This window comes from Aedes aegypti, chromosome 1, assembly GCF_002204515.2.
Source record: "Aedes aegypti strain LVP_AGWG chromosome 1, AaegL5.0 Primary Assembly, whole genome shotgun sequence".
In the NCBI taxonomy this organism is placed as follows: domain Eukaryota; kingdom Metazoa; phylum Arthropoda; class Insecta; order Diptera; family Culicidae; genus Aedes; species Aedes aegypti.
This window is the reverse complement of record NC_035107.1, coordinates 299265270-299841985: the sequence shown is the minus strand read 5'-3', so window position 1 is coordinate 299841985 and position 576716 is coordinate 299265270. Positions and strand designations below refer to the sequence as shown.

Sequence of the window (576716 nt, the reverse complement as noted above, 5' to 3'; positions counted from 1 at the left end):
CGCTCCGTCCATCGATGATCGGCAGTTACCGTTTTCAATCAACAACAACAGGTTTCTGTATCTTCGGGAAGGTTTTGATCTGTAGAAAACAGAGAGCGACCGTAAACAAGCAACTATGTACATGTAAACCTCTTCTAATGTAACCTCATTTTACGTAATTCTTTTTATGTAGTACTATGTGACCCGGCAAACCTAGTTTTGTCCTGAAGTAGGCTGTTTGATAATGTGAAACAATATGGTACTTAAAAAGTGTCAGTTTCCAGCCCCTGTTTCCTTAATTTTCCCGTGATTTTTTTTTCCTTTTTTACACACTAAAGCCTTGATTACACTACGCGCGCAATGCATGAACGTTCCTTCAAAAAAGTTCAATCATTGAATGTTTTATCGATTCCTTCCGAAACCCATTCCAGATTCCTACAGGAAGAGCTTTTGTTCGGTGCCAGATTTTCTAGACCGATTCCTCCAGAAATACCTCCAGCAACTCTAAGGATCCCAGGAATTTTTGCAGCGATATTTCTACAGAGACTCCTATAGCGATTTTGCCAGTAGTTTCTGCCGAAATGCCTCCAGCGATTCCATCATAGATTCATCCAATAAAATCTTCGTCAAACCCTCAGGAAACGTTTCCAGGATTTATTACTACTTCAGAGATTCTTCCAAAGATTTTTCAAGCGATTTATATAATAATTATTATTAATATTACTTATATAAGCGATCCTTATATTCCTCTAAAAATTTTTCCAGAAACACCTTAGAATTCGTCTAGGAAAATCTCTAAAGGGATTTATGCAGAGATGTTCTCGAAGCTTTCTCCAGGTTACTCTACGACAACTTCTTGAAGGATTACTTCAAATATTTTACCAGAAAGTCCTCATGTAGTGCCTTCGACATTTGTCTTGGAATTATTTTTTGAGATTTTGTTCAGAGTTTCATTTATTTAGTTAACATCTACACAGATAACACTAAATCAATAATTTCACGCCACAATACTCGGTTCGTGGCCGCATCTCTCCATCCTCGGTTCTGCCCCACGCTCGCCAAATCGATACGCACTTGATCCGCCCACCTAGCTCGCTGCGCTCCACGCCTTCTTGTACCAACCGGATCCGAAGCGAATACCATCTTTGCAGGGTTGCTGTCCGGCATTCTTGCAACATGCCCTGCCCATTGTATTCTTCCAGCTTTGGTCGCCTTCTGGATACTGGGTTCGCCGAAGAGTTGGGCGAGCTCGTGGTTCATCCTTCGCCGCCACACACCGTTCTGCAGCCGGTGTGCAGCCGAAGATCGTGCAGCGGTGTGCAGCCGAAGATCGTCCTAAGCACCCGACGTTCGAAGACTCCAAGTGCTTGCAGGTCCTCCTCGAGCATCGTCCACGTTTCATGCCCGTAGAGGACTACCGGCCTTATGAGCGTTTTGTACATGGTACATTTGGTGGGGGGGCCCAGATAGCCGTAGCGGTTAACGCGCAGCTATTCAGCAAGACCAAGCTGAGGGTCGTGGGTTCGAATCCCACCGGTCGAGGATCTTTTCGGGTTGGAAATTTTCTCGACTTCCCAGGGCATAAAGTATCATCGTACCTGCCACACGATATACGCATGCAAAAATGGTCATTGGCATAGTAAGCTCTCAGTTAATAACTGTGGAAGTGCTCATAAGAACACTAAGCTGAGAAGCAGGCTCTGTCCCAGTGGGGACGTAACGCCAGAAAGAAGAAGAAGAACATTTGGTGCGGGCGTGAATCTTTTTTGACCGCAGCTTCTTCTGGAGGCCATAGTAGGCCCGACTTCCACTGATGATGCGCCTCCGTATTTCACGGCTAACGTTATTGTCAGCCGTCAGCAAGGATCCAAGGTAGACGAAGTCGTCGGCCACCTCGAACGTATCCCCGTCTATTGTAACACTGCTACCTAGGCGAGCCCTGTCGCGCTCGGCCACACCAGCTAGCATGTACTTTGTCTTGGCCGCATTCACCACCAGTCCAACTTTTGCTGCCTCGCGTTTCAGGCGGGTGTACAGGTCTGCCAACTTTTCAAAAGTTCGGCTGACGATGTCCATATCATCCGCGAAGCAAACAAATTGACTGGATCTCGTAAAAATCGTACCCCGGCTGTTAAGCCCGGCTCTCCGCATAACACCTTCTAGCGCAATATAGAACAACAGGCACGAAAGTCCATCACCTTCTCGTAGTCCCCGGTGAGATCCAAACGAACTGGAGTGTTCGCCTGAAACCTTCACACAATTTTGCACACCTTCCATCGTCGCTCTTATCAGTCTCGTGAGCTTCCCGGGAAAGCTGTTCTCGTCCATGATTTTCCATAGCTCTACGCGGTCGATACTGTCGTATGCCGCCTTGAAATCGATGAAAAGGTGATTCGTTGGGACCTAGTATTCACGACATTTTTGGAGGATTTGCCGTACAGTAAAGATCTGGTCCGTTGTCGATCGGCCGTCAACGAAGCCGGCTTGATAACTTCCCACGAACTCGTTTACTACGGGTGACAGACGACGGAAGATGATCTGGGATAATACTTTGTAGGCCGCATTTAGAATGGTGATCGCTCGAAAGTTCTCACAATCAAACTTGTCACCTTTCTTGAAGATGGGGCAGATTACCCCTTCCTTCCACTCCTCTGGTAGCTGTTCTGTTTCCCAGATTGTGTCTATCAGCCGGTGCAGACAAATGGCCAGCCTTTCCGGACCCATCTTTATGAGTTCAGCTCCGATACCATCCTTACCAGCAGCTTTATTGTTCTTGAGCTGGTGAATGGCATCCTTAACCTCCCACAAAGTGGGGGCTGGTTGGTTTCCATTTTCCGCAGTACTGACGAAGGCATTTCCTCCGTTGTCCCGTCCTTCATTGCCTGTGCTCTCAGCACCATTCAGGTGCTCGTCGAAGTGCTGCTTCCACCTTTCGGTCACCTCACGCTCGTCCGTCAGAATGCTCCCATCACGGTGCCCCGACAGACCGTTATTATGCAAAAAAATTGTCCATCAAATCTGAGCACAGGGCTTGATTCCTAAGGTCATTCTGCATCTCTGGGCAAATTTTTAAAAAAATCCCTAGGAGGAATCTCGAGAAATGTCGCTTTGAAGTTTTTGACTAAAAATTTCAATATAATCCACATTAAAGTTTTGCAATAGCATTGAAAAAAACTACAAAAACGCTAAAAAAGTTGGCCAAACTGTTCTCAACTAGTATAACATTGTTACCGTTATTATAATTAGAAATATTTACAGCTTTTCCGGCATTCGAACTAAATGACCAGCTCACTGAAGTTTGCCTATTTTATTCGCTCAATAGTTTTCGCTCCTGTTCTCAAAAAAATGAGCTTAGAGAGCCAATAATAAGCGTTTTATACAGGCCAAATTGACAATGATGTTTCATTTAGGCAAGCTTGCATTAATCGTTGCTCTCATTGCATTATTATTAAAAAACTGCTTTAGTTTTCGAAACACTTTTCAATGTTCACGATAAAGGATCGCGAGGTGTATTGGCGAAGTTTTCAACGAAATAATAGATCTTTGAAGTCAGATAAGCCTTTATCAAGCAACAGTGTAGAAATGTCGTCTCCATTTGCAAGTTGCGGGTCCCTAAGCTTAAGGTTACGTAATCCATAAAAGAAGATATTCGCAGCTAGAACACGTGTTTTTACTGCACGGGAAACATTATTATCATACGTCACAAATGTTATATGGCTCTTCAACAACTTTAATTACATTTCCATCAAGAACTGCCTCAGCACCAGCACATCTGAACCTGTTTTTTCTCTATATGCGACCATATACGTTTGGGTACCCGAGGAGGGACAAATAACTCCCGAATAACTTATTAATACCATTGTTCAGTTGTCAATACCTCAATTTAGTATTATAATGGAATTGAAAAAATCTTTAAAACAATTAAAAATACCTCATTAGACAGCTATTGAGGTCTGCTGAAGGTATTGAACTACTATTGAAAAATTACACTTTTATATGAAAATCCATCAAGTATTATTTAGGTAAAACAATACCTAATCTAATTATCAGTTTGGTATTCGTAGAATATGCTTGAGATATTATTTGAGGTATTTTACCTCTTATGCAGGGCTCATTCATACCTCGTTCAGGTTGTAAGTATTGGAAATTATCTGGTATGGAATACCTTAGTTTGGTATTCAGAAGTTTTTTTTTCTGCTCGGGTAGAGTAAATTGTATTACAAGCTTATCTTAGTTGTCCATCTTTAAAATAGTGAAACCCTACTTTACTAAACGGCGATCGATTCCAATAAAGTCATTGTCGTCAAAATCAAGGAACATAAGCAAGACAGACAAACATCAGATTCGTCACGACTAACTTGAACCCATAATCGTCAACGAGCAAATGTTTCTTCATTCCGCTTGCTACCCTTACATACATGAAGAAAGTGTTTACAGTATATTCGGTTGCTACGCACCAAACAACGAATGGTATCACATAATTGCGATTCTACAATAGTGCTGTTGGTAAGCGCGTGGAGTTGACGATTGAGAGATCGTTTGTTCGATTCCAGACGCGTTTTGTTGTTTTGTTTTTGGTTTATTTTTGCAAAAAATACTCATAATCTGTCGAAGACACGATTCATATTTTTAATCGGTTTGGTGCTCCTGAACGAAGAAATCGCATTTGTTCGTCATGGCGCCGAGCCTATGTGACTGGATCTCTGCGGCAAAACGTCATCCAATGCTGGTTGAGTGACGATGACAACGCTTCTTTTAGTTTCATCGCCGACTTTTTCTATTTGACGGCGACGATTGTCTACGCTGAGTATAAGCGACAAAACGTTATATTAAACAGTAAATTCGGAAACTCATCTCTTTTCATTCCATGTAATTTACAAATAAAGGCTCCTCGTCTACAATTCTTACACTTGATTGTATTTGCAACAGCTAGATTTTTGTTACTGAGCCGAACGCGACCTAGAAATCAATAAACAGATTGACGATGAATTTCGAAAAAAAATAAAACGAAGTAAATCTTTGCAGGTATATAGAGTGCAAGTCCTAGTGAAGTTGATACTTAAGTAGTACTTAATGTAAGAACGATAATTGTTATGACTTGTCTAGATTTGTAAGAATGATAAGTGTTATGTCTTGTCTCCGTCGCGTCTCGTGAATGCCGTTTAGTTCTTACGTTAGTGCAAACTATAAAAATGAGTAGTACTTAATGGGAATTTGTTTGAAGTTGTTAAAGACTTTGTTAATCTTCGAACACTTGTGACATATGACAATCATGTTTCCCGTATAGTTAGAATCCTGTTGAGGCTGAGAATGTTAAACAGGATATTTTTACGTCAAGTGCTGAGGGCAATACTCGGTGGAAAACTAGACGTATACATCAAGAGTAGTACCAGATGAACAAAGAAGAAAATTTTATTAATCAACATAAATACGGCAGACTTTGGTGGGCTGGTCATTTAGTGTGAAAGTCGAAAAATAAGCTGTTAATTATTTATATTCAGCATTGAATGTTTCACGTTTATCGAACGTAACATTAATGGTATAATGAAATTTATTTATTGATTTTATTTTATTAACTAAGCTTACTGGTTTACGGCATACTTAAGCCACTCTGGTAAGTTAAGTCAGTTGTAAATAATTGTAATTATAACAACGGTAACAATGTTATACTAGTTAAGAACAGTTTGGCCAACTTTTTTAGCGTTTTTGTAGTTTTTTTCAGTGCTATTGCAAAATTTTAATATGGGGTACATTGAAATTTTTAGTCAAAAGTTTCAAATCGACATTTCTCGAGATTCCGCCTAGGGATTTTTTTAAAAATTGGCCCAGAGGTGCAGAATAACCTCAGGAATCGAGCCCTGTGCTCAGATTTGATGGACAATTTTTTTGCATAATAACGGTCTGTCGGGGCACCGTGCCCATCCTTATCCCTGCACATCTCGGCTCGCGGCATCCGTTTCCGCTTCGAGTAGTCAACCTTGTTGGACGTATATCCGAAACAGTGGTGATCTATTTCAATAGAAGAGAGTTTGTTACCTACAGTGCGACATTGAGTGCCTTTGTGCCTCTGTGCGGTTTTTGGCCAATAGAAATTGTGAACAAAAGAAACGGACAATGGCGACCAACGGCTATCGTGAAAATACCATGCGTATGTACTTCGGACGGGAGCTCACCAATCCGAAAGATAAAGAAGTTTTTAATTTCTTCAAAAAGAATGGCATTAAAAGTGATATGCTTTTGTCAATGTACCGGGAGGGCAAGGAATACTCCGTCTTTGCCAAGTTCCGCGATGAAAGAGTTTTGAAGGAAACGTTGACAAGATTACCAGCTACAGTTGCTTTTGAATACGACAATGGCGACAAGGTGTCCATCGCAATTTCGATTGCTGGAAAACAGTTTCGATACGTTCGTATCTTCGGTCTTCCACCTGAGGTTGAAGATAGGGAAATAGCAAAAGAGCTTCAAAAGTTCGGTATCATTCATCACATGGTGCGTGAAAAGTATGGCGCCGATACTGGCTACCCCATCTGGTCAGGCGTCCGCGGTGTGCATATGGAAATACTTCGTGATATTCCAGCTAGTATGCACATTGGACACATGCAAGCTAGAATTTACTATGATGGACTACAAGTGAAATGTTTTATTTGCGGATCTACGGATCATGTGAAGGCAAACTGCCCAAAAAGGTCTTCAACGGTGAATGATCGCCTAAGGAAAGTTGTTGGTGATGATAGTCGTGCTGGTGCTGTTGCTGCTGGGGTGAGGGATGATGGTGTGGTTGCTGCTGTTGCTGAGGGTCATGATGGTGTTGCTGGTGGTGCTGCTGGTGATGCAGGTCCTGGTGAGACTGTGACGGCCACAAGCTACAAAGATACTCTCTTGGGAGTTAAACCAAAGGACATTGGGTTGATTGGATTGAAACCAGGTGCTGGTTCAAGTGGAATGGTAGTTTTAACAAAGAATTCAGATCAGGCTAACTCAACTGACATTCAACATGAGACGGTGAGAAGCAAACAAGTGTCGGAGTCCAACGAAATGGAATCCGAATTCGTAGTTGTCAATCGCAAACGGGGACGCACTCCAAAACGAGCGGGACAAAAGGAAACAGATTCCGATCTTTCGAGCACGGAAGCTGATCATAATTGCAGCGAAAAGGCAACCACGGTTCCTATGACGCCAGTCATAAGTGAGCTGCAAGGTGCCAGAACAAGATCTAAAAGTAAGCAACTGAAAACAGATGAAGGTGAGACATCAATTTGTAAAGAAGTTCCGAAATAACAGGTCTACATAATGAATTATATTTTATCTGTTGGAACTGTCAATTTAAATAGTTCAAACTCAGATTTAAATCAGAACTTGTTAAAGGATTTTATAAGGGATTATAACTTAGATGTTATCTTTCTTCAAGAGGTAGTATTTGAAAATTTCCGTTTCATAAATTCTCATAAAGCAATAGTGAACAGACAACCAAGATCATTAGGTACAGCAATGTTAATCAGAAATGGGTTGGATTACAAAGATGTTCTCTACCACCCTAATGGGAGAATATTGTCAGCTACAGTTGCAGACATAAATTTTGTGAATGTCTACGCATTTTCGGGGACAAATAGAAAAAAAGAACGTGATGAAATGTTCCAAACAGATCTTGCTGTGCATCTCAGTAAGTATCCAAGCACATCAATGATATTGAGAGGAGATTTTAATTGCATTTTAGAAACAGGTGATTCCAGAAATTCAACTAAAAATTATTCAACAGCTTTGAGGAGTTTGACTGATTCTCTCAAACTGAGCGATGTTTTATTAAAAAAGAAATCCAATGAATATACATTCCTTAGAGGTGATTTAGCTTTACGAATTGATCGTTTCTACGCGCATTCGTCTATGATTGAGAATATCATTCAAGCTCAAACTGTGACCGTAGCTTTTTCGGATCATCGAGCTGTTTTCTTCAAATTAAAAGTTCAAAAGCAAAACTTGGCTCTGCATGGCAGGGGTTATTGGAAAATTAACGCACAGATGGTTGATAATGATGAAATTAGTTCGAGGTTTTCCACGGAGTTTGAAAACTTAAAAAATAGGCATATTTACTCAACGGATCGCAGTTCTTGGTGGAATTTTGCTTTCAAGAGGAAATGTCGAAGTTTCTTCAAAAATGAAAGTTGGATTGCTTATAAATCCCTTCTTCAGAGTAAACAAAGTTTACATCACCAAATGAATAATTTAACTGATCGTTTGATTCTCGGAGAGGACGTTTATGATGAGTTACAAGTAACCAAATCAAAAATCATGGAAATAGAAATTGAGCGTATGGCAGGAAGTGTTTACAAGCTTGGTCCTAAGTCTCTATCATGTGATGAAAAAATTAGTGTTTATCAAATTGCTGCACAGTTGAAAAGATCTTCTTCGTATATTCGTTTGAAAGATAATGGAGTTTTGATTTCCGATCCTTCATTACTTGGTAATAGTATTTTCGAACATTTTTCAAAGTTGTTTGATGAAGACCATTCAGATGAGGTCAATAATGAAGATGTATTAAGCGATGTAGATGTTTCGATTGATGAAATACAGACGACACTGAAAATGTGTTCATCAAAAAAGTCCCCGGGTCCAGATGGCCTAACGTATGAATTTTATTTAAAAAATTTTGACACTCTCAAGGAAGAACTCTGCTATATTTACAATTCATATCTACTTGATTCAATCACTCCTCCGAAGGAGTTTACCTCTGGTATTATAACACTAATACCAAAAAAAGGGGATGCGTATGATTTAAATAATCTTAGACCTATAAGTCTGCTTAATGCGGATTATAAATTATTCAGCAAAATTCTAGCGAACCGAATCAAGACAGTTTTGAAGAAAATTGTAGGTCCTGGTCAGGTTGCATGTGTGGATAATAGGTCTTGTGTTGATAGCATCAAAAACATTCGCCGATTAATTACAAGATCTCTTGAGAATAAAAGGGTCAAAGGTTTCTTGGTTAGCCTTGATCTCCAAAAAGCATTTGACAGTGTAAGTCATGCTTTTCTTTGGAAAATACTACGGAAATATGGTTTTCCCGATAAGCTTGTCACCTGTTTACAGCAATTATATGCATCTGCTACATCATGTGTACAATTTAATGGATTTCTTACGAAAGAGTTCCCAGTTAAAGCATCCGTTAGACAAGGGTGTCCTTTGAGTATGGTACTTTTCGTAATTTACATTGAGCCTCTCATACGCAAATTACAAAATAGTATCAACGGCGTTCTTGTTTATGATAGGTTTTTGGTCGTTACAGCTTATGCTGATGATCTTACACTCTTCGTGAAAAACGAAGAAGAGTTTGATTTGATGCTTGATATTATTAATTCCTACGGTATTCATTCTAAGATTAAATTAAATCTAGAAAAATGTTCATTTGTTAGAATTAACAATTGTAAAGGAGGACCATTTTCTATTAAAGAGGTTCACCACCAAAAAATACTAGGAGTACATGTGTCATGCAAATGGACTGAGATGTCAAAAATCACATATGATAATATAGTTAAAAATATTCAACTTCAATTGAAGAATAGTAAAATTAGGAATATGAATACCCACGCAAAAGCAATATTTTTGAACACATTTGTTCTTTCAAAGCTCTGGTACATAGCGCAGGTAATTCCTCCCAGTAACCTCCATCTAGGTAAAATCAAATCCATGGTAGGGCAGTTTCTGTGGGGTAGCAGTGTATTTAAAGTAGATCGCAACCAACTATATTTAAGAGGCGAAGACGGAGGAATTGGCCTTGTCGATGTGGAAAGTAAATGTAAAGCTTTGTTCATTAAGAACATTCTTTACGATCGTGATGGGGCTACAAATCCTGAAGAAAACTATTTATTGACACTAAATTGTTTAAGCAGGCTCACTAGAAACGCAAAAGAGTGGATAATGGAAGCCAAACATTTAAAAGAAAGCTTTGATTTGACTTCTGTAAACTTGCTTTATTGGTATTTTATTGATAAGAGGAGAGGATAAATCCAGGCTTTACTATTTTGTTAACGAATTAATTCCCAATAAGGAAAAATTATTCAATTACGGTATTGGTCGTCTTCAAAATCCGAACTGCGAAACGTGTTTAAGAGTCGATAATAACACACATCGCATCATGGAATGCTCTACTGGTGCACAGCAAGTCTGGGAATGGACAAAAGAAGTTCTAAGAAACCATCTCAAAATCAAATTCAAAAACGCGGAAAATATTTTATCGTGAAAGATAAATCCCAAAAATAGTAGACAAAAAATGGCCTTGTTTATTGTGTGTAGGGCAATTAGTTTTAATCTGCATAAGGAAGGGGGTTTGTACAGTTTTAAAAAGCAACTACGAGAGATGCGTTGGAACCATAGAGTTGCTTGTAAGCAACATTTCGGAAAGTTTTGTAATGTGTGCTAGTTTAAATAAATGTGTAAACATAATTATGTATAAGTTGCACTATGTTATGGATAAAAATCTCTGTATATTCTTAAGTTTAGTACTAAAAAAAAAAAAAAAAAAAAAACCGGTACCATACGTTGTTAACGACGGAGAGTTTTGGGCGCAGTTTGACCATCACCAGAGTCAGAGTCGATGTTAGCGCCACGATAGGTCCTGACGTCGATAATGTCGGAGAAGTGCCGACCATCAATCGGAACGTGGTCGATTTGCGATTCTGTCTGCTGTGGTGATCTCCAGGTGTATCGGTACAGAAGGCTGTGCTGGAAGTAGGTGCTACGAATGGCCATATTCTTGGAGGCGGCAAAATCAATTAGTCGTAGGCCGTTTTCGTTCGTCAGCCGGTGGGCGCTGAACTTTCCAATCGTCGGTCTGAATTCCTCCTCCTGGCCAACCTGAGCGTTTAGATCTCCTATGATGATTTTGACGTCGTGGCTTGGGCAACTGTCGTACTCGAGTTCAAGCTGCGCGTAAAAAGCGTCTTTATCATCATTAGTGCTTCCGGAGTGAGGGCTGTGCACGTTTATTATGCTGAAGTTGAAGAACCGGCCTTTGATCCTCAACTTGCACATTCTCTCATTGATCGGCCACCACCCGATCACGCGCCTCTGCATATCACCCATCACTATAAAAGCTGTTCCCAGCTCATGTGTATTGCCGCAGCTCTGGTAGATGGTATGGTTACCTCTAAACGTTCGCACCATTGATCCCTTCCAACACACTTCCTGCAACGCTACGATGCCGAATCCACGGTCCTTCAGCACGTCGGCGAGTATGCGTGTGCTTCCGATGAAGTTGAGAGATTTACAGTTCCACGTACCGAGCTTCCAATCGCTAGTCCCTTTACGTCGCTGTGGTCTTCGCCGATTGTCCCGGTTCGTATTCTCTCGTTGATTATTCGTTGCTTGATTTTTTTACGGCTGGCTTGCAGGGCCTGACACCAACCCCCTAGATTTCCGGAGGACCATTCCCCCTAAATGTTCGGAGGACCATAGTGCTCAGTTTAGCTTAGAGTCCTTCTCTGGCACTCGGACGATGATCAGCCGCCCCTGACATGGGGAACAGACGCTGTTGTGAGCCGCTCCTAACATGGAGTACAGACGCTCAAGGTTTGCAGAAGCAAAAGCAAAAGCAAACCCCCCCTTCCCTGTCAACATACGACCAAAGTTCCCCCCGGGAGTTGGTTACCCGATCTTCCCTAAGGTTACTCGTACCCCGGCCAGTACCGCGAGGAGGTAGGGATAGGAGTTGCTGGGCAAGAGGCTAAGGACCGCACAAAGGGGTCTATTTTATTCCTTCAGGTACGCGAGGTACCAATGGTACGCCATGCCCAGCCATTTACCAACCATTTTGTCCAGAGATCCCTTCTGAAATTCTTCCGGATATTTCACCGAAAATAAATCTTAGAATTCTACAAGATATAACTTTATTAATTCCTCATGAATATCCTCAAGAGTTTCCTTCAGGAATTCTCCCAGGAAATTCACTACATGAATTACTATGATTTTTCCAGATAATCCTGAAGGGATTCCTTTTGAAATTTCTCCAGAAATTTGTTCTGGGCCTCCAAAAAATCCTCCGGGGTTTCCTCTCAGAATTCCTCTTAAAATTTCTACAGGGATGTCATCAAATAGAATGAGAAGTCCTTCAGGTTTTAACTCGTTTTTTTAAGAGATTATTCCTGAGTCGTTCCCGACGAGTTTCGACGTAGGGTTCTGCTAGGGTTCTGCAACAGTTCCATTGAGGCCATCCAGGAATGGTCCGGATGAAGGCAATTGCATGAAGCTTTGTATACTAGCTCGAAGATGTCGTCAAGCGCTGCAATACGTGTTTCTACCAAGACTACATTGGAATCCTGGCCCTATCCTTCAAAACCATGGTCGAGGATCCATATCGACTATGCAGGTCCAGTATATGGGGTCTACTTCCTGGTAATAGCGGATCCTTATTCCTAGTGGAATGAAGTTCACGCAACCAAATTGACCACAACGAAAACCACGATCAAGCTGCTGAATTAGACCTTTGAAACATTCAGCGTTCCAGAGATTATCGTTTCGGATAACGAGAGACGCTAGATGAAGCCTTAGTCACATTCCTGCAAGTTTACCGGTCCTTTCCGACCAACGCCCTTGATGGCTGAGATGATGTTTGGCAGACCATTACGAACCGTTTCATCATTGCTCAGGCCAAGCAGAAGCGAAGGAGAAAGCACATCCAGATACAGAACGATGCAAAACGACGCTTTCACCTGGAAGCACGGTGCAGTCAAGAGAAGTTTCCAGCTCGAAGATTCCGTGAACGCCAAGGTTTATCGAGTAAACTCCTGGCAGTGGGAACCAGCAACCGTCATCGAGAAGATCAGATCCGTGAGCTACAGTGTGTTCCTTGGAGATAGACATCGCTTGATACGGTCGCTTGCTAACCAGTTCAAGACACGTGCTCCGGAAAGCAGTTCAGCAAGTCAGCCTACTCCGATCGATCGATATTCTTCGATGGTTTCGGACTCCCAACCGGCATTAAGGACGAACATGCAGCGCAACAGCAGTTCTTAAAACCACTGACGACCAGTCCGATTATAACCTACCTGACGGAAGATTTATCGAAAGATGAAGCCGGAAGAAACGATGGGTCCATAGACGAATCTTCCGAGGACGAAGCTCCAAATACAGAGGACGAACCAGAAACGGAGGCAGCAGCCCAACCGGCAACACAAAACCTGGAGAGAGGACGGCGTATGATTCAACTTCCAGCCCGGTTTAAGCCATACTGAATGATGAAAGAGAGGGGAAATATTGGGTCCCAGTTGTTACCACAACACCATGGAAACAAGCATTTTAGAATCACAAAAGCCCTTGTAAGGACACAGCAAACCTTATCAGGGACACCTAAGTCTTCATGAGTAATTTGACTACCAATGAGTTAACATCTAGTTTGACAGTAACAGTCAAGATCTTTTTATTCCGGTTGTAATCCGGACAACACAGTAGTCTATTAAATATTTATTTAAAAAATCTCCTACAGAATGAATTTTGCGGGTTTGAATTCCATTTACGTAAAGTTCGTTTTACGTACCCCCGACCCATTCCATAATAAGAGATTTGGGTGTAGTTGGTAGCGGTCCAAGTGAGCGTCGACTTTAATCGCAAACCGTCACTCACGGTCATGGCCATCTGCCATCATGGGTTTTCGAATTCGAAAAGCTCAGCCGTTGTACTCAATTTGTGCTTATCAGTCTCGCAATAATTGGTAATCGATAACGGTAATGAGGAAGACGACTGGTCACAGTTTCACGAATTAACTTGAGTTGGTCAGTTCGAAATTAACGGCAAACCGATGGATTTCTACTACTTACCGGGATCGGCTCCGTGTCGCGCCGTACAAATGACAGCGGCCACCGTTGGCGTTGAGTTGAATCCGAAGCTCGTTAATCTGATGAACGGCGATCAGCTGAAACCTGAATTTCTCAAGGTAATTGAATGGAAATTAGATCAGTCGTTCCGATGTCAATGGTGTGAATACTTTCAGCTAAATCCTCAACACTGTCTACCGACATTGGTGGACGGAGATTTCGTCTTGTGGGAGTCACGTGCCATCGCGATCTATCTGGTGGAACAGTACGGAGACAGTGATCAACTGTATCCAAAGCAGCCCCGTCAACGAGCCGTGGTGAATCAACGGCTGTTTTACGACGCTACGGTGCTGTATCCACGCTTTGCGGAAGCGTTTTACCCGGAGATGAAACTTCCGGGCGAGTCAGGACGGGAGAAATTGGACCAAGCGGTGGAGATGTTGGACAAGTTTTTGGAGGGGAAGCAGTTCGTAGCAGGCGGGGATGGATTGACGGTTGCCGACATCAGCATTTTGGCTACTATGACGACGTTCGACGTGGCAGGTTATGATCTGAGAGAGACTCGCGAAGAGGAAAAATATCAACGTCATATGCAGCCCAGATTCCCCTCTCACGAAACGTCAAATGCAGCCCACCGTTTTTATGGCTGAAAAAGTGAAAAGTATTGTGTTCAAAGTAAACTGTTATTAAAAACCTCAGCCGGCGGAGCAGTTTTTTCCAAAGTTGCTGATAAATCTAAGCAGAAGATTAATTATTTCTAATGTCTGCTACGTTTGCTGGCATGAAATTTCACTCAAACGGCTATTTATGATTCGATGTGATGCAAACTCAATCATTTTTTTTCTGAGAGGTTCTTGTGAGGATTTGAACAGCATGCGCATATTTGGTATAAACACAAAGTGGAATAAGAAAAAAACTCAGCAATCACAGAAAAAGAAGACCGTCTTCGCGAGTCTCGTCTCAGGTTATGATCTGGGGAAGTATCGGAATGTTGGCGAATGGTACAAGCGGGTCAGCGCTGTGACTCCCGGATGGAAGGAGAACAGAAGAGGCGCTCTGCAAGCTATTTTGTATAGGGATTTCTTCGAGGTGTATTACCCGAAGTATTTTTCTGGAGAGATGCTCGGATGTAATGAAATGGATTCTGCGGAACTACTCAAGTTCTTAGACCAGTTTCTAGACGGTATGATGTTTTTGACAGGTGAAACAATGTCCTACATGGATCAACAAGTCATTAGTATGGTTAATAAGATTGAGGAGACGGGAGTTAATATGGGCTTATATCCTAACGTTCTAAGTTGGACGACAAGAATCAAAAGCTACGCTTTGAAATAGAAGTTTGTTATTACTATGTGACTATCTAACTAGGAAGGAAGAAATCCAGTTAAAATCACTGAACGCCGAGCATAAAAAACTGGATTAACGCTAAACCTGTTCCATGTTCAACCTAAACCCACCTCGTGGAAGCTGCGAAAGGAAGCAAACCCACCGCCTTTGAAGGAATTTTATGGCTTTTGCCTCCCTCCGTCACCAAACACCGAGCATAGCTTCAGCTCTCGTCATTTCCCGCAATGGCCAACTTTATTATTCCATTATTGCGCAACATTCTGTGCCACTAGCTCGCGGTTCAGTTTCTTTTGCATCATTATTCATGAAGGAGAACGGTCGATCAAAGTAAGCCATATTCATCGCGTTGTTTGCCACACGTGCAAAGGGATTTCTTTCAAAGTAAATGACTCGCAATAAAAAAAAATCAAGGTCTGCTTCGTTTCAGAAGATTCTTAACCGACGATTTGTGTTTAATGTAAACATTCGACATTGTGCGTTACCTTAATGTGATAAAAGCTCAGCAAAGGCTGGGAATGAGTGCACCGGACTATGTCTTACATTCCGGACAGGAACTTTGCCTTGAACTCGTCGGCGCCGGCCTGGTTCAGGTCGTAGCCAGGGGCGTTCTTCTTGCACCGTTCGAGCCAAGCTTGCACATTGGGGTACTTTGAGAAATCGAATCCAGCGACCTCGTAGGTGGCAGCGGAGGCGGCCAAGCTCAAATCGGCAATGGTCAGCTCATCGCCAGCAGCGTACTGGTGGCCCTCCAGGAAGGTGTTCAGGAAACCGGCGGCCTCTTCCATCTTCTTGAAGTTTTCGGGGTTGGCGGGCTGCTTGGCAAAGATCTGCGGGTACCAGTAGTCTCCGAAACGCTGGTAGAACACTCCCATGTCAAAGTACAGGCGCTGGTTGACCAGGGCACGCTTCTGGGGATCCTTCGGGTACAGTTTGTCGTCCTTGCCGTACTTTTCGACCAGGTAGCCCATAATGGCGCGGGACTCCCACAGGGAGAAGCCATTGTCGACCAAGGTTGGGATGGTGTGCTGCGGGTTCAGCTGTAAGAGATAAACTTGGGGACGTTAATTGACTGCCCGCATGGGTAATTGTTGACAGACATGAAATCTTGAGCGGTTGATTGTCGTGACTCAGCTGTACGAGAAGGGAAGATAAAACACTATTGAAGTATGCAAATAACGATGACGTTAGATTTATTATCTGTTTGAATTAGCAACTTTGAAACAAAGTAGGCGTCAACGCGTGAATCAAAGCCTACTGCGCAGGGGCTTTAACCTTTTCGAAAAATTGTCGAGCAGCTTCTGCCCACTCTCGATTGATGTCGGCACCCAGAGCCACCTTCTGAATCCTTCCATACCACTCGTGAACACTTTTGTACCCCGAAAAGTCATATCCGGCCACTTCAAACGTTGTAAGTGTTGCCAGTACACTCAAATCCGCTAGCGTTAGGCAGTTCCCTCCAGCCACGAACTGTTGATCGTGCAAAAATACTTCCAAAAACTCCAACGCTTCTCCGATCTTCCGGTAGTTTTCCGAATTTGCAGCAGCTCCTTCGAATATCTGCGGATAGTAGTAATCGCCGAACCGTTGATACAGTGTTCCCATATCGAAGTACAACCGCTGATTGACCACGGCTCGCTTCTGCGGATCTTTCGGGTACAGTTTCTCCCCCTTTGCATACCGATCCACCAGGTAGATCATGATCGCTCGAGACTCCCACAACGAAAAGTCGCCGTCGACCAGCGTCGGAACGCAGTGCTGCGGGTTCAGCTTGAGAAACAAACACAAAACCTCAGTTCAAATCATCACCTTCCTTCGGTCGCAAACAAATCAAAAAACCATGCGCTTTTAGAAGTCTCTCACAAACTCAGCAGATTTATTTTCAAACTTAACATACACAAAATCAACATCCCAAACAACCGCCCAATCACTTCTCGAAGTACTTGGCGAACTCCTTGCAGCCGGCTTCGTTGATGTCCGCGCCCGGGGCTTCCTTGCGCAGCCGCTCGTACCAGCTGGCCACATTCGGGTACTTGCTCAGGTCCACCTTGGCCACATCGAAGGTGGAAACCGTCGCCAGGATGCTCAGATCGGCAATGGTCAGCTCATCGCCGGCCACGTACTTCGAGTCCTTGAGGAATGTGTTCAGGAAGTCCAGCGCATCGAGCATCTTCTTCTCGTTGTCCGGAACGGGGGCCTGCTTGGCGAAGACCTGCGGGTAGAAGTAGTCGGCGAAGCGCTGGTACAGAGTGCCCTGGTCGAAATACAGCCGCTGGTTCACGACGGCACGCTTCTGGGGATCCTTCGGGTACAGTTTGTCGTCCTTGCCGTACTTTTCGACCAGATAGGCGATGATGGCGCGGGACTCCCACAGCGAGAAGCCATTGTCCACCAGGGTGGGGATGCAGTGCTGGGGGTTCAGCTGGTTATCGGTGGGTTGCGGGGGTCGTTCCGTGGAAAGAGAGGGGAGGGGTTAGTTTGGTTTGATCGAACGGGCGATGGACACATAGAACATGGACGTGGTCGAGTACAGATGAGTGGGAAGGTAGATGTGGTGGACAGTTGATAATGTGGAACTGAAGTAGAGCCATATGATAGTTTTGTGAACTACTTAAGCTATTGGAGAAAGCGTGTAAAGTGATTCAGCTGTATGCGAGTGGAAACAATTTTCACTCCTAAGCTTTCTACGGCTTACCATAATCCACTAAGTCTTCCTGTGCTTTTGCGCTTCTCTACTGATCATAAATTTTTCTGTACTTCTCTCTTTGTCTGCTTCCTTACTTCACCCGTTCCTTCTTTTTAAAACGGGCTCAATAATGTTCCATTACATCTACTAAAAGCCTTAATAAGTTTTCAATAGAAACCTTTTGAAATCTTCCGAAATTTAATATATCCGTAAATACGCCAGAGCTCAAAGTTCTTTGGGAATCCTTAGCTCGTAATTTGAGTGAATTTAGTCCGTTAAACGTGGGTTTGTCCTTTGCAATGTTCCCGGGGGGTTTCAGAAGTATCAGTATCAACCCTGGGTAACCAGGTGATCCCTAAGCTTCACAATAATTTTTTGAAGGGCAATCTGGAGATGGGTATAGACATTCTCGAAAAGATTTTCGAAAGATTAACAGTGATAACCTAGAGTTTACAGAGAAGCCCAAAGCGTTTCCAAGGGTTCCGAAAACATCGAAATCTTCCATATTCCGAATACCTTGAAAACCTCCAACAATCATTTGGAATATAATAGGAACATAAAGACTCCAAAAGCCGTAGCAGTAATCGCACAGCTAGTCATGGTAAAGATGTCGGGTTCGAGCCCCGCTTCATGACGATCTTTGCAGGTTAGAAATATTCTTGGCAAGGAGTTGTGTCGGGAAGCTGACACAAATAACTGGGGCAACGCCTATCAGGTAGGAATGGCGAAGATCAAGGACCTTGTAATACCAGCTGAAATTTGCTCCTACAAACTGAAGTTGGTAGTGGAGGTCACACCGTATGCTGACGTAGATGAAGAAAATGCCGATATTGAAGTTTCTAACGCCGAGCTGATAACGATTGCGAAAAGATTGAAGCTGAACAAAGCTCCCGGCCCAGATGGTATCTCTAACGTAACGCTAACGGCAGCAATCTTGAAGTTCCCAGATATATTAAGGACAGCATTGCAGAAGTGTGTAGCGGAAGGCTACTTCCTAGACAGATGAAAGGTACAGGAGCTGGTGTTGCTGCCAAAACCGGGAAAACCGCCAGGAGATCCTGCTTCATATAGAACAATATGTTTGCTGGATAATCTTGGTAAACTTCTGAAGAAGGTTATCCTCGGCAGGCTGACGATCTACATGGAAGGCGAAAACGGATTGTCGAAAAGGTAGCTCGGATTCCGTAAAAAGACTTCGACGGTTGATGCTATTTGGACGGTCATCGCGTACTCGGAGAAAGCGTCTAAGCAAAAGAGGCGAGGCAATCGATACTAGGCAGTGGTATCGATAGATGTTAAGAACGCGTTCAACAGTGCCAGTTGGAAGGGTATCGCCGCAGCCCTACACTGAAGGCGGGTCCCCGAATATCTGTGTAATGTTCTGCAAAGCTACTTTCCGAACCGGGTACTGGTTTACGACACAAATCTCCGTCCCTGGTCAAGCAAAGTAACGGCGGGAGCTAAGATTGACACTGCCGAATGGAGTCGAGATAGTCGGGTTCGCAAATGACGTCGTTCTTACGATAACTGGCAATACTGCGGAGAAGGTGGAGGTGCTGACGGTGGAATCGCTAGACATCACTGAATCGTGGATGACTGGAGTCAAGCTGCTGTTGGCTCATCTCAAAACGGAGATGGTGTTGGTCAGTAACTGCAAGGAAGTTCAACAGTTCGAGATCAACCTCGCAGGTGACGTAATCTCATCGAAGCGCTCTTTGAGGCACCTTGGAGTAAGGGTCGACGACAGTCTAAACTTCAACAGCCACGTAGACTATACCCGCGAAAAGGCAACGAAAGCAGATAACACTGTAGCTAGGATCATGCCCAACACTGCTGGATGACCAAGAAGCAGTACGAGGCGTCTTCTGGCGATCGTATCATCGTCCATATTGAGATACGGGTTCCCGGTTTGGGCTGCAGCGTTGGGAACCAAAGGCTATCGAGATAAGCTGGCAGGTATGTTGCGGCTCATGGCTTTACGGGTGGCCAGTGCCTACCGTCGGAATGATCCCCACCTGCATCACTCTGGCTGAGGACATATCATGCTACCAGCAAAGTGACACAAGGAATGTGAGGAATACCATCAGATTGGATACAACGGTCAAGTGACAGCAGAAGTGGAATAACTCGGAGAAAGGAAGTTGGACCCACAAGTTCATTCCTAACGTGTCGGTGCGGACGACCAGAAAACATGGAGAGGTTAACTTCTTTCTTACCCAGTTTTTGTCAGGCCATGGATGCTTTCGGAAATATCTACACAGATTCGGACACTCAGTGTCTCCACTTTGTCCGGCCTGTCCAAATATCGAGGAGACACCGAAGCGTGTTATAATTCGACAACCTTCGATTTAGGGATATACGAAGCTAGATGATGTCTGAAACCGCAAGCGTCTTAAGTCCGGACAGCATCGTGCAGAACACGTGCCAGCATGGAGATGGCGTGAAAACTAGAGGGCTGTGATGGGAGTAGGCTAGATCCTCAGTCGGGGACTAGATCGAGTAGAGCGGGCGTAGCGTAGTATCTGTAATAAGTCGTCAGGGCGCCTGCAAACCAGAAGTCATCTTCCAACCGGAATTGCAGAACCGACCCCGGCACTTGGCCGACCAACTTCGAGTCGGAGTAGGCTGAGTCCACCATCGGAGTCTAGCTGTGTAATTCGCGAAGCAAGAGGGAAAGTTGTTAAGTTTTTAAACACGCCTAACGTGAGTCCCACACCATGCCAACACACAACAGGCCAATCTCTTGAAGCTTTGAAATGTGCTCAGATACTATCCTTAAGGGTTCCCGGGCATTTTCAAAACCTTCTTCTTCTTCCTGGCATTACGTTCCTACTGGGACAGAGCCTGCTTCTCAGCTTAGTGTTCTTATGAGCACTTCCACAGTTATTAACTGAGAACTTACTGTGCCAATGACCATTTTTGCATGCGTATATCGTGTGGCAGGAACGAAGATACTCTATGCTCTGGGAAGTCGAGAAAATTTCCAACCGGTGGGATTCGAACCCACGACCCTCAGCTTGGTCTTGCTGAATGGCTGCGCGTTTACCGCTACGGCTATCTGGGCCCCTATCTAGAGGTTTTCAAAGGTTCAATAAATCAAGTTTTATAAGTTTTAAAATTATATCAAATGGTAAGGTGAATTCCAATGGTTTTCGTAGGGCTGTAAAAGGAGCTCAGGAATTTCTTAGTAGTTGTCGAGAAATCACCAAGGGACTCTAGGTTATCTAAAAGGGACAAACGTCTGATTCTAATTCCAAACGCTCTGGAGACTCTCAAAGATTTTCAGAGTTTCCAAAGGAGAGATTGGAATTAATTCAGTGTACCGTTTTGACTCATATTTCGAACACTTAAGACCAACAGTGACTTAAAATGCACCTGCTGGGCATAAATTAGCTGACATTTGTGAAAATTTTAATTTCTCCATGAAATCCAACTCCAAAAGAGATTCAACCAGGATTGTGACCCGAAGCTTGGAATCCCAAGGAATCCAAATAAGTTTGCGAAGACCTAATGTTGGTTTCTTTCTAAAGGGCTTTTCCGGATTTTCATAGTTTTTCCAAGAGTTCACATACAAACGATTCTCAGGAGTTTCCCATTACCCAAATAACCACATAGGACTTAAACTCGCTCAGCGTGCTAATATAGTGCTGTTATACAGCTGACATGCCATATATTAGCCGTTTAACAGCCCTAAAAGCGGGCAAGTGATTAATTGGGCATTTTCATGAGGTTCATAGGGGTGTTCTGGGCTTTCAAAAATTCAAGGAGGTTTCCAAGGAAAGCTTCCAATTCCCAAATCATATGGTTGGAAAAAATTTCGGATTTCTCTGAAAATTTATAGGGATCTAGAGGCAACTGAAAGACTTTAATAATCCCTGAAAGCCTGAGATTTTGTTGGAAAACTTTTTGAATTCCTCGGAAACTCACAAAAGCCCGTTGGAAACCAGTAAAAACTCTTCTGAAACCACTAAGAGCCTCCTGGAACTCCTTCGGCGATGCCTGAAAATCCCTTAGAAATGCTTGGATCCCATTAAAAATTCTTCACATCCGCTATGAACGAAGGAAGTTATGACATTCAGTGTAAAAAAATCGTATTTATGAAGTAGATCAACTTTTCAGTATAGCTCAAAATGGCTGATTAGTGCTTATCAATTACAACATGCAAAGTACACACTTGGACTCGTCAAATATGGGACAGAACTTTTAAAAAAAGTAAAAACAGTTGAATTTCACCTAAAAAATCAGATATTGCTTTTACTGATATTTGAGAGCCGTTAATCATCGGTTCACAATCATAAAATACATATTGGAATTAAGACCTTCAAGTTTTGTATACCTGTGTCCAAAGTTGTAAGTCAACATGTTCTGTGATCTGTTAAACCGAGCTACTAAATGTAGTTCAAGGAATGGTAGCTATACAGTGGGATACCGTTTTTGGCATAATCCATTCCCCCGATTTTGGCAACAAAATGGTTCCGTTTTTCGCAAAATTTTGGGACACCGTTAAAATTAGTATTTATTGGTAAGTATTATCGGAGAAGTATCATCGTGTCTTTTGTTTCAGTCATTTGAACAGTAGGTCAGCTTCATTCCGATTGCATTCTAGAGCTCCATTTTCATCAATATAATCCTACCGATTAGTAAGGCTACCATACGCGCTTAATTTTTTGTTCGCAACGTTTCATAACGTTATTATTCTCTACATGCATCTCATCTTGAGTTTCAACATCTTTCCTCTGGCATCGATACTGTTGGACCAGCCCATTTGGCTGTTGTTGTTTACAAGATCATTGTATGAGGGAATGATGAGGGAAGAGCCCTCTAACTGAATCCTGAAGTATCCTTATAGGATTCTATTTTTCTAAGCATTTTCAGTAAAATGGGGGGATTTCTAGCGGATTTAAGAAGTTTTTTTTCGGGATTCTCAGAATATTTGATTAGTTATTGGGAATGCTGCCCGAAAGCTGGCGATTTCCAGTAAATTCTCAAGAATGATTGGGCATCCTGTGAATTCTTAGAGATCCTGTGGATTTCTAGTGGTATTTTGAGCAATTTTTGCAAAATGAAGAGGATTTTGAATAGATTCCCAGCAGAATTTGAAGAGTGCTAGGAGTAGCCTCGGAAGTCCTAAGAAATTTTAAAGAATTTCCTTCGGAAACTTGAGTAATTTCAGCAATATTGAAACGGAATCTTAAGATTCTGAGCGATACCTTCCGAATTTCTAGCGAGCTCTTGGGTACATGTCATTTCCTATTGGAAACTTAAGCGAGATCCTTATAATTCCTTGCAAGATGCTTCAGAGCTCTAGGTCACTGCAGATTTTTCATGAGTAGGGTACCGGTACCGATGGTTGTAATGTACCAGTAGATTAGACTATGGAATATAACGTACAGTTTTGTCGATTTTCCAAATTTCAGCTTTTTATTTTATCAAAATGTCATATAAATAATTAATTTTACGCAAAAAAATGTGCTCCCTTGCATTAGTAGTAGCCGTCGTGTTCCAATAGTGGATCAACGGATGGAAGCAGTTTTAAAAAAGGGATGTATAAAAATGGAGAAAATTCCCAGAGATGATCTTTATGCTTCATTCAAAAGATATTAGTTGCTGTTCCGAGGGAAAAATGTTAAACCTATGTAAAAGTTTACCATTTTGTTTAAAATTTCCGCTATCATTCCCGAACGTGTGCTACTGGAGCACTAGCGCAACTACTGGAATACGTGTACCAATAGTGGCTCAAGCGATTTTATGTTAAAAAAAATAGTTTTATCACTCTTTTTATATTTTTCCCATATAATAGAGGTTGAAATCTTTCTGCTGACGCCAAAAGATCTCGGTTAAGGCTTTTCGTTATTTTGTTATGATTTTTTATAGCTTAGGTAGGCACCGGCAACCAATCTGAACATTCCTATCAACCTTTCAGGATTTCATTGCGAGATCCTGCGAACTTCCATCAATTTCAGATAATTGGTTTGTAACATGATAACAAGCTCAACTTCTTCAATACAGTTTAAACCCTCTTCACATTAAAATAATAGGACGCTTATTTGTGTATTGTACCAACTAACGAGCCACATTTATAAGTCATAAGGATCCTATGCGGCCTGCAATCTGCTGGTTGAACACCACTGTTTCATACCATTCTCAATTTCTCTAAGAGTTTTACATCCATGTTTCTATGGAAATCCCAATAAAAGCTAAGTCAATATTCGGTTTCGACAAACATCGTAACTAGTGTGTACAGCATTTCTGGACAAACGTTTGAAAAGGGCACATCGACATTGGTGAACAAAGGCCTGCTGAGCCCAATTCAACTCAATTACGCTCACTAATACCTCTATCAAGAAAAGATAACTTTTATCTTTCTGATAGTGACGTTTATTTGCGTGGGTGGGCTTAAAAGGGCTCAGCAGCAGCGTTTCTGAAAAAAAGCTCAAGACCCTTCTCTAATGTTTGTCCATAATTGATTTCAGCTGTTGATGTTTGCACTTAAGAATCCAATCAATCATTCGAAACGAGACGTCTTAGCAAGAAACATAATTTTGAAGAGGCATTTCCATCTAACATAATTTTGTCAAATTTGACGGCTTTAGGACTTAGGCTTTAGGATAAACCGAGTGTATCTGTGCTAATTAGATTAAATCATCATCAATCAATAGAGTCCTAAAGCCCCGTGCCTCATTTAGCACCTAACGCTTAGGTTTAGGCCAGAAAACATGTTTCCTCCATTTCTAAATGCTTTTCGTTAGTTTACGGCCGATAACTTTTTTTCTGTTTTTTTTTTGTGATTTTGTCATACCCCTTGGTTTAAACTCAAATATTGGGTGTATTTTGTTTCCGTGTCCCTCATAGAGGTAAGATAGTAACAACTCTAGTATAAAAAAGTTGAGCCCCTGTGGCTTTTTTCTCGACTAAGCAAATGTCAAACATGATCAGAAGTGTCAAGGTTCATTTTTGGATCCATTTTATGAATAAAAATTCAAATTTGAAATAGTCGTTAAATGAGCGACAAAAATTAAAAAATTAGTAGCAAGAACACGCTCTATCGTATTTAAAAAAAAAACAAGATTTTAAAATTTTAGGACCCAATTTGAAAAATAAAAATCGTAACCCTGTCGGACACGGGTTAAAGATACTGAAAGTCTTCTTCAAATCGAACAGTCTCATCCCGAGCAACACACATGCTATAATTGTGTATTATCAACTAATATATAACTAATTTTCGTCATATATCAGTTGATAATACACAATTATAACATGTGTGTTGCTGGGGATATTTATTCATTGTAAAAATTTTAAATTTTCCAAAGAAATGTGTGATTTTGCTTTGCAAATAGTAAGAATAGTAAAACACTTCTTGTATTTAAATGCGATGTCGAATGTCGATAAATCCGTACTTTTTTGAATCTAAATCTGAACAGCTATGTTCAAACATAGAATCAGCAAATTGAACTGTGCTAAACAGCACTAATTACTTTTTTTTTTGCATAAAATGATGCACCACATTGTTCTAATCTCTTTTTTTTCACATTTTCCAATGAAGGTTAAAGTTTTCTTTCTCATCTTAATATTCACGTCAATCTGCCATGAAACGGCCTACTTCCTGCACTGAATTATGTAGTGCGGTCATAGTAGTTTACGGAACAAGTTGCAGAATGATGATTCTTACAGCACGAGTCGTAAATTTACCATACAACATTTTTTGCAACTTCGTAGAAGATCACATGAGGGTATCAGAAATTATATCGGAATGCATTCACCATTATTTTCAATTTCTGAAAAATGATTGTGTTATGATTCATTACGCAACTCAAAACAGTTGCGTAATGATAAAGCGTTGCGTAATGAATCATTACAGCACTGGTATCAGTTGCGTAATGACTATTCCCGCACAGCATACTTCAGTGCAGGAAAGTAGGCCGTTTCATGACAGATTGGCGTGATGAAAAACAGCCTATTACGATGAGAAATTGCAAAATCGTCATTACCGTAACTGAAGAAATGTGTATAAATGTGTATCCTAGCTACCAAATCAGAGTTTGTATCCTATGACAGATACACGTATTTTTATCTCAAATGTAAATAGAGATAGAAAACTATAGAGGACGAATGTCGCTGCTGTTCCCTTTGTTCTTGCTCAGAAACATGTCGGGTACATAAGTGTCAAATTGCATACTTTTTCGCGTTGACATTTATAGCCCCGCCTATCTCCGCCAGCAAAAGATGTTCCTGCAGCGACGCCAGCGACATTCTTCCTCTATAGTTTATTACCTCTATTCAAATGTAGGACCATCTTCAGTGTCGTGTTCTAGGCTCGACAGACTGATATTGACCGTTTTTTTTCGTGCAAGTCATTACCACAAAATTAAGGAAGCTTGAAGCTCATTGACTAGATCTTTTTTGTGGTTTAATCCTTGGTCAAAATTGATATTACTTTTCGGACAGATTTAACATAAAGTAGAACAAACTACTAAACTTAACCTCTTTCTGCCCACGACTTTTTTACAATGTTTTGAATGACGAGAAATGCTTTCAATGTAAAGTACTGAAACAAAACTTGTCAACAATTACCCTAATGTAACAAAATTTTATAATTTTGAACAGAATTAGATTGAAGATTTATGCTGGATTTGTCGGAAAGTGATGGTGCTCTGTTGACGCCATAAGTTTTTAAGCGTTAAGAGGAAAATAACCATCATCGTTTTACAAAATTTGAATACCATTTTTTTTTCGATCGATGCAATGTTCAAGACAATTGATCATTGTAGTATGCTTTGTATCCGGAATACTGTTAAATGATTTTCATTTGAATTTCTTAAAATTTTAACGAATACTCTGGCTTCTCATTCTTGAGTTGCTGATGATTGAATGATTATTGAGCCTTAGCAGCTTGTGATACAACAATTGACAATTAATTCATGGACAGCTGTGAATTGCAACAAAGTCCCAAATTCCATAAGGTTAGAACATTTCAAAACCTTAATGAAACTTTTACAATTTGTTTTTTCACTCCGAAACCTTTTTGAGGAAAATACAAAGACGATCACTAGGTATATAATTTTTCTATTACACAGAAATCCGTAGCGGGACTGATATGCGATTACTTTTCATTCGATTTGTTTTTTTTTACAAACAAATTATATGTTAATTTTCTTAAAAGAAGCTGAAGATTCCTGGAATTTCTTCAACGATTTTGCAAGTATTTTTAGTGATTTTTTTTTCAGAATTTCACCATATTATGCTCCAAATTTCTCTATGAATCAAATCACAGAATATCAGTGGAAATGCAATCCAATCAATTTCTAGGAATTAATCAAAACTTCCAGAAATTCCAACGCCATTTCAGCCAAAAACTACAGAGTGTACTTTGGGAGTTCTATAATAATTGCTTTAAAACCATCAAAAGGTTCTTCCAGAAATGCTTTGAGGGATCAAGAGCATCCTCGAGCAGCCCCACTCTTGTGCTAATTATAACATGCGAGCATTACTAAAGATGCTTGTGGGCTTCGTGGCCGTGCGGTTAGCGGCGTCAGTCGTTCAGGCGTATTGTGCCACGAGGTGTGGGTTCGATTCCCGCTCCAGTCAAACGGAAAATTCATCACTGGGCTACTGGGTGTTCCGTATAGTCCGTTCCTAATGTTAGTGATCGTTCAGTCTGTGCAGCCTATGGCTGAAGACGGTGTAAATTGTCTTTATACTCAGTATACTATGCGACCAATTTTGTCCATTAATTTTTCTAGCGATTCTTCAGGAATTGTTATGCATATAAGCAAATTTACAATAATGACAGTGAACATTCTGTAGAAAAGATGTAACATCTTGTCAAATTAAAGGTAGAACAACGCATTGACTTTCCTACTTTCCTACTTTCCTAGAAATTCCTCTATGCGTAGGACATGTTATACGACCTGTCCTTCTCACTTCTCGTGCCACTGTTGTTCTTGAAGTGGTATTTGTTTTGAGCTCGACCACTTTGTTCTGAGTTAGTCTTTGATAAAATGCTCTAGATGTATAGTATATTGAATTATGAATCATTCAGTGGTGGATTCAAAAGGAAATACAGTCAACTCTCCAACATTTAGTGGATTTAAAAGGAAATACAGCCAACTCTCCATAACACGATATTAAAGAAACCATCGAGTTAGGGAGGTATCGAGTTACAGAACAAAAAATCAGTGCAACTGCGATTCAAGGGACCATCGAGGTAGCCATGAAGGCCAATTTTTAGTATGGTTCTCTAACTCGATATCGAGATACGAAATATCGAGTAAGGGAGAGATGACTGTAATATAGTTTCGACCAAAAGTCGCACCGAACAGCCTACTCACTTCATTGTGTATCAAACAATTTATGTTGTCAACCGCCCATTTCCTGACCAGCTAATATTTCTCTGCAGTTCCCTTTTTACGTACATATTTGCATCGGTTTCATTTCCCGTATGCACTGCAGCAGCAGTAGGCACAAATGCTGAATGCATTTGCCCCCACGACGACCCACACCAATCCACATTTTTACATGAGAGATCACCAACCATCGCGCGCACACTCCCACGGCTTTTGACTGCTGTCCCCCGCTTTGTCGTGATTTCACTCCATCCCGATTGGAATGCCCAAGCCCCCTCTTGCATTGCACTCTTAAAACGGCTGAACTTGTGCTCCAACTTTTCAAATTGGTTTGAAACAGATCATAAACCGACCCAGAAGCAGCCAACCGGTGACGCGACTCGGACACTTTCACATTTCCAAGGGTGGGACGCGCGCAGTGAGCCGGATCAACCTCCGCACCATGATTGTGAGGTTTCGTTTTAGTAGCCCCCTCATTATTCTTCCACCATGGAACATGACTTGCAACAATTGCCTGGAGGAGATAAATGATTCGTCGTCGGCTCTCAATAGAAATAAGAGACAATGGGAAACTGTTCATTCGAAATTGGAGAAGATGGCGTTTGCCAGCGTGGCCTACTGAGGCCAAATTTCGGTTGGCATGCAATGAGGTTTTTTTTCTTGATTTTGGCACAGCACACTGAGTCACGACAAGCACAGAACATTTTCAATTTCACATGCACATTTCGGGGAGTGGGACGTACCTTGAGGAACTCGGGCTTCATGTGTTCACCGGCCATCAGGTTGGTGAGCTTAAGGTTCAGCTCCACGCCAACGGCGGCTGCAGTCATCTGGACGGCACGGCACGGGGCAGATCCTGGCAGGTAGTAGAAATCCATGGTTTCTCTAGTGAAGTACAAAAAAAACGATTCGCGTGAACACCTTCGTTAGAATTTCGCCTCAAATTGCACCATCACTCTTTTGCCAACACTTGACCGGGTACACTAACCGTTCAAATACTAACCGGTTTGTTACAACAGAAAAAAAAATCCTCAGTGAGATTGCAAAGAATTCAAACAAATTACGGGCACTACAACCAACTGAACGCTTTGATCTTCTACCAGCGAAGGGTACGAATCAACTGACGCCAAACGACCGGCGTTTTTTCGAGATATACGGCTGGGGCCGGGGCAGCAAAAAAATCCACGCGCCACACCGGGTTAGTTGGAACGAGACAAAATGTGCCGTCAGATCAATAGCCCCCCCTCATACAGTGCCCTCCCCCTAACCACTTGAACCGTGCTGGACCAATTTGACCGTCATTCGTCGTCGCATGACTCTCAATACCTCTCTACATGGTATAGGTACTACGATAAGCATGCAAGTAGGCGAGCAAGCGATGCAACCGGCAACTCCAAATTTGTTTGACCGGCTTGTGCTGCTACGACAACGACGACTATTACAATGGCAGCAGTGACTAACACATTGGGAGACGCGCGAACTCGTACATCAAGTAGGCTGTGCGGTGGTTAGTGGTGTTATTCGAGCAGTTTCTATGCAACACGCAAACGTAGGTCAGGGCTGAAGTCTACTAACTCTATGATGATGAAGAACATTGTGTGGAGTCATTATGAGTCAGATTGCGGCGGATGTTCTGAATGGAAAATTTGGGATATCACTCTTCGGACATTATGGATTGTTTACGTTTGCATTAGAAAAGCATGTCGCAATCTTGTGAAATATGATTATCTGAACTTTTAAACAATGACAACAGAATTTCCGGTTATTTCGATTTTAAATCCCACTCATACTTTTCTCAACAGTAACAATTTTGCTACAAATTAAGAATTTAAGTGGTCATTATGCCACTTGCCATATAACTTCCTCCAAAAAATGCATGTTGTTTATAGACACACCTTGGCTTCATAGGAGGCTAAATAGTGCGTCATGATGACTTTGCAGTTCGTAATTTCAAAGTAATAAAATTCAGTTCTCATTGTTGGGTTTCCGCCCAGTAAAGACCAAGACCTGGGAGGGAGGCACCGTTACTACACACGAAATATAAGACAACGTTATTTTGAACTGCAAGATAACTCCAGCTTGCCAACAACAATCAAGGCAGGCTTCGAGAAAATCGGTAGTTTCCTTTTGTTGTGCACCCTCGATCTTTCCTGACAAACATGAAAAAAGGTCCACAGTTTTCTATGAACTAAATATTCATTTTCATTGGAAAAAGTAGAACGATGCGTTTTTTAATGCTTTATGTTCAATTAGATTAAATGGTGATCACGTGACATTACTTGCGTTATGTGCATGAATTGATTTTCATTCGATTTTTATCACTTTTGAAGAAATACGAAAATGTGTTTTAATCAGTTACGCGCTTTTCTCATGTTAGTCCAATGTTTGAGCTCTGGGCTCACAGTGACAATTCGTGACAGCGGAATCTCGGCTCACTATGACGTACAGAAATTTTGTATTGGTTTCTCCCTCCCAGACCAAGACCAAAGATGTTCCGATAGGTTTATTTAGTTCTCACATAAAATCCGCCGTCAAATTCAAGATTTGATGCGGCTTCGTGCTTACCGTGCCTAGAAATGAATAGTTCGGAGGGTCTAAGCCAGGGGGCCGGGTTTCCAGGCACCTTCCACAGAATCCTGCAGCTGCCCACTGGAATTTGTCTTGATATTAAACATGGAATTCGAAAAATATCATGTATAAATTTGATTAGCTTATTCATGCAGAGCAATTTGATGTGTTGAATGAAGAACATCCTTTAAGATCTCGCTATAGTATTTTGTACAGTACATGTTGGAAAACCTTGCCGTTTCATGCACAGCGTAGCGCGGTGATTTTGGTTAATCTTCTTCTCCCAGCTGTTGCATAATTGGTCATCTCCATAACTACCACGTTGATGCTGTTAACGATAAGCGAAGTTAGTCCATAATTTTTTAACCACAAGTCCAACAAAAATTTTCGAGTTCCAACAAAACTTATTCCAATATAAATTTCTCTTTGAATTCCTTGCTAAGCCGAGTGGTTAGAGTCCGCGGCTACAAAGCAAAGCAATGCTGAAGGTGTCTGGGTTCGATTCCCGGTCGGTCCAGGTTCTTTTCGTAAAGGAAATTTCCTTGACTTCCCTGGGCATAGAGTATCATCGTACCTGCCACACGATATACGAATGCAAAAATGGCAACTTTGGCAAAAAAAGCTCTCGATTAACACCTGTACTCCCAACCCTCATAGAGTCGGAAGTGAAACTTTGATCATTATCGAAGCGATTTTCAAAGTTTTTCTAGCAATGGAACTGGACACTTTTCAAAATTGATGTTCGTTTATTACGTTTTTGAAATAGATGCGTGTACCCAAAGTTATTAAGCAAAAAGCACTTTTTTTTTTTTTTTAAGGCACACCGTACTCGTGGCCACTACTGTGCCGGAATCAGTTTATCTGTATCTTCCTTACTGATACAGTTCTATTTTTAGCTAATCTATATTTACATCTGCTTTCACTCTCTTCTGCTCTTTTGCTCTCACACCGAGCAGGTAGGAGAGTGCTCTGCTGTTGGTCCAATCGATTTCCATAAGCCATAGTCCATTGCTCTTGTGGTGGTTCATTTTGCCGTGTTCCTGAGTCGTTTGAGGCTAGCTGCCTGCGAAGTGGGTCAGTTTGTCTCAGTCACCATCTGATACTGACGGAGGATGGATGTGCTCCCCTAAGCACGGTCCTCCGTGCGGTGTCTTCTGGTGGCTGGACGGGTTATTTTTTTGGAGGGGCTGGGAATTGAATCCATGGCCTTCCGCTTATGAAGCGAAAGCGTAACCTCAAGGCTACGGACCCCCCTAATCTGCACAGATGTTACGTATATAACTTAAACATTAGTGTTCTATCGAGAACGTTGATCGCTGTGCTGAGGTTTCGCGATGAAGGCTTTTGACGATGACGTTGCGTTCCACGTGAACGTTTCTTAACGGTGGTATGCTTCATTTAGGATGGGATGGATGGTTGAATGGAGGTGACGTCCTTCTTGTAAAATGGAGTGGTTGAGCGAGGAAAGGTCCGTTGCTTTCTCCACGATTGGGTTGAAATAGGCTGACATCGGCATGGGGTGGTGACTAAACTCTTCGACACTGTGGTGGCGGACATTTCTTTGACTATTTTAATCAAATTTTTAAACAAAAACGACTTAACTGGTTGGATGACCTCCGCAGGCGCACCCTGCACTGATATAGAAAACGGAGGTTATGTATTTTTCTGGCTATTTGCCGGAGAAGAAGTATCGTTGTCCAGAATTGGTAGGCCACAAATCTTTGAGACAGCTCTTGTATACAATCCTTCCTTGGTTTGCACCTCAACCTCCCTGACCTTCCCATCTTTTCCAGGATGTGTTGCAACAATTCGTCCGAGAGGCCATCGGAGGGGCGGCTGATTTTCGTCCTTGAGTAGAACCATCATGTTTGTTGCCAATTTTTTTCTCTCAATCACCCATTTAGTGCGATTTTGAAGATCAGAAAGGTATGATGTGGCGCGGTAAATGGCTGGGCATGACGTACCATTGGTACCTCGCGTACCTGCAGGAATAAAATAGACCCCTTTGTGCGGTCCCTAGCCTCTTGCCCAGCAACTCCTATCCCTACCTCCACGTGGTTCTGGCCGGGGTACGAGTAACCTTGGGGAAGATCGGGTAACCAATCCTCGGTGGGAACTTAGGTCTGACAGGGAAGGGAGGGTTTGCTTTTGCAAACCTGGAGCGTCTGTACTCCATATTAGGAGCGGCTCACAACAGCGTCTGTTCCCCATGTCAGGGGCGGCTGAACATCGTCCGAGTGCCAGAGAAGCACTCTAAGCTAAACTGCGCACTATGGCCCTCCGAACATTTAGGGGGAATGGTCCTCCGGCAATCTTGGGGGCTGGTGTCAGGCCCTGCAAGCCAACCGTAAAAACACATCAGCACAGGAACGTCAACGAGAGAATACGGACCGGAACAATCGGCAAAGACCACAGCGACGAAAAAGAACTAGCGATTGGAAACTCGGTACGTGGAACTGCAAATCTCTCAACTTCATTGGAAGTACTCGCATACTCTCCGATGTACTGAAGACCCGCGGTTTCGACATCGTAGTGCTGCAGGAGGTGTGCTGGACAGGAGCATTGGTGCGAACGTTTAGAGGTAATCATACCATCTACCAGAGCTGCGGCAACACACACGAGCTGGGAACAGCTTTCATAGTGATGGGTGATATGCAAAGGCGCGTGATCGGGTGGTGGCCGATCAATGAACGAATGTGCAAGTTAAGAATCAAAGGCCGATTCTTTAACTTCAGCATAATCAACGTGCATAGCCCACACTCCGGAATCACTAATAATGACAAGGACGCAGCTCGAACGCGAGTACGACCGCTGCCCAAGCCATGATCATCATAGGAGATTTGAACGCTCAGGTTGGCCAGGAGGAGGAGTTCAGACCGCGCCCACCGGCTGACGAACGAGAACGGCCTACGACTGATAGATTTTGCCGCCTCCAAGAACATGGCCATTCGTAGCACCTATTTCCAGCACAGCCTCCCGTATCGGTACACCTGGAGATCACCTCAGCAGACAGAATCGCAAATCGACCACGTTTTGCGTTCCCTTTGCACTTCTCCGACATAACCGACGTCAGAACCTATCGTGGCGCTAACATTGACTCTGACCACTACCTGGTGATGGTGAAACTGCGCCCAAAACTATCCGTCATCAATGATGTACGGTACCGACGCCCGCCCCGGTACAATCTCGAGCGGCTGAAACAACCGGATGTCGCTAATGTGTACGCGCAGCATCTTGAGGCAGCGTTGCCGGATGAGGGCTGCCATCGCACGATATGTATTGGAGTTCAATTTCAATTGTCCCTAATTACAGGTTCCCTCTGGAACATCCGGTGGTCCCGGAAGTAGTCACTGTAGCCAACTATCCGTTTTGAGTCTACAGTTGCCCTATTTACGACAAGACATGAAGAATGAGCCGTCGCATAATATGCTTTGGTGTCAAAATCGAAATGTCCCCTATGCAAGGTTCCCTCGGGGCACTTGGCGGCGCCATCTGTACAAGACTCTTTTTTAATTTATAATAGGATATTTTATGATAAGCTAGGGAGAAAACAATATTGCGCGACATATTTTGAGTGAATAAATTGTTTGATCCCAATTCGGATCCACTACCGGCACCGATTCCGGGGAAATGGCCATATCTTGGTTGTTTCTGGATCGATCTTAATACTTGGCGCACCAATCGCTTCATTTGATCTTCTATCTCCATGTGTAGTAAAATTTTGAATTTTTAGCCGAGACCTTTGCTAAAAACACGTCATAATTTTACTGCATAAGACATGCTTCCGGAAATCCGGATTATCACCGGTATCCGGTGGTCATAGTTCATCTCCGTGGATTCACCTCAAAACTAGATTAGTTGACCCGTCCATTACTTCTTAAAGAATTGAAATCGGTCAATTTTTGTCAAAGTTACAGCATTCCAAAGTTGGCCCAATTTTTGCCTGTCCCAGTTATTTTGATAATCCCCTGTATATCAAATATTCCATCATTTGCGATACTTTAAAAATGGGGAGGGTGCAAAAAAAGGGGGAGGGCTTCCTGCAAACCTTATTACAACTCTTCATATTGGACTTAACGTTTTAAACATTATATGGCACATGAATTCCGCTCTCCTGAATATAAAACACTGTGTCGGATTATTGATCAGATTAGATTTTTAAATAAAAAATGCAAAAAGTTCAAGTTTATTTTAAAAATGACCTGGGGCAGACACGAACATTCTGAAAACGCCATTATTTTTGTTTAGTTTTATACTGTCAAGCCCGGGTTGTCCGGTCTCTGTGCATTCAGATCGACTTTTTTTGTCGAACAGTGTAATTGTCCTATTGTATTCTTTAGCAGTAAGTTTCACACATTTCTGATTTCAAATATTTGTAAAACCAAGACAAAAGTGTTGAAAGGTCTTTGAGAGAGCCTTTTTTCGAGATTTTTGACGGAAGATAAATGTCCATAGAATTCACAGGATTTGAACTGATTCATTTTATATTTCCAGCCTAACTTGAAGCCAAGGAACTGTAGATTACTTCAAACAATAATATTAGTGCGCATCGTACCTTCGTGCTGTGCGTACACGAATTCTCTCTGCTCTTGGAAGTTTTCTTAAAAACTACCTAAAGCAATAAATCAGTACTTTTCAGTGCTACATAAACAGTACTTTTCAGTGCTAAAATTAAAAACGGTACTTTTCAGTGCTACTTAAACAGTACTTTTCAGTACTATTTTTCTACTATTGATCCCTTTACGATCCTTGTTTGGACCCGTGCCTTCGATTTTTCGTTGGACCCGTTGGCGAAAGCTAGCGGTGGTAATCCTTCTTGGACACCGTCTCGGGAAAAAACCTCTCGAAGGTCACGTCTTCTTTCGTTTATTAATTAAACATGGTATCAACAACAAACAAAAGGAAGGGTGAATCTCTGAATTCACTACTTCCTTCCAAAAAAGTGGGTTTTAAAACTGTCACTACACGTGGCAAGAATGGAAGAAAGGACGTTTCCCCGGAATGCGAAGTTTCTTCCAAGGGTGAAATGAATAATTGTATCGAAATGAGCAATCAGTTCGATGCTCTAGACAAATTTTCCGAACACCAAATCGAAGCAGCCTCTAGCCCAGGCTCTTTGATTCAAGTGAGGAAGCAAAGAGTGCCGCCTATCGTGGTCAGTTGTTCCGAATTTGCGGGATTTAGGCAGGAGATCTTGAACTCCATTAGGGGAATCAAGGTTTCCTTCCAAATCGCAAAGAAAGGAGACTGTCGCGTTTTGCCAGAAACTCTTAAAGATCGTGAACTTCTTCTCAGACATCTTGAAGAAAAGAAGCACAAATTTTTTACTTATGACGACAAAACTGAACGTTTGTTCAAAGTTGTCTTGAAAGGTCTCTCAAGTGACTATAAGTCACCTGAAGAGATCAAAAACGAAATAAATGATTTACTTGGTTTTTCCCCAGTCCAAGTAATCATTATGAAAAAGAGAACCCAATCTGGCATTGTTCGGAAAGGGCTTTCTCAAGAATATTATTTAGTTCACTTTAACAAAAAAGAACTAAATAATATTAAAGCTTTAGAAAAAGCAAAACTTTTGTTTGATGTCCGTGTGACATGGGAACATTTCCAGAAACCTGGAGGAAATTACCAGAACCCCACTCAGTGCCGTCGGTGCCAAAAGTGGGGTCATGGTACAAAAAATTGTCGCATGGATGCTAAATGCATGATTTGCGGAGGTTCTTCTCACGCTAAGGACGTCTGTCCAGTGAAGGAAGATACCACCAAATTCATATGCTGTAATTGCGGGGCTAACCATAAGTCCAATTTTTGGAATTGTCCTTCACGCAAAAGGGTCATTGAGGCTCGTGCCAGGCAGATGAAAGATAATATCCGTTACGATAACGGTCGTTTCCGGAATTTGCCTGGTAGAGTATCGAACAATGCTCATTTTTCAGTTAACGATCGCTTGATCATGAATCATACCCATCAGGAAGATCATAATCATGCTCATTCACAAACTAATTTTAATCCGTCGGGTAGCCGTTCGAATCTTTCAATTTCGAATGTATCTACCCACGGTAAATCCTTTGCCGATATCGTAGCAGGAAATTTGAACTCCTTCCCTGTTCGATCCATGGGTACCCATTCTACTTGTTTCAAATCAAATGGAAAAAACCCTACCGCCACAGGTAATTCCGCTTCTTCGTCTACTGGAAATTCCAATGGGAAATCAAATGACATGTCTGCCTCTGATTTTAATTTTCTAACTGAACAATTGAATCTAATGATTGATGCAATGTTCAAAGCCACCACTATGACTGAAGCAGTCCAAGTAGGTGTAAAATTTACAAATCAAATTGTTATTGGATTACGTTTTTCTAATGGATCCAAATAATAATTTAAATATTTTAAATTGGAATGCTCGTTCTCTGAATGGTAAAGAGGACGAGCTGTTTAATTTTCTTACGGTTAATAACGTGCATATAGCAGTTATTACCGAAACGTATTTAAAACCTGGATCTAAACTCAAAAAAGATCCTAACTTTTTTGTTTATCGTAATGATCGACTTGATGGGGCATGTGGGGGAGTTGCAATAATCATTCATAGGCGTATAAAACATCAACTGTTTTCATCATTTGAAACTAAAGTTTTTGAAACTTTAGGTGTTTCTGTTGAAACACAGTTTGGTAAATATACTTTCATAGCTGCCTATTTGCCTTTTCAATGCTCTGGACACCAAGTTAATTTGCTCCAAACTGACTTGCGAAAATTGACTCGCAATAAGTCAAAATTTTTTGTCATTGGTGACTTTAATGCCAAACATCGTTCATGGAATAATTCTCAAAGCAATTCCAACGGCAGAATTTTATTTGATGAGTGCTCTTCAGGATATTTCTCAATTCAATACCCTGATAGCCCTACATGTTTTTCCTCTTCTAGAAATCCATCTACGATTGATTTGGTCTTAACCGACTCTAGTCATCTTTGTAGCCAATTAGTTACTCATGCTGATTTTGATTCTGATCATGTCCCTGTTACATTTCAAATATCCCAAGAAGCGATTCTAAATCCTATCAGCTCCACTTTCAATTATTTACGAGCCGACTGGAATATATATAAAACGTATGTTGACTCTAATCTTGATGTTAACATTTCTTTAGAAACTAAACTTGATATTGACAATGCTCTTGAAACTTTAACAAATTCCATTGTTGAAGCCAGAAGCATTGCAATTCCAAAATGTGAAGTAAAATTTGAATCCGTGATTATAGACGATGATCTTAAACTCTTGATCCGTCTTAAAAACGTGAGGAGAAGGCAATTTCAACGCACTCGCGATCCTGCTATGAAAATTATATGGCAGAATTTGCAGAAAGAAATCAAAAAGCGTTTTGCTCAATTAAGAAACAAAAATTTTGAAAATAAAATTTCACAATTGGACCCTGGCTCTAAGCCCTTTTGGAAATTATCTAAAATCTTGAAAAAACCTCAGAAGCCTATACCGGCATTGAAAGAGGAAAACAAATTATTACTAACTAATTGCGAAAAAGCTCAAAAACTTGCTATGCAGTTTGAAAGTGCGCACAATTTTAATTTAGGACTTACTAGTCCAATTGAAAATGAAGTTACTCAGGAGTTTGAAAATATTCTCAATCAAGAGAACGTTTTCGAAAATGCCTGGGAGACTGATTTGGATGAAGTGAGAACTATTATTAAAAAATTCAAAAATATGAAAGCTCCTGGCGATGATGGAATTTTCTACATCCTCATCAAGAAACTTCCAGAAAGTAGCTTATCATTTTTAGTTGATATATTCAACAAATGTTTTCAATTAGCATATTTTCCTGACAAATGGAAAAATGCTAAGGTTGTTCCAATTTTAAAACCAGACAAAAATCCTGCAGAAGCTTCTAGCTATCGTCCAATCAGTTTGCTTTCCTCCATCAGTAAACTTTTTGAAAAGGTTATTTTGAACAGATTGATGGCCCACATCAACGAAAATTCAATTTTTGCCAATGAACAGTTCGGATTCCGCCATGGACATTCGACCACTCATCAACTTTTACGTGTAACAAATTTGATCCGTTCCAACAAATCTGAAGGCTACTCTACTGGTCTTGCTCTTCTAGACATAGAAAAAGCATTCGACAGTGTTTGGCATGAAGGTTTGATTGTAAAATTGAAAAACTTTAATTTTCCAACATACATTGTTAGAATAATTCAAAGTTATCTGTCAAATCGTACACTTCAGGTTAATTATCAGAACTCCAGATCTGAAAGACTTCCTGTAAGAGCTGGTGTTCCTCAAGGCAGCATTTTGGGACCAATATTATACAATATTTTCACATCTGACTTACCTGAGTTACCTCAGGGATGTCAAAAATCTTTGTTTGCGGATGACACAGGCCTCTCCGCCAAAGGTCGAAGCCTGCGTGTCATCTGTAGTCGATTGCAAAAAAGTTTGGATATTTTTTCTTCATTCTTGCAAAAATGGAAGATTTCTCCTAATGCTTCCAAAACTCAACTAATAATATTCCCACATAAACCAAAAGCTCTTTATTTGAAACCTTCAAGTAGACATGTTGTCACGATGAGAGGGATTCCAATAAATTGGTCAGATGAAGTTAAGTATCTAGGGCTCATGCTTGATAAGAATTTAACTTTCAAAAATCACATTGAGGGCATTCAAGCCAAATGTAATAAATATGTAAAATGTCTTTATCCCCTTATTAATAGAAAATCAAAACTTTGTCTTAAGAACAAGCTTTTGATATTCAAACAAATTTTCAGGCCAGCCATGTTGTATGCTGTACCAATATGGACTAGCTGTTGTAATACCAGGAAGAAAGCTCTGCAGAGAATTCAAAATAAAATTTTGAAAATGATTCTGAGGCTTCCTCCCTGGTATAGTACCAATGAGTTACATAGAATATCCAATGTTGAAACATTGGAACATATGTCAAATAAAATAATAAATAATTTCAGGTAAAAATCGTTACAATCTTCTATTGCCACGATTAATGCGTTATATGTTTAGGTTAAGTTAGGTTAAGTATATTTAAAGCGTTTTTTTTTCTCTTATGAGCAGGTGAAATCAACTCACCTGTAAAAAATCTGAACTGCTACGGCAAATGAAATGTTATATGTTGTTAACAAAATGTTAATAAAATCTTAAATTTGTTTTACCAAATTAGGATGATAGTGTTGTCTAATAACACAGAACACCTAGATATAAGAAATGAATGTAATGTTTGGAATGATACATTTATATATAAAAAAAAAAAAAAAAAAAAAAAACAATAATAGAAAATTTGGAAAAAAATATTTCAGATTTTAGGGAGAAAACATCTTTAAAATGACTAGCGGCTCTCAGGAATAACGTCTCCGAAGAATTAAAATAAGCCAATCTCAGAAAAAAGCAATTATTTCTAAATTTTTTGAAGTTCTATTTTGTGTCATCACATGGATGTATTAAAAAAGGTAGACGGTCATTGATTTTTTATCGTTTTAAAAGTGAGATCATCTTTCCCATATTTTGTTGTTCGGATAATTTACGAACACCCTGTAGTGTCTGTTGGTACAGCTGTTCTTGCAATAACGGAGAAGCAACTGCTTGCGGTTAATCAAGCGGTCATCAATGCTCATGCTCACTTTTACACATGTAGCAGAAGAAGCCCCGACAAACTGCTTCTCCTACACGCTTACGCAGAATAACACAAAATTGAGTAATATTCGCGTAAAATCGATCTCTTCTGGACGGGTTGTGTAATCTAAGTAGCTAAACAATCAAGATATCCCTGGCTACGCCCCCGACCCTAGTAACTAAGAGTTTGTTATTTTTCATAACTGTTCACTTGCTAATAAACCTCCGTTGAACCTCCGTCAGACGCTTTCCAAGCTTATTCCATTCCTTTGAAACGGTACCCCATTCTAAGAGGTTATGGGCTCGTCCGGCAAGGATTCGGTGTACGGTATCCCTCAATACCAACGTGGTCCTGGATTCCATAACTGGAGTTTTCGTGTACGTGCGTACCTGGACGCTATGGGAGTGGAACATACCCTAACGAAGGATGCCCCGGAAGAAGCTGCTGAAAAAGCGAAGTTCGACGAGGCGGACAAGAAGGCAAAGTCGTGGTTGATCGGGTTCCTGGGAGATGAGTGCCTGGAGACGGTACGCGAAGCAAAAACAGCTAAGCATATGTGGCAAGCATTGCAAAAGAGCCATTCCACGAAATCGTTAGCGACGCAGAATCTGGTCCGGAAGCAACTCATGCGCTTGAAGCTACAGGAAGGCGAAACCATGCGGAACCATTTGGTGCGGTACGACGATCTGATCCGGCAACTACGAGTATCAGGCGCGGAACTGAAGGAACCGGATATGGTGTTAACGCTGTTCGGTACGCTCCCGGAAAGGTATGACCCTTTAATAACTGCTCTGGAGAACCTCGGTGACGATAACCTGACGTTGGACGTAGTGAAGCAACGGCTTCTGGGTGAAGAAGTCAAGCAGCTCGAACGGCAACAGGACAGCACGATCGAGAAATCTACGGCGTTTGCAGGTGAGAAGAATAAGGATCGACCGAAGAAATTCATCGGTAAGTGCCATAAGTGCGGCAAGAAAGGGCACATGAAGAAGGACTGCCGGCAGAAGAACCCCAGTGAAGCGAACTCGGCTACTGGATCTGGAAGCAAGGCAGTAAGTTTAATGGCTGGTCGCACAGGTGAAGCCCGAACTAGTGAGGCACGATTAAGCTTCAAGCTAGACAGCGGATCAAGCGATCATCTAGCGAACGATGCTGCCGTGTTCTCGTCGTTGAGCAAGCTATCAAGTCCCATCATCATTAACGTCGCGAAGGACGGTGAAACTTTGGAAGCTCGAAAGAAAGGAACCATCGAAGGTGTGAGCAACAAGGGTGTTCAGATGACGATCAACGAAGACCTGTTTGTGCCGGAGCTAAGAGACAACTTGATGTCTGTCAAGAAATTGGCCAAGGCTGGAATCTCGGTGCTGTTTTGCGGTAAGCAAGCTACCTTGCAGAAAAACAACACAGTTATTGCTACAGCGTACTTGAAAGGAAGTTTGTACGAGTTGGATGTCAAGCTTGAAGCGTCTTCTGCGAATGTATGTCAAGCTGAGGTGAGTGAGTTGTGGCATCGTCGGCTGGGTCACTTGAACCAACAAGTATTCTTGAAGCTGGTGCAACACAATATGGTTGAAGGTATCAGAATGAAGCCACAGAAGATCGGATTTTGCGAACCATGTGTGCAGGGCAAGCAGTGCCGTGAGCCATTCGACGGAACTCGTCAACGTGCAACTCGGGTTCTGGAGAGAATCCACTCGGACGTATGTGGAACTATCGACCCCCCTGGCGTGGGATGGCTCACGCTATTTCGTATCTTTCATCGATGACTACAGCCATTTTTCGGTGATTTATCTGATGAAGAAAAAGAGTCAAGTTTTCGAGCGGTTCCAAGAATACGAAGCAATGGTGACTGCGGCTTTTGACAAGAAAATTTCGAAGCTGACGGTGGATCAAGGCACGGAAAATGGATCCAATGAGCAGAAGAAATGGTACAAGAGCAATGGAATTCAAATCTATACGAAGGATGCCCTGGAAGAAGCTGCTGAAAAAGCGAAGTTCGGCTAGGCGGACAAGAAGGCAAAGTCGTGGTTGATCGGGAGATGAGTGCCTGGAGACGGTACGCGAAGCCAAAACAGATTCACCGTTGGTAGTCCAATGTTCCTACGAAAAAGAGGGGGATGATGAAGCCGAAGCCGAACCCGTTACGCAAGAACCAGAAGTGGCAAGAGAGTTTGAAGAACAAGACCAGCAAGATCTGCTAGACCAGCTTGATGATTCCGATGATGAGATGGACGAGGCAACAGCATCGGCGCTCCCATCGCAACGAGAACACCACGAGTCCGAAGGACAAGCGATGGTGAGGCGCAACGATCGGGAGCGCACACTTCCGGGTAAGTTGCTCGACTATGGTTATGGAGCAATTTCTGCTGTCCCATTGTCCACAGATGTACCCAAAACGTTTGGTGAAATCGCCCGCCGAGATGACAAAGACGATTGGATGCGTGCTGTGGCAAACGAGTTGGAGTCGTTGAAGAAGAACAATGTCTGGCAACTTGTGACCTGCCCCATGGACGTGAAACCGCTCAAATCCAAGTGGGTGTTTCGACTGAAGGAGGACGAAAACGGTAGACCGGTTCGCTACAAAGCCCGACTGGGGGCGAAGGGGTATCTCTAGCAGCAAGGTCACGACTACGAAGAGACGTATGCTCCGGTGGCTCGCCTGGCAACCATCTGCACCGTATTGGCAGTTGGCGTACATCGGCGATACTACTTCCACCAAATGGATGTTCGTACCGCGTTTCTCCACGGTCGCTTGAAGGAAACCATCTTCATGGAAGTCCCGGATGGCGTAGCTGCGAAACAAGGTCAAGTCTGTCGGTTGGTGAAATCCTTGTACGGTTTGAAGCAATCTCCCAGATGTTGGAATGAGCGATTCAACGAGGCGATAGTCACAATGGGCTTCAAGCGTTCACAACACGATTGTTGCCTGTATACCAAGCTGGATGAAAACGACGAGCTAATACTGGTCCTGTACGTTGATGATCTCCTGGTGGCTGGACGCAATCAGAAATCAATTTTAAAGCTTAAGAAGGACCTAGCATCGAAGTTTGAAATGTCCGACTGGGGGGAGCTCCGACACTTCTTAGGCATGATGGTAGAGTACACTCGCGACGATGGGCAGCTGAAGCTTTCTCAAGATGCCAGCATCGAAAAGCTGGTGACCCGTTTTGGAATGGCTGAGTGCAATCCTGCTCGTACACCGATGGAAAAAGGCCTGGTGCTCGATCGAAATGGACCGGACGCAAACCAACCATATCTTGAGTTGCTGGGATCACTGATGTACGTGATGCTCAGCGTTCGACCGAACATTTGTTATCCTGTTGGCTACCTGGGGCGTTTCCAGCAACAGCCGACCGTCGAGCATTGGCAAGCCCTGAAACGAATTGCCCGTTACTTGCAAGGAACAAAAAAGCTGATGTTGCAGTTCAAGCGTAACCCAACTAGTAGTCCATTGGTTGGATACGTTGACGCCGACTGGGCGTCAGATACTGAAGACCGGAAATCGGTAAGCGGTAATCTGTTTCATGTACAGGTATGTTCCGTTTTTATCAACACGATCGGCAATTTTCAGTTGACAAAAACGGAATAATTTTCTTAGACAAAATATTTTACAAACTTTAAAACAAAATTGCAGTTTTGCCAGGATAATACACAATTTCATCATATAAATGCACATTATTGATGTTTCGGAGCTGTGATTGGAAGTAAGATTGTTCAATCGTATAATATCGTAAAAAAGGTTGATTGCAGACTCCAATCAATCAATATGATTATTTAATGCGTTAAATCTTTAACAGTTCAAGTTTTGTTGGTTAGATATTCATTGTATTTAATATGTAATATTAAACCGATAATCACATAAATGTGCTTTACATAATGAGATGCGTCATATTGTAAAAATAACTACAAGGAAGTGGGTCAAGCTGATAATTGTCTTTTTTTTTCAATAAAGATCTGACACGAAACAATTTCTTTTTCTTCTGTCCATGCTCATCTTGCACTGTTCTTATAAACATTTCCGTAGTTATCAACTGAGTTTTTTTTTTTGCTAAGGTACAATTTACACACATTTGACATCCGATTGGTGATTAAATGTGGGGATATGTTAAGATAGTTTTGCAAGCTTAAATGAATATTTACGGTTTTCTCTGCTATTAATTGTCAAAATCTATTCTGTAGAATGATTGGGTGATTTTTCTTCACTATCACTACCAACTTCGAATGGGATGCACTAATCGCCATCCTAGAACAGCGCCACCTTTACCGTTTAGCTCTACGTTGAATCATGAATTGACTAGCACTAACCTAAATTAAATCCTACTATTTTTTTTGGTAAAACGATGCTGAATAGGTTTATCAAGAACACAAAAGTGTACAAACTCCAGAATAAGCATAACCAAAATAGAACTTTTTGGTTAGAATCTTTTTTGCTAAGGTTTAGATGTTTGATCCTTCGACCTTGATGCTTGCTCCTACGGGGGCCGGCGATGAGGGCAGGATCAAACATGTCGCGCGATCGGTCGGGTAAAGTGAAAAAGTGGCGCGTTCGATTAGTTCTTTTTGATCTTTCGAAGTTGACACTTACTCCTGGGCAGTGCAGCAAGAAAGCCCGAGCAGTCGTCAGTTGTTTTCCCTCTCGGGTCGTGCGCCTATTTTCTCTGAGTGCTTTTATATAGCCGATCAAATGAGTGAAGCTGAAAGTGTATTGTTGCTGCTCAAGGATGACGGATCAATTGGTGAGCTCGTTTCATGCTACTATTTCTAATCTATAAAATATGTATGACTGCACCTTTAATCGTTACAACGGTGAGACGTAAATATGATTTTTCAACAAACTATGAAAGGTTCGTCACTGTGAGTGTCGACATAAACTCTGATTCATAAATTATTAATGTCTAATTTTTTTTTTTTCAAAACACCTTTTTCCTTTTACCTTTATTTTTGTAATTAAAAAAAAAACTTTGAATGGTTCGACACTACGAGTGTAGACTTGCGAAAGGTTCACTTTATTCAACAAACTTTGAAAGGTTCGTCACGTCAAGTGTCGGCATAATTTTTCTCTACATAGATATTGTTCATATCAAATGAAAAAATAATATTTACATATAAGCATGTTTATATCTCACCAATAATTATTTATCATGGTCTAATCGCTTATCAAAGTGAATCCTGTGACCCAACGATCCTCCCCATTAACAAACATCCCTCCCAGTAACCTTTGTGGAGATGCAGAGGCAAACACGGTCTCCAAATAGCAAAGGTTACACACTAACATTCCTTCCCCCAATCCCACCTGACTGCAAGGACGTGGCCGGCGCCGTTATTGACCATGTATAATAAATAGAGGCACTGAATTATGCACACTGAAGAAGATTATGGTAAATCCCAGCCGATCTTCTAGTTGATTCTTTGTGCATTTTCACTGACTCCGGTCAATCACGGAATAGCAACCATTGATATGTGTAGTCAGTCTAAGCTAAGCTAAGCTAAGCTAAGAATCTTTTTTGCTAAGGTTTATGAATAAGCGTAAGCATTGGTATAAGCTTTTTATTAAACTTTTGGTCTCCACGAAGAGGTGCGTGTCCGCTCAAAAATCAAGAACCCAACAAATTTAGGATAGGAACGTGCCTGGAGACGATTCAGTATCACAGTTTCTCAAACTGTTAGCCATCAGCTCTTTTCTATCTTCCCTGATGCAAACTTATTGTATAAAGATTCCAAATATTTCAATAGATTGTTAAGTTTTGCTGGACCTCTTCCTCTATCCTTGAAACAGGACCTAATCAATGGCTAAGGCTATAATCTGTGTAATGGCGATTTTTTTTTTATTTCCGTACGGGTTTGGGCTGAAAGGTCTCAGATTTTCATGAAACTTTTTCCACAGGCAGGGCTCATCAATATATGAATAAAAAAAAATGAGAAATATTCAGGGTCGCCTATTTTTCCGGAAAACTCAGTTGGAAATTTTTTGTTTTCCTCTGACACTACTTACTTTGGAAAACTCAACTCAAGAACGAAGCTGGAAAAGTTTTCCACAAAATTTTCCACCGTTGAGAAAATTCATAAAGAAAAGCCGGAAAAACTATGCTTCAATTCGTGGAAAATTTTCAAAAAAATATTTTTGGGAAGGTTATTTCATAAGCTTTAATCGCTGAACTTTTGAAATGGTATTTTTTTTTCGTTTTTGAGTTATGGCCAATTTTGTAAAAAATGTGCAAATGTGCCATTTTGAGCCTTTTCTTTAAAAAATCATAGCTCAAGAAAGAAACATCGTAGAAACAAAGTTTTTTTAATGAAAATGAAAGCAAATTTTTTAAGGAAAAGAAAAAAATGTTAACTGGAGAAAGTTTTCCACAAAATTTTCCACCGTTGAGAAAATTTGTAAAGAAAAGCCGGGAAAACTATGTTTCAACTCGTGTAAGATTTTCAAAAAAATATTTTATAAATTACAATCACTGAAATTTTTAAGATGTACTACTTTTTAATTCCTGCGTTTGGTCATAGTTTTGTGAAAAATGCCCAGATTTCTCGTAAAAGTCTTTTCGTTCGAAAATCATAACTGAAGATAAAAGCGTCACAGAAACATTTTTTTGTCAAATCGGAATCAAATTGTCTCAACGGTGGAAAATTTTGTGGAAAACTTTTTCCACACTTTTAATATATTTTTTTATTCCTGAGAAAATTTGCTTTCTTTTTCATAAAAAAAAGTTTGTTTCTACGATGCTTCGTTCTTGAGTTATGATTTTTCAAAGTAAGTAGTGTCAGAGGAAAACAAAAAATTCCAACTAAGTTTTCTGGGAAAATAAGCGACCCTGAATTTTTCTCAATTTTTTTTTATTCATATATTGATGAGCCCTGCCTGTAGAAAAAGTTTCATGAAAATCTGAGACCCTTCGGCCCACTTTGTACGGAAATAAAAAAAATCCCCTAATGTTATCGAGTTTGGGAGATGGAAGGTAATGTTCAATATATGACCGGATCGACAGTATTATCAAAAATAAAATGAACTCGATAATGTTCCTTGCCATTGCTTAAATATTGTTGAGTTCATTCTCTGGTACATTATTTATAACAAAGAACTGATCATTCTCATTGGTATATGCCTATCACATTCACATAGAAAATTATATGAGCCATGTTATATAAGAATAAGGAGAGGTCTCTGCAACACGAATTCCAGACGATTCTAGCAGGCTTGATTATACTCCTGTACATCATCAGAGTTCAGTAACACACTCTAGAGCAGAGTGCTGTCGTTACCTCTTTGCGTGAGACTGATAAAATACTAAGCAGAGAGGCATCGAAAAATCAGCGAGGAAGATGCAGTACAGAGCAAAATTCAATAACAAAAGTGCCATAACAACTCCGCGAGTGCTGTTTTGTTCGGGCGGGACACTCAAGAGTTCTTTCAAAGTGTGGGTAAATGTGACCTTAGCAACAAGAGAGAAAGAGTATAACAAAAAAACCTCTTACTTTTTTGCACTCTCATTCGAATCGTTTGAGAATCTGTGTTGAAAATTTTGATTGCAATTTTTACTCCTCAATAAAACATCAAAATCGCCTCATTTTTGCATCGCAGAGGAGTTCTGTCAAGCCTGGTTGCTAGAACGTGGCCAGAGCAATTCTCGAATGTTGAAAGATGCATAAATCTTGTCCATCAGCCCATACTAAATTTCAAAACTATTATTGATTAGCGGATGGGAAGAAATCAAACCTTATTGAATCGTATATGACTTGACACCTACCATGTATCGTAGATGATCATCACCAACATAATGTTGAAAATTTTACCCTGAGGCTGTTGCAAAACATTTAAATAGCTTCAAATAAGTTTTGAGTTTATATTCAAAGCATTTTAAAAAATTAAAAAAAAAACATTTTTTGGGTTGATAAAAACGGAATAATTTGTTGACGAAATCGGAACGTGACAAAATCGGAACGTGATAAAAACGGAGCATACCTGTATTTGGATCCACGGTGACCTGGTGCAGTAAGACGCAAACCACGGTTGCAACTTCGTCTAGCGAGGCGGAGTACATCGCGCTTAGTGCAGCGGTTGCAGAATCCTTGTGGCTGCAAGGAATACTTGAAGACCTTCAAGAATCCACCAAACCTGTACGAGGACAACCGTAGTTGCATTTGTATGGCGAAGAACCTGGAGACAAAACGCACCAAACATATAGATGTGCGTGATCATGTAGCTTCCGAGATGCTTAAGATTGAACCCATCAAGACGCAGAATCAATTGGCGTCAAATCAGCTGTCAAAGTTCTACCGCAGGCTTCGAAATCATTCTACCAAAGACAAATTAAAGACCTTCATCTCCCTTGCAAATGCATAAAATTTTATGGCTCATAAGGTAATCTAGAATGCCGTGAAAAGTGTACTGCGATGTGTCAAACTTGGGTACCTTTTGCACTACCGAGGGACCGAATGCAGTACTAGAAGTGGTACCCAATCTGAGCCCGAGTGCGACGGACCTGATTCTACCATTGAAGCAAACAATTCAATCATAGTATGCTTGAAAGAGAAAACGCTATGAAAAATAGCAACAAACAGCAATCATCAAGACGGTATCCAAGGTATCATTGAAGCCTACTGATGATTTACCAGTGCAAATCAGTGATGTGACAGCTGCGGTAGCTTTTCATTGAACCGTAAAACGGAAAGTTTTCCCTAAAATTGCAATACAAAGGCCCAATACAAAGGCCCTGGAATTCAGCCGGTTCAAAACCCTGAGGATGAAGATTGGATTATCTGATTGAGAGGGGGTGTAATCTAAGTAGCTAAACAATCAAGATATCCCTGGCTACGCCCCCGACCCTAGTACCTAAGAGTTTGTTACTTTTCATAACTGTTCACTTGCTAATAAACCTCCGTTGAAGTCAGACGCTTTCCAAGCTAATTCCATTCCTTTGAAACGGTACCCCATTCTAAGAGGTTGGCAAATTCTCTCGACTTTCCGGGGCATAGAGTATCTTCGTTCTTACCATACACGAAATAAACAGTAAATTCTTAATGAAAATTATTAGTTAACAAATGCGCAAGTGCTCATGAAAACTCTAAGCTAAGAGGCAGACACAGTCTCAGTTGAGGCGTAATGCTAGAAACAAGAAGAAGCCCCTTTGAATAAACATACATCAGAACGATCGCATTGAAATAATTAAATTACGTGTAGCAACACAATGGAATTGTCGTGATCGATTCTGATAGATTTATGATATATTTATCTTTGAAGCATCTTCTAATAAAGTATTATCCATTCGACAATATGTTTAAAATATTGCCTCTGAACATCTGATCGGACAGATCATATTCTCTCTGTGCATCGTGACTGGTGTACCTAATTAGCGGCAAAGCGAACTGTTATTTAGGATTCCATTATATGTACATATCAAACGCTTTCAAGCAAATACGTTTCAAATCATATAAGACTGCGCAGTTGCTGGTTCTGAGAGAACTTCCATGAAATTCTTCTCTTTAGTGTCTCACCGCTCCCAACTTTTCTGGCGTGGTATTCGTAGAATTAATTACCGGATAAAACTTTTATCTATTCAGCAAAAAATCTTAACTTAGCGATTAAAAATAGTTAACAATGCTTTGCTACGTTCCTTCTGTCGTGATATGAACAGAGGTACATTTGATTTCACAGCGCATCAAATCTCACAACGATTTCGGCATGTAAAGCCCAACGTTTTGTGAATTCGGATAATTTCTCAAATTACTTTTTGACGATCCTATCCTATATTGACTTTGTAATGCGATCTTCTACTTGTTATATAATACTTCGCTTCCACCATAATCGTTGTGAACTAATATATCCACATAATCATGAATAATTCCATGATAAGAATAATAAGCAACTGAATCCATTATCTGGCTTTCAGATACCCATTGCACTCTTATGGAGATGCTTATTGCCAAGTGCATTTGAAATGCAAATAGTAACTGAGGGAGTGCCGAACGCGGTTTGCCACAAGCCAAGACAGCTTATTTCTGCAAGATTGGGCGCGATGTATATTGTTGATAATACAAGATCATACTAGATTTACACTTGGCGTGGACAACGGACATAGAAGACGCACAAAGTATTGGCTTTGCAAGAAGAATAAATGATCGTTTATTGGCATTAACTGTTGATAAAAACCGATAGCAAACAGATAATTCATTCGAGCGTTGACCCACCACCGTTCAGAAAAAATGCGCAGATTCTGACACACATACTTCAATGGTATTCGTTGGCCAACTAGCGCCGTTGCTAAACGATGACGCACTGATGCATAAACGATATTTCTAAACAGAAAACCAGAAGAGCTGTTAATGATCAACGTATACCATGGGTCGTGATGTCATGATGAATTTCCGAGAATCCATTCCCATAAAACAAGTTGGGGAATCCTGAAATGAACTTCTGATTTATGATACTTAATGTGTTTTGGATTTACCAAAATATGTTGAACCAGTCTTTATTGAAACTCACAGCTCACAATTTCCAAGCTATTAAACTCAGTGATCATATTAACTGGTACAAACAATATGTTGATGTTTTTAGGCTCAATTAGCTACAATCATCAATGACCCGAACATATTTCAATGACGGCCTTTTCCGCCTTAAGGGGGCAGGATCCGTCATTGATTTCGGAATTTTCAAAAGCAGTTTTTTCGTTCAAAATCAAGAAAGTTTACACGAAAATGTGTTCACTGTATTCTGATCCCCTCCCGAAACACCGTGAACACATTTTCATCGAAAAATTTTTAGTTTTGAACAGGAAAACTGCTTTTCAAGTTTCGATGATGACGATGATTACGATGACGGAGCGTTGATCGTTAAGCAGTGTCTTTTTGAAATGATTATCTACAGAGCTGACGATAAAAATTATCTTCGAGCCTTTTATGGAACAATCAGCAAACGTTAGCTATGACATCATCACGGTGCTCCAATTACCGTTATTATCAAATAAAATATACCGTTCAAACGGCAGTCAGCAGTTGATTCCTGACGTTGTTCTGCACCTTTGGGCCGATTTTTGAAAAAATCCTTAGTCAGAATTTTGAGTTACGCCCTTTTGAAGTTTATATAATAGAAATCACACGAAATATGTCACTTTAACTTGTTTTAACAAAGAGATTATAATAAAATTTTGTAGTTTTAATTTTTTATCTGGTTTTAGATATTAAAAAATACATTTTTCTAAAACTTTTCTCGACCGACGTTTGAAAAGGTCCAATGCTATATTTAGTTATTACTAATAAGCCATTACACGAAAAATGATATCTACCGAATTGACGCCTGTTAGTGATTTTAGGAAATTGTCCAAAGGATTCAAATTTGTATGAAAAATTCTTGGACAGGATATGCGGATACGCCCTTTTGAAATGTATGGAAAGAATCCTCCATCTGTAATCAACGGTTAGCTAGGTGCATACATAATCATTACACTTTTGCGGTTGTTCTTATTTCATTCAATTTAGCAAGTTGCATAGAAGGAATGATTCAAATTGTATTCAAATGTAACGCAGAATTTTCCAATTTGAGACCTCCCCACGTTACAGCTTTTGTATGGAAAATGTATGAACCGTAACACTACCGAACCTCCTCGTTACGTAATATTTGAACGATTCCAAATTTACACGTACACATGTTGTCTATACTGATATTGAAAAAGGACCAAAGTATAATTGAAATATACACATTTCAATATAGCTGAATAATGACTGTATCAAAGTTGACCGAAACACTCGAACATCACTTATCTTTATCTATATTATATATTCATACATACATAATTCTATTCTAATCTGCTCTATTCTATTCAATTATACCGTTTTGATTCATATTACGGACACTTAAGGCCTTAGTGAAGTATAACTCAGAATAGAGCATACAAAATAAATCATTCTCTATGATTTCTCAACGTTATCAAACGTCGGGAACCCTTAACTTTCAAATGGTGGGTAAAGAAAACGCTTCCACAACTTGAATAATTTTAAATAAATCGAAAGGTGTGTCCTTTTCATGATTCTTATTCCGGACGCTTCCTCACTTTTGCCTCATATTCAGAACACCTTGATTCGAATTCCGGGCAGCTCATGAAGATCATTAGTTGAAAAGTCAGATAATCATTTGAAGTCGTCAAGCCACTAAAGAGACGTCTAAGGCAGTTGGACATTAAAAGTTTGCATAGATTTTTATGGAAAAAGCTTATCAAAACGAGCCTCGAAAGTGAGAACTTTTGAACAGCAAAAATTGAAATATTTCGTGTGAAATGTTTCCCATACAAAGTAGAGTGTCCGGAATTTGAAGCTGTCCGTAATATGATTCAAAACGGTACTCTACTTAAATTCATTCTACTCTGATCAACCCTACTTGTTCTTATACATATTTTTACAAATGGACACTGTATTAATTAACAACTGCGCGCAAAAGATTTGAACGGTACACTTTCGATATTTGTACGGCTTTTTAGCGCTCCCAGTTCTGTAAAAAATTGCTATGCACAGATTCTGACTCCTAATGCGTGCTTCTCATATGATCCATAAAAATGAAGATTTGAATTATTATTTCACAGTAAGTCCAAATAAGGGTTTCAACTTATATATGATAGTTTTTATGTATTTTAAGGAACTTAAGCATTTTGTATTAAATGCTTTTCATTTGAGCTGGATCCTTGTTTTAAAGGTAATTTGAGCAAGTTTGTCGAGAGCTGACAAGAGCAGAGTCTGACAAAATCTTCGAAATATCATATCACCATGTTTAATGTAAAAGACTTCTGTAATGCAACTGGTCGAGGACTAGGCTGACATAATGAGCTGGCGTCGGAGTCTGTGCATACCGCTGTTTCACAGACCTGTCAGCGCTATAAAGTCGAACAAACAGCGAAAGTTTATCGTTCAATTCTTTTGCGCGCAGTTGTTGATTACAACATTGGCATTTGTAAAAATATGTATAAGAACAAGTAGGGTGGATCAGAATAGAATAAATTTAAGTAGAGTAGAATTGAATAGAATAGAACAGATTAGAATAGAAAAGAATAATATAGAATTGAATAGAATATAGAAAATAGAATTATGTAGATACAGATATGTTATGTTCGAATATTGCGATCAACTTTGATGTTCAGCTATATTGATGTGTATATATTTCAATTATACTTTGGCCCTTTTATAATGTCAATCTAGACAATATGTGTACGTGTTAATTTTGTGCGACTTGCTAAATTGAATGATATAAGAACAACCGCAGAGGTGTAATGATTATGTATGCACCTAACTGTTGATTATAGATGAAACGGAATTCACCATGCAATATTCTTTCCATACACTTCAAAAGGGCGTATCTGCATATCCTGTCCAAGAATTATTCGTTCATATTTGAATGCTTTGGACAATTTCCTAAAATCACTATCAGGCGTTAGATTGTTAGATACAATTGTTCGTGTATTGGTTGATTAGTAATAACTAAATATAGCATTGGCCCTTTTTAAATGTCGGTCTAGAATATTTTATGAAAATATTTTTCAATATCTAAAACCAGATAAAAAATCAAAACTACATTTTTTTGTATAATATCTTTGTTTAAACAAGTAAAAATGGCATATTTTAAGTGATTTCTATCATATAAACTTCAAAAGGGCGTAACTCAAAATTCTGACTAAGGATTTTTTTCAAAATCGGCCCAGAGGTGCAGAACAACGTTAGGAATCAACTGCTGACTGCCGTTTGAATGGTATATTTTATTTGATAATAACGGTAATTGGAGCACCGTGATCATCCTAATCAGAATGACTTTCATTTTTATCGCAAGAATGCGATGCCAGCTGCCGCTAAATCAAAGCAAGCCGTGCACGTTTCTCGTCACGAACTTCTGTGACAACAGCACGCGATCTACCTAGGTGGTGGAATGGATGGAATGCATTCGAACGGCTTGCTGTGATCGGTTTTACAGAGATATCCGTTCGTTAGTTGGCGGGAAGTCGATTTCACGAACTACTAATCACCAGACAGTCGGCCAGCTTGTAACACTCATTATAGAGGCAAGTGTTGTACAGGCAGGCAGGCATTCATTACAACTGCTCAGTTCAGCCTCTCTTGGCCTGTCGGCTGGAGGAACGCAGACCTTGACATGTCCCCGCGCGGCAGCAGCGCAGCCCGATTGGTTGGGAGATTTACCACCCTCTGCTCCGGTGTCCGAGTTTTAACAGCCCACTGCACAGCCAGAAGCGATCACAACCGGCGCACAAGTTGAGTTATCAATTCTAGCGCGCGCTTCGCTTCTCGAGGTTTCTCTTGAGCCGCAAGTGATGCGAGGATGACTTTGACGATTTCGGTATTTTCAGTTTTGCCGGCATATCTGCACCGCGGAGGAAAAAAAAGACGCCAACGAATCAACAAACGAACGGATGTTTGAGCATACAGATACAGTTTAGTCAGTAGATAGGTGTGCCAACTGATGGGAGGTCGGTGCTGGGAGGCAAGATGATTTCGCTGCTACCGCGACGACGATGACTTTAAGTTAATATTATTTCTTGGTTTCTTTTGCTTTTCGCGGTTGGTTTGGTGTTTTTCCGCGCAATGTTTGTAAGTGCTGCACAAGTGTGGATGTGAACGAGAGAGATAGAAAATAAGAAACAAGTTGGCTTCCTCAGTGAAACTGCTCGAATCAGGGTTCAATTCTTGAGCGCAATTGCTTTTTCTTCTGCACTTGATTTTACTCATTACTTTTTTTATTTCGTTTATTTCTCTTGCAGTTTTGCTTGTTGTTCCTTCGAATTCTCAACTCTTGACTCTAAACTATAAACTCTAAATTCTAACCTCTTAACTATCAACTTTACTCACAACTCTTAACACTCAACTCTCAAATCTCAATTCTCTTAACTCTCTCAACTTTCTCAATTTTCTCAACTCTTTTGAGAGAGAGTTGACTCAATTCTCTTAACTCTCTCAACTCTCTTAAATCTCTCAACTCTCTCAATTCTCAGCTCTCTCAACTCTTTCAACTTTCTCAACTCCTTCAATTCTCTCAACTTTCTCAACTCCCTCCACTTTCTCAACTCTCTCAACTCTTTAAATTTTCTTAACTTTCTTAATTTTCTCAACTCTCTCAATTCTCTCAACTCTCTCAACTATCTCAATTCTCTCACTCTCTCAACTCTCTCATCTCTCTCAATTCTTTCAACTCTCTCAACTCTTTTAACTCTCTAAATTCTCTCAACTCTCGCAGTTCACTCAACTTTCTCAGCTCTCAACGCAGTGTGAGTGATGTTGTGGGTCCCGCATAACCAAAAAATTCCCCGTTTACGGTATATGCTTTTACCGCCATCCACCCAAGTAACTACATGCAATGTTGATAGACTCTAAAAATCAATGTTGATAGATTCTCCAGAGTCTCAATCATTGAGTTCTTTTGCGAAAGCAAACTCATTTGAATTTTGTTTAGAAAATCTCACGCATGTTATTTTGATGCAAAGTCTCTTACTCACGATTATGCCACCAGAAATGATTCAATTACAAAACCCATTGAAAATATGTCAAAACCCAATGTTTTTGTTTACAATAGGAAGGTTTGTTATATTTCTAGCAGAAAAAATGTGTGCTTTGCGTGGAAAACTGTAATAATACAAGCCAATAAGTCAAACGGATGAGTAAACTCATGCATAATAGCTTGATTGCTCTTCAAACTCAAAAAGGCGACTAAGCGGACTAGTGGATACTTAGGCAGTTCTATTGGGAGTGCGCAATAAAAACATCCAGTTCGGATGACGGTTGGAATAATAGAGGAGGTCTATTTCGTGAAACTAAAACTAATCGTGACTATAGTCAAATTTAGATAATAACAGCTTAGGGAAGGTACACAAATTATGTCACGTAAAATATCAACTCTTTTGACCTCCCCCCGCTTTGTCACACTTTTTGTCCTGAAATTTTGTAGGGCTTGTCACGCTTCGAGCGTGACATAATTTGTGCATGACCCCTAACTGATCATCAACATTCCTTCTTAAGCTGGTATGGTCAAACGAGCAAACCCATCGCTTTTCGATTACGCTCTAGCTTGACTCGTTGTAGTGGATTCGTCACTCTATCAGCAACTTGCTCTTCTGTCTTGACGTAGTTGATTTTGATTATTTTCTGGTCCAACGCATTACGGATGTAATGGTGCCGCATATCGATATGTTTTGTTTGGGCTGTGTATCCGCCGTTCCGCGCAATACAAATCGTGCTTTGATTGTCGCAGCAGTAGAAGCATTAGCCGTAGAACGCTAATGTCGCGACTGTTCGTGTGACCAACATCTAGTCGCTCTGGCAGCTTGAGTACCGGGTCTATAAGTGTCAAATCATTTTTTTCGATCAAAATTAAACATTCTCTACAACATGGCACTAAACAAGCAATCAAAAACTTCAACAGTAAGTAACAATAAAATAATTCTATTTTTTGATAACAGCGCCACTAGCGTTCTACTACTTACTTTCTACTTTCTATGGTCGCAGCGCAGTTCGACAGGATTCTCTTCACCGAGCAGTGAAATGAGACCCCGCCACCACGTAGCCTCTTATACGGCAGCAGACAAGGCAATGTACTCCGCCTTACACGAGGAGAGTGATACATTAGTCTGACGCTGGCATCTCCGGGAAACTGCTCCTCCTTGCAGCAGGAATACGTACCCACTCGTTGACCGTCTATCGTCGAGATCGGACGCGTAGTCTGCATCGGAATAACCAACGAGCAGTCGTTCTTCAGCGCTTCGTCGTTGCAGAAAATTACGTCGTCGACATAGGCGATCGAACAGGATCTTCCTTCCTCTGATTCAGTAGTACAGACATGGATTGAACTCCGATTGGATGAATCTCACAGCTTTTTCAGGACGGCGTCCAGTTTGGCGTTCAAGACCCGACTTGCTTGCTTGAGACCGTGGAGCGCATTTTCCAGTCGACATACCAGCCGTCGTGCTTTAGGTTTCACGAAGCATGGCGGTTGCTCCATGTAAATCTCCTTCTCTAGCTTGCCCTGAAGGTACGCGGTGATAGCATTAATCTGGTCTACTTACACGGATAAAAATCTGATCCCCACACCATGATTTACAAATCATGAAATTCATAAATTGGTTAGGTCATAATATCAGGATCACAAATCATGGTTCCTGGAGTCATAATCATGATTCCTCATAAGCGTAACATCCAGGGTGAAAACACTAAGCGGCGCACTTTGCTTCATCTCATCTCAAGATGACAAAGTGGTTGAGTGGTAGGGTACGTGGCTCACAATCGGAAGGTTCTTGGCTCGAATCTCAATGTATGCTATTTTTAACTTTTTTTTATTTTGTCGATCATAAACGGATGCGCGACTCAGCATTTTTGGCATTTGAATCATGATTCCTAGCAATCAGCTACAAAAACCTAACGCGTGTGTTGCGTTACGGCAATATGACTCATGATATCATGTGTCCAAATCATGGTGTATTTTCATAAGACGAAAACACGCTGGAATCGTGATATCATGAGTCATAATCTTGTTTTTGGATTCTGATTTCTACCCGTGTAGAGATTGTACTTGGCCGCCAAGGCAAACAGGTTCCGCAGTGAACTGTGACGAACAACTGGGAAATAAGTTTCATCGTAGTCCACCCCCTTTCGCTGCGAGTACCCCTTGATAGCAGTTGTCATGCATTGTAGCAGTTCTCCATCTTGTAGACCCACTTGCACTTGATGGCGGATCGTCCATTCGGTAGCTCCGTCAACGTCCACGTGTTGTTGCTTATCTGCGCGTCATACTCTTGCTTCATCGCCGTCTTCCAGCGTTCGGAGTCGTCTATAGATTATGCATCATAGTGCGTCAACGGATCATCGTCGCTCCTCCTAGCTACGGTTTGTGCTTGTAATGATGGAATCCGAACTCGCTGAATTTGCTGTGGTTGGCAGTGCTCGTGGACGGCCCGTCGCCATCTGGGTTGGTAGGGTGATGTGCTAGTATCCATCGTATTAAGCATTGATCAGTGAGAAATGCAATTTTCCCAGTATTGCAGTGAACTATGCTGATACAAACCGATGCCGATCAATTCTTTCTCAAAACGGCTTTAGCATTGTACAATAACATTTTGATAAATCTTGATCTCTTTTTGGAAATAATGCAAAGAACCATGCATCTTACCGTATTCTCAATCCGTCGTATCGTTTTCAACTCCGTCGCAATCATTTTCCAGATTCGTCTCACAACTTACGGCTCACTGTGTATAGTGAGTGGTCAAAACACTACATATCAAAGCTATAATTAAATGTTTTACTAGAATATATAGATCTACGGGCATCTCCCTCCATTCCATCAGCATGATGGAATATACTAATTTCCTTTAACATTAATTATTCGTCATCAAAATTCAGCCAAAACCTATGAACACAATTACTTTTGACCGTACAATTATGGCATTTGCTCACAGTACAGCGAAAACAACACAATCAAAGGAACCGTATTTTTACGTCGAGCGTCGTGCACACATTGATGCGCAAAAGCTTTTTTTTCTCAGTACGACGGATTAAACTTTGTTTACATTCTCAATTATACGCGGCGGTTGAGGAAATTTCGTAAAATTTGGTGATTTATTGAAGTTTTACGGCGTGTGATTGGAATGAAATCCTTCAGTGAAGAAGTACGAAGGTTTTCCATAGTGAAAATAAGTGCCCGGCGAAGTATGTCACCCACGGGGCGGGAAGAAGTTGGTGTTGGAAAGTGATGTGGCTCAGTCGATCGCTAAGCATTTCTCTCAAATCGTGTTCGTCCATGCGATTTCGGTGAAAAAGTGCAAAGTGGATAATTGAACTGAAGTTATTTACCGAAGTACAGTAGTTTTATTGTATTTTTGGTGTACAATTGTACGAAGCATAACAGGTTTCACAAAACTACACTTGGATAATGAATCTATGTTACAGGTAAGTTTGAATATCCGCCGTAGTGGAACATTTAAAGTTTGTTACGACGAATAATAGCGCTTACGACGAAGTAGAACAAACCCCTATCATGGGTGGTTGTCTGTCGGGGATTTATATGCGGCTCAACGCCTGTGACAGAGGTGGATTTGAAGATTGTCGTGGTGGGAGCACGGAAGTCACAGCAATCACTGAATCTTTGGATGCTTCGCTCTCACTGCTGATATCTTCATTCACATCGGTTGTCTCACAGTCGGTGAAAAACTCATCATCACCTTCGATGTCTTCCATTGGATCATTGGGATGCAGTTGCAGCGGGACTTCTTCTAGGGATAGCGAAACCACTTCTTCGATGTCTAGCTGTACCAGCGTGTGACGGCGTGGTTCTTTTTGATTCGCTTCATTTTGGTTAGCTTCGTTGACGAACTTCACTTCTCAAATCATGATGTTATAAGGTTTCAACGTTTTGAAGTTTACATGTATACGACGAAACACGTGTCAAATGTACAAATTGAAATTGAAACTGTGAAAAGAAACCATGTGCTCCGGTGGGGATCGAACCCACGACTCACTATTCGCTAGATGGGCGCTACAAGCTGCGGAGCCCCTTGAGAAACCCCGATCGCGATATTACTCGATAAAAGCATTGAACGCCGAACAAGTGTTCGACGCCCACCCTACAGGAGCAATCGACAAGATCAAAGGATCAAACAGAACACTAGTATACGAAGTTAGGGAAATTGAAACAAACTCACTTTTATACACGTTGATGAAGTACTTGCTGCAACAACAATTGCTTTGCTTTTTCAAAGTTTTGATAACAACATCAATGAAATATTTTTTTTTACTTCAATGACGTAAAATAAAATGTTTCAGAGAATATAATTTCAAAAGATAATCAAACTTTCAAGCACCGTTCATGAAGCATCTATTTATCCTTGTTTTCATAGACAGCAAATCTAAATGTCCTCCTTTTGAAATAGTCGTCTCGTAAGCTAACATTCAATGTGAGATAAGATCAGATAATACCAGTAGCTGATGCAACTTGGAACTTCCTAATGATGTCCTACTGGGCGTTAAGATACACCTGATTGACGAATTTTCAATGGATCATTAAAATAACCAAAACGGCCGCTATGGAAAGCGTAGATAGCGCCACCGTAGCCTTGTGTGTTTGACAGAACAGCAATGCTGTCACAATGATAAATCCCATATACAGTGGCGCCTTTGTTTTGATGCGGTGAGCACTTGCAAAAACTACTCCATTGATGTGCTTCAAGGTGTTATGATGCACTTGATTACATATGATAAGGCGGAAGTACTCCAAGGCGATGATTCTAGTAGAAAATTTCTATGGATCCATTTATTACGTAACGCTATTTGACAATTTTAGACCCCCTCCCTCCCGTTCGTAACACATTTTGTATGAAAAATTTCACATTTTTGTATGAGTCGTAATGCTTGAGCCTGCTCCCACCTCTCCCTAGAGCGTTACGTAATTTAAGGACGGCGCCTACAGAAAGTGGAGATAAATATATCCAATCTTATTAATGATTTCGCCAAAAGGTACTATTACGTAAACTCGGTTATTTCCCAACATCTGACCAAGTTCGTTCGTTGTTTGGTTTACCAAGGCTTTAGCTGCTAAGGCGGTCATTTGCCTCTCAACATCTGGCCAAGTCCATAAATGGAGGAGGTGTAGTAAATTATAAAAATCACTTTCAGAAGCTTCTTGGAAGCATTTTCAGAAGCTTCTTAGAAGCTCGTTCAGAAGCTTCTTAGAAACGTCTTAATAAGCTTCTGGGAAGCATTTTAAGAAGCTTCTGGGAAGCTCTTTCAGAAGCTTCTGGGAAGCTCTTTCAGAGGCTTTTGGGAAGCTCTGTAACAAGCTTGTGGGAAGATCTTTCAAAAGAATCGGGGAAGCTCGTTCAGAAGCTTCTGGAATGCTTTTTCAGAAGCTTTTGAAAAGCGCTTTCAAGGTTGGAAGCTCTTTCAGAAGCATCTGAGAAACTCATTCGAAAGCTCTTCCAGAAGCCTCTGGGAAGCTATCTCAGAATCTTTTGAGATGCTATTTCAAAAGCTTCTAGGAAGCTCTTTCAGAAAATTCTGGGAAGCTTTCGCAGCATCTTCTGGGAAGATCTCGCATAAGCTTTTGGGATGCTCTTTCAGAAGCTTCTAAGAAGCGACTTAATAATCTTCTGGGAAGCGTTTTAAGAAGCTTCTGGGATGCTCTTTCAGAAGCTTGTGGGAAGCTCTTTCAAAAGATTCGGGGAAGCTCGTTCAGAAGCTTCTTGAATGCTTTTTAAGAAGCTTATGGAAAGCAGCGTTTTAAGAAGCTTCTTGGAAGCTCTTTCAGAAGCATCTGAGAAACTCATTCAAAAGCTCTTCCAGAAGCCTCTGGGAAGCTCTCTCAGAATGTTTTGAGATGCTATTTTAAAAGCTTCTAGGAAGCACTTTCAGAAACTTCTGGGAAGCTTTCACAGCAGCTTCTGGGAAGATATCGCATAAGCTTTTGGAAAGCTCTTTCATAAGCTTATAGTAGGCCCTCTCAGATGCTTCTGGGTAGCTCTTTCAGAAGCTTCTAGGAAGCTCTTACAGGAGCTTAAAGGAGGCACCTTCAGAAGCTTCTGGGAAGCTCTTCCAGAAGCTGTTGGGAAGCTCTATCAGATGCTTCTGAGAAGCTTTCAGAGAAGCTTCTGGAAAGATTCGCTGAAGCTTCTTTTTTAGAAGTTTCTTGGAAGCTCTTTCAGAAGCTTCTTCGGAGCTTTTTCAGAAGCTTCTTGGAAGCTTTTTCAGAAGCTTCTTGGAATCTCATTCTGAAGCTTCTAAGAAGCGACTTAATAATCTTCTGGGAAGCGTTTTAAGAAGCTTCTGGGAAGCTCTTTCAGAAGCTTGTGGGAAGCTCTTTCAAAAGATTCGGGAAAGCTCGTTCAGAAGCTTCTTGAATGCTTTTTAAGAAGCTTATGGAAAGCACTTTCAAGGGCTTCTTGGAAGCTCTTTCAGAAGCATCTGAGAAACTCATTCAAAAGCTCTTCCAGAAGCCTCTGGGAAGCTCTCTCAAAATGTTTTGAGATGCTATTTCAAAAGCTTCTAGGAAGCACTTTCAGAAACTTCTGGGAAGCTTTCACAGCAGCTTCTGGGAAGATATCGCATAAGCTTTTGGAAAGCTCTTTCATAAGCTTATAGTAGGCCCTCTCAGATGCTTCTGGGTAGCTCTTTCAGAAGCTTCTAGGAAGCTCTTACAGGAGCTTAAAGGAGGCACCTTCAGAAGCTTCTGGGAAGCTCTTTCAGAAGCTTGTGGGAAGCTCTTTCAAAAGATTCGGGAAAGCTCGTTCAGAAGCTTCTTGAATGCTTTTTAAGAAGCTTATGGAAAGCACTTTCAAGGGCTTCTTGGAAGCTCTTTCAGAAGCATCTGAGAAACTCATTCGAAAGCTCTTCCAGAAGCCTCTGGGAAGCTATCTCAGAATCTTTTGAGATGCTATTTCAAAAGCTTCTAGGAAGCTCTTTCAGAAAATTCTGGGAAGCTTTCGCAGCATCTTCTGGGAAGATCTCGCATAAGCTTTTGGGATGCTCTTTCAGAAGCTTCTAAGAAGCGACTTAATAATCTTCTGGGAAGCGTTTTAAGAAGCTTCTGGGATGCTCTTTCAGAAGCTTGTGGGAAGCTCTTTCAAAAGATTCGGGGAAGCTCGTTCAGAAGCTTCTTGAATGCTTTTTAAGAAGCTTATGGAAAGCAGCGTTTTAAGAAGCTTCTTGGAAGCTCTTTCAGAAGCATCTGAGAAACTCATTCAAAAGCTCTTCCAGAAGCCTCTGGGAAGCTCTCTCAGAATGTTTTGAGATGCTATTTTAAAAGCTTCTAGGAAGCACTTTCAGAAACTTCTGGGAAGCTTTCACAGCAGCTTCTGGGAAGATATCGCATAAGCTTTTGGAAAGCTCTTTCATAAGCTTATAGTAGGCCCTCTCAGATGCTTCTGGGTAGCTCTTTCAGAAGCTTCTAGGAAGCTCTTACAGGAGCTTAAAGGAGGCACCTTCAGAAGCTTCTGGGAAGCTCTTCCAGAAGCTGTTGGGAAGCTCTATCAGATGCTTCTGAGAAGCTTTCAGAGAAGCTTCTGGAAAGATTCGCTGAAGCTTCTTTTTTAGAAGTTTCTTGGAAGCTCTTTCAGAAGCTTCTTCGGAGCTTTTTCAGAAGCTTCTTGGAAGCTTTTTCAGAAGCTTCTTGGAATCTCATTCTGAAGCTTCTAAGAAGCGACTTAATAATCTTCTGGGAAGCGTTTTAAGAAGCTTCTGGGAAGCTCTTTCAGAAGCTTGTGGGAAGCTCTTTCAAAAGATTCGGGAAAGCTCGTTCAGAAGCTTCTTGAATGCTTTTTAAGAAGCTTATGGAAAGCACTTTCAAGGGCTTCTTGGAAGCTCTTTCAGAAGCATCTGAGAAACTCATTCAAAAGCTCTTCCAGAAGCCTCTGGGAAGCTCTCTCAAAATGTTTTGAGATGCTATTTTAAAAGCTTCTAGGAAGCACTTTTAGAAACTTCTGGGAAGCTTTCACAGCAGCTTCTGGGAAGATATCGCATAAGCTTTTGGAAAGCTCTTTCATAAGCTTATAGTAGGCCCTCTCAGATGCTTCTGGGTAGCTCTTTCAGAAGCTTCTAGGAAGCTCTTACAGGAGCTTAAAGGAGGCACCTTCAGAAGCTTCTGGGAAGCTCTTTCAGAAGCTTGTGGGAAGCTCTTTCAAAAGATTCGGGAAAGCTCGTTCAGAAGCTTCTTGAATGCTTTTTAAGAAGCTTATGGAAAGCACTTTCAAGGGCTTCTTGGAAGCTCTTTCAGAAGCATCTGAGAAACTCATTCAAAAGCTCTTCCAGAAGCCTCTGGGAAGCTCTCTCAAAATGTTTTGAGATGCTATTTTAAAAGCTTCTAGGAAGCACTTTTAGAAACTTCTGGGAAGCTTTCACAGCAGCTTCTGGGAAGATATCGCATAAGCTTTTGGAAAGCTCTTTCATAAGCTTATAGTAGGCCCTCTCAGATGCTTCTGGGTAGCTCTTTCAGAAGCTTCTAGGAAGCTCTTACAGGAGCTTAAAGGAGGCACCTTCAGAAGCTTCTGGGAAGCTCTTTCAGAAGCTTGTGGGAAGCTCTTTCAAAAGATTCGGGAAAGCTCGTTCAGAAGCTTCTTGAATGCTTTTTAAGAAGCTTATGGAAAGCACTTTCAAGGGCTTCTTGGAAGCTCTTTCAGAAGCATCTGAGAAACTCATTCAAAAGCTCTTCCAGAAGCCTCTGGGAAGCTCTCTCAAAATGTTTTGAGATGCTATTTTAAAAGCTTCTAGGAAGCACTTTTAGAAACTTCTGGGAAGCTTTCACAGCAGCTTCTGGGAAGATATCGCATAAGCTTTTGGAAAGCTCTTTCATAAGCTTATAGTAGGCCCTCTCAGATGCTTCTGGGTAGCTCTTTCAGAAGCTTCTAGGAAGCTCTTACAGGAGCTTAAAGGAGGCACCTTCAGAAGCTTCTGGGAAGCTCTTTCAGAAGCTTGTGGGAAGCTCTTTCAAAAGATTCGGGAAAGCTCGTTCAGAAGCTTCTTGAATGCTTTTTAAGAAGCTTATGGAAAGCACTTTCAAGGGCTTCTTGGAAGCTCTTTCAGAAGCATCTGAGAAACTCATTCAAAAGCTCTTCCAGAAGCCTCTGGGAAGCTCTCTCAAAATGTTTTGAGATGCTATTTTAAAAGCTTCTAGGAAGCACTTTTAGAAACTTCTGGGAAGCTTTCACAGCAGCTTCTGGGAAGATATCGCATAAGCTTTTGGAAAGCTCTTTCATAAGCTTATAGTAGGCCCTCTCAGATGCTTCTGGGTAGCTCTTTCAGAAGCTTCTAGGAAGCTCTTACAGGAGCTTAAAGGAGGCACCTTCAGAAGCTTCTGGGAAGCTCTTCCAGAAGCTGTTGGGAAGCTCTTTCAGATGCTTCTGGGAAGCAGTGTGATCTGTTGTATAGTATGGTAAAAAATCTATATAAATTAAAATGGAATGGTATTTGTATGTCACGAAATGCCTCAAGAACGATTCAACGGATTTATCATTCTCTCATTGTTGGATTCAGCCAAAGATGCGACGTGTTTGTGCACAAAAAAAAAAGAAAAAACTGGGCTACACTGATCGGCAGGCCACAATACGCTATACACCATTGATCCTGATTGTTCTAAAGCTCTTCCAGAGCTCACCCGAGGCAGTTTGTAGAGCATGATATTTGTAATTGATGATGATAAATCGATTCAAATGGGTTTTATACAGAGTTAGATTAGATGCACCTGGTCCACGTGAAACAAAGCAAAGTTACTCAAGGGCGTTGATACAGATTGAAAATTTTTGATTGAAGTCGTCCAGACCGTTAAGACGCATCTGATCTACACAGGATAAGGTCTAATTACTCTAGGGCGTTAACACAATCTAAAATATTCAGTTGATGTCATACAGATGCTCCTGAACTCGTAATAGTCTATGTGAATTAATGTCAATTTACTCGTTCGTTTATGAAACTTGGAAATTTCAATTGATGTCACTTTTGATCTACATATGATTAGGTGATATTACTCCAGGACGTTGATGAAGCTTGAATTTTAAATTGATGTTCTACAGGTCGTTGAGATGCACCTGATCTACATAGTATTAGGTCAAAGTTCTTCACGGCGTTGATAAAGCTAGGAATTTACAATTACTGTCCTACGGGGTGTAAATTGTATATAATCTACATGAGACAAGGTCTATTTACCCCAGAGCGTTAATACAGCTTGAATTAATCAATTGATATAGGGTGTTAAGATGCACTTGATCTACATTTTCTAGGGTCAAATATCTTTAGGACGTTGATAACGTTTATTTGATTATTCGGTTATATTCGATTGATTTTTATAGGGCGTTTATATGCTCTTGATTTACGTTGAAAAAGATCAAATTACTTCATGGCGTTTATATAGCCTGGAATTCACAATTGATGTCCTACAGGGTGTTGACATGCACCTGATCTACAAATGATAAGATCAAATTACTCCAGGGCGTTGATGAGGCTTGGAGCTTCCAATTGTTACAGGGCATTAAGAATCATCTGATCTACATAAGATAATGTCCATTCACTCCAGGGCGTTGATACAGCTCGGAAACTGCGGTTGATATTCTAGAGGGTGTTAAGATGCTCCTGATTTCGAAAAGATCTATGCAAAATTGAGGCACTCCAGGGCGTTCTTGCAGCTTGACAATTCCGATTAATGTCATACAGGGCGTTGATATGAAACTGATTCATATAACATAAGGACGTATAGCTTCAGAGCATTGATACAGCTTGGAATTTTCAATTAACATCCTACATGGCATTGAGGTGCAGCTGATTTACATGAGACAAGGTCAAATTTTCAATTGATGTCCATGTGCAACTGAGTTGAATAGTACAAGGTCAAATAACTCCAGGGCGCTAATAAAGCTAGACGATTTCTTTTGATGTCATAAAATACTTAATGACGCACCTGATATACATAGAATAACGTAAAATTACTCCAGGGCGTTGATACAGTTCAGGAACTTCGATTAATTTTCTACAAGTTAACATCAGGGCGTTTCTGATCTCGCAAAGGTTTATGCGGATTAAAGTCACATACACCAGGGCGTTGATGCAGCTTGACAATTTTGATTAATGTCAAACAGGGCGTCAAGGAGCACTTGGAAACTGCTTGATTCTTCGTGTGAAAAATTCTTGACTCGTGAATTTCTGGAATATTCCTAACAGACCGTTCGAACGATGCAGTGTTGTGAAAAACTCAATTTCTCACAACTCACGCTTGAGATTTTTCATGCGTGAGCTGTCAATCACGCAACTCAGCAGTAAAAAAATCATGGATGAGTTGACTCACCTTTTTGACTCATTGTCTTGTATTTCCACAGTTTACTCACACACGGCAATAATTTCTTGTTAGTCTAGTAAAATTATAGTTATCCTTTTTAACGTAAACAACAACATTCGGGTTTCAAGATTTTATTCCGGGTTTTGCGACTGAATCATTTTTTTTACGGTTTGAGTTGATTGAGTTGATTTTGCATCAAAAACTCAAGCGTGAGATTTGCGAAACAGATCTTTTATGAGTTTGTTCTTCTGGCCCATAAACTGCAGTCGACTCTCCACATCGACACATCGACACATCGACTCCACATCCATCTGTTCTACATCTCGATATCTCTCCTTATGTCGATGACTTCCTCGGTCCCTTCATTCTGCATATGAATTTTCTCTCCATATGTCGATGTTCTCCTTATCTCGATATCTCCATATCTCGATGTGGTTGTGTTGATTTTTCGTTCTTGATTTTCTCTACGTATGTCGATAATCACTTTATCAAAGGATACTAGACCAGATTTTCGTGATTAAACAAAATTGAGGAGCATGAAATGACGTCTACTTGTTTATTATTATTATTATTATTATTATTATTTTCCTAACAAAGGTTTTCAATCTAGTATTCATTGAAAGTATGTTTTATGTCTCGATCTCTCCCTATCTCGATGGTCCCTTCGATATCGAGATGTGGAGAGGCGACTGTCTTGGAAATGCGCAATAAGAACGTATGATTCGGGTCGGAATAAAAGAGGTTGTTTAATTCGTACAACTAAAACTAGCCTACTATAATCGAGACTATAGTTAAGTTCAAATAAGCACAGCTTACTGATCTCCAATAAGTTAGAAGGCAAACACAAAACGAAATCTACTCAACAAAGCCCTTTCAATAGCAATTGGATGCTGATGCTTTCGGCAAATGATAAGCGAGCCTACGGAAAATCCAAAATCCTTTGTTCAGCTATAACATCGAATAATTTATTAATTTTACAGCGAGGTTTCAAACACATGATAATCTACAAGAAAATATCCAAAATTGTATTATCAATAAATCAGCTCGTTTCCTTTGTGAATGTAGTTGATATGATATGGTGCTTTCCCTAGGTCCATTATTGTTGCTCGGTCTTCGTTTGTCTATGCGTGTTCAATTCCATCGGTCCGGATATCAATCAATTATGATGCCCATCACCAACACCTCCGTTTGACACCTTCGTTGCTCGTCCATGGTAGCTGTTGGTCCGGTTGTTGCTCTTGGCCCCCATCATCATCGTTGTGAAACTGACGGCCGGAGTACTATTGCTTGAGTTTGGCCCGGAACAGACCAGCCAAAGCTTCCGCTCCGGTTTGATTGATATCCTGCAAAATTGAGTGCGATGAGTTCGATTGATTGGATGTGCATTTGCAAATTAAGGTCAAACTGGGTGGATCATCGTTCGAAATATTTGCACAATTTATCTATGCAACTGGGTTGTTAGGCGATAAATTACCGCCAGATAACATAACGCCAATTCGATAACGATAAGAATTTCGTTTTAATCTCTCGTTGATCATGATCACAATAAAAACCGTTATAGTCATCAACGAGCTTTTGTTAATCTGATTACTTACAACATAAACAACAATTCGAAAAATGTGTATAATATGTTAACGTATCGATGACATTATCCACAGACAAACAGACGTTACACCGACGAAATTTCCATCGACCACACATTTAACTGCCATTTCAAACCTCCCAACCAAAGGTGCATCCCAACCAGAGGTCCATCATTTTGAGTCACGGAGAGTTGACTGTACCTACCATATACCCGTGCGGTTCCAGTTCCTCCTTGCACTTGGCCAGCCACGCGCGCACCTTCGGATACGGATGCAGGTCGAACTCGAAGGCCTCTATCTGCGAGACGGTCACGCACAGGGTCACATCCGCTATCGTGAAGTGGTTCGCCGCCGCCCATTGGTACTGTTTGAGCATGGCGTCGAACCACCCGAGCGCCTCCGCCAGTTTGGCCTTCTTGGTCTGGTCCAGGTGGGCGCCTACCATGATGGTGGGGAACTGAAACGAAATGGGCAGTAGTAGGCGTTGCGTTGTTCAGTTCACAAGAAGGGAAGGTGCGACTCACGTAGTAGTCCACGACGCGTTGGTAGAGGGTGCCGAGGTCAAAGTGCAGTCGCTGGTCCACCATGGCACGCGAGCGGAAATCTTTCGGGTAGAGGCTTTCGTCCTTGCCGTATGCCGAGACCAGGTAGGAGAGGATGACGCGGCTGTGGGGAGGAGAGAGAGAACAAAACAAAGTAGGCGAAGGGAATTGCGTGCGACGAAACAGTGCCGGTTTTTGTGTTCGTTATGACAACGAGCTCGTTGGTCACGTGAGTTGTCGCTTTGCTGTCGTCGGGAATTGTTTCAGACATGGGCCTGTGGAATAATGTAGGAATTGGAGAATCGGGGAAGATGGAAAGGAAGGCAGAAGGATGGGGTGATAACAAGCAGGAATGGTTGTAACCCCGTGTGGATGGCAATAATCAGGGTGCTCCGGGTTGTGAATTTTAGTGTTTCGTTTTGGAGTAGGTATACTGCTTTGGTCCTATGCTTATTACTTTGTTGCGGTTCGAAAGCGTGCAGCCGGTAGGAAACGAAAATAAACAAGAGATAATACGGCTTCTCGATTAACATAAACGAATTAACTGTTATCTGCTCAAGTGTTTTGGTTACGTAACAGGATTCAAACGCACTTGTTTGGCTATTTGAGCATAAACAAAAAAGACGCAATCTGTCGTGACCTTAGAACTTTTTTTGTTACACGATTTATCGCTTGTCACAGCTATTCCCTTGAAATTTTCACAGAAGACTCAAGCAAAATTTTTGCTATTCTTAGTTTGAAAGAATTCTTTTAAGATAAAAAATCATCTCTCCGAAAATTGGAACAAATTCGTCTGAGAAAAATTTGTATATAAATATTGTATATAAATTATATGAGAAACGTTTTGAGATGGATTTTATAGTTCTTCATCATGATATTCTGTTCCCTAAGAAACTTTCTCCAGCTGAAACGTTTTTATTGCCTGTAAAGGTAATTGCTGTAAATCATCTGATTTTATTAACATGCAATTTGTTACAGTAATTTCTAAACCGGTTTTTTGAACTGTTTCGAAAATTGGATGCTGCTATGTGTCCTGAACAAGTCCAAGAGAGAATACTCATAATATATCATATAAAGTATTGCCTGAAGCAACCATTGCATGAACGAATTCTCAATGAAATTCTCGATAAAGTTCGATAACATCATTGAAAATAATAAAAAAAAGAAAACTGAATGTTTGGATTGATTTAGTAATTCTGTATCCTTTGAAAGAAAATTATAACCAAAAGTCTAAGATGATTTTTTGTTGAGTTTTCAAAAAAATTTCATAAAAATTCTCGGAGGGATTCAAGATTTTCTGGTGGCATTATAAAAAAAAACAAAAACCTAAGATTACCTGTAAATACCTAGAACAATCGCAGTGCCCATCCCAAGTAACAATTTCAGCTTTATAACAGTTTATTCAGCTAGAGTATACTCTTTTCAGCTGACTAAGCTGCTACTCAGTCACTAATGTTACTTGGGATGTAACTGTAATAAGTTGTAATAAGTTTCAGAAAGTCTGGCAACACTTGTATTAAGGCTTTTCGTGTTGTTTCTAGAATGTTCTGTTGTATTTGCATAGTCAGTTCTAATCTAGCCATCAGGTTGGTCGGGTCGATTAAAATTGTTCTCGTTAAATCACGTTGTTTTCCTAATAAGTCCGATACTTATTACATGGTGTCAGAAGTGAAAGCATATTCGTGAAAACGGACTGAAAACCAGTTCGAGTGTCGTGAAAATTCTACATGAGTAGCGAAAATTGAACCATTTAGTTGTCGCCATTGGCGTCTGAAAGAAGCCGCAAGGAGAACCGGATCCTGATGCGGGAGCAGCACAAGTACGCACACTTGCGCAGGTGATCAATGCGTTTGATGCGTACTGTCTTCCCCGCAAAAATCTGGCAGTTGAGGCGTTCAAGTTTAATTTGATCATGCAGAAAGAAAAGCAACCGTTTGCTGAATTCGAAACAGCTCTTCGCACCCAGCTGGCATATTGTGAGTTTGAATGTGAAGCTTGCCATACTTCGTATGCAGACCGGATGTTGCGTGACCGGATTATCATCGGAATTCAGGACAAGAAGCTACAACTCAAACTGTTGGATGGAAAGAATGAGCCGCTCGCAAACATTCTTGAAATGTGCAAAGTTTACGAAGCCGCTGCCGAAAATAAACAACTGTTGGAACGCAAGGAGGTGCATAACGTAATCGATAAATCTGCAAAGGCGAATGGTGAGATAGCAGCTTTGAAGACATTGACGTGCTACAATTGTGGTCAGCCGTTTAATGGACGTCATCGGCGTTATTGTCCAGCTATCGATGTAGTTTGTGACGGATGCGGACGGCGTGGCCACTTCAAAAAGTACTGCAGAACAACCAAACACGACAACAAGAGCGGTAGCCAGTACAGCAGTAACGGAGGAGCGCGTTCGTCAGCGGGATCTAAGCACGACGTGAAGCAGGCAGCAGTCAACACTAATGTACATATCTGGACAAACATTTCAAAAGGGCACATCGACATTGGTAAACAATGGCTTTGCAAGACGCTGTGGGGCTCAATTCAACTCGATCACACTCACCAATACCACTATCAGGAAGAGCTAACACTAATCCGATGTGGGGTATTAAGAGGTGCGGGCGAACATCAAATCAGTATTTGTGATAACATCAGTTTTGAAGTGGTAGTTGTGCAATGCCAACTTCGGCGAGCCGAAAGTTCACGAAGCAGCCGAAGATGACGTCACGTTGAGGAAACTGCGAAAAAAAAATTTCGCAGCCTTGTCGTCACCATCAGCTGATCGTTTGTTTACATCTTTTTCGTGACTAATACAAGCAAACACATACTAAGAGCCGGACCTGTTATATATGACATTGACACTAATCTTCTTGATAGTGGTGTTAGTTTACGTGGGCGGGCTAAAATGGGCTCAACAGCAACGTTTCCGAAAAAAGGCTCAAGACCTCTTGAGCCCTTTTCAAATGTTTGTCCAGATATGGTAAACTGGGCTGATGCAGGTAATTTTTTTGTAGCGGATTCGAATAACAATCATAGTAAATGTAGGTTTCCTGGTAGATCCATCTCTAACTATAGAATAGATTCGAATGCAACGTCAAATGGGGAGGCAGGTGGAAAATGGACCAAGCGATATCTAATCCAGGACTGGCCGGTTAATTTCAAGCTCGATACCGGCGCTGACGTTAATTGCATACCACTGAGTGTTATTACCCGTATGAACATCCCTGTTTTAAATAAACGATCTTTCAATGTTGTTGACTACAGTTCTAATGAAATTAAAATACATGGTTTGGTTACGCTAAAGTGTGTAGATGAAGGTAAGGGTTTAACTCATACGGCCGATTTCCTCGTTGTCGATGATTCGTTTGAGCCTTTAATTGGACGTGAATCGTGTGTTGCCTTTGGTCTTATTGAGCGTTTGGACAGTTTAGAATGCTTGGTTTCCTTCCCATCCGAAAGAGAAAAGTTCATTGAGTCAAATGTAGATGTATTTGAGGGCTTGGGTAAGCTGCCAAGTTATTGTACTATTGTTCTTAAAGACAACGCTGTTCGCGTGTGAACGATTGTGAACGATTCCATTATTTCCTCTATGGTCGAGAGTTCGTAGTACAATCCGATCATAAGCCCTTGGAGTCATTGGTAAAACGTGATATCGATGACGTTACGCCTCGTCTTCAAAGGATGTTTTTACATTTGTTGAAATACCCGGGAATGAACATAAAATACACACCTGGCAAGGATATGTTGATTGCTGATTGCCTGTCTCGTGCAGCACTTCCAGGTAGCAAGGATTTGTCTGAGGAACTTTCCGGTATGATTCATGCCATAACTCGTAGTGTATGCTTATCCCCTGATAATTACAAACTCTATGTAGAAACCTTGAACAACGATGAACGTTATCGTCGCATTATTGGCTACGTGGATCATGGCTGGCCATCTTATCATCAGCTGGATGATCTTGGTCAGCTTTTCTTTAAACATCGGCATTTACTGCATTTCGAAAACGGATTGCTGTTTAAAGAACATCGTCTGGTTATTTCAACATCACTGCAGTCGACAATATCTACGTGGCTACATGCGCCACATTTGGGTGTGGAAAAGACTCTTGCACGCGCAAGAGCTCAGTTCTTTTGGCCTGGAATGTCTAACGATATCACTGAACTAGTCAAAGAATGTAATGTTTGTGAAAAGTTTACTCGTAATATTCAAAAGGAACCTCTCCACCAGGACTCTCCTCCCTGCTACCCTTTTCAACGTGTTGGTATTGATCTGTATGAGTATGCCGGCAGGGATTGAATCCTGAGAAAATTGAGAGAATCGCTCACGTATCGCTCTCTGTAACTATCATAACATGCTGCACATTATGAGAGACTGTTTATCGTATACTGCTACAACTTTGATCAGATTGGGGGGATAGTAGTGTATGATAAAACCCCTCTAAACATGCTCCAAGCCTGGGGGACACTATTGCTATTGGAACTTCGTGGATTGTTTATCGTGCCAGTAAAGAAAAATACCTATCCCCAACGGTAAACAAGCGAGTAAAATGGGTTTTATCATCGCTCTCTCTTTGGGGCTCTCGCTCGCTGCTTCCATTTATCAGACTTGTTACACCTTGCGATACAATGACGATCGTGGACCGCAACAGATGGGATGTTTTTCTTTGCTTGCTTTGATCGTGCTTCATACTCAAATGAGAGCGAATTCTGCAAAGCCTGTATGCCGGGCATGATCATGTGGTAATCCTAGATGCTTATTCGGGATATGTTATATCCAGACAGTTGAATGAGAAGTCCGCCCGCCATATGATTGACGTTCTTGATCGAGTGTTTTGTGACTATGGCTATCCTACACAGATTAGGTATGATAACGTACCTTTTAACTCGTCTGCATTTGATTCATATGCTAATGAATGCAACATAGAATTTGTGTTTTCTAGTCCTCGATACCCACAGAGCAATGGTTTGGCAGAAAAGGGTGTGGCTATTGCTAAGAACATTCTTAAAAGGTGTTATGAAGCTGGCAACGTGAAATCTTTTCGTTATCGATTGTTTGAGTACAATACTACTCCTGTAGCGAGTATGGGCCTCACTCCAGCTCAACTATTCTTTGGGCGCCAACTCAAGACGCGGCTACCAACTTGCTTTTGCGAGATAATTTGAGAGAAAACCATGTTGCGGAAAAGATAAAACGTAAACGCCGGTATCAGAAGCAGTACTATGATCGTTCTTCTAAACCGTTGCCAGTCCTGAATGTTGGTGATAAAGTTATTTTTAAAAAGAACGGTAAAGAGTGGCACTAAGGTCAAATCGTGCGTATTGTTAACAGTCGATCATACATCGTTAGGGACGGTTCTGGGAATCATTTCCGACGAAATAGGCGGTTTATTGCAACAACACAAAATCAAAGTCCAAATGACAATGAGCTGTTTTTTGAAGAACACATTGATCGACACAATCGTCCTGATCGATCAGTTGTTAGGCCACCACATTTTGACCGTTCCAATTCAGATCAGCAGCTTCCTGTTAGACTTGAACTACAGGATGGTGGTAGATCAGAACTACAGACACCTGATACATCGCTGGAAGTTGATCCCGATAGCTTCTATACAGCAAGTGATTCAGAGTCCCCCATTGACGTTGACTTAACGAATAGTATGTCTCAATCTGATTCGGATGATTCTTCTATAAATGTACCTTATAAGACGCGTAGTGGACGTGTTGTGCGCCCTCCGATCAGATTTGATATTTAGAGATAGTTTAGGATAAATTTTTTTTTTATCATCAAAAGAAAAAAGAGAAAGCGTGTAATAAGTTGTAATAAGTTTCAGAAAATCTGGCAACACTTGTATTAAGGCTTTTCGTGTTGTTTCTAGAATGTTCTGTTGTATTTGCATAGTCAGTTCTAATCTAGCCATCAGGTTGATCGGGTCGATTAAAATTGTTCTCGTTAAATCACGTTGTTTTCCTAATAAGTCCGATACTTATTACAGTAACCAGTAAGCTCGACAATGCGGCACGGTTACAGTATTATATGCGCATTTAGGGTAATCATTTGATCACAGAACAGACAGGCATCTTAGAACAATAACTAATTTTCGCCTAAATTGACTTAGCGCCCGACATAGTACATTGTAAAGCGCATCAGATCTGCTAACTAGCCAGAGTACAATGGCTGACGTTTGATTCAGCCAAGGAGGAGAAACGATTACCGAATTCCGGTGTTCAACCAGATTATTGTTTGTATTTGAAAAAAAAAAATCTTCGCCTAAAGTAATTAAAATTAACATGGATGAACAAAGACCTAGCATGCTGCAACAGGCCGATAAAACTTCAAAATGTGTCCGAAGCAAAATGACTTTCGAATCTAGAGACAGCATGAGGAATGGTTTAGGATATAACAACTACAAATAGAATTCAGGTTAACTTCTGCGTTCATGAGTCCTCTCATGGCGTAGGGGTAACGTACCCTAACTAGAGAAGACATGTAACTTTTTCGCAAACTTCACATCAATTTGTCCATTTAATCCAATTGCAAAGTATATGCATTGTTTAGCTTTTCGGTAGTTGTTAAACTTCCACTCGGCTGGCTAGCCTTAAACCACGATTCATAATTAAAAACAAGTATTTAGGATATAGTTTTCGGTTAATTTAGGTGCACTTGCTGTCCCAACATCCCAACTTGGGATTCCCAAGTAACCAAATACATACCACTTTTATTCGTTCTGCATGGTAATATAATGCTTGTGGGCCTTCCTTAGCCGATTGGTTAGCGTTCGCGGCTACAAAGCACAGCCATGCTGAAGGTAGATTTTTTTTTTTTTTTTTTTTTTTTTTTTTTTTTTTTTTTTTTTTTTTTTTTTTTTCTTTATTAGAGTGTATTTTAACGCACGAGGGCTAGTTCTACACTAGCTGAAGGTAGAGACGTTCCGATATATTGAATCATTTTGACCAACCGATTCCTTTTTGCTATTCATGAACGTTTACTTTGATGTTTTTGCGTCATGCAACATTTTCTACTAATAGTTCAATGTATAAGGATTATCATAGTGATAAGAAAATGTTGGAAAACATTATTTTATTTTTGGTTTTTCGTATGACTTTCTTCCAATATTTTTTGTTTCGATATATCGAAAGGATTCCAAAACACAAAGTTCTATATTGTTGCGTAGGTGTTAATGATTTTTAACGTTTATGATGATCATTATTCATAACTTTATTGGATTGAAATATTATTGCCAAACATATCGATTTGAGAAGTCACGAGCAGGAAAAAGTAACTATGTGATGAAAATGATTCGATATATCGGAACGTCCCTAGCTGAAGGTGTCTGGGTTCGATTCCCGGTCGGTCCAGGATCTTTTCTTAATGGAAATTCCCTTGACTTCCCTAGGCATAGAGTATCATCGCACCTGCTACATGATGTACAAATGCGAAATGGCAATTTAGGCAAAGAAAGCTCTCATTTAATAACTTTGGAAAGGCTCTTAGAACACTACGCTGAGTAGCCGGCTCTGTCCCAGTGGGGACGTTAATGCCAAGAAGAAGAAGGTAATATAGTGCAATGAAAATCTACCATGCCTTATATCAGCCATATGATAGCTGCGATAACTGAAAAATGTTTGTAAAATTGTGAATTTTTCGCTAATTTAAATTCAAGTTATGTCTGATTTGCGATTAAAATTTTAAGATAATCGGAGCACTAGAAGCCGATAGCCAGACCTCCAAACATGGCCATTTAAGAAAAAAATTCATTCAAATGAACTATTGTAGGATCTGATTTCTAAAACAGGGCGAAAAAGCAATACAATTTTTCGTTAACCTTAAATTCAATTCATTTATTTAGTTAACATCTAAACAGATAACACTGAATCAACAATTTTACGCCACAATACTCGGATCGTGGCCGCATCTCTCCATCCTCGGTTCTGCCCCACGATCGCCAAATCGATACGCACTTGATCCACCCACCTAGCTCGCTGCGCTCCACGCCTTCTTGTACCAACCGGATCCGAAGCGAACACCATCTTTGCAGGGTTGCTGTCCGGCATACTTGCAACAGCCGTACCCCGGCTGTTAAGCCCGGCTCTCCGCATAACACCTTCTAGCGCAATATTGAACAACAGGCACGAAAGTCCATCACCTTGTCGCAGTCCCCGGTGGGATCCAAACGAACTGGAGTGTTCGCCTGAAACCTTCACACAATTTTGCACACCTTCCATCGTCGCTCTTATCAGTCTCGTGAGCTTCCCGGGAAAGCTGTTCTCGTCCATGATTTTCCATAGCTCTGCGCGGTCGATACTGTCGTATGCCGGCTTGAAATCGATGAAAAGGTGATGCGTTGGGACCTGGTATTCACGACATTTTTGGAAGATTTACCGTACAGTAAAGATCTGGTCCCTTGTCGATCGGCCGTCAACGAAGCCAGCTTGATAACTTCCCACGAACTCGTTTACTACAGGTGACAGACGACGGAAGATGATCTGGGATAATACTTTGTAGGCCGCATTTAGAATGGTGATCGTTCGAAAGTTCTCACAATCTAACTTGTCGCCTTTCTTGTAGATGGGGCAGATTACCCCTTCCTTCCACTCCTCCGGTAGCTGTTCTGTTTCCCAGATTGTGCCTATCAGCCGGTGCAGACAAATGGCCAGCCTTTCCGGACCCATCTTTATGAGTTCAGCTCCGATACCATCCTTACCAGCAGCTTTATTGTTCTTGAGCTGGTGAATGGCATCCTTAACCTCCCTCAAAGTGGGGGCTGGTTGGTTTCCATCTTCCGCAGTATAGACGAAGGCATTTCCTCCGTTGTCTTTAATTGCCTGAGCTCTCAGCGCCATTCAGGTGCTCGTCGAAGTGCTGCTTCCACCTTTCGATCACCTCACGCTCGTCCGTCAAAATGCTCCCATATTTATCCCTGTACATCGTGGCTTGCGGCACAAAGCCGTTGCGGGATGCGTTGAGCTTCTGATAGAACTTGCGTGTTTCTTGAGACCGGCACAGCTGTTCCATCTCCTCGCACTCCGTCTCCTCCAGGCGGTGGTTTAAGCTCTCGAAAGAGGCGGGTCTGCTGTTGCAGTTTCCGTCTATACCATTCCAGGTTCCGCCGGGTCCCTTGCTGCAGCATGCACGCTCGCGCTGTATTATTTTCCTCTAGAATCTACCTACATTCCTTGTGGAAACAATCGTTCCATCAACTCCGTCCCACGTGCCCGACGTTGCTCTCAGCTGCATTGTTAATGGCTGCTTTCACTGTTCTCTAGCAGTACTCAAGAGGTTCTTCATCCAGCTCACCCTCTTCCGGTAATGCAGCCTCGAGGTGCTGCGCGTTTGCAGTTGTGACATCCGGTTGCTTACGCCGCTCAAGGTCGTATCGAGGTGGGCGTCGGTACCATACGTTGTTAACGACGGAGAGTCTTGGGCGCAACCACCACCAGATAGTGGTCAGAAACGATATTAGCGCCACGATAGGTCTTGACGTCGATAATGTCGGAGAAGTGCCGTCCAGCAATCAGTGGTCGGTTTGTGATGCTGTCTGCTGAGGTGATCTCCAGGTGTACCGATTCGAGAGGCTGTGCTGGAAACAGGTGCTACGAATAGCCATATTCTTGGTGGCGGCAATATCTATAAGTTCTCGTACGTCAGCCGGTGGGCGCTGAAATTTCCAATCGTCGGTCTGAACTCCTCCTCCTGGCCAACCTGAGCGTTTAGATATCCTATGACGGTTTTGAAGTCGTGGCTTGGGCAGCTGTCGTACACGCGTTCGAGCTGCGCGTAAAATGCGCCTTTATCATCACCAGTGCTTCCGGAGTGAGGGCTGTGCACGTTTATTATGCTGAAGTTGAAGAACCGGCTTTTGAGTCTTAACTTGCACATTCTCTAATTGATCGGCCACCACTCGATCACGCGCCTCTGCATATCACCCACCACTATAAAAGCTGTTCCCAGCTCGTGTGTGTTGCCACAGCTCTGGTCCCTTCCAACACACTTCCTGCAACGCTACGATGCCGAATCCGCGGGCCTTCAGCACGTCGGCGAGTGCGTGTGCTCCCGTTGTAGTTGAGAGATTTACAGTTCCAGGTACTGAGCTTCCAATCGCTAGTCCCTTTACGTCGCTGTGGTCTTCGCCGATTGTCCCGGTTCTCGTATTCTTTCGTTGATTATTCGTTGCTTGATTTTTTTTTACGGCTGGCTTGCAGGGCCTGACAACAACCCCCTAGATTTCTGGAGGACACATTTTAAACAGACTTTGTTATTAGAACTGATTTTGTTTTAATAATGTTATTATTTCCTCCATCAACTCAATGTGCTTCTTACAAAAATGAAACAAAATGTGTTATTTATAACAAATCTTGATATAATTGTGCTACAATTTTGAGGTAATCCACTGATCGGGATTCCACACCCTTTTTATAGCTTAAAATTCTAAGATAAACAGGTTATGTATATACTCTTTGTATGCATGGGCCATGAAAAAATAATAATCGCATAAGTGAGCTTTATGCAAGAATTGAACATTTCCTCAAACATGTGTTTGAATACAGAAATACAATACATTCTATTGAATAATTAGTTACAAAAAAAAAAACAATTCAAAAAGCTGTGTTAAATACTTTTGTCAATTTAATGGACATGAAAAAAATAAGTTTCTGAGCCTAGCGATAAATTATATAAAAAATCGATAAGTTGAAAATAGTTCTTCGAAATTATGTACTTTGCAAAATTGAGAATCTCATATCCAATTCATGGCTCCAGTCAATTGAATACACATAAATAGCTGAAATCAATTATTGTACACAATAATTAAAGTATTTTTGAAACAGGTCCTCATGTTATCCCGCTATGAAATCCCAATAACCCGATAGGAATCTTCGCTAGGGCTCGACGAGATGCTTAAGCATATTGATAATAATCCACAGGAACCTTAGAATGCTTAACCCTCTAATACCCAAATTTTTATTTTCGATTTAAATATCATTTTTCGTTATCTAAAATCGTTCTTAACACGTTTTGGGCTATGAATTATTTTTATTCGCAAAATTGTGAATTTTGGTTTTTGATTTTTATAATTTTTATTTTTAACATCCCTTTCCTTTTTCATTCTTCTTGAAGCCTCTTCTGGTTACTTATTTTTGGCAAAAATAAAAATTTAAGTTTTCACGGTACTTTTAAAAATATTAAATTTATTTTTTTTCTGGAATTATTTTTATTTTCCGTGTAAATAACGGAAAAACAGGTTTGAAATTATTTTAATGCCACCAAGCTCTTCTTCTGTGATAGGTTGATCGTTGAAAGTTTAGATTTTTTATATTACACGTTAAGTGAACCCCAGGCATTTGTAGGTTATATAGGAATACAATTTTTCAAACAATTTTCAAAAATACAAAAAAGTTTCAAAAGTCATAAAAAACTTTCCTTATATGTATGTTATAAGTCAAGGTTAAAGCCAAAAATAAAATCATTTTGATTTCCGAGCTACGAAAAATACTCAAAATTCCAAAGTGTACCCTAAAGGCTAAAGGCGGGGTTGGGTATTAGAGGGTTAAGATCTCGCTTGGGATCCAAAAATGATGAATGCCCAAAATGTCGCTAGAAATTTTGAAAATATCGCTTATTTTTTAGAATTCCTCTGCTATATTGCTGTAAATTCTCAAGGCTGCGATAGGAATTGACAAAATTTATAAGATTTTTTTAAGATACGGCCGGCTATCCTAAAAATTTGCTGGGAGCATATTCAAAATCCTTGATATACTCAAAACACCACTAAAAATCTACTGCATCTCGCTTGTTCATGAAAATCTTAGGAACATTATAGCGATCCCACAGGAAACACCTACACACTCAATTGGTTCGGTAAAAAAAAAATTGAAATTTTGCACATGCTTTCTTTATGCCCAAAAATGCCTTTTTGCATCATCGGCTCGCCATTTTGACTCTAGCCTTACTTTTGAGAAGGGCCTAAGAAAAAAAAAAATCCTTAATAATTTTCAAAAAAATTATAACTTAGAAACGGTTTGTCCGATCAGTTTGGATTCTTCAGCAAAGTTTTAGGTTATTGTTGGGACTATCTGGAAAAAAATATACACTGTAAAAAAATATGTTGTAATTTTTTATATATCGAAAATATAGCTTAAAAATCAATTTTCTCAAAAATCGTATTTATGATTTTTTTTTATTTTTTTATATGTTAAAGTAGACAAAAAATTAAATATTTTGCACAGTGGGTCAAGATGGAGAAATCATGGACAAAAAAGTTATGATTTTTTAAAAAAAGGTTGATTTTTTAATATGGTCTAAATAAACTTTTTGAATGCTTTTCGACCTGATATTATGAAAGTTTGCAAAATTTTCAACAAAAAAGGTATATGAGAAAATTTTTCTAATTGCTACCGAATTATTTGAAAAGTTTATTAAGACCATTTTCAACAAATTCACCTTTTTTAAAAAAATCATAACTTTTTTGTCCATAATTTCTCCATCTTGACCCACTGTGCAAAAGACTTCATTTTTTGTCTACTTCAACATGTAAAAAATTAAAAAAAAATCACAAATACGATTTTTGAGAAAATTGATTTTTAAGCTTTATTTTCGATATATAAAATATTACAACAATTTTTTACAGTGTTTATTTTTTTCCAGATAGTTCCAACAATAACCTAAAACTTTGCGGAAGACACCAAACTGATCGGACAAACCGTTTCTAAGTTATATTATAATGACCGAAAATTGAAAATTATATCATAATTTTGTATTAAAATCGCTGTATCTTTAAAACGGTAAAAGTTAGCCTGATTTTTCCGTATACCTTTTTTGTTGTAAATTTTGCGTACTTTCATAAAATCGAGTTGAAAAATATTTAAAAAGTTTATTATGACCATTTTCAAAAATTCACCTATTTTCAAATATTATGAAAGTTTGCAAAATTTTCAACAAAAAAGGTATATGAGAAAATTTTGCTAATTGCTACCGAAACATTTGAAAAGTTTATTAAGACCATTTTCAACAAATTCACCTTTTTTTTTAAAAATCATAACTTTTTTGTCCATGATTTCTCCATCTTGACCCACTGTGCAAAAGACTCCATTTTTTGTCTACTTTAAAATATAAAAAAATAAAAAAAATCAAGAAAACGATTTTTGTGAAAATGGATTTTTAAGCTTTATTTTCGAAATAAAATAAAATTACAACACATTTTTTTACTGTGTATTTTTTTTCCAGATAGTTCCAACAATAACCTTAAACTTTGCCGAAGACACCAAACCGATCAGACAAATAGTTTCTGAGTTTTTTTTTTGAAAATTGTTAAGGCTTTTTTTTCTTAGACCCTTCTCAAAAGTAACGCTAGGGTAAAAATGGCGAACCGATGATCAAAAAGGCATTTTTGGGTATAAAGAAAGCATATGCCAAATTTCAGCCAAATCAAAAAATACAAAAGTAAACCGACATTCGAATTCAAATGGAACCGCTCACAAGGAACCAAGAGATGTAGCTTGGGAGTAGCTTTCCATCTTCAATGTACACTTTCGAAAACTCCAGACATTAAAAAGTCAATAACGGCGCCGGCCACGTCCTTACGGTCATCAGGGGAAGGGAAGGAATGTTAGTGTGACATCCATTGCTACTAGAGACCGAGATCACCTCTGCATCTCCATGGTTGTCATGGGAAGGAGTTGTATTAGTGGGAAGGGATCATAGCTGCATGATCAGGATTCACCTTGGTAAGTGATGCGATTCATGCAACCTCAGTTCACAAAATCTCCTATCAATACTCTAAAGACAACGTGAACATACGATAAGTCGACTCTTTTAGTGTCGAACCATTCAAAAGTTATTTTTTAAAATGATAAAAATCAAGTAAAAGGAAAGGTTTGGGCTTTTCAATGTGCATGTAATGTACAAGAGTCTATATCGACACTTACAGTGACGAACTGTTCATATTTTGTTAAGTCAATTCATTTAAGTAACATTCCCATCATTGTCATAATATATAGATGTTGCATAATATTTTTACATTTAAAATAAAAGCATGAAACGAGCTCACCAAATTGATCCTCATCCATCCTTGATTGAGGAGCTGTAGCTAATTTAATCAGCATGCTCGTTTCACAAAACTTAAATATCACTCCGGCGACGCGTGAACCTAAACTCGATCGCACTCAGAATGCGTAAAAACTAAAACGAGAAAAAAAACTCCGGCGACGCGACGACGCAAAAAACACGATTTTTTTAGTGAAGCTAGGTTTGCTGTTCCGCTCAAGAAAAGTAAAAATTTCTGCCCAAGAAATGGTCAAGAAATTTCCTACAGTGAGCTCCATTTGAATTGGCATTTCTTTTCATCTGCGTACTGCAATCAAAGAAAAATGCTGTTCTTGAGCATTTCTTGCAAGAAATTTTCCACGCATCTTAATAGGCCATAACTTTTCTGTGTAAGTGCATACTTCGCTTGAAGATGAGTCGAAGCCAAAACCCAGACCCCTAAGACACATATCTAGAGATCCAGACAGCCTCTCAAGCAGAAAACCTTATCGATTGGTCACCGACAGCGAGCGAGCATTCGATCAAGCTCTCAGCCCGATCCGCTGTCCGGCTCTCCAGACCAGTGCACCTGAAAATGTGAGGTCCGGCCAAGATGGATTTTCACCTTCTGCTTGGGCTTTAAGCCCAACAGAACGCGTGCAAAATAACCGTTTCAATTTCGCTAGACACTTTTTTTTCACAAACTGCACCAGCCGTTTCACTGTTTTCACCAGCCGAATCTAGTAATTTGCGGAGACGATAAAACGTGACAGATAAATTTTCAACACATCCGTTCGCGCGCGCTGCCTACTGCGATTTTTTTCGGCTTTCTTTTTATATCATATATCGATAAAAAATAAAACATGGTGCAATTTGATTTTCAATTACGCGTGGCGACAGTTTTCATTTTACTGACTTTTACGGTAGTTCCAAAACCCAGTACAATTTTACCGACCCCAGTAATTTAATCTAAGTGTGTATGTCCCCTAAAAATCACCAGTGCCTGCTCAGCATCCTCAAGATTCCGCAGAAAACTCTCAGAAGCTCAATAGAAAACCCTAGGATTAAGCAAATATCCTAGAATCCAGTTTGGAAACTTCTAGACTCAGCTAAAGATTTCCAGGGCCTTGGATGGGATATTTTGATAATTCTATGTGGTCCGTATCCTTGATTAAAAAAAACTGGATATGGTACGTAGCATACTTTAGCATGAGCACCATTGGATGATTGTTGGATCGTCTCTTAACAAATCGAACGTCATACAGAATTTCAACTAAAGAGGGAACGAAGCTCTAAATAATTAACGCAGAATATAGATCTACACACACACTTACACCACAAGTAAAACATTATCGATCCTATTAATTGCACACTTTGATGATCTTATTGAAAATAAAGTATAGTATTTGTAGCACTACAAAAAAATATTGTATCGCTTTACGGAAGACTCAAGTGGGCTGGTTACTAAGTATGAATGCCTAAGGAAAGATGTTGGAACTCTAGTTGAGGATTTATAGAGATTAATGACTTCACGAAACGTTGCAAACACATGTCCATTTTGAAGTAAATATGCGTGTACAGGAGCTCTAGTGATTGATGGGATTTGGGGAAATATCGACTAAGATGGAGCTCTGGAATGCGGTCGGTTTGAAAGTGACTTGGTGTTCTAATGACTAAATCAAAAGATACGATAATATTTACAAGAAAAAAAAGAGCATGCTTCCTGAACTAGTTCGTGAGGGAATGTGCGTAGAAACTTCCTTAAAACTGTTGCTAGAACATGTTTTCGTTGTTACGTGATACATAAGGTGCATCTCAAATAAATTGCAATGGATTGAAACAAGCAAACTTCTAGGAGTCAAACAAGTGGTTTAGTGCAACTTTTGTGCACTAAACCACTGTGAATCTTGGGCATTGAAACGCAACTTGAGTGCAACAATCCAAGTTGCAGATGCTTTAAATAAATTGATACGCAGCACCAATGTCAGCATTTTGGGAGAAGCTATAAGAGTTTGTTTAAAAATTTACTGAACAAATCTTGAAACACTTTACCTCATTGCTGTTTGAATAGTAGGTGTGCAGTAAATCGTTCAATTAATCCCTTTATCAGCAGCTTCAGATTTTTAACATAACAAATATTGAAATCGCTATAACTTTCTTGTTTTTCTATATTTTTGCACCATTGTTTTCACAAGTTCTCAAAAAACAAAACAAAAACTCTTCTATTTCCAGAATCTTTGTCGATATTGATCCTCGGTCATTTGGTTTTAAAGATAATCCTATGTTCTTCGGGAGACAGACATTCCTCATAATAAAACCTTGGGCGTTATTTTATTTTTCAGTCAATATATAAAAAAAACATGGGATATACCATGGTGAATCAAAATCCGGACGGTATCAATATCCGGACACTCTGAAATTTTTCTTCAATTACATGGTAAATTGAATGTTAATTTATTTGTTTTTACAATTAATTTACACTTTTATCAACGTTGATAATATGCCTTTCATTGGTAATCTAGTTACCATTGCCAGATAATTAATAGAAATGAAAACAAAATTTTACCCCCCGTTAGACGTCAATTCATTGTCAGTGCTAGTTAAGTTTTAAAATCGATGACGAACGCATCACAACATTTAGTCAACGAAATAGTGCTGAAATTATATACTTTGATTAATGTTTCATCATGAAAGTGGGGAGCAACGATTATTCAGGGATTTGACTACCAAGCGGTCTTAAAATATAGTGTGTATTAACATTTAAAATAGTGAACGAAAGCTGTCCGGGATCTCAGGCATGTGGTTTTAAATCCGGACATAATTTTAAATCCACATTTTTTAATTATTCGAGCTTGTATTTCAATAAAATGAATACAATACCAATACAATATTATTGTAAGAAGTGTTATTAGTGAATAGAAAGCCTTTTATTTGCCTAAAAACAATTGATGCGCATAATTAATGAACCAGTTCGAAACCACAGCACCAAATCAGATATTTTTTGCCTCAAGTGAGGTACCGTGATGAATCAAAATCCAGACGGTACCAATATCCGGACACTTTGATAATATTCATTAATTGAAAGAAAAATTAAATGTTATTCTGCCAGTTTTTAATCATATTAACTATTTATGATACTTCTGATCATTTTACTGATATATGTACCGTGGTGAATCAAAATCCGGACGGTACCAATATCCGGACACTTGATTTATATTAATTAATTACAGTTAAAATTAAGTGATTATATGTCTGGTTTTCATTCATCCCCCTTTAAATGAACAATGCTGATCATTTTACATTTATTTCTAATCTAGTAACCACTGCTAAATAATTAATAAAAATAATAACAAATTATTTGTTCATGTTGGACGTCATTTCGTCGCAATTTAACTTCAACACGAGTTTAACGATCGATGAACGTGCGAACAACGTTTGTTTGAAGTGAACGTTAGTAAAATATATTTTTATAGAATTTTTATCCAAAACTGTTCAAAAGAATATATTTTGGAAGTTCGGTGACTCCACTATCATTAAATAAATTGGAAATATACATTTATCGGTGTGCAAAAAGACTGTCCGGAATTACGAGCCAGTGTTTTCAGATCCGGACATCGCGTAATAGACCCCCGTTTTACTAGTGTAAGTGAGATTCCCGAGAGAAAAAATAAGTGAAAATTTGAAAAACTACTGTGGATCGTGTAGTGATTATGCAAAATGCAATTGATTGATTGTACCCCGTTTGGCATAAAGTCGTTTGGCATAATGGTCGATTGGCATAATGGCCATTTGGCATAATGGTCATTTGGCATAATGGCCGTTTGGCATAATGGCCGTTTGGCATAATGGCCGTTTGGCATAATGATTGACTTAGAATGAATATCGACATTTTCGAAGCTTTTACCGAGATCAACACCACCGACACCAGCGTGGAGGTAGTTCAGGGATATTCCTTGCTATGAATTTCAAAAGTTGTAGAGAGCATAACTAAATAAAACTCGTGACGGGTCTGGTGGACGATCTTTTCGGAATAATAATTTTCTCATCATCCCAGAACATAGAGTATCGTTGAGCTTGTTGCGATAAACATATTTGAAAATAGTAAATTGACAAAGAAAGTTCGTAGTTATTAATAAAGGGAACGCGCATAGAATATTCCTCAGCAGATCAAGCTCTGTCCCAGTTTGGACGTAGCACTTGATAAAAATTACTTGGTAAAAGAAGGGAAATTTTTTTTTCAAAATATTAAAAGCTCCATAGATCTATTATTGCAGCATACTGCAAAAATAGCCTAAGTACGAGAGCAGGATATTTTTCATTTAAAATATTTAAGGCTCTAACGCAAAAAAAATCTTCTCACAACATAACTCAAACGAACAACACATTTTTGAAAATAAAAAAAAATGTTTAGGGCAAAACTTTTGATCGATTTAATAAAAATTTTAATTTTGAAAGTGTATATCAAAAACACTGTATATTATCGAAAGAAGGAAAAAATTGTGATTGAAATAATATTTTTTTTTCAGCATATCTCAAAAGGAGATCTTGTGTTTGCAAAAAAATATGATGAATATTGGCAGGTTCTTAAGTAACTATCATTCCAACAGCACGTCTTGCAGGAATTGATAAATAGCAAAAAATAAAAATAGTTAACATTAAGTTTAACTAAATAATAAATTTTACAACGGTATAAATATAAAGAACAGCCTTTTAATAAAAGAAGGCAAAATTAATGATTAAACCTAATAGAAGATTAGACGCCAACAATTATTGCGACATAATAAAACGAATTATTATTGCGTTCAGAATCATCGAAGTGATTTTACTATTTTTTCCTGAATGTCGTTTCTCCGAATGCCGGTTCCTCGCATGACCATTTTCCCCAAAAACTGCTGCTGTTGAAATAGGTGCCATAATATCCTTCAGTGGCTGGATGGTGAACGAGATAAGCAATCAAAAGAAGGAGGTATTCTGCCTTTTTCGGCTTTCCACATGTTGGCAAAAATGCTGAGGACGGTAAAACTCAAAAGAACTGCCAAATAAATGAAGAAAGGTGCATATCAGATGGCCAGTTCGTTCACAACCCTGAAATGTATAAAGTTACTACAATCACGAGTGCCATATACTTTTCGAGGGAGTAGGCTATTCGGGGAAGCGGGATATTTGGGCATTCGGAAAACTGGCGTTCGGAGTAACGACATTCGGGGAACCGTCATTCTGGGAAAAGTAGCACAACCCATCGAAGTAACTGCAGTAATCGATTTCTCTTTTCACTGATAACTTGAGCAGATCAATGTTATCGATTGCCGCCCTTTTGTCAGTTGGAAGCAAAAAAATATCTTAAAAATATAGCTTCAAAGAACAGCCTGTGTATAAAAGAAGGTGAAATTTATTTAAATTTCAAATCAGTTTTTATTATTTATGGTTACATCACATTTAGAAAAAAAAAATGTTTGAAAGAAGGGTAAATTTGTGCTAAATATATCAAAATCTTCTGTGCAAAAAACTATTCCAATAGCGAAACTCAAAAGAAAAATTAATATCTGAAAGAAGGGTAATTTCTGGATAAATAATAAAATACTATTTGGCAATAACTTTCCTAATATGCTTTAATTTATTCAAGAGCATATAGTTGTTAAATAAAGTGACATTTTGTATCAATTGACCCCACAAAAGCCAGATGTCATTAGAAAAATTCTATTGAAACGTAAAAACGAATCTTATCTTAAGAAATTCTTTTGGTTTTCAGACTCATTATGCCAAACGACTATTATGCCAAATGACCATTATGCCAAACGACCATTATGCCAAACGACTTTATGCCAAATGACCATTATGCCAAACGACTTAATGCCAAACGGCTTTGTGCCAAACGACTTTATGCCAAATGACCTACCACCAATTGATTATTGGATAAATTGTATTTATCTTCAATAATAGCTGTTTCGAGACGCATCCAATGCAGTTCAAGCAACGTGTGCTTCAGCTCAGGTAATCAAACCAGTTTTATTACAAACGTGTTTATTTGTTTTGCCATTATGGGGCAATCGTGGACATCAAGTTTATTAAAGATTGTTATTTAATTGTGTGTTGATATTAATTTCATTGAAACTTAGCAGATATTGCATGCTATAACACTTTGTCCGGATTTCGATCCAAAAGTGTCCGGAATTAAAGACATCATTTGTCTAAGGTGTCCGGATTTAAAGACAAGACATACTTTCAATATTTGATTGATTTTTGTGTTAAAATCATGATTTTTATCAAAATTTCCATCACTTTCATGAAGATCTGGCTTGAACTAATCTATCAAACAATATTACATCGAGGATTTTCTAAAACAACACGCTCATATTAGTAAGTAAGAACATTTGTGGCACCTTTTTAAGCGTCCGGGTATTGATGCACCACGGTAATCTTAGTTATCATTGCCAAATAATTAATAAAAATGCAAAATAAATATGCCGCTCCGTCTGGACGTCATTTTTGCGCATCGTAAGTTTACTCGGTAGAAGTGTTGACAAACGCAGGTCGAATAATTTTCTTGGGATAATGTGTTTCGTTCGTATTATTAGTGAAGTGAATTCAACTGAAATAGACTGAAAACGATAGTTTTACGATTTCGGCGACTTAAAAATCTTGGAATATGGTGAAAATGTGTACTAAGAGGTCATCAGTTAGCTTCTGTCACTCAAGTTGAACAGACACGTTTCGAAAGAAAGCCGGCTATTTAAAATCGTTTTTATACGGATTGCTCGAAGTGAGCTTGGCGGTTAATCCGCTTCGGTCGTTTCGCGTTACGTTTCGCCCCGCGGGTGATATTTGTGTAACCATGAATTCATCACGCCGACGCGAAAACACGTTTAGAATAGAATTTTCCAATCTACCGAAGAAGCCAAGCTTCGAGAACATTCACCGCTTCATCGCTGAAGCTCTCGGTCTATCCAAAACTCAAGTTGTGAGAGTGCAAATAAACCACTATCTATGGTGCGCATTTGTAAAATGTGTCGATCTTGCCACGGCGCAATCAATTGTCCAACAGCACGACAATCGTCATGAAATCGACATCTCTGGCAAAAAGTACAAACTCAGGATCCTAATGGAGGATGGCGCCGTAGAGGTTCGGCTACATGACCTTTCGGAAGATGTTTCTGACGAATCTATCATGGACTACATGTCTCAATACGGACAAGTATTAGCAATTGAAGAGCTTGCGTGGTCTGACAAGTATGCGTTCGATGAAATTCCTTCAGGAATTCGATTGGTGAAAATGATTTTGAAGAACCCGATCAAATCATATGTCACCGTGGAAGGCGAGACTACATACGTCACGTATTATGGCCAGAAACATACATGTAGGCATTGCCACGAATACATTCACTCTGGCATTCCCTGCACTCAGAACAAGAAACTTCTTGTGCAAAAAGCGAGTGTCAACGAACGACTCAATACTAATACTCGGGCTAATCCGAAGACCGGTTCCTATGCCAATGCAGTTAAAACGAACGCAGGACCTACCTTCGTTCTCCCTTCTACATCAACGTCACCACCAGCACCATCTCCGCCAACACCGTCACCGCCAACAACATCCCCTGCGCCGCCGCTATCGCTACTTCAACCTGCTCAAGCAGACGTAGCGGATGGAGCTCCCGCTATTGGTATGGAATGCAGCTCGGTACAGGCAGCTTCGGGATCAGGTCCGTCACTAGGATCAGAAATGACTATGAGTCCGGAACAAAGTTTTCCATCGGCGTCTTCTGAAGTTGTTATCGATGATGGCCCCTTCAAAATGCCGCATGTTTCAAACACTTCAACCGATATGAATTTGGACGACGAAATCAGCGATAGCTCTTTAGCCTCTGCGGGTAGCACAAGCAGATGGACGCGTTCGAAAAAATAAAAGTTTGATAATATCCAACCGAAAAAAGCAAGCCACGACCGACGATCTACGAAACAACCGTAAATATCACTAATGGATTTCCATAGCTATAATATTGGAACCATCAATATTAACAACATAACAAACGAAAACAAACTCAACGCACTCCGACATTTCGTGAGACAACAAGATCTGGACATCATATTTCTGCAAGAAATTGAGAACGATTCTATATCCATCCCTGGATATAACTCTGTCTGTAATGTCGATCATACCAAGAGAGGGACGGCTATTTTGCTGAAAGACTATATAAAATACTCACACGTTGAAAGAAGTTTAGATTCTAGGCTAATTTCTGTACGTATTAACGAAAATATCACTCTGTGCAATATATACGCGTTATCTGGAACTCAACACCGAGCTAGCAGAGAAGCATTTTTCAACAACACAGTTGCATTTTATCTACGGAATCAAGCGGAATACACTATCATGAGCGGGGACTTCAATGCAGTAACTCACCCGAAAGACTCCACAGGTGTTAGTAACTACAGTATGGCTCTCAAAAATACTACACAACAGCTACGTTTACTCGATATCTGGGAGATATTACATGGTAACCGAGTCGAACACACCTATATTTGCCACAATTCGGCATCCCGTATTGATAGGATCTACATCAGCTCCAACTTACGTCCTCATGTGCGAACAACAACCACACATGCGTGTTCGTTTACAGATCACCTGGCGCTGACGGCTAGATTCTGTTTACCTACAATGGGTAGAGAGCACGGAAGAGGTTTTTGGAGCTTACGTACCAATGTTTTGACTGATGAAACTCTGGAAGAATTCGAGAGGAAATGGAGCTATTGGACACGACAGCGAAGACATTATAGCTCATGGATGCTCTGGTGGACTGCTTTTGTAAAGCCAAGACTGCAATCTTTCTTTCGTAAGCAATCTAAGGATATGTCAAGAGAATTCTACACCCAGCATCAACATCTGTATACTCAGCTTCGTGAAGCCTACAACAACTACCATGGCAATCCTGCCGCGCTTGTGGAGATTAACAAGGTCAAATCCAAAATGTTAATGTTACAACGAAAGAATACGCAGATGTTCCAAAAAATCAATGAAACTTGCCTTGCCGGTGAGCCTTTATCAGTTTTCCAGTTGGGAGAAAGAATTCGAAAACGCACTGTAATTAGCGAAATTGAGGTAAGCAACGGTAACATCATCGAAGACCCATTAGCTATCCAAGAACACATTGTCAACTACTTCAAAGACCTGTACTCAGAGACAACTAGACTTGAAGCCCGAGAGACCTTTACTTGCGAGAGACAAATACCTGCAAACAGCAATAAAAACAACACTTCGATGGACCCTATCACTACCAACGAAATATTCGCGGCACTCAAAGGCAGTGCGGCTCGTAAATCTCCAGGCTCAGATGGAATTCCCAGAGAATTCTATTTATGGGCTTTCGATATAATACACAGAGAGCTCAATTTGCTCTTAAACGAAGCACTAGGCGGTAACATCTTGCCGGAATTCGTGAACGGTATAATAGTGTTAGTACGTAAAAAGAATACGGGCAATACCATTAAATCTTTCCGTCCAATTTCGTTACTAAATTACGACTACAAATTGCTGGCACGAATACTTAAGTCCAGACTTGATGGTATTATGACTGACCACAACATCATTAGCAATGTGCAGAAGTGTTCTAATGGGAAGCGAACGATCTTCGGAGCGACTCTTGCTCTAAAAGATAAGATAGCTCAACTGCGTAAACATCGGCGTTCTGGGAAACTCTTGTCGTTCGATCTGGACCATGCATTCGATCGAGTCGATCGTCGTTTTCTCTTCGGTACAATGGATTCTCTCGGCTTCAACGCTGGGCTGATACATCTACTATCATCTATCGCGGAGCTTTCATCATCACGACTACTGATAAACGGTCATCTCTCTGCACCGTTCACGATACAGAGGTCTGTACGTCAGGGAGACCCTTTGTCGATGCACCTGTTCGTCATATATCTCCATCCACTTCTGCATCGAATTCAAGAAGTCTGTAATGGTCAGTTCGATTTGGTTGTTACGTATGCCGACGACGTAACGATGATATCGACGTGTGTGGAGAAAATCGAGAGAGTAAAGCAACTATTTCTGAACTTCGGGAGATGCTCAGGTTCCCTATTGAACTTAGAGAAAACATCGGCTCTAGATGTGGGTTACATAACAGCTCGCAATAGAGTAGATGTACAGTGGACGCATACTACTGACAGTGTCAAAATCCTAGGAGTCATCTTTACTAACTCAATTCGACGGATGATTATTCTTAATTGGAACACACTGATAGCGAAGATGGCCCAGCAAATTTGGCTCCATAAAATGCGATTTCTTTCACTGCATCAAAAAGTATTGTTGATGAATACCTTCATCTCTTCAAAGATGTGGTATATCTCTTCAATATTGCCGATCTACAAACTCCACATAGCAAAAATTACGTCGCTCATCTCTAGCTTTTTGTGGCAAGGACAAGTTGTAAGAGTATCCATGCATCAGTTAGCGCTTCCTAAAGAGAAAGGGGGCCTGAATCTTCACCTCCCGGCCTTTAAATGCAGATCGCTTCTAATGAACAGACATCTTTGTGAAATGGAAAGTATGCCGTTCTATAGAACCTTTATAGAATCAACACAAAACCCCCCAAACCTGGCAACTATCCCAACAGACTGCCCGTGCCTCAAGCAAATTTGCCAAGAATTTGCTTACATTTCTCAGGATGTGCTAGCGATTTCAACTTCTTCAACATTACATCGTCGTTTGCTGAGTCAAATAGAAACTCCCAAGGTCATGCGTGAATCTCCAAATTTGAACTGGAAGCGGATTTGGCTCAACATAAACTCGCGTCAACTGAATTCGTTAGAAAGAAGCTGTTATTATTTGCTGGTAAATAAGAAGATTCTACACGCTAAACTCTTACATCGAATGAACTTGCTACCGTCACCAGTCTGCGAACACTGTGGAGTAGCTGACGAAGATTTGCAGCACAAATACGAAACCTGCACGAGGACGGCAAATGCATGGACGATATTGCAACAAATTATCAACGTATTTGTTCCCAACAGAGCTCTTAGTTTTGAAGATATGATGAAACCAACCCTTCTATGTTTAGAACAAAGAACTAAAATCAAAATAATGAAAATGTTTATTTGCTATGTTAATTACATAAACTCTGAAGATAATTTAATTCAATTGGATTCGTTAAAATTTCATTTAGAAATAATTTGCAATGAATAACTTTGTTACTATGTAAAGCTTTAAAACTTGACTAATAAAATATAAAAAAAAAAAAAAAAAAAAAAAAGAGGTGTGATAAGAGGGTGTCCGGAATTATGACCAAATGTTTTGAATCCGGACGTTACATTAGAAACCCTATCTGAATATAAATGAACGGATGTACAATTAGTGGATATAAAGAAAAACTTGTTAAACAACTACAGAAGGCATTATGAGTGAAAACAAAGTGATTTTTACGAAAAAACTATATGAATCTATCATTACTACCATAGAATCTAAAGGAAGTGCATCGCAGGAATTCAAATACAAATAATGCTGATTTGTCGTCTACTTGAAGCACTGTGGGTCGCAAAAATGCTTTATGTTGTATGATATATTTTAGGGAATTGGAATTCAATATAATTTTCGTGAATTTTATGCAAATAGTTCAAGTTTTAACAATTGTCCGGATTTTGATTCAATAGTGTCCGGATTTAAAGACAACACTTACTTCAGGTGTCCGGATTTAAGGACAAGACATGCTTCATTATTTTAACGATTTTCATGGTAAAATCGTAACTTTTAAGGACAAATTTATCACATATATTAAAATATGGTTAGAAGTTGCCCATATAGCAACAGAACTTTGATTGTTTTCCCACGATTCTCATTAAAAAATACAATTTGAACATTTGTCGCTCCTTAAGTGTCCGGGTATTGATGCATAACGGTAAACAAAATCAATAGCTACTTATTTCTCATACAATTATGTAAGTTGAAGCCTAAAGTTCTTATACATGTGGTATTTATTGATTAAAGCTATGTTTTCACAAACATTTCACAAATTTGTCGCGTTGAAATGTAACTGTCCGGATTTTGATTCAAATGTGTCCGGATTTAAATACAAGCTTGCCTCTGATGTCCGGATTTAAGGACAAGACTTATCTCATTGTACTAGCAATTTACACGCTCTAATTGTTATTTTAAACGTAAAATTTATCATTATCAGCAAGATATAATGTATAAATGTCTGTTGGATAATTGGACTTCAATTTGACTTGATGAAGTTGAAGAATTGCCCTTGCTTAAGCGTCCGGGTATTGATGCATCACGGTACAATGTTACAAATCGGTAAATCCAAGATATCCTAAAATTCCAACATATTGATATTTTAAGTTTAAGATCCTCCTATGGCCAGAAAGGTATCGCAAACATAAATGCTACTATCTCAAGAACGGTTTCACCAAATTCCTTCATTTTTTCACAACAGACTCTCATTCATGTATTGCTTTAAAAAGTAAATAACTATGAAAGTTGGTTATGGCTACGCGTCGGTCCCCCAATGAATTTTGGAATATATCCGGATCCAGAGATCAATGATTAAAATCGATACAGATTCTAAAAGTAGGAGACATCTTTGAGAACTTGTGAAAAAACGGTGCTAAATTATGGAAAAGCAAAAAGAATTATCACGTTGTGAATATTCTGTTAAAACAACAGTATTAAGCTGTTAGTTAACCCATCTACTTGCTTAACATCAAACACAGAGTAAAATGCAAACTTTTGTTACGGCCATGAAATTTTATGAGCGTTTGTTTTTATTGATATGTGACGGAATTAGAATTAACAGATGCTTTTATTGATACATATCTGAAACTATTTTTGGAAAGCATCTCTTTGAAAGTTGCTTTGCGTGCTACTTGAGATAAGGTCAATAAATTATATTAATCCTGATTTACAAAAGTAAGACAGATTAAACATTTCAACCTGGTGGCGATAAAATGATTACGCATTCTCATTCGACTCGCAAAATTAGCTGCGTCCAAAACCTAATTTCTCGTTATAACATGCTACAAGAAATAAAATTTGTTTCAGGGTATGTGTGAGGCCCAGATAGCCAAAGCGACAAACGTGCAGCTAATCGGCAAGACCTTGCTGGGGTTCACAGGTTCAAATCCCACCGGTCTAAGCACTTTTCAGGTTGGATTTCTTTTTTGACTTGGGGTTATTTATGCTTGACACATGATTTACACAATCAAAAATGTTCAATTGGGACAACAATTTTCTGTTAATTCTTGACAAAGTGCTTATAGAGCACTTGTCTGAGAAGCAGGCTTCATCTCAGTGAAACCAGAAAAAAAGGAAGAATATGTGCAGAATATGTATGCAACTTAACAAAACAAAATGTGATATGCTCACATTTCTTATGTAAGTGAATTTCACCACTGATTGTAGAACAATCGGGCCAAGAAAATCAAAAGTATGGAAAGAGCTTTCTGGGTAAACTGTACAAATTTTCCGTGAATAATAATTACCAAATCTGATTCATGAAAAATTCCATAACAGAATCATTAATTATCATTGCAGTCAAAGTTCCCAGCAAAACCGCAAAAGTTCCTAGCAATTCCTCATGAAAATATGATCAATGCCTGCCACGATTGCTTCCGCTAAATTTAAACATTGCAAAAGCCTTCTTGGATGACGATGATGATGACATCGCCAAAGCCCTGCGACACGATTCCAGGAATGAAATATTCAAAAACGACTATTTTCCGTGTGGATGGACCTAATAGGTATAGTGTCCGCGCCAATTGTCGTCACACTGACTGAGAACAAAGTCAGCTGTACCGTCGTATAGCCAAAATGTGTCGTCGTTCTTGCGTGCACTTGATGACTTTCTGTCCATAATGTTGTAGTGCAGAGGTGGGGATGGGTCACTCCCGGTCATCAGTGACGATATGCCCTTCACTATATTGAAGACGATGCACACGTGAGCCGCATTACGGCGAAAATCGATACGCTAGGGATTTAGGGGCATGGTTTTGTGGGTGACTAATTTCGGGCTTACCTTTCCCACAGCACCAGGCCGTGGTCATCCAAGGTCGGAATCGTGTGCTGGGGGTTCAGTTCGACAAACTCCGGCCTCAACTGTTCCCCTTCCATAACGTTCAGCGTTTTGTACTCCAGGTCTACTCCGATCATCTTGGCCAGAAGCATGACCGCTCGACATGGTGGCGAAGCAGGCAAGAAATACAGCACCGGAGTCATCTGGCCAGGCCTGGAACACAAATACCGACAAAACGGTACAAACAGTCGTTATTAGGCACTTCCGGTCGTGCTGTCAATTGCCGAGGACTCACTTGGAGAATTTGGACTGGAGCACGGCAACACTCTCGATGCAGTTCCCCAGTTTGACGAACGGTTCTGCAAATCTCAGTTAGCCACGAAGAACACGAAACGAACGCCGTTCGGCGCCTACTGCGATGAAAGTTTGAACTGCAACTAAATAATAATCCCTGCCTGCTCGACCTGCGACTGGATGGATAGGCTTTCCACCTAGCTGACCGACGGAAGCCGAACAAATACGCCACCTTTTTCTAAAGGGATACGTTTGACTTTTCCACCCCATCCCCCGCCTAGGGAGGAAGCACGGAGAATCAACCTTCCAGTAGTTTGGAGCGCTCGCCGATGGCCGTGGGCGGAAAACGGAGTTCCATTTACTACAATACATGTTATTATATTTAATAAAGCGAAAAAAAACGAACGTGAAATTAAGGTAGGTGCTGATGGTGGGTTATGTTTTCCGCCAGGTGCCTGCTTGGGGCCCTAGAAGCCTGTGTTTGGTTTGGTTGCCAAGCAACGGGTTTTGTTGTTTTTCCAACGAAGCGGTAGGGTTGCGAGTTAGTTTGTCGTTAGTGCCTAATTTCATTGCATTGAACTGAAAGTGTTGTTTTACGACAGATTGCTATCGTTTCTTCAATATGCATATTGTGGAGCTCAAATGAAAACCCAAGCACATTGGAAGCTGAACAATAGTTTATTGAAATGAAACAAACTTAATGGTTTGTTCAACTCTTGTTTAGCAAAAATGTTTGTTGGGAAGGCAATAAGCGCATCGTGTCATAAAATGTGGGTTGGATTCCCGCTGCAGCCATTGAAACTTTTAGTCAGGAATCATAAAAAATGACCACGCTACCTACCGATCGGTTCGTGGTCGTCGTCCGACGAGATCGGATCTCGAACAATTGATTACTGCAGAGAGACCGTTGCTCATATCAATTACTCATTTGAATTGCCTAGTGCTAGGTGTGGTAACTGACGCTGCTCACCGAATAACTTTCGCGATAGATAATTAAAAACGCAGACGGTTTATGTTCGTAACAAAATCCACGAAAAAATGAAAGCTCTATTAATCGATCAGATTTTATTAGTGTTACGTTATTGCTATCTACAACCCATACATGTTTATCGATCATCCGCTATCTCTTTCGCATCCATTTGAAAAATCATCTTCTAACGCACTCATCATTCGCAACGATTCCATTGAACGCGCATCTCTTTCTCGTTTCCATCAATACAATCAAAGCTTGTTTGTGATAGCATCCAGGGGTTGTACCAAAAACTTAAGGCCAACAGTGACTTCAAATGCACCTGGTGGGCATAAATTAGCTGATATTAATGAAAATTTTAGTTTCTTCGCAGTGTCTTACTGGTTGCTGTTGGTATTGGCGTAGGAACAGGGGGGGCAGGGGGCCTGGCCCCCTCCAGAATCATCCAGCCCCCCCCCCCCAGAATTTTTCATGATAATAAAAATTAAAAATTAAAAAAAGCAACTAAACATGAAGTAAAATCTTCCGAATCAATGTATATGACTCTTGTTATTGACAAAAATCTCTTCAGTAGTTTATTCTATGTTGTACAACTATAGTGAGGGAACCTCGCTTGTCTTACATAGCATCAGCGTGGCGGTTCTGACTTCGGTGAACTGCGTGACCACCAAAAGCTTAACCGTCCGGCTGGTGTGAAATAATGTAACAAAATCGACCACAGCGTTTCATTTCAGCAATCAATTGTCTTCTTGATTTTGATTTATTTTTAAGTATTTTTGTATGAATATATGTATTGCTTAAACTTTACTTATCCAAGAAAACTTGTTATAGTTTTCCAACAGATTTGAAGCAAACATTTTCCAAAAAACGTTTCGACATTTTTTGTAGAATTTAAGCATAATAAAATTTCTCAAATAATATTGAAGGGTGGCTTCAGAACGTTTGCAAATCTCTTGAAAATTTATCAAATAATATTGAAGGACTTGTTTCAAAGCAAAATCCTCCTGGTGGACAAGCATTCCTTCTATGTCTACTTTATTAGTAAATTGATTACGAAGAATGTTCCCGGATTTACCTCAAAATGGTAGTTTATTTTATTAAAGTTCAGTTTTTCTCGCAATTCCTGCAAAAAAAAAAACATTGATTCTGTCAAATCAAATACTGAGATAGTTCAATGAAAGTTCTATTAGAAATTTTCATTGAATTTCTTTAAATAGTTTTCTCGAAAAAAAAAACAATTCAATTTTGCTTTAAATCCCCGGCATATCATGAATTGGAAACAAAATTGTTTTTGAAATGCCTTTTGCCTTCGAATCTTAAGAGGAAATTTATTGAAAACCCCCAGTAAAACTTTTGCATCCAAAATTAGCATAGTGCTCTACAGATTGAGCAGGCCTGTCCGACCTTTTCGACTCTGTTTCGACATAAATTGTTAGTGCGTTCGCAAGAATAGACCGATATGAACTAAATTAGTCTCTAATGAAAGCTTGACAGTATATCTGTTCAATCTATGCCGAAAATTTTGAATTTATATCAAACTATTCGATAGCTATGCAAGCTAAGCCAAAAATCTGGATCATTTTTTGAACTTAATTGCATCGGTAGCAAAGAGGTTGATATATATTTAAAATTTGCTGCATGGATTAGACAAATATACAACCAAGCTTTCATTTGAGACAAATTTTGTTCATATCGGTCTATTTTTGCGAACGCATCAACCATTTATGTCGAAAAAGAGCTAAAAAGGTTGGGCATGCCTGCTGTAGAGAAACATGTAGCAAAATAACTGGGAAGGGAGAAAAGATTTATTAAGATATTCATAAAGAAATTTTTATTGATCTTCCTTAAAACACTTCTTTAGACATAATTTTACCAATTATTGAAGGAATTTATATTCTTAGTTTAATTTTTGTGCGATACGAGGGAGGAGTTTTTAGAAGATTTATGGACGAATTCTAGAAAACCAGAAGTCAAGGTAGCATAGATTTCAAGAATAATTTCTAAAGAAGATCCTGATGGACCTTCTTGAGAAATATTTTAAAATTTGTAAATTCATTAGAGAGAATTTACCTATCCTGTAATTTACCTCTGAAGAAAAGATTTTAAATTATCTTTCATTGTACCATTGCACAGTGGTCCAGGAATCAGTTTTACGCGGAAAGATGCATTTTGAGCTTTAGAATGAAACATTAGACAAAAATGGTCTTCTACAAAGTTGTTTGTATTAATTAATCCCTTTGTTTGATGTTATTGAAAATTAGGGTGGACCACATTTTCATAGAAATTGTGTAACTTACTTCCTTATTTGTAGAAATTATATTATACATGCTTCAGCAAAGTTGTAGACCATTCAATTTAAAGCAACTTTGCCAAAATAAGTTTTTTTGTATCTCTTAAATTGACCGATTTAGAGGTTTTTTTCTACGGTGACATAGGGTGATCCGAACAAAACTGGTTTTCTGGCTCTAGAGTTTTAAATTCAAATTTCTCATCAAAGTAGTCTATGAAACACTTTTAGAGGTTTGAAAAATGCGTAATTTGGTGAGTGAAGAAACTTTCTATCTCCTTCCGTTTGGAAGTTATTGTTGTTTTTCTCTCAAAAACATGCCTACTTTGATTGAGAATATCTCTGATTGGGGCAAACATAAAACATATCTTTTGACGGCATTCAAAAGACAAAATAAAATTGTATATTATATCAAAAAATTACAGATGTGTTATTTTTGTAACTCTAATAAAATGCCCCGAACAACAAAGGATTTTAAACAGAAAAACTTTAATAACTTTTGAACTAAAATAGATTTCATCAATATTTTTGCATAAAAATTTGCGTTTTGTTAAGTTCTTAAAGTCGTTCATAGACTGCTGTGACGAGAAATCTGAAATAAGAAAGATAGGGCTCTAAAACTATTTTGAAGATTTCCATAATATGTATTTCTTTATTATTTTGCATTTTCAGTATGAAAATGAAATTTTAAACAAAATTGATCTACTACAAAATTGTTTCTAAAAATGTAAACTTTCATACTGTGTCATTTAAAACTAGGGTGGTCCACAATATCACACAAATTATATAATCAACTTTTTTATTTGCAAAAATACTGGTATATGCTCTTAGGCAAAGCGGTAAAACATGAAATTTTGATCAACTTTGCCAAAAAAAGTTTTTCTGTAGCTCAAAATTTGACCAAACTAGAGCATTTTTTCCTAATCATCGCAGGGTGGTCCAACAAAAATAAGTTTTTTAAATCTAGTTTTTTTAATACTAGTTTCTCGTCAAAGTCATCCATGAATGACTTTAAGAACTTAACAAAACGCAAATTTTCATATAAAAAGATTGTTGATATCTATTTTAGTTCAAAAGTTATTAAAGTTTTTGTGATAAAAAATATTTGTTTTTCATGACAATTTATTAGAGTAACAAAAATAACACATTTGTAATTTTTTGTTATAACATACAATTTTATTTTATCTTTCGAATGCCGTCAAAAGATATGTTTTATGTTTGCCCCAATCGGAGATATTCTCAATCAAAGTAGGCGTGTTTTTGAGAGAAAAACAACAATAACTGCCAAACGGAAGGAGATAGAAAGTTTCTTCACTCACCAAATTACGCACTTTTCAAAGCTCTAAAAGTGTTCCATTGACTACTTTGATGAGAAATTTGAATTTAAAACTCTAGAGCCAGAAAACCAGTTTTGTTCGGACCACCCTATGTCACCGTAGAAAAAAACCTCTAAATCGGTCAATTTAAGAGATACAAAAAAACTTTTTTTGGCAAAGTTGCTTTAAATTGAATGGTCTACAACATTGCTCAAGCATGTATAATATAATTTCAACAAATAAGAAAGTTAGTTACACAATTTCTATGAAAATGTGGTCCACCCTAATTTTCAGTAACATCAAACAAAGGGCCTTACTAATACAAACAACTTTGTAGGAGACCGTTTTTGTCTAATGTTTCATTCTAAAGCTCAAAATGCATCTTTCCGCGTAAAACTGATTTCTGGACCATAGTGCATTGGCCATCTATTGTTCCACCTGTTTAAACATTTTGTTCTTTCTTCTTCCTTTGCATGATGCTCTGAAGTATTTGGTACATAAATTCAAAAAAGCAACATTTTAAAACATCTAAAATAAGGTAAATTATAGTTTTGAAGAATTGCAGAATTCTTATACGTATGGTTCCTGATTTCCGAAAGTCCCTTAACAAAGTTTCAAAGTAATGTGATTCCCCTAAGATTTAAATTCATTCAAATCTTATATTACGAAATGTACCACAATACATCTTAGGTAATGTTCTTTAAAAATACCGGCAATATTTTCGGCAGTATTACAAAATAATCTATAATAGACTCTTCAAAAAAGTTTGTTTGGAATTTCTAATTTAGTAAAAATGATTGTGTACGGTTTGCGTTTCGCGGAAGAAAAAACGAAATGCGCCGGAGTAAAACAAAAAAAAAAAAACGCGTCAGTAGATTTTGATACGTTGAACCTATTGTATGCTCCTGTCGAGCGAGCAACGGAATCAGTATCGTGTCTGGTTTGCGTAGTAACCGTACTATCAGTGTCGGTCATTCGTGTATATACTCACGTACTCATTTCGAATTATATATTTATCGTTTACCAAAACGAATTCTTTTCCATATCCAAACTCCCAGTGTTTTCTTGCGGAAGTGCAGAGGACTCCTCGGCTTCTGTAAAGCAAGTAACACGTCAACATTTCCCTCCCATTCTAAAATTGACCTGCATTCGGGCGCAGCCGGCGCCGGTATTGTTTATTATAATAATAAGAGCACCAGTATTTACACATTGAGGATGATACTGATCCCGAGTAGCGTCTGTTGGTTCCCTGTGTAAGTACAGCTGTTCTTGCAATAACGGAGTAACAACTGCGGGCGGTCAATCATGCTCATGCTCAATTTCTAAGGTAGCAAAAATGAGTTCTACATCAATATGTCCACCATAGTCTCATGAAACTTCGGAGTTCATACAATATATTATCGAATATTTTAGTTACATTCAAAAAAAATCTATCCGTTTAAATACCAATTGTTTTATATTAAAAATCTTAGGGAAAGAAGTAGAAAAAATGACAAGATTTTCTTGTAGTAAATCCTACAAACAAGGACCACTTAAGTTTTTCTACATTGTACATTGTCACATTTTCAACAAGTTTCAGAAAAATTCTACGGTTTATTTCTTGAATTTTACGACAAGAATTTAGTATTTTTTCCGAATTATATTTAGCAGCAATTATTCAAAAAATACCAGCAAAGTTCTTTCAAACCATTTTTGTATGTGTTTCTCCAGAAATCTGTTATAATGTGAATCGTAGAGGAAATTTCAAATTGCGAAAAAAATATTAAGATATTCCTGGAGTAGTTTTTGAACAAAAAATTGAGCATTCGCAAAAAAAAAATAGTTATATCTAGGACTTGAAGGAATACTTTATGGATTTTCTGAAAATTTGTTTCGAGAAGTTCAAGAATAAATTGCAAAATCATGATAGATCTCGTGAAAAAATTCTTCAAAAAATTCCCAAAAGAATCATTAGTGTGGTTTAAAGACAAAAATCTCTGGAAAATACTTGGATGAATCTCTGGTTAATTTTACGGATGAAGCTTAGGGAAACAGCACTATAATTCTCTTAGAAATTCCGGACCATTCTTCGGGAAAGTATTTTCGCAAAAGAGTTTTTGAAAAAGCAGTTGAACGTATTCCGATAGGAACTTTATAGGAATGTTTGAATTCTGTAAACATTGATTAGACGGGCATTTAAAAAAAATAAATATTTTGAGAGAGTTTTGAAGGACTGTGAGATGTTGCTCTTTGATTTTAGAGAAATCTAAAAAATAACACTGCGGAACTTGTAATCATCAATTAAACCAATTTTGAGTACAACTTTGGCGACCTGTGGCTGAAAAATGTGACGTGCAGGGACATTTCTGAGAACGACATCAGATTCAGCGACTTCAAATCTACTAGCGATACATAACTTCATCCTTGATGCATGCAAAAAGGTTATTTTTGATACGCTGTGTAATTATCTATAAAAAAAAATACAGATATAGATATGCAGGAAACTTCTCTGAGAAATCATGAATATCATTTTTCCAATTGAATTCTTTTTAATTGCTCATTATTCTTTTTTTATATTACGAGGAATCCTTACAGTAACATCTGGAAGTCATTTAATTGTTTGCAGTGTCGATAATTTTTGCTGCGATTTTTTCAAATAATCCTGTAGATAAACTTTAAGAGAGCTTCAAAAACAAAGTTGGAAATACTTTTGGCAAACTTTCCGTTGAATGAATATTTGCTTGGTGATGTTGAAGACATGTTTGGTGAGACTCCTAGAATTTTTTGTACTATGGAGCAATCTTCAGTAATTTCTTAGAATCCTAAACAAATTATTTATGAACAACTGGAGGATACTTTAAACTAACAATTAATATTTATATGTAATGCCTCTCTAATGAAAACTGTTAATGCATGACGCGTTAAATTCGTCGGTAAAATGTTTATCATATATTTTCCCTTCTTTTATTTGTCAGCTATTCTTTAGAAGTATCTTGTTGGCAACTATTTTTTCTCATTCTTTCTGAGACAGTGGGCACTTTCGTCGTTCAAGGGTTCATTCACAAATTTCATAACGCCAAAAATTGTCCTTTTGATAATTACCCACCCCTTCGTGACATTTTTTGTATGGAAATTCATAAAATTGTGTATGGGCTGCAACATTTTGAGGACAATCACACACAACATTTTTTGCCCACTTCAGCGTTACGAAATTTGTGAATGGAATTTTAATAAAACAATCCTTTTATTGACTATGAGCTTTCCTTGTCAATTTCAGGTATCAGGTATCAGAAGGCCGGCTCCAAAGGCACGTTCCCCACCAGTTGGGAGATTTGTGCCATCGCCATATTTGAGCCTATTTCATCATCTACCCGATGGGAGAGGAAAGGGAAGGGAAAGATGGGAGGAAATAGGAGTGGGGTCCCTTGAAGAGGGAAAATCGCATAAGCGAATTGAGAGCATGTAGCTCCATACCACAATGGGTTCGAACAGCGCCCTAAAAAGGACACTGCAAAACGCATGAGCGTAAAGAGAGCCTATAGTTCATTACCACAGCGGGTTAAGAATAACAGAATGTCTTGAAGATTCAGGCTTCTGAATTCAGTTTCACTTAATAAGTGTTTACCAAGTAATTGGAATCGCATTTGCGCAAAAACTGGACAGTTATATATCAGGTGATACGAAGTTCCATAATCGGAGTTACAACTATCACACACAAATGAGTCAGCACGCTGAATATTTGCCATGTGATAGTTGAGTCGGCAGTGGCCTGTCAACGCTCTGACCAAGAGACTGCAATTCTGCTTTGACAGATTTGTTAAATACTTCGCCACCCTTGGAGATGGCTCAGTAATGTACAATTTTGTTTGACGACATGACTCCAAACTATTCCAATATTTCTTGTGCTGAGTTGCCGCCCAAGAATTTATCTGAAGCTTCACCCAGCACTTCGAAATTGGAATAGCCGGTTCAGGGCCAATGAAGTCATGCGATGCTCCATCGCGAGCTAGCTCATCAGCCAATTCATTTCCAGCGATGGAAGAATGGCCAGGTACCCATACAAGAGTTACAGAGTTGACTGAATTCAGTTTCTCAATTTGAGTTCGACATGCGATAACAAGCTTCGACCTTGAGTTGGCCGAAGCGAGAGCTTTTATAGCAGCTTGACTATCTGAACAGAAGTATATGACTTTACCCATTACGCGCTGTTGAAGTGCTGATTGCACTCCACACATAAGGGCAAATATTTCCGCCTGAAAAACGGTGCAGTTTCTACCAAGTGAGTAAAACTGATTCAGCCTTAGCTCACGAGAATATACTCCTGCACCAGCTCTACCTTCAAGAAGGGAGCCATCAGTGTAACATACTATATTGTTTGATATACTTCTTTCCAAATAGCCAGACGTCCACTCTTCCCGTGAAGGGAATTGTGTGATAAATGTCCTGTAAGGAAAGTGACAAGCAATTGTGAGATCACTTGGAGCAAGGACAATTTCGTCCCAATTCACCAAAAGTGGAAGCAACGAAGTGTGTGTAGATCTACGATTCACTGGATTTTCCTCCAGTAGATCCAGTACCCATAAACGGTAAGAGCAAGAAAGTGCTTCTTGTTTAAGATATATGTGTAGTGGCGCAACGTCGAAAAGGGCCTCGAGCGCTGCTGTGGGAGTTGTAGAGAACGCATCAGACATCGCCATCAAGCACATCCTTTGGAGATGGCCCAATTTTGATTGGATTGTTCTCACTTCGCCCTTTTGCCACCACACAAGACATCCATATGCCAATATTGGTCGAACAACTGCTGTGTAAATCCAGTTGATATATTTGGGTTTGAGGCCCCAAGTTTTACCAAAGGTTCGCCGGCATTGACCGAAGGCCATGCAAGCTTTTTTGACTCTGAAATCAATGTGAGGTGTCCATGAAAGTTTGGAATCTAAAATAACTCCGACATACTTTACTTGATCAGTCACATTAATCTCAGTGCCAAAAAGACGTAAAGGTCGAATTCCATCGCGGTTTCGTTTTTCCGTAAAAAGAACAATAGATGTTTTATTCGGGTTAACCGAAAGGCCATATTGGCGACACCAACTCTCGACTACCTGAAGAGCACTTTGCATCAGGTCGAATAGGGTGCTTATGCACATACCAACTATCAGAGCTAGATAGTCGTCGGCAAATCCATATGTTGGAAAACCGCTATTATTGAGTTGCCTCAATAGCGTATCTGCTACGAGATTCCACAAAAGTGGTGACAAGACTCCCCCTTGGGGGCATCCGCAAACACTCAATTTTCGAATCGCTGCTTGACGCAATGTCGAGAAGAGATGTCGGTTGTTGAGCATTTGATGAATCCAATTGGTAATCATTGTAGGTAGCCCATGGTTTCGTGCTGCTTCCAATATGGCATCGAAAGACACGTTATCAAAGGCACCCTCAATATCCAAGAAAACACCCAAGCAGGATTTCTTCTGAGCGAATGCTTTCTCGATATCGTATACAACTTTGTGTAAAAGAGTCACCGTGGACTTTCCAGATTGGTAAGCATGTTGATTCACATGAAGAGGCATGTTTGCCAAATAAACATCACGGATGTGATGATCGATAATGCGTTCCAGACATTTCAGAAGAAAAGAGGTCAGACTGATTGGTCTAAAACTCTTCGCTTCTTCATACGACGCACGGCCTCCTTTCGGGATAAACTTTACAGTAATATCACGCCAGGATCTGGGAATATACCCGGTAGCAAAACTGCTTACAAGTAGCTTTTTCAAAACATGTTTGATAAACTCAAACCCCTTTTGGAGCAGAACAGGATAAATCCCATCTGCTCCTGGAGATTTGAAAGGAGCAAAACTATTAAGTGCCCATTGAATCGATTCAGTAGTTACGATACTGCGAGCCGAGGCCAGAGACTCGTAACTACATGAAAAGACATTTGGTTCATCCGTAGATGCTATGTCCACACATCCGGGGAAGTGTGTATTGAATAGACATTCTAAAACTTCTTCATCGGAAGAAGTAAAGTCACCATTAGGTAAGCGAATTTCGTTCACTTGGAAATCCTTAGATTTTGCAAGGATTTTGTTCAGCCGACTGACTTCACTCAAACTGGAAACATTTGTACAAAGGTTTTTCCAGCCGGATCGTTCAGCAGAACGAAGAGCCTTCTTGTAAGCCTTGCGAGCCGACTTGAACGACTCTGATCCAGCTGAACGGCGTCTGTTCCAACTCCTTCTACATTGTTTCCTGAGTCTAGTCAGATCGGAATTCCACCATGGGGTCCCTCTTGTAGTCTTTACAGACCGCAGAGGACATGCTTCTTCAAAAGCTTCCATAATGTAGGATGTTGTAGTATCAACAGCATCATCCAGATCACTTGGATTTTCAATGGACGGAGAATATCCATGAAATTTGGTCGCAACCAATTCAATATAGAGTTCCCAGTTTGTTGATCGGGGATTCCTAAAACGCAAAGTCTGCGCAGTTACATTTGAATGTTCAAAGAAGATGTAGCGATGGTCAGATAATGATTCCTCATCTGATACATGCCAATTCGTCAACTCGTGACTGATTCTATTCGAGCAGAGCGTTATGTCTAACACTTCTTCTCTATTAGAAACTATGAAGGTTGGGCGATTGCCTATGTTAAGTAATCCAAGGTCTGTACTACTTAAGTATTCCATCAGACTGGAGCCTCTCAAATTGATATCTGAGCTGCCCCAGATGATGTGATGAGCATTGGCATCACTGCCTACAATCAGCGGAAGGCCTTTTGTTACGCAGTGTACGACAACTCGTTTGAAGTCATCCGTTGGGGATGGTTCATCATGTGGTAAATATACCGAACAATAGACGTATTTCCTGTTGAGGTCACCAACAGAAACATCGATTGTAACAGCACATACATCTCTGGTCGTCAACTCAGAAATGAGTGTAGCAACGATTGCTTTATTTACGAGCACGCATGCGCGGGGCATGGAGCGCGAGTTTGCCATTTCAAGTTTGCTGAAAGTAGCAAAAACTGGGTCCACAAGGTTACCTAGATAGAAGTTTCCTCTACGAAAGTAGGGTTCTTGAACTAGCGCCACTTGGGCTGCACCATTTTGCATGAGTCTGCAAAGATTGATCGTTGCTGTTCTTTTATGCTGAAGATTGATCTGAGCTAACCTAACCGTAGCCACTACCCAAACTAGGCAGGATTAAGCTTTTTGCAATCTCAGCACGAAAAAGACCAGCAACGAAAAAAACCAGATCGGTATCTATTTAAAGTCGCCAAAGGCGAAAGAGTACAGAATACACTGTGTAAAACGCATAATGCGAATCCATATAGGTGATAATTTAAATTAAATGTCAACATGTTCATAATCCCACCCTTATTAAGCCTCAGGATAGAGACTGAAGAAGGGCAGCCGATTATCTCGGAGAAACACAAGGTCACCTGCACCATTGCTCCGGGTAGCACAGGAAGGACTCAATACTGTGGAGGGCGCCCTGGTACCCCACAGGCTCCGTTTGCGGTTAGGTTTTATTTAGACCCCCCTAACCATTCATTCTTAGGCACGGTACGCATCACACCATAAATTAGGGGTCACCTGTGAGGTGGACTTTTACCACCGGAACAGGCAGTCCGTAGTGTTAATTCTTAGCCAGTTGAAACAACCGCTACCGACACTACGCGGCTATCTAGGCTGCTCGGGAAAAGGAGGTTAATATTGATGATTAACTCCTGACGTGCCCAAGCAGCCGGTAACAGATCTTTTTTTATATTACGAGGAATCCTTACAGTAACATCTGGAAGTCATTTAATTGTTTGCAGTGTCGATAATTTTTGCTGCGATTTTTTCAAATAATCCTGTAGATAAACTTTAAGAGAGCTTCAAAAACAAAGTTGGAAATACTTTTGGCAAACTTTCCGTTGAATGAATATTTGCTTGGTGATGTTGAAGACATGTTTGGTGAGACTCCTAGAATTTTTTGTACTATGGAGCAATCTTCAGTAATTTCTTAGAATCCTAAACAAATTATTTATGAACAACTGGAGGATACTTTAAACTAACAATTAATATTTATATGTAATGCCTCTCTAATGAAAACTGTTAATGCATGACGCGTTAAATTCGTCGGTAAAATGTTTATCATATATTTTCCCTTCTTTTATTTGTCAGCTATTCTTTAGAAGTATCTTGTTGGCAACTATTTTTTCTCATTCTTTCTGAGACAGTGGGCACTTTCGTCGTTCAAGGGTTCATTCACAAATTTCATAACGCCAAAAATTGTCCTTTTGATAATTACCCACCCCTTCGTGACATTTTTTGTATGGAAATTCATAAAATTGTGTATGGGCTGCAACATTTTGAGGACAATCACACACAACATTTTTTGCCCACTTCAGCGTTACGAAATTTGTGAATGGAATTTTAATAAAACAATCCTTTTATTGACTATGAGCTTTCCTTGTCAATTTACTATTCTTGTACATGTGCCTCTATGCCCAGGGACGTCAAGAAAAAGTTCGATGCATAAAATCAGCCACCGGAGGAATTCGAACCCATAACCCTCAGTATGGTCTTGCTGCACAGCTGCGTGATCACCGGTATTTGGACTGCATGGTGGTGTTCATATTTAAATATTTTTTAACAAATATTTTCCTCTCTTATGTCTTTATTCATAAGAAAGGAAAATATTTACCATAGCATCTCGTTGTTACAGTGATCATTCGCGTCATAGCTGCAAAAATTTCACCAGAAATTTGCCCTTCTTTCTTAAATAGTCTGTTTTTTCAAGCTTTCGTTGGATTAGCTAGTCACTAATATTTCCAGATAGAACAGCTTTCTTTTAAAGGAATATATTCTGTATCCTGCTATAATTCAAATAAGAAATTTTCCCTTTCTTTTATCTTCTTGTATGAAAACAGACAGGTCTCTTATGAATTTGCTCACCACTTTTCTGCCTTCATCATTTCTTCATTGCCTTAAATCAAAATAAAAATGTGTTTGTCGTTATTTCATCGAAATTCAAATTAATGATCCCACAAACCTATGAAAGTTTTAACTGTTGCGGCAATCAGAGGCCGCCGTATTTCTAACATGTACAGGTGTATTAACGTTTCCTTGCTATAGTGGAATGGTTGGCCTTTAATCGGGTTCCATAGAACAACACTTGCAGCGACTATCTCAAGGTCTTCCATTGCCATCGTTTACGAAACAAAATCTTTAAGAAGATCTTGATGCTAGTAGCCCGACACCTACAAAAATGAGTAAAGGAAGTGGGTACCGTTGTTCAATGAGAGACTTTACTACATTCCATTGAACGCGCATCTCTTTCTCGTTTCCATCAATATAATCAAAGCTTGTTTGTGATCGCATCCAGGGGTTGTACCGTTTTGACTCATATTCCGAACACTTAAGGCCAACAGTGACTTCAAATGCATAAAATAAATGTCTGAAGTGCTGTAAATATTTTATTCAAATCGGTCCATAAATCTAGTAGATTTAGTTGATCGTATTTAAAAATCGATAAAGTTACAAATGTTTTGCCCGCTACTTGGGGTAACTTTGTCTACAATGCTGAGTAATATTTATAAAAAAACGTTGAAAAATTAATTCATTGCATTTAAAGCCGAATATGAAGGCCAAACTTTTACTTTTACTTTTGAAAATAGTGATAACCTTTCGCATAAACTTAACTTTATTTCTGAAAAATTCTCAATTCTTGTAAGCTCATAGATACAAGAAAAATAAACGCCATTCGCATGTCGAAATACTTTGAATGAAAAATGATGATTCGATCTTTTTATTAGGGATTCCTTGAGCGAATGCCTGAATGAATGTCTAATCCCTGCATACACGTATGAATTAAGACTCAAAGACTTTGTATTGATCACAGTTTTACACCGTTATCCAGGTCATATTGATCACAGGGGTGAATTTGATGAGGTTGATGCCAAGGAAGCTGAATGCCCCGTTGGCATCGTAGAATTTTCATGTTTCTATAAAACATTCATAGGTTCACAAATTTTTCTTATCGCGTCCTGTGAGCTGCGCGATTCCCCGAAATGCTGTGGACTGCCCACTTCCAGCTGCAGCAGCATTATTACTAGCGCTCAAGCTTCCGGCTTGCATTTTTATTCGATTTCGCGATAAATGACCGATAAACTACATTTCCGTACCGATAGGCCCATTCAAAAATGTCATGACGCTGAAGGGGTGGGTGGGTGTCCTTAAGATGTTACAGCTCATTCAAAATTCGAAAAATATTCATACAAAATGCTTTACGAGGGGGTGGGTGGGTGTCAAAATTGGAAATGTTTGGTGATATGAAAATTGTGAACAAACCTCTATTCCATATCGAGTGTTCAAAAGTCAGAAGCATGAATTTTCTTGTATTGTGTAATACATTGAAACATTATAAAAGACGGAACTTTATTATTTAATTTGATTTATTTTAATAAATGATACTATTTTTTCAAAATTTTATACTACGATGTGAAAGCCGTGTTAAAAAAATAAAAACGGTTTGAATAAGAATCATCAGAGTCAACAGAAAAACAATAAAGCTACAAATATTATTCGGATGAAAATAAGCTCATCACCCTAGCTTCCATGCAAACTTATCGGTGGAGTTCGACGCGGAAAAGAAAGGGGAAGAGCTAGTGGTTTGTTGATGAGAAGAATGTTTTGATTTTACCTCCACCTTCTAGGCAGTTCTGGTAGTGACGGTATTCTTACGTCACCGTTGTGGGGGAATTTCAATAGGGTTCTAAAACAACGGTTCTTTTTAATGAATAACATCCATTTTTTCACAACCTAATCAATTTTATTCAAGACTAATTCCTACAAAAATATTCACACATTTCCCTCAAAACCCCCAGCCTTCCGCTCGGTCGCCTCCCGCACCTGTTTATTCAAATGTTGAAACTTGTCAATGGCCACCTTGACGAAATCGGCGGCCCGTTTCACCCGATCGGCCGTGACCTGTTCACCCAGCGCCGAAATGACCTCCTTCGTTGTTTCTCCGACTCTGACCGCCGAATCCAACCCTTTGGCACTGCGGAACGACAGGGTACAGAACGGCGTCACGAAGCACAGAATCGACGTCAGCAGCGTTCCCAAAGCAACGGCCCCCACGGATCCAAACACCAACGACACGAGTTGCCCCAGGATGCCCAGTAGAGTTCGGGCCGTCGGCATTCGGACTGAATTCGAGAGGGTGGACTTCTCCACTGGAGTTGCCGGCACCAGATAGGCTTGGAACGGTTGCGAGGATGGGATGGTGGCGTAGGCAGCTGGCTCGTAGGGGACAAATCCTCCCTGGGCGTTCTGGTAGTTGTGGCCACTATAGGCGTGGACGTACTTTTGAACGGCGTCTTGCGGGACGAACTGCTGGTACATTGTCGGATCGTAAGCTGGATTCTCCAAAGCAGGCCTTGCCGTGGTGGATGGTGACGCTTGCTGAGGCTCGGCCGATGTCAACAGGCCACTACAGCATAACAGTAGGCTAAGGATTACTTTTCGGCGCATTATTTCGAGCACGTGTTGTCCGGAAAACTATCGAAAATAGACTGATTTGGCCGCCCGGAGTGGGATCGACTCTTATAGTTGCAAAACAAAACATAAGTGAAAGAATGCATCCTTTCGGTTATCTTAGTTTTCTAGAGCATCCGCATGGGTTCTCGGAACGCTTTACAACTATTTTCAATTAGGACCAATTTATCCCTCCCGCAGATAGGCTTTTGGGTGACGACGCTTTGTTTTTTGCTTATCTCGTTCCGGCTGACAATGCAGGACGTTGCTAAATAGGATTCCAGGTGAGCCAACAGGTAAAAAATGGTTTTGCACAAGCTCTGCTCTGTTTTTTTTTATCTCTGTGTATCGCCCCGAGGGAACAAGTGGAAATTTGGTTTAGGATTGTTTTGTTTCTCAAAGTGCATAAGAGGATTAGGAAAAAAGTCAGGAATGCAAAGGGGTGAAGCGAAATTTCTACCTGCTTCGGAGAAATTGTGCAACTGATGGCCTGAGTTTAAAGTAATTAATAAATGGTAATTCAATTTTGACATAGGGAATATAAATTTTTAGCCAAACGTAGGATACTTTGAGAGATAATTTTTAGAAGTGCATCACTAGAGTTTCAAAAGTTAAGAATTAGTTTAGTTATACTTTATGCTCAATTATTGCTACTCTACAAAATGTTTAAAATCGTTTCAAAATGTTCTTCACGCATGTAGCACTTAAAAATTTTAATGTTTTGCGTTGCAGGATTGGGTATAGCTGTGACCCTTTTGAATTTAGAATGCGAACTAAAAGGCAAGGAACCTATTCTAAGAATTCTTAATGAATTACTCTGAGTAATTTATCAGGATGTTTACAAAAGATTCCTTGCAGAATTGGTCAAAGAATCTCTCCAATTATACCAACATCAGTTATATGATCCAGATCCTATCTTTGGCACTTTTGATTCACTTTGGCAGTGGGATTTCTTGAAAGCCAGTTCATATTTGGCCCATGAAGTGCTTTAGCAAAGCTTCAGACAATTCGACCGAGAAAAATCCCCCATGCTGAGGTGAATCATGGAAGTGCCCAGCACCCTACCTTAAAATATTTCGTCTTAAATTCCTCTAAAATTGACGCCTAAAATTTTCTTACAGTTTTTTTTCAGAAGTTCAGCTAAAGATTTTCTGTTTCTAGGCGAACCCAACAACACTAAAATTGACCACTCGGTGAAATTCTGGAGGAATTCCTAGAGATATAAACTTTTTTTTATATTGATTACTTTTTTTTTTTTTTAATTTCTTTATTAGTATCATTCCAAACATTACATTCATTTCTTATATCTAGGTGTTCTGTGTTATTAGACAACACTATCATCCTAATTTGGTAAAACAAATTGAAGATTTAATTAAAAATTTGGTAATAACATATTACATTTCATTTGCCGTAGCAGTTCAGTTTTTTTACAGGTGAGTTGATTTCACCTGCTTATAAGAGAAAAAAAAAACGTTTTTAATATACTTAACCTAACTTAACCTAAACATATAACGCATTAATCGTGGCAATAGAAGATTGTAACGATTTTTGCCTGAAATTATTAATGATTGTATTCGACATTTGTTCCAATGTTTCAACATTGGATATTCTATGTAACTCATTGGTACTAAACCAGGGAGGAAGCCTCAGAATCATTTTCAAAATTTTATTTTGAATTCTCTGCAGAGCTTTCTTTCTGGTATTACAACAGCTAGTTCATATTGGTACAGCATACAACATGGCTGGCCTGAAAATTTGTTTGAATATCAAAAGCTTGTTCTTAAGACAAAGTTTTGATTTTCTATTAATAAGGGGATAGAGACATTTTACATATTTATTACATTTGGCTTGAATGCCCTCAATGTGATTTTTGAAAGTTAAATTCTTATCTAGCATGAGCCCTAGATACTTCACTTCATCTGACCAATTTATTGGAACTCCTCTCATCGTGACAACATGTCTACTTGAAGGTTTCAAATAAAGAGCTTTTGGTTTATGTGGGAATATTATTAGTTGAGTTTTGGAAGCATTAGGAGAAATCTTACATTTTTGCAAGTATGAAGAAAAAATATCCAAACTTTTTTGCAATCGACTACAGATGACACGCAGGCTTCGTCCTTTGGCGGAGAGGCCTGTGTCATCCGCAAATAAAGATTTTTGACATCCCTGAGGTAGCTCAGGTAAGTCAGATGTGAAAATATAGTATAATATTGGTCCCAAAATGCTGCCTTGAGAAACACCAGCTCTTACAGGAAGTCTTTCAGACCTGGAGTTCTGATAATTAACCTGAAGTAGTACGATTTGACAGATAACTTTGAATTATTCTAACAATGTATGTTGGAAAATCAAAGTTTTTTTAATTTTACAATCAAACCTTCATGCCAAACACTGTCGAATGCTGTTTCTATGTCTAGAAGAGCAAGACCAGTAGAATAGCCTTCAGATTTGTTGGAACGGATCAAATTTGTTACACGTAAAAGTTGATGAGTGGTCGAATGTCCATGGCGGAATCCGAACTGTTCATTGGCAAAAATTGAATTTTCGTTGATGTGGGCCATCATTCTGTTCAAAATAACCTTTTCAAAAAGTTTACTGATGGAGGAAAGCAAACTGATTGGACGATAGCTTGAAGCTTCTGCAGGATTTTTGTCTGGTTTTAAAATTGGAACAACCTTAGCATTTTTCCATTTGTCAGGAAAATATGCTAATTGAAAACATTTGTTAAATATATCAACTAAAAATGATAAGCTACTTTCTGGAAGTTTCTTGATGAGGATGTAGAAAATTCCATCATCGCCAGGAGCCTTCATGTTTTTGAATTTTTTAATAATAGTTCTCACTTCTTCCAAATCAGCCTCCCAGGCATTTTCGAAAACGTTCTCTTGATTGAGAATATTTTCGAACTCCTGAGTAACTTCATTTTCAATTGGACTAGAAAGTCCCAAATTAAAATTGTGCGCACTTTCAAACTGCATAGCAAGTTTTTGAGCTTTTTCGCAATTAGTTAGTAATAATTTGTTTTCCTTTTTCAATGCCGGTATTGGCTTCTGAGGTTTTTTTTCAAGATTTTAGATAATTTCCAAAAGGGCTTAGAGCCAGGGTCTAATTGAGAAATTTTATTTTCAAAATTTTTGTTTCTTAATTGAGCAAAACGTTTCTTGATTTCTTTCTGCAAATCCTGCCATATAATTTTCATAGCAGGATCGCGAGTGCGTTGAAATTGCCTTCTCCTCACGTTTTTAAGACGGATCAAGAGTTTAAGATCATCGTCTATAATCACGGATTCAAATTTTACTTCACATTTTGGAATTGCAATGCTCCGGGCTTCAACAATGGAATTTGTTAAAGTTTCAAGAGCATTGTCAATATCAAGTTTAGTTTCTAAAGAAATGTTAACATCAAGATTAGAGTCAACATACGTTTTATATATATTCCAGTCGGCTCGTAAATAATTGAAAGTGGAGCTGATAGGATTGAGAATCGCTTCTTGGGATATTTGAAATGTAACAGGGACATGATCAGAATCAAAATCAGCATGAATAATCAGTTGGCTACAAAGATGACTAGAGTCGGTTAAGACCAAATCAATCGTAGATGGATTTCTGGAAGAGGAAAAACATGTGGGGCTATCAGGGTATTGAATTGAGAAATATCCTGAAGAGCACTCATCAAATAAAATTCTGCCGTTGGAATTACTTTGAGAATTATTCCATGACCGATGTTTGGCATTAAAGTCACCAATGACAAAAAAAAATGACTTATTGCGAGTCAATTTACGCAAGTCAGTTTGGAGCAAATTAACTTGCTGTCCAGAGCATTGAAAAGGCAAATAGGCAGCTATGAAAGTATATTTACCAAACTGTGTTTCAACAGAAACACCTAAAGTTTCATAAACTTTAGTTTCAAATGATGAAAACAGTTGATGTTTTATATGCCTATGAATGATGATTGCAACTCCCCCACATGCCCCATCAAGTCGATCATTACGATAAACAAAAAAGTTAGGATCTCTCTTGAGTTTAGATCCAGGTTTTAAATACGTTTCGGTAATAACTGCTATATGTACGTTATTAACCGTAAGAAAATTAAACAGCTCGTCCTCTTTACCATTCAGAGAACGAGCATTCCAATTTAAAATATTTAAATTATTATTTGGATCCATTAGAAAAACGTAATCCAATAACAATTTGATTTGTGAATTTTACACCTACTTGGACTGCTTCAGTCATAGTGGTGGCTTTGAACATTGCATCAATCATTAGATTCAATTGTTCAATTAGAAAATTAAAATCAGAGGCAGACATGTCATGTGATTTCCCATTGGAATTTCCGGTAGACGAAGAAGCGGAGTTACCTGTGGCGGTAGGGTTTTTTCCATTTGATTTGAAACAAGTATAATCGGTACCCATGGATCGAACAGGGGAGGAGTTCCAATTTCCTGCTACGATATCGGCAAAGGATTTACCGTGGGTAGATACATTCGAAATTGAAAGATTCGAACGGCTACCCGACGGATTAAAATTATTTTGTGAATGAGCATGATTATGATCTTCCTGATGGGTATGATTCATGATCAAGCGATCGTTAACTGAAAAATGAGCATTGTTCGATACTCTACCAGGCAAATTCCGGAAACGACCGTTATCGTAACGGATATTATCCTTCATCTGCCTGGCACGAGCCTCAATGACCCTCTTGCGTGAAGGACAATTCCAAAAATTGGACTTATGGTTAGCCCCGCAATTACAGCATATGAATTTGGTGGTATCTTTTTTCACTGGACAGACGTCCTTGGCGTGAGAAGAACCTCCGAAAATCATGCATTTAGCATCCATGCGACAATTTTTTGTACCATGACCCCACTTTTGGCACCGACGGCACTGAGTGGAGTTCTGGTAATTTACTCCAGGTTTCTGGAAATGTTCCCATGTCACAAGGATATCGAACATAAGTTTTACTTATATTTAAGGCTTTAGTATTATTTAGTTCTTTTTTGTTAAAGTGAACTAAATAATATTCTTGAGAAAGCCTTTTCCGAACAATGCCAGATTGGGTTCTCTTTTTCATAATGATTATTTGGACTGGATAAAATCCAAGTGAATCATTTATTCCATTTTTGATCTCTTCAGGTGACTTATAGTCACTTGAGAGACCTTTCAAGACGACTTTGAACAAACGTTCAGTTTGGTCGTTATAAGTAAAAAAAAGTGCTTCTTCTCTTCAAGATGTTTGAGAAGAAGTTCGCGATCTCTAAGAGTTTCCGGCAAAACGCGACAGTCTCCTTTCTTAGCGATTTGGAAGGAAATCTTGATTCCCCTAATGGAGTTCAAGGAGATCTTAATCCCCCAAATTCGGAACAACTGACTACGATAGGTGGCACTCTTTGCTTCCTCACTTGAATCAGGGAGCCTGGGCTAGAGGCTGCTTCGATTTGGTGTTCGGAAAATTTGTCTAGAGCATCGAACTGCCACACCGTTCATTTTGGTCCTACCGTTCGTCCTGTTTATGCGTCCGTACCCGAGCAGAAAAAATAACTTTTGTAAAACCAAACTAAGGTATTTCATACCAGATAATTTCCAATACTTACAACTTGAATGAGGTATGAATGAGCCCTGCATAAGAGGTATAATACCTCAAAAAATATCTTAAGCATATTCTACGAACACCAAACTGATACCTAGATCAGGTATTGTGATACCTCAATAATACTTGATGGATTTTCATATAAAAGTGAAATTTTTCAATAGTAGTTCAATACCTCCAGCAGACCTCAATAGCTGTTCAATATCTCAAGGAAGTATTTTTAATTGTTTTAAGATTTTTTTCAATACCATTATTATACCAAATTGAGGTGTTGACAACTGCACAATACCTAATTTTGGTATGATACCAATATATGGTATGCATAAGTTATTGGGGAGTTATTTGTTCCTCCTCGGGTAGTCGGCAACATAAATTGACACCAACCGTCGCACCGCATACGAAAAGAGAGAATAGAGAGTAGCTAGAGAGAGGGAATGAAGTAGTAGAGCTAGGCATAGAATAAGATTGTAAATATGAAGAGAAGCAAGTTAAGCTGATGGAAGACATAGAATGAATTACCTAATAAAAAGAGATTGAAATTCAGATAGATGCGTTTGAATAAAGTAGGATTCGTGACCGTGCGATTAGCAGCGTCAGTCGTTTAGGCGTATTGTGAGTGCCACGTAGCGTCGGTTCGATTCGCCCTCCAGTCGGTGGAAACTTTTTGTCAAACGAAAAATTCATCACTGAACTACTGGGTGTTTCGTGTTGTCCGTTGCCTAATGTTAGTGAACGTTGCCTTTGGGTGAAGATGGTGTAAATTGCCTTTCTTTCTTGAATAAATGATTACACTGCAGTCCAAGAGTTTGAACAGCTTTTGTTTGAGAAATCTAGAAATCTAGTAAATGTAGAGGGTTTTTTTTTGGTCATTTTTTTGGATATTCACTGGAGAGGTTGATTCCGAATTCAACCAAGGGACAGCTGTTTAACCGAACGAAGATTCGTTCGAGGTATTGGAATCTTATTTTCCCGTTCCATACTTTGTCGTCGGCGAAAATCACCTTTACACACTCTTATTTCTGTATTTGCACGACTTTGGTCGTGAGGTATTTCATTTCCCTGATCAGCCAGCTTGCTTCCCGCCCTTTCATTTGGAAAAAAAACCAGAACCCTCCCTTGAAGGGTCGGGCATCCTTTCAATCTCGGTAAGTGGTCTCCCTCGGGAGTGGCGCATACGCCATTTTTACTTATTCCCGGGAAACTCGCAAGGCTGTCGAGTTACACTGTGCGCCGAAATATTGTTGGTCAGTAGCGGCCCAGTCAACATTTTGGCTGGTATATATTTTGCTATGCATCATTATATATGAATCAAATCACTCGTATAAAATGCATGAAAACGCTATATACACACCAAAGTGGAGGCCAAATACGCACTTCCCACGACTTTTTCAGATTTTCCATGGTCAGCAATACGATGCCACAAAATTCCGATAAAAATAAAATAAGGCGGCGTCCATTTATTACGTAACGCTAAAACTGGAAATTTTTGACCCCCTCCCCCCCCTCCGTAACGCTTTTTGTATGAGAAATTTTAAATTTTTGTATGAGCCGTAACGCTTGAGCCTACTCCCCCCCTCCCCCTTGAGCGTTACGTAATTTGTGGATGCCGCCTAAGAAGTTTCCAGCGAGACTCGAACACCAGACCTTTGGATTCCTAACCCAGTACCATACCACTACACCACAGACCGCTTCATGAATGAGGAGTGATTATTTTCCAATATGAAAGGAAGTTTGCTCTACAACACACACGCTTTGTTGTTCTTTGAAGCCCACCGCCAGAAGATACCAACCTCGGGTGGTAAATTTCGCTAAGTTATTGCGATTACATTTGATGCTAGTCTGCATTGATAAATGATCTGTCAGTTTATACAACTTGACGCGATTCTAGATTATACTATTTACGGCATGGTTTGTTGTCAACAAAGTTCGTCGACAATGAATCGTAGTGGAAAATTATATACAATTTGTGTTAACATCTATTCGTTTTGATTTGGCATATTGTGCGATTCTGATTTTTGACGTATGAATGTAAGATTTTTGGCACACATTCTTATACGATACGTGGTTCACTGGGGGCGTCATCGGCGTCACGCCGTTAACAATTTGCGGAGTCAGCGTACATCGACGTGGAGAAAATTGAACATGAAAAATCGAAAACATAAATTATGAAACCGTATGCGTACAAATAGATACAATAACAAACAAGTTTGAAATACCATTACCCATAACTGCCTTACAATCTTGTGATTGAAATAGGGATCAGGAAGTTTTCAGCCATTTTGGTAAGAATTCAAGGGTTGGAAGTTTATATTAAAAAAAAACAAATTTTCTACACTAGTAACACTATCATATCATATTTCATATCCACATTGATGCTCTTATAGTGGTTTATGCAACAAGTTGAAGAATGATGATTTTTACAGCACGAGTTGTACATTTATCCAACGATGCTTGCCGAGTTGAATAATTACGACAAGTGCTGTAAAAATCGAATTCTGCAACGAGTTGCGTACAACATTTTTCGCAATTTTGTAGAAGAGCACTTGAGGGTACTAGAAATTGGTCGGTATTTTTTTTCGCAACAGCATCAAAATTAGTTTTCAACATAATTCAGCTTTATCATTTCACATAGGCTAATGTTATTTACATTATTTTAAATATGATGTATAATTCTGTACTTCTCCAAACATTAATCCATAGCAGCGGGTCGACTGTACTTAAGCGATTGAAATTGCTGTCCTGCCATATTAAAGGAATATTCGTAGAAAAATCTTTGTAAGAATTCCCTATGTTTTAACGTTTCAAATGGAAATATCAGAAGGAATTAATATAGCAAACCCTGAAAAAATATTTGAAGAATTGCTGGTACAATATGTTTTCTAAACAAGTTGAATATTGATGGTAATCACCTTTTTGAAGAGAGGACAGCAACTCACTGACAATGGAAATATAATTAACAAAAAACATGAGAAAACTATTTTTTTTAGGAGATTCCTGAAGTTCTCCCTGGTGGAATAACTGAAAAATTTATTTAAGGAAAGAAGGAAGAAATTAATGAAGAAATTTCTTTGATTTTTTGTTTGAAAAAATCCTTTTAAAATATATGGAAAGGCTCATACAATAGTTCCCATAAAGATTCTTCAAAAGTCATGGATGAACCTGGAGAAATCATACAGAGATTATATGGAAACATCTTCTCAGGCATCCGACAAACACTCTTTAAGGAAATGCTGGAAGAAGTTATGGAAAAAATGCATGAGGGTCTGAGGGAATTATTGTATGAATATCCAAAAATAAATCCCGATGAATCACTGAGGTAATTCCAGAAAAATCTCAAAACAAATCTAGCAGGAAACTTATGAAGAAAATATCGAGAGATTAGTTTGTAAGACCTTCTGGAGAAATCATCGGAGAAATCTGTGAAGAAACTCAAAAAAAGCAAAGATTTCTGGGAGTGAAAAATTCCTGAAATAATCGATAGTAGGATTATTTAAGAAATAACTTGCAGGAATAATTTCCTAGTTCATTTTGAGCGATATTTTCCCATATATTGTGAAGGTAAATAAGATCTTTGAAAAAAAAAATATGCCGCATCATGACTGTGGAAGAACCACAGGGCAATCAAACTCAGTAACGTCATTGTGAGTTCCGTATCACCCACAGCAGATCGTTTGACGTAGAATGGAGAAACGTCAACGTATGATGAGATGGCAGAATAGAAATTGATCACAGAAAGTTTGATTGGACTAGCGTTGGCAGTTGAAGTGAAAACTATAATAGATTCTTGAATCTGCAATTTGCTTGAAGTTTAGGTAAATTTAATATTCTAAAGGGCTTGTTAAAAATTTGATTATTCTAAATTTATTATAGTTCCTAGAACGAAAGTTTACAGTACGGAAGAATACGGCGTTGAGTATATTCCGTCAACAATTTGCTTAAAAGTAAGACATGCAATATAACCTAAACCTAAACGAATAATAAAATTAATGAATTTGTTGTACCTAGGAATTAAATAAGTGGCATACAGTAGTGTTTCGGTATAGTTTCGGTAGCGTTGAGATAAGCACGAAAATGTAAGTCTTGAAATGTAAAACTGATCAATTGAAACTAAAATCCTCATTAATTACAGCTTTAAAGCTACAATTGCTGCTAAAAGAGCGTGTTTCTCCTACCGATCCGAAACAAAACTTTAAAGATTTTCTGCGAAGTAGGCAGCCACCTCGCAACTCCATCATGCAGTCCGCAAAAGTATGCGGTAAGTGCTCGTCCAGCGGCATAACAGGAGGAATGGTTGGCTGTGACATGTGTGATGCCTGGTTTCATCCTGGATGCGTTGAAGTTAGCGAGACCAACCATAACCCAGATAAAACATGGAGGTGTACGCGTTGCGTGAATGACGATGTAAGAGAAGTTGCTAGTCAGCACACCAGCAAGTCGCTGGGAAGTTCGGCAAGCAGTAAGGCCCGAAGAGAGCTTCTTTTGCAGCAACTAGAGGAGCAACGAGCATTGAAGCTCAAACAACGTGCAGAAGAAGACGAAATTCGTAAGAAGCGAGCTGAGGAAGACGAAGCATTTCTCCAGCAAAAGCTGGATATCATCCTGGAAGACGACATCGAGAGTAGAAGCAGCAGGCAAAGTAGTCGGGCAAGTCGTAGGAAAGTTGAAGATTGGCTCAACGATGGTCAAGGCGGCCAGAGAGCAGCGCAAAGCAAAAGTATTCCTCAACAACCTGTGGCCCAGCAGTTTGCATCGACGTCTACGGCTCATGACCAGGGACAAGTACCTTATATCTTCGCACCACCAACCGGAGTTCCCACCTCAACATCTACACCACAGTCAGGTAAAGTCGTAACAGCCCTAGAAGTAGATAACCCTAAGCTTAGCGTACCACAACAATTAGGAGCCTTTTCGTATCTTAAATACACTAGTAGAGACAATTATGGGATCAGTACTCTAGCATCGACTCAGTTAGTAACCGCGGGTGGGAATATACAGTCATTTCCCCTCCATGCGTCACCCCAAGTCCCACAAGTATGTAACAATCTAGAAAGTTTGAGAGCCAAACAGTCATTCGCTGACACGAAAGTTACTTTCTCTGGTCAGCTTCCTCAAACAGTTTCTTCAAAACCCCATGCTTTATTTGGTCCACAAATTGGGTATGCGCCTACCAGTCAAATACTGTCAAACGTGCCACCGGGCTCGCAAAGTGCGATTCCTTTGTCGACAGCAAATGTGAATTCAATGCCGGGAGTACTGCCGCTTAGTTCCGCTGTATCATACGCGAGTGTGCCTTTACCGTCATCGTCAACAGCTGTTCCAGTTTTGGATGCGACTCAACGAGTGCCGATCACCAACGTGACGACGATTTCATCGCATTTCGGACAAACACAGCCAAGTTTACAACAGTTTTGTTCATCACCCATGGGTACAGTGTATCAGCCTGCACCTAGTAGTGTACAGCTAGCAGCGAGACAGATAATGCCCCGTGAACTGCCGAACTTCTCTGGTGATCCACAAGACTGGCCATTGTTTTCTAGCTCCTTCTACAACTCAACGGCGGCTTGTGGGTTCACAGATGCGGAGAACCTAGCGAGACTTCAACGCTGTCTGAAAGGACATGCTTTAGAGTCAGTTAAGAGCCGTTTGTTGATACCGGAATCGGTGCCGCATGTAATGGAAACGTTACGCATGCTGTATGGAAGACCGGAAGTACTCATCCACACCCTTTTAAGGAGATTGCGAAGCGTGCCACCACCGAGAACGGAGAATTTACAGTCAGTAATCACATTCGGAATGGCGGTACGGAATTTGGTCGATCATATGTACGTGGCTCAACTTTCGGACCATCTTCGTAATCCAATGCTTCTTCACGAGTTGGTGGAAAAACTTCCGTCACAATTGAAGATGCAATGGTCGTGGTTCAAGCGTTCGCAAGTGGATGTCAACCTGGCGACATTCGGAGAGTTCATGACTGAGCTAGTCAATACAGCGTCAGACGTGACTCTCCCTTCGGACGTTCAACAGTCAAGACCAAATCTAGCAGGGAAAGACAAGCAGAAGCTGTATGTTCATGCAGAAGCAAGAGGCAGTCAGGCGACCACGAGAACTTTGGATACTATCAAATGTGTACCGGAGATCGACAAATTGAAAAGATCATGTTGCTACTGTTCGAATGAAGGCCATGAGGTAGCCGCATGTCCGCAGTTCAAGGCTTTGGACGTGGATGGAAGGTGGAAAGCCATTCGTTCGAAGGGTTTGTGCAGAATATGTTTGATTCCACATCGTAAGTGGCCGTGTCGTTCAGGGAAGGAGTGCGGAGTAGAGGGCTGTCGACTACGTCATAATGCGCTGCTGCACTCACGCGCTGCAGATGTCGTGACTCGTCAGAATGCACCCGAAAGTAGGACACCGTCGAGCGGTGTGAACGTCGTTCAACAGAATCATCATTCAACGTTGAACTACTGCCTTTTCCGGTATCTACCAGTGACTCTTGAAGTAAATGGGAAGCAGGTGGATACGTATGCCTTTCTTGACGATGGCTGTCAAACTACACTAATGGAAGCTGGATTGGCGGCTGATCTGGATGTCACGGGACCAGTTGAACCCCTTTGGCTTGGGTGGACGAGCAACATCTCCCGTGAGGAAAAGGGGTCACAACGAATAACAGTAAAAATATCCGGGACTGGACACAAAAATCAATACCAGTTAAGCAACGTGCGTACAGTGCAAAAACTTCAGTTACAAGGGCAGACATTCCATTACGATGAACTACAGAAGATCTACCCACATCTACGGGGCCTCCCGCTGAGCAGTTACGACGAAGCAGTCCCAAGACTAATCATCGGCATCGAACATGCGCAGCTGCTTACGGCATTAAAAGTGAGGGAGGGCGGATCGAGCGAACCAGTGGCAGTTAAGACTCGACTGGGCTGGTGCGTGTATGGGAAGCAAGCTGGTAACTCTGTGACAGTCGAAAGGTTATACGTTCACACAGTGGAGGAACAGGCAGATAATCGTGAGTTGCACGATCTGATGAAGAAGTATTTTGCGGTCGAAGAAGCAGCAGTGGCTACTCCAATCGAGTCTGCAGACGATAATCGAGCCCGTCGGATTCTGGAGCAGACAACACGCAGAACTGGAGAAGGCTTTGAAACCGGATTACTCTGGAAATACGACAATCCCGTGTTTCCAGACAGCTATCCACTAGCCTTGCGTAGGCTTCATTCGTTAGAAAAACGACTCGATAAAGACCACGAGTTAAGGACGAGAGTTATATCTCTGATGCGGGAATACGAGACGAAAGGGTACGCGCATAAAATAACCCAGGAGGAAATGGAACTAACCGATGCGAATCGTACATGGTATCTACCCCTGGGGGTTGTGAAAAATCCAAAAAAGCCTCAGAAAGTGCGATTAATCTGGGACGCTGCTGCACGAGTGCATGGGCTGTCTCTAAACGACATGCTTCTAAAGGGACCGGATATGTTAACATCGCTTTTCGCTGTTCTTATAAGATTTAGACAGAGATCAGTCGCGATATGTGGAGACATCCGCGAAATGTTTCACCAAATCCGGATCATACCACAGGACAAACAGGCACAACGATTTTTATTCCGTGAAAGTCACAAGGAACTCCCACAAATCTATGTCATGGACGTTGCAACATTTGGTGCCACCTGTTCACCCTGTTCCTCCCAATTTGTTAAAAACAAAAACGCACAAGAGTTCCAGCCACAGTTTCCGAGGGCAGCAGAAGCAATAATCAAAGCGCATTATGTGGACGACTATCTCGACAGCGTAGACACCACCGAAGAAGCAGTACAGCTGGTGAACGAAGTGAAGCACGTGCATGCGTTAGGTGGGTTCGAAATACGCAACTTTTTGTCGAACTCACCAGAAGTCCTGAGGCAGTTGGGAGAAAAGGATTGCTTGCAGAAGAAGTCGCTCGATTTGGATGGTTCATCGCACGTTGAGCGTATACTAGGGATGGTTTGGAAGTCCACCGAAGATTTGTTCACCTTCGATGTTACGTTTAAAGAAGACTTGAATAAAGTTCTGGTGCAGGGAGTTACGCCGACCAAGCGACAAGTTCTGCGACTGGTGATGTCGCTTTTCGATCCCTACGGATTCATTGCACATTTTATTGTGCATGGTAAGATTCTAATGCAGCATATCTGGAGATCGGGCACGGAGTGGGACGATGATATTCCTTTAGAACTGCAAGGGATGTGGAATAATTGGATCGGCCTTTTAGGACGTCTGCAAGAAGTCGAAGTTCCACGTTGTTTCTTCGGGGAATCAGACAGCAGAATACCCAGCACCATACAATTGCACATATTTGTAGACGCAAGCGAAGTCGCTTATGCGTGTGCGGCTTATCTACGCATAGTACAAGACGGAGTTGTCCGCTGTGTTCTCGTTGCTGCGAAAACAAAGGTAGCCCCCTTAAAGCCGCTATCTATTCTTCGTCTTGAACTTCAAGCTTGCGTTATTGGATGCCGTATGATGGAAACTGTTCAGTCAGCGCTGGATCTAACTATCGAAAAGCGCTACTTTTGGACAGATTCCGCAACAGCTCTCGCCTGGATCAAATCCGATAGCCGACGATATCATCCCTTCGTAGCATTCCGAGTAGGCGAAATCCTAAACAACTCCAGTTTAGATGAGTGGTATCACGTTCCTTCGAAGCAGAATGTTGCTGATGACGCCACAAAATGGGGAAATGGACCAAACTTTGAAGCAAACTGTCGTTGGTATATTGGTGAATCTTTCCTTTATAAGCCGATGTCGGAATGGCCAATACAGGTCGGGAAGAACTGGAAGACTGACGAAGAAATGCGCGTGGTTTTTCATACCCACCAGAAGCTACCTCCGCAAACTATCAACGTTAACAGGTTTTCCAACTGGTATCGGTTGTTGCGGACGACAGCCTACGTGCATCGAGCGGCGCAAAGGTTCCGTGGGCGAAAGTTCTTCGGAGAGCTGACAAGCGATGAACAGTTACACGCCGAAAATTTTCTGTGGCGTCAGACTCAATCCCATGTCTACCCCGACGAATATCCCTTTCGGGACGAACCAGCACACTTGTGCTGTTCGGCACCCTTGACATCGAATGACTATTTCAGCCAATAAATCATTGTTTTACTAAACTTTTTCGATTTCGATTATTGAATTATCATTGATACTTGTAATCAAGCACAACCGCTTTTGTTTACATCGTGTTTAGAAAACACCAGCTCAGGGTAAACAAAAAGTAAACAAACACCGTAAGAATTGAAAAAGTTTTATCTGTCGCAACTTTTCAACTATTCGTTATTTCTAGGTATGCATAGATACGAATCGAGAGTGAAAGAGTCATTCTTTGAAATGGTGAAGACCAAATGAGAATTGATTCACACAGCAAATATTTCTGGAGGGACAAAGTGGGACCAGCACAATTGTGCTGGTGCCGGCACTTACCCAGTCGATGTTCGTTGTAGACTACCAATTTTCATTTTCAGTATTTTGATCGAATTAAGTGGCTGAATCTGGTTCTAATGTCCACAATAGTGCATAATATTGCATTAAACATGAATGAGTGATTTCATACGAATCATAAGGATGATGTACCGTTCGAAAACTATGTAACAGAAACTCATAGCTTTGGTTTAAAAACTTTTATTTTTTATACGTCCATATTTGAAATAGATTGGGAATCACATTTAATATTTTAAATCTCTTTTAGCAAAGTTTAAGGCAGAGTAAAAGTTTAGGGGAACGATAAAAAATTACGTTATTCATTTAGGGGAGTAGAGGTGTATGAAAGTGCGACAGTGCATGTGGGAAAAAGCGTGATAGTGGAAATGGGGAGGATTTACATTGACTTAAAAACAATGGACGTAATTTTTGAATTCCCCCTTGCTTTGATAATCGATCAATACCATGTTGACGCGATAATCCATTTTGGTGTTCTACAATGTATGCCGGTTCAATTTCTGCCATAATATTTATGAAATTTGACAACTGAAGCTGAAAACCTTTACTTACTATTTGCTTCCGAACCACAGAGTCCTTTAAATGGCATACTATTGATGTATGCAGCCCATACTAGTCTTCTTCTTCTTCTTCTTGGCATTACATCCTCACTGGAATAGAGCCTGCTTCTCAGCTTAGTGTTCAATGAGCACTTCCATAGTTATTACCTGAGAGCTTCCATTGCCAAAGTTGCCATTTTCACATTCGTATATTATTTGGCGATGAACGATGAAACTCTATGCCCAGAGAAGTCAAAGAAATTTCCATTACGAAAAGATCCTGGACTGACCGGGAATCGAACTCAAACACCTTCAGCATGGCTTTGCTTTTTAGTCGTGGACTCTAACCACTCGGCTAAGGAAGGCCCCTGCTGGTATTACTCGCAAATATGTTGTTTATGATGTATGGAATGCGTTTGAAATAGTCTACCTAACTATTAAACAATAACTTTATACTTATGGAGTCTAGATTATCCGCTCATATAAAAAATATCGTTTCATTCCTTTTACGTTTAAAAATATATGGTCTAAATCTGGAATTTTGAGACTTAGATAAGCTGATATATTAAAAATAAAAATCTGTACTTTATTGCCGTGCGTATAGTGTTGTAAAGTAACTAGCAGTATCGATCAAAAAAGTTTAGGTTCAATTCCCGCTGCAGTATTTTTTTCGTCAGATACGTATTACGATTGTGCCATTTGGCGTTGCATGCTAGTCCGTTGATTCGTGTGATGCTTCCTTTAAAGGCCATAATCGTACATAATACTTTCCAGGAAACTTTCCACGGTAGGATTGACAGCTAAAAATGTACATGCAACCGAAACGAAAGGGAAAACAAAACTTACGAGTATGGTCGAGCTTTACATTTTCCTTAGTAATCTAACGGTCACACCGATTGCGAAACATTAAAAGCTCATGGAAAATCAAAAAGTCTACTGTTTGCAGCTGTCTTCTGTATTGTCTAAATAGAATCATTGTCAGCGTCTTTATTTTCAAATCTGGAAGTTTCCAAATATTTAAATACATTAAAAAAAATTGATTGTTCTATGTAATTTTTAAATTAGCTGGAATATATGTATGTAACAACTTCAAAAATCAAATTCATTCTTTAATATGGTTATTGACCTGATTTTGTCAATCCTTTTTAAATGGGTTTTTGAATTCCCTGTTATATGTAAGTTATCCGTCATAGTTCTTTCAATCCTACACACTACTAAAAGCTAATACAGTACTGACCCGATTTTGTCTGCCCCCGATTTTGCAGGTTTTTGACCCGATTTTGTCAGCCTATCTTGAAAATATCCAAAAACTGTCTTCGTCATGTAGTACCCGTTTACATTAATACTTATGACGATGTTCGATGTCATGCACGCATGGGCGTAGCCAGAGGGGGCAATAACAATTCTCCTTCCCTCTATACAAAAGAACAATTTTACTATGAGAATTAATATTGTGTTTGAATTCTGCAAAGATTGTCTCCAGCACTTGTATTTATGCAGTAGTTACGTCATGGTAGATTATAAAACTTAAAAAGTCTACCAAACATCAGGCTTTTTGAAAACATCTTGCCAGACATTGTTTGAAGGTTTTATCAACAGTCCGCACAGCTGAGTAGTCGACAAACGAATTCATACATTCTCGATTATCAGTAAATCATGCTTCGTTACTTGGCAACCTGGCAATTATTTGTTAAAAATGAAAAACCGAAAAACACAGCCGAGTTCACGAAAAAGAAATTTGGTATGTAGGTTCATTCATGAATTCTTCTAAAATTTTCACTAAAGGTTAAGATGCATCGAAGTCAAACCTCGAATTTTCAAGAGCACATATCTAGAGAACCATACTACAATAGATCAAATATTGGTCGCAGTGGTTTATGTTCCGAACAGAAAAATCTAGAGAACCAGGTAACCGTTTGTACTGGAAATTTAACTAATTGGTCACATTTTGTTACATTCTTTCAGGGGTTTTTTCAAGTAATATCTCGAAGATTTCCTTTAAAATTTGCTCCTAATGTTTTATTGGTTTTCTGCCTTAAATAACTCTATAAGCTCTTGAAAGTATCCCTTCAAAACTACATTTTGATGAAATTTTCTCACAGTATTTTTAATGTAGTTTGGCCTAGGACTCATCAATAGTTTCAAAAACTCCTCTTAAAACTGTCTTAGAAATTCCTTCAGAAATTCCTCTAATTTCACTTTTATTTTTTTTGCAAAATTGCTAAGATTATGAAGGGTTCTTACTGGAATCATCTCACGAGATTTTTCATTAATTCGACCAGGAATTTCACGAAGATCTTTTTCAAGCATTTAATCATCCCATAGGTATGGAAATAATTTCAGATATTTATTCACGACTTTATCGAATGTCATTTATGAATACCTCTAAGAACACAAAAAAATCGCAAACTAAAAAAAGTTTCTTAAAATATTATTTTTTAATTTTCACACTGGAAACATTTTTTTTACAACAATTCCAGGTCAAATTCTTGATGAAACTTTTAAAACAATTCTATTGAAATCTTAAAAACAGTTCTGGATGAATTTAAAAATGTTTTAAAATTTACATAGAAATCTCCAGTTGAAATATTTTATGAATTATACTTAAAGGAATTGCAAGAAGAGCTTCGAGGCAATTACTGATGCCATTTTAAAAGAAATTCTGGGAAAAAACCTAAAGAAATTTTCGATTGATTTTTCTTAGGAATTGCGGTGTCCTAAGAAAAATGCTTAGATAATTCAACGGTTAGGTAGAACTAAGATTCAGATTCATGCCGGTTGTCTTACAGGCCAGAGCCAAATTGCCGGTCAAAGGGATACTTTGGCGTGAAATTTGAGAATGAAATTGTGAGGGCCGCTTTTCTCCTCCTGATAAACAAAAAAAAAACCTGACTACGCCCATGTCCCTCGCCCCCTTTAAAAGCTATGTATGTAGCAAATATTAACACGTTAAAATTTGGAAAACAGAAACAAAATATATGTCCCGATTTTGTCAGGTTCCCCATTTTGTCAGCCTGAAATTCATCGGGGGGCTGAAAAAATCGGGTTTCTACTGTATTACAATGACTTAAATTCCATTTTAAGCAAATAGACTCGATGTAAAAAATAAAATAAAGTAAAGTTGATATTGGGAGCCAGATAGCCATACGGTATACACGCAGATACTAAGCAAGATCATGCTGAGGGTCGTAGGTTAGAGTCCAGCCGGTCGAGCATCTTTTCGTAAAGGGAATTTTCTCGACTTCCCTCCCCTGAGCGTAGAGTATGATCGTACCTGTCACACGATATACACATGCAACATTGGTCGATTGACAAAGAGAGCTGTTAGTTAATATCTGTGGAAGTGCTCATGAGAAGTTGAGAAGCAGGCTTCTTTAGCGTCAGAAAGAAGAAGAAGAAATTTTATGGTAATTGCACTTAAAAACGTCCAAGCTGTCGGGCACATATGACGTAAATTTACATGAATTTTTAGGAGAGCTGCTTACGCAGACTGAATATTATGACGTTTCCATTTTAGCAATGAATGATTCCAGTTATTTAAAATAAATTAGTTCCATGTTACCAACATTAACAAAAACATCGTTCAAGCATCATTTGAAGGAGGGCTATGTGATTTCAAAAGTGATAGTGTATATGTTAGGTAAAGTGAGTGAAAGAGGTTGGAGGGAGTCTTTAAAAAAATAATTTAATTTTCGAGTCTAGTACACGACTCTGGCAACGGCCTTACAGTGGAGGTCGAATTATGCGTAACTGTTAAAGGATACAAACTGTAGTGGAATAAAATGATATAGTTCTAAATTCGGTTTACATTTATTTATAGGTATTCCACTAAACAATTCGAAGGTTTATAATTATTTTCAATTTTAATTTTTATTGCATAATTATTTTTGAGGAAAAATCCCACATTATTTAGGAGGATATAAACAAACATAGCAAAACAAAGACGATTTGATTGAGCCAATTAGTTTTCAAGTTATTCACACATGTATGTTTACCCATTTTTATATGACGTAGACTAGTTCTTGAATAATCTCGATAAACGTCATCGTTACGTGATGCTTTGAATCTTAGAGAGAATATGAAGTATTTTTATCTCTCGTACATTGTTTTCGTTCCATTTATATAAAAAAAAAATCATATTAATTCAAGTACATTATTTTTTTGAATTTCAATGTGCATTAAAAAAAAACATAATTATTTCTGAATTTTTGGGTCACCCTATCTCACGAAAGAGCACCCTAATGACGAAATAAAAAAATACGGGTCCAAAATTTTTTAAAAAGGCATGACTTGAACAACTTTCTAAAAAAATAATTTTTTTTTTTTTTTTCTAACATCGACCGCCTTGGGGACGGACCAGCACAATTGTGCTGGTCTGAATTTGACCCTAAAAAGTTCATGGAGTGATAGAATAGCCAAAATAAAGAATGTTTTGTTCTACGAGATGATGAGTTTATAAGGTAAATTTTGAAATAATCACTCAAATATGGTCCGTCCCGAAAGGGATATATTATGCTCAAACATAACCAACAGTATCCGAGCGAAGCACCAATGCTGCTAGATAAAAGTAGTGTGCTGTATCAGGAATCTCCTTTTATGGACGATGTAGGAGTGATCAGAATGAATAGCAGGATCTCTAACTCTCCATCGATTTCATTTGAAACAAAATACCCGGTAATTCTACCAAAGGATCATGTGATGACTCGTCTCCTGGTTGACAGCTATCATCGACGTTTCTTGCATATGTATAACGACACTGTCTTCAACGAACTTCGGCAGCGCTTCAGGATTCCACAGTTGCGCCAGGTCATCAAGCGAGTCGCTAGTGATTGCCAACATTGCCGTGTCAAGAAGGCTGCTCCTCAGGCACCAATGATGGCAGCACTTCCAGTAGTTCGGCTTACTTCGCACATCCGTGCATTTAGTTATACCGGCGTTGACTACTTCGGCCCAATCATGGTGAAACAGGGTCGTAGTTTGGTAAAGCGTTGGGTGGCATTGTTCACATGCCTTACTATCCGTGCAGTGCATCTAGAAACCGTGCATAGTCTAACGACTCAGTCTTGCGTGATGGCAGTTCGTCGATTTGTGAGTCGCAGAGGGGCCCCAGCAGCTTTCTACTCAGACAACGCCACTTGCTTTAAAGGAGCCAGTAATTTGCTATTGGAACAGATTCAGGCCATACACGAGCATTGTGCAGTAACCTTTACAAACGCCAAGACTACGTGGCATTTCAATCCACCATCTGCGCCTCACATGGGCGGATGTTGGGAGCGGATGGTCCGCTCCGTCAAGGCTGCAATAGCGGCCGTGGCTGAACACTCTCGCCACCCTAACGATGAAGTTCTGGAGACAGTATTACTAGAAGCCGAAGCAGTCGTCAACTCTAGACCATTGACCTACATTCCGCTCGACAGTGCAGACCAAGAAGCACTGACGCCGAACCATTTCATTCTTTACGGCACTCAAGGGATTGTTCAACCAAGGACAGCGTTTACAGTGGAAGGTTCGACTCTAAGGGACGGCTGGAAACTCTCCCAGTATCTATCGGATCAATTCTGGAAGAGATGGGTTCGCGAGTACTTGCCTACATTAAGCAGGCGGACTAAATGGTTCCAGCCGACCAAGCCACTAGCACCGGGAGACGTAGTAATTGTAGTCGACGAGAACAAACGGAATGGATGGCTGAGAGGCCGCATCATCGAAGTGTTCAACGGAAAGGACGGTCAGGTTAGGAGCGCAAAGGTTCAGACAAGTGATGGAGTTCTCATTCGGCCGGCCGTAAAGTTGGCACTTTTGGACGTGCAGGCCAACCGCAAGGACCATGATATTGAAGGTTCTCCGGAACTTCACGGGCGGGAGTATGTGGAAGAACCACAGGGCAATCAAACTCAGTAACGTCATTGTGAGTTCCGTATCACCCACAGCAGATCGTTTGACGTAGAATGGAGAAACGTCAACGTATGATGAGATGGCAGAATAGAAATTGATCACAGAAAGTTTGATTGGACTAGCGTTGGCAGTTGAAGTGAAAACTATAATAGATTCTTGAATCTGCAATTTGCTTGAAGTTTAGGTAAATTTAATATTCTAAAGGGCTTGTTAAAAATTTGATTATTCTAAATTTATTATAGTTCCTAGAACGAAAGTTTACAGTACGGAAGAATACGGCGTTGAGTATATTCCGTCAACAATTTGCTTAAAAGTAAGACATGCAATATAACCTAAACCTAAACGAATAATAAAATTAATGAATTTGTTGTACCTAGGAATTAAATAAGTGGCATACAGTAGTGTTTCGGTATAGTTTCGGTAGCGTTGAGATAAGCACGAAAATGTAAGTCTTGAAATGTAAAACTGATCAATTGAAACTAAAATCCTCATTAATTACAGCTTTAAAGCTACAATTGCTGCTAAAAGAGCGTGTTTCTCCTACCGATCCGAAACAATGACAACAGTTTCGAAGAAGCGAAAAGCGAAAGAATTCCTACAAAAAATCATTATACCATTCTAAGGATAACTTCTCAAGAAATTTCACGTAAAAAATCATAAAGAAATTACCATGAAAATTAAGAAGTAGGTGCCCCAAAAATTCTTTTTGAAGAAAATTAATAGAGAAATCAATTAAAAAAATATGGAACAATCCATCAACGATTATACATGGATAATAGTCAGTTCATTATAAGAATCGAGGAGGAATCCCAGTCATAATTCTTGAAAAAAAAAACTATGGATGTTTACCTGAACAATTTTTCGGAGTCATCCCTGAAAAAATAGTTGTTAGGATTCATGAAGAAACTCCTGGAAGAATCTAATGATAATTTTCTGATTACCATGTGTGTGCAGTATTTGCTTGGAGACAGAAATTCCACGTGAATCTCAAACACTATATAACCAGAAAAACCGATATCGGAATAACGTTCCTACGCCTACCTGATACTGTAGTAGGAAAACTAACGGGCCACTTGATTAGCAAAAAACTCAACATTTACGTCATCCTTAATTATATATTTCAGTATCACGCTTTGATAATGCTCTTCTCGGACGGTTCCAGATTCTGCAGAATCCAATCCAAATACCGCACCAAATTCATCGCCAGAGCCGGTACTGATTCCCGCACGGTACAATTCAGCGGTGCAAACTTCCACAATCCAAACTGCACGAACCGGTCGGTTCCGTCCGCATTAACGTAGGTTCCTATCGGTGCCCCGGCCATCCGCTGGCAGTTGTACTCCGGACCTAGCTGCAGAGCGCACATCCGGTCCTCGTTCAACGAGGGAGTGAACCCGGCCTTTTCGTAACCCTGCTGGCATACGTCCAGGTCTACGAGCTTTTCCGGGTAGCGGCGAAGTTCTCCCCGGTAGATGTTGGTGGTCATGTAGTCCAGGTCCCAGGCGGTGAGGATCTGATTGGTGGGAACGTTCGATCGGGTCGGGGAGTACAGCGGGAGACACACTGGACGGATTTGATCTAGAAGCGTAGGTAGAAGGTTTAGAATGTTCAGGAAAGAGAAGGTGCAGTCTTCATACCGGAGTAGTCGACATCGGTTGCCAAACGTATGATCGCCAGATCGTTCGTGTACATCGGGACGTCAAACTGCGGATGTTCAATAAAGCGCTCGACTTTAATGTCCAGGACGTTCCGAGCGCACATTCGTCTACCGCGTTCGTCGAAGGAGCAATCGATTTCCGTAGATTCGCTGTGCTCTCCGAAGCGGACGTGATCACTAAAATGAAGATCACTCGTTATGGAATTCATCGGGGTCTAGATAATCACTTACATTGGATTCTCCTTCTGCTTCTGCTTGCAACCGGTGACCGAGAGCACGTATCTGGTGTTGAGCAGTGTTCCCAGACAATGGGGAACCTTGTTTCGCTTTGGTTTGAAACGAACGATTGCCATCCAAGGGAACTCAAACACTTGGGTGGATTGTCCAGCGGAGGGACTACTGCGAACCCGCGCCCTACCGCAGTCACTCGGCAGGAGCAGTGAATTCGGGTGTAAGGGTAGGGATTCGATGTGTTGTTTCTGACAGCAAACAGCTCGAGGGATTCCGGCAATTCGGCAAATGGATCGATTTATGTAGTAGGCGTCTTGTTGTGCAACGATCGGCGCTCGGATCATGTTGAAAATGTCCCGACATTGTTGAAGTGGTACGCAGTTTCCCATGGTACCGAGGGCGGTTTTGCATGGCATGTCTCCTACAAAGATGTTCTGTAATGTTTGCTCTTGACATTTGTTCAAAGTCTACTCACGTTCTTCGTTGAACTTTCCGCGGAAGTCAATATTCGTAACGCTTTCGATCCAGTTCCAGTAGGCCGTGACATTGGTGAAAGCAGTGTACGATTCGGCTAGACAAAGACTTGAACCAGCTTTCCTAACTTTGGTGAATGACACGATTCCCGCCAAATACCAAGCGTCTCCTTTTTGAACCATCAGTCCTCCACCGCTGTCACCGTTGCATGGAGCAGATCCTGTAAAATAAATTATGAATTTTAATGACGAAGTCGAACAAGTCATCTGCCAGAAGATTACCATTTGCATAACCTGCACAGAATAGCTCTTTCTGCGAAGCGATTCCAAAAACGACGGGATCACTTTTCAGACACTCCGACTCAGCAACCACCGGCATCACCAGCTTCCTCAGATTAGGCGAGTTTTGATCGGTTTCGGTAACACCCCAGCCTACTACGGTGCCAAGACCGGTCTGCAATCCCGATTCCTCGTTCAAACAGGCTGGTAACACGTGTCCCGAATACTGGAATGGCTTCGTCGTTTCCAGCAGTGCGATATCGTGCAGCAAGTTATCTCTCGTATAGCCGTTGACGTGAATCCGAGCTACCGATCGCTCCTGAAGTGTTTCCTCCGGAGTATTCAAATTGAAGACCCCTGCCCATATCGTCACGTCCTTCACGCTCCTCAACAGCTGATGCCGGTTCTCGCTCAGAACGCAATGCGCCGCCGTCAAAACAAACTTATTGCTGATCAGTGTACCGCCACAGGCGTACTTCTCCGATCCATCCTGTTGCCGCAACCTCAAAGCCACGTGCCACGGCCAGTGGCCATGCCTTGCGCTCTCCCCGTAAATAATCAAAAATGTCGACCTCGCTCGCGGAATACCGCACTGAAAGGTCTCCTGACCTTCCACAATCCCTACCACCAACAACAATACCGCCGCGATCGCCTTGATCGCATCCATTGTAGATCAGACACACACGTTCCAAGTAGCCAAGAAACGTCCGCTCTGGCTTGATTCAGCACGACGACTAATTTCGGGACGCGTGCAGCGATCAGGCCGCACCCGATTTATCTTCGATTATCATCGAACCGGTTGAACCACTCCGAACCGATCCGAGAATTTCGCGACCCAACTGTGATCTTTTGTTTACAACGCTGCGTCCTCCGAAGCATTATCAATCGCCAATTAAACCACGCATCCCGCCGAAGAGTTCATCTTCTGCAAACCTGCTTCGCGATGAGTCATTTGTTTTCCGTCCTGCGTCGGCACAAACCGGTTGCGATCCACGCGAAGGGTATTCCCCGAAATAGACTGGATGCGATCGGTACGATTATGCTTTCCCGGAGCAGGTGCTCTCGCTCTCCAGATTCGAATCATCGTTTTTGATTGACGTCAAACGGTTCGTCACCAAAAAGATTATTTGATGCATTTGTTCCGGTGGACGCAGCTGCTGCAAGTGCAACTACGAACCAGATTCTTCTCATTAAGATTCTAGAGCGATGATGATCGCGGGCAACCTACATACCTTGCTTTAGACGCGCATAGTAGGCCGCGCGGTGGTTGATCGTTCGGTTTGATGATGGAAATACGCAACCGAAAATTCCTTCCGAAATTCTTTTCGCGGGTGCTTGGGTTTAATTTGTCGTCCGCGCGGTTATGGAGGCGGCGCTGGAAATAACGCGTCTATGTTCGCGATGTGAGGTCAGAAAATATTAAGTTTGTTGATGTTTACCGAGTCACCCACCTGACAAGAGCGTTGTTTGTCGAATGCAAAATTTATGAATTTTGATGGTTTTGTCAATATTAGGTTTGTGGCGAGAAGTCCGAATTTGTTTCTAGTGTTTTTTTTTTGTCTTGATTTGAATTGTCTTTGAATTCTTCTCTTATTCGAAATAATAGAACTTGCTTCGTAGTTTAGTGTTTTGAGTATGGTTTCACTGTTCAATAATAAGTCGTTTCCTTAGCAACGTAAATATAGTTTAGCCATATGCGCTTAAGCTTGAGTAAATAAGAAGAAACTGCACCTAGGTAATATGTTTAAAATTCAAATCGACGATAGTGAGTATATGCCTGATAGTTGAAATTGAACTTAATCCTTGCAGAATCAAAGGATTTCAAAGTGAACTAAATTCGTATGTCTTATGAACGTACGTACTTCTACGTTTAATCGACATTTAAAGGCTGTACAGTCTAGAAACCTTGCGATGATTATTTGAAATTTTCGCCAACGTTTCGGTCCTTCTTCAGGGTTCGATTCAAATCAACATGTTTAACAAGTTTTTGACTAACATTAAACTGTCAGGACTTGAAAGGGTCAAATTTATTCCACTCGTATATCGATTTATTTAATACCATTCAACTGGATCTTCTATCTTGTATTCATAATGTAGAGTTCTGGTTTTCAAGTTTGTCTTCATTTCACTTGTTTGCCTTACTAAGTGATTTTTAGTATTTTATTTTTTCTTTAGTTAAAGTGAAGTGAAATGTTGAAGTTCAATTAGTGGTTTTCTTATCTTCACTGTTCTTCCTACGCAGGGATTTGTGAACAGTAAAGATAAACCCGAAAACTCTGCCTAATGAATTATAGATAGAAGATCCAGCTAAACGGTTTTAAATGAACCGATATATGAGTGAAACAAAATTACGACGTTTTAATATTTTTGAAACACTTATTTAACTTGTTGATTTTCACACCAACTTTCCACGACTTACCGTTTTCGAAATAAATTAAAAAGTCTCTCGGTTACTTACTTTTGTCTTTGAACAACCCTCTGGAACTCTGCGTAAAATGACTGCAATGTAATAATTCCCTTACAGGCAAAACTTCAACTTATTTTTAGTTCGTCATCCAAATTTCAGCCAATTCGGACTACTAGAAGCTGAGATACAGCACCCCAAAGTTGAGCATTTTATATGGAAAAACAGCATTTGGCTACTAACTTATGTCACTGACTGTAACGCGATTTGTGCCAAACTGATAAGAAGAGCTTCCAGAAATGTAACACCATCAACAAACAGATAGCGAAAAAAAAAATCTCTCAAAATTCATAATCTGCTTTTAATAAGAGCGGTTCCACGCGAAATCGTCCATAAAATGCTGAAATCTGACATGTACCATTCCGATTTGGATGAAACTGCGCAGATGTATTAAGTATATGAGACGAAAATTATTTCATATAATTGGTCGGCGTTAAGTCAGAGTGGACCAAGTACAAAACTTGGGAAAAATGGATTATTCTGCCATTAAATGCAAAATAACGTTATCTCCATTTCACTTTGATCCGATTTGATGAATGTTGAAAACTGTGAGAGATATGTAACAAATTTACTCTGGATGATCAATTAAAATCAATAAAAGTATGCAGTCAGAGTGGACCAAGTGCTTTATACCATAACAACGAAAACGATCGATGCGCTGAGAAAGTCTAGAAAATGCAAGACATTTCAAGTTATTTTCCAAATTTTTTGACATGGAATGATTCTTCTTCCCATCCATCAATAGAAACTCATAAACATGTCATAATTCGATGGATTTTATTTTGATATCTGGCCATTTACCGTATTTGAGTAGGTGATCAGAAATTGCAACAATTTCTGTGCAGACAGAGTGGACCAAGTGTCAAAAAGCAACAAACTGATTGATTATTGCATTTTTTGAGCCGATTTTAGAGTTCGATAGAAGTTTATGGTAGTTCTATGGTGCATGTATGGACTGTCCTAGAACCCGCTTATTGGACCAGTATATTTTGGTCGGTACTCAAGATTTTCATGGACTATGTGCACTTGGTCCACTCTGACTGAACGCATATTTGAATATTTCTGGTCTTCAACGCCCTGACCCTTCAAAACCTTAATTTCCAAGGTATCCTAATGCCACTGAATTTGAGATTGAAGATATGGATTATTGAAGAATTTACGATACTGATGTCGAAGGGTCTTGATAATATGTTCAGCTTAAAGATATGCACGCAGTTTGACCACGCAAGCATTAAATGATTGTTCTTTTTCTTGAAATTGTTCAGTCAGAGTGGACCAAGTGCACATAGTCCATCAAAAAATCGTTCTATCAGAGTTTCGGATTGTGATTTTTCATGTTTATCTTTTCACATTATATTGTTTAAAAGTAACACAAGGATGGGTAGAAATATTGAACCAAAATTTTACTGAGAAAAAAAAATACAAAGCGTTAGCCTTTGAGCCCGTTTTTCTCAAAATATGAAAAATGTCACTTGGTCCACTCTGACTTAACGCCGACCAATTGGGGATCGTTTAGAATCGAGAGTAACTTCTGATAAGGGCGTATGTATTTTTGGCACCACCATTTAAAAAAAAATTGTACCTCGGAAACCGTTTGTTATAGAGAAATAGTGTCTGAGGAGGGATGGTAGACAATCAAATAGGCTTTGTAAAAAAAATATACACTGAAAAAAAATACCTTTATTTTCATGAAAAAATCGAAATTAAACCAGAGTTGCACAATATCGATCATATCAGCTGATGGCTGATGGACTAAAACTATCAATATCAGTTGCGAACTATCAATATCACTTGGATCTGACAACCAACAGCTGTGATGCGACATCGCACTCTAGATCACAATCACTGCAGAATGAGTGATCACGTGGTAATTACCCACGCTATTAATGTTTTTCAGTGACCAACACCCAGTTTTAATCCGTCTGCAAGCACTATCAAGGATATCGTACTGATAAATTGCCATTTTATTTGCTTAATTTAAGGCTAAACTTGAGCCATCAGTGATATCCATAGTCTATCGCCATCAATGCACTGGTGATGGAGTAGAGAGCATGATGATGATGTGATATGGAATGATCCGAATTTTATCGCAGTCGGCCTGTACAAATCAGCAAATTTTAAGCGTTGATGGTGACAGCAAGCAACTCTGAATTAAACCTTAAAACACAAATTGCAAAAAAAAGGTATCTTCGATTTTTTTTCAATTTTTTTCTGTAAAATTTAAATGTAAAACCAGATGTTTAAAGCACAGTTTCAACATGGTGCAATCTAAAATAAAAAAGTTTTTCTAAGAGCAACTTTTGGTGCATTTCTGAAAATTCAATTTCTGGCCGTAGAAAAGACGTTTTGATGCTGTAATATGATTCTTCACCCAAAAACAATTCAAAATGCTGATAACAATGATCTTCCTAAAACTAGCCGTTTTCAAGATATTTAGGATTCAATTATATTAATATCATAAAACTTTAGAAAATACGCCCGTTTCATGAGTAACTCCAGATGCTCCACCAACAATGTTACGTTTATCTCTTTCCACATTAATATCCCATGTTTTAAGGGCAGTTTCAACATGGTGAAATTTAAAATAAAATGTTTTTTCTTAGGGCAACTTTTGGTGTATTTCTGAAAATTCAATTTCTGGTTATAGAAAAGGCATAGGTCACGACACCTAGATAGGAAACGCATATAAAAAATCTAGTTCAAGCACTAAGAGAACAAAGAATTCGTTGAAGTATGTATGTATCGCTATGTACCCGCTAGTGTTTCGAGCGAAACAGAGAATGTGCCCCGAGCGAGCCTGATCAACTATTGTTTTCATTGCCTCCGTATTTGTCTTGGTTTGTTTGACGGATCATTTTGGAGGGATTGGTGGCGGCTAATAATATTGTTACATATTGTTATTGTTACTTCTCAACAATTCGTTTATTTGTGTAAGTGTCAAAGATAAAGTTGATGGGATATTATTACGCATTTCATTCACCACTGGACTCCGCAGTTAGTTTTTATAAGTGAGGGAAGGAAAATAAAAGTGCGATTCTGCATCCAATCTTGTTGATGTCTTCAGTGCACTCATTCATTATGAATCGTAGAATAAGTGCGCTGAAGACACCAACAATATTTGATGCAGGATCGCACTTTTATTTACATTCTCGCACTTATGAAAACTGACTGCGCAGTCCAGCGGTGAACGAAATACCCAATAATGTGGGAAGAGATTAACGTAACATTGTTGATGGAATATCTGGAATAATGTAAGAAACGGACGTATTTTCTTAAGTTTTATGATATTAATATAATTCAATCCCAGATATCTTGACAGTTCGGATTGAAACGCGGGCGCGATCGGAAGTGTTTTGTGGAGGTGAATAATGGAAGAGCCTTTTCCATTATTATTCGATCAATTCGTCGCGGCAGTTTGTGTTATGTTTATGAAAGAGTTTCAGTTGCATATCGGTGATTGTGAAAATTAGTGTAATCGGCATAAATTCATTGTTTAATCAATAATTAATCAGATTTTTGAGCCGAAAAGTGAAGAAAACGTGGTGGTGGATGTATTAGTGTGTGCTTTTTTTTCGCATGCAACATGAAACCGAAGGGAATATATAAAAAGTGAGCTCGACGAGTGGCGGCGATGATGATACGTGAGAAAGGCGAAATATGGGTGAGAGAGTTCTTATTATCAATTATCCATTGCACGGTGACGTCATCAGAAAATCGCTCTCTTTCTCTCCTCCGGGGAATCTGAGCGCAGCGGTGCTGGTACCGTCAAAGTTGATAGGTACTGGCATTGTTGTTTTCAAGTTTTGTTGGGGAGCGAAAGAGAGAGAATTCTGCCGATTGGCCGTGAAATGCCTTGCACATGTATCAGGGTCTATGTTAGCTTCAAATGAATTTTATTGCATGTGTGTTTAGATTCTATACCATACTGCATCGAAGTGGCGGATGCTTCGAAAGTCGGAAACTGGTTTGAAACAAATTCCGATATTTTCGCCTAGAATCCATAATTAACTTGTCTTCTGCATTCTTCATGCATAAAAGTCGTCGAAAAAAGAATAATTGGATGATTTAATGCCGGTGCCTGGGATTCGAAACATCCGGAAACTTCGAATCAACACGGTAGTGGGACTGTGGGAAGATTAAAATATATAAAGTCCATTGCTTTTCAGGATTTTAAAACCCACCTCCTGCCCCCCCCCCCTTGTCAATCGCTTTTTTCAATACCTAATACACGTAGTGTCACACTTTTATACAAACTCCCCTCCCTCTCCCTTATGATAAAAACCATTTTTGTAATGTTCCCTGCTTGACCATAAGGATTCCAACCATTCCAACATCGTTTTGTGTACACGGAGAAAACGAAGTACTCAAAAATAAGTATTTTTATACCCAAAATTGAGTAAAGACTGTGGAACTGAAGATATGGGTGATTTACATTCTGTCAAATACGTAAATTCAACCCAAACTCTGAGTTGTTCAACAGGAACTAAAATTTGAGTAAAAAAATACTTGTTCAATTTATTGTGCCCTACTGACGTACTGTCTGATTAGAAAATATGATGATAAATTATTTTGATTACATATATTACTGCTGGTATTCAGGATATTTAAAATCAACCCGAAATTATAGTCTAACCAGTTAATCGCACAAGAATGCAAAACGATCAGTAATTTGTCGAAAACTTAAAAAACACAAAAATTGAGTAGATCTAACTCAACATGATGCATTCAGATTGCGTACTAGCCATTGGGTAGTTTAAACTCAATTTTGGATGAAAAAGTGCGTCTGCCATTTTGAAATGTCAAAGCTGATCATTTCAAATCAGTCACAGTCGGAGTCAGGCGCATTGAGCGCATTAGCCGAAAAATCGTAATTTTCTTTAAAAATAATCCCAGTATTCAAAATTGTTTAAGAAGATCATTTGTGCTTCATTATTTGTGTTCCTGGCATCGTTTCACATAAAATTCCGGCAGCTTTCCAGCAAATGTTCAGGAAAAAGGTAAATGTTCATCGAAGAGTTTGGTGTGCCAAAATAATAAAGTTAATCCCTCCCTTTTCAGGATTCCAATCATCCTGGGTCAACGATTGTCGGAATGAAGAAGTTCTGCGCAGTTCCCGGTAACTAAAACCCCATATTTAATACTGCTCACCGTTCCAGTTACCAACCATGCACGATTTTCGGAACCGAAAAGCTGGTTACTGCCGTTCCAGCCACCCAGCCATCTGGTTCGTAGTTTGGCGTTCCCGGAGATCGGAACCGGCACGGTGATTGGTGTAAATGTGTTATAATTGGGATAAAGTGAATAAAATAAAGTGTAATAATACAATTATTTCGTAAAATAAAATAAAATAAAATAAAATAAATGGTTGAATTCTGTTTCTCTTTACCAATCACATAAGGAAATCTCATGCGTTTTTCGACTATTTGTTTGTTTGCATTTCGCTTCGATCAAAAAACTACCTAATTTTGAGTTTTTTCACCTTAGGTTACATTGGGTAAATACTACCTACCGAAATAATTCAATGCAGGTACCCAAATTTGAGTACTAGGCTATTTACTCAAATTTGGGGTAACGCACGAACGTGCCGAGTTGGGTTACAAGAACCCAAATTTGAGTACTTCATTCTCTCCGTGTAGGCTCACTCTGTGATGTTGATAGGCAACGGCAATTTAACAGAGAGTTCAAGCCAAATATTTTTAGTTTCTTTGATCAATCTGAAATTCATGAGGTGCAAAAACAGATGAGTTTTCAATTACTGTTTATTAATAGTATCAATAGAGTTTTGTCGATTCTTCCTGTAATGCAATTTATTTCATTTTGTTTATTGATATAAATATATTTACAGTCCCAGCACTGCCAAACGATTTAATATCTCTCAATCTGGTATGTTCAAATTATTCCGATAGCTCATTCTGCCAGACTTTGAATGAAGTGACTGTAATGTTGAGCTATAAATAATGTGATCTTGTTATACTTGAATTTCAGTGAAGCTGGTAGAGTAACAGTTATCTCGTATGTGGCGTAATGAAGGATTAACATTTTTTTAGGGGGGTAAAATCCATGCTACTGTATTTTTTAATTAATAAACATGTTGTGAAATTTTGGTTTTCCAATTTAATTTCCTTTCTAATGGGTATAGATTGTTTGACATTATATTATATTGTAATTTATTATATTATGGTATTTTATATTATGTTATATTATTTTATATTATATAATATTGTATTATATTTTATTATACTAGTGATCCCGGCAAACTTCTTCTTGCCATCAAGTAGGCTGCTTTAAAAAGTCATATAATCTCCCATACAAAATAACACATAAGTCCTCTTCCATTTTTCCGATTATTACGGAGACTTTCCTAAACCATTTCATCGCACTATCGTAGCACCCTTGTCTACACTACGTAGTAGCCCTTGTCGAAGGCAGCTGTGAAAACTTTACGTCAGGCAGTTCTCAGGCCTTTTCGTGACATACAAACACCACTCAATTTTTATTTATATAGATTATATTATATTATATTATATTATATTATATTATATTATGCTGTATTATATTATGTAATGTTATATTATATTATATCATATTATATTACATTATGTTATATTATGTTATATTATATTATATTATATTATATTATATTATATTATATTATATTATATTATATTATATTATATTATATTATATTATATTATATTATATTATATTATATTATATTATATTATATTATATTATATTATATTATATTATATTATATTATATTATATTATACTATTTTCTCTTATATTGTATAAAATGATATTGTAATGTATTATACTATATTATATTACATTACATTGTATAGTTATTTCAGAACGTATTAGTCCATATCTATATTTTTATTCTATTTACCGTTGTCCAGGAAACCTACATATGTGCATATGTAAGAGTTTTCACGAAATTTCGAAATAGTATTCCCTGATTTTAAGCTCTTCCGGTGAATATTTATACATTTTTTTTCCTTAGGTAAACGTCGGAATCTTAGATAATGGATATAACGAGGGAATCTTTCAAATCTGTTAACCATTAAAATTTATTATTTGTACATTACATACTAGTTCTAGCTATCCCAAGGAGAATTTATTTTCCTACTACGTTGTTTGTGTTGGAGTGTCACATTTTTCATGGAGGGAATCCAAACATAATTAAATTGGGAAATTCGATTTTATTACTAGTGCGGTATTTACCTAATATTTAAATTTTCTTTTTCAGACACTTATTTCAGAATCCTAAACGAAATCATCAAAAAGGCTGGATAGTGACATACAAACATTATTCCATTTCATTAATACAGATAATATTGTGCTCATTTATAGTATATGGTGTAGTATTCACTATTTTTTTAATACATTATTGCTAGTTTGTTGTATTTCTATCTTATATTGTTATTTTTGATGTTTATATTGTATTACATAATATACTGTTTTATTTATCATTTTTTGCATTGCGTTATATTTCATCATATTTGTTGCAGGGATCCTATTCTATTGGCTTAACTTCTTGAATCATTTTGAAGTCTACATATTTAAGATACCAACTTAATGATTGCTTTGCATCTTTCAGCTCTTTGTTCATCTGTATTACGTACTTATTTTGGAATGTGCTCAATAAAGTTGAAATCATCATATTCATTGGATTGAATCATTTGTATCATCCATATATACATCATATATGAACAAAATTTACATTCTTATGTATATCTCATTATATTTATTCCATTCCATCATATGTTGGGATTTGGGAGGGTGCATCAGGGCATAATTGAAGTTGCAGCAGGACTCTTTTCCCCGCAGGTTTCGCGTAAGTGTCTCTGCTTACCGGTTCACTACAGTTCCTTTGGCCCTTCATACAACGGTATTATGAATTCAATTTAATAATGAAAATTAACTCTGCTATCCAGTGAAACCGCATGCAGAGCAAGACTCAAGCTAGGATGGTGACTATCTACATATAAACATAAATTGTTATTGTATTTTTTCAGGCTTGTTGGAACAAACGGTTATTATGTATTTAATATTAATCAACTTTCATTCATCGTTTCTAGGTCAAACCATCGAGTTATAGCACGATTTCCTATTTGTTATATTTTAAATTATTGTATTTAATTTTATTACATAACAATCATTTAATTGAATCATATAACATGCGATAATGGGAGGGTGCATCAGGGCATCATTGAAGTTACAGCTGGACAATGGAGTGGAGTGCCAGCTGGAGTCAAGGGTTGAAGTAACCTTAACATCCTTGTAGATGGGTTCTTCTATCCCAACAGTTGTAATGGATTTGACGCGCCCTTCTTATAACAAACCATCCCATAGATAACTTGACAGATATTGCAAATTCCGTTATACTTTCCGTTGGATCATATGCATATTTAGAAGGAGATTCTCTTTTTCCCGCGGGTTTCGCGTAAGTGCCTCTGCTTACGGGTCCGCCACACCCCATTTTGGCCATTCATACAATGGTATGTTGAATTCAGATTGATAATGAAAATTGACTGTACTGATACTGTGGAACCGCATGCAGAGCAAGACTCAAGCTAGGATGGTGGCTACCTATATACATACACATTGTGTAGAGTTGTACTATATCTACTGTTCATAGGTAATAAATAGGTATACAGATAATTCCTTCGGCTCATAAAATAACAGATAATTTTCATTCCTTATAGCTACTAGTCCAGTGGAGGTGCACGAATTACTTATTTATAATCGGTTTGTTATACTAATTCATTGGCATAATTTTCGGAAGCATCATGGAGTCATCGGAGATACTAACATGATCATTGCTATTAATATTTCAGCATGTCGTTCTATTCCGGAAATCGTAATTCGTCCTTATTTTGGAGACTACTTAATGAGGTTCAATTCATCACATTTAAAGAATGGAAATTCTGAAACATCTATATTCATATCATATATATATTTATATATATATATATATATATATATATATATATATATATATATATATATATATATATATATATATATATATATATATATATATATATATATATATATATATATATATATATCATATATATTCCATATAAAATTTTATTATAATTATTTCATTTGTTATATGCTGGGTATTGAGAGGGTGCATTAAGGCATCAGAGAAGTCAAAGATGGAGGATGTAGTAGGGTGTCAGCCGGAGTCTAGGGGAATGTGCCGTAACATCCTTGCACTACATGCTGCTACAATGGCCTTAATGTAATTGTTCTTGTTCACTACAGTAGGCTACAGCGAATGAAACGAAGCGTCTGATGTAATATTATTTTGTTTGTCCTCCCTAAATATATGGAAGCTGGAATTTTGTTTTTGATTTATCCGGAAACTTTATTAACAAATCACTGATTTTTTATTATTATTCAAATTATTTGTTTATTTGTATCATTCTTCCCTCGACCAGCCTAATTTCATCAGTAGGACAAATAATCCAAAGAAAAATATATGTCGACCGATATAATACTGCATGCATTCAGATGCTGTTTCACTTAGAGGGTCTTGTTTCCCGGACTCGAAAAAATCCCGGGATTCGGGATTTTATTTTTAAAAATCCCGGGATTTCCCGGGATCCCGGGACAAAAATCAAATGCTTCCAAAACGACTATAGAACAGTCAGAGCGGGTTTCGAAGCAATTTTTAGTATTATGCAGTAGTTTCATGATAACCGAACATGTTTTTGAAGGTGAAGTTGAATTCTTTTAGGAAAAAACAATGCAATCTTAGATTTCATTCATCAAAATTTCACCTATCTATAATCGAAGTAAGTGATAATTTATAAAAGATAATTTGAAACAAAAATCGATCGTGATGCATAAGGTATAGGTGTAGGTAAGGCGGCGTCCATTTATTACGTAACGCTAAAATTGGAAATTTTTGAACCCCTCCCCCCCCCCTCCGTAACGCTTTTTGTATGAAAATTTTTAAATTTTTGTATGAGCCGTAACGCTTGAGCCTACTCCCCCCCTCCCCCTAGAGCGTTACGTAATTTGTGGATGCCGCCTAATACCAATCACTCTCAAAATTTGCCAAGAAATCTTTTAAAATCGACTCTCATGATTATGCAACTTATATAGATTGTTGTGTCATATGGAATATTCATGCTTTTAAATTATTGGCATAACAGCCATGTTAGACGTTAGAGCCACGTAAGACTAACAAAAGTGTAAGGTACACCGGGCAAATTGAAACGGTTACGGGAAGTTAAAACAAAAATAAATCACCAAATCAAATGTTGATAAATGGAACAAACCGAAACCTGTAATAGTTTATTGGAAATTACGTAACTAACATATCAGAGAAACACAAGCAGAGTTGGGAAAAGTTCTGAGATTCACACTACAGTAGGTAAGCGTAGCAATTCACAATCAGCGAAGCCAGTGAAACTCACGCCTATCGCTGCTGTAAATTGAAAATAGCAAAACACTCGTTGCTAAGGGCAACCCAAAACTACTGTAGAAAAATGTTCTATTTTTTGCTGCATTTCCCGCATTTACAGCGTTCAATGACACTACTAATTTAACAAATTTATGTACTCAACATAGGCTACTTGATGAGATTCACGATTTTAAGCTACTGTAGTGAGAGAAGTCACGTGATTTTTGCGAAATTCAAGCCTACTACTGTAACCATTCCTAGCCCTGAACACAAGTTTAAGCAAAAGTGGCCTTAAATCTCAATAAAAACTTTTAGAAAATAAGCTGAACGCAATAACTAAAATAAATTCTTGCATCAACAGTCACAAAAAAAGTATGTCGCTTGTTTTATGCCATTATTTGAAAAAAAAAAAAAATACAACAGCATTTTCTACTTAAACATGCAATTTCGGGAAATCCCGGGATTTTAGGAAATATCCCGGGATTCGGGATTTTTCTGATCCCGGGATTTCCTGGGATTTTTGTCCCGGGATTCCCGGGACAAGACCCTCTAGTTTCACTGCGTCATATTTTATTGTTACTACCATTTTATTTTCATATTTTATTATCATATTATTATATATTATAATCTGTTCTACTATATAACATATCACTATAATTGAATTCTCGCATAACTTCTGATCTCGCCCTAAAAGCCATTGGTAACCATATGTGTAGCTCGTTGTTACTGAGCATCTGAATGGATTTTCATGTAATTTAATAACGCTGTGGGGAAGAAAGGATCAATATCTACCTGCCCGTGATGTTGGTTTGGATGCTTATTCCTTCATTTGCTTAGAAACAACGAGCTAAGCTCGTGGTTACCAATGGCTTTTAGGGCGTTATCTCAGAGTATGCGAGAATTTATCATGTTTTGGGGAGGGAGGGAGCATCAGGGCATCATTGAATTTACAACTGGACAATGAAGTGGAGTGCCAATCGGAGTCAGGAGGAAAAGTGTTAGTCGTTCGCGTCTAGTACTTTTCTCTCCAACAGTTGTAAAAGATTTGACGCGCCCTTCTTCTAACCAGTGTTGTTTAGACTCATTTCCCCGAAAATAACATTTTCCGAATTACGAAACTACGAACTACTACAACCATGCTCTATCCTCCTAAGATAGAAAAGCAGATGGTTAAGCTTGAGTACTGCACACAAAATCGATCAATTTTGATCCCAGAGAGCCACAATTCAAGTTTCGGTGAAATGAAATGAGTGAGTGAGTGAGTGCGAATCATTTCACCGAAACTTGAATTGCGGCCCACCGAGATCGAAACTGTCGGATCCCATGTGCAACACTCAAGCCCAACCACCTCCCCCTCCATCTCAGGAATACAACGCACAGTTATAACAGTTCATGGCTTCACAATTCGTATTTCGGGGAAATGAGTCTGGTCAACACTGCTTCTAACAAACCTTTCCGTAGAAAGCCCGACAAGTATTGCAAATTCTAATACTCAATCTTTTGGATCATATGGCTGGAAGGAGATTCTCTATTTCCCGCGGGTTTCGCGTAAGTGTTTCTACTTACGGGTCCGCCACCCCCCTTTTGGCCCTTCATACAGCGATATGTTGAATGCAGATTGGTAATACAATTTGACGTTACTGTTGAGTGGAGCCGCATGCAGAGCAAGACTCAAGCAAGGATTGGTGGCTACCTTAAATGGTGATGCTAAAAATACTTACGCCCTTATCAGAAGTTACTCTTGATTTTAAATGGTCTCTCCACCAGTGTAAAAAACTTATTCTAGTATATCGAAACTATGTGCGAAATTCCATTTGAATCAAAGGTAGTCGAGTTTCATCGTTTACCGATTTGGCGTGGAACCGCTCATAGAATATTCGTTCCAAATATATTGAGAATTGACCCAATGTCACTGTTTCGTTCCGTATACTAGTTGAACGCGTTCAATTGAGCCCAGAATGACAAATACACTAGTTGATACCCTAATGAACATAATTGCAGCAGGTTGTATCTAGATTTAAGCTCGCTTTCATTAACATTTCAGTTATTGAAAGTTAGGCTTTGATCAGCCTTCCGTACAGTCACATATAGGCATTCGCCTTGTGCACCAGCTCGCCCAGTGTCATAGGTGGCTATGATGCGCCTAGTGGAAATGTTGAGGAAATATAAAGCAGTATAGCATGAGCTTAGCAAATCTTCTTCAAATAGTTAAAGCAACAACTTTATCAATTTTAATCATGATACAACCTTCTACAATATTATCTACAATAGATGATGCACTGAATCCCATATGTTTGAGCTAAAAATCCCATATTAATTTCAATTCAAATGCGCCAGTTCATGGAACGACCAACTAAGCTGAAACTTTCAGGAAGTATTCTTCCAACTCTAAGGTATAATTCGAGAGAGTGCCCCGTGAAATTATACAACTTTAATTTTCTCTCTATTTCTCATTCAGAAAAGCGCAGTAGTCCTGAGGAGAATTGTAGAAAAACTCGAAAAATATTTTTTCATCATTCAGTTTAATCTCTATTAAATGTTTTCTGTTAGTGAGGGAGGAAAAAAAAAATCTGGGAGTCACCTTTGGTCTGTGATGCTATCCATAGATAAGAAGGAAACATACGACTCTCACTTCAAATTATTTTACATTTTTGACTCACGGTGAATATCTTTCCGGTAGAAGATTTGAAAAGTACGTCGACATTTATAATGTCGAACTATTCATAGGTTTGTGTTGAAACCCACTATGTAAACGTCACGTGAAAGATCATTTCTCACTCGATAGCTGGTGCTACCGGGTGCATAATTAGACGAGAATTTTGGCCTTTCTGGCAACTAGGTATGATCAGCATACAGTGCAATCAATTATTGTAATTAACAATCAGTTCAGTTGTCATCAGTCTGTGAAGGAGAAAAGATCTAAAATAAAAGTTCAAAATTAAAGTGTCAACTGTAAATTAAATTTTAGAAGAATAAAAGTGCATATACTTACCATTGCCGTTTAAATACCTGCCTGTGTGGAAGTCCCGAAGTGCATTGCAAGACTGCGTGCTGCGTTGGAGTGTTCCCGTTCAACTATATATCCAACCACATCCTTCGATTTGCTGCTGTTCACCGTAAGGTACCGCCCCAATAGTTGCCCCTTCGCCGATTCGTTCGGATTCCGATAAAAAAAAGGACACAACGTAGGGTAAGCGACATCATAAAACTTGGTGCCGTGACCAGGATTCCATCCTATCCACCACGTGCTGGGCTGTCTACTGGGCGCTGCCATCTTGGACATCAGAGTCGAAGGAGCCTCGTGATCCTGCTTGTCATTGAATACAAGGCTCAATTCATCGGGCGCAAGGTAACGACCTGTCCGATCGGATTTTGCGGGTATCACAGGTGCCCTCTAGATTGTTTTCTTTTCTTCTGCATGTGCTGATTATCACGGATCGATCGCTCAAGACAATTGCTGCCAGCTACTCCGGAGTGCGGCTTTGTCTCCGGCCTCAGGCGCCATCTTCCCGGCCACCTGCTAGTACAATTACCATTGTTCATCGTGGCGTCCCTAGCCGCGGTGGTTTCTTAACAACACGTGTTCTGCTACGACGAGACTGGCCTGCGTCGTTCAGCTGCTGTAGTGTCCCCAGTTGGAGCAACCTTCGAGTTACCATTGCCTTCTTCTCACGTACATACGTCAAGCTCACAACGCCTACCATCGACAAAGGGACGATCTTCAGATTTGTACGCTTAGTACGGACGGTACTGCTTCCGGCTTGAGTTGAATACAAGGCATTTCTTTGCCTTGGACAAGGTGAGTTCCTTTCCAAGTGCGTTATAGTTCTCTCTGTGGGTCTACTTTTGGTCGTTTGATTGACAGATCGCTCGCTTAATTGGAAATCGCGCTCCTGGAAAGGATGATGGACGGTCAACAGCAGGGCCAGCTACCATTACTTCAGTCGAAGGCCCAACTAGTGGCACGACGAGCGACACTTCTTGCTGCATTGGGCCGGGCAGAGGCATTCGCGACGAGTTACGATGCGCAGCGCGACCTGGCGCAACTACCTTTGAGGCTGGAATACCTAAACGGCCTTTGGAACAGCCTAGAGGCAGTGCAGTCACAGTTGGAGGACGGTGAGACAACCCAAGAAGGTAGGACAGAGCATGCATGCATTCGAGCCGAATTTGAGCCTCGCCTTTTCGAAATTAAAGCCAGTCTGATATCTAAATTGCCCCCGCCTTCTGTTATTGCCGCGCAAGTCCCTCAACCCCCTCAAGGTTCCTCCACTCTCTCTGGGATAAAATTGCCGACAATTTCTCTGCCTGAGTTTGACGGAGATTACATGCAATGGCTTGCATTCCACGACACCTTTCTTGCACTAATCCATTCAAATCCAGATGTCCCGGATATACAGAAATTCCATTATTTGCGGGCAGCCGTCAAGGGTGAAGCTGCTCAATTGATTGAATCCATTGGAATTAGTTCCGCTAACTACGCTTTGGCTTGGGAGACACTGAGGAATCGATATTCAAACGACTATCTCCTTAAAAAGCGACATCTGCAGGCGCTTTTTGACATTCCCTGCATGAAAAAGGAGTCCGCTGCATCGCTACACGCATTGGTGGACGAGTTTGAGCGGCACACGAAAATTCTAAACCAATTAGGAGAACCGACCGATTCGTGGAGCACTGTTTTGGAGCATTTGCTGTGTACACGCCTGCACAATGACACGGTGAAGGCTTGGGAGGACCATGCGTCTACTGTGGAGGACCCTAACTACGCGTGTCTCATCGATTTCCTCCAGAGGCGCACCAGAGTGTTGGAGTCTATCTCAGTGAACAACCATGGACCGAATCTCGTCCCATCTACAGGAAGCCCTGCTCAACAGCCGAGAAAGCATCATCACCATTCTCAATTCAGACTTTCGTCGTGTGCAGCTACTACGAATTTAGGGGAGAAATGCATCGCTTGCGGCCAATCGCATGCGGTGATTCGATGCCAGAGGTTCATCAATCTATCTACAAGTGAACGTCAACAGCTAGTAAGCTCGAAACGTTTGTGCCACAACTGCATCAAGGGAAACCATTTTGCTCGTAATTGTCCGTCTAGTTTCAACTGTAAAAAATGCAATCGACGTCATCATACGCTTCTGCACCCTGAGCAGTCCGAAGCTTCACGCAAGCCCACCAATCAAGGTTCATCTTGTCCATTACCATCTACTTCAACCAATTCGAGCACTTCATCTTTAAGCGAATCAGCGACGCAGTCTATGGTTGCTGCTTCTGAAGCTACTTTGCCTGTAGAAGTCAGTACAGCTCTTCAACATCCACGAGAAAATGTTTTTCTGCTCACTGTAGTAGTAAAAGTCATCGACAACTATGGGGTAGAACATCTGGTTCGTGCGCTTTTGGACAGCGCTTCACAGCCAAATCTTATCACCCATCGTATGGCAAGAATTCTTAATTTACGTCGGCAAAAGGTGAACGTAACAGTACAAGGAGCTGGAAAACTCTCGAACACAATTCGAGAATCCGTTTTTGCTCAGGTTCAATCCCGAAAAGGCGGTTTTTCATGTGGGGTTAATTTTCTGGTGATGGAAAAGTTAACGGCCAACCTTCCTTCCCAAAATGTTGCTATAGCAGGGTGGAAAATTCCAAATGATCTGTTCCTTGCAGACCCGTCATTCAATGAAAGTCAGCCGATAGACATGTTGCTTGGGGCAAAGCATTTTTATTCATTTTTCCCCAGCGCTGCACGCATTAAGCTCGATGAAAATCTGCCGCTTTTGGTCAACAGTGTTTTTGGCTGGATTGTCGTTGGATCCTCAGGTACCGCTTCCCCCGCTGAATGTGCATCCACAGCAAATGAAACAGTCGCAGTTTCCATGATCTCGTTGGAGGAACGCTTGGAGAGGTTTTGGCAGACAGAAGAGCTAACAGTATCGGACAACTATACAGTTGAAGAGCGGCAATGTGAAACCCTATTCGCGTCTTCAGTATCCAGGAATTCCGAAGGCCGCTACATCGTGCGATACCCTCGAAAACCTGACTTCAACGAGAAGATCGGTGAGTCCAAGGACAACGCTCTTCGAAGGCTAGAATATCTAGAGAGACGGCTGGAACGAAACGAAAAATTGAAGCAAGAGTATCATCAGTTTATGAGAGAGTATCTCTCCCTCGGTCACATGCGCTTGGTCGAAGCGGACGACGAACGAAACTCTCCGATATATTACCTGCCCCACCACCCCGTTATTAAGGAGGCAAGCACGACGACGAAGGTCCGTGTCGTGTTTGACGGTTCTGCAAAAACCTCCACCGGCTTCTCTCTCAACGAAGCTCTCTGTGTTGGTCCAGTGGTGCAGGAGGATCTTCTCAACATCATTTTACGTTTTCGAACATTCCCGGTCGCTCTCGTCGGCGACATCGCTAAAATGTACAGGCAAGTACTAGTTCATCCCGACGACTCACAACTGCAGCGTATTTTATGGCGTTTCTCAAAGCAAACCCCTGTGCAAACCTTCGAACTTCTCACTGTTACATACGGCCTAGCTCCATCATCATTTTTGGCAACTCGCACTCTCCAACAATTGGCCGAAGATGAAGGAAAAGCGTTCCCCAAAGGTACACCGGCATTGAAGAAGAGCTTCTACGTTGATGATTTTATTGGCGGAGCTCAATCTGTAGAGGAAGCAATCCATCTACGAACTGAACTCAGTGAGCTGTTGCGAATGGGAGGATTTGAGCTACGGAAATGGACATCCAATCGGCTGGAAGTCCTACAAGGTCTTGACAACGAGCAGGTTGGCACACAATCCTCTCTCCATTTCGCTCCTCATGAAACTATTAAGGCGCTTGGAATCAGCTGGGAGCCTGAAGCAGATTTTCTGCGATTTGATTCCCAGATTCAAAGTAGCGATGAGCCTCCTACTAAGCGGTCGATTCTTTCCGATATTGCCAAGCTCTTTGATCCCTTAGGGCTCATTGCACCAGTTGTAGTTCGAGCAAAGATTATCATGCAAGAATTGTGGTTGTTGTCCTGTGACTGGGACGATCCTGTACCAGAGCCCGTCAAATCAAAATGGGAATCCTACCATCAAGACCTTTTGAAGATCTCCGAGCATCGGGTGAACCGCTATGCCTTTCTCCCAAATTCAATCATCCAGCTCCACACTTTTGCAGATGCATCTCAAGCTGCGTACGGTGCCTGCACGTACGCCCGTTGCGAAGACGAAGAAGGAAGGGTGCGTATCCAACTGCTGGCATCAAAATCCCGAGTAGCCCCGCTAAAGAGACTCACCATTGCTCGACTGGAACTATGTGCCGCCGTTGTAGCAGCGCATTTGCACGATCGCATAAAAAAGGCCATCGACGTGAACGTTTCCTCATCATATTTTTGGTCAGACTCTGCTGTGACCCTACAATGGCTTCGATCACCGCCGAACACATGGCCAACCTTTGTGGCCAACCGAGTCTCGGAAATTCAACAATATACGCACGGCTGTCAGTGGAAACACGTTCGAGGAATCGAGAATCCAGCGGATCTAGTGTCACGAGGCATATCTGTGGAAGAATTTCTTAAAAGTGACTTGTGGAATCAGGGTCCCGCTTGGCTGACAAGTTCATCTAAAGAATGGCCAGTATCAGTTCCCTTACGTGTACCGGAAGAAGAATTAGAAATCAAATCAACCGTTGCTGTCGTTCAAGCAACTACAACCGTTAACCCGTTATTCATGCGCTGGTCCTCCTATATGCGTCTGCTTCACGTGATTGGATACATTCTGCGTTTCATTTCTAATACCCGCTCTAAAGTCCGCACCCAACCGTCGTCGTACAATGTCGGTTTGTCGCTAACAGTTGCTGAAATCGCCAAAGCCAAGGCGCTCCTTGTTCGGTTAGCCCAAGCAGATGGATACGCAGAAGAAATAAAACAACTGAGGCAACAGAAAGCCGTGCAAAAACAGTCACACATAAGACGCATGAATCCGTTTTTTGATTCCGAGGGAGTGTTGAGAGTCGGAGGTAGGCTTAACCATGCTCTTCTGCCGTATCAGGCCAAGCACCCTGCTTTGTTGCCTGCCAACCATCCCTTCACACGATTGATTTTTGAGCACTTTCATCGCAAACTACTCCACGGTGGCGGGCGTCAGCTAATAACAGCAATTCGCGACGAATTTTGGCCCCCACGAGGTCGAAGGCTGGCACAGAATGTTGTGAGGAATTGTTTCCGCTGTACTCGGCTGAATCCCACGCCAGCTCAACAGCAAATCGGCCAGCTACCAGCTCAACGAGTCATACCAAGCCGCCCATTCAGTGTCACTGGAATAGACTACGCTGGTCCACTATATCTCCGTCCTATCCACAAGCGTGCTGCACCTGCCAAGGCTTATTTGTGCCTGTTTATTTGCTTTTCAACCAAAGCAGTGCACCTTGAATTGGTCAGTGATTTGTCCACTAACGGTTTCCTCAATTCACTTCGTCGTTTTATTGCACGCCGTGGCCGACCAACCCACATCCATTCAGACAATGGTAAAAATTTCGAGGGGGCAAAAAACGAATTGTCTGAGCTCTTCCACAGATTTCAAGACCGAACCCAGCAAGACCACATCGTTTCCGCTTGCGCCGATGAAGGAATCGTTTGGCATCTAACGCCGCCCAAAGCTCCACACTTCGGCGGTTTGTGGGAAGCAGCAGTTAAAGTAGCAAAACGACACCTATTTCGTCAACTAGGGTCAGTGCGATTGTCATTCGAAGACATGTGTACGATCCTCACTCAGATCGAAGCCATCATGAATTCCCGTCCGTTATTGCCAACTACTGAAGACCCAGATGACTTGACAGCTTTAACGCCAGCACACTTCCTAATTGGATCGTCGTTACAAGCCCTGCCCGGCCCCGACCTGTACAGCATACCAAAGTCCAGACTGGAGCACTACCAGCAGTTGCAGCAACATGTGCAGCGCTTTTGGATCCATTGGAAACATGAGTATCTTCAGGAATTGCAAAACGACACCCGCGGCTGGAAACGCAATGATTCCATCCTTCCTGGTAAAATGGTTATCCTAGTCGACGAGAATCAACCGACCATCAGGTGGCCCCTTGCTCGCATCGAGGCGATCATGCCGGGAAAGGACCAACTAACACGGGTAGTGTCATTACGTACTGCTCGTGGTATCATCACAAGTCCCATCACGAAAATATGTCTGCTTCCATTCGCCAATGATCTCCCAGACAACGATGAACATCCTACAGCGACCAGAGCACCTCCGCAGAATCAACTGGCGTCGGATTCAGCAATAGATTTAAGCAAACACGAAAATTGAATTAGTTATTAAGCACAGAATCAATATTTTGTTCCATGAATTATGGTAGTCTCATCCAATTTGTTTTTGTTTACGGTTTTCTTTACTTCTTCTTGAACATGTATGTTCAAGGTGGCGGGTATGTTGAAACCCACTATGTAAACGTCACGTGAAAGATCATTTCTCACTCGATAGCTGGTGCTACCGGGTGCATAATTAGACGAGAATTTTGGCCTTTCTGGCAACTAGGTATGATCAGCATACAGTGCAATCAATTATTGTAATTAACAATCAGTTCAGTTGTCATCAGTCTGTGAAGGAGAAAAGATCTAAAATAAAAGTTCAAAATTAAAGTGTCAACTGTAAATTAAATTTTAGAAGAATAAAAGTGCATATACTTACCATTGCCGTTTAAATACCTGCCTGTGTGGAAGTCCCGAAGTGCATTGCAAGACTGCGTGCTGCGTTGGAGTGTTCCCGTTCAACTATATATCCAACCACATCCTTCGATTTGCTGCTGTTCACCGTAAGGTACCGCCCCAATAGTTGCCCCTTCGCCGATTCGTTCGGATTCCGATAAAAAAAAGGACACAACGTAGGGTAAGCGACATCAGTTTGTTTTAGTAATGACGAAAGAAGAAAAGCATGTGTAGTAGAATGATGCAAATTTTGAAATTTTTGCTCCCCTATGCTCAAACGATTTTATTTATGGTAAATAGCATCCTCCCAAAGTTTGAAGTGATTCGGAAGAAATTTGACTGAGCACACGCCATTTGAAGTTTATATGGAGATTACTATGAAAAACGCCAACCTTCTGTGTTCAGCCCTCTATCTCGTCGTCATAATATTTTATGGAAAAGTGAACAAACTCTTCTCATGTGAAATCCTTTCAGCTACAACTCTGCCGAAGCTGAACACTAATATGAAGAAGATCTTATTCAACCCTCGTATTCAATTATTACTTACCTTTGCGTAATCTCTGGGAACATCGTGTCAAATAATCATCTATAAACGGTAGAGTTAAATAATATTTCACAATAGAAGTAACCACTTACAAATTGTCAAGCCATTGAAAACCGTAGTGAATTACAGTGAAAGGCACCCACTCGACTTAAAAACAAAGGTGAAACATGTTTGACAGCTAAGAGTTTTCGCCTAGTGCTAGTATCACTTCTCACTACAGCTGTTATTCAGACAAGACGATAAGTTATTCTCTTACTTTCCATGCCGATGATATAACCACAAGTGGAGCAGATGGTAAGGTGATTGGCCATGAGTCAGTGAATTACAGTTAAATTCTCAATTATAAATAAGCACATTATAATTCTAGCATACATCTTCCAAATATGCACTAAATACAAATAGGGTAGATTGCCAATTGTTGCACAGGCTAAAAACACGCCAATTTTTGCACGCCCATTAGGAATGCATGGGCCGTGCAATAATTGGCGCATTTCAAGTCTGTGCAATTATTGGCAATCTACCCTAGTTAGGAAAATTAAAAACCCTCGGTGATAGAAACATGTGATTTTTTTTTGCCCACTTTTGATTAATTGCTGAATTAAAGTTGAACAAGCGATTGTTAAGCTGTTCTAAAAATAGAATCGTTGTCATCCAATAGGGTTCTAGATAAGCGCATGCTAAGCTTTAATTTAGCTTTCTAAACAGCTTCAAATAACCTAGAGGCTGGATTAAATCGCCAGAACAAGATGCTTAGGAGCTAAATAGTCGAGTGAGGGTGGCTTTGCACAGCATTTCTGTAAACAAAGGTTGGTTTGATTTAGTTTTATGAGCTTTATCAGGTTGGTGTCTTCAGCAAAGATATTCAGTAGATTGAGGGCTATCTGGAGGTCTAGTTGAAAATTCATTTGCTAGGTGGTGCTCGTGATAAATATTTCTTCAATTGTAGGTATATCAAGATCCTTATTAGTTAGAAGGTTGGTGTCTTCGGCAAAACTGTTCAACAGATCAAGAGCTATCGGGCAGTGACGGGTCTGACTGAAAAATGTTCCGCTAGATGGCGCTAGTGACAAATTTTCTTCTTTGTATCTCAAGATCCTTATCTGCTTGAAAATTGGTGGCTACGGCAAAGCTGTTTATCAGATCAAGGGCTATCTGGCGATAAAGAGTCTGAATTTATCCGCTAGGTAGCGCTGATAAAAAGAAATCTTCGATTTTCTCTACATCAAGATCCGCATCAGCTAGTGGGTTGGTGTCACCGGCAAAGATATTTAGCAGATTGAGGGCTCTCTGGAAGTGAAAAAAAATAATTGAGAATTTTTCCGCTAGGTGGTGTTGACTAGTTTTTTTTTTGATTGACTATGTTTCAAGAGCCTTATTGGTCAGGCAAATCTGATCAGCGTTTTTAAGTAGTCAGCTTTAGCCTGTGGCACACTATATAACTGTTTGATTAAAAAAAACACGTACACCATTTAGCTGCATTCAGCCATTTAGCTACACAGACTGTACCTTAACAGTAGACAACGGACAAGCATACTCCAATGGCACAGCCGAGAAACCACTAAACCCACTAAGCATTGGTTATAATTTCTGGTCGGCCATACATTGGCGCCAATATTTTTCATCTCCAGGTAGCCCTCAAGAATGTAGAGAAGGTTGAAGATTTCGTTATTAGCGTCACCTAACGGATGAATTTCCAATCAAACCACCAGATAACCCTTGATTTGCTGAAGAACTTTGCCGAATACACTAACCTTCTAGCTCATTTGGAAGAAATCCGTTTGAGGCAAATTTTGGCCCCTCGTGTCCACGGTTTTACTATTACCTAAAATAGGGACGAGGTTAGGGGTTTCTTAACTGCCTACATACTTCTGGGGGTGGAGGTATACAATGTTAAATGTTAAGTTAAATGAGCACTGCTGAAGAATTTGTGATTGGATATAAATCAATAACTAGTTACTGAGGCGTCCGATTTGAAAACCGTCTTCGGCAAAGTTGTAGCTGATGAATGCATCTCTCAGTTAAAACGTAGCTCTAATCCCCAAGAGCACATGGGCAAACAATATGACCGATTGAATGAGTTGCTTGCTTTTCCTATTGTAATTCCCATATAAACTTTGAAGGGCTTGTGCAGTCTCAGTTTTCATCCAAATGAGCTGGGACGACACTCATAATTTGATCAAGAATCGAATGAGTGGTGTGGAGCAAAAACTATTTTTTGAACTACTCTAGTATACATGGAACATAATGATTTATTTTTGGCCGACGCACATAACATTGTGCTCTGCCTTGTTGGGTGGCTCGAGAGGGTGCTTTAGCGGGTGGCTTGAGTTGGTGGCAACATTATGTTTACTTGCCTAATGCACTTTCACCTTAAATGAATGAAATTGGAAGTCTTATTTCTGTAACTTAGTTGACCATGTTTATTGGCCACTGGACTCCGAAGATGACTCAGATTTTCCGAAATCATGTCCAAATCACATTTATATATTCCTTTGTTGTGTGTCGTGTGAAGTTAACTAAAGTTTTATATTTTACCTAGAAACTAGAATAAATTGAAAATTTTATGCGGTGGACGCATTTAGATTCGTTAGAAATCTTCCGAATTATCATTTCCGTAAAACTGATTCGGGGAAATAACGCCAATCATGTTTGTTTCGTCGTCATGTATATATTATCCGAATCTATATCTAAGTGGGTTCCAGGTGCCCCGAGGGATATGGTCAATTCAAAACATGTCCGAAACTATTACTACTCTCTTCTCTATTTTATTTGAGTTTGCAAACAGCGTGAACGAGTTATTTGTACCTAAGGAATGTACATTTATCATAAATCTTCACCATCTCATGAATGTCCCCCAAAAATCGTTTTTCTTCGTCACTGCAACGCACCTGCACTTTTCCCGTATGCACATTGCGTTCACAGAGTGCACACAAAACTATAAAAGCGCCCTTTTCCAGCAACCGTTTTTCAGTTTGTCGCGAATTTTCTCGCCGCGAAACGCTGTAGAAAGATTTTCGCACGTCAATCCAAAACCAAAAGAAAAACGATGCCCGGGGGCAGCATGGACTATCTCAAGGACCTGAACCAACCGAAGGTCTACGAACTGAAGAAAGCGTTCTGCTTGTTCGATCTGGACGGGGACGGCGTAATCAGCGAGCAGGATTTGCGAAACACCTTCCTCACACTGGGACTGGACATGTCCGACGCAGAGATTATGAAAATGTTCGACGGTGTAAGTGATGATTTGGGGCGGGGGAAGTGGGACGCAATGGGATCAGTGATGTGTGAACATTTTGCAATTAAAATCCAATTATGCTCGGCTGTGAATATCGAAGTAGGCTTCACGTTTACGGACGTGACTTTGTAGTCAGCGCTTACTTTGTTGTTGTTGTTTGATAGATTATGGCGTGAAGCGATTCGGGTACTTCCGGAGAGCGATCCTGATATGGAAGGGAAACGTTTATCACATTCCTGACATTTGATTCGCGTGATAACTTGTTGCGGTTAGGAAATGTGGAGGATTTCATATCAATGTGATGTGTTTGTGAATTTAAATGCGATTGGAATGACAATTTGATAGTGTGAATAATTGATTCGTGAATATGGAATGAATCGAAAAGTTACTCAAAACATACGATGTGAACGTCATAGCAGCAGTGCTTGCAATGAAGACTAGATTGGATTGCGGTTTTAATAACTTTGGTTACTTCCGTGAATAACGTAATGCAGTCATAAAAATGAAAATGAACATTTTAAGAGCACAAATTCTTCCGGCACACGGAAATTCCTACATAGTTAAAGCTTAAAGCTATAAAACAGTACTTTTCAGTGCTACTTTTTTATACCCATTGATCCCTTCACGATCCTTGTTTGGACCCGTGCCTTCGATTTTTCGTTGGATCCTTTTGCGAAAGTTTACGGTGGAAGTGTAGAGTGGACACCATCTTGAGTGAAAATTTCCAAGAACGTCACTTCCTCTTTCGTTCATTCACTGAACATGGTTGCAACCACAAACAAAAAAAGGGTGAATTTCTGAATTCTCAACTTCCATCCAAAAAAGTGAGTTTAGTAACTGTCACTAAACATGGCAAAAATGGAAGAAGGACGTTTCTCCAAAATGCATGCTTTCTTTTGAGAGAGAAAAGGTTAATGTTGATAATTGCATCGAAATGGGCTTTAGACAAATTCTCCAGCTTCTAGCCCAGCCTCTTTGATTCAAGTGAGGAAGCAAAGGGTGCCGCCAATCGTGTCAGTTATTTCTAATTTGGAGGATTTTGGCAGGATACCTTGAGCCCCATTATGGGAATCAAAATTTTTCTTCCAAATCGCAAAAAAAGAAGACTGTCGTGTTTTACTGGAAACTCTTAAAGATCGCAAACTTCATTTCAAATATCTTGAAGAGAAGTAGCATATTTTATAATTATGACGACAAAACTGAACATTTGTTCAAGGTCATCTTGAAAGGTCTCTCAAGTGACTAAAAGTCACCTGAATAGATGAAAACTGGAATACATGATTTACTAGAGTTTTCCACAGTCTAAGTAACCATTATGAAAATGAGAAACCAATCCGGTGTTCGTCAGAAAGCGCTCTCGGATCTCGTCTTCTTATTTTGCTCCGAATCATGGAATGAATTCTCTTTAGAATAATGAAAAAAGTTTTCCTGAGAAGGATACTTTTCAGATCTAAAATAGATTCATCTCAGAAGCCTAGACGAATTCTCATTAAAATCCTGGAATATTTTCCCCTTAGAATCCTGAAAAAAATTCACATCAGCATCCTGTGAAAACTTCACTTCAGAATCCATAGCCGAAAAAATCTACTAAAATCCTAAAGAGGATTCCTCTCAGAATCCATAGCAGGATTCTTTGCAGGAGCAAGATTCTCCTTAGAATCTTGAGTAGGATTTTTCTCAAAATCGTTAGCAGAATTCTCCACAGAAACCTTAAGACGATTCTACTCGAAATCCTGGGATGGTTTCTACGCCATGTCTGAACAAGGAGATAATAAAAATCAAATGTACATCGATTTCTTCTCTCGCTTGAGATCGGTTTTCGGACCATATTTTTAAAATCGGAAGGTTAGGTTACGTCCCAACTGGGACAAAGCATGCTTCTCAGATTAGTGTTCTTATGAGCACACTTCCACAGTTATTAACTGAGAGCTTCCTTTGCCGATTGACCATTTTTGCATGTGTATATCGTGTGGCAGCAACAAAGATACTCTATGCCCTGGAAATCGAGAAAATTTAGATGGATTTCTATTTTTTTTTTAGTTGGATTTCTAGAAAAGCAAAAACATGTAGGGCTATCAGGGTAAGATCAAAGAACATCTCACAGAAGATCAGAGAACTTCTCACGGAAAAACAGAAGAATTCTCACAGAAAATCAGAGAACTTCTCACAGAAGTTTCCAGAACTTCTCACAGAAGTTCCCAGAACTTCTCACAGAAGATCCCAGAACTTTTCACAGAAGTTCCCAGAACTTCTCACAGAAGTTCCCAGAACTTCTTCCCAGAACTTCTCACAGAAGTTCCCAGAACTTCTCACAGAAGTTCCCAGAACTTCTTCCCAGAACTTCTCACAGAAGTTCCCAGAACTTCTTCCCAGAACTTCTCACAGAAGTTCCCAGAACTTCTCACAGAAGTTCCCAGAAACTTCTCACAGAAGTTTCCAGAACTTCTCACAGAAGTTCCCAGAACTTCACAAAGAAGATCAATAAACTTCTCACAGAAAATCAGAGAACTCCACAAAGAAGATCAGAAAACTTCTCACAGAAGGCCAGAGATCTTCCTCTAGAAGATCAGAAAGCTTCTCTCGAAATATCAGAAAACTTATCGCAGAATATCAGAGACATTTTTACATAAGATCAGAGAACATCTCACAGAAGATCAGAGAACTTCTCACGGAAAATCAGAAAACTTCTCACAGAAAATCAGAGAACTTCTCACAGAAGTTCCCAGCACTTTTCACAGAAGTTCCAAGAACTTCTCACAGAAGTTCCCAGAACTTCTCACAGAAGTTCCCAGAACTTCTCACAGAAGTTCCCAGAACTTCTTCCCAGAACTTCTCACAGAAGTTCCCAGAACTTCTCACAGAAGTTCCCAGAACTTCTCACAGAAGTTCCCAGAACTTCTCACAGAAGTTCCCAGAACTTCTCACAGAAGTTCCCAGAACTTCTCACAGAAGTTCCCAGAACTTCTCACAGAAGTTCCAAGAACTTCTCACAGAAGTTCCCAGAACTTCTCACAGAAGTTCCCAGAACTTCTCACAGAAGTTCCCAGAACTTCTCACAGAAGTTCCCAGAACTTCTCACAGAAGTTCCCAGAACTTCTCACAGAAGTTCCCAGAACTTCTCACAGAAGTTCCCAGAACTTCTCACAGAAGTTCCCAGAACTTCTCACAGAAGTTCCCAGAACTTCTCACAGAAGTTCCCAGAACTTCTCACAGAAGTTCCAGAACTTCTCACAGAAGTTCCCAGAACTTCTCACAGAAGTTCCCAGAACATCTCACAGAAGTTCCCAGAACATCTCACAGAAGTTCCCAGAACTTCTCACAGAAGTTCCCAGAACTTCTCACAGAAGTTCCCAGAACTTCTCACAGAAGTTCCCAGAACTTCTCACAGAAGTTCCCAGAACTTCTCACAGAAGTTCCCAGAACTTCTCACAGAAGTTCCCAGAACTTCTCACAGAAGTTCCCAGAACTTCTCACAGAAGTTCCCAGAACTTCTCACAGAAGTTCCCAGAACTTCTCACAGAAGTTCCCAGAACATCTCACAGAAGTTCCCAGAACATCTCACAGAAGTTCCCAGAACTTCTCACAGAAGTTCCAAGAACTTCTCACAGAAGTTCCAAGAACTTCTCACAGAAGTTCCCAGAACTTCTCACAGAAGTTCCCAGAACTTCTCACAGAAGTTCCCAGAACTTCTCACAGAAGTTCCCAGAACTTCTCACAGAAGTTCCCAGAACATCTCACAGAAGTTCCCAGAACATCTCACAGAAGTTCCCAGAACTTCTCACAGAAGTTCCCAGAACTTCTCACAGAAGTTCCCAGAACTTCTCACAGAAGTTCCCAGAACTTCTCACAGAAGTTCCCAGAACTTCTCACAGAAGTTCCCAGAAATTCTCACAGAAGTTCCCAGAACTTCTCACAGAAGTTCCCAGAACTTCACAAAGAAGATCAATAAACTTTTCACAGAAAATCAGAGAACTCCACAAAGAAGATCAGAAAACTTCTCACAGAAGGCCAGAGATCTTCCTCTAGAAGATCAGAAAGCTTCTCTCGAAATATCAGAAAACTTATTGCAGAATATCAGAGACATTTTTACATAAGATCAGAGAACATCTCACAGAAGATCAGAGAACTTCTCACGGAAAATCAGAAGAATTCTCACAGAAAATCAGAGAACTTCTCACAGAAGTTTCCAGAACTTCTCACAGAAGTTCCCAGAACTTCTCACAGAAGTTCCCAGAACTTCTCACAGAAGTTCCCAGAACTTCTCACAGAAGTTCCCAGAACTTCTCACAGAAGTTCCCAGAACTTCTTCCCAGAACTTCTCACAGAAGTTCCCAGAACTTCTCACAGAAGTTCCCAGAACTTCTTCCCAGAACTTCTCACAGAAGTTCCCAGAACTTCTTCCCAGAACTTCTCACAGAAGTTCCCAGAACTTCTCACAGAAGTTCCCAGAACTTCTCACAGAAGTTTCCAGAACTTCTCACAGAAGTTCCCAGAACTTCACAAAGAAGATCAATAAACTTCTCACAGAAAATCAGAGAACTCCACAAAGAAGATCAGAAAACTTCTCACAGAAGGCCAGAGATCTTCCTCTAGAAGATCAGAAAGCTTCTCTCGAAATATCAGAAAACTTATCGCAGAATATCAGAGACATTTTTACATAAGATCAGAGAACATCTCACAGAAGATCAGAGAACTTCTCACGGAAAATCAGAAAACTTCTCACAGAAAATCAGAGAACTTCTCACAGAAGTTCCCAGCACTTTTCACAGAAGTTCCAAGAACTTCTCACAGAAGTTCCCAGAACTTCTCACAGAAGTTCCCAGAACTTCTCACAGAAGTTCCCAGAACTTCTTCCCAGAACTTCTCACAGAAGTTCCCAGAACTTCTCACAGAAGTTCCCAGAACTTCTCACAGAAGTTCCCAGAACTTCTCACAGAAGTTCCCAGAACTTCTCACAGAAGTTCCAAGAACTTCTCACAGAAGTTCCAAGAACTTCTCACAGAAGTTCCCAGAACTTCTCACAGAAGTTCCCAGAACTTCTCACAGAAGTTCCCAGAACTTCTCACAGAAGTTCCCAGAACTTCTCACAGAAGTTCCCAGAACTTCTCACAGAAGTTCCCAGAACTTCTCACAGAAGTTCCCAGAACTTCTCACAGAAGTTCCCAGAACTTCTCACAGAAGTTCCCAGAACTTCTCACAGAAGTTCCCAGAACTTCTCACAGAAGTTCCCAGAACATCTCACAGAAGTTCCCAGAACATCTCACAGAAGTTCCCAGAACATCTCACAGAAGTTCCCAGAACTTCTCACAGAAGTTCCCAGAACTTCTCACAGAAGTTCCCAGAACTTCTCACAGAAGTTCCCAGAAATTCTCACAGAAGTTCCCAGAACTTCTCACAGAAGTTCCCAGAACTTCACAAAGAAGATCAATAAACTTTTCACAGAAAATCAGAGAACTCCACAAAGAAGATCAGAAAACTTCTCACAGAAGGCCAGAGATCTTCCTCTAGAAGATCAGAAAGCTTCTCTCGAAATATCAGAAAACTTATTGCAGAATATCAGAGACATTTTTACATAAGATCAGAGAACATCTCACAGAAGATCAGAGAACTTCTCACGGAAAATCAGAAGACTTCTCACAGAAAATCAGAGAACTTCTCACAGAAGTTCCCAGAACTTCTCACAGAAGTTCCCAGAACTTCTCACAGAAGTTCCCAGAACTTCTCACAGAAGTTCCCAGAACTTCTCACAGAAGTTCCCAGAACTTCTCACAGAAGTTCCCAGAACTTCTCACAGAAGTTCCCAGAACTTCTCACAGAAGTTCCCAGAACTTCTCACAGAAGTTCCCAGAACTTCTCACAGAAGTTCCCAGAACTTCTCACAGAAGTTCCCAGAACTTCTCACAGAAGTTCCCAGAACTTCTCACAGAAGTTCCAAGAACTTCTCACAGAAGTTCCAAGAACTTCTCACAGAAGTTCCCAGAACTTCTCACAGAAGTTCCCAGAACTTCTCACAGAAGTTCCCAGAACTTCTCACAGAAGTTCCCAGAACTTCTCACAGAAGTTCCCAGAACTTCTCACAGAAGTTCCCAGAACTTCTCACAGAAGTTCCCAGAACTTCTCACAGAAGTTCCCAGAACTTCTCACAGAAGTTCCCAGAACTTCTCACAGAAGTTCCCAGAACTTCTCACAGAAGTTCCCAGAACTTCTCACAGAAGTTCCCAGAACATCTCACAGAAGTTCCCAGAACATCTCACAGAAGTTCCCAGAACTTCTCACAGAAGTTCCCAGAACTTCTCACAGAAGTTCCCAGAACTTCTCACAGAAGTTCCCAGAACTTCTCACAGAAGTTCCCAGAAATTCTCACAGAAGTTCCCAGAACTTCTCACAGAAGTTCCCAGAACTTCACAAAGAAGATCAATAAACTTTTCACAGAAAATCAGAGAACTCCACAAAGAAGATCAGAAAACTTCTCACAGAAGGCCAGAGATCTTCCTCTAGAAGATCAGAAAGCTTCTCTCGAAATATCAGAAAACTTATTGCAGAATATCAGAGACATTTTTACATAAGATCAGAGAACATCTCACAGAAGATCAGAGAACTTCTCACGGAAAATCAGAAGACTTCTCACAGAAAATCAGAGAACTTCTCACAGAAGTTCCCAGAACTTCTCACAGAAGTTCCCAGAACTTCTCACAGAAGTTCCCAGAACTTCTCACAGAAGTTCCCAGAACTTCTCACAGAAGTTCCCAGAACTTCTCACAGAAGTTCCCAGAACTTCTCACAGAAGTTCCCAGAACTTCTCACAGAAGTTCCCAGAACTTCTCACAGAAGTTCCCAGAACTTCTCACAGAAGTTCCCAGAACTTCTCACAGAAGTTCCCAGAACTTCTCACAGAAGTTCCCAGAACTTCATGAAGAAGATCAATAAACTTCTCACAGAAGATCAGAGAACTTCTCACAGAAAATCAGAGAACTCCACAAAGAAGATCAATAAACTTTTCACAGAAAATCAGAGAACTCCACAAAGAAGATCAGAAAACTTCTCACAGAAGGCCAGAGATCTTCCTCTAGAAGATCAGAAAGCTTCTCTCGAAATATCAGAAAACTTATTGCAGAATATCAGAGACATTTTTACATAAGATCAGAGAACATCTCACAGAAGATCAGAGAACTTCTCACGGAAAATCAGAAGACTTCTCACAGAAAATCAGAGAACTTCTCACAGAAGTTCCCAGAACTTCTCACAGAAGTTCCCAGACTTTCTCACAGAAGTTCCCAGAACTTCTCACAGAAGTTCCCAGAACTTCTCACAGAAGTTCCCAGAACATCTCACAGAAGTTCCCAGAACATCTCACAGAAGTTCCCAGAACTTCTCACAGAAGTTCCCAGAACTTCTCACAGAAGTTCCCAGAACTTCTCACAGAAGTTCCCAGAACTTCTCACAGAAGTTCCCAGAAATTCTCACAGAAGTTCCCAGAACTTCTCACAGAAGTTCCCAGAACTTCACAAAGAAGATCAATAAACTTTTCACAGAAAATCAGAGAACTCCACAAAGAAGATCAGAAAACTTCTCACAGAAGGCCAGAGATCTTCCTCTAGAAGATCAGAAAGCTTCTCTCGAAAAATCAGAAAACTTACCACAGAATATCAGAGACATTTTTACATAAGATCAGAGAACATCTTACAAAAGATCAGAGAACTTCTCACGGAAAATCAGAAGACTTCTCACAGTAAATCAGAGAACTTCTCACAGAAGTTCCCAGAATTTCTCAAAGAAGTTCCCAGAACTTCTCACAGAAGATCAGAGAACTCCACAGAGAAGATGAGGAAACTTCACAGAAGCCCAGAGATTTTACTCTAGAAGATCAGAAAACTTCTCTCAAAAGATCAGAAAACTTATCGCAGAAGATCAGAGACATTTTCACATTAGATCAGAGAACATCTCAAAGAAGATCAGAAAACTTATCACAGAAGATCAGAAAACTTTTCAAACAAGATCAGAGAACTTCTTACTGAAGTTCAGATTGCTTCTTACAGAAGATCAGAAAACTTCCTAAAGAAGTTCAGAGAACTTCTCACAGAAGTTCAGAGAACTTCTCACAGAAGTTCAGAGAACTTCTCACAGAAGTTCAGAGATCATTTAACAAAAGTTCGAGAAACTTTTTACAGAAGTTCAAATAACTTCCACATAAATTTAGATAACTTCTTTAAGAAGATCAGGGAACTTCACGCAAAAGTTCAGAAAACTTTTCACAGAAGCTCAGACATTTTTTTTGGCAAATGTTCACAGAACTTCTCACAGATACCAAAAGGGTTGTATCCGAAAATTTCGGGGGCAACTATAAGTCTCACTTTTGGGATTGCCATTCACGCAAACGAATCGTTGAGGCTCATACCAGGCAGATGAATGGCAACGCTTTTCGTTCCTGGAATTCCCCTGGCAGAATCACCAACAATGCTCATTTTTCAGTTAACGATCGCTTGCTTAACCTTCATCCAGCAAACATACTCTTCACATGCAAAAATGCCAAAATGTGCATAACTCTTTTGTTTCTCGATGGATTTTGTTGAAATTTTCAAAACTTCCCGAAAAACTCTTCTAATTTATGGTCCAGGAAACTTGGGAATATGGTCCAAGTGGTTCCGAAGCTATTCCGGATTGTCTTGGGGGACCAAAATTGGCTACCGCTTCCATTCAACGGATATCTCAAGACCCAGATGAGCTAGAAGGTTGGGGTCTTCGGCACAGTTGCTAAGCAGACTGAGGGCTCTCTGGCAATAGCAAAACTAGATGTGAATTTATCCGCTAGGTGGCGCAAAAATTAGTAACATTTTTTTTTTCAATCTCCTATATCTCAAGATCCTGATGAGCTAAACGGTTGGTGTCTTCCTCAATGTTGCTAAGCAGACCAAGAGCTATCCGGCAGTAAAAAACCTGATTGGACATTTCTTCGCTAGGTGGCGCTTGTGAATTTTTTTCATCGATCTTCTATATCTCAAGATCCTGATGAGCTAGAAGGTTGGTGTCTTCGGCAAAGTTGCTAAGCAGACTGAGGGCTATCTGGCAACAATAAAACTTATTGAAAATTTATCCACTAGGTGGCGCTAGTGACAAATTTTCTTCAATCTTCTATATATCAAGATCCTGACGAGCTAGAAGGTTGGTGTTTTCGACAAAGTTTTGAAGGATATCAAGGGCTATCTGGCAGTAACAAATCTACTTGGGAATTAATCCGCTATGTTATTATTATCCAGCAGATCAAAAGTTAATAAGCAGATCAATGCTAGGTGGCTCCAGTTTGTCTTTGGCAAAGTGGTTCATTTTTGACGGCATAACCGTGAGGAAGTGATTTTGTATCCAAATATCAGTTGTGATAGATCTCAAACGATTTTGTTTTTGTGGGTGAACCTCAAGATTGAGATTTGAGTGTCAGTGTACCAACACTGGTTGTTCAATAGATCAGAGGCCATCTGAGGTGGAAAACTAAACAAATATTCATCCGCCAAAAACAAATTTTCTCCAATATTCTGAATTTGGTGATCCTAAATAGCTAAAGAAATGGTGTTTTTTACCAAACAGTTCAGAGCCCCAATATCTGTCTAATAGTGATAAAATAGATCAAAATTTTGTTCCCCAGTTGTCACTAGTGATATCTTAGAAAACTTATATAATTCAACAACATGATAAGCAATAAGGAAAATTTTTCGGCAAATTTTTTGGACGGCTGAAATTTTCCTAATTGGGTTCAAGTTGGTTTGAATTAGTTCGTTTAGTGGCGTCGCAGCTTTTTTTTTCAAGAAGAATTTTATCCCTAGATCCTTGTACACTAGAATGTTGGTCTTTTTGACATTTTTTTTCCAGACCATGTTCAAGAGATGCTCAGCTTGTTGCTCAACGCCATGGTTTGAAGTTAGAGCTAACTGAGTACAAGTAGCACCAGTAGCAGTAGCAGTTTTAGCACCGGCTGTACATAATGGAGAAAAACATAATCCTCACAGATGTTTTTCTTTAAACTAAAGTTTTGATATTCGAGAAATTTGTAGCGAAATATTTTTCCCCATAGAGAAATGGAACGATTTAAATTATTTTACTTCACTGTAAGTATTAGCTTAGCCGGCAGTCTATTCTAAAAGTATTAGGAATTTATCAGGATTATAGGATAGTAAAAATTCTATCATCGCAGTCTAGAAATATATAATGTAGACAACAAACTTCCAGTGGATGAAATCTCAATCAGATTTTTCACCACCTGATAAACAGTGCCTGTTTGATTTTGGCAACATGCCAAAAATCTTCATGAGGCCCAAATCAAACCTTGCTAAAATAGAACGGTTGTTCTAATTAAAACTTCTATCACCGTGAAAACGACCACGAATTAAATTAGCCTATTTTGAACATAGAAAGCCTCAAAACGGCCTACAGAAATATTGATATTGACAGGATCATTGGCTGACCTATTATCCTTTTTTTAATATTTTCATTTCTGTTTAATTTGTTTACCGGCATATCGGTCTGATCTGCTCACAGTAAAAGGGAGCAAGGAGAAGAAATCAATTATAACTAGATGGATAGGTACCGTAAGGGAACGGCGAGAGAAATTTGATAAGATCTTGAAGAGGGCATACCATATGAAACAGTATTACTTGACAGGTCGTTACTTGAGGCTAACGTCCCCTATGGGAACGGCTTGGCGTGTTGTTCGAATAACACTACCAAGAAAGCTTATGTATTTCTATGTTGTTAAAATCGAACCGTGCCAAATACGTAAAACTTGGCCGAACATTTAAAATTTCTCAATACATAGAAAATGGAAAAACATATTGTTAATTGCACCACCTAGCAGATGACTGAAGTTGCATTAATAACTGAACTAGGGAAAGTGTACCAGTTATGGGCATAGTGGTTCCCTATTTGGCCATATGTAACATTTTGATAACTTTCACGTTTTAAGTCTTTTTGGATACCCCAGGACAATCCAGAATAACTCCAGAACCACTTGGACCATGTTCCAAAATCTTCTGAACCATAAACTATAAGTTTTTCGGGAAGTTCTGAAAATTTCAACAAAATTCATCGAGAAACAAAAAAGTTATGCACATTTTAGTGTGCTTTTGCATGTGAAAAGTATGTTGGCTGCACAGAACGAAAAGTTCATGTTAATTTCAGTGTTAAATCATGCACATGAAGGAAATGCCAGATATGTCAAAGAAGTTTTCACGGAAAATCAGAAGACTTCTTACAGAAGAGCAGAGAACTTCTCACAGAAATTCCAAAAACATCGCAAAGAAGATCAAAGGAGTTCTCACAGAAGATCAGAGAACGTCTTACAGAAAATCAGAGAATTTCTCACAGAAGATCAGAGAACTTCTCACAGTAATTCAGAGAACTCCACAAAGAAGATCAGAAAACTTCTCACAGAAGGCCAGAGATATTCCTACAGAAGATCAGAAAACTTCCTGAAGAAGTTCAAGAACTGCTCACAGAAGATCAGAGAACTTCTCACAGACGATTAGAAAACTTCTCACAGAAATTTAAAGAACTCCACAGAGAAGATCAGAAAACTTCTTACAGAAGGCCAGAGATCTTCCTAAAGAAGATCAGAAAACTTCTCTTCAAAGATCGGAAAAATTATCGCAGAAGATCAGAGACATTTTCACATAAGAGCTTCTCACAGAAGTTCAGAAAACTTGTCACAGAAGAAGATAAGAGAACTTCTCACAGAAGAAGATCAGAGAACTTCTCAAAGGAGATCATAGAACTTCTCATTGAAGTTCAGAGAACTTCTTTCCGAAGATCAGAGTCAGAAGTTACAACAGTTCGAGGAACTTCTCTTAGAAGTCAAATTAGTTTCACATAAATTCAGATAATTTCTCAATGAAGTTCAGAGAACTTCACACAGAAGTTCAGGGAGCTTCACGAAGGAGTCAAGAGAACTTTTCACAGAAGCTCAGACAATTTTTCGCAAATGTTCATAGAATTTCTCACTGGTATCAAAAAGTTTGTATGCGCAAATTGCGGAGGCAACCATAAGGCGTTCGATTAGTTCTTTTTGATCTTTCGACGTTGACGCTTGCTCCTGGGCAGTGCGTCAAGAAAGCCCGAGCAGTCGTCAGTTGTTTTCCCTCTCGGGTCGCACGCCTTTTTTTCTCTGAGTGCTTTTATATAGCCGAGCAAACGAGTGAAGCTGAAAGTGGATTGTTGCTGCTCAAGGATGACGGATCAATTGGTGAGCTCGCTTCATGCTACTATTTCAAATCTATAAAATATGTATGACTGCACCTTTAATCGTTACAACGGTGAGACGTAAATATGATTTTTCGACAAACTTTGAATGGTTCGTCGCTGTGAGTGTCGACATAAATTCTGATTCATAAATTATTTACGTCTCATTTATTTTTTTCAAAGCTCCTTTTTTACATTTTTTTGTATATAAAAAAAAACTTTGAATGGTTCGACACTGCGAGTGTAGACTTGCGAAAGGTTCACTTTATTCAACAAACTTTGAAAGGTTCGTCACCTCAAGTGTCGGCATAATTTTCTCTACATAGATATTGTTCATATCAAATGAAAATATTATATTTACATATAAGCATGTTTATATCTCACAAATAATTATTTATCATGGTCTAATCGCTTATCAAAGTAAATCCTGTGGCCCAACGATCCTCCCCGTTAACAAACATGCCTCCCAGTAACCTTTGTGGAGATGCAGAGGCAAACGCGGTCTCCTAATAGCAAAGGTTACACACTAACATTCCTTCCCCCAATCCCACCTGACTGCAAGGACGTGGCCGGCACCGTTATTGACCCTGTATAAATAGAGGCACTGAATTGTGCACACTGAGGAAGATTATGGCCAATCCCAGCCGAACTTCTAGTTGATTTTTTGTGCTTTTTCACTGACTTCGGTCAATCACGGAATAGCAACCATTGATATGTGTAGTCAGTCTAAGCTAAGCTAAGCTAAGCTAAATCTACAAACCCTTTTACGATTGATTTGGTTTCGAGCCGACTCCAGTGTTGGGAAACTCGTGAGTACTCACTGAAAACTGCAAACTCACTCGCGAGTATGAGTTGTACAACTTGAACTCTCGCGTGAGTATACTCAGTCGTGAGTTTTACTTGTACAGCTCATACTCGTGAGTTAGTTTTCGACTAACATTTACCCACTCGTGAGTAATTTTACTCACTTGAAATATTTTAAATATTCTAAAAGCTTGCGAATTGCTCAAATAAATAATAAGTAATAGGTAAGGCTATTCTTGGGGTGACCTTATTCAAATGATAACATGAAAATTTTATTCTGAAAACTATTTGATGCACGCAAAACGTCATTATAATATGAATTCCTCACATAAGCTGTAATTTATGTTTGGTATTTCGCTGCGCCTTTTCTTCTTTCTTCTGACGTTACACCTCTACTGGGTCAGATTCTGCTTTTTACCTTTATGTACTTATGATATGAGCATTTCCACATTTATCAACTATGAGCTTTATTTATTTGCCAATTGACTATTATTTTATTCTCAACTTTACGATATGCAGCACTACTGCAATAATAAAAACCTGAGACAAAGACTCGACAAAACGTATCTGAGTTTCGTGCCAAAACTAATAAGCCGCTGATTTATTTATTTATTTATTTATTTATTTATTTCGTCAATCAATAGTAGACTACATGATTGGTCTGCCAAACAGCGTTGCAATATTTTGTGCGAAATTACATATGAAGATGCCAATCGCAAACCAAATTTATGTGAGGTACCGCGGGGCAAGTGGGTAAATGAAAAAATAATTTGTATATTTTACTGAATATATGTATTCACGTTTCAAACTCATGCGTAAACCTTTGAGGCCATTCGAAACATTACGATAGAAAAGAGATTCCACTATGGGCGGTTTCCATACAGACTGGCGTCCAAAAATATTTTTTCCATCTCATGTCGTATTTATGATTTTTGTGATACAAAGTTGATGTTTTATTTTCAAAAACAAGTTTTTGAGACTAGCTTTTGAATAGGGCCTATAGAGAAATAATAAGTTTTGTTACTAATAATGCATATAAGCCATTTATACGATTAACGTTGTGCAAACCATTATAAATGTTAGAACTTAGATAGAAATGATGATATACATTATTTAGCGATATTCAGTTAATCTCTGAATTATTTTTTTGCAGTTTTTAATAGAAAATGGTTAAAATTATTGTAAAAAATCAAAAAGCCCTAAATTAAAAAGTGCAAGTTTGTGCAGCTACCTTCTTCACGATCCTTTAGTTAACTTCTCAAAGTAACCTTGGAAATAAATTTTAGCCTGGGACAACTTGGGACAAAAAAGTCCGGGATGTGTAAAGTTTTGATATAAAATCAAATATATTTTTTTCAATACACTCCCTGCATTTTTCGACCTAAAGTACGAATTTTTATTTCAATTTATTTTTTTAGGATAGCTTCTTGAATAAGCTTTCAGACAGTGTATAAAATATTACGATTAGGCAGTATATTGTACTCAATGTGTACCTTGTGTTTGTACTAAATTCTTAATTATTTTTAAAAACTTTAACTTTGACATACTGTAATAATTAAAATATAAAAGATCTTGTCCTGATATTCCAGGAATACCTCAATAGATGTGTTTACTATGGAATAATGTACAAGAAAAACCTATCAGATCAAATTATTTTTTCGATTATTGGCCACCTGATCGCTCATAGTGGATTCCTGCGATTTTTAAACCATTATTGCATAATAGAGTGAAAGATTGTCTACCTGTCAACTATTATTCCGTAACAAGTTGACAGCTGTAATCTTGTATTAATAGTTTCAGTAGAAAAATGTTGCAGAAAATAATTTTGTGTACCACATATAAGTTGTGCTCTCTGACAGTTTTAAACTGAAAAAAAAGTTTTGGAATTAATTCAACCTAGCCATATATAAAACTAAATAAATACACTATCAATTTTCTGATCACGTGGGGCAAGTAAAAAGTTTCTCATTAGAGATTGAGTTTGTGTTTTGTTTTTAGGTAGCTATTAATAAACAAGGTTCGCAATTATCATAGAAAATCGGAACGTGCTGCAAATTCAAGAAACACAATACTCAAAGCGATAAAAGCTATGACTAATCATGGAACTTCTCTAAAAAGAGGTTGCCAGACGACATTAATGTGTCTACTTCGGACAGCCGATTGAAAGGAAAACGTTGATTGAATAGTTGCAATATAAGAGAACGCACGGAAATATCATGGAATGTAAATGTAAAGCTAGTCCAAAACATAAAAATGGGGTATGGGTCTATCCACACAAAAAAGAATCCGAATGCTACCATACTCTCGCGTGAGTTAGAGTAAGGAATGAGTGACTCACAGCGTGAGTATTACTCGAGTACGAGAGTGAGTATTTTTTTACTCGCGAGCACGAGTTTCTCAACACTGGCTGACTCTAGTCACTTTTGTAGTCAACTGGTTACTCAAGCTGATTTTGATTGCGATCATGTCCCTGTTTTATTTCAAGTATCTCATGAAGCGATTCTCAATTCTATCTCAAGCTCCACTTTAAATTATTTACAAATCATCTGAAATACATATGAAGCAAACATCGATAGTAATCTTGATGTTAACATTTCTTTGCTTACAACACATGATATTGTCAACGCTCTCGAAACTTTAACCAATTCAATTATTGAAGCAATACCAAGACGTGAAGAAAAACTCGAATTCGTGATTATAGACAATGATCTTAAACTCTTGATCGGCCTTCAAAACTTGAAGAGAAGGTAATTTCAGCGCACTCGCGATCCTGTTATGAAAATTATATGGCAAGGTTTTCAAAAATGCATTTTAAAACACAGATTTTGAAAATATAATGTCTCGTGTCTACCTTGGCTCTAAGCCCTTTGGAAAATATCTAAAATTTGGAAAACCTCACTAGCTAATTCCAGCATTGGAAGAGGAAAACAAGTTATTACAAACTAATTTTGAAAAAGCTCAACGCTTGCTATGCAGTTAGAAAGCTCACACAATTTCAATATAAGACTCACTTGAATGTTTTCGAAAATTCCTGGGAGACTGATTTGGAAGAAGTGAGAACTATTATAAAAAAGGCTTCCAGTAGAAGATTGGAAAAGCCTCTAGCAGTAGCTTGGCTTCCAGCAAAAGCATGGAAAGGCTTCCAGCAAAAAATTGAAATCTGAAAGGTTTCTAGCAGAAGCTTGAAAAGGCTTCCAGCAGAAGTTCGAATTGGTTTCCAGTAGCAGCAGAAGCTTGGAAAACCAGTAGAAACTAAGAAAAGCCTCCAGCAACAGCTTGGATAGGCTTCCAGCAAAAAACTTGAAATCTTCCAGCAGAAGTTTGGAACGGCTTCCAGCAGAATTTGCTGGATAAAACAGTAACTTTAAAAAATCATATTCAGCGGATTCGAGCCAAATGTAACAAATATATAAAATGTTTGTGTTCTTTGTTTGTCTCAAAGACATGCTTCTGGTTGTAAGGGGGGTCTGTAGCCTTGAGGTTACGCTTCCGCTTCATAAGCGGAAGGTCATGGGTTCGATTCCCAGCCCCTCCACAAAAAACTCGTCCAGCCACCAGAAGACGCCTCACGGAGCACATCAATCCTCCGTCAGTATCAGATGGTGACTGAGACAAACTGACCCTCTTCGCAGGCAGCTAGCCTCACTAATAGCAGAGCAGAGTTGAAAATAGATCTGTATCGATAAAGCAGCTACAGATCAACTGAGTCCGGCACAGTAGTGGCCACGAGCACGGAGTGCCTAAAAAAAAGCATGTTGTATGCTGTACCAATATAGATTAGCAGTGTTAATATGAGATTCTTCAGAACATTTAAAATTGAATGTTGAATATGATTCTTAAGCTGCTTCCCTGACATTGGAGCAAATGAAGAATAAAATTATTATCATTCTAGAAAAAAAAAACGTTGCAGTCTTCTATTACCACAGTAAGTGCTTTATATATTTAAGATAAATAAGTTTAAGTTGAGTTTTAGGTAAAGTTTTTTAACAAAGTTATTTTTTAACTTTTTTGAAAAAAATTTACCCTTGATAATTCTGAAATGTTTCAGCAAATAAAATGTTAACTGTTGTCATAAATATTTAACTAACTTAGTTCTATGAAATTAGGATGACAGTGTTTCCTATCATAGATCATCCAAATACAAGGAATGAAGGTTTGAATTTGATTGTATGTTTGTTTGAATTGATACTAATGATATATTTTAAAAGAAGGAAAAATCATCTCTGAATGTGAAACGTTGCAGATATATAATTTGAGATAAAAACGTTACCTCATTGAAGGATGTCTCATTTTTGCGCCGGAAAGCTATCGTGTGACTGGAAGAAAAGCAATTAAACTTTTCCGTCAACGTGAATCGTTTCTCTGTGTTTGCGCTGTTCATTTTCGTTATCTTATGCGATGTTTGCTTCTACTGAACAGTCGTAATATCGAACGTAACTGATCTGTAGCTCATATGTTAGTCGTTGAAACTCTCTCCTCCAAAAACAAAAATTATCACCGAGTGAATTAACCAGCGAAAAACTCTTGTTCCCCAAGGTGGTGCAACCGCTCAATTTGGATGTCTTCCTGCTGCTGGTGCTGCAGCGAGCCAATGGCCTTGCCCCGATGGATGTCATGGTGAACGCGCTGCGCTTCTGGGACAAAGCCAACACCGGTTTCATCGATAAGGAGAAGTATGCTATCCCGAAGACGGGCTCACTCACAGACGAACATACGTAATACTGAGAAAAACTCCTAAGCTTCATATCTCACAATCAGAGGTGCGCGCATCGTTTTCCTTCGCGTTTAACGTTTTTAACTAGCGCCATCTGCACGTCTGGCCACCAGATTTTTAAACGAAATTATTCTCAGTATTACGTCTGTTTTGCTGTGTCCCACTTCGGTGCCGGAGCTGGGTAATAATTAGAAAAGTTTGACTTCCGATTCGCCATGTTTTCTCCCATCTAGGTTCAAGTTCGACATCATGTCCTACGGCGATCGCTTCACGGCGGAGGAAGCGGAAGAAGCCCTGGCGGATGCGGCGGTGACCCGTGGGCCCCAAATAACCCGTGACGGTCAGCTGCTGGAGAAGATTGACTACGTCGATTTCGCGGCGAACATTTCCGGCTTCCAGCGGACGGATCATAAGTAAAGGCGGGGTCGAAGTAGGCGAAGGGGACGGGCTTTTTGGACGCGAGTCAAAGAAGGCTACGGATTTGGATGTTTTTATTGTTTCGTCGAGGGATAGGACATAGCGAGCATGGCAAATGCAATCTGTTCCGGGTTGGATGAGGGGACAGGATTGTGTAAGACGTGGACCAAGAGAAATAGGAAGTGTTCGTTTTTAGATTTGAGCTTTATTTCGGTATCGGCTCCGTGTCGGGTAGGGAATGGAAAAATTTATTCGGATTACTTTTGGTGTGGAAATAAATGGGGTAAGCTGTATCTCGAGAAGAAATTTCGAATGCATTGGAAAGCATTTCCTTGTAGCAAGAACAGGAGAACAATATTTGGCATGCAATGGAGTGTAAAATAATAAAGGAAAGCCATCTAGTTCAGTTATGAACGTTGTCTGTTGATGAAGGAAATTCAATTGCTGGGGATGTTTCTGGGTAAAATATCGTTCGATGGCGTTAGAGACAAGCAAACGTTGCAAAACGTTCTGAATGGGATATGAAATCAACTGATATGCGGTAAATACATATAACGACAGTTCATAGACATAATGGTATTAGTCATTCAGGAATTTTGTTCAATGGTTGCGGCTTCAGCTTTCACACACTTAAAATAAATTTTAAAAATGCATTTCAAAAACACGTTACATATTTCTTTCGCATGCGGACAGCTTACTGATACTATGCATATGTTTGAGTTAATCCTTGCTGTAATAGGGGATATTCAAAACCGAGAAGGCATTAGATGGCTCTTTTTCAGTGGTGGTAAAAACAAAATCCTGAAGCAAGGAAAGCACTACTGAAAATGAACTAAACACAGAAAGCTCTATATTCACATTACGCTTGGTTTCTAGTCTCTACTTGTTCGAGCCAGTTTCCAAATTCCAAGTAATTTGCGACATTTTGACAGTTCTCGACTACCATTCTTCCATGCACTTGTGTTGGAAGTTTGAGAATCCAGCGTAGCACGATCAGTGAGTTGAATACAAACATCAGTGTTGCCGCTCGACATTCAGTGAGAGAAACTAAATTTTCGAAAGGTTGTTGTCTGTTATTTTTGCCGCTGGCGCCAATCCTATAGGGCAACGACTGTTTACATCTTTTCTCTCACTAGCCACAGAGCGGCGTCACTGTTGTTTGTACTTCACTCACTGATCGCATCTTGCTCTGTTCTCAAATTTATCAAACTTCCAACACAAGGGCATGGATGAATGGTAGTCGATAACTGTCAAAACGTATAAAAAATAATGACTTTTCATTTTATAAAGTGGATACCTTGTTCATGCAATATCTTTTTCATTTGTTAATGAAATCGTTATCGGTTTTCTGTACACCGTTTGACTAATATTGTAAAATGTTGTGATGATAGAATAGTAACCAAAATAATTAAATTCCACACTTTTAAGGTACAACGTTTAGAACGGTCGATTTTTGATGGGTATCAAAATCAATGAAAAAAAAACTACGCCTTCAAAGAGTTGCTGAGATTATTCTACAAAACATTCGAAGAAAAACGCTCACAATTTGATCTAGATCGATAAATATGCGTATATGATTTCAAAAGTATGGGATTTTTAAATAAAACGACCAATAAGTGTAAAATTTTTACCTAAGTATGCGTTTAAAACGCAAGATTTAGCGCTCTTTTATACAATTATAGTTTCTTCAGTAATCTCAGTCAATTTTTAACACGCTTTTTATTTTACTTTTTTGCTAGGAGTAAAAGGATGGTGTATCAGCAAAATTGGCCATAAGGAGTCAGAGAATGGTGAAATAATATTGATGGTTTTGAAGCTCCTGTAGTAGAATAGTAAAGGATACCAATATACAATTTGTTCATAAAAATAAGATTTTTTTTTTCATGCGAAAAATAATGCTTAACTTTGACAAAAAGTTTTTCTACGGAGTTTTTGGAAAAACTATTCAGTTCTTCAACCACTTATGGCGTTTTCGTTTATTGCTGGGGCGAACCTAGTTTCGCCCCGGGTTCGCACTAACAGCTGTCAAAACGTTTTTTTTATTGGGTCGGGTCGAATCCGGATTCGCCCTAGGTTCGACCCAAACACAACAAGGTTTGCTCTGCCGATTTTTTGCGATCCAACCCGAGCGGGGTCCAACTGTCAAAAATGGATTGTTTACGTTTTTGTAATTATCAAAATTAACCATTATAGAACCATATTAGTAACAAGAGATGTTTAAGAAAGCATTCGGCATCATTCATTGGATTACTAATGAGACTTCTGTTTGCCTTTTTGCATTATAAGAAGTTAAATTTGATGAAACTGTGTGGCTGACATTTCGAATGTAAGAATGCCACAGTTGATTTGAATCGAACCTGGATCCGTTTTCGTTCGTTTATTGCGAGTCGGGTCAGCTCTGACCCCAGGTTTAAAACCGAAAACGCCATTATATTAAGTGATTCCTAGAATATTAGAGCAAGATTCTTTGTAGTTTCATTGATACAGTACGCCAAAATTAGAAATCTTAAGAAAAACAATGAATTCAGTACAAGTACAAGGTGAACGTTGGATGGAATATACTGCATAATCGTAATATTTCATACAAATCTTTATACACTGTTCGAAAGCTTACTGAAAAAGTTATCTTAGAAAAATGAAACAAAAGAAAAATTCGTACTTTAGTTCAGGTAAATGTGGGAACTACACTGAAAAAAACTTATTCGATTTTTTACCGAAACATCCCATACTTTTTTGTCCCAAGTTGTCCCAGGCTAAAATTCATTCTCAAGGTTATTCAAAGATGTAAACTAAAGGATTATGAAGAATTTGGCTGCACATATTTGCTTTTTTTTTCAACAATTTAGCCTTGTTTTCTTTAATATCAGCTAAAGATAATTTCAGATCATTCATATCATTCATTCAGATCATCAGATAATCATTATTATATCAGTTTTGTTATATATAATAGTATTCACAACGTTAATTGCATAAGTAGCCTACATGCATCATTGATAAAAACGCATTTTTTCTAAAGTTGGTCTCGAAAACATTTTCATTGAAAACAAAATATCAAATTTGTATCACAAAACTCATATAATGACATGAGATGGCGAAAATATTTTTGGCCGCTATTCTATATGGAAATCGCCCATAGTGGACTACCGAGGAGTCCATCAATTTGACCAATTGAATGCAGTTTTTTTACTTACTCGACAGGAGCTTTCAAATAAGCATAAATTTGAACATTTTGAAAGACCAAATGTAAATAGTGGGCTGGTTTCAGCGAGCATTACTCAGTTATAATCGCATAACAGTCGCATTGAGATTATACAAGAATCTAGTCATGGGATAGCAATAAAATTTCTATCAGAATAGTTTTCTGGCTATGAACTGAGATCTCTCTCTCTCTCTCTCTCTCTCTCTCTCTCTCTCTCTCTCTCTCTCTCTCTCTCTCTCTCTCTCTCTCTCTCTCTTTTTTTTTTTTTTTCTTTTTTAATTTTAGTGGGGTATCAAACAAGTTTCTAAAAACCTGGCCTGTTAATTATTGGCACTGTGTGGGATTCACTTACGTGCCTATCCACTAAAACCTAGTCCTCACTTTCGGCGGTAGCCTGGATCCCTCCGGATTCCACTAGATGCGACTTCTTCGGGGGGGGGGGGAGGGGGTTGTGCATCATCACTTCTCTTACGTTCTTGACGTTTTCCCGCTCTGTGCTCTTGCACTCTGCGCAGTCTGCCAGTGGTTTGCTCTTGCATGTTGAGCAGACTGCCGTTCCATCTTCTTCCGCTTTCTGCCTCCTCTCATCGTTCATCTCTTCTCGCTTCCTTCTCCTTCTGACTTCTCCCGGCGTCGGAGGTTGTCACCAGTACCGGTTGGGGAGACATCCACACTGATGGTGCCCCGACTACCGGCGGCTATCGCAGGGGAGATCTTCGTCAGGCTGACTCGAGTGCCGAGGTCGGTCAAACGATTCCGGTTGGGGGTTGACTTCCGGTTCATTAGCGCCCCGACGACCCGATGCCAGGCACTGCTCTCTGCCTCTCGCTTCGCTGTTCTTCCCGCCAGTTTCTCTGCAAGATAGACGTTATCTCCACCACAATTTTTTCCACCAGATTCCAAAGATTAGCATCGCCTATCATTTTGCTTACAATTCTGTCTGCATTGAAGTCCTGTCCAAAAGCAGCCAACGCCGCGCTTCGTTCCATGTTGAAAACAACATGTTCCGGCGTTTCCTCTCTTTCACTACACACAGGACAGAACGGTGACGGCGCGTGGCCGTGACCCGACAGGAACTGTGTCAGGTGCTTCCTGTTTACCCTGGTCGACACATTCGGGATGAGTCTGTGGGTCCATCTACCTTTCTCAGAGGCATCCCATTCTTGCTGCCACTTGTCCAGCGAGCCGATCCTCGCCGATTTCCTCACCTGTCTAGTGCCTCTCCGCTGATAACACTCGATGTCTTCTCCCAGGGTGATGCAAATCGGAATCATCCCGGTGATCACAAATACCGCCTCCGACGATATTGTTCTGTATGCGCTTGCTACTCTCATAGCCATGAGCCGGAACGTGCTGTTGAGCTTGTCCCGATTGCGCTTGGTTTGCAGTGCTGCACTCCAGGCCGGAACTCCGTATCTCAGTATCGACGATAATACGCTAGCCAAAAGACGCCTCCTACTGCTTCTCGGACCATGAGCGTTCGGCATGATCCTTGTGAGTGCGTTGGTCGCCCTTGCCACCTTCTAACATGCATAGTCGACGTGGCTGTTGAAATTTAGCCGATCGTCTATCGTCACGCCCAGGTGTCTGAGTGACCGCTGTGATGCTATGACATGTCCCCCGACGGTAATCTCAGCGTGTTGAACTGCTTTGCGATTACTGACTAGTAGCACCTCCGTTTGTGGTGGGCTATTTTCAGCTTGACTGCATTCATCCAGTTCTCAACCGTACCCATTGCCTCCGTGGTTAGCACTTCCACTTCTTCCAGCGTTTCGCCTATTACAGTTAGGACGACGTCATCAGCGAAGCCGACGATCTCGACGCCCATGGGTAACTCCAATGATAGGACCCCGTCGTACATCCCATTCCACAGCGTCGGACCCAGTATGGACCCTTGCGGAACTCCCGCCGTTACTCTTAACTCCTTTCGGCCGGCGTCGGTTGCATACACCAACACCCGATTCTCGAAGTAACTCTGCAGAATTCGGCACAGATAGTCAGGAACCCGCATTCTATGCAGCGCTGTGGCGATGGCCTCCCAACTGGCACTATTAAACGCGTTCTTAACGTCTATCGTAACTACGGCGCAGTAACGATTTCCTCTTCGCTTTTGCTTCGATGCCTTCTCGGCCCTCTCCAGGACCGTCCGAATTGCGTCTACCGTCGATTTTCCTTTCCGGAATCCGAACTGCCTTTCTGATAGTCCGTTCGCGCTCTCCGTACATTTAGCCACCCTGTTTAGGATGACCCGTTCCAAGAGTTTGCCCAGTGTATCCAGCAAGCATATAGGCCTGTATGATGAAGGATCACCGGGTGGTTTTCCTGGCTTCGGTAGCAGCACCAGCTTCTGGATCTTCCATATATCTGGGAAAACACCTTTGTCCAGGCATTTCTGCATCACTTTCCGGAACATATCCGGGTACTCTAGGATCGCCGCTTTAAGTGCCACATTCGGTATTCCATCCGGTCCAGGGGCCTTTTTCACCTTCAATGCTTTCGCCGCTGCTACAAGCTCGTTATTGGAAACCTGGCGATCTTCAGTGATTGCTTCTTCCTCGTCGACATACGGCGTGGGTGGCCACGGTGTCGGATCATGCGTGGGAAAGAGACCCTCGACAATAACCCTCAGCTTTTCAGCACACGTTTCAACCGGAATTGATGGACCCTTGACTTTTGCCATGACCACTCGATAAGCGTCCCCCCAGGGTTTGGCGTCAGCTTCTCAGCACAGCTGCTTGTAGCACTCAGACTTGCTCAGTGTTATCTCGCGTTTGAAAGCAGCTCTGGCTGTTTGGTAAACGACCTTTCGCTCCTATTTGATTTCTACGTTCGCTGCTCTCTGGTAACGCCTCCTGGCTTTAAGGCAAGCAGCTCGGAGTTCGTTGAGTTCCTCGTTCCACCAGTACGCTGGACGTCGATCGTTGCGGGGCTCCCGTTTCCGTGGCATCGTTGTATCACATGCCCTTGCCATCGTTGTTGTCAGCCCTACCGCATCCAAGTTCAGGGCATCGCTGTCGGTGCGAAGTGCCTCAACAAAGAGATCTTTGTCGAAAGCCTTAGTCTTCCACTGCCGGTCGCCAATTGTGTTCCTCTGCACTGCCGCAGTGTTCCGCCGGCCAATACTGTAGCGTATCGCCAGGTGATCGCTATGGGTGTACTTTTCGCTTACCCTCCAGTTCATGTTGCCCGCCAGTGATGGGCTACAAAATGTTAGATCAATGATCGACTCCCGTCCATCTTTCCGAAATGTGCTAACGGTGCCTTCGTTGCACAATACTACGTCTTGGTTTGCTAAGGCCTCCAGTAGGTTGTAACCTCTGGCATTGGTTACCCTGCTATGGCCCATGCATTGAAGTCACCTCCAATCAGCACTGGTTTTCGACCAGCTAGCTCGTCGGTCAACTCCTCCAACATATGACCAAATTCTTCGAGCGTCCATCTTGGAGGCGCGTAGCAGCTGCAAAAGTAGATTCCGTTGATTTTGGCGATGACGAACCCCGCGTTTGAGCTGGCAACCACTTCCTGGATAGGAAACCTACCCGTCACTTGTATCGCCGCAGCGCCTGTACTATCCGCCACCCAATTGGCGTTATTGAGTGGTACTCGATACGGTTCAGCTATTATCGCTACGTCGCACTTAGTTTCTGTTGTCGACTGCCAAAACAGTTGTTGTGCGGTGTCGCAGTGATTCAGGTTGATCTGCGTTACCTCCGTTACTGTTGGGCTGCGATCGCCTTTTGGTACGCGCGGCAATTGAAGCTACCCGTCGAAAGGGTGTTTCCTTCCTCTGATGAGCAGAGCAAGCACTTTGGTCGATTATTGCAGTCTTTCCCAAAGTGACCTCTATCTCCACATTTCCTGCACAGTTCGGTTCTGTCTGGGCTTTAACAGCTCGCCGCCGGGTGTCCGAAGTCCATGCACTTGAAGCAACGCATCGGTGGCCTATCTGATCGCGTTACAAGTTTCAGTGGGCATATCGACCAGCCAATTCTTATCTTGCCTTTCTCCACCAGTTTGTTCGCCGTGTCAACTGGTAGCCGAATTGTCGCTGACAGTGTGCCGTCGTACGACTTCCTCAGACGGATTGCCATGGCCTCCTCACCAAGGCTGCATTGCTTACGCAGCTCCTCACTCACTTCGTCCACAGTTATAATCTCGTCCAGGTATCTGCACTCAACAACTGCTTCCTGAGTAAGTGCTCTAACGGCCGCCTCGTTCGCCAAAGATTTCGCGACTAGCTCCTGATAGGCCGAGCTCTTGATCGCTGGGTCACTCTTCAGCTCAAACAGCATTTCCCCTTTCTGGGTGCTTTTCTGGAACGCGCTAGCGTTCTCGACTCCTGCTGCATTAAACTCCATTGTTTCGGCATTGTTTTGGAAATTCTCCATTTTAGTGGGTCCCCCCCTCTAAGCCGCTATCCTCGCCCATCGTAAGTAGTCGCCTTCGTGATCCCATGGTGATGTTTGCCAGCAGTGACGCCATGCTAGGGTTGACCCGGCCCCTTATGGGGTGCCAAGTTCAGAGCCAGATCGGCGCAAGTCAGGAAAGGTTCAACTGAGCCTACTTCCACCAGCTAAGGTGGCGGGTTTGGAACGTACTTGGAGGCCTGCCAAGGTTTTAACGGGACGGGGGCAACCGTACCATTAACCCACTCGCCGTTTCAGGGAGGTGTCATCCATCCTTACTAAGGGTGTAGAATAGTACGATTGTCAGCTCTGTAGCGTAGTTCCTATGCGTGGTCCATAGTCGTGTCCATGTTCTTATGCTGCCAGTCTTCAATAATCAGGATCTCGCTGGCCTGGATCCTAATGCGCCGGATGGCGCTCCTGGTGATGGGCTAAAGTACTTTGAAAGCGGTACGGGTCGCTTGTACGGAGGTGTGATTGCGGACCTGTGGGTTTTTGTAGGAGTTCAACAGAGCCCTGCATTGAACCCCCGCCACGCCCTAGACAACCTCCCCTTGGGCTGACTGGAAACCGGTAAACCGGCACCAGGGCCCGGTCAAGCCAACTACACTCTCTCACTCTCTCTCTCACTCGCTCTCACTCTCACTCTCTCACTCTCACTCTCACTCACTCTTACTCTCACTCACTCTCTCTCTCTCACTCTCACTCTCTCTCCATTTTGTGCTTGAGCAAAAGGCTGCAACATTTTGCTTCTATGTTTAGGGTGCGTTTCACCCTATTTCAGTCAACAATCAATCAATGACATTTAGTCAAATAATTCTATGGAGTTTACAAGTTGCCAATTTCGATTGAGAGTCCCCTGGTCGAACCGTTTAGAAATGAGAGTTTCCACCCCCTAGTCTATAAAGACAGATTATGTTTATGTGTATGAGATTGTGTTGTGCATTGTAAAAGCGAAGTAGTCGACGAAGCATAAATGCTGATGTGTATTGGACAATGTAGGGTAACCGACATATTTTGGACCCCTATATATTTTGGACCCACTGGGCCATTTTCCTGCAAATTTCCCTGTTTAAATCAGAAGACCAATTCAATTCGCATGCCATTTGGAAAGATAGGACTATTCCGCACTTGCCTCAACCGTTTGTACATAGAAAAAGTGTTTATTTTATCTGAAATCAATTTTATTTAAGCGGTTCTGGATTACTCCAGAATAAAGTCTACCGAATAAGCGTTCACTTCATTCAGTTGCAATCTCAGTTATGTGACCAAATTTGTAGACTGGACAAATTTCTCCAGGACGTTGATACAGCTTGGAATCTTTTTTTTGTGCAAGCATTTTGAGTAGAAAAATCGATTTAATTGGAATTTAATGGTTCAATTTAAACCATATTATATCTGAAATAAAAGTGCAGGTCCTATTTTGCATGCTTGATGGATTGGATCACAAAAAAATTTGATAAGCCATACTTTAAATTTTCTGTACGCTCAAAAACGAGTTCTGGAAAACATGAACTGTCAAAAATACACCATGAACTATTACCATATTTACACATAAACATGATCTAGTTCACGGTGTAGTTTTGCTTGTTCACGAGTTCACGTCTGCTGTTCACGGATACGAGAACAGATTTTTTTTTCTGTGTGTAAACATCAATGAAACCAGGGTTCTTTACAACTATGACGACCTGAGAACTTTCTGAGAACGGTATCAGGATCAGCAAACCCAAGTCTACTAGAGAAATATAATTTGATATTTGAGAAACGCAAAATATCAATATTGTTATGCTGTGTAATCCACATAGTAAAGTGAAATAACTCCAGGGCGTTGATACTGCTCCAAAATTTCAGTTGATATTTTACATGGCGTTAAGATGCTCCTGATCTCGCTAAGATCCACTCTAGGGTGTTGATACAGTTTGTACTTTCCAATCGATGTCCATCAGAGCGTTAAAGTGTTTCTGATCTATATAGGATATAGATATACTGCCCATACTCGCAATACAGTCCCATTTGGAAAATCGTCATGTCGAGAAAAACGCTTCTAAACATATTTTCAAATGTGTTCGTTCCACCGCTGCTGATAGCAATAAATCGTGGTAGCATTACTCTACACACTATCATTACAATATTATAAAATCTTCAACAACTGTAACACGGTTAAAATGGTTGTTTCTGAAGTCCAAATCTGGGACCCAAGCCAATGGGACTCGTTATCCGAGAACTTCTCTAGCCAACCGCAATTATACCCGCATACCAGTCCCATTCCTTAGGACTCGCTTACTTTGTTATCACGCTCGTTGACACATTAATATTGAAGTTTACAATTGATCACAAGACATTTTTCCTTCTGAAACTTTTAGTAGGTACTCGCATGTTTTAATTGCAAATTTACTTCGAAGTACTATTCGGTGGTAGGTACTATACTTTATACAATGATAGAGTTGAAAATTTGATTTGTCTGTTTCTGTCGGCCGCTTGGTTTAATCCTCCCACTGCACAGGAGCGTTGGATTTGAACCATACCGAGGAATATAACTAATAGAGCAAGTTTTGGATCTTAATGACGACAATCGCTTCATTCATGCGATTCCCCATGTGTGGATAATACTGTTGTGTGTCCAGAACCATCCTTTCTCGGCATTAGATGTTATATATACTCCGTATGACTATGAAAATCCTGTCGACGGCGATGTGCGCGAAAAACGTCCCCTTTCATACCGACGAAAGTTGAGCCTGCCGGAGATTTCGTTTACAATTATTTAAAAGTTGACAATTGGCCAAACCTTCTTTCAAGGAGATTCTATTTTTCTTGTTTTTTTGTTTAGCCTCGCATGGATAAATACTTTTAGTTGTGGTTCTATAATGTATTGCAACAGAAGTCACTCTAGAAAATGTTCATGTCAAGCTAGAATAAGTATTTTTCGTGAATAAACATGGTTTTAATCAGTATAATTTGTGATATTCCTTCTTTTAATAAAATGAAAACCACGATGCAAGATTACAAAAAATATTATTAAAATGGGTTTGTTTCAATTTCGTCATGATCAACTAGTGGGACTGTTATGCGGGTATTTGTAATATGGGACGCACATGGTTTGGTATTTTTTCCACATTTTGTCCATACAAAGATTCAATTTTAAGCATGATTTAGGGAAGTACACTAAAAATAAACATCATTCACGGAGCTAACTCAAAAATGGATAAAATTCATATGGGACTGTTATGCGAGTATGGGCAGTATAGGATATAGGATATATTATTCCAGTGCATTGATACTGAGTAGAATTTTCAATTGAAAGAAAAGGGTGATAAGATTTATTTGACTTACATGAGACAAGATCAAATTTATTCAAGGTGTTAATACAGCTAGACAATTTCGATTGATGTCATACAGGGCGTTCAGATCCAACTGATCTATTTGAGTCAAGGTTATTTTACTCCAGGGTGTTGGTACAACTCGCAAATTTCGATTGATTTGCTACAGGACTGTAAAGCAATTGCTGCCGATCTCGAGTTGTGTTTGATCCGTTGAATCTGTTGCATGGTCCTTTGAGGGCGAGCGACGGAATCCGGATCAATTGTGTCCGGTTCGCGTTTTTCAGAAGAAAAAAACGAAAACACTATCGGTATCAATGATCCGTGTTCACGTATTCATTTAAAATTATATCTTTATCGTTTACCAAAACGAATCCTTTCCCATATCCAAATTCCCAGTGTTTTTTTGTGGAAGTGCAGAGGACTCCTCGGCTTTCATAAAGCAAGTAACACGTCAACATTTCCCTCCTATTCCAAAATCGACCTGCATTCGGACGCAGCCGGCGCCGGTATTATTTGTATAATAATGAGAGCACCAGTACTTACACATTGAAGATGCTACTGATCCTGAGTAGCATCTGTTGGTTCCCTGTGTAAGTACAGCTATTCTTGCAATAACGGAGTAGCAACTGCGGGCGCACAATCATGCTCATGCTAAGCAATTGCTGCCGATATCATTCAGTTCTATGTTAATTAAGGTCAAGTTACTCCAAACTGTTGGTACAGGCTGGAAATTTCGATTGATGTCGTATAGGGCATTAGATGGTAATTGATTTTGCAAAGCTCTACGATATTACATACTTATGTCTCTTATCAACACAAACCTTCCTAAACTACAACCCTGGAGTCTGCAGCATTTGAGATAGTTCGACGATCGCAGTCAACACGCATCATCTCGCTGTAGTATGTGGACGCTGGATGGTAGATGATAGAAGGTATATGGAGAGCGGAGATTAAATGCTGAGTATCTCATGCATATCTACTCGGGACAATGACGTCACGCACATACTTCTTGCAGTGGTGAGTTTAGCCTCGAGAGTAAAGGGTACGAAGAAATGATGCGAGCCAAAACATCGCATGAGCAATCGAGTTAGATGACAGTGAAGAGCATCTTCAGTTGGATCTCGGCATGCTGCTCCAAAAGGCCAATCAAGGATAAATCCGGCGTTTATTCACTCCAATACCATTTCACCTTGGTCAAGGTCAACCCTAAATGGAGTGTTGGTGGAACGACAACTAGAGCCACCGAAGTGAGTTATACCGTTCCTTAACAACATATATAATCCTGGGTTTGCTGGCGGTTCGAGCTTGTTAAAAAAACACTTAAATGATTTTCTTCACTAAATCACTTTATTACTTAAGCTGAAACGCAATAAAACACGGATAAAAATAAACTCAACGCCGGTCACGAATTGAACTGCTGACCTTGCAATTCCGGCTGTTGGGCATAAAGGTGTTGACGTTGCACATCACGTGGCAGTGGTCCGATCCAAAAGTGGTGACGGAGCATGTGACGATCATAGTAGGCTGACATAAGGTAAAGTTGTAGTTGTTGGACGTTAGCGATGATCATTGTATAATAAACCCCTGAACAATCAAGACGTGTTTTACTACTACAACTCCATTTCCAAATCTGGTCGGTTTCGTGTTGAAGAGATGCTTTTTCCAGTTTGCGTCCGTTCAGAAGGGCGGCTTTTTCTATTTTTGCAACGTCATGATTTTGCAAAATCTCGCTGTTTATCTGCAGGTTGTGAAATGCTCCTTGAGTCTACTCACGCTTTCACTTATTTTTTCGATAGATGTGAAATTTTGGTCCATAAATTCAATTGTACAATTTGAGAAAGATACAATAAAATTTCCAGATAAGTATCTGTCGCTAGGACCGCAATTTGAGCGTGATTCTCGGTTTTTTGCATTTGAGATAAGAATTTTGTTATTGGTTATTAGCGTTAATTTCCATGATACATTGTGGCTCTGTTCCCATGAGTGGATATATACACAGATCCTTGAATTATTTGATAAAACTGTGCTTTTAGACGTAGTTGTCTGGTTTTGCAGTGGTGAAGAGTTGTTTTGCTTGTTTGATTAGGAATTGAGGGTAAGTCTTAATAATCGAATTATTTTGACTCAATGGGTTTATTCGCTTTAGTGTCGATTCTTCTGCAGAGTAGAGTATTTTCGCTAGTTGCCATTTTGGTGTAACGAAATTGAGTGCTTCTTCCGGGATGTCTAGCTGGACCCCTTGATTTCTGAGTTTATCCTTGATCAGATCAATTTCTTTGCCATCGCTTCTTGAACGCTTGTTAGAATTTTGTTGAGTGCATCTATGTTCAGTATGGTGGTGATGACGTCAATTTCATCGAGAATGATTTGGTTGATTTGTTGTTTTTCGATTAGTTCGTTGATGGGGGTTGTGAGTTCCGAAATTCTTTTGCCGAATTAGTGATTAATTTTTACTTGATGATTATTTTCGTTGACAAGTTCATTGAAGCTTCTGTCGATTATCCGTAGGTCTTGAGCATCCGGGCTGTCCGCTATCCACTTCCACGCTGTGCCGATGATGTCCCATCTTTTGGACCATTTGTGCGATATTGGTTTGATTTGCATAAAATCAGAGTACAATTCTCGTATCTTGTATTTACTAATTTCAAATAAAGCGTTATTATTTTGTTTACGATACACCAAATCTGTGAGTTGATTGATAATAATTTCTATGTCTGTTAAATTGATCGGGTGTACAACTCGGATATTTCCTGTCTGAATTTTACAAAGGTTTTTTATGAAGTTTCCTGATAGGTCTTGACATGAGGTGTTTTGCGAGAATGAGGATGAATGTGATAAAGTAGTGAAGCATCTGGAAGCAAAAATTATAAAAGTTAATGGTGTTACAATTTTTTCGGTCTTTTGATTTTGTTTTTGTGTCTTTTAATGTGACGGTTGTTTTTGAATGTTCTGTTTGTAACTTCATTTGCATTTGGTTTATTGGGCCTGGGTTGAGTTTTTGTACGAATATTTTGAATAACATAAACTTCTTGCCCATCATTTATAATTGGGGGTCTTCCCTATTATAATTTTGAGAAATCATTTGTTTTTGTGTTTAACCTATGTTTAATTTTGCTTTAAGGAATATCTCTTGGGCGTCTCTTATAATTTCTTCCGTGTTAACAATATTATTTTGGTTGAACAATATTTCATTTGCAGTATATGTAGTTGAAGAGTGTACAGAGTTGTTATATAATGCAACGGATAATTTTACAATTGTGTTTGTACCCATTCCTCTGAATTCGATTCTGATGAAGCGGCATAATGAATTTGTGCCCCTAGCTGGCTAAGGAAATTTCTTAGTTGAATTGATTGAAAGGTAGTTTCATGATCGGTGACAATTTCTCTGGGAACTCCAAAGGAGCTGAAATATTTTCCAAGTGCTTTCCGCACTGAGAAAGCTGCGTTTGTCGTCCATGGTGAATATGTGGACTCTATCTAATGGTTTTTCTGTTATTGGCCTGGGTGAAATTTTTATGTTAAATGGTCTGCGTTCGTATTTGTGAGTATTGCATACTTCACATGAGTTTGTAAGGTTCTGATTTTTGAGTAAATATTTGGGAAAAATATGATCTTTTAATTTGGGCTTCGACTTCAGTTATACCTCTGTGAGCTCTATTGTGTTCATTTATTATTATTTGATTCTTTGTTCATTTTGCACGTCTTCGACCATATTGTTAGTAAAAACGAAATGACCTTTTTGATTGAAGTTGTCTTTAAATGACTCCTGTACCGTCTGGATAAGACTTTCTGTTACCATGAAGGCTGTTTGTCTACCATTGTGGAAGGTTTTCAAAAGATGTGTTATATTTTCTTTTGTGTAGGATTGTTCTATGGTAGTTCTGAAAAAGGGTTTCTTGGATAATAGTATCTAAACGGGAAATACGGAATATTATTTGATTTTTGAAATAATTTAAAAAGCGTTCTGTGAAATGAATATAGTTATTAGCTGAATCATCAGCCGAGTGAACAGTTTGGGAATCAAGGGAATCATGGGATTGAGGGGAGTTATTGGCAATAGAATCCGCATCATCTTCGAGATCTTCGGAACCTGAAAAATAAGGAATTTCATCATTATTTGTTTCATTAATAATTACTTCAACAGGCCTTCTGCTTAGTGCATCTGCTACTACATTTGATTTGCCTTCTCTGTACTTGACTTCGTAGACATTTTTAAGAGAAAAAAAAATGCTTTGAATATACTTAACCTAACTTAGCCTAATCATATAACGCATTAATCGTGGCAATAGAAGATTGTAACGATTTTTGCCTGAAATTATTAATTATTTTATTTGACATTTGTTCCAATGTTTGAACATTGGATATTCTATGTAACTCATTGGTACTATACCAGGGAGGAAGCTTCAGAATCATTTTCAAAATTTTATTTTGAATTCTCTGCAGAGCTTTCTTCCTGGTATTACAACAGCTAGTCTATATTGGTACAGCATACAACATGGCTGGCCTGAAAATTTGTTTGAATATCGAGAGCTTGTTCTGAAGACAAAGTTTTGTTTTTTTTTCTATTAATAAGGGGATAGAGACATTTTACATATTTGCTACATTTGGCTTGAATGCCCTCAATGTGATTTTTGAAAGTTAAATTCTTATCTAGCATGAGCCCTAGATACTTAACTTCATCTGACCAATTTATTGGAACCCCTCTCATCGTGACAACATGTCTACTTGAAGGTTTCAAATAAAGTGCTTTTGGTTTATGTGGGAATATTATTAGTTGAGTTTTAGAAGCATTAGGAGAAATCTTCCATTTCTGCAAGAATGAAGAAAAAATATCCAAAATTTTTTGCAATCGACTACAGATGACGCGCAGGCTTCGTCCTTTGGCAGAGAGGCCTGTGTCATCCGCAAACAAAGATTTTTGACATCCCTGAGGTAACTCAGGTAGTCAGGTGTGAAAATATTGTATAATATTGGTCCCAAAATGCTGCCTTGGGAACACCAGCTCTTACAGGAAGTCTTTCGGATCTGGAGTTCTGATAATTAACCTGAAGTGTACGATTTGACAGATAACTTTGAATTATTCTAACAATGTATGTTGGAAAATTAAAGTTTTTCAATTTTACAATCAAACCTTCATGCCAAACACTGTTGAATGCTTTTTCTATGTCTAGAAGAGCAAGACCAGTAGAATAGCCTTCAGATTTGTTGGAACGGATCAAATTTGTTACACGTAAAAGCTGATGATTGGTTGAATGTCCATGGCGGAATCCGAACTGTTCATTGTCAAAAATTGAATTTTCGTTGATGTGGACCATCATTCTGTTCAAAATGACCTTTTCAAAAAGTTTACTGATGGAGGAAAGCAAACTGATTGGACGATAGCTAGAAGCTTCTGCAGGATTTTTGTCGGGTTTTCAAATTGGAACAGCCTTAGCATTTTTCCATTTGTCAGGAAAATATGCTAATTGAAAACATTTGTTAAATATATCAACTAAAAATGATAAGCTACTTTCTGGAAGTTTCTTGATGAGGATGTAGAAAATTCCATCATCGCCAGGAGCTTTCATGTTTTTGAATTTTTTAATAATAGTTCTCACTTCTTCCAAATCAGTCTCCCAGGCATTTTCGAAAACCTTCTCTTGATTGAGAATATTTTCGAACTCCTGAATAACTTCATTTTCAATTGGACTAGTAAGTCCTAAATTAAAATTGTGCGCACTTTCAAACTGCATAGCAAGTTTTTGAGCTTTTTCGCAATTTGTTAGTAATAATTTGTTTTCCTTTTTTCTTGATTTCTTTCTGCAAATCCTGCCATATAATTTTCATAACAGGATCGCGAGTGCGTTGAAATTGCCTTCTCCTCACGTTTTTAAGACGGATCAAGAGTTCAAGATCATCGTCTATAATCATGGATTCCAATTTTACTTCACATTTTGGAATTGCACTGCTCCAGTCTTCAACAATTAATGCGTTATATGTTTAGGTTAAGTTAGGTTAAGTAAATTGAAAACGTTATTAATTTTGCTCTTATAAGCAGGTGAAATCAATTCACCTGTAAAAAATCTGAACTGCTACGGCAAATGAAATGTAATATGTTGTTAACAAAATGTTAATAAAATCTTAAATTTGTTTTTCCAAATTAGGATGATAGTGTTGTCTAATAACACAGAACGCCTAGATCTAAGAAATGAATGAATGTAATGTTTAAAAGGAAACTAATAAAGAAATTAAAAAAAAAAGACTCCGAGTAGTTTTTGTGCCCATTGGTTCAGTTGTATCTTTATGTTCGGTTTTTATAAAAGGTTTCTTATTTTGATTGATATTTGATGATCCTTGGGGTTTATTTTAAAATATTTTGTTTTCGTTGAACTTTTGGTCTTGATTCAGGTTTCGAGCTACAACTTGTTAAGATTTGAATATGCATAAGAATGCGTATGCATCGTCAATATCTTTTGGTCGTGCAGATTGTGCATAACCCAAGTACGGTTCTGAGAGTCCAGATATAAAGGCTGCTAGAGCATCCTCTTCAATGAACTCGTTAATGGCGTCCCAATGATTTTTGTATGTATCTTTTTGTTTTGCCAGAGTTTTAATGTTTTGTATGATTTCTTTTGATTTTCTGTAGTAAGTATGGATGGACATATCTTCGGACATTTTACAATGCCATAATTGGCTCTTGTACGTTGACAGTTCGTGTCGATCTCCCAACGCGTTCATCAAGATTTCTTTTAAATCTTCAAACTTTTTTGTTTGCGTTTGAATTTGACTGTAATACGTGGCATGTTCTGTTTGTTGTTTTGCCAGTGCCTCCATCATCTGAATCATCGTTTGCAGTTTCGCATTTACTTCCTCCATATTTCTGTTGTCGTTTAAAGAAAGGATTTCTAGTGAATGGATGTTCTTTATTGGAATATGCGCTAAGTCTCCCGAATCGGTAGACTCAGAGCTGTCTGAATCCGAAGACACGCACGCGCTGTTTCTAATTTTATGTCGTTTTCGTTTTTAGGAACTGGGTCGGTGATCAACACATAAACAAACTAATGTCAAATAAATTGTAGTTCGGTCGAACCTGAATCGGGTTGGGGTTGAAACTGTGATTCAGAATAAATAAAACGCCAACCTAGGCGATGTTTTCACTTCCACTCGTATTTCAGTGTGGAATAGAGGATAAAGAAAAAAAACCTCACCTCGACGTTCAACGTCACACGGTGGCACCTCAACTCCGCTGCACCCTCGATGTTAGCGAATGCTTTCGCGGATTCACTTCGATTCTGGCTGGTAGACCAGAGTCACTACACTGTTTTTTTGCGGAATTGTTTTTTCGAGCACTGCACGGCTGCGCCAATCCTGATTTTCCTCAATAAATCACTTTATTACTTAAGCCGAAACGCAATGAAACACGGATAAGAATAAACTGAACGCCGGTCACGGTCAGTCCGGTGGTTTTGTAGAATTGAACTGCTGACACACTGCTGTTGGGCATAAAGGTGTTGACGTTGCATAGCACGTGGCAGCGGGGGATTTTTTTTTTTATTTCCGTACAAAGTGGGCCGAAGGGTCTCAGATTTTCATAAAACTTTTTCCACAGGCAGGGCTCATCAATATATGAATAAAAAAAAATTGAGAAAAATTCAGGGTCGCCTATTTTCCCTGAAAACTCAGTTGGATTTTTTTTTGTTTTCCTCAGACACTACTAACTTTGAAAAATCATAACTCAAGAACAAAGCATCGTAGAAACAAAGGTTTTTTTTTATGAAAATGAAAGCAAATTTTCTCAGGAATAAAAAAAAATATTAACTGGAAAAAGTTTTCCACAAAATTTCCCACCGTTGAGAAAATCGTAAAGGAAAGCCGTAAAAACTATGCTCCAACTCGTGCAAAATTTTCAAAAAAATATTTTCGAGAAGATAATTTCATAAGCTTTAATCGCTGAAATTTTTGAAGTGTACTTTTTTTTTTGTTTTTGAGTTATGGCCAATTCTGTGGAAAATGACCATGTTAGCCTTTGAAAACCCATATTTCAATCGAAGCATCGGAAAAACAAAGATTTTTTTTCAAAGCAATTGCAAATTTTTTAAAACATATGAAAAAAAAGATATGGGATTGGTTTTAATGAAGTATAAGTTGGAATGGATGATATTTTTCATGAAAAATTACACCACTAAGAAAAACTGAAAAAAACTGTTTCTGCCTCAATTTTTCATTACACTGAAAAGGGATTCTTTCTTTTCTATGGAACAAATAAGATTATTATTTTTTTTTTAATTTTATTTATTCAATTATTCAGTATATAACTTACATTTTCATCTTAATTCTATCTATTTTTGCAACCGGAAAGATTGTCTTTGGTTGCTAACACCTGAAGGTTTCTTGTATTATTAAGAACAAAGCATGCTGTATTTTCTTGGTTTTCATGTGCATCTGAGAATTCACCAGCAAAAACGCTTCGTTCGTCTTTTGGTATAACTGAATGATATATTTTTGTTCCAGGAATTAGAAAATCTTTCCTGAAGAAATGTTTCTGCCTCTGAATAGTCATTTTCAGTTGCATAGATAACTTCCCAATCTTTTTTAAATTGGTCTTTCACCTTTTGCGACACAGCCCAGTCGAAAAATTGTTTGGCGTTTTTAATTTCTGCTGACTTTCTAATACTAGCATCTCTAGCGGTGTGTTCCATTGTATGGCGAATACATTGTTGATAACCGGTGTCCCATCGGTAAGCGAAACAACACTAGATGCATCAGAGGAATTGATTGAATTCTCGGAAGGTGGTTCCGGGTCATTTGGCCGAATGCCGTTTGGCCGAAATTGAAAACAATAGTGAACTACAGTTAGCATGCATTTGTAACGATTTTCAAAGAACTTATTCTGCATATTCTTAGAGAAAGATAATCATCATTGATATACAAATAATTAGCTCTTTAGCGTTAGTTCAAAAAACAGCCAATGCTGAAAAAAGAACATCCTAAATGCAAGCAATCATTCACTTCTCTGCTAGGAGGGAGAGCTGCCAGCAGAGGTTTTCGCATCGTGTTTGTAGTCTTGTAGGCCTCTGACAGTAACTTAAACGTTTGACGAAGTAATCGTCCTTCTGCTGGATCGGGGTTGCTTTGATCCCAGGAATCGTAATAAGTAAAATATTTCATAGTTCTAGCAACCACAAGTTTTTGTTTCTTTTTTTTCATAACGGAGAATCAGTAAGCTTTTTCGACGTAAGTGTTCACTGAGATGTTCGGTTTACTGCTTTACGCAAGCAACGGTGCAGAGTTCAGTTCACACATTGCAATCTTAAACTTGGAGGAAAAAGACATCTCACCCAAGTTAACCGTTGTGCTAAGGAAAAATGTTTGAAAAATACTCTTTATGAACAAGCCTGAATTCCAATAACTATGAAAAATACTACACTCTTAGAAGAACAGCCTATGATCATAAGACGGAAAAATCTCTTATGGAAATTTAAGCAAGTGTAATGCAAATATTAGTTTTATCAGTATAACTACAAAGAACTGCCGATGATTTAAAGAAGGTTAAATTCCTAATTCCAGTTTAACTCTAAAGAAAAGCCTATGTTTAAAAGAAGGAAAAAATTATGATGAAATCATCAGACACTTGAAACCTTAGAACACCGGTAATATCCCAGAGACAACCATCAGCTTAGAGCCTTGCACGATGTGTAGAGTCCACAACTTCGTCCTGAATAGACTGTTCCATTTTTTCATTATCGTCCCGCCACATCACACAAATCAACAATTAAAGCGTTGTAGCAATTTGATTTTTTCGTGATTCGGCCAAACGGCATTCGGCCAAACGACCCGTTCGGCCAAACGACCCGTTCGGCCAAATGGCGTTCGGCCAAACGGCATTCGGCCAAACGGCGTTCGGCCAAATGGCCGGACACCAACTCCGGGATAAACCCGGAACATCCCTGGTCAGGGCTGACGTGGTAGGCCTCCCTTTCTTTCTTTCGGGTGAGTCGGGTGGGCTACCGTTTGTGCTTTCGTTGCCTTTCCTTTTGTTTGATCTGGTCAGATCCGAATCGTTTGTTTCAGATTCGTTTTCAATTGCGGTGTAGTTGGATTTGGACATACTTCTGGTGTTAATTTTGTCTACACCGATGTGGAATGCCGTCGGAGCTTTTGCACGAGCAACTTTGTCAGCTGCTCGGTTTGTCATTTGTTCCTTCGCTTGATATTGAAACACTTTCCATAGATTCGTTGTCTGATGCAGAGCAGGATCTTGACGTTTGTGTAACTATTTCCTTCAACGCATCAATTTCTTTCCGGAGAAGCTCAATCGTACGGTCTTTCTCATCGACCTCAGTGTGTAGTCTGGATTTTGTGACGTTAGAGTAAGATGGACCTCGGTGAGTATCTCGATATTCTGATCTTGCTTCAGCGTATGTCAATCCACGGTCCGTTTTAAGGCGGATTATGGCCTCTTCTTCGCGATAAACTGGGCAAGCCTTGGACCTTGGGGAATGGTCATTTTTGCAGTTTTTACAAAAGGCAGGTCGATAATGTCATGAACTCCAGAGCAGTTCATGCAGATAAGCTGGTATTTTTTCTCGTCGCAGTACTTTTTTCGGGTGACCATAATTTGCACATCGATAGGAGAGCATCGCACAGTGGGACGAAACTGAAAATTGACGGTCAAAACCTCTTAGGGGCGTTTTAGCCCATAGGTGTCTTCGGGACATTGTTTTGAATTAGCATCCCGAGTAATAATAAAAAATAATTTTAATATTAGGCTTAATAGGGCACCCGATCAAGATATATTTTTTGAAAAAAAAAATTTTAGGCGATGATTACTTCAGCAAAGTTTTAGATCTTTTCATTTTCAACAACTTTGCTGAACATACTTGATATTTTTGACTTCGTTTTCACGGTTAAAATTTTAAATTTAACCTATTTTATCATAAATATCAGTTTTTTGACCATTTGTATGCTCAATGTGCAATTTATGAACATGACATGTTCTACAACGTTTTATATATTACAAAAATACACAAATTTGCCGAATATACCAAAGCTGTGAAATCATCACATCGAAAGATGTAATGAGATTATGTTAAAATTTATATAATTTTCGACCATTTTTCAAAGCATGTTTCTTCTGAATCGGCACTTTTCGGCAGCCATATTTAGTATAATTTGATGCCTTATTATATCAGCGAAAGCCTCATGGCAATAGAATGATCGGGTCTCACAGGGCTTATTGATTTCAACCATTTTTTGACAAGTATGGAATTCTATTTTGACATCAGATAGTTTTTGACCTATTGTGTGCTCACAGTGAAATCAATAAACTTGGGATATTCTGTTATTTTTTATATCACAAATCTGTACAACTATGTCGAAGCCATTTGTATAAACTGACAAGCTGTAAATGTATTGCATAAAAAAACAATGTTTTTATTAAAATAAATACTATTTTTGAGAATTTACTAGGTAGGTTTTTTATGTATCAGCAATTTCGGACATAAGTTTACTTCTGCCGACACAACAAACTAATGGTTGAAAAATGAGAGGAATTGTGTTTAACTGGTAAAATAATGTTTCACGCACTATTGTTATTTGCTTTTTATCATAAAATACATATGATCGGTGTTCAGAGAGACTGGACCAGATGGTATTTTGGTGTCATAGAGATATGATAGGACCTCCATTAATTTTTATTTTTCTGATGGTATTTTGATAAAGATGTTTCATCAAATAGATAAGTTGCATCATCACAAAAAACTAATGCAAATATTTTGATATTTCAAATGCCTGGGGTGCGTTTTCCTGAAATCATTGAAAACCACTTGGTTCAGTCTATTTGAACACCGACCATATTATAATTTGTTTTTAAAATTTTCACGCATTGTGACAGAAGCCAAATTATCGACAACTACGATTTGACGCTAAAATTGAGCTTTAGTGTGACAAAAGTGTTCTTTTAATACGTTATTTCGTGATATAATAAATACAGAGTATTGCACAGTGAGTATAAAAAAGGGTAAAAAAAAAACTATTTAAGATCGAAATTCCAAGCTTGTCAAAAAATAGTTGAAATCAATGTGCCCTGTTAGACCCGATCATTTTATTACCATGAGGCTTTAGCTGATATATTAAGGCATCAAATTATACTAAATATGGTTGCCGAAAAGTGCCGATTCAGGAGAAACTTGCTTTGAAAAATGGTCGAAAATTATATAAATTTTAACATAATTTCATTATATCTTTCGATGTGATGATTTCACAGCTTTGGTATATTCGACAAATTTGTGTATTTTTGTAATATATAAAATGTTGTAGAACATGTCATGTTCATAAATTGCACATTGAGCATAGAAATGGTCAAAAAACTGATATTTATAATAAAATAGGTTAAATTTAAAAATTTAACCGTGAAAACGAAGTCAAAAATATCAAGTATCTTCAGCAAAGTTGTTGAAAATGAAAGGATCTAAAACTTTGCTGAAGTAATTATCGCCCAAAATTTTTTTTTCATGAAAATATTTTTTGATCGGGTGCCCTATTAAGTCTAATGTAAAAAATATTTTTTATTATTACTCGGGATGCTAATTCAAGACAATGTCCCGAAGACACATATGGGCTAAAACGCCTCTAAGAGGTTTTGACCGTCAATTTTTAGTTTCGTCCCACTGTGCATCGGTGTCGGGTAGTATTGGCGAATTTTGATGCGTTGCAACCCGAAATAAATGAACTGAGGCAGAATGGAACCGGGGATTGTTAGTACCTTGGAGGGAGGCACCGATACTACACACGAAATATGACACAACACTTTTCCAAATTGCAAGATAACTCCCGCTCACCAACGACAATCAAGGCAGGCTTGGGGAAAACCGCTAGTTTTCTTTTATTGTGTTACCTTCGATCTTTCTGGACATTCAATTTTAATGCTGATTGGAAAACAGTTAAATGATGCGTGTTTCATTACTTTATATTCGATCAAATTAAAAGGTACTATCGCGGCATTGCTTTTGGGTGTTGCAGGAATTGATTTTCAACCGACTGTTGTCAACTTTGTTGGAATGCAAAAATTTGTTTTGATCAATTACGCGCTTTTATCAAGTTTGTCCATTCTTCAAGATCTGGGCTCACAGTGACAGTTCGTGACAGCAGAATCTCGGCTCACTATGACGTTCATAAATTTTGTATCGGTTTCTCCCTCCCAGGTTAGTACTAACAGTGGAGCGGTTCCACGCCGTTTCGCAAGTCCGATTATTTTTGTGTTTTTTTGAATCGCCTGAAAATTTGCATACAGATTCTTTATGACCAAAAATGCCATTATCCACTTTCAGACGCCATTTTGAACCTCGCCTTATTTTTGAGAAGGGCGTATCGGAAAATGCATGGCAAATCTTTAAAAAACTGTAACTCTAAAACGGTTTGTCCGATTGATTTGAGATCTTCTACAAAGTTGTAGGTATTGCTTAGGGCTATATGGAGAAAAATATGCACGGTAAAAAAAAGTTACAGATTATTTTTTATTTCAAAAACAAAATTTTAAAATCGATTTTCTCCAGAAACGCAGTTTCGATTTTTTTTTATTTTTGGATATGTTTTAGGGGACAATTTATGTGATTTATTGCACAATGTTTCAAAATGGAAGAATTACGGACAAAAAAGTTATGATTTTTTTAAAAAATTACAGATTTTGAAAAAAATTGAAATAGAGGAAATCAATATTTTTTATGTGATTACTTGAAAGTACAGAAAAATTGCAATCGAAAAGTACTTAAGTAATTTTTTTCTAGGTTGCATCAATTTCGAGATATACTCATATTTGTATTGAATATTCAAAAAAAAAAAAAAAAAAAAAATGGGCCCTTTTCAAGCATATTTCGTGTTTCTCCATTCCAAAAAATAGTTATTTTGATTGAGCGAATCGTAGCTAAATCGTTTATCGTTTGATCAAAGCATTTATACTTAAGTATTGAAAAAAAGAGTGCACGGTAAAAAATATAAACGATATTTTCAAACGAAAATTTGAAGCTAATAGTTCTTAAAAACCGCAACATTAATGTTTTTAATTTTTGGATATATACTTTCGGTTGTTGTAGGTATTGTTCAGGACTATTTGGAAAAAAATATGCACGGTTAAAAATAAAGACAGATTTTTTTTAATAAAAAAAAATAAAATCGATTATCTATGAAAATGCACCTGTGATTTTTATTATCTTTGGACATGTTTTAGGGGACAACTTATGCGATTTATTGCACAATGTTTAATAATGGAAGAATTATGGACAAAAAAGTAATAATTTTATAAAATATTACAAATTTTGAAAAAAAAAAATCGAAATAAAGGAAAACGATATATTTTTATGTGTTTATTTGATAGTACAGAAAATGCATTGGAAGAGTACTTAAGTAAAATTTTTCTAGGTTGCGTCAATTTCGAGATATACTCATACAGCCATTCCATGAAAAACCGATCTAGTGGGTCTCCGAATTCCGTGAAAATTTGCTTTTTGCCTTATCCGAAATAAGGATACACGTATTTTTGGATTTTTTATTAGGGTGACCATTTCCGAAATAGGGTGACCAGAAAAATCACGATTTTGCAAAATTGTTATTAAAAAAAATTATAACTTTTGAACCGATCGTCCGACTTTCAACCTTTTTGGACGAAATGAAGGCTAAAGATTTTGACTTTTCAGGAAAAATATAAAATTTCACAAAAATTGTGTTTTTTGCATGAAAAAACTCAATAGTTTCCGTTTTTTCGTGTTTTGAAGGCCTCGGGACCAAAAGGGCTATCGCTGTTCTCATTTTTTCTTGAAAGTTCAGAAAATTTTACGTATACTGTCAAATTTTGAGCGATGTATGTTTTTTAGTTTTTGAGATATATTTTTTTGAAAATAAAAAATCAGTCATTTTTCATCGGCACACACTGTAGGTCTCAACACATTAGATTTGTAAAGTTTAAAAAAAAATATAACTTTTGAACAGCTTAACCGATTTCCAATCTTTTTGTATGGAATGAAAGCTTAAAATTTCAACTATTCAGACAAAATTAAAAAATCTGATAAAAATATGTTTAAACGTGAAAAAATATAAAAATTTCTAGTTATTTTAGAAATTTTCATATATTTTAATGTGAAAAAAAAATTTTTTTTCAAAGTTTTCTATTTTTTTCTATTTTTTCTGAAAAGTTTAGACCTTAAGCTTTCATTCCATAAAAAAAGATTGGAAATCGGTTGAGCTGTTCAAAATTATGATTTTTTATAAACATTACAAATCTAATACGCTGAGATCTACAGTGTGTGCCGATGAAAAATGACTGATTTTTTATTTTCAAAAAAATATATCTCAAAAACTAAAAAACCATACATCGCTGAAAATTTGACAGTTTACGTAAAATTTTCTGAACTTTTAAGAAAAAAATGAGAGCAGCAATAGCCCCTTTGGTCCCGAGGCCTTCAAAACACGAAAAAACGGAAACTATTGAGTTTTTTCATGTAAAAAACACAATTTTTGTGAAATTTTATATTTTTCCCGAAAAATCAAAATCTTTAGCCTTCATTTCGTCCAAAAAGATTGAAAATCGGTCAAACGGTTCAAAAGTAATAATATTTTTAAAAATAAAAATTTTGCAAAATCGCGATTTTTCTGGTCACACTATTTCGGAAATGCTCACACTAATCAAAAATCCAAAAATACGTGTATCCTTATTTCGGATAAGGAACAAAATAGCAAATTTGCACGGAATTCGGAGACCCACTAGATCGGTTTTTCATGGAATGGCTGCATACTTATATAGAATTTTCAAATTAAAAAAGAAAAATAGGCCCTTTTCAAACATATTTCGTGTTTCTCCATTCCGGAAAATTTTATTTTGATTTCAACAACACAAACCAAGTCAAGTCAAGTACACAACACTGAAGACGGCTTTACAGTTGAGGTTGAAATACGCGTATCTGTCGAAGGATACAATAGTAGAATTAAAAGGAACAGTACTACTCATCTTTTTGTATATTTACAGGCATACTACTGAACAGGCTCCACAAGGGTTTTCATCACTTTTGCCTGTGTTAGTAGGTATGATGAACAAACACGTTTTTCCCATACCCATACATTTGGACATGGTAAATGAATAAAAGAAAAACGATGCTTTTTTTTATACGTACTTCATGGGTACAAAAATAATGCGCTATGTTGTCAAGTTTTATCACTGTAGAGCGGTTCCATTTGAAATCGAATGTCTGTTTACTTTTGTATTTTTTGATTTGGATGAAATTTTGCACATGCTTTCTTTATGCCCAAAAATGCCTTTTTGCATCATCGGCTCGCCATTTTGACTCTAGCCTTACGTTTGAGAAGGGCCTAAGAAAAAAATCCTTAATAATTTTCAAAAAATTATAACTTAGAAACGGTTTGTCCGATCAGTTTGGTGCCTTCCGCAAAGTTTTAGGTTATTGTTGGGACTATCTGGAAAAAATATACACTGTAAAAAAAAATGTTGTTATTTTTTATATATCGAAAATAAAGCTTAAAAATCAATTTTCTCAAAAATCGTATTTTTGATTTTTTTTATTTTTTTACATGTTAAAGTAGACAAAAAATTAAGTCTTTTGCACAGTGGGTCAAGATGGAGAAATCATGGACAAAAAAGGTTTACGGAAAAATCAGGCTAACTTTTACCGTTTTAAAGATACAGCGATTTTAATACAAAATTATGATATAATTTTCAATTTTCGGTCATTATAATGTAACTTAGAAACGGTTTGTCCGATCAGTTTGGAGTCTTCCGCAAAGTTTTAGGTTATTGTTGGGACTATCTGGAAAAAAATATACACTGTAAAAAGAAAGGTTGTAATTTTTTATATATCGAAAATAAAGCTTAAAAATCAATTTTCTCAAAAATCGTATTTTTGATTTTTTGAAAAAAGACAATTTACACCGTCTTCAGCCAAAGGCTACACAGGCTGAACAATCACTAACATTAGGCAATGGACAACAATGAACACTCAGTAGCCCAGTGATGAATTTTTCGTTTGACGAAAAGTTTCCACCGACTGGAGTGGGAATCGAACCCACGCTTCGTGGCGCAATACGCTTGAAAGACTGACGCCGCTAACCGCACGGCCATGAAGCCCGAAAAAAGGTGAATTTATTGAAAATGGTCATAATAAACTTTTCAAATGTTTCGGTAGCAATTAGCAAAATTTTCTCATATACCTTTTTTGTTGAAAATTTTGCGTACTTCCATAAAATCGGGTCGAAAAGCATTCAAAAAGTTTATTTAGACCATATTGAAAAATCAACCTCTTTTTAAAAAATCATAACTTTTTTTGTCCATGATTTCTCCATCTTGACCCACTGTGCAAAAGACTTTATTTTTAGTCTACTTCAACATATAAAAAAATAAAAAAAATCAAAAATACGATTTTTGAGAAAATTGATTTTTAAGCTTTATTTTCGATATATAAAAATTTACAACATTTTTTTTACAGTGTATATTTTTTTTCCAGATAGTCCCAACAATAACCTAAAATTTTGCGCAAGACTCCAAACTGATCGGACAAACCGTTTCTAAGTTATATTATAATGACCGAAAATTGAAAATTATATCATAATTTTGTATTAAAATCGCTGTATCTTGAAAACGGTAAAAGTTAGCCTGATTTTTCCGTAAACCTTTTTTGTTGTAAATTTAGCATACTTTCATAAAATCGAGTTTAAAAATATTTAAAAAGTTTATTATGACCATTTCCAAAAATTCACCTATTTTCAAAAAATCATAACTTTTTTGTCCATGATTTCTCCATCTTGACCCACTGTGCAAAAGACTTCATTTTTTGTCTACTTTAACATTTAAAAAAATAAATCAAAAATACGATTTTTGAGAAATTTGATTTTGATTGCGGAAGGCACCAAACTGATCGGACAAACCGTTTCTAAGTTATAATTTTTTGAAAATTATTAGGGATTTTTTTCTTAGGCCCTTCTCAAAAGTAAGGCTAGAGTCAAAATGGCGAGCTGATGATGCAAAAAGGCATTTTTGGGCATAATCATAATCATTGAAAAAATGCGGTACAAAAACTTCGTGGTGTGAAGTACCTATGTAGTCTGAAACCGTGAGAGCATTAGTGTTGTATCAACAGTGATTTTTCAGTGATTGTAGGTGACGTTTATTTGCCTGTGAAACTGACGTGTTACGAAAGAAGATAGAGCATTATATTGTGGATTAAGGAGGCGTTTTACAGAGGCATTTATTTTTGTTGTGCGTGAAGCTGTACAAATATCATTTTTTCGCAATGAGTTATACCAGTTCAAGATGTATTAAAGTGTTCAAACAAAGTTGTTCTAAACATTGTCGAAATCTTACGGAAGATAATATTCAGAAATTGGTTTTGTTGGGATTTGCTGAACAGAATAAATTAAATAGTAAGCTTAAAATTTGTGATTCTTGTCGTTTAAAACTGTCTAATTGTACTCAACTATCTAGTAGCGATGACTCATCGAGCAGTGATGAACATGTTACTTCTGATACTGAAATGAATGTTCCAAGTCAGCAGTCTTTGGTAACTGTACCGTCAATGACCTCGGTCAATACGACTGATTCTGAAATAGGTGAATGTTCATAAAGTGTAAATATTGAAATTTTTAACAAATCAATTTCCAGTATTTTAACAACTCCAATTGATCGTAAAAAAATGAATTCAATAAATTATGTAAAGCGAAAATATGAAGAAGTTAATAAAACAAATAAGAAGAGAAATATTCAAGTTAAATACAATTGATGAAATTGACAGAGATAAGGTTAACGAGTTTGATGAAATGATTGCACAAATTAAAGATAAATTTTCTAAAGACGGTATCACCAGGAACGAAAAACTCCAACTACTTTCAATATAGCCGAGGTCATGGACGGTTCAGAGAATAATGGATACATTTGATACATCCAGGTATTTGGCAACACAAGCTAAACAGTCATTAGAAGGAACAAGTAAATCTCGTACATCTTTCGGGCTAAGTAATGTAGCAAAAGAAATTGTAGTAAACTTTTACGAAGATTAAAAACAATCATTTTGCATCAATTTTGCGGTTTTTAAGAACAATGATCTTCAAATTTTCATTTGAAAATTTCGTTTATATTTTTTTACCGTGCATACTTATTTAAATACTTTAGTATATAGATTTTGATCAAACAATAAACAATTCAGCTACGATTCACTCAATCAAAATAAAATATTTCTGGAATGAAGAAACACGAAATATGTTTGAAAAGGGCTTATTTTTCTTTTTTATTTGGAAATTTTATATAAATATGAGTATATCTCGAAATTGATGCAACCTAGAAAAAATTTACTTAATATCTCTTCAATTGTAATTTTTCTGTACTTTCAAATAATCACATACAAAATATTGTTTTCCTCTATTTCGATTTTTTTTTCAAAATCTGTATTTTTTAAAAAAATCATAACTTTTTTGTCCAGAATTCTTCCATTTTGAAACATTGTGCAATACATCACATAAGTTGTCCCCTAAAACATATCCAAAAATTAAAAAAAAAATAAAACTGCGTTTCTGGAGAAAATCGATTTTAAAATTTTGATTTTGAAATAAAAAATAATCTGTAACTTTTTTTTACCGTGCATATTTTTCTCCATATAGTCCTAAGCAATACCTACAACTTTGTAGAAGATCTCTAATCGATCGGACAAACCGTTTTCGAGTTACAGTTTTTTAAAGATTTGCTATGCATTTTCCGATACGCCCTTCACAAAAATAAGGCGAGGTTCAAAATGGCGGTCTGAAGGTACAAAATGGCATTTTTGGTCATAAAGAATCTGTATGCAAATTTTCAGGCGATTCAAAATATACAAAAATTAAATTAAAAAAAAAATCGTCATGTTCGGTGCTTAGCATACTTCCAGATCGCTTAGAAAAAATATATCGAATATCATATCCTAGAAAATAATAGACAATAATGCTCTGACCTTTCGTAAGTGGATGGCGACGAAAACACCTGCCCGAACTTGCCCGATCGCAAGAATGACATATTCGCAATATCTCTGTTTTTTGGAAATTTTCTTTGAAAAATCAAACAAAATTTTATTTTTACCATCAAATTTGTACCAGACCTGCTTTATGCCAATACATCTCATTGTCATAGGCGATATATGGCATTTTATGTGAAAAAATACATGCTAAACTCAAATATTACGGTTTTTAGCTCCATTTTCAGAAAAAATGTCCATATTTTAAAAACAGTCGGCCTTGGAAATTTGACGTCTTCAGCAATAATTCAGCATAGAACAATGAACAACTTTGCCGAAGAAACCATACACCTAAAATGCCATTTGACCGAAATGGCATATGAGCCATTTATGCGAATAATACAAAAATATATGACTTTATGTCAAAAAATCGGTCTCATTGAGAGGACCATTTTCGCTGAAGACACCAAACGTCTATCTCTTCATTCCGAAGAACTACAGGTTGTTTCCGCGTTTTTTCGATTCTGCCCCAGTGTGTGACGTGTTGACTAAACCATTTCCTCTTTGCTTTTTGATACGGCGAGCACCGCACACTCCTTGGTTTTCCAGATTTTGAAAAATGTACTCCTCAGATTTGTTGACTGTGTCAACCAGGGGGCCGATATGATGGCCATATTTTGTTGCCTCTTATGGAACGCAAGCAGCGCTCACCAATACTATTACGCTATAAGCAATGCAGCTGGTGCGAATGTGGGAAAACGAACCTAGGCACACAAAATCTATGCATATTGTTCGTTATTATTTCCATAGCGCAGCTCGCAGTTTAAAATAAAAGTAAGTTGCGTTTCTATCATCATGAAAAGCACAATGAAGTGTTGTTTTCTTTCTTGCGGTGTCGATTTTCATAATCTGAAAAACAATTATAACGATGATAACATTTCGCATCATAAGTTTCCAACCAATATCGATGCGCGGGATCGATGGCTAAATGCCATTGCTAACGCGAATAAAAATTGTTAAGAAAACCGAAGACTTTTAATGCACATTCTCACATACCAGCTATGCGCAGTTTTTGTCTTGTTTGGCGCATTTTGTCCCATTTTCTCTTATACGGATGGTAAACATTCAACAAATATATGAATGTGCGTGAAAATTGCAACTGGAGTATAAATTTATGCTCCCGAAAAGAAGGCACAACAAGACCTGTCAAATATCATATTAAAAAACTATGATGCCATCCCTCTGGTGTCAACATCGTAGAGTACTCCTTGGACGACATTTAGGGAAGGGCGCTCAATAATTTCCACTGGCGTGTGATCCGGGAGTTATTTAAATTCACACTGTTGCTTTTGCTACACAAAAACACACAGGTCCACACTGTTCACGGGTTCCAAGCTAGATTGTTTTTAACTGATGCACTGACACTTCGGCAAAAACTGATGTGTTCACAACTCTTCAAAATGTGAAAAAAAAATCACTGCAAAACACTACACTCACATTCACCAGGTGCAAATGTATCAGAAACAACCTTTGTGCGATTTAATTGGACCTTTTCCCAACGATTATTGTGTATTATACCCGCACGAAGAGAAAAACAAATGCAACTTCGTGTTGTGATAATTTTCGGTTTGGAAGAATGCTTTGGGTCTCTCTTGTGGAAAAAACTCACTGATTGAGATTTGAGTGTGAGTCTACCAATACTGCTTCTGAGGATATGCTACACTATTTGTAGCGTAGTTTTTTAATCTCTCCATTGAATATTTTTAGTAAAACAAGTCTCTTCAAATATTGATTGATTCTTTATTGGTATCATAAAGTTGTACTTTTATACCCATCGATATTAATTTTCTATCTCCTCTACCTCTCAAGGTTCCAAATTGTTCGTAATCCATCCCATGTATTCCGTGATGCGCATCGAAATGATCGGAACCGTTTCACGTGCGGTACAGTTCAACGGAGCAAACTTAGCCATGGCAAACTGGACATGCCGTTGAGTTCCCTCAACATCAACCACCGCTCCGATAGGTGCCCCTGCCATACGACTGCACACATAATTCGGTCCCTTCTGACGCGCACAGAATCGCTTATACTCAAAGTCCGGCGTAAATCCAGCCTTCTCGTACTCCCGCTGACAGGAGTCCAAATCCACATTCTCGATCTGGTACTTCTCCAGTTCGCCAACGTAGTGCGTGGGAACATTCATCTCCAGCTCCCAAGCGGTCATCAGCAGATCCCGTGGGATGTTGTTCAGGAGCTCGGGGGTTGTGGGAAGACAAATCGGTCGGATGTAGTCGTTGTACTCGACCTCCCGGGACATCCGCATCAAGGCCAGATCGTTGGTGTACATTGGTATATCGAATTCCGGGTGTGCTACGTAGGATTCGATGGGGATGTCCACTACTGGACCGGCACATTCTTTTCGCACTGATCCATCTCGCTGTCTCAGTTCGCTACAATCCGGATTCGTCAGCGCCGACTGTTCGCCCAATCGAATAAAATCTCTGCGAAAAGAAAAGCAAGCCATCGATCAGACTCCATAGACAGTCGTTAATCAGCTTAATGTACTTACGGATCCTTCTTCGTCTTCCTCACGCAACCAATGACCGACAGCACATAGCGTTGATTGATCAGCGTCCCGAAGCAGGTTGCCGGTCTTCTAGTTTTGTTGAACAGGACCAAAGCAATCCATGGAAATTCGAACGCCTGACTCTTGATCCCATCCTGCCTCGGGGCATACTTGGCAACGCCGCACTCTTTCGGTAGCAAAGCCAACTTGGATGGATTGAGCTTTATAGGCTCCAACCGCTGTGGCAGAGCGGCCACCAGCACGACAAGTGCCACCAAACAAACCAAAATCTTCATTTCGCGCTTCAGAGTGAGCCAATACACGATCCGCTTCGAGCTGTGTCGCTGCTAGGACTAATCCCAGCCGGAGTTGCGCAGGAATCAAGAAGCGGCGAATGATGGGAATTTTCTTCCCTCAACCGGTTCGGAACAAATTGTGCGGGGTAGGAGACAGAGAGGGGTGTGGCCGAACGACTTCGTGATGTTGTTGACTGTTGTTCTCACCATGATGAAGAGTTTGCCGCAACCAGCGGTGATTCCCCTTTGCTCTTGAACAAACAGAATGGGTTATTAATCAACTGCCGGTCGTTGGGAAACATTAACATCTTCGATGTTGATGCGTGATTTGCATTAATTTCGTCAAAATAGATGGTTTATTTATTTTCAGGTGCGAAAACATAATGTTGCTGAATCAGCTTTCTACGAATTGATCTGAATGTAGCACGAGCTTCGAATAACATCATCAATGTGGTTCACCGAAGATTGTCCTAGACCACCCGGGTAGAGGTGAATTGCAAATTACAGTCGAAGTTTGTAGAACATTGTAATTGTCTAAATTCGAACTTAGTTTATTTTAAAAGTACCGTTTTGCTTCATATTACGGTCACTATGAAGTACAACTCATCAAAGAGTATATGAAATAAATCATTCTGTATGGTTCCACCTCCAAAACACCTAACTTTCGAATAGAGATTTTGATTCCGCAACATGAATAATTTTAAATTATTAGAAATATGTGGACTTTCCATGATTTTTATTTCGGACGCTTCCTCACTTTTGCCTCATATTCCGGACACTTTGATTCGAATGAACTGTCCCATAAAAATCATAGATAGAAAGTCAAATCATCAATTGGAATCGCCAAGCCACTAAAAAGACGTCTAATGCAGTTAGGTATTATAATTTTTCATCTCACATTGACGGCATTCAAGCCAAATGTAATAAATATGTAAAATGTCTCTATCCCCTTATTAATAGAAAATCAAAACTTTGTCTTAAGAACAAGCTTTCGATATTCAAACAAATTTTCAGACCAGCCATGTTGTATGCTGTACCAATATGGACTAGCTGTTGTAATACCAGGAAAAAGGCTCTGCAGAGAATTCAAAATAAAATTTTGAAAATGATTCTGAAGCTTCCTCCCTGGTATAGTACCAATGAGTTACATAGAATATCCAATGTTGAAACATTGGAACAAATGTCCAATAAAATAATTTATTTATTTATTTTAACATAAAATTTTGAAAGAGGGAAAAACCCCTTTGAGTGATTTCTTTTTTGAAATCTTTCTCAAAGAGGCACAAAACCTCTTTATCTTTTCAAGAAACGTTACAAATCAAACTTAAAACTAGAGGCTCACACGGCAACAGACCATAACAGAGCCATAATCGTGGAATATGAACATCAATTCGATATTAAGTGAAGAGTATCATCAAAAGTCGGCGAGGGAGAGGGTCCATCAGAATCGAATCATTCTTGACATCTGAAAATAAATGTATAAAAACAAAAACAAGTATCAAACAAAATATGAGATCTCTTTTAGAAACTCAACTAAAATTTTCAATACGGGATAGCATTTAGTACCAAGTATGTCACGAACAGATATGGGAATAGGATGGTTCAAATTTACTATGTTGTTGATTAATTTTTTCCTCGGTAAAATGAATTTGCGACATTGAAATACAATATGATCAATATCCTCATAAGATTCTCCACAATCGCATAGATTAGAATCTTTGATGTTGATTCGATACAAATGGCTGTTGCAAATATAATGATTTGACATCAACCTTGAAAAAGAGCAAATGAAATTTCTACTTGCTGATATATTTTTGAACCATTGATAATTACTAACTTTTGGGCAAATAGAATGACACCATCGCCCTTTATCGCTAGAGTTCCAACAAATTTGCCAATCCAAAAGAGATTTTACTCTCAGTTTTGGATAATATTCAAATGGTAATATGTGACGATTATAGGTTATTCCCCGATGAACGCCAAATTTAGCTAATGAATCCGCCTGTTCATTTCCATAAATCTTACAATGAGCAGGAACCCATACAAATTTAATAATAAATCCCTTAGAACTAAGATCAAATAATAATGTTTTTATCATAAATATAATATGATGAGTTTTAAAATTGAAATTTATCGTATCCAATGCCTGTAGACAGCTTAAACTATCAGAACAAATGAAATAAATATTTGGTGTACAATCTTTGATCAAGTTGCACGCAAAATATAGAGCAACCAGTTCTGCCAAAAAATTGGAACAAGGAGATTGTAATTTAAAAAAATGATCCGACAATAAATTGTATACACCAAATCCCGCAACATCTTGAATCAAAGAACCATCCGTATAATAAATTTGCGCAGGTGTGACTTCAATAAATTTACGCTCAAATAAAAAAATTCGCAAAATGAGTATGTTGAATTTTTGGAACTTGTTTCAATTCATGCAACAAGGTGAAGTCAATGATAGGTTGGTATGGATGAATTGTAATTTTTGAATCAAAAAAGGGAATTGTTTCAATTTGTTCATTAGAGCAATGAATGAAGGAATCTAATATTCTGCTCGAAGGATTAATTTCAAATAATGATTTCAAAATATTGATAATAGGATGATTGTTTGAGAAACAATTCATCACAAATTTGCAATTTAATTCTTGAAAGCGAATCTTAAGTGGCACTACTCCGGCAAGAACTTCAATTGATTGAGTATGTGTTGAATTCATAAGCTTTAAACAAATTCTCAAGCAACGAAGTTGTATTTTTTCAAGTTTGACAAAATATGTTTGTACAGCACTACCAAATGAAAAACAACCATATTCCATAACTTATAAAGTGTTATTAAATCAGAAGGATTCGCTCCCCACCAAGTACCTGTAATTGTACGAAGAAAATTAATTCTTTTGGCACAAACTTTTTGGATAAATGTAATGTGAGTGTTCCAATTTAATTTATAATCAAACCATATGCCAAGATATTTGTATATATCAACTTTTTCAATTTCAAGGCCATTAAGATATAAGTTTATAATTGTAGAAGAATGTTTTCTTGAGAAAACAATATATTCCGTTTTTTGAACTGAGAAAGAAAAACCATTTTCATAAGCCCACATATCAATATTATCTAAAGCACATTGCATAAAATGTCTAATGATCTCTCTGTTTTTGCCACTGATTGAAATAACATTATCATCAGCAAATTGTAATAAATAACATTCATTAGGAATAATGGAAGCAATGTCACTTGTAAATAAATTGTACAAGAAAGGACTTAGACAAGATCCCTGTAGAAGACCAAAATAACTATAACGAATTTGATTGGACATTCCATCATGATAAAATTTAATAATTTTGAAAGAAAATAAATTACATAAAAAATTTTATATCAAGTTTGGAATTTTCAAATTATGCATTTTATTATACAATAAATCAATTAAAACAGAATCATACTCTCCAGAAACATCAAGGAAAGTTGAAATAACATCCTGTTTTTTATTGAATGAAAGTTGAACTTGTGAAGTCAAAAGCGCAATACAGTCACGGGTGCCGCGACCTCTTCTAAATCCAAATTGAGAAGATGAAAAAATATTGTTGTCCTCAGCCCACAATTCAAGGCGATTCAAAATCATACGTTCTAATAATTTACGCAAACATGACAATAAACTGATAGGTCTTCTACTATCAGCGAATGAGGGATCTTTACCAGGCTTGACAATACTAATAACTTTGATGAAACGCCATTCAAGAGGGATAATATTTTGACATAAGAAGGAATTATAAATCGAAAGTAAATGAATTTTGGCTTCCTCTGGTAAATTTTTGAGAACAATGAATTTAATGTTGCCAATACCCGGAGCAGTATTTTTGGTTATTGATAAAGCCATGTTTAATTCGGCCAATGAAAATGGATCACAAAGTTCAGGATAATAATTGAATGATGTTGTTTTAAAATTTATGAACGGAGGAACGAAATCAGGACATATTTTTGTCGAAAAATCATCAATCCATTTGTCCGAATATTCTAAAATAGGAGGAACAGAAGAATTATAATTTCTTAAATTACGTGCTACAGACCACAAAGTGGATAGCGAAGTTTCACTGTCCAAATTTTCAACAAAATTTTTCCAATAATTTCTCTTTTTGAATTTAGTAAGCCTTATGAATTGAGCTTCAGCTTTACAATATAAAAAATAATGATTTCTGGAGCCAGATCTGCGAAATAATTTAAAGGCTTCTGATTTGTTTATTAATGAAACGGAACACTCATGATCCCACCAAAAAGATGGCCGATTTTTTCTAACAGTACCGTTAGTTAATTTATTATATTGAGATTTTTGCAAACAATCAATTAACAATTTTGAAAAATTGTCGTAATTGTCAACTGGATAATCTGAATTTATAACGTTAATCAATGAAATAGAATTAAGGTCTGAAAATTTCACCCAATTAACATTTTTACAAAGATCAGGAGAACATGGTTCATTAAAAATTTCATTTTGTTCAGAAGTATATAAATCAATTAAAATAGGTAGATGATCACTACCATTTGGATCATCAATGGTTTTCCAAGAGGATTGCATTGACAAATTATTTGAACACAAAGATAAATCAATACATGAATGATTATTTGGAGGTACAGCAATCCTTTTAATCGATCCATCATTGAGAATATTTAAATTTAAATCATCAATCAAATCCATAATCAAAGAACCTCTACCATCAGTCTTTTCACTACCCCACGCAAAATTATGTGCATTGAAATCTCCTAAAATATAAAACGGAGTAGGAACTTCATTTAAAACACTTTTAATTTGTGACGAAGAAAAGCTTGCATTTGGAGGAATATAAAAACAAATAATTGAAAACTCAAATCTACCCTTTTTGATAGAAACTGCAACGTATTCCAGCTGCGTTTGAATAGAAATATCCAAATATTTGAATTCAATATTATCACGAATTCCAATCTCTATCTTTCCGTATTACATTGAATTTTGGAATACGAAAAAAATTAGCTGTTCCTAACCAAGTTTCATTTAAACAGAACACATCTACATTAAAATTGGTTAGTCATACTTTCAATCTATCAATTTTAGGAACAATACTTCGACAATTCCATTGTAAAATATGCAATTTTTTTGGAATTGATCGAAGCCATTAAAACGAGAATAGAGAAGAAAAGAGGGGAAAAAACGAATTAAATTTATCCAAAAGGGTAGCCAAAAATGGTAAAATAAATTTAATGATTTTTTTCCAAAAATCACTTAATCCTAAAAATTCTACAATTTCTTCTAAAATTTTCAAAATTGAATTATGAGAAATTTTATTTTCTTTGTCACTAGTAGTATTGTTCGATTTTTGATCGTTTCTGTTGGATGTTTGTTCAGCGTTAATTCTTTGGAAACCGGGAATATTATTAGGAGGAACTGATGCACTGAGGGGAGGGAAATTTACATTATAAGATGTAGATGGTTGAGGTTCGGATACATTATTATGAGCGTTGATAGATTTGTTTGAAATTCTTTTTCTTTTGCTGGGAGGTTTATAAGCAAAATAATTTAAATTTTCCGATGATTCAATGCCATCATCATCTGGCAAAATCTCAAATGTATTGGGAGCTGAAAAATTATCAGATGATTTCATGATTTCAGCATAAGACAAAAGATTTTTATGTTTAACTTTTTGATTGAATTTTGATTGATGATCAATGTAAACAACACATTCTTTCAATGAATTGTGCTTTTGTTTACAATAAATACATATATCTGATGTTTTGTTACATTCAGAAGATGAATGAGGTTCCCCACATTTCGAACACTTCTGTTTGTTGGAGCAAAAACTAGAAGTGTGCCCAAAAAGAAGACATTTGTTACAATGCATGAGCTTTGGGTAATAAAGTCTCACACGAAATTTGACATTATCAACCATTACGTAATCTAGAAGAACGGAACCAGAGAACGTAATTTTGATGCAGTTTGAATGAACATACTTCGAGTCATTCCCAACAAATAATAATTTTGATAATCGAACACAATCCAAAACCTTAACAGGGGAAATGGATTTGTTCTTAAAAATTCCTGAATCATGAGATCTGATATCTTCGCAGTCTAAAGATTCGTCATAAATAATTCCATTGATTTCGCAAGCATCATAAGGAGCATAAACGCGATAGGAATTGAAAAACAATTTAGATTCCAGAAGAGCGTTGGCTTCATCTCTGGATCCAAAAGTTACTCGTAACTTATCAAGTGATTTTTTTTTAATTTCTTTCACTGATTTGTACAATTTAAAAATCTCAGATGAAATCAAAAGAACATTGATGGTTTTTTTTTTCGAAAAAAGACTACAAATGGTCCAGGAAAACTGGACGGATAAAGCTTCACTCGAAAAGGTTTGTTCAATGAAGAGGATTCATTAATCTGAACATTTTCTTTGGATCCCCCCTCTCCATCATCCGTTTCCATAATGGAAACTCAACAATGGAAAAAAAGGTCAGAATTATTCTGAGGAGTAAGAGAAAGAGAAATAAATAAAAAATATACTTAGCTGTCTTCAAATAAACGAAACAGCAACGCAAATAACAACGAACTTGAATGAACGGTGAAAGACTTGGGAATATTGAATGAACTACAATTCTTGAATCAAGCAATCCCAGCGAACAGCAACTCTTGAATCAAATAATCCAAGTAAGCAGCAACTCTTGAATCGAATCTACTACGTAAGTCCACAAAATCGATCAATCAAAGCCTCGGTCGTAATTGGAATCAGAAAAAGATGAAAAAAATTGACAAGCGAAGAAAAAACCGTTTAACCCGGTCAAGGCCTACTTACCGAGTATGTCCAATAAAATAATTAATAATTTCAAGCACAAAAATCGTTACAATCTTCTATTGCCACGATTAATGCGTTATATGTTTAGGTTAAGTTAGGTTAAGTATATTCAAAGTGTTTTTTTTCTCTTATAAGCAGGTGAAATCAACTCACCTGTAAAAAATCTGAACTGCTACGGCAAATGAAATGTAATATGTTGTTAACAAAATGTTAATAATAGAGCAATTCCACCGAACACGATGATTTTTTTTTTAATTTAACTTTTGTATTTTTTGAATCGACTGAAAATTGGCATACAGATTCTTTATGACCAAAAATACCATTTTTTACTTCAGACCGCCATTTTGAACCTCGCCTTATTTTTGAGAAGGGCGTATCGGAAAATGCATGGCAAATCTTTAAAAAACTCGAAAATGGTTTGTCCGATCGATTTCAGATCTTCTACAAAGTTGTAGGTATTGTTTAGGACTATATGGAAAAAAATATGCATTGTAAAAAAGTTACAGATTTTTTTTTATTTAAAAAAAAACTAAAAACGATTTTCTCCAGAAACGCTGTTTTGATTTTTTTTATTTTTGGGTCTGTTTTAGGGGACAACTTATGTGATTTATTGCACAATGTTTCAAAATAGAAGAATTATGGACAAAAAAGTTATGATTTTTTTTTTTAATTTCAGATTTTGAAAAAAAAATCGAAATAGAGGAAAACAATAATTTTTTATGTGATTATTTGAAAGTAAAGAAAAATTGCAATCGAAAAGTTGAACCTCGCCTTATTTTTGAGAAGGGCGTATCGGAAAATGCATGGCAAATCTTTAAAAAACTCGAAAACGGTTTGTCCGATCGATTTCAGATCTTCTACAAAGTTGTAGGTATTGTTTAGGACTATATGGAAAAAAATATGCATTGTAAAAAAGTTACAGATTTTTTTTTATTTAAAAAAAAAATTAAAAACGATTTTCTCCAAAAAACGCTGTTTTGATTTTTTTTATTTTTGGGTCTGTTTTAGGGGACAACTTATGTGATTTATTGCACAATGTTTCAAAATAGAAGAATTATGGACAAAAAAGTTATGATTTTTTTTTTAATTTCAGATTTTGAAAAAAAAAATCGAAATAGAGGAAAACAATAGTTTTTTATGTGATTATTTGAAAGTAAAGAAAAATTGCAATCGAAAAGTACTTAAGTAATTTTTTTCTAGGTTGCATCAATTTCGAGATATACTCATATGTATATAAAATTTTCAAATAAAAAAAAGTAAAATAGGTCCTTTTCAAACATATTTCGTGTTTCTCCATTCCAGAAATTTTTTATTTTGATTGAGTGAATCGTAGCTGAATTGTTTATTGTTTGATCAAAACCTATATACTAAAGTATTTAAAAAAGTATGCACGGTAAAAAAATAAAATCGACATTTTCAATTAAAAATTTGAAGTTCATTATTCTTAAAAACCGCAAAATTGATGTTTTTAATTTTTGGATATGTTTTGCAGCATATTGTTTGTAATTTCTTGCACAATGCCTCGAAGCGGAAAATTTTTGGGTAAAAAAAATATTTAAAATAATAAATAAAACAAATTTATGTAAAACGATATTTTTGGTGCGTTTTTTTGAGTACAGAAAAATAACTATATCTTTTTAAATATAAAAAACTTCTATCGAAAAATACTCAAGTAAAATTTAGCTGAGATGCATCACTTCCGAGATATACACGGTAAATCTAAACGTGGCATTAAAAATGTGATTCTATCACAACGGTGTACCTTTGGTCCCCAGGGCTAAGCCCGGCTAATGGGTAAAGCCCTCTCATCGCGGCAAAATCGTACAACCATGGAGAAGGAGTTTTTTTTATTTTTTTTTTAATTTATACTGCTATTTTATTTCTAATTTCTAATTTTTAAATTTTTCTTTTGCTACATTACTTAGCCCGAAAGTTGTACGAGATTTACTTGTTCCTTCTAATGACTGTTTAGCTTGTGTTGCCAAATACCTGGATGTATTAAATGTATCCATTATTTTCTGAACCGTTCATGACCTCGGCAATATTGAAAGTAGTTGGAGTTTTTCGTTCCTGGTGATACCGTCTTTCGAAAATTTATCTTTAATTTGTGCAATCATTTCATCAAACTCTTTAACCTCAATTTCATCAATTGTATTTAACTTCATATTTCTTGAATATTTCTCTTCTTATTTTTTTATTAACTTCTTCATATTTTCGCTTTACATAATTTATTGAATTCATTTTTTTACGATCAATTGGAGACGTTAAAATACTGGAAATTGATTTGTTAAAAATCTCAATATTTACACTTTGTAAACATTCACCTATTTCAGAATCAGTCGTATTGACCGAGGTCATTGACGGTACAGTTACCAAAGACTCCTGACTTCGAACATTCATTTCAGTATCAGAAGTTACATGTTCATCACTGCTCGATGAGTCATCGCTACTAGATAGTTGAGTACAATTAGACAGTTTTAAACGACAAGAATCACAAATTTTAAGCTTACTATTTAATTTATTCTATTCAGCAAATCCCAACAAAACCAATTTCTGAATATTATCTTCTGTTAGATTTCGACAATGTTTAGAACAACATCTTGAACTGATGTAACTCATTGCGAAAAAATGATATTTGTACAGCTTCACGCACAACAAAAATAAATACCTCTGTAAAACGCCTCCTTAATCCACAATATAATGCTGTATCTTCTTTCGTAGCACGTCAATTTCACAGGCAAATAAACGTCACCTACAATTACTGAACAATCACTGTTGATACAACACTTATGCTCTCAACATAGCGCATTATTTTTGTACCCATGAAGTACGTTTAAAAAAAAAGCATCGTTTTTATTTTATACATTTACCATGTCCAAATGTATGGGTATGGGAAAAACATGTTTGTTCATCATACCTACTAACACAGGTAAAAGTGATGAAAACCCTTGTGGAGCCTGTTTAGTAGAATGCCTGTAAATATACAAAAAGATGAGTAGTACTGTTCCTTTTAATTCTACTATTGTATCCTTCGACAGATACGCGTATTTCAACCTCAACTGTAAAGCCGTCTTCAGTGTTGTGTACTTGACTTGACTTGGTTTGTGTTGTTGAAATAAAAATAAAATTTTCCGGATTGGAGAAACACGAAATATGTTTGAAAAGGGCACATTTTTCTTTTATAATTTGAAAATTTTATATAAGTATGAGTATATCTCGCAATTGATGCAACCTAGAAAAATTTTACTTAAGTACTCTTCCAATGCATTTTCTGTGCTATCAAGTAAACATATAAAAAATATTGTTTTCCTTTATTTCGATTTTTTTATAAATTTGGAATATTTTATAAAATTATAACTTTTTTGTCCATAATTCTTCCATTTTGAAACATTGTGCAATAAATCACATAAGTTGTCCCCTAAAACATGTCCAAAAATAATAAAAATCACAGATGCATTTTCATAGAAAGTCGATTTTATTTTTTTTTATTAAAAAAATCTGTCATTATATTTTACCGTGCATATTTTTTTCCAAACAGTCCTAAACAATACCTACAACAACCGCAAAATGTATCCAAAAATTAAAAATATCAATGTTGCGGTTTTTAAGGACTATTAGCTTCAAATTTTCATTTGAAAATATCGTTTATATTTTTTACCGTGCACTCTTTTTTCAATACTTAAGCATAAATGTTTTGATCAAACGATAAACGATTTAGCTACGATTCGCTCAATCAAAATAATTTTTTTTCTTGAATGGAGAAACACGAAGTATGCTGGAAAAGGGCCTATTTTTCTTTTTTTATTTGAAAATTTTATATAAATATGAGTATATCTCGAAATTGATGCAACCTAGAAAAAAATTATTTAAGTACTTTTCGATTGCAATTTTCCTGTATTTTCAAATAATCACATACAAAATTATTGTTTTCCTCTATTTCGATTTTTTTCAAAATCTGTAATTTTTTAAAAAATCTTAACTTTTTTGTCCATAATTCTTCTATTTTGAAACATTGTGCAATAAATCACATAAGTTGTCCCCTAAAACAGATCCAAAAATAAAAAAAAATCAAAACTGCGTTTCTGGAGAAAATCGATTTTAAAATTTTGTTTTTAAAATTAAAAATAATCTGTAACTTTTTTTACCGTGCATATTTTTCTCCATATAGTCCCAAGTAATACCTACAACTTTGTAGAAGATCTCAAATCGATCGGACTAACCGTTTTCAAGTTACAGTTTTTTAAAGATTTGCCATGCATTTTCCGATACGCCCTTCTCAAAAATAAGGCGAGGCTCAAAATGGCGGTCTGAAATTGCATAATGGCATTTTTGGTCATAAAGAATCTGTATTAGACTGGTCCAGCTCAGTATGGGAGAAAACTTAAGTTGTATTATGCCATGGGGCACCCTTCAAGATTATTCCTTTGAATTAGAGGAAGACTTCCTGAAAATTTCAGCACATTTGGTCGTTCCATGAGCTGGCGCATTTGAATTGAAGTTAATATGGGATTTTAAGCTCAAACCTATGAAAAACAGCACATCATCGCCTGTCTGGGTTAGGAAAATTGTTGAACGCGTTCGATTGAACTCAGAATGTCAAAAACACTACTTGATACTATAGCGAACAATATTGTAGAAGGTTGTATCATGATTAAAAATGAGAAAGTTGGTGTTTCATCTATCTGAAGTAGATTTGCAATACTGCTTAGTATTTCTTCAACATAGTTGGGTGGTAGCCGCTAAGCGCATCATAGCCACCTATGATGCTGGGCGAGCTGCGGCACAAGGTGCAAGCGTATGTGTGATTGTACGGGAGTGCCGATCTAAGCCTAACTTTCAACAACCGAAAGGTTAATGAAAATAAGCTTAAATCCAGATACAACCTTCTGCAACTATGTTCATTGGGGTATCAACTAGTGTATTTGTCATTCTGGGCTCAATTGAGCGCGATTAACTAGTACACCGAACGAATCAGTGGAATGGTTGTAGGACATTTCCCAGAAAGTCAAACCCCAGAACGACATTCCCCAGAATGATGTTCCCCAGAAACCCATTCCCCAGAATGAGACATTTCCCAGAAATCCATTCCCCAGAATGGGGCATTCCCCAGAAAACCATTCCCCAGAATAGGACATTCCCCAGAATGGGTTTTATACGTTTGTAAAGAGTGGAAAAAAATGGTAGTTTAGTTTTTTTGTCGTTAAGAAATGTACCTACTGAATTGATTCGAATTCCCAGATGCTTCGAATTCCAGACACAGACGTCAATTCACCCAAAGTATTATTTTGTCAAATTCATTATTATGGATCTCAAGCGAATAAAATCGGAATTGAGTTAAAAAATCTTTTGAACGGCGAGTGTTTGCTTTCTTTTTCTCAGGCAAACCATCTAAGCTGCCGTCCATAAATCACTTGGTCTTCTATGGAAGGGGGGGGGGGGGGGGGGTATGGCATACAAATTTCAAAAAGTTTGTACGGTCAAAAAATCACGGGGGAAAGAGGTGGTTTTGTGGCTTAGTGGTTCATCGGCAGACCCAACCATAATCTTAGGAGGAAAATGCTGTTTGAAAATTTTCTTAATTGTGTCTTAATTAATTTCATAATTGTGCTACTGTCGTTTCCCTGAATATCATTTCCCTGAATGCCACCTCTCCGAATGACCCGTTTCTCCGAATAGTGATGCAGTTCAAACAGGTGCAAGAATAGTCTTTAAGGACTGGGTGCTGAACTAGAATGAATGATTAGCAATTAAAAGAAGAAGATAGTATAGATTTGAACGTCATCCTCGACTAAATATATCTTGCCAAAAATGCCAATGATGGTGAAACTCGAAAGAACCGCCAATTAAGTGAAGAAGGGTGCATATTAGATGACCGTTTCGTTACCACCTCGAAACACAAAAGTTATGATAATTATAAGAGCTAAAAACTTTTCGGAAGCTAGGCTTTTCGGGGAAACGGGTTGTTCGGGGCACTGGCATTCTGGGAACTGGCGTTCAGGGAAGCGACATTTGGGAAACCGACATTCGAGGAAAAGTAGCTCAACCGTTTAACATAAGCTGTTCCTACGTATGCCATACTGTGTTTTATGATCAAACTTGATCCAAGCATTGTTTTCTTGTTTTCATAGTTATTCTTCCTTCTTTTAAAATTGGCTGTTCTTTCTAATTGTACTTTCAAAGGGAGATTGGTGTAGTGTAATATGTCACAAAGTAAATCAATGGAATTTGTTTTTCGGCTTTCATGGCATATTCTCCCTTCTTTTGAACATATGCTGTTCTTCTTAGGTTTGTTGTCTTAATAATTAGGGATGGTACATATATTATGTCACGCTAAATTTTAACTTTTTCGACGGGAAAATCGTCAAAAAATATAAAAATCGTCCAAATGGTTCGAATTACATTTCCGACCATAGGTGGTTAATTTTAAAGAATTTTTGATTTAAAGATTCTCCATTCAAAAAATGAAAGACTGCAACAAACCGAAAGTCTTACCGTTAAAAAAAAAACAATACGAAAATGTTTTACCTATGAAAATTATGGTTTTCCTCGAATTTTCCAGTTAGATGCATTCACAATTTACTATTTACCATTTTCCTGGATTTGAACACCTCAAAGATCTCTTGTTATTTTTTTTCTGGGGAATGTCCCATTCTGGGGAATGGTTTTCTGGGGAATGTCCCATTCTGGGGAATGGATTTCTGGGGAATGTTCAATTCTGGGGAATGGCGTTCTGGGGAATGTCGTTCTGGGGAACGTCATTCTGGGAAATGTCGTACAATCAGTGGAATAGCGTCAATTTTCTATATATTTGAAACGAATATTCCATACAAACTTCGAATTGAATGCGCCAGCTGGGGGAGCAACCAAATGAGTTGAAATTTTGAGAGAGCTTTTTTCTTACCCTAAGGCACATATCTAGAGGGTGCCCCGTTGAGTTTTACAACATTTTTGTTTCAGGGCCAGTCTAATCTGTATGCAAATTTTCAGGCGATTCAAAAAATACAAAAATAATCGGGTTTGCGAAACGGCGTGGAACCGCTCTATGATCATATAGATCATAATCAAAGCTTTGTGATAAATGCTTTGAGCAAATTTTTAATAAGTCTTCTAATTATCTTCAAAAAAAAGATAAAACTGTATGAAAACACTTAACCAATCAGTTATTCAAATGCCCTCAAGTCATATCCATTTGATGCGCAAATCGCAGATCGGTTTCTTGTACTCTTGCACCTTGTTTTATCACATCCAACCGGGATTCCCCACATTTCATTTGCAACTCTAGTTTACTGCCTCTTCCCTCATCGCAATACACAATCATACTGGTCAACATGCCCAATCCTCTTCGGAAATTCCCCACCCAATCACGCGTCCCGCACCAACCATGCAAACATTATCACTGCCAAACTATCAATTATAGCTTAAGAAGCTATCGCTTTGCTGGAACCGGTTCGGAACAAACAAGACTCCGAGAACAAGTCGCTGGCTCTCTCTCTTTTGATCTGCGTCTGCGTCGTGATCCCGGCAGAGATGATCACTTCCAAAATGCGTCTCGGATGGCAGTTTCGATCGGTCGGTCGGCTGAATCGGTCGCAGAAATTATTCGATCTGTTAGGAGATGTTAGGAGTTTTAAGTTCGGCGTTACTTCTGTTGGTCGGGGCCTGCTCGGCAGCGGAAGTATTCAAGAATGCCCAGTTTCAGTGTGGGATCCCGAAGAATGCCAACACGTTGCTGATCGTGAACGGAGTGGACGCCAAGATCAGCGACTGGCCGTGGCATGCCGCGGTTCGGCAACATGTGGCGGCCAATGGTCAACCGGAGTACGTTTGCGGAGGAACGTTGATCAGCGAGAGGTTTGTGGTGACGGCTGCCCACTGTACCATGGATCCGGACAATCCGAACAAGCGGATACAGTTGTCGGTTCAGGTTGGGGTGAATGCAGTGGGGTCACCCGAGGGAAAGGTTTTCAACGCGCTAAAGATCCACCGACATCCCGGGTTTTCGTTGTTCGATTTGAAAGACGACATTGCGTTGATCGAACTGGAAAGTCCGGTTCAGTTCAGTGAGTCGATTCTTCCGGTTTGCATCAGCGAGAGAACAAGTTTGGACCCGGGTAAACTTGGAGCCGTGGTCGGGTGGGGATTTACGGAGAATGACATTAAGTCGACGAAGTTGAAGTTGGCGAAACTTCCGGTGATCGAGGAGATCGAATGCAAGCGCAAGGAACCGGAACTTTACGGTCGGGTGTTGACGAGCAAGGTGTTCTGTGCGGGGTACACGAACGGAACCTCGGCCTGTAATGGGGATAGCGGTGGCGGGATTGTGTTTGAACGAGGTGATGCGTGGTATTTGGGAGGAATTGTTTCGTTCACGAAAGCTAAGGAAGGTGAGGATCGATGCCTTTCGACGACCTACACCGTGTTTACGAAGGTGACATCATACTTGAGCTGGATCGAGAGTGTTACCAACACCGATTTCAGCAACGAATACGGTATTGAAAGTAAGTTTTGGATGGTTTGCAGGGTGATCGTGTAGATGATCATGTATGTCTTTGTTTCAGAAACGGTCCCTTGTTCAGCACCCGGGCAATCGAACGGACACTGCGTCCCAGTTCAGCAGTGCCGGAACCTCTTCGATGAACTCAGATCTCCACTGTTGACGAAGCAAACTGCAAACGAACTCCGACAGAAGGTATGCGAACTTCGGGGCGTTCGCCGTAGTGTCTGCTGTGATCCAAGCGAAGTGGAACGGATCCCAATTCACCGGAATGCCGTGCTGCTTCCTAAGGAATGTGGAGTTGCTAAACGACCTCAGGCAACGACGACCGCTATCCGGGCAGGAGTTTTCGAGTTCCCATGGGTTGCGATGGTTCGATCGAGTAGGGCCACCCCTGATCACGATCCGTACTGTACCGGGTCGTTGATCAACAACCGCTACGTGCTGACGTCAGCTGCTTGCCTGAAAGCTAAGGAACGTAGGGATTTGTGAGTAGAACTTGCCAAATTTTCAATTCTCGCAGTTCAATTAACTTTGTCTTGATTTCAGAGACTACGTACGGCTGGGAGAGCACACCCTGAACTCCCAAAGAGATTGTGACACATTTCCGGATCCACGGACTCGCCAGTCCGTTCAGGAATGTGCTCCTGCTCCAGTGGACGTCAAGGCGGTCTTACCGTTCACGATCCATCCACAAGCCGGTAAACCCTTCCGTGGTAACGACTTCGCCCTGGTACGGATGGTCGACAAAGTTCAATTCACTGGTAAGCTCCACCCCACACATAATCCACATAACTTCTCTTAATCGATCGAACCAATTCTTCTAGACACCGTTCAACCAATCTGCCTCCCGATCCGCGAAGACCTTCGCAACCACCTCCCCACAAATTTCGTTCTCTCCATGTACGAGATCACCGTCACCAACAACCGCTACACCCAGGAACTGTACAAAACGCGATCGGTGTTCACCGAGCGGGAGGAGTGCGAGGAACGCTTCGAAGACTACGGCTACACCCCGTGGGTGACGGACAAGATGTTCTGCGCCCTGGCCCAGGGTCCGAACTTCATCTGTACGCCCCATTTGGGAGCTCCGCTGGTGTCGATGGTGAAGCAGGGACCGATCGAGCGGGCCGTTATGTACGGGCTGTCGATGATGGGCCCTAGCAATTGTACGATCGCGCAGACCATTGCCAAGACGTACCTCCGGGTGCCGCTGTACGTGGACTGGATTCTGGAGAACATTGAAAAGTGAGATGGTGATGTCTGTAGATAGCTGTGTGCAATAAATGGTTGATAACTAATTAGGATAACAAGCTTTTCCTATTGCCATTTGCTTATAGCAGTTCAAATCGTGGGATACCAAAGAACTCATGATTTTGAGATAAATGTGAACTCGTTTCACCGGTTGTGGTCTTTTTTTCTTCAGGAATTTCTCAGCAATTCCTCGGGAGATTTAGTGCTGAAATTCGTCTAGGGATTTCCTTCAAGAACTCTTCCGAGGATTTCATGAAGAAATCCCTCCGAAAAGTTTTCCTTAAAAATTCCTTCAGGGATTTTTCAGAGAACTTCACCGGAGATTACCTCCACGAATTTCTTTGGAGATTCGCAGATTTTTTCAAAGAATTCATCTGGGAATTCACTCCAAGAACTCCTCCAGGGATTATCTCCAGGCATACTCCAGGAGATTTCCAAGAGCAATTCCTCCGGGGATTTCGTCAAGAAAAATATTAAAAAATTCTTTCAGAAATTCCTTCAGGGATTTCTTTTAGAGGTTTTTTTCGAAGATTTCCTCCATGAATTCCTCCAGGGAATTCTTCTGGAAATTGTAAGGATTCCTCCGGGGATATCCGTGGATTTTCTCCAGGAATTACTTAGGGAAATCCCAATAACAATTCCTCCGAAGATTACATCAAGAAACTCCGTCGAGGATTTTTTTCAGAGAATTTATCCGAAGAATTTTTCCAGGAATTTCTCTGGGGATTTGCACAAGGACTTTCTCCGGCGATTTACTTCAAGAATTCCTCGTGGATTTCCTCCGGGGATGTCCGCCAGCAATTCCTCCGAAATTTCAGAATTTCTTCGGGAATTTTCTCCAGGAATTCTAATGATAATTCCTCCGGAGGTTTCAATAATAAGTTCCTTCGAGGATTTTTTTAGACACTTTATCCGGAGATTTCTTCCCGAAACTTGCCGAGAATTTCTTCATGTTCCCTCCATGGATACTCAAGAAATTCATTTAGTGTTCCTTAAGAAATTCCACGGATTTCCTCCATAAGTTTCACGGAGCTCCTCCAAGAACTCGTTTGGAGATCCTAGAATATTTCCTCCAGATTCTCTAAAAAATATCCCGCAGGTCCTCCAGCAACCGCTTTCGAGTGTTTTTGGTGTTTCAATGACAATTCCTTCAGATTTCCTTCTTGAATTCTTATATTGTACCAACGGATTTCCTCCATAGTTCCTGGATTATTTTTCTCGGAATTTATACTGGAATACTTCAGAGTTCCTTTAGTATCTCTTTGGAAATCATCCGGAGTGTCACCAATAATTCTTCTAGAATTACTACGAAAATGTCCTCTACATGTCCTCCAGGAAATCCTCTAAAGTTTCTCAGGAAATTGGTCAAAAGTTTCTCCAGGAATTTCTCAAGACGTTCTGCGGTAATTCTTCGTGATATTATTCCAGGGCTTTTTCTAAGTTCTTCCATATTTTTTTTCGGATTTCTCTGGATTTCATCAAGTAATTCCTCGGAATTTCCTCTGGATTTCCAGCGGTAATTCATCCATAATTCTTTCAGAAACTTTTCATGAGTTCTTCCAGCGATTCCTCTGGATTATACAAGTAATTCCTGGAAAGTTCTTCCGGAGCTTCATCGGGAATTCCTTCGAAGTTTCTCCTAAGTTTCTGCAGAAATTTCTTCGGAGTTCCCCAAGAAATTATCCCGGAGTTCTTCCAGGAACGCTTTCAGAAATTTTAACGGGATGTCTCTAAAATTTTGTACAAAAAGTTTAAGGAGTTCCTCCATTATTTTTTATCGACGTGCTTCAACAATTTCTTTAGAGTTCCTCAAGGAACTTCTTCGGAGATCTTCCAAGAATTCATTCGGATTTCCGCCAACGCTTCGGGAGTTCCTCTAGGAATTGCTCCGGAGTTTTTCCACCGAATCCTTCGGAGTTTCTCTATTCAGATAACCTACAGGAATTTCTCCACACTTCGCCAGAAATTCCTTCGTAATCCCTCTTTACATTTCTTCAATGACCCTCGAACAATTACTCTGGAGCTCCATTGGGAATTTCTCATCAGCTTTTTTTCCGTAAAAGTCTCCGGAGCTCCGCCGAGAATTCCTTCAGAGCTTGGCCGTGATTGCGTTCAGAATTCCTCCGGAAATTCCTTTGCGGTTAATTCAGCTACTCCTTCGGAGATTCTTAGGGAATTTCTTAGGTGTTCCTCCGGAAATTCCTCAGAAGTTTCTTCCAAAATTCCTCCGGAGTTCTTCCAGCAATCTATCCGGAGTTCATTCCTCCAGGGTTACTCCGGGATTCCTCCAAGATTTTTCCAGAGTTCATTCAGGAATTCTTCCAGATTTTTTGCCGGGAATTCTTTAGAATTTTCATCAGAAGTTTCTCAGAGTTCCTCCAGGAGTTTCTTTAGAGATCCTCCAGAAATTTCTCCAGAATCCCTCCAGGATTTTCTCGTTAGCACCTTCAGGAATTTCTCTAGAGTTTCTCTAAGAAAAATATTCCGCAGTTTCTCCAATAAATCCTTTGGAGTTCCTTCAGCAATTTATTTGGAGGTGCTTAAAGAATTTCTTCGAATTTCCTCAAGGAATTTCTTTGGAACTTCTTCGGGTTTCTGCCAACGATTCGGGAGTTCCTCTAGGAATCGCTCCGGAGTTCTTCCACCGAAACCTTCGGAGTTCCTCTATGATTTTATTCAGATAACCTCCAGAAATTCTTTCAGAGTTCCCCCGGGAAGTCCAAAGGAGCTCTACCGATTATTCCCTTAGATTTGCTTCATGATTCCTCTAGAAATTACTCGGTAGTTCCTCTAGTAATTCCTTCGGAGTTGCTCTAGAATATACTCCAGAGTTCCTCCTGATAATTTCTCCAGAGTTGATCTAGGAATGTCTCCTCATATCGACAATTCGTAATACCTCTTTACATTCCTTCGGTGTTCCTCGAACAATTCCTCCGGAGCTCTATCGGAAATTTCTAAACAGCTTTTCTGGAAAAGTCTCCGGAGCTCCAGGAATTCCTCAGGAAATTCTTTTAGAATTTTTGTCGGGAATTTCTTCGGATTTTCTCCAGAAATTTTTCGGAGTTCCTCCAGGATCTCCTCCAGAAATTTCGCCAGAGTTCCCCGGGACTTCCACAATAGTAGCTTCAGGAATTTCTCCAGAGTTTCTCTAAAAAAATTATTCCGCAGTTCCTCCAACAAATCCTTTGGAGTTCCTTCAGGAATTTATTTGGAGGTGTTTCAAGAATTACACCAGCAATTTTTGGAAAGGGTCTCCATCGGGACTTCCTTTCGTAGTTTCTCTCAAGTTTCAGCAGGAATTTGTCCGGAGTTTTTCCTCGGATTTGTCTGACAGTTTTTCCTCGTTTCAGGAGAGAATTTTTTTAAGGATTTCAAGAAAAGTCGAATTTGGATCGTTCAATTTTTGATGGAAAGTGGCTGTGCAAGTTTGAGGCGCTGGAGGCTTCCGTGACGTCCGTTGTGTGATTTCCAGGAGATTTATTCCAGATTTCTGAAACCTACGATACTGAGACGATTTTCTGCGGAATTCTAATTGGCGGATTTGCAGTTAACGTCGATTATGTCAAATCAATCTTCAAACTGGATTAAAGCGGTGAGTTCGTTTCATGCTTGTGAAAACACACATTTATATCGTGAAAATGTTTCATTTATTTGTTTAAAAACTATGGATGGTTCGTCACTTCAAGTGTCGGCATAAGGCTTTGTTACTGTTTTATAAAACAAAATTGATCTACACGTACATATTCTTTTATTTATTTGGCGCAATTACTAAAAAATAACCTTTGGATAGTTCGACATTAAAATTGTCGACGCACTGATAGATATTTTATTTTAGTTCGAGCCTACATAAATCGCATCACTTACCATGTAGCTTTTGATCCCTCCGACTAACAAAACTCCTTCCTGTGAAAACCATGGAGATGCAGAGGTGATCTCGGTCTCTAGTAGCAATGGATGTCACACCAACATTCCTTCCCTTTCCCGATGACCGTAAGGACGTGGCCGGCGCCGTTATGGACATTAATGAGCTTGGAGTCCTTGAAATTGTACATTGAAGACGGTATGCTACTCCCAAGCTACATCTGTTGGTTCCCTGTACAATTTTGATTATTCCAGTCAATCACGGAGTAGCAACTACGAATTGTACGGTCATCAATGCTTATGCTTATGCTTAGTTTCAGCAGGAATTTGTCCGGAGTTCCTCAAGAAATGAACCCGGATTTCTTCCAGGAACACCTCGAAGTTTTTCCAGGAATGCCGTTGGCGTTTCTCTAGGATTTTGTCTAGAGTTCTTCCAAGAATTCTTGCGGAAATTCCTTCGGAGTTCCTCCGGAAATTCCGTCAGAGCTCCACCGGGAATTCCTTTGGATTTTCTTCATAGCTCCTTTTGGAATTTTTCCGTAGTGCTTTCAGGAATTTCTTCAGGATTTTTTCCAGATTTCTCTCATGAATTCTTTCAGAAATTCTTCTGGAGTTCTTCCAGCAATCCATCCGAAGTTCATTACTCCAGGAATTCCTTCACAGTTGACTAGGCATTCGTCCAAGAATTTTTTTAGAGTTCCTCCACCAGACCCTCCTAGAATTCCTCAAGAATTTTTTTTCAGAATTTTGGCCGGGAATTCTTTAGTATTTTCTCCAAAAATTTCTTCAGAGTTCCTCTGGTATTTCCTCCATAGTACCTTCAGGAATTTCTCCAGAGTTTTTTTTAAAATAATATTCCTCAGTTCCTCCAGTAAATCCTTTGGAGTCCCTTCAGGACTTTATTTAGAGGTGCTCTAAGAATTTATTCAGAGTTTGTCAAGGATTTTTTTTGAGCCCTACTGGAAATTCCTTCGGATTTCCGCCAACGCTTTGGAAGTTCCTCTATGAATCGCATCAGAGTTCTTCCATCCAATTCTACGTATTTCCTCTATGATTTTATACAGATATCCTCCACAAATTCCTTCAGAGCTCCTCTGGGAAGTCCATCGGAGCTCCACTGATTATTTTCTCAGATTTTCTTCATGGTTCCTCCTAAAATAACTCGGAACTCCTCCAGTAATTTCTTTGGAGCTCCTCCAGAAAATACTCCGCAGTTCCTCCGGAAAATTCCTGCAGAGTTCTTTCGGGAATTCCTCCAGAGTTGATCTAGGAACTCCTCCAGACTGTGCCAGTAGTTCCTTCGTAATCCCTCTGTACATTTCTTCGGTGATCATCGAACAATTCCTCCGAGAACTCCTTTTGAACTCAACCGTGATTGCGTTCGAAATTCCTCCGGAAATTTCTGTGGAGTTCGTCCAGGTACTCCTTCGGAGTTCCTTTGAAAAGTCTTTAAATGCTTCACCGGAAATTCATCAGAAGTTCCTTCCAAAATGCCTCCGGAGTTCTTCCAGCAATCTATCCGTAGTTCATTCCTTTAGGAATTCCACCAGAGTTGATCCGGGCATTCCTCCAAGATTTTTTCTAGAGTTGTTCCAGGTATTCCTCAAGATTTTTTTTCAGAATTTTCTTTCTCCATAATTATTTTGGACTCCCTCCAGGAATTCCTTTGGAGATCCTCCAGATTTTTTTTCCAGAGTTTCTCCGGGATTTCCTCAATAGTACCTTCAGGAATTTTTCCAAAGTTTCTCTAGAAAAATATTCTGCAGTTCCTCCAGTGAAACCTTTGGAGTTCCTATTTTATTTCATTCAGATAACCTCCAGGAAGCCATCAGAGCTTCCCCGGGAAGTCAATCGGAGCTCCATCGATTATTTCCTCAGATTTTTTTCATGCTTCTTCCAGTTCCTTCGGAGTTCCTCCAGAAAATACTTCAGAGTTTCTCCGGAAAATTCCTCCCGAGCTACTTCGGGAATTCCTCCAGAGTTGATCTGGGAATTCCGGCACACTTCCCTAGGAATTCCGTCATTATTCCTGTGTACATTCATTCGGTGTTCCTCCAACAATTCCTCTGGAGGGAATTTCTCAGCAGTTCTTCCGGAAAAGTCTCCGGAGCTCCACCAAGTACTCCTTTGGAAAAATAAAGAATTCTTCAATAAAAATCTTTAAACAATTTTCGAGATATAATTTTTTTTTATGGATTTTTTCATTCGCTCTTCAGGGTTTGTTCTAGGAATATTTACAGATATTTTTCTGATGTTTCTCAAGAATATCCCCAACAGTCACCAGTAATTCCTTATTCGATTTCTTTAGGGATTCATTGAAAATCCTCCCAGAAATACTTCCAGAGTTGTTGCAAAGATTTTTCCAGAAAACCCTAGAGATGTTTCTGCAGGAATTCCCAAAGATATTACACAAAAGATATCACCAGGAAACAAACTTTCTTATGAACGACCTCCAGGAGCACCTTCAGCGATTACTCTAGGAATTCTTTCAGAGATTTCTCTAGGAACTACTACAGTAATTCTTTCAAGAAAATCTCAAATGGTTCATCTGAGAATTTCCCACCGCATTTGTCCGAAAAAAATGTTTTGAGATTCTTCCAACATCAGGGCAACGGGCCTCTACGGAATTTTTCAAAAATCTCTACAGAAATTTATTCAGGTATTTCCTCAGAATTTACTTCAGAGATTTCTCCAGTAAATTATCTTCCTTTTTCTCTTTCAAAAATTCCTTCCAAAATTCCAAAATTTGAGAATATGGTCGAGAAACCTCTAGTGGAGCAATTTCTGGAAGATTTGTTGATAATTTCTAAGCAAAATCTTAAAAAAAACCTTTTATGGAATTATTTGAATCCTTGGAGGAATTTTCGAAAAATCTCTGAATTATTTTCTGGCGAAATGTCCCTGAAGGAATCTTTAAGAAATCCCTGAAGAAGCTATAGTAGAAGATTTCCTGGAAGGATTCTCAGAATCCATAGAAATAGAACCTGAAGCAGCCTCGAAGGTTTTTTTTTAAGGAATCCCTGCATTGATTTCTAAAAATATCCTATAAAGAATTCCTAGTAATATCTTCGACGAATTCCTGGATGACGTTGTAATGGAACTTCAGGAACAATTTCTTTAGAATTTTTTCAAGGAATCCGTGGTTCAAACACTTGGTGCAATTCTCGAGGGATTCATTGAGGACGTTATGGAAAAAAAAATCAAGAAGGTCTTGAAGAAGACTTGGAAAATTTTTTGGAAGATATGTGATTTTTTTGTGAAATCGTTAAGTAAATACAGGATGGAATTATTAGACTCCTTTTAGGAAATGTCCAAAAGAAATTCTGAATACCCTAAAAAAATTCTGAATACCCTAAAAAAATTTCTTAAAATATCTCTATAAAAGACCAGAGGAAGCTTCCAAAGAATTTCCTGGAAGAATTTTCGAAGAAAACCCTCCAATACTTGGAGAAATTTCTGAAGGAATTCTGTGAAGGAGAATCCCTGGAGAAATCTCTGGAGGATTTTTTTTTGAGAAAATGCTGTATTAAGTCCTTAAAGAATTCCTGGTGGGATCTCTGGGAGAATTTCTGAAGGAATACTTGTAGGAATTTCTGTAGAAATTCCTGAACGAAGATCTTGAGCAAGCATTGGAGCAAGCAATCCCAGGAATTCATATTCTTGGAAAAATCTTTAAAGGAATATCTGTAATAATTCTTGGAGGATTTCCTTGATAAAATGTTTTGAGGAATATCTATATGCTATTTTGGAGAAATTTCCTGATGGTATCTGCGGAGGAAGTTCTTGTAAAAGTTTGTCAAGGATTCCAGGAGGAGTTGAATACATTTTTCGAGAAATCTCTTGAGGAGCATTTTCTGGAAGATATAATTCATGTAGAAATTTAGGAAAATATCGCTGAAATATTTCCCGGCGAAATGCTCCAAGACAAAATCCTTGGGAAATTCCTGGAGGAGATTCTAGTGGATTCCCTTAAATTACCAGAGGAATGTAAGGATGAATTGCTGAAAAAATCCCTGAAGGAAATCCTAGAGAAATTTCCGAAAAAATCTGAATTATGTACAGGCGAAATGTTCTTATAGAAATACCCTGAGAAATCTTTGGATAAGATTCTAGCGAATTCCTTGGCGGAATTTCTAGAGGAATCTTTGAATAAATTCCTTGAGAAATTTCTGGTGAAAGCCCCGGATAAATTCTATAGGATTTCCTGGAACATTTGCTGAAGGATTTCCTTCCAATATTTCTTCAATGATTTTCCCACAAGCTTCTTCAAGGATTTCTCTGAGAACTCTTATAGGGATTGCTCGAAGAATTTTTCAAAAGATTAATTCAAGAACATTTTTTTTTAATTCCATAGGAGCTCATGCATCTTTTGCGAATTCCTTGAGTCATACAACTTTTGGAGATGTTCCTGGAGAAATCCCTGTTAAAATTCTGTAAGATTTTTTGTTGAAATTCCTGAATGAAGTCTTGGAGGTATCCCAAGAGGAATTGCTGGAGTTATTACTGTAGGAATCCCTGTAAGATTTTTCGGAATCACTAGAAAAATTCTTATAAGAATCCTTGAAGGAATTCTTGCAGGATACCTTCAAGATTTTGTAGAAAAAATGTTGAAGGAATTTCTGGAGGAAATTTCTGAAAGAGTCTCTGGAAAATTTTCTAGAAGTTTCCTTGAAGAAATATTTGTAATAAGTGATTTTAATCTTGGCATAACATTTTCCTGGAAAATCTCTTGAGATATTCCTGAAGAAACTTCTAGAGCATTCACTGGATAAATCCCTAAAGGAATTTTCGGGAGAATCACTGGAGAAATCTTTGAGGAATTACTGGAACAATTCTTGGCGTGGTTTTTAAAAGGATTCGTTGTGGGTTCTGCTAAAAAAATCCTGGAGGAATTTCTGGAATATATTTGAAGTGTTTCTTTGCAAATATATAATAAATAAATATTTGAATTTTTGAAGAAATTTTTGAAATAATCTATAAATTATTTACTGTCTAAATTTTTGGACCTTATGGATCGTAATCAGAGGCCTCGACATGTTTTGTACTCAGAAGAACAAAATAGATTTAGGTTGAGTAAATCAAATCAGTTACTATTTACTAAGTCCTTCAGACTAACAAAACTCCTTTCCGTGACAATAAGGAAGATGCAGAGGTATGCAGAAGCAGAGCAGAAGCAGAGCAGAAGCAGAGCAGAAGCAGAGCAGAAGCAGAGCAGAAGCAGAGCAGAAGCAGAGCAGAAGCAGAGCAGAAGCAGAGCAGAAGCAGAGCAGAAGCAGAGCAGAAGCAGAGCAGAAGCAGAAGCAGAAGCAGAAGCAGAAGCAGAAGCAGAAGCAGAAGCAGAAGCAGAAGCAGAAGCAGAAGCAGAAGCAGAAGCAGAAGCAGAAGCAGAAGCAGAAGCAGAAGCAGAAGCAGAAGCAGAAGCAGAAGCAGAAGTAGAAGCAGAAGCAGAGCAGAAGCAGAAGCAGAAGCAGAAGCAGAAGCAGAAGCAGAAGCAGAAGCAGAAGCAGAAGCAGAAGCAGAAGCAGAAGTAGAAGCAGAAGCAGAAGCAGAAGCAGAAGCAGAAGCAGAAGCAGAAGCAGAAGCAGAAGCAGAAGCAGAAGCAGAAGCAGAAGCAGAAGCAGAAGCAGAGCAGAAGCAGAAGCAGAAGCAGAAGCAGAAGCAGAAGCAGAAGCAGAAGCAGAAGCAGAAGCAGAAGCAGAAGCAGAAGCAAAAGTAGAAGCAGAAGCAGAAGCAGAAGCAGAAGCAGAAGCAGAAGCAGAAGCAGAAGCAGAAGCAGAAGCAGAAGCAGAAGCAGAAGCAGAAGCAGAAGCAGAAGCAGAAGTAGAAGTAGAAGCAGAGCAGAAGCAGAGCAGAAGCAGAAGTAGAAGCAGAAGCAGAAGCAGAAGCAGAAGCAGAAGCAGAAGCAGAAGCAGAAGCAGAAGCAGAAGCAGAAGCAGAAGCAGAGCAGAAGCAGAAGCAGAAGCAGAGCAGAAGCAGAGCAGAAGCAGAAGTAGAAGCAGAAGCAGAAGCAGAAGCAGAAGCAGAAGCAGAAGCAGAAGCAGAAGCAGAGTAGAAGCAGAAGCAGAAGCAGAAGCAGAAGCAGAGCAGAAGCAGAAGCAGAAGCAGAAGCAGAAGCAGAAGCAGAAGCAGAAGCAGAAGCAGAAGCAGAAGCAGAAGCAGAAGCAGAAGCAGAAGCAGAAGCAGAAGCAGAAGCAGAAGCAGAAGCAAAAGTAGAAGCAGAAGCAGAAGCAGAAGCAGAAGCAGAAGCAGAAGCAGAAGCAGAAGCAGAAGCAGAAGCAGAAGCAGAAGCAGAAGCAGAAGCAGAAGCAGAAGTAGAAGTAGAAGCAGAAGCAGAAGCAGAAGCAGAAGCAGAGTAGAAGCAGAAGCAGAAGCAGAAGCAGAGCAGAAGCAGAGCAGAAGCAGAAGTAGAAGCAGAAGCAGAAGCAGAAGCAGAAGCAGAAGCAGAAGCAGAAGCAGAAGCAGAAGCAGAAGCAGAAGCAGAAGCAGAGCAGAAGCAGAGCAGAAGCAGAAGTAGAAGCAGAAGCAGAAGCAGAAGCAGAAGCAGAAGCAGAAGCAGAAGCAGAAGCAGAAGCAGAAGCAGAAGCAGAAGCAGAAGTAGAACCAGAAGCAGAAGTAGAAGCAGAAGCAGAGCAGAAGCAGAAGCAGAAGCAGAGCAGAAGCAGAGCAGAAGCAGAAGTAGAAGCAGAAGCAGAAGCAGAAGCAGAAGCAGAAGCAGAAGCAGAAGCAGAAGCAGAAGCAGAAGTAGAACCAGAAGCAGAAGTAGAAGCAGAAGCAGAGCAGAAGCAGAAGCAGAAGCAGAAGCAGAAGCAGAAGCAGAAGCAGAAGCAGAAGCAGAAGCAGAAGCAGAAGTAGAAGCAGAAGCAGAGCAGAAGCAGAAGCAGAAGCAGAAGCAGAAGCAGAAGCAGAAGCAGAAGCAGAAGCAGAAGTAGAAGCAGAAGCAGAGCAGAAGCAGAAGCAGAAGCAGAAGCAGAAGCAGAAGCAGAAGCAGAAGCAGAAGCAGAAGCAGAAGCAGAAGCAGAAGCAGAAGCAGAAGCAGAAGTAGAAGCAGAAGCAGAAGCAGAAGCAGAAGCAGAAGCAGAAGCAGAAGCAGAAGCAGAGTAGAAGCAGAAGCAGAAGCAGAAGCAGAGCAGAAGCAGAGCAGAAGCAGAAGTAGAAGCAGAAGCAGAAGCAGAAGCAGAAGCAGAAGCAGAAGCAGAAGCAGAAGCAGAAGCAGAAGTAGAACCAGAAGCAGAAGTAGAAGCAGAAGCAGAGCAGAAGCAGAAGCAGAAGCAGAAGCAGAAGCAGAAGCAGAAGCAGAAGCAGAAGCAGAAGCAGAAGCAGAAGCAGAAGCAGAAGTAGAACCAGAAGCAGAAGTAGAAGCAGAAGCAGAGCAGAAGCAGAAGCAGAAGCAGAAGCAGAAGCAGAAGCAGAAGCAGAGCAGAAGCAGAAGCAGAAGTAGAAGCAGAAGCAGAAGCAGAAGCAGAAGCAGAAGCAGAAGTAGAAGTAGAAGCAGAAGCAGAAGCAGAAGCAGAAGCAGAAGCAGAAGCAGAAGCAGAAGCAGAAGCAGAAGCAGAAGCAGAAGTAGAAGTAGAAGCAGAAGCAGAAGCAGAAGCAGAAGCAGAAGCAAAAGTAGAAGCAGAAGCAGAAGCAGAAGCAGAAGCAGAAGCAGAAGCAGAAGCAGAAGCAGAAGCAGAAGCAGAAGCAGAAGCAGAAGCAGAAGTAGAACCAGAAGCAGAAGTAGAAGCAGAAGCAAAAGTAGAAGCAGAAGCAAAAGTAGAAGCAGAAGCAGAAGCAGAAGCAGAAGCAGAAGCAGAAGCAGAAGCAGAAGCAGAAGCAGAAGCAGAAGCAGAAGCAGAAGCAGAAGCAGAAGTAGAAGTAGAAGCAGAAGCAGAAGCAGAAGCAGAAGCAGAGCAGAAGCAGAGTAGAAGCAGAAGCAGAAGCAGAAGCAGAGCAGAAGCAGAGCAGAAGCAGAAGTAGAAGCAGAAGCAGAAGCAGAAGCAGAAGCAGAAGCAGAAGCAGAAGCAGAAGCAGAAGCAGAAGTAGAACCAGAAGCAGAAGTAGAAGCAGAAGCAGAGCAGAAGCAGAAGCAGAAGCAGAAGCAGAAGTAGAAGCAGAAGCAGAGCAGAAGCAGAAGCAGAAGCAGAAGCAGAGCAGAAGCAGAGCAGAAGCAGAAGTAGAAGCAGAAGCAGAAGCAGAAGCAGAAGCAGAAGCAGAAGCAGAAGCAGAAGCAGAAGCAGAAGTAGAACCAGAAGCAGAAGTAGAAGCAGAAGCAGAGCAGAAGCAGAAGCAGAAGCAGAAGCAGAAGCAGAAGCAGAAGCAGAGCAGAAGCAGAAGCAGAAGCAGAAGCAGAAGCAGAGCAGAAGCAGAGCAGAAGCAGAAGTAGAAGCAGAAGCAGAAGCAGAAGCAGAAGCAGAAGCAGAAGCAGAAGCAGAAGCAGAAGTAGAACCAGAAGCAGAAGTAGAAGCAGAAGCAGAGCAGAAGCAGAAGCAGAAGCAGAAGCAGAAGCAGAAGCAGAAGCAGAAGCAGAAGTAGAACCAGAAGCAGAAGTAGAAGCAGAAGCAGAGCAGAAGCAGAAGCAGAAGCAGAAGCAGAGCAGAAGCAGAGCAGAAGCAGAAGTAGAAGCAGAAGCAGAAGCAGAAGCAGAAGCAGAAGCAGAAGCAGAAGCAGAAGCAGAAGCAGAAGTAGAACCAGAAGCAGAAGTAGAAGCAGAAGCAGAGCAGAAGCAGAAGCAGAAGCAGAAGCAGAAGCAGAAGCAGAAGCAGAAGTAGAACCAGAAGCAGAAGTAGAAGCAGAAGCAGAAGCAGAGCAGAAGCAGAGCAGAAGCAGAAGCAGAAGTAAAAGCAGAAGCAGAAGCAGAAGCAGAAGCAGAAGCAGAAGCAGAAGCAGAAGCAGAAGCAGAAGCAGAAGCAGAAGCAGAAGCAGAAGCAGAGCAGAAGCAGAGCAGAAGCAGAAGTAGAAGCAGAAGCAGAAGTAGAAGCAGAAGCAGAAGCAGAAGCAGAAGTAGAAGTACAAGCAGAAGCAGAAGCAGAAGCAGAAGCAGAGCAGAAGCAGAGTAGAAGCAGAGCAGAAGCAGAAGCAGAAGTAGAAGCAGAAGCAGAAGCAGAAGCAGAAGCAGAAGCAGAAGCAGAAGCAGAAGCAGAAGCAGAAGCAGAAGCAGAGCAGAAGCAGAGCAGAAGCAGAAGCAGAAGCAGAAGTAGAAGCAGAAGCAGAAGCAGAAGCAGAAGTAGAAGTAGAAGCAGAAGCAGAAGCAGAAGCAGAAGCAGAAGCAGAAGCAGAAGCAGAAGCAGAGCAGAAGCAGAGCAGAAGCAGAAGCAGAAGCAGAAGTAGAACCAGAAGCAGAAGCAGAAGCAGAAGCAGAAGCAGAAGCAGAAGCAGAAGCAGAAGCAGAAGCAGAAGCAGAAGCAGAAGCAGAAGCAGAGCAGAAGCAGAAGCAGAAGTAGAAGCAGAAGCAGAAGCAGAAGCAGAAGCAGAAGTAGAACCAGAAGCAGAAGCAGAAGCAGAAGCAGAAGCAGAAGCAGAAGCAGAAGTAGAAGTAGAAGCAGAAGCAGAAGCAGAAGCAGAAGCAGAAGCAGAAGCAGAAGCAGAAGCAGAAGCAGAAGCAGAAGCAGAAGCAGAAGCAGAAGCAGAAGCAGAAGCAGAAGCAGAGCAGAAGCAGAGCAGAAGCAGAAGCAGAAGCAGAAGTAGAACCAGAAGCAGAAGCAGAAGCAGAAGCAGAAGCAGAAGCAGAAGCAGAAGCAGAAGTAGAAGCAGAAGCAGAAGTAGAAGCAGAAGCAGAGCAGAAGCAGAGCAGAAGCAGAAGTAGAAGCAGAAGCAGAAGCAGAAGCAGAAGCAGAAGCAGAAGCAGAAGCAGAAGTAGAAGCAGAAGCAGAAGCAGAAGCAGAAGCAGAAGCAGAAGCAGAAGCAGAAGCAGAAGCAGAGCAGAAGCAGAAGCAGAAGTAGAAGCAGAAGCAGAAGCAGAAGCAGAAGCAGAAGTAGAACCAGAAGCAGAAGCAGAAGCAGAAGCAGAAGCAGAAGCAGAAGCAGAAGCAGAAGTAGAAGCAGAAGCAGAAGTAGAAGCAGAAGCAGAAGCAGAAGCAGAAGCAGAAGCAGAAGCAGAAGCAGAAGCAGAAGCAGAAGTAGAACCAGAAGCAGAAGTAGAAGCAGAAGCAGAGCAGAAGCAGAAGCAGAAGCAGAAGCAGAAGCAGAAGCAGAAGCAGAAGCAGAAGCAGAAGCAGAAGCAGAAGCAGAAGCAGAAGCAGAAGCAGAAGTAGAACCAGAAGCAGAAGTAGAAGCAGAAGCAGAGCAGAAGCAGAAGCAGAAGCAGAAGCAGAAGCAGAAGCAGAAGCAGAAGCAGAAGCAGAAGCAGAAGCAGAAGCAGAAGCAGAAGCAGAAGCAGAAGCAGAGCAGAAGCAGAGCAGAAGCAGAAGCAGAAGCAGAAGTAGAAGCAGAAGCAGAAGCAGAAGCAGAAGTAGAAGTAGAAGCAGAAGCAGAAGCAGAAGCAGAAGCAGAAGCAGAAGCAGAAGCAGAAGCAGAAGTAGAACCAGAAGCAGAAGTAGAAGCAGAAGCAGAGCAGAAGCAGAAGCAGAAGCAGAAGCAGAAGCAGAAGCAGAAGCAGAAGTAGAACCAGAAGCAGAAGCAGAAGCAGAAGCAGAGCAGAAGCAGAGCAGAAGCAGAAGCAGAAGCAGAAGCAGAAGTAGAAGCAGAAGCAGAGCAGAAGCAGAAGCAGAAGCAGAAGCAGAAGCAGAAGCAGAAGCAGAAGCAGAAGCAAAAGTAGAAGCAGAAGCAGAAGCAGAAGCAGAAGCAGAAGCAGAAGCAGAAGCAGAAGCAGAAGCAGAAGCAGAAGCAGAAGCAGAAGCAGAAGCAGAAGCAGAAGCAGAAGCAGAAGTAGAAGTAGAAGCAGAAGCAGAAGCAGAAGCAGAAGCAGAGCAGAAGCAGAGTAGAAGCAGAAGCAGAAGCAGAAGCAGAGCAGAAGCAGAGCAGAAGCAGAAGTAGAAGCAGAAGCAGAAGCAGAAGCAGAAGCAGAAGCAGAAGCAGAAGCAGAAGCAGAAGCAGAAGCAGAAGCAGAAGCAGAAGCAGAAGCAGAAGTAGAACCAGAAGCAGAAGTAGAAGCAGAAGCAGAGCAGAAGCAGAAGCAGAAGCAGAAGCAGTAGCAGAAGCAGAAGCAGAAGCAGAAGCAGAAGCAGAAGTAGAAGCAGAAGCAGAGCAGAAGCAGAAGCAGAAGCAGAAGCAGAAGCAGAAGCAGAAGCAGAAGCAGAAGCAGAAGCAGAAGCAGAAGCAGAAGCAGAAGCAAAAGTAGAAGCAGAAGCAGAAGCAGAAGCAGAAGCAGAAGCAGAAGCAGAAGCAGAAGCAGAAGCAGAAGCAGAAGCAGAAGCAGAAGCAGAAGCAGAAGCAGAAGTAGAAGTAGAAGCAGAAGCAGAAGCAGAAGCAGAAGCAGAGCAGAAGCAGAGTAGAAGCAGAAGCAGAAGCAGAAGCAGAGCAGAAGCAGAGCAGAAGCAGAAGTAGAAGCAGAAGCAGAAGCAGAAGCAGAAGCAGAAGCAGAAGCAGAGCAGAAGCAGAGCAGAAGCAGAAGTAGAAGCAGAAGCAGAAGCAGAAGCAGAAGCAGAAGCAGAAGCAGAGCAGAAGCAGAGCAGAAGCAGAAGCAGAAGCAGAAACAGTACAGATTTCAATCACAAGCTTATCACATTCTACAGCTGTCATCAAAGTGTCTTGAAAATCCTCATTACTCAAAGTGTGATGATTGAAAGGTGGAAAGAGTATTATGACGAACAACAATATGCTTGATTGTTTTTTTTTCAACACATTCCCAAACAACAAACGCAGCATAATTTGCAGTAAATCAAAGTTAATCAATGCACGAGACTCCATAAATGCACTCACACGCTTCCAACAGCATCCGAAAAAATAAATACAGCGCAGAGCTCCAACCTCTCTCCGGGATATAGCACCGTGCACCGAATACATAATTAACGTTTTGTCGAAAGGTGTAATAGGTGTAATACTGTGATATTGCGCTCACATTGCCGGCTGTACAACTCAGTTACGTGCTGACAGGTGAAGTTGTGTGTAATGCAACGTGTGTGCTACTAGCTGCAAAATTCGTTCTTCTGGGTTCTTTGTGAAAATGAATGTGTTGCCATACAGCCCCCTTTACTTGCACAACCCAAGCGATGGATTTGTGTTAATTTGGATTTTCATCACAGGGACTTTTCCGTTTCACAAACATTTACGAAAGGATTTCGAACTCCCCACAAATCCCGCAAGGGATTTCCGTCCGTCTAATTTGCTTTGCTTTGAGTTGGTATATGAGAGCCAAATTAATGTGTCATCCCTCATCGTAAGCCTCTGGATCCCTTCGTCAGATAATGCACGGAGTTTAAAGCTCAAACGCACTTCACCATAGGAACAAAGCAGGCCATCATGTGAGCAAGTGCCATCATTCAACTCGGTACAATTGTCACAGCACACTGAGGACGATTCATCACCATCCATTATTCTCATCTTTTGAAAAGTTAACTTTCACTTCGCCAGTGGTGGGAGTTGCCTTGGAGACGGGTCACTTGAAGAATGGAAGTGTGAATCCAACTGAATGTCGGTGAGAACCTCCGAGCAGTTGTCGCTCGCCACTGTGGGTGACGAGATGTTTTTGCAGCACTATTTCAAGCTACGAATTCTACGAATCGTTTTATGCACCTTTACCGGAACGACTACTACGGCGCGTTGTCAACAACAATGAGTGGAAAATGCTCGCTTCAGTATGATACTGTTTAAACACCGGCTGACAGATTGCATGATTAATGCACGGGCGCTGAAAGGCAAGGTGAAATTAGCTTCCCGTTTCTTCTGTGCGAGCGAGTGTTCTTTTTTTTCTCGCTGTTCTAGGAAAAAGGTTCTGTGCACTTCTGAAGCATCCTCGCCGGCGGTCTGTGGAAGCAACGCCATGCGACACACCGGTGAAAGCGTTCCTGTGTTCAGCTTCCTGCGACTACTGCGATGGATGAGTTCGGGGACCACCGCCACCCGATATTGCACTCCCTTCTCGAGCGAAGTGACCCTCGCGATTCTTTGTATGTGGGAAAAAAGAGTTTCCACGGGTAACGAAAAAAGAGCGGCGAATAAAGCATCCGTCTGTGTCAATTAGCTTTTGTGCGAGCTGGGGAGAATGTTCCAAAACGAATCGATGGGGTATAATCTATACTATAATATGTCATTTGACTAGTATGTTCGAACTTAAAACTGTAATGATTTTACTCAATATTGCCTTTTTATTAAAAAAAACTAGTGGTCCCAGCAAACTTCGTCTTGCTATCAAGTAGGCTGTTGGAAAACGTCATGAAATCCCCTATACAAAATGACACTTTAGTCTTCTCCCGTTTTCCCGATTATTCCGGAGACTTTCCTGAACTTTTTCCTTGCACAAACACGTCGTTTCCCTCAGTGTTGATAGACTCACACTCAAAATCTCAATCAATACGCTCTCCCGTGAGAGCAAACTCATTAGAGATCTGTATTGCAAATCTCACGCTTGAGATTTTGATGCAAAATCAACTCAATCAACTCAAACCGTAAAAAATGATTCAGTCGCAAAACTCGGCAAAAACTCGTGAAACTCGAATGTTGTTGTTTATGTTAAAAAGGATTAACATAATTTTACCAGACTAACAAGAAATTATTGCTATGTGGGAGTAAACTGTGGAAATACGAGACAATGAGTTAAAAAGGTGAGCCAACTCAACCATGATTTTTTGACTGCTGAGTTGCATGATTGACAACTCACGCATGAAAAATCTCAAGCGTGAGTTGTGAGAAATTGAGTTTTTCACAACACTGGTTTCCCTTGTGGATTGCAACAGTGAAAACCTTGCGTCGTTCCGTTGACCCGTTCTCAAGCCATTTCGTGACATACAAACACCACTCCATTTTTATTTATATAGATATAAAAAATAATTGTATTTTATCATCCGACTTGCATAATAAGCACTGAAGTAACACTGAAGCGGAAACAGCAAATCCGCATTTTTCGGGACAAAAAGCCCCGCCTGGAAGAGGTGAATTGCCAAGAAATTGAGTTGCTATAAACGTGGAAGTTCTATCTGTAAAGGCTTCATGCCGCGAGCTAAAATGTACAGGGATAATGATGGGATCATTCTGACGGATGGACGCGAGGTGATCGAAAGGTGGAAGCAGCATTACTATGAACACCTGAATGGCGCAGAGTACACAGGCATAGATAGGTCAGGACAGCAGACAGTGGAAACCAGCCAGCTCCCACGATGGGGGAAGTTAGGGATGCCATTCAACAGCTCGAGTAACAAGGCCACTTGCAACGATGATATCGGAGCCGAACTCATCAAGATTGGCCCGGAGATGAAACCGAACAGCTACCGAAGGAGTGGAAGCAAGGCGTTATAGATGGGGGAGATGGGGCTACCCAAAAGGGCCATAACATTAGAGTATGAAAATGATCGTGCAATCACTATTCACGCCGGCTGCAAAGTGCTATCCCAGATTATCCAACCCAGGTTTCATCGATGGCCGCTCGACAACGGACCAGATCGTTTCCGTGAGGCAAATCTTCAAGAAATGCCGTGATTACCAGGTAGTTCAACGGAGGGAATGGTTTCGAAAGGATTTCTCTGCAACATACCGATACCTCTGAAGTCGTTATTTGGGTCAATATTTATTTTGTCATTTCCTTTCACTTTTTTGTTACAGTGCTTCATTTGTTTTTAATGCTATCCCGTTGGTAGCTTTGCCCGAAAATATCGCTAGTCGATTCGACTTCAATTCTCTTTCGATCTATTCAAGGTACAAATGAGAATAACGAGCGAAACTAAGGTCATTTTGTACCTAGTCTATCCAGCGTAAGAAAATCTAGTCCGGCACATCAATTGCAGTGTAGCTTTCATATGAAAACCTCGTACATCTAGTAAAGTAAAAGATTTTGGATTGTCATGAAAGATTTGATTTAATTCCTTAGGTCGGTTGAAGTCTGTTGAAATTTTGAATATCATACAGTGTGATCCATGCACTTTTGTTCACAATATTGAAACATGCAAGCAAATAAAATAAACATTTTATATTCGTAAATTTTCCAGTCAGGCACAGCTTGCTCTGATGCTGCCATAATAAATTATGGTGTATGCAACATACGTCAAATGGAGGTGATTTCAAATTTTATGGTAGCCAAGTGTAAAACGCTGGATGTCTCTGCAGAAGCGTCCGTATGACAATATAACAAACTAATGATGTTCTTACTTTGCAGGTCTTTGATGAAACCTTCTCGTTCTCCACCTGCCCGATGCAACTTTGGTCGTCCTCACGGATGCATATCGGATGATCCACTCGCTTTCCCAGATCTTTAAGAGGTTTGTGTATCCGTTGGATTTCCTGGCACGCTTCAGCAAAAGCGATGAATCCCGATTCGATGGAAGACAGAGCCACGCACGATTGCTTCCTGGAAGCCCAACTCACGACTTCACCACCGAGAAAACCTTTACCATTCGCTGATAGCTGTAAAAGGTAGTTTCGAGTGCTGTAGAGATATTCCAACACTCTCTTTGCTTCTGCCCAGTCCCTAACTCGGTGCTGGCTAACGGATCGCCCGAGAATCTCGAAAGAACAGCTGAATCCTCCTCCTTTTGCTGTTAATCAGGGACCATTGGGATTTTCGACCCTTTCACATCCGTCTGGTCGAACCGTTCAGCAACGTACTCCATGATCTTCTCTGGAACATCTTCCTTCTTTCCTAGCAGGCATAGGACACCGAATCTGCAGTAGTCGTCGATGATGGTCATAAAATAACGGCATCTAGATACAGTGGATTTCCTTTCCACCGATTTCGGAAATGGTTTCGCGCCTCTCTCGCAGTCCGGAATCGTACACCTCCAGTCCATTCACCAGGTCCTTATGAACCATTTCTCTATAAGCTTCGGTACAAATTGATTTGGTACGAACAGCTTGTTGCCAAGGGTTACCGTGGCTATTTCACCATTCCCATGGCAACATAACAACCGACCGTAACCAATATCTAATATTTTCGCAATTTTTACAACCGTCAGGCTGACAGATTTCACAGCACTTTCTTCGAGATCTTCGAAAAATTTTCTTCGCCGCACATGTGCGGGGATGCTCACGAGTCCACAATCCACTCCCCAGAATTCACTTTAACACCGGTCATCAGGGCAAATGTCACCGCGTCTTCATTTGTTTTCGGTAAACGACCTTTTTCCTATTCTGTTTCTTCACGAAAAAGGGCACACCAGCGGCTTCTTTTTCTTCAGGATACTTGCCTTCATTGCTGAATTCGCCGACCCATGGTCCCGTTTGGCCACTTCATTCAGCAGTTTACTTTTAACCAGCTCCAGCTTCAGGGCATCGTCGGAACGGCTTTTAAGGACCGTCGCTAACGTTTCGAAAGAATCGGAGAGGCTTCTAAGCATCAGTGCAGCCATCAGGGACTACCCTAGGTCCATTCCAGCACATGACAACTTCCCAAACAGCTCTTCCTCGAATAGATGGTTCTGCATGTCGTCTCCGTCCTTATACGTTTTGTTGCAAATTCGTTTCAGAACTGCTACCTTCGAGTAGAGGGACGTCTTCTGATGATGTTTCTGAAGATGCTCTCAAGGATCGTTGGCGTATCGCGCATCAGAGCGTGTTGCTGTGTAATCGTCGCTCTCGCTTTGAGGTCACCATCCTTCCATTTTTCCGTCATAGGCAACGGCAGCGAAAAGTGAAAAAAATCAAATTCACTCAAGCGGATTGCTTTGACAGAGGCCAACAACCTATTGAGTATTCGGGGGTTCGGGGAAGTTCAACTGAACTGATCAACGGTTGACTAAAGACTGATTGATTTCTGTTTTATTAAGGCGAAGTAGGCCGTCACTGAAATTTGTACTGACATAGCTGAAAAAGTATTAGCATACTTTCTGTATGTAAGCGCAAGTAGTGATACTTTTCTGAATCAATATAACTTCTGTTGTTTGAGTTTTATCGCTTTGAAATTTCGAGCTGTAAAAACAACATGGCTGCCAAAAAGAACGACGTTTGATGATTGAACGTAGTTGTTCGGTTGAAAGTCTGGACCACTGCCCATTTTTGTGGCAACGTCCGCCACATTTTGCTTTGAAGGAACGTGGTACCATTCGTCGACGTTTGAGCTGTTAAGAATTTCGCCAACTCGAAATGCCACGTATGGATGATAATGGCGGCTGTCGGATTTAATCCACGCAAGTGCCGTCGTGGAGTCCGTCCAGAAGAATCGCTCCTCAACGTTGAGATTCAGGGCTGCATTAATGGTTTTCATCAAACGACACCCGATTATGCAAGCCTGCAGTTCAAGCCGAGGAATAGAAAGCGGTTTCACTGGGGCCACTTTCGTTTTTGCCGCGACAAGCGCACAGTGGACAACTCCGTTTTGCACTATACGAAGATACGCTGCACACGCATAAGCTTGCTCGCTTGCGTCGACAAATACGTGTAACTGGATATTTGCACGTATGTTGCTGCCGCTTGTACCAAAAAAACATCGCGGGACTTCAACTTCCTGTAACCGCTCCAGCAAACGAATCCAGTCTTGCCACATTTTATGCAGCTCGGGGGAAATTTCATCATCCCATTCTGTACCGGTCCTCCAGATATGTTGCATCAATACAGACCATTTGATTCTCCTAACTGGTGCAGGACATCGGCTGAGTTCGATATGAAGTTCCGAATTTCGAAACCACCTTGACTGTGTACGTGCTTCAACCAAAGACAAATTAAAGACCCACATGCCCCTTGCAGTTGCCCAACATTTTATGGCTCATAAGGTAATCTAGAATGCCGTTCAAAGTGTACTGCGATCTGTCAAACTTGGGTACCTTTTGCACTACCAAGGGACCGAATGCAGTACTAGAAGTGGTACCCAATCTGAGCCCGAATGGGACGGACCTGCTTCAACTCTTTCACTAGCTGCACAGCTTCTTCTACGGAATCTACACTATCGAGGTAATCGTCAACATAGTGAGCTTTGATGATCGCCTCTGCTGCTCTCGGATACTTCGATTCAAACTCTCGGGCGTTCTTGTTCTTAACAAACTGAGATGAACAGGGAGAACACGTTGCGCCAAACGTAGCCACGTCCATCACGTAGATTTGGGGTGCTTCATCTTGGCGCTCACGGAATAAGGATCTTTGGTATTGCTTGTCCCGCGAAATTATCCGAATTTGATGAAACATTTCGCAGATGTCTCCACAAACCGCGACCGACCTCTGCCTGAACCTCAGTAAAACAGCGAACAATGACGTCAGCATGTCTGGTCCTTTCAGCAGCGTGTCATTGAAGGATACCCGAATAGAGGCTTGTAACAAAAATCTAATAAAATTTTATCAGAATATGATATGCATATCATATTATGATATAATTTTGTTAGGCTCCGTTATCCATTGAACATAATAAAACAGAAATATAACATATTGTGTTTTATTTCCCTTTGAGATATGTTTTTGTTCATTTTTAACAACTTTATAACATAATAAATAGATAGTTATGCATTTCAATAATATACAATATTATCGTATATCGAACAATATTATGATTTTGATACTTTGTATCAAACATTATAACTTGGTTTGATATGTTTTCGATAGAATTAAAACACATTTTGTTATGTTTATGTTACTATTCATACACTTTTTGTTATAATTTAAGTTATTTTAACAACATCCTGCATCAAGTTTGTAACAACCTATGTTCGAAAAAAACTTATAACATAATAACATATGCTGATATAATTTTGTTATGTACCCTTAGTCGGGTATGCCATGTACTCGCGCCGCAGCATCCCAGATTAGGCGGACTTTCCCCGGCTTCATTGGGTTCGGCACGACCCCTAATGGAAGAAACCAGAAGTGGCCCGATTCAGTGGATTCCAACTCCTTTTGAGTTATTTTGTGCGCGTAACCCTTTGTTTCATAATCACGAATCAGTGCAACCACTCTCTCTCGAAGCTCTTGATCCTTTGCCAGTCGCTTCTCCAAACATTGAAGTCTACGAAAGGCTAGAGGATAGCTGTCTGGAACGACTGAATTGTCGTACTTCCAAAGTAATCCAGTTTCAAAACCTTCTTCAATCCTACGGGTAGTTTTTTCCAAGATTGTGCGAGCTCGACTGTCTTCGACGGATTCAATCGGGGTGGCCACCGCAGCTTCCTCCACAGCAAAGTATTGCTTCTTCAAGTCATGCAGCTCACGGTTCCCGATTTGTTGCTCCTCTGTGTGAAGATGAATTCGTTCGATGGCAGAATTACCTTCAGCCGTCTGCTTGCCATAGACGCACCAACCTAGTCGAGTCTTAACCGCTACTGGCTCGTTTGGTTTGCCTTCTCGCACTTTCAGTTGTAAGTAGTTGTGCATGTTCAATCCCGATGATGAGTCTTGGCACAGCGTCGTCGTAACTGCGCATTGGGAGACCATTGGGAGTGAGGGTACGTCTTCCTTAGTTCCTCGTACTGAAACGTCTGTTCTTCTAATTGAAGTTTCTGCACCGAGCGCACGTTGCTCAATCTGTATAGGCTCGTCATTCCACTGCCCGATATATTGACTGTTACGCGCTGTGACCTTTTTTCCTCCCACGAGATGTTACTCGTCCATCCTAGCCAGAGCAATTGACTTGGTCCGGCAATGTCTAAATCAGCAGCCAATCCAGCTTCCATGAGCGTTGTTTGACAACCATCGTCGAGAAAAGCATACGTTTCGACCTGCTGTCCATTCATTTCTAGCGTCACCGGCAGGTAACGAAATAAGCAGTAGTTCAGCAGTGCGCATCGTACCTTCGTGCTGTGCGTACACGAATTCTCTCTGCTCTTGGAAGTTTTCTTAAAAACTACCTAAAGCAATAAAACAGTACTTTTCAGTGCTAAAATTAAAAACGGTACTTTTCAGTGCTACTTAAACAGTACTTTTCAGTACTATTTTTTCTACTATTGATCCCTTTACGACCCTTGTTTGGACCCGTGCCTTCGATTTTTCGTTGGACCCGTTGGCGAAAGCTAGCGGTGGTAATCCTTCTTGGACACCGTCTAGGGAAAAAACCTCTCGAAGGTCACGTCTTTCTCGTTTATTAACTAAACATGGTATCAACAACTAACAAAAGGAAGGGTGAATCTCTGAATTCACTACTTCCTTCCAAAAAAGTGGGTTTTAAAACTGTCACTACACGTGGTAAGAATGGAAGAAAGGACGCTTCCCCGGAATGCGAAGTTTCTTCCAAGGGTGAAATGAATAATTGTATCGAAATGAGCAATCAGTTCGATGCTCTAGACAAATTTTCCGAACACCAAATCGAAGCAGCCTCTAGCCCAGGCTCTTTGATTCAAGTGAGGAAGCAAAGAGTGCCGCCTATCGTGGTCAGTTGTTCCGAATTTGGGGGATTTAGGCAGGAGATCTTGAACTCCATTAGGGGAATCAAGGTTTCCTTCCAAATCGCAAAGAAAGGAGACTGTCGCGTTTTGCCGGAAACTCTTAAAGATCGTGAACTTCTTCTCAAATATCTTGAAGAGAAGAAGCACAATTTTTTTACTTATGACGACAAAACTGAACGTTTGTTCAAAGTTGTCTTGAAAGGTCTCTCAAGTGACTATAAATCACCTGAAGAGATCAAAAATGGAATAAATGATTTACTTGGATTTTCCCCAGTCCAAGTAATCATTATGAAAAAGAGAACCAAATCCGGCATTGTTCGGAAAAAGCTTTCTCAAGAATTTTATTTAGTTCACTTTAACAAAAAAGAACTAAATAATATTAAAGCTTTAGAAAAAGCAAAACTTTTGTTTGATGTCCGTGTGACATGGGAACATTTCCAGAAACCTGGAGGAAATTACCAGAACCCCACTCAGTGCCGTCGGTGCCAAAAGTGGGGTCATGGTACAAAAAATTGTCGCATGGATGCTAAATGCATGATTTGCGGAGGTTCTTCTCACGCCAAAGACGTCTGTCCAGTGAGGGAAGATACCACCAAATTCATATGTTGTAATTGCGGGGCTAACCATAAGTCCAACTTTTGGAATTGTCCTTCACGCAAAAGGGTCATTGAGGCTCGTGCCAGGCAGATGAAAGATAATATCCGTTACGATAACGGTCGTTTCCGGAATTTGCCTGGTAGAGTATCGAACAATGCTCATTTTTCAGTTAACGATCGCTTGATCATGAATCATACCCATCAGGAAGATCATAATCATGCTCATTCACAAACTAATTTTAATCCGTCGGGTAGCCGTTCGAATCTTTCTATTTCGAATGTATCTACCCACGGTAAATCCTTTGCCGATATCGTAGCAGGAAATTCGAACTCCTCCCCTGTTCGATCCATGGGTACCCATTCTACTTGTTTCAAATCAAATGGAAAAAACCCTACCGCCACAGGTAATTCCGCTTCTTCGTCTCCCGGAAATTCCAATGGGAAATCACATGACATGTCTGCCTCTGATTTTAATTTTCTAACTGAACAATTGAATCTAATGATTGATGCAATGTTCAAAGCCACCACTATGACTGAAGCAGTCCAAGTAGGTGTAAAATTTACAAATCAAATTGTTATTGGATTACGTTTTTCTAATGGATCCAAATAATAATTTAAATATTTTAAATTGGAATGCTCGTTCTCTGAATGGTAAAGAGGACGAGCTGTTTAATTTTCTTACGGTTAATAACGTGCATATAGCAGTTATTACCGAAACGTATTTAAAACCTGGATCTAAACTCAAAAGAGATCCTAACTTTTTTGTTTATCGTAATGATCGACTTGATGGGGCATGTGGGGGAGTTGCAATCATCATTCATAGGCGTATAAAACATCAACTGTTTTCATCATTTGAAACTAAAGTTTTTGAAACTTTAGGTGTTTCTGTTGAAACACAGTTTGGTAAATATACTTTCATAGCTGCCTATTTGCCTTTTCAATGCTCTGGGCAGCAAGTTAATTTGCTCCAAACTGACTTGCGTAAATTGACTCGCAATAAGTCAAAATTTTTTGTCATTGGTGACTTTAATGCCAAACATCGGTCATGAAATAATTCTCAAAGTAATTCCAACGGCAGAATTTTATTTGATGAGTGCTCTTCAGGATATTTCTCAATTCAATACCCTGATAGCCCCACATGTTTTTCCTCTTCTAGAAATCCATCTACGATTGATTTGGTCTTAACCGACTCTAGTCATCTTTGTAGCCAACTGATTACTCATGCTGATTTTGATTCTGATCATGTCCCTATTACATTTCAAATATCCCAAGAAGCGATTCTCAATCCTATCAGCTCCACTTTCAATTATTTACGAGCCGACTGGAATATATATAAAACGTATGTTGACTCTAATCTTGATGTTATTTTATTTTATTTTATTTATTTCACTAATAATTCGTAACATAAGACAAGCGTCTTTTTGAATTGTTACATAATGTTAGGAATGCGTAGAAAGGTGTGTCGTTTACCATTACTAATTCAAAATAAAAATTCAAACATTTCAATAATTTATACAATCTTAAAAATAACTTCAAGCTAACTATTAAAGTACTCCGTACATTTCCTCTTAAACGCAAATAAAGAACTCTCAAGGGTTATATCATTGGGTAATGAATTCCAATAGGAGATGCCTCTCACGAAAAAGGAATTGCCATAAGAGGATGTGTTGTGTCGCGGAATAGCATATTTTTTTGCACGGGAATTTCTCAAAGGCTTTAGTTTTTCGTATAAATAACCTGGAGTTTTATGTGTCGCAAGTTTAAACAAAAATAAGCAGCATCTTAATGGAGCAAATTTGTCGAATGGGCATCCTAACAAGTAATGCTGAAGATGGGAGACACTAGAATATTTATCAAGGCCGAATACTACTCTAATGCAAGCATTAAGAGCTATTCGTAATCTAGATTCAGCGTACATTGAAGATGTCGAGAGAATAAAATCACAGGCTATGAAATGTGGAAGAATTAAACTTTTGAAGAGTTTGAGCTTTATATCGACATTTAAAAAAGAAGAAACCGCACGGACAACTCGTAGACTAGCATAAATTTTACCACATTGACCAAATATGAAATTATCAAATTTAAAACAGGAATGAATCGTAATTCCCAAACAGATTGCCTGATCTACAAATTCAATTTCAGTGTTGTTTATTTTCAAAATTGGTTTAAGGATACTGTTAGATCGAGAATTGCTTAGAAATATAGCACAAGTCTTATTCGCATTCAATAATATTTTATTCCTTATCGACCACTCAGCAATGCTTGTAAGATCTTCGTTGATTTTTCTCGATATTATTGACGAAGAATCATCGCAACATCCAAAATACAATTGAACGTCGTCTGCAAATATATGGATTTGGCAATATTTTAAAACATTTGGAAGGTCATTAATGTATATAGAAAAGAGAATAGGTCCCAGAATTGAACCTTGGGGTACACCGGAAGAAATAGGGAGATAACTAGAGAAAACCCCGTCATTCAAAACAGTTTGGGTTCGTCCAACTAAATACGATTTTATAAGATTCATTGCGTGGCTGGAAAAACCAAAATTTTCTGTTAACTTGCGACAAAGAATTCGGTGTGAGATGGTGTCAAAGGCTTTCGAAAAGTCAAGAAGCAATAAAACGACTGGTCGTCCATTATCTATGACAAGACCTATGTCATCGAAGACTTTCAGCATTGCAGTTTTTGTGCTATGTTTGGCACGATAGCCAGATTGGTGTGAAATCAACAAATTCTCCCGATTGATAAAAAGACAGACTTGCTCCTTGATGATTCGTTCAAAAACTTTGGATAACGCCGACAATATGCTTATTGGACGAAGATTTTGTATAGAATTTAGATTATCCTTTTTCTTGAATGGTATTATTTTGGATTTTTTCCATTCATCCGGAAATATACTCGTGGCGATAATACAATTAAACAAATGCGCAATAGGTCTAATTATCAATGGATTGATTGATTTCAGAAATTTAATTGGAAGTTCATCTAGTCCTATAGCATTAGATTTTGTGTGATATAAAGCATTGACAACATCAATTTCATTGATTTGGTCAAAGTAAAAACGATTGCTCCTGAAAGATTCGTTGAAGATACTGTTGACCTCAGATGCATCACTACTATCTGTGAAGTTATTAGCAAAGTTGGCATTGATTTCGTCTGAGTTGAACAGAGTTGTGGGTGATTTTGCTGTTTTAGTTACACCAATATTTTTTAATCTTTTCCATAGTTCTTTGGAAGGCAAACTAGTATCCAGTTTTCTTTCATAATGTGACTTTTTAGATTGCCGAACTTTCATGGTTACCTGATTGCGGAGTATTTTAAATAGATTTAGGTCATCGGGGCTTTTCGAGTTTTTCCATCTTTTGTAAGCAAGATCCCGATCCACAATTGCTTTACTGATTGTACTGTTGAACCATTCGTTTTTGTTGTTCCTTGAAAAAAATGAACGGATAGGAACGTACTTCTCATGTAATGCTAAAATACTTGAGTTGAAAAAACTAAGAAGAAAATTTGCATCATTTGAACGATAGTAATTAAACCAATCTAGAGAATCAAAGTCATCAATGAGACTATCGATATCAATGGACTTGTAATCGCGATATTCAATTTTTTTAGGTGTATGAGTTGTGTCGAAATCGAGCGAAACGAATATCATGTCATGATTTGAAAATGATGGGACATCGACTTGGTTGAATCTTAGAACCCGAGATCTACAATTAATAAGCATAAGATCGAGCTGCGATGAGCCGTTGTTATAAAAAAAGGTTGGTTCGGATCCGATACTAAACATGTCATGAATGGACATTGATGTTAGAAGTTCTGTTGTTCTCGTTGAATTATGGTTCAGCAAATTTGTGTTCAAATCACCGACAAATAGTATATCGTTGAATTGAGTGCCATAACTAGATAATATTTCATCAAATATTAGAGCACAGTTTACGACAGGTGGGTTGTACATTACAGCAAGGCATAATTTTTCAGAACCAGTAACTATCTCGACTACCGCATATTCAGAATAAGACGATTCAGGTTTATCTAATGATTTTTCGAGTACTTTGAAGTGGATTGCTTCTTTTATAAAAATTGCGATACCACCTCCTAATCTTCCTTTTCTGTCATGCCTTATAATTTTATAGCCTTCGATTGTCAGCAATGAATCGTCGATCTTCTCATTAAGCCATGTCTCTGTTACACAAATAATGTCAACAGAGCTCGTTTGAGCTATTTGACGCAGTTCGTCTAATTTACAAAACTTGCGAGCGCATATACTCTGGCTGTTAATACAACACACTGAGAGTTTATTTTTAACGAGTGCACTTTTCATCACAATCCCTGGCAAACACCAATTCGACGAGGCATCTCTACCAGATCTACTAGCCATTAGGATAAATTTTGATCTTAGCGATTAAGAGGAAATAAGTAAGGAGTACAAGAAGCTGACTACAAACTAAAGAATTCATATCCGAAAATTCAATCATTATGTATTAATTCATGTACGACGCAAAAACTTGAGTTGAATTACAAACCACGATTAGAGATGGTCAATTATCGGTAGTAGCCATCGGCATCCCCTAGCAAATCCAGCATTTCCAGCAGCAATCGGCACCTGAGCAGCATCAGCAACAACAGCAACAGCAACGGTGTTTGACTTTTAGGAAGGAAACACGGGAAAAAGGATAGGAGGCAAGGATTAAACAATAGCTATTGAGGAAGGGTTAAAGCAGCCCCTGAAGATCAATCTCGGATGATACGGGTTTTCCTTGATCGTTGGCGGTCATCTTGATGTACACGACACCCATCCTTGTGTAGACTCCAAATATTTCACCTTTCTTTTTCATCTGCAAAGCCTTCGTGCGGAGCTCTCTTGCAACTGGTCCCAAATTTTCGTTTACGAAAATGCGTCGCTCACTTGAGAACCCAATGTCCGTGAGAGACAGCTTCCTTGATCGCAAATAACGTGCATAGAATTCGTCGCGCTGCACGGTAATTGCGAATTGAATCAGGATCATGTAAACTTTTCCATTCATTGGTGTACCTTTTGCGAGCCGTTTTATTTCGACCAATGGAACGGCTTCTACAGCATATCCCAGAGAACGACACCAGGTGACGAAGTAATTAGCCAAACTTTCTTCAGTGATGAATGGAACACCGCTCACGACAAGATCATTTGCTCGCATGCTTCTATCGACAGCCGTCAAACATTCCGATTTATTCACCTCCACGGTATTGAGTAGATCAGTTGTAGCTTTTTGATTCTCTTTGCGTATTTTCTCGAGGTCCAGTGAGATATCCGATCGCAGCTGTGTCATTTGAGTCTGAAGAGAGTATTCCATCCGACGTATCTCTTCAACAGTGCTCTGCTTGTAGGAAGCAAACTGTGACTTCATAATTTTGGCCAACTCGGAGACGCTCATATCGTCGGCAGAACTCGGAATCTTTGAAACTGAGTGGCTACGTAATAGACGGCTATCATCAGTCATGACTGCCCGAAAATACAGCTGCTCGAAAACGGTGCTTTTGTTGGCAATTGTTGTTGTATCCACAGCTTGGAAATAACGTGAACAGTTTCACTTAATTTTGGCGAAAACTGGATTCCAATTTGTAGTTTTTCCACAATTAAACGAAGAAACCTTGGATAGAATTAGCGACACGCAGCGAATAGTGATTTGTACTTGGGAAATAACCAGGAATTTAGCGATTTACGTCGTCACGATAACGTTTATGTCCACACCATTCTACAGCGTCACTCACTGTTAACATTCCTTTAGAAACTAAACTTGATATTGACAATGCTCTTGAAACTTTAACAAATTCCATTGTTGAAGCCCGGAGCATTGCAATTCCAAAATGTGAAGTAAAATTTGAATCCGTGATTATAGACGATGATCTTAAACTCTTGATCCGTCTTAAAAACGTGAGGAGAAGGCAATTTCAACGCACTCGCGATCCTGCTATGAAAATTATATGGCAGGATTTGCACAAAGAAATCAAGAAACGTTTTGCTCAATTAAGAAACAAAAATTTTGAAAATAAAATTTCTCAATTGGACCCTGGCTCTAAGCCCTTTTGGAAATTATCTAAAATCTTGAAAAAACCTCAGAAGCCAATACCGGCATTAAAAGAGGAAAACAAATTATTACTAACTAATTGCGAAAAAGCTCAAAAACTTGCTATGCAGTTTGAAAGTGCGCACAATTTTAATTTAGGACTTACTAGTCCAATTGAAAATCAAGTTACTCACGAGTTCGAAAATATTCTCAATCAAGAGAACGTTTTCGAAAATGCCTGGGAGACTGATTTGGAAGAAGTGAGAACTATTATTAAAAAATTCAAAAACATGAAAGCTCCTGGCGATGATGGAATTTTCTACATCCTCATCAAGAAACTTCCAGAAAGTAGCTTATCATTTTTAGTTGATATATTTAACAAATGTTTTCAATTAGCATATTTTCCTGACAAATGGAAAAATGCTAAGGTTGTTCCAATTTTAAAACCAGACAAAAATCCTGCAGAAGCTTCTAGCTATCGTCCAATCCGTTTTTCTTTCCTCCATCAGTAAACTTTTTGAAAAGGTTATTTTGAACAGAATGATGGCCCACATCAACGAAAATTCAATTTTTGCCAATGAACAGTTCGGATTCCGCCATGGACATTCGACCACTCATCAACTTTTACGTGTAACAAATTTGATCCGTTCCAACAAATCTGAAGGCTATTCTACTGGTCTTGCTCTTCTAGACATAGAAAAAGCATTCGACAGTGTTTGGCATGAAGGTTTGATTGTAAAATTAAAAAACTTTAATTTTCCAACATACATTGTTAGAATAATTCAAAGTTATCTGTCAAATCGTACACTTCAGGTTAATTATCAGAACTCTAGATCTGAAAGACTTCCTGTAAGAGCTGGTGTTCCTCAAGGCAGCATTTTGGGACCAATATTATACAATATTTTCACATCTGACTTACCTGAGTTACCTCAGGGATGTCAAAAATCTTTGTTTGCGGATGACACAGGCCTCTCCGCCAAAGGACGAAGCCTGCGTGTCATCTGTAGTCGATTGCAAAAAAGTTTGGATATTTTTTCTTCATACTTGCAAAAATGGAAGATTTCTCCTAATGCTTCCAAAACTCAACTAATAATATTCCCACATAAACCAAAAGCTCTTTATTTGAAACCTTCAAGTAGACATGTTGTCACGATGAGAGGGGTTCCAATAAATTGGTCAGATGAAGTTAAGTATCTAGGGCTCATGCTAGATAATAATTTAACTTTCAAAAATCACATTGAGGGCATTCAAGCCAAATGTAATAAATATGTAAAATGTCTCTATCCCCTTATTAATAGAAAATCAAAACTTTGTCTTAAGAACAAGCTTTTGATATTCAAACAAATTTTCAGGCCAGCCATGTTGTATGCTGTACCAATATGGACTAGCTGTTGTAATACCAGGAAGAAAGCTCTGCAGAGAATTCAAAATAAAATTTTGAAAATGATTCTGAGGCTTCCTCCCTGGTATAGTACCAATGAGTTACATAGAATATCCAATGTTGAAACATTGGAACAAATGTCAAATACAATCATTGATAATTTCAGGCAAAAATCGTTACAATCTTCTATTGCCACGATTAATGCGTTATATGTTTAGGTTAAGTTAGGTTAAGTATGTTAAAAAAGAATTTTTTTTTCTCTTATAAGCAGGTGAAATCAACTCACCTGTAAAAAAAAAAAAAAAACTGAACTGCTACGGCAAATGAAATGTATTATGTTGTTAACAAAATGTTAATTAAATCTTAAATTTGTTTTACCAAATTAGGATGATAGTGTTGTCAAATAACACAGAACACCTAGATATAAGAAATGAATGTAATGTTTAAAATGATACTAATAAAGAAATTTAAAAAAAAAAAAAAAAAAAGCAGTAGTTCAGCGTCGTATGATGATTTTGTACGGTAAACCTTGATCCGTTTGAATCTGTTGTGCTGTTGGACCTCCTTTGGCTAGTCGTGGCCTCTGGAGATGCCTGCGAATGGAGCAGTGCATGATGGCGTAACCGGCAACCGCCGACTCCGCACTCCTTTCCTGAACGGCAGGGCCATTTCCGATGCGGAATCAAGCATAATCTGCATAGACCCTTGAATCGAATTGCTTTCCATCTTCCATCTAGATCTAACGCCTTGAATTGAGGACAATTGGCTGCTACATGTACCTCATTAGAACAGTAGCAACAGGATTTCTTGCTACCATTCAACTCCGGAATTTGCTTTGATTTGCTGAACACAGTCGATGTCGTTGCTTGCTCCTCTCTTGATTCAGCATGTACGTACAGCTTTTGCTTATCTTTTCCAGCTTGGTTTGGACGGTTGCGCCAAAATGTTCATGGAAGGGTCACGTCCGATGCTGTGTTGACAAGCTCGTTCATGAACTCCCCAAACGTCTCCAGGTTCACATCTGTTTGTGTACGTTTGTACCACGACCACTGCATCTTTAAATGCGATGGAAGCTTCTCCACCAACTCATGAAGGAGCATAGGGTTACGTAGATGATCCAAGAGCTGCGCAACGAACATGTGATCAACCAGGTTTCTTACAGCCATTCCGAACGTGATGACCGACTGGAGATTCTTCTCCGCCGAGGTACGCTACGGAGCCATCGCAAGAGTGTGTGGATGAGTACTTCTGGCCTTCCATACAATTTTCGTAGTGTTTCCATCACATGCGGCACCGATTCTGGCATCAACAAACGACTTTTCGCCGAATCGAGAGCATGACCTTTCAGACAACGTTGTAACCTGACTGTATTCTCGGCATCTGTGAATGCACACGCTGTCGTTGAATTGTAAAAGGAACTGGAGAACAACGGCCGATCCTGTGGATCACCGGAGAAAGTCGGTAACTCGCGTGGCATCACTTGTCTTGCCGCCAACTGCGCACTACTGGGCGAAGGCTGACACATTGCTAGCATTTGTGACACGTTAGACTGTTGCACGCCAGACTCCAGTTCTGTTGTATTTGCTGCTATGTTGAAGGAAGATGCTCGCTGACCAGCGTCTAGATGTGCTGCTGATAACGTTGATGCTGTCACGTTCGCGTATGGCACGGATACACTTGACACTATTGTTGCTTCACTGACGACCGGAGTAGTCATCGATTTTCGCGGATCTGGTGGTCTTACTGACAACAACCAATTGGTAGATACTGTCCCTGAATGTGGACCGTACAGAATTTGACAGGAGGGTGGAGCTATTGCACCATACTGTCCCGAAAAAGTCACTTTCGTATCAGCGACTGACGTGGGATTATAATTTTGGTATAAATTGCCTACTCGGGGAATTTGATAGGAAGCATTTAGGGGAAAAGACTGCCCACCCATATGCTTTGTTGCTAAACTAGACTGTGTTGGGTGACTAATCTCAAGATTGTGCTGTCTAATGTTTGCATTGGAGGAAATGGAGCCTAATTGCAGAGATTTGCTAGTTTGAGGGACGACTACATCTAGAACTTTTACAGTTTTACCTGACTGTGGTGTTGATGTTGAGGTGGGAGCTCCGTTGGGTGGCACTGAAGTAGGCAGCATTCGCTCCGTGGCATGACCTGTTGACGACGATGCAAACTGTTGGGCATTAGATTGTTGAATGATGACTCGGTTATGTGACGAACTGGTCCCTACTGTTTGGCCGCCTTGACCATCGTTGAGCCAATCAAAAACCTTCTTCCTGCTTGCCCGACTGCTCAGTCCGCTGCTTCTACTCTCTTCGTCGTCTTCCAGAATCAGATCCAGCTTTAGCTTCAGAAAGGCTTCATCTTCTTCAGCTCGCTTCCTCCGGATCTCATCCTCTTCTGCCCGCTGCTTGAGCTTCAACGCTCACTGTTCCTCCAATTATTGCAACAGTAGTTCTCTACGGGCTCTACTACTCATTGAACTTCTCCCCGACTTGTTAATGTGTTGACTGGCAACTTCTCTGCGTTCTTCATTGGAGCAATGGCTACACTTCCATGTACGATCCGGGTTCAGACTTGTTTCCGTTTCTCCGACACATCCGGCGTGGAACCAGACATCGCACATGTCGCATCCTACCATCTGCCCAACTATTCCTCCAGACGAGCATTTTCCACATACTTTTGCCGGCTGCATCATTCCGAAACTTCGAGTTGCTTACTACGCAACGAATTCGCCTGAAAATCTCTGAAGATTGTTTCGGATAGAGCAAGGAAAATCGCTACACGTCTCGATAGCAGCAACAGCAGCTTCAGAGCTGTAATTGTATTAAAATTTAAGTTCAGGTTCGATTTTACCAATTTTGTTACTTACATTTTCGTGTACTTCTTATCTCTTGTCTTCCAAAACTCTTCACCAATTCGCATGAATCCACAGAATTCTCCACATAAGTGTCTACAAAAGTTCCCACAAAAGCCTTCATTCCAGGGATTAGGGTCATTTATGATTTGCCTTCCAGCTTACGCTACTGTTAAGTTTATCTCTTTGCTGATGGTATCCAGATATATTTATTTGAATTAGAGCCAAAACATTGAGGTTCCTTGTGAGAAAAGGTGTACTATGAAAATAAAATATCTAAATATCTGTTGTCTATTATTCTTTAACCAAGTGGTCTGATTTACAAGGTCTTCATCATTAATATATCACATGACTTTATAAATAAATAAATAAATGAATGACCCTCGAAGGCGGGGTTGGGGTCTAAAAATAAAAAAAAAAGATCATGGAAAGCCCCATATTAACATTTAAAATTTTACTATTGCCAAATGCTACAAATTCTTCTCAATATTTAGACAGATTTAAGACCATAATTCATCTCCTGCAGTAGCAACTCCGGTATTGCACATTACTGTTATTACTTGTGATTAGTTGCACCTCCAGTGCATCCCATTCTATGTACTACATAATACCGGCACCGGCTGCCTGTTGCTTTTTGGATTTGTACCCCCATATGTCACGAATAAATTATGAACCATCATATTCAACTCATTTGAAACAGAAGCATGGAACGAGCTCACCAGTTGTTATTCCATCCTCTACTGGGCAACTAGTAGCAACTCTCATATGTTTTATCAATGCGCTTACTTGGTCCATAACACAACACTGCCAAGCAAAACTAGCGAAAACGAAACCAAATTTCTACTCCTGCGACGGGAAAAACTAATCTAATTGCTTTGGCTGTACCGAATCAACTTTTACTATGGTTTTCACTTCGATATCGGGTTGCTATTTCTTAAGTAGAAGCCTTGAAGCGTTTTTATGAAAGTGTGACACTCAAATGGGCCCTGTAATCATTATAAATGTGATGAAATTAATAATCATAAATAGGTAATATGTCTTTGAAAAAAGTGGTTTTTAAAAAGTGCTTTTTGGATCTCCTTCTCCTTTGTGCTTAGCAACGAATTGGCTCTCGACGGAGTTTCGACCAATAAAGTGTCCTTATGGGCCCATAATCAGCGACCAATTTCGGGTGCTTTTGTTCGCGACGTGTGCTCTCTGACCCAAAACGAACAAAGTGTATCCTTTGTCATCTCCGGAGCGATGTCTCGCCGAGTGCCGAGTTAATTTCCACCAAACTGCAGTCGTAAAACAACGAGTTAGGCGCATCCTTCCGCCTTTTCACGGTCCCGCGATGTTCAGTCCATTAATGACTTTTCCGCCGGATCCGTCGTCGTTTGCCGGGATTTATTATTTGCACTGCCTCCTCCCTTCCAGAGAACAAGACACCTTGACGCACAGAGGTCCGGTGTTCTAGCATGCAAAAACTTAATTTCCGAATTAATTCTTGTTGAGAAACAAAATCAAAAATAAGAACAAAATGATGTTTCTTCGTGTTTTGACCCCAAACAGCTGCACATGTCCAAAAAAATTAATATTTGCCTTAAAACTCGACTATTTTATCATTTTGCCTTGAGGGAGCACCAGTTCTTACAGGAAATCTCTCAGACTTGGAGATCTGATAGGTAACCTGACGTGTACGATTTGACAGATAAATTTGGATTATTCTAACAATGTATGTTGAAAAATTAAAGTTTTTAAATTTTACAATCAAGCCTTAATGCCAAACACTGTCGAATGCTTTTTTCTATGTATAGAAGAGCAAGACCAGTAGAATAACCTTCAGGTTTTTTGGAACGAATCAAATTTGTAACACGTAAAAGTTGATGAGTGGTCGAATGTCCATGTCGGAATTCAAACTGTTCATTGACAAAAAAGAATTTGACGTTCGTTGTCACGAGTTTCCTAATTCGGACCACTGCGTGGCGTGCGATTTCATCCCAGTTGGCCTTGGGGAGAAAGCGGAAGAACAGAAAGAAACTGTGTGTAATCTCCTCTGGCGAAGGATGTCGATTCCGTACAGGAAAGCGCAAAGAAGCGATAGAATCACGTCCGCCGTTTCTACTCGGCATCCGTTTGACGACATCGGGCTCCTGTTCCCGTGCTTAAACACCTCAATTAGTGCGCGACGTAGCGCAGCCGGGAAAACGGTTTCCTCTGGCACAGAGGATGGATGGGACTCAGAGTCCCACTCAATCCCTGCCAAAAGTACGATTGGCCCACTAAACTTTTTGGTGGCTTCGTACCTAGGGAAACCATTTGTTCGAGTTTCGATATCGAGATGTACAACACAATTTGTCAACAATATTTTTGCGTTGTAAGTGCGAGATTTGGATGATAAAAAGGATGTGGAAGTTTGGATTTTCAGACTTTTAGTATTTTCAATCGCCCTAATGGTCACCCTATCCGCAGAACAGGAAAAAAGTGTGCCATTGTCTTTTATTATCTGTGCCACTTTGTCGAGGGTTGTGTCATGTTTTCCTTTTGTCGTCCGCTTTTTTTTTTCTTGTCATCCCTTATGACCTCGGGACGAGCAACGACGCCGCCTACTGACTGGTTGATGATGTGCTTTCATCTCCCCAACCGCCAAATAATGACAACCGAAATGTGGAAACTTTCACGACACGGCACAACTGTTGGTTTGTTGGTCGGCTGGTGGATACCGACACGAAACCACAAAGGAGAACGTTTAGTTCTATCGCTCTGTCTCTCCTAACGGAGGATGGCCGGAGGAAAACAAGCTGGCAGTCGGAGAATGGCTGGCACTCGACATGCATGACAATGTACCTAACAACGGAAAAGGGATTTTGATGGGAACGTAACGGGGGCGTAGTAAGGGGTTTTGCACTAGATGATAGAGGAGTGCTCAAACGTTTAGGGACTCTGGTTCTCTTCAACTATAAGATAGAAGTTAGAAGCTAGAAGAAAGAAGATAGGAGAAAGAAGATAGGAGAAAGAAGCTAGAGGCTAGAAGCTAGAATCTAAAAGCTAAAAGCTAGAAGCTAAAAGACAGAAGACAGAAGATAGAAGCTAGAGGTTGGAAGCCAGAAGCTAGAAGTTAAAAGCTAAAATCTAGAAGCTTAAAGCTAGAAAACAGAAGACTTAAGACGAAAGCTGGAAGCTAGAAGTTCGAAGACAGAAGACAGAAGATAGAAGCTAGAAACTAGAAGACAGAAGATAGAAACTAGAAGTTAGAAGCCAGAAGCCAGAAGCTTGAAGTTAGAAACTAGAAGCTAGAAGTTTGAAGACGGAAGACAGAAGATAGAAGCTAGAGGTTAGGAGCTAGAAAACAGAAGATAGAAACTAGAAGTTAGAAGCCGGAAGCTAGAAGCTAGAAGACAGAAGACAGAAGACGGAAGCTAGAAGCTAGAAGACAGAAGATAGATGCTAGAGGTTAGAAGCCAGAAGCTAGAAGTTAGAAGCTAGAAGCTAGAAGCTAGAAGACAGAAGACAGAAGACAGAAGACAGAAGACAGAAGACAGAAGACAGAAGACAGAAGACAGAAGACAGAAGACAGAAGACAGAAGACAGAAGACAGAAGACAGAAGACAAAAGACGGAAGCTAGAAGCTGAGTGATTCCAAGCAACAGCACCAAAATTTGGTAATTTTTTTAATTCATTTTTTTCTATTGAGCTGAAACTTTGCACAGTTTTCCAGTTCCATCTAAATCGTCATTTTCCGATATCAAATCTTCAAGTTGAGTCACGACTAACTTTTCAAAAGGGTGTATGTGCAAATGGTTCAAAAATATTCAAAAAGCTGCACAGCAAAAACGGTTCGTTCGATTGTTAGACAACTAAAGAAACAAGGTTAGACAACTGAATAAAGATTCAAAAAAAAAAATAAAATACACACAGTAAAAAAAAATTTTTTTTTGCATTAAAAAACATAATTTTTGACACAAAAACTCAAATATCTCAAAACCCTTTCGGAATACCAACGTAATTTTTTGAGGGAAAACGGTCCATTATATTAGCTATCTACCATAAAAATTTGGTGATGGTAAGCCAATAAACAAAAAAGTTATGACATTTCAAATATTTCACAAATTTGACACTTAGTGAAAATTTTTTTTTTCATTGTGAATTTTTTTTAGGACCGCAGTTTGTTGCTGAATTTTTTGTTAAGGGTACCACATGAGGTTAACAAGTTGTTTTCATGATATTTTATTTAATTATTCATAACTATTATAGCATCTATTAGAAAGTTAGACGCGATCCAGTGTTGTGATCTAAAGTCTTGATAGTGTCATATTTTTTATTGTACGTAACTGAAGAAAAATTCTCTCAATAGTGTTGAAACCTTTCGATAAAAGAAACCTATAAGAAATCTAATATTGAAGACAAAAGCTACAAAAAATGTTTTCTATACAGGTATACGACTAGTTTACCTGCAAAAAGTTTACCTCGTAGAGAACAAGGCGGGTCTATACCCAGGTGATCTAGAATACGTAAAGCAGGTCGGTTTTCTCGGCGCTGGTTTTCTCCACAAAGTTAAAATCTGATTACACCTGGGTATAGACCCGCCTTGGTAGAGAATAGACTTTGTTAATCATATTTGGGAGAAAGCGAGTAACTTCAACAACATCAAAAACATGATAGGTACATACCATGAACATACTCACGAAAAAGCTAAAAATATACAACCACTATGGTTATAAAAGATTTAATTGTAAAATTTTTCTTCAGTCAAGCAAACGACACCAAACTAGTCAGTAAAAACTTAAAAGTGATTTTGTTTATTAAAATCTAACGAGCAACATGAGTAGTCGCTTTCTCAACTGTTGCAGGCCGTTTGCAGAAAAAAAGTGTTCGAAAGAGCTACGAAATCTCACCGAAAGCACCATAGATAAACTGAAAGCGGCTGGTTATGCTCCAATGTCTACATTGAATACAAATTTACGCATTTGTACGTCCTGCCGTTTAAACGTTGACAAACGGGCAATCTGTACATCATCGACATTGTGACAAAAATGATGTTTTTTAATGCAAAAATTTTTTTTTACTGTGTGTATTTTTTTTGGAATCTTTATTTAGTTGTCTAACTTTGTTTCTTTAGTTGTCTAACAATCGAACGAACCGTTTTTGCTGTGCAGCTTTTTGAATATTTTTGAACCATTTTCACATACACCCTTTTGAAAAGTTAGTCGTGACTCAACTTGAAGATTTGATATCGGAAAATGACGATTTAGATGGAACTGAAAAACTGTGCAAAGTTTCAGATATTTTTGAAATGGTCGATCAGAATCGACTTGCATGCCTCCGTGGAATCCCTCAGCTAGAAGTTTGAAGACAGAAGACATAAGATAGAAACTAGAATCTAGAAGCTAGAAGACATAAGCTAGAGGTTAGAAGCCAGAAGCTAGAAGTTAGAAGCTAGCAGCTAGAAGACAGAAGATAGAAGCTAGAGGTTGGAAGCCAGAAACTAGAAGTTAGAAGCTAGAAACTAGAAGCTAGAAGACAGAAGACTGAAGCTAAAAGCTAGAAGTTTGAAGACAGAAAACAGAAGATAGAAGCTAGAAGCTAGAAGACAGAAGATAAACACAAGAAGTTAGAAGGCAGAAGCTAGAAGTTAGAAGGTAGAAGCTAGAAGCTAGAAGGTAGAAGCTAGAAGTTTGAAGACAGAAGACAGAAGCTAAAAGACAAAATACAGAAGAAAGAGCTAGAAGCTAGAAGCCAGAAGCTAGAAGATAGAAGATAGAAGCTAGAGGTTAGAAACCAGATACTAGAAGTTAGAAGCTATAAGCTAGAAGCTAGAAGACAGAGGACAGAAGACAGAAGACGGAAGCTAGAAGTTAGAAGTTTGAAGACAGAAAACAGAAGATAGAAGCTAGGAGCTAGAAGACAGAAGATAGAAACTAGAAGTTAGAAGCCAGAAGCTAGAAGTTAGAAGGTAGAAACTAGAAGCTACAAGCTAGAAGCTAGAAGTTTGAAGACAGAAGACAGAAGCTAAAAGACAGAAGACAGAAGAAAAAGCTAGAAGCTAGAAGACAGAGGACAGAAGACAGAAGACGGGAGCTAGAAGCTAGAAATTTGAAGACAGAAGACAGAAGATAGAAGCTCACGCTTCCACGGGTTTAACGATGACAGAGACCGCCAGCTAAGGGTTGCGCACTTAGCTGGTAGTGCAACCTGGGAACTGTTGTCCTTCTGACATCAGCTTGGGTGACGGGGTGCCAGGTGGAAGCTTGGGATTCTTACCTTTTCCAAGCGAAATTCGTACATACAGCCGTATGGAATACCACCTTTAGTACTTCCTTCGCGAGGTGGCCAAGCGTCTGGTCCATCTGACCAAGTGCTCAAGCATGGTCTACCTAGGATGTGGCGTGGGTTCATCAGTGGGCTTTGATGAATCTCTACAAAAAAACTACAGATATGCAAGTAGCCCTGAACAAACGACCTGGTAGCGCATTCAAAGTACCTTAGCCCTCAGGAGTGCCAAACGGCACATCAAGATGGATGTCAGTAAAATCCTGATTATGGTATACTGGTCACAGCGTAGAACAATGGACAGGACACGGATTACGGATTGGATAAGTCGACTAACAGTCGTGGGCTGTCAGTGTACTCTACTGTTCCCTGAGTAACCAACTTGAAACGGCGAATAGGACTATGAGGAGACTGCCTCTGTCCTGATGAAACCTTGACAGGCCTTCGTGAACGTTCGAAACTCGTCACCAACCTCGGTGGGTAGTAGGATCAGATGTAACATTCCTGACTTACGCCGATCCGGCTCTGAGCACAACCCCCATGAAGGATTGTGTCAACCTTAGTCGGCCAGGCTTACAAAGACAACCATGGGATCACGAGAGGCGACTATTTACAACGAGTAGAGATAGCGGCCCGAAGGGTGGACCCAATCGAATGGAGCAAATAATCGATTTGGATGGAGAATCTAGTGGAGGAAACGAAGACGCGAGGAGCGGAAAGAAGCAGAGATCGCCAGTGATACCACGGACGGTAGCAGCCAGCACTAGCAGATGCAGCACACCGAATGAGCCACCGGGAAACCAGCGAGATGCAGGCTTCCTGAGTCAAGTGTTCACACCAAAGTCGGGGAGTAGCACTGCTCAAGACGACAGGCAGCATGAGAAGTCGAAGCTGTCGGAAGTAAAGAGGAAGGTCAATGAACTCTATGAGTTCGTCAAGACGAAAACAACGTCTACCTCAGAATCAAGCAGCTGGTCACGAGCATCAAGTCTGCCGTTACAGCCGCAGAACGCGGACAGAAGGAATTGCGGATTAGAACGGATAAAGCCGAAAAGGCATTGATTTCGATTAATGCAACAGCCGTTTCACAGGAGACGCCTAGAAGCAATCCGACCACCCGCTCGAAAAAAAAACGAGGGATACACCAGGAGAGGAGGAAGATCCCAAAAAGCAGAGAAGCGACAATGAGTGCGTCAGTGAACAGAACGGCAGTGAATGGCGCACCGTGAAAGGTCAAAAGGAGAAGAATACAGCACGTAAGGAGAGGAAGCGGCAAAAATAGGAACTGAAGAAGAAAGAAAAGCGACGGTCACCTCGCGAGAGGTTCAGGGGCGATGCTCTTGTCATTGAGGCAAGTGATAAAACAAGCTACGCGGCGATTCTCAGCAGAGTGAGGGAGGATCCAGAGCTGAAGGAGCTGGGTGAGAACCAGGCGCACCCAGAAAGGTGACATGCTCTTTGAGCTCAAAAAAGATCCGTCGATCAAGAGTTCGACCTGCCGAGAGCTCGTCGCAAAGTCGCTGGGCAACGAGGCAAGCGTGAGAGCTTTATCCCAGGAGGCAGTGATCGAATGTAGAGAACTGGACGAGATCACAACAGAGGACGACGTGAGGGGTGCACTGGTATCTCAATGCAACCTGGAAGAAGCACCGCAGTCCATCCGGCTGAGGAGAGCGTACGGGGGTATGCAAATAGCGACAATCCGATTACCAGTCGCAGCAGCCAAAAAACTCGTCCAGGTTGGTAAGATCAAGGTGGGATGGTCGGTTTGCCCGCTGAAACCCAAGTAACAATTTAGATTCTAACTGGCTTTATTTATTTTTATGATAGTTTTATCGTATATTTGCATATTCTTCTAGGTTTTACAATGATTTTGACCCAGTAGAAATGATCTTTAACCGTTTTAGTTTTAAATACTTCTTCAAGAACACTTCGGATGCATCACATAACACTTAATTTTCAATAAGAACAAGTGACCTTGGCAACAATTTTATGAAACTCTCGTACTTATCTGTAAGAACGCGCTCGAGCGAGAGTAAGAACACTTGGTCGAGAACGTCATAAATTTCTCCCCCATCAATCAACGCACTAATATGTATACATTATTGATTGTAGTATTATGAATCCTATCATTTATGGGGGCGCCTTGCATGGATTTTCGATCTGTTATTCATGGCAGTCGTTGTTGATTTCACAGTGCACAATTTACTAATAACGCGAACAATATTGTTAACCAGTTAACCAGTTCCAGTGGTCTTTCTCCCCTTGGCCATGATATAGGAGCGGAACTGGACCACTGGACACCTCCTTGCAAGGTGGACTTCTAGATGTGATTAAATGTCCGATTGCTTTCCCTGCTCAACATCTGGACCTTACTAAAAAGTTATCCACAGCTGGAAATACTTACCTTTAGTCTTTTGGTAGCTTTCAATTTCATGCCGTAACAAAATCTAGCATGAGCGCTTTTCTCCATAAACGAAAAATGTAAATATACAAACGTCAAAATGCGTTTCTCTTGAATAAAACGAACGAATCTTATAACGTTCTTCAAGAAGATCAGTTTGTCTTCATCAAGATCGCCTTAAGCCTAAGAACTCTCAAGTGATATTTGTTACGCTTGCCCGAGTTCAGCAAAATTTATCATGGTTCTATGATGGTGTTGAGTAAAACTAGCGCCATGATTGTAATTATCGATGCTTTGGTAAGGGAGCCATGATGGGAGAATCCATGTATGCTGGATTGTTCAACATTTTAGGACACCAAATTGATGAAAATGTTTTTCTGAAAATGCAATATTGTCGAGGCGCATTGTGCGTTTCGGGTGTTTTATGCATGATATTCACGATGTAATAAGCGTGACAACCGAAAACACAGGTAGGTATCGAAAATCAATACGAAAAGTTATCGTCACAAATGTTTTGCATTTTGCTTTATTATTGATTGATAATTTTATGAACAAGAATTTGTAAGTTCGTTAGCCAAACCAACATGATAAACATATTGCGAGTTTAACTTGTCTTGAGAACTACTTGTGGAAGGTTTATTGAAGTTCATAAGTGCATGATTACAAGTTTTAAGAGATACTTGACAGCTGCTCTCCAACACCGTCTCTAGTATGGGCCACTTTAGTCTTATGAGAGGTTATCGTTGGGTTAGTGTAGGTTTATAGAATTACTGGTTTTATTTCTAGTTTTATAGAATTGGTGTAAGAGAATACTTCAAGAATAGCATAAAATTAAATTTGCTACTTGGGAACTGATCCCTCGGGAGACAAATTCGGTGGAGAGATGCTTCAAATGCATGGATTTCGGCCATCGGGCAATAAACTGCAAAGGCCCGGACAGGTCCGAACACTGCAGGAAATGTGGTGAAAAAGGTCACGTTGGCAGGGACTGCCTGAAGACACCTAGGTGCATGCTGTGTAAGGTGGAGGAAGGTAACGCCCATACGACGGGTGGCTTCAAGTGCCCCAAATATCAGAAGGCAAATGCAGGGCAGTAATGATGATGAAGATAACGCAGGTGAACCTCAATCATTGCGACGCCGCACAACTGTTGTGGCAGTCTTTTTTTTTATAAAATTTATTGTCTAGTGTAAAAATTCAATTACATATTATTACATTGTTTGTAGAATTCATAATCATCGACTGTTTTGTTTGCATTATTTTCAGTTAAATACTTAAACAGAATAGATAAAGTTTTAAGCAAAAATGTTCTAAACGATCTGCTGACATTGTTGAAAACGGGAAACATCCAGTCTTCGAAGCTGAGGGCACGCAACCGATGGTTCGCTTGTACAAACAGATTTCGTTGATGCACCCATATGTGATTGTTCCTACTACATGTAAAGATATGATGGACGATCGTTTCAGGTTCTCCAGGACAGTTATTGCAAAAAGGATCCATGCGCCTGTTCCGTTTGAATAATGTTTCATTGGTTAGCACTTTCCCATGTACAATCGCATACCATGTTGACCGATGAGATGATTTCAAGTACTTGGAGTGTACGTTTTTGAAAATTTTTATCCAATCACGGTTAGGGTTTTCCCGAATTATCTTTGGAGCTTTCATACGACTTAGAAAGAACTGATACACTTCACTTGATGTAGGGTTTCTTGATATGTTTTCGGGGAGGAAAGCCGTTTCTTGCACTACTGTTTTAACATGCTCATATCGCCGAGGAACTTGTATGATGTTGGGAGGATTTGCATTACTTTCAAGAAACGACCATTAAAAGGGTAGATCACGAGCAATATGCATCATCCTGTTAACCAGTAACGCTTTAGCCTTGATTGATGGTGAATGCAAGTTGAGACCACCCTTCGATTTTGGTAGAATGAGAGTTTCGAACGCTATTCTTGTCCATGGCTTACCATACCAAAGAAATGAACCTATTCGTGAAATGAATTTACCAGCAAACTTTTTTGGTAATGGTAAAATGGATGCAGTATACCACAACTTGGATGATGCGAAGGTATTGATCAGAATCACCTTTTGTACAATGTTCAACTGCCGATCATTGTTCATCCAGAGACATTTCTGAAACCCGTTGAGAACATTGGTCCAATTTTCATGCAGAAGAACATCGAAATCCTCATGAAACGCAATTCCCAAAATTTTTACCGAATTCCTGATCTGCAGCCATCCACTTGCGACTGTCAATGGTATTACACCTATCATTATTGCACTGGTTTTCATTGTGTTGAGCATTGCTCCCGATTCAAGTCCGAAAGCATTGAAAGTTTCGATCACTGTAGAAAGTTCTAATTCATTCTCGATGAACATAGAAATGTCGTCTGCATATGCATTCAGTATCGCTCGTGGAAATGTCACCGAAAGTTTATCCAGTAGCGGTTGGAGGTATATTACATAAAGCAACATCGATAAGGGATCTCCTTGACGTACAGATCTCTGTATCTTAATTTCTTCTGAGAGTTTTCCATTGATCAAAATTTTTGAATGACTATGTCTTGCAAACTGCATTAGCAAGTTAATCAATCCTTGATTGAAGTTCATTCTTTCCATTGTTTTGGCGAGAAAGTTGTGTTCGACTCGATCGAATGCATGATCGAAATCGAATGCAATCAGAAGAGAATTGTGGTTGTTGCTTTTCAATTCACAAACTCTATCAATGATCCTTGCTGTTGCCTCAAATATGTTTCGTTTACCGTTTGAACATTTTTGCTTCTCCGATAAAACAAGCGGTAATAGATCAACCATGCGATTTTTGATTATTCTAGTGATCAGTTTAAAGTCGAAATTTAATAGTGAAATAGGACAATAGCTATTGACATTATCGTTCCCATTCTTTTTCCTCACCAAAACCAAAACGCCATCAAAAAAAGTTTTACCTGCTTTTCCGCCTAAGACATCGTTCATCACAAACGTTAACTCTCTCCAAATGATTTGCCATGTTTTGATATAAAATTCTTTTGGCAAACCGTCAATCCCAGGTGACTTCTTGGGGGAGCTTATTTTGATTGCCTGCAGCACTTCGTCCGGAGAAATCTCTTGTAATATTTGTCGATTTTGCTCGTTGTCCTCAGGTATGCTACGAGCTGGTAGAAACTGGTCGTTTTCAACTACTTGCGCAGACGAATAAAGATTTTTGAAGTAGTTGTACACGTTCTCTTTGATGATTTCAGGATCCGTTGTTTCTCCGTTTTCTGTTCGGATCCGTTTGATGCACGTTGCTGCTCTCCTTTTCGTTCGGCTTGCGACGTGGAATACTGACGTGTTCTCTCCAGCGATGTACGTATCTTGCCAGCGTTGGTTCTGTAGGTCGAAGTCACGTTGTAGTTTAATCATTTGTCCTTTGATTTTATTTATTGTTTGAAGTTGTTGACGATTTCCATGGTAATAATCATATGCCGAACGAAGCATCACGTGATAAAGTTCCATTGTGTCACGGAAACTTCGATATTGAATTGAAGCTTTCCATTTGAGAAATGAGATCAATTTCGTTTTGGTGAAACTGATCCACCATTCATACCAAGAAGAGTAATTCCGTCTCGACCTTGTCCAATATCCCCACTTGGATCGTAGCTCATCCATAACTTCTGGTTGATCCAGGACCTTGGGCTGCATACGCCAGATTCCGCGGCCCGGTGCGTTTCCTAGCGTTGGAAGGACGGTGCGGATAATGTAAGCTTTATGATCAGAGAAGGCAGTTGCTACAAAATGCGCAGTTCGTAATCCCGGGACTGCGTTTTTTGTAATGAGAATCCGGTCAATACGAGAGGAAGCATCCGCTCTGATGAATGAAAATTCGACTCGGTCACGGTGCAGGAGTTCCCAACTATCAGCGATATCTGCGGCATTCATGAATCGGCGTAGCATCGGACTATTCGAATTAGTTCCAGTCGCATCTTTGAGATTCACTACGCTGTAAAAATCTCCACCAATCACAACGGTATCGCTGGCGTGATGGTAGTAGTGAGGAAGAGTTTCCTTGTAAAAATTCTCTCGCGCTGTTCTATTTTGTGTACCAGGTGGAGCATACACGTTAATGAACGTGACACCATTGATGCTCAAGCTGATGAGGCGTGAATCAAAGCTGCGATCAATCCTATTACAGTTGAAATAGCTTCTGATAGCAATCGCTGTTCCCCTCCGACGTTCATCCACATTGTACTCAATTCTGAATCCTGGCAAATCGATGTTAGTCCGCGCTACTTCCTGCAGAAAGATCACATCGAGCTCCGCTGAACGGATGAAGGAGGCCAGAGCGTTGATTTTCGTATCACATCGTACAGCATTTATGTTGATCGTTGCAATTTTGTAGCTTATTAACTCCGCCATGAGGAGAAACATATTTGATGGTCTGTAAACATGTTTAAGACGAGACTTAGGTGCGCAGTATCATGTGTCGCTTCGGCTAGACATATACTAGCTCTGCGTGTATTGCTTACCTTAGAGGAAGGTAGTCGGGATTTCCTGGCGATCATCTTGTTGAAGCGACGAAGAAGCTTGTACGCAAACGTTGCGGTCGGTTGTTGAATTTGGGAGAACATTTTTTTCAGTGGTTTTTGTTTCGAGATGGCTGCGACCTTGTTTGCCTTTTGTCGGCATTTTTGATGTCGGCTTGAAGAGGAGAACCCGGTCTTTTGACGTTCATTGTGTTGATTGTTTGTGAAGTTGTCGAGTGATGTTTATTTCCGTGATCATCAAACGTACCAGAGAACTGCGAGGAACTGTCCAAGTTTGATCCTGCTGATGTGCTTGCTGTTTCACCCGGCGTTTTCTGGGGTACACCTTGCGTATCCTCCAAGGCTGGAAACTCGGCATCCATGTGTTCCATCGATGACAGAGATATTTCGCTTTCAGCCAGAGAGATGTTAGACCGGTTGGTCAGATGATTCTTCGCTTGGGCATTCAGTGAGCTAGTGGTTCTTCTTCCTTTTTTTCTTGGTTCGATGAAGTCGTTGCTGGTGTCGGTACGTTTAACAGCTTCAGCCATGGTCATCCGGGTGTTTACGGATGTTTTGATGGATTTGGCGTACTCAGAACACTTTTGGGCATAATGGACATTGCGATTACAGTGTTTACATGTGGCAACCTGTCCCCTGTACGTCGCCAGCGTCATTTCCGTGTCGACTTGAACATATGACGGAATCGGCTTAACTAGCTTCATCCTCAGTATCCTGATGCCATTTGGAATTCCTGGTAGATGATCCTTCCAAGTCTCCTCGCGGATCGAGCAAATTTCACCATATTCTCTCATTCGTTGAGCCAGCATCCGATTGGTGGTTCTGGATCGCAGATCATGTACCCTAACCTCAATCGTACCATCCTCCATCTCCAGCGGAATGTTGTATGTCTTCCCCTCATGTACATACTCATGCTTCATGTTATGCTCCTGCACCATGTCCTGGGCGATTTGTGCGGACTCCGTTCCGACGTAGACTTTGCCGTTGCTTATCTGCAGGTGTTTAATTCGGGAGAGGTCGAAGTTTAGCTTGTTCGCAATGAAGTCGAAGACGTCAGCGTACTTTAGTTTTCCGGGCAGTGCTCGGAAGTTCAGAACGAAGGAACGTTCCGTCAAAGTGTCCATCGTGCGAGATGCTAGTTCCGATTACCGGAAAATGTATTCGCGACAGAAATGCCGGACTAAGTCCGATAACTTTTTGCGAAATTTTATATTCCAGCGGTTTGTTTTTATATCACATCCATTCACAACAAAAGCTGGATGTCAACTGGTAGGCAGTCGACAACAGAAACAAAGTGTGACATTGCGATCATTGCAGAACCGTATCGGGTTCCTCCCGATAACGGCATTTGGGTAGCAGACAGAGCAGAGACGACGGCGATCCAAGTAATGGGCTGATTCCCTATCCAAGAAGTAGTCGAACGCTTATACGAGGGTTTCATGATCCAACCAACCACTCCCCACCCCCCGAGGTGGACACTGGTACTGCTCCAGATGTTGGATGTGCTAACTGACAAGCTGATTAGTCGAACGCCGGTAAAAATCGGAGGAGACTTCAATGCTTGGGCCGTGGACTGGGGTAGTAGACTGACCAATGCGAGAGGATACAGCTTGCTGGAAGCTCTAGTGAAGCTCGACGTAAGGCTGTGCAACGACGGTCTCGCTAGCACATCTCGCAAAGACGGTAGGGAATCCATCATCGACGTGACCTTTTGCAGCCCGTCGCTGATCACCAATATGAACTGGAGAGTTAGTGAAGAATACACCCACAGTGACCATCAGGCGATCCACTACTGCGTTGGCCAGAGAAGTTGTGCAGTTTGGCAGAGGAGGAATGGAGAACGAAGGTGGAAAGCGAAGTATTTCGATAAGGATCTTTTCGTCGAAGCACTCCGAGCAGTAAGCGACGCTCCAAACATGGATGCAGGAGAGCTGACAGAAGCGTTGGCGAGAGCGTGTGATGCAACTATGGCGAGAAAATTGGAGCCAAGGAATCAACGGCGTCCTGCATACTGGTGGAACGACAGACTCAGCACCCTTCGCGCAGCCTGCTTAAGAGCCAGAAGACGCGTGCAGAGAGCTAGATCCGAAGCCAGCATGGAAGAGCGTAAAGTGACCTACCGACTGGCCAGAGCCGCGTTCAAACGGGAAATATCGACGAGTAAAACGAACTGCTACAAGGAGTTGTGCCGGGAAGCTGACGCAAATCCCTGGGGCAACGCCTATCGAGTAGTGATGGCGAAGATCAAGGGCCCAGTTACCCCAGCTGAAATGTGTCCCGACAAACTGAAGGCGATAGTGAACGGTCTCTTTCCTACGCATGCTCCAACAGCGTGGCTGCCCACACCGTACGCTGTCGTAGACGAGGAAAATGCCGGTATACATGTGTCTAACGCCGAGCTGATAACGGTAGCGAAAGGATTGAAGCTGAACAAAGCTCCCGGACCAGATGGTATCCCTAATGTTGCGCTAAGGGCAGCAATCTTGGCGTTCCCAGACATATTCAGGACAGCGTTGCAGAAGTGTCTAGCGGAAGGCTGCTTCCCAGACAGATGGAAGGTGCAGAAGCTGGTGTTACTGCCAAAACCGGGAAAACCGTCAGGAAATTGTGCTTCATATAGACCAATATGCTTGTTGGATACTTTTGGCAAACTACTGGTCTACGACACAAAACCAGGGACGGATGTCAATTGAAGTCACGGCGGGAGTTCCACAGGGATCCATACTTGGTCCAACATTATGGAACATGATGTATGATGGAGTGCTAACCTTGTCACTGCCAAATGGAGTCAAGACCGTCGGGTTCGCAGATGACGTTGGCTCATCATGAAACGGAGGTGGTGCTGGTCAGCAACTGCAAGGCGATTCAGCAGTTGGCGATCACGCGGACACGCAATCCCATCGAAACGCTCTCTAAAGCACCTTGGAGTAATGGTCGATGACAGGCTAAACTTCAACAGCCACGTAGGCTATGCCTACGTGCCCAACATTAGAGGACCAAGAAGCAGCACGAGTCGTCTTCTGACGACCGTATTTTCGTCTATACTGAGGTACGGAGTCCCGGCTTGGGCTGCAGCGTTGGGAACCAAACTTAACCGAGAAAAGCTGGCAGGAACGTTCCGGTCCATGGCTATACGGGTGGCAAGTGCCTGCCGCACTATATCATCGGAGGCAGTGTGCGTTATCGCCGGAATGATCCCCATCTGCATCACTCTGGCTGAGGATATCGCATGCAACCAGCAAAGAGACACTAGGAATGTGAGGAATACCATTAGGTTGGACACAATGGCCAGGTGGCAGCAGGAGTAGAATAACTCGGAGAAAGGAAGCTGGATCCACAGGCTCATTCCTAACGTGTCGGTGTGGACGACCAGAAAACATGGAGAATGTTAACTTCTTCCTGACCCAGTTTCTGTCAGGCCATGGATGCTTCCGGAAATATCTGCACAGATTCGGACACGCAGAATTTCCACATTGTCCGGCCTGTCCAAATATTGAGGAGACTGCCCTCGATTCAGCGATATACGAAGCGAGTTGATGCCAGAAACCGCAAGCGTCCTAGATCCGGACAACATCGTGCAGAACATGTGCCAGCATGAAGGCACCTGGAATGCGGTGAACAAGGGAATAACGGCGAGAAGCTAGAAGACCGAAGACAATAGACAGAAGCTAGAGGCTAGAAGCTAGAAGGTAGAAGCTAGAAGGTAGAAGCTAGAAGGTAGAAGCTAGAAGGTAGAAGGTAGAAGCTAGAAGACAGACGACAGAAAATGGAAGCTAAAAGCTATAAGGTAGAAGCTAGAAGCTTGAAGACAGAAGACAGAAGCTAGAAGCTATAAGCTAGAAGCTAGAACACCGAATACAGAAGACTAGAAGCTAGAAGCTAGAAGCAAGATGCTAGAAGATAGAAGCTAGAAGCTAAAAGCTAGAAGCTAGAAGCTAGAAGACCGAAGACAGAAACTAGAGGTTAGAAGCTAGAAAACAGAAAATTGAAGCTAGAGGTTAGAATCTAGCTTGAAGACAGAAGATAGAAGCTAAAAGCTAGAAGCTAGAAGCTAGAAGTTTGAAGAGAGATGACAGAAGATAGAAGCTATATGCTAGGAGGTAGCAGCCAGAAGACAAAAGAAGATTTAATATAGAAGATAATCGTTGATCAGATAACTTACACCCAATTCATATTTTCCAACGACACCACTGAACTCCAGCCCAGAAAAGAACACCAAACGAATTGCACGGATTTGTACCCGTGAGTCGTATACCTCCCCGTATGTATGTATGGAGGCAGCCAGCAGACCGAAATAAGAAAACTGTTGCCCACAGCCTGATGAAACTAGAACTAGGAGAATGAAATGAATAGCTTCTGGGCATGATGAAGATGATGACGATGGCGATGGGACGAAAACTGCGCCCGTTGTTGGAAGCGATATTATTTCCAGTAAGCCCACGTCGTTTGAGTTACATATCCGGCAGCCGGCATAATGTGCAAGCATAAAACTCCTTCTTCTCCGTTGTCTGACTCTCTGTGCAGTAATATGACGGAAGCTTTGTTGGCCTTTTTGTTGAGCGTGGTGCGTCTTGAATGTTATACCAAGTTCTTCTATTCTATTAAGCAAATTTTCTTACCTCGTTGCTTGCAGAAAGAAATATTCATCCCTCGATGCACTGCACCGCTCGCAAAACTCCAAGCAAACATAAAGACTTTGGCATGTGTTCGGTGTTCTCACTGACCTACTCCACTCCGGAATCGGGACTCGTTCCCCGCCGCCAGCCAAATTAATGCAAAGCAATCACTAAACTTTTCGCTCCCATTTTTCTTACCACATTTCCGGCAAGCAAACAAGGAACCAAACACAGATTGCTCCGGTTGAACGATTCGAAAATTTACTCCTGCGGAACTGCTGAAACGACGAATGCCAGGGCGAATTGCGATAAAGAAAGCCCCAGCAGAGAGAGAGAGGACTTGGTGCAGCGAACTCCCGGACCTACACAAAGGACACCATAATTTACACGAACCGCGCAGTGGCGCATGGCTGGAAAATACTTCAAGAATTCAACTTGGAGCATGTATAAATGTTATCCTTGCTGATTGATCTTTAAAAGGTTTCCGGTTACACTTGTTGATTCCATGTCTTGTACTATACAAATTTCTTGGATAATACTAGGAAGCCGTTGGACCAAAGACATCTTTGGTTGGACTCCAAACTTTATCGATCATGTTTGCCCAAGGGTATCCAACTAGTTTGCCAAATGCCGTTAGGCTGATTGTCGTTTGGTCGAATATACAATACGATTAATTCAATTGTCCACAATGCTGAAGTGTAGGATTCTGAAGCGTGACCAAAAAAAACAAAGATTTCTCTTCTTTCAATTTAGAGCATTTTTTTGTAGTTATTTGTGTCAAAGCAAATCCATTAAAATTTTAAATTTTGCCCTCCTGAAGGCACGAGCAGCTCTTTCAATGTATATTGATTAATTGCGGGAAAGCTACTTTAAATTTCATCACAAATTATATCTTTCTATAATCAAAAACTGTTTATTTTTTATTTATTGGCATTATACAAACTGATACTCAATAAGAAAGTAAAAGTGTGATAGTGATTGATTACGTTACGAGTTATAATCTTTTCGTAAGAGTTTTTCCCTTCTTTTAAAAATAGGCTATTCTCCAAATGATTATGTTGTAAAATAATCATAGCCATTATCCACCTATCTGCATGAAGTGGCCCGTAGTAATATCAAAAGTCGAAGGCCGAAGGGAATTTTCCGGAATCGGACGAGGACAAGTCTAGTGCTATTAGGCTCGGAAGCCATATTAGGGACCATTCAAATATTATGTAACGCAGCAGGGGGAGGGAGGGGGTCGTACGTAGTGTTACGGTTCATACAAAAATTTAAAATTGTTCATACAAAAGCTGTTACGTGGGGGTGGGAGGGGATCTAAAATTGACAAATTTAGCGTTGCGTAATATTTGAATGAACCCTTAACTTCCGAGTTGCCGTGTGTTGACCGTTTAGGAGGTTTACCGTCAGGGTGGTCAAATCCCAATGCTGGACCTATTTACCTGAACGGAGACAGTTCCGTTGTTCAACACCCTGAAAAACGGGGGGGGGGGATTACAATTACACGGACCTGATTACACTGCACTTCACAATCTTTATACACGGACGCCTAAAACAATTTCTGACCAACCTTCTATTTTTGAAGATAGCAGGGCCCATCAGAATCACAATCCATTTCGATCCATTCTACCATTGTTTTAATCCCTCTTTAGGGCAACTTCACCTGTGGTCCAAATCACCGGTCGGTTTCAAATTTTTGGACCATGTTTAAAATCGGATCTTGTACCGGTCTTGCAAATAATTAGCATTAATTCGTATCTATGAGGTTACGCTTTCGCTTCATAAGCGGAAGGTCATGGGTTCGATTCCCAGCCCCTTCACAAAAAACCCGTCCAGCCACCAGAAGACGCCTCACGGAGGACCGTGCTTTGGGGAGCACGTTCATCCTCCGTCAGTATCAGATGGTGACTGAGACAAACTGACCCTCTTCGCAGGCAGCTAGCCTCACTAACAGCAGAGCTCTCTTCCTACCTGCTCGGTGTGAGAGTAAAAGAGTAGGAGAGAGTGAAACTAGATGTGAATATAGATAAGTTGAAAATAGATCTGTATCGGTAAAGAAGCTACAAGATCAACTGAGTCAAAAATCAAAAAAAAAATCGTATCTGGTACAGTCCTAGACCATTGTATGAGAGTTGCCTCCTTCCTGACCTAAATCAGAGATTTGGGACTAATCTCTGACTCTTAGACAAGATTGACGCATCCTCCAACAGTCGAGATCTGTCCTAGCCACGTCCTTGCGAATGCTGGGGGAAATGGAAAGGAATGAATTATTGAACACCATGCAGAGAACTCTACGACCTCTCATAGGTGTTACGGAATGTTTTGGAATGTTGATGGGAAGAGTAATGTCAAAGGATACGTTCGGCAAACGTTTTGACCCAAAGATATTTTCGTGTTACCGGAAGATTGGAACAAACTCACCCAATTAATATTTCAAAGCTCCATTGAAATTCGCGTCACTTGCTTGGGACATTGCTGAACCTTCTTGTTTCGTAACTTTATTTGACTGCCTCTTTTTTAGCTTCCCTTTTTTTCAAAAATAAATAAATAAATGTAAATTCTTTGATATCACTGAGGGGATAAAATACGCACGAAATTTTCGTTTTTTATAAAACGCGAAACAGGTAAAAGCAAATAATCGTAAGAAAACCACAAACGATCGTCAATGAGCTTCCCCGGAGTCTGGTCCGATAACTTTCATCAATTAGCACCACAAAATAATTTTCTTCTAAATGCCGGGTGGCATAGCACCATCAACCGATTCAATTTTTCACCGGCCGAACTTGAAAACGACGCGGAATCGAAATAAAACGTGACAGTAAACACAAAACGCAGCCACTCGCGAGCACAGCTTGCTGAGATCTTGCACCGCTGTTGTAAATAATGTTCCAATTTTGTTTTATACCACTTTTGTGATCTATTTCTTTGGAACAGGTCAACGGCCTGGTTCATTTATGGTCGCTTTTGGACCAATATTTAAGCTGTTCCAAAACTGCTTTAACACATGTTTGTTTACCAGTTCGGATTTTTCTCGCTAAAACTGCCACCGTTGTAGGAATTTCTCGGACTCCGAATAACTCGTACCACACATTTTCACAAAAGCACAAAACACATTTTATTAGGTTTTTTTTTTCACATCAGAAAATTTCCATTTTTTTCTTTCATATCCCGCGTCAACAAAACACTACTATCTTCTAACTCGTCATTCTTCAAACTGACTACCCACTCAATCCATCGGGAAGTCCACGATCTCTTTTCTCTTTCGCTCTTCGTCATTCATCTCCCATCATAGCTACGCTTCTCGTCAAGCTCTGTTTTCGTTCCATTCGTTCCGAATGATGGAGTAGGATTTCCGTACGCATTTTATTCTCTAAGGCGGTAACTACACTGATGCAAGTTGTATAGATAAATTCGAGTCGAATATTTTTCCTTATACACCATCTTATTCCTACAACCGTCTCTAGTTCCTACTCATTTGAGGTTAGAGAAAACCGAAACAATATTCAATCGCAGCTGTTTTCTTTTTTTTTTTTTTTAAATCTTTATTTGAGTGTATTTTAACGCACGAGGGCTAGTTCTACACTACAGCTGTTTTCTTTTAAATATATATATATTCCTTGTCCAGCGATTCATCCGGCAATTTAGTCTGCATTTCTTCAGGGACTCCTCCAGGAACTCATCCATCCAGGAATCATCAGGGTATTTCTCCACTGCAAATTTCTACGAGATATATATGAAGATTCCATAACGAAGTCCGCCTACAGATATCTCCAGAGCTCTTCCAGGAATTATACTGGAGCTCCACCGATGTGTCCAACAGGATCTCCACCAGGAATTCATCCGGGGATATGCTCCAGGAATCCTTCAGAATTCTTTCTCCGTGTATATCGTCCAGAAGTTCCTCGGGGGATTTCCTCCAGAAATTTCTTTTAAAATTATCTCCAGGAATTTCTCTAGGGATTTGCACCAGGATTTTTTCCAGAGGCTTCGTCCTGGATTCCCTTCGGGTTTTTTTTTTTTTCCGGAAATTTGCTCCACGAATTCATTCGAAAATTTTCTCGAGAAATTCCTCCGAAAGTTTTTCCAAGAGCTCTGGGGATTTCGCCTAGAAACGCATTAAGAAGTTCCTCCGATAATTACCTTCAGGAATTTCTTTCGGAGACTTTTCAGAGAATTTATCCCAAGATTCCTTCCAGGAATATCTCTGGGGACTTGCACCATAAATGCCTGCAGAGATATCCTTCAGGAGTTCCTCCGGGAATATCCACCGATAACTCAGGATTTTCTCCAGAAACTCCTTCGAGAATTCTTTCAGAGAATTTATTCAAAGATTTCCTTCAGGAATTTCTCTTGGCATTTAAACCAGGAATTTCTCAGAGGTTTTTCTTCAGAAATTCTTCCGGGGATTTCAAGAATTCGTCCGGCAATATCCCCAGGAACTCCTCTGGGAATTTACTCCAGGAATTTCTTAGGGGGTTTTCAATACCTATTACTCTAGTGATTTTATCTAGAAATTCCTCAGGGAATTTCCTCCTGGAATTGCTCCGGGGATTTGCTCAAGAAAGTGGGCCTCGTAGCCGTGCGGGGATGTGGATTCGATTCCCGCTTCAGCCATTGAAACTTTTCGTCAGGAATGTTTCGCGGCTGTGCCTCTGGAGCATGCTTGTCCGTTGTCTAGTGTTAAGTTACAGTCTGTGCAGCTAAATGGCTGAAGACGGTGTCCGTGTCTTTAAAAGAAGCACCACCGAGGAATTCCTCCCGAAACTCCTCCTGGGATTTCCTGCAGGAAATCTTTCGGGGATTTCCATCAGGAAGTTCTTTGGAAATTTGCACCAGGATTCGCTCTGGAGATTGGTTCAAGAATTTTCACCGGTTCATTTTTCCGGAAATTTTGTCGAGAAATTCCTACGAGAATTTTCTCCAGAAATTCCTCTTAAGATTTTTCCAAGAACTCCGGGGTTTTCATCTAGGAATTTCGTTTAGAAATGCATTTAGTGATAAGAAATACGATGTAAACTAGTACACGGTTTATTGGAGAAAAAGAAAGAGGTGAATTACACGGGTGGTATATATAATACATTTCAAATTTTCATGGCCTACTGCCAGAGCATATTTAAAACTGTTTTACTAATTTATTCTAGTTTCTAACATTTAGAAGTTCCTCTGAGGATTTTCTCTACAAATTCCCTCGAAGAATTTTTCAGAGAATTTATCTGAAGATTCCTTCCTGGAATATCGTTGGGGATTAGCACCAGGAATTTCCCCAGAGATTTCCTCCAGCAATTTCTCCGGCGATATCCTCCAAGAACTCAGAATTTCTCCAGAAATTCTTTTCAAGATTTTTTTTTCAGAGAATTTGTCCGTAGATTTCTTCCAGAAATTTCTTATTGGATTTAAACCAGTAATTTCTCAGGAGATTTTCTCCAGAAATTTCTCATAGAATTTCTTCATGAATTCTTTCGGTTTCAAGGATTCCTCCGCCGATTTCCCAGGAACTTCTCCGGGAATTTTCTCCAGAAAGTTTTTGGGGGATTTTCAATTGCTATTACTCCAGCGATTTCGTACAGGAATTATTCCATGGATTGCGTCCTGAAATTCCTCTAGGAATTCCTCCGAGGAAATTCTTCAGAAACTCCTCTGGCGATTCGCTCCAAAAAATCCTACGAAGATTTTTTCATATAATTCTTCCAGGGATTTCCCCCAAGAACTCCTCCGGGATTTTATCCAGGAATTTCTCTGTGCATTTCATCCAGTAATTCTTCCAGGATTTACTCTGGAAGCATCTGCGAAGATTTCTCCAGAAATTTTATAAAGAATTTACACCGGGGATTTTCTCCAAAAATTCCTTCTTAAATTTTATAGAGAGTTTATCCGGTGATTTCCTCTAGGATTTTCTATAGGTATTTCGTCCAAAAACTCATTAGGAAATTCCTCTAGGGATTTCCTCCAGAAAATCTCTCGGGGATTCTTCCAGAGAATTTTTCCGGAGATATTTCCCAAGAAGTTCCATGGAAATTCGCATCAGGAATTGTTCTGAAGATAAGCTCCAGAAATTCCTTCGGGGATATCTCCCAACATTTAATCCAGGAATTCAAGGGATTCGCAATAGCAATTCCTTCGGGGATATCCTTCAGGAATTTTTCCAGAATCTTTTCCAGAGTTCTCTGTCACAAATTTCTCCAGGGATTTTCTATAGGAATCGGGAAATTACGCCAGGAATTTCTCTGGGTATTAATTCCAGAAACTCCTCCGGAGATTTTTTCAAAGAATTCCACTAGGGATCTATTCTATTCTATTCTATTCTAAGTACTTGCACAGCCAATATTGAAAAGCATCCTGGAAATACTGAAATTTCTTCCAGTACTTTCTTGTCAGCATTAATATTTGCAGCATATCAATGATTTGATACAAATATTAAAATGGCCAGGCCCACTGTGCAGACTTGGGGTTTGGAGGTAATTCAAAAATTTCCGACGATCCGATTATTCACGAATGAATAACATGATAGACAGGAAATTTTGAAATATTGAGAGGGAAGAAACGGGGACAACCGTACCAACCGTTCCATTTAGGGAGATAGGCAAAATCGTTGGGAGTGGCGTTGCTAAGAAAGTTAATGCGCACTCCATTGTTGTTTGTCCTTTTCCTAGGATGGGACACAGGTATTTCTCCCGTATGTCCTGGCTCTGAAGCCTGGGCTTAAGCGCCCTTACTCGCTCTCTGAAACGAAAATAAAAGTTACTCTGATCCCCATCCCGTAAAACTTCAATTTATGTATGTAAATTGATAGTGAATAACAACGAACACACGCGAAAGCGCCACAAATCCTCAAAGTGGCATTTTGGACTACGTTCCCCTATTTGTTTTGATATGTAAACTTGAAATAATAACAATAATAATCAGAACAATCTCACTCAGTTGATCGAAGGCCACGGTGGAGGTGTCATCGCCATGAAAGCTTCCATTTACTGCGCTTCCATCCCCTTTCGCTCATGCCAGAAAACGCTCACGATCACACACGTCAGGTGCACATTTATTCCACTTTTGCCGATTCACATTTTTTGCACTAATGTAGCTTTTTAACTACCGATTTTTATTTCATCAAATTTTATTACGCAAAGAATTGTTTCAAAGCACAAGCTGAATTCCAAAAAAATTCAAAACGGGGAACCGAGGTAAACGTGACAGAAAATTCAAAACGCCCAAAGAATTCCACTAGGGATCTACCAAAAACTCCACTTGAGGTTTTCACAAGGATTTCCTCCGGGACCGAGGATTTCCTTCAGGGATTCCCTCCGGAGATTTTTTCCAAGACTTCCTTCGGGTTTCCTCCATAGTTTTTTCTGGTTTTTTTAGAAATATCTCCAGGAATTGTCCAGAGTTCCTCAAGTACAGTCAAACCTCCATGAGCCGATATCTGAAAGGACCATCGACTCATGGAAATATCGAGTCAAGGAACAGAAATGCTATGGAAAGTTGTTCAAGGGGACCATGTTACCATGAAATGTTGATTTTTGTATGGTTCCATGTGTTGATATCGAATCATGGAACATCGACTCATGGGCCTTCAATATTTTTTTCCGGATTTTCACCGGCAATTCTTCTAGATTTCTTCCAGAAATTCTTCACGAGATCCTTCAGCGATTCCCCTGGATTTCATCTCGTAATTCCTGGAAAGTTCCTCCGGATTTCCTTCTCAACGGTGAGAATTACTCCGAATTTCCTCCTTAGTTTCTCCAGGAATTTCTCTGGAGCTCGTCAAACAATTACCCCGGAATTCCTATAGAAACGTCTCCGGAGTTTCTCCAGGAATTGCTTCGTAGTTCATCCAGGATTTCCTTTGGAGATTCTGTTGGATTTTGTCCAAAATTTCTAAAGGAATTTCTTGAGAGTTCCTCTGGGAGTTCCTTCGAAGCTTCATCGGTTATGCCTCCTGAGCTGCTACAGAAATTTCTCTGGAGTTCGTTAAACAATTCTTTTGGATTTTGTCTAGCATATCCTCCGATGTTTTTCAAAAGATCCAAGAGGAACTCCGGAGAAATTGCTGAAGGAATTAGGACCTACGGAGGAATTCAAAAAAAAATCCTGGGAAAATTCCTGAAAGAACTGTGCAACAATTCCAAGGGGAGCTACGAAGGAAATCCAAAATAATTTTTCGGTGAAGCTTTGGAGGAACTTCGGAGGATATGCTGCATAAAATCCAGAAGAATTGCAAAAAGAACTCCTTAAGAGTTTCTGGAGCAACTCAGGAGGAATTACCTGTAAAGCCCCGAAGAAATACCCATAGAACTTTTAAGAAATTCCTATAGTAACTTTGGACAAAATCCTAGAGAATCTCCAATAGGCAATCCTGGAGGAACTATGTGTCCTGATGTGTTTCTGGAGGAACTCTGAAGGCGTTTCTAGAGGAACTCCCGGGGTAATATCTCCGGAGGAATTTCTGAAGGAAACGCTGAGGGAAGTCCTCAGCCCCAGAGGAAATCCTTGTAAAAACCTTAAGGGGAGTTTTTGGGGTAAAATAATTCCCCAGTGGAATCTCTTAAGGAAATTTGTGGATTATGTCTTCGAGGAAATTCTTGGAGAGGTTCTTGAAAAAAAATCCCCGGGGACATTCTAGGAGAAAATCTCTGGAGAAATTCCTGACAACTTCCTTGAGGAAATCTCCATAACGATTCTCTGGAAAAAAAAATCCCTGAAAATATTTCTCGAGAAAATCTTAATTCTCAATGAATTTCTGGACAAAATCCCCAGCAAAAATCTTGAACGAAATCCCCAAAAGAGGGACGGACCTGGTGTAGAGGTTAGAACACACGCCTCTCACGCCGAGGACCTGGGATCGAATCCCATCCCCGAGATAGTCACAAAAAAATTTCAGTGACGACTTCCTTCGGAAGGGAAGTAAAGCCGTTGGTTCCGAGATGAACTAGCCCAGGGCTAAAAATCTCGTTAATAAAGATAGAAAAAAAAAAAAAATCCCCAAAAAAATTGTTATCGGAAATCCCTTGAGGAATTCCTGGATAAAATCAGCGGAGGGATGCCAGGAGCAAATCGCCAGAGAAGTTTTGTGGAGGATATCCTCGGAGGAGTTTCTTGATAAATCTCTGGAGGTACTTCAGGAGGAAATTCTTGGAGCACTTCCAGCAGGAAATCCCGGAAGAATTTCTGGAATAAAACCCCGGAGAAATTGCTAATAGAAATCCACTGGGGAAGTCCTGGAGTAAATCAACGGAGGAGTTCTATGAAAAAATCTTCGGGGAATTTTCTGGAGCAAATCACCATATGACTTTTTGGAAGATATCCTCAGAGGAAATCTTGGATGAAATCCCACGAGGAATTTCTGGACGAAATCCCCGGGAGAGATTCTGGCGGAATTCCTAGAAGAAATCTCCGAATAAATTCTCTGGAAAATCCCCAAAGGAATTCCTGGAGAAAATCCCAGGAGGAATTTCTCAATTGAATACCCAGAGGTATTTACTACTAAAATCTTCGGATCTCTTTTAGAGTAAATCCCCGGGAGAATTTCTGGATGTAATTCACACATGTTATCTTGTACAAATTTTGCAGAGTAATAGCGGAGGAGTTTGTGGAGAAATTGCAAGAGAAAATCCCCGGAGAAATTCCTGGTTCAAATCCCTAGAGAAAATTCTGGATCCAATCCCCGGAGGAATTGCTATGGGAAATCTACAGAGGAATTCCTGGACGTAATCTTTGGAGAAATTTTTGGTGCCAATCCCCATAGATATTCTTGGAAGAAATTTCTCGATAGATTATTTGAATGTCTCCGAAGGAATTTCTGGAGAAAATCCTCAAAGGATTCCTTCTTAATGAATTCCTAGACGAACTCCCCTGAGAAATTCATGAACGAAATCCCCGGAAGAGTTGTTGGAAAAATCTTCAGCGGAATTTCTGGACTATACCCCCGGAAAAAATCCTTCTGAAAATTCTCAGAGAAATTTGTGGAGAGAATCCTAAGAGGAATTGCTGGAGGAAATCCCTGGAAAAATTTCTAGGCGAAATTCTCACATAAATTTCTGAAGAAAATACACACCCTTAAGGATTTCTGGAGCAAATCCCAGGAGAAATTCCTCCCCAAATTTCATCCCCAAAAAACTTCTCGGAGAAATTCCTGGTTTAAATTCTCTGAAAAAATCCCCAAAGGAATTTCTGGAGAAAATTATCTGAGATATTTCTTGATGAATTTATGCATGAAATCCCCAGAGAAAATCCAGCACGAAATCCACGGAGGAATTGCTATCGGAAATCCTATGAGTAATTCATGGAGAAAATCCCGGCGGAGAACTTGAGGGAAATCTCCGGAAGAATTATTGGAAAAAAAATCTCCCGAGGCATTTCTGGACGATTCCATGTGTGAATTATTTCCGAGTTCTACTGAGAGCTCCTGCAGAAATTCCTTTGGAACTTCACCGGGAATTTGTTCGGATTGAAGCCATAGTTCCTCCAAGAAATTAATCGGAGTTTCTCTAGGAATTTTCCTAAAGTTTTTTCGGAAATCCTACGGAGTTCCTCTAGAAATCCTTCTGGAGTTACTCCGAGAATTCCCCTAAATTTCCTCCGGGAACTTTTCATGAATAACTCCAAGAATTCTTTCAGAGTTTTACCTGGGATCCATCCGAATTTCCGCAGGAATTCCTTACTTCCAAAAATTCCTGCTGTGAACTTCTACCATAAATTCCTCCGTATTTCCTTTATGTAGTTACTGTAGGATTTTTTTGAGCTATCCTCCAGAAATTCCCCAGAGTTCCTCCAGAAATCCATCGGAGCTTCACCGGTAATTCCCTCAGGTTTTCTTCATGGTTTCTTCAGCAATCGCTTGGGAGTTCCTCCAGTAATTTCTACGTAGTTTCTGCAGAAATTTTTCCGGGGTTCCTCCAGCATTTCCTCTGGAGTTTCTCGGAGTTTTCCCTCAGACGTACTCTGAGAAATACTTCAGCGTCCCTCTGGAATCAGTAAAATCCACTGTTGATCTGGAAATTCCTCCAGAGTTTCTCCAATGGTTTTCTTCAGAGTTCCTCTGCAGTCCTTCCGAGAATATCTTCGAAATTCCTCTATACATTCCTTTGGAGTTCCTCTAGCAAATCCTCTGAAGTGCGTCTGGAGCTCCACCGAAAATACCTTCGTAACTCTGCCGGGAATTCTTTCGGAGCTCTGCCACAATTTCTATCGGAATCCTTCCGGGAATTCCTCTGAAGTTCATTCGTGTAGTTTTTTTGAGTTCCTTGGGGATTTTTTGTTTGCTTTTGTTGATGATTTGTTGATGGTTTTTTTTATACTACCATTAACGAACAAACAAGATTTTAATCTTTACTTTCTGTTTTATTAATTTGCATTTCATATTTTATTTTGTAGAAAACAGCCTTTGAAAAATACACTGAATAATCAAAACATTTTTTGTTTGTTTATTTGTCCTTCAGCTTCAAGAAAAGTTTATGAATCATAGTTGCCAATTTTCTAGAGGTTTAGTCCGACTTCTGTATGAAAGAACGCCACTGTGAACCGGTCCAAAAGAGATCCAAGCAAGCTGTGCGGCATGGAGTTTAATGATCCGAGATTTGCATGGAAACGTAAACAAGACGACGGAACCGAAGGATTCGGAAAACATCGCTTGGGCATCAATAAAATTTCATTTTCTTGAAAACAGAAAAACTACGAAGACAACATTCGAGCAAACAACAATCAAAACAAGAACGCAATGCGTTTGACGCATTCCCAGTAGGTTGAAGACAACACTAAAGGGCCCGGGGCTCCGGTTTCAAACAGCGCTCTTTTCGAATCGTTCTGGGAGGTTTATTGGGATTACAAAAACACCCATCTCCTCCAGAAACCCCATGCTCTGTGAATTATTGATTGGGCCATGTGTTCGACATGTGAGTTGGCAGGGCATGAAAAGCTCGCCGAAGTGGTAAACAGCAGCATGCTTTGATTGCGATGGGATGTAAAGCGTTACCTGAGATGGATTGTGAGTGGTTGCTTCCTAACCGAACCGAACCGAACACACATCCAGTCGAGTGAGCCTTGACTTGAAGGGCGTCGTTTGCTGCTTCTGTTAACGAACCTGGTTAAGATTCGCGAGGGAAACGATTAAAAATGTGCGACGCAATGATTGAGCAGTTCTTCTAAATGATTGATATGAAATATGACTTTTAGTGGGATTAAGTTGAGTTTAATTAAATAACGAATTGGATTTTAATAACATTTTGTTGAAATTTGAATTCAAATAGAAGTTTTAGTATGGATTGGAAAACGGAATTCGAATCCAAATCCAAATTTAAAGCCAAAGCCAAAGCCAAAGCCAAAGCCAAAGCCAAAGCCAAAGCCAAAGCCAAAGCCAAAGCCAAAGCCAAAGCCAAAGCCAAAGCCAAAGCCAAAGCCAAAGCCAAAGCCAAAGCCAAAGCCAAAGCCAAAGCCAAAGCCAAAGCCAAAGCCAAAGCCAAAGCCAAAGCCAAAGCCAAAGCCAAAGCCAAAGCCAAAGCCAAAGCCAAAGCCAAAGCCAAAGCCAAAGCCAAAGCCAAAGCCAAAGCCAAAGCCAAAGCCAAAGCCAAAGCCAAAGCCAAAGCCAAAGCCAAAGCCAAAGCCAAAGCCAAAGCCAAAGCCAAAGCCAAAGCCCAAAGCCAAAGCCAAAGCCAAAGCCAAAGCCAAAGCCAAAGCCAAAGCCAAAGCCAAATCCAAATTTAAAGCCAAATTTAAAGCCAAAGCCAAAGCCAAAGCCAAAGCCCAAAGCCAAAGCCAAAGCCCAAAGCCAAAGCCAAAGCCAAAGCCAAAGCCAAAGCCAAAGCCAAAGCCAAAGCCAAAGCCAAAGCCAAAGCCAAAGCCAAAGCCAAAGCCAAAGCCAAAGCCAAAGCCAAAGCCAAAGAAACCAAAGCCAAAGCCAAAGCCAAAGCCAAGCCAAAGCCAAAGCCAAAGCCAAAGCCCAAAGCCAAAGCCAAAGCCAAAGCCAAAGCCAAAGCCAAAGCCAAAGCCAAAGCCAAAGCCAAAGCCAAAGCCAAAGCCAAAGCCAAAGCCAAAGCCAAAGCCAAAGCCAAAGCCAAAGCCAAAGCCAAAGCCAAAGCCAAAGCCAAAGCCAAAGCCAAAGCCAAAGCCAAAGCCAAAGCCAAAGCCAAAGCCAAAGCCAAAGCCAAGCAAAGCCAAAGCCAAAGCCAAAGCCAAAGCCAAAGCCAAAGCCAAAGCCAAAGCCAAAGCCAAAGCCAAAGCCAAAGCCAAAGCCAAAGCCAAAGCCAAAGCCAAAGCCAAAGCCAAAGCCAAAGCCAAAGCCAAAGCCAAAGCCAAAGCCAAAGCCAAAGCCAAAGCCAAAGCCAAAGCCAAAGCCAAAGCCAAAGCCAAAGCCAAAGCCAAAGCCAAAGCCAAAGCCAAAGCCAAGCCAAAGCCAAAGCCAAAGCCAAAGCCAAAGCCAAGCCAAAGCCAAAGCCAAAGCCAAAGCCAAAGCCAAAGCCAAAGCCAAAGCCAAAGCCAAAGCCAAAGCCAAAGCCAAAGCCAAAGCCAAAGCCAAAGCCAAAGCCAAAGCCAAAGCCAAAGCCAAAGCCAAAGCCAAAGCCAAGCCAAAGCCAAAGCCAAAGCCAAAGCCAAAGCCAAAGCCAAAGCCAAAGCCAAAGCCAAAGCCAAAGCCAAAGCCAAAGCCAAAGCCAAAGCCAAAGCCAAAGCCAAAGCCAAAGCCAAAAGCCAAAGCCAAAGCCAAAGCCAAAGCCAAAGCCAAAGCCAAAGCCAAAGCCAAAGCCAAAGCCAAAGCCAAAGCCAAAGCCAAAGCCAAAGCCAAAGCCAAAGCCAAAGCCAAAGCCAAAGCCAAAGCCAAAGCCAAAGCCAAAGCCAAAGCCAAAGCCAAAGCCAAAGCCAAAGCCAAAGCCAAAGCCAAAGCCAAAGCCAAAGCCAAAGCCAAAGCCAAAGCCAAGCCAAAGCCAAAGCCAAAGCCAAAGCCAAAGCCAAAGCCAAAGCCAAAGCCAAAGCCAAAGCCAAAGCCAAAGCCAAAGCCAAAGCCAAAGCCAAAGCCAAAGCCAAAGCCAAAGCCAAAGCCAAAGCCAAAGCCAAGCCAAAGCCAAAGCCAAAGCCAAAGCCAAAGCCAAAGCCAAAGCCAAAGCCAAACCAAAGCCAAAGCCAAAGCCAAAGCCAAAGCCAAGCCAAAGCCAAAGCCAAAGCCAAGCCAAAGCCAAAGCCAAAGCCAAAGCCAAAGCCAAAGCCAAAAGCCAAAGCCAAAGCCGAAGCCAAAGCCAAGCCAAAGCCAAAGCCAAAGCCAAAGCCAAAGCCAAAGCCAAAGCCAAAGCCAAAGCCAAAGCCAAAGCCAAAGCCAAAGCCAAAGCCAAAGCCAAAGCCAAAGCCAAAGCCAAAGCCAAAGCCAAAGCCAAAGCCAAGCCAAAGCCAAAGCCAAAGCCAAAGCCAAAGCCAAAAGCCAAAGCCCAAAGCCAAAGCCAAAGCCAAAGCCAAAGCCAAAGCCTAACTTTGTTTCTTTAGTTGTCTAACAATCGAACGAACCGTTTTTGCTGTGCAGCTTTTTGAATATTTTTTGAACCATTTTCACATACACCCTTTTGAAAAGTTAGTCGTGACTCAACTTGAATATTTGATATCGGAAAATGACGATTTGGATGGAACTGAAAAACTGTGCAAAGTTTCAGATATTTTTGAAATGGTCGATCAGAATCGACTTGCATGCCTCCGTGGAATCCCTCAGCAGCGTTCTTTTTGGAACGTTCTGGGAGGTTTATTGGGATTTCAACAACACCCATCTCCTCCAAAAACCCCATGCTCTGTGAATTATTGATTGGGCCACGTGGAGTTGGCAGGGCATGGAAAGCTCGCCGAAGTGGTAAACAGCAGCATGCTTTGATTGCGATGGGATGTAAAGCGTTACCTGAGATGGATTGTGAGTGGTTGCTTCCTAACCGAACCGAACCGAACACACATCCAGTCGAGTGAGCCTTGACTTGAAGGGCATCGTTTGCTGAGGTAATGCTGCTTCTGCTAACGAACATGGTTAAGATTCGTGAGGGAAACGATTAAAAATGTGCGATGCAATGATCGAGTGGTTTTTTAAAATGATTTATATGAAATATGTCGTTAAGTGGGATTCCATTAAATATCGAATTGGATTTGAAGCCAAAGCCAAAGCCAAAGCCAAAGCTTCCAACTTTCTGAGATGAAGTTTTCTGGCTTCCTAGTAGAAGCTTTCAAGCTGAGAAAAAGCTTCCAAGCTTCTGAGGAGAAGCTTCCAAGCTTCTGAAGAGAAACTTTCAAGAAATCGAATCGAAATCGAATCGAAAATCGAATCGAAATCGAATCGAAATCGAATCGAAATCGAATCGAAATCGAATCGAAATCGAATCGAAATCGAATCGAATCGAAATCGAATCGAAATCGAATCGAAATCGAATCGAATCGAATCGAATCGAAATCGAATCGAAATCGAATCGAAATCGAATCGAAATCGAATCGAAATCGAATCGAAATCGAATCGAAATCGAATCGAAATCGAATCGAAATCGAATCGAAATCGAATCGAAATCGAATCGAAATCGAATCGAAATCGAATCGAAATCGAATCGAAATCGAATCGAAATCGAATCGAAATCGAATCGAAATCGAATCGAAATCGAATCGAAATCGAATCGAAATCGAATCGAAATCGAATCGAAATCGAATCGAAATCGAATCGAAATCGAATCGAAATCGAATCGAAATCGAATCGAAATCGAATCGAAATCGAATCGAAATCGAATCGAAATCGAATCGAAATCGAATCGAAATCGAATCGAAATCGAATCGAAATCGAATCGAAATCGAATCGAAATCGAATCGAAATCGAATCGAAATCGAATCGAAATCGAATCGAAATCGAATCGAAATCGAATCGAAATCGAATCGAAATCGAATCGAAATCGAATCGAAATCGAATCGAAATCGAATCGAAATCGAATCGAAATCGAATCGAAATCGAATCGAAATCGAATCGAAATCGAATCGAAATCGAATCGAAATCGAATCGAAATCGAATCGAAATCGAATCGAAATCGAATCGAAATCGAATCGAAATCGAATCGAAATCGAATCGAAATCGAATCGAAATCGAATCGAAATCGAATCGAAATCGAATCGAAATCGAATCGAAATCGAATCGAAATCGAATCGAAATCGAATCGAAATCGAATCGAAATCGAATCGAAATCGAATCGAAATCGAATCGAAATCGAATCGAAATCGAATCGAAATCGAATCGAAATCGAATCGAAATCGAATCGAAATCGAATCGAAATCGAATCGAAATCGAATCGAAATCGAATCGAAATCGAATCGAAATCGAATCGAAATCGAATCGAAATCGAATCGAAATCGAATCGAAATCGAATCGAAATCGAATCGAAATCGAATCGAAATCGAATCGAAATCGAATCGAAATCGAATCGAAATCGAATCGAAATCGAATCGAAATCGAATCGAAATCGAATCGAAATCGAATCGAAATCGAATCGAAATCGAATCGAATCGAAATCGAATCGAAATCGAATCGAAATCGAATCGAAATCGAATCGAAATCGAATCGAAATCGAATCGAAATCGAATCGAAATCGAATCGAATCGAAATCGAATCGAAATCGAATCGAATCGAAATCGAATCGAAATCGAATCGAAATCGAATCGAAATCGAATCGAAATCGAATCGAAATCGAATCGAAATCGAATCGAAATCGAATCGAAATCGAATCGAAATCGAATCGAAATCGAATCGAAATCGAATCGAAATCGAAATCGAATCGAAATCGAATCGAAATCGAATCGAAATCGAATCGAAATCGAATCGAAATCGAATCGAAATCGAATCGAAATCGAATCGAAATCGAATCGAAATCGAATCGAAATCGAATCGAAATCGAATCGAAATCGAATCGAAATCGAATCGAAATCGAATCGAAATCGAATCGAAATCGAATCGAAATCGAATCGAAATCGAATCGAAATCGAATCGAAATCGAATCGAAATCGAATCGAAATCGAATCGAAATCGAATCGAAATCGAATCGAAATCGAATCGAAATCGAATCGAAATCGAATCGAAATCGAATCGAAATCGAATCGAAATCGAAATCGAATCGAAATCGAATCGAAATCGAATCGAAATCGAATCGAAATCGAATCGAAATCGAATCGAAATCGAATCGAAATCGAATCGAAATCGAATCGAAATCGAATCGAAATCGAATCGAAATCGAATCGAAATCGAATCGAAATCGAATCGAAATCGAATCGAAATCGAATCGAAATCGAATCGAAATCGAATCGAAATCGAATCGAAATTGAATCGAAATCGAATCGAAATCGAATCGAAATCGAATCGAAATCGAAACGAAATCGAAACGAAATCGAATCGAAATCGAATCCAATCCAAGTCCAATCCAAATCGAATCCAAATCCAATCCAAATACAATCCAAATTCATATCAAATGGAAACAAGTTCGATTAGATTCCGATTTCATATGCCAACCTACAGCGCTAGTCGTTAAGCTTTCTTCTGAAAAATTCTCTAAATGCCACATGAGAGTAGTTTATCAATCATTCGTAAAACTTCTACGCTCTATCAGGCGCATTTATACAATATTTCCGATGCAACTGAATCGGAAACTCTAAGAACAGTAGTAAAAATGCTGAAGTTCGATTCTTCTTCGAAGCCTACTTGGATCACTGCTCCATCTCAGCCCCCTTCATAGCCTACTACCAGCTGTTTGTTGGGAGAGCGTGAGCGAGCGATGAATTGAGAGTCACAGCATCCCTTGCTTTCATGCTGTCAGTTTCGAATATCCTTGCTGGGGAAAACCTCCACGTTGTGTTCTATATTAACTCAGCAGGACTCGCCACACGTTTAGTTCTTCCTCGACGGTTGACGCGAACGGTTGCCATAGTCACTGAAGTGCTCTTGGCAGGACGTGTAGAAAGTTTTTGGCGCGCTCGATTCCGTGCTTGTGAGTCTTGTTTTGGAATACTCAAAGGATATTACAACACACACATTAGGACGAGAGGTTCGTAATGGACCGCAACCGGATCGCATCGGAGACGGAAAGTCTCGCTAAGCTGAGACGCTTATGCTGCCGGTTGACTTCGGTGCAGACACATTGTAATTTGCCGCGGGAGGAAGATGCTTTGGATTTTACTCTGTGGCTCTAAGATAGTGATTTGCATTTTTTAAATATTCAACTCCTTGGATGATGACGTCGTCGCCGCGACGACGACGTCGGTGTGGAATGCGTATCGGTTTCTTTTTGCTAGTCGTGTTCATCGCAGCATGCCATGGAAATCCAGGAGTTGGGCCGCGGTTACTGCGATTGCTGTGCTTCTGTTGTAATTGAATGCCATCGCAAAACGGTTTTTAACGCAATATGAACACAGGTTGGTCAGCGCGAATGGCCGGCCAAATGGTATCACTTTCTGGCTAACGTGTACCAATCAGCGGTCAGGAGCTTCAGTGTGATTGTGTTGAGGTCTGTGGAGTTTGTTGGAATTCGCCCGACCAAAGTTACGTTGGTTAGTCGGCTAGCTGCCCGGTTTGCGGTTGTGGATTGCGTACCGTAGAAATTACTGCTAATTGAATGGTATCTGCTCGTGCTGCTGCACAGTGGGACTTATTTAGAAGCCGTTGAAGTAGATTTTTTGCGAAATCCCGGGTAACTTGATTTTTAATTGGGCTAGTGAGTTCTAAATTATAATGGTTCGCGCTTTTAAACTGCATCGCATATTTTTCAGCTTTTTCGCAATTAGTTTGTGTTAATTTGTTGTCCTTTTATAATGCCGGATATGGCTTATGAGATTTTTTCAAAATTTAAGATAATTTCCGAAAGGACTAAGAACCAGGGTCAAATTGAAATTTCATTTTCAAAACTTTTGTTTCTTTATTGAGTAAAACGTTTTCTGATTCCGTTCTGCAGATCTCGCCATATACTTTGCGTAGCATGATCGCGAATCATGTTGACCCACCATGCGTCAGCTGATGCAGTTTGACCCGAACCAAGACGAAAATGCATTTCTTTGGGGGAGCCTTTGAAGTTGGATGTGAATTTTGTGTAGAGACAAACGGAAATTGAGCGCTTTTATCAGATTGCGGTTGATGTGAACCGAAGCAACACCGGAGAAATTAAGCCTAGCCGGGTGGGACACGATGTTGCTGAGACTACGAGTTACGATGTGGGCTGAACGACATTTACATGCGTAATTAGGATTAGAGGAAGACATACGGGTAAGCGCCGCCCCGCACCAAATTATACGGATCATCACCGCCGGGAATGGGAAACAATGGAGAAGCATGGCTCTGCAGACGGATTTGGGTGTACTTTGGAACGTACGGGTGTAATCGGTCTCGTGGGAAGCTATTTGTAGGATTGTGCCGTTTCTGAATCTGTGGGTTGCAGATAAGAGGAACGATATGTCGTGCTTAAGAATTAAGCCATTATTTACGTAAATAAATTAGGCAAATTCTTGCATAACTTTTTAAAAGGGCTTATCTAGCATTGAGAGACTCTCTTTGTTTATTTTCCCTTCAACTAATAACCAGAGCTAGGAAAAGTCTTAAGATTCACACGATTCACGGCAGTGCAGCTCTATCCTTGCATCCGTCAGGAACGCGTAACGGTCTATTGGATAGCATGCAATTTTAAGTCTTGTCGGAAAGTTTCCCATTTCAGTCAAAGGGTATGCGGTACAGGCTCGTCCTGTGGCGATGCGCTGTGACTACTACAGGTGCAATAAGGCCGTGTGGATCGAAGAGTCTTGCTATGACGGAAAAAATGGAACGCTTTGTTGATGGGTCGTCTCGAGATTGTATCTGAGAATCGTTACGAAGCTTATCTGACTCTGGTTCCCAGCGGATTCCTAGAGTCTTTATGGACTCATTTGGATGCAATTGTAGACCTGATTGAGTACCAAGCTGGTCGTCTTTCAGTCCTCGCAGAACTTCTAAACGGTTCGAGGCCCATTTCTGAACACAAATTCACCCTATTCCAGTACTACAGATACAGGGGTTGTTAAAATAACTGGGACAGGCAAAAATTTAGCCAGCTATAGCTTTTACAAAAATTGACCGATTCCAATTCTTTAAAAAGTAATAGACGGGATAACTAATCTAGTTTTGAGATGCATTCACGGAGATGATCCATGACCACCGGATACCGGTGATTAGCGAAGATCTTGGTTTAAAAATCAAAATTTTACTACACATGAAGATAGAAGATCAAATTCTGAAGCGATTGGTGCGCCAAGTATTAAGATCGGTCCAGAAACAACCAAGATATGGCCATTTCCCCGGAATCGGTGCCGGTAGTGGATCCGAATTGGGATCAAACAATTTATTCACTCGAAACATTTTGAGCAATATTGTTTTCTCCCTAGCTTGCCATAAAATACCCTATTATAAGTTGAAAATAAGTCTTGTACAGATTTGGCCACTCATAGCGCCGCCAAGGGCCCCGGGGGAACCTTGCATAGGGGACATTTCGATGTTGACACCAAAGCATACCACCGGGTGTCCCCTAGGGAACCTATGATTGGGGACAATTGGAATTGAGCTCCAATTCTCATCGTGGGACGGCTCATTCTCCATGTCTTGTAGTGCACAGAGTTCCGGTAGACTTAATGTGTATATTTAACTATTGTGGCCACTTTTCAGACCTTCGGATGTCCCCGAGCGAACCTTTATTTGGTGAAAATTGGAATTGAACTCCAATAAATATCACGGCTGATTCTTCATTTATTGTTATGAATAAGATAACAATAGACTGAGAATGCATATGTTATTTAAGTGGCCACTTTTGGGACCACCGGGAGTTCAAGAGGAAACCTGTGATTAGGAAAAATTGTGTTTTAACGCTAAAACAGATCGTGTGACGTCTCGTTCTTAATGTTTTGTTATGAATAGAGTAACTGTAAGCTCAAAGTGTTTATTTGACCATAGCGACCACTTTTAACTAGTAACCATCGGGTGCTTCGAGGAAACCTGTATGTAATAAATAATAAATCAAATGACGGCGTTCTTTCAATTCTTATTTACTTAATAAACTACGATAGAGGAAATTTATGTTTCCACACCAAAAAATGCTCTGTGACGGTTCGTTCTTCACGATTTTAATGTATTTGCATTTTCTTAAATTCAAGTAAATATTTGATTCCTCGGACATTTTTTCAAGTCAACTATTCATTAGGAAACCTATTAAAAAGAATATTTGCTTTTATAATTCCTTTTCCTTGGTTGTCCTCACTGCAAATTAAAATAATAAGAATCAATTACGTCGATTTCCGTTGTAATCAATGTTGCCTTTAATTGATTTACAATTCTCAAAACCATTGTGTTTGTTTCAAATTAAAAAAAAATTGTCTAATAAAGTTTTGTGCCATCCTTTTTAATTCAGGTCGGGATTCGCTACTGCGACCAGTCAATATTTTGATATTACAGTTAACCCTCCATGACTCGATATCGAAGGGACCATCGACTCATGGAAATATCGAGTCATGGAACTGCAATGCTATGGAAAGCTGTTTCAGGGGACCATCACAGTAACCATGAAATTTGACTTTTAGTATGGTTCCATGAGTCAATATCGAGTAATGGAATATCGACTCATGGAGGTTTAACTGTACCTGAATTTTTGGTGTAGTGCATGACATAAGCTTTAAGTATCGACTTCGACATTGTTCTAGGTTTGGTTCACCGGTAACATTTAAAAAGATAATTAATATAAAATATTCTAATACTTCAACACTTTACAGAAAATTGACTCGACGAAAAGACAAAGTGGTCCAACAAAGATAATTGACTCAAACATACACTTTTAGTCTACAGTTATTTATTTTCATCAAAAGATATGAAAAAAGCCGTCCCTTTATATGTTTCGCCGTGAAAACACAAGTGTTCCCAATAACAAGTTCAATTGGGAAAATTCGGCGGTCCCTATAATGGCCACTGCAATCAAATATCCACTTCGAGTCTATAATTACCCTTATCATGACAAGACATGAAGAATGAGTCGTCGCACGATATTATTTGACGTTCACACATAATTGTCCCCAATCACAGCCTCCCTCGGGGATATCCGGTGGTCACAAGAGTGGCCACTTTAATTAAATTCCCACTTTGAGTCTACAGCAGGGCTGCCCAACGTACGGCCTGCGACCTCATTTTGTGCGGCTCTCGGAGGGTTCGGAGATTCTTCTCAAATTTGGCCCATTGACTATCCTACCAACCTGAAATAAGAAATTATTTAATTTTCAATTTAATATCAATCCTATAATTTATTTAAATTGTTTTGTGTCCTTTAAATCTTCTAAGCTACTTAATTTTAATTCATAATCTCAAATTATGTGTGTTTCAACCATGTTTCTACTACAACTTCTTTCGGCATTCAAAAATGCAGCCTAAGCAAAACTTATGGACAAAGGGCTATGTTTCCATACATAACACAGCGTAACAAAAATGACATTTTTGCCTGTCTCAAGGATCAAATTATGTGTCTCTAGTAGATTTGGGGCTGCTGCATCTGATGAAGTTCTTAGAAATTTTCCAGCATGCACAATTTTTAGCTATAGGTCGCCAAATTTGCATAAAACACTGGTTTTATTGATGTTTACATAAAAATTAAACAATGATTTATCAAAAAATTTTGGGTTCTATTCCACCAAGCATGCGATTTTGCACTTCAACATTCATTTCAGATATTATTTGATTGAAATTGCACAGTTAAATTTAGATTAAATCGATTTTTTCAACATACTTACAGTCTCCATACAAAATTCTTCTTTCCTCTTATATGGCAAAACACAATACTTTTCTAAAAATAACTTTTGAGCATCGGAAGTATTATGATCATTGATTATAAGTATTGAAGTACATGAAGTTTGAGTTCTGAGGCAAATTAATCAAATAAATTGCCGTACAAGCTGACAAACTTGCATGCAAGTTGGCTGAAATAGTCAAATTTAGCATTTTCAACAACTAATATCTCAAATACTGGACGTGCTATGATATTTCTGAAAATGGCAATGGATTCAGCAATCGTTAATCGTCAATAACGTTAATAGCGATATTTTGGTGCTTGAGACAAAACCGTGTTCCGCAGTGTAATTTCACTAAATCATAGGCTAATATTCTCACAGAATCCTTGAAATAAACTTCACCTATACCTGGGCGTTATTCACGCAGATTCCTTGACAGGATTATAAAAAGACAGGATTTTTACAAAATCTTGAACAGGGTTTTTTTTAGAATTCTGGAAACGATTATCACGGATAACATCGGCATAGATTTTTTACCAGAATTCTATAGACTTCTAGCCTGAATTTACTGTAAATACTTTTTAGCAGTGTTGATAGACTCACACTCAAATCTCAATCAATATGCTCTCCAGTGAAAGCAAACTTATTAGAGATCTGCTTCGCAAATCTCACGCTTGAGATTTTGATGATTTCGCTTTTTTTTTTCAATCAACTCAAACCGTAAAAAATGATTCAGTCGCAAACCCGTCAAAAATTCGTGAAACCCGAATGTTGTTGCTTACGTTAGAAAGGATCAGTATAATTTTACAAGACTAACAAGAAATTATTGCCGTGTGTGAGTAAACTGTGGAAATACGAGACATTTAGTCAAAAAGGTGCGCCAACTCATCCATGATTTTTTTGAATGACAACTCACGCATGAAAAATCTCAAGCGTGAGTTATGAGAAATTGAGTTTTTCACAACACTGCTTTTTAGCACTCTCAACGATTTCAAGGTTGCATTTCGAAATGATTTTTGAGTGAGATTCTGAAGGAACCCTGGATCTGGATCTTAGCACATTTCGGGTTGGATTCTGACAAAATTAGAAGAATGATTTCTATAAAATCCAGAGCTTTATTTGCACAGAATTGAAAAAAAAATGGAGTTGATTCTTCAAAATATTCTGCAAGAGATTATTAAAAAGTTTTGAAATCAACTCTCACAGCATCCAGCAGAATGACTAGCAGGAATTTTCTGTTTTTCGATTTCTTCAAATGAAATTTACTTCAGCAACTGATTTTTGTCAGATTTTATGAACTTCATTTATTTACTTTTGTCAGACTTTATGCAAATATTGTTTTTTTTTAATTTGGCCCGCGACACGAAATTATTTTTCTGATTTGTCCGCGGTTCAAAAAGGTTGGGCAGGCCTGGTCTACAGTTACTTTTTTCAAGACAAGACATGCAGAATGAGCCGTCGCATGATATGCTTTGGTGTAAAAATCGAAATGTCCCCTATGCAAGGTTCCCCCGGGGCACTTGACGGCGCCATGAGTGGTCAAATCTGTACAAGACTTATTTTCAAATTATAATAGGATATTTTATGATAATCTAGGGAGAAAACAATATTGCGTGACATATTTTGAGTGAATAAATTGTTTGATCCCAATTCGGACCCACTACTGGCACCGATTTCGGGGAAATGGTCATATCTTGGTTGTTTCTGGATCGATTTTAATACTTGGCGCTCCAATCGCTTCAGAATTTGATCTTCTACCTTCATGTGTAGTAAAATTTTGATTTTTTAACCGAGATCTTCGCTAAAAACACGTCCTAATTTTACTGCATAAAAGATGCTTCCGAAAATACGGATTATCACCGGTATCCGGTGGTCATGATTCATCTCCGTGGATGCATCTCAAAACTAGATAAGTTGACCCGTCCATTACTTTTAGAAGAATTGAAAACGGTCAATTTTTGTGAAAGTTATAGCATTCCAAAGTTGGCCCAATGTTTGCCTGTCCCAGTTATTTTGACAACCCCCTGTAAATCTCCCCGTAGCTGGATAAGGACTGTTCATTAAAGAAAGTGGACACCTAAATATTAGCATTTTGGTGTAAAAATTCCATAAAAACAAATAAAATTTTGTTTCAGTGTGATCTCAAGTGTTCATTTTGACAGCAGACAAAAGTTGACTTAAAAAAATTATAAATTCTAAACGATGGGTCGAATTGACATGGCGACTCTCAATCTTTATCTGCACAAATGGTGTACAGAAAAACTGCCGTTCCGAGATTTGGCTTAAATCGCGATGCGTCCAAATTGAATTTTTTCAACGCTGTGGCCAAAACAGATATTCCTGACGACGTACGATACATCCCAACAGAAAAATTTGGGAAAAATGATTTGCTATGGCAAGCAATTTGCTCCTGCGGTATGAAAGTACTACATATTTCACGACGGGTTCAATCAACGGCGAAAATTACAGAACTGAATGCATTAAAAAATGGCTTCTGCCCATCTACTGAAAGCATACCATGCCTCCATTGTTTTTGCTCATCAGCTCACTATGCTTCAGCTACTTTGGAGATGCTCAAGAAGAAATAAGTTAGAATTTGTAGAAAAATGATCGAATCCATCAAATTGCTCAGAACTACGCCTCATTGAAACATATTGGGCAATATTCAAACGGCATCTTAGGAAGGATGGAAGAGAAGCAAGCTCCATCGATTTTTTCAAGAAAATGTGGTCAGCAGTTCAAAAAGCACTTCGAAAAGTTCCGAAAAAAGTTGTGCAGAATGTTATGGCAGGTGTCAAAAGAAAAGTAAGAGCATTCTCCAGCAATGCTCAATAAATGTTCAAATTTATGTGAATTTGATCGAAATTACGTTGATTTCCATGTATTTTAGGTAAACTCATGAATTTGTTCGAAAATAAACAGTCTACTGTAAAAAACACGTGTCCATTTTCTTAAATGAACAGTCCTTAGTTTTGTCAAAAGAATTTGCTCCACCAATGCACCAAATAACACGATCATCAGCTTTTTCAATTTCAAAGAGTGAAAATATTGACATTCTATTTTTGGCAAAGTGCCTGCATATGTTAAACGGCAATTTTTGACATTGACAAATTTTTGATTAATTTACTCACAAGTGATATAATTTTTTTGTCCATTTCTCGTTAAAAGCAAATGGTGTCTTCGACAAACCTATTGGAATTGTTGAATGTATTAAAGTTGTCGAAGATACTTTAACTCTATCTACTAAAACAAAGGATTTTTAGTAATTTTCATATAAAAACCAATGAAAAAGTACAAATACTTACTTAACTTTTCTCGCAGCGATTTTCATGGCTTACAATGTTCTAGGACTATGAATATATTTTCAAAATTCAAAACTTTGCCGAACATACCAAGACAATATCTATGAGTTATAAGCATTTTATTGTGGAAAATTCATCTTTTTTACACTAAAATATCTCTAAAGGTTGCATAAAGTTACAAACAAAACTACATGCATTAGAAAGGCCAACATTAGACCTATTCAAATGTCTGGAAGTTTCTCAGTCAACCAAAATTTTGATTTTTCATGTCGAAATGAACTTCTGGTCAAATTTTCAGTCAATTTGGAGTAAATTTAGATGTGCTTCAAATCAATTATGTGTTTTTGGAGTATTTTCAAGCTTTGATAATTAATACCTACTGAACGGAACACCAAAACTTTTCGAAAATACCTCTCATAGTAGTTTATTCAATTCTACTAACTTCTGTCAAACACGGTTTTGTGATTGGAGCAAGTTTAAACATAGTTTGGTTGAGGTTTGTGCTTCAAGGTTCTTGAAAATCACTATTTTTGGGGAGTGTTCTTCCTGAAAAACATAGCTGTATGAAAAATTAGGATATTGAATTTCCAGAATATGATGACTATGCATTTCTAAAACTCAATCCTGTTTAAAGATACCTTCTATCTTACGAAAATAAATTGTAAAAAATAGGAAATTAGGAAGCACATTCGTAAATCCGCTGTGGGTGAACCAAGAACACCACCATGAGCTGCAAGGAATGTAAAAAATGAACACGTTAGCACTGCTTTTTCTCAGTCGATGATAATGATTGTTTTCAAATCGTTCTGAATAGTCAGTGAAATATTGCTGTTCGCATTTGAGATGCAAATCTTGTCTAAACGTCCTTCAAATGCGGAAACACAAAACAATCAAAGGACACCTAGCAACGATTGAATAAATCAAGGCCGACCTAGCAAGAAAAATCTATCTTTGACATCGCATTTCTTGAGAAAAATCTTACCGCATTTGGTGTTCCCGCATTTGATATTTGCATTTCAAACGCACACAGCAATACGATCAAAACAATCATCACTCGGAAAGAAAAAGCAATGCTCACTTGTTCAACTCATTCATTCGACGGTACATGTGTCATGCACGATTTAACTATCATCAATTTGGGAGGGGTGTTAGATCTTTGGCCATTTTTTGTAATTTATTTCCTAAAGCAACATGTAAGCTGTTTATGGTTAATGTTTTCATAGATTTATTATGTTTGTTTCCCGTTAACAAGGGCCTGAAAAAATAATGCCAATGTGTGTTTTTTATACCATACATATTCAGAAAACCGTGATTTCTGGCTACTGTGGAGAACAAATCTCGATCAAACAATGTTAAAACTTAATTTAATCTTATTGGCGTGTTCGACAAACTTTAACAGAATAGAATTAGCTTTCAATAGGTGGTAATAGCAAGTGGTTTGGACTTATGAGTATTGAGTTATGATTTTTCAAACCTTAAAATAAGCCTCAAAACACATTTTCAACTTGAAGCATAGTGGAATCTCTATCAAATGAGCTGAAAATTTGACCACACATAGTTCTTAGCATGAGAATTTGGAACACTGCTTGACCGGAAGATTACCAGTCATTTTTTCAAATATGAACAGGTCTAGCCAACATCTATACTATGTTTTCCAGGTGAACTCATCCGTGTCTTTGCGTGTCTTTGTCACTTATGAGTCAACTAATATGCCCTATATTTGCTGCAATCTAACTATAACTATAACTTTTAAGTGTTCCGTCCATATATCTGTGGTTACACGTCCAATTGAAACTCTCTAAGCCGCATTCGAAAGGCAAAGAGTTATTCTTACTACGAAAGTATTTTTTCAAAAACATTCTTTGAACTTTGTATACTAAATTATTACTTAAAGTTGCGACATTTTTCAAGAAACACACTTAAAAACATAGCTAATTTTCCCGGCATTGCATCGACCTCTGTATTTTTCTGTAAGTATTATTGTACCGTTTGTTTTAGTCATTGAAAAGCAATCCAGCTTCACGCTTACCCCATTCCAGGGTTCAATTTTCGCCGATATTCCTCAAAATTTGACACAACTTCTCGGAGCACCGAATGCGCTTAGGGGCGATCCATTAATTACGTAAGACAATTTTCGGGGTTTTTCAACCCCCCCTCCCCCCATGGTCAGATTTTTTGTATAAAAATTTAAAATAAATTTTATGACGCGTAAGAAATCTCAAACCCTCCCCCCCCCATAAACCCTTACATAATTATTGGACAGCCCCTTATTTAATTCTAAATGGCCGTATAGTCGCGAAGTCATTAATCTCTATGAGTATCTACTAGTATCAACTAGAGTTCCAACATCTTTTCTCAGGCATTCACGTTTTATGACCAGCCCACTTGAGTGTGCCGTAGTGCCCGTTCCGAAAAGACCCATGTTGCATGAGTTTCAAACAATTTTTCCAAACCAGAGGTCGCCATCTTGGATTCCAAAATGGCGTCGGACATCGATTTTCGTCATCCTAAGGGGTCGTCCATGAATGACGCAGCATTTTAAGGGGAGGGAGGACTTCACGAATGTGTGACGAGAGAAAGGGAGGAAGGGGTCCCAATTAGTGGACGTAGCATTTTGAATCTTGTAGGCAAAAAAGAAGCGCTGATAAAAGTTAGACAAACTGTATTGTTTGTTTCATTGAACTTTCATGAATAATGATGATTTTTTTACTCTTGAATAACAAGAATTTTAGAGTTCAATAGGAGGAGCTGAAACTACGATTGAAACTCCGCCTCCCGACTTTTGTTTCAGATCATTGATAATTACGGTCAGCTCTATAAACATTGTACTTATTTCCAAAAATTTCTTCATCCCGTATACTCTTATCCCAACTCATTTCAGTTCTCAGAAAAAACAGAGTAAGCGCAACCTAATACTTTGCGATGAATTTCAGTCAATTTGGCTGCGCTTATACTCTACCTCTGAAGAACGCGTCAAGTTGTTATCTACTTTCAGCATAACTTACAGCATACAGACTAACTGAGAAACGCGATTCTTTTTTCGCACTCGTACAAGGCGCACCACGGTCTTGATTTCGTCGCTTATCCCATAGGAGCATCGAATGGAATCGAAAGTTCACACACTACTGACGCGATTCTCTCAGCATATATGTTCAGTCTGTGAATGGCAAAAATATCGAAATGAAAGTATTCTTGTAATTCGTACACAGTTTATCCATGCATTCAAGTAACCTAGTATTTTTTAACCCGTATAGTCCTGAGTGAAAGCAAAAACTCTAAAACCCCCACCACTCAGCGAATTCTTAATGGATTCAAATGATTTTTTGTCAGTATACTGGTGCACATATTTAGTTTCTAGAAGTGGACAGAGGAACGCGGAAATATTCCTGTGGCCGGAGTTATTCCGATGAATCACTGGGTCAGGTCAGGTGAGAAGGGTACTGTGCGTTTATGCCCCTGAAGGTAGACAAATTTCAAGTCACGGATAATTTCCGGAATCGGCTCTAATGTGGCCACTATATGGCGGAACTAAAAACAAATTGCATCATTATAAGCCTTTTGAGAAACGATTGAATTGGATAACTATGAGTTTTGCATTTGATGAATCTTACAAATGACCATTTTCGGGTCCCGGGATGCCTCAAACTTACAATAAAGTGGTCAATTTGTATCTGTACATCTGTGCCAAACTTATGGGAATGCATTTTAGTGCACAATTATGTTTGATTTCTACTCTTCGAGAATTGAAACGGTTTAGTATCCAACAAATATATAGCCGGTTTTAAATGGTGCAAAACTCTTCATTTATAATGTTGAATATTAGATCTTAATGATTTATGCAAATTAAAATGGTTATCATTGCAAATAAATAAAGGTAACTTGGCATGTCCCAAAAAATATCTCTTTTTTATCCGACTCGACCCAGTGACCCATCGGAATGACTCTGGCCACAGGAATATTTCAGAGTTCTTCTGGCCACTTCTAGAAACTAGATATGTGGGCCAGTGAACTGACAAAAAAAAAACATTTGAATCCGTAAAGAATTCGCTGAGCGGTGAGGGTTTCAGTATTTCTGCTTTCACTCAGGCCTATACGGGTTAATTTGAATTCACGTGTACGTAAAACAGTTTCAATGTAGGGGAAGTGGTGGTTAAATGAACACCGTGCCTTTTACCGAGAATAAACAAATTTCGATGAATTTTTATCACGCACAGACGATTTAGAGCATAAATCTGAGTGTTCGAGTTGATACGTAGGTCAATTGAAGTGAAAATATCAAAGAAAACTAAGATTTTAGAAAACCACGTTAGCAAATTAGAACTGACGTAACTTTTAGCTCGGAAGACTTAAGGTGAATATCGTTATGATATGATGTCAAATCTGATATCTTTAGAATTCTTTTTGAATAGGTTACAATCATTAATGGGTGTATTTTCGGTGGGGCAATGAAAATTTTCAGAAATATTTGTTTTGCTTGCGTTTTTTTGCATGGTGATCATTTTACCACCAACCGCTGTTCATTTTACCCACATTGTGCAGGTAAAATGAACATTTGCATCGCTTTTTGATAGTGATGAAAAAATGTGAAAATTTAGCTTTTTTAGTTTGAATCCACGTCGCTGCTGTAGATTACATCCCTATTTTTGATGTTGTGCGATAGAACTATGCAATTTGCGCGTTTTTCTATCAGAAACAAGATGATATCCTTAAGATGTTCATTTTACCACCCCTTCCCCTATATTTAATCTACAAGTAATGTGTTAGTGTTAAAACTGTAGAAACGATTTTGAGTTTAGTGAACACAGATTCAATGCGCATTTCTTCGGATAAAATCAATCTGGGGAGCACCGGGATTAACCACGCTCTGCATCGCAGCACGGTGTGCTGGAACACACATATTATCGAACTTGCATGAACCTCCGATCTTTTTTCACGAAAAGTTAGCCTTGATAGTCAAAAAAAGCTTGCGGAATATTAAAAAATCTTTCATCGGGAAAAAATTGAAAAAAGATTTTTGTATTTTTACCCTTCTTCCATATATAAGTTCATAGGAGAATATTAGAGTTACACTAATTTTGATGCATTGCAATAGCTCAAAGACTTATTTGATATACCTTGAACACGAATTGATTACAAGACGATTCATAGTGAGCATAATTTATACCTACATTCACACAATGTGACCAGCCCATGGTGGTATGCCGTTTATTAACGACATAGCATTTTTACATAACTTTATTAAGGTACTACACCTTATCAAATTTCCATCAATGTTTCCAATTCTTCTGAATAATTGAAATCATAGGAGTTCGTTATTGAACATGAAGCTTTTTTAAGATAGCAGACAATTATATAATTACACACAACCATTAAAATAAACAGCCATACAATCATATAGGGCAATGTACTGTTACGATTTTGTATGGTATTTTCACGCTAGCTGGTATTGTAATTCACATTTGTTTTGATTGACAGATAGAGGAAGATTTAACGCAAACCTGTATAGGGTGTGTCTACATCCAAAACTAAAACGCATACTAATATTGTAAAATATCGTTACACATACAGGAACAGGGCTTATACAGAAAATGTATAAAGTGAAATAAAAAAAATATATGATAGTCTGATATTTCCTGTATGAGAAACCATATTATATAATTCTATTGAAATCTTGCAGCCGCTGGTAGGGTGCGTTTTCTAAAACCTCACATCATTAACGTATCCTTAGTTTCATACACATACTTAAAACTAAATACATACCATAAACGGGGTAACTTTGATAGTTTTTTGAGTGAAAATTTGAATATTTTATGTTTTATTTGTAAAATAAGCACTGGTATGTTAGTTATCTATTGCACATGAAAGATTGCATAACGGTTCGATCTGTATGATTCTATAGTTTTTCATATAATCGAAAGTCAGTTTTTGGTAATGGGGTAACATTGATACTGAGTAGATAAGCACATGAAAATCCACAACAAACTATTGTTTGACATCATCACAGTTTAAATTGGATTGGACAATATTAATAGAAAACCGGAAATGAATAAAGGATGGGAGTTTCCGCTTACTCTAGGAGTGCAATTTTAGCAGATCTAATATTATTGATCAATAACGACGCCGGCCAAGTCCTTACAGTCAGTTGGGATGGGGAAGGAAAGTTAGGGTGTAATGATTGTTGCTTCTAGAGACCGAGAATACCTCTGCATCTCCACAATCACCACGGGAAGGGTGTTTATTAGTGGAGTAGGAAAAAATCTGGGAGTCACCTTTGGTCGGTGATGCGATCCATGGATAAGGAGGAAAAATACGGTTTATACTTAAAGCTAGTTTTTAGTTTTGTCTCAAAAAGTTTTTGGTAGAAGATTTGAAATATACGTCAACATCTGTAGTGTCGAACCAATCAAAGAAGTTTTTATTAATGGCGAAAAGAGAAAAATATATGCGTATATTTTAAATTATATGAAACATACATAGTTTGTTTGAAAATTAAAATTTCATAAAAGTATTTCTGAACATTTATGCCTCAAGAAGAAAAGTCTTTGCTAGAAGTTTTAAAATAAACGTCGACATTCATAATGTCGAACAATTCAAAAAATATTTTAAGTAATGTCAAATTGAATGTTTATTAGAATTGTATAAAACAGGCATAATGTCGACACTTGTAGTGACGAACCATACAAAGTTTGATTGAATATTACAAAAAAGTAACGTTTACATGAAAAAATGTGTTATCATAAGCATGTAACGAGCTCACCAGTTGGTAATTCATCCTCGACTGAACACAAATATCTTTTCGCACTCACACAGCGCGAACAGCAAAATTTCTCGGCGCCTCGAAAATGAACCGTCTTGCTTGGGCTTTCCAAAACACGCGAACCGAAAACCAAACTCCCGGCGTCCCGAAAACGAAGCGTCTTGTTTGGGCTTTCCAAAACACTGCCCATCAAAACCCGCAAATCCCATTATAAGTTGATAATAAAGGGTATAAACTTATATCTCTGAATAGATATCTATCGATAATCATGTTTCGACATTGAATTCATCATAAATCAATCGTTTTTGAAACATGAATGAGTATACATGGAATGAATCCCGTAAAGTACATGAGGCGTTGCATACCTTTAGGCTTTGAACGTCATATGGGAATTTGTGACTTTGATTACAAAAATGATTCCAAATTGTAAAACTGTTTTTCGCTATAAGGTTTGATACCGGATTTATGTTCTACTATAGCTAGGTCATCAAGCATACGTACCGAACTCATTATAATTTCATGAAATAGTTATAGTAAAACAGATCTCGCGTTTAGTAGCATACAGGCGTATCTGCAGTGATCGATTTCTCTTCGTCGATTTTCTCTTTGGAGTAATTCAATCAAATTTCAGAACAATTTACGATGCAGCATGACGAAGAACGATGAGTAGCTTCCAAAGAAACAAAAATAGCAGCCAAAAATAGTTGTTCGGCCAAGTTATTAACTAAGGAGAAAGTCGATGAAGAGAAATCGATCAATGCAGTTACGCCCTTATGATAATGAACGCGAGAGATTGTTTGTGAGCGTTTGGAAAGTGCTGAAATCTCATCATTTTTTCAATATTTGAACATAAAGCCTCAAATACTCTCGATTGGCACGAAAACAGCTCCGAGGTGAAGTGTCACACTGATACTCCTTACTTTCGCATTATTATTTTTATTTTTTTTATATATTTTTGTTATTTTGTTTAGTACGTTGTGGACCCCGCACTATCAAAGTTACCCGCATTATCAAAGATACCTCGTTCTACGATATTAAAATTTATGTGTCCATGTTGGTTATGAAATTGCTGTGTCTATTTCTACAAAATGTGCCCTCCATAAGTCGTGAGTAAAAGTGCGGGATTACGTCGGATCGATTCGTTATCTTCGCCACATTTATTATTCATCTTATGACAAATAATTGGAGTGATGAGTAGATTAGTGACCGCACAAAACTTGTATCACGATGAGCTTGAGACCACATTAAGGCTATATAAGTCATTTACTGTTTATCATGTTATAGTGAACCCTCTTTCAAGACTTTTGCGCGTATAAGCACATGAGTACAGCCTTTACTGCCATGTGTATCCATTTCTGGGAATTCCTATTCTGATTAGAAAACTATGCCGCATACGTAAAATATTACTGATTTGATTCATAAAGAAGAATACAAAGCATCCGTATGAGCTTTTCTGAAGTGAAAAATGAAATTTCCATTATATAAAATACGGCATACCACCATGGGCTGATCATATTGTGTGAGTGTATGTAGGAAGTGATGTTTAATTTGAAACATCTAAGAATTCATTCGTATTAAAGATATGTCAAATTGGTCTTTATGCCGTTAAAAGTCATCATATTAGTGTAAATCCCATATTCTCCTATGAACCCATGTATGGGGAAGGGCCAGAAATACAAAAATCGACTTTATTCAAATTTTTGCCGATGAAAGATTTTTTAATATGCCGCAAGCTTATTTTGACTACTAAGGCTAACTTTAAGTGAAAAAAGATTGGAGGTTCATGCAAGTTCGATAATATGTGTGTTCCAGCACACCGTGCGCAGTCCCCGCCGATTCGATGGAGGATCCAAGTGTGCGATGCCAACCGGCACTGATGATGCCCTTATTCCACATTCAATCGCGAATGAATCCGGACACTGGACTCCACATCGTGCACACAAACACACACACAAGACCTCGGGAAAGCGAGTTTCCAGTGACCGCGAATTTGACCGCTTATTCTGCGTCCAGGTGAGAAAGCATATCCCTGCATGGTCGTCGCTCATTGTCGAATATGAAACCGTTTCAGGGTCGTTGAGTTTGGCTGGCTTTCCGAACAGGAACAAATAACTCACACCTATCTATACATAATTTGGTTTTGTGATTTTATACCATAATTTGGTATTATTCAGTAATCCAGGTATTGGCAATTCCATAATTCGGTATTATTAGGGTGTTTAAATATTGTTTAAAACAATCAATAGTAACTTGATTCAACAATTTGAGTATTGGTTGTCGTAGGATATTTTGTTTGAGATATTATTTGTGGTGCTCCCTTATGCAGGGATCTTGACTACTCTAGGGATGTAGTAAGTATTCCCAATCATCTGGTACTGAATACCTTAATTTGATATCCTGTAGCAATTTTCTCCTGCTCAGGTCACGCCGTTTCCATGGGCGAAAGCACGTGCAACCGAGGCCTACTATGAGAGACTGTAATTGCCACCACCGGCTTCCGAAACGATTTTTTTTCTTTCGGTTTTGGCGGTCGGGACCATACAATAATAGTCGAGATGATTTATGAACTCACGAAACGGAACACGGATGGCAGTTTAGTGGAGTGTGGGCTTCCTTTATTGTTTTGAAATGGGATTTCCCTTTCCTGGGCGTAGAAAAACGGATCGATCAAAAACACAATAAGGCGGCCGGGGAAAAAAATGTCCTTCCCACGGATGGGAATGCTCGGAAGGATCTCAGAAATGTCTCATCCAAATTCTTTATCGTCTAGACTAGACATACACACTTAAACGGTTTCGCCGAGAACCCAACAGCTGATATCTCGGTAATAATTTGACGATTCTCGGTAAAAATTTTACCGAGATCTCGGTAAACGTTTACCGAATCTCGGTAACGTTCGCCGAGATCTCGGCAAAAAATTCGGATTGCCGAAATCTCGGTAAAATAAGTACCGAGATTCGGCGTTGAAATTTACCGAGCTCTCAGCTGTTGGGTTCTCGGCGAAAAATTTTACTGAGGTCGGTGAAATAATTTAAGTGTGTATCAATTTCAAGGATGGCCGTCCGGGAAGGTTGATTTTATCCCATACAATGGCCATTTTATGCCAGGAATGTAAAATTTAAATCTCGAAATAAGCTTTTTATATCTCATCAATGTGGATTGTGCTGGAAGCTGAGTTTTGGATCATTAATTTTTGATGACATAAAACAGCGAGTATATTTGGATTTGATGAGCAGCTGGCATATCATGGAATCATGAAGGATATTGTGCTCATTGAATACTAAGCTGAGAATCAGGCTCTGTGCCAGTGAGGACGTAATTCCAAGAAAAAAAAAGAAGTAGTTTAGCTCGAGAAATTGACTGTTGAGCACATATATTTTGGACATTTCTAGCTGGTAATTACGATCTTGAGAACACCGTGTGTAATGTGACAGTACATGGCCAAACTACACGATTAAGGGGGATAGCGACGACGACGACGGCAAGCCAGTGCTACATATTCGTACCTACGTGATGCTGTGTTTTCATAACCACCAGCACACATACACCCGGAATGGTCACGTTTCGGCGCCAACGAATATATTTGCCAGCCAGCCAGGCCGAGAAGCAGGCAGACCCGGAGGCAAAATGCATAATTTATCGTTCCCCGTAGTGTAATACGATAATAATTAAATTTATCTGGATGTTCTTTTGATTGCGAAAATATGGCGCTAAAAGGGACAATAGGCGAAGAGAGATAGTGAGAATGAGGGGGGCGGGGAGAAGAAAACCAATATGCCAGCGCTCACTTGGATCGGTTGATGAGTGCTGATAACGATGCGTTGTTCTCTCTCGGTTTGGAGCATAATTTACGAAGGAGCATTGCAGGGCCGTTTCGGTGATTATCGACACCATAAGGCTCCGTTCACAAATTACGTGACACTTATTTACTTACTTATTTGGCTTTACAACAATTATCTTGATAAAGCCTCGCCAACAATATTACGCCAATTCACTCGGTTTAGGCCGCTTCTCTTCTTCTCAACAGACTAGTACCGTATACGGAGAGTGCGGACGGCCTGTCCAACAACCAGTTTGGATTCAGAAAAGGTAAATCTACTCTGGACGCCATCCAGTCGGTCGTTCAAACAGCTGAGGTGGCAATCGAGCATAAAAGGAGCGGCATCCGTTACTGCGCGGTTGTCACTCTGGATGTGAAGAATGCGTTCAACAGCGCAAGCTGGGAAGCAATAGCACACGCGCTTCACCGCCTCAAGGTACCGGTGCAGTTGTGTAAGCTTCTAGAAAGCTATTTTGATGGTAGAATTCTACTGTATGACACAGAGGAGGGGCAGAATAGCGTTCGAATAACCGCGGGAGTACCTCAAGGTTCAATCCTGGGCCCGCTGTTATGGAATGCGATGTACGATGACGTACTGAGGCTGCCCCTTCCGACGGGTGTTAAGATTGTTGGCTTCGCCGACGATATCACCCTAGTGGTCTATGGTGAATCGATGGAGGAAGTAGAGTTGACAGCAGCGCACTCTATTTCCCTGGTTGAGGAATGGATGAAGTCTAGGAAACTAGGACTGGCCCGTCACAAGACTGAGGTGGTGGTGGTCAACAACCGCAAGTCCGAGCAACGGGCGCTTATCTCGGTAGGTGATTGCACCATAGAGTCCAAGCGATCCCTTAGGCATCTTGGGGTAATGATCGATGACAAGCTGAGCTTCGCTAGCCACGTTGAATATGCCTGTAAAAGGGCATCTACGGCTATAGCGGCGCTTTCGAGGATGATGTCTAACAGCTCTGCTGTAATTGCCAGCAAACGCAAGCTGCTGGCAAGCGTGGCGCTATCCATACTAAGGTATGGAGGACCAATCTGGTCAAAAGCGCTTAGAACGAACAGAAACCTAAAGCGGTTGGAAAGCACGTACAGGATAATGTGCTTAAGAGTAGCAAGTGCATACCGGACGGTATCTAAAGAGGCCGTGTGCATCATAGCCGGGATGACGCCCATCGGGCTCATCATCAAGGAAGATGTTCAATGCTTCAACCAAAGGGGTACCAGAGGAGTCCGCGACACGTGTAAAGAGGAAACGCTCAGAAGCTGGCAGCAGGAATGGGATAACTCCACTAAGGGTAGATGGACCCATCGACTTATACCAAATGTGTCAGATTGGTATGGTAGAAGCCATGGGGAAGTGAACTTCCACCTGACGCAGTTTCTGTCAGGACATGGTTGCTATAGACAGTACCTGCATAGGTTCGGGCACTCAGAATCTCCTGCGTGCCCCAATTGTGCTGGTGTAGAGGAAACAGCGGAGCATGTCGTGTTCGATTGCCCCCGTTTCATTGTTGTGAGAGGTCGCATGCTCACTACATGCGGAGGGGACACGTCCCCCGACAATATTATAGAGAGAATGTGTGCGGATGCCGAGTGCTGGAATGCAGTAACTACGGCTGTCACTCACATTATGTTAGAATTGCAGCGTCTATGGCGCGCCGACCAAGAGTTGGCTGCAGAGGATTAGCCCTGCCGAGGCTGGTCCCTTGTAACATTGTTTAAGTCGGCTAGGAGAAGCAGTTTGCCTAGGCTACTTCTGCTACACGTGTTGTGCTATATGCACTGGTCCCTTCCCGAAGAAATACCGTAAGGTGGTTCCGGGGAGATGAGGGTCTGAGTCCAAGGGTCATGTCGATGCACTGTTCACCACTTGAGCAATTCTAAATGAATTGCTCATGCACAGTGCATAGGCTGGTTTTAGCGGGTCGTCGTTGGTGCGTCATCCCCGCATTCCCTGAGTTATCTTCTCAGGGGATCTGTTTGCAGATTTCCCCCTTGTAAAAAACAAAAAAAAAAAAAAAAAAAAAAAAGGCCGCTTCTCTCCATCTTCGACTGTGACCCATGCTCTCCAGGTCCTGGTGCACCTGGTCAATCCACCTAGCTCGCTGCGCCCCACGCCTTCTTGTTCCGACCAGATTCGTAGCGAACACCATCTTTACAGGGTTGTTGACGGCAGTCTTGCAACATGCCCTGCCCAGCGTATCCTTCCAGCTTTAGCCACCTTCACGATACTGGGTTCGCCGTAGAGTTGAGCGAGCTCGTGGTTCATCCTTCGCCGCCACACGCCGTTCTCCTGCACGCCGCCGAAGATCGTATTTAGCACTCGGCGTTCGAAAACCCCAAGAGCTTGCAAGTCCTCCTCGAGCATAGTCCACGCCTCATGCCCATAGAGGACTACCGGTCTTATGTGCGTTTTGTACATCGTGCATTTGGTGCGGGGGTGAATCTTTCTTGACCGCAGTTTCTTCTGGAGCCCATAGTAGGCACGACTTCCGCTGATGATGCGCCTTCGTATTTCCCGACTAACATTGTTGTCAGCCGTCAACAAGGATCCGGGGTAGACGAACTCGTCCACCACCTCGAAGGTATCCCCGTCTATCGTAACACTGCTTCCTAGGCGGGCCCTGTCGCGCTCAGTCCCTCCAACCAGCATGTACTTTGTTTTCGACGCATTCATCATTAGCCTTGTTGCTTCGCGTTTTAGGCGGGTGAACAAATCTGCCACCGTTTCAAATTTTCTCCCAATAATATCCATGTCGTTCGCGAAGCAAACAAATTGTCCGGATCTCGTGAAAATCGTGCCTCGGTTGTTAAGTCCGGCTCTCCGCTTAACACCTTCAAGCGCAATATTGAACAACAGGCACGAAAGTCCGTCGCCCTGTCGTAGTCCCCGTCGAGACTCGAACGAACTGGAGTGTTCGCCCGAGATCTTCACGCAGTTTTGCACACCGTCCATCGTTGCTCGGATCAATCTTGTGAGCTTCCCGGGAAAGCTGTTCTCGTCCATGATTTTCCATAGCTCTACGCGGTCGATACTATCGTATGCCGCCTTGAAATCGATGAACAAATGGTGCGTAGGGACCTGGTACTCACGGCATTTCTGGTCCGTTGTCGACCGGCCGTCGATGAAACCTGCTTGATAACTTCCCACGAACTCGTTTGCTATAGGTGATAGACGACGGAAGAGAATCTGGGATAGCACTTTGTAGGCGGCGTTTAGGATGGTGATTGCACGATAATTTTCACACTCCAGTTTGTCACCCTTTTTGTAGATAGGGCATATAACGCCTTGCTTCCACTCCTCCGATAGCTGTTCCGTTTCCCAGATTCTGACTATCAGCCGATGTAGACAAGCGGCCAACCTGACCGGGCCCATCTGTATGAGTTCGGCTCCGATACCATCCTTGCCAGCGGCCATGTCGTTCTTGAGCTGTTGAATGGCATCCATAACTTCCCCCATCGTGAGAGCTGGTTTCCGCTGTCCGCTGTGCTGACGTAGCCATCGCCTTCGCTGTCCTGACCTTCTGTGCCTGTGTTCTCCGTGCCATTCAGGTGTTCATCGTAGTGCTGCTTCCACCTTTCGATCACCTCGCGTCCGTATGTCAAGATGCTCCCATCCTTATCCCGGCACATCTCAGCTCGCGGCACCAAGCCTTTGCGGGATGTGTTGAGCTTCTCATAGAACTTCCGCGTTTCTTGAGAACGGTACAGAAACTCCATCTATTGGCATTCCACCTTTTCCAGGCGGCGCTTTTTGTCCCGGAATAGGCGGGTTTGCTGTTTCCGCTTCAGTCTGTATCGTTCCACGTTTTGCCGCGTACCATGCTGCAGCATTGCAGCCCGCGCTGCATTCTTCTCCTCTATAACCTCCTGGCACTCCTCGTCGAACCAAACGTTTCTTGAGCTCCGTTCCACATATCCAACAACACTTTAGGCAGCGTCGTAATGGCTGCTTTGACTGTCCTCCAGCAGTCCTCAAGAGGGGCCTTATCGAGCTCGCCCTCATCCGGCAACGCTGCCTCAAGATGCTGCGCGTATGCATTGGCGACATCCGGTTGTTTCAGCCGCTCGAGATTGTACCGGGGCGGGCGTCGGTACCGTACATCATTGATGACGGATAGTTTTGGGCGCAGTTTCACCATCACCAGGTAGTGGTTGGAGTCAATGTTAGCGCCACGATAGGTTCTGACGTCAGCGAATGTACACTTCCCATCATATGTATAGGATCGCGTATTGCAACACTCATACTGAATATTGCGCAAACCTCTTAAAGATTGACATCACTTAAAACGAATATTATTCGGGATTGCTAACAAAAATTTCAACTTGTTTTTCGGGTATTGCTATGAACATGCGACCTTTAGTCACAGGTATTTTTGATTTTAGTTTACAATACTTTTTTTACTTGGTTTTTGGTGATGATAAACTTAAAAGTGCTGCAATACTCAGTATTGCATCGATTCAAAGCTGTTGTTGGGAAGTGAATAATATATAGGTTTACATTAAGCTTTGTGAGAAAATCCCAGAAATGCGCTTAATATTTAGGTTATTTGTTAAAATAGTTTAATGAACAAGAGACGGAATATTCCAATGATACGGAGAAATTTTCGAAAAAGCGACAAACGTAGATATTGTCGGGCGTGATGATAAAAGTCGCAGCGGTAGAAATGTTTGCATCACTAAGCGTTTCACGAGTGTAAACCAAAGCAAAACAAACATGACAGGCTCACGAACGGGCTTGGTGTGAGTAAGTTCGCACCTGACTGCTCGGGCGAACATACCAAAAGAAATAGCAAAAATCTCGTGAACTTTCACTCACGAGTAATCGGACAAGGTGTGATTTATTATGGTTTTAACAGACAAATTAATTGTACATTCATCAAATCGACAGTAAACTACCAGTTTGTGGCCAGAGTCCCTTGAAAACCAAGAATCTTGGAGGAGAAATACCTTTTTTCCCAAAAGAGCAACTGATTGATTCTGAACACGTTCACGAATCACTTTATTTTCGTTTACTCACGAGCACGACAGATGCGAGTAAATCAGTATTCTGAAGCTCGCGAGCATTTTCTTTTTGTTTTTGTTCTGGTTCAGCAGACATGTTTATTGCTTTTCATCAAGTCGAACAGATTTCCGGAACACAGACTAAGAGATTTTCAAAACTGACGAATACATTGCAAGGGAAAAAACGAAGAGTTGTAGAAAAAGAGTGTGAGAAAATTAAAAAAAAATATATCGAAAGGATGGCGTAGCGATTGCCGATAAAAAGTTGAAGATGTGGTAGAAAAAACAGATGAATTAGTTTTGCTGGAAAGTATGAGTAACGAATATAGTTTATGAAGACAGACGAATACATTTTCAAGAAATAGACAAATATTCTAAAGATAGACAGAGAGATTTGCATAAGGCCTTTTTTGCAGAAGAAGCGAAAAGATATTCGGAGAGAGATAAATAGACTAAAAGTGAAAAAGAGATGAAGAGATTTTCTTTCCAGATTTGTGAAATATATATTAAATATTTATAAAACTTTTCAAATACCTATGGGAAAGCATCCTCCAGATTAAGAGAAAAGCTTTCTGTGGATCATGGAAAGTATCCTAAATAACGGCTTTCCTAATAAAGGAATATTGGGTCATCTTCTCAGTGCAAATATGTAAAGCTTGCAAAGAGTTGAAGAAAGGTTTTAGAAAGCTTAGAAATACTTTCCAAAGCCACAGAGCAAATACATTTCTATCGTCGATAACACATTGGATGTGCAAGTCTTACGCAGTTGTAAACAATCTTGTGTCTTTCTACACAATTTTGACATGATCAATGCGTATATCTACCAAAAGTTAAAATTGCGTTAAGCCTCAAGAATCCATCAGCCAATCATCATAAAATAAAATTCAAATTTGAAGAAATTCTAATGAATATCAATCATCGCATCATAGCGAAGGCCTTACAATGATAGATTTTCATGAACATTGCTTCAATTTTGAGCAACAAAAATTTTGACGGTTTTGACAAAAATTTAAAAAGATGATAGTTATTTTTCTTTTGGGAGACAAAAAATTGTCTTCAACTGCGTAAAACTTATACACTCCAATCTCTTCTAACGATCACTTTTTACGACAGAAATTCAGATAAAGGACCGTTTTTATAAATGATTTATATCTCAAAATTATTCAAAACAAAGGATCATAATGTTCAGCAAAATCGTTTAGTATATTGAGGGCTAACATGGAGTGGTCATTGAAATCCGGAATCCTGCCACCAGGCGGCGCTAGTGAGCATCGAAATTTTGTTTTTATGGTATATATCTCAGGGTCTTGACCACTTAGAAAGATGGCGTCTTTGGCCAATTTATTCAGTAGCTCAAGGGCTATCATTATTATAGTCAAGAGATTAGAGATTTTCCCACCAGGCGGCGTGGGAATTTAATTCGAAACTTGTAACCTTCCAAGTTATTGGGTCACCAGGATTCTCGGTAGCTTAGTTGGTAAAGCGCTCGTCCTGGGTCCTGGATCCTGGGTTCGAATAATAGCTGAGCACGTTGATTTTTTTCATAATTTCTCCCAAAATTTATCCGTCTTTACCACGCGTAATGAGTTAATTAATTTAATAACCACGCGGATTGGATTACCGAACATCTCAATACATATATGTAGCCATTCCATGAAAAACCGATCTAATGGGTCTCCGAATTCCGTGCAAATTTGCTATTTTGTTCCTTATCCGAAATAAGGATACACGTATTTTTGAATTTTTTGATTAGGGTGACCATTTCCGAAATAGGATGACCAGAAAAATCGCGATTTTGCAAAATTTTTATTTAAAAAAAAAAAATAAATTTTGAACCGTTTGACCGATTTTCAATCTTTTTGGACGAAATGAAGGCTAAAGATTTTGACTTTTCGGAAAAAAATATAAAATTTCACAAAAATTGTGTTTTTTACATGAAAAAACTCAATAGTTTCCGTTTTTTCGTGTTTTGAAGGCCTCGGGACCAAAGGAGCTATTGCTGCTCTCATTTTTTCTTGAAAGTTCAGAAAATTTTACGTAAACTGTCAAATTTTCAGCGATGTATGTTTTTTTTGTTTTTGATACATTTTTTTAAAAATAAAAAATCAGTCATTTTTCATCGGCACACACCTTAGATCTCAGCGCATTAGATTTGTAATGTTTAAAAAAAATCATAACTTTTGAACAGCTCAACCAATTTCCAATCTTTTTTTATGGAATGAAAGCTTAAGGTCTCAACTTTTCAGAAAAAATAGAAAAAAAGAAAACTTTGAAAAAAAATTCACATTAAAATATATGAAACTTTCTAAAAAAAAACTAGAAGTTTTTATAGTTTTTCACGTTTAAACATATTTTTATCAGATTTTTCAATTTTGTCTGAATAGTTGAAATTTTAAACTCTCATTCCATACAAAAAGATTGGAAATCCGTTAAGCTGTTCAAAAGTTATAATTTTCTTTAAACATTACAAATCTAATGCGCTGAGACCTACAGTGTGTGCCGATAAAAAATGACTGATTTTTTATTTTCAAAAAAATATATCTCAAAAACTAAAAAACATACATCGCTGAAAATTTGACAGTTTACGTAAAATTTTCTGAACTTTTAAGAAAAAATGAGAGCAGCAATAGCTCCTTTGGTCCCGAGGCCTTCAAACCACGAAAAAACGGAAACTATTGAGTTTTTCCTTTGGTCCCGAGGCCTTCAAAACACGAAAAAACGGAAACTATTGAGTTTTTTCATGTAAAACACGATTTTTGTGAATTTTTTTATTTTTCCCGAAAATTCAAAATCTTTAGCCTTCATTTCGTCCAAAAAGATTGAAAATCGGTCAAACGGTTCAAAAGTTATAATTTTTTTAAAAAATAAAAATTTGGCAAATTCGCGATTCTCTGGTCACCCTATTTCGGAAATGGTCACCCTAATGAAAAAATCCAAAAAAAAGTGTATCCTTATTTCGGATAAGGAACAAAATAGCAAATTTTCACGGAATTCGGAAACCCACTAGATAGGTTTTTCATGGAATGGCTGTATGAGTACACAGAAAAAAATCCGTTCTCGTATCCGTGAACAGCAGACGTTAACTCGTCAACAAGCAAAAATACACCGTGAACTAGATCATGTTTTTGCGTAAACATGATGGTAGTTCATGGTGTATTTTTGACAGTTCACGTTTTCCTGAACTCTTTTTTGAGCGTGTAATAGTGAGAATAAAGAGAGTGGAGTGATGAGCAAGAGAGAAAGCAAGGAGAAGAGAAGAAAAATCAGCACAAACAGTTGCACAGAATTGAGTACGATTCACACAAAAATGGACTCTTGTGGACCAACACGAAATTTGTTTTATTTTTACTCTTGTGCAGGGTCTTTTCCTTATTTTGCGCTTTATGACACACAAGGTTGCTCAATATGGTCATCTCCGTATGCTATAAAATGCTGAGGGAAAAGAAAGAGGAGAGAGGAGAGAGGAGAGCGGAGAGAGGAGAGAGGAGAGTGGAGAGGTCCATCTGCAAAAGGCCTTAACTAGAATTCACTAATGCAGCCCACAGACGCTCAGACGATTTGACCAGGTTGGTGGTCATGTTGCCGCTCTGTTTGACCGCGTGAGATACTGTGTGTGATTTTGACAGTTTGTGAAACCGATTTGACGGTTGGCGAATAGGTCGACCAAAATATTGGTGAATACGTGAAGCTCGATTGCGTCGTTTCTATTGGCCACCACTTTGTTTCATCCATCAGCTTGTCCGGCAGGGCGCTGAGATTATGTTTGTGGATTATAAAGCAATCCAGAACAATCAAGAAATGCTTCAATGTACCAAAACCCTTGAAATTTACTTATCGAGATTTTCCCGAAATTAATTTAGTGGTCAATGGTCAACATATTGTAGTCAATGGTCTCATATATTTCTAGGAATTTTATGAGTACCGTAATCCGGGGTAACATTGATCAGCGGGGTAACATTGATCGGGATGACTCATCTTGTTAAACGTTCAAATGAAGATTTATTGATGAAACATTTTCGAACCATGAATGGTGCCTCTCTTTCGTATATTCATAAGCTAATGATAATTTAGGTTTTTGCCAAAATTGCGTTTAGTTGACTTTTTGAAACAATGATTTCTATCATTTTCAATGACACTACCAAAAATTCATGTCTCACATGACTTCTGCAGACGATGTGATCAAGGAAAATGCGTGCGTTACTAAAAATGGCATCGCCGAAAACGATTCTGTTGTCAAATCTTTCATGAGTTTATTCAATTAGGCAACATTAACTAATTACTATTACGAATGTAGAATTTCCTGAGGAAATTGCCTACTTATAGGCGTATTCCGCGGTTCAAGGTGTTTTTAATTTTGAAATAACTCAAAATGTAAATTACTTGTAAGAGTTTGGTCTTCATATTCGGCTTCAGGGGCCCTGATTTTAGTAAGTAACGACATTTCCAATATTAGCGAATGTTGTTTACTATGGTGATCAATGTTACCCCATATCAGCTGAATCAAAAAATCACTTAAAACATTTATTTAAACATGTTTAAATCTTTCGAAAAACAAAATAAAGTACATAGTTAGGAGCGGTGGGTGCCAGTACTTGTTTTAAAAATATGAAACTTGTAACATTTGTATTGTGAAATGAAAAATTTAAGAAAAACTAAAAAAAATGATCAATGTTACCCCGGATTACGGTATTTTTTTCATGAGTTCCTCGAGAAATTTCTTCAGGTATACCTCCAGTAACTCCTTCAAAATTTTTCAGGGCTGGTAGCGTCACTATTCAGTATTTGCAACAAAAAGTCATTTAAGTCACAATTTTAATTGCTTATATTTATGTTTTTCATCCCTCCAAAATATAACCTATAAATTACTCCAGGAATTCGTCCAAGCAGTTTTTCAAAAACACTTCCTAGTAATTTCCTTGTGAAACCTTATACAAATTGAAATCCCGATTCTATCAGGAATATCTCTTGAAATTCTTCCAGATTTTTCTTCAAATATTTCTTAAAAAAAATCTTTCTGAAAATATTCTCTCGCGAACTCTTTCAGAATTTTCTACCAAAATTTTAGACATTCGTCTGGACAAACTTCCAGAAATTCCACGATAGATTTCCAAGAAATCTAAAATTTTTCAAAGTTTTAGTTCAGAAATTCCTATAGAAATTCTTTCATGGATCCCTATCTGAAATTTTTGAGGGATTACTTCAGGAAATCTTTGGGACATTCCTCCATAATTTTTTTCAGGGACGTATGCAGGGATTACTCTCTGAATTTCTCCAGTCATTTCGTGAGAATGTACTTATTCCTCCATCGATTCCTCAAAACGTGTATAACAATTTCTAAGGTTTCCTCCTAAGAGTTTTCAGAAATTCCAAAAGAAATTTATTTAGAAATAATTTTACGGATTCCTTCAAACGTGTCTTCAGGGGATCTTCCATAAATTTCTGAATGATTTCCTCCAGTGATTGCTTCGGATTTTTTTCACAGCAATTTCTACACGGATTTCTTTCAAAATTTCTCCAGAAAATCCTCCAGGGATGTTTTTAAAATGCCTCTTTTTTCTGGAAACTACTCTAGGGATTTCTTCCAAAAATGTTCCAGGGATTTCTCCCAAAAATGCTCAATGAATAGCTTAAGAATAGTTTTAAAAAATCATGTAGAGATTCTTTCAGAAATTACGCCTGGGTTTTATTTGGAAATTTATTCAATTATCCTTTCAGAATAACTTCCACAGTTCTCCTTAAACTTCCTGCGGAAGTTCATTCAGGCATTCCTCTAAGGCTACAGCGATTTCTCAATAAACCCCTTTAGAAATCGTCAATTACAACAACAATTCATCATACCTGGAGGCATTTCCTTTGAGAATTCCTTTAGAGTAAAGTGGGGCAAAAGTTCGAGTGGAGTAAGAGTTTCTTTTTGAGATTTCTAGCTCAATTCAAAACAAATCTTATAATGGCATAGTGGTTCGAAAGCTATTCAAGTAAGAGACTTTCACTTCAAATATCATAAAAATCGATTGAGATTTGGAAAAGTTATGGCGATTTGTTGTTTTTCGACGTGAATATTGTAATTTTTGGTCAAAATTTTGTTGCATGGAACCAATTGAAGATAAAATCTTTTCCAATATTTTATGTAAAGGCGTTTCTAGGCCTATCATAAGGTTGCTTTGAGGTGTATTAGTTTTTGCATAATTGCTTGAAAACAATTTATGGCCCAAAGTGGGGCAAAAGTTCGAATCAGCGGGGCAAAAGTTCGACCCATGTATAAAATCACAGAAAAAATTGCAAATTGCCTAAAATCCACATACTATCTTCAAATTTAGTTAAATTTGTCTGATCGTGTGAAAACTGTCACCAAAATTATACATTTCCACTTTGTTTTGCGAAAAACTGCTATTTTTGAGTATATTACAATTAACCGGGTTTTGGGCAATATTTTGATGAAAATTTAGTGTGTATTTTTCGGCAAACTTAAGTTTACGGCTGGTGTAAAGTATGCCTGTCATAAAAGGATCGAAATTTTGTGTTTTAGCCAGCGAACTTTTGCCCCACACTAGATTTGAACTCTTGCCCCACCGGTGGGGCAAAAGTTCGAATAAGACAATCAATTTTGAAACTGTTATTACTAAAAATGGGTAAATATTTTGACACAAGTTTGTTCAGCAAAATTATAGCTGTTGGGACCTTGAACAACCCAAATCAACAACTTCACCAGCTGGGCTCACGGATGGCAGTGAAGCTGTCATCTCGTCGACACCGTGACAGCACGCAACTATTGAGTTAGTTAAAAAGAAGCCAAGAAACCGCGAACATCTCATTTCCACCATTGTTATTTTATACCGTTAAATATATCCTTTTTAATGTGTTATTAGTTTACGTGTCGCGTTTAATCACTCTCATTCCGAACGGCCACCTCGGACTCGCGTGACCGTAACAATAGCCAATATGTTGAAGGTTCACTGTATGGTATTTGTTTTGTTTTAACTGCTATTGTTTTCCTGGAAACTTTGATTATACCACTAAGGTCGAAATTTTGCCCCACCTTACTCTAGAGATTTTTCCAGGAATTCCTCCTGGAATAGTTCTTGGGGCCTTTTCAGGGTTTCTTCTTGCGATTATTCTTGGGATTCCTACTTTCTTTGGAAATTCCACGTCAAGGCTTTCCTCTAGAAAATCATTTAAAATATTTTTCAGGAATATTTACAGGGATGGTATTCTTGAAGAAATTGCTTCAGAGATTCCTCCAGAAATATGTTAAGGGATTCCACATGGAAGTAATCCTCCAGGCAGCAATTTATCTGATATTTCTACAACAATTAAACGATGGATTATCACAGAAATTCTTCCGGATTTTTTTTAATGAAAATCGCCTGATGGAATCTTTGGAAGAATTCTGGAAGAAATACCTAGAGAAATTCTCAAAGGAATCGTTAAGTAAATTAATTTGAGTGATTTGAGAAAAAAAAAATCATAGTAATTCATGGAGGAATTTTTGAAAAATCGCTGGAGATTTTCTAAAAGAGTTCGTGGATGATTTATCGTAGGAATTTTGGAGGAAAATTGTGAAGAATTCCTGAAAAAAAAAAGAATATCTTGAGGAATGGATTGGAGAAGTTTTGTTGAAATCATTGGAAAATTTCCTGAAGGAATCTGGTAGGGATTTTCTTTGAGAATTTCTGAAGGAATCACTGGTAGAAGGTCACATGGTAGAATTTGTGGATGCATTTTTTGTGTCATATCTGTGAGAAATTCTAAAAGAATATCTGATGGTCACTCTTGGTGGAATTTCCAAAGGAATTCCTGGCGTAATTTCGGGAAGACTTTGTGAAAGAGTTTCTGGTTGAATTTTTTCGGCAAATTTCTCAAATAGGAAAATTTTTAGGAAGTTGTTTGGGAATTCTTGAAAGCATTTGTGAAGAAATCTCCTATGATTATTTCTGGTGATTTTTAAAGAATCCCGTGAAAATTTTGCAAGATCCCAGAAGGAATTTCTGCTGGAATCTCTGAAATAATTTCTGGAGGGATTCCGTATTTAAGGAGGAATTTATGGAGGATTTCTTTAAGAAATTTTTAGCAGTATTCCTGGTGGAGTCCCTTGAGGATTTTCTGAAATATTTCTTAGAAGAATTGTTGAAGAAATTTTGTACTTTGTTTAGTAGTTCCTAGTGGAATTTCTGTATGAATCGCTGAAGATTTGCTTGACAAATTCTCGGTGCAATTTTTGAAAAATTTTCTAAAAAGGAAGTACTTTAGTAATTTGTTTGAGATTTTTTTTGTAGAAATTTCCCGATAAATTTATTTTGTAAATATCGCGGTGAAATTCCTGAAGAAACCCCACAATGCAGTTTTGGAATTACCTGTAGAGGTTTTTTTTTATGAATCCATGGTGGAATTTGGAGAATTTTCGGTGGAATACTATGTGGAATTGCTGAAGAAATATCTGATGTTAACTTCTGGAGGAGTCCCTGAGACAGTTTCTAGAGGAATCCGTGTAGGATTTTCTGGAGTAATCCCTGGTGAAATTATTGGAAGAATTGCTGAAAGTATTTTTGAAGGATTTCCTTGATAAGTTTCTGTATAGGAATTCGTGGAGAATTTTATTTAAGAATTTCTGGGTACACGCCTGGGTAGAGAACTACTTGATTATTTTTTTGATTCACTTCGGCACTGAGGGGTTTTTATCAGCCAAATTGTTTAAAATCCTGCTCCCTACATGTTTCCAATGATCATATACCGGTGTTTGATGATGAGCCATAATAATCGCGTGTCAAATAGCTTAAGTTCTTTCAAAAGCCACTTTTTGATTGAATTCCGATGTTTCTCTGCCCAAATCTATACTATACGAGCAGAGATCACTCGAAATATGGTGAGTAATATTCGTGCAACAAAATCTGACAGTTCGTAAAGCGGTCGCATGAACATAAATTAGTTTGACTAACTTGGGGGCGGAGCCAATGTTGGTCAAACAGACTGAACGTGTGTGGGTTGCAGAATGCTTGGGAGAATTCGATGTATTTTTTTTAAGAGGATCGAGTAGATGTAAGATCCACGAAAGGTTTATCATGAATCCGTGCAATCCACTGTTATTCGCCAAAAGAGATCCTTACTTAAATTAGTATCTGTTAAAGATATTGCAGGACATCTGCAGTATTCCTTCAAAAGTTTTGGGGGGATCTTTCCAAACAACTCCCATAGAATCCAATAAAATTTTCTACAGGATTTTGCAAAACAATTTACCAGAGTCTGTAAAAGATCACCCCAAAGAGCTTACCTAATGTTAGTCATGATTCACGCTTGATTTAGCGTTTCGTATAAATTTCTTATTTCGTTCATGTCTGCTATGCGATTCATCGCATCCTTTTAGTTCTATAAAGAAACCTGGCCACTGCTTCGACCGACTCTGGTTGTCACAGATAGTTAGCTGAGCTAATTTTCCATGGGACGGTCCTGTACCACCTATCAGAAGCAATTTATTGCTTCGACACTAAGGGAGCAATTATCGATACGATGGCACTGTCGTACTCTTATGGTGACAACAGAGCAGGCCATGATATCGTTTAATTTTATACTCTCTTCAGCGTTGGAAGTTATAATTTGTTGTGATGTTTTCTCAAACACAGCAATCTAGGTCAAGGCCATACCTGGTGCCTGATCCTAAATTTATGCGAAACTTTTTCACTGTGACTGACACTAATGACCGTCGTCATTGTTGCACCGAAAAACTTTGTGTTCCGTCGTCGCTCATACAGTCAACTCCCCTTTGGATGGCAGTTGCACGCATCTAGTGTTTTATGACTCGATACCTCCCTAACCCGATGGTCCCGTCAATATCGAGTTATGAACAGTTGACTGTATATCGAAGAGACAAAACTAGGAAAGGGTCAAACGAATGCACCGTAACAAGAGAGGGGATCAAATAGAGTACAAACAACTATTTTGTATGCAAGACAACAGAAGCATATTGCAGCCAGCAACAGTTTTCCGGTCCTTGTACACTAACGAACATCCACTCGAAGGCCCACCTCGATTTGCATGGAACACGTCCCGGAGTCAAACGCGACAATAGTTGGGATCAGAGCAACCGACGACAGAGCATAGCAGGAATCAAGCGAAACGTTTGACAAAGTAGGCGGAAAATATTGCCCCTCGTGTTTGTGTGAGAACGTGCTACCCTAGAACATATGACAAATCGAGGGTCATAGATGGCGGCGTTGGGAAAATCTAAATAATGCCATATTTACAGATCATGCCCATTGACACCCCATTGGGACGGGGAGGGGCGTTTAAGCGGCTGTTGAAGCAGTGAAGTGCGGCTGAGGCTTATTTGCGCACCAGAGTGCATTTGGTGGTGAAGCTCAACAAAATCATCGAACCGAAAATCCAGGACTAGAGTATCCAGTGCAGTGGTGGGGAACAAGGACGAAGTGAATAATGAGACAACATCATCAATTAGTGAAAGTGACAAATTTCGTGCTCTATCTGGCGCTGGTCCTGCCGGGAGGGACCCTGGTGGGGCAGCGCGGTTTGGGTTCCGGTACGGTCCGAGCCGAGGCGGCCAGTGAGAGTCATTCGAGTGGAAAGGGAACAGCGGAGTTTTTGCCATCGAGTGGGAATTCGGTGATTGGAGGAGGTGGAGGCACAGCAGGCCATGGAAAAGGCTACTATCGAGGTGAGTCGGTTTGCTTTGATTCTTTTGCTTTGCTTTCCAGGTCGGTGATTTTGGGTAATATATTGCATTCATTGGAAGTGGTGTGTGTAGCTGCTATCGGAAGAATGGCTTCACTGGTGGTCCAGTATGTTTGGACCAGGTGAAATTAAATTGATCAAATAAAAACTTATCTACTATTGTTAACTCCAAGTATGATTGATTAGGGTTCAAATGCTAAATTTTTAAACCAGATTGTGGGCTTCGTGGCCGTGCGGTTTGTGTAATCAAGCATTTAGCCGCATCGTGTCAAGGAGAGTGGGTTCGATTCCCACTCCAGGCCGGAAAACTTTTCGTCAGAAACGTATTTTGACTGTGCCACTGGGTGTTGCATACTAGTCCGTTGTCTAGTGTGGTACTTACTCCAAAGGGCAAATTGTCCACTGGAAGCATTCACGTGTCGGTGTCTTTTAAAATTTCCACTACAAAAATAGTCTGGAATTGAAACTTACCACGAAGGCTTACAACGAGGCTTAGTAGGGTGCCACTTATGAAGTATTTTCTGTAATTGCAATTGGTATTCCTCAAAATTCGGCCTTCCTTAGCCGAGTGGTTAGAGTCCGCGGCTACAAAGCAAAGCCGTGCTGAAGGTGTCTGGGTTCGAACCCCGGTCGGTCCAGGATCTTTTCGTAATGGAAATTTCCTTGACGTCCCTGGGCATAGAGTATCATCGTACCTGCCTCACGATATACGAATGCGAAAATTGCAACTTTGGCAAAGAAAGCTCTCAGTTAATAACTGTGGAAGTGCTCATAAGCACACTAAGCTGAGAAGCAGGCTCTGTCCCAGTAAGGACGTAAATGCCAAAAAGAAGAATAAGAAGAAGATTCCTCAAAATTTTTAAGATGAGTACTTTGAAATAGCCCAAGTAATCGAAACGTGATTGAGCAGCAAATATTATCATTTAATGTGAATGAAACTGAAAGATGGTTCTCTGCAAATTAAAAACCAAACTCTATTTATTTTTTATTTCTCATATTTTTCATCTTTTGCTTATTTTTTAGCTTTTCAAACACCATTCCATTTTTTTATAAAGTTTGAATTTGTAAGTAAAAAAATGAATAGTGTGCTCCTGAAACAAGTTTCAGTTTTGGCTCATTTATTTTTGTTTGATGAAACTTGTGGCTCCGCTCCTCTGCAAACTTTTACAAAATTATATGTTGAACAACTTTGTCGACGACACTTTTGAGCTAAGTAAATTGATTCTGAAAGTTTTAACTTGAGATGGACTTAAAACATTAGTTTTTTGGTCTAAATTTTTGTTTTCAGTTTTACGTGAATGTGGTCTTCAGAAGAGTTGTTATGGAATTATGGATACACATTTTTGCTTTGCACCGCAAGTGTGTAATACTTAAGATTTAGAAGTTATAAGCATATATAAGTGGAATACCATGAAATCTGTAAATGCCCATAACTCATGAAGTTGATTTGATTTATTTTTTTTATACAGACAGATATGCAGATATTCACTTAAGAGCTGTAAATTTTGTAAATCACAATCACAAGTGAATTTCGAATTTTTTAAGTGTGTTTTTGAAGTGAATGTTCTCACAATTTGCGCAAAAAAAGTAAAATAATGTATGGCCTTTCAAATGACGCTAAAAAGAAACATGTTTTCGAAAAATCTCCATGAGTTGTGGAAATCAAAAATTTTCAAAGTTTTTGCTGAAATTTGCTAATAACGTCAGAATTACTAGAATAACAAACTTGCGATGTTCAGCAAAAATGTCTATCTTTACTTCCTCTACAACTCTTCTGAAGACTATGTAGTATGTAGGGATTCAAGCAAAACTGAGAGCAAAATAAGTAAAAAAATGATTTTTCGGGTCCACCACTTTCATCCCTCTGCGAATGCTGATTGAATCGATTTTCGAATTCTCTCAAAATCTTAAGAGAGATTCTCTCATAATACTGAATGCTATTCTATCAAAGATCTAAGAAGGATTCCCCCTAAATCCTTAGAAGGATTTTTTCAGAATCGTGGGAGAAATTCTCTCAGAATCCTGAGAGGGATTCTTAAAGAGCCCTGAGAGGAATTCTCACAGAACCCTTGGAGAGATTCTCTCAGAATCCTGAGAGGGGTTCTCTCGGAATCCTGAGAGGGGTTCTCTCAGAATTCTGAGAAGGGGGATTCTCTCAGAATCATGAGAGGGATTCTCTCATAATCCTGAAAGAGATTATGTCAAAACCCTGACAGGGTCTCTCTCAGATTCCTGAGAGGTATTCTCTCTGAATCCTGACAAAGATTCTGTCAGAATCATGAGAGGGATTGTCACAAAGTTCTCCCTGAAAACTGAGAGAAATTCATTAAAAACCCTAAGAGGGACTCTCTCAGAGCCCTGGAAGTGATTCTCTCAGAATCCTGAAAAAGATTCGCTCAGAATCCTGAGAGAAATTCTCTCAGAATCCTGAGATGGATTGTCCCAGAATCCTGAGAGAAGTTGCTCCTAAAATAAGAGAAATTCACTCAAAATCCTGAAAAGAATTCTCTCATTATCCTGAGAGAGATTCTCTCAGAATCCCAAGAGGGACGCTCATGGCCTTGAAAAGTATTCTCTCAGAATTCTCTCAGAATCCTGAGAGGAATTCTCTCAAAATCCGGGATTCTTTAAGAATCATAAGAGGGATTGTACCATAATCCTGAGAGGGATTCTTTCAGAAGCCTTAGATAAATTCTATCACAATCCTGAGAGGGAATCTCTCATAACCAGCCCTGTCGTCCTGCTTAGTCGTGCTTAGTCGACGACTAAGAAGCTTTTCTCAGATTATGTTTACAATTTTCGCCCTGATTCGTGAAAAATATAGAATGAGTTAACCCAACGCCCTGTAAGACATCAATAGACATTTCAAGCTATATCAACGCCCTGGAGTAAGTTGACTTACTTATATGTAGACCAGGTGCATCTGAACGCCCTGTAAGACATAAGCCCTGGAATACGTTGACTATATACGTAGAGGACATTATTTGAAAATTCCAAGATGTATGAACGCCCTGCATTTATCTGACCTTATCCTTGGTAAATCAGGTGCATCTTGACGCCCTGTAGGACATCAGTTTAAAATGATAAGCTGTATCAACGCTCTGGAGTAATTTGACATTATCCCACCAAGATCAGATGCATCTTGACGCCCTGTTTCAGTTACAAATTATAAGCTGTATCAACGCCCTGGAGTAATATGGCCTTATTCTACGAAATTCAATTGCATCTCAACCCTACGAAGACATTAACTGAATGTCCAAGTTGTATCAACGCCCTGTACTAATTTGACCTGTCTTTTTTTGACGTTGGATAACGTCTTACGGCAACATACTGGGGTACAATTTCGAAAAACGAAAAATCGCTCGCGTCACGAAAAGTGGTTAGATTTTGACTGTTAATAACCTACTAACGCCCGGATAGATTTTCAAGATTCTTGCACCAATCGATTGGAAATCTTTCTACGAATCTACTCCAACAATGAAAACTATTGATTTCCATGACTAAACTATTGAAAAATTGAGAAATATCGAAGCATGTCTTATTTTTCATAGAAAAGCACATTTTTCTTGTGTATTCCTGACACAGACATCATTGCGCGATATCTTAGCAACTTTCGTCATTCAAAGGGAAACGCCCCTTTGGGTCTTCTTCTTACTTCTCTCCATTATCTCGTGTTCAGTCGAAGCCAATCAAATTCCACTTCACATGCACGCGCACGACCGCATTTTAATCAAATCGTCTTCGGTTATCTTTTGGTGTGTTTCTGTCTAAGAATGGAATGAAAACCCAGTTCGATCGATTGTGACTACCACCAACCGTTCTTTTCAGGACGACAATTTCATTTTGAAAGAGAGTTATGAGAATTTTACACCGTGAAGAGCGACATTACTGGTGATGGATGTGATGGATTCATATTTCGGTCAGTCATTTGCATGCAATCTTTCATTAGCGTCAACATTAGTGATTTTCGAGAATCACAGGGCCAAGAAATCAATTTCCCATCGCGCTCTTGCAGGGCAATCTTCGACATTGGACATTGAGTGCATGAGAGATAAATTGGGGACGGCACTAGAATGATGATCCCGGTTTGCCTCGCATTTAGCGATGATTGAATAATGCCGTTGTCGTCGTCGTCGCTAGCCACATGCATGACAAAGCGATCAGTATAAACTTGTCGATTTGAAAGCTAAAACTTATCAGCAACAGCTTCGTTGATGATTTGATTTGGTAAGAAATTGTCGATCGAAACCAAATAATCGCACAGAGAAGACTGCAAAAATGCTACCGCCGCCCGACGGGAACCTATGTAAACCTTTGTTTGCCATTTCACTCCGTTGGAAAACTAATCATCCGAAATTTCAATTGCTAATAAAATAAATTAATTAATAATAATAGGTGAAATATCTCTAGCCGTAACTCTTTTACGTGGAATGCATTGTTGTGGCTCTGAAAAGGGCCGTCTTGCTTGTGTCCCAATTCAATTTAAACTCGTTCGTCACTGATACGACGAGCCAGCTAGAAGGCTTTCGGCATGATGGTCACACGCTTGGCGTGGATCGCGCACATGTTGGTAGCCTCAAAGATAGGCCTAGCTCGCTTCCTGTAGGGTCATGACGGCCAAGCTCTGTAATCGCAGATCGGTCTTGAAGTCCTGAGCGATTTCACGAACCAGGCGCTGGAAAAAACAATTTGTGGATCAGCAGCTCCGTCGAATTCTGGTAGCGACGGATCTCTCGCAGAGAGACCGTTCGTGGCTGATAGCGATACGGCTTCTTGACTCCTCCGGTGGCTGAGGCGCTCTAGCGAGCGACTTTCGTGGGGCCGCTTCCACCAGTGGACTTACGGGCAGGCTGCTTGGTAGAGCCATCGTCGTAGTGTTCTCTGGACGGATTGAAACAAATGAATGATTGAATGTGCGCGGCTGCCGGTCCCTTTTATGACCTTCTCTTGCGAGCGAGCGAGACGAACAGTGAACAGCGAGCGAGCAAGAAGCATTCATCCATTGCGTACCGCATAAAAGGAGCCGAGCCGGCGGCCAAGCATCAGTTTTGTTACAATCGTTGCCGAAGATAGACCGGACTCGGAAAAGGAAGCGCCAAGCGTCATCGTAAGGTTTTGCGTGACAACATCAATTGCATCATCACCAAACCACCGCCGTCTGGCTCGCCGTGGTGACGTCAAGCGTACCTTCGGTCTCATCTACGAGAAAACCCACGGTGTGCTGAAGTCATCCAGAATTCTGTCGGCTACGCTCTGAAGTGGCAAGGCCGTACGCTGTACAGATTTTGAGGTTAAATCACCTCCATCACCGAGATCAAAATTCAAAACTAGCACTGAATCCATCAAACCTGATCGACGATATCCAAACCCAACCGTCCTTTTCAGGACGACAATTTAATTTTGAAAGAGTTTTGAAAATATTTCTACCATGAAGCGCAACAGTATTGGCAATTCTCACAGCAACAGAACTGTCGGTGAATAAATAATAGTTACTCGATTCTCACAGTTCAATCGGCCCTTTTCAGGGCTAACAAATGTGTACTAAAGAGTTATTTGTGTTATATTTGCTAATGTGTTTACCACATTCTTGCTATAATTCATCTCTGATTAGTGATGAATAATTAACAAAACGACAATTTGAGAATGTTTCCGAAGACGCTGCTGCAGTGCTGTCGGAATGCAATATATTTTCTATTGTTAAGGAATGATTCAAATATTTTGAATTAATTGCTCCAAATGAACAATGATTAAGTATACACTTAAAAATCAATTCTTCAATATAACGGACTAAGCTTCTGAATACATGTAAAGTGATTATTTTGTATTAACACAAAATAATAACACAAATGTCTATAATAAATCAGAATTGACATGCAACAAATAGTGTGAAAATTAATTGGATTTTTAGCAGTAGAAATCTTTCATAAGTTCGTGACGGTCCCAAGCCAGGAAATAGAAGAGGCTAACGTTATCCAACGTCAACTTGGCGGTCGTATCTTGGAAACAACCTCTTACTTTTTTACTTAAAAGTAGATCAGGTACATCTTGACACCCTGAGGGTAACTTTTGAAAATGCTAAGCTGTATAAACGTCTTGTAGTTATTCGACCTTATCCTTCTTAAATCAAGAGCATCTTGACGCGTTGTTCGACATCATAACGAAATCATAAGCTCAGTGGCGTAGCTAAGGTTTTTGGGGCCCGGTGCGGAGATCGATTTAGAGGCCCTCAAAATTAAGATGAAAGGCATTTAAGTGGATGGCGCCAATGCGAAAACGATGGAACTTTCGTTGATATGTTGTTGGGGTAGTTTGATGACAAAATGACAATCAATAAGCCTATAACTCGTCTTATCTGAATTGTTGTGCAGAAATACATTAGTTGACTGAAAATCATCGAGTAAATTAAAATGAATAAATTTGCTTAAAGTTTGCATGAAATAAATTTCAAACAAAATTAACTGTTCATTTTTTCAGAAGTTCATCTTGTAGTTTTTTAAAAACTTCCTAAGGATTCTGTTCAAACATTAAACGTAGAATTTTTCTAAGGATAACCATAGAAGTTACCTCATGAATTCTTTCAAAGGTTGTTTCAGATTTCTTTTTTCAAGAAGACTTCTAGTACTCTTAGATTGTACTCAATGATTTTACCACCTTCTTAAAATTTCTACCATGGTCATGTTTACAGCATCTTTAAGATTTCTATTTTCTCCATGGGATTTTAAGAATTTCCTTCAAAATTATCGTTCAAATTTCATCCAGAGAATTTCTTCAGGAATTGCTCCAGTGATTGTTTCTAAGAATCCTTCAGGAATTATTCTAGAATTTCTTAGAGAAATTTCCCAAAGATGTCTTTAAAGAATTTCCCCACTCATTTTGAAAGGAATATCTCCAGAAAAAGATCAAGGATTCTTTTCAGGAATTATTGGTGACATTTTTCAATAAATCAGGAGATATTTCAAAATTAAGTTCTGAAGTAACATCTGATGAAACTTGAATAATTTTGAAAGTATCCCTTGATGAACTCCCACAAAGTTCTCTGATGGAACTCCAGAGCTCTTGAGGAAATCTTGAAGGGTTTCGAAAATAAATTGCTTTGATGATAGGAATTACTAGATTTTTTACTGTAGTATTAGCTGGTGTGCAACCTGAGATGAATTTTCAAGGAAACCATGCAGATTTTACTGTAAAAAGAACACGAGAAATTGTTCGAAAGAACTGCAGAAGTAATTTCATGAGGAATCTCAGATCAAATTTAAAGAGGAATTCCTGGAAGAGTATCAAATATATTTTCTCGGATATTCCCTGGAGGAATTTTTGGAGCAATTCCTTGACTCCTTGAAGGAAATCGAATAAAACTCCTGAAAGGATAATTGAAGAAACTGGTTTGATATTTTCGTAGATTTTGCTGTAAAAATCCCCAAATGAATTTCTTTAATTTTAAAATGATTTTTTTTTTTCTTAAAAGAACTCCTGTAGGAATTTTGGAAATCTACTAAACTTACAACTGGGGGAATCAAAATAGTCAAGAAAAGCGTTGTACTACTCATGGATTTCCGGGAGCAAATTACGAAAAAATCCTCTAACCATCCCTTGAAACAACGCTTGGAGATTTTTTGGGAAACCTGGAGGTGGAATTGATATAGACATTTCTGAACGAGATCCTACAAGTATACCTGAAGAGATCTTTGTAGCAATCACTAGAAGAATTCTTAAAGTTTTTCCTCGAGGAATCTGAGAATAAATTCCTAAAGAACCTGTGAAACAGTCTCTGAAGGTCTCCCTGGAACCTCTCTAAGTACGATTCACTTCAAGCAGAATAAAGAAAAAGGTGACTTTAGAGACTATTTTGGTAAAAATAGACTAAAGACCTCCGTTCAAAATAAAGACTTGCATTAAAATAGAGAGTAAGCCTCTAAAAAAAGATCTGCTATCAGCCATGAACGTGTACAAAACATGTTCCGTCGATGGTTACTGGTTTATTGTTTAAATTATAATGGATCATTGAAGGTCACTCATTTGGCACTCACCGCATCAAAACAGCGGCATCCAAAGGTTGAGGACGGCTGTCAACTGAGAGTAAAATTGAAAAGCCGTCAAAAGTCAAGAACCAGTTTTAAGGCTTAGCACGTAAAAGTAAAACTATTTATTCGCAAAGTTACAGATATTGTTTTCAAGCAGATATTTGCTACGTGCTACTGCAGTGCGTTGTTGGCAATTTAATCAGCAAATTCTGCTAAATTCCCAAAATGGATGTTTTCGAGAAAATTGATAACGCATTAACCATTGTTTGGTCGTAATTTTGTATGGTTGTTTACTTTTTAGAACCAGCGACACGTTAGAGTAGCAGTAAAGAGCCGCCACTAACTCTTTTGGCGGCACCACCGTTTATGGGATTTAACATTGTGACAGCATTGCTTTTCTGTCAAACACACAAGTCTACGGTGGCGCTAACTATGCATTTCATAGCGGTTATTTTGCTTATTGAAATGATCCATCGAAATGAAAATCGGCTTGCCTAAGAATGTAGTCCGTAATCTTTGGAGGAATGTTCCGGATACGATTATGGACCCACATAATTACGTAGATCCGCCTGAATTACTAAATTAAACCGATTTATCGTGAATGAATTTTGAATAGGTATCTAATCACTATACCATTGATCATGGGGCCTGAATTTTTATCTATTTGTTAACATGTTTGTTTTCTAGAAATCAAGTTCATTATTATATGAAATTCTATTCACCATTTGGGGGCCCCTATAAACTCGAGGTCCGGTGCGGACCGCCCCTACCGCACCCCCCTACCTACGCTACTGCATAAGCTGCATGAACGCCCTAGAGTTTTCAAACTTATACCAAGTGGACCAGGTGTACTTAGCCCCCTGTATGACATCAATGGAAATTTCCTACTTGTATTCACGCCCTGGAGTAATTTGACGTTGTCTCACATAGATCAGATGCATCTCAACACCCTGAAGACAATCACAGCAAATTTTAAGCTGTATCAACTCCATGGAGCAATTTGTCCTAAGTAAATGAGAAATGAGGTGCATCTGAATGTCCTGTTAGCCATCAATTTAATTTTCCAAGCAGTATTAACGCTCTGGAGTAATTTAACCTTATGCTTCATGGATCAGGTGCATCTTGACGCCCTGTATGACGTCAAATGGAAATTATATGATAACTAAAAGCCCTGGAGTAATTTAATTTTAGTCTACGTAGACCACATGCAAATTGACGCCCTGTAAGACATCAGCATTGGAATAACTTAACCAGCTATCACGAAGATGCACCTTAATGCCCTGAGGACGTTACTTGAAAATTCCAACCTGTATCATGGCCCTTGACTCATCTGATTTTATCCTTTATAAATCACTAGTAACTTGACGCCCTGTAGAACACCACTTGAAAAGTATAGGTTGTATCAACGTCCTGCAGTTATTCGACCTTATCCCACGAAGACCAAGTGTGCTTAACGCCCTGTAGGACATCAATCAAAATTTCAAAGCTGTATCAACGCCCTGGAGTAATTTTACTTTGACTCATGTAGATCAGACGCATCTCAACCCCCTGAGGATATTAATTGGTAAATTGAAAGCTGTATCAACGCCTTGGAGTAATTTATCCTAAATAGATCAAGTTGTATCAACAATGGAGTAATACAGTAAACTGGAGTAATTTGATGATCTGGCGCATCTTGACGCCCCGTAGGACATCAGAAGAAAATTGTAGGCTTTATTACCGCCCTGGAGTAATTTGAGCTTATCCTAACTGCATTTCAACCCCCTTCTTCTTCTTTCTGGCGTTACGTCCCAACTGGGACAAAGCCTGCTTCTCAGATTAGTGTTCTTATGAGCACTTCCACAGTTATTAACTGAGAGCTTTCTTTGCCGATTGACCATTTTTGCATGTGTATATCGTGTGGCAGGTACGAAGATACTCTATGCCCTGGGAATCGAGAAAATTTCCTTTACGAAAAGATCCTCGACCAGCGGGATTCGAACCCACGACCCTCAGCATGGTCATGCTGAATAGCTGCGCGTCTACCGCTACGGCTATCTGGGCCCCTGTAGACATTGATTAAAAGTCCAAGTTGTATCAACACCCTGGAGTAGTTTAACCTAATCCTAAGTACAACAGGTACATCAAGATGCCCTAAGGGCAACTATTGAAAATACTAAGCTGTATCTTCGCCCTGGAGTTATTCGATCTTATCCCATGTAAACCACGTCTACTTGGCGCCTTGTATGACATCATTTGGAATCTCCGAGTATTCATGCCCTGATGTAAATTGACCGTAACTCAGATCGCCCTGAGGATATCAATTGAAAATTCCAAGCAGTATCAAGGCCCTGTAATTATTTGGTCTTATCCTAAGTAGACGACTCATAAAAAGGCCTACGATCTTCAGAAAGTCCGTTCAGCTAATTAATTTTGTCGATTATATTGATATTCTAGCACGGAACTTCGAGAAGATGGTGAATACGTACAACTGATTGAGTTCTGAAGCTAGGCGAATCGGAAACCAATGTGTATGATAACGAGGGACTCAAGAGAAGACTCGGCATGCCTCCACCTCGAGTTCATATTGACGGGGATGAAATCGTGGCGGTCAGAGAATTCGTGTACTTGGGCGCACTGGTGACCACCGGCAACGACTCCAGCAGATAAATTCAGACGCATCGTTGCTGGAAATCATGCCTATTTTGGACTCTGCAAAACTCTTCGATCGACTGAAGTACGCCACTAAGGTAACCATATACGAGACGCTGATTAGACCGGTACTCATTTATGAGCACGAAACATGGACCCTACGTGCAGAGGATCAACGCACCCTTGGTGTTTTCGAATGGAAGCATACATACCATCTACGGCGGAGTGCAGATAGAAGACGTTCTATGGGCAAATAAACCATGAACTGCATCAGTTGCTGGAAGAACATTGCATAAATTAAGAGGTTATGGTCGGCGGGCATGTCAACAGAATAACGTATAACAATCAGATGAAAAAATGGTTCTCGAAAATAACCCGACCGGCACAAGACGATGTGGTAGCCTGGATTTAGTCAAATGGAGACGTCTCCGGCAGCCTAGGCCTTAGCCGATTGCCCATATAAAATTAAGAGATGAAAACCTGTCTCTGTCTTTGTACGGACGTAGCGCCAGCAGAAAAAAAAGGTTGAAATTATTTATTCTGACTTTTTGATAAAGCTAAACAACTTCATGTTTCTTGATCTGAAATTGGACATTACACTTTATAAACAAAACAAAAAATTGACATTACGGCCTCATAAACGCCTGGGAGTAGTAGTGTCCTCTACGCTATAGTAACGCCCCCGCTCCCCCCCCCCCCAAAAAAGACAAGACTCAAAATTTACGACGACAGGACTGCTCATAACCCTGAGAGGAATTGACTCAGCATTCTTAAGAAATTCTCTAAGAATCCTGAGAGATATTCTCTCAGAATCATGAAAAAGAATTCACTCTGAAAACTGAGAATTCTCTCCTAACTCTGAGTGGGATTGTCTCAGAATTCTGAAATAGATTCACTCAGAATCCTGAGAGCTATTCTCTCAGTATCATGAGAGAAATTCTCTAAGAATACTGAGAGGAAATATCTCAGAAACCTAAAAAAAATTCTTACAGAATCCTCAAAAGCCTGAGAGATATTTTATAAGAAACCTGAGAGGGATTCTCTCCAAATCCTAAGTGGGATTCTCTCAGAATCCTGAGAGGGATTCTCTCAGAATCCTGAGAGGGATTCTCTCAGAATCCTGAGAGGGATTCTCTCAGAATCCTGAGAGGGAATCTCTCAGAATCCTGAGAGGGATTCTCTCAGAATCCTGAGAGGGATTCTCTCAGAATGCTGAGAGGGATTCTCTCAGAATCCTGAGAGGGATTCTCTCAGAATCCTGAGAGGGATTCTCTCAGAATCCTGAAAGGGATTCTCTCAGAATCCTGAGAGGGATTCTCTCAGAATCCTGAGAGGGATCCTCTCAGAATCCTGAGAGGGATTCTCTCAGAATCCTGAGAGGGATTCTCTCAGAATCCTGAGAGGGATTCTCTCAGAATCCTGAGAGGGATTCTCTCAGAATCCTGAGAGGGATTCTCTCAGAATCCTGAGAGGGATTCTCTCAGAATCCTGAGAGGGATTCTCTCAGAATCCTGAGAGGGATTCTCTCAGAATCCTGAAAGGGATTCTCTCAGAATCCTGAGAGGGATTCTCTCAGAATGCTGAGAGGGATTCTCTCAGAATCCTGAGAGGGATTCTCTCAGAATCCTGAAAGGGATTCTCTCAGAATCCTGAGAGGGATTCTCTCAGAATCCTGAGAGGGATTCTCTCAGAATCCTGAGAGGGATCCTCTCAGAATCCTGAGAGGGATTCTCTCAGAATCCTGAGAGGGATTCTCTCAGAATCCTGAGAGGGAATCTCTCAGAATCCTGAGAGGAATTCTCTCAGTATCCTGAGAGGGATTCTCTCAGAATCCTTGAGAGGGATTCTCTCAAAATCCTGAGAGGGATTCTCTCAAAATCCTGAGAGGGATTCTCTCAGAATCCTGAGAGGGATTCTCGCAGAATCTTGAGAGGGATTCTCTCAGAATCCTGAGAAAGATTTTCTCAGAATCCTGAGAGGGATTCTCTCAGAATCCTGAGAGGGATTCTCTCAGAATCCTGAAAGGGATTCTCTCAGAATCAAGAGAGGAATTCTCTCAGAATCCTGAGAAGGATTCTCTCAGTATCCTGAGAAGTATTCTCTCTGAATCTTGACAGAAATTCTTTAAGAATTCTGAAAGCGATTCTCTCAGAGCCCTAAGAGGGATTCTTGCAGAATCATAAGAGGGATTGTCACAGAATTCTGAGAGGAGTTCTCTCTGATAACTGAGAGAAATTTATTAAAAACCTTAAGAGAGATTCTCTTAGGATCCTGAGAGGGATTCTCTCAGAGTCCTGGGAGTGATTCTCTCAGAAGCTTGAGAACGATTCGCTCAAAATCCTGAGAGGGATTCTCTCAGAATCCTGAGATGGATTGTCCCAGAACTCTGAGAGGAGTTGTCCAAGAAATCCGAGAAATTCACTCAAAATCCTGTAAGGTATTCTCTCATTATCCTGAGAGAGATTCTCTCAGAATCCCAAGAGAGACTCTCAGGATCCTGAGAAGTATTCTCTAATAATTCTGAGAGGGGAGGGATTTTCTCAGAATCCTGAGTGGAATTTTCTCAGAATCCGGAAAAGGATTCTCGCAGAATCATGAGAGAGATTCTCTCAGAATCATGAAACAGATTCAGTCAGAACCCTGACAGGGAGTCTCTCAGGTTCCTGAGAAGTTTTCTCTCCGAATCCTGAGAGGGACTCTCCTAACCCTGAGAGGGAATGTCTCAGAATTCAGAAAGAGATTCTCTCAGAATCCTGAGTGGTATTCTCTTAGAATCAAGAGAGGAATTCTCTCAAAATCCTGAAAGGAAATATCTCAGAAACCTAAAAGGATTTCATACAGAATCCTCAGAAGCCTGACAGATATTTTATCAGAATCCTGAGAAGGATTCTTTCCGAATCCTTAGTGGGATTTTCTCAGAATACTTAGAGGAATTGTCCCTGAAATCATAGAAATTCACTTCAAATCCTAAGAGGGATTCTCTCAGAATCCTGAGAGGCTTTCTCTCAAAATCCTAAGAGGGATTCTCTCAGAATCCTGAGAGGGATTCTCTCAGAATCCTGAGAGGGATTCTCTCAGAATCCTGAGAGGGATTCTCTCAGAATCCTCAGAGGGATTCTCTCAGAATTCTGAGAGGGATTCTCTCAGAATCTCTAGTGGAATTTTCTCAGAATCAAGAGAGGGATTCTCTCAAAATCATGAAAGAGATTCTGTCAGAACCTGACCGGGATTCTCTCAGGATCCTGAGAGAGATGCTCTCTGAAATAAAAAAAAATCACTTAAAATCCTGAAAGGTTTTCTCTCATAATCCCAAGAGAGATTCTCTCAGAATCCTGAGAGGTATTCTCTCAGAATCATGAGAGGAATTTTCTCAGAATCCTGAAAGGAAATATCTCAAAAACCTCAAAGGATTTTTTACAGAATCCTCAGAAGCCTGACAGATATTTTCTCAAAACCCTGAGAAGGATTCTCTCAGAATTCTGAGGGGGATTCTCTCAGAACCCTGAGAGGGATTCTCCCAGAACCCTGAGAGAGATTCTCTCAGAACACTGAGAGAAATTTCCCAAAATCCTGAGTGCAATTCTCTCAGAATTCTAATAAAAATTCTCTCAGAATCCAGAGAGGGATCTCAGAATTATTGAGAAATTACTTCCAGAATTCTGAGAAAATCCCTTTCTGGATTCTGAACGAGCATCCCTCTGAAGATTACAAAAAAAATCTCTTCAGGATTCTGAGAGAATCCTGCTCGAGAATCTGAGAGCATTCCTCTTCTGATTATGACAGAATCCCTCTAAGGATTCTCAAAGATTTTCTTTCAGGATTCTGAGAGAGTCCCTCTGCTTATTCTGAGAGACTCCCTGAGTGTTTACGGAGAGAATCCCTTTAAATTCTAACAGAATTCCTTTTAAGATTTTGAGAGAACTCTTCTCAGGATTCTGAGAGAACCCTTCTCAGAATTCTGAGAAAATTTCTATCTTGATTCTGAGAGAATTTCTATCAGGATTCAGACAAAATTCTGCTAAGGATTCCGAGAAAACCCCTCTCAGAATGTTGAGAAAATCTCTCTCGGGATTCTGAGAGAATCCCTCTCAGGATTGTGAGAGAATCCCTCTCAGGATTCTTAGAGAATTTCTCTCTGGATTCTAAGAGAATCCCTCTATGAATTCTGAAAGAATCCTTCTTTGAATTCTGAGAGAATCCCTTTCAGAATTTTGAGAGAATCTTTCTCAGCATTCTGAGAAAATCCTTCTCAGCATTTAGAATTTTGACAGAATAATTTTCAGGATACTGATAGAATCCATCTTTTTATTCTGAGAGAATATTGTTCACCAGCCTTTTTGTCTCTTGGGAATGCAAAAGAATCCTTTAAATAATTTTAAAGAGTCCCTTGCATCAAAAAAGCCTGAGAAAATCCCTCTCAGGATTCTGAAAGTATATCTGTCAGGATGCATAATGAATAGGGTAGATGCACCGTTTTTGGCCATGCGCCAGTTGTAGCCATAGTGGATAAGACACCGTTTTACATAGCCAATCAGCACGAAACCTTTTGTGTTCAGTAGATCACATACATGGCTCTATCATATTCATTTATTCATCCAAATTGATTCAAAACATAAGAAAAACAATAAATTTTCTTTATAATTTTTACTCCCATACACCTAATTTGGCCAGGGCACTCCTAATTTGGCCACTCTCATGAGAAATCAATGCGATTGGCCAATTTAGGAACCGAAGTTAAATTTCTGGCCGAAACTGGTTCCGTTAGCCCATATTGACCAATTAGATTTTGAAAACGAAAAAATAAAACCATATTTTACGCACATAATATGGATTGAATACTTGCATTTGACATATTTGTAGTGTAAAAACGTCTACCCATTTAATTTTTATTGACATTTTCTCTTAGACTGGCCAAAACCGGTGCTTTTACCCTACCAATTACAATTCTAATAAATCTCTTTCTGGAATTTGAGAATACTTTTTACGCTTAAATAAAAAACCTCTAAGCAAACTAAAAGATCTATCTCAAGGTTCTGATAAAATTCATCTCCTCTGAATGCATTTCTCAGGATTTGTTGCAATATACGCCACTGAATTTTGATGAAATTTCACTCAGTATGCTTAAAGAAACTTTCTCAAATTGTGAGTGCATCCCTCTTGGGGTTCTGAGAAAATATATCTCGAGATTCTGAGAGAATCCTCCCAAGGATGTTTTTAGAAAATGTCTCAGGTTTCTGGAGAATCCAGCTCAGGATTCTGAGAGAATTTTGAAGGAATCTATCATAGGATTCTAATAGAATCTCTGCCAATATCTTAAAAAATCCTTCTCAATATTCTTAAGATATCCAATTTACTACTTCTGAAGAATATTTCGCATGATCCCTCTTAGCAATTTTGAGCAATCTTTTGTTGTAGTATGAAAGTTTCGTTTCTGAAAGAATGCTTCCCAGGATTTTTTGAAAACTCTTTCCTGTACTCTAGGTGGTCTAGGTGGTTTCTAATCAGGATTCCGGAAGAATACTTCCAAGGATCATCGTATTATCTCTTCAAGATTTTTTGAGCATCTTATTCCATTATCAGAATTTATTTCGAATTATTAACAGTATTCGTTTTTAATCCTGGGCAGTATTTTTTGGAATCCTACAAAATATTTATCTCATTCTAGACATCGGCCATCGCTTTTGTTATTTTAACATAAACTGTTCAATGATAATTGTAATGTTGTTACTTTTTACAATCGAATTTTAGCTTGTTATTGAAATATCAGAGCCAAAGGAGCTTAGTAACATCATCCTACAAAAATTCGTGCTTGCTTAAAACCCCATCAGTTCCAGCCAACAGCTCTTCAAGCTATCATTTGAAATTACAATCCATGCACCCCAGAAGCCAACTGATAGTTAGTCGGTTCAATTCACACGGCAAAGGCCAAACCGTTTGTCGGTGCCATGAAATGCACACTGCGAAGGTGAATCTGCAGCTAAGGTGCCTGAAAACAAACGTTTCGCTCACCTCAGCAACCATTGCGTTCGCACCAAATGCGGTTGCTACGATGATACGGGATGTGAACCTCTCGAATTCATTTGAATTTTACAATTGTGGATTCCAACCTGGAAACGATACATGCCTTAGCGCAGTCCTGGTGGAAAACGGCGCCATAGTCCACGTATCTAAGGGGGCAGATGGACGTGGCGGTGAACGCGCACTATTCAGCAGGAGGGTGCGTGGATTCGAATCCCACCGCGTTGAGGATCTCTTCGAATTGTCTCTATTTCCCAAGGCTTAGAGTATCTTCGTACCAGCCAGCTCTCAGTTATTACCTGAGGAATAGCTCATAAGAACACTAACCAGGCTCTGTCTCATTTGGAACGTAACGCTAGAATAAGAAAAAGAAGCAGTCACGTATCTGGATTGAATTTTCGGGCTCGGATTAGAGATGAGGTGAGCATTCCGTGTGCTGCACACGGCTCTGGCAGCTGTTTCGATCAACCGAAAGCTATGGCAAAAATTTGGTGAACATCTACGATGAAGATTGTCAGCTTTACGGCTCGTAAATATCGACATTTGCCCAAAGGGGCAACAATCCGAAGCCTACTCCGGTTGTCATCGTTGCCTCAGAAATTGGTCCGATTTAATGAGAAAAGTTATGCGAACGTTGAGAACTTGGAAAGCTTCGGCGGCCAGAAAAGGGACCAAACGCAGTCAGGGGGAAGGAATAATGGATTTACTGGCTGAACAAACAAGAAGCCAAAATGCGTGTCTCGGATTACTGCGAATGTATGGCAAAGTTTCCCGATACAAGGAATGCCGTTTTCTATGGGAAAAGTTTTCCGTTCTTGAGGTGACTTGGAAAATGAACGAAGATCAACACAGAAAAGAGGAAATTCTTTCTGTGTTCTTGATAGCTATGATTATGCAAGAAGTCATAATCCAGTCGGTGAAATGTTTTGTCGTCTGATGCACAAATGGGCAGGCGGGGTCTCTTGCCCGTTTTCTACTTCCTTACGATTCGTTTCGAGGAAAACTCTTCCAAGTAGCAAATATGGAAAAAAAAACCTGAAAAAGAATGAGGGATAAATCTGCTTATCTCTGGCATATTCTTCTGCTTGCAGCGATGAGGGTCGTGTTTCCTCATAACTGTCCGGCTGCAGATTTGGGGGCAGCAAAAGGGATCAAATTTGAATGGGTCAGAAAAAGTGGATGGGTTTCTGATGGCCGTATCGATTGAAGTTCGGTTTGGGTCTCCAGTTCTGGATTGTAATCAAAAGGAAATTTCGAATGTTCTGCGAATAGTTTTTTTATCGTCAATGCACTTTCAAGAGACTTCAAAAACAGCGTCCCGGTGGACACAGTTTCCAACTGTCTCCAATGACACCATAGCAGGCGACGACGGCCCATGCGATAAGCTATCGTCATGGAAGCACTCTGCGCCCAATCGGTATCCAAGCAATAATGGGTGGAAGGCAAAAAATGTACGAAAATGCAGTGGAAGGGTGGAAACTAATGGCAAAATTAAATGTCATTCGATTCACTTCCTTCGTTGGCTGAGCAGCAGATAGAGCAGTAGATCGAACATAGTTGGCGACAACTAGCTGTTCCCAGGGGCGACGAAGTTCGTTCGATGATGGTATTCTGCCTTATTTATTTGTACAGTCTTTTTTTGGCAGTCTTCTTGCTGTAGTTTGGGCAGAGATTCAGAGAAAGATCTTTTCAGAATAGTGAGAAAAACTCTTTCAAAACCAAAAATATTTTTTCTCAGAATCCTAAAAGTTATTTTTTCACAATCCTGAGAGGAATTCTCTTGAAATCCTGAGATTGATTCTTTCCGAATCCTGAGAGGGATTCTCTGAGAATCTTGAAAGGGATTCTCTCAGAATCTTGAGAGAGATTCTCTCAAAATCCTGAAAAGCATTATTTTCAAATCTTGAGAGTTAAACCTGGTAGGATTCTCTCAGAATCCTGAGAGGGATTCTCTCAGAATCCTGAGAAGGATTCTCTCAGAATCCTGAGAAGGATTCTCTCAGAATCCTGAGAAGGATTCTTTCAGACCTGAGAAGGATTCTCTCAGAATCCTGAGAAGGATTCTCTCAGAATCCTGAGAAGATCTTCAGAACCTGAGAAGGATTCTCTCAGAATCCTGAGAAGGATTCTCTCAGAATCCTGAGAAGGATTCTCTCAGAATCCTGAGAAGGATTCTCTCAGAATCCTGAGAAGGATTCTCTCAGAATCCTGAGAAGGATTCTCTCAGAATCCTGAGAAGGATTCTCTCAGAATCCTGAGAAGGATTCTCTCAGAATCCTGAGAAGGATTCTCTCAGAATCCTGAGAAGGATTCTCTCAGAATCCTGAGAAGGATTCTCTCAGAATCCTGAGAAGGATTCTCTCAGAATCCTGAGAAGGATTCTCTCAGAATCCTGAGAAGGATTCTCTCAGAATCCTGAGAAGGATTCTCTCAGAATCCTGAGAAGGATTTCAGAATCCTGAGAAGGATTCTCTCAGAATCCTGAGAAGGATTCCTCTCAGAATCCTGAGAAGGATTCTCTCAGAATCCTAAGAGGATTCCCTCAGAATCCTGAGAAGGATTCCCTCAGAATCCTGAGAAGGATTCCCTCAGAATCCTGAGAAGGATTCCCTCAGAATCCTGAGAAGGATTCCCTCAGAATCCTGAGAAGGATTCCCTCAGAATCCTGAGAAGGATTCCTCTCAGAATCCTGAGAAGGATTCTCTCAGAATCCTGAGAAGGATTCTCTCAGAATCCTGAGAAGGATTCTCAGAATCCTGAGAAGGATTCTCTCAGAATCCTGAGAAGGATTCTCTCAGAATCCTGAGAAGGATTCTCTCAGAATCCTGAGAAGGATTCTCTCAGAATCCTGAGAAGGATTCTCTCAGAATCCTGAGAAGGATTCTCTCAGAATCCTGAGAAGGATTCTCTCAGAATCCTGAGAAGGATTCTCTCAGAATCCTGAGAAGGATTCCTCAGAATCCTGAGAAGGATTCTCTCAGAATCCCTGAGAAGGATTCCCTCAGAATCCTGAGAAGGATTCTCTCAGAATCCTGAGAAGGATTCCCTCAGAATCCTGAGAAGGATTCCCTCAGAATCCTGAGAAGGATTCCCTCAGAATCCTGAGAAGGATTCCTCAGAATCCTGAGAAGGATTCCTCAGAATCCTGAGAAGGATTCCCTCAGAATCCTGAGAAGGATTCCCTCAGAATCCTGAGAAGGATTCCCTCAGAATCCTGAGAAGGATTCCCTCAGAATCCTGAGAAGGATTCCTCTCAGAATCCTGAGAAGGATTCCTCAGAATCCTGAGAAGGATTCTCTCAGAATCCTGAGAAGGATTCTCTCAGAATCCTGAGAAGGATTCTCTCAGAATCCTGAGAAGGATTCTCTCAGAATCCTGAGAAGGATTCTCTCAGAATCCTGAGAAGGATTCTCTCAGAATCCTGAGAAGGATTCTCTCAGAATCCTGAGAAGGATTCTCTCAGAATCCTGAGAAGGATTCTCTCAGAATCCTGAGAAGGATTCTCTCAGAATCCTGAGAAGGATTCTCTCAGAATCCTGAGAAGGATTCTCTCAGAATCCTGAGAAGGATCCTCAGAATCTCAGAATCCTGAGAAGGATTCTCTCAGAATCCTAGAGGATTCTCTCAGAATCTGAGAAGGATTCTCTCAGAATCCTGAGAAGGATTCTCTCAGAATCCTGAGAAGGATTCTCTCAGAATCCTGAGAAGGATTCTCTCAGAATCCTGAGAAGGATTCTCTCAGAATCCTGAGAAGGATTCTCTCAGAATCCTGAGAAGGATTCTCTCAGAATCCTGAGAAGGATTCTCTCAGAATCCTGAGAAGGATTCTCTCAGAATCCTGAGAAGGATTCTCTCAGAATCCTGAGAAGGATTCTCTCAGAATCCTGAGAAGGATTCTCTCAGAATCCTGAGAAGGATTCTCTCAGAATCCTGAGAAGGATTCTCTCAGAATCTGAGAAGGATCTCTCAGAATCCTGAGAAGGATTCTCTCAGAATCCTGAGAAGGATTCTCTCAGAATCCTGAGAAGGATTCTCTCAGAATCCTGAGAAGGATTCTCTCAGAATCCTGAGAAGGATTCTCTCAGAATCCTGAGAAGGATTCTCTCAGAATCCTGAAGAAGGATTCTCTCAGAATCCTGAGAAGGATTCTCTCAGAATCCTGAGAAGGATTCTCTCAGAATCCTGAGAAGGATTCTCTCAGAATCCTGAGAAGGATTCCTCAGAATCCTGAGAAGGATTCCTCAGAATCCTGAGAAGGATTCCCTCAGAATCCTGAGAAGGATTCCCTCAGAATCCTGAGAAGGATTCCTCAGAACCTGAGAAGGATTCCCTCAGAATCCTGAGAAGGATTCCCTCAGAATCCTGAGAAGGATTCCCTCAGAATCCTGAGAAGGATTCCCTCAGAATCCTGAGAAGGATTCCCTCAGAATCCTGAGAAGGATTCCCTCAGAATCCTGAGAAGGATTCCCTCAGAATCCTGAGAAGGATTCCCTCAGAATCCTGAGAAGGATTCCCTCAGAATCCTGAGAAGGATTCCCTCAGAATCCTGAGAAGGATTCCCTCAGAATCCTGAGAAGGATTCCCTCAGAATCCTGAGAAGGATTCCCTCAGAATCCTGAGAAGGATTCCCTCAGAATCCTGAGAAGGATTCCCTCAGAATCCTGAGAAGGATTCCCTCAGAATCCTGAGAAGGATTCCCTCAGAATCCTGAGAAGGATTCCCTCAGAATCCTGAGAAGGATTCCCTCAGAATCCTGAGAAGGATTCCCTCAGAATCCTGAGAAGGATTCCCTCAGAATCTGAGAAGGATTCCCCTCAGAATCCTGAGAAGGATTCCCTCAGAATCCTGAGAAGGATTCCCTCAGAATCCTGAGAAGGATTCCCTCAGAATCCTGAGAAGGATTCCCTCAGAATCCTGAGAAGGATTCCCTCAGAATCCTGAGAAGGATTCCCTCAGAATCCTGAGAAGGATTCCCTCAGAATCCTGAGAAGGATTCCCTCAGAATCCTGAGAAGGATTCCCTCAGAATCCTGAGAAGGATTCCCTCAGAATCCTGAGAAGGATTCCCTCAGAATCCTGAGAAGGATTCCCTCAGAATCCTGAGAAGGATTCCCTCAGAATCCTGAGAAGGATTCCCTCAGAATCCTGAGAAGGATTCCCCTCAGAATCCTGAGAAGGGATTCCCTCAGAATCCTGAGAAGGATTCCCTCAGAATCCTGAGAAGGATTCCTCAGAATCCAGAGATTCCTCAGAATCCTGAGAAGGATTCCCTCAGAATCCTGAGAAGGATTCCTCAGATCCTGAGAAGGATTCTCTCCTAGAAATTCCTGAGAAGGATTCTCTCAGAATTCTGAGAAGGATTCCTCGATCTGAGAAGGATTCCTCAGACCTGAGAAGGATTCTCTCAGAATTCTGAGAAGGATTCTCTCAGAATTCTGAGAAGGATTCTCTCAGAATCCTGAGAAGGGATTCTCTCAGAATTCTGAGAAGGATCTCTCAAATCCGAGAAGGATTCTCTCAGAATCCTGAGAAGGATTCTCTCAGAATCCTGAGAAGGATTCTCTCAGAATCCTGAGAAGGATTCTCTCAGAATCCTGAGAAGGATTCTCTCAGAATCCTGAGAAGGATTCTCTCAGAATCCTGAGAAGGATTCTCTCAGAATCCTGAGAAGGATTCTCTCAGAATCCTGAGAAGGATTCTCTCAGAATCCTGAGAAGGATTCTCTCAGAATCCTGAGAAGGATTCTCTCAGAATCTGAGAAGGATTCTCTCAGAATCCTGAGAAGGATTCTCTCAGAATCCTGAGAAGGATTCTCTCAGAATCCTGAGAAGGATTCTCTCAGAATCCTGAGAAGGATTCTCTCAGAATCCTGAGAAGGATTCTCTCAGAATCTGAGAAGGATTCTCTCAGAATCCTGAGAAGGATTCTCTCAGAATCCTGAGAAGGATTCTCTCAGAATCCTGAGAAGGATTCTCTCAGAATCCTGAGAAGGATTCTCTCAGAATCCTGAGAAGGATTCTCTCAGAATCCTGAGAAGGATTCCCTCAGAATCCTGAGAAGGATTCCCTCAGAATTCCCTGAGAAGGATTCCCTCAGAATTTAACCTGAGAAGGATTCCCTCAGAATCCTGAGAAGGATTCTCCTCAGAATCCTGAGAAGGATTCCCTCAGAATCCTGAGAGAAGGATTCCCCTCAGAATCCTGAGAAGGATTCCCTCAGAATCCTGAGAAGGATTCCCTCAGAATCCTGAGAAGGATTCCCTCAGAATCCTGAGAAGGATTCCCCTCAGAATCCTGAGAAGGATTCCCCAAATCCAGAATCCTGAGAAGGATTCCCCTCAGAAAAATCCCTCCAGAATCCTGAGAAGGATTCCCTCAGAATCCTGAGAAGGATTCCCTCAGAATCCTGAGAAGGATTCCCTCAGAATCTGAGAAGGATTCCCTCAAATCCTGAGAAGGATTCCCTCAGAATCCTGAGAGGATTCCCTCAGAATCCTGAGAAGGATTCCCTCAGAATCCTGAGAAGGATTCCCTAGGAATCCTGAGAGGATTCCCTCAGAATCCTGAGAAGGATTCCCTCAGAATCCTGAGAAGGATTCCCTCAGAATCCTGAGGAAGGATTCCCTCAGAACCTGAGAAGGATTCCCTCAGAATCCTGAGAAGGATTCCCTCAGAATCCTGAGAAGGATTCCCTCAGAATCTGGAAGGATTCCCTCAGGAATCCTGAGAAGGATTCCTCAGAATCCTGAGAAGGATTCCCCTCAGAATCCTGAGAAGGTTCCTCAGAATCCTGAGAAGGGATTCCCTCAGAATCCTGAGAAGGATTCCCTCAGAATCCTGAGAAGGATTCCTCAGAATCCTGAGAAGGATTCCCTCAGAATCCTGAGAAGGACCCTCAGAATCCTGAGAAGGATTCCCTCAGAATCCTGAGAAGGATTCCCTCAGAATCCTGAGAAGGATTTCCCTCAGAATCCTGAGAAGGATTCCCTCAGAATCCTGAGAAGGATTCCCTCAGAATCCTGAGAAGGATTCCCCTCAGAATTCCTGAGAAGGATTTCCCTCAGAATCCTGGAGAAGGATTCCCTCAGAATCCTGAGAAGGGATTCCTCAGAATCCTGAGAAGGATTCCTCAGAATCCTGAGAAGGATTTCGCTCAGAATCCCTGAGAAGGATTCAAAAACCAAAAAAACTAGAATCCTAGAGGACTCCTCAGAATCCTGAGAAGGATTCCCCAGAATCCTGAGAAGGATTCCCTCAGAATCCTGAGAAGGATTCCCTCAGAATCCTGAGAAGGATTCCCTCAGAATCCTGAGAAGGATTCCCTCAGGAACTTCCTGAGAATTCTGAGAAGGAATTCCCTCAGAAAAAAAAAATCCTGAGAAGGATCCTCAGAATCCTGAGAAGGATTCCCTCAGAATCCTGAGAAAAGATTCCCTCAGAATCCTGGCAGAAGGATTCCCTCAGAATCCTGAGAAGGATTCCCATCAAGATCCTCGAACTGAGAAGGATTCTTCTCAGAATCCAGAAGGATCCCTGAGAAGGATTCCCTCAGAATCCTGAGAAGGATTCCCTCAGAATCCTGAGAAGGATTCCCTCAGAATCCTGAGAAGGATTCCTCAGAATCCGAGAAGGATTCCCCAGAATCCAGAAGGATTCCTCAGAATCCTGAGAAGGATTCCTCAGAATCCGAGAAGGTTCCTCAGAATCCGAGAAGGATTCCCTCAGAATCCTGAGAAGGATTCCCTCAGAATCCTGAGAAGGATTCTCTCAGAATCCTGAGAAGGATCTCCTCAGAAATTCTGAGAGGGATTCTCTCAGAATTCTGAGAAGGATTCTCTCAGAATCCTGAGAAGGATTCTCTCAGAATTGAGAAGGATTCTCTGAGAAGGGATTCTTCCAGAAGGATCAGAATCCTGAGAAGGATTCTCTCAGAATCCTGAGAAGGATTCTCTCAGAATCCTGAGAAGGATTCTCTCAGAATCCTGAGAAGGATTCTCTCAGAATCCTGAGAAGGATTCTCTCAGAATCCTGAGAAGGATTCTCTCAGAATCCTGAGAAGGATTCTCTCAGAATCCTGAGAAGGATTCTCTCAGAATCCTGAGAAGGATTCTCTCAGAATCCTGAGAAGGATTCTCTCAGAATCCTGAGAAGGATTCTCTCAGAATCCTGAGAAGGATTCTCTCAGAATCCTGAGAAGGATTCTCTCAGAATCCTGAGAAGGATTCTCTCAGAATCCTGAGAAGGATTCTCTCAGAATCCTGAGAAGGATTCTCTCAGAATCCTGAGAAGGATTCTCTCAGAATCCTGAGAAGGATTCTCTCAGAATCCTGAGAAGGATTCTCTCAGAATCCTGAGAAGGATTCTCTCAGAATCCTGAGAAGGATTCTCTCAGAATCCTGAGAAGGATTCTCTCAGAATCCTGAGAAGGATTCTCTCAGAATCCTGAGAAGGATTCTCTCAGAATCCTGAGAAGGATTCTCTCAGAATCCTGAGAAGGATTCTCTCAGAATCCTGAGAAGGATTCTCTCAGAATCCTGAGAAGGATTCTCTCAGAATCCTGAGAAGGATTCTCTCAGAATCCTGAGAAGGATTCTCTCAGAATCCTGAGAAGGATTCTCTCGAGCTCTCTCGAGAGGATTCTCTCAGAATCCTGAGAAGGATTCTCTCAGAATCCTGAGAAGGATTCTCTCAGAATCCTGAGAAGGATTCTCTCAGAATCCTGAGAAGGATTCTCTCAGAATCCTGAGAAGGATTCTCTCAGAATCCTGAGAAGGATTCTCTCAGAATCCTGAGAAGGATTCTCTCAGAATCCTGAGAAGGATTCTCTCAGAATCCTGAGAAGGATTCTCTCAGAATCCTGAGAAGGATTCCTCAGAATCCTGAGAAGGATTCCTCAGAATCCTGAGAAGGATTCTCTCAGAATCCTGAGAAGGATTCCTCAGAATCCTGAGAAGGATTCCTCAGAATCCTGAGAAGGATTCTCTCAGAATCCTGAGAAGGATTCCTCAGAATCCTGAGAAGGATTCCTCAGAATCCTGAGAAGGATTCCTCAGAATCCTGAGAAGGATCCCTCAGAATCCTGAGAAGGATTCCTCAGAATCCTGAGAAGGATTCTCTCAGAATCCTGAGAAGGATTCCTCAGAATCCTGAGAAGGATTCTCTCAGAATCCTGAGAAGGATTCCTCAGAATCCTGAGAAGGATTCCCTCAGAATCCTGAGAAGGATTCCCTCAGAATCCTGAGAAGGATTCCCTCAGAATCCTGAGAAGGATTCTCCTCAGAATCCTGAGAAGGATTCTCTCAGAATCCTGAGAAGGATTCTCAGAATCCTGAGAAGGATTCCTCAGAATCCTGAGAAGGATTCCAGAATCCTGAGAAGGATTCCTCAGAATCCTGAGAAGGATTCCTCAGAATCCTGAGAAGGACTCCCTCAGAATCCTGAGAAGGATTCCTCAGAATCCTGAGAAGGATTCCTCAGAATCCTGAGAAGGATTCCTCAGAATCCTGAGAAGGATTCCCTCAGAATCCTGAGAAGGATTCCTCAGAATCCTGAGAAGGATTCCTCAGAATCCTGAGAAGGATTCCCAGAATCCTGAGAAGGATTCCTCAGAATCCTGAGAAGGATTCCCTCAGAATCCTGAGAAGGATTCCTCAGAATCCTGAGAAGGATTCCCTCAGAATCCTGAGAAGGATTCCCTCAGAATCCTGAGAAGGATTCCTCAGAATCCTGAGAAGGATTCCTCAGAATCCTGAGAAGGATTCCCTCAGAATCCTGAGAAGGATTCCTCAGAATCCTGAGAAGGATTCCCTCAGAATCCTGAGAAGGATTCCCTCAGAATCCTGAGAAGGATTCCTCAGAATCCTGAGAAGGATTCCTCAGAATCCTGAGAAGGATTCCCTCAGAATCCTGAGAAGGATTCCCTCAGAATCCTGAGAAGGATTCCTCAGAATCCTGAGAAGGATTCCCTCAGAATCCTGAGAAGGATTCCCTCAGAATCCTGAGAAGGATTCCTCAGAATCCTGAGAAGGATTCCTCAGAATCCTGAGAAGGATCCCTCAGAATCCTGAGAAGGATTCTCTCAGAATCCTGAGAAGGATTCCTCAGAATCCTGAGAAGGATTCCTCAGAATCCTGAGAAGGATTCTCTCAGAATCCTGAGAAGGATTCCTCAGAATCCTGAGAAGGATTCCTCAGAATCCTGAGAAGGATTCTCTCAGAATCCTGAGAAGGATTCTCTCAGAATCCTGAGAAGGATTCTCTCAGAATCCTGAGAAGGATTCCTCAGAATCCTGAGAAGGATTCTCTCAGAATCCTGAGAAGGATTCTCTCAGAATCCTGAGAAGGATTCCTCAGAATCCTGAGAAGGATTCTCTCAGAATCCTGAGAAGGATTCTCTCAGAATCCTGAGAAGGATTCTCTCAGAATCCTGAGAAGGATTCTCTCAGAATCCTGAGAAGGATTCTCTCAGAATCCTGAGAAGGATTCTCTCAGAATCCTGAGAAGGATTCTCTCAGAATCCTGAGAAGGATTCTCTCAGAATCCTGAGAAGGATTCTCTCAGAATCCTGAGAAGGATTCTCTCAGAATCCTGAGAAGGATTCTCTCAGAATCCTGAGAAGGATTCTCTCAGAATCCTGAGAAGGATTCTCTCAGAATCCTGAGAAGGATTCTCTCAGAATCCTGAGAAGGATTCTCTCAGAATCCTGAGAAGGATTCTCTCAGAATCCTGAGAAGGATTCTCTCAGAATCCTGAGAAGGATTCTCTCAGAATCCTGAGAAGGATTCTCTCAGAATCCTGAGAAGGATTCTCTCAGAATCCTGAGAAGGATTCTCTCAGAATCCTGAGAAGGATTCTCTCAGAATCCTGAGAAGGATTCTCTCAGAATCCTGAGAAGGATTCTCTCAGAATCCTGAGAAGGATTCTCTCAGAATCCTGAGAAGGATTCTCTCAGAATCCTGAGAAGGATTCTCTCAGAATCCTGAGAAGGATTCTCTCAGAATCCTGAGAAGGATTCTCTCAGAATCCTGAGAAGGATTCTCTCAGAATCCTGAGAAGGATTCTCTCAGAATCCTGAGAAGGATTCTCTCAGAATCCTGAGAAGGATTCTCTCAGAATCCTGAGAAGGATTCTCTCAGAATCCTGAGAAGGATTCTCTCAGAATCCTGAGAAGGATTCTCTCAGAATCCTGAGAAGGATTCTCTCAGAATCCTGAGAAGGATTCTCTCAGAATCCTGAGAAGGATTCTCTCAGAATCCTGAGAAGGATTCTCTCAGAATCCTGAGAAGGATTCTCTCAGAATCCTGAGAAGGATTCTCTCAGAATCCTGAGAAGGATTCTCTCAGAATCCTGAGAAGGATTCTCTCAGAATCCTGAGAAGGATTCTCTCAGAATCCTGAGAAGGATTCTCTCAGAATCCTGAGAAGGATTCCTCAGAATCCTGAGAAGGATTCTCTCAGAATCCTGAGAAGGATTCTCTCAGAATCCTGAGAAGGATTCTCCCTCAGAATCCTGAGAAGGATTCTCTCAGAATCCTGAGAAGGATTCCTCAGAATCCTGAGAAGGATTCCTCAGAATCCTGAGAAGGATCTCAGAATCCTGAGAAGGATTCCTCAGAATCCTGAGAAGGATTCCTCAGAATCCTGAGAAGGATTCCTCAGAATCCTGAGAAGGATTCCTCAGAATCCTGAGAAGGATTCCTCAGAATCCTGAGAAGGATTCCCTCAGAATCCTGAGAAGGATTCCTCAGAATCCTGAGAAGGATTCCTCAGAATCCTGAGAAGGATTCTCTCAGAATCCTGAGAAGGATTCCTCAGAATCCTGAGAAGGATTCCTCAGAATCCTGAGAAGGATTCTCTCAGAATCCTGAGAAGGATTCTCTCAGAATCCTGAGAAGGATTCCTCAGAATCCTGAGAAGGATTCCTCAGAATCCTGAGAAGGATTCCTCAGAATCCTGAGAAGGATTCCTCAGAATCCTGAGAAGGATTCCCTCAGAATCCTGAGAAGGATTCCTCAGAATCCTGAGAAGGATTCCTCAGAATCCTGAGAAGGATTCCTCAGAATCCTGAGAAGGATTCCTCAGAATCCTGAGAAGGATTCCTCAGAATCCTGAGAAGGATTCTCAGAATCCTGAGAAGGATTCCTCAGAATCCTGAGAAGGATTCCTCAGAATCCTGAGAAGGATTCCTCAGAATCCTGAGAAGGATTCCTCAGAATCCTGAGAAGGATTCCTCAGAATCCTGAGAAGGATTCCTCAGAATCCTGAGAAGGATTCTCCAGAATCCTGAGAAGGATTCCTCAGAATCCTGAGAAGGATTCCTCAGAATCCTGAGAAGGATTCCTCAGAATCCTGAGAAGGATTCTCAGAATCCTGAGAAGGATTCCTCAGAATCCTGAGAAGGATTCCTCAGAATCCTGAGAAGGATTCCTCAGAATCCTGAGAAGGATTCTCTCAGAATCCTGAGAAGGATTCTCTCAGAATCCTGAGAAGGATTCCCTCAGAATCCTGAGAAGGATTCTCTCAGAATCCTGAGAAGGATTCTCTCAGAATCCTGAGAAGGATTCTCTCAGAATCCTGAGAAGGATTCTCTCAGAATCCTGAGAAGGATTCTCTCAGAATCCTGAGAAGGATTCTCTCAGAATCCTGAGAAGGATTCTCTCAGAATCCTGAGAAGGATTCCTCAGAATCCTGAGAAGGATTCTCCTCAGAATCCTGAGAAGGATTCTCTCAGAATCCTGAGAAGGATTCTCTCAGAATCCTGAGAAGGATTCTCTCAGAATCCTGAGAAGGATTCTCTCAGAATCCTGAGAAGGATTCTCTCAGAATCCTGAGAAGGATTCTCTCAGAATCCTGAGAAGGATTCTCTCAGAATCCTGAGAAGGATTCTCTCAGAATCCTGAGAAGGATTCTCTCAGAATCCTGAGAAGGATTCTCTCAGAATCCTGAGAAGGATTCTCTCAGAATCCTGAGAAGGATTCTCTCAGAATCCTGAGAAGGATTCTCTCAGAATCCTGAGAAGGATTCTCTCAGAATCCTGAGAAGGATTCTCTCAGAATCCTGAGAAGGATTCTCTCAGAATCCTGAGAAGGATTCTCTCAGAATCCTGAGAAGGATTCTCTCAGAATCCTGAGAAGGATTCTCTCAGAATCCTGAGAAGGATTCTCTCAGAATCCTGAGAAGGATTCTCTCAGAATCCTGAGAAGGATTCTCTCAGAATCCTGAGAAGGATTCTCTCAGAATCCTGAGAAGGATTCTCTCAGAATCCTGAGAAGGATTCTCTCAGAATCCTGAGAAGGATTCTCTCAGAATCCTGAGAAGGATTCTCTCAATCCTGGAAGGATTCAAATCCTGAGAAGGATTCTCTCAATCTGAGAACGATCTCCTCAGAATCCTGAGAAGGATTCCCTCCAGAATCCTGGAAGGATTCCCTCAGAATCCTGAGAAGGACTCCCCTCAGAATCCTGAGAAGGAATTCCCTCAGGAATCCTGAGGAAGGATTCCCTCAGAATCCTGAGAAGGATTCCCTCAGAATCCTGAGAAGGGATTCCCTCAGAATCCTGAGAAAGGGATTCCCTTCAGAATCCTGAGGAATGGATTTCCCTTCAGAATTCCTGAGAGGAGGATTCCCTCAGAATCCTGAGAAGGATTCTCTCAGAATCCTGAGAAGGATTCTCTCAGAATCCTGAGAAGGATTCTCTCAGAATCCTGAGAAGGATTCCTCAGAATCCTGAGAAGGATTCTCTCAGAATCCTGAGAAGGATTCTCTCAGAATCCTGAGAAGGATTCTCTCAGAATCCTGAGAAGGATTCTCTCAGAATCCTGAGAAGGATTCTCTCAGAATCCTGAGAAGGATTCTCTCAGAATCCTGAGAAGGATTCTCTCAGAATCCTGAGAAGGATTCTCTCAGAATCCTGAGAAGGATTCTCTCAGAATCCTGAGAAGGATTCTCTCAGAATCCTGAGAAGGATTCTCTCAGAATCCTGAGAAGGATTCTCTCAGAATCCTGAGAAGGATTCTCTCAGAATCCTGAGAAGGATTCTCTCAGAATCCTGAGAAGGATTCTCTCAGAATCCTGAGAAGGATTCTCTCAGAATCCTGAGAAGGATTCTCTCAGAATCCTGAGAAGGATTCTCTCAGAATCTGAGAAGGATTCTCTCAGAATCCTGAGAAGGATTCTCTCAGAATCCTGAGAAAGGATTCTCTCAGAATCCTGAGAAGGATTCTCTCAGAATCCTGAGAAGGATTCTTCAGAATCCGAGAAGGATTCTCTCAGAATCCCGAGAAGGATTCTCTCAGAATCCCGAGAAGGATTCTCTCAGAATCCGAGAAGGATTCTTCAGATCCCGAGAAGGATTCTCTCAGAATCCTGAGAAGGATTCTCTCAGAATCTGAGAAGGATTCTCTCAGAATCCTGAGAAGGATTCTCTCAGAATCCTGAGAAGGATTCTCTCAGAATCCTGAGAAGGATTCTCTCAGAAATCCTGAGAAGGATTCTCTCAGAATCCTGAGAAGGATTCTCTCAGAATCCTGAGAAGGATTCTCTCAGAATCCTGAGAAGGATTCTCTCAGAATCCTGAGAAGGATTCTCTCAGAATCCTGAGAAGGATTCTCTCAGAATCCTGAGAAGGATTCTCTCAGGTAATCCTGAGAAGGATTCTTCTCAGAATCCTGAGAGGATTCTCTCAGGAATCCTATGAGAAGGATTCTCTCAGAATTTCCTTTGAGAAGGATTTCTTCTCAAATCCTGAGAAGGATTCTCTCAGATCCTGAGAAGGAATTCTTCAGAATCCTGAGAAGGATTCTTCTCAGAATCTGAGAAGGATTCTCTCAGAATCCTGAGAAGGATTTCTCTCAGAATCCTTGAGAAGGATACTCTCTCAGATCCTTGCAGAAGGATTCTCTCAGAATCCTTTGAAGGATTACTCTCAGATCCTGAGAAGGATTCTCTCAGATCCTAGAAGGATTCTCTTCAGAATCCTGAGAAGGATTCTCTCAGAAATCCTTGAAGGAAGGATTCTCGTCAGATCCTGCAGAAGGATTCTCTCAGAATCCTGAGAAGGATTCTCTCAGATCCTGGAAGGATTCTCAGAATCCTGAGAAGGATTCTCTCAGAATCCTGAGAAAGGAATTCTCTCAGAATCCTGAGAAGGATTCTCTCAGAATCCTGAGAAGGATTCTCTCAGAATCCTGAGAAGGATTCTCTCAGAATCCTGAGAAGGATTCTCTCAGAATCCTGAGAAGGATTCTCTCAGAATGCTGAGAAGGATTCTCTCAGAATGCTGAGAAGGATTCTCTCAGAATCCTGAGAAGGATTCTCTCAGAATCCTGAGAAGGATTCTCTCAGAATCCTGAGAAGGATTCTCTCAGAATCCTGAGAAGGATTCTCTCAGAATCCTGAGAAGGATTCTCTCAGAATCCTGAGAAGGATTCTCTCAGAATCCTGAGAAGGATTCTCTCAGAATCCTGAGAAGGATTCTCTCAGAATCCTGAGAAGGATTCTCTCAGAATCCTGAGAAGGATTCTCTCAGAATCCTGAGAAGGATTCTCTCAGAATCCTGAGAAGGATTCTCTCAGAATCCTGAGAAGGATTCCCTCAGAATCCTGAGAAGGATTCCCTCAGAATCCTGAGAAGGATTCCCTCAGAATCCTGAGAAAGGACTCCTCAGAATCCTGAGAAGGATTCCCTCAGAATCCTGAGAAGGATTCCCTCAGAATCCTGAGGATTGAGAAGGATTCCCTCAGAATCCTGAGAAGGATTCCCTCAGAATCCTGAGAAGGATTCCCTCAGAATCCTGAGAAGGATTCCTTCAGAATCCTGAGAAGGATTCCCTCAGAATCCTGAGAAGGATTCCCTCAGAATCCTGAGAAGGACTCCCTCAGAATCCTGAGAAGGATTCCCTCAGAATCCTGAGAAGGATTCCCTCAGAATCCTGAGAAGGATTCCCTCAGAATCCTGAGAAGGATTCCCTCAGAATCCTGAGAAGGATTCCCTCAGAATCCTGAGAAGGATTCCCTCAGAATCCTGAGAAGGATTCCCTCAGAATCCTGAGAAGGATTCCCTCAGAATCCTGAGAAGGATTCCCTCAGATCCTGAGAAGGATTCCCTCAGAATCCTGAGAAGGATTCCCTCAGAATCCTGAGAGGGATTCTCTCAGAATCCAGAGAAGGATTCTCTCAGAATTCTGAGAAGGATTCTCTCAGAATTCTGAGAAGGATTCTCTCAGAATTCTGAGAAGGATTCTCTCAGAATTCTGAGAAGGATTCTCTCAGAATCCTGAGAAGGAATCTCTCAGAATCCTGAGAAAGATTCTTTCAGAATTCCGAGAAGGATTCTCTCAGAATCCTGAGAAGGATTCTGTCAGAATCCCGAGAAGGATTCTGTCAGAATCCCGAGAAGGATTCTCTCAGAATCCCGAGAAGGATTCTCTCAGAATCCCGAGAAGGATTCTCTCAGAATCCCGAGAAGGATTCTGTCAGAATCCTGAAAAGGATTCTCTCAGAATCCTGAGAAGGATTCTCTCAGAATCCTGAGAAGGATTCTCTCAGAATCCTGAGAAGGATTCTCTCAGAATCCTGAGAAGGATTCTCTCAGAATCCTGAGAAGGATTCTCTCAGAATCCTGAGAAGGATTCTCTCAGAATCCTGAGAAGGATTCTCTCAGAATCCTGAGAAGGATTCTCTCAGAATCCTGAGAAGGATTCTCTCAGAATCCTGAGAAGGATTCTCTCAGAATCCTGAGAAGGATTCTCTCAGAATCCTGAGAAGGATTCTCTCAGAATCCTGAGAAGGATTCTCTCAGAATCCTGAGAAGGATTCTCTCAGAATCCTGAGAAGGATTCTCTCAGAATCCTGAGAAGGATTCTCTCAGAATCCTGAGAAGGATTCTCTCAGAATCCTGAGAAGGATTCTCTCAGAATCCTGAGAAGGATTCTCTCAGAATCCTGAGAAGGATTCTCTCAGAATCCTGAGAAGGATTCTCTCAGAATCCTGAGAAGGATTCTCTCAGAATCCTGAGAAGGATTCTCTCAGAATCCTGAGAAGGATTCTCTCAGAATCCTGAAGATTCTCTCAGATCTGAGAAGGATTCTCTCAGAATCCTGAGAAGGATTCTCTCAGAATCCTGAGAAGGATTCTCTCAGAATGCCTGAGAAGGATTCTCTCAGAATCCTGAGAAGGATTCTCTCAGAATCCTGAGAAGGATTCTCTCAGAATCCTGAGAAGGATTCTCTCAGAATCCTGAGAAGGATTCTCTCAGAATCCTGAGAAGGATTCTCTCAGAATCCTGAGAAGGATTCTCTCAGAATCCTGAGAAGGATTCTCTCAGAATCCTGAGAAGGATTCTCTCAGAATCCTGAGAAGGATTCTCTCAGAATCCTGAGAAGGATTCTCTCAGAATCCTGAGAAGGATTCTCTCAGAATCCTGAGAAGGATTCTCTCAGAATCCTGAGAAGGATTCTCTCAGAATCCTGAGAAGGATTCTCTCAGAATCCTGAGAAGGATTCTCTCAGAATCCTGAGAAGGATTCTCTCAGAATCCTGAGAAGGATTCTCTCAGAATCCTGAGAAGGATTCTCTCAGAATCCTGAGAAGGATTCTCTCAGAATCCTGAGAAGGATTCTCTCAGAATCCTGAGAAGGATTCTCTCAGAATCCTGAGAAGGATTCTCTCAGAATCCTGAGAAGGATTTCTCTCAGAATCCTGAGAAGGATTCTCTCAGAATCCTGAGAAGGATTCTCTCAGAATCCTGAGAAGGATTCTCTCAGAATCCTGAGAAGGATTCTCTCAGAATCCTGAGAAGGATTCTCTCAGAATCCTGAGAAGGATTCTCTCAGAATCCTGAGAAGGATTCTTTCAGAGTCCTGGGAAGGATTTCCTCAGAATCCTGAGAAAGAATTCATTCAGAATCCTGAGAATGATTCTCTCAGAATCCTAAGAAGAATTTTCTCAGAATCCTGAGAGGGATTTGCTCAAAATCCTGAGAGGTATTCTCTCAGAACCCTAAGAGGGAATCTCTCAGCACGCTGAAATAGATTCGCTCAGAACCCCGGAAAGGATTCTCTCAGAATCCTGAGAGGGATTTTCCCAGAACCTGGAGAAGAATTCTCTCAGAATCCTGAGAGGGATTCTTTCAGAATCGTGAGGGGTTTTTTCTCAGAATCCTGAGGGGTATTTTCTCAGAATCCTGAGACAGATTCTCTCAAAATCCTGGGAAATATTTCATCAGAATGCTAAGAGGGATTCTCTCAACAGTATAAGAGGGATTCTCTCAGCACCCTGATATGAAGTTCCCCAGAATCCTGAGAGGGATTCTCCCGGAATCTTGAGAGGGGTTCTCCCAGAATCCTGAGAGGGATTTTCTCAGAATCCTTAGAGAGATTTTCTCAGAATCCTGAAAGAGATTTCCTCAGAATGCTGAGAGGAATTTTTCAGAATCCTGAGAGGGATTCCCTCATAATCCTGAGAGGAATTCTCTCAGAATCCTGAGAGTAAATTCATCAGAATCCTGAGAGGGATTCTCTCAGAATAAAGAGAGGGATTCTCTCAGAATCCTTAGAAGGATTATCTCATAATCCTGAGAAGGATTCTCTCAGAATCCTGGGAAGTGTTCTCTCAGAATCCTGCGAAGCATTCTCTCAGAATTCTACGAAGCATTCTCTAAGAATCCTAAGAGGGATTCTCTAAGAATCCCGAGATAAATTTTCTCACCATTTTGAGAAAGATTCTCTAAGCATCCTGGGAAGCATTTTGTCAGGATTCTGATAGAGATTATTTCAAAATCCTGAGAAGGATTCTCACATGATCCTTTGAAGGATTTTGAGAGAGATTTTTTCAGAATTCTGGGAGGAATTCTCTAAAAACCCTGAGAGGGATTCTCTCAGAATTCTTAGAGAGATTATTTAAAAATCCTGAGAGGGATTCTTTCAGAATCCTGAGAGGAGTTCTCTCAGAATCGTGAAAGGGATTCTTCCAGAATCTTGAAAAGGGTACTTTCAGAAATATGGGAAGGGTTCATTCCAGAAATCCTGATAAGGATTTTCTCAGAATCCTTAAAAAAATTCTCTCAGAATCCTGAGATGGATTTTCTCCGAATCCTGCGAAGGATTATCTCAGAACCCTGAAAAATATTCTAAAAGGATTCTCTCAGATTCTTAAAAAGGATTCTCTCAGAATTCTGAAAAGGATTCTCCCAGAATCCTGAGAAGGATTTTCTCAGAACTCTTAGAAGGATTCTCTCAGAATCCTGAGAAGCATTCTCTTAGAATCCTGAGAGGGATTCTCGTAGAAACCTAAAATAAATTTTCTCACTTTTTTAAGAAAGATTCTCTTAGAATCCTGAGAAGCATTTCGTTAGGATCCTGATAGAGATTATTTCAAAATTCTGAGAAGGATTCTCATATAATCCTTTGAAGGATTCTTTCGTAATCATGAAAAAGATTTTTTTCAGAATTCTGAGAGAGATTCTCTAAAAATCCTGAGAGGGATCCTCTCAGAAATCTAAGAGAGATTATTTAAGAATTCTGAGAGGAGTTCTCTCAGATTTTTTTTTTTGTTTATAGCGACTTTACCCAGAAGGGGCATTCGTCTCTTAATTAAAAGTCTCTCAGAATCATGAGAGGGATTCTTCCAGAATCTTGAAAAGGGTTCTTTCAAAATCCTGAGAAGCATTCATTCAAATCCTAAGAAGGATTCACTGAGAATCCCGAGTAGAATTCTCGCAGAATCCTGAGAAAGATTCTCTCTAAATATTGAGAAGGATTCTCTCAGAATCCTTAGAGTGATTCTCTCAAAATCCTGAGAAGGTGTTTCTCAAAATCCTCAGCAGGATTCTCTCAGAATCCTGAGCAGGATTCTCTCAGAATTCTGAGCAGGATTCTCTCAGAATCCTGAGCAGGATTCTCTCAGAATCCTGAGAAGGATTCTCTCAAAATCCTGAGCAGGATTCTCTCTGAATCCTGAGCAGCATTCTCTCAGAATCCTGAGCAGGATTCTCTCTGAACCCTGAGAGGGATTCTCTCAGAATCGTGAGAGGGATTCTACCAGAATCCTGAGAGGTTTTTTGTCAGAATCTTTAGTGGTTCTCCAAGCATCCTGAAAAGGATTATCTCAGAATTCCGTGAGGCACTCTCCCAAAATCCTGAGAGATACTCTCAGAATCCTGAGAGGGATTCTTTCAGAATCCTAAGTGGGATTCTCTCATAATTTTGAGCGGGATTTCTTCATAATCCTTAGAGGGATTCTCACACAATCCTGAAATGGATTCTCACAGTATTCTGAAATGTTTTCTCTCTCAATCCTGAGAGGAATTCTCACGGAATCCTGAGAGGGATATTTTTAGAAGCCAGAGAGGGATTCTCGCAGAATCCTGAAAGGAATTATCTCCGAATCCTGGGAGTGATTCTCTCAGAATTATGAGAGGGATTCACTCACAATCCTTAGAGGGGTTCCCTTAGAACTGCGTGAGACATTCTCTTAAAATCCTGAGAGTGATTTTAGAGAGATTCTCTCAGAACCTTCAAAGTGATTCTCTCAGAATGCTGAGAGGAATTCTCTTGAAATCCTGATGACGAAATGAGTGATTCGATTGAAAATGTTGAGAAATATGCTAATTTAAAAATTTCTTGAATATCTTAAGGTGAAGATGAATCGAAGCCATACTTTAAATTTTCAAGAGCACGGATCTGGAGAACCAAACATCCGTTCAAGCTGAAAACTTAATCGATTGGTCACTAGCTGGCGGTGACCAATCGATTAAGTTTTCATCTCAATCGGATGTTCGGTTCTCCAGATCCGTGCTCTTGAAAATCTTAACATTGGCTTCGATTTATCTTCACATTAAGGTTCGTACAAGGAAATTATTGTTTTGTAGTATTGAAATATTTTGTTCACAGATAAAGTTTGATAAGCATATATATGGGTTGTCTTTCGTTGGGAACCACTGCACCATTTAGCACAAATCAAGAAAATAGCTTCCCATCGAAACCATCATCATCCTCGTCGTCTTTGGTGGGTGCGTCAACTTGTGCTATTGAATTTTTATTTCATATTTATTGCCGATTGACAGGACCTTCATCTCGTTCCCGAAAGACTTTTATTGCTACCTCTACTGAACTCGGAGCAAAAAGCGATACTTTATTATTTCCGCCATCAAATCAAACGTCAAGCAGCTGCTTGGCGTCGCCGTTCGAATTCAGCAGTCATTCGATAATCTACAATTAAATCGGTCCACTTGCTTCGTCTCGGGAGCACTCTCACCCCAAAGTTGTAATAATATTGAAAAGTGAAACTGTTATTGTGGCGAAATTGGATTCGATGGTGGAAGAAAATAAAAAAGGAGGCGAAGTGTTGCGCTCTGTGCACTCGTAAAGAATTAATTCTCACAGAAGATTATCCGTGACGATGTCGACCTTATTCGATATTCGGTTGCGCCCACCCCCCGAAGCGGAGTTAGTTTTAATGAGAAAAGCTCAGCCCCATCGAATCGGCGAACCACGTGCTTGACGGAGAAAAATGAAAAATTTATCGTGCTCCATTCCCAAAGAAATAATTTCACTCGCATAATGAAAGTAATTCTTGAATGCGAACGCCCCATAAAGACAAGCGGATCGCAGTAGGTCAAGAGTCAACCGAGATGCTGTGCGGCAACGCCAAAATGTCGAATGGCTTGGAGCGGAGGAGCGATGTTAAGGGAATGCGATATGCAATTCTTACACTTCGAAGCAAAACAAAATAATACACGAAGGGTCAATCTCTACATGTATTACTTCCTTCAGAAAAGGGGGGTTTTAAAACTGTCACTACACGTGGCAATAATGTAAGAAAGGATGTTTCTCCGGAATGCGCGCTTTCTTCCAAGCTTATGTTGATAATTGCATCGAAATAAGCAATCAGCTCGATGCTCTAGACAAATTTTCCGAAAACCAAATCAAAGCAGTCTCTAGCCCAGGCTCTTTGATTTGAGTGAGAAAACAAAGGGTGCCGCAAATCGTGATCAGTTGTTCCGAATTTGGAGGATTTAGACAGGAGATCTTGAACTCCATTAGGGAAATCAAGCTTCCCTTCCATATTGCTATTCGACGAAATCATTCGCAATATCGCATACCCTTAAACGGTGGTACATTGTATCGAGATGAAACAGTAAGCGACGTTGGTGGTGGATGCCTCGGTCGCAGTTGGCTGTGCTTTTTCAGTTTGCTTGTCAATTTTCGGGACACTCGGCAACATTATGAGCTCTCACGACAATGAACCGGGAGGGGGTTTCGGAAAAGTTGGCACACATTTCTACTTTTAGCTACACGGGACACGGAACACGAAGTACACCTACACTGTGTGACTGTGTAGACAAGAGTGACGTTCATATACTAACACATCCTGGAGGACTGACTGCCATGCCATGCTAGGGAAACTTTCCGGCACAACCTGATAAAACTCTGTTTTACAACTTCAATAGTTGCTGTTCATGGACCTTATCGCTTGACGCTCGCTGGGACCCGCCTGCTATGTGCGGAACCGGTATCAAAGTGAGAAACTAGTTTAGCAGTGTTTTCCGCCGCCTGCTGTGGCTGGGGGCTCTGATTGTCCTCATTGCGGAAAATGAAATGAAATCGCGTTCGAACAATGTGCACAGTTTTCAATTGAAGTCATTAAACTGAATTGAATTTACTTTGATACGGCTGGTGCTCGTCATCGAGTGCAAATTTTAGCTCGAGAGAAGCCCTTTTTGGATGATACTGGACCGTCGAGCGAATCCCGTTGATGACTAATTATTCAATCGTTATTGGGCGCTGATCGGATTTCAAACGGAGCCGCGGCCCTACATGTATAACACCGTGGAAGATTTTTTTGTCTCAAGCTCCAATATACCGCTGGGGTTGTTGAATCCATAGCCATTTTGAAAAAATATCAGAGCACGTTAGGTTTTTGAGATATTGTCTGTTGAAGATACAGTAATCTTGACGTCTTGACAATTCTTTGCAAACTTCAACTTTCAAAAATCAAATTAATGGCACTAAAGCAAAATTAACCTTATATATAAAATATCTGCATCCACTTATTAACGTTCAACGCTCCGTCATCGCATTCATCGTCATCATCGAAACTTCAAAAGCAGTTTTTCCGTTCAAAACCAAAAATTTGTTCGATGAAAATGTGTTCACTGTGTATCGGATGGAGAATATAGTGAACACATTTTTCTGTAATTTTTCTTTATTTTGAACGAAAAAACTGCTTTGAAAAATTCCGAAATCAATGACGGATCCTGAAGAATAAACATTTGATCTTCAAATAGTTTTCCAGGACAGCCATGTTGTATGTTGTACCATTATGGATTACCTGTTGTAATACTAGGAAAAAGATTTGAAAATAAAATATTGACAATAATTCTGAAGCTCCTTCCCGGGTGTAATACAGTTAACTCTCCCTTACTCGATATTCCGTATCTCGATATCGAGTTACAGAACCATAGTTAAAGTTGGTTTTCATGGCTAACTCGATGGTCCCTTGGAACGCAGTTGCACTGCTTTCGTGTTCTGTAACTCGATACCTCCCTAACTCGATGGTCCCTTCAATATCGAGTAAGGGAGAGATGACTGTACTAATGAATTACATGTAATATCCAAAGATGGAACATTAGAACAAATGTTGCATAAAATTATCAATAATTTCAGACAGATATATAAGTCATTGACAAAATGTGAATCATAGCTCAATTTAGTTTTGCCAAATTTGAATGATAGTGTTACCTTACGCATAACCCTTAGATTATTAGACTATATCAATGAAGCAATACAAATAAAAGTATTTAATACAATTTTGACTATCTGTATTTTCAAATTGTGACGTGCTGGAAAAATTTAGGCAGCATCAGATTCATCAATTCCAAATCTACTTTAGACACATGGTTTGAGCTTAAAATTTTTATTTTTGTTACACTGTGTAAACAATGAATACGTTTACTACGCAATGCCGAAGGGTGTTGAGGTATCCACGTGGGAAACAACAACAGCTGGTTGCAGTGGATTTGAGTGATTGGGTGGTGTGATATTTTACTGCAGAGTGTTGATTGTTTAGGAGGACTGTGCGATTTGATCCATTGTATATGCATGAGTTTTATATTTGGGAATTTTAATAACCCGGGTAACCGTAAATCGAATATCAGGCGATATCCCCTTTATACGGCAAATATTGAGATAGTTAGCGGTTTATCAGCTATCAATCACATATCAACACTTTTGTTTGAAATATACAACTCATTGATTGACTGACTGGCTAATTGACTGGGACTGTAGAGTGTGTTCCTCCATTCCCAGACAACCAAAATGTACGTATAACGAAATCACCTGGAGGCTTTGTATGTGCAACATTTCACTTATAAGATGTCGCGAAAAGTCCTTCTACGTACAAAAGTGGAGGCGATATGCGTACATATATTATGTGATGAATAATAACATATAATGCGAGTGTATAAATTTTCTACCGAATTAACCTGTGATCTTATGCGACTTAACTTATGATAACAAATGTTGATTTGACAGCTGCTACGGATTTATTCGACTTACTTTGTACGAGTGTACGGTACGAAACAAAATGTACAAATGAACTCAGAAAAGAAGTGTTTTATGCGAGGAAGCTCATCAATCTGACGAGTTTATCCACCGTGTTTTGCGGGTTTGATGTAATTAGTATGAATAAACGAGTTGAAACGTGAACTTTCATGCGATTTCTGGTTGTCTGGGTTCTCTTTCAGAACTACCTACCTTGATACCTTGATCTTGATGGCTACAGCGTAGCGTCACACCATTCCCGGGCGTATTGTAGAGCTCCATCTTCGTCGGTCTTGGGCGAAACTTCTCCAGTTGCCCCAAACGTTTAGGGTCGCCAGGTCCTCTTCCACTGCGTACAGCCAGCGTATTCGTGGGCTTCTCCGAAGCCGCCGACCTCTACCTGGTTCCCTGCTGAATATTATTTTCGCAATTCTTTCTTCCGATGTTCGCACTAAGTGACCAGCCCACTGAAGTCTGCCGTATTTTACACGATTGATAATATTCGCATCTTTGTACACTTGATACAACTCGTGATTCATGCGTCTGCGCCACACACCATTTTCGAGTTTCCCACCGAGTATTGTCCGCAGCACTTTACGCTCGAAAACACCGAGAGCTTTCCGGTCTGACTCTTTCAATTTCCACGCTTCGTGCCCGTAGAAAGCCACCGGAAGAATCAATGTTTTATACAGGGCGAATTTTGTTTCCATTTGCAAGCTGTGGGACCTAAGCTGGTTACGTAGTCCGTGAAAGGCCCTATTCGCAGCCGCAACACGTCTTTTCACTTCGCGGGAAACGTCATTGTCATATGTCACAAGTGTTCCAAGGTAGACAAATTCTTCAACAACTTCAAACACATCCCCATCAAACACTACCTCAGCACCTACACCACCATGCCTGACTCTATCTCTATCTGCAACCATGTACTTAGTTTTGGTAGAATTAATGGTCAGGCCTATCCTATTCCAATTTGGTCTATATCATCCGCAAAGCCAAGGAGCATGTGCGACCTGGTGATAATAGTGCCATTTCTCTGCACGCCAGATCTCCTAATAGCACCCTCGATGCAATGTTGAACAGTAAATTCGAAAGTGCGTCTCCCTGCTTCAATCCGTCTTACGTCACGAACGAGGTTGACACCTCGTCTTCAATCCGAACACTTGATTTCGAACCATCCAGCGTAGCACGTATCAGCCTAATTAGTTTCGCCGGAAAACCATTTTCAGACATTATCTGCCAAAGCTCATTTCTTTTCACTAAGTCGTACGCCGCCTTGAAATCAATAAACAGATGGTGAGTCTGCAAGTTATACTCCCGGAATTTGTCTAGGCCCTCATGAAAACCAGCTTGGTATTCGCCGACAAAGGACTCCTCGAGCGGTCGTAGTCTGTTAAACAGGATGCGCGACAGAATTTTGTACGCCGAATTCAGCAGGGTAATTCCTCTGTAATTGGCACACTCCAGTCTGTGCCCTTTCTTGTAGATAGGGCGGATGAGGCCATCCAACCAGCCGGTGGGCAATTCTTCGTCCTCCCATACCTTCAGAAGTACTCGGTGGATCGACTGGTAAAGCTGCTCGCTTCCGTGCTTAAGAAGCTCGGCCGGGATCTCGTCCTTGCCAGCAGCCTTACAGTTTTTCAGCTCGCTGATAGCCTTTTTAACCTCTCCTATGGTCGGTGGGTCCACAGCTTGATCGTCGTCATCTATGTTCATCCTGTTCCTCGCTACATTTCCATTCCCACCGTTCAACAATTGCTGAAAGTGCTCCTTCCCCCTGACAGCCACCGCCGTTTTATCGGTCAGCAAATTACCTTCTCGATCATTTCACATGGCGGGCACTGGTACGGTATTGTGCCGCGCACCATTGACCGTTGCATAGAATCTCCGCATATCATTCCGGTTCATGCTTTCTTGAGCGTCAGCTACCACACTTTCTTCCTGCTGCCTTTTCATTCTGTTTCTTCTCTCTGTTCTGTCGGGTACCGGCCACAAGCATACGGCTTCTGGCGACATTCTTCATGTCTGTCACTCTCTGGCACTCTTCATCGAACCAGTCGTTTCGTCTTCGTCGTTGACCAGTGCCGATCACTCCCTGCGCCGTTGTTGTCACAGCCTCGGTGCTGACACGATACAGCAATGTCCGTTTGTTCTTTACATGATGATCACGGTCATAGCCATCACAACCATCCACCTTTATCAGGGCTTTGGACCTGTAGCTCGGGTTCTCAATAGTTTCAAGTTCTGAAGTCATTTAGTTTTCTTTGAGAGCCCGAATTGAAGGTAATGAGGCTTTTATTTCACCAAAAGCTATGGAGCCCTTTTGATTTACCCTTTGTTTACTCTAACATGTGTTGTGGCCTTCTAGTTGTGGCTTATTTTTTCACCATCCTCAGATGTGGCCTTTTTTAAATCATTAAAAATTGATTATAGAATAAGAAAATTGAAGTGTAGAAGAGTGTTAAGTGGTAAAGTAAGGTACATGGTACATTTACCTTAAGAAAAGATTCATGCGATCATTTAAATATGTGATTTATTCAACCTTCGTCATCCATGAACATAATGTATATTCTACGCGACTGTGTCGTCGAGAAATTAATGGGAATATTAGTTCAATTAAATTGTTATTTCAATTGAGCGTTATTTTTCATGCAATTATAATCAAATCGTGTTTTTGTAAGCAAGTCGTGAAGTACAGACAGGCTGACACAGGTATTATTGGGAAGTATGATACAACATACATCACTCCACAGAAACCCGACGGGAAACTTGATAATGTTCGCCGTTGAGACAATCGCTGGGTAAAGCTATATAAAGAGCGGAGCGGCTGTAGTTTAACTTACATTTGCCTAGTGAATTTGTTTTTTCAACTTTCATGCATATTTTTGAATGGCTAATGTATGTTTTAGTAAGAATAGACTGTTTTGCACTGAGGTCGGCGGGAGCCCGATTTGTTTGCGTTTTGGACTTGAGGCCTTTTCAGTTGTTGGTCTTGAATATTGCCTATTTCAAGACCAGCAGTTGAAGGGGCCTCGGGTCTAGGGTGTGAGCAAGTCGGGTTTCTGCTGTTTTTAGTGTGGAACAGTCTATTCTTACTTACAAACCAACACCACCGGCAGGTATATAATGATCCTTTCTTCACCATTATTATTTTATTTAGTTGGTATTACATCAATTAATTTGATAAAACCTCGTTAACGATGTTACGCCAATTTACTCGGTCCATGGCTGTGTCTCTCCAACTTCGATTTTGGCCCACGTTCTCCAGATCTTGTTGCACCTGATCAAGCCACCTCGCTCGCTGTGCTCCTCGCCTTCTTGTGCCAACCGGATTCGACGCGAACACCATCTTTGCAGGATTGTTGTCCGGTAGTCTTGCAACATGCCCTGCCCAGCGCACCCTTCCGGCTTTCGCAACCTTCTGGATACTTGGTTCGCCGAAGAGCCTAGCGAGCTCGTAATTCATTCTCCGCCGCCACACACCGTTTTCCTGTACTCCACCAAAGATCGTCCTAAGCACCCTTCGTTCGAACACTCCAAGTGCTTGCAAGTCCTCTTCCAGCATGGTCCATGCTTCATGTCCATAGAGAACCACCGGTCTTATAAGCATTTTGTACATGGTACATTTGGTGCGAGGGAATCTTTCTCGACCGCAGCTTTTTTTATAGCCCATAGTAGGCGCGACTTCCACTGATGATGCGTCTCCGTATTTCACGACTAACGTTGTTATCAGCCGTTAACAAGGATCCGAGGTAGGCTTCTGCAAACCTTGAGCGTCTGTACTCCATGTTAGGAGCGGCTCACAACAGCGTCTGTTCCCCATGTCAGGGGCGGCTGATCATCGTCCGAGTGCCAGAGAAGGACTCTAAGCTAAACTGCGCACTATGGCCCTCCGAACATTTAGGGCGATTGGTCCTCCGGAAATCTAGGGGGTTGGTGTCAGGCCCTGCAAGCCAGCCGTAAAAATACACCAGCACAGGAACGTCAACGAGAGAATACGGACCGGAACAATCGGCAAAGACCACAGCGACGAAAATGGACTTGCGATTGGAAACTCGGTACGTGGAACTGCCTTTCTTCACCATACTGTTGCTAAATAACGTGTAAATCCATCCAAATACTCAGAAACACCGAGCTACACGCGTTGTTGCCGTTGGCTTTTGGGGCGAGATCATAAGTTATGCCAGAATTAATTATTAAACAAATCTCGAAGACTTATTCAAACAGATTAAAGTCAGAAAAGTTAACAAACTTACCTCATCAATCCTACTTGTTTTGCAGACGAAATTCTACACGTTCCGCTCTAAACTAACTCGATTTTTCACTTTTAGAACGTTAAATTTCAGAATTTACAAAACGACAAAGGTAAGATTCTCCACTGTTACAACATAACCGCTACTTTCACCGCTCCGTTGTATGGAGAGAAAAAGTGACTTAACCACGAATCAAAACAAAACACTACTTGAGTCGAGTGTACAATGGTACAAAAACGTCGTAGTAACTGATTGAATCGGCTTATCATTTTGTCATACAATTTTTGTGGGAAACGATAGGAACTACATAGCGTTTTTTTAAAGCGAGCTGATTGCATGCAAAATTTAAGCAATGTACACGATAAAAAAAAGTTTAAAAAGGGGATTCAATTTAAAACGGTTTTAGAAGAAAGGTTGTGATTCTTCTTTATTAACTTTCTCAAAACAGTATGAAAGTTACTTACGTCGATTTGAAAAAGTAATCGAGAAATAGTTTTAAGGGGAATTGGGGCAAAAATAACCCAAAAACTATATGCTCCCACTATTTCCTATCAATGAGGCTAACGGCAATCGATCATTGAGATCAATATCGTGTACCCAAACTATCACATATCGTTTGGAATAGAGGGTCTTGTCCCGGGAATCCCGGGACAAAAATCCCGGGAAATCCCGGGGTCTAAAAAATCCCGAATCCCGGGATTTCCCGAAATTGTATGACGAACTATTAAATATTGTTCTGTAATTTTCAAATTATGGCACAAAACAAACGGCATATTGTTCTGGTAACTGTGGGTGCATCCAGCATCCAGCCTTTCGCTATAACTTTTAGCTCGCTAAATAATACTTTTCTTAAGGTTGGCTTTTGTCAATATTCTTCTTCTTATACACTATTTACTTAACTTCTGTAGGAATGATTAGTTTAAGTAAATATTTTAATTACATTTTGATTCTTCTTCTTCTTTCTGGCATTACGTCCCCACTAGGACAGAGCCTGCTTCTCAGCAGATGTGTTTAGAATTGTGAACGGCGAAAAGAAAATAAAAAAAAATTGAATTTGGAAATCTTATTTGATTTATTCGCGAAGGAAGAAATCCTACAACTTCCAATACAAATTGATAGCTTAAAAGACAATTTTAGAGAGATTTTTGTTTTTTGAGAGTAATTTCCAATGTCAATTGACGCATAGCATAATTAATTTTGAAATATAAGGGTAATTTTTGAGTAACTCCATACTAATCACAAGTTTAAATGATAGGCCGGAAATAATGCTAACTTTTCAATATTGTGTCAAAAATCTTCACCAGGTTTCTCTACGTATAATTGTTCTGCGTTGTTCGACAATGTTCTTCGTTGTAGATATACCTAATACCTAGGTCTGTGTTCAGAAATTTTATAGATGTCAATGGGCGACCTCTGATTGTTTTTCTTTGCAATAATAGGTTTTCCCACAATAAATAATATACAAACTTCAAACGCTTGTCACCAAATTATAGTTTCACCGATTGAGCTGAAATTTTACACAGTTGTAATGGGGCCTAAATGACATCCAAAAAGTGGAGCCGTGCGAAAATTTTTGTTTTTGTATAACCGTGTCCTAGACTAGTGAGAGTAGTGTTGGATCCGTTGAATCTGTTGCATGCTCCTTGTGGGCGAGCAACGGAATCCGGATCCATTGTGTCCGGTTCGCGTTGCGCGGAAGAAAAATCGAAATGCGCCGGTGAAAAACAAAAAAAAAAAACGCGTCAGTAGAGTTTGATACGTTGAACCTGTTGTATGCTCCTGTCGAGCGAGCAACGAAATCAGTATCGTGTCTGGTTTGGATTGTGCGGTCATTCGTGTATATGCTCACGTATTCATTTCAAATTATATATTTATCGTTTACCAAAACGAATCCTTTCCCATATCCAAACTCCCAGTGTTTTCTTGTGGAAGTGCAGAGGACTCCTCGGCTTCTGTTAAGCAAGTAACACGTCAACATTTCCCTCCCATTCCCAAATTGACCTGCATTCGGACGCAGCCGGCGCCGGTATTGTTTATTATAATAATAATAAGAGCACCAGTATTTACACATTGAGGATGATACTGATCCCGAGTAGCGTGTGTTGGTTCCCTGTGCAAGTACAGCTGTTCTTGCAATAACGGAGTAGCAACTGCGGGCGGTCAATCATGCTCATGCTCAAACCAATAACAAATTAATGAAAACTCACTCTACGACCTTCTTAAATTTTTTTGGAAGCTGCTGTAAATTTTCGAAAATCGATGTGGAACAAGCTACTCTGAAAAGGAGTCCAATAAATCATTCAATTTTCAATATAAACAGTTTGAAGCTTGTTGGTTATGTACTGAGTATGTTTTTTAAACTTGAGGTTATATAACGACTCAATCAAGTAAGGCTCTTATGTAACAGGGATATCTCAGAGAACCTTACAACACCTTACGTATTACAATTGGATACATAGATCTAATTAGCTATAAACTCATACAAACACGAAAACCTAAAACATTAAAACAACCAATTACAAATTGATAATCCATCGTCGAGAAGGTAGTTCCAAATCACTTCAATTTCGTCACCAACACGCCTAACGCATACGGTCTTCTAAATGAATAACAAACCGGCTTGCTTGGGCGTTAGAAGCACGACCCAATCAATGCTTCATACTCAACATAAAAGTGTCTTTACAGACTAGTATGACTATTTTCGTCGTTTAATTCTTGCTAATCTTCACTAAATTGCTTATCCCTCTGTTCGACATAATTCCCACAGGTAAGCACAGCATTGTACAGCTTCAGCAAGGTAGACCCTTTCCAGCAGCATCAACAATTCTCATAAGGGGGTTATTAACTCGAACATTGTAAACCGCCAAAACCAGCACCAGTCAGCACTCGTGGGTCGCTGCGATGCGCCACCAAGCTGCGGGGAAGCGAAAACATAATCCATCGCAAAACAGAAACCTGCAAATGAGATAACTCTTGGAATTGCGCTGGCATTTTACTACCCCCAAGTGGCCATCAATAATTGTGCTAGTGGAGGGTCCTATTTGCTGCTTGGATGCCCTTACTGGAAATCAGCTAATTCACATAAACCGAAGGCCAATAAGTTCCGGTAATTTGGTTCACCATTTATGGGAATGCTTCCCACGCGTTAACCTCTTCGGTTCGGTATAAATGATGGGGCGTCTCCACGAGTGAGCACCGTCAATTCAATGAGACAGTTAAATCCCTCAGCGGACATCTTCGATGAGTCCAACCCCGCTAAGCTTAGTTCGAGGATACAAATCCAGTTAGCCTTGCTTCCGTGCACCAAGAAAAACACTTGATCCGGCAAAACCCGAAAAGACCAAAGCACGTCATGATTGAAAAAAGCAATGAGTGGGCAATGCGACGTACAGAAGAGTGACTAGAACAAATTTATGGCAATAATTTAAAATTTGAAGCTTGACCTTGATTGGCCGCCCGTTGCTACTCCAGGATCGCCAGCTACACTTACCCAGAAACCAACCAGAGAGGCTTTTGGTTAGCAGACTGCTTGTGTATCCGGCATAAGAAAAGGCGTGCTATAATGAGGGAAGAAAAGATCAGCGGTGATAGATTAAGAGTGGAAGATAGAAGTAAGTGATAGATACAACTACAAAGTACGAGGAAAGCTACGGACCTGGGACTATACCCATGCCCTTCTGCTTATAAAGCAGAAGCGGTAGACAATAGACCACCATCCCGTTTCATCATGCTTACTGGTTACTTGGGGTATTTAGTCAATATTAGGGCGTAAGAAGATCGCTAAGGGCAGGATATGATTTACCCAAATTACCCCTGTGTGTGACGGGTGGAGGGCACACGTAATCTGAAAGCTCTTCCTTTGCGCTCGATGTCTGCTACTCAGACAGAGTAGGTTGGCTACCGCTGGGGAAAATTGTTCCGGGATAAGTAGAAAGGCTGCTGCTCCTTCTCGACCGGTGATGGACGTCGGACCCTCAAGATGCGAAGAACCTAGTGAACGAGCAAAGCTCTTTCAAATCCGGATTGGCTTTCTTCTGTGCACTTTTACTAAGCTTTCTCGTTCCCGATCATCATCATCATCATCGTTGTCGAAGCGATGTCCATTTCATTAGCCGGAAGCGATTTGAGAGTATCATTCATTTTCCTCATTCCGTCTGGAGGGCGAAATTTGGTTCGGTGGAGTGCCGGTTCTCTTTGACGGTGGAGTGATTTATTCGGTCTGGGCATCGAATTCGATGCGAGAATAATTATGGGAAAACAAAATTCAATTTTCAGTTTCAGACTGGCTTAGATGGCCGATGGGCCCCGTCAGAGGAATGGAAAAATTGACGGTAATAGGATGATGATTGGGAAAAACGGACTTTGATTTGGAGCCTGATTGAGCAGTTTCATTGATATAAGGAATGGATGCTGATATCTTTTGGGATGGAAATGTTTGTTGCAAAGTTTTCATGTTTATGTAATACGAATATCTTTCTGAAACTCTGGACAATATTCAAAAAACGGTGAAAACTGTGCATTTCCACTTTTCGGAAAAGTCTGTGCTTAGTTTAGCTTAACTTATAATGACTACACTGGTTGCTATTGCGTGATTGACCGAAGTCAGTATAGATGCGCAAAGCAGGGATGGGAAATGTACTGTAGCAAACATTTACCACCTCGACATTCACATTTTTCAAAGCAAACCATGACCGTCTAAAACAAAAAAAAATGTCAAGGCTCTTCAAAACTGTAATCTTTTTCTTCCTAACGTTTTTTTCGAACCCGAATGCGAAATGACTCGAGCACAGTGGTGACACGATTTTTCCGGTTTTCGGGGTTTTGAATTTTTGCTCGATTAAGGCCGCATGAAATTTAACTTGTATATATGTATCGCAACGGAATGATTGTGCTCTTGGTATTAGCGCTAATAGATTTCAATTAATTGGAAACACAAACAATTAGCGATTGAATTATTTAACAATTTTTTTAATCATTCACCTCGAGATGGCTGCCCGAAAACGATCATAGTGGAAAGACAAAAACATTCAAGCAGTGTGTGAACCGTTGGCAGTGCAACGCCTGATGGTATTGTTGCTGCTGCTGCTTTGTGTTTTGGATGAATAGCAGAATCGATGAACTGTGGTAAATAGTGGTCACAGTTCCCAAGCCTGGCACAAAGAATCAACTAGCAGCTCGACTGAGATTGGTCGTAATCTTGTTCTGTGTGCATAATTCAGTGCCTCTATTTATAACGGTCCGGCCACGTCCTTGCAGTCAGGTGAGATAGGAGGATAGAATATTAGTGCGTTACCTTTACTATTTGAAGACCGTGTTTACCTCTGCATTTCTACAAAGGCTAATGGAATGGATATTTGTTAGTGGGGAGGATCGTTGAGGCACCGGATTCTTTTTGATAAGTGATTAGACCATGATAAACAATCATTTTTTGAAATATAAACATGCTAAGGAACGTAATATATTCAGTAAATACGACAAAAATCAAATTGAAGAAATATAATGCCGACACTTGGAGTGAACCTTTCAAAGTTTGTTGAACAACTACATAAACACAACATTCTTACCGTTGTCAGGAAGAAAGCATATGTTATCACAATTTACTCAATTGAAAGGAAAACAAAAAGAAAGAAAGAAAAAGCATGTAACGAGCTCACCAATTTCGAATCCATTTTTATTGAGCAGCCTCAAACCAATTTCATCTCCGTTAACACTAAACGCACTACCTGATGTACATATTAAATCACTTTGGAGATGCGCGTAGAACGAACTTGATTGCTTGGACCCTTGCAGAACACTTTGCCCAGCAAAACGCGCGGAAAAAACTTCTTTGCTGACCCTAAATTGAATCGTCTTACTTGGGTTTTTCGAAGCACTCCACCCTGTCTAGCAAAATGCGCACTCCTGTGCTGAGCAAATCAAAATCTGTGCACCACTTATTATTCATTTACAATTTTTAAATCAAAGTTCTAAAGTTGAAGCTATTCAAAAATTAAACATATGGTGTACAATAGAGTATATGATTAATTTATTGTTGAAAGTTTCAGCAAGGTTGGCACATTAATTCTTCTTGCAGTGCCCGAGAGATGATTGTTAGGCGAGCTTTGTTTATAGTTGACAGCCGTACACCCACCCTGGTTTAAACTTAAATTTTGGGTGTATTTTGTTTTCCGTGTCCCTTGCGAAATCCTGGCGCGGTAAATGGCTGGGCATGGCGTACCATTGGTACCTCGCGTACCTGCAGGAATAAAATGAACCCCTTTGTGCGGTCCTTAGCCTCTTGCCCAGCAACTCCTATCCCTACCTCCTCGTGGTACTGGCCGGGGTACGAGTAACCTTGGGGAAGATCGAATAACCAACCCCCGGTGGGAACTTTGGTCGTATGCTGACAGGGAAGGGGGGTTTGCTTTTGCTTTTGCTTTTGCAAACCTGGAGCGTCTGTGCTCCACGTTAGGAGCGGCTCACAACAGCGTCTGTTCCCCATGTCAGGGGCGGCTGATCATCGTCCGAGTGCCAGAGAAGGACTCTTAGCTAAACTGCGCACTATGGCCCTCCGTCTATGGGCTCGCTTCAGTCTGGAAAACTTTTCGTCAGGAACGATTTCCGATTTTGCCACTGGGCGTTGCATGCTAGTCCGTTGTCTAGTGTGGTGCTGTCTGTAGGTGTCTTTTTAAAAAAATTTAAAATTGAGTCCATAAATGAACCCTGACACTTTTGATTATGTTTGACGTTTGCTGAAATATCACAGGGGTTTTAGTTTTAACACTGGGGTTGTTCCTATCTGACATTTCGGAAGAGATACGGAAAACAAAATACACCCAAAATTTGAGATTAAGCCAAGGGGTGTGACAAAATCTAAAAAAAAACTTACACAAACGAAAAACATTAAACAATTGAGTAAACATATGTTTTTGGCTTAAACTTAAGCGTTTGGAACCTAAATTGGGACAGGGTTTTAGGACCCTATTGCTTCTGGACGTCTAAATGAACAAAGCTAGGGGTTAACCTTAAGATTTTAACAGTTTATTTTTTTTATGTAAAAATGCATCATTTTACTGCTAAATTCCTTGAAGGTTTTGATGTTCCGTGAAAGTCTTTAAAGATTTATGAGGGTCTAAGAAGATTTGGTAAAGACCCTCACTATAATCCATGAAAATCGGCGAGAGTTGTCTGACTTATGGAACACATCACAATTGTAACAGAGTTTTTTACTCAGTTGGCACATTATATATTATTGTTTTGGTTGGTTATTAGTAAAGTTACAAAAATTATAATAAAATTTCCTCCACAATAAACAAATTTGAAGCAAAATTTGAACATTCGGTTTAGTTTTGCCATCTTAAGCTTTGATTAAACAGTGCGTGCAATGCACGAACATATGTGCAAGTTGCACGAATGTTTGCGCGAGCTGTGTAATATGTGCACGAACTAATAGCAAACATTTTATAGGAACATATTCGTGCATTCGAACATGTTGGTTCGTCGAACTTGCGTTACATAGCAACCATAGAATGTTGTTTGATACAAAAGGAAAACAAATTACTCAAATTGATAATGAAAAAAAATTCTGCAGAGTTTCTTCGGGAGATGTCTACTGGATTTTTTTCGAAGATTTCTCCAGGGATGTTACAGAAATTCCTCCAAGATAATATCTACAGTGATTCCTACAGCGATTTCCCAGGGATTCTACTAGGAATTTTTCCAGAGATTCCTCTAGAAAGAACATTTAATAACCTTCATTTTTTTCAGACCGGCTCAGATAGAGCTCCAGGAGTACCTTTAACAATTCACCTATGAATTATACCAGAAGTTTCTTCACGGATTTCACCAGGGATTATTCCAAAGATTCCTCCAGAAATATATTTACAGGGATTCCGCTAGAGATTACACCAGGAGATTCTTAAGGATTTCATGCAGAAATGCCTCCATAGATTATAATATTTTTAATGAGATTCCTCCTTAAATTTTTTCAAGAATTTCTCCAGTACAAGGATTCCTTCATGGATTCTTCCGGGGATTTTTAAAGCGCTTTCTCATGATGTTCCCTCAGAGATTTCTCCAGGCATCTTGCGGAGATTGCTCCAAAGAATCCTCCAGAAAAATCTTTCTGGGTTTCTTCTGGAAATCCTACAAGGATTACACCAGAGCAACTTCTTCTAGTATTACTATAGACATTACTCCAGAAATCTCCTAAGATTATTTGCAGGGATTTCTCCAGGTAGTACTCTTGAAATTCCTCTAGGAATCATTCCGGAGATATTTTTGGGTAATAAGAAAACAGTTCTAGTAGAAAAATAAATCAGCGTACTGTTTAATGGAATACTTTTAAATAAATGGTTTAATATAAAATTTATTTTTTTTTTATTGTAGGAGGAATTAATGTATGATTTGGCAAAATAATCCATGAGAGAATTTCTAGAAAAATTACTGAAGGTCTCCTTGAAGATATACTTGTATAAATCTCTAGAGGGGTCGTTCATAAACCACGTTGACATTTGAGGGGGAGAGGTCTGACCAATGATTTCGACCCATACAAATTTTAAAATTATTGAGAATTTTCACCAGCAATCCTCCTTAATATAGATTTAGCAAAATCGCTACAGGAATAACTCAAATTAGTTTTCCACGTTCCCTAGAAGTTTATCTAAATAATTGTTCTGAGCTTCAAACAAAATCTCCGATGATCTTTACAAGAATTCCTCTAGAAATTGCTCCAGAGCTTCAACCATGAATTCCACCCGAATTTAATCAGAGGATTATCAAAGGACTTTTTTGGACAAATTCTTAGATATATTCCAGGAGCAATCCCTAGAGCATCGTTGGATTTCGCGAATCCCCGACCCGTCAGCGCTTCGCCTTGTATGTACAACAAAAAGCGAGGTGACGAGACGTTTGGGGTTCCCGAAACCAAAGTCTGGGAAACTATGCCCTAGCGAAACCTCTGAAAAAAAAAATGAATCCCTGTAGGAATTTATGGAGGAATCCCTTGCGAGAATTCATGGAAGAATCTCTGGTTAAATCTTTGGAAAAAAAAAGTCCTGGAGAAATTCTGGAATACCTGGGAAAATCTCTGGAGGAATTGCTGACAAAATTCTTAGAACAACTTTCGAAGGAATAATAAAAAGAGTTTTCTGATGTAATCTCTGGGGAAATTCCTTAAGAAATTACTGGAGAAATCTAAGAAGGATTACCCGAGTAAATTGCTGAAGGAATCCTCGGAATCATCTTTAGAGAAATCCCTGGAGTATGCTCAGACGATTCTACCCCATTACCCCGAATGTCATTGACTCGAACGCCATAACCCCGAACTCGAAAATCCCGAGAATGACATTACTCCGAATTCCAATATATGGGGAAATGCCATCAATATAATCATGTCAAGCTAATGGATCATTAAAATAACTAAAACGGCCGCTATGGAAAGCATAGATAGCGCCACCGTGTGTGTTCGACAGAACAGCAATGCTGTCACAATGTTAAATCCCATATACAGTGGCGCCTTCGTTTTGATGCGGTGAGCATTTGCAAAAACTACATTCAATGATCCATTATAAATTCGGGGATATCACATTCGATGGAATTCGGGTTAATGGTACATTCGGGGTAATGGAATTTGGAGTGATGGCATTCGGGGTAATGGGGTAGAATCTCCCTGGAATAATCCTTGGACGAATTGCCAAATTTATGGAGAAATACCAGGAAACATCTCTGGAAATATTACTGGAGGAATCAAGAGACGAATGACATTCGGGTTAAAGTCCCCCTCATCAAACAACAACAACTGAAGGAATCACCGGAGGAGTCTCTGGATGAATTATTTAGAGAAATTCTTGGAGTAATTGAATGGAGCTCTATTGAAACTGGTTTAGAATATACGGTTGTGATTGAAAGTTCTTCCCAAAGGAACTCCTAGGTTATTGTTTGGAAAAAATCATTGAAAAATTATTTAGAGGAATCCCAGGAGAAATAGAAATTGTAGAGATTTGAAGAAAATTTGGAATAATGAAACGACCTACTGGGTGGCAGTATAACGTTAGCCGGGTAACTACTCGGAAATGAATTCTCGGGAGTTTTTTTTTGCGAAAGTCCCTAATAAATTTTTCGAAAAACATTTGAAGGGATCTTGAAGAGTTTTTGAAAAAAAAAATCCCTGCAGGAATTAAAGGGCGATGTAAAATTTGATGAGTATCTGAAGAATCCATAAAACAGTAAAGTTTTTGAAAGTATCTTTGTGAATATATCGTAAAAGTGCATTGACTTTGAAGAAGTTTTCAAAGGAATATATTAAGTTAGGTAAAGAACGTTTCCAAGTAAAATCCATGAAGCATTTCAAAAGAAAGCCATAGAATGTGAGGAATCTTTATCAAACATTTTAAATTGAAAATCTTTCCTACAATTTTCCAATTTAAAATTATTTTGTAGATTAGAAGTTTATGAAAAGCTGCACAATAGGATGACTTTATTATTATTTCTACGTGAAAATTAAAACATGAATTTTTCCAAGAACGTATTGCAGGATGTTTTTAAAAATACTTTCCTTCTTAAATCAGTTCAAAGATTTTAAAGGATTCATTCCCAATTTTCGTTCAAGAATTCCTCTAGGATTATTTCAGGCATTCCTTCAGGAAACCATTTAGAAATTCTCTCTTAGATTCTATCAGTAATTAACTCAAAAAAAAAAAAAAAATATGGCAGATAACTTGAAGGTTCACAATGCTTCAGGAATCTCAGAATGAATCACAACAGGATTTTTTTTTCTATTATTTTAGTTATTCATCCAAGAGTGGTTTCAGGAGTTCTACCAGAATTATTCCCTGTGTTTTTTCAACAAATGGCTACTAGTATAACTATAGAAACTCGTTATGGGTACTTTCTAGAATTCTTCCAGAGAATAACCCCTCCAACCTCGATTTCGATTCCTTCGATTTTTTTGGGAGCTACGTACGAGGTGGGAAAAATCCTGCTTTATAGATTAAATCAATAAAATTTATCAGCAAACCTTTATTCTAGAGCTAATCCTGGTGTGAGAACACCTGGCCTGTAAAATTCTCTGAAATACATGTGTTAACATTTTTGAAAAAAAAGCACGGTGGAAATTTTCTAGAGCAATTAATTATAAATTCACTAAAACTATAAATTAAAATAATTCATGAAGAAATTCTTGATGGAATCTCAAGAAAATTCATCGCTTATGTGTCCAAGGAAATCTTTGAGGAATCTCGAGAAGAAATTCAAAATCTTTAAGGAATGAAAAGAAACAATGATTAAATATTTATGAAATGAAGAATTTATATTGGCTTTCAGGAAACACTGGTAGATTTTTCCGTGGAAATATTTTTGCTAAAAAGTTCTATAATAAGGTGTTCTTAATCAACTTCATAATATTTTAACGTTGAAGAATTTGTCATCGTGATAATCGAAACTTCAGATTGTTCAGATGAAGTTTTTCTGCTCCCAATTGAAGAGAATAATATATAGTGAACACTTTTTAATGAAAATGTTGTCGTTTTCAAATGAGAAAAAAATCTGCTTTTATGAATCCTAAAATTAATGCCGGATCCTGTCCGATTTATGATTTTTTTTAAAGGATTCCTTAAATAATCTGGATCTGCAATGCTCCATTAGTTTTCAAATACATTTAAGAAGAAATTAACTCATATTGAATTCAATTTTGAAAATTCTATTCCATTCCAAAACGAGTCCTCAAAAAAGTCATATTCTAAAAAAGTGGATTTTTTTGGTCAATTTATGTTTCTATAGTTGCGGTATCCGTTGTTTTCTTATGGGATCCTCCACTATAGGAGCACTTTAACGCAAATATTGATACAAGTGAGAAAAGTTTATGTAGTTTTGGTGGTATTTTATCAATTTAAAGCAATTTGAACGATGTTTTCAGCTATTTCGTGTATCAATAAGGCAATACGTCGATTGACGGTGTCGGATCTGCAGCTGATTCAATAATATCAGTGTAAATGGCACTACCGCAACTATAGGAACACCCACAACTAATGGATCAATTGCCTTATATTCCAGAGTGTAGGGCAGGTATGATTATTCATATGATCACTATATTATAAGTTAAACTAGGGGTCTTGGCAAACTTCGCCTTGCCATCATAAAGGCTGTTGTAAAACGTCATGTAATCGTCCCTACAAAATTACACAATAGCCGTCTCCCGTTTTCCTAATTATTCCGGAGGGTTTCCCAAACTTTTTTCTCACGTCACGTCCCTTGTCAAGTGCAACAGTGAAAAACTGATACCAATGCGCTCATTTGTTCTCAAGTTATTTCGTGACATACAAACACTACTCCATTTTTATTCATATAGAAGATAAATATATCTTTCTAAAATTTCAGAACAAAATATCAAGAGAAATTTATTCATTCCCTCGTTTATGTTGAAAAATTCAGGAAAAAATCTTCGAACAATTCGAGAACGAGGGTTTAGGAAAAATAAATCGTTGAAAGATTTACTGAAAGAGGTCCGTGAAAAGAATTGGGAGGCTCAATATAACAACCTAGCTCAGTAAACAGGATTTTTATGTTCCTCCTGACATTCTCCCTAAAATAAGAGTTGAATCCATATGAGTAACATAATAAACATCTGTAGCTTACACCTGGTTCCACAAGCTTCACTGGAGTGGAGTGTTCGATTGACATCTGAGCCTGATTTACTATCAAGTACAACTGTTACCTACTGCCAAATTCCTACCAAAATATCAGCAAGCGACACAATCGTAGGCGGCTTTGAAAATTGATTCAATTCAAATTCGCCGAAGCGAACTCAACGCGGCAAAAATAATCCCACCACTCGACCGTACGAACCAAACGGCAACTTTGTCTCGCTTCTCAACACAATGATGGAAATTGACAGTGCTTGGTCGGGAAAGCGGCACCGGCATTTTCCGCGGGACTTCTTCCGAACCAGCGAACAACCATCATCATGATAAATGTTACATGCCAAAATAAACAGACACATCCATGAGCTTCAGCACTGGCGGCACAGTGGCGGATTGTTGGAAAAAACTTCGAAATTTGAAGTTCTTAAAATTTGATTCTAAATTTAAGCGTCATGTTAGGTAAATGGAAGTTAGCTAAATATGGTTGTATTCCATGATTTGTCATCATAGTAAATATTAATTCGGAACAGTATCATAATATGTGCTTATTTGAAGCGTTTTCAATCAAGAGATCGTTATCGAAATTTTCTGGGAAACTGATTTGAAAGAAAAGAGAACTATTATTAAAAAACAATAATAAATATGAAAGCATCTGGCGGTAATCGCAGGACATCAATAAAATTCTAGAAAGTCATCATTCTTAGTTGGTTTAACAGTTTCCAATTGACATATTTTCCAGACAAATGGCAAGGTTGTACCAATTTTAAAACCAGACATAAATTCTGCTGAAGCTTCTAACTATCGTCCAATCAGCTTGTTTTTCTCCTTCAGTAAACTTTTTGAACAGAATGATAGTCCACATAAACGAAAATTCATTTTTTGCCAATGTACAGTTCGGATTACGACATGAGCATTTTACGTGTGAATATCGTTTCTTTTATTTGAGTTGTTTTTAGATTTTGACGACCTTTGTATATAGTCGCTTCACTGTGCTTCGTCATGTCGTCATCGTCGTCATCCTCAAGGAAGGTATGTTTAGGACCGCGTTTTGGCACACATGTTCCCACGAAAATAAAAACGCGTTATCTCGTTCCATCATATGTACTTGGTAGGCGGTGGTGGCTTCGAGTTTGGCGCGTGATTGATGATGGCGATGCGGGTTCCGCGAAAAAGGTCCAAAGATCATGTCAAGTGCTCACCACCTACGCCACTGCCACCGTCGAAACGTGACTTCTGGCGTCCGTTTCTTATCAAAACAGTAGTCGTTTTCGAGTAAAGAAAACCGAAACTTTGTCTGCCTTAGGGAGGCATTATTAGTTTAGGCCTGGGGGCGTTTGCCACTAAATTGGGTGGGCGGAAGACAATCAAAGCAACCACACCGTGGGAATTGGATCGATTGTTGTTTCTGGCAGAACCGTTCGGCTCCTTTGATGGATTGGCGAAATTGGACGAGAATTCTTTTTGATAAAACGGATGGCCATAAATTAATAATTTTCCAGTTAAGGAAATAGCCATCCGTTTGTGAGAAATCGATTCCCAGATTCCCATTTCCGTGGCAACCAATCGAATCGAAGAAGGCGCCGAAGTTAGCGATGGGAAATGTCAAATGGTTGCCAACCAGATTAGCTTCCTCTTTCTGGAGGTGGTTGGAAAAGCGTAAAATTGCGACAGGAAACAATTTGTCTTTTCTTCCGTGCGTTGCAATCGACGGTCGTTCCAACGTCCGGCTCGCTAGAGGAAGGCACGGTTCCCACTGCTGAATCCCTTCGGAAAATCGTTACCGATTCGATGTGTTTTCTGTTTTTAATGGTGTTTATTTTGCTCCATCCCGGGAGAGGAGAAAACGGGTGAGCGATCGTGACATTCTGCCCTTAGCCATGGGCGTAGTTAAAGAGGGGCAGGAAGGGCCGTTGCTTCCACTTCACACAGCGATGCAAGGCGGAGTAAAGTCGAAAAATTAGCTTGTACTATAATAAATTTCAACTTAGTTTTTAAATGCGAGTAAAAACTCGCACACATATCATACTATGCTTAAACAGGAAATCAAAGTGACATCTTGCGGTAACTTGCGTAGTATATGTTTTCAGCCTGTTGATTGAAAGATTTAAAGGCTACAATTTTAAAATGCTTAAATCAATTGATTGATAACTTTTATTAAAGGGTTGAAATACATTTAGATAAACATATAAAAATCAATTCATAAGATGCTAATACAGTCATCTCTCCCTTACTCGATATTGAAGGGACCATCGAGTAAGGGAGGTATCGAGTTACAAAACACAAAATCAATGCAACTGCGATCCAAGGGACCATCGAGTTAGCCATGAAAACCAACTTGTACTATGGTTCTATAATTCGATATCGAGATACGGAATATCGAGTAAGGGAGAGTTAACTGTACAAAGAAGTTAGAGGTTTTCATTATTAAAATTGTTTTCTGGCTTTGCTCAGGCGCTATATAACTTGACAGAGCCAATATCATAAGCCTTTTCATAGAATTCCGCTTTATGAAGAATGATGAAGAAAGTAAATATTCCAGATGGACCACAATCTGGTGAATCAGAGTTAGGGATTTTTATGTGAGCACGAGAAATCTAAATAACAAGACTTTTTTCCACCATCATGGCCAAGAAAAAAAATGTTATGCGAAGAAAATTTGAGTTTTATCATTGTAATATCTCACAAATCTCACGAAAGAAGCATCAAAATACAGTGCAATTTTAGCTTTGTGCACTAGCAGAAAGCTTAAAATAAGAAGTTTGACTTTATACGTTTATTATTTCAACAGATTAATACCTCTGAAATCGTGAGTAGGGACACCAATCGGCCATGTTTGGATTGCAACATGTGGCATCTTATAATTCATCATGATTTGTTCCCCAGTTTAAGCTAAGTATGCTGTTCCGCTCAAGAAAAGTAAAAATTTCTGCGGAAGAAATGGTCAAGAAATTTTCTACAGTGAGCTCCATTTGGATTGACATTTCTTTTTAACTGCGTACTGCGATCAAAGAAAAATGCTTTTCTTGACCATTTCTTGTAAGAAATTTTTTACGCATCGAGATAGGCGATTACTTTTCTGTTGAAGTGCATACTTCGCTTTACAATGTAAAATATTAATCATAACATCATTTTCAGTCCCGTCACAAATTTGACGTACAATTACATCTTTTGCTTTCAGAAATGGATTCGTTTGAAGCGAATGATTCTTTTTAAATTGATGTGATTGAGATTACTTATGTCCGATGTAGATAAAGGTGGTGTGAGAAAAAAACGGCAGTGGAGTTTTCAATTCGGCTGATGGCCATTGCTTTCTGGTATTTCGGTGGCTTTGCGGAAGCATCCAAGCCTTTTCAACCTCCTTGGTGACGCCATTCCGGCGTCGTGATCGCGGTTCAGTTTTTTTTTTTGAAGGATTTCAACTGAATTTTCCTGAATTTTCAACGGGTTTCATCTTCGTCGGACTCAACAAGCACAAACAGTGCGGGGACACGGTTCTGTACGCAGATTTGTTGGAAATACAAGGCACATATTTGGTTTGGAACTGCTGAGTACCATTCCAAGTGGCTTTTTCCTTTCTTTCCGGGCCTACCGTGGTCTTTTCGTTTGGCAGATCCGTTCATCGCCACCATCAATCACCAGTCATCTCGCTCTTGCTTTCGAAATGGCGCTTCCGCTGCAGAAAGCAACTTTACTGTCCCGGAGAGCCACGATGATCGCCGCGCTGGGTCGGGCAGAGGACTTCGTGAATTCCTTCGACCCACAACGTGAAAAAGGGCAGGTTGCGTCAACATTATGTGGACCACGCTGGAGGAGCTGCAGGGGCAGCTGGAGGACATCGAGGAAACCGAAGAAGGTAGGCTAGCTCACGCAAATGTCCGTGCCGATTTCGAGCCTCGGCTGTTTTCAATAAAAGCCGACTTGATTGCTAAACTTCCTGTTATTTCTCAACAAGCTCGCATCCCTGAAACTCCCTCGCGTACTACCGCTCTTTCTGGGTTGTAACTTCTGACGATCTCTCTTCCTGAGTTCGAAATGCCGAATCCCGGCTAATTTTAACCGAGATTCGCACAGCCGAGTAGTCGGCAAACATATATCCTGGGATCTCAGGAAATAAAAGCCAAGTATCAGTAAATCGCGCTTCGTTTCTAAGCAACTGGACAATTTGTTAGCTGAATCTCGGTTAAAATTGGAAAACCGAGCTCGTGAATAAAAATCTAAGTGTAGGAATTATATGCAGTGGCTAGGGTTTCACTATACGTTCTTGGCTTTAATTCATACGAACGTAGACGTACTAGCGATCCAGAAGTTCCACTATTGAAAGGAGCTTTAAAAGGCAAAGCGTCGCAGCTCATTGAGTCTATCGCTATTAGTTCTGCCAATTATAATCTGGCGTGGCAAATATTGGTGGACAGGTACGCCAATGACTACCTATTGAAGAAGCGACATCTCCAGGCGCTTTTCGATATCCAATCGGCGAAGAGAGAAACAGATGTATCGTTGCATTCGCTGGTGGCCGAAATCCAGCGTCGTCATTGTTGTAGCAGGCCTTGAACGGGTAAGACGTTGCTTTTTCCATCTGACATTTTTTCTCTTTTCAGAGAAATTTTTTCAAGAATTTTGAAATACGACTCCTGTGTATTGCGGAAGAAGAACAAGATTGCCTGAACGGCGAGTTTGAAGAAAACTTAAAGGATCTTGTGAAACGTTGGTTATCCTGTGTGGTGCGTAGTAGGAGTTCCTGTGTGGTGCGCAAGAAGGAGACTTAGTGAGTGCTGATTCAATTTGGATCGTTTGGCTCGTGTGTATTCCTGTGTGGTGCGTGATTGAAGTTCCTGTGTGGCGTGAAAGAGGAAGATTTCGAGGAAGCGTTGGTGACATATTAGCTTGGAACATTGAGTATCTTTTTGTTTTATTTTATTAGTGTAGTAGTATTAGTATTGGTTTTCTTCTGTAGTATTTTTTCTGTTGCTCCTCGATTATGGATGTAGAAGGGAATGACTCTATTTTAAAAGGTGATCCACCTCCTGGCACATCTTCTTCATTTGAAAAGTCATTTCGTGTTAAAATTTATCCGGCCTCTTCTTCTGGCCCGTATGTAGTATTTTTTCGGATAAAAGAGAAACCGATTAATGTTTTATTAATATCTGCCAAAATTTATGAAAAGTTTTCATCAGTCAAGGAAATTAAAAAGATTTCTCTTGATAAATTGAGAATTGTTTTTGGTTCTCGTGATGAAGCCAATTCCCTCCTAGAATCTCAACTTTTCTCTGGATCGTATCGTGTATATGCACCATGTGATTTTTGTGAAATCAGTGGTGTCATATAGAATGTGATGATATTAAAAATCATGGCATTGGTATTTTCAAAAATAAATCTATATCTCCAGTAAACATTCTAGATTGTCAACGCTTATCTAAGCTACTTTTAAATGACAAAGGAGGTCAATATATTCATTCAAATTACATTAAAATTACATTTGCTGGATCAGTTTTACCAGATTTTGTTCAAGTAGATGGAGTAATTTTTCATGTAAGACTCTATTTTCCAAAATTAATGCACTGTGAAAGATGTCTTCTTTTTGGACATACTATTAAATTTTGCTCTAATAAACCCAAATGTTCTAAATGTGGATTATCACATTTGGCTAGACATTTATGTTTATTGTAATCAAAAACATGATTCATTAAAAGACGATGTCCTGTTTACATAAATAATCAAATTAAAATTAATCAGAAATTAAAAAGTAGAAATCAATTATCGTACTCAGAAATTTTGAAAACTTCGGAAGACATTTCTGCTCCTAATATATATGAATCCCTCAGTGATGATGAGCAAACTGATTCTCCTGATTCGGTCAATTTTATTTACAAACCTCCTTCTAAAAGAAAACGCATTCAAAAATCTGCTACACATGCTCAAAATAATTTCAGTCCTGATAATAAGTCATTTGAAAAACATTTTCCTCGTTTAAATTCATCTACATCGCGTACAGTACCTGGATTTCAACGTGTTGATTCTGATCCATCAAACAGTAATTTAAATGCAAACGTTGAAGCGCCAAATGATGATACCAATGCGAATGATAAAACTTCAATTTTACGAGTTTTGGAAGAATTAGTTGAATTTTTAGGACTTAATGATTTTTGGAAAAAGATTATCAAAATGATTTTACCATTTATAGCTTCTTTACTTGATAAATTGAATTCATTTGGCCCCTTCATTGCTTCGTTGTTTTCTTTGTAATGGCTTCAAACGCGAAGAGTAACTTGAAAATTTTGCAGTGGAATTGCCGTAGCATCATTCCTAAAATAGATAGATTAAAAGCTTTAATTGGTTATAACAATATAGACATTATTTGTTTGAATGAAACGTGGTTAACTAGTTCAAAATTTTTACGTATTCCCAAATTTAATATTATAAGGAAAGATAGAGATACTTCATATGGGGGAGTATTAATTGGCATCAGAAATGATATTGAGTTTAAATATTTGGATTTTTCATTTGATGTACAATTTGAATATGTAATTATATCTGTGAAACATCACGAATGTGAATTTTGTATTATTTGCTTGTATGCTCCCCCTAATTCAACTATTTCAGTTTGTGAAATCAAAATGGTTTTAGATAATGTTCCAGCTCCCTATTTTATTTTAGGTGATTTTAACGCTCATAATTATTCTTGGGGTAGCGATAGAACAGATGGCCGAGGTTCTTTATTGTTGAATTTAATTGATGAATTTAATTTAAATATCCTCAATGATGGTTCTTTCACAAGGATTGCTGCTCCACCCCTACAAAATTCATGTATTGATTTATCTTTATGTTCTAGTAATTAATCTTTTATATCATCTTGGAAGATAATCCATGACCCAAATGGAAGTGACCATCTTCCTATTTTAATTCAAGTTAAAAGTTCTGCTAAGCGTTGTTATGGTATACTTCGTAGATTGGATACTAGCAACATTCATGTTTCTTTTTAATAATCTCATCCTGACTACTTTCAGGAACAAGGCAGGGGAATATACCTTGTTCTAATCATAAACAAGAATATTAAAAGCATGAATATCGCTATTCCCGGCCACGCCCATCTTTACCGTAACTTAGGATAGGGGAAGGATATGTTGATGTAGCACTTACTTAATGAGAGGCCACCGACTCAGCGACGCCCTCATAAGTGTTACGGAGGTGGGGGTTGGGAGGGGTATAAGGTCACGTCAGGATTCGCCTGAAAAGCTAGCGATGGACCCAGAGCATTTGTGATTAGGTGGTAATTATTTAGTCTTTTGAATGCCGGCAATCAAAAGAAAAAGCAACAGTTTATTTATTATATAAATAATATTTAGAGTAATGATTTTTTTTTTTTTTTTTTTTGCTCAATAGCCAGTAAAGAGCAAAAACGATCCCTCCAGGGTCATCGTTTGTAAAAAAGATAATAATGCACGTAAAACAACACATCCGACCGTAAAAAAAAACATTAAATTGCAAATCGGATGGTACGGTTTTTAGGAGAGTCGAAAAAGGAAGGAAGCGCGTTTGAACTAAACAATGAGGACAACACACTCTGTTTTTCTGCTCCAAATTATACAAATAGCAGAATCGATCCCTCCAGGGTCATCGAATGGTTAAAAAAAAGTACCCACAACTCATTGTAAGCTACATAACACCCGCCCGGATAGAACACGCGAACCGAACAAAAATATCAAACTCCGAAAAAACATTTTTCGTTCAAGAAACGACCGGAAGATCCACAACGAACAAAAATACGGTCCTTAAAACATACAAAAGAAAAAGTATCAAACTGGAACAAACTCACCGGATTGATTCTCTGAAATCCTGTGTTGCATGAATCTTCCGGACGGTTCGTTGCAAAGCATGGGGCAGCCAAAAACCACTTGATTCACAGTATCTACAACACGAGTCAACGAAATCATTTTTCCATTCTTCAAATTTTCCACTATCACTTTTTGAACATAACATTTGTATTCTAATATTAATAGACATTAAACCCGGGAAGATTTGTTTTTTTTTTTATTTTCCGTGTTACTGCAAGAATGTCTCTGCTCCATAAAGAAATATTATAAAATTGCATTATTTTTTCACCCATTAAAGAGTAAGTTCGTGGATTATATAAAAGGGTATAAAATACTCTGTATCTGAAAAAATACAGTACCCATCATTTTGACGTTTCCATATATCAGCAAATAGTGTACTGCTACAACTTTGAACAGATCGGGAGGATAGCAGTGCATGATAAAACCCCTCTAAACAAGCTCCAAACCTGGGGGTCAGATTTGCAATCGGAAGTTCGGGGATTATTTATCGTGCCAGTAACGTAAAACACGCGTGCTTTCACTACAGTCTTTAATTCAAGTTAAAAGTTCTGCTAATAATGAAAATTTAGAAAATCAAAATTTACAGGATTATACAAAACATGTGGACTGGACAAGATTTTCTGATTTAATGTCAATTTCATTAATCAATTTAGAAACTTATAGTTCTGTAGTTGAAAATTATGATCAATTCATTAAAATTTTAATGAAATGTTTACTCAAATCCCAGAAACAGAAAATAATACCACATGCTCAACGGGAAAGGCGACCCACTTTTTGGTGGGATAATGATTGTTCCAATGCTTTAAAAAATAAATCTAAAGCTTTTAAAACATTTCATCGATTTTGCACAAGAGAAAACTATTTGATATATTGTAGGGAAGAGGCTATATTTACACGTATTACTAAATTTAAAAAAAGGAATTACTGGAAAATTTTTATTAATAATCTCGATAAAGAAACATCTTTATCAACATTGTGGTCTGTTGCTAGAAATTTGAGGAATCGAGATAATACTTCGCCTATTGTATTGGAATATTCTGATAATTGGATTGATCAGTTTGCATCTAAAATTTGTCCTGATTTTGTACCTCGTCCTATAAATTTTAAAAATAATCATATCAATTATTTTCCTGAGTTGAGTTCTCCATTTACATTAGAAGAATTAAATTTGGCTTTATCTATTACTAATAACACAGCTCCAGGTATTGATAATATTAAATTTATTGTTCTTAAAAATTTACCATTTGAAGGAAAAAATTATTTGCTTTCTATATACAATTCTTTTCTAATTCAAAATATTTGTCCATTGGAATGGCGTTCAATTAAGGTAGTAAGCATTCTAAAACCAGGAAAAGATCCTTCTTTATTTGATAGTCGTAGACCAATAAGTTTATTATCTTGTCTTCGTAAATTAATGGAGAGGATGATTTTGAATCGTCTTGAATTGTGGGCTGAAAAGAACAATATTTTTTCTTCTTCTCAATTCGGTTTCAGAAAAGGTCGAGGTACTAGAGATTGCACAGCTCTTTTAGCTTCTCAAATCCAACTTTCTTTCAACAGAAAACAAGATGTTATTTCTACATTTTTAGATGTTTCTGGCGCATATGATTCAATACTTATTGATTTGCTTGTCCAGAAAATGAATAATTACAAAGTTCCTTCGATCTTGTCCAATTTCATTTACAATTTGTTTTCATTCAAAATTATGCATTTTTATCATAATAGTTCATCAAAAATGTCCCGTTATAGTTATTTTGGCCTTCCTCAAGGATCTTGTTTAAGTCCATTTTTATATAACTTATTCACAAGTGATATTTCAGACATAATTCCTAATAATTGTTATTTAATTCAGTTTGCTGATGATAAGGTCATTTCCGTTAGTGGAAAAATAGAGAAATTATTCGTCATTTCATGCAAATTTGTTTAGATAATATTGGATTATGGGCTTTTAATAATGGTTTTACTTTTTCGGTTCCGAAGACTAAATTTATTATATTTTCACGTAAACATTCCACCATTAGTGTAAATTTATATCTAAATGGGTTTGAAATTGAACAGGTATATGATTATAAATATCTTGGCATTTGGTATGACTCCGAATTGAACTGGAGCTCGCATATTACATATATTCAAAAAGTTTGTTCAAAAAGAATTAATTTTCTTCGTACCATTACAGGTACTTGGTGGGGAGCTCATCCTTCTGATATGATTACTCTTTACAAAACTACAATACGTTCTGTTTTGGAATATGGATGTTTTACTTTTGGTTGTGCTACTCAAACTTATTTTTCAAAACTTGAAAAAATCCAAATTCGCTGTTTAAGAATTTGTTTAAAATTAATGAATTCCACTCATACAAAATCTGTTGAAGTTTTAGCTGGCGTGGTTCCACTTAAATTCCGTTACGATGAATTGAATTCTAAATTTCTAATTCAATGTTTTAGTAATAATCATCCAATAATTGGAATTTTGAAAGATATACATGAAATAAATCCCACTTGTAAATTATTGAACTCATTTAATTATACTATTACAGAAAATATTGTTCCATTTGTTTCAAATTCTTTCTATGATTTTAACATTAATATCCACTCTTTTCATCCGTTGATTGATTTATCTTTACACATGGAATTGAAACAAATTCCAAATTATGCACATCATCATTTTTCAAAATTATTATTGGAACGTAAATTCAATGGATTTGATAGAAAGCGAATATTTTATACGGATGGATCGATAATTAATAATAATGCTGGTTTTGGTGTGTATCATGTAGATGTCACACATTTTTTCAAATTGCAATCCCCGTGTTCCATTTTTGTTGCGGAATTGATCGCTTTATATTTTACATGTAACCTTATAGAGCAGTACTCTCCAAATATTTTTATCGTATGTACTGATAGCATGAGTTGCATAAATGCTATTAAATCTATTAATTTTAATTATAAAACACACCATTTATTATTGTTGTTGAGAAATTTAATGTATAATTTACATAATCGAGGATTCCTTATTAAATTTGTCTGGGTTCCAGCTCATTGTCAAATATATGGTAATGAACAAGCTGATTATTTAGCTAAGATGGGTGCAACTCGTGGTATTATTTTTCATCGTGGTATTTTCTATTCAGAATATTTTGCAAAATTGAAAAGAGTCACAATGGACTTCTGGCAAATTCATTGGGATTCTAGTCATAAAGGTCGTTGGTGTCAGTCTATTTGTCCAATTGTGCATAAAAATTCCTGGTTCAAGTATTTATCTGTTGGTAGAAATTTTATTTGCCTTTTTTCCAGACTTATTTCTAATCATTATATTTGTAATAGTCATTTATATCGCATTAATATTGTAGATTCTAATTTATGTGACTGTGGCGAGACTTATCAAGATATAGATCACATTATTTTTCATTGCAAGAATTATGTTTTACCTAGAAAGAAAATTCTTGATAATTGTCAAACATTGGGTCACTCTGTACCTACATCCATTCGTGATATTATTGGCAGTAAATCTCTTTCTATGATGAAAATTATTTTTGAGTATTTAAATGAAATTTGTTATGTTGTTTGATACTGCCTTTTTTTAATTATCTTTTTAGAGTTCAAGAAAACATTCTCCTCGTTTGTCCCTCGACCACCACAGCCCAATGATGTTCTCCTTTCAAGATCTTGGCTCTGTTATGGATTATTTCCGGTTGAGCCTTTATTTTTAATTAGTCTTATTTTATAACGTTTTTGAAAAGATGAAGAGGTTTTGCGCCCTTTTGAGAAGTATTTGAATTAAAATCACTCAAAAGGGCTTTTCCCTCTTCCAAATTTTTTGTTAAAACCAATAAATAAATAAATAAATAAATAAATAAATAAATGAAATCCAGCGTCATATGAAAATTTTGGGTCAGCTAGGAGAACCAACGGGCTCTTGGAGCAGCATCCTGGAGCATCTCCTGTGCACGAAGCTTCCTGACGATACACTGTAGGCCTGGGAAGACCATGCGTTAACCGCCGACGATCCGAACTACGATCGCCTTATCGAATTTCTTCAGCGTCGAATGTGAGTGTTGGAATCCTTGTTGGTGAACAGTGAATCAATTGTCACCCAACACGCGGCAACAAAGACATTGTCATTTCCTATTCTTGTTGCAACAATTTTATTCCGCAACATCAGTTTATCATCACTTGAGCAGAATATGACAAAGATCGATCACCACGTGCGCAGCGATTTTCTGGGCTTCGCATTGTAATTTTCGAGAACTTTTTTCATGTTGGTAAACATTGACATACTATCGAACAGCATTTATAAAAGAAATTTGGTTTTGTGTTTAAAATAATTGATTAATCGCGTGTTGAAAAGGTTGCAACAATGTTGCGCCCTGTGATTGTCATGACAATTTTGCTTTGGATTTTGTCCTTATCCGCAACAGTTGCAACGAACGGTTGTAAACGAGCTTGCTTTGTTGTTTGTGTTTTGTCTGTTTTGATGACAATTTGATTCACTGTTGGTGAATCATCATAAGTCAGTATCTGCACCAAATGGGACCGCTCATGTCTAAAAAACGGCAGTCCCACTTTCGTGTTTCTTCGTGCGCATCCACTTCCGGTTCTAACAACAAATGTCCGGCATGCAACCAAGAGCGTGCGTTGATGAGATGTGTGAAATTCTACCACTTTTCGAAAACCAAAAGGCAGCAAATAGTTTCGAGCAAGCGTCTGTGCCACAATTGTCTCAAGGGAGACCACATTGCTCGAAATTGTCCGTCAAACTACAGGTGCAAGCACTGCAGCAAGCGTCACCATTCTATGCTCCACTCTGGCGAGAATTCTCGGCAAAATAGCGAACCATCTTCCTCTCGAACGTCCATGCCAACACTAGCTATTCAGTCCATCATTTCAGCGTTCCCAGGGTCGTTTTCAGTGCTTCCGCTCTACAGCCTGGTAAAGAAGTTTTCTTGTTAACAGTGTTGGTGAAGGTTGTCGACGCCTATGGTCAAGACCATTTTGCTCGTGCATTGCTCGATAGTGCTTCTCAGTCGAACCTAATCACCGAACGCTTGGCTCTCCGATTACATTTGAAAAGAAGTTCCGTAAACGTGACTATCCAGGGGGCTGGAAATCTGTCCAAGAAGGTGCGTGAGTCTATTTTCGCTCGTATCAAGTCAAAAAATGATGTTTTCGAATGCGGCGTTGAGTTCCTACTAATGGATACTGTGACTACTGGTCTACCAGCACAGGACATTTCCGTCAAGGAATGGCAAATTCCTGAAGATTTAGCGTTGGCTGATCCCACGTTCAACAAAAGCCAACAAATCGAAATGGTTTTGGGGGCTAAGCATTTCCATGCATTCTTCCCTAGTGCCGCTCGAATCCAGCTGGCCGAAAATCTTCCGATTCTAGTGGATAGCGTATTCGAATGGGTCGTTACGGGGTCAGCAAGCATGAACCATCCCGTTCAACAACAACCAGCCACTTCTAGCGTCGTCGCAGTCTCCATGCTGACTCTAGAAGAAAGTATGGAACGATTTTGGAAGACCGAAGAGCTCAAAATCATTTACGGCTACTTCATTGAAGAACGTCACTGCGAAGTTTTGTACTAATCTACCACGTGCCGGAAAGAAACCAGCTGGTATATAGTCCGGCCACGAAAACCCAATTTTGATGCGATGTTGGGAGAATCGAAGACCAGTGCTTTGCGACGTTTCGATCAACTCGAGCGGCGACTCGATCGGGACTAGCGATGGGCGATTTTGAATCGATGCTCTGAAAATCGATTTTTTTGTTACGATTAATCGATTTTTTGAATCGATGTTTGGAGTACTCAAAATCGAGTGAATCGATTTTCTTCATTCGATTTTTTGTTTCGATTCAAAATGATGTAATTGATTAGAATTTTTCAATGAGTTGACATAGTTTTGAATCAGCCTTGAAGTGTTTAATATATAATTTTTAATTTCAAACGTCATTCAATTGGAGGAATTTAACAATTACATATAATTTCATTTGGTCTTATTTGGAAGCTTGTTTTTGTAAATTATCATATGAGCTTGATAAACGAATCGATTCAAAAACATCGATTCAAATCATTCGATTTAATCGGTGAATCGATTCGACATATTGAATTTGAATCGATTCAGTAACATCGATGTTCTGGTCAAATATGCCCAACGCTAATCGGGACCAGAAATTAAAGGAGGACTATCACGACTTCATGAAGAAGTACCTCTACCTCGGCCATATGCGACTGGTCGAGACGGATGACGGAAATGACTCCCACACATGCGATTTACCCCACAACCCCGTGATAAAGGAGGGGATTACGACTACGAAGGTGTGAGTCGTGTTCAACGGCTCGGCCCGTACTTCAACCGGCTTCTCGCTCAATGAAGCCCTCTGCGTGGGTCCGGTGGTCCAAGATGACCTTCTCGCTATTATCCTCCGCTTTCTGACATACCTCGTAGCTCTCGTCGGCGATATAGCAAAAATGTACCGACAAGTCTTGCTGCACCCAGAAGATTGTCCTCTGCAACGAATCCTTTTTCGATTTTCTAAGGACACGCCCGTCCAAACATACGAGCTGCAAACCGTGACGTACGGTCTATCACCCTCCTCGTTTCTAGCTACGCGTACGCTGCAGCAGATTGCGACTGATGAAGGCGACGCAAATCCGCTAACTGGCCTTTCGGTCCCCAAAATCTTTTATGTTGACGACTACGTTGGTGGAGCAAACACTATTGAAGAAGCTTCCCAGCTTCGGGGGAGGTATCCGAAATACTGGAAAAATGCGGTTTCGTTCTGAGGAAATGGGCCTCGAATCGCCTGGAAGCGTTGCAGGGACTTGAAGATGACCAGATTGCGACTCAACCAAGTTTGCAATTCTGTCCGGACGAATCCGTAAAAGCGCTTGGAATACACTGAGAACCAGAAATTGATCAACCTGGTTTTGATTCCCAGATTCAGCCACGAGATGATCCTCCGACGAAGCGATCCATACTATCGGATATAGCTAGACTCTTTGATCCACTCGGCCTGATTGCTCTCCTGTTGTAGTTACAGCAAAGATCGTCTTCCTGTGGTAACTGTCCTGCGACTGGGACGAGCCTGTACCGCATACCGTTCGGCTGAAGTGGGAAAACTTTCGATACGAGCTACCGAAGATTGTAATCTACCGAATCAATCGATACGCCTTCTTGCCGGAGGCCAGAATAGAACTGCACACCTTTGACCTTTGCCGATGCTTCAACGTCCGCTTATGTCCGCTGTAAAAACACCCTGAGAACCGTCAAAATACGATTACTAGCATCGAAGAGCAAAGTCGCACCGCTTAAAAGACTGACCATAGCCCGCCTCGAACTGTGCGCTTGTGTCCTGGCTGCACATTTGCACCATCGATAAAGGAATCAATCAACGTCCACGTGTCCACCTCCTACTTCTGGACAGACTCAGCTCTCTGTTTGTACTTGCTTCGCGCTCCACCCAGTTTCTGGAAGACCTTCGTTGCCAACAGGGTGTCGGAGGTACAGCACTACACCCATGGTAGCATTTGGTGCCATATATCTGGTACTGATAATCCAGCAGATTTGGAATCACGAGGAATATCGGTAGAAGAATTCATTGAAAGTGCTATGTGGAAGCATGGTCCGTCATGGTTAGCTTACCCGCAGCAGTCCTGGCCGATCTCTAGTCCACCTGATGTCGTTGAGGACATCCTGGAGACAAAAAATGTGGTTGCATCCATCCAATCAACGCCAAGCGTCAACCCATGGTTCCTTCAATGGTCATCCTACAACCGGTTGCTCCAAGGTATCGCATACTGCCTACGCTTCGCTGCTAAAACTCGCTCTAAAGCCAGAACTCAGCCACTTGCAAACCCTACAGAGATCGACGTCGCTTACCGTCAAAGAACTTGCCTATCTCAGCTGCCCTACCAATCAAAAAACCCTGCCCTTCTCCCTAAGGGCCCTATTTTATAAGTCGAATCGACCAAAAGCGACTCGACTGGAGTCACTGTCGACCAAAAATTTCGCTCGATTCGGCTCTGTCACTCGAGCTTATCGACAGTTGTCACTCTATGTGACTGGATTACTATGGGAGTCGACGGGTGACTTCTGAAATATTCATGCCTACTTTGATCGACAATGACCTCAGACGAGTCACATGAATCTGCTAATAGAAATATTAGTAGCAGAACGCTAATGGCACTGTTCTCACAAAACTGAATTAGTTTGTTATCACCTTTAACTGTATCTTTTCATTGTTTGTTCGATGCCATGTTGTAGTGGATGATTTTAAAATTTATTTGACACTGAGGACCGATACTCAAGCTGTCAGCGCTTGGCAAACTAGATGTTGGTAACACGAACAGTAGCGACATTAGCCTTCTTAGGTTAATGCTTCTACTAATCTGCTCGATTTACAAAATAGACCCCTAAGAATCACCCATTAACGCGGTTAATCGGCGAGCACTTCCATCGGAAACTTGTCCACGGTGGCGGGCGTCTTCTTTTGTCCATGGTCCGCGAAGAATACTGGCCTCCCAATGGTCGCCGATTAGTCCACAGCATTGTCCGTAAATGTTTCCGTTGTTCACGTCAGCATCCGATTCCGGCACAGCAGCAAATAGGCCAGCTACCAGCTTCGAGAGTTTCGCCAAGTCGTCCGTTCTCCAATACAGGCGTCGATTATGCCGGTCCGCTATATAAACCCATCCATAAACGTACCGCCCCCGCTAGAGCTTACCTGTGCATATTCGTATGCTTTGTAACAAAAACCGTTCACCTAGAACTCGTTGGAGACCTATCTACCCAGGGATTTCTAGCGACCCTACGCCGGTTCATATCAAGAAGGGAAATTCTAGCCCACTTGTGCTCGGATAATGGGAAAAATTTCGAAGGTGCGAACCGTGAACTGGTTGAGCTGTTTGCCAGATTCAGGAGCAATGTTGAACAGAACGTAATCGCTTCTACCTGCTCCGAGCAAGGAATTACATGGCACTTAATTCCCCCCAAGGCACCACATTTCGGTGGCCTATGGGAAGCGGAGGTCAAGACTGCTAAACGACATTTATTTCGTCAGTTGGGAAGTACAAGATTGTCCTTTGATGATTATTACACTATTCTGCACCAAATAGAAGCTGTGATGAACTCTCGTCCTCTGCTGCCAGTAGTTAAAAAGAAGCGGCCGAATTCTATAATAAACAGACTTTAAATGACCTGCAAGAATTTATTAACCTTCGGGTTGTCGCGCTGTTGTACTTTGTACAACAGTTGTGATTTATATGCTATCATTTTGCAACAAAGATATCGATCTACACCAAACCAAAATGTATTCCTCAAGAATCTTCTTAAGAACAATGCTCGACAGTTTTTATTTACAGTATGGCCCTTTATAATACGGAAAAATCAACAAATGTACATGGAAGTCGCATAATAATGAACGCACTATATACGGTTCAAGGAAACCACAGTTTCAAATCGTTATATCTCAAAATCCAGATAATATAGAAACTTGGGGTCCTTAGTAAAATTGTTCTGAAGTTGAAGCGCAACCTGATGGTACCTCATTTAATTTGGAATTTGGCCGCTAGGTGACACTAGAGGTCATGGAAGTTTTACTTTTGTTTTGCAGATATCGCAGGAGCCAGTCCATTTAGAAAGATGGTGTCTTCGGCAAAGTTATTTAGTATGTTAAGGACTATCATTGTTCAAGCTAGTTAATTCAAAATATTGCCACTAGGCGGCACTAGTGAGCATGAAACTTTTATTTGCAGATATCTCAGGAACCTGACCACTTAGAAAGATGGTGTCTTCGGCAAAGTAGTTCAGTGGCTCATGGGCTATCATTATTTGAACCAAAAATAGGATATTTTGCCACCAGGCGGCGCTAGTGAGCATGAATTTTTTGTTTTACGAATACTGACTGATCTTGACTTTTTAGACAGGCACCTTCGGCAAAGTTGTTCAGAAGCTCAGGGATTATCATTATTTTACAAAATCTCGAACTTTAAGGATGAAACAAAGAAAGAATTTGAGCTACTGAACAACTCTGTCTAAGACGCCATCTTTCTAAGTGATCAGGCTCCTGAGATATTAGCGAAACAAATAGTTTATGCTCACTAGCGCTGCCTGGTGGCGAAATTTTGAATCAATAAGCTCAAACCATGATAGTCCTTGAGTTACCGAACAACTTTGCCGAAGACGCCATCTTTCTAAGTGGTCAGGATCCTGAGATCTGCGGAACAAAAGTTTCATGCTCACTAGCGCCACCTAGCGGCAAAATCCCGAATTTCATGGTTCAAATAATGATAGCCCTTGAGCTACTGAACAATTTTGCCCAAGACGTCATCTTTCTAAGTGTTCATACTCCTGCGATATTCGCAAAACCAAGGGTGTTGTACAAAGTACAACGCGCGACTACTCGCGTTACAAAAATTCGCGCGACGACCGAAAGGTTAATCAAATCCATTCCAGAACTTCTCTTAAAATGTTCTAGGGGAATACCCTCTATTCGAAGTTTTTCCAAGAATAGCGTTTAAAACAATAGAGACTCTTCATTTCGTTAGCGATATCATAACATTCTTTAAAGCGTGGCATTCCGTAAGAGACATAAGTTGACAAATCTATTCAGCACTTCCTATCGAGAATATTTCAGACCGTTCATTGGAACCATTATTATTTCTCGATTACTTTTTCAAATCGACGTAAGTAACTTCCATACGGTTTTGAGAAAATTAATTCAGAAGAATCACAACCTGTCTTCTAAAACTGTTTTAAAATGAATCACTGATATTTCGTATTTCGATATCCAGTTAGAAAACCATGGACCAATGCACGAGTTCATTCGTTGACGTTTTAGCGGCACCGTGTTATTTATGGGACCGTAACAACCAGTGAATCCAACACCGCTCTAACGTCAAATTCACTGGTTTCCATGGTCACGTTAATAACACGGCACGCTCAAACGTCAAATAGTCAACTCGTGCATCGGTCCATCGGTCCATGCACGAGTTCACTAATTTGACGTTTGAGCGATGCCGAATTCACTTGTTGCCATCGTCACGTAAATAACACGGCACCGCTCAAACGTCAAATAGTGAACTCGTTCATCGGTCCATGGACCGATGCACGAGTTCACTAATATGACGTTTGAGCGGTGCCGAATTCACTTGTTTCCATGGTCACGTAAATAACACGGCACCGCTCAAACGTCAATGAGTGAACGCGTGCATTGCACTATATCACATTTCATACCGAAGAAATAGTTATCCAACAAAAAGTTAGAAGATGGTGTAATAAATCCGTCCTTTTTCGAGATATATGTGAAAAAACATTGAAGGTCGTTCGCCACCCTGGCGAAAATCCTGGCCACGCCCATGCCCTCAGCCCGTTCGGAAGGTTCACCACCACCATCGTCGTCACAGCCAATTTCAGCCTTATCTGTTTGTTCAGTTACTATGACTATGAAGCCAGCCATGTGCCCTTGTGCCTTAGCAAATATCAACTTGCAGTTCACAGTGTGGAATGGCAAAACTTGACGCCCTAGCTGCCGAAGAACTAAGGAACGAGCTGTTGAATGAATCACTTTTATTAATTTCCGTTCGAGATTCCTTCTCTGCTGCGTTCTGCTGGCTGAGTTCTGGGCGTCGAGATTGTTGCAAAACGGACCGATCCAGTTGAAGACGGGAAGAACACCAGCCCTGGATTGACACGTTCCGCTCAGGGAAATCGCTCGGATCCCATTTCCTCTTGGCTTGTTGCCATCGGGATGTCGTTGTTGTCGAGTTTTCTCAAGTCCGGAGGACCGGAGAAAAGGGAATCGATGGGAACGGAAAGCGAAGGAGTTTTCTTTGCGCAATTCATTTAGCGTGTTTCAATATTTGCAACTTGTTATCAACTTTGGGTCTATTGGTTTTGAGCTGCTCTGTAGTTATCAGCTTGGTTTTGCAGTTTGACGGAATTTATTTCGAACGGAAAGGAATCCTGTCGATTAGAAGATTGGCAGTTATTGGAGTCAGAATGGGAATGCGTTGCCACAGGAATCAAGGTTGGTTTTGGTTACTGATCAATTGATTTACAAAGAAGTTCAAAAAGAAGAGATAAGGAGTATATTTAAGTTGAGCAGATTAATTGATTCTTAACCTAATTTTTTTTAGGAATTTGAGGATGTATGAGTTGGAAATTGAAATAAGTTAATATAAGGGGTGTTGAGATGGTATATGTATAACAAAACCAGACGATTTTTTACCTGAATAGTTATTCTTAAGGAATACGAAACAGAAATATATATATCAACAAGTTATAGTAGAAAACGCAGCCAGTCGAATATATTCCGTTTTTAAATATATAAAAATTACAGTTAGTCACACCCCGTTCTGGAATTAACCAAGCCCCCTGGCAAGCCTTTCTAACAATAAAAATATTTCCCTGAGCCTTGATTTGACATGAGAAATAGGATAGGAAACAAAAAATGAAACCAACAAATCTCCTCCTTAAGCCCCTAACATTATTAGGAAATCGAAAATTATTAATTCAGTTAGACCCTCTCCTTCTCCTCTACTGAAATCACACCATAAAACTACCCCTTACCCTCATAACGGGGTTTAAAAGAGGTTCATAATGAAGAGAGCAGGTGTGCAGGAGGATTCAGATATCTCAAATTGAACTTGAATTGTTTAACATGAGGAACATTCAGAAGAATTAGAAAAAAGAGAAATCTGATATTCACCCCCTTACGCACCGCTTGTAAATCCCTTCCAAAAGCCCTGGAAAACATTTTTGCCCCCCAAAAACCCTCTCTGACTACCACTCTGTATAAACTACCCCTTAACCTCATAAGGGGTGTTAAAAAGAGGGTTGTTATGGAAGGAGAGGGTTTCAATTTGAAATAGAATGTGAATTGTTTAACATGATGAACAATGAGAGGAAATAGAGAAATTATTACAAAGCGAGTTCATTTGTGGGTACTTAAAGTGGGCCATAATGAAGGAAGGGGGGTCATAATGAATTTCAAGAAAATTAATAGACATTTTCAATAGGATTTGAATTGTTTCACATGGGGAACATTAAGAAGCAAAAGGAAATAAAAAAAGCAGCAGATTCCACCATTACAGCACTATTTTTTATCTAGTATTCCTTGGAAAACCGTTCAAACAACCCTGGTACATAAATGTTGTTCTCCTAAAAACCTCACGACCACTTATAAACCACCCCTGAACTTCGTCAAGGGTAGTAAAACTGGGGTCATAATGGAACAAGGGGTAATTCAAAATGCGTGTTGGGAGGATTTAAAGATATTTGACAAAGAAATTGAATTGTTCAATTTAAGGAACAGAGAGAGAAAATAAAAAATAAAAAACAACTAATCCCTCCTTACGCTCCACCAGGAAGCTGGTATGACCCTGTTCCTCTGGAAATCCCTTCAAACAGTTTTCGACACTGATAAATGTCCCCTTAACGATCAACGCTCCGTCATCGTAATCATCGTCATCATCGAAACTTCAAAAGCAGTTTTTCTGTACAAAACTAAAAATTATTCGATGAAAATGTGAACACATTTTTCTGTAAATTTTATTGATTATGAACTAAAAACTGCTTTTGAAAATTACGAAATTCAGGACGAATCCTGCACCCTTAACCTCATAAGAGGGAATACAAATGGTGTCCTAATGGAAAGGGAGGTTGTAATGTAATGTTGGTGTTATCATGAAAGTTAGGGTCATAGATGAATTAAGAGATTATAGCAAGTATGTGGTAAACACATTAGGAAGTATTGAACAAATAACTCTTGTGTACACATTTGTTCGTCCAGAAAAACGCACTGGTTGAAATGCTCTTCGCCTGATGAGGTTTGCGGTGGCGGCTTCTTCGGGGTCTTCTTCATCGCGGTGATCTCTGAAACTTGGTGGGGTTTTGCTTAGGAACTGCTTTCTTTTTCACCTCCTCATTCGCGGATGCCAGCCACATCCACAGTTTCCCGGGATTTCACTTCACTCTTGCCAATCTTGCCGACATCGCGGTTGTAGTTTCCGCCGATGTATTTCTCGACCACATGCAGGGAGGACTCGTTCCGTTCGTTAAGAGCGGCGATGGCGGCCACAACCATCTCATTCTCATGTGGACTACTTCCTCTTCTACTTCTTAGCGGCGGCAGTGGTGATGGCTTTGGCTTCAGACGGCATCTTCTCTCGATCGGTCGACGGTCAGTTTGATTTGAGCGAAGCAAGACAAACGCTCCTTCGCTATCGATGTCTGTGCCTGAGAAGCACGCCCAGTTAGAGCAAGCCTGCTGAGATGCGATCCAAGTGGAGAGTGAAAAGCAAATGACGTCAACTTTTCTCTAGCACCCATAGCATAGATTTGCTTGAAATCAATGTTCTCTTTGGACAGGTATGTGGGATTCAGTAAGTAAACGACATGAACCTTTGATGCCTTGTCTTTCGATTAAGGTGCTGATGAAGAAATTTCGTTACGCCAGCGCCAACGTAACGCTCTTGATTTTGAAACTCCAATTTCACTTCTGTATACAAAAGAAATACGTAGTCCTACGTCAAAACTACTGATAAATGCGGTAGCCATTTGAAATAGTGGTTTGTATTTTCACCTTAAATAGTCAATTGTTAATTCGGCCTAACAACCTTTTCGCCCTGATGACATTCATCCTAATGACTTTCGGCCTGACGGCCTGCTCCCCCAGGATATATTTCAAAAAGTATTAAAGTACAAATCACTGGACTTTTCTAGAAGGTTTTTAACCCAAATAGTCCTTCAATTTTTTAAGTGGAAATACCTAGACAAATCCTGTAATAATCTCAAGGTGTATCCATATAGAAATAATTATAAAAAAAACATTTGGGAAAATTCAGGGAAAAACTTTCTCTAGAGAAAATTAGAAGCAACGCATGAATGCGAAAAACGATAATTTGGATAACCAATCCCGTGGAAAAGTATGCAAAAATTTTTGAGAAATTTCCGTAAAAAACTTGGAGTAATCTCGAAAAATTCTACTTAAAGTATTTAAGAAATTACAGATAGAAGTTGAGAGGACTTGGAGAATGAAATTCTTAAATAATATATGGGATCAATGGAAAAAATCCCCGAATTGTTGATGAACTTTATTGAAAAGTTTGAGGAGTTCTGAATAAAAAAGGCCTGCAGTAATTTCTCACTATTTGTATGGTAAATATCGTGCAAAATTTTTGAATAGAAGAAAAAAATGGATTTCAAACGAAGAAAGACTTCATAAAGTATATCAGGGTTCAGCTTTTCTGCAATTCCTGAATCCCTGGAAATAAAAATCTGAAAGCAAAATCTAAGAATTCTGGAAAATATCGTGGATGATTACCAGGAATACTAAATAATGACTTAGAATCAGTTTCATAAGAGTGATATCTGATGAAACATTTTTAAGAATTAATGAGGAACTTTCAAAGGGCATCTACTTAAGAATATCTGTATCGCTGCAGAAGCTTTTTGGCGTTCTGAACCAATCTTCGGAGGATTTTTCTCATTTGGGTTTATCACTAAAGGATAGCCTGGAACGATTACCAGAGTAGTCATAGGAGCAGTTTTAGGAGATTTGATTAAGATTCAATCTGCAAAATACTTGACCGATTAAAAAAAAATTGGTCGAATATCATGAAACATTACAATATATCATGAATTTTTTAAATATTAAAAAAAAATCGAAAAAAGAATTGACAAAACTCTGCAGAAGTTTCTGACAAAATTTCTGAAGTATTCTTTAGAACGAATCTCTGGAGAGGTTTCCGACTGAATCCCTTGAAATATCCATGAAGAACTTTTTGAAGAAATATTTGAAAATCCCTGGATAAAACCTATGAGAAATTGTTGTAGACTTTGAACATAGAGGATTTTGAGGAAAACTCAAAGAAGTTTTAAGTAGTTTTTAAACGAAAATCGATTCGAAATCCTGGAGATGCTTCTGAAGACAAGCTCAAAGAATTATGTAATATAAGCTTGTTAAAATCAGGTTGGAATTGACGAAGATTGAAGAAATTCGTGCTGCAATTTCTGATGAAATTTGAATCCTGAGTGATAAATTAAATCCTTTTTGTTTGCTCTAAACGTTCCAGAAAATTTAGACTGATTATTATAAAAAAAACATGAAAAAACATGAATTTAAAACTTATTTCGATATAGGTCTTATTCAAAAGTTTGTTTCAATAATCAATTAAGTGAAAATATAGCATGAAATGTATGCACTTAGCGGCAAAACTCTTTTTGGCCACCAGACTATGCAGAATCTTCCCAAAGTAAAATCCTTGGATGGGGGGTGAGGTTTCCGTATCAAATAATAAAGAAAGCTTCGGAAGATTTGTTGTTGAAATTCCTTTAGGAATTTTTCGCTGAGAAAATATGTGTTTGTACCATTCCCCAGAACAAATCCTAGTAGAAACTCTGAGAAGATTCCTAGAGAAGCATGTTGGATGTTTTGATAAAACTCTAAAGGTTTTTTTTTAAAACCAAGTTTTTGTTTTAAAGTATTTCTTGTAGAAATCTATGAAGGAATCTTCGAGAACGTGTCTATTCATAATACTACATAACTTCAGAGAATAAACTTTCCTTCATGGAATTAACAATATTCTTCAATCAAACAACAAAAGTCGTCCCAGTTCGCCTTTTTGCTCTTTTTTTTATTGAACTCGTATTTTTGTCATAGTTTACAGCCTTGATTACAAATAAAACATTAATCGTACACAGTAAAGTAAATGAAAAGAAAAATAGAGGTTCTTATATATGTTCCACATTTGTTGTTGTTGTTGAGTGTTTGTGCTAAAGATTCTGTTTTCTTCTGCTGTCATGTTCGTGAACTACTACCGATCTGTTTGGTCCGCAGTTGCTTACGAAGTTGCTGTGTTTGTGTTTGTATGTGTGTACCTTAAAAGCTACGGGGTTAGTAAGTTTATTGAATTTTTCTATTTTTCTGCGCATCTTCTTGCTCTAGGGTCTTAATCGTCGAAATTAAATAAAAATTTATTTGTTTACGTAAAGCTAAAGTTGTCTTCTATACCATGAATTCTGGTTTTTCAGTTGTTGTTGTTGTTGTCGCCATTTCAAAAATGATGTTGATTGTTGTTGTTGATATATTTTTCTTGGAGAGGAGCTGCCACTGTCATGTTTTCGTTTCGTCTATTTACAGTTTTCTGTCAAGTTGTTATAGTTGTTGTTGTTGTTTGGTTCGGTCTTTTCTACTCTTCTTACGTTTACCTGCATTTCATCGCCTACTGCGATTGGATGGTGCGTCAGTAGGCGACGATTGGTAATGAGTCTTTTCGAGAACAGTTGATCGATTGATTGATTGAACTAAAGTTTGTCGAATAAAGTCATTGTGCTTGGTCACGAATGGTTGAAAGAGAGATGAACCGCGTTGTTTTTGTTTAGAATGTCCTTAACTGTTGTTGTTGTGCGTTCGTTGATGTTTTTTTTATATCGATGTTGTTGTTCTTATATGAGGGAGGTCGCCAAATAAAGTCATTTGTAAGGTTTTCTATCATCGAATGTCAAATATCTTGGTGTTGCTGGTGTTGTTCACTTAAGCCTAGTTCTTGGCGCGGGCCAAGTCTCATGCTTGCCGGTTACATACCTAGCGCTGTGAATGAGAAGAGAAGACACAATTGTAAGGTTCTGTTCTTGACGTAGATTGATTCTCAGTTACTTACACGGACAGCAAAGTCGCGCACGTTCAGTTTCCTGGGGGTGACTCCGTAGGTGTCCTTGCTGACGGTGTTGTAGTGGTATCCAGGGGAGTGGATGCGGTCAACGGCGTGTTCAGAGTCGGAGTAGATGCTCGAGCTCTCGTAAGATCCGTAGGTCTTCTTCTCCTTGGCCATGATGTCCTGGGATCCTGAATTTGGAGAGCACTCGATTAGCAATAGTTTGTCATGGAAGGTCGACGAATCAACTTACCCTTCAGGGACTTCAGGTAAGTGTTGAAGAAGCGAGCCTTCTTGCTGATGGGCTCGTAGCTTCCGATCATTTCCAGGTGCTGCTTGAACATTTTCGATAGATTTTATATGACTTTTGGCTGTAAAAGGAAGGAGATCATCGTTATCGAAAACTGGCAAGCTTCAGAATGTAGCGATCCAAGTAAACTAAGAGTGAATCATTGGTTCCCGGGAGAAACAGTAGGCGCTGCAAAGTTTCGCATTTCACAGAATAAACACACCGTTTTCTGTGCACCACTCAGCAAGGAAAAACCTCATTTACATTTTCAGTGCTTCAGCGATACCTGAAGCGACCCAGCAGCTTCCCAATCCCAAGTGGATGATAAATCTTGAGCTGTTTTTCAGCACGCCGCACTTAATTTACCCTTGCCGGCCAAATTGCAGTATCAGATTGCTCGGTGCCTGGCATCTATCTTGTCTGTCTCGCTAGATTTTGGCCCCGGCTCAGCGAAAGGTTGTACAAACCGAAAGGATGGCTGCACTTTTCCCAAGTAGAAAAAAAAAACAACCAAAACGCACTCTTGCTCTTTTCGGTTCAGCCAACAGCCAACGGGAAGAAGCACGACAACCCGGTCATTAAATGTGTCTGTTTTGATGTTTTTTCAACGGAAACCAGCAGTGCGCATCCAAGTAGTCTACGAATTGCTGAGCTGAGGCAACTATGACGACGACTAGCCGAAGCCAAAGCCAAGCAAACCGTGCGAAGAAAAATTACATCATAGCGCCATCTGTCAGAATGTGAGAGTGCGCTTGTTTGCGCGTACTGCGCGCTAGGGTGGTTAAAGTCATCATATACATAAAATTCTAGAATTGTCTGTCTGTCAGTAACGATCTGGAATGTTTCATGTGAAATATTTCACATCATAAGAATTTTGGAAACTCCAAGCTTGAGGATAGAACACTACAACAGCATGTTGAAGGAAATTACTAGAACGAAAAGATCCTAGATCACATCGAGAAATAAACATGGTTACATGGTTGCTAATGATGCTGTACAGTCAAACCTCCATGAGTCGATAACTGAAGGGTACATTGACTGATGGAAATATGGAAGTCATGGAACAGAAATGCTTTGAAAAGCTGTTTAAGGGGACCATCACAGTAACCATGAAATTTTGTTTTTTGTATGGTTTCATGAGTCGATAAATGTTTTCAAAATGTTCCGTTATTGTAACCACCCTACCCCACACTGATAAAACGGCTGCGACAGCAGTTATCGAGAGAGCGTGTGTTTTTTTCCCCGACCAAAGTGAAATTGTTTGAATTTCTCAAACAATTAATCTTTTCCAACTGGCATATTGTTCGGTTTTTATTTCACGATGTGGGGTGCAAAAATATCGATATTCTGTTCAGATCGCATTATTTCACCATGCAGCAGCAGCAGGGAACCGATTCACATTCGCGGAAAAATGCTTGGGAATTCTGGGAATGCGTCCCGTCTGAACCCGGGACGGACTTTAATCAGCCGGTGCAGGTCGTGTCGTGTCATCACAAGTGCAGTTTATGCTATTTTTAAAGTTATGCGAAATCTCAGTAGCACAGTAGCTCGCCGGTTGCTACCTGTCAGCCAGTGGTTAACAACAGTAGGCGCAAATTGCGATTATGACGATGAATCATGTGGCTACTTTGATCGGTTCATGTTTCATATTGTATATCTTAGGAAGAGGGCCATGCCTCGCTTGCGATAGCTACGATGATGGATGGAGGCGCACGGTTGTAGGTATAGCATACTTGGATATCGCATGAGGTTTAATTTAAAGGCAATTATGCACCATGATCGGAAGGAAATTTAATTACGCACACAGGCTTCATCCAGCTTTCCAAAATGCCAAGCATATGGCAGGCTGCTCGGTGCTTCTAGTTAAACATCAAATAATGGGCTTCGAATGATTGGATGGACGGTTTCGCCTTTTGTATGTAACGTATTCCTGGATTTGATGGGTGGCACGATTCATCAGATTGATGGAAACGATATGATGTCAGACGTACTGCAAACTCGAAACCATTACAGTCAACTCACCCTTTCGATATAGAGTTAGAGAACCATAATAAAAGTAGGTCTTCATGGCCAACTCGATGGCCCCTTAGATTGCAGTTGCACTGGTTTTGAGTTCTGCAACTCGATATTTTTTCTGACTCGATGGTTCCAGTAGAGGGGCAGCTTCATTTTTTACCACAAAAAATTCAAATCGCGATAACTTTTTTGTTTCCTGATAGTTTTGTACCATTTTTTCACAAGATCTAAAAAACCGTGTTGATATTAATCATTGCTGATCTGGTTTAGAAGATATTGAGATCACAGACAAGCAGACGTCACACTCTCACTGCTATCCATCGACCAACTTTTTAACGATCGATTCGAATATATGGTAGGTGATCAATCGACTACCCGCAGCGCTCGCGTCGTTTTTGTTCGTGTTTGACGTTTACACACTACCGCCACCCGTTGGTCCATCGGCCACCTACAGTGTTTTTAGCATTGGGCGTACATGTTTTCGCGACTATGATTTTGATCGCGATTTGTTCTAAGTGTTACGTCTGTTTCTCTGTGTTGAGATGTTCTTTGGGGGACCGACATTTTCGATATAAAATGTCTTTGGTGGCCATTTTGTTTTTGATCAATTTATCAAAAAAATGAAATGTGCACTATACAATACCAGGTAATACGGAGCTACTCTGAAAAAATCATACAAATCGGTTCAGTGTTCTTTGAGAAATCTGAAAATTACGATATGAAACTTTTAAGAGTTTTCAAGATTTTTATTTGTCCAGAGTGGTACCAGATACATAAATGCTCATTACTCAAAGACGGCTGCACCAAATTGCTTCATTTTTTCACAACATACTCGCATTAGTGTATCATTTTGAAGAGTGAATATCCGAATACGATAAAAATTATATTATGTAGCATGAGATATTTAAGGCCAGTGAATCAAACTGTCATCGCACTCATAATCGGTTGTCCCAATTTTTGCAGATTGGGATACAATGTCAAGAAAAACTGTCATGACAAACACAGCGGGCACCATTGTTGCAACCAGGGACGAACATTTTCAATTTACCCTCGTCTGCATTGACACTTGCGGGGTACAATCTTCGCTGATTTTTATTTGTTTTTATTCTCACCTCGTCAACACACCGAAGATTGGCAAAGTGCTTGTCGCAAGATTGTTAGTTTCCGTTTTACCTGGTGATACTCAACTGCTCTGTGATAATCGGAAACAAAAAATGAGGTTCCAATTTAATATGAACCTCATTGATCTTCAACTTTCTAAAACTGACACTCTTCTGCTTCTGATGATCAAATGCACCAACGACAAACGGGCATCGTCATTTGTTTTCTTCATCTACTTTTGTGCCATCTTCATTGGTACAATCATATTGGTGGTGGTGCGGTTACTTTGATTGAAATGGCTGCGTACGCGGTGAGCGATCATTGTCACATTCTGTTCAAGTTGTGATAAACAGTTGTTGTGGAAGAAGATTGTTGCAGCAAGACTGGGAGAGGACAATGTTTGTTCCTGCGTGTTGGTTGACAGTTGATTAACTGATTGAGGCAGAATAACTAATATATGGCCAGCCCTGGTAATTTATCCATGATGTTTCCAAGAATATCTAAATATATTTTTAACCATTTTCAGGTATTTATCCAGCGGTTGCTTCATGCGTTTTTTACAAGAATTCTTTGGAAAATTTTCAGGAATTGCTCCAGAGATTTATGCATAAGTTCTCGAATGGTTTGCTTTAATTATTCTTGCCAGAATTCTTCCAGTTTTCTCTTGACTTTCTTGTTCTTGTATATCTGGTCGGAGATTTTCATCATTCCCTTAAAAATTATATATTCCTATATAAGGACTTGTCAAGCTTCTATGACATTAAAGGCTTTGTCTAGTGATCTTTTTAGGACATTTGACATTTCACACTGGGGTTGTTCCTATCTGACATTTCGGAAGGGAGACGGGAAACAAAATATACCCAAAATTTGAGTTTAGGCCAAGGGGTGTGAACAAAATGTGTGAATCCACCATTAGCATGATCAGGCTGAGTAGTTGTACGCAGGCATTTATGACTTGTTCTCAATTGATTTCGAAGCGCGATCAAAATAAGCGAAGAAAAACATCACATCTGTATCGGCGCATGATCGGCAATGTTTCGCAAGTTGTAACAAACAACAGCAGTGAAGCAGAGTTTCGATAAAATCCTATTTTGCTTATTTACCATGTGGGGTAGATTTTGGGGTAGGCGTTACTGGTATGATGAGCAATCCCCAAACATCATATAAAAATAGTGTCCAAGGTTCAGTGCTTGTTTGGATGGGTTTTATCATGCATTGTAGCAGAGAGCTGTAGCGATATACGATAAACTAACTCTTATGATGCGCAGCGGAGAGATAATCTCAATTTTCTCAAAATTTAATCTCTGGTTGTCGTTTAACGCTACGACAGTTTGGGCTCCAAATTTTTGTTCCGTATTTGCTGTAAAACTTCGTGTTTCGATGATTTTCTCATGAAAAGAACTAATAGAGATATTCTTGGAAGCAAGAATGATGGATGTCTGATTAAATATTTGCAGAATACATGTTAAACGGGAACTCAATTCAAAGAATTAACTACGATTATTTCGGAATTTGCATTGTGCTTGTGCGAGTATCGATTTCAATATTTATTTCACGGCAACCGCGCTCTGCCGTACTCGTATCTTGAAATGCGGATCCTGTGAGGAGCATCCAAATTCATTTCGATCAAAGAGTTTTCCAATTTCAATTAAAAAAAAAATACATTCAATGTTTTTAAAAAAACACTGGAAAAAACCTAGAGATATATCCTGGACTATTTTTTGGAAAAAAAATAATCATAAAAACATTCCCAGGAATATTAAAAAAAAAGAATATATGGAGAACCTTTCGCAGAACATTTGGAGGAACTATTCATAGTATCCTTGCAGGCATAGTTGCAAGAGTCCTGGAAAATATCAATCTATTAGTACTATATGGAGAAATTCGCATAATATAAATGCCAGAAGCACTCTTGTGATCATTATTGTAACTATTACTGAAGTTTTGGGATGAATCGTGAGACCATACCTTAGTAGAGGATTCAATGCGGAGTCCTGAGAGATTTATTTTGAAGAATCTCTTGAGGAACGCATGGAGCAGTTTCTGGAAAAACTTGTGTATTATGATGTAGTGTGTGTACAAATTTAATAATTAGGGAAAGTGTACCAGTTAAGGCCATAGTGGTTCCCTATTTAGACATATGTGTGTTCTCGAAAACTTTCACATTTTGAATAATTTTTAAATTTTTCAGCATCAAGATATATTTGATGTCAAACTGCTTATACACACATAATGATCAAAAATTTGAAGATAATCAAAATATCACGTTTGACGAAATTGGGAACCATTATGTTCTTAAGTGGTACACCTACCCTACCTAAATAAATACAGTGCCTTACGATTTTAGCAACAAGGCGTGATTTTTATGTTGCCAAAAAGGGGAATGCTTCTTCAGTGCTGGAATCGTTAAAGCAACACGAGGAGTAATTTTGGAATTAAATATTAGTAAAAAATGTTGTAAATGTTGCCGCTGAAATTTCTTAACTTTTCCATTTTTGTGGGTTTTTTTTCACAAGAAAACCGTTAGATTTTTTTATCTAATTCTTGAATAAACTGCTAGCGAAATTCCTTTGGCATATATGAACCTATTGATGAAAGTACAATCGATACATTAAGGACAAAGTTTTCGATTTTATTTCTGCAATATTTTTAGTTACATTCGTAAGAATGAGGTGCCTGCAAACGACTATGATAAGCATATGCTCCTATAAAACCTTCCAGCTGTCGCAAGGATGTGGTCAGAAAAACTCTTGATTGCTTAAAAAGCGTCAATCTGGTCTAGATGGCTAGAGATAATTTTCAAAAGTCAGTTGACAGCATACAGCCGTCGCGTACACACGTGTTTGATCGATAGCTCCGTGATAGCAGTGTCGTATTTTGTACTCTCTCGAGCCAAAGCAATCTCTCGGCTGACTAGTGCTCCCCATCGGGGCTGATACGGTGCCGGATTGTTCGAGTCCTCTCTCGGAAGATTTTTCGGGCTTCACAGAGGGGCCCACGGTGTGGTTTGTTTGAGTGAGAAACACGTGGTGATCAACAGATTCAAATTTGTGTGCTTGGAAAGAGAGAAAGGAAACTGCCGTGTGAGTAGTGCCGAGGTGGACCCAGTGGTCTCCAATTTCGGAGACGGACCACGTAGTGACCTTGTGTTTTTGTGAAAGGGGGAAAGTGCAATAACCGAAAAACTAGTGCGTAGTCATCGATTGTCTGTTAGTGAACTTGTCGTGGGTTTCACAGAGACGACAAAACCGCTCCGATAAACAGATTAAGTGTAGTGGTAAAATCGCTGCTCTGCCAGCATGGAGCTGGCGAGCGGTCAGCTCTTCCGCCCAGGGGACCCGGGGGGCCCAGGCGGTGGACAAAAAACTGGTATGAACTGGAGACAAGGTGAGTACATGGGACCAACACTCCCATCGTATATGGACCGGGATGGAACTGCAGGTTCTCTGCAGTATTTAAAAATGCAAGCCACATCTGGATCGATGCCTCAGGATCCGTTCCTGCTGCGCATCTCGGTTGAAAAGCATATTGGAGCTCGGATCGAGGGTGCATTTAAGGAGAACCGTGGCGTTTCGTACGTTCTCAAGGTACGAAGTGTGGCTCAGTTCAACAAGTTGCTTCGCATGGAAAAACTTTGCGATGGAACACCTGTATCCATCACTGAGCACCCACAACTCAATCAGAGGCAGTGTGTGGTTTCCAATCCAGACGTAGTGGGTCTTGACGATGATTACCTGAAGATCCAACTCGCCACTCAAGGGGTTAAGGACCTCCGCCGAATCCGACGCCGACTACCGGATGGATCGTTCGTGAACACGCCGACAATGATACTAACGATTAGTGGTACGGTTATTCCGGAGCATGTTGACTTCGGCTGGACACGGTGTAAGACCAGGAATTACTACCCATCGCCGATGTTATGCTTCCGTTGCTGGACCTTCGGTCATACCAGCAAGCGATGCACTGCACCGCAACGTATCTGCGGTAGATGCAGCAAAGTGCACCCAGAAAATCAGAGCAGAAACCCCACCGCAAAAGAGACTGAAGCCGATGTAACTGCCACAGCTGGTTCCTCTGGTGAAAATCAGGATATAAGCAGGTTTGTCTGTACAGATTCGACCTTTTGTATTAACTGCAAATCCGATGGCCACGCTGTTTCAAGCCGGAAGTGTCCAATCTATTTGAAGGAGATTGATATTCAGCGAATAAGGGTTGACAACAACATCTCCTATCCCCAGGCAAGAAAAGATTATGAAGCCCGCCAAAACGCCAGTGCCAGTACCGGAACCTATTCTGGGATAGCCAATGCGAGCAAGGACGCAGAAATTGAGACCCTGAAAGCAGCTATCCGCCGAATGCAGATGGACTCTAAGGCGAAAGATGAAAGAATGGCAGAAATGGAGGCTGCTTTTCGAGGCCCAAGTGTTGGTGAACGCCTCGATAGAGTCCGGGAACATGGCACAATCGACCAGCTCATCAAGCAGATAGCTGATTTGACTGCTACTGTCCAGAAGATGCAGAGAACTGTAGAAACGAAAGACCAGATAATCTCCAAACTTATGGCTGAACGAAAATGCGCACCTGTTCTCGAAGCGGAAATTCCTCGAGAAGCTTTTTCGATCACAGATACCCAGGACGAAATACCTGCATCCCAGGAATCGATAGCTACTACTGATCCGAAATTGGCAGCAAAGATACAGGAGTGGATTGGCCGGAATACCCTCAGCAGTGTGAAAAACGTCATACTACCGAAAGACACAGCAAAAACTGAGAACAAAAAGGACCAAGGACGAAAAAAGCGAAACAAAAAATCCAATGAAGACGTTACATCAACCGACGAGAGCATGTCTTCTGTGGTCTCTCAAACATCACGTCGAACTACTGAAACTAGCACTTCCATGCCCAATAAACGAAACCACGATGGATCAGACTCCAGCAACGATCCGAATAACTCTCCCAATCTGCGCCGGAACAAAAAGGTTCCCAAGCAGGAGGAAGTCAAAAAAGGTAAGAAGAAGTAAGTTCACCGAAACAGCTCAGTCCCTCCATTGAACGGCCCTACACAGACGGTTTACATTTCAAACACCATTTTCACTTCCCTTTACCCCCTGGAAGATGAAGTAAACGTGGAGTGGACTGAGCAAACAATCAGAAAAACAGAGAAAGCCTCGGGTAGCCGGGGCCCCGATAGTGCGGACGTTACACCCCCACCGGAACTAGCGGAAACCCCCCGACACCCGAATGTAAATGGGACGCAAAAGGGCCAAAAAACCCGTTCCCCATTATCCCCAGTCTCGGATCAGAACAGCCAGGGCCCCGTCGGTGCGGAAGCCAAGGCCGTACCGGAACCGCCGGACAACCTCTGGCATTCTGATTCAACTGGAAGAGGGACGCACAAGGGTGTAAAAACCTGTTCCCCTACGGACAACGAGGGAGTCAAGGCCACGGATCAAAACATTTGGATTTCTCCGCCCAAATCAAATACGCTGAAGGACTACGTTGGAGTCAAGCTTCCTACTAGAAGAAATCCACCACGCAACTGCCGCATGACAACCGAGTACATAGCCGAGTCGGAAACTGCCGGAAGCGAACCTTCTGAGTTCTTCCCTGCACTTGGGCGAGAGGCTTATAATTCCGAGCTATACGATGCCCTTCACAAGACCCGATACGAGCGGTCGGTCGATATCGTCGCAGGTAGTTCTGGAACCACAACGAGTCGGCGTCAGTTCATCAAGGGGTACACCCGGCCCAAAAGTGTTCCGACCCGGAAAGATGCGACGCCTACAAATAGCGGTAAGTCCGATTTTAATCATTGTCTGCCTGAAATCAGCCTTTTTTCTTGCACCGTCGAACAAGCTCCGCCTTTGGCGGGTGGTACGTCGCCACCTTCCACTGGTATGACGCTGTCTCGTTCGGTTTTGCCCTTCCGAAACACGCCCCCAAACGAACCACATAGTTCCACTAGTCAGCAACGAAATAGAAGAGAAAATGAATTGAATCTTTTTGGGCACCCCAGGGCACTTACCCTGGGTGGTAAGTCCCACACCGATTCCCCCACCTCAACATTTGTTCGTTCTAACGAGACATCTTTGTCCGTAAATGGTGGCACTTTGCCGTCTTTCACTTTTGGAGACCTGCCTCGTTCGGAAAACTCTTCCCCTTGCCCGGAAAATCAACGCAACCACATTTCCCGAAACCGATTAACTCTAGCAGCACAGTGGAACATAAACGGATTTTTCCACAACCTACCAGACTTGGAGATGTTAGTTTCTCGGCACCGGCCAGTAGTACTCGCCCTGCAAGAGGTACATAGGGTCGACCCAGCTTTTATGAACAACACCCTGGGCCAACAGTATAAATGGTACGTAAAAACGGGTGTCAACGTTTACCAATCGGTTGCCATTGGAGTGTCGAACGATATCCCAGTAACGGTACTGGATATCGAAACGGACCTACCCATCATTGGAATAAATATTTCATGGCCTTTCCCGGTCTCCATCGTATCTGTATATCTCCCGAATGGAAAAATCCCAAATCTTAAAAAAAGCTTAGGTCGAGTGCTGGAGCAAATTCCTGGTCCCATGATCTTGCTTGGAGATGTAAACGCCCATCACAAGGCTTGGGGAAGCCGTCATAGTACCGCTCGTGGGTCCATCCTTGTTGGTTTAGCCAACAAGCATGACCTAACTATTCTCAACGATGGTTCTCCTACCTTCTCACGAGGGAATAGCGAAACATGTATTGACGTCTCTCTCATTTCGGCTTGTATAACCAATCGCCTTCTGTGGTCTACGGAATTAGATCTTCATGGCTGCGATCATACTCCAATATTGTTAACATTGGATGGCTCTGCCGCTCCGGAAACAACCCGTCGCCCCAGATGGCTATTTGACCAAGCTGACTGGACGACCTTCCAAAAAATGACCGAAGCAAAAATAGAAACTTCTCCTCCGGAATCTCTTCAAGACTTAACCGAACTAATATGCTCCACTGCTGCTCAGACCATTCCAAAATCGAGCCCAAACCCCGGTCGTCGCGCATTACACTGGTGGAACGAAGAAACTCGTAAAGCCGTAAAGCTGCGACGAAAGGCTTTGAGAAGGGTTCAGAAACTTCGAAAAAATCTTCCAGAAAGTCACCCTGATCGTGCTAAGGCTCAAGAATCATACCAAAATGCGAGAAACGAGTGTCGACAAATCATAAGAGGCGCAAAGGAAGCATCCTGGACTGAATTCCTTAACGGAATCAATGAGGAGCAATCGTCGACGGAACTGTGGAGGCGAATCAACTGTCTTCAAGGAAAAAGACGAGCACAAGGAATTGCCCTCAAGGTAAATGGATCCTTGACACGTGATCCCGCAATCATTGCAGACGCTCTGGCGGATCATTTCCACAGCATTTCATCATTTAATCGTTACCCTGAAACTTTCCGAAACGAGAATCAGTCACCTGAGGCCATAACACGAGATTTCATGGTCTCTCCAGATCGTGGTCAGAAATTCAATCGGCCGTTCACTATTAACGAACTTGAATTCGCTCTTAAAAAAGCAAAAGGAAAATCTTGTGGGCCAGATGAAATCGGCTATCCAATGTTAAACCACCTTCCTCCGAGCGGAAAAATAGCACTTCTCAATGCGATGAATCGAGAATGGTTAGATGGAACGTTTCCGGAAGATTGGAAGCACAGTCTGATGGTGGCAATTCCGAAAAACTCGACTTCAGCCTCTGATGTTGGAAACTATCGTCCGATTGCCCTGACTAGCTGTGTTTCCAAAGTAATGGAGCGAATAGTTAACCGCCGCCTGGTTGAATTCTTAGAGGACAATCGCTTGCTCGATCACCGGCAACATGCCTTTCGTCCTGGGTTTGGCACAGGAACCTACTATGCTTCGCTCGGTCAAATTCTAGACGAAGCCCTCAAAGAGGGCGAACATGTTGAGCTAGCTTCTTTGGATCTAGCCAAAGCATATAATCGAGCCTGGACGCCGGGCATCCTTCAAAAGCTGGCCCGTTGGAATATAACTGGAAGCATGCTTGCGTTCGTCCGGAACTTTTTAACGGGACGAACTTTTCAGGTTCTTATCGGAAATCACAAGTCTAAAATAGTCAAGGAAGAAACGGGAGTCCCTCAGGGATCTGTTTTAGCTGTGACACTGTTTCTAGTGGCTATGAGTGAGGTATTCGATGTGCTCCCTAAGGGTGTGTATATACTTGTCTACGCGGATGATATCCTTCTCCTGGTCAGGGGTAAATACTCAAAATGCATCAGGCGAAAGCTTCAAGCTGCGGTTTCGGCCGTGGTAAGATGGTCTGACAATGTTGGCTTCGATATTGCAGCGGAGAAATGTGCTAGGATTCATATATGTGGCTCAAACCATCGCCCTCCGGGTAAAATCTTCATAAGCGGAACACCGATGCCCACCAAAAATCAGATTAAAGTTCTGGGTGTAACTTTTGATCGCAAACTTTCTTTTCATGCCCACTTCAAAAATGTGAGAGCGTCTTGCAAAAATCGAGTCAATATGATCAAAAGCATCTCTGGAAAACGCAGTCGTAGCGATAGAAACATCCTGAAGCGCGTAACAGATGCCGTGGTTTGCAGTCGCCTACTATATGGTATTGAAATCACCTGTAGAGCCCTGAACGAGCTTATAAAATATCTCGCGCCTATCTACAACAAATGTATCCGTTATCTATCTGGTCTTCTTCCTTCTACACCCGCACTATCGGCTTGCGCGGAATCCGGAGTTCTCCCGTTTCGTTACAAGGCGGTCTTAGCGCTGTGCAAACGAACAATTAGTTATCTCGAGCGGACCGAAGATGATGGGTCGACTTGCTTCCTGGAAGAGCAAGCAAACTTGGCCCTCGCAACCGTGGCCAGAATCCAGCTTCCACCGGTGGCCGGACTCCACCGAATTAGACCGCGAAGCTGGATGGCTACTCCCCCATGTATCGATGCTTCCATTAAAGTTCAATTCAAAAGGAAAGCCACTCCGGAACATGTCAGACCACACTTTTATGAAAGAATAGCCCATGAGTATAACAATCACGAGATCAGGTACACAGACGGCTCGAAACTAGGAGATAAAATTGGCTTAGGAGTGATCGGCAATCACGATGAGCAGTGTTTCAGCCTGCCGGATATTTGCTCCGTTTTCTCAGCAGAAGCAGCGGCCATTCTTCAAGCCATCAATACACCGAGTGATAGACCCATTCTGACGGTGACGGATTCAGCCAGTGTTCTGGCAGCTGTAGAGTCTCCGAGTAACAAGCATCCTTTTGTTCAAGGAATTCAGGACATTCTCGACCGTGGCGAGGCACACGTTACTTTTATGTGGGTGCCAGGCCACTCAGGGATTCCTGGTAACGAGCGGGCTGATATTTTGGCAGGAATAGGCCGCAGTAGCCCATTATTGACCAGAAAGATCCCCGGTGACGATGTCAAATTGTGGTTGAGAGATCAAATCTGGATCGCCTGGTCCAACGAGTGGCGGCAAGAGCGGACCTTATTCTGTCGAAAAATAAAAAGCATCACGAGTGCGTGGGATGACTTACCATCCCGTAGAGAACAAATAGTTCTGTCGCGACTTCGAACCGGTCATAGTAGACTTTCCCACAATATGAGTAGTGGGACATCTGGATTCCGTTTGTATTGCGACTCTTGTGGTGAGCGCAATACGACCGCACACATTATTAGTGTTTGTCCTGCGTTAGATGAATTTCGAAAAAGTCATGCCATCACTGATATTGATATGGCCCTCCGAAATGACGCAGTCTCCGAAAGGCAGGTGATCAACTTTCTGAAGGATGCTGAACTATTTAATGACATCTGAAATGAGTTTGGAACCTGGGCAGCCCGGGAAACAATCTCCCGGTGTCGTAAGTCCCACCCCAAAATATCACCAGTCGCAGCTCAAACTCTGTTTGAACTTTATTTTCTTTAAACAACATGACCAATGGCTACGTAAATGGAAATTGAGATGATTAAATTCAGGCAAAATTGAAATCGGACAGAACGTAATACGTAAAACAAATTGTAAGGCCCCTTCTGGCTAACACTATACAATAGTTTTTAAGTAGTTTTAATATTAGTAGTAAATTTATTGTATGACTAAGATTGACTAAGAAACCTTATACTCTGTACTAAAACTCTGTATCTGGTTGTACCCTTAAGGTACTTCCAGAATTTTTTTCTATATTACCCGAGACGAACCAGCCACGGGCTGAAAGTCTCGTAAATAAAGTTATTAATAATAATAATTTTCAAAAGTCTATATTGGATAAATGCGACGGGAAGGGGGAAACCACACAATTCTTAACAATGTCCAAAAAATTTTTAAAATGGGCTCTTCTGTTATTCACTTATAAGAACTCCTCCATGAACGTTTTTCAATGACTACGTCGTAACACATTCTCAACATTTTGCCCAAATTGTCATCTTGAGTTATGAACAAAGTTTCTCGATGTTTTCCTCAACAATTGTTATTGAAATGCCGTAAGAAAAACTTAATAGAAATCACTAACCAATTCTAAAAAAAAACATTTGGTTGTTGGTTCGATCCCCGCTTCAGCTGTTGAAACTTTTCTTGAGAATTGTTTCTTGGCTGTGCCATTGAATCATACTTGTCCATTTTCTGGTGTACAATGTAAAATGTACAACTGAAGACGGTGTCCGTGACTCGCCCAAGTGTCAGTCCAGGAATTCGTCAAGGATTTTTTCAGGTATACTTCAATATACATATGGACTGTTCATTTTATAAAGTGGACACTTTGTTTATGCTATATCTTTTTTATTTATTGATAAAATCGTAATCGATTTTCTGTGTGTCGTTAACCTATTATTCTAAAATGCTATGAAAATATAAAATCTTTGAAAATGCTTTTGGTTGAAGAGCTAAATAGTTTTTCCAAAAACTCTTAAAAAAAGCTGTCCGTCAAAGTTTAACATTATTTTTCGCAAAACAAAAATCCTTATTTTTATGAACAAATTGTATGTTTGTATCCTTTACTATTCTACTAAAGGTAAAGCTTTAAAAATATCAATTATATTCCACCATTCTATGACATTAGGTAACTTTAGTGATTTACCCATTTATGGCCAAATTTGCTGATACACCATCCTTTCACTCCCAGCAAAAGAGTACAGTAAAAAGCGTGTTAAAAACTAGTTTGGATTACTAAAGAAACTATATTAGTATAAACGAAAGCTAAATCGTGAGATTAAACCACAGTCTTAAGTATACATTTTACTGTTTATGGTAGTTTTACTAAAAAGTCTCATACTTTTAAAATCATGTACGCATATTTATCGATCTACAGCAAATTGTAAACAGTTTTCTCCGAATTTTTCAATTGGTAATCTCAGAATAACATATTATGAAAATAGTATGTGGAAAATAAAATCGATTTTATTACAGCAGTGTTGCCAATTTTGATGATTGTCAATGTACTTTGATAGGTCTTCTAAGAATAAAACAATTGTGTTTCTGTTGTGCTTTGAATGTGACGTGGGGACTTATCAAGTAACTCTATGAAGGCGTAAGTTATTTTTCATATTAATACTATATTAGGACTTCCGTCAGGACGTACTTTTACACAAAAAAATCTACTCATATCAATTCCCATCAAATTTAAAAAAAAAATCTTTAAAAATATACGGGAAAATTGATTTTATTATATCTGTAAAATTGTTGCTCCAAAAATAACTTGATTTTTTCCATCAGGCTTCTGATTGATGATGCTTTCGAAGAACAAGCCTTTTTTGAAAATAGAAAATATAAATTATCGAATTTTCCAGCCAATTTCTTACAATCATTGATTTTGATAACCTCAAAAAATCGACCGATCTAATCGTTGTTCCATATTCGAGTGAAATTTAATTATTTTGGAGAATTTTTATTATCACAACATTGTACAATACTAGTCGAACGATGTGCAAAAAACCGATTGAAATTTCATTGATTAATAAGAAAGATACAGCATGCACAAGGTGTCCACTTTATAAAATGAACAGTCCTTATATTGTTAATGTAGCATAATCAATTAATTACATAAAGCATTAGGCAATATGTTTCTAATGCATTTGTAAGATGAGAGATATCTGAACAATATTCTGCAAGAATTTATTGAATGAATGCCTTAATAAAAAAAGTTCTTGTATATACAAAATGAGAAATCAGTAGAAAAGTATAGAAACAACCCTTTTAGGATTTTTCATGAAAATTTTTGGTGGTATTCCTGAAGAAGTCAATGGACGAATACTCGATCAATTTCTTGGAGCAATCCAAATATTAAATTCTGTATGAATCTCTGCATCCCTGCATCCCTGTATGAATAATGCTTAGAGTGGTGCTTAGATAAATAATTTTAGAATTTCTTTCGGAGAATTGTAAAAAATCCAAGGCTTATATCGGTAGCATATTTCAAACAAATCTCTGGATAATTTCAATTTGCTAGGATAATCCCTGAAGTTATTTTTGGAGGAATCTTAAAAAAACTCCTACAGAAATTTAGGAAACAAAATTAAATATTCAAGACGGAATGTATTAAATCTCTAAATGAATTATTTACAAAAAATCCTAATTGAATTGTTTTTCCCTAAATGAATTTCTTCTCCTAAATCAAGAAAATCTTTAAAATAATTCAATTTAAATTAATCAATAAATTCATCAAATTACAGAGAAATCTTTGAAATAACTGTGAAGTTATTTATAAAGAAATCATTATAGGATTTCCCAAAAAAAAAACAAACATATCGAAAAAACTTTATGAAAATTTCTGGGCATACGCATGATGGAATTTTTAAAGAATATCGGTTAGAACTTTTTGATAAGTTTTCTCGAGAAATCTAGCGGGAAGAGAATTGTTGAAGGAATCTCTGTAAGCGTTTTTTGGAAGAATCTCTAGTCTTATAGGTATACCGAAGTCCCAGCACAAGTAATTAGTACAGGAAATCTTAAAAGTGCTTACAAATAAATCTTTGTAGGTATTCCAGGGTAGTTGAAAACAATCAGGAGGTATCTTTGGAAGGATTCTCGATGGAGTTCATAGAAAAATTATTGAAGGATCCCCTAGAAAAATCCATGTTTTTCCATGGTTTCCATTTTTCCATGATGAATTTCTGTGAGAATATTTTTTAAGATGTTGTGGATTGTTTATATACATACATACCAACGACGCCATCTAAAAGTATGTAGAGCATTTCTTGATAAAGGATTAATTTTTTCGAGCCGAATTAACGATCGGCGTGAAAATACAAAATCGGCGGCGACGTGCTGATCGGCGTATGGCGCGCCGCCGGTACCTCATGCGGCGTCGGCGTGACGTAAAATTGATCGGCGGCGGCGGCGTGGCGCGGCGGCGCACAGGTCTATAAATCCTCCGTTGCGGAGAAATTTCTTCCGTCGAAGTGATGTCGGACTGTTTTCAAAAACAGTCGAGACAAAAGCTGAACCGGCAGAGCAATGACAGTTAGTTTGCTTGAAACTTCACTTCGGAAGTCCAACCGGCGAATTCCAGCTTAGTGCTGCGAAGTCAAAAATCCTGATATCAAGTGAAGCGAGGTCGGAGTGAAAATGGCCAAGTCCTGGTTTTGATCGAACAACCACAAGGAAAAAAACCTATAAACAGTAAGTTTTACCGTCGTATTTTTTATTTGACTAACTTCTTTACAGTCTAACTGGGAAAGCTACGTTCAATCAATAACCACTTCTTTGTCCCTAGCGTTCGTAAGGACGTGGCCAGGACAGCTCTGACTGTTAGAGGATGCGTCAATCTTATCAAAGAGTCGAGGATTAAAAGTACCAAATCTTTGACTTTGGTAACGGACGGGAAGGAATTAGTGATGTCAAATGTCAAATGTCAAATTTCAAAAATGTATGCAACCATGAAAATGATTTTAAAATTAAAGCAGAATGGCACTTTTTCTCAACCTCACATGGAAAAGGTCCTTGTGATGGTATCGGTGGCAACATTAAGCGAATGGCTAGAGATGCTAGTATTAGAAAATCAGCAGAAATTAATAACGCCAAACAATTCTTCGACTGGGCTGTGTCGCAAAAGGTGAAAGACCAATTTAAAAAAGATTTATCTATGCAACTGAAAATGACTATTCAGAGGCTGAAAAATTTCTTCAGAAAAGATTTTCTAACCTTGTTCCAATTCCTTGAACAAAAAAATATCATTCATTTATACCAAAAGACGAACGAAGCATTTTTGCTAGTGAATTCTCAGATGCACATGAAAATCAAGAAAATACAGCATACTTTGTTCTTAATAATACAAAGAAACGAAAATCTTCTGGTGTTAACAACCAAAGACAATCTTCCCGGTTGAAAAAATAGATAGAATTAATATGAAAATGTAAGTTATATACTGAATAATTGAATAAATAAAATTTAAAAAAATAATAATAATCTTATTCATTCCATAGCAAAGAAAGAATCCCTTTTCAGTGTAATGAAAAATTGAGACAGAAACAGTTTTTTTTCAGTTTTTCTTAGCGGTGTAATTTTTTATGAAAAATTTCATCCATTCCGACTTACACTTCATTAAAACCAATCCCATATCTTTTTTTTTCAGACGTTTTAGAAAATTTGCAATTGCTTTTATAAAAAATCTGTGTTTTTCCGATGCTTCGATTGAAATATGGGTTTTCAAAGAAAAGGCTTATATGGTCATTTTCCACAAAATTGGCCATAACTCAGAATTGAAAAAAGTACATTTCAAAAATTTCAGCGATTAAAGCTTATGAAACTACCTTCTCAAAAATATATTTTTGAAAGTTTTCCACTAATTGGAACATAGTTTTTTCCGGCTTTTCTTTACGAATTTTCTCAACGGTGGAAAATTTTGTGGGAAACTGTTTCCAGTTAATATTTTTTTTTATTCTTGAAAAAATTTGCTTTCATTTTCATGAAAAAACTTTGTTTCTACGATGCTTCTTTCTTGAGTTATGATTTTTCAAAGGAAAGGCTCAAAATGGCACATTTGCACTTTTTTCACAAAATTAGCCATAACTCAAAAATGAAATAAAATACCATTTCAAAAATTTCAGCGATTAAAGTTTATAAAATTATCTTTTCAAAAATATTTTTTGAAAATTTTCCACGAGTTTGAGCATAGTTTTTCCGGCTTTTTTTACGAATTTTCCAAACGGTGGAAAATTTTGTCGAAAATTTTTTCCAGTTAATATTTTTTTTTATTCCTGAGAAAATTTGCTTTCATTTTCATAAAAAAAAAACTTTGTTTCTATGAGGCTTCGTTCTTGAGTTATGATTTTTCAAAAAAAAAACCCCAACTGAGTTTTCCGGGAAAATAGGCGACCCTGAATTTTTCTCAATTATTTTTTATTCATATATTGATGAGCCCTGCCTGTGGAAAAAGTTTCATGAAAATCTGAGACCTTTCGGCCCAAACCTGTACGGAAATAAAGAAAAATCCCCTGCTTTCATCGGTGTTATCATCAAAATGAATTGCTCCGCGAAGAAAGCAAGGTTGACTTAAACAACTTTTGTGTTTTTGTACCTTATTTTGAATTATTTGTCAATAGTAACTGATAATAAATTGACGTAAATGATCAAGAATGTGTATAGCAGAAATAAACAATTTAAATAAACATATCAACCATAAATTTTGAAAAGAAAAAAATCTAAAGTAGATTGAGTATTGTATCGAAGCGTATTTCGACTAACACTTGTGGTCTTCTTCAGTACCCACTGACAATGTAACTGAGTATTTGACACTGGAGAAGGCTACAAGTGATTGTAGTAATACGCGTATCTGTCAAAAGATAACGCAATTAGGGCGGAATTAAAAGGTATAATACTCAATCTACTTCATGATTCTTTTTATTGAAATTCTGCTCAGAGGGTTCGAATCGAAAAAAATAGTTTAAATTTTGCCTTTAATTGATGAATATTATCCGGATATTGATACCGTCGAAAATTCTATTCACCACTAATATCTGCACCTCATAATATACTTTTTGGTTTTGCAAGGCCATTTTTTAAATTGGCAAACTTATCTCTTCTCCTGAAGTGGAAGCATTCAATGAGGTACAAATTTAATAATACTATTTGATATGCTCTATGCAATGATGTGACTGACTAACTGATAGGAACATCACATTAAATTACAGGGAGATCTTTTTGAGAAATTTTTTAGCGAAGTTAAATTACTGTTTGTCCATATATCGAGCTTTTTCATTTCTTGAAATTCAACTATTTTCAAGATTATGCCGGATAAATCAAGAAAAGTCCCTGTTATCAAGCAGTAATGGCATTATTTATACGCCATTTCCTGAACACCAAATTTCTTAACATGAGAGCGCATATTTATACAGCATCTGGTCGGAAGATTGAACCAAATGATAAACGACCGTAACTTCCACTATAAATCACCCAAAAATCCACCTCGTCCATCGCTCTAGATTATCATCAATTTCATTATGATGGCCAGCGTCTCTCCATATATTTTATCCGCAAAATTGACGCTTCCGTCCAACTTTATCTACTTCTCTTCCCGAAAGTGAACACATGCCGCCTGCCAGACGGTCGTCTCCGGAAAGATTATATTTATGCTACCTTTGCGGCGATTACGGCCTAAGCGAGGCCCCCAGAGGTTATGTGTTTTTCGCTTCGACGTCGGCTTCTCACACACATTCCTATACGCAGCGGCGCTCTTGGGGTGTTTTAAAAATAATATGAAACCAAAAATCAGTTGTGGGAAATGCGCGAAAAACCGACCAATTCGGTGGCCAACGAGCTTCAGTGCGAATGTGAGTACGGAATACTCGAAAAATAAAAACACTCAATGATCTTTTTCCCTGGCAGAGAGGGGCCAACAAAATTTTAAATAGATCATGGCTCTTTGCAAACGCAAAAACCCCAGAAGCTGTTGCGTAGATAGCTACGATATGAAACGATCGCTAGGTGCCATACTCTAGACTCTGAATCGTTTGCTTTGGCCCCATCAAAGCAAGCCGGGTATCCTCTGGCGCGCTATTTTTAGTAGCACTCTCACTAATAACAACGGTCCAAGCAAGCCATCAGCAGATTTAAGCTGAAAATTTTCAACGCAGAAAAAATGGCTCCGGGGTCCAATGACCACATTTTCGATTTTTTATCGTTAAATAGTGAACCACAAACATGGGCCCCATTCCAGCTGGATAGGCACAGCGAAAACAATTAATTCAGACGTCGAAACACTCGATTAAAATTGGCAATTTGTCACACTTGCGCTAATTTATTTGATTCTAGCACTTCACTGTGATGTGAATTGATTTGTGGTGCGTTTTTCCTCTTTATGTTCAATCAATAAAAAATTTCACACCCCTCGGCCATGTGGAATATTTGCACTTTCCACAGATATTTTCCGACCAGGAAAAACAGCCAGACTGACACGAGCGGTTCTGCTCAATTCAATCGTAAACGCCACACAATTATATTTATTTATAATATTAAAATTAAATTCCGTTGTCGGAAAGAGATTAACTCTGAAAATCAAAGGCCTGTGTTTTCCTGCGCACCCAATGTTCTGCCACTTTTCCGTGTCCAATCAGTTCATCACGAGGCACCCACATTTTCCAAACCGAAAAATTCGAAAATCACTTTTGATCTCAGCAAGCGCTGACGTAGCACGTACGACCAAACAACAAAAACACACTTCCCACCTGATGGGTGAATCTTCTCCAGACGTGGGCGGATCAAAAAATGTCACCCCCTCACCCACTTTCACTTCCTTCACACACGGTCCCACCCAACCCAGCACCGGAAAATCCAAACCACAGCAACCAATGATTCCGTTCGCCACCCACTGCCAAAACCAGAGCGCCTACTTAGTTTCCCTCCTCACCGTTCAACTCAAAAAAGGAATTAAAATATTTGGAAAAAGTGCACAACGTACCGGTCCTCGGCGAAATTCAACTGTTCTTTTTGCAAGATATCTCAAGACTGATTAGAGTGATACTGGCGAGGCACTAAAAAACCCCTCTCGGAAAGCCATCCCGACTGTAATGGTGTGCGTGTAACGGGTTTACCCGTTGTCATTTTCCCATCCCAACATAACCCAACCTTCCCCGTTCTCACCCTTCCATCCTCTATGCCAAGTGCGATGACGGTGATCATCAATGATCGCACGGTGCAGTGCACCTCTATGCTCGCGTAATAGACACTACGCTGACGAGAAGAGGTTCACGGTCCCGTGTGAGCGATCACCTTCACCGCCTACCTTGCTGGTATTGGTAATGGACCGATGAGTTCAAATCGGGAATCGATTGGGATCTAAGAATAGCGCTTCCCCGCACTTCCACTCTCAGACAAAAAAAAAATTGAAGAAAGGAAAACCGTTCACCGCCACTTGGACAGTGCGGACAAAGGAGGCGACGACCACGACGCACACAGGAGTAATTTGGGTAAATCGTAGACAAAATTATGTTTTGTCCGTAATGATGTTCTTAAAGGCCGTGAATAATATGTATATTAATGTATCGAATCAAGGTAGGCTGGTGTTGCACAATTAGAGTGTCCTGGAAATTTTGCTTGTCCCGGGATTCGGGACAAAAATCGAACTCATTGCGGGAAATCCCGGGATCCCGAGACTTTTCAGGTTTTTTAGTAAAAGTAGTATTTTTGTTGAAATAGAAAAATAATAAAATGGTTTAACAATGGAATACAATGAGATTTTTGCTTTTCAATATAACATGTAAATAATCAAATAACACATTTTATATATGATTTTTTTTATTCTGATGAAGTAACTAAGAAGCTTTGTTTGAAAGATTACTGTTGTGTTAGGGATTTATTTTTTAAATCTCTATAATATAAATGAATGCATGGCAAATATAATAGTAATCATTTCGAAACAATAAGCTTCAGATATTAGAGAAGTCATCGAAACTTTCGAATACATCTTTCAAAAGTTAATAACTGAAAATTATTGATTGAAGTTTTGGTGTAGTTTCAGATCTGCTCTCTCAGCTTAGGCTTATAAACGGCTTATGTTGAAGAGAAAATAATGAAATAACCTTTACAACTAAAAAGATACGGACACCGTATTTAGCTATTTAAACTGCAACACTAGACAACGGACAGGCATGCTTCAGTGGCAAAGCTTAGCTTAGCTTAGCTTAGACTGACTACACATATCAATGGTTGCTATTCCGTGATTGACCGAGGTCAGTGAAAATGCACAAAGAATCAACTAGAAGTTTGGCTGGGATTGGCCATAATCTTCTTCAATGTGCATAATTCAGTGCCTCTATTTATACAGGGTCAATAACGGCGCCGGCCACGTCCTTGCAGTCAGGTGGGATTGGGGGAAGGAATGTTAGCGTGTAACCTTTGCTATTTGGAGACCGTGTTTGCCTCTGCATCTCCACAAAGGTTACTGGGAGGGATGTTTGTTAATGGGAAGGATCGTTGGGTCACAGGATTCACTTTGATAAGCGATTAGACCATGATAAATAATGATTTGTGAGATATATACATGCTTATTTGTAAATATAATATTTTCATTTGATATGAACAATTTCTATGTAGTGGAAAATAATGCCGACACTTGAGGTGACGAACCATTCAAAGTTTGTTGAACAAATACCTAAATTTAACATTCTTACAGCTGTCAGGACGAAAGCATGTGTAATTATATTTTACTTATTTTTGAAAAGAAACAAAAAACTTGATTGGTTGGAATATCATAGAACACTCTTATTCTTATGCCGACACTTACAGTGGCGAACCATCCAAAGTTTGTTGAATAAAGTGAACTTTTCGCAAGTCTACACTTGTAGTGTGGAACCATTCAATGTTTTTTTTTATTACAAAAATAAAGGTAAAAAGGGGTGTTCTGAAAATAAAAAAAAAATGTGAAACATAAATAATTCATGAATCAGAGTTTGTATCGACACTCACAGTGACGAACAATTCATAGTTTGTTGAAAATTCATATTTACGTCCCACAATTGTAACGATTAAATGTGCAGTCATACATATTTTATAGATTAGAAATAGTAGCATGAAACGAGCTCACCAATTGATCCTTTATCCTTCACTGTGCAGCCACAATCCACTCTCAGCCTCACTCGTTTGCTCGGCTATATAAAAGCACTCAAAAAAAAAGGCGCGCGACCCGAAGAGGAAAAAAAACCTGGCTTTCTTGACGCACTGCCCAGCAGCAACAAGCGTCAAGGTCAAAGGATCAAAAAGAACTAACCGATCACGCCACTTTTTCACTTACTAGACCGACGCGCGACATGTTTGATCCTGCCCTCGTCGCTGGCTCCCGTAGGAGCACGCGTCAAGGTCGAAAGATCAGACAGAACTCACCGATCGCGGCACTTTTCACTTACTCTAACCGAACTAACCGATCACGCCACTTTTTCACTTACTAGACCGACGCGCGACATGTTTAATCCTCCGGACAGGCATGCTTCAGTGGCAAAGCCGAGAAACATTCCTGACGAAAAGTTTCGATGGCTGTAGCGGGAATCAAACACACACCCCATGACACAATGCGCTTAAATGCCTGACGACACTAACCGCTTGGTCACGAGACCCACAAATGAAAACATGTTTTACTTAATTGATAAAATGGTCTTTCCGTGAAAATAATTTCTTACTAAATCTTCTGTTTTATTGATTCTGAGAAGAATTGCCATTGTTTTGTGATTTACATCAAATTTAAAGTTCATTTTGGAAATCCACAAATTAAAACTTATGTCCCGGGAAGCGTAAAATGCTGTAAAATGCCCTTTTTTGTCCCGGGATGCTCCGGGGTGGACACTTTTCTTCCAATGAACGAGAGACCTAGTAAACATTTTGGTTGATATTACTCTTGTTATACAATACAACCTCTTTTTACGACCGAAATGCAGAATAACGACTGTTTTCAAAAATGATCAATATTCTAAGAAGTAATCATAATAGAGGGTAATGGTTCCGGGTCATTTGGCCGAACGCCGTTTGGCCGAATGCCGTTTGGCCGAACGCCATTTGGCCGAAAGGGTCATTTGGCCGAATGCCATTTGGCTGAATGCCGTTTGGCTGAATTTGAAAAAAAAATAGTGAACTATAAATAGCATGTATTTTGTAATTAATTTTAAAGCTGAATTTCAAAGAACAGTTTGAAGGAACATCCTAGATGAAAGCAATTATTCAATAGCTGCCAGCATTTCGCCAGCATAGCTACAGCAGGTTTTCGCATTGCATTTGTAGTCAGTTAGCTTTTGTCAGTTACGGTTCACGACTTATTCGTCCTTCTGTAGCATCAGTTTGCTTCAATCATTCTGATCGTACATAGTAAATTAATTAGTTTTTAGCAACAACAAGTTTGGTTTCTTCTCCACAGCAGTGAAACAGTGAGCTCATTTGACGTAAGTATTTACCGAGTCGTCCGGTTTACTGATATATGCAATCAACGGCGCAGATTTCAGTAAATAATTTGTAATATTAATCTTGGTGGAGAAAGACATCTCACCTAAGCTATCCCTTGTGCTGAAAATTATATGTTCTTAATAAAACTCTTCAGGGACGTTACAAGACTTAATTCCAATAACTATGAAAAATATTCAAATATGAAAGAACAGCATATGATCAAAAGAAGGAAAAATCTCTTAAAAATTTTAAGTAAGTGTAACACAAATAATTGTTATATCAGTATAACAACAAAGAACTGCCGATGATTTAAAGAAGGTAAAAATCCCTTTGAAACTATAAGCTAAATTATTGCCAATAATAATTAAACCAGTACAAATCGAAAGGAAAGGCTATGTTTGAAAGAAGGAAAAATTTCTGATAAAAATATAAAAAAAAAACTTTAAATCCTTACATACCGTTGTTAATCTAGAGCTTAGAGTCTTGACGCAAGTTCACAACTACGTCCTGAATGAACGGATCGTATTAATTATCTTATCGACAAACATGACATCCCGCCTCATCGCAAAGATCAACAAATTAATTAGTTGATCAGATAGTGGGCCACATTTATAAATGCCACATATCAGTGTTGAAAAAATGAATATTTTTGTTCGTAATTCGGCCAAATGGCATTCGGACAAATGGCGTTCGGCCAAACGGCATTCGGTCAAACGGCGTTCGGCCGGACACCGAGGGTAATGATGTTCATCAAAGTTTTTCACTAGATTAAGGACTACCATGCAGTGGAAATTCTACCACCAGGTGGCGTTAGTGGGCATCGAAATTTTGTTTTTTTTTTGATGTCCAACAAACATTCCTTCCCTTCCTCGATGACCGTAAACACCTGACCGGTGCCTTTATTGGCTTTTCTTGGCAATGATGTCATGTTTTTAAGCGGACAGGATCATAAGATATCCACAAAACATATGTTTCATGCTCACTAGCGCCGCCTGGTAGCAAAATGTCGAATCTATTAGTTCGAATAATAGCCCATGAGCTACTGAACAACTCTGCCGACGACGTCATTTTTCTAAGTGATCAGGATTTTGAAATATTCGCAAAACACATGTTTCATGCTCACTAGCTCCGCCTAATGTCGAAATTCCGTAGCTCAATGTCATGACATGCGATCCTTTAGCCCTTTAGCTATTGAAAAACTTTTCCCAAGACATCCATCCTTAACATCATCAAGATCTAGAGATACCATATGCTCCAACAGTTACATTCGCATCCCTCAAGGTTCATATGAAATCCCATAGCCCCTGGGCTGCTCTTCTACGCATTTGTCCCATGTTATATATAAACCTTGTGGACCGCGGAACAATGCACACTGGGCCAGGTGCAGAATTTAGCTAGACAAAACCTAATTGAAACTCTCTAAGCCGCATTCGAAAGACAAAGAGTTATTCATACTTCGTATGTATTTTTCCAAAAACACTCTTTGAACTTTGTATACTAAATTTTTACTCGAAGTTGTGACATTTTTCAAAAAACACACTGATAAAACATAGCTAATCTTCTCAGCATTGGATCGACCAAAATTTTAAAACAGGGTGTCATTAGAATCGTAATCATACATTCTTTGGGGGGCGCTTATGAAAATTTTGCGGTAAAATCTGAAAACTATTCAAAATAAATGAAACAGTCATTCAAGTCATCGTGCAAAAGTTTGGGTTCACTCCTTAGTATGGTGTATCGTGCAAAAGTTTGGGTTCACCTGAACTTACTTAAATCTGTGAAATCTCGAACCAATCATGTACGCGCCATTATTTGCGCTCAAAAAAGGTTTAAACTATTAAAATCGGTTGAAAAATGGCAGAGATATTGACAAATATGATGTGCGTGGGACTCAGGTGAACCCAAACTTTTGCACGATTTGCATCATGCTGAGGAGTGAACCCAAACTTTTGCACGATGACTTGACTGACTGTTTCATTGATTTTGAATACTTTCCAGATTTTTCCACCAAAATTTCGTTGGGTCTCTTCAAAGAATATAAGATTACGATTTTAATGACACTTTGATTTAAAATTTTGGTCGATCCAATGCTGAGGAAATTATATATGATTTTTTAGTGAGTTTTTTGAAAAGTGTAACAATTGTAAGTAAAAATTTAGTGTACAAAATTCAAAGAATGTTTTTGGAAAAATACATACGAAGTAAGAATAACTCTTTGCCTTCCGAATGCGGCTTAAAGAGTTTCAATTGGACGTGAAATCACAGAGATATGGACAGAACACTTTTGTATGTTTATGAGGGAGTGAACCCAAACTTTTGCACGGGAGTGTATACTTGGAGTTCCTCTAGATAGATATTGCTCCAGTTGGAGATCTTACAGATGTTTCAAAGATGTAAATCTTGGAAGGTATACTAGGGAAATCGATGTTAAATCGATCACCGGAAAATCATTTGTAATTAAGGACTTCCTTGAAAAATATCTGAATCTTCGGAGAAATTCCTTATGGAACCATTAAGGTGTTTTTTTATGGTTGTCCTTGAAAAAATTCAGGATATTAAAATATCCCAAACAAAATGGAAAAATTCCTTAGAAAAATTCTTGGACGATGTTCGGCCCATTTAGTTTGTGAACTCCTGGTTCTGATCTCTTTAGATCACATTCAAGTTGTTTAATTCTCCCATGATAAGAGCGATAAGAGCTATCACCCATCTCTCGCTTCCCAAGAGATCGCCGCATCCAGATATCGGCGTTTTTATAATTGCCAATTTACACCCGAATAAATTTAGTTAGCCACCAATATCTTTCAAGAGAACATGTCTCTATACTCGGTTCGCAGTCGGGAATAAAGTTTAGCTTTGCGAACGTAAACTCGTCCCCAGTGTAGTGATTCGGAGTGAGAAAAGTCAACGATCGGAGGTGGAGGTCAGGGACCTCTGAAGACCCGTTTCTGGACGGACTTATTTTGATACAGTCCACTTAGATTGTACGTGCCAGAACAGACGAAATAATCACTTCATGCTTTTCTGGAGAAATCTTCGGAATAATCTCTGAGGCTTTGGGAAACTACAAGTAATTTCTTGAGAAAATCATGTAGAAATAACAATCGGTAATACGAGCGGTAATATTGTCGTAATGTCACGAGGAATTACAATAAAATAGAAATGTCTGACTTGATTGATTCCTGTCTCTTCTTGGTCTCTTTCTTCAAGCTAGATGTCTCTATAATTCCTTTATTCAAGGCACTCAAACACTACCAGTTATGCAGTGTGTTTCATAAAGTCATTTTCCAAGCTTTAGCAAGGAATTTAAGCCAAATATTCGCACTCTACTTGTTTATCCAAATCGTTTTCGAATCTTCTTGTTTATCATGAAGTCAACAAAATTCCATTCTGAATGTTCTGATATTCTGCTTAAGTAATTCAATTTAAATTCATAAATGTTGCATAAATTTCGCCCATTATTCCGGATTTCTTAAAATAAAATTGAATCTTTAAAATCATATGATGTGGTTTAAAAAAGTATGAACTATTGCATTGATTCTAATTATTCGTAAAAGTTTAACTACAAATATGTTTGTCAAGATTTGTGGGGGCCCGGGGGCCATGGCCCCCTCGGAACCCCTATAAATGCGGCCCTGGTAATAGCAGTGGGCTTGAATTTCGAGAAAGCCAATTGACTCTTCCCAGTACAGTAGACTAAAAGCGTGAATCTCATCAAGTAGCCTATGTTGGGTACATGAATTTTCTAAATCATTATGGACCGATGCACGAGTTCACTATCTGACGTTTGAGCGGTGCCGTGTTATTTATGTGACCATGGAAACTAGTGAACTCGGCGCCGCTCAAACGTCAAATTAGTGAACTCGTGCATTGGTCCATTGTCATTGAAGACTTTTAATGCGGGAAATGAATCCGGAAATAGAACATTTTTCTACAGTAATTTAGGGTTGCCCTTTGCAACGGGTGTTTTGCTATTTTCAAGGCTTTATGCCTACAGCAGCGGTGGGCGTGAGATTCACTGGCTTTGCTGACTGTGATTTGCTTTGCTTGGCTACTGTAGAGTGAATTTCAAGATTTTCCCAACCCTGGAAGTGGGTCTCTAACTCTCGTACACCCCTTTTTCATAGAATTTGCGCACTTCAAGCAAAGCTAGAAAGCTCATGGGGTTTAGGCTCTGTGGTTCTCATTCAACAGCCTATTGCGGGTGCACGTCTTGAGTGTGGTAACAGAGAAAAAAGGGGGAAACAACTCTGTACCACACCACTTTTATTTGGTTTGGGCTTCAAGTCCGATATCCCCCTGGAACTTCCTAATGATATTACTTCAGGGGGCTGAAGGCTTGTTAATGCCTCTACTCCTTTTCGTCACCTCTTGCTCTGGATGCGATTTGTCTCTTGAACGTCACTCAAATTGTGGTATTGGCCATACGCCTTGGTCATGAGACTTTTGCGCTAGATACTACTGTGTTTGTTGGTGTGCTTGACTCAACTGCTCTGCTCATAATGACCGGTTGGATGCCGAGGTCGGTCTTGCGGTTCCGGTTGAAACTTCCGGTTTGCGGGGCGCTTGCGACCCAAAGTCAGCTGTTTGTCGCGATCAATACAACTCGGCGTAGTTCTCGACAGTGAAGCTAGCCCACTCCGATAGAGAGTTCCCCGACAGAGGAATATCTCCCTAAACCGAAACGTAACGCGTTGTTTTTACTCCGTTTTTGTCCGGTAGAGTTCTGAAGTCAGTCCAGCGATTTCGGTTGGGTGGTGGCTTCCGGTATCCTCCGATGGTGCATCTATCCTACTCCGATGAAGATTTCCCCGGCGGCTGAAGATCTTCCGCACCGATGATATCCGGACAGATGCCGAGGTTAGTCCTACGAGTCCGATGAGAGCAAGCTTCTGGTTCACAGGCACCCCGACGATCATTTGCCGCAATCTCTCAGCTAGTCATCAAAATCCAAACCTGCTCTGATCACGCCCGACGATCTCCTTTATAATCTCTCTTCAACAGACTGACTTGTCGAGTGCCGAGGTCGGTCAGACGATTCCAGAGTAAAAAAACAGCGGGATAAAAAATCTCCAATTTTCAAATTAGAAATTATGGCCACGAATTTGTTCTAATTACCCCACCGTGCGACGACGTGTCATGCGGCGACAAGGGAATGCGCGTTTGACGATTCGCGAGTGCAGGTTTTCGCTTTCGATACAGGGATCAAAGGGTGCCATGAGCGCGGCCACGCGGGTGAATCAAGGGCAAACTCGTGGCGATTATGTCAAACAGTCTGTTACGCGCGTGTTAATCGGATGCTGATGATGCGTACGGAGCTAAGTGGTTAAAGTGGTGATTTACTAGTGCGTGGGTGCGAAAGGTCTGTTTATGTTGGGAGTATTTTGCGTGGGATTTGAAAGTACGGAGGTTGACTGCCTTCCTTAGCCGAGTGGTTGGAGTCCGCGGCTTCTAAGCAAAGCCATGCTGAAGATGTCTGGGATCGATTCCCGGTCGGTCCAGGATCTTTTCGTAATGGAAATTTCCTTGACTTTCCTGGGCATAAAGTATAATTATAATCGTACCTGTTACACGATATACGAATGTGAAAATGGCAACTTCGGCAAAGAAAGCTCTCAGTTAATAATTGTGAATGTGCTGATTGAACACTAAGCTGAGAAGCAGGCTCTGTCCCAGTGAGGACATAATGCCAAGAAGAATAAGAAGAAGGTTGATGGCAGAATATGCTACGTCAATCTCGCCACTGATAAAGAGTTTAGGATTTTATTTGAGTAAGGTTCGAGTATCAACTACCTGATGCCCCTATGCACGGAAATCATCCGTGGAATTCGTTCGCAATCAATTCAATAGACAGTCACTCTCCCTTACTAGATGTTTCATATCTCGACATCGAATTAAAAAATCTGTGTCTCTTTTGAATCTTCGGAAAATCCTTGGTATTCGCTAGAAATACCAAATCACAGGTGTGAAAACCCTGAGATCTTCTACAAACTCTTCGAAAATCTATGAAAAACTTTTCGGGTATATCAGGAAACCTTCGAAAGTCTTGTTACAGCGTAACTTGTTCGGAATCGATCGGCACATTGTTCACCTGTAGACGGACATGGAATTTTGATATCTACCTATTGAGGGAGGGACTTCAGTTTAGGCTCCAACCAGTTACCGCGATATGTAGCACATGCAACAACCATTCGACACAGATAAACTGATAATTTATGATAGATGATAAAAAAAATCGGATTCTAAAACGTCGAAAGGACATAACGTCGAAGAGACAAAATGCCAAAAAATAAAAAGAAGTGGAAGAAAACGTGAATTACTAGAAAAATGAGTCTATTTTGAAATAATAAATAATTCGTTTTGGGTCAAACGTTATTCAAAGCATATTCGATAGACCACAAAGCTTAAGGTCATTACGCCAAAGTACGTAAGAATGGGTTATTAGGCCGAAGCTCGTTAGATCGAATGGGTCATTAGGCCGAAACTTTCAGTACTTGATAGGAACCAGAAATTATTCCTTCTTTTAGTATAGGCTGTTATTTGTTCGTGTTTTATTCGGCACAAGATGCGTCAGGGCAGCCAAAACAAACTTTTTTTCTAATGTGTACTTTATTTTTGATTTTTTTTTACTACTTTTCTTCCACACTCCGTCTGTTTGCAGATTGGATGTTCGAAAGGGATACCACTTTTAACTTTCAATCACCTCACGTTTATCCGAAAACAAGTTTCCCTGTCGTCGTAAAATTTGAGCTACTTAGTTGTATTTTTTTTGGGGTACGTTACTATAGCTCAGAGGGCGCTACTACTCCAAGGCGTTTATGAGGTCGTTTCTAATGTCCAATTTGAGATCAAGAAACATGAAGCTGTTTAAATTTATCAAACAGACAACATAATTAATCTCAATCATTTTTTATTCTTCTAGCGCATCGTCCCTCCTAAGACAGAGACATAATTTTATATGGACAAATTCCATCAAATCGATACGTTGTAAATTACTTATTTACCTTACCGATTATGGTGATGTATTCGGCGAAATTAAGTAGCTGAACGTACTTTCGAAAGATCGTACCACTCATGTCTGTAGGCCTTTTCACGAGTCGTTTCAAATCAGCTCACTCAGAAATTTGACAGTTCTTCTATGGAGATGACAGCGTGTTTGCACCGCAACTCCACCTATGTAAGCTATTGCATAGACGGACCTATCACATGAAAATGCTTATTTCCACTCTTCTTATCACACCCTCTAAAGCAATGTTGAACAGCGAGATTCGAAGAGACTCGAGGGTGTCCCTGACCCTGATACTCGGGAAACGCACATCACTCGATCTATCATCATATTGATCAATATTATCAGTTCGCCCAGAAATACTGTATTTTTGCATAATGTGCGATAGCCGGTCTCGATCGTACGTATCATAGGCTGATTTGAAATCGATGAACAATATATGTATAATGATGTGTGGATACATTGTACTCCCGGTATTTCTGCAACAACAGGCGAATAACAAATATATAATCCAGCGGCCTTGTTGTATTTTAACCTACCAATCTTCCTTTCTATATTCTGGAGATGTGGAGCTATAAGTCTTTCGTCCTCTGCACGTGTTCTTGGAGTTGCAACTTAATATTGTTTAAATCTACTGGTTTCAAAAATAATTCGATAATTTTAATAAGGCTGCTACGTGTTAATACCGGTGTTAACTAATCAAAACGTGGTTGGTTGAACTTGTTAAACATAACTACAACTGATTAGAACATCATTCTGTATTTCAATTCTTTCTATGATTAGTATTGAACAAAATTCTAAACAGGTAAACAACAAACAAAATTTGATATAAGTTATACTGGGTTAAGTCACATCTCTAAACTTTTTTTTAATTCAAATATCATTCCGATATCTTATCATACCAATTTTCATGATTTCATCAATTACAAGCATGATCAAGATAATGAAAAGAACCGAAAAAAAAAAAAATAATTAGGCTTGTGCAGAGTTTTTTCAAGAAAATTTTTGTACAAAAGGCAATGCCAAACGAAATCGCAACGTAATGCTCTTATTTATGTTTTCATGATGAAAAAATAGCATTTGTCAATAAAATAAAAAGAGAAATATGCCTCCGCCATGTTGATTTCCTCCAGCTTGTAAAATTTGTAGTATTTTTAAATTATGCCAATTGAATTATTTTATTCATACAATTTTATGATTGTACCTATATAGAGAGAAACGGATTTAATTTTATTTGAATCACAAGAGCTGCCCAAACATACAAAGAATAGCAACCATATTGTTGTTATAATCTGGCGCTTTATTTCCGCAAAGAACAGAAAAATAAAGAAATGTAACAGTTTTAGAAGTAAACTTTTCATTCCTCTTATCAGTTCAACAGTCAATTTCAGCAGGCACTGAATCTTTCAAAACTATATGGACAATTGTTCAGGACGGCGCCGTATCTTCCTAATTATTTCCCTTGGGGTGCGGATTGCCAACAGAAGGGAGAAAAACACTTTAGTGTACAACACATCTACAATACAGTCGATCGCTTAGGAACACACAGTCAGTAGTGAAATAGACACCATAGAAGACACACACGGATTAGTTGAACAGAAATCTCACTTGTTAGTAAAATTTATATACAGTAGAGATAGTTGGACAGGATTAAAACATAAAACGGACTAAAAATGTAAGTTATTGGATTTAAAATGTGCATATCTAATTAATGTTGAAACCTATGAACTACTCATGCCTTAAAAACTACTTAAAACTATGTTTGAACTTATAATTAATGAATTTAATACAAATTGCAGCTAAAAGCAAACTCCACAACATAAAAAACGAGTTTCGCTCTTTGGATCTCCGAAAATCGTCACCTGTCGCAACAACAATATTTTACTTGAACAATATTGTTATAAAACTGAGATGATAACTATTAATTATGATTCCTGTTTAGTTGTTTAGCGATTTTTTTAAGAGATCGTATATTTTCGTAATACCTTCCGTAACGATTCCCAAAACCCTTATTAAAGGTCATACCGTTGTAACTTCTGAACACCTTTATTTAATTTGGCGCCATACAAAAATTGGTTAGTAAAATGCATATCTACTTCAAGGAGGCTCCAGATTTCTTGACACATTCTGCAAAATAATTCTATTTAATTTTCATTAATACTATATTGAATTACATGCCACAATTTGATCAAAAATCAAACGAGATATAGAAGCAACTCCTACTCAAGAGTTTATTGTCTTCTGCGTTCTTGTACGAATTTGGGTCGCCTTCAATTGTATACAATTCATTGTCGCCGACGCGGACTTATCTGGATTGACCCAGAAATTGTCCTTGATGTCCTACGAAGCAATTCTGTCCATAAACCACGTTATTTGGTTCTTGTACACACATTTTTCAACCGTAGTCTTAATGACTACGTTTCTTTTTTTTTTCTAAATATTTATCCAGATAATTGTACCATAAATTTATTAAATGATTATAATAAATTCAAGGTATCAGGTGCATTCTGTTGTCCAAAAAACAATCATATATTCAGCTATATCAGCTCACTGGAATAATATTTCCTTATCTTACGTAGAACTATGCTGAATAAGGTGAAACAATATTTCCGGAATATATTAGGGCGTTAGCATGCTCTCGAGAAGATCTATGTGAAGTAGTATTTAGTTACACAGGGACTTTGATACAGCTTAACAGCATCTACATGATATATGGTAGGTGTACCAGTTATGGCCATTAGAGTGGTTCAAAAAATCGTTTTTGCTCCACACCGCTCATTCGATACTAGATCAAATTCTGAGTGTCCTCCCAAAATTTGAGCTCAATCGGATGAAAACTAAGACTGCACAAGCCATTTAAAGTTTATATGGGAATTACTATGGGAAAAGCAAGCAATTCATTCAATCGGTCATAGTGTTTGCCCATGTGCTCTTGGGGATTATCGGACGCCCCAGTAGTTAGTTATTGATTTTTGAATGAGTTGTAAAGCTTTGGCTATAATTAATGGACTGTTTTGCAGGCATCACTGGTTATATGCAGTAAAACATAGTAGCCATGATTTGTACGTGCTATCTTTCGCGCCAGGTGCAGCAATGTTGCCTGATCAGAAGTTAAATGAGCACTGCTGAAGAATTTGTGACTTGATTAAAATCAATAACTAATTACTGAGGCGTCCGATTTGGAAACGGTCTTCGGCAAAGTTGTAGCAGATGAATGTATCTCACAGTATCAACGTAGTTCTAATCCCCAAGAGCACATGGGCAAACACTATGACCGATTGAATGAATTGCTTGCTTTTCCCATAGTAATTCCCATATAAACTTTAAAGGGCTTGTGCAGTTTCAGTTTTCATCCGATTGAGCTCAAATTTTGGGAGGACACTCAGAATTTGATCTAGAATCGAATGAGTGGTGTGGAGCAAAAACGATTTTTTGAACCACTCTAATGGCCATGGTGGTTCCCTATTTCGCCATACGTAATAACTTAAATGCCTTCACATTTTGAAAAGTTTTTTGTGTTTTTTGGCAGTAAAATATAGGATATATCTTGATGTTATTACATTCAATAAGATTAAAAATGTAAAAGCTCTCCAAATTTTGCATATGGCCAAATAGGGAACCACTATGTTTGTTTAAGTTCAAAAAACATTTTTTGTGTTTTTTAAGGTTTTGTTCCACCCCTTGGCTAAAACTCAAATTTTGGGTGTATTTTGTTTTGCGTGTCCCTTCCGAAATGTCCGATAGGAACAACCCCAGTGTTAAAACTGTATGCCCTGTGGTGTTATTTGTCGATTGAGCAAACGTCAAACATGATCAAAAGTGTCAAGGTTCATTCATGAACACATTTTTTAAATTAAATTTTAAATATGATATAGCCGTTATTTGAGCGGAAAAAATTGCTGAAATAGTTGCAGTAGCATGCTCTTTCGCATTATTAAATAAAAACAAGATTTAATTAAACATTTTAGGACCCTCTAACGATTTCAGTTTTATCACAGTGTACAAGCTGTTATTGCCACTATATCTTTATATCTTATCCCATAACATAATAATTTGATCAATTCCATATATATATATATTTTTTTTTTTTTGATAAGGCTCCATTAAGTTTAAAAATCCAACTCCTTAACCCGTATAGGCCTGAGTGGAAGCAAAAAAACCCTCACCCCTCAGCGTATTTTTAATGGATTCAAATGTCCATAACTGGTACACTTCCCCTACATGAAATACGGCCAAATTTACTTCAGAGCGTGAATAAAGCTTAGAAATTTCGACTGATGGCTTTCAGGGCGTTTGGATGCACCTGGTCTACTTAGGATTAGATCAAATAATTACTCAGGGCGATCTGAGTTACGGTCAAACAACTTCAAGGCATAAATACTCGGAAATTCCAAACAATGTCATACATGGCGCCAAGTAAACGTTGTTTACATGGGATAAGGTCGAATAATTCCAGGGCGTTGACACAGATTAGAGTTTTCAATAGTTGTCCTTAGGACATATTGGTGTACCTGATGTACTTAGGATAAAGGCAAATTACTCCAGGGTGTTGATACAACTTGGACATTAAATCAATGTCTACAAGGGGGTTGAGATGCAGCTACGTGGGATAAGCTCAAATTACTCCAGGGCGTTATAGCTTATAATTTTCATCTGATGTCCTACAGGGCGTCAAGAGGTGCCAGATCTTCGTGGCCAAAGCTGATGTCTTACAGGGCGTTAAGATGCATCTGGTCTACGTAGATTAAATATAAATTACTTAAGGGCGTTGAGATATCACATAATTTCAATTTGCCGTCCTACAGGGCGTCAAGATGCATCTAATCCATGCAGCATAAGATAAAATTACTCCAGATAATAAATCCAAATTGATGGCTAACAGGACATTAAGATATACCTAATCTACTTTGGACAAATTGCTTGCATGGCGTTGATACGCTTGAAATTTGCTATCGTTCTCTTCAGGAGGCATCTGATCTACGTGAGAAAAAGTCAAATTACTCCAGGGCGTTGATACAACTAGCAAATTTCCATTGATATCATACAGGGGGTTATTTACACCTGGTCTACATGGGATAAGGTTGGAAAACTCTAGGGCGTTCATGCAGCTTATGATTTCGATCTGATGTCGGACAGGGCGTCGAGATGCATTTGATCATGGTGGGATAATGTTCAACTAATCTAGAGCGTTGATACAGCTTGGAATTTTCTATTGGTGTCTTACAAGGTGTTAGAATGCACCGGTTCTACTTAGGATTAATTACTCCTGGGCGTTGATACTGCTTGCAATTTTCAATTAATGTCCTCGGGGGATTGATATGCACCTGATCTACGTGAGACAAAGTCAAATTACTCCAGGGCGTTGATTTCGATTGATGTCATACAGGGCGTTGAGTACATCTGGTCTTCTTAGGATAAGGTCGAATTACTTTAGGGCGTTGATACGGCTTATAATTTTGAACTGACGTCCTACAGGGCGTCAAGATTCACCTGATCTACGAAGGATAAGGTCAGATATCTGCAGGACGTTCATACATCTTGGAATTTTTAAATAATGTCATCTGGGCGGTAAAGTGCATCTTATCATCATAGTCAGCTTATTCCAGGGCTCATGCCTTGCAGGGCGTTCAGATGCACTTGGTCTACGTATAGTAAAGTAACATTACTCCAGGGCGTTGATATAGCTTGAAAATGTCTATCGATGTCTTACAGGGCGTTATGATGCACATGATCTCGCAATGATTAATCACTAGAGTGATGCAAATTTTGAAATGTTTGCTCCCCTACGCTTAAACGCTTTTAATTATGGTAATTAGCATCCTCCCAAAGTTTGAAGTGATTCGGAAGAAATTTGACTGTGCACAGGCCATTTGAAGTTTATATGGAGATTACTATGGAAAACCCCAATCTTTTGTGTTCAGCCCTCTATCTCTTCATCATAATATTTTATGGAAAAGTGAACACATTCTTCTAATGTGAAATCCTCCCAGCTACAACTTTGCCGAAGACCACTTTTTGATTGGACCTCAGGATAAATTTTTATTCATCATCATAAAGTTGGTTTACATGTATCATGCTTCACCAACTGTTCGGCAGGCAACAGTGGTGCTCCTGGCGGGAAGAATAGATCAAAGTAATCCAGGCTACTATGTTCTACAGCAAAAAAGCAGTGTTGCTCTGAAAGTAATTAAATGATCATCTCAGCATGATTTAGACTTTGTCATCAAAAATAACAAACTATCCTTACGTCCCATCGAAAAGTGGTCTTCGGCAAAATTGTAACTGGGAAGTTTTCACATGAGACAAGTGTGTTCACTTTCCCATAGATTATTATGACGAGCAGTTAGAGGACTGAACACAAAAGGTTTGCTTTTTCCATAGTAATTTCCATATAAACTTCAAATGGTGTGTGCACAACCAAATTTCTTCCGAATCACTTCAAATTTTGGGAGGATCATTTTCATCATAATTGACATTGTTTAAGCATAGGGGAGCAAAAATTCCAAAATTTGCATCAGTCTATTAATCACTCTTCCTATATTTTCCATGAATCAGGGAAAAAATTGTAAAACAAACCTGAGAAAAGCTTCTTAGTCGTCGACTAAGCGCGACTAAGCAGGACGACAGGGCTGTCTTTATCCCTTCAGGATTATTCTACTCGCCTTTTTGATATACTAGTTACGTGAACTGCATTTAAGGTGAAGATGCATCGAAACCAAACCTCGAATTTTCAAGAGCACAAATCTAGAGAACGAGACAACCGTTTGAGCTGAAAATTTAACTCACTACTCACCACCAGCAAGTGACCAGTGCGATATATTTTCAGCACAAACGGTTGTCTGGTTCTCTAAATTTGTGCTCTTGAAAATTCGGAGTTTGGCTTCGATTCATCTTCACCTTAACTTACGTAAAACTTAGAGCACAATATTAATAGTTTGCAAAAGACAGTTGAAATCTTGTTTTCAACAAGCTTGAAGTTTTTGAGAAGAAAAAATACAACAATGGATGGGAAAAGTAGTTTTCAATTTAAAGTCCTCGATTTTGTTTTCAAAACAATGAAGAAAAACAATGGCATAGAAAAAAGATCATATTCCAGAATAAATGTAGAATCACTGAAATAACACAAGAAAAAAAGACAACATGATTTGTTGATCCAAGTTCAACGCTTTTGAAAATCGTTTCCTTTCTTCTCCGAACATCATCTACAAAACAACAATCATCGTCAACATCCGAAATAGCGCTGACTTATTTCAGGACAACAAAGAATCTCCACGGAAAACATCACATCATGCCGGACATCCACAGAACGCCAACCATCCAACGCATGACTCTTTCCTCTTGACCATAAATAGAAGTCGAAAATCGAAAGCGCTCATCTTGCCAATAACCGAAACAAAAAAACCGCGCTGTCTTTCGGTCGATGACGCATCTCCCAGACGACGACGAAGAAGATGGTTCAAAGATTTCTTTCTTTTCGGTACAAAACAATGTACCTACCGGCTGATGATGGTTGTTACTCAACCGAGAAAAACGGGTTCGAATCGTAGAAAGCCACGGTAGTAAGCTTCTTGCCTCGCACATGATGGGTAATGAGTACTTTTCTTATTACACTAGTACCTTCATTTACGTAAAGGGTCATAGGGCCTTCCTTAGCCGAGTGGTTAGAGTCCGCGGCTACAAAGCAAAGTCATGCTGAAGGTGTCTGGGTACGATTTCCAGTCAGTCCAGGATCTTTTCGTAATGGAAATATTCTTGACTTCTCTGGGCATAGAGTATCATCGTACCTGCCACAAGATATGCGAATACGAAAATGGCCACTTTGGCAAAGAAAGCTCTCAGTTAATAACTGTGGAAGCACTCATAAGAACACTGAGCTGAGAAGCAGGCTCTGTCCCAGTGAGGACGTAATGCCAATATGAAGAAGAAGACAATGAAAGTTATGATGCTTGATCTTGAGTTCTGTACCAAATAGAGCTCTTCGTTTACTCTAGAAAGCCGTTGAACTCCAAATAAAATGGAATTTATTTAATGTAATTCGCCTCAATAGATATCACGTAAAGGGAGCTGTCAGTGTATTGCCCATTCTCAATTCTGGGATGATAATTTTAAGCATAGCGTAGAACCCGAGTAAAAATAGACGCGCGATTGTTTTGCGACCGCTCGAAACCTGAATCAGGGTGCGATGGGACGACATCTCGTGTGAGAGAACAAGTAATTTCAGTACCAATAAACAAACGACGTATTTTTAGAACCTTGATAAGTCGCGTTTGCCTCAGAGTGAGTGTTTTGCGGTAATATCAATCAAAATCGTTCTTTTTATTCTGGGAGCCGGTTTTTTCCCAAAGTCATTGAAATCGGGGGAGGGCGAGGTCGAGAACATAAAAATGGGATTAACGTCAGTGGCAAAGGAATGCTCTTTGAACAGAACTCATACACGCGTAAAGTTCGACTGACACGGGGGGATCATCATTGAAGATCATGAATGGGACTTGAAGAGATTGACTGATGTGTGAGCGTGTGATTTGCGCCGTGACTTTAAAAAATTTATTTTTGCAAGCAGAAGCCAGACAAAAGAAGCTTGGAAAACCTTGACAAGTATTTCATATTTCGGAAGTTGAGTGACCATTTCAAGTTTGACAGTTGGAATACTCGAAGGTTGGATGAACGAGTTGGAAATACGTTCTTTCCTAAGATGACGATAAAGGCGACGTGACTAAGATAACATCCATGTTCTTCCACTAAGTTTCTGTCAACATTAAGAAAACTCACTACAAATTCGTCACAAAGTTGACGCTATTTAAATTAGTTTCATTGTCGCTTATCCGTGGCAACCAGCGAACGGTCTCATGTTTGCCAGCGCCAACTATGTAGGACTTGTACATTTCATGCAGAACAGAAAAGCGCAAAGCCAACTACGCCCACCACCGCAAGATGCTAATCTGTGACAGACGAGGACGGGTGCAGAATCAGCAACGATCACCGAAATTGAAAGTGGTTTCCTTCAAGCAGGAGCCCGCCCGAACTTACACAGTTTAATTAAATTATCTAATCCAAAGCAGAGTTTCAACCCCATAAACCGCTCCTTTGCGTGCGTGTCTCCGAATTCCGTCTCCGAAAAGCTCGACTCGGAACTGTTGCAAGCTGGAAACTAGTTTCGTCACGAAAGAGCTTACGACGACCGTTATCGCTTATTCAAAGGATTAGCCGGAGATTTCAGAAGTTTCCCAGCACAGATCCCGTCGAAAAGATTTCCCAAGACAAGCCAGCCAAAGTTTGAACGTACATTCTCCTTCTTCTCGTTCCAGGTCCACCGCACTGCAAACCACACACGTTCAGTTCCGTCCAGTGGCGAAATGGCAGCATTGCACCGTCCCACAAGCGCTCGGGACTGTTCCCTTCGGCCACCTGCGAGCTGTACGAATTCATCGGCCAAGGTGTGGAACGGATCCAAGTAAGAGCAGTGTACTTTCTTTTTCTTCTAACCGACACACTAATCCACCAACTTCCACGTCGATTCCACAGATTGTCTTCTCGGAGTTTCGTCTGCCCTCCAAGCTGGAACCGAACGAATGCGGCGAGACGGATATTCTGATGGTAATTAGCTGATTGAACTTTGTCCTTTGCAGGTGTGGGGAGGTCAATTTGTTAAAGGGACTTTCTTGTTCCGAGGGCGATAATCTAGTGCTCCTTGGCTGCTTACAAACGACACCTTTCTTCTGTTTGTTGCGGGCTTTATTCTAAAAGACGATTGAAAACTTTTCTCATTTGATGGTGGGTAAGCCATTTGGTACCTACTGGTAACTAGTTGAAGAGAACAGTATACATAGTAGAGCAAGGAAAGTCGATTTAACTGTAGCGAACTGATTGGGGTGTAAGCTTTTACACTATCAAACTGATATCAATCGAATGGTGGTGCCGATCACAACGCTCTTAGTAGCTTTGGAAGTTAATTAGATAGTTCTTGATGGGTATCAGCTTTAGCATGATTGTTTTATAGCTTAGCATTATTCTTTCTAACATACATGTTAAAACAACATACATGTTTGTTTAAACAAAGGACACGGGTATGCCATAAGAGATCGCAGTGGTTCATTTCGAACAGAAAAAAGCATGAAAAGAACATTACTCATAGGATATTGTAACGACATCGCATGAGGAAATTTTTGGAAGCATTACTGTTGGAAACAAATCTCAGGATAACGCGGACTAGAGAAATGTTTTCAAATATCATTATAATATGCTATGGAGGAAATACTGAAAAAATCTCTGGAATTATTCTGGTACGAATATCTCTGGAAAAAATCATGAAAAATTGCATTTTCAATATTTTTTTACATTGCGAACAGTATCTACAAGAGTTCTTTCTGGCGATATTTTTGTAACGCATTTTGAAACTGGAAGAATCTGTGAAAAAAAAAAGGAGAAATTCCGACAAGAATTCGTAATAAATGTATTGAGCAATTCTCGCTGAAACCAGGCCGCCATCGGCACCCATCGTTAGAATTTCAATTTTATGTCACTGATCGCTAGTTTTCGATAAAACTTAAGGGTGGTCCCAAGGGGCTGGACAGCTTTGCTCAGAGCAACTCTTTAAACACCGAGCAAGCTTGAGTTACTCGCTTTTTGCTCAAGATTATGTACGGTTACTTAGATCTCAAAATCAATCGACATGAGTTGAGCGCGGTAGTGAATATTTATGTCAAAAAGTTTTTTCGTCTAAAGCGAAGCTCTGCAAAGTTTTGAATATCCATCCAACCCCTACAGCCACATCTCTGGCTATAATGCAACAAGTCAATCGCATATCTAGTGTAGGTATAACTCGTGATAATGTTTTCACTCCAGATAATGTTGGTAACAGCAAACAGCTTTCGTGAGTCTCAAAGGTACCTTTGAAAACTGATCCAAACTTAATCATGTGTTATTTTTCAGCTGTCTATAATTCCGATAATTAATCGGTGTATGTCCTAACAAAGGTCACAGGACCACCAAGCTGAAGCAGCTGCAATACCAGCTAAGATCATAAAGTCCAAGAATCTACTCGTCTCGCACCAATGAAATCCAAACCAAATATGGGGTGCGATCTGCTCCTTGGCCATCGTTCATGTCCCGTACGAGAAACGGGACATGGAAACATTGCTCAAGGTTTTCAAAGAAAAGCGTTTCTTAAGATTCTTGAGGCGCAACCTTAGTTGCACATCCGTGTCAAGAGGAAGCATAAGAAACCTTGTAACATCCTGACCCATATGTGAAAAGCCATTCACAAGAAAACAAGGGCTACGGCTTTTGTGTGTGTGAGAACTTACTGTACGCTACTTATAGAATGTAATTAAATAAATAAAATGATCAATTGTAGACAAATTCTTATTAAAACTCAGGTGGAATTTTACTTCTCAAGAAGATCACATTATGCAGCAAAATGTAATTTACACTTTTTGGCAAACCTCTGGGATAAATTTCCACATCGATTAATAGATGAAGTTCCATGGATTATGCACATCAACCCAGCATTCACTCAGCTGTTGATACAATTATTTATAGAAAATATTTAAGTTTAGGAAAGAGTATATTTTTCGAAAAAGCCTGCCGTGTATACTGCCGTTATACGCATAATTGTCCCATGTTACTTTTTGTGCATTTTGACTTTTGGTCATTGAACAGTTTATTTTTACGTACAGTTTTAGAAAACACACACCAAAAATTAACTTTGTTCGGAAACTCAAAGAAAAGCAAGCCAAGTCAATTTGTCCCATTGTTGAATTTCTACGCATAACTGTCACACTATACAATTCGCTGCGCTGATCTCGAACAAAATAGTCAGTAGGCAGTTTTGAATCAGCTGGTGTTTGGGAAAATCGTTTTGATCACCTTCTTACGATGGCTTTACATCCTATGTGGAACACAACCTGTTTTATTTTTTACTGTCGAGTCCATGGCTTGCGACAAATCAACTTCATGATTTAGCAAACCAAGTCTAAATAAAAAAAGATCGAATGTTTTAGGATGACTTGGCCACATGCTGGGTTGTTCCGAATACCGGTTCATTGGTGGAAGTGGCCATTAGTGTGGGACAAAATTTAGATTCTCGCTCCAGTCCACTTTTTGGATTGCATTTAGGTCCCATAACAACTATGCAAAATTTCAGCTTGATCGGAGAAACTATATTTTAGCGCCAGCTGTTCAAAGTTTGTATGGGATTTACTATGGGAAAACTTACTTTTGCAAAGAAAAATCGCCAGAGGTCGCCCATTGACCTCTATCAAAATTCTGAACACAGATCTCGATAGGTATTTTTACGATGAAGAATATTGCCGAAGACCGCGAAACAATCCGACACTAGTGAAAAAAGTTATTCAATGAAAACCTTTTGGCAAGGCGACATTGATCAACACGTAAAGGAATAACAATAATAACAAAATCTGACAAAACTTCCGAACAGTCTATGTTTAATATTTCTTTCACAAGCATTGGATTACGATGCTACATTCGTTGAATGGTAAGTCCATATTTACAACGTTAGACTTAGAGAGAGCTTACCATCAGATTCCCGTTGAGGAGTCCGATATTCCGAAAACTGCAGTAATAACTCCTTTTGGATTAATCGAGTTTACTCGAATGCAGTTTGGTTTGACCAATGCTAGTCAAACATTTCAACGATTTATGGACAAATTATTTGCAGATCTCGATTTTGTGGTGGTATTTATCGACGACATCTGCGTAGCTTCATCGTCGATTGAGGAGCATCGCCTACACGTTCGAACAGTGCTGCAACGACTGAAAGCAAATGGGTTAGAGTAAGGTGGGGCAAAAGTTCGACCTTAGTGGTATTATCAAAGTTTCCAGAAAAACAATAGCAGTTAAAACAAAACAAATACCATACAGTGAACCTTCAACATATTGGCTATAATTATACTGGACAAACTTGTGTCAAAATATTTACCCATTTTTAGTTATAACAGTTTTAAAATTGATTGTCTTAATCGAACTTTTGCCCCACCGGTGGGGCAAGAGTTCGAATCTAGTGTGGGGCAAAAGTTCGCTGGCTAAAACCCAAAATATCGATCCTTTTATGACAGGCATACTTTACACCAGCCGTAAACTTAAGTTTGCCGAAAAATATACACTAAATTTTCATCAAAAAATTGCCCAAAACAGGGTTAATTGCAATATACTCAAAAATTGCAGTTTTTCGCAAAACTAAGTGGAAATGTAAAATTTTGGTGACAGTTTTCACACGATCAGACAAATATAACTAAATTTGAAGATAATATGTGGATTTTGAGCAATTTGCAAAATTTTCCGTGATTTTATACATGGGTCGAACTTTTGCCCCGCTGATTCGAACTTTTGCCCCACTATGGGCCATAAATTGTATTCAAGCATTTATGCAACATCTAATAAACTTCAAAGGAACCTTATGATAGGCCTTGAAACGCCCTTACATAAAATATTGAAAAAGATTTTATCTTCAATTGGGTCCATGCAACGAAAGATTGACCAAAAATTACAATATTCACGTCGAAAAACAACAAATAGCCATAACTTTTACAAATCTCAATCGATTTTTATGATATTTGGAGTAAAAGTTTCTTACTTGAATATCATTCGAACCACAATGACATGAGTTGCTATCCGTCTCTCGACTGAACAGTACGCGTTTTTTTCCTTTGTGGTTTATTTTGCTTGCAATCATGTCGGTGATGCGAAGAAATTGTATTGTGTTGGACACATCAGTTCTTCCGAAGCGGCCTAGCATTGGCGACATAAAGCAGTTTTTGGACTGCGAACTAAAAGTGCATGATCTTCCGGAGGAGATCGAAAACGTTACAATCATTGACAACATGAAGCAGTATGGTGAAGTAATATCAATTCGAAACGATGTCTGGAGGAGCTACTTCCCAGGCCTCAGCAACGGAGTTCGTGTGCTACGAATGAAATTGTCGAAACCTATCCCGTCGTACATTACCATTTGCCAAGAAACGACGTATGTTTCTTATTTTTCGCAAATTCGGACCTGTAGGAACTGCGGAGGTAAGGAACACCCTAAACTACGATGCTCCGAGGCGGCAGCATCCACTGCAAACGAGCGTCCAAACAAAACACCGAACGTGCATCACAATTCGTCACCGCTTCCCGACAAACAATGGCCATCTCTCTCCAATGCGGAGTCTTCTGGCACAAAATCCAAAAAACAAGCGAACAATAAGCAGGAGCCAAAGCGAACGCGTTCAATCGACTCAGACACCACCAGCAACCATGTATCGAAACGTATTGCACCACCTTTATCTGTGTCAAGCGAAAGTGATAGCAGCGCAGCCCTTTCTGATGTTCCCTCCGCTGCCGCACGAGGGTACCGTCGCAACTCGTACTCGCACATTGATGATCTTGATCTCCGACAGCAATACATCGAAGAGGATGATCAAAGAATTGCGGAATTAAAAAGACAGGGTTATACAATTTAATTATTTTGTAATTAAATTTAAAAACGTTTCGGCTCCGTTATGCCTAGTGCGAATGAGCCTTCCAAATAAACGAAAGAATAAAAAAAAAACACAATGACATTTATAACATTTGTTTTGAATTGAGCTAGAAATCTTAAAAAGAAACTCTTACCCCACTCGAACTTTTGCCCCACTTTACTCTAGTATTGAACGTATCGAAAAGCAAGTTCGCCCAAACTGAGGTTGAATTTCTGGGCTACGTAGTTAACAAAGACGGTATCCGCCCACTTCCCGAGAGTGTTAAAGCTGTTCAGGATTTCGGTCGTCCGACCACTGTGCGTGAACTCCGAAGATTTCTTGCCCTAATTAATGTATATAAGCGATTTATCCCCCACGCATCGAATATCCAAGGGGACCTGTGGGCGTTAATTCTGGGTAATCGGAAAAATGATACGAGTAAAATTCAATGGACTGACAACAATATCAAATGTTTTGAGAATTGTAAGCATTCACTTTCGGAAACAGCTCTTCTGTCATATCCAGATTCCGGAAAACGACTTGGACTAATGATTGATGCATCTAACACGGCCGATGGAGCCGTATTACAACAGCTAGAAGGGACGTCGTGGAAGCCACTAGGTTTCTACTCAGAGAAATTCAACGATGCCCAAAGGAAATATTCTACCTTTGGCAGGGAATTAACGGCGATGAAGATGGCCGTCCAATACTTCCGAAATTTCTTGGAGGGGCGTGCCTTCACGATATTTACCGATCACCGACCGCCAACGCATTCATTATCCTCAACCTCGAATGCTCGACTGCCACACGAAGAACGATATTTATGGTTTTTATCCGAGTTTACAACTGATATATAGCACATCAGTGGAAAGGACAATACTGTAGCGGATGCACTTTCCCGGATCGATGCCGTTCCCCACACGGTTGTCAATTTCGACGAAGTCGCAAAGGATCAGGAGAGCGATATGGATCGATGCACGAATTCACTAATTTGACGTTTGAGCGGTGCCGAATTCACTCGTTGCCATGGTCACGTAAATAACACGGCACCGCTTAAACGTCAGATAATGAACTCGTGCATCGGTCCATGGATCAATGCACGAGTTCATTATTTGACGTTTGAGAGGTGCCGTGTTATTTACGTGACCCTGGTAACGAGTGAATTTGGCACCGCTCAAACGTCAAATTAGTGAACTCGTGCATAGGTCCATTGAAGCAGTTGCTGAAATCAACGTCTACTTCGATGAAACTACAGAAAATATATCTGCAACATTGCCGAACACCTGTATATTGCGACACTTCGATTTCGAATCAAGTACGACCGTACGTCCCCCTGAAACATCGGCACACTGTTATGGAAAAGCTACATGGTCTGTCCCATCCAGGCGTGTCCCATCCAAAGGTGTCACGCCATACAGTTTCCCCGCTTGGCAGTTTTGAGAATCCAAAATCACGATTCCACATATAGACCTAGTAGGTCCACTACCACCATCTAATGGTTTCCGTTATCTGTTAGGGGAACTGGGGGTAAAATGAACACCCTAAGCAATTTTCATGTTATCTTGCTTATGAAGCTGCCAGATTTTTTTTCAATTGCTTAGAATTGAAAAAGGAGGTTTATGCAATGTAACAAGTTGAAAGATTGTGATGGAATTAAAATTTTATCAACATTATTATAATTTTGAAAATTTCTTTCCACAGAGTTAATGTTCCAAACATGTGGGTAAAATGAACATGTAACGGGGGTAATATGAACATATACTTGGGGGTAAAATGAACATACAATGAGGGTAATATGAACATATACTGGGGGTAAAATGAACATGTAGTGGGGGTAAAATGAACACCTTTGAAATTGAACGGGTTGTGGCATGATGCTCGGCATCTGGTGCATGTTCAATGCATATCTCACGGACGATCCGGAATCGATGGAACGTTTAGCCGCGACCATTTGGATGGCTGTCCATGTATGTCTTTGTATTTTCTACGGAAAACTCTCGGCATCTGTAATAAAATCCAGTAGTATTCACCCTGCAATGGTGTTCATATTACCCCCATCTCGAGTGGTTCATTTTACCCCCAAAGAATCAACATCTTCAAATCATTTGTTCTACAAAATTAGCACATAATAATACTTTCAATTTCCGTCTACTTATCATAAATACTTTAAAGATATGATGTGCTACGCAGTCAAATAGATTTTTGATGGTTTTAGTCATAAAAACCTTAAATTCCAGGAGTAAAAACGGAGAGGCGTACTTAGTTTTTGTTTACTTTTCCAGCTTGTGACAGTTCTAGGTGGCACTAAAGTTGTCGAAATAGTTCCTTAGTCTGAGGATTCAGGATGGTGCAATGTTTTGCATAGATATATAGCATAATTACCGTAAAACACAAACCTGTTCATTTTACCCACAGTTCCCCTAACTATGATTGATCGATTTACTCGGTGGCCAGAAGCAGTTCCACTGGAGAATATGACGTCAAATTCTGTGGCGGAGGCTCTTTGTTCCACGTGGACCCGAGTCGATAACAAGTGATCAAGGCAGGCAATTCGAATCGGAGCTTTTCGATGAATTGAATCGGATTTTGGGAACCAATCACATTCGTACCACTGCATATCACCCGGAGGCAAATGGTATGGTAGAGCGATTCCACCGCACGTTAAGGTGAAAGTTCATTGAGCACGTAAACATAATGTTGCCACCCACTCGAGCCACCCGCTGAAGCACCCTCTCGAGCCACCCAACAAGGCGGAGCACAATGTTATGTGCGTCGGCCAAAAATAAATCATCATGTTCCATGTACACCTCCACCCACAGTATTCTGAAGGCAGCATTACTAGCATACGTTTCATACAAAAGTTTTATTGTCGGTATGAATCCATCAACAACTTCATAAAAGCTCAAAATTACAATTTATTTCATTTGGTAGTGATAACATGTTTTTTGACCAAAATTATAAGCATTTTTCACACCATGCGTGTGTTGTTTACTTTTTTGGCAGTTTTCTCCTCTCTTCTCTCGCTTCTCACGGACGGAGAAAGTTGCCATCAGTATGCATATGAATTCTACAGTCAATTGTACTGTATAATATCTTATATTTATTTTTGCTGTTAAATTGCGTCGTACATTGTTTTTCTCACGCATAAAAATGTTTTGCAACACTTGTGACATTGTACACCTTTTGAGTGTTACGAAATTGTAAAATACGTGGTTGTAGCAAGTGTATGAATATCCAAAAAGTTTTAATTCCAAACATAAAAACTGTCATCACTTCCAATCAGAGAGAGCGGCGCATCCGATTCATAAACAATGTTGGCTCAGTGAATTCGCGTTCCGGTGCTGTTTTCGAGCACAAATTGACTAATATAAGTGATTTATTGCTCCCAGGAGCATTATGCCCGAAAAATCAAAGTGTTTCAAGTATTGCATTAGATTTTTGAAGTGCCACGGTGAGTAGAAATACGATTAAAAGTGAGTTTTAGAACGGGCACCGAAAAGCCAGCAAACAGTATCTCGGTGCGTGAAGAAGAAGTGATTCGGTAGTGCGTGGTATTTTTTAACACACATCACAGCAATAACCACGTGTTTGTATTCAAGAACCGGTAATTTATGAAAAATACATTATGGAATGCTTTTAGTTAAGAAACCACCCCTCTACAATAAGGTTAGTAACTTCAAATAATCATTTTTGTGACCGCTCTCGAAAACACTGTGAGAAGCGTGGGAGGAGGGAGCGGAAAATGAAGGGGGAAGTAAGGTGCCATATTAGAGGCCATTTTGGTACTCATGGAGATATGTCCTTAAAGGTTGCTCAAGAAAGCTTGCGGAAAGTACCTAAAGGAGTTCTTTCCGGCAATATTTTTTAATGGATTTGCATTTGGAAACTGGAAAACCCTGTGAAAAAATTTCAGCAGCTACCCTGGAAACAACTCTGATGAAGCCTTAGGAACTCGTACAAGAATTTGTTATACTTAAATATATTGATGAATTTTAAAAAAATCTTGAAAGGAAGAAATGTCTGGAGGAAGAAATGTAATATAAAAAAAAAAAAAAACAAACAAGAACTACCCTTGAAGAATTATCATTGGTAAGCTTGGATCTGCTGGAATTTGAAGAAAAAACCCTGGCAACATTGCTGGTGAAATCTCTTGGCGAATACTTAAACAAATTCTTGTATATTTGATAAATCTATCAATTTAATAGAACTTCTTTCATTGAAAAAATTGAGTGAAACCTGGATAAACATCCGAAAAACCACTGTAGAAGCTCTTACAGAAATAACTAAAGAGTTCCTTGGTGGAATTTCTTAATAAATTTCAAAGAAATAAAAAACTGGTGAAGTTTTGATGGAATTCAGATTGAAGCTGAATTGTCAACGATAAATCGCTTATTTTTCAATCAAATGCACTTTAAATTTACACGATCATGTTACATTCAAGCATCTTTGGTTGAAAACTAAACGAAATGCCGTAAAAATAGATGAATTTGGATTATTTTTACTCTATGCCTCAGTTTACATTACATTGGAATTTAAATATTTTTATCAGCGTTGATGATGAACTAATATTAGTATTTCAACACTACAAAAAAATGCTCATCATGGTAAAACCCAATCATCCGCCTCATCGTCTAAGGACCCTGATTTGACCGAAATCGAAAACCTTCGACTCATTCAATTGCAAAACCTCAATCGACGGAAATGGAATCGTTTTCTTAAACCGTCCGCTAGCCTAAGGCAGCTTCAATTCAATTCTCATCGTCCTTCCTGCTCAAGTATTCCGATCGACGACCGGCATAGCGTTTTCTCAGCACCGCCCCCACAAAACGTGTTATTTGAGTTGCACCCCCCGTTCGCACCCACCAGCGAGAAAAAAAAAACAGAAAGCCAGCAAACATTTGCTCAACACTTTTATTAATGGGCGAGCTTTCCCAACTCAATTGCTCGCGTTTGCCCTCCACCGCCACAGATTCGCACAATCCTTTACCCAGCGCGCGATGGAAGTTGGAAAAAGTGGCTCAATTTCCCGGCTCCATCCAAACAACAATTTCGTCGCTCGTTGTGCACTTTTTAGTATATTCGTCATTACCTACCTTCCCACTTGGCTACCGATCGTTTCGAAGTTGGGATCATGCTGGTGGCGATGGTGGGAGGGAAAAGTTTTTCACTTACACCGAAGTTGGTCCACGGATGGGAGGCGGTTTTGGTTTGGGTAACACCTTATCGTTTTCGAGGGAAGCACGTGGCCGCTTTTTTGCCACTGCTTTTCACTTACCAGGCAGAAGCAGCACGGCTGCCATGATGAGGGTGTGTATTTCAAACAGAAAAAGTTTATCCGTTCAATTGAGTTGCTCGGAATGGTGAGTTGTCCCGGAGAAATGATGAATGGCGAAAGGTCCGCTTTATGGCGAGGAAGGGTGCTGATATGTGACTTTGTAAAACTTTAAATGGTTCAAGTGTGGGTGGCCAAATAAGGAAACCGGACTGCACCTGATGCTGCACACAAAGTTTGTTCAAAGTCTTCTTAGGGCTCCGAAAAGTGTGCCGTTCTGGGACTTACGTGACACTTGTTCTCGTTAGGGACTTTTGGTGAGATACTTTATCAATGTAGCACGTTTCGGTCAGCAATAAAGTTAATTAAATGACCCGTGTCGATTTCAAGTTGGCTGCAGAGTCATATTTCATTTTTGAAAAGGTAACATATTTTCAAGAAGAGTTTGAAAATATTTTGTGAGTTCTCTTCCATTTAGTTAATTCATCAGATCAATTCATAAAATTGCAAAAGTTTCTCAAGAGATAATCAAAACAAAATCTCAAGAAGTTCTCAGGTTATTCTTAAGGTAATCTTGATTTTACATCTCAGGATGACTGGAATCAATAAAAGTTCGGGCTGTGGCGATGTTGTACAACAGTTGTGATTTGTGTGCTATCATTTTGCAACAAAGATATCCATCGACACCAAACCAAAATGTACAAATTGTTTCGAAGATTAACAACTACCGAAAAGTTAAACATTACATATAATTTGCAATTGGATGGGATGGACAAATTGATGTGAAGATTTGCGAAAAAGTTACACGTCTTCTCAGTGAGAATCGAACTCACGACTCCCCGATCTCTAGTTGGGGCGCGTTACCACTACGCCATGAGAGGACTCATGAACGCAGAATTTAACCTGAATTCGATTTCAGCTCAATAATCACGTGGTCCTTTTTCGCAAAGTGCACCTCTTTCGAATTCAGGTTAACTTCTGCGTTCATAAGTCCTCTCATGGCGTAGTGGTAACGCGCCCCAACTATGTAATGTTTAGCTTTTCGGTAGTTGTTAAACTTCCACTCGGCTGGTTAGCCGTAAACCACGATTCATAATTAAAAACAAGTATTGTTTCGAAGGTTGGACGCTATCTGATGATACCTCATTTAATTTGGAATTCGACCGCTGGGTGGCGCTAAGGGGCATGAAACTTTTTTTCGGATATCTCAGCAGTCTGTCCGGTTAAAAAGATGGCGGCTTCGGCAAAGTTGTTCAGTTAGTCAATAACTACCATTGTGCGAGCCAATTGATTTAAAAATTTTCCACCAGGTGGCGGTAGTGATTATGAAACATTTGCTTTGCAAATATCTCAGGAGCCTAATCACTTGGAAAGATGGCGTCTTCGACAAAATTTTTCAGTAAATTTTCAAAATGATTCAAAATGCTGCCACCAGATGGCTAGTGAGAAAGAGACTTTGCATGAACTAGCGCCATATTTCTACGTTGTCAAGATTCTGAGATATTTGCAAAATAAAAGTTGCGTGCTCACTCGTGTAACCTGGTGTCAAAATCTCGAATCTCTTCACTAGAATTATGATAGCCTCTAAGCTACTTAACAACTTTGCCGAAGACGACATCCTTCTGGGATATCCGCAAAATAAAAGTTTCATGTTCGCTGGTGCTACCTGGTGGCAAAATTTTGAATCAACTGGTTCGAACAATGATAGCTTTTAAGTTACTGAACCACTTTGCCGAAAATGCCGTCTTTATAAGTGGTCAGGATTCTGGGCGCTGACTGGCTAAAGCCTCTATAGAGTTATGATAACCCTTGAGCTACTGAACTATTTTACCGAATACACCATCTTTCTAAGTGGTAAGGCTCCTGAGATATTTGCAAAATAACAGTTTTTATGCGAACTAGCGCCGCGTCGTGGCAAAATTCCGAACCTGACTGTAGTTCTGGATCTCCTTAACTACTTTGTTGGTGGTTTTTCTACAATTAATCTAGATCGCGATGAAAGAGAACATAAAAAACTATGAGTGTTGTACAAAGTACAACTCGCGTTACAAAAACTCACGCGACAGCCGAAAGGTTAATTCAAAAGTTTAAGCACTTACAAAATCAAGGGTCAAGATTTTTTGTATTTCGTAAATCTTAGTGTTTTTTTTTTTTTTTTTTTTTTTTTTACAAGGGGAAATCTGCAAACAGATCCCCTGAGAAGATAACTCAGGGAATGCGGGGATGACGCACCAACGACGACCCGCTAAAACCAGCCTATGCACTGTGCATGAGCAATTCATTTAGAATTGCTCAAGTGGCGAACAGTGCATCGACATGACCCTTGGACTCAGACCCTCATCTCCCCGGAACCACCTTACGGTATTTCTTCGGGAAGGGACCAGTGCATATAGCACAACACGTGTAGCAGAAGTAGCCTAGGCAAACTGCTTCTCCTAGCCGACTTAAACAATGTTACAAGGGACCAGCCTCGGCAGGGCTAATCCTCTGCAGCCAACTCTTGGTCGGCGCGCCATAGACGCTGCAATTCTAACATAATGTGAGTGACAGCCGTAGTTACTGCATTCCAGCACTCGGCATCCGCACACATTCTCTCTATAATATTGTCGGGGGACGTGTCCCCTCCGCATGTAGTGAGCATGCGACCTCTCACAACAATGAAACGGGGGCAATCGAACACGACATGCTCCGCTGTTTCCTCTACACCAGCACAATTGGGGCACGCAGGAGATTCTGAGTGCCCGAACCTATGCAGGTACTGTCTATAGCAACCATGTCCTGACAGAAACTGCGTCAGGTGGAAGTTCACTTCCCCATGGCTTCTACCATACCAATCTGACACATTTGGTATAAGTCGATGGGTCCATCTACCCTTAGTGGAGTTATCCCATTCCTGCTGCCAGCTTCTGAGCGTTTCCTCTTTACACGTGTCGCGGACTCCTCTGGTACCCCTTTGGTTGAAGCATTGAACATCTTCCTTGATGATGAGCCCGATGGGCGTCATCCCGGCTATGATGCACACGGCCTCTTTAGATACCGTCCGGTATGCATTTGCTACTCTTAAGCACATTATCCTGTACGTGCTTTCCAACCGCTTTAGGTTTCTGTTCGTTCTAAGCGCTTTTGACCAGATTGGTCCTCCATACCTTAGTATGGATAGCGCCACGCTTGCCAGCAGCTTGCGTTTGCTGGCAATTACAGCAGAGCTGTTAGACATCATCCTCGAAAGCGCCGCTATAGCCGTAGATGCCCTTTTACAGGCATATTCAACGTGGCTAGCGAAGCTCAGCTTGTCATCGATCATTACCCCAAGATGCCTAAGGGATCGCTTGGACTCTATGGTGCAATCACCTACCAAGATAAGCGCCCGTTGCTCGGACTTGCGGTTGTTGACCACCACCACCTCAGTCTTGTGACGGGCCAGTCCTAGTTTCCTAGACTTCATCCATTCCTCAACCAGGGAAATAGAGTGCGCTGCTGTCAACTCTACTTCCTCCATCGATTCACCATAGACCACTAGGGTGATATCGTCGGCGAAGCCAACAATCTTAACACCCGTCGGAAGGGGCAGCCTCAGTACGTCATCGTACATCGCATTCCATAACAGCGGGCCCAGGATTGAACCTTGAGGTACTCCCGCGGTAATTCGAACGCTTTTCTGCCCCTCCTCTGTGTCATACAGTAGAATCCTACCATCAAAATAGCTTTCTAGAAGCTTACACAACTGCACCGGTACCTTGAGGCGGTGAAGCGCGTGTGCTATTGCTTCCCAGCTTGCGCTGTTGAACGCATTCTTCACATCCAGAGTGACAACCGCGCAGTAACGGATGCCGCTCCTTTTATGCTCGATTGCCACCTCAGCTGTTTGAACGACCGACTGGATGGCGTCCAGAGTAGATTTACCTTTTCTGAATCCAAACTGGTTGTTGGACAGGCCGTCCGCACTCTCCGTATACGGTACTAGTCTGTTGAGAATCAACCTCTCCAATAACTTGCCCGTCGTATCTAGTAGACAGATAGGTCTATACGCCGACGGGTCACCTGGTGGTTTCCCCGCCTTTGGTAGTAGCACCAATTTCTGTCGCTTCCATACATCCGGGAAGATTCCTTGATCAATGCAGCGTTGCAGCGTGGTTCTGAACATGTCCGGATCCGTGTTCACTGCCGCTTTTAAGGCAACATTCGGGATACCATCGGGTCCCGGTGCCTTGTTTGACGTGAATGATTTCACGACTTCTGCCAGCTCTTCGTTCGTCACTCTCGCCACTTCTTCTCCTTCATCTGCCGCATACGGCGCTGGGGGCCATGGGCTTATGGGATGGTGCGGGAAGAGTACATCGATTATCGATCGCAGCAACTCGGGCGATTTCTCTTGGGGCGCTATGGCTCCTTTGGTCTTAGCCATTACCACTCTGTAGGCGTCACCCCATGGACTAGAATTGGCACTCTCGCATAGACTTTCAAAGCATGCCCGTTTTCGACTCTTGATTTCCTTTTCGAGAGCCAACTTTGCCTCTCTGAATGCTGCACCGCGTTCCTCTCTTTGTGCTTCTGTGCGTGCGCGTTGCATTCTTCGTCTAGCCCGAAGGCAGATTGCTCGAAGTTTTGCAATTGATTCGCACCACCAATACACTGGCGGCCTGTTCTCTCTAGGAGGGGCTTTTCTCGGCATAGAAGCATCACACGCTCGTGATATCATAGCAACTAGCTCTTCACCGTTTAGGTCCAGAGTGTTTCGTTCGCGCCTCAGGGCTTCAGTGAATACTTCGCCGTCGAAGCGCGCTGTTTTCCATCCTCGGGCTTGGGTCGAGTTACATCGCGCTGCCTTCTGCCCGCCTGGTATTATACTATAGCGAATCGATTGATGATCGCTATGAGTATAACCGTCATCAACGCGCCAGTTCATGGTACCTAAAAGGTTAGGACTACAAAACGTCACGTCGATAATCGATTCTGCACCATTTCTGCGGAAGGTACTCACTATACCCACATTTGCCAGCTCTACATTTAATGCGGCCAGGGATTCCAACAATAGTTGGTCTCTTTGATTGGTGCAGCGGCTACCCCACTTCACTGCCCATGCATTAAAGTCGCCAGCTGTCACTACTGGCTGCCGATTAGCTAGTTCGGCTTCCTGTCGACCATGTGGCCTTGGGGGCGCGTAACAACTGCAATAGAACACGCCGTTGATTTTTGCTATCGCAAAACCGTCATTTGAGCTAGAGACTACTTCTTGGATTGGGTATCGTCCTGTCGTCCCTATAGCTGCTAGCTGTTGAGACCTATCCGCCACCCAGTTCCCGTTGTTGGCTGGTATGCGGTATGGGTCCGATAATAACACCACGTCAGTCTTGGTTTCCGAGACTGACTGCCAAAGCAGCTGCTGGGCTGCATCACAGTGGTTTAAATTTAACTGTGTTACTTCCGTTTTGGCTGCTTTGATATTCCGCTTGTGCCCGGACATTTGGGTCCGCCCGTTAAGTGTCCGTTGTTTGCTCTGTCGACACATATTAGGCACTTAGCGATTTGCTTACAATCGCTTGCCCTATGGCCTTCAGCGCCGCATTTTCTGCACATCTTACTTCTGTCGGGACCATTGCAATTCCACGACTTATGGCCCTTCCCGAAACACTTGAAGCAAACTTCAGGAGGCTGTTGTATACTCAGCCGGCAACCGACCAGCCTACCTTGAGTATGCCCAAGTTCTTCGCTTTGTTGGCCTCTGCGACCGGCAGCCTGATCGCCGCCACCTGGGTGCCCTGCGGGCCCTTTCTAAGGTGGATGGCCTTACTGGCTACGTCGATGTCACACTGCTCTTTGAGGGTAGCCGAGACCTCCGCTGCATCGGTGACCTCATCCAGATTTTTACACTGGAGAGTCGCTTCAGCAGTAAGGGATCTTACATCAACCTCGTCACCAAGTACTTCTTGTGCCAGTTGCTTATAGACTGCACCCTTTTCCTTGGCGTCCTTCTTTAAGACTAGGATCATTTCACCAATCCTAGTTCGCCTTATGCTTCGCACGTCTGCGCCCAATGGCGATAGCTTCTCTGTGCTTCGCATCGCCTTCAGAACCTCGGCGTATTTTGCTTCCTCCGTTTTGATAACGAGGGCTTCGCCTAAATTCCTACGTATCGCTGTTTTCGGTTTAGTGCTCTCCTTGGGCTCCGTTTTCGGTTTCCTCTGTTTTTTCTTATTTCCAACTCGTATCCACGGGTTGCTGTTGCCTTGCGCCCGTGGTTCCTGTGGATGCACTGCCTGGTTCCGGTTAACCCGTGGCTCCTTTTTCTTGGCTTTCTTGGCCTTAGGATTGGTGTTGGCCTCTCCTTTGTTGCCATGTCCTCTTGATCGCGGGGCTTGGCTCGTGCCAGCTTTTCCGCTTTGGAGGACGGCCGCGTAGGTCACTTTTCCCTTAGCAACCATACGTCTTTTCGCCACGTATTCATCACCGGAAGCTTCCCTCTTCCGCATCGCGTATCGAATAATATCATCAGATATATTCGCGTTGCCTGTGAAGGAAAACACTTCGGTCTGACACGACCTAGTGTCTTTTTGGCCTTCTACCTTGCCCAGTTGTTCCTTGGCTTTCTCGTAGTCCTGCTTTGCAGCTAGGACTGATTGTCGCAATTTCAGTAGACTTGTTTTCAAGTCTTTGCTGATATTTGTTTTGCTTTTAACATATTCGATGATGACATCAAGTTGCTCAGCAGCTACCTGCATTTTAGGGAGGTACTCCCTATTGCGATCCATGGCCTCGATTAGTCCCGGGCCATCGGTCACCACACATGTTGCACTGAAGCGGCCAGTGCCTGCCGTCGTCACAGTATCTAGGCTTTTGCCCACACTGTTTTCAATAAAGTTGGTCGCCTCCTTCCTTGGCGGGAACCTTAGCCGGTTACTGATAGGTCCAGAAGCCTCTCCTTCACATTCCGCTAGTTGTTTGTTTTGGTTGATCATCTCTTATGGGTCCCCCTAAGAGCCGCTATCCATCTCCGCTGGAATAGTCGCCTTTATAATCCCATGGTTATCTATGCAAGCAGGGAGGCCATGCTAGGGTTGACATAGTCCTTCATGGGGTACTATGTTCAGAGCCGGATCGGCGCAGGTCAGGTAATGGCATCTGAGCCTACTCCCGCCCAGTTGGAACAACCAGGCGACGGATTTGGAACGTACTCTAAGGCCTGCCACGGTTTTACGGGACGGGGGCAGCCTGCGCCATTAACCCACTCGCCGTTTCGGGCCAGTGTCACCCGACCCTACTAAGGGAGTAGAATGTCGCCGCTGTCAGCCTCAAAGCATATTATCCAGTACATATACCGTTACTTGTCCTTTGTCGTGCGCTGCCAGTATACATAATTGGGGCCGTACTGGCGTTGGTCCCAATGTGCTCGAAGCACTCCTACTCGTAATTCCATGCCTTGTCCGTTTGTATCGCGACCAGTATGCCATAATCAGGATCTCACTGGTATCAATCCTGATGTGCCGGTTGGCACTCCTGTTAGTTTGGGCTAGGGTACTTTAAGCGGCACCGGTCGCTGTGACAGAGTTGCATTCGGATTTTTGTGGTTTTTATGAAGGTTCATCAGAGCCCACTGCGAACTTCACCACATCCTGGGCAACTTCCCAACTCGCAGAGGTCCTGGGGGGGGGGGTCCGTTAAGCCCCTGGACTGTCGTCCCTGCTGCCCCATCTGTAGTGTAGGTTTAACTGTTCGTGGGACTTCCTTGATTCTTCCATTTATTCCTATACAAAAACTCCTAAGAAATTCTTTATACAAATTTTACCAGGAAAAAAGTACTCCACGGATTCCCCCGAAAATTTTCAGAAAAATCTTAAGGAAAAACTGCTGGGAATTCATGCAGATCTTTCTACGGAGTTACTCTAAGAAATTCTTCAAATATTTTGAGATTTTCCCCCAAGACCTGCTGCTGAAACTCCTACAAAAGTTCATCTTAAAAATTGCAGAAAATGATTTTCCCGGATTTTTTCTATGTTTCTCCAAAAAAACAGACTCCATGAATTCCTCCTAGAGCTTTTACAAGGTTTACTGCATAAATTAGGTCAGTGATTGCTTGATAAAGCCCATTAGAGACTCCTCAATGGTTTCCTTAAAGAATTGATTCAAGGCTGTCATAGGGAATACTTCAATGAATTCCTAAAGTGAGCAATTTCTGTCCCATCAAAAGTTCTTCTAAAGCTTTCTAGTGTTATTTCTCCAGAGGTTTAAACCTGAATTCTTCTCTTGGCATCATTCAATTAATCTTATCGGGGACCCATCTAATATTTTCATTTGAGGTTGCTTTCTCAAAAAAATCTTCCAGGGAGTATTCTAGTAATTTCGCAAAAAAAAAATACAAAATAAATTGATTCTCAAAAAAATCTTCCAGGGAGTATTCTAGTAATTTTGCAAAAAAAAAAAATACCAAAAATTCTTTCTTGGACTTCTTTAGGTATTTTTATTAAAAAAATTTTCCAGGGACATGTTTAAAAATTTGTAAACGAGAGTTTCTAGGGATTTATCCAGAAATTACTATTGGAATTTCATTATCGATTATTACGCCTTGGAGTAATTTGACCTCACGTTATGTAGAACAAGTGCATTTTTACGCCCCACATCAATTGAATATTCCATGCATTATCAACGACCTGGAATAATTTGGACTCGTGCCATGTAAATCAGCTACATCATAACGCTCTGTGAGACAAATGTCAAGATGTAAAAAAGCCTTTGACTAATTTGACTTTGTCATTGCGTAGATCAGGTGCACCTCGATACGCCCTAGAACTTCAAATTAACTTGTCTCATTTAGATCAACTGCATCTTAACGCCCTGTAGGACATTATTTAAAAATTTCAAGCTGTATAAATGCCCTGGATTAATTTGACCTCATCTCATGTAAACCAAGTACATCTTGCGCCCAACATCAATAGATGCTCCAAGCTCTACCAACGCCCTGGAGTAATTTGATCCTATTTCGATCAAGTACATCTCAACGCCCTGTAGGGCATCAACTGAATATTCCAAGGTTTAACAACGACCTGGAGTGATTTGACTTTTTTCCATGTGAATAAGCAGCATTTTAACGCCCTACGGGACAAACGTATGATGTTTTAACGCCCTATGAAAAGATAAAGAGGTTCTTTTTGCGTTTTTGAGAACGATTTGTAAAAATAATCATTCAAAGGAGCTTTTCCCTTTTTCTAAATTCAATGTTAAAATGAATGAATATATAAATAAGTATAAATGCCCTCCACTAATGTGACCTTGTCTTATGTAGATCAGGTGTACCTCAATGCCCTGTAACGATTGAAAATTCCAATCTGTATTGCCGCCCTGGAATTATTTGACCTTGTCTCGCGTAGATCTTAGATCAGGTGCATATTAACGCCCTGTAGGACATCAATTGAATATTCCATGCTGTTTCTACGTCCTGGAGTAATTGGACCTCATTCCATGTAGATCAGGTATACCTCAACGCCCTGTAGGACACCAATTAAAAATTCCAAGCTTTAGCCACGCCCTGGAGTAATGTGGCCTTCTTTCGCGTAGTTCAGAAACATCTTAACGCTTTGTTCTTCTTCTTTCTGGCGTTACGTCCCCACTGGGACAGAGCCTGCTTCTCAGCTTAGTGTTCTCTTATGAGCAATTCCACAGTTATTAACTGAGAGCTTACTATGCCATGACCATTTTTGCATGCGTATATCGTGTGGCAGGTACGAAGATACTCTATGCCCTGGGAAGTCGAGAAAATTTCCAACCCGAAAAGATCCTCGACCGGTGGGATTCGAACCCACGACCCGCAGCTTGGTCTTGCTGAATAGCTGCGCGTTTACCGCTACGGCTATCTGGGTCCCTAACGCTTTGTATAACATTAATTGATCAAGCTATATCAACGGTCTGAAGTAATTTGATTTTATTAGCATATTTACGCCCTGTTGAAAATCAATCGAAATTTTTTAGCAGTATCAATGCCCTGGAGTAATTTGTTCTTTTCTCACGTATAGTAGGTACATCTTAACATCCTTCAGGACATCAATTGGAAATTCTTGCTTCTTCAACGCCCTGGAGTAATTCAAGCTTATCTTATGCAAGTCGGGTGCAGCTGAACGCCCTTTAGGACATCAACTGAATATTATTAACTTTATTACCGCCCTGGCGTTATTTGACCTTATTCTGTGTAGATCAGTGCAACTTAACGATCTGTAAGGCAATTGAAAATTACAAGCTGTATCGATGCCCTGGAGTAATTTGACGTTATTCCCCATTGGTCAGGTGTATCTTTACACCCTGTATGGCATCAATTGAAATTGTCAAGCTTTATAGGAATTGATCTTGTCTCATGCAAATCATTTCAACGCCATGTAGGACATTTATTGAAAAATTCAAGCTCTATCAACATCCTGTAGTAATTTACCATTCGTCCACATTAATTAATTAAATCTTAACGCCCTGTACAAATCAATCAAATTTTTATTCTGTATCAACGCCCTGAGGAGATTTTATAGGGATTCGAAGAAATTGATAGATTCTTGTTGACTTCAATGATTTCAATGAATTCACTCAAACATTCTTTGTTAGGTCAAATCAGAAAAAAAAATAAAAAATTGGCAATTGACAAGTCACTATTCTTGTTTTGAACCTCTAAGTAAAATAACGTTTAATCGCTGATGAAAAGAACATTTGAACGCAAACGCATTTTCAACACTAGAACAAAAACAGCTTCAGGAATCCTGTTAACAAACACATCTTGAGATTTTATCAAGAGTTCTTCCCAAAATATTTACAAATCTCAAGCCCTTTCTCCAGACACTCTTCCATAGAATTCTCACGCAACTTTTCAAAAAGACCTATCTAACATTGAGAGGCTCTATTATCCAGAAATACCTTCGAATATTCGTTCAAGGATTGTACCAGAAATTTATCCAAGATAATCTTCACCATAATACCTACAGTATTTTCCCAGGAATTCCACTAGGCATTTCGCCAGAGATTCCTCCAGGGTGAACTATTGATCATTACTAGAATTTTTAGACCTGCTCCGAAAGGGCTCCAGGAATACTTTCAGAAATTCCTCCAGGAGTTCTGTCAGGTGTTCTCTAGGGATACCTCCAAAGATTATTTCAGGAATGTATGCAGGAAAATCTCTACAGGGTTTGTTCTAGAGATTTTGCGAAGAGATTCTTCAGTTATTCCTCCATAGGTTCCCTCCAGCATAATTTTTACTGGAAAATGTATCAGGGAACTTTGCAAGCAGTTATTCAAGAGTTTAATCCAGGGATTCCTAGAGAGATTTATTCAAGGATTATTCAAACGTTTTCTTCAGAAATTCCCAGAGAGCATCCTTCAGAAATCTTTTCAGAGGCTCACGATGAAACTTACATAAATTCTTGGCATTATCCAGGATTTTTTCCAGGTATCTTGAATTAATAAATTGCAGAAATTTCCTCAGGTAGTCCTCGAGATTCCTCCAGGAATTATTCCAGTGATTTCTTCAGGGACTTTGCCTCCAGAAGTTCCGCAAGGAATTCCTCCAGGGATTCTTTTTTCTCCTCGTTTCTAGCGTTACGTCCTAACCGGCTTCTCGGCTTAGTGTTCCTATAAGAACTTTAACAGTTATTTACTGTTTACCTCTGCCGATTTTTTTTGCATTCTACAAGAAATTACTTAAAGATGTTCGTTCATGAATTCTCCCATGGATATCTCCAAGAAAATTGCTACATGAATCACTCCAAAGATTTTTCCAAGTAATGCCCCGAAAATTCCACGAAATTTTTTTCCAGAGAATCATTGTTGGCCTCCGAAAAATTCTTTGCAAATTCCTCCATACATTCCCCCATGAATTCCTCCAAGGATTTAATTAGAAATTACCCTTCAAATGCCTTCAGGGATTACTCCATTAATTTTTCCAGGAATTGTTCGAGGAATTCCTTTACTGAAGAAGTTTTTGATAAGATCTTGGATAAATTCCTGGAGGAATAGCTGAAGAAATTCCGTAAGCCATCCGTGAAGGAACCTCTAGAAATATTTCATGAAAAAATCCTTGGAGCATAGTTTTCCAAACCTGGTTTTCGTGACCTCCCAGCATGTCAGCGCGTCGCTTTGTCTATTATACAAAAATCTATGTTTTCCTCTAGAAAAAGATATGAAGAAATTTCTGTAGTACTTCATGGAAGAATCCTTTGAATAATCTCTAGAAGAATCTCTGGAAGAATTCCTTGAGGAATGTTTGCCTGATTCCTGAAAGATTCCTTGGGAAATCCTTATAAAAAATTCTTGCAGGAGTCTCTGGATGAATACCCGAGAAAACCTGTAGTGGAATTCCTGAAGAAATCTCCGGAATAATTCTTAGAAAAACTCACAAACAAGAGATTTTTCTGAAGTAATTCTTGGAGAAATTTCTGAAGAAATTGCTGTGTAAATTTCTGGAGGAATCCCTGTAGAGATTTTCCTCAAAGGATCCCTGGAGGAGTCTCTAGAGAAATTCTCGTAGGAGTCTCTGAAGTATTACATGGGTAAATTGCTAAATGAATTAAAGACAGATTACCTGGGTCAATTGATAATGGGATCTTTGAAGGATCTGGGTAAATTGCTGAAGGAATCCCTGGAGGCATCTCAGGAGGAATCTCTGGGGAAGTTCATGGAGTAGTCATTGGAGGAATCCCTGCTAGAATCACTGTAAAGATTATGCGGGAGGAATCCCTGGAAAAATCCCTGCAGAAATGATTCTGGAGAAATCCCTGGATAATCCTTGGGGGAATCCATGAAGAAATTCATGGAGAAATATTTGGAGAAATCCATGTAGCACCTGCACCCTGTCGTTAGGCCAAATGCCGTTAGGCCGAAAGGGTCGTAGCCTGAAAAAACTTTTGATCATTTACTACTTTTTCAAATGGCTAACACATTTATCAGTGTTTTTTTTTTCTTCTTTTAATGAAAGGCTGTTCTCTCTAGTTATATTTCACAGCGGATATTGTGGTCTTCTAGGTAATGCAAATCATCCTGATCTAACAACTAATAATCCATTTGACTTGACAATTCATTCGGCGGCTTCTAGGTAATGCAAATTATCCTGACCTGTCCCTGTTAGCTACCTATTCGATCTTATGGTTCATTAGAACTGTTGGCCATTTTTGGCCTAATGACATTTTCGGCCTACCGACCCTACCGACCTAACATGCTAAACTATGTAGAGATTTTCCTACAGGAATGGTAGTGAGAAATTCTTACAGTATTTTCTGATAAAATTCCTGGAGGATGATTCTATGGTCAATCTTTGAAGGAATTTCTAGATCAATTCTTGGAAGAATCCGAACGAATTTTAGGAAGGCCAGAATGAAACCCTGCAGAAATTTCTGAGAGAATGCCTGGAAAAATTCTTGGAGTAATTCACCTAGCGATTTTCCAAATGGTTTTGGAAGAATCCATCAACAAATTCGTGAAGTAAGTTCTTGCAGAATCCCTGGAAGGATTTCTGGTAGAACCCCTGGAGAATTTACTGTTGGAATCCCTGGAGCAATTCCTAGAGGAATGTATGGAGTTCTGAAGAGGACTATCCCAGGGATACCCTTGCATGTATCCTTGGAGGAATCTTTAGAGGAATTTCTGATGAAATACCTGTAGTAATCCTGGAAGAGATTTCTAAAACAACCCCTGGAGAAAAACTTGAAAACATCTCTGCAAAAATTCCTCCTGGATGAATCCTTGGAGGAGTCTCTGAAGGAATCTCTGAAAGAATATCAGGATAAATCGCGTGAAAAACTCCTGGAAGAATATCTGTAAGAATTCCTAGAAGAATCCTTTTAGAAATTCCTGGAGAAATCCTAGTAAAAATCTTGAAGAATGATTCGCTGGAAGCATTCCTGCAAAAGCTTCTTGCAAAATTTCTAGAAAATACCTGTGGTGATTTCCTTGCAGAAATCCCTGCTTTAATCCTTGGAGGAATCCCTGCAGGAACTCTTAGCAGAATTCCTAGAGGTATTGCTGGAGTTATTCCTGAAACCCTATCGGAGCTGGTCTCAAATATCAAAATTCAATTAAAAGGTACAAGGTACTCCATCTAATTATCCTAATGTTATTCCTGGAGAAATTCTTAGAGTACTTTATGATAAAATTTCTGGAATATAATTCCATGATTAATCTTTAAAGGAATATCAAGAGCAATTCTTGACGGAATCCCCGGAGGAAGTTTTGGCAGGCCAAATCTGAAGAAATTTATGTGGGAATTACCTGGAAGATTACCTGTAAAATTCCTTGAAGTAATTCACCTTGCGATTCTCCAGGAGGTTTTGCTTCCTGGAGGAATCTCTCAAAAAATTTATGTATGCTGCTCTTGAACTTCCTTGCAGAATCCCTGAAGGAGTTCCTGGTGGAACCTCTGGGAGAATTTCCTGATAGAGGAATCCGTGGAGCCCTGTAAAGGACAGGATTTTGGAAACGATTATTGACACACGAGCCATAATGTCATCCCATTTAACCGCCTGAATTCATACAACACGCATGATATTTATCGTTCGTGGAAGATACTGCAACCAAAATGGCAACCTCCACGAGAATCTCTATAGTTTTTTTTTCTGGATAAATCGCTTGAAGAGTTCCTGGAGGAATATCTAGAAGGATTCCTGGAAGAACCGTTGGAGAAATTCCAGGAGGAATCCTAGTAAAAATTTTACTTGAAGAATCTATGAAGTGAATCAAAGACATTCCTGCGGAAACTTTTTGCGAAATTTTTAGAAAATACCGGTACAGATTTTTGAAAAATTTGCAAAAATCCCTGCAATAATCGTTGGAGGAAACCCTGCAGGAACACCTGGCAGAATTCCTGCAGGTATTGCTGAAGGTATTCTTTCATCTCTATTGAAGCTGATCTCAAAAATGATAGTGATCGAAAGTTCTTCCCGGAGGAATCCCTGGAGAAATCGCTGTGAAGTTTACTGTAGTCTCGGAAAAACTTCTGGTATTTACCCATGCGAAATCTTCGAATGAATTCTTGAACAAATCTCAGGTCACGTCTCTCGAGAAATTTTTACAGATATATCGGGAAAAATACTTAAAAAAAACATTGGAGATTACCCTGTAAAAACCTGAATGATGCTGAGTCGCTATATTAGCAATTTTTCTTGTGGAGAAGAAACTGAATCTATCCAAAACTTTTGTGCATCCTGATTTCAAATACAACAATCATGCAATTGAATTTGAATACTTTCTCATAATTTGGAATAAGTGTACTATAAACGATAGCATTAACGCTCTTTTCTGATTACGGAATAGTCGATTCTCTGTCAAATATCCTGTTTATCAGTGTTATGATGATGAACGATATGACATCATATCGCTTATGTCATGCTTGTGATCCTTGCTTGAAAACATATCACAAAAATGTCAAGTATGTACGAATTGTATACAGAGTGAGTTATTGTAATACTTATTTTTCTAGCTACTACGGAAAGGGAAATTCATATCAATATGGAAAAGAATTCACAAATAATGACGTCAACTTCCGATCTAATCATGGTAACAGATGGTGAAAATGATTGTCTGATTGTCATGAGTGGCACAGTTGGAAGAACGGTAGATATTTCCTTATTTTTTATCTGAACTCGAAAACAAATGTATAAAATATTCTTCTCTTTCTGGGCACACGTTTGAATCACAATTAAATTAATATCGGCGCCTGCTAAAGTACGACCCAACAGCTAAAAAAACGCTTTCCCAAATCCCTAAAACCGTTAAAAAATTCACACCAAGCTATCTCGCCTCAGACCCTCAATAGTGTCCCACCCGTCGGGATGAATCCATTAATTCTGCCAGAAAACGTGTCCCAAAACAAATCCGACTTCTTCTGAACATTCCCCGAAACGACGTTCCGCTCCAAATCCGTGCACGAGTGTCGCCTCTGCCTTATCCACTGCAAACGGAGATAGTAGACTAAAATTTTCATAATCCTGTTGCTCTGTTTCGTCCCCGCGTGCCGTCTGTGAACCTTTTCCCGCCCCTACCACGCGTCCGTAGACAATCTCAATCGTACCTTTTCTAGTATCAAAAGTGGTAAATATTTGCATTTTCTGAACCCACTGGCAGCCAATCCAAGTTGCCATTTGTGGAGCAAACATGACCATTTATACATTATACGGCAGGCAGTATGCCATGGGATGCATTTGAATCGAAAGAGACCGTCGTCCTCCGTGTGCACGTTTGATCGTAAAATAATCCGCAAAGCATAATGGCAGACGTGTCAAATGGAAGTGAAAATGAGTATTCTACTTCCCCAGATGGGACCGCAGAATGGTGATGATAGCACTTTCCACCAGTAGAGGAGAGTTGAGATGATGAGAGTGCCTTGGTGGAATTAGATCGGAAACACGGATGATGTTGAAGTGATTCCACTTTGTGGAAAACCTCAAAATTCTCACGTACCTACGTCTTTCGATGCAATGTCATTGAATATTAATAGATTCTAGCATGAAGCAGGCGGAGCTGGCAGCACTGACAGCCATGGGCGTAGCCAGTAGTTTCACCATGGGAGGAAGTTCCTTCAAAAATAAAACCTGGAATGTTTATTGAAGAAACTACATCAAGAATTTTGGAAAAATTGTAAGGTGGAATTTTAGAAGGAATTTCTGGGGAAATGTGTTAAACTCTCATTAAATTGATTCTCTCACGAACTCTTTGAAGAATTCCAGGATAAAATCATTTAAATATAATTATTAATCTTCTAGAAATACTCTCAACAGAAACCTTTTGAATTGCATTACAGATTTTTGAAAGAAACTGTTGATAAACCCTTCCTTCTGGTAAGATTCTTAGAAGGTTGTCATTTTAATGTAGGGGAACTTACGTATTGTCGGCAGCCTAAGCAGCTGAAATTTGAAGAAGGCAATTATACAGAACAATGAAGCACAATAATTAGCAGGAGACACCTGAACTACACTTGAGCACTCTTCGTTTATTAATTATTATGCATAAAACACTATTTTGTTCTCTAAATCTTTAAAATCTATTTTCCCTCGCCAAAGTCACGAGACACTTGTTCTTTTATCGGCAATGCAATTACTATTGTCGGCAGCTAAATTGTTCTCTTCGGCAATCCAAAACTGTACAAAAACTAGGTTATGTATTGGTAACTTTTCGTATTTGTGACAATGCCTGAATTTAAACGTCACTCATTATGTTCAACTTGTTGAAAGGGCCAAAGCAGAAAAATACAGACTACACTGAGAACAGCATTGCAGTTATAAATAGAATAGCCGAGAGTCATATTGAATACACAACGCCACTAAATTTGTGCAGACTAAGGTGCCGTCCGTTTCGTAGCGGTAAACGCGCAGCTATTCAGCATGACCATGCTGAGGGTCGTGGGTTCGAATCCCGCTGGTCGAGGATCTTTTCGTAAAGGAAATTTTCTCGATTCCCAGGGCATAGAGTATCTTCGTACCTGCCACACGATATACACATGCAAAAATGGTCAATTGGCAAAGAAAGCTCTCAGTTAATAACTGTGGAAGTGCTCATAAGAACACTTATCTGAGAAGCAGGCTTTGTCCCAGTAGGGACGTAACGCCAGATAGAAGAAGAAGAAGACGCCGTCCACAAATTACGTAATGCTCTAGGAGGAGGGGGAGTAGGCTCAAACACAAAACTTATTTTTTTTTTCCATACAAAGACCGTTACGAAGGAGGGAATGGTCGAACACGATTCTCTTGATTTGTTCTTATTGCGTTTCAATTCTACACGCGGCGATCTGGACTAGGGTAAAAGCACCGGTTTTGGCCAGCCTAAGAGAAAATGTCAATAATAATTAAATGGGAAGCCGTATTTATACTACAAATATGTCAAATGCAAGCTTTCAATCCATATTATATGTGTAAAATATCGAAACTGAGCTATAACCATTTTTTCGCTTTGAAAATCCCGTTGGTCAATGTAGGCCAACGGAACCAGTTTTGGCCAGAGATTTATCTTCGGTTCCTAAATTGGCCAATCGCATTGATTTCTCATGAGAGTGGCCAAATTAGAAGTGCCCTGGCCAAACTAGGCGTATAGGAGTTAAAATTATAAGGAAAATGAATTGTTTTTCTTATGTTTTGAATCGATTTGGACAAGTAAATGAGTGTAGCTATATCATGTGAATGTGATCTACTGAACACAAAAGGTTTCATGCTGATTGTCTATGTAAAACGGTGTATGATCCCCTATGGCTACAACTGGCGTATGGCCAAAACTGGTGCTTCTACCCTATAGAAATTCAAACATTTTGCCTTAAAAAAGATGGAACGATTATTGCAAAACGAAAGCTTTATGTATCGTTTTAGCATCACCCCACATCAAGGCGTCGATAGACGAGGGGAGTGCGCACGAGCCTATCGATCGCAAGGTTCTTGGTTCGATTCCAGGTTCAAGCATCAAAATTATCAGATAGACGATGATACTATCATCTATCTGATAGACAACTGATACTTATCAGCTTAGCCAGATGATACCATCACTTCTTGTCTGTCCTGATTTTCAAAAATGTCTGGAAACTCCCCAGTCAACCAATACTTTGATTTTTCATTGCGAAATGAACTTCTGGCCAAAATTTCACTCAATTTAGAGTAAATTTAGTTGTGCTTCAAATCAATTGTGTTTTTTGGGCTATTTTCAAGCTTTAAAAAATCATAACTACCGAACGAAACATCAAAAATTATCGGAAATACTTCTACATAGTAGTTTATCCAATTCTACGAACTTTTGCCGAACACAATTTTATGATTGGAGCAAGTTTTAACATAGTTTGGTTGAGGTGTGTATCTCGAGGTTCTTGAAAATCTCTTTTTTCGGGAATTGTTTTCACTGAACAGCATGCCTGCATGAAAATTTCGGATTTTTTATTTCCAGACATGATGACAATGCATATCTGAAAGTCAATCCCGTTCAAAGTAACCATTTATCTTACGAAAATAAATTGTAAAAAATAGGTAATTATGAAGCACATTTTTAAATCCACTGTCACGGTGCTCCCCTGACCGTTATTATCAGAAAAAAATCTCCATCAAATCTGTGCTCACCAGTCGTTTTCTATAGCTAAGCTTCATGTCTGGGCAAAGTTTCAAAAAAATCGTAGGGCCCGTTTTGAAGTAACGCCCATTTGATTGTATAAGTCCACAAATTTAAAGGAAATCAGAGATATTTCAACGGATTTTTATTGGCCGTGATTATCAGAAGAAATAAACCATCAAAATTTGTTTCAATGTAAGTGTTTTTAGTTATTTGTAACCTCTGGGCGATGTTTTGAATAAGAAGATTGTCGAAATTTTGAGTTACGCCCTTTTTGAAGTGTAACTATTGAAATCATCAATTTTTAATAGATTAATTAGGCATTCTAATACCGGTAAGCATGTTTAAATGTTTCCAATGGCACATTTCACTTACATGGCGTCAATGTCTTTCACAATTGACTGATATTTCATAGGCTCAAGCGATATAAGGCATTACGGAGCAAATTTTATCATGTTACCAAATTAGTTCTTATTCAACAATATTCTGGATAGTTTGGTGGAGCAATGAACACACGATTCAGATTATTTAATCTCAATTCATGGTGTATATCGAAGCGCAATTTGACGTCAAAGAATACTTTCGAACTTGAGTTTTCGGTTATGAGTAGCAGGGTATGGAATAAAATGAAATTAAAGATGTAGAAGGCAACGATACAAAATTGAAAAAAATAATGCAAAGTATAGAATTTCCGTTATTATAATGGAGTTTATTGAAATATAATGGAATTTAAAATTGTAGTGCAGTCGACTTGCCACTTCTCGATCTCGATATCTCTCTCTATGTCGATGGTTTCTTCGGTCCCTTCATCCTGTATATATTTTCTCTCTCCATATCTTGATATCCTCCTTATCTCGATATCTCCATATCTTAATGTGTTTCTGCTGATTTGTTGTTCCCAATTTTCTATCTATATGTCGATATGACTATTATCGATGGTTAATAGACCAAATTTTTGGGTTTCAAAACAAAATAGGAACGCGAATTGACATCTGATTGTTTATTATTTTCATGGTAATGAAGGGGTATTCAATCTAGTTTTCATTAACAAAGTGTCTCGATCTCTCCCTATCTCGATGGTCCCTTCAATATCGAGATTTGGAGAGGCGACTGTTTTCTATTTTTTTTCTCTATCTTTATTAACGAGATTTTTAGCCCTGGGCTAGTTCATCTCGGGAGCAACGGCTTTACTTCCCTTACGAAGGAAGTCGTCAGTATAACTGTACTTACAGAGCTTAATTTTAGATGTTTGAAAGGTTTGCTTAGCAAAGTATGATTTATTTTCGTTTCCCAGACAACCAAAATGTACGTATAATGAAATCACCTGGAGGCTTTATATGTGCAAAATTTCACTTATAAGATGTCGCGAAAAGGCCTTCTACGTACAAAAGTGGAGGCGATATGCGTGCATATATTATGTGATGAATAATAACATACAATGCGAGTGTATAAATATTCTACCGAACCAACCTGTGATCTTATGCGACTTAACTTATGATAACAAATGTTGATTTGACAGCTGCTACGGATTGATGCGACTTACTTTGTACGAGTGTACGAGACGAAACAAAATGTATAAAAGAAATCAGAAAAGAAGTGTTTTATGCAAGGAAACTTATCAAACTGACGAGTTTATCCACGGTGTTTTGCGGGTTTGATGTAATTAGTATGAATAAACGAGTTGTAACGTGAACTTTCATGCGATTTCTGGTTGTCTGGGAATTGTCTTCACTTATTATAGCAACGGGTGAGTCGTTACTTCACAGGTAAAGTTTGTGATGGAAAAAAATAAAGTTTACAAATAAATCATCAATTTGTGTAAGATTCAAACTCTGTTATGGTAAATAGATTAGCAGGTAACCAACACGACCACAGAACAATTACTTCTTCTTTCAATTACAATAAATCTCTTCTTTCAATTACAAGTCTTCTTTATATTATACTCCTCTGAATTCCATTACCCCGAATATCATGAACCTGAAAAGCAGAACCCCGAGTTCCAGTTTCTAGAATGGCTTTACTTTGAATTCCATTATCATGGGGCAACGTCATTCAAGGTAAATATAAATTCGGGATAATAGCATTCAGCATTCAGCATATGGTGATGACTCTCGGGTTAATGACATTCGGGGAAATGAAACTCGGGGTTATGGTGTGTAATCATTTCAAGAGAGGTTTGATTTGAGTATTGATTTTTATGGAAGACATGTGAAATTAAGCTCTGCAATAATTTTAAAATCAATGAATCCAAACAATACCGAATATTTCTTCTTTTCTTAAACGCATTTCAAGTATTGATGCCTACTCTTTATGAGTTGGCTTGAGAATGGGTTGATTCATTTAAACAATTCTTTCACTATTGCATTCCAGGATCCAGTACTATTGTATTCCAGGATCCAGGAGATTTGTGAAAAATCTAAATGTTGTAATGTAGGGTGTTTTATGTATTTTGGACAGTGCGTTACGCGTATATAATTTGGCCACTTCCATTTGATTTTGCCGTAAATGGCCAAATTACACTGTTCGACAAAAAAATTTTTTTGGATGGATCAGGGACGCGTTTATATGGGTCTTGAAGTGCAAGAAAAGTATAGAAAGAGGCCGTTTTCAAATGATTTGCAGCACCCCTGGATTATTTTTTGATAAAGCTAGAAAATTTGGCATTTTTAATCACAAAAAGTGTAATAAGCAAAATATCAATATATTTTTAAATTCAATTATACAACCATTGAATTTGTCAAATCAATATTTTTTAGCACTGGATGACTTCAGGGAAACGTGCACCATTTCAGAAGAATATTGGCATCTATTTTGTATATGAATTTGGAATGTTAACGATCATTAAGCAAGTACGTGAGGATGTGCACCATATAAATACTACTTTTTTTCTATTTCACACATCTGGTTCATTATATAATAATTATTATAGGCTCAAGAAGAAGCTTGATTAGGATTTGATTCTTTGCTCCATTAGATAAAGCAATGAGCAATGGAATCCAGTAACATTTGATTTCAACAAGCATACGACGACTACGGAAAATTTATGTGTCTGTAATATTTATATAGGCTGGTTGGTCTAATAAACTCTTAGCAGTAATACAAAATTAGGTTTGACACTGACATGTAAGTGGTCTTACATGAGCTAGTCGGTTTATCAGGAACCGATGTCGAAGTCTATGAAAAATGTGACAATATTGTTATTTGCGATTTCCAAAGATTTTGATATGTACTCATTAAAAATAGCTTACCTATCGTGAGGTCCATTTGTTATCAGAATATCCCTAGAAATTACAGACTAACGTAAAATAGTAACCAACAATTCAGTAATCAACAATTTCACCTTTGTTGTGACACCACTCGACAGCCACTCAGGCAGGCATGAGCTCTTCTTGATTCAGTTTGTGCACAATACTAAGCATTTGTGAAAACTGGTTAAGTGGTAGCATGCCTGCTTCTTACTTGCAAGATGAAAAAAAAATCTGGTTAAACCATTTCCAAATCTTTTTTTTTTTGGTTCAACATTTTACACTTTTTTGGCAGTTTTAATCAAACTTTCAAATGGAGCGTTAGTTTCTTGTTCAATGGAATGTTTTCTTCAAATGGGTTTAGTTGTAAGCATATTGGGAACATAAAGAAGTCGACCATTAAAATTAATTTTAAACTCGTTTCCCTTATGAGACCAAACGTGTCCATTTATGAACCCCCATTCCCATATCCTCTAAATAAGTAAAAATGCTTTTCGATTAAGTGAAGAAACAATTTGTCAATACATTTATGATAAACAATTTTGCGAAACTTCACGGAATGTCTGTTTTTCTTTCTTTAAACAGGAAGACATATAAAAAAGTGTTTTTTATTCATTTAGATTATATCACATTTTTTGTGAAATTTATTCTAAATCTGAAAACTGAAAGTTAGATTTAAATTGCCGAAAAATATGTGAAATGTAGAATAAAAAAAAATCGGAAATGGTTTAACCAGAAATTGTTTCATCTTAGAAGTAAGAAGCAGGCATGTTACCACTAAATCAGTTTTCACAAATGATCAGCCTTGTGCACAAAGTGAATCATAAAGAGCTTATGCCTGCCTGAGCGGCTTTCGCAAAAAAAATGTGATAATATTGATTACTAAATTATTTTTTGCTATTTTCTGTTATTCTGTAATTTTTGTAGGGATATTCTGATGAAAATTAATCTCACGATAAGTAAACTATTTTTAATGAGAAATATTTAGAAATCGCAAATAACAATGTTATTACATTTTTTTACAGACATCGTCTCCTGATAAATCAGCTAGCGCATGTAAGACCACTTACATGTCAGTGTCCAACCTATATCAATTTTGTATTTCTGCTGAGAGTTTATTAGACCAACCAGCCCCTATAAATATAACAGACACATACATTTTCCATAGTCGTCGTATCCTTGTTGAAATCAAATGTTACTGAATTCCATTGCTTATTGCTTTATCTAATGGAGCAAAGAATCAAATCCAAATCAAGCTTCTTCTTGAACCTATAATAATTATTATATAACGAACCAGATGTGTGAAATAGAAAAAAAGGTAGTTTTTATATGGTGTACATCCACACGTACCTGCTTAATGATCGTTAACATTCCAAATTCATATGCAAAATAGATTCCAATATTCTTCTGAAATGGTGCACGTTTCCCTGAAGTCATCCAGTGCTAAAAAATATTGATTTGACAAATTCAATGGTTGTATAATTGAATTTAAAAATATATTGATATTTTGCTTATTACACTTTTTGTGATTAAAAATGCCAAATTTTCTAGCTTTATTAAAAAATAATCCATGGGTGCTGCAAATCATTTGAAAACGGCCTCCTTCTTTACTTTGCTTGCACTTCAAGACCCATATAAACGCGTCCCTGATCCATCCAAAAATTTTTTTTTGTCGAACAGTGTTATATACGCGTAACGGTCTGTCCAAAATACTTTGATCACCCTATGCTACAAATGTTCACAAAAAGTATTGATAGTGATATAGAGTGGCACAGTTTGGCCAATAGTGCATTACTCAGCAATTAAGGTTTAAGTTCTGGGGCAGAACAAAGTTAGCCAGAATAGCCGGGAGCAGCTACTTGGGTTATAACAATATTTTATGAATAATAATAGCAAGATAAAATTGGCTCCGTAATGCCTTATATAGCTTGAGGCTATGAAAAATCGGTCCATTGTGAAAGATTTTGACGGCATTTGAGTGCAATGTATCATTGAAAACATTTGAACATGTTTACCGGTTAGTTTAATTGAAATTCATTATTTTAATAGTTACACTTCAAAAAGGGCGTAACTCAAAATTTCGACAAATTTCTTATTCAAAACTTTGCCCAGAAGTTACAAATAACTAAAAACACTTACTTTGAAACAAATTTTGATGGTTTATTTCTTCTGATAATCACGGCCAATAAAAATCCGTTGAAATATCTCTGATTTCCTTTGAATTTATGGACTAATACAATAAAAAGGGCGTAACTTCAAAACGGGCCCTACGATTTTTTTGAAATTTTGCCCAGACATGCAGCTTAGCTATAGAAAACGACTGGTGAGCACAGATTTGATGGAGATTTTTTTCTGATAATAACGGTCAGGGGAGCACCGTGACTGTGGGTGAGCCAAGAGCACCACCGTGAGCTTCAATGAATACAAAAAATGAACACGTTAGCACTGCCTTTTCTCAGTCGATGATGATGATTGTTTTCAAATCGTTCTAAATGATCAGTGAAATGCGATAAAAACAATCATCACTCCGAAAGAAAAAGCAATGCTAACTTGTTCAATTCATTCGTTTCCGGTACATGTGTCATGCATGATTTAACTATCATCAGGTTACGATGCGGTGCTCGATCTTTGGGCATTTATTGTAATTTATTGCCTTTTGCAACATGTAATTGATGGTCAATGAATTCATAAATGTATTATGTTTGATTCCCGTTGACTAGGGCCTGAAAAAATAATACCAATGCATGTTTTACATACCATGTATATTAAGAAAACTGTAATTTCTGGGTTCAGCGGAGTACAAATTTGGATCAAACAATGTTAAAACTCAATTTAATCTTGCTAGCGTGTTCGACAAACTTTAACAGAATAATATTGATAATATTATAGAATAAAAATTGTTGGACGATGGATAAAGAAAATTAAAATTTCACGTTTAGCCATCCAAAGTGGCGGCTTCAAGAGTGTAAGAATTGTTGTAAACCCATGCAATATAGATATTTTAAGGCGAAGTGGGCCGTCAATGAAACTTGTACGCATCGTTGTTGATTGTTGCTAATTTATCTCACGAATTCGAATCAAAGAAAATCAGTTGGTTTTGCACTGACACAGCTGAAAAAGTATCAGCGTACTTTATGTATGTTTACGCGAACAGTGATATTTTTTTACGTCAATATAAACTATCAAGACTGAGTTTTATCACTTTGAAATTGCAAGCAGCAAAGTCATCATTGCTACCAAAACGAATGACGGGCTACTTAGCCTTAAGAATGGGCACGATAAGGGAATGACGAAAATCGATGTCCGACGCCATTTTGAAATCCAATATGGCGGCCTCCGGATTAGTAAAATCATTGAAAACCCATGCCACATGGGCATTTTCAGAACGGGCGCGTCGAGTAGATGACGAAAGTTGATGTCCGACGCCATTTTGAAATCCAAGATGGTGGCCTCCGGTTTGGAAAAATCATTTAAAACTCATGCAATACAGGTATGTTCCGTTTTGTTTGTTTGTTCATAATTTATTCCGTTTTTATCAACGCAAAATATTGAAAATTTTTATTTCTTGGAATTTTTAGAAAGTAGACTAAAGACTTATTTTGAAGCAAGCCTTATGTTTTTCAAATGCCTCAGGGTTGAATTTTTGACATTATGGTAGTATTTATCACTTGTATCGTAGGTAAAAATTTCTATACAGGTCGGAATCGATTATCCGGAGTATCGATTATTTTTTCACTCCGGATAAACAAATCTTCCGGATAATCGAATTACTAAAAAAAATTAAACTCACGAAAAAAGAGCTAAATTTTTTTTCTTTCGTTGTTATATTTGTATGATGCAATGGCGTATCCAGAAATTATTTCTAGGAACATTAGGGCTCCTAAGATGAAAATATTTTTTTTACCAGCATCCAGAAAAAAACCCTTTTTTGAATCCCCCTATTCCTACCTACGTCCAAAACTGTCAAACCATTCATATTGTACATGAGCAATTCCACCGAACATGACGAATTTTTTTTTTAATTTAATTTTTGTATTTTTTGAATCGCTTGAAAATTTGCATACAGATTCTTTATGACCAAAAATGCCATTTTGCACCTTCAGACCGCCATTTTGAACCTCGCCTGATTTTTGAGGGCGCATCGGAAAATGCATAGCAAATCTTTAAAAAACTGTAACTCGAAAACGGTTTGTCCGATCGATTTGAGATCTTCTACAAAGTTGTAGGTATTGCTTAGGACTATATGGAGAAAAATATGCACGGTAAAAAAAAGTTACAGATTATTTTTTATTTCAAAAACAAAATTTTAAAATCAATTTTCTCCAGAAACGCAGTATTGATTTTTTTTTATTTTTGGACATGTTTTAGGGGACAACTTATGTGATTTATTGCACAATGTTTCAAAATGGAAGAATTATGGACAAAAAAGTTATGTTTTTTTTTAAATTACAGATTTTGAAAAAAAATCGAAATAGAGGAAAACAATAATTTTTTATGTAATTATTTGAAAGTACAGAAAAATTGCAATCGAAAAGTACTTAGGTAAATTTTTTCTAGGTTGCATCAATTTCGAGATATACTCATATTTATATAAACTTTTCAAATAAAAAAAGTAAAATAGGCCCTTTTCAAACATATTTCGTGTTTCTCCATTCCAGAAATATTTTATTTTGATTGAGTGAATCGTAGCTGAATTGTTTTTTGTTTGATCAAAACCTATATACTAAAGTATTTAAAAAAGTATGCACGGTAAAACAAATATAAACGAAATTTTCAAATGAAAATTTGAAATTCATTGTTCTTAAAAACCGCAAAATTGATGTTTTTAATTTTTGGATATGTTTTGCAACATATTGTTTGTAATTTCTTGCACAATGCCTCAAAACGGAAAATTTTTGATAAAAAAAAATTATTTAAATAAAATAATAAAACGAATTTATGTAAAACGATATTTTTGGTGCGTTTTTTTGAGTACAGAAAAATAACTACAGTCAAACCTCCATGAGTTGATATCTGAAGGGACCATCGACTCATGGATATATCGAGTCGTGGAAATAAATGCTTTGTAAAGTGTTTTTGGTAAGACTGGCTCAGGTAGCCATACGTTTTAGTGTCCCTCCTATGGCATCGCATGGCCCTTTTCCATGTGATGTTGCAAAAAATGCCATTCAACTTCTATATCATATTTGATTTTAAATTGCCAAAGAGTTGAAAAGTTCTTCCTATTTTTATACTGTGATGCAGCTCCGCCAGACATAAAATATATCTTGTTGACAGTTAATTTGTGATCCAATCGCAAAAAATCTATCATTTTAGATATGAATAAGTTGACAGATACAGAATCGTGGCGCAAATCTTTTGAAATTACAACAAACCTTAAATGATTGACATTGCCATCTTGACGATAATATATTACAAACGGATGCAAAGTAGCTTGCTGAGCATTCCAATGATGGCTTTGAACTTCATCTTGAAGAATAAATGTGTAGTTTTCCGAAAAATCACAAATTACCACACATTCACCTTCTATCAAATTGTTTTTTGTGTTATTCAAAAATGTAGCTTGCTCTTTTTTGATGAAATCATGAGGTATTAGTTTCTTCAATTTACGAGTAAAATATGATACAAATTCATCAGGCTGCCTCAAAAAAGTTTCAATATCACACCTGTCGGTTGTGACCCCCTGTTCAACTTGTAATTCGTCAATGCCATTCTCTTCGATAACAAGCTTCGTTCAAAGGCAGTAGAATCTGAAATTTTTTCACAACAACGTAAGGTGCAATCCACTGTTTTTGTTTTGTCCATAATTCTTCCATTATGAAACATTGTGCAATAAATCACATAAGTTGTCCCCTAAAACATGTCCAAAAATAATAAAAATCACAGATGCATTTTCATAGAAAATCGATTTTAATTTTTTTATTAAAAATCTATCATTATTTTTTACCGTGCATATTTTATTTTCCAAATAGTCCTAAACAATACGTACAACAACCGCAAAATATATCCAAAAATTAAAAACATCAATGTTGTGGTTTTTAAGAACTTTTAGCTTCAAATTTTCATTTGAAAATATCGTTTATATTTTTTACCGTGCACTCTTTTTTCAATACTTAAGCATGAATGTTTTGATCAAACGATAAACGATTTAGCTACGATTCGCTCAATCAAAATAATTTTTTTCTGGAATGGAGAATCATGAAATATGCTTGAAAAGGGCCTATTTTTCTTTTTTTATTTGAAAATTTTATATAAATATGAGTATATCTCGAAATTGATGCAACCTAGAAAAAATTTACCTAAGTACTTTTCGATTGCAACTTTTCTGTACTTTCAAATACAGTCGACTCTCCACAACTCGATGTTTCATAACTCGATATATTCTATAACTCGATAGATTTTGCGGTCCCTTCAAATTCCCATACATCATGCTCTCCATAAGTCGATATTTCTATAACTCGATGTCTCCACTAGTCGATGCCACGTGGGAGGAAAATTTCCCTCCATAACTCGATATCCATCTAAAAACCCTTTTTTATACAGGAAGACATGAACCATTTCTGGTTTGGCAGTGAATAAAGGACTTCCAAGTTGTTATAAAAGTTTAAAAACATATAAATGAAAAAAAAAATTGTCAAAATAAAGGATTTTTCGAACATTTTGTAAGAAGTGTCCAAAGATATTTTTTTTCAAAATGCTATCAACAAAATGATATTATTTGCTTGCAGAAGTGATCATAAGAGTATTGGAAATATAGAAACTTGAACCTTTGATTTTAAAACTTTTGGTATTGGTATGTTCTATAACTCGATAATTCTATAAGTCGATGGTCCCTTGAATATCGAGTTATGGAGAGTCGACTGTATTCACATAAAAAACTATTGTTTTCCTCTATTTCGATTTTTTTTTCTAAATCTGTAATTTTTTAAAAAATCATAACATTTTTGTCCATAATTCTTCTATTTTGAAGCATTGTGCAATAGATTACATAAGTTGTCCCCTAAAACAAATCCAAAAATAAAAAAAATCAAAACTGCGTTTCTGGAGAAAATTGATTTTAAAATTTTGTTTTTGAAATAAAAAATAATCTGTAACTTATTTTTACCGTGCATATAGTCCTAAGCAATACCTACAATTTTGTAGAAGATCTCAAATCGATCGGACAAACCGTTTTCGAGTTACAGTTTTTTAAAGATTTGCCATGCATTTTCCGATACGCCCTTCTCAAAAATCAGGCGAAGTTCAAAATGGCGGTCTGAAAGTGCATAATGGTATTTTTGGTCATAAAGAATCTGTATGCAAATTTTCAGGCGGTTCAAAAAATACCAAAATAATCGGGTTTGCGAAACGGCGTGGAACCGCTCACATTGCAATAATATATTATCTCAAATTTATGCATAAAAACTAAAAAATAAGAATATCAAAAAACTAATTGCGGATAATCCAATCTAAAATTCCGGATAATCGAATCCCGGATAATCCAGTCTCCGGATAATCGAGTCCGATCTGTACAATTCAATGAAGGGTGCCTTCTTCTCGGGTGCTATCCAAACAGTCCCAGAATGTTTACGCTTGACTAGGGCTGCTAGACAAGATCGATACGTCTTTCTACAGTCGAGACTTATTCTGGCCATGTCCTAGCAACAGCTAGGGATTGTAATTACAGTCATACCTCGATATAGCGTAACCTCGATATAACGTAACCTCTTTATAACGTAATGTTTATCTCGATATAACGTACATAACTTTGTTTGGCTACCATTTATTTTTTTCCATTTTTTCCAGAAGGGTTTCCTATGTTTATCGATAGTTCAATTTCTTGAGTGTAATTTGTTTGGCCCAATGTCACCCCCTCGAAGGGGTGAATTTGAGCCAGTTTTACGTTTCCAATTTAAAGAAAAATAATCAAATTTCAATTATTTGCTCAGAATTTGCAATGCATTCTCATTTTTAGCCGAACACATCAAGTCAAATTGCGAAATTTGTTCAAAAGTAAATGAGGACTTACGCATTTTTGGCCAAATCTCACCCCCAACGACGGTACTTGCACATTTGTTTTCAAATTTCTTTGAATTCGAAAGGTAAATACACCGCAATTGAATATGGTTTTCTGGCAACCTGGTCCCGTAATAAAAAGTGATTGCCGAGGAAATAAAAGTGCATTAATTTGAATTTGAGATTTTAACCATAAAAATTAAGTATTTTCGAGTGCTTTATATACAAATCTAAAGTTCAATAGTGCATAAGTGATCGGTGCGTAGCTTTTGTGAAAAAATGGCATTGGAGCGGAGAATTGAACCTTTGAAAGTGGTGAGCTTTTGTAAGCTGTTCTTGTGTTATTTTATTCGGCAGCTCATGAATGACGATAATTTAGTAATCATTTATTTAATTTGATGATTAAACCTATGTTATGTAAAAGTTTTGTGTAAGATGTGATTTACATGGAAGATTATAGTTCAAGGAATCTGTTGAGTACATTGTTCCGTAGATAAGTTTAAAAAAGGACGATAAGTTAGTGCTGCCGAAAATACCCTCAGGGTGCCGAATCCATCATTTACCCTACTTGAAATGGTTCTTTAACCCTTTTGGGCCGGCGCGGTCAAATATGACCGCAGTACAAAAAAGGCTGTAAAATAAGAACCAATGAACAAATTTATATACTGTGTTCGACAAAGTTGTCCCAAATATACTCTTTTATCAGAGAAAAATATGAAGTATATGCCTTTATGACCTAATTGACAACCTAGAACATCCTGAACATCCTGAAGTTTGGAAAATTGAACTATAAGTACATACGAAGCGTGAAATGCTGTTTGTGAACATAAATGATGTTCAGGCTAGATAATACTGAATTACTCTTTTAACGAAAACACTATTTCACTTGCTTTGCTATGTCCTGGGATGTCCAAACTGTCCTGAAGCACACTTTTTGAAATCTACAAACGTAACAGTAATTGTTTGGGTTAAAAACAATAACATTACACATTCAAATAGAATCTACCAACCTATGAGAATCTCAAGAGCTATTTTAAGGAACGTTTGGGATATTCCAGGCCCTCCAAATTACCCTGGAGTTCAGAACTTCAGGTCTACACTTATTCCAGTATTTTGTCTTGCTAAACTGAGTAAAGATATATAACTTACCAAGTTTACTGAACCTTGTCATGGATCAATAGGCTAATTCAAGGAACGTTTGGGGTATTCTAGGCCCTCCAAATTACCCTCGTGTTCGTAACTTCAGGTTTACATTTGTTTCAGTAATTTATCTCACTAAACTGGAACGTTTGGGATATTCCAAGCCCTCCAAATTATCCTGGAGTTCAGAACTTCAGGTCTGCACTTGTTCAAGTAATTTATCTCGCTAAACTGAGTGAAGTTATAAAAACTAACATGTTCACTGAATTTTTGCACGGATCAATTAGCTGTTTCAAGGAACGTTTGGGGTATTCCGAGCCACCCAGATTACCCCGGAGTTCAGAAATTCAGATCTACAATTGTTCTAGTAATTTTTCTTACTAAACTATGAAGTTATTTAATGTTCACTGAGCTTTCTCACGAATCAATCAGATATATCAAGGAACGATTGGAGTATTCCAGGCCCTCTAAATTACCCTGGAGTTCAGAACTACAGGTCTTCCCTTGTTCCAGTAATTTTTCTTTCTAAACTAAGTGAAGTTATATAATCTACTATGTTGACTGAACCTTTATTCCAGTAACTTTTCTCGCTAAAATGATCAAAGTTTTCCCTTTGGGGCCAGCACGGTCATTTATGACCGCAGTCGGAAAATGGCTGTATAAAAAGAACCAATGAATAAAATTTACTGTCTTCGGAAAAGTCATTGCAAATATACTTCCCTGTCAGGGAAAAATTTTAGGTGTATGCCTTAATGTCCTACTTGGCAACCTAGAACATCCTGAACATGCAGAAGTCTGACAAATAGAATAATTAGTATAAAAGTAGCTTAAAATGCCTTTTGTAAATACAATTGATGTTCGTACTTGGTAATACATACCTATTATGTCAAGAAAAACGCTGCTTCACATGCCTTTTCATGTCATGGCAAAGAGTTTACCAAGTGCAATCCATGAGACAGCTGTGATCAGCTAAATGTTTTTGTTTATCATGAATTTTTGACAATCATCGCTTGGGGAAAACAAAGGAGATTGGTAAGTACTGCTGATGCTTAACGAAATTTTGGTAAGTTTAGTGTTCACTGTGCTTGCACTTTGAGCTGTCAACCCAATCGCGAAGTGTCCTCATAGATAGTCTTATAATTCACACTGCCATCTGTTGCAAGAACCGCGCGAAGCACTATCTGCCATGATGGATTTTTAGTTGACGTTTGCCTAAGAAGCACACTACTACACGAATTGCCTGTAAGTTTTGTTCGCATCATTCAGCAACGTGTATACTATCAATAGTCAAAGCGGTCGAACACTAGCGCCTCTGGTGGAACGATCGCGTCGGTCAAATGAAATTCAAATTCATCGTTAAACGCATGTACAATGAGCTTCTCAAGAGTGTTACGTCTGTTTGTCTGTGACAGTACAGTAGTGACGCCTCTACACGGATAGTCGTGTTGCACGATTGCAAAAAAGAAGTAGAGCTCGAGATTTGTATGACGATTACCGGATCTTTTCGTAAAGGAAAGAGTCTTGACTTCCTTGGGCACAGAGTATGGGCACATGCCTGCCACACGATATATCCATGCAAAAAGGTCATTAGCTGAGAAAGATCTCAGGTAATAAATGTTGAAGTGCTAAACTAACACTAAGCTGAGAAGCCAGCTTCCTTCCAGTGCGAACGATATGCCAAGAAAAAAAAAAGAAGATTCGTCGACAAACACGTTTTGAAGTGTTTCTACTCGTTTACGCTCTACTGACGTTTTCACAAATTGTTCTCAAACAAAAGGTGAAAAGCAGGGGGGTTGAAAATAGTATATTTTTACCTGACATAATTTATGGATGCTTCCCAATAGATGTCGCTAATTATGACTGGAAACTTTGTCGAATACACCATGTTTCGGAAGTGCTTCGTTTCGGGGTTGTTAATTTATTACCACTAAATCCTGACTCTCATCGCGTTGTAGATCTTATGTACTGAACATCCCGACAAGTTAGATAATCTAGAACATTCGAAATGATCTGATAATATTTGCTGAACACTCAGAAGGTTCAGAATATACGGTAGATTACAGTTCATCACCTTGTATGATGAACAAGGTTGTTATTACCAGCATAGACTTCAAGTTATGAACTCAAGAGCAGTTTGGAAGACCTAGCACCTCCCAAAAAATATTTGTCATCATTTCTTGTTATTGAAAGGCGTTCAAAAAACTGTATAATAGTTCTTGGAAAAAATCAGGCCCCAAAGGGTTAAGAAACGACCTCTCCCTTCAGCGCCCTCTGGCTACGCCCATGCTGACAACCAGGAATGGGAATGAAGTTATCATCACGCGAAAGTGAAATTATTATGGCCCTCTTAGTAGAACACTTAGTTGCTGCAGCAGCTGTGCAGAAGTGGCAATTGCAATAATCTCGTTTCTTTGCTCTATTTCTTCCTCCCAGGTATTCTTCAACATCGACGGCCGGGACGAAGTGGTGGAAACTCTCTGCGGCGATACCCTTCCGAAGCCAATCCTCTCCAATGGACCACGGCTGCTGCTGGAATTCCGCAGCACATTCAACAATACGGAAAACAAAGGATTCACAGCGGATTTCATTTTTCTGACAAGTACGTTTTCCCCACCGATTAAGTTTCTGCGACATGAATTACTCATGACTTTTGTTTCCGACAGATTTTGGCGTAACCACAGGCCATCAACCGAGTCCGTCGGTGTGCGATTTCTACTACTTCAAAAATGCCTCGAACCAGGGCTGGATACAATCGCCCAACTTTCCCGGTGCCTATCCAAGGTCAGTTGTCTGAGTCGATTATCTCACTTTGGTTTAACCCTTTTTAGGACGGCACACATTTAACAAACGGATTACAGTTTTTCTGTTCATATGTATCATCTAAGATATAGAAGAGGCAAAAATGTTGAAAAACACCTTTGTCGAAGATACTGTGCATCTATTTTTCGTCCTTGTACTTCCAAATGTAGAACCAATATTGTTATGGGTCAATATTATTAATCCGTCCTGAAAGGGTTGCTAATCCAAGCCAACTTTCCATCCAAATGACCAAATGTCCGAATGCATCCAAGCACCCACAAAGTCTACATAGCCCATTTGGTTTTGCATCCCATTGTCTCATCGTTGGCTAACTAGATTTGGCTCCGACGGCGATGACAGAGAAAAGAAAAATATTTTTAACCCAGTGATCATGCATAACCACCAGCATCAGCTATCAATACTAGCAAGAGCGAAAAAAACACCTTCAACGACCATCAAATGTCACATTCATCCAATTGGATCATTGCAGTCATCACCCGCCGTCATCGCAATCATCGTCATCATCATCATCCATAACCCCCTCCCCTCACTCTCCCATTCACTCGAGGAAAACGAGTGTCACATCACACTCACCCACCCAGACGGAAACGAAAAACACAAAAACTGATCTTCTTTCGATTTGTTTTCTCTTTCTCCCCTCCCAACGCTTCCCTGTCCCACCCGATTAGGAACATTCGCTGCAATTACTACTTCTACGGTGATCCGCTCGACTATGTCCTGATCCGGTTCACCTACTTCGACATCGAGGGAATTACTCCGTAAGTATTGTTTTCGGGACGACCCGAGCCGGTTTGGTTAAAGAAATATTATCAAAATTAAATTGTATAATGTTATCAAACTCATTTTTCAATATTACTTGAAGTTGTAATCTGCATTCCTTCGATATTAATAAAAAAAAACCTAAACTCTAATAGTTTCAATAAAAATTAACATAATAAGTTATGATTTGTTATCAATAATAACAAATCATGGATTGATTGATAGCTCTGTCAAATATCATCAAATCAATTTATCATCTTGTCATTGTTGTTTCCAGTTTGTCTAAATTGCCTGCTCAGGAAAGCACTTTCCATTTCACATTTCAACGATACCAACTCAGTAGGCTGGGATGATAGGTAAATGTTACGAACGACACATTTGGCTAATGGTAGTCGGATGATCCAATTCGGAGAGTGTAATTCGGATAATGGCCTACTACTGAGAGAGAGAGAGGGCCAGCTAAAATTGTGGAGCATGAAAGTGGCGTAGAAGATAAGGTACTTGAAGGTTGATGACGCAACGAACAGATACGGTACTACTTTGTAACATTTTGTACATTTGAGATAAAGTGAGAGATTTAAACTAAATAGGGCTGCCCTGATGGGTTTTCCTCAGAAAATCTCTAATGGAAAAATGTTCTTATCGTTACCCTAATAATATGAGCTAATGGTCCATCGAACTTTTGTAAGCTAAGCGCATATCAATACACAGGTATCTTAATTTACAAACTAGATCGGGGGTCTGTAAATTGAAACGATTCATAAATTGAATCAGTTCGTAAAACGAGGGATTTTAGTTTCTTAAAACCTAAAAGTGGAAAATTTCCCGTATGAGAAATTCTCGCTGAAACCAGGCCGCCATCGGCACACATCATTAGAATTCCAACTTCATGTCACTGATCATTAGTATATGCTAAAACTTAACTTTCGGTTTTCTCAAATTGGTGGACCCCTCGTACGCCAGCTAGCTAAACAGTTTGCGAAAAAGCCCATCTTTTGCTGTATCTTAGGTATTTCTTCACGTGATATGTCTCATATTTCTTTCGAAACACATAGCAAACTTAGTGACATCGTAAAAGGAAGGGTATAGCTTTCATCTGCGACCAAAAAATAGTTGACGGCCATATTGAGTTTGTCCGCCATCTTGAATGTCCCATAAGCGCTCCGCTCGTTTTGAATTCTGAGATCATAATCAGAGAACTGAGAGAATACTGCGTAACATAGGCTACAAAACCTAGGTGAACAATGGTATTTACCCTATGGAATGAATGGTTTTCCATATCATGTTCTTTGATTTTGACATAAATGACAGGTGCAATCAATGCAAACATCATTTTTTTTTTGTACAAAAAAGTTTTTTAATCGTTGGTGTTTTTTAGAGTCCAGTGAAAAGAGAGAGTATAAATTTAAGTGAAAAAATCTGGCGGCCATCTTGGATTTTGACACCTTTTTCATTTTAAGCAGTAGAATGAGTTTTTTACCTTATTAGCACTTGTTGGATTTTAAGGCTACTGTAACGCTTACTCCTCTCGTTCTTATTTTCCTAGCGCTATGGGCTTACTTGTAAGAAGCATGCTATTCAGCTTATTTCGTTATAAGAACAGGTAATTAAATAGGAATTTTATTAAATAATGCATATTTGATACCAGAATGATTTTTCGGCATATCTTCGAGTTCAGGAAGAGCATTCATTCTTTCATTTATTTGGTCTAAAACCGTTGAATGAAATGAACAATCAACAGCTGAGATTAGATAAGAATAAAAGAATCTGATTGTTTTTTTGCAATTGAGGCCTCATAATTCATCATGATGAGTGCTTAGATGGTAAATTCACTCAACTGCTCAAAACCAAGAAGGCGTCAAATTCCAAGATGGCCGACAGATTGTTCAGCCTCAATATTATACTCCTTTGTATTGACATAACGTCTACATTTGGACAAAGCCTGCTTTTCAGCCGTTCAATAATAATAAAACGATTCTTTATAGATTAAAAAATTTAAAAAAAAAATTCTGACAGAATTCTCTCTCAACATTCTAAAGGATTCCCCGCCCACCATTCTGAGAGAATTCTCTCTCAACATTCTAAGAGTATTCTCCATACGCAGACTGAGAGAATCCTCTCTCGACATTCTAAGAGCATTCTCTCTCAGGAATCCGAAAGAATCCTCTCCTAGATTCTAAGGGAATCTTCTCCAGGATTCTGAGAGAATCCTCTCAGGATACTGGGAGAATTCTCTCTCAAGATTCTGAGAGAATCGTCTCTCAGAATTCTAAGCAAATCCTTTCTCAAGAATCTGAGAGCATCTGTACTCGAAATTCTGAGAGAATCCTTTCTAGGATTCTGAGAGATAACTCTCTCCAGAATTCTGAGAAAATCTTCTCAAAGATTCTGCGAGAATCCTCTCCAGTATTCTGTGAGAATTCTCCTCAGGAATCTGAAAGAATCTTCTTAGAAAGCTGAGTGAATTCTCTCCAGAGTTCTGAGAAAATTGTCTCTCCGGATTCTGAAAGAATCCTATCTCAGGATTTTAAGAGAAACCACTCAGGATTCAGATAAAATTATCTCTCAGAGTTCTGAGAGAATCCTCTCTGGATTCTGAAATTCCTTCAGGATTTTGAAAAATCCTCTTTCACGTTTCTGAGAGCATTCTTTCTCAAGATTCTGGAAGAATCATCTTCCAGGTTTCTGAGAGAATCCTCTCTCAGAATTCTTAGAAAATCCTGGGAGAAACTTCTCAAAGATTCTTAGAGAATTCTCTTTCAGGTTTATGAAGGAATATCTGCAGGATTGGGAAAGAATCTCCTCCATGATACTAAGAGAATCCTCTCGATGATGTGAAAGGATCTTCTCACAGGATTCTTAGAGAATATTTTTCAGGATTTAGAGAGAATCCTTTCCATAATTCAAAGAGGATTAAGAGGAAACTCTCTCCAATTTTCGAAGAGAATCCTCCCAAGAATTCTGTGATCATCCTTTCACAGGTTCTATGAGAATGCTCTCCTGGGTTTCTGAGAGAATGTCCTCAATGATCCTGACATAATCCTCTCCAGGATTCTGAAGGATCTTCGCTAGATTTCTGAGAGAATCTTCTCTAGGATTCTCTAAGAATCCTTTCCAGGATTCTAGGAGAGTCATCTTCAGGCTACTGAGAGAATCCTTTCCAGGATTGGGAAAGAAACCTCTTAAGCATTCTATGGGATCCTCTTAAGAATACTGAGAAAATCCGCTCTCAGGATTTTGAGAGAATACTTTCTCAGGTTTCTGAGAGAATCCTCTCTCAGGATTCTGTTAGAATTCTCTCTAAGGATTTTGAGATAATCCTCTCTCAGGATTCTGAGAGAATTCCTCTCAGGATTCTGAAAGAATCTTCTTTCAGGATTATAATAGAATTTTCTTCCAGGATTTTGAGACCATCTTCTCTTAAGATTCTGACAAAATCCTCTCTCAGGGTTCTTAGAGCATCCTTTCTGAGGATTCTGACAGAAATCTTATTCAGGTTTTTGAGAGAATTATCTCCCAGGATTCTGAGGAAATCCTCATTCAAAATTCTGAAAGATTCCTTTCTAAGGGTTCTGAGAAAATCCACTCTAAGGATTCTGAGAGAATCTTCGCTCAGGATCACGATAGAATTTTCTTCCAGGATTTTGAGAGCATCTTTTCTCAGGATTCTGAAAGAACCCTCTCTCAAGATTCGTAGATCATCCTCCCTCAGGATTCTTAGAGCATCCTCTCTCAGCATTCTGAGAGCATCCTTATTCAGGATTTTGAGAGAATCTTCTCCAGGATTAGGATAGAATATTCTTCCACGATTTTGAGAGAATCTTCTCTCCGGATTTTGAGAGAATCCTCTCTCAGGATTCTTAGAGCATCCTCTCTCAGGATTCTTAGAGCATCCTCTCTCAGGATTCTGAGAGAATTATCTTCAGGATTCTGAGAGAATCCTCTCCAGCATTTTGAGAGAATCCTCTCCAGGATTTTGAGAGAATCCTTTTCAGGATCCTGAGAGAATCTTTTCTCAGCATTATGATAGAATTTCTTCCATGGTTTTGAGTCCATCTTCTCATAGGATTCTGAGAGAATCCTCTCTCAGGATTATTAGAGCATCCTCTCTCAGGATTCTGAGAGAATTCTCTCCAGGATTCTGAGAGAATCCTCTCCAGCATTTTGAGAGAATCCTCTCCAGGATTTTGAGAGAATCTTCTCTCAGCATTATGATAGAATTTCTTCCATGATTTTTTGAACATCTTCTCATAGGATTCTGAGAGAATCTTCTCTCAGGATTCTTAGAGCTAAACCTGAATAAGGATTCTGTCAGAATCCTGAGAATGGATTTCTCAGCATTTTGAAAGAATCCTCTCCAGGATTTTGAGAGAATCCTTTTCAGGATTCTGAGAGAATCTTCTCTCAGCATTATGATAGAATTTCTTCCATGATTTTGAGAACATCTTCTCATAGGATTCTGAGAGTATCCTCTCTCAGGATTCTCTGAGCTAAACCTGAATAAGGATTCTGTCAGAATCCTGAGAATGGATTTCTCAGGATTCTGACAGAATCCTTATTAATGTTTTTGAGAGAATTATCTCACAAGATTCTGAGAAAATCCTTATTCAGGATTCCGAGAGATTCCACTCTCAGGATTCTGAGAGAATCCACTCTCAGGATTCTGAGAAAATCTTCTCTCAGGATTTTGATAGAATTTTCTCCAGGATTTTGAGAGCATCTTCTCTTACGATTCCTCTCTCAGGATTCTGAGAAAATTCTCTCTAGGATTCTGAGAGAATCCTCTCCAGCATTTTGAGAGAATCCTCTCCAGGATTTTGCGAAAATCCTTTCCAGGATTCTGAGAGAATCCTTTCCAGGATTCTGAGACAATCCTTTCCAGGATTCTGAGAGAATCTTCTCCAGGATTCTGAGAGAATCCTTTCCAGGATTCTGGAAGAATCCTTCCCAAGATTCTGAGAGAATTCTCTCCAGGATTTTGAGAGAATCCATTCCATGATTCTAAGAGAATCCTCTCCATGATTCTGAAAGAATCTTTTTCAGAATTCTGAGAGTATCCCTCTCAGGATTCTGAGAGATTCTTCTCCAGGAATCTGGAAGAATCCTCCCATAAGGATTCTGAGAAAATCCTCCCCAGTATTCTGAGAGAACCCTCTCCATTATTCTGAAGGATTCCTTTTCAGGATTCTGAGAGAATCCTCTCTCATGATTCTGAGAGATTCCTTACTCAGGATTCTGAGAGAATCCTTTCTCAGGATTCCGAGAGAATCCTTTCTCTTCTCAGAATTCTGAGAGAATTCTTTTTCAGAATGCTTAGATAATCCTCTCTTAGGATTCTAAGAGATTCCGCTCTCAAGATTCTGAGAAAATCCTATCTCAGAGTTCTGAGAGAATCCTCTCTCAGGATTCCGAAGAAATCTTTTCAAAGTTTCCAAGGAAATTCTTCTCAGGATTCCGAGATAATCCGCTCTCAGAATTCTACGTGTGTTCCTTGGGTTCTGCGAGAATCCTCTTGCAGAATTTGGAGAGAACCCTCTCTCTAGATTCTACGAATATCTTCTCCCAGGTTTCTGAGAGAAGCCTTCGCAGGATTCTGAGAGAATCTTTTTGCAGGGTTCTAAGAGAATCCCGAAGAAACCCGAAGAAGTTCTACTTAGGATTCCATGGAAATTCTTTTCATAATTCCGTGAAATTTGGGCGGAATCAAAACATATAGCACTGATTTCTCACATTCTGTATCATAAGGGCGTGACTGCATTGATCGATTGATTTCCATCGATTTCTCTTTAGCTTATTGCTTGACCAGGTTTTTGTCTAATGTATTTGGTTCAATATAGAATACTTATTCTCCTTCGTCATACTGCATCGTAAAATGTTCTTAAACTCGATTGAATTTTCAGTACTTACCAGAAGGGAAAGTCGATGAAGAGAAGTCGATCACTGTAATCACGCTTAATGCTGGAAGATATTTTTCTCTTCTTCTTAAGACTCCAAGGCATTACTTTTTAAAGTTCCGAGATAACCTTTCCTAGATTCTCAAACATTCTTCTCAGAATTATGAGAGAATTAATCTCAAAATTCTGGTTAAATCTTCCTTAGGATTATGATTGAATATTACCAGTATTCATCCTAGTAAGAACTTGATCAAGATCCTGCTCAGTCTGGAGCGTACTTTCTTCTTGATTCTGCGATAATCCTTTTTTTAAAATGTGGAATAAATCCTGCTACAGGATTGTAGAAAATTCAACTAAAGATTTGAAAGCAAAAGTTTTTCTCAGGACTCAGATATAATATTTAAAGATTTGGAAGGATCTTGAAAAAAATTCTGATTAGATCTTTTTCTGAACTGTGATAGAATCTCTGTCAGGATTGTTAAGAATCCTTATCAGCATTCCAAAAGAATCTTTCGCATACTTATCGACATAACTATTAATTGTTGGCTTATTGAATTGACTTTAAATCACTTAATCAGTCATTGCAAAATTCGTTCTTAAGTCAACTTACTTACTTAATTCGTTATTAAGTCAATTCAATAAGTCAACGTCGATAAGTATGCAAAAGACTCTTTTTAAATGCTGTAGCAGTAATGATAAACAGATTCTCATGATGTGCTGCAAATCATGATTGTTACAGAGAGTGATACAGCACTATCTTTCTTGGAAAACACCTTTTTGTTAGGTTTCATTCTTGCATCTTCTAACAATTTTTGTCAACTTATCTGTGGATTAGTATGGATTGTACTTTAAATGCTGATTGAAGAAGATTAGTTGATTAATTTAGTATTTTTGTCATCTTAAAATGCATGCATCACTTTATCCAAACAAACAGTTCTGTTGGACGATTGTTTGGATCTGAGAGAGACATTTATATGTTTTCTTGCCTTCTCTGACTTCTTTCTTCAATTCTTTAGTTGTGAACAACGGTCAGATGAATTTATTGTGGTCAAAATCATATTCCCTTCTTGTTGTTCACTATGAGAAAAGAAATGGATATAAAACAATCAAGAGCAGTTTACCAACAAACAACTACATTTAGGTATTCCATTTTCAAAATGTGAAATCATTGAACAATAACTAGACATTTAAATTACGTTTAGTTGAATTTTGACGGGTTTTTACGCTCTGCCCTTCGAATATGCGGTTTTCTAGTGACAGTTGGCGGGAGCTCGCAATCTAAGCGAGCTGTCTCGTCTCTCTCAGGTTTGGATGAATTGACTTAACTACATTATCACTGCCTAATACTGCCATGGTTGCCTGGTTTTTAAGTTCAACTATCTGAGCAATCGCTTGATGAAACGAATGTTTCTTCGGATAGGTTGGTGTCACGGTATAAACATCAACAAGCCAGGCTCTTTACTGATGTAAATATCAAGTTTTATTGTAAACATGTGACGACACTGCTATCGTACCATATACCTTCCGGTCCACTAGATCATTTTTTTCGCAAATTTGTTAGAGGTGGATAGGAATGACGTCGTCAAGTAGCTGTCAGTTTTTGGAATATATCACCTTCTTAATGTAGTACACCGGGGGTAGGTTATTGGGACGTATGTTCCAGTGGAATTAAAACGCAGTATTTAATTAATTAAACGAAATAAACGAATGTGTTAGCCGCTGCGCGTCCAGCGCACCATCCATCCTTGAAACACCACTGGTGACGGTGAGTAATGAGTAATCATCAACGATTCATCTCATGGCGAACAATGTGGTGAGTAATCCGTGCGAACGTTGATAGGTAGCAGAAAGAACAAAAACAAACGAGATAAGAATAATTGAATCTGAATTAAGATAGCATATCATTCGAGTTCTACAATTAAACTGCTGTTTTACCCTTTCAATTAAAACTAATTTCTAGAAGAACTAGTGTTAAATAGTACATCGCTGAATTGGTAAGCTTACTAAAATGTGCATTTAACGATACGAGTAAACTTATATCTGATATTGCTTTTAAACAGGATACCCATAACGATCGGACAAATTAGAAGAGTAGCTAGTAATTAAGGCCACGATAGGTAAGAAAGAAAATCTCCACCTATAGTAATTTAGTGAAAGTTACGTTACACAATGTATTACAGTGACAGCTAGCGCATATAGATCCCGAGAGAGTGAGGTACGAATTCATTCAAAGTACTATCTCAGAAGGTAAGAAATCAGGCCAATCAAGTCTAGTAACATATAATTATTGAACCTAATTCTCCAGTAGGATCGTTTCGTACATCCAATACGCTCAATTAATTGCCGAACTTGAAAGTGAAACGAAGGGACTAAACGTAAGTTGTAGCCATGTATCATATGCATAAGAAGATATCTAAAACCTAAAAGCATGTATCAGGGGTTCCTAATACTGTACATGCGGAGCATGAGATAAATTTACTTAAACTTTAAGAATTCATTACAAAAATTATTGATAGCTTTCTGCAAATGTCTGAATTTATATCTTGCAGGAAATTATATTCTCCCAATACCAAACCGCCCGAGTTTTATTTGCCTTCGGTCGGAGAATAACATTTCGGAAATCATTCCCGTTGAAATCGAGTTTCAACATTATATAATTTCGTTTATTGGACGAATTGAGCATTATGCCTAGTCGTGGTTGTATCCGATCAGGCGTGAAGGGGGATAAAGGCGTGCGCAAAATGTTAGATGAAAGTAGTGCGGTCGGTGGTCGAGGTGCTGGTAGTGGCGAGATTCCAGAGGTATTAGTTGTGGATGAAACTCTGGAGGGATATACGTGTAAGACGTGCAGGAGAGCGGACACCAAGGAGATGGTGCAGTGCGATAAATGCGACGGGTGGTTCCATTTCTCCTGCGTAGGCGTTTCTGAAGACATTGCCGACAAGAGCTGCAGTTGCACTAACTGCGTTACCGCGACATGGGTTCAGCGAACTAAGGCAGCTTCGGAGAACGAAACCAAGCGGGACAATGACAACCTAGATCGCAAATCATCTAGAAGCCAGCCAACTGGGAGCATCGCTACAAGTACGCGCGCCAATCTTGTGATTCCTCCAGAAGTTCACAAAGCAGCCTCCGAGGATCAGAATCGCGTTAACATTACGCGAAAATCCACAACAGAAGTAGTGACCGGTCAAACAAAGGCCAATCAGCATAAGCAGCAGAGGGACGAAGGCAATCTGAATGCAGATCTTTCGGACGCCGCGAAAGCACTATCCGAAGTTTCCTTTTCTTCGTCACAGAAGTCAGCGGTCAGTCGCGCAAAGCTACAGCTGATGCGGCTACAGGAGGAAAGAGAATTCCAGCAGCAGCAAGAAGAACGACGAAGAATTGCCGAAGAAAAAGCAGCACAAGAACATCGCAAGTACCTAGAAGAGAAGTACCGATTGCTTGAAGAAGCGCTAAGCGAAAAAGGATCACGAAAAAGTGAAAAAGGATCGAGAAGCCGTAGTGAAGCCTCAAGCCGAGTGAGCGAATGGGTTCAGAGAGCCAGTCAGGTTCACCAAATTGAACCAGAAGTAGATGATTTACGCAAGGATAATCTACAACTATCTGTAGGTCATGTGGGACCATCGCACGCTACTGAGCGCTTCGGACAGCAACGAATTCGCTTCGAACCAAGTACCCAAACTGGTTTCGGCAGTCATTCTGGTCAACAATTCAATCATCCATATCACTCAACAGCAGCAACGGCAGGACAGCCATCGCAGTTCCGACTGTCCAATCACTTCTCTCAGGGAAAGGTGCCTATGAATACCGTCGACTTTCCATTCGCATCGTCAACTAGGCTTCCACTCAATTCCACTACCTTCGATGGACAGGTCCAAGCTCCACCGGCCTGTTCTACCGGTGTTCGCCAACGGAATCTTCAAAACGATGTTCACGCTTCCCAAAGATCGTATCAAGAGGAGTCTCAGGATGAATTCCAGCTTTCTCGGTCGCAAGTGGCAGCCAGACAAGCAGTCCCGAGGGATTTGCCAACCTTTTCCGGAGATCCTGAAGAATGGCCTATATTTTTGTCGATGTTCAATCGTACGACTACGATGTGCGGGTTTACTGAGGAGGAGAATCTAGTTCGCTTGCAGAAGAGCCTGAAAGGCAAGGCCTATGATGCAGTAAAGAGCCGTCTGATGTTCCCCGGAAACATTCCAGGCATTTTGTCAACCCTGAGAATGCTGTTTGGGCAACCCGAAGTCATCGTACAGTCGCTGATCGGAAAGGTTAGCTCTTTACCAGCCATTAGGGAAGACAAACTGGATTCGCTGGTTGATTTTGCCGTACATGTGCAAAATTTCTGTGCCACCGTAGACGCCTGCGGATTACAGGAGTATATGTACAACGTCACGTTGCTCCATCAGCTGGTCAACAAGTTGCCACCATCACTCAAACTAAATTGGGCGCAATATCGTCTAACGATGCCCACCGTCAACCTGGCGATCTTCAGTGGCTGGATTTATGCCTTGGCAGAAGCTGCAAGTGTCGTCACGTTTCCGTCGTCGGTGCAACCTGAAAAATCCGGAAATGAAGCTCGCGGATCCAAGAAAGGAAATGCGTATCTCAACGCACATGGAGAGACCCCATCTTCCGAAGAGAGCGCTTTACTGAAGGAACCCTCGACCTTAAATCCAGCGCCGACGCAGCATACCTGCCCAATCTGTAAAGGCAGCTGCAAGTTCGCCGACAAATGTAAGCGCTTCTTGGAGCTTTCCAGAGAATCACGTTGGGCTGTTATAAGAGAGTTCGGCCTGTGCCGTACCCAAGTAACCAGTAAGCACGATAATGCAGCACGGTAACAGCATTATATGCGCATATAGGGTAATCATTTGATGCTTGTCAGTTTTATATACGCATATAATGCTATTATAATGCCAAAAAAGGCGAAATAGCGTGCCATTATAATGCGAAGATATAACCGTGCTTCTCGGCATCACTAGTGCTGATATAAGACCACGTGAGAAACGTCAGTTGTTTTCGCCAGGTTTTTCGGGCGAATATTTTGTGCTTTCGCGTACGCAGCCAGAGAGCTTTCGCGTATGCAGCCAAGCAGCTGGTACACGAGGTAAATAAATAAATGAATGAAAATGGAAACCTCGAATAGTATGCAAAATGTAATAAAATGATTGAGATAGTACTTCTCCGTATCAGACTTATTCATTTTGGTGGTTTTAATCCTTTTGAGGACTTGAAATTGCCACATATTGATCCTTGTTTTATGATGATGAAATTCCTCATTTTGAGTCTCGAACCTGCGACACCTGTATTGTTGAGTTGTTGAAGTTCTGCTCCTTTGCTCCTTCGCCCACATAAGATGAATAGTATTGGAAAGAAAAGTGACCAATTTAAACCACCACTTTTCCCCGTCATAAAAGCTGCAATTGTAGTAGTGAGAAGACTTATGTTTGACTCCCTCTCACCACTATATGTAAACACAAAGCACGTGGTATATCTGTCAAAACACTGGATGGCATTTAAACAGGCCCTGTATGCGAATATAGAGCCAATATAGTGCTTATTTAATGCCCGTATGCATCAGGCTTAGAAGCATTAATGATGCTGTAATAGGATTTCTATGCAGCGGAAGTGCTGTTATAGGGTGTGTAAGCATTTGTGGTGCTATTATAATGCATGTACGCATTTATGATGCTGATTAAGGGCTTATTATTAATGCTTATGGTTACTTGGGTACTTGTCTGCGGGCGCACAAGGGAAACTGCAACGCCAAGCCCTGCGGTAAAAATGGGTGTACCTACCGGCACCATGAGCTGCTGCATAACGATTCGAAGGAGAGACCTCAGAACACTGCAGCAGCAGTCGCAACCGAAAACGAGAGTAAGCCAACTGTTCCACCTTGCTCCAACCCAACCGGATGCAATACCCATCGGTCAGCTACCAGTTCAGTGCTGTTTCGCTACCTCCCAGTAGTATTGTACGGAAAGACGACTGTAATTTGTACGCACGCCTTCCTGGACGAGGGCTCCGAGCTCACCTTGCTCGATCAAGAGATTGCTGATGCTTTAGAGTTGGATGGCACCGAGCGGCCACTATGCCTGCGGTGGACCGGAGGAACTGAACGTTGTGAACCGAATTCTCGAGCCTACAATCTCCAAATCGCTGGAGCCAAGGAAGGAAGCAAGCGGTTCGACCTTAACGATGTACGAACTGTGAAGGACCTAAAGTTACCGCAACAAACGTTGGACATGCCCAAATTCTGCAAGGAATATCCACACCTTCGAGATTTGCCGATCGATTCCTACAGGGATATACGGCTACGAATTCTGATCGGAACCAAGCACGCCCACCTCGGCCTTGTCCTAAAAAGCCGAGAAGGAGAGTTTGGGCAGCCGATTGCAGTCAAATCAAGGCTGGGATGGACTATCTGTGGAGGACAAAGCACTGACCATGGAACAAGTCTGCATCATTACAGCTTTCACATTTGTCCGTGTAACACCGAAGCAGACGAGAATCTTCACCAAGCGATGAAGGACTACTTCTCCCTTGATAGTCTCGGGGTTACCAAACCGGACAACTCGCTGCTATCCGTCGAAGATCAACGGTCCATGATGTTGCTTCAATCGCTTACTCACCGCCTCGATGATCGTTATGAATCTGGTTTGCTCTGGCGATATGACGACGCTCGTCTACCGGATAGCCGATCCATGGCACTGCGACGATTCCAATGCCTGAAGAAGCGAATGGAAAAGAATCCGGAGCTGCAGACGACTTTACAAGCAAAAATCGACGAATACCTAGAAAATGGCTACATAAGATTACTCAGCGAGCAAGAAATTAATCAGGAAGTGTCTCGCCGGTGGTATCTACCAGTATTCCCCGTAACAAATCCAAACAAACCTGGAAAGGTACGGATAGTATGGGATGCAGCGGCCAGTGCCCACGGAACTTCACTGAATTCGGCTCTCCTCAAAGGACCAGATCTTCTGTGCTCCATCCTTACTATTCTGCTCCAGTTTCGAGAACGTCGTATCGCACTCACCGGCGATATCCGTGAAATGTTTCACCAGGTGTTGATCCGTGCCGAAGATCAATTATGCCAATGTTTCTACTGGATGAACCAGAGTGGGGAAACCCAAGTATACGCCATGCAGGTGATGACCTTTGGAGCATGTTGCTCACCGACCACTGCGCAATTCGTGAAAAACATCAATGCCGATCGATTCTATATGGAATATCCAGCGGCGCATCAAGCTATTACTAAGTCCCACTATGTGGACGACATGCTTGTCAGTGTGGACACTGAAGAGCAGGCCATCCAGCTGGCCAAGGACGTAAGGCACATCCACCAGCAAGGCGGGTTCGAAATTCGAAACTGGATCAGCAACTCGAGAATGGTTCTGGCAGCGTTGCAAGGGGTAGACATCGACGAAAAATGCCTCGATCTGTCCTCCGAAATGGCCACAGAAAAGGTTTTGGGCATGTGGTGGAACACGACAGATGACGCCTTCACCTATAAAGTGGGATGGAACCGGTACGATGCGGCTCTGTTGGGTGGTGAACGAAGGCCAACAAAGCGAGAAGTTCTTCGCGTCTTGATGACCATCTTCGATCCGCTAGGGTTAATTTCCCACTTCCTATCGTATCTTAAGATTCTGCTGCAGCAAATATGGCGATCCGGCATACAATGGGACGACGAAATTGATGACAATGCCTACAAAAAATGGCTTACTTGGTTGAAGGTGCTTCCACGCGTCGAACAAGTAAAGATTCCCCGCTGTTACAACCCCAAATACCTCATCAGCGAAGCTCACGAAGTACAGCTGCACACGATGGTGGATGCTAGTGAAAACGGGACGGCCGCCGTTTGTTATCTCCGCTTCATCCGAGATGGATTTGCATCCTGCTCTATTGTCGCAGCCAAATGTCGAGTAGCGCCGCTTAAGTTTACTTCGATACCACGACTGGAACTCGAAGCAGCCGTAATTGGTGCTCGGTTATCGCATTCCGTTCAAGAGGCTCTGGCTTTCAGTATCCATCGAAAATGGTACTGGTCTGATTCTAGAGACGTCCTTTGCTGGATTAACTCGGACCACCGGCGCTACAGCCAATATGTTGGTCACAGAATCAGCGAAATTCTCGAAACATCGGAGGCGCACGAATGGCGGTGGGTCCCGGGCAAACAAAATCCAGCCGATGACGCTACAAAGTGGAATAGCCCACCAGAATTGTCCTCTCAGAACAGGTGGTTCAACGGTGCCGACTTTCTATGGCGCCCTGAAGAGGATTGGCCAAAAAACCTCAGCCGTAAAGATTCCACCGACATCGAACTACGCCCATCACTCCTAGTACACCACGCTGCTCCGGAACCAGTTTTCCATGTAAACGACTTCTCAACTTGGGAGAGACTTCGTTCAGTTGTCGCTTACGTTCACCGATTCACCAACAACTGTCGTTGCAAAAGCCGTGGATCGCCGATAGCCACAGGTCCACTTGAGGCGAAGCAGCTTCTCACCGCCGAACATTTCCTGATCCGACTGTGTCAATGGGAATCCTATCCCGACGAGATGGCGGCGCTGCAAAATCCACCCCAACGTTCCGAAACCATAATAACCATACCGAAATCCAGCTCTCTGTACCAACTGACACCTTGGTTGGACGTTAACGGAATCATGCGCATGCGAACCCGTATTGCTGCATGTCACTACGCCACCGATGACGCCAAGAACCCAATCATTCTTTCACAAAAACATCATACCACCTACTTGATCGTAGCGCACTACCACCGCAAATATCATCACCATAACCACGAGACGGTGATCAACGAAATTCGACAGAAATTTCGCATCCCTCGCTTGCGTGTTTGCTATCAGCAAGTGCGAAAGAACTGCCAGCAATGCAAGAACCAGTGCGCAGCTCCAAATCCACCAATCATGGCTGACCTTCCACCCGCTCGCCTGGCAGTCTTTTCACGACCCTTTACGCATGTTGGTGTTGATTTTTTCGGACCAATCGAAGTCGTCGTAGGAAGAAGAGTAGAGAAACGCTGGTGTATGCTGGCAACATGCCTGACCGTCCGAGCAATCCACATAGAAATCGCCCATTCCCTAAGCACGAGCTCGTGCCTTATGGCACTTCGAAACTTCATAGCCCGTCGCGGCATCCCACAAAAGGTGTACAGCGACCGTGGCACAAATTTTGTGGGCGCTAATCGCGAACTTCTACAGATTAATCAAACAATCAATCACGACGATTTTTTGAAAGAACTTGGGAATTTAAAAATCGAATGGGTCTTCAACCCTCCTCTTGCCCCACACATGGGCGGTAGCTGGGAGAGGTTAATACGCACCGTAAAAAACAACCTGGCCATGGTGTGTTCTTCAAAAAGATTGACCGACGAAGTTCTCAGAAATCTACTGGCAGAGGTCGAGAACGTTGTAAACTCTCGGCCTCTCACCCATGTGCCGATAGATGAAGACTCGGCCCCAGCACTGACACCGAACCATTTTTTGCTTGGTTCATCCAGTGGATCGAAGCCTCTCTCCAATCTCGTCGATAGTAACGCCGTTCTCAGACAGAACTGGTTGACATCGCAAATTCTGGCCAACCAATATTGGAAACGCTGGCTGACCGACTATCTGTCAGAAATAACCCGGAGAACCAAGTGGTTTCAACGAACCAAACCGATTGAAGTCGGAGATGTGGTAGTTATCGCAGATCCAAAGATGCCGCGCAACTGTTGGCCGAAGGGAAAGGTCATCGGCACCAGAGTCAGCTCAGATGGACAAGTTCGTTCCGCAACGGTGAAGACATCGAGCGGCGTCTATGATCGCCCAGTAACGAAGTTAGCTGTTTTGGACGTTCGGTGCGACAGAGAGTAAGCCAATCATGGTTGGCATACCTGGGGGGAGTGTTAGCCGCTGCGCGTCCAGCGCACCATCCATCCTTGAAACACCACTGGTGACGGTGAGTAATGAGTAATCATCAACGATTCATCTCATGGCGAACAATGTGGTGAGTAATCCGTGCGAACGTTGATAGGTAGCAGAAAGAACAAAAACAAACGAGATAAGGATAATTGAATCTGAATTAAGATAGCATATCATTCGAGTTCTACAATTAAACTGCTGTTTTACCCTTTCAATTAAAACTAATTTCTAGAAGAACTAGTGTTAAATAGTACATCGCTGAATTGGTAAGCTTACTAAAATGTGCATTTAACGATACGAGTAAACTTATATCTGATATTGCTTTTAAACAGGATACCCATAACGATCGGACAAATTAGAAGAGTAGCTAGTAATTAAGGCCACGATAGGTAAGAAAGAAAATCTCCACCTATAGTAATTTAGTGAAAGTTACGTTACACAATGTATTACAGTGACAGCTAGCGCATATAGATCCCGAGAGAGTGAGGTACGAATTCATTCAAAGTACTATCTCAGAAGGTAAGAAATCAGGCCAATCAAGTCTAGTAACATATAATTATTGAACCTAATTCTCCAGTAGGATCGTTTCGTACATCCAATACGCTCAATTAATTGCCGAACTTGAAAGTGAAACGAAGGGACTAAACGTAAGTTGTAGCCATGTATCATATGCATAAGAAGATATCTAAAACCTAAAAGCATGTATCAGGGGTTCCTAATACTGTACATGCGGAGCATGAGATAAATTTACTTAAACTTTAAGAATTCATTACAAAAATTATTGATAGCTTTCTGCAAATGTCTGAATTTATATCTTGCAGGAAATTATATTCTCCCAATACCAAACCGCCCGAGTTTTATTTGCCTTCGGTCGGAGAATAACATTTCGGAAATCATTCCCGTTGAAATCGAGTTTCAACAGAATGTATTCAAAGAACGATGTTTACACAGCGAGAGCACATTTTACTTTGAAGGAAATAAGATGGCGGTTCTTGCGTTACACTTTGTTGCTGCAGCATTGGGGTTGCCACCGCTGCTGCGAGTGTAGAGATGTGCACGCGAGTCGTACACATAATAGGGGTGGCACGAAAGTTGTCTCTCCAATATAGGTGTATGTACTAATGTCAATCCGTTTTCTTCTTATAAATTAAATGTTTTTTAAGAAATTTTTGTTGTTAGCTTATCCATCTGGTTTAAAAAACATGAGCATTTTTTGTTTGATTTCCAATCCCCAGTTGCGACGAGGACTCCGCCAGCGACTACGTGGAGTTTTCCAACTTTAACACCCGGGACCGCAAGTACCCCTTCTACTGTGGTACACGGCGTGATCTGATTGCCCGCTCGGATGGGCGTTTCTTCCGCGTCACCATGGTTTCGAACGATCGCTTGGATGGAACAGGGTTCCGGGCGCTGTACGCCTTCGAGAGCACCCTGAACATGATCGGCCCGGGAAGTGGAGTGATCGGCAGCGGAGGCATTTATGGCGTGGGCGTTGTCGGAGCAGCCGGGGTTCCCTTCATTCCGGGCCATTACCAAGCGGCGACGTCATCGACGACGGAACGGAACGTGGCGGCGTCGGTGGCGAAGGTCACCAGCGGGAAGCGGGGCGCCGGGATGCTCGCCGTCAGCTGTGCTCGTGGAGGTGAGTTGGTGGTTCACGGGGAATAGAACCCTTTAAATCCCAAATGTTTATTTTCGATGTAAATATTATTCTTAGCTATCTAAAATTGATGTAAGCAAGTTTTGCGTACCGAACTACAAAACAAAATACATACAATCACAAAAAGTACCCCGTCTAAAACCGGGATTGGTTATTAGAGGGTTAATTGGTAACCATTAATTTTGTACAGGTCTATAAATTTGTTGTTTTATCGGAAAAAATAAATAAGGAAAACTCCGTGCACCACCGCAAAGGTGATAAATAAATAAAGCAGAGCGCATTCTCGAGTGTGAATTTTTGCACAGTGGGTGCTCGCTCGCAGCAACCAGAGAAAGCGGATAAAAGCCACGCCGGCAGAGTCTCTGGAAGTCACAGCTAAGGGTATGCGATATTTAGAAACATCGTGGTTTCGACACAAAATCCTACAGAATCCAATCAGAAGAAATTGAAGTTTTCCACTTTCGTTTCATTTTAGGAAATCAAAAATACTTCGTTGATATTTTGCGGTAACAAACAAAATATTTTAGAATTTCACGGAATAGCGATATGAATTTCTTATAAAATAGAAATAAATATCTATTAAGTAAAAAGTTCTATTTTAAAATAGTTTTTGGAAAAATCGAACAGTTACCGTAGTCTTAGTCTACTACAAACGCTGTCATGCATTTTGTTTTTTGGTTCAGGAACAAAATAAAACAAAATAAAATTGGTTTTCAGTGTTTGCTAGGAACTTGGTAACCACGTATACCTTTTATACTTCTCAGGAACAATTTATCTAGGGATTCCTAGGAAGCTCTAAGAATCGAAAATTCACAAAATAAGAATGGTAAAATCCTGTATGATAAATTCGTACCTTGCCACCAAAACGCCTCTTGAATGCTCCTCAATATTACTATGTAAGCGGTCTCGTACGACGATAACGCAACGTTCGGTTGACGTTTTACGTTTCAGGAAATGGCATCATCTTGCAGCAAGAACACTTAGCCTGTCGTGGATTCCCTGGTGTCGACGTCTCATCCCCAATCTGCATCTGTTTAGACAGCTATTTCTGAATTTCAATTCTTTCGGTAGCACAGACGATTAGGAGCGGTTACTCATAGATATCGGAAGATTCGTTTAACCGCACCCCAGTGCTTTCGCCCAGGACTGCTGCTGCACTGGCCTGCTACATTTACCACGTAGCTGAAGTCGGGTGTCGAATCCTAAGAAAGGTACTTCTGATGGCTTCCATGTAGGGTATATCCTTCATGTCATCTTCTTCTTGCTTCGTTTTCGGAGACATCGATTTATCTATCCTCGATCGATAGCAATTTGCCATTTGGAACTTCTCCAGCATCGCTTCTATATAATTTCCCTGATCGAGATACAACTCACCTTGCACTCGATCCTTTCTTATCTGCAGGCCCAAACAGTACTTCGCCTCGCCTATGTCCTTCATTCGGCATCGTCCGAACAGGAACTTCAAGGTCATCTTCAGCTTCTTGTTGTTGCTGAATACAATAAAATCGTCCACGTACATGCTCAAGAAAAGCATTTATCGCCTTTAACCCTGAAGTAAAGGAAAGTATCCACTTTCGACCTTCCAAACCGAACACTCGAAGGGCCGCTTCCAGCTGCAGGTTCCATACCCGGATTGCTTCAACCCGTACATGGGTTTCTTCAGTCCTGATCTTCGGGTTCATGGTGTATTCCTTGGACTGCTCCTTGTAAATCTCCTCTTTGCCCAGTGTGTCTTGTAAGAAGTCAGGTACGGCGTCCATCTGGCCGATCTCCAAACCATGCTCGGCCGCCATCACTATCATTGAATCGCTGAATACCTCACGACTGAAGCGTAAACGTCCTCAAAGCGGGCCTTGTACCGCTCGATCTGCCTTTTTAATTTTTAATATCGTTAAATCAGCCAATAATATGCCAAAAAGTTGAAACGCATTCAATATTACGATGATTTTAGAAGGAGAGCACAATTTTAAAGGCATCCTGCAAGCCCCCAAGCAAGCTATCAGTTATTTTATTGCGACGCTTGTGCGATTATGGATCACAAACATGAAACACAACTTCGATTCAATTTACCCGAAAATGGGTAAACACATCAGCATGTTGACTACGCTAGAAATCGTCCCTTCTAGCGTTGGGCCATGGTTGCGTGGGCCTGGTTGCCGGTGTAGCAGAGATGAATTCTACAGTTGCATGGAGTTGCACCAGGTCCGTCGCACTTGGGCTCAGATTGGGTACCACTTCCAGTACTGCATTTGGTCCCTCGGTAGTGCAATTTGTCTTTGGTTGCACGCTGTAGTTGGATACAGCAAGGGTCGTGCGAATGTGTAACAGTGAAACAGTGCCCCTCCAATACTCCACCTCAATGTGGAACTGCTTCACTGCCGTTATACGCATAATTGTCCCATGTTCCAAAATATGCAATCGAAAAAACGCATTTAAAGATTTTAACACATTTAGGCCTCGTATTGACCAGGTGTGTGGAAAATTAACTTAAAATCTTCACAATAGTATAAAGAATAGCGTGTTTATTAGAGTCAAGAGTTTGTACTATGGGAATAAAGTAAATTTAGCTACGAAATTAAAAGTGGGACTGTTATGCCTAGAAATACGGGGTTTTTGGTTAATTTCTACGCATAACAGTCCCACTGATAGTAGTAACCAATTATGTGCTAAGCATACTGCTGTAGATGACCGTTCTTACGTTTAGATTGTACCAAATGTAGAGGACGTATATTCTCAAGACTATGTTATGGCACCTAATGAAGGCTCAAGTGACGTGTGCCAAACGGAGCCACGTGTGGGGAAGTGAAGATATACGATTTTATAGTTTAGGATGGAAAGCAAAGTTTTCTGTATATGTGATAATGAGAAAATCTATGAGTTATTGAAAGAAAGAGTGCATGAGTAAGTTAGAGATTTTGTAAGATGTAATAAATTCCTATATTGACTCTTCCAGCTGCAGGCTTGACAGAAACTCGTCTGCGAATTCAAGGTATATAACTCAAAATTCACGACACAAATCTTCACGCTATTTGACACTTCTTTGGACTTTGTTTGCAAAATCATGATATTTGATACATCTCAAATTAGGTTTTAGAACCACCAATATATTCGCCACTTGCACCAAAAAGCCAATTAAGCGGAATAACCCAGTATGTGGCCAGGTCATCCAAAATCTATTGAACTATTCTTCATTTGACTTGACTTTGACTTCTTCTTGACTTCATCAAGTTTAATATGTCTCAAGATAGGTCTCAGGACCGCCAATACAATGGTCACTTCCTCTTGGGAACAGGGTATCCAAAACAACCTGGCATGTTATCAAGTCATCCAATAACCTTTGGATTACCCTTCTTTAGCCTTGATTTGAGAATTTTTGATGTTTGATGTAGCCAGTTAGGTTTCAGAACGGACAGTTTGAAAGCCATTTCCCCCAGGGAACCGGGAATTCAGAACAATCCGACATGTGGTCAAGTCATTTAAATACATTGTGGGTCAAATTTAGACTTGATTTGCAAATTCATGAAAATTGATGTCGCAAGACAAGTTTCAGATTCGCTAATATAATGGCCACTTCTACCAGTGAACCGGTATTCGCCCAGCATGTGGCCATGTCATCCCAGCATGTGGCAAAGTCATCCAAAATGGTTGAAATATTATCTTTAGACTTGGTTTGCTAAATCATGAAGTTGATTTGTCTCAAGCCATGGACTCGAAATTAAAGTGGTTACTGATTCTTCAAGTGAGATTATTTCAGTACTCCCCGTGATGAATCCAAAATTACGGCGAATTTCTAATTGTTGACCGCGGTTCCAAAAACTAGAAGAATTTTGTGATTGACTCTGAAAATTCAACCGAAATTCGTTGAAAAACGGATGTGAAATAATTGAAAATTGATATTGAAAATTTCAATCAAATTTGACGTCAGGCTCGCATGAATGATGAATGCATCCCGATAATACAGACACTGGTTGCGTTCCACATGGGATGTAAAGCCAACTTGAGAAGATGTTCAAAACGATTTTCCCAAACACCAGCTAATTCAAAACTGACAACTGAAGATTTTGTTCAAGATCAGCGCAGCGAATTGTATAGTGTGACAGTTATGCGTAGAAATACAGTAGTGGGACAGTTATGCGTGGAAATTCAACAATGGGACTTGGCTTGCTTTTCATTGAGTTTCCGAACAAAGTTAATTTTTGGTAGGTGTTTTCGAAAACTATACGTAAAAATAAACTGTTTGATGACAAAAAGTCAAAATTCACAAATAGTAACATGGGACAATTATGCGTATAACGGCAGTTCACTAGTTGCTTACCAATCCCAGCAGCTCACAACACTTTGTTTTGGTTTTTAGTGGAACCAACGGCTTTGAGGCGGAGGTCTGCCAGCATGTCCTCGGTCGGGCAGTATTGTAGTTTTATCTCCTTCGTAAACCACAGTTCGTAAACGAACCGCTGCTTTGTGTCGCCACAACGCCGAAGTAGAGAAGCGCTCCTACTAGGCTCCGGTGTTTTGTCATATCGTCCAAGGGTTGGCTTGTATCCTCGGTTTTCAGGTAGCCAACGTCCATTAGGGATCTAGCTGGCTTCGCATCCATCATACCGAACTTCTTGATCAGGATGTCGATGTCAGGTTCTCAAACGTAGCTTGTATCGATCACCTCTTTTAGGCCAAGGAAATGACGCACTTAACTCAAGCTTGTCATCTGGAACTCCTTCTGTAAATTCTGGAAAAGCTTCGCAATCTCAGCCTCTTCCGACGATCCAATGAGCAGCTCATCAACCAACAGGTAAACCGTAGTCACTGGCGAAGGCCGTACATTAGCCTGGGACACGGTTATATGACAAATTTAGATTCTCGCTCCAGTCCACTTTTTGGAATGCATTTAGGTCACATAACAACTGTGCAAAATTTCAACTCGATCGGAGAAACTATATTTTAGCGCCAGCCGTTCAAAGTTTGTATGGGATTTACTATGGGAAAACTTACTTTTGCAAAGAAAAATCGACAGAGGTCGCCCATTGTCCTCTATAAAAATTCTGAACACAGACCTCGATAAGTATTTCGTGCAGGTGGCAACGGCACGAGTTCACAGGTACCGCATTTCTTATGCGACTCCATTTCGTCATTCATTGCCCGATGCCATTGCGGGCACTCGACGGCTTCTTAGAAAATTGATAGCTCTTCCATGGCGCAAGCAGCAATTCCAATGTCGTGGTCCAATACGTAATCATCAAAACGTCACGAAGCCTTTCCGCGCGTTTCCCGATGGGATCTTCGAACGTCCGCTGCAGGCTCGACCTCTTGATTTGCAGACTCGAAAGAATCATTAATACCTGATGTTTCACTCGCCGGAAGCTCTTCATCCTCCTGCTTAAAGGCATCAGCTTTATCTCGCTGTCCACTTCCGGCTGCTTACAAAATCCAACACAGCTATCGGAATCTCGACGGAAGATGTACCGTTTCCGAGCTCAAAAAACTTTTCCTCTCTGCTTATCGTGATTAACTCCGTCTTCGGATCGAGAAAAATATAGCTCTTGTGCTCGATCGAATATCCGACGAACACTAGCTTCGTTGCCTTTCCGTTCATCTTAATACGCTTGACATCGGGAACATGCACGTAGACATGCGAACCGAAAACCCGCAGGTGACTTAAGGCCGGTTTGCGGCCCCTCCAAAGCTCATGCGGAGTCTAAGGAACAGATCGGGAGGACAGACGGTTCTGCAGGTACGTCGCTGTCAACACCGTTACGCCCCAATAACGCTTGTCGAGTCCGGCGTCCAGCAACGTTCGTGGTCCAGCGAACATAATCCTTCAAGTTCTGTGCAGCTTCGATCTTATTTCGCAGCAGATACGTAACGGTAAATCTGCTATAGTCGTTCACGATATGCATCACGTACCGATTACCGCTCGGCATCGTTTGCTTCATCGTACCACACAAGTCTGTGTGCACGCACTCACATACCTACTAATTTTAAATTGCAATCATTCACATTTACACCGCTCGCCAGTTGCTCTTTGTTGATTTGCTCGATGGCCGCCCAACCGACGATGCCACTGGTGTTGGCCAATGGCAGCTCACCAGATGCGGATGACCTTCGCTGACCTTCAACGAAGATTCGCCGCAGTAGTAAAAAGTTCACCAACTATCACCTATAACAACAACGTTGCCAGCAGCATCGACCACTCGGCAGATCGTATCGTCGAAACACACCGTCGATTGCTTTTGTGCCAGCATGCAAATGGAAATCAGGCAAGTACCTAGATAGCCCAGGCACGTACTCTACATTCGCCATACTAATACGCACCGTTTTGCTGTTGGCATCAACGATGATCAGCCGCTGGATTTGCACCTTCTTGCCATCGGCTACTGTAATCCAACCGCCAGGAAATTCCCGCAGCTCCTCAAAAAACGACTTGTCGCCGGTCATGTCACTTGCCCCACTGTCGATTACCCTGTGGGCGGCTTTGGTCCCTTCGTTCTTCAGTTCACTTTTAGAACTAATTTCTTCTCCCGACTTGGAGGCAAGCAGCTTCTTACAATTCCGGCGAAGATGGCCGGGCTTCTTGCAGTGCTGGCAGTGACACGTATAGTACATTTGTCGCATCGCTGTTACATTCACATGCAGGAGGTTTCAAAACATTCATTTGTGACATTCGGGTTGCTACTAATACATTCTACTGCAGCCATGAATGTATCACCTGACACGGACAAGAGTAGCGTGCCATTCTTTCCAGCCTACCATAATCGTTTTGCTGTCGTGCTTGACGTGCAAAATGAATGTAAAAACAATCACGACGCAACTTTAATCGTAGTAAGCTCTCTTCACGCGTTTGTTTCTGATCCAAGCTAAGGGTACCTGGGGTAAAATGTACTACCAGGGTAAAACGACTTCTCGGGGTTTCAATGAATATTCTAGAAAAAAACTAGACACTTTCAATGGAGTTTGTTTCGTAAAATTATATGTTAAGGATCCCAACTATCAGGCCTTGACGAAAAATCGCCCCCAATTACTTCGCAAATATCCTAAAACAACACCGTGGGTCGTTTTGCCTCAAGGGTGCATATAAAAATTTGAAATTTCCCATAAAAAAGCAGTAATGTGGGGGAGGGAGGGGATTCTACCCCGGCTCCATCCCATTACCCCGAATGCCATTACCCCGAACGTCACTACCCCGAATGGGTCAATACCCCGAAAGTCATTACCCCGAACAGTATGAGATACAGTGCATTATATTAATTTGGGCAAAAATGTGTCTCTAATGAAAACTGGTAATTAATGGCGCGTAAAATTCCTCGGTAAAATGTTTATCATATATTTTCCCTTCTTTTATATGTCAGTTATTCTTTCGAAATATCTTGATGGCACCTATCTTCTTCTCATTCTTTCTGAGACAGTGCCTGTTTATCACCTCAGTGGACACTTTCGCAGTTCAAATTTCAATACGCCAAAAATTGCCATTTTTGACACCTATCCACCACCTCGTACCATTTTATATATGAAAATTCTACATATTGTGTATGGGCTGTAACATTTTGAGAACAATTACCCACAACTTTTTCTGTCACCTTCAGCGTTACGAAGTTTGTGAATTGGTTTTTCATAAAATAAGCCACTCATTGACTGAGAGCTTTCTTTGTCAATTTACCATTTTTGTACATGTCTAGAGACTTCAAGGAAATGTTCAATGCGGCTCCATCCCATTACCCCGAACGCCACTATCCCGAACGCCAGTACCCCGAATGGGTCACTACCCCGAAAGCCATTACCCCGAATAATGGGTCATTACCCCGAACGCCACTACCCCGAATGAGCCATTACCCCGAATAGTATGAGATACAATGTAGTTCCTTGTTTTGCGGACAAAACATGTTGACCATACTGCTATAAAAGATTGATCATTCGTGTATGCGTCTCTAATGTAAACTTAATGGTGCGTAAAATTTGTTGGAGACAATTCATCATCATCATCATATATTTTCCCTTCTTTCATATGCCAGCTATTCCTTCGAAATATTCTGATGGCAACTGTCTTCTTCTTTTTTTCTGCTACATAACCTGCTCCTTAGCTTAGCTTACCCAATTCAAGGGTCCATTCAAAAAATTCATAACACCAAAAATAGCCATTTTCGACAACCAGCTGTAATATTTTGACAACCACCCCTTGGTCGTTATGAAATTTGTGAATGGGCTTTTAATAAAATATACCTCTTATTTACTGTCAATTTATAATTCTTGTACATGTGCCTCTGTGCCCAGGGATGTCAAGGAAATTGTCAATGCAATCAATGTCCTCCGTCTCCAAAGGAATTCTAACCCATAACATTTAATCTTGCTGAACAGCTGTGTGCTCACCGGTATTTGAAGTCCTTGCTGGTGTTCATATTTCAATTATGTTTTTAAACAAAGATTTCCCTGTATTATGAATACAGGTTGTAGCATAGAATCACGTTGTGATTATTCTCATCATAGCTGCAAGCATTTTGCCAGAAATTTACCTTTTCTTTCTTAAAAAGCTGTTCTTTCAAGTTTTAGTTGGATAAGCCAGTCATAGATATTTTAATATGGAACAGCTAAGTTTATTAAAAGCGGGATACCCTTAAGGCATTCATTGAAATTAGTGCTTAAATTTAATACAAGAATCAGGTTGGTCTTCAAGTGGGTTCCATAGAACAACACTTGCAGCGATAAAATCAGTATGATCTTTCATTGCCACAAAATCTTTGGGAAGATTCTGATGCTAGTAGACCGACATCTAAAAAAATATTAGTGAAGGAAGTGGGTAGCAGCGTCCGAAAGAATACTTTACTACATCCTTTTTTTATTTGCATATTATAGCTACCCAAGTAACATTGGTAGCAGAATAACAGCTTATTCAGCTAAAATTTTGTTCAAACAGCCCCTTTTCAGCTGAATAAACTGTTTTCAGCTTCCAATGTTACCTGGGTATCCTTTTCATAATAATTTAACCCTTCTTTTTGAAATACGCTGTTTTTTAGAGCATTGCAGTGTGGCTGTGTGAATCTCACCAAAATTAGAGGACAAATCCAAACGAAACTTAGTATGTAATTTTTTTTTGCCGAAGCTAGCTCATTTTCTATCTAATAATATTTGAATAATACATTGTTGAGTTAAAATCATTTAATACTTATAAGGAATTCCCCCACTCTCTAACTAGAATAAGTCTCAAATTGTTATGCATTCGGGGTAATGGCGTTCGGGGTAGTGACCCATTCGAGGTAGTGGCGTTTGGGGTAATGGAATTCGGGGTAGTGGCGTTCGGGGTAGTGGCGTTCGGGGTAGTGTCATAGAGTCGTTCAATGCATAAGATCCGTCACCGGAGGAATTCGAACCCATAACCCAAATAAATATGGTCTTGCTGAACAGCTGCGTGGTCACCGGTATTTGGACGTCTTGGTGGTGTTTATATTTCAATTTAGTTTTTCAACAAATATTTTCCATTCTTATGAATATAGGTTGTGCCACAGCATCACATTGTTACAGTGATCATCAACGTCATAGCTGCAAAAATTTCACCAGAAATTTGCCCTTCTCTCTTAAATAGACTGTTCTTTCAAGTTTTTCTTGGATAAGCTAGTCATCAATATTTCTACATAGAACAACTTTTTTTAAAGGAATATATCCTGAAGGCATTCACTAAAGTGAATCCTACTATAATTCTAATCAGAAATTTTCCCTTTCATTTATCGTCTTGTATTAAAACAGACAGGCTTATGTATTTGATCACAATTAAAGCGGGTTCCATAGAACAAGACTTGCAGCGACTATCTCATTACCATCGCTTACAAAACAAAACCTTTAAAAAGACTTTACTACATCCTAATTTTGTGCATATTATAGCTGCCCTTTTCATAGTGAATTCACCCTTCTTTTTGAAATAGGCTGTTCTTCAGAGCGTTGCAATGTGGCTGTGCGAATCTTACCAAAATTATAGGACAAAACCAAACAAAACTTAGTGTGTAAAAATTATTTGCTGAAAAAATAGCTGCTTTTTTATCTTGTAATATTTGAAAAACACATTGTTGTGCCAAACTCGTTAAATACTTATAAGGAATTCCCCCACTCTCTAACTAGAATAAGTCTCAAATTGTTATGCATTCGGGGTAGTGACCAATTCGAGGTAGTGGCGTTCGGGGTAATTACCTATTCGGGGTAATGGCGTTCGGAGTAGTGGCGTTCGGGGTAGTGTTATAGAGTCTCTACCCCATTACCCCCATCCCGAATTCCATCACCCCGAATACTATTTACCCGAATTTACAATTATCTTGACATGATATCAATGATGACATTTCCATTTGTCATTCGGGGTTATGGGTCGTTCGGGGATATGGAATTCGGTGTAGTGACATTCTAGTTAATGGCATTCGGGGTAATGGGATAGAATCGAGGGAGGGGGTTAATAATTGGCAAATTTTGCGTTACGTAATATTTGAATCATCCCTTATGACGTTATCTTGCAGTATTCTGAACAGCATGCCTTTTTACTGCTGTACTGTTGGAATTGTAGAGGGCATTCATTGAAAACAACAAAAAACAAGCACAAATAGAGCACTAGGGTTGGTTTTTCGAGGTTTGCTTTACTCTCTTTATTCGTAGATTTCTGCTTCGTGTCGTTCTCGCACAAGGTGTTTGTCCATAAACTACGTGGTCATCTAAGGGGGTGGAACGGGGGTGTCCGGCCATTTGGCCGAATGCCGTTTGGCCGAATTACGAAGAAAAAAATATAATATATGAACAGACAAGAAGTGCACCTATGGGAAATTTGTTGTCTCCGTTTTTGAGCGAGTTGTTTATGGCCAATTTGTGAGCATTTTGAAAAAGAAAGATTTGTTACCACAGCGTTGGTGGAGATTTGTAGATGATGTGTTTAGCATTATTAAAAAGGATCACCTGCCCAAAATTTTAGAAGCAATCAACAGTATCCACAAAGATATAAAATTTACTCATGAACAGGAGAAGGATAATAAACTACCTTTATTGGATTTGCTAATTAATAGGGAATCGTTCCACTTTAAATTTGAACTTTTTACCGAAAGCCAACTTATACTATGCGAGTTATTCCGAGTACTTCCAATCACACTTCTTCTGCTTCTACTTGGCATTAACGTACTCGCTGGGACAGAGCATGCTACTCAGCTTAGTGATCTTATGAGCACTTCCACAATTATTAACTGAGAGCATTCTTTGCCAAAATGGCCATTTTCGCATTCGTATCTCGTGTGGCAGGTACGATGATACTCTATGCCCAGGGAAGTCAAGGAAATCTCCATTACGAAATGATCCTGGACCGACCGGGAATCGAACCCAGACACCTTCAACATGGCTTTGCTTTGCAGCCGCGGACTCTAACCACTCGGCTAAGGAAGGACCCCAACCACACTTATCAACATACAATGGCGGCTTTTCATCATATAATACATAGAATGCAAACCCTTCCTTTAAGTGAAATAAGAAAGAGCTGGATTATATCTTTTATAGTGGTAAGCTCCATCGATGTTAATACGCCAATCGCGTAGTATCCTCGATTTTACTATGGTAAAATCGAGGATGATACGCGATTGGCGTCGTAACTTCGATGAAGCTTACCACCATTAGACGGCTAGGCTTAACGGATATAGGAATAGTACAATACAAGCAGTAATAGATATGTAAGAGTAGCGGTGAATTTTGATAGCAAGATTACAAAGCCTTTGGCTAAGAAATTTCGAAAATATGCAGTAGATTTGGTTTTCAGCAGTTGTCAACTACAAACTTGAATATGATCGATCAACAAAGGATAAAATTAATAAACTGAATAGAGCAGGAGTATATAAAATTTCATGCCCCCCTTGTAATAAGATCTATATAGGACAAACAAAACAATCTCTAGGAATTAGATTCAAAGAACATATTACTGAGGTTAAAAAAGCTGGCAAGGATTTAGAAAAGAGATTAGCGTATGACTTTAAATTAAAAGTGGCCGAACATGTTTTCCAGGATGAACATCGAATGACAACCGATAACTATTAATAAAATTTTCATTTCCAAGAACACAATCTTGTTGACTTTTATATGTGAACATAACAATGTTTCCAATGCTTAGCTTGCTTTGGTCAAGCTATAAAAAATATAGTTTGTTCTAGAAATGTAATGTCAAATGATTGTTAATTTTAAAAGTGTAAAAATCTGGATATTCTGCAAAACAATATCCAAATTTCGCTTCGTCTAAAATAAAAAACCGAAATTTTCATGTTTCGTTCTTACTAGTGTTCGGAATTTTGTTTATATTTTCATTTCATATCGACATGGAAAAAAATGCATATCGCATACCCCTACTGACAGCAGGAGGAGGTCATCCTCATCCCACTGCACCGCCAGTAGCACATAAAATTCACACTCGATGTCGTCAACCGCGCCCCACTTGGTGCTGGTGGAGAGTGTGAGAGTGCATGCCCTGCTGCTCGAAATTGAAACAAATTCAGCCCGCGAATGCGATTACAAGCGTCGCATAAATTTTAATGGGTTGACATAAAACACGGCAGAAGCGACCAACGCCGCGGCGTCGAGGAAAAGGAAGTGTGCCATGCCAAAGAAAGCGGCGCAAGCAAACACGACATCAGGCGAAAATTCGATTTCGAACTCGTCGCTGGCTATGCATAGAACATGGTGTGGCAGCTGTTTGCCTAACGGAAGGCGCAGCAAGCAAGCAGTTCGAAGAGAAAACTGTGAAGGAGGAGAACGCATGGTAGCGCCGATGACAGACAACCTATTTGCGATAATGTGCGGAAGAAAAAACAGCCAGCATCGAAATGAGTCTGGGACGTTCGATGCACGAGAGTAACAACAAATCTCCTGGGGCACTTCCGATTCGGATTACCAGCCAGGAGCAATTCTCGCCACAATTTTCCGCAATTCCCATAACCTGTCACGTGCGCTTATTCCATTAAAATTGTACTTTTCGATTCGGTGGTGAACGGCAGTGGTTCTCGAACTGTTGATTCTTGCTACGGAAGGTGTTTATTTAGTAAAAAATGGTGATATTCAATTAGAAACTCTTCAACAGCAGTTTAATGCGATCTGTAGAAAGCTTCTCGGAAGCTGGATTGATGCATTCTGAATCTTCAGGAAGCTCATTCTGAAATACATGGGAAATCTTTGGGCATTTTTTAAACATCATGCAACGTTATCTAGGAGTGTGTGGTAAACTTCTTTCTGGCGTTACGTCTTAATTGGGACAGAGCTTGCTTCTTAGCTAAGTGTTCTTTTAAGCATTTCCCCAGTTATTAACTGAGAGCTTTCTCTGCTATTTGACCTTTTTGCATTCATATATCGTCAACCGGTGAGGTTCAAACCCACGACCCTCAGCTTGATCTTGCTGAATAGCTACGCATTTGTTGGTACGGCCATCTAGGCCCCAGTTTTCTGGAAGAATCTAAGGTTTAATAAATAAACAAATTGAAAAGAAGCTTTAATAGCAGCTGTTTAATATTCTCTTACAGAGTCGAATGGGGCATCTCAGAGAGCCGAAGGAGGTGCAGGGTTGTGAATATGGGGTCATGACGGACTTTGGTTTCAGGTTGGCCGATTGCTCTTCAGAATCGTTACGCGTTCTGTGGCGTAGTTGGTTAACGCGCCCAGTCTAGCGTACGTCTGGGAGTCGTGGGATCGAAGCCCATTACAACCGTCAACCGAACAAGATGTTCTTATTGCGAACTCCCCAACAGACACGAACAGCGCGCTAGGTTGTTCATCAGCTGTAAGATTATCGAAGGTTGGGCCGAATATCAAGAGCATACGGTGGGTAGCCGATGGTTTGGTCGATGGTTTGAAAATAAACCACAGCGGCAACCATGGCGTCAGCAAAGTAAGGTAGTCGATATTATATTGTCTTCATAGACAACAAATCCCGGCGCATGTGGGTGTATTTCCTCAAATCCAAATCCGAGGCGAAAGTCCTAAAGGTGTTCAAGGAGTTCCACGTAATGGTCGAGCGACAATCTGGCATGGATATCGAGCCGCTACGCTGCGACAACGGGAAGGAGTACGTGAACCGTGATTCCGAAGGGTACCTTAAACAGCACGGCATACGTCACCAGAGAATGAACGACTAAACTCCCGAGCAGAACAGCAGGCGGAGCGAGCGAACAGTATGCTGTTGCTGATCGATGCTGCTATTCGAAGCAGGACTTTCGAAGGCTTTCTGGGTGGAAGCTCGAAGTTTCAACAGCCGTATCCAGGTTTTTACGAGCGGTAATGGCTGCCGCAAACAGACTCGCTTTCTGTTAGGGATCAGTCCCTATGACGTTTGGCTTGTGTCCGTTCAATACACGGAGAAAACAAAAAACCCATATTTGAGTATTTTTTAACGTACTTTTGAGTTATTTTTCTCTACCTATTCCATTCGCTCCTTCTATTGTTGTCAGAGAGCGAAGAGCAAACCAACCCAAAAACCGAACCTTTGTGCGTTACCTCAAATTTGAGTAAGTGCAATAGTACTGAAGTACTGAGTAATTTGTCCTGCCGGTTGAGTAAAAACAACTTAGTCAGTAGGTATGTTTTTCGCATAGCCGCAAATGAAAACAACTTCTACCCCATCAACTCAAAATTAGATTAACGCATGTGTAGTAGATATGAGTAAGTGTAGATAAAAATGAATGTTTTTCAGTGTATATCTTTCTGCAGTGTTTGTTCTTAGAGTGCTTCGCTTTCGAACCAAATTTTAATGAGCGATGATGATTGCAATGATCATCAGTGGGAAAAGCTATGAATGTGTGCGTATCGGTGAATGCACTATTCACTTCTACTCTGATCCACTCCATCAGAATGCAAAATGATACACAATGTCACGGTAGACACAACAAGGTAGGCTATTCCCATGTGTAAACAACGATTTTCCATCAAAACATGTGTCGTCATTCCTATCCTCAAGCACGAGGCCTTGAGGATAGTAAAGGAGAGCAGGCCTTGCTTTCTTTTGCACTCGTTCGAGTTTGCGATAGGAATGACGTCACTGCCAAGTGTCATTTTTCGGAGTATAATACCTTGCTTCTTTTTACCGTGACACAATGCGTGTGAGTGATGCGTGTTGTGATTCGCAAGATGGTATCCTGTATGTGTTGGTGCATTTGAAGAGCGACACGAGGCTTAACTTAGCGAAGTATTGAAATGCAGAATCATTCTGTTAGCTATTCTAGGATCGGATGGATGCGTGTTGCGCGTCGTCAGACTGAGTTTTGGCTGGTGGCTCCCGTGGTTACGATAGCATGAACCCCCGGAATTGAGTGGAATGCACTCACTTTTGAGTATTTCATTTTCTCCGTGTATGAAACAACCCAAGCCAAACATCAAATCAACTGATCCCTACCAGAAAGTGATCGTGTTTGGAGCAGCCATTAGCGCTTTTAAATGATGGATATTTGATGGGTCGATCTCCAACCCGTGCCCACGATGTCACACCCGAGGAGGCATGGACCGGTAAGAAACGTAACCTGTCCCACCTTAGATTTTCCGGAACCAAAATCATGGCGTTCGTTTCGAAGCAAAAGCGGAAAAAGTGGGAACTGCAATCCAGTGAATGTATTCTGGCTGGTTTCGACGAAGATACCAAGGGGTACAGGTTGTACGATCCGAAATCAAGAATCATCATCAAGTCAACCAAAATGAAGCGAAGCAGGAAGAGCCACGACGTCGCATGCTGGTACTACTGGACATAGAAGAAGTAGTTTCGCTATTCTCCGAAGCAGCTCCGCTATAACTGCATCTCGACGAGCTGGAGGAAGACATCGAAGGTGACGATGAGTTTTCACCGATTGTGAGATAACCAATGCAATTAGCAACAGTGAAAACGACTCATCCACAGATTCAATGATTGCAGTGACTTCCGTGCTCCCACCGCGACAATCTTCAAATCCACCTCTGTCACAGGTGTTGAAGCGCAGCGGTCGGGAATAGAGATTACCAAGCAAGTATGATGATGTTATACTGTTGAGCAGATCCAGCGAGATGACGGAATCCGTAGCACAAGCCGAAGGTAGGAGGAGCGACGATGATCCGGTGACGCACCAAGAAGCATTGTCCAAAGACGACTTCGAACGCCGTGGACGTTGACGGGGCTACCGGAAAGTCTTTTCGCCATCCAGTGCAAGTGGATCTACAAGACGAAGAACGACGCATGTGGCAATGTGAACCACTACAAAGCACGGTTGGTGATCAGGGAATACTCGCAGCGAAAGGCCTCAGTTGTTCGTCACAGTTCACTGCGGTACCTGTTTGCCTTGGCGATCAAGTACAATCTCCAAGTATTCGTTCAGCGCCATCTAGAGGAGGAGATTTGCATGGAGCATCCGCCTTGTTTCGTCTACGGTCTCAAGAAAGCAAGTCGGATCTGGAACACCAACCCGGACGCCGCGCTGGAGAAGCTGGGATTAATCCAATCGAAGTTTGATCCATGTCTGTACTAATGGATCAGAGAAGGGAGATCCTGTTCGTCGCAATCTACGTGGACGACGTTTTGATTTGCTGCGCTGAAGAATTACCTGAAGGCTAAGCTGAGCAGTACATTCCGGATGAAGGATAAGAAACCTGCGATGAGCTGCTTGATCATCCGTTTCACCCGTACGGAACGTTCAGTGTCGTTGAACCAGAGAGCATACATCGATTCCATTTTGCGTCGATATAGTATGCAAGATGCGAAGCCCGTCACAACTCCGACGAACGTAGCCGAAAAGCTGTCCAAGGAGATGTCACCCAAGACTGCGGAGGAGGCTGAGTGGATGGAGAATGTTCCGTACCAAGAAGCCGTTCTATGCTTGATGTACCTGACACAATGTATGCGTCCGAATATCCTCTTCGCCGTGAATCTTCTTAGTCGTTTCATCAACTGTCCTAGACCGAAGCACTGGGATGACAGTGAACAATTGGCTACGTATTCCTGCTGAGAGGAGGAGCAGTATCTTGGATCTTGTGGAGTTTAGATAATCACCGGAAAGGAATCACCCTCCACGCAATGCTTATACAACTTACCCAGGCAAGTGTCGGTTCGCAAGTGAGGCAGCATGAATGCATCTTGTGAGTAAGTGACAGTAGTGAGATCATTTAGAGATACCAACAAGCTTACTGTGATCAGTTCTATGGCCACTCTCCGAAACAGTGGGTTCTATAGCTCACATTCTCCCTCTGCTCCAAAGAAATTGTAGTTAAAAAAATATGAATGGACATAGTTTCAAAACATGTTTTAAAATTAAAGAACATTGCAAAACATAAGTCATTCATTTGTTTTGATCATCTTCATTGCCTTTCAAAACTGTTTCAAAACTGTTCATATTATATATAGTATCTCATCGACCTAAACGACATAAGACACACAAAATCTCGGATAGTTAGACTCCGTGTTCATTTTGAAAAAGCTCTTCTTATTCATTATTATACTTACATATTTTGAGAACACTGTATTATTCTATTAAATATGGATATTATTGGTCTAAAAGTTTTTTTTGGGCATAAACTGTGCTGTTATTTTTGTTTTTTTTTAAAGCGTCGTTTAAGATAGGAACTGTCATATGATTGATGATGAAACTTTTCATAAAAAGTTATTTACCTCAATTAATCGTGCTATTTCAGTCATACAGATATTTTATATCAAGTCTCACTCGTTACGAGGTCCAACAAATTGAACAATTTTTATACTCTCATCTTTTTCGGTTTGGTTTTTCTGAAAAATGTCAATCCATTGCGAGAAATATTTGAAGGTCAGTTCTCCATGCCACTTAAATTTTGCGCTAGAGAGGAATTTATCCACATCTTTGTGAGTTTCTTCTTCTTTCTGGCGTTACGTCCCCACTGGGACAGAGCCTGCTTCTCAGATTAGTGTTCTTATGAGCACTTCCACAGTTATTAACTGAGAGCTTTCTTTGCCGATTGACCATTTTTGCATGTGTATATCGTGTGGCAGGTACGAAGATACTCTATGCCCTGGGAATCGAGAAAATTTCCTTCACGAAAAGATCCTCGACCAGTGGGATTCTAACCCACGACCCTCAGCATGGTCTTGCTGAATAGCTGCGCGTTTACCGCTACGGCTATCTGGGCCCCAACTTCTTTGTGAGTTTATTATCGCCTATTTCAGGGTTTCTATGAGTCATGACTCCTTTTTATGTTAGAAACAACTACCACCAATGAGTGCTGCTTATCCAGCATACTCAAATTATTAATTAAATTTTAATCATTTGTCGGCATATTCCAACTTTTCTTCAATGTACATTTCCATGACGTACCTAACGACAAAACAACACGTATTTGACAATTTGTTCAAAGAAAAAAATAACAATTATCATGCTTTCATGCCGTCATATAACTTGTTTGGTTTCTTCCCCTTACGGCAAAAAATACGCTCTGTACTTTCAATCTGAAATTTGCACAATGCAAAACAATTGAATCGCCGAAAGTCTCATCTGACACGGCAAATGACAGGCTCTAAGAATCTGTTTTTCACGACGGACAATGCGGAGTCTTTTACCCTAGAACAAACAGTGCGCTCTAGGATTTCGAATTGACATTTGTACAAAACAAAACAACAAGTTTGTCAAAATTCTCAATTCTATCAGACATCATATACTGCCGGGGCTCGTCTTCCCCCACGGCAACGGTCTAAAATTTTCACCAAGCAAAATAACAAGATCATCGCAATTTCGGCTCTCGATAGTGGACATTGCCGGGATTCGTTTTCCCTCACGGTAAATGAAACGCTATAATCGTCCGACCTGACATTTGCACCAAGCAAAACAACAAGATCGTCAACAAATTGGTTTTCGACAGCGGAAATTACCGGGGCTCGTCTGTCCTCACGGCAAACAACACGCTATAATCGTCCGATCGACATTTGCCCTAAGCAAAACAACAAGATCGACTAATTGTCGCTTCTCGGCAGCGGACATTGCCAGGGCTCGTCTTCCCCCTCGGCAAACAACACGCTGTAAGCGACCGATCTGACATTTGCAGCAAGCAAAACAACAAGATCGTCAAAATTTCGGTTCTCAACAGCGGACATTACCGGGCTCGTCTTTCCCCAGGGTAAACAACACGCTATATCGTTCGATCTGACATTTGCGCTAAGCAAAACAACAACATCGACGAATTGTCGAGTAGCGACATTGCCGCAGCGGACATTGCCGAGGCTCATATTCTCCCTCGGCAAACAACACGCTGTAAGTGGTCGCACACCAATGCTCCTTCTAGAGTTTTCTTTTCTGCATTCACTTTTTTTTTCACGAGCGTAAAACGATTCTGAATAGGGGCCACCACACTGCAGCCTGCACTTTTGATTTTCACTTTTCCACTTTAGCAACACTGCAGGGTGATTCCTCCCATTGATAGAATATCAAATAAAAAACCAGGCATCTTTCTACACATTAGTAGAAAACTGGTAGGATCGCCAATGTGGAGTTTAGATAATCACCGGAAAGGAATCACCCTCCACACAATGCTTATACAACTTACCCAGGCAAGTGTCGGTTCGCAAGTGAGGCAGCATGAATGCATCTTGTGAGTAAGTGACAGTAGTGAGATCATTTAGAGATACCAACAAGCTTACTGTGATCAGTTCTATGGCCGCTCTCTGACGCAGTGGGTTTTATAGCTCACAGATCTGTAAGCGTCAGACTACCGTATCATTCTCTACGTGTGCGGCGGAGTATATGGCCTATTCTTCTGTGTTGACGAGAACTCATTTCACAGTGTGGTGAACAGGATCCGATCGAGTTTCGCTGCGACAAACGAAGCACAATTCGTATTGCGCGGAACGGCGGATACACACCCCCGGACAAAATATATCGATATCCGGCACCATTACAACCGTGATGCGTTTGACCGGAAAATAATCAAACCCAAATACACTCCCGTGCATAAGTTTGGGTTCACCCCTTTAAAAACATGCAAAAGTGTTCAGTCCGTATCTCTGTGATTACACGTCCAATTGAAACTCTCTAAGCCGCATTCGAAAGGCAAAGAGATATTCTTACTTCGTATGTATTTTTTCCAAAACCATTCTTTGAACTTTTTATACTGAATTTTTACTTCAAGTTTTGACGTTTTTAAAAAAACACACTGAAAAATCGTTTCCAATTTCCTCAGCATTGTATCGACCAAAATTTTAAATCAAAATGTCATTAGAATCGTAATCTTATATTCTTTGAAGAGACGCCACGAAATTTTGGCGGAAAAATCTGGAAAGTATTCAAAATCAATGAAACAATCAGTCAAGTCATCGTGCAAAAGTTTGGGTTCACCCCTCAGTAAGGTGTAACGAGAATGTAAAACAAATTCTGTGAAATGTTTTGAATAAGATTTTGGCAAAACTTAGAAACCGACTTTGGGATAAATTTGTTGGTCAAAATATTTTAACTTATTTTGGTGAAAACCTGAACCAATATATGACAGATCTGCTGAATAAATTATTTATGAATTTGCTGCAGTAATTCACGGCTATAGAAGGAATCCTAATCATGGCTTCTGAAAGAACACCATCAAAACTCCTTCGAAAGATAAACTTTAGAAGAACTATAAAAAAATTCAAAGAGTTTGTCTGAAACTCATCCAGGACGTCCAGGTGCAAATACTAGTTTTTCTAGAAATCATTACAGAAATTTTTGATTAACTTTTGACACTGTTCTTTTTTACACGACGTTGGTCCATGAAAAAAACACCTTTTTAAAATTAATACTTGAACTTTGTTTGACGATAATCATTTATCAATAGCGATAACATAAGTGGCTACTCCCTATCGCCAAATCCACCTGTTCATGAATTACAGCAACAAGTATGCTATTTCAATCGTTTACTGTTTGCTTCATTATCTAAGTTTCCTGAGTTTCTTTTTTTGTTTTGAAATTTGAATTCCGTCAGGAATGTTTAAAATTATCCGTAATTAATTCACGATTGTGTCTACAATCAAATTTTTTTTTTCGAATTATTCCACAGTTTTGTTTAGTAATGCTTCAATGAGACGGGGTTGGTGGTCTGATGGCAATCGCTTCTGCTTCATAACCAGAAGGTCATGGGTTCGATCCCAGGCCCGTCCCTTTCCTGGTACTTTGTTGTATATCTCTCAGTTGCTTCTATCTTCCATTATAAATCTATCACACTCAAACTATTCGTTCATAGCAAACGCTAGAACCAGAGACGGACAAGAAACCGTTTCCCTAACGCTTCCATTCTTCCACGCACATGCTTTTCCTTACGCCTGATACATAGGCAGTCTGCTAACCACAAAAGCAAACCTCTTTGCCATGCCTTTCCCTAATCCATACATTCCCGCATGAACTGGCTTAGATGCAGTGGTATATATGGTCTACGTGGGAGCCAGTATAATGCATCATCAATTCCTCCCCCTTCCCCACATTGGTCTGCATTCTGACGTGGCAGGCACCATTGTCGCCTAAAAAATAGAAGATCACCAGCACTTATACACTGAGGATGCCTGTTAGTCCCAAGCAGTCATTCGGTTGATTCCTTGTGTAAGTGCAGCTGATCTGGCGATACTGGAGTAGCATCCACGGGCGGCCAATCAAGCTCAAGCTCAAGCTCAAGTTTTGTTTAGTAATGCTTCAAGTATTTCATTTACTTTGTATAGGAATTATGCTAAAAATTCTATCATTGTGCTAAAAATTCTATCACAATTTTGTTTTTTGGAGCTCTTGTATGTGATGTTTTTTTTTCTTTTTATCGAAATCTGAAACATAAAATAGTAACCTATATCAAGCTAATATTCGTCTCGTAGAAAAATGATAAGTGAAAGCTCCAATTTACCATCTACCTCACCTGAAGAAGACTCGGATTAGAGTCGAAACGTCGGGAAAAATCTAAAACAGTCGTTTTGATTACCCAAGACTGCAGCGCCGAAACTAGTAGCTCCATGAAAACCAACTATCACTATGATTCGCAAACTCGATATAGAGATACGGAATATCGAGTAAGGGAGAGTTGACTGTAATAGTCTAACACAGAGCAGCAAAGAGAGGGGGGGGGGGTCATGGCAAGTGTGATAACCCTTATCACATTTTCATAAGATTTACAGAAAACGCTAGACAAGATGGGGCGAGAGCCGATGAAAAAGGATTAATTCAGCATGGCATAATTGAGACTCGGGTACTTGCGAATTGAGCACCACTGTCTCCTTCCCCATCAACGAAACAAACTTTACCAAAATTGCGCCATAAGCCTTTTCCCCAGTGGTCGTTTGTCACAATATATTTTTTCCAAGCTACCTCATTTCCACCTGCTGCACAAACTCGTCCGTGATTTGTGATACCTTTTTATTTACGCTGAGAATCCATTCACCGCAAATCTGCCAAGCACATTGAACGTGTATCCAAATAACAAATTCACTTATTTATTCATAGCATTCCACTCCGACGCCTCGCTGCTTCTGACAGGAACAGTGCTGCTGATGCTGTTGCTTCTGTTGCCGTCACTGCTGGCCGCTAATCCACCACCGTCATCAGCGCCATCACCGATCCAAGTAGCCTGACGACGACTGCTACGATGAACGACCGAAAATACAGCATCCAGGCAACCGACCGGTGAGTGTGTTTACTACGATGACAGTCGTGGTTCCTCTGCCTCTATGCTCTCGGGGAGACGCCACACCGGTTGTATAAATGCGGGCGTCATCCGTCGCGTAGCGTCGTCTATTCGCGTGGAAGCCAAATTTTCAAGTGCGATCCATCCCTTCCTCACCCCCAACGAACCAAACTACAGTCACAGACAAACAGATGTAAAACTTGGATTTTTTTTTGAAAATCCGTCGCTTAATTCACACCATCACTATTAACATCACAATATGTGCACCGAGGCCTGCAGGAGGCGCTAGTGAAAAACGTCAAACACGACAGAAAACAATTTGCGCGCCTCTGGTTGTGAAGTGTGAAATACATAACATTTGTAATGAGCGGTATAAGGTTAGTCAATGGAAATTTCGTCCCTATTAAGTCTGTTTGTCTGTGCTACAGCCATCAGTCAAGCTGCTTAGGGAGCTGTAAGAGTAAATAATTAAAGTGTCAGTTTGACGGAAGGAAGAAGGAGAGAGAGTGTCGAGGTTTGGTAAGCCCTTTTAAGTCTGAGGTATTTCCGTACAAGGAGAACTTTTTTTTCGAGGAACATTCATTAGATTCACGAACCGCAAGAACACACAAAGTATTCCCTCGGTGACGGTAAAATTATAATTGTACACATACACGTGCACAACCGCGGCAAAGGAGGCGGCGGCGGCGCTGGTGAAAACGTCGACAGGAGAAAATCCAATTTTGTCCCTTTGATCATGACCTACTTGATTGTGACGGGGATGAGAAAATACATACATGTGTACATGTTAGTTCACATATCCGTACACCGAACACTGGCAACTTAATGTGAGTAACCAAACTAAAGAGAAAAGCACACGAATGCTCTAGAATGCGAAATCAAATAATTGAAACTGCAAAGTACGAACGAACGGCGGGAAACTGGCTGCCTGAAGCAACAACACGCTGAGATAGCAGAAGCAGAATAAAACTTTTTCATATGTTTTCGTTTTTTCGTATAAAAAAATGCTATTTTCTTTAACTTAGATAAAGTCCGAAATCCCTGTCGTTCTCTGCGTACTACACTTCTGGAAGTAAGCATACGGGCATGTCTGTTTATGGCCATTTGGTTACGGCATTTTTTCTAGTATGAGGAAAAACTATCCAAAATATTTGCAATCTACAACAGATGACACGTAAGCTTCGTCCTATGGCGGAGAGGCCTGTTTTACCCACAAATAAAGAAGGTTTTTGACATCCCTGAGGTAACTCAGACAAGTCAGATGTGAAATATTGTATAATATAGCTCTTACAAGAAATCTTTCAGACTTATAATTAACCTGAAGAGTACGATTTGACAAAAAACTTTGGATTACTCTAACAGTGTATGTTGTTAAATTAAAGTTTTTTAAGTTGACAATCAAGCTTTCATCACAAACACTGTCGAATGCTCTAGAAGAGTAAGACCAGTACAATAGCCTTCAGATTTGTTGGAACGAATCAAATTCGTTACACGTGAAAGTTGATTAGTGGTCGAATGTCCATGTCGGAATCCGAACTTTTCATTGGCAAAAATTGAATATTCGTTGATGTGGGCCATCATTCTGTTCAAAATGACCTTTTCAAAAATTTTACTGATGGAGGAAGGCAAGCTGATTGAACGATGGCTGGAAGCATCTGCAGGATATTTGTCCGTAGATAAAATTGGTAAAGTTGTACCAATTTAAAAAACAAAATCCAACGGGGTGTTGGATATGGAATTCGGACCTCTTTACAGAAAACGCACTAGGTTCAGTTTTACCATAATGCTAAGTATGCTGTTTCGCTCAAGAAAAGAAAAGAAATTTCTTGACTGAAAGGGTCAAGAAATTTCCTACAGAGAGCCCCCTTTGAAGTGACATTTCTTCTCAACTGCGTACTGCGATCAGAAAAAAGTGATTTTCTTGACAATTTCTTGGGAGAAATTTTCCACGCATCGGGATAGGCGATTCCTTTTCTTGACAGTAGCAAACTGGCCTTAAATCTTGAAACTAGAAAATGATTTATTAAGTAGTTATTCATATTAAGAATTCAATTCAGCTCCAATTTGGTCACCCTTCTTTCTATTACAGCGTAAATTCAACAAATATATCCTCAGCATGCCGTGACGAACAGTCGAATTTCATTGTTTACTTTTTTCTGTCAAACAAATGTTTTTTTTTTTTTTTGGTTTGCGGAAATAATCATGATGTGTTATTGTTATATTTCTCCAGTTAAGTTTAAGGTGAAGATGAATCGAAGCCAAACCTTAAATTTTCAAGAGCACAAATTTGGAGAACCAAACATCTGTTTAAGCTGAAAATTTAATCGATTGGTCAACACCAGCTAGTGACCAATCGATTAAATTTTCAGCTCAAATGGATGTTTGTTTCTCCGGATTTGTGCTCTTGAAAATATGAGGTTTGTTTTCGATTCATCTTCACCTTAATTATAAAGAATAAAGAATTTATTTTAGGCTGAAACAAGTTGATGATGAAGTTGGTTTACCATACCCCAGAACAACTTGAAGAAGAATTTACGCAGGAATTTACGCAGCATGTCGTCATGCCGTAATTCTCACGAAGTTTAAAGCATAGTTTTCACATATAACTAGGTAGGATTATAATAAAATCCTGGACAACATCCTTACAGATTCCATGACAGGGTTGTAGTTTAGAATGTTGGACAATATTCTTATGAAAAGTTTATTACAGATTCCAGCACACGATTCTCGCTCAATCTTAGGAAGAATTGTTACCTAATTCTGAAGAAGATTCTCGCAAAATCTTTTACAGTATACTTATAAAATTCGAAGCTAAGTCTTTTTGAATGCTTTAACATCAAGATATATCTTAAACCTTACTACCACGACAAACAAAAATTTTCAAAATTTGAAGTCATTAAAGTAATTACGTATGGTAAAATAGTAAACCACTATGTCCATAACTGGTACACTTACCCTATCTATTGTTCATTTCTTCTTCGCTATAGACTGGTGCAGATACTGTAGCATCCTAGTGATTTAACAGTTGCTGTAAGCTTGCTCGTAGCTCGTGATCACTCGTCATTCTCCTTTCAAAGCATTTCAAACGACGCAAGGCCATTGGAGGAAGACTGTTAGGGAATTCCAGATACTCGTGGCGACACAGCAGCCATGTTTCAAATCTATTTGAGATGTGCTTCGTGGTATCCTCTGAAATTCGGCAAGCGCGTTTATCCTTCTCCGACTCCAGATCCTTTTCTGACGAAACCCCGATGCTTTCAACGGTCAATTATAGTTTGACAAGACAGACGTGAAGTTTCTGATAGGCTTGGCATTCGCACATATGCAACGTGAAATTCGTTCAAGCCCCGAAGATAAGCGTATCGTCGCGTTAATTCGCCGTACTTCAGCGTTTGATTCGGAAGATTTAGGCTTGAAACCGTTCTTACTTCTTTTAGAGGGAACCGTTCGCTTTTCCCTTCTCCAGATATTTCCAGATGAATCCGAATCACATTGCAGGTCCAGGTTAAGCAAAGCGGGAGTGGTCGTTAATGCTTAACTGTTCTGCAGTAGTTTCCTCGACTAACGTTCATATCCGATTCGTCATCCAAAAACGCAAAAGTCTCTACGGATTTCTCCTTCCAAAACAGCTTTACGTGAAGAATTCTAGCTCTTCTGGTTGCATAACGCGAGTTTAGCCCTTCGGCAGCGTAAACACTCTGATTCACTGCTTTTTACCCTTTATTGTCTGAGGGTAGATTTTTCTGACTTCCGAAGTTTACAACGGTAGAACTATTTGATTAAAGATAAAGATACAGCTTGATGGATCGTTTGGAATGAAACAAGCAGGGTGAAAGTTTGATATTTATAACCCTCCTGATTGTTGATTCAGTTTAAGAATACGACGTTGTTTTCCAGGTTCTTGGTCATGCACACACATCTACGATTGTCTTCAAAAATTCTCACCACACCGGATTAGTAACAACGTGCAGATCCTCCAGTATGCCACTGATCCACATGGCCTCTGCTGCCGCCACACTGAGAGCGACGTACACAGTTCTAATTGAAGACAACGACGCGGTCTATCGCGTCTATCTGTTTGCGAAGGGAGCGCGGCGGTAGTTGGGTCAGCAAGCTCGTACTCCTCCGAGTTGTCGGTATTTACTTGATAGCTCTCACCATCATCACCGGTAGGCTAATATTCCTGGTTTTCAAAGAATTGATCCTGATCATTAGCCTAGGACACGGTTATATGAAAAATTTAGATTCTCGCTCCAGTCCACTTTTTGGATTGCATTTCGGTCCCATAACAACTGTGCAAAATTTCAGCTCGATCGGAGAAACTATATTTTAGCGCCAGCCGTTCAAAGTTTGTATGGGATTTACTATGGGAAAACTTAGGATAACGGTCGTATTTTGGACACATTAAGGAAGTTATTTTAGTTTTTGTCCCAATCAATTAATTGCACAGCGTAACCAAGTCAAAGAACATGCCAAAATGTAGAGAAAAACTTCCCCTATGAGATAAAAATGCCCATACGATAATGTAGGATCCAAAAAATGTCGAAAATAATTGAATTGTGAAGCACTGTTTTTCATTATTTTGGACACACCAATACATTTTGGACCCTCAAAGTATATATTTTGGACCCCCGGCATTTTTTATCGTTTGGCGACAAAGTCTACGACACTGGTTGTATAATATGCTTGCCCATAGTCTAATCAATCGATTGACAATGGAAAACCGAAGAAATTCTACGCTTCTAGTGCAGAAATATGAAAAACGTTTTTGTTTCCATTTGAAAATTTTCTGACGTGTTTTAACGGTTGCATGGATGAATCGATTAAATTAAATTGATTTCAGATAAAATAAACACATTATCTATGTACAAACGGTTATGTGTGCGGAATAGTCCTATCTTTTCAAATGGCATGCGAATTGAGTTGGTCTTTCGATTTAAACTGGGAAATTTGCAGGAAAATGGCCCAGGGGGTCCAAAATACACTCTCGTGCATAAGTTTGGGTTCACCCCCTAAAAAACATGCAAAAGTGTTCTGTCCATATCTCTGTGATTACACGTCCAATTGAAACTCTCTAAGTCGCATTTGAAAGGCAAAGAGTTATTCTTACTTCGTATGTATTTTTCCAAAAACATTCTTTGAACTTTGTATACTAAATTTTTACTTAAAGTTGTGACATTTTCCAAAAAACACACTGAAAAATCATATTTAATTTCCTCAGGATTGGGTCGACCAAAATTTTCAATCAAAGTGTCATTTGAATCGTAAACTTATATTCTTTGAAGAAACGCCACAAAATTTTGGCGGAAAAATCTGAAAAGTATTCAAAATCAATGAAACAGTCAGTTAAGTCATCGTGCAAAAGTTTGGGTTCACCCCTCAGTATGGTGTATCGTGCAAAAGTTTGGGTTCACCTAAACTGACTTAAATCTGTGAAATCTCAAACCAATCATGTACACGCCATTATTTGCGCTCAATAAAGCTTTAAACTATTAAAATCGGTTGAAAAATGGCAGAGATATTGACAAAAATGATGTACGTGCGGCTCAGGTGAACCCAAACTTTTGCACGATTTGCATCATACTGAGGGGTGAACCCAAACTTTTGCACGATGACTTGACTGACTGTTTCATTGATTTTGAATACTTTCCAGATTTTTCCGCCAAAATTTCGTGGGGTCTCTTCAAAGAATATAAGATTAAGATTCTAATGACACTTTGATTTAAAATTTTGGTCGACCCAATGCTGAGGAAATTAAATATGATTTTTCAGTGTGTTTTTTGAAAAATGTCACAACTTTAGGTAAAAATTTAGTATTCAAAATTCAAAAAATGTTTTTGGAAAAATGCATACGAAGTAAGAATAACTCTTTGCCTTTCGAATGCGGCTTAAAGAGTTTCAATGGGACGTGTAATCACAGAGATATGGACAGAACACTTTTGTATGTTTTTGAGGGGGGAACCCAAACTTTTGCACGGGAGTGTATATTGGTAATCCTACTTTTGCAAAGAAAAATCACCAGAGGTTGCCCATTGACCTCTATAAAAATTCTGAATACATATCTAAACAGGTATTTCTACGATGAACAACATTGCCGAAGACCGCAAAGCAATCCGATGCTTGTGAAAAAAGTTATTAAGCATAGACTATTCGGAAATTTTAACCGATTTTGTTATTATTGTTATTCCTTTACGCGTTAATCAACGTCGCCTTGCCAATAGGTTTTCATTAAATAACTTTTTGCACAAGTGTCGGATTGTTGCGCAGTCTTCAGCAATATTCTTCATCGTAAAAATACCTATCGAGGTATGAGCACAGAATTTTTAAAGAGGTCAATGGGCGACCTCTGGCAATTTTTCTTTGCAAAAGTAAGTTTTCCCATAGTAAATCCCATACAAACTTTGAACGGCTGGCGCTAAAATATAGTTATGGGACCTAAATGCAATTCAAAAAGTGGACTGGGGCGAGAATCTAAATTTTGTCCCACACTACTGATCACTCATCCAAAACTAATAATCATGAAGGAAACAATATTTCTAATGAACAAAATTACGAAAGTTCAAATAATTCAAGATTGAAAATTTTGGAGAAACTTGTTGATTTTTTGGGATTAAGTGATTTTTGAAAAAACATTATTAAAATGATTTTACCATTTTTAGTCTCTATTTTGGATAAATTGAATTCATTTGTTCCCCTCATTGTCTCATTTTTCTCGTTCTAATGGCTTTAAACAATAACAATAATTTGAATATTTTACAATGGAATTGCCGCAGTGTTATTCCCAAAATTGATAGGTTGAAGGCATTGTTAACAAATTTTAATATTGATGTTTTTTGTTTGAATGAAACACGGTTAGGAACGTCAAAAAATTTTCGTATTCCACAATTTAACATAATACGGAAAGATAGGGATTCGTCATTCGGAGGAGTTTTGATCGGGATTCGTGATAGCATTGAATTCAAATATTTAAATTTTTCTTTTCAATCACAAGTAGAATACGTTGCTGTTTCTATTAGAAAAGATAAACCATGGGGCAGGACACTAGATCCAGTATTAAAATATTAATATTTATTAACGATATTAATGGGGCTCTGCACAAAAATCATCCGCTCTCTTTCACTCTTACATAAAATTAGTAAACAACAAGGCCAGTAAAAGTCAAAATCCCATGTAAAAACAAAACAATGCAGAGCCTCATATTGATATTGAGAAGATTATCAAGCATGCATGGAGTTTTGCTGTTTGCCTGTTGCCGGAGTTGCCAAGGCAAATTGATTATTTATGTTGTTTTTATCGTCAGGTCGTCTGAGCAAAATATATGAGAAATCCGTCCGATGCAACATAGACCACACTGTTTGATGCCAACATCCATCTGGTAGTCTGGCTAGAAGGAGACTGGCACCTTGTACGATGCATCACATTCAGTGAAGCTCCATTGTCATCAATGCCCCACATCTTTCTACGATCTCCGGGCCATTCCGCAACTCGATTCCGATGCAATTTGTCTTCTATGGTATGTCAGATCGGTGGTAGGTCATTTGGCATAAAGTCGTTTGGCATAAGGTCGTTTGGCATAATGGTCATTTGGCATAATAGTCGTTTGGCATAATGAGTCTGAATTCAAGAATTTCTCAATTTTTCGTTTTTACGTATCCATTCAATCTTTCTTAAGACGTCAGGCTTGTTTTGGAGTCAATTGATACAATATAACACCTTATTCAACAATCATTCGCTCTTGAATAAATTTATGCATATTAGGAAAGTTATTGCCAAAAGTACTTTATTATTTCTCCAAAAATTACCCTTCTTTCAAATATTAATTCTTCTTTTGAGATTCGCTATTGGAACAAATTTTTGCACTGAAGATTTTTATATATTTAGCACAAATTTAACCTTCTTTTAATGTTTCTAATTTTTTTTTCTTCTAAATATAATGTAACCATAATTATCAGGATGAAAAGTGTTGATTTAAAATATTAATAAATTTTGCCTTCTTGTATGCATAGGCTGTTCATTGGAGGTATATTTATTAAGTACTTTTTTGTTTCCAACTGACAAAAGGGCGGCAATCGACAACATTGATCTGCTCAAATTATCAGCGAAAAGAGAAATCGATTACTGCAGTTCCTTCGATGGGTTGTGCTACTTTTCCCCGAATGTCGGTTCCCCGAAATTCGTTTCTCCGAACGCCAGTTCCTCGAATGCCAGTTCCCCGAATATCCCGTTTCCCTGAAAAGCCCACTTCCCCGAAAAGTTTTTAGCACTCATAATTGTCGTAACTTTATACATTTCAGGGTGGTGAACGATCTGACCGTCTAATATGCACCCTTCTTTATTTAATTGGCGGTTCTTTCGAGTTTTACCGTCCTCAGCATTTTTGCCAACATGTGTTTAGCCGAGAATGACAGAACACTTCCTTCTTTTGACTATTTATCGTTCTTTCTCGTCACCACTTTTCGAGGTAACAAGTCATTCGGGAAAACGTATTCGGGGAAAAATAGCACAATCACTTCGATAATTCTGAACGCATTTTGTATATCTTTTCGTTTTTTTATTTGCCTTCTTCAAAAATAGGCTGTTTATATATACTATATATGTTTAAAAATAGGTTGTCTTTATATATATACTGTCTTAAATTTTATTATTTGGTAAAGCTTAATGTTAACCATTTATATATTTTGGTGTTTTATCAATTCTTGCCAGATGTGTTGTTAGAATGATAATTACTTAAGAACCTGTCAATATTCAACATATACTTTTATGGGGCAAACTCGTGATCTCCTTCCGAGAAAATATATTATTTCAATCACAACTTTTCCCTTCTCTCGATAATAGACGATGTTTTTGATGTACACTTCCAAATTCCAAAGCTTTTGATATTTTGCAAAATAAATTCCATTCTTTTATCAAATAATTAAATTAATTAAATAAATAAATATATGATATAATAAATAAATAAATATATGATATAATAAATAAATAAATATATGAGCGTTACCTTGATTTTGCAAATTTACTGTTTTCAAATATGTATATCGCAACAAGCTCAAAGATACTCTATGTTCTAAGATGTAGAGATCCGTCACGAGGTTTATTTAGTAATGCTCTCTAATGTCAAAACAATTTTTGAAATTCTTAGCTTGAAAACCTCTGAACGAACACCACGCTTGTTTCGAACCTACCAAATCCGGTGGTGTTGATCTCAATAAAAGCTTAAAAAATGTCGATATTTATTTTAAGTCAATCATTATGCCAAATGACCATTATGCCAAACAGCCACTATGCCAAACGACCATTATGCCAAATGACTTTATGCCAAACGGCTTTATGCCAAACGACCTTATGCCAAACTACTTTATGCCAAACGGGGTACAATCGTCAGATCGGCAAGACATACAATCCACGATCCCTAGCCTCTTAGCTTAGCTTAGCTTAGCTTAGCTTAGACTGACTACACATATCAATGGTTGCTATTCCGTGATTGACCGAAGTCAGTGCAAATGCACAAAGAATCAACTAGAAGTTTGCCTGGGATTGGCCATAATCTTCTTCAATGTGCATAATTCAGTGCCTCTATTTATACAGGGTCAATAACGGCGCCGGCCACGTCCTTGCAGTCAGGTGGGATTGGGGGAAGGAATGTTAGTGTGTAACCTTTGCTATTTGGAGACCGTGTTTGCCTCTGCATCTCCACAAAGGTTTGTTAATGGGAAGGATCGTTGGGTCACAGGATTCACTTTGATAAGCGATTAAACCATGATAAATAATGATTTGTGAGATATATTTCTATGTAGTGGAAAATTATGCCGACACTTGAGGTGACGAACCATTCAAAGTTTGTTGAACAAATACCTAAATTTAACATTCCTATAGCTGTCAGGACGAAAGCATGTGTTATTATATTTTACATATTTGAAAAGAAACAAAAACCTTGATTGGTTGGAACATCATAGAACACTCTTATTCTTATGCCGACACTTACAGTGGCGAACCATCCAAAGTTTGTTGAATAAAGTGAACTTTTCGCAAGTCTACACTTGTAGTGTCGAACCATTCAAAGTTTTTTTTTTAATTACAAATATAAAGGTAAAAAGGGGTGTTCTGAAAATAAAAAAAAAATGTGAAACATAAATAATTCATGAATCCGAGTTTGTGTCGACACTCACAGTGACGAACCTATGAATTGTTGAAAATTCATATTTACGTCCCACAATTGTAACGATTAAATGTGCAGTCATACATATTTTATAGATTGGAAATAGTAGCATGAAACGAGTTCACCAATTGATCCTTTATCCTTCACTGTGCAGCCACAATCCACTCTCAGCCTCACTCGTTTGCTCGGCTATATAAAAGCACTCAGAAAAAAATAGGCGCGCGACCCGAAAAGGAAAAAAAAACTTGGCTTTCTTGACGCACTGCCCAGCAGCAAGCGTCAAGGTCAAAGCTGATCAAAAAGAACTAACCGATCACGCCACTTTTTCACTTACTAGACCGACGCGCGACATGTTTGATCCTGCCTTCGTCGCTCGCCTCCGTAGGAGCAAGCGTCAAGGTCAGTGATGGAAAGTGGCGAACGCTTCATCTGAACTGGAACAAAAACAAAACCAAACGCTCCCGAGCGTCAGAGCGCTGGCTTACTCGCATCTGTCGACTCCCGAGTAACTGAAGCAAAAAGTGATTCGCGAACGTGTTCGGAGCTGCTCAGAGTCATATTGTGCTTTTGGGAAAAAAGCTGCTTACCCTCCGAGATTTATGGTTTTCAAGGGCTTTTGACTACAAACTAGTAGTTTACTATCGATATGATGGTTATACAATTAATTTGTCTGTCAAAACCATAATAAATCACACCTTGCTCGGTTACTCGCGAGTAAACGCTCGCGAGCTTGTTGCTACTTCTTTTGACATGTTCTCCCGAGCAGACGGGTGCGGGCTTACTCACACCTAGCCAGATCCCGAGTCTGTGATGTTTGTTATGCGTTGGTATACACTCGTGAGCTGCTTCGTGATGCGAACTTTTCCAGCACTGGTCAAGGTCGAAAGATCAAACAGAACTCACAATCCACGATCCCTAGCCTCTTGTTTATAAACCCCCAACATTGACATAAAATAAAAATACTTCTGTCAGATTTCTTTAGGAAAATCGTAGGTAACTCGATGATATCATACAAATAATATATATTAATCCGTATTAACGGATATTAATACCAATATTAATTAGTGTCTTACCCCATGAGATAAATATGAGTTGTCTATTATTTGTTTTTACATTCCTCCAAATGTAAGTTTTTTAATACCACATATTAAATGTATTTTAAATGAAATACCTTCTCCATTTTATATATGAGGTGATTTCAATGCACATAATTTTGCATGGGGAAGTAAAAGAACTGATGGTAGAGGTTCTCTAATTATGGATTTAATTGATGACTTAAATTTGAGTATTTTAAATGAAGGATCGATTACAAGGATTGCTGTACCTCCTAATAATCATTCATGTGTTGATTTATTCCTGTGTTCAAATAATTTATCAATGCAATCTTCTTGGAAAATTATTGATGATCCCAATGGTAGTGATCATTTACCTATTTTAATTGGATTAAAATCTTCTGAGCACAGGAATGTTATACATGAACCATGTGTTCCTGACCCCTTTAAAAATATAAATTGGTCGAAGTTTTCTGGTCTTATCTCTAGTTCTTTGATCAATATTGTTAATTCTGATTCTCCAATTGAAAATTATAATATTTTTTCAAAACTAGGTAATTAATAACTATTTACGAATTTCTCAAATGAGAAAAATTGGTCCTGGCAAAATAAAAAAATCTCGTCCAACTTTTTCCACGTCTTTAAGAAACAAATCAGATGCATTCAAATTATTTCGCAGATCTGGCTTCAGAAATCATTATTTGATATATTGTAAAGCTGAAGCACAGTTCACAAGAATAACTAAATACAAAAAGAGAAATTATTGGAAAAATTTTGTTGAAAATCTTGATAGAGATATTTCATCATCCAAATTATGGTCTGTAGCTCGAAATTATAAATCTCATCTTCCTTCTGTTTTTGAATATTCGGAAAATTGGATTGACGATTTTTCTTCAAAAATATGTCCTGATTTTGTTCCTCCTTCTATAAACTTCAAAACAAATTCTTTTAATTACTTTCCGGAACTTTGCAATGCTTTTTCATTGGCTGAATTTAACATGGCTTTGTCAATTACCATAAATACTTCCCCTGGTGTAGATAACATTAAGTTTATAGTATTGAAGAATTTGCCAGATGAAGGAAAACTTCATTTAATTTCAATTTATAATTCTTTCTTACTTCAAAATATCATACCTCATGAATGGCATTTCATTAAAGTTATTAGTATTGTGAAGCCCGGTAAAGATCCTTCATTAGCAGATAGTAGAAGACCAATCAGTTTATTATCATGTTTTCGTAAACTTTTTGAACGAATGATTTTAAATCGCCTTGAATTATGGGCTGGAAACAACAACGTTTTTCCTTCTTCTCAATTTGGTTTTAGAAGAGGTCGTGGCACTCGTGACTGTGTTTCTTTGTTGGCTTCACAAATTCAACTTTCATTCAATAAAAAGCAGGATGTTGTATCAACATTCCTTGATGTTTCTGGAGCATATGATTCTGTTTTAATTGATTTATTGTTCAAGAAAATGAACAATTTAAAAATTCCAAATCTTATTTCAATTTTTTTTTCTTTCAAAATTATGAACTTTTCCATAATGGATGTTCCAAATCTATTCGTTATAGTTATTTTGGTCTTCCACAAGGGTCTTGTTTTAGCCCTTTTTTGTACAATTTATTTACAAGTGACATGACATCCATTATTTCTAATTGCTTTTATTTACTTCAGTTTGCTGATGATAATGTTATTTCTATTAGCGGCAAAAGCTTTAGACAATATTGATATGTGGGCGCATGAGAATGGTTTTTTATTTTCTGTTCAGATAACGAAATATATTGTTTTTACAAGAAAACATTCTTCCACAAGTATAAATTTATATCTCAATGATCTTGAAATTGAAGAAGTTGATGTATATAAATATCTTGGCATTTGGTTTGACTGTAAATTGAATTGGAACACTCATATCATATATATTCAAGAAGTTTGTGCAAAATGAATAAATTTTCTCCGTACAATTACAGGTACATGGTGGGGAGCTAATCCTTCTGATTTAATAACACTTTACAAAACGACTATTCGTTCAGTTATGGAATATGGTTGTTTTACATTTGGTAGTGCTGTACAAACATATTTTATCAAACTTGAAAAAATTCAATTTCATTGTTTGAGAATTTGTTTGAAACTTATGAATTCAAAATTTTAGAGTCCTTCAATCATTGCTCTGTTGAAAATATTGTTTCAATTCCTTTGAATACATTTCATAATTCTGATATTAATATTCATACATACCAACCATTTATTGACTTGTCTCTGTTTTATGAATTGAAACAAATTCCAAAAATTCAGCATTCCTATTTTGCCAAATTTTTATTTGAGCGGAAGTTCAATGGAATAACTCCAACACAATTTTATTACACGGATGGTTCTTTGATTCACGATGTTGCTGGTTTTGGAGTATATAACTTATTATCAGCTCACTTTTTCAAATTACAATCTCCTTGTTCTGTTTTCGTAGCAGAACTGATCGCTTTATTTTTCGCGTGCAACTTAATCAGAGATTGTACAGCAAATTTTAATATTATATGGTCTGATCGTTTGAGTTGTCTTCATGCTATGAATACAATTAATTTTAATTTTAAAACCCATCATATCATTTTCATGATAAAAAAAATTGCTTTTAGACCTGGATTCTCAAGGATTTATCATAAAATTCGTATGGATTCCATCTCATTGTAATATTTATGGCAATGAACAGGCAGATTCTCTAGCTAAATTTGGTGTTAATCGTGGAATAACTTACAATCGTAACATCTCAGCTTCTGAGTATTATCCAAATTTAAAAAAAATATCTCTTGTCAATTGGCAAAATTGTTGGAATTCTAGTGATAAGGGACGATGGTGTCATTCAATCTGTCCCAAAGTAAGTCATGTTCCGTGGTTCAATAAAATGTTCGTTAGCAGATATATTATTTGCACTATTTCTAGGTTGATGTCAAATCATTATATTTGCAACAGCCATTTGTATCGCATCAACATAACAGATTCTAATTTGTGCGATTGTGGGAAATACAATTGGCAAATACAAATAGTTTTAATAGTTTTGGCAATTTTGTTCAATTTTCTAAATAAAATCTCATATATTGTTTGATACTTTTCTGATTTTTTTTAACTTTATTTTCAGATGAAGGATGTGCCCCGTTCCATGACCTGTTACTTGATACGCTTGGTGATAACCAGATAGTTTCCCATTTCAAGACTTAATTGATGTCTTTTTCAAGATTATGGCTCTGCTATGGTTCGTAACCGTGTGAGCCTTTAGTTTTAAGATTGTGTTTATAACGTTTTAATAAAAAAAATAGAGAGATTTTGTGCCTCTTTGAGAAAGATTTCAAAGAGAAATTACTCAAAGGGGTTTTTCCCTCTCTCAAAAATTTTCAATTAAAATAAATAAATAAATAAATAACAGGTGAGACCTACTTCGATCCGCCCTCCTTCATCCGTAGACGACCCTCGCCGCTTCAGCTTCTGACTCATCTTCTGTCAAGCTCCGCAGCACACCAGCCGCATCCAGATTCCAGGAACACCTACACGGGAAAATTTCAATTCTCGAATACCGGTCCACCGGAATATTAAGACAATGTTACAGCTTGGTTTGGAACTATTCGAGGAAGGTGAAAATTTATAATTTATAACCTTCCCTATTGATGATTCGGTTGCTATGGTTTCCTAGACTCGACTGACGTGTCGGTCTAGAAAATCCTCAGATTGCTTCGATTTCACCGATGGAGAAAAGCAAGCTGATTGGCCTATAGCTAGAAGCTTTTGCAGCATTTTTATCTGGTTTTTAAATTGTTACAACCTTAGCTTTTTTCCATTTGTCACGAAAATATGCCAACTATATATATCAACCAAGAATGATACGTTACCCTCTGGAAGTTCCTTGATCATGATGCAAAAAAATCCATCATCGCTCTCATATATTCTACCAAATCAGTTTCCCGGGAGTTTTCGATAACGTTCTCTTGATTGAGAGTGCTTTCGAAATCCTGAGTAACTTGATTTTCAATTGGACTAGTAAGTCATAAATTAAAATTGTGCGCGTTTTCAAACTGCATAGCAAGTTTTTGAACTTTTTCGCAATTAGTTAGTAATAATTTGTTTCCCTTTTTCAATGCCGGAATTGGCTTCTGAGGATTTATTAATATTTTAGATAATTTTCCAAGGAGTGGATCCAATTGAGAAATTTAATTTCAATTTGTTTTTGTTTCTTAATTAAGATATTCGATTTTTTTTTCTTTTTGCAGACCCTGCCGGACGGATCAAAAGTTTGAGATCATCGTCTAAAATCACGAATTCGAATTTCATTTCATATTTTGGTATTGCAATGTCACTTGTTTCAACAACGGAATTTGCTAAAGTTTCAAGAGCATTGTCAATATCAAGTTTTGTTGGTAAAGAAATGTTAACATCAAGATAAGAATCAATATATGTTTCATATATATTCCAGTCGGCTCGAAAATAATTGAAAGTGGAGCTGACAGTATTGAGAATCGCTTCATGGAATATTTGAAATGTAACAGGGACATGATCATAATCAAAATCAGCATGAGTAATAAGTTGGCTACAAAGATGATTAGAGTCGGTTAAGTCAAAATCAATCGTAGATGGATATCAGGGTATTGAATTGAGAAATATCCTGAAGAGCACTCATCAAATAAAATACTGCCGTTGGAATCACATTGCGAATGATTCCGTGACCGATGTTTGGCATTAAAGTTACCAATGACAAAAAAATGACTTATTGCGAGTCAATTTTCGGTAGTCAGTTTGGAGCAAATTTACTTGCTGTCCAGAGCATTGAAAAGGCAAATAGGCAGCTATGAAAGTATATTCACCTAAAGTTTCAAAATTTTTGGTTTCAAATGAAAAAAAAGTTGGGGTTTTATACGCCTATGAATGTTGATTGCAACTGAACCATATGCTCCATTCAATCGATGATTTCGATTAACAACAAAATTTGGATCTATTTCGAGTTTGGATCCAAATTTCAAGTAAGTTTCAGTAATAACTGCTATATGTATGTTATTAGCTGGTAAAAAATTAAACAGTTCATCCTCTTTCCCATGCAAAGAACGTGCACTCCAATGAGTGTTCTTATCCTTATTTCCGGAACTGCACAGCAACCTGAACCAGTGCTCTTGAAATTCGCGAACGGGAACCGCAAACCTCATTTATTTCACCCTTAACCTGAGAAACTCAGCTGCGAAAAAGCATTTCATACTGAAGGCCTTCCGGCAGAGCTCCTCATCTCGTGCTTGGGTCGTGGAAAACGCAACTCATTCCAGCATCCAGCAGAGGATCCAAAGCTTTCACCGCGAAAGAACCGCTCATTAAGTTGTCCATATGTGTATGTAGCAACTCATTAGAGCACTGCTGTAGAAGAGAAATATGATTCGGTCAATCATAGCATGTTGCTGCTGATGAGATTCATTGGTTGAAGTTTTGAGAATTTAGAACTTTTTATTTATAATGCGTTCGTGATAACTATATACACTTAATATGAAAAGAAATCAATTTTATATATTTTTGTCTTCTGTAAATTCCGGTCCTGTGTATCCTAAATGGAACAGGGGCCACTTCTCACATAAGCGTTCTACGAACACTTCCATAGTTTTTAACTGAAGTTGTTGACTGTCGTCCCATAATCGTAGCAAGCTGGTCAAACCCAGTGATACCCGCAAACATTAATCCTTTACAGTAGGCCATTTTTCCTTCCGAATTCAAATTAACTCATTTGCAAGTCGGCCACCCAAACGGGTTGTCACAGCGAGCATGTTCCGAGGTCCTCTTTTACATTTTTAACTCTCGATTGGTCGCGAAAAAAATAACAACAAGCATTAAATGATAGCTTCGCTCCGTGCGGTTGAAGCGCCGCCCCTCCTCCCATTATGATAGCCTGTAAACGAAGTGTGAAATTGATGTTAATTTTAATTATGAATAATCAATTACACACAGGGCTTCTGTTTCGCTGCCGCTGCCGTTGCTGCTGTAGTCAGCACAATTATGAATGCAGCCGCGACTCCATATAGGGTGGGAGGACCGGTTTTGGCCATAGGCTTATTATAGTCAGTTCAGTTAATCACATTCACATAATAAAGCTACATTCTTTATTCGTTTAAATTTATTCATAAGCTAATATATACATTTCATTATCCATAAAACAATTTACTACTGTATACCTAATTTGGTCAGAGTTTATTTTTTTTAATTTGGCCAGTTTCCCTAAAAATCAATGTCGTTGGCCAGTTTTGGAACAAAAGCTAAACATGTGGCCGACACTGATTATATAGGCCACTATTAAGCATTGTAATTTTCAATGGGGAAAAATGATTTTTGCCTTTCTCTAAAACTGACCAAAACCAGTGCCCTTGCCCTACCACTTGCGTCCGCTCATTCGATTCGCAAGTATCTCCAGAGCGGCGCAGCGATCGCTTATTTGCAAGTGATTATGAGGTGACGAAAGGCCAACAAAGTAACCAGAAAAGCCGCAATTAAGCGATAATGGTTCCGGTCGATTGATTTGATGGCTGGCTGCTTGGGAATGGGCGGAGAAAATTGATTCATTGGGAGTGCATTAAGAACAGAAGGACCTGGGTTATTGAGATGGGAAATCGTAATAAATTAATTTTCCCTAATTGTACCATTTTTGGGAACAGCATCAGGAAAACTTTAAAAAATTTCTCCATTCATTTGGCCTGAAAACTAACAAACGAAATGAAAACCATTTTTCTCCAAGTGTGTTTAGAAAAAATCAACAATTGAACGTTAAATAATCGAATCGGAAGCAGCAAATCAACAAACGCCTGAATGGTACTCTAACCTATGACTGAGATTCTTTGCCCTATTACTGCATTCCAGCACTCGTCATCCGTACACATTCTCTGGATTACATTGTCGCATGTAGCAAACATGCGACCTCTCACAACAATGGAACGGGGGCAATCGAACACTACATGCTCTGCTGTTTCCTCCCCACCAGCATAATTGGGGCACGCAGGAGATTCTGAGTGCCCGAGCCTATGCAGGTACTGTCTATAGCAACCATGTCCTGACAGAAACTACGTCAGGTGCAAGTTCACTTCCCCATGGTTTTTTCCATACCAATCTGACGCATTTGGTATTAGCTGATGAGTCCATCTACCCTTGGTGGAGTTTCCTCTTTACACGTGTCGCGGACTCCTCTGGTAGCTCTTTGGTTAAGGCATCGAACATCTTCCTTGATACTCAACTAGGGTTGTCATGTCTTTTACGGCTTAACCAATCCTGCAAACTGTTTTCAACCAGTTAAAAATTCATTTCATGAATAGTGGCCCCAACAAACTTCGTCATGCCATCAAGTAGGCTGTACAAACACCATGAAAAATCCCATATCGATGGACAATTCCGTTAACTCTCGTTTTTTTCGACATTTCCGTTCCAATCCTAAGCTTGTTATACACACAAACACCTCGGAGCACTTATCGAACTATTTAGTAAAAAAAAAAATTCAAAATTGAATAGCTCGTTCTTAAGCCGTTTCGTGACATTCACACCATTCCTTCTTCATTTGTATAGATTCTGCCGTTGTCCGTTCAGCGAGATGTCGTTGAAATGAATTATGTCCGGACAAGCAACATTAACCGTCATATTTGTTCACCTCTTGATTAATCATGTTGAACCTCTTGAATGCATTTATATTACGATTCTTGGCATACTAAATTTTAACTGAGCTTATTTCGTCTTTAGTTTGTCGATTAAATTCATTCATAAGTGAATCATTAATTTGAATCGATTTTTAGTATATCACACGATAAAAAATGGAATATGTCTTTGGAAAAAGCTTTCGGGGAAACAGTACATTCAATGGAGATCGGGGTAATGGTGTATTCGAGGTAGTGGCATTCGGGGTGATGCATATGGGGGTAATGGGATAGAATCAAATATACAGCCAAAAATCTTTAGGAACTTCTTTAAACCCTAGGATTAGGGGAAATCAGGGTAAAACCGACACCATGGGTAAGATCGACACCGTTTGATTTTTCATGTTTTGAGCAGATTTTCATGCGTTTTCCACCACGCTCTATCTTTACTTGTGAAATGTTGTGTTTCGGATGACATTACAACTTACTCTACCAATAAATAGCCAAAATAAATAACAAAATCATATTGGATAACATGGAAGCAACAGCAGTAGCAATATTTCGCTGTTATTCTTCAACTATTTCGCATGTGAAATTTTTGAAATGTCATTATTTGTTCTGCGTCTACATCATCATTTCCCATTATTACGTTCATCCAACATGAAGAAGAATTTAATTTTTGGGTTTTCGACAGCTGAAAACGCTATTGAAAAATAAATGTCCTCTAGGGGTAAAATCGACACCTTTCTTTGCTTCATAATCTAACTTTAGGGACTCTTTCTCGTCGGAAGACTTCCTCTGTAGTTTATGTGAGTCTTAATTTTCGAATTCCAGTGAATTCATGGATGGCGAACTTGTTAACATATAAAATATGACACTATGAGACTTGCCACAAGCTATCATTAAGTATTAAAAAAATATATTTCTATATTTCACGTTTAAACTTATTTGATAAAGCTTGAAGAAATGTTTCTCATTTGAAATTGAAGAATTGATAGAATTTAAAATGTTTTCACATAAATTAATGTTATTGTTTATTTACAATCCATGAAGTTCCACAGTTTTCAATAACTTAAAATAATTACACTTTTCTGTCTTGTTAGATTAAAACAGTATTTTTTTAAACTAATCATTCGCCACAACTTCATCTTCGTAAACATTCCATGAACACAAATTAATCATATCCATGTGTATTCACTCCAACTTTATAATCTTAGCATGGGACATTTGAAATTTTCACATATATTTAGTGGATCTTCGGCCTCTCCTCAATAATTTACGTAATGTGTGTATAATCCTTTAAAAGAAGGGGTCATAATAGTCTAAATTCATGTTTAAAGCATTCTTTTTAATATGCCATGTGATGGTGATGTTCACAACGTATAAATTCTACTCAAAGAGCATGTGTCGGTTTTACCCCAACAGGGTGTCGATCTTACCCGCACTCTCAATTGTCTCACCTTAAAATGATGAAATATCAATTTGATTTAAATCACTATATAACCTTAATATATCATCCAGCGATCGCAAGGATTGATAGATTTATTACCAATATGTGATTCTGCAACAATTTTAGGTTTGTTTAACAAGCGAAAGTACACAAATTTTATCAATAAGCTTAGGGTGTCGGTTTTACCCCGAATTCCCCTACCTGGAAACCCATTCATGATCTTTGCACATTTTTGAAACCCATTTCAAACTATTTGGCATGTTTCGAGAAATGTGTAGGTGCGCTAATCTATACCTGAAAAAAATCACCCGGACCTCCGTGGAGCATTCGGAAACCTGATTTAGCTCTTTTGGGGTTACATTTATCACCCACGTGAAAAATGCTCTGTTGTTGTTGTTCGTTTGTTCGGTTCTATCCCGTTAGACCCGTGAGGTCGAATGGGTCATTAGGTCGTAAACGGTTGATAGTTCTAATGGGCCTTAAGGCTGAATGGGTTATTAGTATTTCGTCAAGATTATCTGCATTACCTTGCAGCCCACAATACCCACTGTGAAGTATAACTAGAAAGAACAGCCTTTGCTTAAAAGATGAAAAAAAAACACCTAAAAAGTGTTATCCATTTGAAACAGCAGTTTTTATTTTCCCCCTTAAAGAGTCAAATGTTATTTAGGCCAAATAACCCTTTCGGCCTTATTAGGCAATCGGGTTTTCTCTACCGGAATAAAACGTAACACCGCGATTAATGCAAAGAAAAGATAAACGTTTTATTTCACTCAAGTACGGTTGTGTAATGAAAAAGTAAACAACACATGGTTAATGTCAGGAGCGTATCAAGGGGGTTTCGCCAGTGTGGTATTAAGGAGAGGGGTAGGAAATTGTATTCTAACACCCCCGCTCAATTTCCGGAAACTCGCATCCCCAGAGCCGTGCGATGTTGCAGGAACAGTTTCGCTGGTAACCCCTTAGTCATGATATCTGCCGGTTGCAGATTCGTTGGCACATATCGCATCACGATCAGCCCCCGCTGAATGAGATCTCGTACGAAGCAGAACTTGATGTCAATGTGCTTTAGCCGGCCACTATCTCTTTCTTCTTCCACCACACGTATGGCCGATTGATTGTCCTCATGGTACACTACTGGACCATCCGGTTTGACACCAAGATCTTCTAACAAACGCATTACCCAAGTACCATGACACACTGCCACACACAACGCAATTAGCTCTGCCTCGGTTGATGAGAGCGAAACGGTCGATTGCTTCCGTGTTAACCAGCTTGTTGTACATCCGTAGACTCGAAAAACATGGCCGGTCAACGATCGCCTGTCCGTGGTATCATTGCCCCAGTCAGCATCGGAGTATGCTTCAATCATCGGAGCATTGTCGTCGCCTTCGAATTGTAGTCCCAAATCCAAAGTACCACGAATGTATCGTAATACGCGTTTCAGATGCCGCCAATGTTCCTCTGTCGGGCAGCTCTGAAATTGGCTGTAAAAATTCACAGCCGCACTCAAGTCCGGTCGGGTTGTCAAAGTCACATAAACCAAACATCCCACTAACTCACGATATGGCTTATCTGTGCGCTTTGACTCTTCGCCACGCTGCAGGCGTAAACGGTTTTCGATTGGTGTTGATACGGGCTTGCAGTCACTCATGTTGAACCGCTGCAGTAGTCTCTCCAGGAATGCATGTTGACTGATCCGCAGAACTCTTTGCTCAACCTTTCTCTCAATCTTCATGCCCAGGAAACAGTTCACTTCGCCTATGTCCTTCATTTCAAATTCCTTCGATAAGCACTGTTTCACTACCTGGATTGCTTTCAGCTGATGTCCAACCAATAGCACGTCATCAACGTATATGATCAGGAACAGCTTATGTCCACCAGATTCTCGTATGTATAAGCACTTGTCACTCGAACTTCTCCTAAACCCCAACTTCTCAGCGAAAACATGGAACCTCTCGTTCCACGCCCTCGACGCCTGCTTGAGGCCGTACAACGATCTGTTCAGCCGACACACGAGCCCGTTCCCTGCATTGAATCCTTCTGGCTGGGTCATGAAAATTTCCTCCTTTATTGATCCGTTCAGGAACGCACTTTTAACATCCATTTGATGGATTACCATTCGCTCGTGGTTCGCAACTGCCAGCACCGTGCGCAACGTATCTAGCTTCGCAGTCGGCGAATACGTTTCGGAATAGTCGAATCCATGTCGCTGGGTGAACCCTCTGGCCACCAGCCTCGCCTTGTAGTGATCTCCACGACCGTCGTCAGCACGCTTCACCTTAAAAATCCACTTGCAGGAAATGGGCACACGTCCCTGCGGAAGCTTCACCAAATCCCATGTATGATTCCGGCTCAAAGCGTCCATTTCTTCGCGAACCGCAACTTCCCACTTCGGCCAATCTTTGCGTTTCCGCATTTCCGCTATGGAACACGGCAAATCCTCGACGAAGCTCGCCGCATTCAGGGCGAATCCAGTCATATCGAATTCGTAATCACCATGCCACGCTGGCGCTGAACGATTTCGCACTGGACGCGAATGCCCCACCGGCTCCGGTTCACCCTCTTCACGGATCGTGTCGTCAACGCAACTGTCAAACGAATCTTCCTCAGCCACGCCATTATGATCACTGCCTCCATCATCGCTTTCCGTGTCACTTTCATCGCACTGTGTCGTGTCCGTACCAACTGGTACACGAACCACATCACCATCAGAACAACCGCCAGTGCGCTGACCGGGCGGCTTGGCTCCGACTACCTTCTCTTCGATGAAAATCACGTCTCGAGCCACAACGATGCGCTTCCTCTTTGGATCCCAGATCCTGTACCCGTTGGGGGAATAGCCCACGAACACTCCTTTCCACGACTTAGCATCAAGTTTCTGTCGATGTTCCTTCGGAATATGAACGTGCACATCAACTCCGAAAGCACGAAACTTCTCCACATTCGGTTTGCGTCCTTCCCAAATCTCGAACGGTGTCACTTTTGGATCGAGCGCCCGCGAAGGGCTACGGTTGGTCAAATAAGCTGCTGTCTGGATTGCTGCACCCCAAAATCTTCGGTCGGCCTCGGAATCCTCTAACATGGCACGCGCCATCTCGACCAGCGTTCGGTTTTTGCGCTCACTGACCCCGTTCTGTTCCGGCGTGTATGGAACCGTGAACTCGACCTGTATACCTTTCTGCTTACAGAAGTTCAAGAAAGCGCCGTTCTTAAATTCTCCACCGTTGTCGCATCGCAAACGAGAAATCTTGCTGCCAAACTTTGCAGACACCGCCGCAACATAGTTTCGGAACGCACCGAGAACTTGGTCCTTTGAGCTAATCAGAAACACAACTGTGAATCGACTCCAGTCGTCGATAAAAGTAACGAAATACTTCTCGCCGCCGACGCCCACCGGAGTAACGGGACCACAGACATCAGAGTGGATAAGCTCCAATACTCTCCTTGACTGCCTACCCTCACCAGAAATGAACGGCCGACGGGTCTGCTTCCCAGCAACACAAGACTCACAGATAATCTCTTCGCTACCCTTCCGAACATTTGCTTTTAGCCCAACCACCATCTCGTTTCGCACAAGCTGCTCCAATCCATTCGCACTTAGGTGGCCAAAACGCCTGTGCCATGTTTCCAGTTCTTTTGGCACCCGGCCACACGAATAGAAGGACGAATCATTTGCGCAGTCACTTTTGGAAAAGTTCAGTTCATATAGTTTGCCCCGTCGTTCACCAACCGCAACTACCTCTGATCCGCGCAAAACTACCACTTTCCCATCCGCAAATGTCACTTTTAACCCTGCCATTTCCATTTTCCGCACCGAAAGCAGATTCACTCGAGCGTCAGGTATGTAATGTACATTCTTAAGGCAAACTGGGATTGACTTACCATGAACGACGGAGAACAGTCTCACCTCACCTTGATGTTTCGCAACAATAGATTCGCCTTCTTTGGCCACAGCAATCGTCATCGGGTCCTGCATCGGAGTAAGCTGGTGGAACAGCGCACGATCGTTTGTCAAATGCTCCGACGATCCGGAGTCAACGACCCATGCCACCTGCTGCTTGTTTGGCAAAGATTGCCCACTCAAAAAGCACACACCACCCCCATCTTCTCCGAAATACGCACTGCTTTTCTTCGAATCTTTGTTCTTCTTCTTATTCTTCTCCGGACACTCACTTATTTTGTGGCCCTCTTGTTGGCATCCAAAACACTTCCACTTTTTCTTCTGCTGCTGCTGCCGCTGCCGTTGCTTTCCACTTGAACCAGCAAACGCTGCCGGCTCCGAGCTGGCCTTCACACCTCCACCTTGCTGCTTGATTTCCTCGTCAAGCAATCTGCACTTGACAAATTCCAGCGTCAAGGTATCCTCCGGCATGGTTTCCAAAGCTGTTACGACAGTCGCAAAAGACGACCCCAACGTCAAGAGGAGATGGCAAACCACATCGAGATCATCCAGCTGCGCACCGGTACTTTTGTATTCCCGGACAATCTTATCGAAGATCAGGAAATGCTCACTTAGGGATCCACCTTCGTGGCGCAACGTAAGCATCTTCTAAGGGTATGCGATATGAGTTTTTTCCATGGCGATACGAAACGAAACGATATGCGAAATTTTAAAAACTGTTTCGATGCGAAACGAAACGAATAATAGAAATATTCCGTAAACACCGATACGAAATTCAAATATTCACGAAATGTTTCGAAACGAAACGAAAATTTACTAAATATTCCGCGAAATATTTGTGTGTACTGATCATTTTGGTATACATTACACGTAGGGTGACTTTTTATATTTTTGACAGTTTCATTCAATTTATAAGGAAAAGGACAGTTGACAACCGCTCTTCGTGCGCGACACACGTCTTTCTCGTAGCAAAGTTCTCCCGTTCAGTTTTTTTTTCTTTTTTGCGAATCCTGTACCGACAATTTTGCATTGGTTGTAAGATGTCTGTGTACAGAAAAAATACCCTCGTCGTGGATTTTAGCGTCCTGCCAAAGCGACCTCCTTTGGAACAGGTAGAAGAGTTCCTGAAGAAGTTTATGAAGCTCGACATGGCCGACGTTAAAAGCATTCAATTACACAATCTTAACAAGTGCGTGTACATTGGAATGATCGACGCCAGCGTTGCTCCCCGGCTGCATAAACAACACCATTTGCAATACTGTTTCGTGCATGAGGGAGTGACATACTACATTCCTGTATACGTGGATGGCCCCACCACCACGGTGAGGATCCTCGATCTTCCACCGCATATGTCAAACGATGTCATCACAAAACATTTGCAGCAGTACGGAAAGGTGATTTCAATCCAAAACGAAGTTTGGAAGCACTTTTTTCCTGGCGTCCCAAATGGTGTCCGTATCGTGCGAATGCGGATTGAAAAAAACTCTTCCATCATGCATTGTGATAGAAAGCCACAGCACCGTCATCAACTTCCCAAGCAAGCAGTCGGTTCGTGTCGATCCAAAGCAGCAAGCGCAAACACAGTCAACCGATGCCAATGGGCAAACAAAAAACGACAAACAACCCGTTCGACGCGATGCCCCTGTTCCACCATCGAACGACTGCGACGGGTCAAACGCAAGCGAAACAGAATCTGATGACGAACAAGAGAAGGCTGAGATGGACCACAATGGTGATCAACACGGAAGCGAAACAACAGAGCTCGAATCTGGCAAGCGGCGGTTGTCAACTGAGGCGATTGACAAAGTTGAAAATATACCGAAGCGTACCTGCAACCAGAGTGAACCCGGTACAGAGTGGAGAGTACACAATACAAGATCAAGAAAAAAACAAAAAGTTGTGCGATGTATAGTGCTGAAATGTAATGTTGTTAGAATAAAAATGAATTTTTCAATGACACGAATGCACCACAGCGGTGTAAAGTGTCACTAAAAAAACAAAAAAAAAAAAAATAAGGAAAAGGAAGTATTTTTATACGGGCTCAAAATATTTTTATTATATTACGTGCATCTTACTACTAAACTCCAATCGATTTAGGCTCATGACGAAGAAAAAATAGCTGACGAAAATACACAAGTTCCCCTATCTGCAATATACATCACGCTTTTTTTCTCAATTATCTTGTACGTTGCGTCCTTGGGGAGTAATCTAGCAAACTTTTTGAAAATCGTGGAAAAATTGTGATTGTTATTAATTTAAATTTAATTTCATAAAACTATGAAAAATTCAAACGAAGAAAATATTACAATATGATATTTACCAACTGATTCAGTTGCGTAAACAGTATTCAACCGAACCATGCTGATGGTGACAGGTTTGAACGCCAGTTCGGTTTGGGATCTTTTCGTGTTGGTTTTTTTTCTGATATTAAAGGAAACACCTACCTATATGCCTTATGTTTTGTTTGATAAAAGCCCGTCCACAAATTTCATAACGCTCAAGTAGAAGGGTGGATTTTCTTAAATTTTTACAAATAAAGAGTAGATCGAAAGCAATCGCAATCATATTAAATAATCTTAAAAATGTTGAGTCCACAAGCAATTTAATTTTAGAAATGCCTTAAAATGTATTTAAAAGTCACGAAGAAATGATTTCATGTCACTAACTACCATTAAATATGAAATACTGGTTTTCGACTTCAAGCATATTGGCCATATGTATGCTTTCAGTGAGTGTTGTGACTTGAGAGCATCTGAATAGAAGTTAAAGTGAAGTCGATAAGTGGCCATGCGAATACTAAGCTGAGAACAGGCCCTGTCCCAGTTGGAACACAATGTCAGGAAGAAGAAGAACGGAGGAATTACCGAAATAACTGCTGAAGCATTACATTCAATAAAATTTTAAAGAATCCATGAGTTATACTTGATAAATCCATGAGATGAGGATAAATTTTGAAGAACTGCCTTAGTATTAGGATATTGCTGGAGGAACTTAACAAGGATTCTCTGGTCGAGTTTATTTAGGAGCTCCTATTACATTTCCTGAAAAATCTTTGGAGAAAATGTGGATTGTTTCTTGGAGGAATCACTCCATAAATGGCTGGGAGATAAAATGGAAAAATCAAGAGGAAAAATAATGTTTGGGGTAATCCTCGTGGAAATTACAGGAGGCATTTCCGGTAGTTTCCATGAGCAAATATTGGATAAATTCGTATTTAAAAATCTGTTAATCTGATTTCTGTAAAAATTGAGTTTTTGAGGAGTTTTGAGATAATTTCATTTTAAGATTCTTGGTATAAAACTGACTACAAAATCGAGTTATCAATAAATGTTGAGCCTCGAAAATATTTTGATTTTTTTTTTCGAAATACCCTTGGGGGTCGTCCATTAATTAGGTAAGGGTTTATGGGGGGAGGGGGGGTTTTAGATTTCTTACGCGCCGTACACATTATTTTTAATTTTCATACAAAAAATCTTACTATGTTGGGAGGGGGGTCTAAAAACCGCCAAAATTGTCTTACGTAATTAATGGATCGCCCCTAGGTACCCCCATTTGGACCTCCTGATTATTTTTATATAAAATAATGTACGCATCTTCTTCGCGTAAGGTGAAAATGAATCGAAAGCTTATAGATCAAAATTTCAAGAACGCAAATCTAAATAACCAGATAATGGTTTATCGTACAATGTTATCGATTTATATCGCGAATTCGATTAGGCCACAAACCATAGGTAACTCCCAGATTCTTACCTTATCGAATATCCTTTCCATGACAACTGTAGAGATGCAGAAGATTATTCGGTTTCTAGTAACTATAATTGTCTAACCAACAATCCTACCCTTCCCCGATGGTCGTATGGACGTAGCCAGCGCCGTTATTGACTTTTAAAATGTAAGCTCTCGATAGTGCACATTGAGCTTACCATTAATAATTCCAAGCCCCATTCATTACATCTCTGTGCAACTTCGTCTGTTCTGGTCAATCACAGAGTAGCAAATACACACTTAAATTATTTCACCGACCTTAGTAGAACGTTTCGCCAAAAACTCAACAGCTGAGATTTTGGTAATTTTCAATACTGAATCTCGGTACCTATTTTGCCGAAATTTCGGCAAGCCTAATTGTTTACCTAGATCTCGGCGAACTTTACCGTGATTCGGTAGACGTTTACCGAGATCTCGGTAAAAGTTTTACCGAAATTTTACAAATAATTACCAAGATATTATTGCTGTTTTTTTCTCGGCAAATCCGTTAACCGAGGTCGATTTCCAAAGTGTGTACGAATCGTTCAGTCATCTGTGGTCATGCTCAACATTGAGGTCTTTTGCTCCCCGAGAATATTGTAAAAACACTTTTTTTACATTTATGTGGCTTAAACTACATAGGAGTAGAAGCGTGTGCTATGCCATTTTTGCTCGGAATAAAACTCAAAATTTCGCGAAATTCCGTTTTATTCCGTTGGTTTCCAATTTTCCGCGGAAATATTTTAACAATTTGGCGAAACGAAACGAATTCGTAAAATAAATATTCCGCCTGTTTGAGTTCCGTGGAATTCCGCGGAATTTCGTTTCGAAGCCTGT

The 576716-nt window shown here is 39.8% G+C and overlaps 10 protein-coding genes and 3 long non-coding RNA genes across 18 annotated transcripts; 7 read left to right on the top strand and 6 right to left on the bottom strand.

The window, feature by feature from the left end:
- The first annotated feature begins 13556 nt into the window (after nucleotides 1-13556).
- LOC5568354 (glutathione S-transferase 1) lies at nucleotides 13557-15131 on the top strand. The gene is made up of 3 exons (XM_021838246.1): nucleotides 13557-13900; nucleotides 13958-14324; nucleotides 14746-15131. Exons 1-3 carry the CDS (start codon nucleotides 13766-13768, stop codon nucleotides 15114-15116), a joined length of 873 nt encoding a protein of 290 aa, XP_021693938.1. The 5' UTR covers nucleotides 13557-13765; the 3' UTR covers nucleotides 15117-15131.
- A 403-nt stretch (nucleotides 15132-15534) lies between these two features.
- Nucleotides 15535-29352, bottom strand: LOC5568355 (glutathione S-transferase 1). 3 transcript variants are annotated; one of them, XM_011495050.2, is made up of 3 exons: nucleotides 29158-29320; nucleotides 28898-29039; nucleotides 15535-16165 (listed from the first exon to the last, which is right to left on the bottom strand). In XM_011495050.2, exons 2-3 carry the CDS (start codon nucleotides 29030-29032, stop codon nucleotides 15665-15667), a joined length of 636 nt encoding a protein of 211 aa, XP_011493352.2. In that variant the 5' UTR covers nucleotides 29033-29039; nucleotides 29158-29320; the 3' UTR covers nucleotides 15535-15664. The 3 variants fall into 3 exon arrangements, with proteins under 3 accessions (XP_011493352.2, XP_001658009.2, XP_011493351.1); XM_001657959.2 differs by lacking the exon at nucleotides 15535-16165 and adding an exon at nucleotides 16201-16895 and having other exon boundaries at nucleotides 29158-29331; XM_011495049.2 differs by lacking the exon at nucleotides 15535-16165 and adding an exon at nucleotides 16972-17547 and having other exon boundaries at nucleotides 29158-29352.
- A 25185-nt stretch (nucleotides 29353-54537) lies between these two features.
- LOC110674204 lies at nucleotides 54538-54737 on the top strand. The gene is made up of 2 exons (XR_002498735.1): nucleotides 54538-54628; nucleotides 54686-54737. It is a non-coding gene; the product is annotated as an uncharacterized LOC110674204 (long non-coding RNA).
- Nucleotides 54738-68166: 13429 nt separating this feature from the next.
- Nucleotides 68167-97826, bottom strand: LOC5568358 (glutathione S-transferase D7). Its single transcript, XM_001657960.3, has 5 exons — nucleotides 97562-97826; nucleotides 97270-97479; nucleotides 69236-69377; nucleotides 68917-69168; nucleotides 68167-68471 (listed from the first exon to the last, which is right to left on the bottom strand). Exons 2-5 carry the CDS (start codon nucleotides 97467-97469, stop codon nucleotides 68409-68411), a joined length of 657 nt encoding a protein of 218 aa, XP_001658010.2. The 5' UTR covers nucleotides 97470-97479; nucleotides 97562-97826; the 3' UTR covers nucleotides 68167-68408.
- Nucleotides 97827-112905: 15079 nt separating this feature from the next.
- On the bottom strand, nucleotides 112906-113688 carry LOC110674691. The gene has a single exon (XM_021838735.1). It carries the CDS (start codon nucleotides 113629-113631, stop codon nucleotides 112957-112959), a length of 675 nt encoding a protein of 224 aa, XP_021694427.1. The 5' UTR covers nucleotides 113632-113688; the 3' UTR covers nucleotides 112906-112956.
- Nucleotides 113689-136217: 22529 nt separating this feature from the next.
- Nucleotides 136218-138905, bottom strand: LOC5568359 (serine protease easter). The gene is made up of 5 exons (XM_001657961.3): nucleotides 137766-138905; nucleotides 137486-137704; nucleotides 137011-137431; nucleotides 136760-136956; nucleotides 136218-136700 (listed from the first exon to the last, which is right to left on the bottom strand). Exons 1-5 carry the CDS (start codon nucleotides 138427-138429, stop codon nucleotides 136249-136251), a joined length of 1953 nt encoding a protein of 650 aa, XP_001658011.2. The 5' UTR covers nucleotides 138430-138905; the 3' UTR covers nucleotides 136218-136248.
- Nucleotides 138906-163856: 24951 nt separating this feature from the next.
- Nucleotides 163857-182700, top strand: LOC5568360 (myosin regulatory light chain, striated adductor muscle). Its single transcript, XM_001657962.2, has 3 exons — nucleotides 163857-164130; nucleotides 181696-181832; nucleotides 182107-182700. The coding sequence occupies exons 1-3, from the start codon at nucleotides 163945-163947 to the stop codon at nucleotides 182288-182290; spliced, it is 507 nt and encodes a 168-aa protein (XP_001658012.1). The 5' UTR covers nucleotides 163857-163944; the 3' UTR covers nucleotides 182291-182700.
- Nucleotides 182701-214950: 32250 nt separating this feature from the next.
- LOC5568362 (melanization protease 1) lies at nucleotides 214951-216104 on the bottom strand. Its single transcript, XM_001657964.2, has 2 exons — nucleotides 215740-216104; nucleotides 214951-215671 (listed from the first exon to the last, which is right to left on the bottom strand). The coding sequence occupies exons 1-2, from the start codon at nucleotides 216030-216032 to the stop codon at nucleotides 215035-215037; spliced, it is 930 nt and encodes a 309-aa protein (XP_001658014.1). The 5' UTR covers nucleotides 216033-216104; the 3' UTR covers nucleotides 214951-215034.
- Nucleotides 216105-230397: 14293 nt separating this feature from the next.
- On the top strand, nucleotides 230398-232657 carry LOC5568363 (serine protease easter). Its single transcript, XM_001657965.3, has 4 exons — nucleotides 230398-231348; nucleotides 231409-231832; nucleotides 231894-232108; nucleotides 232172-232657. Exons 1-4 carry the CDS (start codon nucleotides 230466-230468, stop codon nucleotides 232594-232596), a joined length of 1947 nt encoding a protein of 648 aa, XP_001658015.2. The 5' UTR covers nucleotides 230398-230465; the 3' UTR covers nucleotides 232597-232657.
- A 70723-nt stretch (nucleotides 232658-303380) lies between these two features.
- Nucleotides 303381-548958, top strand: LOC5568377 (cubilin). Of its 4 annotated transcripts, none has more exons than XM_021838243.1 (9): nucleotides 303381-303462; nucleotides 337381-337806; nucleotides 462473-462618; nucleotides 462690-462761; nucleotides 506741-506906; nucleotides 506971-507088; nucleotides 507796-507885; nucleotides 524951-525357; nucleotides 547773-548958. In XM_021838243.1, exons 2-9 carry the CDS (start codon nucleotides 337569-337571, stop codon nucleotides 547898-547900), a joined length of 1365 nt encoding a protein of 454 aa, XP_021693935.1. In that variant the 5' UTR covers nucleotides 303381-303462; nucleotides 337381-337568; the 3' UTR covers nucleotides 547901-548958. The 4 variants fall into 4 exon arrangements, with proteins under 4 accessions (XP_021693935.1, XP_021693933.1, XP_021693934.1 ...); XM_021838241.1 differs by having other exon boundaries at nucleotides 303381-303519; XM_021838242.1 differs by having other exon boundaries at nucleotides 303381-303614.
- Nucleotides 420344-442807, bottom strand: LOC5568364. The gene is made up of 4 exons (XM_001657966.2): nucleotides 442695-442807; nucleotides 421638-421755; nucleotides 421391-421575; nucleotides 420344-421320 (listed from the first exon to the last, which is right to left on the bottom strand). Exons 2-4 carry the CDS (start codon nucleotides 421726-421728, stop codon nucleotides 421315-421317), a joined length of 282 nt encoding a protein of 93 aa, XP_001658016.1. The 5' UTR covers nucleotides 421729-421755; nucleotides 442695-442807; the 3' UTR covers nucleotides 420344-421314.
- LOC110674202 lies at nucleotides 515481-516509 on the top strand. The gene is made up of 5 exons (XR_002498733.1): nucleotides 515481-515774; nucleotides 515841-515897; nucleotides 515961-516027; nucleotides 516086-516155; nucleotides 516330-516509. It is a non-coding gene; the product is annotated as an uncharacterized LOC110674202 (long non-coding RNA).
- LOC110674203 lies at nucleotides 523628-524592 on the top strand. Its single transcript, XR_002498734.1, has 5 exons — nucleotides 523628-523981; nucleotides 524048-524104; nucleotides 524168-524234; nucleotides 524293-524362; nucleotides 524537-524592. It is a non-coding gene; the product is annotated as an uncharacterized LOC110674203 (long non-coding RNA).
- Nucleotides 548959-576716: the final 27758 nt, after the last annotated feature.

Bases quoted from the DNA above. Each gene is read 5' to 3' on its own strand.
- LOC5568354 (XM_021838246.1), top strand. From the start codon at position 13,766: ATGGATTTCTACTACTTACCGGGATCGGCTCCGTGTCGCGCCGTACAA. The intron at 13,901-13,957 runs GTAATTGAATGG...GAATACTTTCAG, and splicing joins TGAAACCTGAATTTCTCAAG to CTAAATCCTCAACACTGTCT. The intron at 14,325-14,745 runs GTTATGATCTGA...GTCTCGTCTCAG, and splicing joins GACGACGTTCGACGTGGCAG to GTTATGATCTGGGGAAGTAT.
- LOC5568362 (XM_001657964.2), bottom strand. From the start codon at position 216,032: ATGAAGATTTTGGTTTGTTTGGTGGCACTTGTCGTGCTGGTGGCCGCT. The intron at 215,672-215,739 runs GTAAGTACATTA...TTCTTTTCGCAG, and splicing joins AGGAAGACGAAGAAGGATCC to AGATTTTATTCGATTGGGCG.
- LOC5568355 (XM_001657959.2), bottom strand. From the start codon at position 29,032: ATGGATTTCTACTACCTGCCAGGATCTGCCCCGTGCCGTGCCGTCCAG. The intron at 16,896-28,897 runs GTACGTCCCACT...TTGTTTCTCAAG, and splicing joins TGAAGCCCGAGTTCCTCAAG to CTGAACCCGCAGCACTGCGT.
- LOC5568364 (XM_001657966.2), bottom strand. From the start codon at position 421,728: ATGTTCAAGCAGCACCTGGAAATGATCGGAAGCTACGAGCCCATCAGC. The intron at 421,576-421,637 runs GTAAGTTGATTC...CTCCAAATTCAG, and splicing joins TTACCTGAAGTCCCTGAAGG to GATCCCAGGACATCATGGCC.
- LOC110674691 (XM_021838735.1), bottom strand. From the start codon at position 113,631: ATGCGCCGAAAAGTAATCCTTAGCCTACTGTTATGCTGTAGTGGCCTG.
- LOC5568377 (XM_021838243.1), top strand. From the start codon at position 337,569: ATGAGACAACATCATCAATTAGTGAAAGTGACAAATTTCGTGCTCTAT. The intron at 506,907-506,970 runs GTACGTTTTCCC...TGTTTCCGACAG, and splicing joins GGATTTCATTTTTCTGACAA to ATTTTGGCGTAACCACAGGC. The intron at 507,089-507,795 runs GTCAGTTGTCTG...CCACCCGATTAG, and splicing joins TTTCCCGGTGCCTATCCAAG to GAACATTCGCTGCAATTACT.
- LOC5568360 (XM_001657962.2), top strand. From the start codon at position 163,945: ATGCCCGGGGGCAGCATGGACTATCTCAAGGACCTGAACCAACCGAAG. The intron at 164,131-181,695 runs GTAAGTGATGAT...TTGTTCCCCAAG, and splicing joins TTATGAAAATGTTCGACGGT to GTGGTGCAACCGCTCAATTT. The intron at 181,833-182,106 runs GTATGCTATCCC...TCTCCCATCTAG, and splicing joins GGTTTCATCGATAAGGAGAA to GTTCAAGTTCGACATCATGT.
- LOC5568358 (XM_001657960.3), bottom strand. From the start codon at position 97,469: ATGACTCCGGTGCTGTATTTCTTGCCTGCTTCGCCACCATGTCGAGCG. The intron at 69,378-97,269 runs GTAAGCCCGAAA...TCCTCCCCACAG, and splicing joins GGCCTGGTGCTGTGGGAAAG to CCGCGTCATCCTCTCCTACC. The intron at 69,169-69,235 runs GTGAGTCGCACC...ATTTCGTTTCAG, and splicing joins AACGCGTCGTGGACTACTAC to TTCCCCACCATCATGGTAGG.
- LOC5568359 (XM_001657961.3), bottom strand. From the start codon at position 138,429: ATGGATGCGATCAAGGCGATCGCGGCGGTATTGTTGTTGGTGGTAGGG. The intron at 137,705-137,765 runs GTAATCTTCTGG...TTTATTTTACAG, and splicing joins CTGTGCAGGTTATGCAAATG to GATCTGCTCCATGCAACGGT. The intron at 137,432-137,485 runs GTGAGTAGACTT...ACATCTTTGTAG, and splicing joins CGGAAAGTTCAACGAAGAAC to GAGACATGCCATGCAAAACC.
- LOC5568363 (XM_001657965.3), top strand. From the start codon at position 230,466: ATGTTAGGAGTTTTAAGTTCGGCGTTACTTCTGTTGGTCGGGGCCTGC. The intron at 231,833-231,893 runs GTGAGTAGAACT...TCTTGATTTCAG, and splicing joins GCTAAGGAACGTAGGGATTT to AGACTACGTACGGCTGGGAG. The intron at 232,109-232,171 runs GTAAGCTCCACC...CAATTCTTCTAG, and splicing joins CGACAAAGTTCAATTCACTG to ACACCGTTCAACCAATCTGC.